The 557,500-nt window shown below is 47.3% G+C and overlaps 1 protein-coding gene, 1 non-coding gene and 2 pseudogenes across 5 annotated transcripts; 3 read left to right on the forward strand and 1 right to left on the reverse strand.

The window, feature by feature from the left end:
• The first annotated feature begins 33,451 nt into the window (after nt 1-33,451).
• On the forward strand, nt 33,452-33,614 carry LOC139279212 (U1 spliceosomal RNA). Its single transcript, XR_011596426.1, has one exon. It is a non-coding gene; the product is annotated as a U1 spliceosomal RNA (small nuclear RNA).
• Nucleotides 33,615-178,179: 144,565 nt separating this feature from the next.
• On the reverse strand, nt 178,180-418,032 carry sox5 (SRY-box transcription factor 5). 4 transcript variants are annotated; one of them, XM_070896692.1, is made up of 15 exons: nt 417,995-418,032; nt 410,815-410,939; nt 398,527-398,739; nt 339,112-339,198; nt 330,920-331,092; nt 325,630-325,698; nt 295,060-295,186; nt 282,301-282,380; nt 262,296-262,442; nt 252,091-252,262; nt 245,231-245,403; nt 210,071-210,185; nt 206,267-206,440; nt 185,525-185,741; nt 178,180-179,129 (listed from the first exon to the last, which is right to left on the reverse strand). In XM_070896692.1, the coding sequence occupies exons 1-15, from the start codon at nt 418,030-418,032 to the stop codon at nt 178,823-178,825; spliced, it is 2,217 nt and encodes a 738-aa protein (XP_070752793.1). In that variant the 3' UTR covers nt 178,180-178,822. The 4 variants fall into 4 exon arrangements, with proteins under 4 accessions (XP_070752793.1, XP_070752792.1, XP_070752791.1 ...); XM_070896691.1 differs by having other exon boundaries at nt 398,527-398,737; nt 410,708-410,939; XM_070896690.1 differs by having other exon boundaries at nt 295,060-295,189; nt 398,527-398,737; nt 410,708-410,939.
• A 103,123-nt stretch (nt 418,033-521,155) lies between these two features.
• On the forward strand, nt 521,156-551,212 carry LOC139278106 (uncharacterized; annotated as a pseudogene).
• A 1,494-nt stretch (nt 551,213-552,706) lies between these two features.
• Nucleotides 552,707-557,500, forward strand: part of LOC139278107 (uncharacterized) — a 52,126-nt pseudogene continuing 47,332 nt past the window's right edge.

Genomic DNA, 557,500 nt, shown 5'->3' on the forward strand with positions numbered 1-557,500 from the left:
GATGTACCATGACACCCAGGTCTCGTTGCAATTCCCCTTTTCCTAATCTGTCACCATTCAGATAATAGTCTGTCTCTCTGTTTTTACCATCAAAGTTGATAACCTCACATTTATCCACATTATACTTCATCTGCCATGCATTTGCCCACTCACCTAACCTATCCAAGTCACTCTGCAGCCTCATAGCATCCTCCTCGCAGCTCACACTGCCACCCAACTTAGTGTCATCCGCAAATTTGGAGATACTACATTTAATCCCCTCGTCTAAATCATTAATGTACAGTGTAAACAGCTGGGGCCCCAGCACAGAACTTTGCGGTACCCCTCTTGTCACTGCCTGCCATTCTGAAAAGTACCCATTTACTCCTACTCTTTGTTTCCTGTCTGACAACCAGTTCTCAATCCACATCAGCACACTAACCCCAATCCCATGTGCTTTAACTTTGCACATTAATCTCTTGTGTGGGACCTTGTCGAAAGCCTTCTGAAAGTCCAAATATACCACATCAACTGGTTCTCCCTTGTCCACTTTACTGGAAACATCCTCAAAAAATTCCAGAAGATTTGTCAAGCATGATTTCCCTTTCACAAATCCATGCTGACTTGGACCTATCATGTCACCTCCTTTCAAATGCACTGCTATGACATCCTTAATAATAGATTCCATCATTTTACCCACTACTGAGGTCAGGCTGACCGGTCCATAATTCCCTGTTTTCTCTCTCCCTCCTTTTTTAAAAAGTGGGGTTACATTGGCTACCCTCCACTCGATAGGAACTGATCCAGAGTCAATGGAATGTTGGAAAATGACTGTCAATGCATCCGCTATTTCCAAGGCCACCTCCTTAAGTACTCTGGGATGCAGTCCATCAGGCCCTGGGGATTTACCGGCCTTCAATCCCATCAATTTCCCCAACACAATTTCCTGACTAATAAGGATTTCCCTCAGTTCCTCCTCCTTACTAGACCCTCTGACCCCTTTTATATCCGGAAGGTTGTTTGTGTCCTCCTTAATGAATACCGAACCAAAGTACTTGTTCAATTGGTCTGCCATTTCTTTGTTCCCCATTATGACTTCCCCTGATTCTGACTGCAGGGACCTACGTTTGTCTTTGCTAACCTTTTTCTCTTTACATATCTATAGAAACTTTTGCAATCCGTCTTAATGTTCCCTGCAAGCTTCTTCTCTTACTCCATTTTCCCTGCCCTAATCAAACCCTTTGTCCTCCTCTGCTGAGTTCTAAATTTCTCCCAGTCCCCGGGTTCGCTGCTATTTCTGGCCAATTTGTATGCCACTTCCTTGGCTTTAATACTATCCCTGATTTCCCTTGATAGCCACAGTTGAGCCACCTTCCCTTTTTTATTTTTACGCCAGACAGGAATGTACAATTGTTGTAGTTCATCCATGCGGTCTCTAAATGTCTGCCATTGCCCATCCACAGTCAACCCCTTAAGTATCATTCGCCAATCTATCCTAGCCAATTCACGCCTCATACCTTCAAAGTTACCCCTCTTTAAGTTCTGGACCATGGTCTCTGAATTAACTGTTTCATTTTCCATCCTAATGCAGAATTCCACCATATTATGGTCACTCTTCCCCAAGGGGCCTCGCACAACGAGATTGCTAATTAATCCTCTCTCATTACACAACACCCAGTCTAAGATGGCCTCCCCTCTGGTTGGTTCCTCGACATATTGGTCTAGTAAACCATCCCTTATGCACTCCAGGAAATCCTCCTCCACTGTATTGCTTCCAGTTTGGCTAGCCCAATCTATGTGCATATTAAAGTCACCCATTATAACTGCTGCACCTTTATTGCATGCACCCCTAATTTCATGCTTGATGCCCTCCCCAACATCACTACTACTGTTTGGAGATCTGTACACAACTCCCACTAACGTTTTTTGCCCTTTGGTGTTCTGCAGCTCTACCCATATAGATTCCACATCATCCAAGCTAATGTCCTTCCTAACTATTGCATTAATCTCCTCTTTAACCAGCAATGCTACCCCACCTCCTTTTCCTTTTATTCTATCCTTCCTGAATATTGAATACCCCTGGATGTTGAGTTCCCAGCCCTGATCATCCTGGAGCCACGTCTCCGTAATCCCAATCACATCATATTTGTTAACATCTCGTTGCACAGTTAATTCATCCACCTTATTACGATACTCCTTGCATTAAGGCACAAAGCCTTCAGGCTTGTTTTTTTAACAGCCTTTGTCCTTTTAGAATTTTGCTGTACAGTGGCCCTTTTTGTTCTTTTTTTTGGGTTTCTATGCCCTCCACTTTTCCTCATCTCCTTTCTGTCTTTTGCTTTTGTCTCCTTTTTGTTTCCCTCTGTCTCCCTGCATTGGTTCCCACAGAAGGCCTCAGCTGAGACCAGGGCCTTTAGTCGGCCAGTGTTAGGGACCAGATTGGAGGGACAAGAACAGCGGACGTCCAAAGAGACTTAGGGGTCCATCTACATCGAAAATTAAAGTGTTATGGACAGGCACAGAAAAAAATCAAAAAGGCTATAGGGCTAGAATAGAAGGGGATAGAAGTTATGCTGCAGCTGTACAAAGCCCTGGTTAGACCACACCTGGAGCACTGTGAGCAGTTCTGGGCACCACACCTTAGGGAGGATATATTGGCCTTGGAGGGAGGGCAGCCTAGGTTTACTAGAATGATACCCGGACTTCAAGAATTAAATTACGAGGAGAGATTACACTAACTAGGATTGTATTCGCTGGAATTTAAAAGATTAAAGGGTGATTTGATTGAAGTTTTCAAAACATGAAGGCGAACTGATAGAGTAGATAGAGAGGAACTATTCCTGCTGGTTGGGGCGTCTAGGACTAGAGCACATAGCCTATAAATTAGAGCCAGACCTCTCAGGAGTGAGGTTAGAAAACACTTCTCCACAGAAAGGGTGGTAGCAGTTTGGAACTCTCTTCCACAAACGGCAATTGATGCTAGATCAATTGTTAATTTGAAATCTGAGATTGATAGATTTTTGTTACCCAAAGGTATTAAGGGATATGGGGCAAAGGCGGGTATTTGGATTTAGGTCACAGATAGGCCATGATCTCATTGAATGGCGGAAGAGGATTTTTGGGCTGGATGGCCTCCTACTGTCCGTGTGTTCCTGTGACCCTCTCCCTCTATAGTGGGGGGAAATCAAGGGCCCTGCTGTTGCTTCATGAGGCCTACCACTCCCTGTCGCATGGCAGCCTCAGGAAGCAGTTGTAAGTAATGTGGACAAGAGGGAACTCCTCCAGAGACCTCGGGCCCACCCTCCCTGCCGGAATTTGCATGTGGTGGGCAGGGAAGGATCGTCCAGGGGGCTTCCTGTGGGAACGAGAAGAGGGAATCCCACTCAGGGCAGCGAGCAGTGGTAGGGCTCACTGCCAGAGTTTACCATGATCCGCCACCACGACCATGCCTCCGCGGAGAAACCGAGCCAACGTTTTAGCACATTCTCTCTGACTTGCACTCTACTGACTTAGTTCAATATTCTGCTTTCTTTGTTCATATGTGCAAAATATAAGAAGCACCGAGACAGAGAAATATTAGCAGGAATGCAGCAAGTAATATATTAAAGCCTAATATAGCTAATGATATGCGTGCGAGTATGCTCACAGATTTGTAGAGCTGTTGAGTTGGGAGTAGCTTAGCCAGTCACGTGATGTTCACAAGACTCAATAAAACCCCAGCCAGTTGGGTTCGGGGGATCCACGATGAGGCAGGTGGTTGTGAGCCTGAACGGCGACTGTTAAAGCAGCCACACTACACTGGGAGCAATGTTCCCTGTGGCTTTTGTTTGGTGCGCTGTCCCTTTAACAGGCACATGCGCGGTTTCTTGTGTGGACAAGCGGGTGAGAAGCCTGCGCAGGACCTCCAGACCGCTGACCAGCCACGCAGCTCAGTGGGAATGTTGACTGGGAGGCACTTATATTCCTGCACACTACATTGGAAGGTGTTACATCAGAAGTTAAGAAATAGGAGCAGGAGTAGGCCATTTGGCCCCTCAAGCCTGTTCCGCCATTCATAGAAAAATAGAAAATAGGTGCAGGAGTAGGCCATTTGGCCCCTCAAGCCTGTTCCGCCATTCATAGAAAAATAGAAAATAGGTGCAGGAGTAGGCCATTCGGCCCTTCAAGCCTGCACCACCATTCAATATGATCATGGCTGATCATTCCCTCAGTACCCCTTCCCTGCTTTCTCTCCATACCCCTTGATCCCCATAGCCGTAAGGGCCATATCCAACTCCCTCTTGAATATATCCAATGAACTGGCATCAACAACTCTCTGCGGCAAGGAATTCCACAGGTTAACAACTCTCTGAGTGAGGACGTTTCTCCTTATCTCAGTCCTAAATGGCCTAACCCTTATCCTAAGACCGTGTCCCCTGGTTCTGGACTTCCCCAACATCAGGAACATTCTACCCGCATCTAACCTGTCCCGTCCCATCAGAATCTTATATGTTTCTATGAGATCCCCTCTCATCCTTCTAAACTCCAATGTATAAAGGCCCAGTTGATCCAGTCTCTCCTCATATGTCAGTCCTACCATCCCAGGAATCAGTCTGGTGAACCTTCGCTGCACTCCCTCAATAGCAAGAACGTCCTTCCTCAGATTAGGAGACCAAAACTAAACACAATATTCCAGGTGAGGCCTCACCAAGGCCCTGTACAACTGCAGTAAGACCTCCCTGCTCCTATACTCAAATCCCCTAGCTATGAAGGCTAACATACCATTTGCCTTCTTCACCGCCTGCTGTACCTGTATGCCAACTTTCAATGACTGATGAACCATGACACCCAGGTCTTGTTGCACCTCCCCTTTTCCTAATCTGCCGCCATTCAGATAATATTCTGTCATCGCGGTTTTGCCTCCAAAGTGGATAACCTCACATTTATCCACATTATACTGCATCTGCCATGTATTTGCCCACTCACCTAACCTGTCCAAGTCACCCTTCAGCCAACTAGTGTCCCCCTTACAGCTCACACTGCCACCCAGTTTAGTGTCATCTGCAAACTTGGAGATATTATACTCAATTCCTTCATCTAAATCATTGATGTCTATTGTAAAGAGCTGGGTTCCCAGCACTGAGCCCTGAGGCACTCCACTAGTCACTGCCTGCCATTCTGAAAAAGAGCCGTTTATCCCGACTCTCTGCTTCCTGCCTGCCAACCAGTTCTCTATCCACGCCAGTACATCACCCCCAATACCATGTGCTTTGATTTTGCACACCAATCTCTTGTGTGGGACCTTGTCAAAAGATCATAGCTGTTCTGGGTGATATGGGGAAGTCCGACACCCAGATATTCACTGCCGTCTCCAACATGAGCGACTTCACAGAGTGTTGGTTTTCTGTACTTCAGTCTGTCACTGAATACGTGACAATGCCAGCGGCATCTGCAGTGACGACCATGGCGACACAAGCCATCGGCGCACTAGGAGCACCTCTCATGGATGCTTTCAGTGTGCTGTGGGGCTTGCAAGCCCAAGTTCTACAATGCTGGTTATGGTCAGCATGCAGGTAACCAAGGAGGGGACTCTCCACAACATCACTGACACTGACGGTACTGCGCTGGGACAGATCAGTGGCCGTTGTGAAGCGTTGCCCGCCACCACTGGCGTGCATGGAGTAGCACAGGAGAAGCGGGTTGGCGCTCACCACATGGGTGATTCTCGGCCAGCAGAAGTGACGGCAACAACCCCACAGCAACGCCAGCAAGGGAGATCTCGGGCATTGGTGTAGGACCACCATGGTTAGTGGCTGATGCAAGTAGCAGGTTCTCTGTACCCTTGCAGCTTGTCAGTTGATGAAGTAGTCACACTCATCATTGCTCCTTCAACTAGTGGACCATTCAGTCGAGGATGAATGCACAACCTACAAGTAGAAGTTAACGACCCAGAGAGGGAAAAGACATTAAGCACACACTACAATAACATTGCCCAGCTGAGTAAATGGAGTTACCAGTAATGTGGTCGACCTTCCATTCCGCCATTGTTTCATTGGGTATAATGGACGAGGCATATGAAAGCATGGGCCTTACGCTAAACATTAGTAAGACAAAGGTTCTCCACCAGCCTGTCTTCGCCGCACAGCAATGATCCATGGACATCAAGATCCACGGCGTGGCCCTGGACAACGTGGACCACTTCCCCTATCTCGGGAGCCTCCTAGCAACAAGAGCAGGCATCAACGACGCGATTCAACACCGCCTCCAGTGCGCCAGTGCAGCCTTCGGCCGTCTGAGGAAAAGAGTGTTTGAAGACCAGGCCCTCAAAACTGTCACCAAGCTCATGGTCTACAGGGCCATAGTAATACCCGCCCTCCTGTATGGCTCAGAGACGTGGACCATGTACAGTAGACACCTCAACTCGCTGGAGAAATACCACCAGCGATGTCTCCACAAGATCCTGCAAATCCCCTGCGAGGACAGACGCACAAACTTTAGCGTCCTCGTCCAGGCCAACATCACTAACATTGAAGCACAGACCACAGTTGATCAGCTCCGCTGAGCAGGCCACGTAATTCGCATGCCAGACACGAGACTCCCAAAGCAAGTGTTCTACTTGGAACTCGTCCACAGCAAACGAACCAAAGGCGGGCAGAGGAAACGTTACAAGGACACCCTCAAAGCCTCCCTGATAAAGTGCGACATCCCCACTGACACCTGGGAGTCTCTGGCCATAGACCGCCCTAAGTGGAGGAAATGCATTCGGGAGGGCGGTGAGCTCCTCGAGTATCGCCACCAAGAGCATGCAGAAATCAAGCGCAGGCAGCGGAAGGAGCGTGCGGCAAACCAGGCCTCCTGCCCACCCTTTCGCTCAACGACTATCTGTCCCACCTGTTACAGAGACTGTAGTTCTTGTATTGGACGTACAGCCACCTAAGAAATCATGCTAAGAGTGGAAGCAAGTCTTCCTCGATTCCGAGGGACTGCCTATGATAATGGAAAGTATCAGTTACCCAAAATGTCAGCAAAATGGCTGAGTTCTATGAGTCAGCTATGGGCTCTTTAAAGGTCATCGCAGTATAAAAGTTAAGGGTCGTGGTGACCTTCACTAACATTGGTTATACAGTGATACTGTATGGGGTGTGCAGCATAGATTTACAGGATGATGCCAGGGATGGCAAACTATCATTATGAGAAGTGAACTGATATACTGGGACTGTTTCCACTGGAGCAGGGAAGAGTAATTGGGGCCTTTAACATTATGATGGGTTTTAATAGTCTGAATAGGGAAAGACTAATTCTACTGGTTGGGGAGTCAATTGTTAGCTGTGGCTCAGTGGGTAGCACATTTGTCTCTAAGGCAGAAGTTTGTGGGTTCAAATCCCACTGCAGTGACTTGAACCCATAAATCTAGGTTGACACTGCAGTGCAATGCTGAGGAGTGCTGCACTGTTGGAGGTGCCTTCTTTTGGATAAGATATTAAACTGAGGCCCCATCTCCCCTCTTAGGTGGATGTAAAGGATCTATGGCACTATTTTGAAGAGGAACAGGGGAGTTATCCCCGGTGTCCTGGCCAATATTTATCCCTCAATCCACATAACAAAAACAGTTAATCCGATCATTATCACACTTCTGTTTGTGGGAGTTTGATATGCACAAATTGGCTGCCGCAATACAACAGTGACTACACTCCAAAAATTGGCTGTAAAGCGTTTTGAGACGTCCAGTGGTTGTGAAAGGCGCTATATGAAAGTAATTATTTATTTACTTTTTTTCAATGATGAAGGCCATTAAATTAAAATTGTCACTCAAGAGAGGCAAAAAGTTCAGAGATATTTCTTTATCCAGAGGGTTGCTATTGAGGGATGTGATATATTCACAGAGCACAGCACACACAGCTTCCTACATGGCAGGCTGCTCTCTCGGAAGCCTCCGGAATCTGCCTGGTTCTGTTTAATTATTAACTCTGCAGTTGCAGTACATAATACGTCCACATCCACAGTGTGGCGCTACAAACATTACAAGCTTACAGACATTACACTGCTCCCTCCTTAATGAAGAAGTTAATATAACAAACATCATACATAACTTTCATGTTTATACATAACACAGGATATAAACTTTTTTTTTCCATATTTACAAATTTAACTTTACTTATTTTCTGTTTCGAAGAGGATACCTTCACTCTTGAACAGAACCTTCCAAACATGGTGTCGATTTCACACTCATTCGAGGCTCATCCTGAGGAACGTTTTCCTCCACGGAATTTCCTTGATTTTCATTTGAACTCACTCTAACTTCTGGCTCTTTGTTTTCCTGACTCAGACTCAGACTTTCATTCTGATTCTCTCCTGGATTTGTTTCCAGTACATTGGATTTAGGATTTGCTACTGGTGTATCAAAACTATCTGATGAATCAGAAATAATTGAATCATTCCCAACTTCAACTCCTTCCATGTCTGTAGGTAAAATATGATCAATGTGAACAAACCTAACCTGTCCATTATCAAACATCTTTCCAAATATGTGCGAGGGCCACATATCTTCACCACTCTTCCTGGTAACCACTTTAACCATTTATGGTGATGGTTCTTCACTCTCACCTTCTGGTTTAATTTCACACTTTTCTCTTTTACTCTACCTCGATCATGATTCTCTTTCTGTCTTAATTGTGTCTCTTCTACAGACTGTGCCAAGTTTGGCTTTAAGAACAAGAATCTGGTTCATGGCTGTCGTTTGAGAAACAACTCTGCTGGTGTTCTACCAGTAGTTGTATGAGGAGTATTTCGATATGTAATCAAAAAATTAGCCAATTTGTGATCCAATGATAACTGTCGTTTCCTTGGATTTGGATCTAACATTTGTCTTATGAGGGCACGTTTTACAATTTGTACAGTGCACTCTGCTGCACCATTCGAAGCAGGATGGTATGGTGGAATCTTGGTATGTTTCACACTATTTTTGCTCGTGAATTGTGCAAATTCTTCTGAACGAAATTGTGGTCCATTATCAGAAACAATTTCTTCAGGGAGGCCAAATGAAGAAAATAATTTTCGTAAAATGTCCAATGTTTTACTTGTTGTTATTTTCCACATTGGAAACACCTCAACCCACTTCGAATGGCTATCAATCACAATGAACAATTGTTGTCCTTGTAACTCTGCAAAATCAATATGTAGCCTTTGCCACACCCTGGGAGGCCATTTCCATGGCTGTAATGGTACTGGTGGTGGTTGCTTGCTTACCGATTGACATGTCGTACACTGACTCACGATGTACTTTATATCTTTATCAAGACCTGGCCACCATAAATAACTGCGTGCAAAACTCTTGGTCAAGCACATTCCCAGGTGCTGGTCATGGAGGTCTCCTAATAATTTGGACCTGAATTTATTTGGTATAACCACTCTTGCACCCCACATGATACAATCTTTATCGACTGATAATTCATTCCTACGAACGAATAATGAATGTGTATCTTTGTCTGTTACCTGATTTGGCCATCCATTTGCAATATAATCATACACCTTTGACATCACTGGGTCACGTTTGGTTGCTCTACCAATCTCTTCAGCTGTGACTGGCAGTTCATCAACGTATGAAAAATAAAACACTTCTTCCCTATCGGGTGTAACTTGTGATGGGGAAGACAATCTAGACATTGCATCAGCATTACTGTGATCAGCTGATCATCTGTATTCAATACCATATGTATATGCTGCCATAGAAACATAGAAAATAGGTGCAGAAGTAGACCATTCGACCCTTCTAGCCTGCACCGCCATTCAATGAGTTCATGGCTGAACATGCAACTTCAGTACCCCATTCCTGCTTTCTTGCCATACCCCTTGATTCGCCTAGTAGTAAGGACTACATCTAACTCCTTTTTGAATATATTTAGTGAATTGGCCTCAACAACTTTCTGTGGTAGAGAATTCCATAGGTTCACCACTCTCTGGGTGAAGAAGTTTCTCCTCATCTCGGTCCTAAATGGCTTACCCCTTATCCTTAGACTGTGACCCCTGGTTCTGGACTTCCCCAACATTGGGAACATTCTTCCTGCATCTAACCTGTCTAAACCCATCAGAATTTTAAATGTTTCTATAAGGACCCCTCTCATTCTTCTGAACTCCAGTGAATACAAGCCCAGTTGATTTAGTCTTTCTTGATAGGTCAGTCCCGCCATCCCGGGAATCAGTCTGGTGAACCTTCGCTGCACTCCCTCAATAACAAGAATGTTCCTCCTTAGGTTAGGAGACCAAAACTGTACACAATACTCCAGGTGTGGCCTCACCAAGGCCCTGTACAACTGTAGCAACACCTCCCTGCCCCTGTACTCAAATCCCCTCGCTATGAAGGCCAACATGCCATTTGCTTTCTTAACCGCCTGCTGTACCTGCATGCCAACCTTCAATGACTGATGTACCATGACACCCAGGTCTCGTTGCACCTCCCCTTTTCCTAATCTGTCACCATTCAGATAATAGTCTGTCTCTCTGTTTTTACCACCAAAGTGGACAACCTCACATTTATCCACATTATACTTCATCTGCCATGCATTTGCCCACTCACCTAACCTATCCAAGTCGCTCTGCAGCCTCATAGCATCCTCCTCGCAGCTCACACTGCCACCTAACTTAGTGTCATCCGCAAATTTGGAGACACTACATTTAATCCCCTCGTCTAAATCATTAATATACAGTGTAAACAGCTAGGGCCCCAGTACAGAACCTTGCGGTACCCCACTACTCACCACCTGCCATTCTGAAAAGTACCCATTTACTCTTTGTTTCCTGTCTGACAATCATTTCTCAATCCATGTCAGCACACTACCCCCAATTCCATGTGCTTTAACTTTGCACATTAATCTCTTGTGTGGAACCTTGTCGAAAGCCTTCTGAAAGTCCAAATATACCACATCAAATGGTTCTCCCTTGTCCACTCTACTGGAAACATCCTCAAAAAATTCCAGAAGATTTGTCAAGCATGATTTCCCTTTCACAAATCCATGCTGACTTGGACCTATCATGTCACCTCTTTCCAAATGCGCTGCTATGACATCCTTAATAATTGATTCCATCATCTTACCCACTACTGATGTCAGGCTGACCGGTCTATAATTCCCTGTTTTCTCTCTCCCTCCTTTTTTAAAAAGTGGGGTTACATTGGCTACCCTCCACTCGATAGGAACTGATCCAGAGTCAATGGAATGTTGGAAAATGACTGTCAATGCATCCGCTATTTCCAAGGCCACCTCCTTAAGTACTCTGGGATGCAGTCCATCAGGCCCTGGAGATTTATCGGCCTTCAATCCCATCAATTTCCCCAACACAATTTCCCGACTAATAAGGATTTCCCTCAGTTCCTCCTCCTTACTAGACCCTCTGACCCTTCTTATATCCGGAGTATTTATTTATTTTTCTATGTTTTATATGTTGCCAAAATCAAAGCCCATCTCTGCATTTGGGCTGCAGCTAATGTTGGACTTTGGATGGAGGATTGCTGTTAGGCGCTTATGGTCCATAAATATGGTAAACTTACGACCATAAAAAGTATTTGTGAAACCTCTTGACCCCAAAAATTAATGCCAAAGCTTCCCTTTCAATTTGCACATAATTACTCTCACTGGCACTGAGAGTGCGTGAAGCAAAAGCATTGGTCTCTCCTCCCCACTATGTGATACATGAGAGATCACTGCCCCAACTCCATATGGAGAGGCATCAGATGCTACTTAATCTCCTTAGATATGTCATAGTGAACTAACATGGTGCTCTCTACCAATTTGCTTTTACACTCCTTGAATGCTGTATCGCATTCTTTTGACCACTTCCAATGGACCTGTTTTTTCAAAAGTTCATTCAGTGGATGTAATACTGTAGCCAAATTTGGTAGGAACTTCCCATAATAGTTCAAAAGACCCATGAATGAACGAAGTTCAGTGACATTCCTGGGAGTGGGTGCATTTCTAATTGCATCCAATTTTTCCATGGTTGGATGTAAACCATCTTTGTTTACTCTGTACCCTAAGTACTCCACTGAGTTTTTAAATAACTCACACTTATGAGCAGACACTTATACTCTGTGCTTCTCTAGCTGTTTGAGGACTTCATTCAATATGTTATTATGAATTTGCCTCATTGGTGCTGAAATTAGTATGTCATCCAAATAACATACTACCCCTTCAATACCTTGCAAAATCTGGTTCATCACCCCTTGGAATATGGCCTATTAAATTGATATAGGCCTAGATGAGTATTTATAGTCAAACATGACTTGGTCTCCTCATCTAGTTCAAGCTGTAAGTAGGCATTCGTAAGATCCAGTTTTGAGAAGATCTGACCGCCTGTCAGTGTTGTGAACAAATCTTCTATATTCGGCAATGTATTGGGGACATTACCCTCTAGAACCTGGTTTACGGTTACTTTATAATCACCACACAATCTTACCTTACCAGCGGACTTAGGTACAACAACAATGGGTGTAGCCCAATTACATCGATCTATCTTACAAATAATGTTCTCAGTCTCTAGTCTTTTGAGTTCTTGCTCAACTTTCTCCTAGAGTGCATATGGTACGGAACGTGGCTTGTAGGAAACCGATCTAGCGTCCTTCTGTACCCTGACACTCGCCTTGAAGCCTTGGATCGGACTGCCCGTTTCGCAGAACACCTTCGGATACTTCTTGATAACCTCATCCGTTGATGAAAATCTCGCTTCCACACAGAAAATCTCACTCCAATTCAGCTTCACTGAACTCAACCAATTTCTTCCTAGTAAGGCAGGCTTGTCTCCTTTCGCTACTATTAGAGGCAAGTTATGAAATTGATCTTTATATTTCACCAGTACGGTGATACGACCTACCACAGGAATTTTCTCTCCCGAGTAGCCTCGCAGTTCTATCTTGGATTTCTCCAGTTGGAAATCACGCAATTTGTCGAGGTACAGCGACTCCGGTACTACACTCACGGAGGCTCCCGTGTCAATTTCCATTGGTATCTTGAATCCCGCAACATCTATGTGGATTTTGATGCTTTCCGAATCGCTGTCCTTTAATCTCGTGCTCCTGAACTCTAACATCTCCTCATCCTGTTGTTGTTCTTCCATGCTATGTAGTCTCTTTGGATTTCTACTCATAGCTTTGAACGCTGGACTCATAGCTTTGGAAGCTGGTTTACCCTTCAGTCGGCATGCCTTCGCAAGATGCTCAGTCTTTCTGCAGAAGAAACATTCTGCCTTCACGTATGGACAACTTTTAGCAATGTGTTGTCCCAGGCACCTATAGCACGACTTCGACGCTCTGTTAAAATTTCCAGTTTCTGAGACTTTGGGACCCCACCATCTTTTACTTAGAACTTGCAGGAGATTTACCTCGGTTAACTGACGACCGTAATTATTATTTAATTCTCGGGAATATTGTTCAGCCATGCTGTCTGACAAGCAATCTCAAAAGTCAAGTCATCCGTCGTCAATAACTTCCTTCTGATCGCATCATTTTTCACCCCGCAAACAAAACGATCCCGTAATGCTCGGTTTTGAAAGTTTCCAAAATTACAGCGCATCGATAACTTTTTTAATGCTACGATGTAATCACTGATACTTTCATCAGCCTTTTGATTCTGAATCCCAAAACGATAGCTTTCAGTAGTTTCTAACGGTTTGGGGTTATAGTGCTGCTCCAGTTTCATTAAAATCTCTTTAAGCGTTGTGTCCTTTGGCTCATCAGGCACAAGCAGATTTACAAAGGTTTTGTACAATGCCGGACCCGCCTCCGATAAGAAGATCGCTTTCTTACGTTCCAACACAGCCCGGTTCTGGACTGCATTGTCTGGAACTTCGATTATGTTATTTACAGTGAAATACATTTCTAGCCGATCCACATACGCTTTAAAACGTTCCCGGTCATGTCTATATTCCCCCAGATGTCCGATTACACCTGCCATTTTAATCTCTAGCTGTTCACACCATGTGCTGTATTTTACCTTGGATTTTGTAGCTTTTTTCCAAAGACAGAGACTTCCAAAGTCTCTGTCGGCTGGCTGAATCCTTCCCCAACAAAATTAAAGCTTTAAATCATCCGAAAAATCCCATCCAAATCGCCAAATGTGATATATTCACAGAGCACAGCACACGCAGCTTCCTACATGGCAGGCAGCTCTCTTGGAAGCCTCCGGAATCTGCCTGGTTCTGTTTAATTATTAACTCTGCAGTGCAGTACACAATACGTCCACATCCACAGTGTGGAGCTACAAACATTACAAGCTTCCAGACATTACAAGGGAGTACAGCGAAGGTTCACCAGACTGATTCCCGGGATGGCAGGTCTGACATATGAGGAGAGACTTGATCGACTGGGCCTGTATTCACTGGAGTTTAGAAGGATGAGAGGGGATCTCATAGAAACATATAAAATTCTGTCGGGACTGGTTAGATGCAGGAATAATGTTCCCGATGTTGGAGAAGTACAGAACCAGGGGTCACAGTCTAAGGATAAGGGGTAAGCCATTTAGGACCGAGATGAGGAGAAACTTCTTCACTCAGAGAATTCTCGACCGCAAAGAGTTGTTGATGCCAGTTCGTTAGATATATTCAAGAGGGGGTTAGATATAGCCCTTATGGCTAAAGGGATCAAGGGGTATGGAGAGAAAGCAGGAAAGGGATACTGAGGGAATGATCAGCCATGATCTTATTGAATGGTGGTGCAGGCTCGAAGAGCTGAGTGGCCTACTCCTGCACCTATTTTCTATGTTTCTATGTTGTTGGAGGGTGGATTGCTTTACTACAGGGATTGGTTGAGACAGCAACCACTGCATCTTTTAGGGGAAAATTGGATCAATATTTGAATCAGAGGAAGATACAGGGCTATGGAGACAGAGTGGATTAGTTTTGAATTGCTCGAGCAAAGAGACAGCAGACACAATGGGCCAAAAGCCTCCTTCTTTCCTTTAAACTTCTATAGTACTAGGAGGGCCAGAGAGAAGGAAAACAGAGAGAGAGAGAGAGAGAAAACAGCAGGGGAGAAAGAAAGAACAACAAAAGGGGGCAAAGCGAGAGATGGAGGGGAGAGAGAGAGAAAGTGAGAGAGGGAAGAGAGAGAGAAAACAGCAGGAGAGAAGAAAAGAACAACAAAAGAGGGCAGAGCGAGAGGTGGAGGGGAGAGAGAGGAAGAAACACTTAAAGGGAGAGAGAAAGAACACCAAATGGGGGAGAGTGAGAGATGGGGGGGAGAGTGAGAGATGGAGGGGAGAGAAAACATCAAAAGAGGGCACAGAAAGAAAGTCAGAGAGCAAAAGGGAGAGAGAGTGAAAGAGCACCAAAAGTAGACAGAGAGAAAAAAGAGGCAAGCCATGAGCGTGAGTCCCGAAGGCTGTGTGGCCTGACAAGTGCCAGGGTTAAGGACATCTCCTCAGGGCTGGAGAGGCACTTGGAATGGGAGGGGGGTAGATCCAGTTGTCGTGGTCCACGTGGGTACCAACAACATAGATAGCACAGACACGAAGGATCTGCTAAGGGATTATGAGCAGCTAGGGGCCAAATTAAAAAGCAGAACCACAAAGGTAATAATCTCTGGATTACTATCCAAGCCACGAGCAAATTTACATAGGTTAAATAAGATCAGAGAGCTAAACACGTGGCTCAAAGACTGGTGTGGGAGAAGTGGGTTTTGGATCCTGGGGCACTGGCACCAGTACTGGGGTAAGAGGGAGCTGTTCCATCGGGACGGACTCCACTTGGAACGTGCTGGGGCTAGGGTCCTGGTGAAGCGAATAACTAGGGCTGCAGAGAGAGCTTTAAACTAATTAATGTGGGGGGCGGGGGGGGGTGGGGGGGCGGTTGGGGGCGGAGGGTTCAGGTGAGCAGAAACCTAAAATCTCAAAGAACAAGGTGAAGGCAATAGAGCCGCGTAGCACTGGGGGAAAGGAAAACCAGAGCGTGACAGGAAGGGACAGAATCTATAAACATGTGTAACAGAAACTGGGGTCATAGCAGGAGAAAATGGTAAGAAAACACATTTAAAAGCTCTTTATCTGAATGCACGCAGCATTCGTAACCAATTAGGTGAGCTGTCAGCACAAATAGTTAAAATGGTTATGATCTGATAGCCATAACAGAGACGTGGTTGCAAAGTGACCAAGACTGGGAATTAAACATTATGGGGTACTTGACAATCCGGAAGGACAGACAGAAAGTAAAAGGAGGTGGGGTAGCTCTGTTGATAAAGGATGGAATCACTGCAATAGTGAGAAATGACATTGGCTCAAATGATCAGGACGTTGAAACAATTTGGGTGGAGATAAGAAATAATAAGGGGAAAAAGTCACTGGTGGGCGGAGTCCATAGGCCCCCTAACAGTAGCAACTCTGTTGGTCGGAGTATAAACCAAGAAATAGTGGGGGCTTGTAAAAAGGGAACAGCAATAATCATGGGTGATTTTAACCTCCATATTGATTGGACAAATCAAATTGGTCAGGGTAGCCTTGAGGAAGAGTTCATAGAGTGCAAAAGGGATGGGTTCCTTGAGCAGTATGTAACGGAACCAACCAGGGGCAGGCTATCTTGGATCTGGTCCTGTGTAATGAGACAGGGTTAATAAAGAATCTCCTAGTAAAGGATCCCCTTGGAACGAGTGACCATAGCAAGGATGAATTTCAAATTCAGATGGAGGGTGAGAAAGTTGGATCTCAAACCATCGTACTAAGCTCAAATAAAGGAGACTACAAAGGTATGAGGGCAGAGTTGGCTAAAGTGGACTGGGAAAATAGATTAAAGTGTAGGACGGTTGATGAACAGTGGTGTACATTTAAGTAGATATTTCATTACTCTCAAGAAAAATATATTCCAGTGAGGAGGAAAGGGTGTAAAAGAAAAGATAGCCATCCGTGGCTAACTAAAGAAATAAAGGATGGTATCTAATTAAAAACAAAGACATACAAAGTGGCCAAAACTAGTGGGAGGACAGAGACATAGAAACATAGAAAATAGGTGCAGGAGTAGGCCATTCGGCCCTTCGAGCTTGCACCACCATTCAATAAGATCATGGCTGATCATTCACCTCAGTACCCCTTTCTTGCTTTCTCTCCATACCCCTTGATCCCTTTAGCTGTAAGGGCCGTATCTAACTCTCTCTTGAATATATCCAATGAACTGGCATCAACAACTCTTTAAGTGAAGAAGTTTCTCCTCATCTCAGTCCTAAATGGCTTACCCCTTATCCTTACATTATGTCCCCCAGTTCTGGACTTCCCCAACATCGGAAACATTCTTCCTGCATCTAACCTGCGGGTGGATGAACTCTGGAGCATCCACGATGCAGAAAATGATGTGACTAGCACGTTTAGTGAGTTGGTCTTACCGCAGGGTAAAGGGTACACAACCAGATAGGAAATGGGTGACCAACAGGAACAGCAATGCAAGGAAGGTAGTGCAGGGGTCCCCTGCGGTCATCCCCCTGCAAAACAGATACACCGCTTTGGGTACTGTTGAGGGGGATGACTCATCAGGGGAGGGCAGCAGCAGCCAAGTTCATGGCACTGTGGGTGGCTCTGCTGCACAGGAGGGCAGGAAAAAGAATGGGAGAGTTATAGTGATAGGGGATTCAATTGTAAGGGGAATAGATAGACGTTTCTGCGGCCGCAACCGAGACTCCAGGATGGTATGTTGCCTCCCTGGTGCAAGGGTCAAGGATATCTCGGATTGGGTGCAGGGCATTCTGAATAGGGAGGGTGAACAGCCAGTTGTCATGGTGCATATAGGTACCAACGATATAGGTAAAAAATGGGAAGAGGTCCTACAAGACGAATTTAGGGAGCTAGGAGCTAAATTAAAAAGTAGGATCTCAAAAGTAGTAATCTCAGGATTGCTACCAGTGCCACGTGCTGGCAGAGTAGGAATCGCAGGATAGCTCAGATGAAAACGTGGCTTGAGAAGTGGTGCAGAGGGGAGGGATTCAAATTCCTGGGACATTGGAACCGGTTCTGGGGGAGGTGGGGCCAGTACAAACCGGATGGTCTGCACCTGGTCAAGACTGGAACCAATGTCCTAGAGGGAGTGTTTGCTAGTGCTTTTGGGGAGGAGTTAAACTAATATGGCAGGGGGATGGGAACCTATGTAGGGAGATAGAGGGAAGTAGAATGGGGCAGCAGCAAAAGATAGAAAGAAGAAAAGTAAATGTGGAACACAGAGAAACCTAAGGCAAAAAGCAAAAAAGGGCCACAATACAGCACAGATAGCAGTTAATGGGTATGATGTAATTGGCATCACGGAGACATGGCTCCAGGGTGACCAAGGCTGGGAACTCAACATCCAGGGGTATTCAACATTTAGGAAGGATAGACAGAAAGGAAAAGGAGGCGGGGTGGCAGTGCTGGTTAAAGAGGAAATTAATGCAATAGTAAGGAAGGACATGAGTTTGGATGATGTGGAATCGGTATGGGTGGAGCTACGAAATACCAAAGGGCAGAAAACGTGAGTGGGAGTTGCGTACAGACCACCAAACAGTAGTAGTAAGGTTGGGGACAGCATTAAACAAGAAATTAGGGATGCATGCAATAAAGGTACAGCAGTTATCATGGGCCGACTTTAATCTACACATTGATTGGGCTAACCTAACTGGTAGCAATGCGGTGGAGGAGGATTTCCTGGAGTGTATTAGGGATGGTTTTCTCGACCAATATGTCGAGGAACCAACTAGAGAGCTGGCCATCCTAGACTGGATGATGTGTAATGTGAAAGGACTAATTTGCAATCTTGTTGTGCGAGACCCCTTGGGGAAGAGTGACCATAACATGGTAGAATTCTTTATTAAGATGGAGAGTGACACAGTTAATTCAGAAATTAGGGTCCTGAACTTAAGGAAAGGTAACTTTGATGGTTTGAGGCGTGAATTGGCTAGGATAGACTGGCAAATGATACTTAAAGGGTTGACGGTGGATAGGCAATGGCAAACATTTAAAGATCACATGGATGAACTTCAGCAATTGTATATTCCGGTCTGGAATAAAAATAAAACTGGGAAGGTGGCTCAACCGTGGCTAACAAAGGAAATTAAGGATCGTGTTAAATCCAAGGAAGCGGCTTATAAATGGGCCAGAAAAAGCAGCAAACCTGAGGACTGGGAGAAATTTAGAATTCAGCAGAGTAGGACTAGGGGTTTAATTAAGAGGGGGAAAATAGAGTAGGAGAAGATGCTTGCCTGGAACATAAAAACTGACTGCAAAAGCTTCGATAGACATATGAAGAGAAAAAGATTAGTGAAGACAAACTTGGGTCCCTTGCAGTCGGATTCAGGTGAATTTATAATGGGGAACAAAGAAATGGCAGACCAATTGAACAAATACTTTGGTTCTGTCTTCACGAAGGAAGGTACAAATAACCTTCCGGAAATACTAGGGGACCGAGGGTCTAGTGAGAAGGAGGAACTGAAGGATATCCTTATTAGACGGGAAATTGTGTTAAGGAAATTGATGGGATTGAAGGCCGATAAGTCCCCAGGGCCTGATAGTCTGCATCTCAGAGTACTTCAGGAAGTGGCCCTAGAAATAGTGAATGCATTGGTGATAATTATCCAACAGTCTATCGACTCGGGATCAGTTCGTATAGGCTGGAGGGTAGCTAATGTAACACCACTTTTTAAAAAGGGAGGGAGAGAGAAAGCGGGTAATTATAGACCGGTTAGCCTGACCTCAGCAGTGGGGAAAATGTTGGAATCAATTATTAAAGATGAAATAGCAGCGCATTTGGAAAGCAGTGACAGGATCAGTCCAAGTCAGCATGGATTTATGAAAGGGAAATCATGCTTGACAAATCTTCTGGAATTTTTTGAGGATGTAACTAGTAGAGTGGACAAGGGAGAACCAGTGGATGTGGTGTATTTGGACTTTCAAAAGGCTTTTGACAAGGTCCCACACAAGAGATTGGTGTGCAAAATAAAAGCACATGGTATTGGGGGTAATATACTGATGTGGATAGAGAACTGGTTGGCAGACAGGAAGCAGAGAGTCGGGATAAATAGATCCTTTTCAGAATGGCAGGCAGTTGCTAGTGGGGTGCCGCAGGGCTCAGTTCTGGGACCCCAGCTCTTTACAATATACATCCATGATTTAGATGAAGGAATTGAGTGTAATATCTCCAGGTTTGCAGATGACACTAAACTGGATGGCGGTGTGAGCTGTGAGGGGGACGCTAAGAGGCTGCAGGGTGACTTGGACAGGTTAGGGCAAATGCATGGCAGATGCAGTATAATTTGGATAAATGTGAGGTTATCCACTTTGGAGGCAAAAACACGAAAACAGAATATTATCTGAATGGTGGCAGATTAGGAAAAGGGGAGGTGCAATGAGACCTGGGTGTCATGGTTCATCAGTCATTGAAAGTTGGCATACAGGTGCAGCAGACAGTGAAGAAGGCAAATGGCATGTTGGCTTTCATAGCTAGGGGATTTGAGTATCAAAGCAGAGAGGTCTTGCTGCAGTTGTACAGGGCCTTGGTGAGGCCTCACCTGGAATATTGTGTTCAGTTTTGGTCTCCTAATCTGAGGAAGGACGTTCTTGCTATTGAGGGAGTGCAGCGAAGGTTCACCAGACTGATTCCCGGGATGGCTGGACTGACATCTGAGGAGAGACTGGATCAACTGGGCCTTTATACATTGGAGCTTCGAAGGATGAGAGGGGATCTCATAGAAACATATAAGATTCTGACAGGACAGTACAGGTTAGATGCAGGTAGAATGTTCCCGATGTTGGGGAAGTACAGAACCAGGGGACACAGTCTTAAGATAAGGGGGAGGCCATTTAGGACTGAGATGGGGAGAAACTTCTTCACTCAGAGAGTTGTTAACCTGTGGAATTCCCTGCCGCAGAGAGCTGTTGATGCCAGTTCATTGGATATATTCAAGAGGGAGTTAGATATGACCCTTACGGCTAAGGGGATCAAGGGATATGGAGAGAATGCAGGAAAGGGGTACTGAGGGAATGATCAGCTATGATCTTATTGAATGGTGGTGCAGGCTCGAAGGGCCGAATGGCCTACTCCTGCACCTATTTTCTATGTTTCTATGTTTCTATGTCCCGTCAGAATTTTATATGTTTCTATGAGATCCCCTCTCATCCTTCTAAACTCCAGTGATTACAGGCCCAGTTGATCCAGTCTCTCCTCATATGTCAATCCTGCCATCCTGGGAATCAGTCTGGTGAACCTTCGCTGCACTCTCTCAATAGCAAGAACGTCCTTCCTCAGATTAGGAGATCAAAACTGAACACAATATTCCAGGTGAGGGCCTGTACAACTGCAGTAAGATCTCCCTGATCCTATACTTAAATCCCCTAGCTATGAAGGCCAACATACCATTTGCCTTCTTCACCGCCTGCTATACCTGCATGCCAACTTTCAATGACTGATGAACCATGACACCCAGGTCTCGTTGCACCTCCTCTTTTCCTAATCTGCCACCATTCAGATAATATTCTGCCTTTGTGTTTTTGCCACCAAAGTGGATAACCTCACATTTATCCACATTATACTGCATCTGCCATGTATTTGCCCACTAACCTAACCTGTCCAAGTCACTCTGCAGCCTTTTAGCATCTTCCTCACGGCTCACACCGCCACCCAACTTAGTGTCATCTGCAAACTTGGATATTTTACACTCAATCCTCATCCAAATCATTAATGTATATTGGAAATAGCTGGGGCCCCAGCACTGAGCCCTGCGGCACCCCACTAGTCACTGCCTGCCATTCTGAAAAGGACCCGTTTATCCCAACTCTCTGCTTCCTGTCTGCCAACCAATTCTCTATCCACGTCAGTACATTACCCCCAATACCATGTGCTTTAATTTTGCACACAAATCTCTTGTGCGGGACCTTGTCAAAAGCCTTTTGAAAGTCCAAATACACCATATCCACTGGTTCTCCCTTGTCCACTCTACTAGTTACATCCTCAAAAAATTCCAGAAGATTCATCAAGCATGATTTCCCTTTCATAAATCCATGCTGACTTGGACTGATCCTGTCACTGCTTTCCAAATGCGCTGCTATTTCATCTTTAATAATTGATTCCAACATTTTCCCCACTACTGATGTCAGGCTAACCGGTCTATAATTACCCGTTTTCTCTCTCCCTCCTTTCCTAAAAAGTGGTGTTACATTAGCTACCCTCCAGTCCATAGAAACCGAGAGTCGATAGACTTTTGGAAAATGATCACCAATGCATCCACTATTTCTAAGGCTAGTTCCTTAAGTACTCTGGGATGCAGACTATCAGGCCCCGGGGATTTATCAGCCTGATTGGGAAACTTTTAAAAGCCAGCAAAGAATGACTAAAAAAATGATTAAGAAAGGGAAGATAGACTATGAAAGTAAACTAGTATCAAGAGAAGTAGTGGCAGGGATTGTGGATGCATTGGTTGTAATTTACCAAAATTGCCTGGAATCTGGAGAGGTCCCAGTAAATTGGAAAACTGCAAATGTAATGTCCGTATTTAAAAAAGGAGGCAGACAAAAAGCAGGATACTATATACCAATTAGCCTAACATATGTGGTTGGGAAAATCTTGGAGTCCATTATTAAAGAAGCAGTAGCAGGACATTTTTGTCAGGTCAGGCAGGTCAGGACATTTTTGTCAGGTCAGGAAAATTTGGTCAGGCAGAGTCAGCATGGATTTATGAAGGGGAAGTCACGTTGGACAAATTTGCTGGAGTTCTTTGAGGGTGTAACGAACAGGGTGGATAAAGGGGAACCAGTGGATGTGGTGCATTTGGACTTCCAGAAGGCATTTGACAAGGTGCCACATAAAAGGTTACTACACAAGATAAAAGTTCACTGGGTTGGGGGTAATATATTAGCATGGATAGAGGATTGGGTAACTAACAGAGAACAGAGAGTCACGATAAATGGTTCATTCTCCGTTTGGCAACCACTAACTAGTCAGGTGCCGCAGGGATCAATGCCTGGACCCCAACTATTTACAATCTATATCAACAACTTGGATGAAGGGACCGAGTGTAACGTAGCCAAGTTTGCTGATGAGACAAAGATGGGCGGAAAAGCAATGTGTGAGGAGGACACAAAAACCTGCAAAAGGACAGACAGGCTAGGTGAGTGGGCAAAAATTTGGCAGATGGAGTATAATGTTGGAAAGTGTGAGGTTATGCACTTTGGCAGAAAAAAATTGAGTAGCACGTTATTAGTTAAATGGAGAAAAATCGCAATGTGCTGCAGTACGTCGGGACCTGGGGGTACTTGTGCATGAAACACAAAAAGATAGTATGTAGGTACAGCAAGTGATCAGGCAGGCAAATGGAATCTTGGCTTGGGGATGGAGTATAAAAGCAGCGAAGTCTTGCTACAGTTATACAGGGTACTGCGGAATATAGCGTGCAATTTTGGTTTCCATATTTAAGAAAGGATATACAGGTTGTGCGTCCGAAATCTGGAAACCTCGGGACCGAGACCGTTCCGGATTCCGGGTATTTCCGGATTTTTGAACGTCTTTGCCTGGCCGAGGTAAGGGGGAGAGGTCGAGCTGCCGAGCGCCGAGGTGAGGTCGGTCCACCAAGGTAAGGGGGTGGGGGGGAAGGGAGGGAAGGGGGGAGGCCAGGTCAGGCCGCCGAGGTAAGGGACAAAGTCGGGGCGAAGTCGGGGCGAGGTCGGGCCGGGGCGAGGTCGGGCCGGGGCGAGGTCGGGCCGGGGCGAGGTCGGGCCGGGGCGAGGTCGGGCCGGGGCGAGGTCGGGCCGGGGCGAAGTCGAGCCACCAAGGCGGGGGAGTCCAGATTTTGGAACATTTTCTGGTTTCCGGACGACCCAGTCACAGATCAGATCGGTGTCCGGATTCCAGAACATTCTGAATTTTGGAACTCCGGATTTCGGACGCTCAATCTGTACTTGCTTTGGAGGCAGTTCAGAGAAGGTTCACCAGGTTGATTCCAGAGATGAGGGGGTTGACTTATGAGGAAAGGTTGAGTAGGTTGGGCCTCTACTCATTGGAATTCAGAAGAATGAGAGGTATCGAAATGTATAAGATTATGAGGGGGCTTGACAAGGTGGATGCAGAGAGAATGTTTCCACTGATAAGGGAGGCTAGAACTAGGGGGCATAATCTTAAAATAGGGGGCAGACCATCTAAAACTGAGATGAGGAGGAATTTCTTCTCTCAGAGGGTTGTAAATCTGTGGAATTCGCTGCCTCAGAGAGATGTGGAAGCTGGGACATTGAATAAATTTAAGACAGAGATAGACAGTTTCTTAAACGATAAGGGGATAAGAGGTTATGGGGAGCGGGCAGGGAAGTGGACCTGAGTCCATGATCAGATCAGCCATGATCGTATTGAATGGCGGAGCAGGCTCGAGGGGCTGTATGGCCTACTCCTGCTCCTATTTCTTATGTTCTTATGAGAGAGTGAATGAACCCAGATAAAAAGAGCGCAAAGCAGAAATGCAGAGAGAGAAAACTAGAAAAAGAAATGAACCAGAAAAGAGTGAGTGAGAAAGCGAAAGACAGAGTGAACCATCAAAGGAGAGAGAGAACTAAAAAGGAAGAGGGAACCAGAAAAGGGGAGAGAGAATAACCCAAAAAGGGAGAGAAAGTAGACCGGAGAAGGAGAAAGAGAGCCAATTAGAAAAAAGTCAGTGTTTAAACCAGAAGTGTGAAGTAAAGAAAGGAAAGACTTGTATTTATATAGCATCTTTCACGACCACCAGACATCTCAAAGCGCTTTACAGGCAATGAAGTACTTTTGGAGTGTAGTCACTGTTGTAATGTAGGAAACACGGCAGCCAATTTGCGCACAGCAAGCTCCCACAAACAACAATGTGATAATGACCAGATTTTAGTGATGTTGTTTGAGGGATAAATATTGGCCAGGACACCGGGGATAACTCCCCTGCTCTTCTTTGAAATAGTGCCATGGGATCATTTACGCCCACCTGAGAGGACAGGCGGGGCCTCAGTTTAACATCTCATCCAAAAGATGACACCTCTGACAGTGCAGCACTCCCTCAGCACTGCACTGGAGTGTCAGCCTAGATTTATGGGCTCAAGTCCCTGGAGTGGGACTTGAACCCAAAATCTTCCAACTGCGAGGCAAGTGTGCTACCCACTGAGCCACAGCTGATACAGTTGAAGAGGGGAGAGAGAAATATAGAAACTAAGAATGAAAGAGAGAGGAAGGGAAGAAGGATAAAGAGAGGGAAGGAAAGGAGGAGAGAGGCAGAGACTGAGAAAAAGGAAAGAGAGCCATTTTTCAGCAGTATCTTTAGGTGGAGGGGTGTGAGAGCTGAGAGTTTTTGATTCACTCAGCAAGTTGCAACAAGTGTTGAGAATTTCTTTTGTTTCGATGTATTGATGAGGACAGCATCGTGTGAACATGTTCTGAGAAAATAAAGTTAAGTTTAGCCCCAGAGCTTCAGCATTTTGCTTTAATCAAATGAGGTGTGCCCAGCCTTGGTTGGTGATGTGCTGCAGGGTGAGTCTTGGATCTAAATCTCCATCATTACATTTAAATAAAATCGCTAACACATTTTATGTGACTCCTATTGATATTCAGAATGGAACAAAAGCTGACCTAACGTTCGTGGTTAAATGCATTATTTTTTTTACACTTCACTTTGTAGCATTTCTTCAGACCTTCCTTGCTAGTTTACCATCGTTGCATTGTTAATTGTGTGCGCTTTTGTTAATAGTCCATAGGATAATCCCCTCCCAGTATTCTTCTTAGAAAGTACAACAAAGCAGCATAATCTTGCCTCAATTATACCCATCCCTTTTCTCCACTCCACACATGACTGTGCAACAGTTGCACCTAATTCTCAAAAATAATTGCGTATGTTATCATCATCATTATCATATTAGGCAGTTCCTCGGGATCGAGGAAGACTTGCTTCCACTCTTAACATGAGTTCTTAGGTGGCTGAACAGTCCAATACGAGAACCACAGCCTCTTACACAGGTGGGACAAATAGTCTTTGAGGGAAAGGGTGGGCAGGGAGCCTGGTTTGCCGCACACGCCTTCCGCTGCCTGCACTTGATTTCTGCATGCTCTCGGCGACGATACTCGAGGAGCTCAGCGCCCTCCTGAATGCACTTCCTCCACTTAGGGCGGTCTATGGTCAAGGACTCCCAGGTGTCAGTGGGGATGTCGCACTTTATCAGGGAGGCTTTGAGGGTGTCCTTGTAACGTTTCCTTTGCCCGCCTTTGGCTCGTTTACCGTGGACGAGTTCTGAGTAGAGCGCTTGCTTTGGGAGTCTCATGTCTGGCATGCAAACTATGTGGCCTGCCCAGCGGAGCTGATCGAGTGTGGTCAGTGCTTCAATGCTGGGGATGTTGGCCTGAACGAGGGCGCTAATGTTTGTGCGTCTGTCCTCCCAGGGGATTTGCAGGATCTTGCGGAGACATCGCTGGTGGTATTTCTCCAGTGACTTGAGGTGTCTACTGTACATGGTCCACGTCTCTGAGCCCTGCAGGAAGGCGGGTATTACTATGGCCCTGTAGACCATGAGCTTGGTGACAGTTTTGAGGGCCTGGTCTTCAAACATTCTTTTCCTCAGGCGGCCGAAGGCTGCACTACCGCACTGGAGGCGGTGTTGGATCTCGTCGTCAATGTTGATAGGAGGCTCCCATCACACATCTGATGGCCATCTTGTTTTTACATGTACTGGCCCTCACTCCTCACACACCTGCTATTATTGCTCTCTGTGTAACAGCATTATTATAATCGCCATGCTCTGCACAGCACGGCACCCACAAACTGACGGAGCATAACCAATCTCTGCAATTTAAATCGCTTCTAAAATATCATGAGCACTTTCCCACTGCCAAATGAGCACCCAATCAAACGTGTGCCCCATTTTGCTTAGAAGATATCAAGCAAAGAGTAGGAGAAAAGACTACCGATTACTTTTTAAAATGTTATATTATTATCTTTAATCTGGTCAGTCTGATTTGTATTTTGACAGAGCTATGGGGAGGGGCGTGAATTTACTCACCACCACTGCTGTACATATGGTGCAGGAATGATTTAGGGTAGATTTCAAAGGAGGAAACTCATAGAATAGAATCTAATAATTTACAGCACAGATGGAGGCCATTTCGGACCATCGTGTCCGCGCTGGCCGACAAAGAGCTATCTAGTCTAATCCCACTTTCCAGCTCTTGGTCCGTAGCCCTGCAGGTTACGGCACTTCAAGTGCACATCCAAGCACTTTTTAAATGTGATGAGGGTTTCTGTCTCTGCCACCCTTTCAGGCAGTGAGTTCCAGACCCCCACCACCTTTGCATGAAGAAATTTCCCCTCAAATCCCCTCTGAACCTTCTACCGATTACTTTAAATCTATGACCCCAGGTTGTTGACCCCTCTGCCAAGGGAAATAGGTCTGTCCTATCTACCCTGTCTAGGCCCATCATAATTTTATACACCTCAATCAAATCTCCCCTCAGCCTCCTCTGTTCCAAAGAAAACAAACCTGGTCTATCCAATCTTTTCTCATAGCTAAAATTCTCCAGTCCAGGCAGCATCTTCGTGAATCTCCTCTGTACCCTCTCTAGTGCAATCACATCTTTCCTGTAATGTGGTGACCAGAACTGCACGCTTGTGCGCCTTTAAATCGCATCCCCCCACCCACCCTCACCCGAGATTCCAAAATCATTTTGGCCTCCTGCAATCTGCCCGGTGGTCTCCCACAGGGCTCATTTTCATGGTCTGGCAAGTTAGTCATTGAATCATAAAATCATAGATTGATACTGTACAGAAGGAGGCCATTCGGCCCATTGTGCCTGTGACAACTCTTTGAAAGAGCTATCCAATTAGTCCCACTCCCCCATTCTTTCCTCATAGCCCTGCAAAATTTTTCTTTTTTGAGTATTTACCAATTATGCAGCAGCCGTGAGCTTGCTGTTTTTTGCACCCCACCCTGGGTAACCTGTAGTCGTATAAAAGGGGCAGAGCAACTTCCCTGTCACCTGATGCGGGTGGGAATGAGGAGCTGGAGAGCATTGAAAAGTCCCCAAACTTTATTTACTGATTCAAAAGCGAGATAGTGCGGATGCTGGAAATCTGAAATGAAAACAGAAAGTGCTGGAAACACTCAGCGGGTCAGGCAGCACCTGTCGTGAGAGAAACAGAGTTAACCTTTCAGGTCGATGACCCTTCGTCAGAACTGGAAGAAGTTAGAGATGAACAGCTTTTTAGCAGTTACTGAGCCTGGGGAAAGGGGCAGGGTGAGTCAGGGAAAGAATAAAAGAGGCTTTTGAAAGGATAGAGAGCAGGCGTAATTAAATGACAAAAGGGATGATGGTGCAAGGCAAAATTAGATCATAATGAGATAACGTTACAGCGGGACAGAGCTCTGGTTCGACCGTGTCTGGAGTAATGTGTTCAGTTCTGGGTACCACACCGCAGAAAGGATATATTGGCCTTGGAGGGCATGCAGTGCAGATTCACCAGAATTATACTGGGACAAAAAGGGTTAAAGCATTAACAGGGATCAAAATAACCATTCATTTGGAAAGGCATGGGTTAATCAAGGTGAGCCAGCATGGATTTGTTCAATTTGTCTGACTACCTTGATTGAATCTTTAAGTGAGGTAACAGAGAAGGTTGATCAAGTACATGTTGTACTACCACCTCGAAGGACAAGGGTAGCAGGAACATGGGAACAACATCACCTCCAACTTCCTCTCCAAGTTCCACACCATGCTGACTTGGAAATATATCACTGTTCCTTCATCATTGGGTCAAAATCCTGGAACTCCCTCCCATACAGTACTGTGGGAGCACCTGTGATATCTTTAGACACCATGACACAAGCACACACGCTACAAGGTGGCTCCAAACAGAACTGTGATCACATCACCTTTTATTGTTATCACATCAGTAGTTGTTATTACATCAGTAGCAAACGAGCCCAAGGTGGGCAGAGGAAACGTTATATGGACACCCTCAAAGCCTCCTTGATAAAGTGCAGCATCCCCACCGACATCTGGGAGTCCCTGGCCAAAGACCGCTCTAAGTGGAGGACGTGCCTCCGGGAAGGCGCTGAGCACCTCGATTCTCATCGCTGAGTGCATGCAGAAATCAAGCGCAGGCAACGGAAGAAGCGTGCGGCAAACCAGGCTCCCTGCCCACCCTTCCCTTCAACCACTGTTTGTCCCACCTGTGACAGAGACTGTGGTTCTCATATTGGACTGTACAGACACCTAAGAACTCATGCTAAGAGTGGAAGCAAGTTTTCCTCAATTCCGAGGGACTGTCTATGATGATGAGTAGTCCACTAGGTGGAGCTCTATTATACTCCTTCCTCCTTATTGAAGAAGTTAGTCATAATTAAATAATAATTATGCATAACTTGCATGGTACACACAACAAAAGATAGGAATTTATTTTTCCATATTTTCAAGTCAAACTTAACCACTGGTTTTCTGTTAAAAAGAGGATACTTTTGTTCTTCAACAGAGCTTTCCAATTTTGTTGTAGGACTTAGACTCATTTTAGGCTGAGCCTGAGGAGAGTTTTTCTCCAAGGGTGACCTTGATTTACATTTGGACTCTTTTATACTTTTAGACCTGAATCGGATTTGGACTTAAATTCTGACTTTCTCTTGTTTCTGGTACATCTAATGTAGGATTTGCTACTGGTACTCTACTTGTAATAAGACTATCTGATTATCAGAATAAATTGAATCATCCCAACTTTCAACTCTTTCCACATTTGTCGGTAAAATATGATCAATGTGAACAAACCTAACCTTTCCATGATCAAACATCCTGACCAAATACGTGCGAAGGCCACATGTCTTTACTGCTCTTCCTGGTAACCACTTTAACCATTTATGGTGATGGTTCTTCACTTTCAACTTCTGATTCAATTTCACACTTCTCTCTCTTACTCTACCTCTATCATGATTCTCTTTCTGCCTTGATTGTTTCTGTTATACTGGCTGTGCCAAGTTTGGCTTTAACAATGAGAACCTGGTTCATGGCTGTCGTTTGAGAAACAACTCTGCTGGTGTTCTACCAGTAGTTGTATGAAGAGTATTGCGATAAGTAATCAGAAAATTTGGCAGTTTGTGGTCCAATGACAACTGCCATTTCCTTGGACTTCGATCCAACATTTATTTGATGAGAACACGTTTTACAATTTGTACTGTGCGCTCTGCTGCACCGTTTGAAGCAAGGTGATATGGTGGAACTTTGGTATGTTACATACGGTTTCTGCTATGAACTGTGCAAAGTTTTCTGAACAAAATTGCGGACCATTATCAGACACAAAATATCTTCTGGGAGGCCATATGAAGAAAACAATCTTCGCAATTTGTCTAGTGTTTTACTTGTTATTTTGCACATTGGAAATGCCTCTACCCATTTCAAATGACTATCTATCACTAAGAACAATTGCTGTCCTTCTAGCTCAGCAAAATCTACATGTAACCTTTGCCACATGCTGGGAGGCCATTTCTAGGGCTGTAATGGTACTGATGATGGTTTCTTGCTCATGTTGTACACTGACTGATGATTTAAACCTGGTCACCATAAGTAACTGCATGCAAAACTCTTGATCAAGCACATTCCCAGGTGCTGGTCATGAAGATCTCCTAACAATTTGGACTTGACCCTATTTGGGATGACCACTCTTGCTCTCCACATGATACAATCTGTATCCATTGACAATTCATTCCTATGAACGAAGTATGGATGAATATCTTCGTCCGATGCCTGGTTTGGCCAGCCATTTGCTCTGTAATCATAGACCTTTGCCATAACTGGATTACGTTTGGTTGTTCTACCAATCTCTTCAGCTGTGACTGGCAGCTCATCAATGTATGAAAAATAGAACATTTATTCTACATTTAGCAATGTATCGGGTAGATTACACTCGAGAACCTGGTTTACGGTTACTTTATAATCACCACACAACTTTATCTTACCATCGGACTTAGGTACAACAACAATGAGTGTAGCCCAATTACTTAGATCTACCTTAGAGATAATGTTCTCAGTTTCTAGTCTTTTGAGTTGATGCTCAACTTTCTCCTTGAGTGTGTATGGTATGGGATGTGGCTTGTAGTAAACTGGTCTTGCGTCCTTCTGCACGCTGACACTTGCCTTGAAGTCTTGGATAAGACTGCCTCTTTCTCGGAACACCTTCGGATACTGTTTGATGATAAAAAATTTTAACCCAGAGCTAAACTCACAGTGTAATGCCCTCCTGGTAAAGCTGCACCAGGCATCAGTGTCAAATGTGGTGTCCAGAAGTGGAGTTGCATCTTCCAACAGCCTCTGGAAGCGAGGCTATGAGTTCGCCAGGCATTGTGGGATATTCAAATTGTTGTTTGCTTCTGAACTGATGAAGATAAAAATTAATTTTAAAAATGCAGTTTTCAGCACTTACAACTCTACTGCCTTTTAAAAAGAACGAACATTTGAAAAACCATTCCCAAATGGGAGTCTTCAGCTCTTTAAGCTGAATTCCTTCTGGACCTCAAAAAATGGGAAAAGTGCTTCACCACTAATAAAAATGGCTGTAAGTGGTTTCTCTTAGGTGTTTTCGACGCACCCCCATGTTACACTAGCTCTAGACCTGGGAGTGATTACTGTACTGAACAGATGAATGAGTCACAGACAAATACCTCGGTCTCAAGCGACGATGCTTTATTGAAGCTACCTCAACACAACAAAACTACAAGTAAACATAGTGACGATGTAGTACAATCCAATACCCTGGCGTGACTAAACCGCCCCTCTCACAAAGTACCCAACATTTAAACCCTCTGCTCGGATCCACAGTGAACCCCTGAATCTGTACCGACTGGCTGGGCCCTATGGTCCTCGCAGCAAAACCTCCCCACTAAAACCCTTACTAAAGCTTGGTTGGGAGAACACATGACACCCCTCACACAGTGGTTGTGATCTTAAAGATGCGTGGGCAGGGATGATGCTCACCGATTCTTTGGCTTACTTGCTGCTTCTCCTGGTGAAAACGTGTCTCATCTGGTTCGGTACTGTCTATGGTTTCTTCTCTCCGTCCCAGGCGGAGTGGTCAGTTCTTGTAGAGGTGAAGCAAGCAAGAGCAGGAGTGAGAGCTGTGGCCACATGGCCGCCTTTTATATCCCAACACTCTTTGCCTTTTCTGGCCGAATAAAGTTTTTCCTTGTTTCGAGGCTTCCTGTTTGTGTGGCTTCTTCTGGCCCAATAAAGTTTGTCCTTGTTTCGGGGCTTCCTGTTTATAGAAACGTAGAAACATAGAAAATCGGTGCAGGAGCAGGCCATTCGGCCCTTCGAGCCTGCACCACCATTCAATATGATCATTCAACTTCAGTACCCCATTCCTGCTTTCTCTCCATACTCCTTGATCCCTTTAGCCGTAAGGGCCACATCTAACTCCCTTTTGAATATATCTAACGAACTGGCCTCAACAACTTTTTGTGGTAGAGAATTCCACAAGTTCACAATTCTCTGAGTGAAGAAGTTTTTCCTCATCTCGGTCCTAAATGGCTTACCCCTTATCCTTAGACTGTGACCCCTGGTTCTGGACTTCCCCAACATCATGAACATTCTTCCTGCTTCTAACATGTCCAATCCCATCAGAATTGTATATGTTTCTATGAGATTCCCTCTCATTCTTCTAAATTCCAGTGAATATAAGCCTAGTGGATCCAGTCTTTCTTCATATGTCAGTCCTGCCATCCCAGGAATCAGTCTGGTGAACCTTCGCTGCACTCCCTCAACAGCAAGAATGTCCTTCCTCAGATTAGGAGACCAAACCTGTACACAATATTCAAGGTGTGGCCTCACCAAGGCCCTATACAACTGCAGTAAGACCCCCCTGCTCCTATACTCAATTCCTCTCGCTAAGAAAGCCAACATGCCATTTGCCTTCTTCGCCTGCTGTACCTGCATGCCAACTTTCAATGACTGATGTACCATGACACCCAGGTCTCATTGCACCTCCCCTTTTCCTAATCTGTCACCATTCAGATAATATTCTGCCTTCCTGTTTTTGCCACCAAAGTGGATAACCTCAAATTTATCCACATTATACTGCATCTGCCATGCATTTGCCCACTCACCTAACCTGTCCAAGTCACCCTGTAGCCTCTTAGCATCCTTCTCACAGCTCATACTGCCACCCAGCTTAGTGTCCTCTGCAAACTTAGAGATATTACATTCAACTCCTTCGTCTAAATCATTAATGTATATTGTAACTAGCTGGGGTCCCAGCACTGAACCTTGCGTTACCCCACTAGTCACTGCCTGCCATTCTGAAAAGGACCCATTTATTCCTACTCTTTGCTTCCTGTCTGCCAACCAGTTCTCTATCCAAGTCAATACATTACCCCCAATTCCATGTGCTTTAATTTTGCACACCAATCTCTTGTGTGGGATCTTGTGTGGCTTCTGTGTATTCCATTGATGGCTGGTTGATGGGGTTTGGCTTCCAACTGGTCTGGGGCTTAATGGCTTTCTATTGTTCTGGTTTCCCACCTCTCGGGGTTATCTCATCCAGGTAATACTTACCTGGCAGTGGAGTAACTATGATCAAGAAGGTTGTTCTTCCAGGACGAGGCTAGCCCATTGCACTTCGGGTATGCCGACGATGCGATGTTCTCAAATGCGGGATACTCGACTGAAACATTTGTGGTAGTGGGGGACTGCGTTCGCGTTCTCCCCTGGAAAAAAAAATGACTTGATGACTGACCAGTTTACAGATCTGATCTATCTCTGACGAGTTCACATTGCTTAACAATGGACCCTCTTTGCCCATTACCTGCGATGAGTTGCCTTATCCTGGCCATTGTAACTTCCAAGACCACCCCTGTCCATCAGATGTGGACTTCGAGTACAACATGGAAAAGTACCTGGGCCCCTCCCACAACAGGCTTCCAGCTTTTTCTGCAGTGAGAAATATTAAAACGCAATGTCCAGATAATGTCCAACAATCCTTGGGGAGCCGATGCCTTCATGGCTCAACAAGCCAGAGAAGGGGCACTCAGGGTCTCGCACGCAGCATTCCAGCTTTGTGCAGGGGTTCAACGCTGCAAGAGTCAGCTCTACCCACAGCGGCCAGGTGGCCCTCCAGAAAGAACAATGTGGGACCAGATCATCGAGGCTGTCACTGCCAGTAGTGTCGCCCTCAAGACCTGGCTCCAGTGCCCAAAGAAGCTTCATGACATCAGACCACTGGTCAAGGTCAGTGAATGCATCTTCAAAAGCCGCCTCCTATCAACTGCACCACAAGCCTCACACATTGCTCAATGCACAACCTCTCCCCCCTCCCCAATCACTCATCTACCACCAATCTGTACCAATCATGAGGCACACCTCCCAATCCTAGCTTCACCTCACCCACTTGGGGGAGATGGTGCTGCCCATTCTTGGCAGGGGGCATGGCTGAGCCCTTAACCAGTGGTGGGGCAGCAAGGATAAAAGATGCTGGTATCCTCGTAAGTTATCCTCCTTCTCGCATGCACTTCTTGTTTTCCCTTCCTCCTGTCAGCACAACTCCACCCTTGTACTTTCCTCATTTCACACACACAAGAAATGCAGCCTGCCCAGCCAGTGGGTGACCAATAAGAGGGAGAGGAGAGTGAAGAAGAAGAAGAAGAAACACCATCACTCGACTTGACACACCCAGCCACCAGCTCTTCAATGTCGACCATTTGTGGTGTTCCCCGCTGAAAGTCAGCAGCCTTCCAGCAGCCTTGCTGCAGCCCCTGGGGTAGCATTGCGTGACATCAGTAGGATAGGCAAAGTGTAAGAAATCTTTAAATCCAAAGAAATTGCAAGTTATAAAAGCGATAATAATTCTGCAAAAGGGATAATAATTCCAGCCACATCAGATAAGAACTACACAGGTGGTGGAGGCTGATTCCATGAATCATTTTAAAAGGCAGTTGGATAGGTGCTTGAGGATGGGCAACTTACAGGGTTACCGACAGAAACAGGGACTGAGCACGACTGCTCTGTCACAGAGCCAGCACAGGCAAGATGGGCCAAATGGCCTCCTTCTGTGCTGTAAGTTTCTATGATTTTATGATTATCAGGACAGATTGCATTGTCTAGGTTTGTATTTCCTTGAGTACAGAAGGTTAAAGAGTGATCTAACTGTGTGTTTAAAATGATGAAAGGATTTGATAGGGTAGATAGATTAAATATTTCCTCTAGTGCGGGGGTGGGGGGGGGGTGCGGTGGCGGTGGGTGGGGAGTCCCAAACAAGGGGAAATGACCTTAAAGTTAGAGCCCGGCCGTTCAGGGCTGATATCAGGAAGCACTTCTTCACACAAAGGGCAGTGGGAATCTGGAACTCTCTCCCCCAAAAAGTTGTTGAGGCTGGGAGTCCATTGAAATTTTCAAAACTGAGATTGATCAGCCTCGATTTTAACCCCGCCCATCCCCTCCCCCATCCCTCCCACCCTTATCCTCCCCACCCCCACCCTCCATCTCACCCCCCCCACCCCCATCCCCATCTCCCATCCCCCACACTCCCTCCCCCCCTCCATCCCCATCCCCCCCACCCCCACCCTCCATCTCACCCCCCCACCCCCATCTCCCATCTCCCATCCCCCACACTCCCTCCCCCCTCCCCACCTCCATCCCCAATCTCCCCCACCCCCAACCCCCATCCTCCCCACCCCCAACCCCCCACCTCATCCCCCCACCCCCATCTCCCATCCCCCACACTCCCTCCCCCCTCCCCCATCCCCCCCGCACACCCACCCTCCATCCCCCATCCCCCCATCCCCTCCCACCCTTCACCCTCATGCCCCCCTCTCCCCCACCCCCTCCCCGCTCCCCATCCCCCATAACCACATCCCCCCACTCCCTCCCCCACCCCTTCTCCCTCCCCCCTCCTCCCCACCCCTCCTCCCCCATCCCCCCACACACCCACCCCCCATCCCCTATCCCCCATGAACACATCCCAGGCCTTGCCGGGTTCTTTGGCCAATTTCTCTGACCCTCGCACTCCACGGCTTCCCGTTAACATTGGGGGTCATAGAATTTTGTTAGGCAAGGGTATTAAGGGATCTGTAACCAAGGAATGTGTAATGTATTTACTTCATGGGTCCTTTGCTTAAGAATTCATAGCAACACATTGCTATTAAGAACTAGTTGGTTTATTAGCAAAAGGTTTAACAATCACACTACAGATTGCCAGTTCATCCACCAGCATCACAACCACCTGCCTCATCGTGGATCCCCCAACTGGCTGGGATTTTATTGAGTCTTGTGAACATCACGTGACTGGCTAAGCCACTCTCAACTCAACAGCTCAACCAACCTGTGAGCATTCTCACAGATGCATACATTATAGCATGTAAATGGACTTAATGTACAGATCAGCCATGATCTAATTGAATGACAGAACAGTCTCGAGGGGCTGAAAGGCCTCCTCCTGTTCCTATGTTCCTACAAGTATATAAATGAAAGATGTGTCCAGAGGAGGTGTAAATGGTTACAGTAGAATAGCAGAGGGCTGTGGGGGGTGGGGGGAGAACAGGAAAGATGTGGCCAAGGGAAGGATCCCAGAGCCTGGGAATGTTTACTGATTACTGGCTTCAGAAATCACTTTTCATCCCTTATTTTCTTGCTCTGCACTCTGACACCTGCACTTCAATCTGACACCTGCACTCTGACATCTGCACTTCAATCTGACACCTGCACTCTGCACTCTGACATCTGCACTCTGACACCTGCACTCTGACATCTGCACTTCAATCTGACACCTGCACTCTGCACTCTGACACCTGCACTCTGACATCTGCACCCTGACACCTGCACTTCAATCTGACTGACTGCGACTGGCTCACCCCACCCAGAGATTTACGGATCCATGGCCTTCCCCTCTGCCCCACAGATTGAAAGTATAGCTTTCCCCTTGGGCATAGCTTTTGGCGCTCGTATTATTATTGTTATTATGGAGAGACGAAGCAGGCAACATGTCAGAAGACGGTAGCAGATAATACGCCACTCCAAAAAGAGTCTGCAGACGGTGTAGTTCCTACGCGGACCTCTCTGAGGGGCTCTGCGGCAGATGGCTTAACTTTTCAACAGCTACCTTTGACCATCTCTGCAACCTTCTGAGTGAAGGTTTAAAGCCAGGTTCATCGGCACTTTTCTCAACTTTTATCTCTTCGGCTGCTTTCAGGTGGTCACGGCGAATCTCTGCAACATAAAGCAGGGAATAGTCAGGGTATCGGGGGCAGTGAGCGTATCGATAGCAGTGAGCATATCGGGGCAGTGAGGATGGGGCAGTGAGCGTAAAGGGGGCAGTGAGCGTATCGGGGTTTATGAAAGCACCATAAAATCAACCCGTCTGTCTGTCTGTCTGTCTATCTATCTCTCTATCTGATTGAGCGGCCCCCAGTCTGCGAGCACCATCGGAGCAGGCCGGGGAGCGGAAGGAGCAGCATGGCGGGATACCACTCCAGGGAGCAGCACGTGCTGAAGCAGGAGAGCAACAGCAGTGAAAAGGGACGTCATCAAGATCCAGGTCGGTGATTGGAGCGTGGGCAGGTACATCAGGAGCAGTGAGGTCAGGGCAAAGGAGCGGTGAGAGTTTGTAGAGGGACGTGATTGGAGCCCAGGAGAGGCGTGGGTTCGTGGCCCAGAAGAGGCGAGGGACCAGGGGCAGCACGGGCCAGCCCACACTGCGATATGTGTGCGCACTAGGTCCGTGCAGCAGAGCTGGTCTCCAGTCGTCTTGGTTAATCCTTGCTACTGGACCAAGACCTAGCTCTGTCAAGCCCGTGTGGTGGCTGGCATGCAACGGCCACCACACGTTAAAAAAATCCACGCACAGGCATCTTCCACCCTTCAAGATTTATTTTGGACCTGGAATTTTAGGTCCATCTGTGAACTTTTTGACGTGGAAGCAAGTCATCCTTGATTCGAGGGACTGCCTATGATGATGACTATCTATTTATCTCATCATCATCATCATCATAGGCAGTCCCTCGGAATCGAGGAAGACTTGCTTCCACTCTTAGCATGAGTTCTTAGCTGGCTGTACAGTCCAATACGAGAACCACAGTCTCTGTCACAGGTCGGACAGATAGTCGTTGAGGGAAAGGGTGGGCAGGGAGCCTCGTTTGCCGCATGCTCCTTCCGCTGCCTGCGCTTGATTTCCGCATGCTCTCGGCGACGATACTCGAGGAGCTCAGCGCCCTCCTGAATGCACTTCCTCCACTTAGGGCAGTCTTTGGCCAGGGACTCCCAGGTATCAGTGGGGATGTTGCACTTTATCAGGGAGGCTTTGAGGGTGTCCTTGTAACGTTTCCTCTGCCCACCTTTGGCTCATTTGCCGAGGACGAGTTCCGAGTAGAGCGCTTGCTTTGGGAGTCTCATGTCTGCCCAGCGGAGCTGATCAAGTGTGGTCGGTGCTTCAATGCTGGGGATGTTGGCCTGGACGAGGACGCTAATGTTTGTGCATCTGTCCTCTCAGGGGATTTGCAGGATCTTGCGGAGACATCGCTGGTGGTATCACCGTGCCATGACAGGAGCTGACGACTGCTGGGCAGACCACCGTCTAATCCGATCCATCATTGACATCAACATAGCCCCAAAGCGAAGGGGGCAGCAGAAGCAATGTCACAAAAAAGTAACTTCCGGGCACTTAAGGACCCAGCTAAGAGAACCCTTTACACTCAGTGCCTCACAGCTAACCTGGCGTGCCTTGATGACCCCGAGATGCAGAATGCCCACAGCGTTTGGTCTATTTATCTATCATGTATATATATACTAAATGCAAAAAATATAATATAAAATCTGGCATGTGTCTGTCATACTTCTGGTGTCACACTTTGCCACACATGCATATTTCAATTTTCACCATATTGACTCAAATTTATAAAAAAAAGGAGAGCTGCATTTATGTAGTGCCTTTTCCCACAGAACACAAGGGAGAGGACTGGAGCGGGGCCTCCACAGATTTCTCAGCTCACAAATGCAGAGGAGGAGGCGCTGGAGACCAGTGGAGTTTTAGCATCCCTGACCATTGGAGATAAGGAGAGATTGGGACCTCCCAGATACCTTTAAATATCAGCGACCCACAGGTCATACAACACTCAGTCATATTGACTTGATCTTAACAGCGAGTGAAATATGACCATCATTATAATGATAAGTTGCAACATTCTTACTTCGCCAGTACTAATTCATATCTTTTATCTTCGATAGGCCTTGACACGTGCAGTAGCAGCCCATGGACTTCAAGGACGACGATTCCTCAGAGGAGCTGGATCCCTCTGAGGGTGCACCATCACCGGACTCGCACCAGCTTTGATACTCGCGCTTCGATGGGACCACATAGGCAGATAGTTGGGTTTTCACCTGGTGACTCACACTTCGCAAGAGCAGACACTGGTGGCAGGGGCAGCAATGGAGAGTCTGCGTCGGAGGGCACAGCCCTCTCCAAGCTCTGCTCAGCTGGACACAGATACTGTACCCCGGGGGCCGTCGATGATTAGGAGAATCGTTGAGCAGCAGCAGACAATGTGCGATGCACTGACTGACCTTCCAAGCACACTGACCACAATTGCAGAGAGAATGGAGGAGTGTGTTGATGTCACAGGCCAATGAGATGATGTCTTCTTCCACGGATAGAGTGGCCAACTGCACGGAACATCAAATGCACCAATCAAATGAGTCCCTGCACGCCTTGACCACAGCCGTGCAGACTCTGGATGACAACATGTTGACCACCTTAACTAGACTGACAGAAGCCATAGCCTTGGCCTTACAGTGCCGCGCTGATCTGCATCAAATGCTCTCTGGCACAGTGGGAGCGGTGAAATACGGCTAGGCCGTGAGAAGGATGATGGCGAAAAGGGACACTCAAAGTGCTTCCATTTCTCACCCGTTCCCCCCCTCAGTCGGTACCTGACATGCTGCCTCCTCTCCCACTGGCCCAGTCTGCCCCTGCACAGATGCAAGTGGAGCAGACTTTGGCAAGGCCCTTGGGGGCTCCAAAACCCAGGGGATGTCGGCCAAGAGCATGTCAACAGTCAGAGCAGGGATGTGAGCAGCCGGCCTCTAACCCTGCTGTAGCCACAGCGCCACACAGGAATGGGAGGAAAAAGAATAAAACTTGGGATCCGCACAAGTATATGCACATGGGTGTCTGAGAGCTTGTTACGTTGTGACATTTCTGTTGTTTATTTAAAGTACATAAATGATATTAGTTTGCACCACTTTCCCATCTTGTCCATCCTCCTGTGCTGGGTGGCAAGTCGCGTTTTAAGTTGCTCGATGATGAATGGGAAGACATGAATTAACCAATGGGAGGATGTGCAAGGGGTGGTTGGTTGGTTGCAGGACTGCTTTGTGTCAGTGGCACGGAGAGACGGCAGGAAGAGTGGCCGTTGCATGTGCTTCTGACATGGGCCCACTGGTGCAACATAAGGGAACCTTGCATTAATAGGGGAATCCCTAGATCCCGGGCAGCAACGTGAGCAGCTGGTGCTGCATTACTCTCATTACCCTCCTTCTCCTCATCTTCCTTCTCGCAATTGACTGCAGATTATCCGCGCTCTGCGCCTTGTTCCTCCTGCCTGTCCTAACCGTGCTGCTGCGCAATGTTGGGCACTCTGCCACACACCACGACCATTCTGGAGCCCCTGGCTGGTGTGTACTGAAGGGCATCTGCAGAGCTGTCTAGGAACCTGAAGCACATCTTCAGCATGCCGATGGCTTGTTTGGTCAGGCATCTGATGGTGATTGTTGGGCTTCACTAGTCGGGTTTCTGACGAGTGCTCTGAGCCCAGTTTTCAGTGGGTATCCCTTGTCTCCCAGCAGTCACCCCTTAAGTCTGCTTCCTGTCTGACGAGATCAGGGAGCTCGTACTGCCGCAGGACAAAAGCTTCATGGCAGCTCCCCGGGAATCTTGCACACACCTTTAGAAACATCTTCTTGTGGATGACCACCAGCTGCACGTTGATGGAGTGGAAGCCCCTGCGGTTGATTACCGTGGTGCTCTCGCCTTGCTTTCACTGGCTTGTTTCAGGAAGCCCAGGAAACCCGTGGATCCGCCATTAAATTTGAAAAGGAATTGAAATACCACTCCAATTGCGAACATACGAACAATGACGGACAGGTAAAGACCCTCTGGTCCATCGAGCCTGTCCCACACAATTGCGATACCTTGTGTATCACAAATGATCCCCTGGAAGAGACAAAAAAATGGATAAAAAACCCAGGCCAATTTGGGGAAGAGAATCTGGGAAATTCCTCTCCAACCCATCTAGGCAATTGAAACTAGTCCAGGAAATCACTCTGGCCATTAAATTCCCTGCAGTACTAACCTTCTGTAAGGGCTCATCTCCGCCACAGCCAGAAACAAATCTAGCTTTCGCTTGAAGGAATTCAGTGAGTCTGCATCCACCACATGAAATGACAGCTTGTTCCAGGGGTCTACTATTCTCTGGGAAAAGAACCACTTCCTGACACCTAACCTCGATCTAGCCCTATACAACTTAAATGCGTGCCCCCTGGTCCTGTCTAACCTATTTAATTGAAATAAACTGTCAGCAGGAACACTGTCTACTCCCTTCATTATCTTATAACCCTCAATCAGATCCCCCCCATAGTCTATGCTGCTCTAAGGTATAGAGTCCCAACTCTTTTAACCTATCTTGATAACTAAGTTGCTTTAGACTTGGAATTAGTCTAGTGGCCCTCTTCTGCACCTTTTCCAGAGTCTCAATATTACCCACCATGTGAGGAGACCAAAACTAGACACAGTATTCCAAGTGCGACCTGACTAAGGACCTGTACAAAGACAAAGAAGTATGCCTTGTCTTATACTCAATTGTCCTATGGATACACCCTAACACATTATTTGCTCTAGCTATTGCTGCACAGCATTGCTCATGTACCTTCAAGGATATATTGCACTAGAATGCCCAAAGCTCTGTCTATCTCCACCATCTTTAATGCCTTTCCCTGGAAGGTGTATGAATGTTGAGCATTTGCCCTGCCCACATGCATAACACTGCATTTATCTAAGTTATACATCATTTTCCAGTTTTGAGCCCAGTCTCCCAGCACAGTAAGATCTGCCTGAATCAGACGAGCCTCTTCTACAGTTCTAACACTTGCACAGATCTTGGTATCATCTGCAAATCTGCAAATTGTGCCGCCAATCCCTGAACTCCAGATCATTAATAAAAATAGTAAAAAGCAACGGTCCCAACACTGATCCCTGCGGGACACTGCTGGTGACCAGTCTCCAAACAGAACTATAACTATCTTTGCCTGCGTCCTGCCAGCCAGTTCTGTATCCAATTCTCTATATTTCCACTAATACCAGAGGCTCCGATCTTATAGAGAGACCTCTTATGCAGTACCTTGGCAAAAGTTTTTGGTAAATCTAAGTAAACAATGTCTACTGGGCTTCCCTCATCCACCAACTTTGTAACTTGTTCAAAAAATACAATTAGATTTGTGAGACATGACGTCTTTTTTATGAAGCCATGTTGGATGTCCTGAATATATCTCTCCTTATCCAGTATTCACATATTGCATCCCTTATGATTCTTTCAAGCATCTTCCCTATTACTGATGTTAACCTGATGGCCTATAGTTACCCGGGTACTGCCTTGTCATCTTTGACAAAAATGGGGACTACATTAGCCTCCTTCCAATCTGTAAGAACCATTCCAGAGTGCAGTGAGCTATTAAACATACAGGCCAGGGGCTCGCACAGCACATGTCCCATCTCCCAGAGGACGCTCGGGTGGATATCATCCAGCCCAGCCTTGCCGCTCTATCTATTTTTAAGTTCTTAATTCTTTCTAAAACAATATGTTTATCTATGTTAACGTTACTGATAAAACTAGTATTATTAAATTCTAATATTTGAGCATCATTTTCAAGGGTGAATACTGATGCAAAGTACTCATTTAATGTTTCCACCATACTCAGTGAGTCATTTGTAACCTGTCCTTGAACGACCTTCCATGATGCAATATAGTTTTTGATAGTTCTCTGACTCTTCACATAACTAAAAAAGCTCTTCCCATTACTGTCATAATTGTCTACAATCCTTTTTTCCATTAGTCTTTTTGCTGATCGAAGAGCAGCCTTAGTTTTCTTTAGTACTTTGTATTCAACCCTGTTTATTTGAGTGTGAAATTTCTTTAATTTATAGAAACATTTCTGTTTACATCTTATTTGTCTTTGTACATACCTTGGCTTGTTCTTACCACATTTCCTTCTTTTGATTTTGGGTACATGTTTGTTTTCCACATTTTTAATCTTATTCTTAAAAACTTTCCATTTATATTCAACATCGGTCGCATCACCACCGAGGAGGGTTAGCCAAGTTGCCCGTTCCAAATCATCTGCCATTTTGGAGAATTTTGCCCTTCTAAAATCCGGTCCGAGTTGCAGGTTCCCAGTACCTTTAGCCAATTGGAACCGTATAATGTTGTGATCACTGCTGCCCAGAGAAGAGGTCAGGCTCACTACTAAACACCACATCCAATATATGATTTTCCCTAGTTATTTCATTAACGCGTTGAGTCAGGAAACTAACTGTCTTGCACATTTTCAATACATTTCTCAGCTGCACTTCCCACTACAACAGCAGGTAACCATCGTGCCACTAAATACCAGGAAAATTAAAATCACACAGCAAACAAAAGTGCCATTTTATATTAAAAGCATCAGTGATTTGTTTCCATAATAACTCATCATGTTCAAGTGCCTGACCCAGGGGCCTACAACAATTAATGATAATTAATCCCTGCCCGTGTGCGCGGTCCACTTGAACCCAGATAGCTTCAGCTGAGCCTGATGAGGCAATATCAGGTCTCTCTCTAGCTGTTAGATTCTCACTGATAAAAATAGCAACCCCCCAACCCCCCCTCCCCTTTGACCTGCTCTATCCTTTCTCAAACCCTTGTAGCCCTTTAGGTGAATGTCTGTGCCATCATTGTCATCGAGCCATGTCTCAGAAATACACAATACGTCTAAATTCTCCAACACAGCATAGGATTGCAATTCTAACAATTTGCTTCTAACACTCCTTGCATTTACATAAAAGCAATTTAAAGATCTCCCATCTAATTTCTTAAAGTTATTAATTCTTACTTACTTCCTACCTGGTTCATCGTCATGCTTAGCATCGATGTAGTTATCATTAACTTTAAACTGATCTCATCATCATAGGCAGTCCCTCGGAATCGAGGAAGACTCACTTCCAGTCTTAGCATGAATTCTTAGGTGGCTGTACAGTCCAATACGAGAACCACAGTCTCTGTCACAGGTGGGATAGACAGTGGTTGAAGGGAAGGGGTGGGCGGGGAGCCTGGTTTGCCGCACGCTCCTTCCGCTGTCTGCGCTTGTTTTCTGCATGCACTCGGTGATGATACTCAAGGAGCTCAATGCCCTCCCAGATGCACTTCCTCCACTTAGGGCGGTCTTTGGCCAGGGACTCCCAGGTGTCAGTGGGGATGTCGCACTTTATCAGGGAGGCTTTGAGGGTGTCCTTGTAGCGAACTATGTGGCCTGCCCAGCGGAGCTGATCAAGTGTGGTCAGTGCTTCAATGCTGGGGATGTTAGTCTGGTCGAGGACACTGATGTTGATGCGCCTGTCCTCCCAGAGGATTTGTAGGATCTTGCGGAGACATCACTGGTGGTATTTCTCCAGCGACTTGAGGTGTCTACTGTACATGGTCCATGTCTCTGAGCCATACAGGAGGGCGGGTATTACTATGGCCCTGTAGACCATAAGCTTGGTGACAGTTTTGAGGGCCTGGTCTTCAAACACTCTTTTCCTCAGGCGGCCAAAGGCTGCACTGGCACACTGGGGGCGGTGTTGGATCTTGTCGTCAATGCCTGCTCTTGTTGATAGGAGGCTCCCGATATAAGGGAAGTGGTCCACGTTGTCCAAGGCCACGCCGTGGATCTTGATGTCTGGGGGGCAGTGCTGTGTGGCGAGGATAGGCTGGTGGAGGACCTTTGTCTTACTGATGTTTAGTGTAGGGCCCATGCTTTCATACGCCTCGGTAAATACATCGTTTATGTCCTGGAGTTCAGCCTCTGTTTGCACAGACACAGGCGTCATACGCTTACTGTAGCTTGACGACAGAGATTGGAGTGGTCTTGGACCTGGCCTGGAGATGGCGAAGGTTGAATAGCTTCCCACTGGTTCTGTAGTTTAGTTCCACTCCAGCGGGGAGCTTGTCAATTGTGGGGTGAAGCATCGCAACGAGGAAGATTGAGAAAAGGGTTAGGGTGATGACGCAGCCCTGCTTGACCTCAGTCCGGACGTGGATTGGGTCTGTGATGGATCCGTTGGTAAGGATCACGGCCAGCATGTCGTCATGGAGCAGGCGGGGGATGATGACATACTTTTGAGGGCATCCGAAACGGAGAAGGACGCTCCATAGACCCTCGCGGTTGACAGTGTTAAAGGCCTTTGTAAGGTCGTTGAAGGCCATGTATAAGGGCTGGTGCTGTTCCCTGCATTTTTCCTACAGCTGTCACGCTGCAAAAATCCTGTCCGTTGTGCCCCGGAAGTATCGAAATCTGCACTGCGACTCCGGGAGGAGCTCCTCGGCCACAGGGAGAAGACGGTTGAGGAGGACTCTAGCGATGACTTTCCCAGTGGCTGATAGCAGGGAGATTCCTCTGTAGTTGCCGCAGTCGCACTTGTCCCCTTTTTTAAAGATGGTAACGATCACTGCATCTCTGAGATCTCCTGGCATGCTCTCCTCCCTCCAGATGAGAGAGATGAGGTCATGTCTCCGCGTCAACAGCGCCTCTCCGCCATACTTCAATGCCTCAGCGGGGATTCCATCCGCCCCAGTAGCCTTGTTGTTTTTTAGCTGTTATGGCTTTTTCTACCTCGTGCAGTGTTGGGGTCTCACTGAAGTGGTGGCGGGTAGCATGCTGCGGGATGGAGTCGAGAACACTCGACTCAAAGGCAGAGTCTTTGAGCGGTTAGCATATGTTAATCGGCAGTCCGCCTCTCCCGAGGAGCATTCGCGCAAGCAGCCTAACGCGCTCCCGTTAATAGCGAAAGTCAGCGGGTTGGAGCCGGCTTCCCAATTGGCTCGCATTAACACCCCACCCGCTCCCTACCCACGCACTCCTCCAGGTTCAAATTTCCCCCTTAACCTCATTTCTGTTGATGATTATGATGGTGCTTTGGATCACAGTGAAATTCCCATAATCAGCGCTCTGTGAAGAATGCCACACTCATTCTTTCTGCATCTGTGTCCCGCTCTCTTATCACAAAGCTGGGTTTTATTATGCTGATCTGAACTCAAGGCTATATTGGACATTTTGTAGTGATGATCACGGCAGCAGTTGCATCTATTTCTTTGCTAGCTTTCCTGCCTGTTCCTCCATCTGATCCACTTCCTCTGTAAATGGCGCTGGGGTCATTATTCTGCCCTCTCTCACCTCCCCAGGCACAGAGGCACACGTTCACACACAGGCATGCAAGCAGTAAGGATTGGCCACTGATCATTTGCATGCCAGCTTAGTTAAGACTCGAAAACACTTTATTAAATGCCACATGCTCTTCTGCACTTCCCACGAGTGGTAGATTTGCTAGCACTCCCAGGGTGTAACCACATCGAGGCACAGCTGTGCTGGATGGGCCGTGTGCTGTAAATCCTGAGAGCTAGTCACCACAAGAGGGGCTTGTGTTCACGTCAGACCACCCCGTGCATATGTTACATGATCGCCAGGCTTTCGAACGCATTGGAAACAGGGTCAGAACAGCAGCCCTCGAACACAGTGCAATAGCGGCAATCAGCAGAAGAGATTTTAGTCAGCCCGTGGGTTGCGAAGGTAACCACAGAGTCAGCAGCGAGACATGGCAGGGAAGGTACCCTGCAACTGATCAGGAGGGAAAGATGGGAGCCTTGGAAACAGCTGGACCGCATAAGGAGCAAATTAAACAACTGACTGCAGCCCGTGCGGATCCAGCGACAGTCAGTTAATCATAAAAGCAGATTGACAAGATGAAAAGTTGGATGACATGAAAAATAGAAACAGAAGGCTCAACACAAGGAAATGGCACTTCAGGTGACCATAAAGGCACGGTGCTGACAGAAAGTCATCAGCATTGACAGCCCATAATCCAAACTTTGAATTATATCCATCACGTTATATAGTTAGAGAAAGTGATCAGGACTTAAACAGCTTATTGAAATTTTTAAAAACACAGTAAGCGCTTCCTTAGAAATGTTAGGACCAATGCCCTATTATTTAATCATTAATCGGATCATTTAAAAGGACGATGAAAAGAAGCACAGTAACAATAATCTCATTAATCTTGGCCGTTTCATACAGTACAGCGAGGCAGTTCAGCACCAAGAACACTTCACCTGGTACCGCCATGGTTACAGCTTTAATCGGAGACCAGGTGTGAGCTTAGGTTATATGTCTGAGGAGATTTACTTTAGGAGTGAATGTCACAGCAGCTGCTGAAACTGGCAGGCGTGGAGGTGCGTGGACAAGGGAGATTAGCTGCAGGGAGGGGTTCGTATGTCGAAGAAAATAAAAAAAACAAGGATAAATAAGTGAAGAAAATAAATGAAACAAGCCAGTGCAGTGGTAAGCTGCATCTAAAATGTACCTAAGTGACCCATGCCAGCTCTTCAGATGTGGCATTCTGGGAGCGTGGTCAGAACCGGCGAGGAGCGGAGGTCGGGACCGACGAGGTCCAGAGGGGGTCCAGCGAGGTTTGGAGGTCGGAAGCGGAGAGGAGAAGCGGTCGGGATGGTTGAGGCCAAGGGAAGGTGCAGCACGGGCCAATAGTGAGATTATGAGGCTCACGTTGTGTACTATGGATTGCAGGGAAAGAGTTCCTGTGGGAATGAGGAAGGAGCACAGTAGGACTATGTTTGAGTTTGTGTGAATGTATTGGTATATGCAGCAGAGCCTGGTCTCCAGTCGTCTTGGATCCCCTTGCCACTGGACCAAGACCTTGCTCCGTCAAGCCCGTGTCGTGGCTGGTGTGCAACGGTCACCCCACGTTAAAAGAATTCATGCACAGGCATCGTCCACCGTTTAAAATGAGGTTCTCATCAGTCACATGAGAACTCATTTTTAGTATGGAAGCAAGTCATCTTCGACCCTGATGGGCTGCCGAAGAAGGCGGCACTCTGGCCCCTCCCCGTGTCGATGCCAGTGCCGCTGTAGAGGACAATCTCTAGTGCCATCACTTTTTTGTGGCCAGAAGATTTGCATTTAACAAAAGAAAGAACTTGCATTTATATAGCGCCTTTCATGGCCTCAGGACATTCTAAAGCGCTTCACACTTAATGAAGTACTTTTGAGGTGTAGTCACTGTTGTAATGTAGGAACAACAACAACCTGTATTTATATAGCACCTTTAACGTAGTGAAACATCCCAAGGTGCTTCACAGGAGAGATAAAAATTCTGAGATAAAGATTTGACACCGAGCCACATAAGTAGAAATTAGTGCAGGTGAAGAGGTAAGTTTTAAGGAGCATCTTGAAGGAAGAAAGAGAGGTAGAGAGGCGGAGAGGTTTAGGGAGGGAGTTCCAGAGCTTGGGGTCCAGGCAACAGAAGGCACAGCCACCAGTGGTTGAGCGATTATAATCAGGGATGCTCAAGAGGATAGAATTAGAGGAGCGCAGATATCTTGGGGGATTGTGGGGCTGGAGGAGATTACAGAGATAGGGAGCGGCGAGACCATGGAGGGATTTGAAAATCAGGATGAGAATTTTGAAATTGAGGCATTGCTTAACCGGAAGCCAATGTAGGTCAGCGAGCACAGGGGTGATGGTTGAGCAGGACTTAGTGCGAGTTAGGACACGGGGCAGCCGGGTTTTGGATCACCTCTAATGTACGTAGGACAGAATGTGGGAGGCCAGCTGGGAGTGCATTGGAATAGTCAGGTCTGGAGGTAACAAAGGCATAGATGAGAGCTTCAGCAGCTTGAATCACCTTTCAGTGAGCTCAGACATATGGGCCCAGAAATTCCCGACCTTGCCGCTTGACATAGCACTGCAATCCTGGCGGAAAATGGCGTCCGCCACTCCACCACCCTTCTCTGGCACAGAACTCAGGAGCTGCCATTTTGGAGAGGGCCTTAGCGCTGTTGGCCCTGGAGATGCAAGTATGTAGAGCATTGGGTCCTAAGCTCTCTCTGAAAAGCGAGCGTGTGGCAGACCAATAGAGATGCTGCCAGCACTTCTGAAAGGGATGCACACATCTTTCAGGTAAGTTAGCATTTCAGCTTTTGGACAATTTAAAAAAATATATTTTATTGAAGTAGTGGCTTGGTGCAATACATGTTAAAAGTTTTTAAAGTGTGCAAGGAGTGCTGCTGGATGCTTGCAAGGTCTCAGTTGTTGAAGGAAGGCCTCTGAGAAACAGAAAATGCTGCAATTACTCATCCGGTCAGGCAATATCCATGGAGAGAGAAACAGAGTTCAGGTCCCAGGTCGAGATGCTGCCTGACCTGCTGAGTATTTCCAGCATTTTAAGCTTTTATTTCTGATTTACAGCATCCGCTCGCAGAGGGAACAGGAAGACGGAGAAGAGAAAGATGCAGCCCAGGCAGCCGCTTTCTGGCCGGGATATCCAGGATCAAATCATCCACCTGCGGTCCCAGTGAACACAACCCCAATTCCCTTTTCAACACTTGTACCATACCTTACTGTCCCTCTGTTACTGACCATCGCAGCGTCCTCTTGGCCACAATGCCGAAATAAAGGCCACCACAAAGCAAACTTTCCAATCCAACTTTATACATTTATCCATCCTATATGATATCATGAAATCAACTCATCACCCTCATGCATTCCCTTAGTGACTGTCTTGTGTGTGTCTTTGCCTACCCTACTGATGTCACACACTGCTTCCTCAGTGGCTGCAGCAAGGCTGGTGGAAAGCTGTTGACTTTCAGTGGGGGACATTGCAAATGGCCTTGCAAGTCGACTGGTGGCTGGGAGTGTGAAATCGAGTGGTTTTCTCCTCCTTCTTCTTCTCTCTCCTCTCCCTCATCCTCTTCTTCTTCTTCTCCTGCTTCTTCTACTTCTCTCTCCTCTTCATCTTTTTTTCCTTCTCTCTCTTCTTCTTCTTCTCTCCCTCTTCTTGGTCAACCACTGGCTGGGCCGGCTGCATTTCTTGGGTATGTGAAATGAGGAAGGCACAAGGGTGGAGTAGTGGGGAGGGGAGGGCAGGAAAGCAAGAGGTGCATGCGAGAAGGTGGATAACATATGAGGATACCAGCATCTTGTATCCTTTCAGCCCTGCTACTGGCCAAGGGCTCAGCCGTGCCCCTGCCAAGAATAGCCAGCACTGTCTCCTCGAAGGGGGTGAGGTGAGGCTAGGAATGGGAGGTGTGCCTTGTGATTGGTACAGATTGGTGGTAAATGAATGATTGGGAGATGGGGGGGAGTCGTGCATTCAGAAGTGTGTGAGGCTAGTGGTGCAGTTGGTAGGAGACGGCTTTTGAAGATGCATTCACTGACCTTGACTACTGGTCTATGGTCATGAAGCCTCTTTGGGCACTTGACCAGCTGGTGGGGGTAACACTGCCTGCAGTGACAGCCTCGGTGATGTGGTCCCATATCGTTCTTTCTGGAGGGCCTCCTGGCCCCGGTACGTAGAGGACCTCTCTTGCAGTGTTAATCCCCTGGATAAAGTTAGAGTGCTGCGTGCGAGACCCTGGGTGCCCCTTCTTGGCTTGCCGAGCCATTTGTGTTAATGCTGAAGCACTTTTCCCATTTTTTTTGTAGGTGCAGAAGGCAATTCAGCTTTAAGAGCTGAAGACTCCCATTTAGAAAGTCTTCCTACGTTAATTTTTTTTCAGAAGGAATTGAGCTGTAAGGGTTAAAAACTGCCTATTGTTACATGATTTGTATATTATTTCATTTTGGAAGGCAGTTCCCCTTTAAGGTACTGGCGCTACTCTGTAAAATGACAGCCTTGCTTTAAGAGGTTTCATCACATGACCCACCCGCCTCCAACTGCCCCGGCCACCTTCCCGTCATTGGCCGCCCGACATGCCCATCCTTACAATGCTCCACCTTCCCTCGCCAATTGGAAAGTAAATAGACGCTTCATTAGCCAATCGAAGGATTCTTACCTGTCGTCAATCAGCCTCACCCCTCCCCCTCCCACCCCCCGCCCTCCATGTCTCCAATACTTTTATAACTAATAAATAAAAAAGTGTTCAAAGAAAATGGGGGAAAAAAAACAACATTTGTTTATTGCCTCGAGGATCTTTCTCGCAACTGTGTCCGAGAGATGAATCTTTAATTCCGAGAAACTCCAGGACAATCCTGGAGGGTTGGCAACTCGAGGCAAGGACACCCGACCCCAGACTAGTGTGGTCCTCCTTAAACATGCAGATCGGGCTCCGCTGACATCATCAGGGCCTGATCTACTATTTTAACCTGAGGCCTGAGCAGGGTGCAGCAGTGATGGGTTCCCCGCCAGCCCAAACCCTGGCCGGGAACCCAATCGAGGGACAGAGGAGTAAGGTAAACTTTCATTATTTTTTTCTTCCATTTCCTAGCGAGTCAGGAAGAGCAGGAGGGTCTTTCAGATGGGACGTTAAACCGGATGGATGTAAAAGATCCCATGGCACTATTTTGAAGAAGAGCAGGAGAGTTATCCCTGATGTCTTGGCCAATATTTATCTCTCAATCAACATAACAAAAACAGATTATCTGGTCATTATCACAATGCTGTTTGTGGGAGTTTGCTGTGCGCTAATTGGCTGCTGCATTTCCCACATTGCAACAGTGACTACATTCCAAAAGTACTTCATTGGCTGTAAAGCGCTTTGAGACATCTGGTGGTCGTGAAAGGCGCTATATAAATGCAGGTCGGTCTTTCTTTCACAAGGAAACCTTGGGCCACACCCACCCCAGGCTTCCTCCAGTCCCTCCATCCGGATTCCCCTCCCCAAGATTTACTTGTGCAGCAGGACCTTTCCCACTGGTCCCTGTCGACGGCCTCCTGCCGCATGAAAACCCGGGTGCAATGTATTTGCTCCGTGGGTTCTGTGCTCAGAACTAGTTGGTTTAACAAGCACACTACACACTACCAGTTCATCCACCAGGCTCACAACCACCTGCCTCATCGTGGATTCCCCCGAACCCAACTGGCTGGGGTTTTATTGAGTCTTGTGAACATCACGTGACTGGCTAAGCCATTCCCAACTCAACAGCTCAACCAACCTGTATTACACTGGGTTCAGGCAGGAGTCCAATCCTGGATGTGGAAATGAGGCTGGGGCACTAAAATCCCTCTGGGCCTTGTCAGGCATGTTTGTTGCTGGCCCCCGCCTCCTCACCATCCCCGATCCTGCTTCCCGCTATCTCAGAGGTATTAGCGCCTTTATTCATTGCTCGGTTGCTTGCGCCAATTGTTCCTGTTGCGGACATTTTTGCAAATATCAGAAAAAGAGTGATGAGACATGCAGTGGACGTATCTACGATTGAAGTGAGTTAGCGAAGCCTTCTTTATCTGCTCATCCCCAATCTGCAACACAGCTGTTCAGACAAAACCGTCTTTTTAAAGACTGCCCTCTAATTTCCATGCACCCCAGCAAATGATACCCATTTTACATATTTCACGATTTCAAAATTCTCATCCTTATTTTCAAATCCCTCCATGGCCCCCCCTCCCTATCTCTGTAATATCCTCCAGCCCCACAACCCCTCAAGATGTCTGAGCTCCTCTAATTCTGCCCTTTTGAGTATTCCTGATTATAATCGCTCAACCATCGGTGGCCGTGCCTTCTGTTGCCTAGGCCCCAAGCTCTGGAACTCCCTGCCTAAACCTCTCCGCCTCTCTACCTCTCTCTCCTCCTTCAAGACGCTCCTTAAAACCTACCTCTTTGACCAAGCTTTTGGTCACCTGCGCTAATTTCTACTTATGTGGCTCAGTGTCAAATTTTTATCTCAGAATACTTCTGTGAAGCTCCTTGGGACGTTTCATTACGGTGCTATATAAATAAAAGTTGTTGTTGACATGGGATTTACACTAATCACGCCTCCAATGGATATGCAAATGATATTGACCCAGGAAATGCACATGTATAGGCCTCTCCAAACCAAATCTCTTCCCTTTTGTATAAAAGCCGCACAATTCACGGGACGCAAATCCTCCCCTATTGGACCGTTGAGGACCATAAAGCTGAACGGAGAAAGGCACCAGCATCTCTACTGCTAAAAAGCAAGTGGTGGAAGTCTAACAGGAAAGCAGAGAGCAAGTGACCGTTTCTGGCTCCAGGCCTGCAGCAGGTTTCAAGGGAAGCTGGTGGCAAATTCCGCAAGAATGGAGGCCCAGCAGAAATTAGTCTTAACTGCATCAGAACTGGTCTGAGTCAGCTTACACTGCTCTCTGACAAGCAACTTGTGACAGAAATTGGCCGGGACCTGATTTCCAAATGTCAAAGACATTTGAAAGCTGGAACGGCAAAAATAATTATTTCAGCCGAGCCTGACCTGGGGTGTTACTGAAAGATCCAAGAACAGCGTTTGAACTGCAATCATCCAAAGTATGCACCATACTGTCAGAGGGCAGAGAAGAGGCAAAAAGATAAAATGCTGGAAATCTGACATTAAAACAACCAATGTAATTTGTGAATAAACTGTCTGTAATGTATTTGCTTCATGGGTTCTTTGCTTAAGAATCCATAGCAACACATTGCTATTAAGAACTAGTTGGTTTATTAGCAATAGGTTTGACAATCACACTACACATTACCAGTTCATCAACCAGGCTCACAACCATCTGCCTCATCGTGGATCCCCTGAACCCAACTGTCTGGGGTTTTATTGAGTCGTGTGGACCTCACGTGACTGGCTAAGCCCCTCCCGACTCAACAGCTCAACCAACCTGTGAGCATCCTCACAGCTGCATACATTACACCGGTCCCGCCCGTTGGCCGGCTGGGCAGTGATTCCTGTTGGGTTCGGGCGGGAGTCCAATCCTGGATGTGGAAATGAAACCGGGGAGCTAAAATCCCTCTGGGCCTTGTAAAGCAAGTATTTTGTAATTGCTGATGGACCTGCATTCCCAGTTTTTATTTCAGAGATCTGCATCGAAATAGAAAGAAGAAAGAACTTGCACCTTTCATGACCTCAGGACATCCCAAAGCACTTTACAGCCAATGAAGTACTTTTCCAGTGTAGTCGCTGTTGTAATGTAGGAAAAGTGGCTGTCAAATTACACTCAGCAAGATCCCACCAGGAGCAATGAGATAACGACCAGATAATAGTTATATTAGAACAACAACAACTTGTATTTATATAGCGCCTTTAACGTAATGAAACGTCCCAAGGCGCTTCACAGGAGTGATATAAGACAAAGAAAAATTGACACTGAGGAGAAATTAGGGCAGATGACCAAATGCTTGGTCAAAGAAGTAGGTTTTAAGGTGTGTCTTAAAGGAGGAAAGAGAGGCAGAGAGGTTTAGATAGGGAATTCCAGAGCTTGGGGCCGAGGCAACAGAAGGCATGGCACCGATGGTCGAGTGATTATAATCAGTAATGCTCAAGGGAGCAGAATTAGAGGCATTGGTTGAGGGATAAACATGGGCCAGGTCACCAAAATACTGCCACGAGATCTTTTACGCCCACCTGAGAGGGCCCACTCAGGTTTAATGTCTCATTGAAAAGATGGCTCCTCCGACAGTGCAACACTCACTTAATACAGCACTGAAATGTCAATCTGGATTATGTGTTCAAGTCTCAGGTCTGGGACTTGAACCCACAGATCTTCTAACTCAAAGGTGAGAGTTCTACCACTGAGTTAAGGCTAAGACCTTGATACAGCGATCCTTACATACTCAGGCCAACATCACCAGCATCGAAGCACTGACCACACTCGACCACCTCCGCTGGGCGGGCCACATTGTTCGCATGCCTGACACAAGACTCCCAAAGCAAGCGCTGTACTCGGAACTCCTACACGGCAAGCGAGCCCCAGGTGGGCAGAGGAAATGTTTCAAGGACAGCCTCAAAGCCTCCCTGATAAAATCCCCACCGACACCTGGGAGTCCCTGGCCAAGACCGCCCTAAGTGGAGGAAGTGTATCCGGGAGGGCGCTGAGCACCTCGAGCCTCATCGCCGAGAGCATGCAGAAATCAAGCGCAGGCAGTGGAAGGAGCGTGCGGCAAACCAGTCCCACCCTCCCTTACTCTGAACCACTGCCTGTCCCACTTGTGAGAGAGACTGTGGTTCCTGTATTGGACTGTTCAGTCACCTAAGAGTGGAAGCAAGTCTTCCTTGATTTTGAGGGACTGCCTATGATGATAACATACTCACAGTGGACAAGCTAAACTCATTCCATATTGATATTAACATAAAGGAACTTTAACTCTGGACTGTGTTTCAAGTTGAGACCTAATCAGAGGTAGTGCAGCATCATAACCTGTTGGTGGATTCACTGCTGACTAAATTTACATATATCTCATTACCTACAGTCAAAAGCATCAGGAAGGCTCAGAGATCAAGGGTGCATTTATATGATGTAGTGTTGGAGTGAAGTGGTTTTTCTTAACTCTGATGAATGCTGCAGATATAATGCAAATGCTATCCAAATCCCGAGTCTGGGGTGAACTAGAGTGAGACTCCTTTGAGGCAGGACCTCACTCCGTTTCCTCTCGGAATATTTCAAGACCGTCACATCTGCTTCACACCACACAAGGTGAGCAAAGAAGATGTGGCTTTGCACTGGTGCAAACTTCTGCATTGTGACTATATTGTAAGAGGTGCTTTCTGTCAGAATGCCAGCCCATCAAGTGTCCAGGTCTCATCAACAACTTGCATTTATATAGTGCCTTTAACAACAACAACTTGCATTTATGGAGCACCTTTAATGGAGTAAAACATCCCAAGGAGCTCGACAGGAGCATAAATCAGACATAAATTGACACCGAGCCAAAGAAGGAGACATTAAGAGAAGAGACCAAAAGCTTTGGTCAAAGGGGTAGATTTGAAGAAGACTCTTAAAGGAGAAGAGGTAAAGAAATTTGGGAAAGGAATTCCAAAGTTTCGGGCCCAGAAGGCTGAAGGCACTGACGCCAATGGTGGGGCGCAGGAAGTGTGGGATGCACCAAAGTCCAGAGCTGGAAGAACGTGGAGTTCTCGGAGGGGTGTGCGGCTGGAGCTGGTAACAGAACTGGGGAGGGCCGAAGCCGTGGAGGCCTTTGAACACGAGGATGAGAATTTTAAAATCGAGGGGTTGGTGGACCGGGAGACGATGTAGGCCAGCGAGCACAGGGGTGATGGGTGAGCGGGACTCGATGCGAGTTAGTACACGGACAGCAGAACTTTGGATCAGTTCATATTTATGGAGGGTGAAAGGTGGGAGGCCGGCCAGGAGGGCGTTGGAGTAGTTGACTCTGGGGGTCATAAAAGCATGGATGTGTGTTTCAGTACCACAGAAATAGTTGAGATTATCAGTGTTTTAATATCTTACTGGGGCACTTAAAATATACATACATGGAATCATTAACAGCATTCTTTGTAATGTTGTCAGAGTCCACGGTTTTATTCAAACTCTTTCCTCTCTAAACCTGTATTTTGTGATGTTTCTGCACTAAAATTCAATGCCGCGTAGCCGCCACATGACCTCATCAGCTAAGTGTGTCTTTTGTTGTAAATGGAGCAGAAGGTCACAAGTCCATACAGGTATGTAAATACAACCTGCAGCTGCAAGCAACAACAACAACAACAACTTGTATTTAGATAGCGCCTTTAACATAGTGAAACATCCCAAGGCTCTTCACAGGAGTATTATGAGATTTTTTTTAAATTGACACAAAATGCACTGTGTCAATGTGGGAAGTGGCAATGGTGACATTTGTACAGAGCTTGCAACATAAACTGCACTGAAGTCAGAAATGCAAAGCTGAATTTAGGGAGCACATTGCCCCTACCTCAGCGGGTCCACGACGGGCGACGCCCTTAACTTATCCCGGCCTCGCTGCTGGCTCCAGCCCGCTGTGCAAAATGATTTTCCCATGATTGGGCTTGTTAAGCCCGCCCAGCCCATTTGCCGGCCAATTGAAGGAAGCGGGTCCAATGGTGTCATTTCATGACTGGTCATCAGCCGGTTTCCTTAAAGGGATCATGCGCAAATTTAGTTTCACTGTTGTGCTGTCAGTGTTTTACAGCATTGAGGTGCTGCAAACACTGACAAACTGCACAGAGGTGCACGGCTGCACTCAGGCTCTCCCATGACTGCCCCCATATGCTTATGGAGGGAGTCACAGCACGCAGGGAGGTTATCTTCCCTTCCAATGGGCGGAAGAGAAATCCCCAGGATACCAACCCAGCCTGGTTGCACATTGCACATAGACATAGACATAGACATAGAAAATAGGTGCAGGAGTAGGCCATTCGGCCCTTCTAGCCTGCACCGCCATTCAATGAGTTCATGGCTGAACATGCAACTTCAGTACCCCATTCCTGCTTTCTCACCATACCCCTTGATCCCCCTAGTAGTAAGGACTTCATCTAACTCCTTTTTGAATATATTTAGTGAATTGGCCTCAACAACTTTCTGTGGTAGAGAATTCCACAGGTTCACAACTCTCTGGGTGAAGAAATTCCTCCTCATCTCGGTCCTAAATGGCTTACTCCTTATCCTTAGACTGTGTCCCCTGGTTCTGGACTTCCCCAACATTGGGAACATTCTTCCTGCATCTAACCTGTCTAACCCCGTCAGAATTTTAAACGTTTCTATGAGGTCCCCTCTCATTCTTCTGAACTCCAGTGAATACAAGCCCAGTTGATCCAGTCTTTCTTGATAGGTCAGTCCCGCCATCCCGGGAATCAGTCTGGTGAACCTTCGCTGCACTCCCTCAATAGCAAGAATGTCCTTCCTCAGGTTAGGAGACCAAAACTGTACACAATACTCCAGGTGTGGCCTCACCAAGGCCCTGTACAACTGTAGCAACACCTCCCTGCCCCTGTACTCAAATCCCCTCGCTATGAAGGCCAACATGCCATTTGCTTTCTTAACCGCCTGCTGTACCTACATGCCAACCTTCAATGACTGATGTACCATGACACCCAGGTCTCTTTGCACCTCCCCTTTTCCTAATCTGTCACCATTCAGATAATAGTCTGTCTCTCTGTTTTTACCACCAAAGTGGATAACCTCACATTTATCCACATTATACTTCATCTGCCATGCATTTGCACACTCACCTAACCTATCCAAGTCGCTCTGCAGCCTCATAGCATCCTCCTCGCAGCTCACACTGCCACCCAACTGAGTGTCATCCGCAAATTTGGAGATACTACATTTAATCCTCTCGTCTAAATCATTAATGTACAGTGTAAACAGCTGGGGCCCCAGCACAGAACCTTGCGGTACCCCACTAGTCACTGCCTGCCATTCTGAAAAGTACCCATTTACTCCTACTCTTTGCTTCCTGTCTGTCAACCAGTTCTCAATCCATGTCAGCACACTATCCTCAATCCCATGTGCTTTAACTTTGCACATTAATCTCTTGTGTGGGACCTTGTCGAAAGCCTTCTGAAAGTCCAAATATACCACATCAACTGTTTCTCCCTTGTCCACTCTACTGGAAACATCCTCAAAAAATTCCAGAAGATTTGTCAAGCATGATTTCCCTTTCACAAATCCATGCTGACTTGGACCTATCATGTCACTTCTTTCCAAATGCACTGCTATGACATCCTTAGTAATTGATTCCATCATTTTACCCACTACTGAGGTCAGGCTGACCGGTCTATAATTCCCTTTTATCTCTCTCCCTCCTTTTTTAAAAAGTGGGATGACATTGGCTACCCTCCACTCCATAGGAACTGATCCAGAGTCAATGGAATGTTGGAAAATGACTGTCAATGCATCCACTATTTCCAAGGCCACCTCCTTAAGTACTCTGGGATGCAGTCCATCAGGCCCTGGGGATTTATCGGCCTTCAATCCCATCAATTTCCCCAACACAATTTCCCGACTAATAAGGATTTCCCTCAGTTCCTCCTCCTTACTAGACCCTCCGACCCCTTTTATATCCGGAAGGTTGTTTGTGTCCTCCTTAGTGAATACCGAACCAAAGTACTTGTTCAATTGTTCCGCCATTTCTTTGTTCCCCGTTATGACTTCCCCTGATTCTGACTGCAGGGGACCTACGTTTGTCTTTACTAACCTTTTTCTCTTTACAAATCTATAGAAACTTTTGCAATCCGTCTTAATGTTCCCTGCAAGCTTCTTCTCGTACTCCATTTTCCCTGCCCTAATCAAACCCTTTGTCCTCCTCTGCTGAGTTCTAAATTTCTCCCAGTCCCCAGGTTCGCTGCTATTTCTGGCCAATTTGTATGCCACTTCCTTGGCTTTAATACTATCCCTGATTTCCCTTGATAGCCACGGTTGAGCCACCTTCCCTTTTTTATTTTTACGACAGACAGGAATGTACAATTGTTGTAGTTCATCCATGCGGTCTCTAAATGTCTGCCATTGCCCATCCACAGTCAACCCCTTAAGTATCATTCGCCAATCTATCCTAGCCAATTCACGCCTCATACCTTCAAAGTTACCCTTCTTTAAGTTCTGGACCATGGTCTCTGAATTAACTGTTTCATTCTCCATCCTAATGCAGAATTCCACCATATTATGGTCACTCTTCTCCAAGGTGCCTCGCATAACGAGATTGCTAATTAATCCTCTATCATTACACAACACCCAGTCTAAGATGGCCTCCCCCCTAGTTGGTTCCTCGACATATTGGTCTAAAAAACCATCCCTTATGCACTCCAGGAAATCCTCCTCCACCGTATTGCTTCCAGTTTTGTTAACCCAATCTATGTGCATATTAAAGTCACCCATGATAACTGCTGCACCTTTATTGCACGCACCCCTAATTTAATGTTTGATGCCCTCCCCAACATCACTACTACTGTTTGGAGGTCTGTACACAACTCCCACTAACGATTTTTGCCCTTTGGTGTTCTGCAGCTCCTAACTATTGCCTTAATTTCCTCCTTAACCAGCAATGCTACCCCACCTCCTTTTCCTTTTATTCTATCTTTCCTGAATGTTGAATACCCCTGGATGTTGAGTTTCCAGCCCTGATCATCCTGGAGCCATGTCTCTGTAATCCCAATCACATCATATTTGTTAAAATCTATTTGCACAGTTAATTCATCCACCTTATTGCGGATACTCCTTGCATTAAGACACAATGCCTTCAGGCTTGTTTTTTTAACAGCCTTTGTCCTTTTAGAATTTTGTTGTACAATGGCCCTTTTTGTTCTTTGCCTTGGGTTTCTCTGCCCTCCACTTTTCCTCTTCTCCTTTCTGTCTTTTGCTTTTGCCTCCTTTTTTGTCTCCCTCTGTCTCCCTGCATTGGTTCCCATCCCCCTGCCATATTAGTTTAACTCCTCCCCAACAGCACTAGCAAACACTCCCCCTAGGACATTGGTTCCGGTCCTGCCCAGGTGCAGACCGTCCAGTTTGTACTGGTCCCACCTCCCCAGAACCGGTTCCAATGCCCCAGGAATTTGAATCCCTCCCTGCTGCACCACTGCTCAAGCCACGTATTCATCTGAGCTATCCTGCGATTCCTATTCTGACTATCACGTGGCACTGGTAGCAATCCCGAGATTACTACTTCCCGCATAGTACAGGAGGAGCATAACACGTGTCCGAGCTCTCCTGCCATGACTTAACTCTTAGATACACTTAAATTGGCAACAACAATGTTAAAGTTTACTCACTGTTATAGAAGAGAAAAAAGAAAAACTACTCACCAATCACCAGCCAATCACTTACCCCCTTGGCTGTGACGAAACCTTTTGATTTCTTTCTACTTCCTTTTTGCCTTCTCTCCCCGCTGCAGCTGCACAGGTATGCCTCTCGGACTGCCGCCGCCTCTCGGACTGTCGCTCAGCCTTTATAGGCCTCACCAACGCCAGGAACTCCCGCCTCTCGGACTGCCGCCTCCTCTCGCTGCCGCTGGGCCTTTATAGGCCTCACCAATGCCAGGAACTCCCGCCTCTCGGACTGCCGCCACCTCTCGCTACCGCTGAGCCTTTATAGACCTCACCAATGCCAGGAACTCCCGTCTCTCGCTGCTGCCGCCTCTCGCTGCCGCTGAGCCTTTATAGGCCTCACCAACGGCAGGAACTCCCGCCTCTCGCTCGCACAGTAGGGCACAAGCAGGGATGTCGTCACGAGGACCTGGCTGCAGTGGCACAAACCTTTCAATTATCTCAGTAGATGTTACTACAAAGCCACACTCAACCTCATTTGCTGTGCCATATCCCCATCACTCTGCTTCCCTACCCTACCCCTGCACATTCTTACTCATACCAACTTACCTTGCACCTCCACCCATCCCTCACTCTCTATCTACATTATCACTTCCCCATCTCACTAGCCACCCCTCACACTCACCCTCATCCTAGTCCAATCATACCAACTAACAACATACAAGGTTAGGAACTTGGGTGTTTTACGCAATGTTCAGGTAAAGTTTCTGTTAATGTGTTGTCAAACATTGAAACCTTTATTTTCAACAGTTTTCATTCTTGGAACGATTTGTGTGCATCTTTGGAAGTGGCATAGTGAGTGCAGTGAGACATAATGGTACCCCCCGCAATGGTGATGAGTGTGAAAGGAATGGCTTGGGCATTGCAGGGATGCTTTATGGTGTTGTTGTGGGGTGGTGCCAACCTGGTGCATCATGTGGCAGCCAGGATGTACAGCAGCCAGTGAAGTAACTCTGACCATGGTGAGGTCATCCCTGGCATCCCGGGCAGCAATGTGGTCGGATGCTGATGCCCTGTGTCCTATGCAGCATCAGGTGATTGCAGAGAAGGTTGGTGTTGTTGTTGGTGCTGCTGAGGTGCCTGGTGATGCTGGTGTTGGGGCTGATCGCGGTCAGATTCTGAGGACCAAGGTGAGAATGGTTCCCATCCTGATGGAGTAGATACCAGTTGAAGGTGTGATGACAGAAGCGACCTATCAAAGGTGAAAGAAATTGCTGCACCTGGCTGGAGAGTTTGCTACAAAGACTTGCAGCCTGCATAAAGCACAATCTGTCTTTCAAGGGGAGAAACCAAAGAGTCTCTGGGTTTGGAAAGTGTGCAGGTGTAAATTGTGAGGTTTGATATGTGTTTTAACACTATCACCAATCATCTGCTTCAATGGCCACTCAACCTCCACCTCAGATTAGCAGACAGGTCCAGGAGGAGCGAGAACTCTGTGGGCAACCTGCTAAATTTAAAAGGTGAGTAAAATATCGCTGCTAAGGGCTTCTCAACAAGTCAATGATTGTCTCAATTGCCTCCCCCGTGCTGGGAAAGGCCTGTGGTCCTGACCCGCTGTCAAAGAAAAACATTTTCCCACCTGATCTGTCACCGATCGTGCCCGCTGACCCCCCGGATATCCCCCCCCCCTTTGTTTCAACACGAACACAGAATTGCTGACAATGCTATGCCACCATGTTTTTCCACTGAATAAATCACTCCCAATCCAAAAGGACAAGTTCACCAGTGTTCAAAGCCTCACTATATGTACTTGCAAGTGATGTGTACCCTGCAAGCAAGATGTATTCTGTTGTTCAGTACTGCTCCGAGATTCAAGAAAGCACACTATTGTAATATGTTATTAGTATTGAATAAAAATGATTTGGAAATAAAACCAAAAATTAATAGACATTTTGTCAATACGTATAAACAGTCTAATGCTTACTTAACAGACTTGTTAGCAAAACTGAACCCCATGTGATTAAAGGGACAGCGGCAGTATAAATATGAAGTTGGCTCAGGGACAGAAAGCAGAGAGTAGTGGTGAACGGTTGTTTTTCAGATTGGAGGAAGATATACAATGATGTTCCCCAGGGGTCATTACTAGGACCACTGCTCTTTTTGATATATATTAATGACCTATATATATATATATATATTAATGACCAGCAGCACCGACAACAACACCAACCTTCTCTGCAATCACCTGATAAAAAGAAGTAAAAAGAAATAGAAAAGTGATGTCACAGCCAAGGGGGTAAGTGATTGGCTGGTGATTGGTAAGTAGTTTTTCTTTTTTCTCTTCTATATCAGTGAGTAACTTTTAGTATTGTTGTTGCCAATTTAAGTGTATCTAAGAGTTAAGTCATGGCAGGAGAGCTCGGACACGTGTTATGCTCCTCCTGTACTATGCGGGAAGTCAGGGACGCTTCCGGTGTCCCTGATGACTATGTGTGCGGAAAGTGTATCCGCCTTCAGCTCCTGATGAACCGCGTTGCGGAACTGGAGCTGAGGGTGGATTCACTCTGGAGCATCCACGATGCTGAGAATGACGTAAATAGCACGTTTAGTGAGTTGGTCTTACCGCAGGTAAAGGGTACACAGCCAGATAGGGAATGGAAGACCAACAGGAAGAGCACTGCGGTCATCCCCCTGCAAAACAGATACACCGCTTTGGGTACTGTTGAGGGGGATAACGCATCAGGGGAGGGCAGCAGCAGCCAAGTTCATGGCACCGTGGGTGGCTCTGCTGCACAGGAGGGCAGGAAAAAGAGTGGGAGAGCGATAGTGATAGGGGATTCAATTATAAGGGGAAAAGATAGGCGTTTCTGCGGCCTCAGGATGATATGTTGCCTCCCTGGTGCAAGGGTCAAGGATGTCTTGGAGCGGGTGCAGGACATTCTGAAAAGGGAAGGTGAACAGCCAGTTGTCGTGGTGCATATAGGTACCAATGACATAGGTAAAAAACGGGATGAGGTCCTACGAGGCGAATTTAAGGAGCTAGGAGCTAAATTAAAAAGTAGGACCTCAAAAGTAGTAATCTCAGGATTGCTACCAGTGCCACGTGCTAGTCAGAGTAGGAATCGCAGGATAGCTCAGATGAATACGTGGCTTGAGGAGTGGTGCAGAATGGAGCAATTCAAATTCCTGGGACATTGGAACTGGTTCTGGGGGAGGTGGGACCAGTATAAACCGGACGGTCTGCACCTGGGCAGGACCGGAACCAATATCCTAGAGGGAGTGTTTGCTAGTGCTGTTGGGGAGGAGTTAAACTAATATGGCAGAGGGATGGGAACCTATGCAGGGAGATAGAGGGAAATAAAAAGGAGGCAGAGGCAAAATATAGAAAGTGGAGGGCAGAGAAACCCAAGGCAAAAAACAAAAAGGGCCACTGTACAGCAAAATCCTAATGGGGCAAAGGGTGTTAAAAAGATAAGCCTGAAGGCTCTGTGCTTCAATGCGAAGAGTATTCGGAATAAGGTGGATGAATTAACTGCGCAGATAGCAGTTAACGGATACAATGTGATTGGCATCATGGAGACATGGCTCCAGGGGGACCATCCAGGGGTATTCAGCATTTCGGAAGGATAGACAGAAAGGAAATGGAGGTGGGGTGGCGTTGCTAGTTAAAGAGGAAATTAATGCAATAGTAAGGAAGGACATTAGTCTGGATGATATGGAATCGGTATGGGTGGAGCTGCGGAATACCAAAGGGCTGAAAACGCTGGTGGGTGTTGTGTATAGACCACCAAATAGTAGTAGTGAAGTTGGGAACAGCATCAAGCAAGAAATAAGGGATGTGTGCAATAAAGGTACAGCAGTTATCATGGCGACTTTAATCTACACATTGATTGGGCTAACCTAACTGGTAGCAATGCGGTGGAGGAGGATTTCCTGGAGTGTATTAGGGATGGTTTTCTAGACCAATATGTCGAGGAACCAACCAGGGAGCTGGCCATCCTAGACTGGGTATTGTGTAATGAGAAGGGACTAATTAGCAATCTTGTTGTGCGAGGCCCCTTGGGGAAAAGTGACCATAATATGGTAGAATTCCTTATTAAGATGGAGAGTGGCAAAGTTAATTCGGAAACTAGGGTCCTGAACTTAAGGAAAGGTAACTTCAACGGTATGAGGCGTGAATTGGCTGGAATAGACTGGCAAACGATACTAAAAGGGTTGACGGTGGATAAGCAATAGCAAACATTTAAAGATCACATGGATGAACTTCAGCAAATGTACATCCCTGTCTGGAGTAAAAATAATACTGGGAAGGTGGCTCAACCATGGCTAACAAAGGAAATTAAGGATAGTGTTAAAGCCAAGGAAGAAGTATATAAATTGGCTAGAAAAAGCAACAAACCTGAGGACTGGGAGAAATTTAGAATTCAACAGAGAAGGACTAAGGGTTTAATTAAGAGAGGGAAAATAGAGTACGAGCAGAAGCTTGCAGGAATAAAAAAACTGACTGCAAAAGCTTCTATAAATATGTGAAGAGAAAAAGATTAGTAAAGACAAACGTAGGTCCCTTGCAGTCGGATTCAGGTGAAATTATAATGGGGAACAAAAAAATGGCAGACCAATTGAACCAATACTGTCTTCACGAAGAAAGATACAAATAACCTTCCGAGGATACTAGGGGACAGTGGGTCTAGTGAGAAGGAGGAACTGAAGGATATCTTATTAGGCGGGAAATTATGTTAGGGAAATTGATGGGATTGAAGGCTGATAAATCCCCGGAGCCTGATAGTCTGCATCCCAGAGTGCTCAAGGAAGTGGCCCTAGAAATAGTGGATGCATTGGTGATCATTTTCCAACAGTCTATCGACTCTGGATCAGTTCCCATGGACTGGAGGGTAGCTAATGTAACACTACTTTTTAAAAAAGGAGAGAGAGAGAAAACGGGTTATTATAGCTTGACATCAGTAGTGGGGAAAATGTTGGAATCGATCATGAAGGACGAAATAGCAACGTATTTGGAAAGCGGTGACAGGATTGGATCAAGTCAGCATGGATTTATGAAAGGGAAATCATGCTTGACGAATCTTCTGGAATTTTTTGAGGATGTAACTAGCAGAGTGGACAAGGGAGAACCAGTGGATGTGGTGTATTTGGACTTTCAGAAGGCTTTTGACAAGGTCCCGCACAAGAGATTGTTGTGCAAAGTCAAAGCACATGGTATTGGGGGTAATATGCTGACGTGGATAGGGAACTGGTTGCAGACAGGAAGCAGAGAGTCGGGATAAACGGGTCCTTTTCAGAATGGCAGGCAGTGACTAGTGGAGTGCCGCAGGGCTCAGTACTGGGACCCCAGCTCTTTACAATATACATTAACGATTTGGATGAAGGAATAGAGTGCAATATCTCCAAGTTTGCAGATGACACTAAATTGGGTGGCGGTGTGAGCTGTGAGGAGGACGCTAAGAGGCTGCTGGGTGACTTGGACAGGTTAGGTGAGTGGACAAATGCATGGCAGATGCAGTATAATGTGGATAAGTATGAGGTTATCCATTTTGGGGGCAAAAAGACGAAGGCAGAATATTATCTGAATGGCGACAAACTAGGAAAAGGGGAGGTGCAATGAGACCTGGGTGTCATGGTTCATCAATCACTGAAAGTGGGCACGCAGGTACAGCAGGCGATGAAGAAGGCAAATGGTATGTGGCCTTCATAGCTAGCTGATTTGAGTATAGGAGCAGGGAGGTCTTACTGCAGTTGTACAGGGCCTTAGTGAGGCCTCACCTGGAATATTGTGTTCAGTTTTGGTCTCCTAATCTGAGGAAGGACGTTCTTGCTATTGAGGGAGTGCAGCGAAGGTTCACCAGACTGATTCTAGGGATGGCTGGGCTGTCATATGAGGAGAGACTGGATCAACTGGGCCTTTATTCGCTTGAGTTTAGAAGGATGAGAGGGGATCTCATAGAAACATATAAGATTCTGACGAGACTGGACAGGTTAGATGCGGGAAGAATGTTCCCAATGTTGGGGAAGTCCAGAACCAGGGGACATAGTCTTAGGATAAGGGGTAGGCCATTTAGGACTGAGATGAGGAGAAACTTCTTCACTCAGAGAGTTGTTAACCTGTAGAATTCCCTGCTGCAGAGTTGTTGATGCCAGTTCACTGGATAGATTCAAGAGGGAGTTAGTTATGGCCCTTATGGTTAAGGGGATCAAGGGGTATGGAGAGAAAGCAGTAAAGGGGTACTGAAGGAATGATCAGCCATGATCTTATTGAATGGCAGTGCAGGCTCGAGGGGCCGAATAGCCTACTCCTGCTCCTATTTTTTATGTTCTTATAACACGCTGCTTGGAAATGCAGTAAACAGGGAGGAGGATAGTAGCAGACTTCAGGAGGACATAGACAGATTGATGAAATGGGCAGGTGCAATTTAACACAGAGAAGGCTGAAGTGATACATTTGTTAGGAAGAATGAGGAGAGGCGATATAAACTAAATGGTACAATTTTACAGGGTGTGCAGGAACAGAGAGACCTGGGGGTGTATATACGCAAATCTTCGAAGGTGGCAGAACAAGTTGAGAATATTGTTAAAAAAGCATATGGGCTGCTTGGCTTTAATTAGCAGAGTGCAAAAGCAAGGAAGTTAGGCTAAACCGTTATAAATTACTGACTAGGCCTCTGCTGGAGTATTGTGTCCAATTCTGGGTGGCACACATTAGAAGGATGGCAAGGTGTAAGAGAGGGTGCAGAGGATATTTACTAGAATGATACGAGGGATGCAGACTTCAGTTATGTGGAGAGACTGGGGAAGTTGGGATTGTTGTGTTTAGAGCAGTGAAGGTTAAGGGGAGATTTAACAGAGGTGTTCAAAATCATGAAGGATTTTGATCGAGTAAATAAGGAGAAATTATTTCCAGTGGCAAAAGAACCAGGGGCGAGATAATAATAATTTTTTTATACAGCGAGTTGTTGTGATCTGGATTGCGCTGCCTGAAAGGGAGTGGAAACAGATTCAGTAGTAACTTTGAAAAAGGAATTGGATAAATATTTAAAGAGAAAAATATGTCGGGCTATGTGGAAAGAGCATGGGAGTGGAACTAATTGGAGAGCTCTTACAAAGAGCTGGCACAGGCACGATGGGCCGAATGGCCTCCTTCGTGCTATAACATTTTTTAAATATATGGCAATCAGACATGTAAGCAGTCTAATGTTTGCACATGTAATGATATACATTGAGCTTTTACAGATGACAAATTACACATGTGTATTGTCTTATTATACAGAGCACCAAGGTATGAGTAACTGATCTCTATATTCTTCTGAGTCTTCAAAATGTAATAATCTATCAAATCACACGCAATGTTTCCCATATTTTTGTTTTTGTGCCTCATTGCATGTCTCATGTGATTTAGAAAGATAATCCCCCTTCTCAGTGGGAGATAACCGAAGCATATGCTGCAGAATTTATAGAGGTGAGGGATGAGCCTCTTCCTGCTGATGGAAAAGACTGCGTTCAGGGGATGTGTTCAAAGTAGCTTTTATGGTCCAGCAGTCTTTTACCTTGCACAACTCTACCAAGTGAAGAAGTGTGACTTTACCTAAAATGTATATTCTTTGAGATGTTAACTGATGACTCTGTCTCGCTGGGTTAAACTAGACGCACTAATGAGTGTTCTCTGTAACTCGCAATCCCTTTGAGTAGAGATTAAAAGGAATTACATGTTTTAGGTTGGATTCACTAGCAATGCATTTACTTACTTGGTGACCCTTTTTCCAAGAAGTTCATGAAAATCATTATTTTACCGGGGGCAGCATTTTAAAAGCGCGTGTGATGCACTTATTTTTCAGGCATTTCAGGTGAATTTTGTGCGGAATTCAAGTTGTTGTTGTGTCAACATTTTACACGATCAGTCTCGGAGAGTCACAGCACAAGTTTACAGTGCAGGAGGAATCGTTGGCAGGTCCTCGCTGGAACAATAAATAAATAAATACATGAAGGAAGGAAGACTTGCATTTATATAGCGCCTTTCACAACCACTGGAGGTCTCAAAGCGCTTTACAGCCAATGAAGTACTTTTGGAGTGTAGTCACTGTTGTAATATAAGAAAAGTGGCAGCAATTTAATAACCATATAATCAGTTATTTTGTCGTGTTGATTGAGGGCTAAATATTGCCTAGGACACCGGGGATAACTCCCCTGCTCGTCTTCGAAATAGTGGCCATGGGATCTTTTACGTCCACCCGAGAGGGCAGACGAGGCCTCGGTTTAACAAATCAATCCAAAACAAATCTCACTCACGGCTCTGCTTCTCAACTACTTCCTCTCAAAGTTTACTTTGCCTGAAGGATTCCTGATTCCCGGCCTGATTTTCTTTTGCACGCTTTGAGGCCAAGATGTAATTTTAGAGGCTGGCAGTTTCAGGGGACCCCACGCTGAGCAATTCCCCTGATTTGTCGGTGCCAACTTCTGGCATATGATTGGACCAAGGAGCAGGCAGGCCAGCCATGCCTGCAGTGTCCTGTCTGAGCTACACTACCAAAGCAGTGTTGCTTAATGCTGAGTCACAGGCAAGGCTTAAGCCGTGTGTGTGGACTGACAGTCGCTGGGAATTTAGGCCGGCACTGTCCAAGTCCATTTACTCGCGACTCTCAGCAGCTGTCACAGAGAGGAGACTTTCACTCCATCTGCCCGAGTTGGACCAAACCCCAGGTACCTGCGGTGAGTGGAACACATTGTACTCATTTAACATTTAAACGGAGGCACATCAAACAAGCAAAGTTTAGTGTTATAAGTGTTTGGAGGCCAGATGAAGAAAAAAAAAATCGATGTATCGCAGCTACAACGAACAAAAGCCCATAGGTGTTCCCTATTATTCTATTTTACAAGGGAAATTAGGTTAAAAATGAGGGAACTACTATCTGAATTCACCCATCCAGAGAAGTGTTATGTGTGCCTGCAGGGCCCGAATTGGCAGCTACAGGAGCGTGCGCTGGGGATGTAGGCAAGCTGAAGGGAGTCAGGCTGAGACAATTGGTTTAGTGTAGCATCGAGCTGCCTATAGAGAGGCTGGAATGTGTCCACTTTCCAGTTTGTAGACGATGAACACATTTAAGAATGACTTAAGAAATAAATGCATGCCTCCCACAGCATGATTTTTGCACTGACACAGGTACCAGTAAAGAAAGAAAGGCAGAATTTGAATTTCACCACCTCAGGATGCTCCGAAAGCGCTTTACAGCCAGTGAAGTACTTTTGAAATGTAGTCGCTGTTGTAATGGAGGGAAACGCGGCAGTCAATTTGTGCACAGCAAGCTTCCACAAACAGCAATTAAATAAATGACCAGCTCACTTGTTTTAGCTGTTGGTTGAGGGATAAATATTGGCCAGGACACTGGGCAGAACTGGCGTGTTCCTTCTTCGAATAATGCTGTGGGATCTTTTACGTCCATCTGAGAGAGACGATGGGGGTCTCAATTTAACATCTCATCTAAAAGACAACACCTCCAATAGTGCAGCACTTCCCTCAGTACTGCGCGGGAGTGTCAGCCTGGATTATATGCTCAAGTCTTTGGAGTGTGGTTTGAACCCATGGCCTTCTGACTCAAAAGCATCACTCTCTGACCGGTAAACTTCTGTCCGCACAGATTTTCTCAGAACCCTGACAAAAAGTTTCAAGTTGATTGGCTGTAAAGTGTTTTTGGGATATCCTGAGGACGTGAAAGGAGCTATATAAATGCGTGACATTCTGAGGAAGGGTCACAGACCTGAAACGTTAACTCTGTTTCTCTCCACAGATGCTGCCTGACCTGCTAAGATTTCTACTTGCGCGCTCTACCTTTCTGTTTGTAGTATGGTGGTTATGGTACTACACTAGTAACCCAAACAATCTGAGTTCAAATCCCACTACAGCAAGTAGTGAAATTGAATTCAATAAATCGGGCAATGTATGGGCCGGTAACAGAGGGGAAAAAAAGCGACCACGAAAACTGTGAGATTGTTGTAAAAAGCCAACTGCCACCCATACCTGGCCTGCTCTGCTTGTGACTCCAGTCTCTCACTGTGTGGTTCATGTCACTTGTCAATTGTCACTTCAAGAAAAATGCCCAGCGTCGTCTTAGGAATGGGGACTAAACGCAATCTCGCCAACATCGGCCACATCCTGAAAATGAAAAGAGATGCACCATTGGCACTGGGTACTGAATCCCAAGCCATGCCATTAGACAGAGCTCGCAACTACAGCGCGAGGTGCAATTTCCTCCCTCCTAGTCTACTTGTGACCTCTCAGCGGAAGTGTGAAGACATCCAACTACCGGAGCTTATGAAAGGGAAATGCAAGCTGGCCATGATTAGCAATTTACTAAGTGTGCTCAAAAACATATATAAATGATTCGGTCTCAATTTCACTGGCAAATGTTTTGCCTACTATATACGGGGACTATGCCAAGGAAACGCAACACATTAATGTGCCCCTTGTAAATGCTGCCCCTTTCGTGGTGATATGTACCATTTTAATTTTTGTCTTAAAAATCCCTCAACCCGTATTTTGGTGCAAAAACTGGACAACGAAAGGAAACTTAAAATTACAACCGCAACAAGAAAACTCTTCAGTGGGGGGAAAAAAACCAGAAGGTTCAAAAATATAAATGGGAGCCCATTATGGGCTCGAACACACGCCCAGCCTTTCATTCACGATGTGGTAACTAAGGCAGGCCAAATAAGATAAGCTGAAGGCATGTTGTTTTGGTGCTATGCATTGATTCAGTATGTGTAGGAGGTGCTGATTGACTGTGCATTGTTAAGTACATGCAGATGGCAAGTACATAAAAAGCCAGGGAACAAAGGATAAATTGTGGCACAGAGCTGTCAGTAGTGACAGCAATTCTTGGTCAGAACATGGCATATTAGAGTAATGCAAAAGCACAACAACTCTGTAACCTTACTGTCAAGTTAAAAGGTGTAGCTTCTCAACAGATGTAGTAATATTTCAGCGAAAAGACACGCACAGAGATGAAGTATACTGTATCAATGAATAATCAGCACCAATATGACAGCTTGATGTTCTGAAGGGGTAATGATTGCTGCAGCAACGCGTTTTGTCTGAGAGGAATTCGGCCGATAAGATAAAGTAAATGTATTTAATTGTTTAACGGTGATTCAATGCAGGCTGCTGCTTTGAGTGATCGCGCCAGAGCAGGGGTTGACACACTGTATATAAACTTGGCCTTGTAAAATGCGAGAGTACGCAATTATGAGGACATTATAGCGGGGTTGGCAGAGTTGGTTAGCAGCAACAACGGCATGGCGGAAAGCTTCTGGATTGCTAGCACAGCCAGGCTGGGGTCAAACCCATTTGCATTAACCGAATGCAACAGTTAAAAAGGAGCAGGAAATGGAAGTTGTTAGGAATCGCTGTTTATGTGGGAACGGAATGTTGGAATCAATAAAGTATAAAGAGCCATAAAATAAATGCACTCGGTACTTTACAAGCAGATAAAAGATTAAGCAAATTATCTTTTGGAGCCGTTCTGCGTTACCAGCCCTAATGTATCATCTGTTCTACTGCTTCTATGTATAATGGATTTTTACACTGTAATATGTCAAACCACTGCACCTAAACAAATACAAGATCAAATTATTTTATTGATAAAGCAGTATATGTTGGCATACTAGGACAGACTGAGTAATTGTAACAAACACACGATACTACTGATACCTTGTTTAGACTACACTTCGAGGGCCATGAACTGTTGTGGTCTCCATATTATAACAAGTATATAGAGACACTGAAGATGGTGCAAAAAAGATTTACAAAGATGATGAAAGAAAAAAAAGAAAGAAAGAATTGGATTTACATAGCACCTTTTACGATCACCAGACATCTCAAACTGCTTCACAGCCAGTGAAGTACTTTTGAAGTGTAGTCACTGTTGATGTTATATATGTATACTTGTATTTACTCTGTACAGTTGGACCAAATCAAACTCAGATTCACGGACTATCCTGAGCAACCCACCTTGGACCCTACCTTTTTTGATCCCCCAACATACACACCAGTGGCAACCGGCACCATGGTTGACCACGAAGCAGAACCTATCATCCACAGGAGCCCAGCAGGACCCACCACACCAGGCATACCCAGCAAGGCCAGATGTACAACAGCCCAGCGAGGGCCCAAAAAATGATTCAACAACACCAACTTTCACACTGAGACGATCAACCAGGGAAGAAGGGCCCCAGATCGACTCACATTGTAAATAGTTACACTATTGACTTTGGGGGGGAGTGTTGTTATATATGTGGACTTGTATTTACTCTGAACAGCCACCAGAGGGCTCATCCGCTGGAGTCCCAAGTGATCCCATAATCCCTTGGGTGCACAGGTATTAAAGGAGGCTTCACAGGTTGGAGAGACGCTCTGGAGACCTGCAATAAAAGACTAAGGTCGCACTTTACTTTGAGCTCACAGTGTTCAGTCTGACTCTTTCTCCATACACAACAACTGGCGACGAGATACAGATAGCGAACCTAAAGATGCAGAGAACAGTGGGCATCCTGGAGAAATTTTCGGAGGGAGATGATTGGGAAACTTTTGTGGAGCAACTCAACCAATACTTTGTGGCCAACGAGCTAGATGGGGAAGAGAGCACTGCCAAACGAAGGGCGATCCTCCTTACCATCTGTGGGGCACCAACGTATGGCCTCATGAAGAATCTGCTCACTCCAGCGAAACCCACGGAGAAATCATACGATGATTTGTGCACACTGGTCCGAGAGCATTTGAACCCGAAGGAAAGCGTTCTGATGGCGAGGTATCGGTTCTACACCTACAAAAGATCTGAAGGCCAGGAAGTGTCGAGTAATGTCGCCAAGCTAAGACGCCTTGCAGGACATTGCGAATTTGAAGGACATTTGGAGCACATGCTCAGAGACTTTTTCGTACTTGGCATTGGCCATGAAGTGATACTTCACAAACTTTTAACTGTAGAGACCACAACCTTGAGTAAGGCCATAGCGATAGCTCAGGCGTTCATTGCCACCAATGACAATACGAAGCAAATCTCTCAGCAAATGAGTGCTGCTACAAGTACTGTGAACAAAGTGATGTTGTTTTCAAATCGTAACGTACAGGGCAGGTCACACATACCTGCAGCTGCACGTCCGCAGATGTCTCAGAGTCCACCATCAAGGGTGATGAATGCAAGGCCATTAACACCTTGTTGGTGCTGCGGGGGTGATCATCGTTTCCATTCATGCCGATTCAAAGAGTACATTTGCAAGGGCTGTGGAACAATGGGACACCTCCAATGAGTGTGCAGGCGAGCTGCTAAGCCTGTTAAATCTGCAAACCTGCACAGAGTGCAACAGCATAGACTGGCATTTGTGAGTTTGGTAAGTGGGTGAGTTTTAAGGGTTATTCTCTTTAATCCATTTGGAGGCTGGAGTAAATTGTTAGTGGCAATTGCCAGTAGCTTCTAAGTAAGTAGCAGTTTAATTTAAAGGGAAAAAGTTAAATAGTTGGGAATCTTTCATGTTTAGGCAGAGAAAAACAAGGTAACTCTCCAGTAGGAGGCAATTAGCAGCTAGTTAAAACCAGTTCTGTAAACAACTGACCAGTAGTGAGTCATCTGATCTAGATACAGTTTAAAAAGAGGCAGCTCGTGCAGAGCACAGAGTGCAACAGCATAGAGTGGCATTTGTGAGTTTGGTAAGTGGGTGAGTTCGGGCAAGCAGGGGAGGCAGGTGCTGTTTTGTCTTGTTTTTCCTACCAGTGCTGACACTAGAGCAGCTGATAAGGAGTGCGAGAGTAGGAGACGGAGGCCCAGAGACCAGCCCAACCAGTTGCAGACAAAGATAGAGGGGTGCGAAATCGAGAGGTGACGTCACAGCCAAGCTGGTAAGTGGTTGGCTGTTCGACTGGTAAGTATAACTTTCTTTTAGACTGACTTTTAGATTGGTTTAATTGGCAGCAAACTACTAAGTAGCTGTTTGGTGTTTAAGTAAATTTTAGTAAGTAAATTAATTTAAGGGTTAAGTCATCGCAGGAGAGCTCGGACCCATGTCATGTTCCTCCTGTGCTATGTGGGAAGTCAGGGACGCTTCCAGTGTCCCTGACTACTATGTGTGCGGGAAGTGTGTCCAGCTGCAGCTCCTGACAGACCGCATGATGGCACTGGAGCTGCGGATGGACTCACTCTGGAGCATGCGCGATGCTGAGAATGTTGTGGATAGCACATTTAGTGAGTTGGTCACACCGCAGGTAAGGGTTAGGACAGATAGTGAATGGGTGACCAAGAGACAAGGCAAGAGTAAAAAGGTAGTGCAGGAGTCCCCTGCAGTCATCTCCCTCCAAAACAGATATACCGTTTTGGATACTGTTGGGGGAGATGACTTACCAGGGGAAGGCACCAGCAGCCAGGTTCATGGCATCATGGGTGGCTCTGCTGCACAGAAGGGCGGGAAAAAGAGTGGGAGAGCTATAGTGATAGGGGACTCTATTGTAAGGGGAATAGATAGGAGTTTCTGCGGCCGCAACCGAGATTCCAGAATGGTATATTGCCTCCCTGGTGCAAGGGTCAAGGATGTCTCGGAGCAGCTGCAGAGCATTCTGGAGAGGGAGGGTGAACAGCCAGTTGTCGTGGTACATGTAGGTACCAACGATATAGGTAAGAAGTGGGAAGAGGTCCTACAAGCTGAATTTAGGGAACTAGGAGTTAAATTAAAAAGTAGGACCTCAAAGGTAGTAATCTATGGATTGCTACCAGTGCCACATGCTAATCAGAGTAGAGGGAGCAGGATCGTTAGAATAAATACTTGGCTTGAGCAGTGGTGCAAGAGGGAGGGATTCAAATTCCTGGGACATTGGAACTAGTTCTGGGGGAAGTGGGACCTGTACAAAAGGGACAGTCTGCACTTGGGCAGGACTGGAACTGATGTCCTAGGGGTAACATTTGCTAATGTAGTTCGGGAGTGTTTAAACTAATATGGCAGGGGGCTGGGAACCTATGCAGCGAGATAGGGCGAAGTAATATGGAGTCAGAAACAGATGGTAGAAAGGTAAAAAGCAATAGTGGAAGGCCGAGTAAACAAAGGCAAGAAACAAAAAGGGCCACACTACATCATAATTCTAAAAAGACAAAGGGTGTTAAAAAAACAAGCCTGAAGGCTTTGTGTCTTAATGCAAGGAGTATTTGTAATAAGGTGGATGAATTAACTGTGCAAATAGATGTTAACAGATATGATGTGATTGGGATTACAGAGACATGGCTCCAGGATGATCAAGGCTGGGAACTCAACATCCAAGGATATTCAACATTCAGGAAGGATAGAATAAAATGAAAAGGAGGTGGGGTAGCATTGCTGGTTAAAGAGGATATTAATGTTATAGTTAGGAAGGACATTAGCTTGGATGATGTGGAATCTATATGGGTAGAGCTGCAGAACACCAAAGGGCAAAAAATGTTAGTGGGAGTTGTGTACAGACCTCCAAACAGTAGTAGTGATGTTGGGGAGGGCATCCAACAGGAAATTAGGGGTGCATGCAATAAAGGTGCAGCAGTTATCATGGGTGACTTTACTATGCTTTTAGATTGGGCTAACCAAACTGGAAGCAATACAGTGGAGGAGGATTTCCTGGAGTGCATAAGGGATGGTTTTCTCGACCAATATGTCGAGGAACCAACTAGGGGGGAGGCCATCTTAGACTGGGTGTTGTGTAATGAGAGAGGATTAATTAGCAATCTCGTTGTGCGAGGCCCCTTGGGGAAGAGTGACCATAATATGGTGGAATTCTACATTAGGATGGAGAATGAAACAGTTAATTCAGAGACCATGGTCCAGAACTTAAAGAAGGGTAACTTTGAAGGTATGAAGCGTGAATTGGCTAGGATAGATTGGCGAATGATACTTAAGGGGTTGACTGTGGATGGGCAATGGCAGACATTTAGAGACCGCATGGATGAACTACAACAATTGTACATCCCTGTCTGGCGTAAAAATAAAAAAGGGAAGGTGGCTCAACCGTGGCTATCAAGGGAAATCAGGGATTGTATTAAAGCCAAGGAAGTGGCATACAAATTGGCCAGAAATAGCAGTGAACCCGAGGACTGGGAGAAATTAAGAACTCAGCAGACGAGGACAAAGGGTTTGATTAGGGCAGGGAAAATAGAGTACGAGAGGAAGCTTGCAGGGAACATTAAGAAGGACTGCAAAAGTTTCTATAGATATATAAAGAGAAAAAGGTTAGTAAAGACAAACGTAGGTCCCCTGCAGTCAGAATCAGGGAAAGTCATAACGGGGAACAAAGAAATGGCAGACCAATTGAACAAGTACTTTGGTTCGGTATTCACTAAGGAGGACACAAACAACCTTCCGGATATAAAAGGGGTCAGAGGGTCGAGTAAGAAGGAGGAACTGAGGGAAATCCTTATTAGTCAGGAAATTGTGTTGGGGAAATTGATAGGATTGAAGGCCGATAAATCCCCACGTCCTGATGGACTGCTTCCCAGAGTACTTAAGGAGGTGGCCTTGGAAATAGCGGATGCATTGACAGTCATTTTCCAACATTCCATAGACTCTGGATCAGTTCCTATGGAGTGGAGGGTAGCCAATGTAACCCCACTTTTTAAAAAAAGGAGGGAGAGAGAATACAGGGAATTATAGACCGGTCAGCCTGACCTCAGTAGTGGGTAAAATGATGGAATCAATTATTAAGGATGTCATAGCAGCGCATTTGGAAAGAGGTGACATGATAGGTCCAAGTCAGCATGGATTTGTGAAAGGGAAATCATGCTTGACAAATCTTCTGGAATTTTTTGAGGATGTTTCCAGTAGAGTGGACAAGGGAGAACCAGTTGATGTGGTGTATTTGGACTTTCAGAACGCTTTCGACAAGGTCCCACACAAGAAATTAATGTGCAAAGTTAAAGCACATGGGATTGGGGGTAGTTGGCTGATGTGGATTGAGAACTGGTTGACAGACAGGAAGCAAAGAGTAGGAGTAAATGGGTACTTTTCAGAATGGCAGGCAGTGACTAGTGGGGTACCGCAATGTTCTGTGCTGGGGCCCCAGCTGTTTACATTGTACATTAATGATTTAGACGAGGGGATTAAATGTAGTATCTCCAAATTTGCGGATGACACTAAGTTGGGTGGCAGTGTGAGTTGCGAGGAGGATACTATGAGGCTGCAGAGTGACTTGGATAGGTTAGGTGAGTGGGCAAATGCATGGCAGATGAAGTATAATGTGGATAAATGTGAGATTATCCACTTTGGTGGTAAAAACAGAGAGACAGACTATTACCTGAATGGTGACAGATTAGGAAAAGGGGAGGTGCAACGAGACCTGGGTGTCATGGTACATCAGTTATTGAAGGTTGGCATGCAGGTACAGCAGGCGGTTAAGAAAGCAAATGGCATGTTGGCCTTCATAGCGAGGAGATTTGTGTACAGGGGCAGGGAGGTGTTACTACAGTTGTACAGGGCCTTGGTGAGGCCACACCTGGAGTATTGTGTACAGTTTTGGTCTCCTAACTTGAGGAAGGACATTCTTGCTATTGAGGGAGTGCAGCGAAGGTTCACCAGACTGATTCCCGGGATGTGGGACTGACATATCAAGAAAGACTGGATCAACTGGGCTTGTATTCACTGGAGTTCAGAAGAATGAGAGGGGATCTCATAGAAACGTTTAAAATTCTGATGGGTTTAGACAGGTTAGATGCAGGAAGAATGTTCCCAATGTTGGGGAAGTCCAGAACCAGGGGTCACAGTCTAAGGATAAGGGGTAAGCCATTTAGGACCGAGATGAGGAGAAACGTCTTCACACAGAGAATGGTGAACCTGTGGAATTCTCTACCACAGAATGTTGTTGAGGCCAATTCACTAAATATATTCAAAAAGGAGTTAGATGTAGTCCTTACTACTAGGGGGATCAAGGGGTATGGCGAGAAAGCAGGAATGAGGTACTGAAGTTGCATGTTCAGCCATTAACTCATTGAATGGTGGTGCAGGCTCGAAGGGCCGAATGGCCGACTCCTGCACCTATTTTCTATGTTTCTATGTTTCTAAACCACCATTTTGCAGAGGAGGACAGATCCACGGAGGATCACGATGAACCAGAGTCTCAGATAGAGGAAGCAGAGGTAGATGGGGTGCACACATTCACTACAAATTGTCCCCCGATAATGCTGAATGTTGAACTAAATGGACTCCTAGTGTCAATGGAGCTGGACACGGGTGTGAGCCAGTCCATCATGGGCAAAAAGACTTTCGAAAGGTTGTGGTGCCACAAAGCCTCAAGGCCAGTCTTAACTCCAGTTCGCACGAAATTAAGAACTTACACGAAAGAACTGATTCCTGTAATTGGCAATGCTACCGTAAAGGTCTCCTACGATGGAGCGGTGCACAAGCTACCACTCTGGGTGGTACCGGGCAATGGTCCCACGCTGCTCGGCAGGAGCTGGCTGGGAAAGATACGCTGGAACTGGGATGACGTCCGAGCACTATGTTAAACAAATTTCCTTCACTGTTCGAACCAGGCATCGGGAAATTCCAAGGAGCAAAAGTGCAGATCCACCTAATTCCGGGAGCGCGACCCATCCATCACAAGGCGAGAGCAGTACCGTACATGAAGAGAGAAAGGGTAGAGATCGAGCTAGACCGGCTGCAACGAGAGGGCATCATTTCACCGATTGAATTCAGCGAGTGGGCCAGTCCTATTGTCCCAGTCCTCAAGGGAGACGGCACCATCAAAATCTGTGGCGATTACAAAGTAACTATCAATCGTTTCTCCCTGCAGGACCAATACCCACTATAAAGGCCGACGATCTCTTTGCAACGCTGGCGGGAGGAAAGACGTTCACGAAGCTGGATCTGACTTCAGCCTACATGATGCAGGAACTGGAGGAATCATCGAAGGCCCTCACCTACATTAACACGCACAAGGATCTTTTTGTTTATAACAGCTGCCCGTTTGGAATCCGATCAGCGGCGGCGATATTCCAGAGAAACATGGAAAGTTTACTGAAGTCGGTCCCGCACACCATGGTCTTCCAGGATGACATCTTGGTCACAGATCGGAACACAGTCAAGCACCTGCAGAACCTGGAGGAGGTTCTTAGTCGACTCAACCATGTAGGGCTCAGGTTAAAACGCTCAAAGTGAATTTTCCTGGTGCCTGAAGTGGAGTTCCTGGGAAGGAGGATTGCGGCGGACGGCATCAGGCCCACCAACGCAATGACGCAGGTAATCGAGAACGCACCGAGGTCACAGGACGTGACGGAGCTGCGGTCGATTCTGGGACTCTTGAACCACTTTGGTAACTTCTTACCGGGTCTCAGCACACTGGTAGAACCACTGCATGATTTACTACGAAAAGGGGGCGAATGGGTTTGGGGCAAAAACCAAGAAAATGCCTCTGTAAAAGCAAGAAAATTGTTATGCTCAAACAAATTGCTTGTGTTGTATGATCCATATAAGCGTTTGGTACTAGCATGTGATGCGTCGTCATATGGCGTCGGGTGTGTATTGCAACAAGCTAATGATTTCTGGAAACTGCAACCGGTTGCTTATGCATCCAGGAGTCTGTCTAAGGCTGAGAGAGCCTACAGCATGATTGAAAAAGAAGCGTTAGCGTGTATCTATGGGGTAAAGAAAATGCATCAATAACTGTTTGGGCTAATATTCGAATTGGAAACTGACCATAGGCCACTTATATCCCTGTTTTCCGAGAGTAAAGGGATAAATACCAATGCATCGGCCCACATCCAGAGATGGGCGCTCACATTGTCCGCCATCCGCCACAGGCCAGGCACAGAAAACGGCGCTGATGCTCTCAGTAGGCTGCCATTGCCCACCACGGGGGTGGAAATGGCACAGCCTGCAGATCTAGCCATGGTTATGGAAGCATTTGAGAGTGAGCAATCACCCGTCAATGCCCAGCAGATCAAAACCTGGACAAGCCAGGACCCCTTATTATCTCTAGTCAAAAGCTGTGTGCTTCACGGGAGCTGGTCCAGTGTCCCAGTGGAAATGCAGGAAGAGGTAAAGCCATTGAAGTGGCGCAAAGATGAAATGTCTATACAGGCAGACTGCCTTCTGTGGGGCAATCGAGTAGTGGTCCCCAAGAAGGGCAGAGACACCTTCATCAATGACCTCCACAGTACCCACCCAGGCATCGTAATGATGAAAGCGATAGCCAGATCCCACGTGTGGTGGCCTGGTATCGATGCAGACTTAGAGTCCTGCGTTCACAGATGTAATACATGCTCGCAGTTAAGCAATGCACCCAGGGAGGCGCCGCTAAGTTTATGGTCTTGGCCCATCAAACCGCGGTCTAGGGTACATGTCGACTATGCAGGACCATTTTTGGGTAAAATGTTCCTTGTGGTTGTACTCCAAGTGGATTGAATGTGAGATAATGTCAGCTAGCATGTCCGCTGCCACTACTGAATGTCTGTGGGCCATGTTTCCCATACACGGCTTACCCGATGTCCTGGTGAGCGACAACGGGCCATGTTTTACCAGTGCTGAGTTCAAAGAATTCATGACCCGTAACGGGATCAAACATGTCACATCTGCCCCATTTAAACCAGCGTCCAATGGTCAGGCAGAGAGAGCAATGCAAACCATCAAGCAAGGCTTGAAGAGGGTAACTGAAGGCTCACTGCAGACTCGCCTATCCCGAGTCCTGCTTAGCTACACACTCACTCACTGGGATCCCACCTGCTGAACTGCTCATGAAAAGAGCACTTAAGACAAGGCTCTCATTAGTTCACCCTGATTTACATGAACAGGTAGAGAGCAGGCGGCTTCAACAAAGTGCATATCATGATAGCGCAAATGTGTCACGTGAGATTGAAATCAATGATCCTGTATTTGTATTAAGTTATGGACAAGGTCCCAAGTGGCTTCCCAGCACTGTCATGGCCAAAGAGGGAAGCAGGGTGTTTCGGGTCAAACTTTCAAATGGACTCATTCACCGGAAACACTTGGACCAAATCAAACTCAGATTCACGGACTATCCTGAGCAACCCACCTTGGACCCTACCTTTTTTGATCCCCCAACATACACACCAGTGGCAACCGGCACCATGGTTGACCACGAAGCAGAACCTATCATCCACAGGAGCCCAGCAGGACCCACCACACCAGGCATACCCAGCAAGGCCAGATGTACAACAGCCCAGCGAGGGCCCAAAAAATGATTCAACAACACCAACTTTCACACTGAGACGATCAACCAGGGAAGAAGGGCCCCAGATCGACTCACATTGTAAATAGTTACACTATTGATTTTGGGGGGGAGTGTTGTTATATATGTGGACTTGTATTTACTCTGAACAGCCACCAGAGGGCTCATCCGCTGGAGTCCCAAGTGATCCCATAATCCCTTGGGAGCACAGGTATTTAAGGAGGTTTCACAGGTTGGAGAGGCACTCTGGAGACCTGCAATAAAAGACTAAGGTCTCACTTTACTTTGAGCTCACAGTGTTCAGTCTGACTCTTTCTCCATACACAACAGTTGTAATGTAAGAAACATGACAGCCAACTTGCACACAGAAAACAGCAATATGATAATGATCAGATAATCTGTTTTTTTGTTATGTTGATTGAGGGATAAATGTTGGCCAGGACATCAGGGATAACTCCCCGACTCTTCTTTGAAATAGTACCATGGGATCTTTTATGTCCACCTGAGAAGACAGACGGAGCCTCGGTTTAACATCTCATCCAAAAGATGGCAACTCTGACGGTGCAGCTCTCCCCCAGCACTGCACTGGAGTGTCAGCCTAGATTTATGTGCTCAAGTTCCTGGAATGGGACTTGAACCCACAACCTTCTGACTCAGAGGTGAGTGTGCTGCCCACTGAGCCACAGCTGACATTGAAAGGTTATATCTATCAGGAATGATTGAACAATCTTGGGCTCTTTTCTCTGGAACAGAGAAAGCTGAGGGGGGGACCTGATGGAGGTCTTTAAGATTATGAAAGGGTTTGATAGGATAGACATAGAGAAGGTGTTTCCACTTGTAGGGGAGACTAAAACTAGGGCCCATATATATAAGATAGTCATTAATAAATCTAATAAAGAATTCAGAAGAAACTTCTTTACCCAGAGAGTGGTAAGAATGTGGAACTCGCTACCACAGGGAGTGGTTGAACTGAGTAGCATAGATGCATTTCAGGGGAAGCTAGATAAACACAGGAAGGAGAAAGGAATAAAGAGTTGTGCTGAAGAGGGGTGAGAGGAGACTCGTGGGGAGCAGAGACACCGGCACGAGCCAGTTGGGCCGAATGGCCTGTTTCTGTGCTGTACATTCTATATAATCCTATGTAATAAAGCTGTCAGATCCTGCCACACTCGGCCCATGGGTGCACTACTGATAAGGATGCTATCTTCTGCCTAAAATGCATCAAGGTAGCAAAGAAAGAAAGAAGAATAAAAGACTTGCATATATATAGCGATTTTCATGACCACCGAACATCTCAAAGTGGTTTTACAGCCAATGAAGTACTTTTGGAGTGTAGTCACTGTTGTAATATCATGGGCTGCTCCGGCCTGTGTGAGAACACCACTGCAGGTCGGGGCTATAAATAGAGCTGGAGCGCTGGGCCCTGGAACGTTGTGGGCGGAGATGCGGTGAACGAGGGTATGGGGCCCAGAAGAGCCGAGAGCCCAGGGGCAGTACGGGCCAGCCCACACTGCGATATGTGGGCGCACTAGGTCCGTGCAGCAGAGCAGGTCTCCAGTCGTCCTGGTTAACCCTTGCCACTGGATAAAGGCCTAGCTCTGTCGAGCCCGTGTGGTGGCTGATGTGCAACAGTCACCACATGTTAAAAAATCCACGCACAGGCATCTTCCACCCCCTCAATTAGAGTTCGGGACTGGAACATCGGGTCCTTCATTGAAACATCTGTGAACTCTTGTGGAAGCAAGTCATCCTCGTTCCAGGGACCGCTTATGATGATGATAATGATAAAGGAAGAAATTGCTATTATATAGCGCATTTTGCAACCTCAATGACGTCTCACAGCACTCCACAGCCAATGAAGCCTCTGTTTGAATGGCGGTGACTGTTGTCGTATAGGGAAATGCCGCAGCCCCATTTTTGGCACAGCAAGGTCCCACAGACAGAAATGAGAGGAATGTCTGGGGATTCTGCTAACCAGCGGTCAGCCAGAATGCTGAGCTGTAACCAAGTAGATTGTGGATGATGCGCCCCGACAGATGGGCAGTCCACAACAGTCACTAACCATCCCGCGGAGGCATCAATGTCCCGACAGCCGAGCAGAGAGCTGTGGACGCTGCAGCCTGACCGAGGATGGGCAGAAGGTGACAAGTCATTCGGCAACCCTGGTGTGCTGCATGTGCCCGATTGAGTGATTGCACAGAGCAGATGGGAAGAGGCTCCGTGGAAAAAAAAAACAGGCACAAATGTGAGGGGAAAACACACAAGTACTAAAGATGTTCAGTTGTGACAATGAAGCACAAGCAAGCATGGTTACATTTACAGCTGGAAAGGTCAAATGCTGCCATTTAAGAACTACATTGTTAAGATTATTGTCGATATATTACTGGAGCAAAAGGAAAGTAATTGTCCTTCAGTCACTTGTGTGGTCTAGACCCTCATCAGAGCAGCTGTTAACAGCATCAGTATATAGACAGGGGTGGGGGAGACACACCATCTTCCTGTTCCTCTTGCTTAATTTATTTGATACTACTGACACACTCTCTTTGAGCAACCCCTCAATAAACCAGTTTTGAGCCATTAAGAAAACAGTGTGCAGGTTTCAGTAATAGCCGTTTGGTTTATTGCCAAACATGTCCACATATCTTCTCAGCCATCAGAAGCTATTTTAATTTCGCTGTGTACTTTATATATTAGATAAGGCATTTCAGCTTTGAGGCTCAGCAGAAAGTATAGGCTGAGTTTCCCAAATATGGAGCTTGTATCATTCTAATGGTATGATTTGGTCTCAAGGGTAAACAAAATAAAAACACTAGGGTGAATATTTTGCTAATATTGCCATTTGGTTGGAAGACGTTACTGAGTTTTATGTTTCTATCTGATGTGCTCTAGATGTGTAGGTGTCTTTGTCATCATACCTCTCTGAACTGTCATGTCGCCTCTATAAATTCTGCCTGGATTATTGTACACACACTGTTCCACTAAGTAAATAAAGTACTTCTCCCTGTATACACAATGGCAACAGAAAGCAGATCACTGCGGATGAACACCCTCATTGAAGTCTTTTAAGTATCTAATTTTAGAGACAAGTACTTGAATAAATTCAAACATGTGGTTTAATGAGAACTATGTTCAGATTTTCTGATTCTGAGTCCAAGGTTTTCAGTTGGAAACCATAGTTCATGAACAGGGAGGTCATCGGGGAGTCAGATATACACTGGTCAGTACACTCATAGTCAGTCCGATATACACTGGTCAGTACACTCATAGTCAGGCCGATATACACTGGTCAGTACACTCATAGTCAGTCCGATATACACTGGTCAGTACACTCATAGTCAGTCCGATATACACTGGTCAGTACACTCATAGTCAGTCCGATATACACTGGTCAGTATACTCAGACGCAGTCCGATATAAACTGGTCAGCACACTCAGACTCAGTCCGATATAAACTGGTCAGTACACTCAGACTCAGTCCGATATACACTGGTCAGTACACTCAGACTCAGTCCGATATACACTGGTCAGTACACTCATAGTCAGTCCGATATACACTGGTCAGTACACTCAGACTCAGTCCGATATACACTGGTCAGTACACTCATAGTCAGTCCGATATATACTGGTCACTACACTCAGTCCATTATACACTGGTCAGCACACTCATAGTCAGTCTGATATATACTGGTCAGTGCACTCAGACTCAGTCCGATATAGACTGGTCACTAGACTCAGACTCAGTCTGATATACACTGGTCACTAAACTTGGTCCGATATACACTGGTCACTACACTCAGACTCAGTACGATATACACTGGTCACTACACTCAGACTTAGTCTGATATACATTGGTCACTACACTCAGACTCAGTCCGATATACACTAGTCACTACACTCAGTCCAATATATACTGGTCACTACACTCAGACTCAGTCCGATATACACTGGTCACTACACTGAGATTCAGTCCGATATACACTGGTCACTACACTCAGACTCAGTCCGATATACACTGGTCAATATACTCAGTCCGATATACACTGGTCACTACACTCAATCCGGTATACACTGGTCACTACACACAGACTCAGTCAGTATAAACATAAGAGTGCACCAGAAAATAGAGCCAGAGTAGGGAAAAATGGGAAAGAGACAAATTTAAAAGCTCTTTATCTGAATGCACGCAGCATTTGTAACAAGATAGATGAGTTGACGGCACAAATAGAAATAAATGGGTATGATCTGAGAGCCATTACAGAGACCTGGTTGCAAGGTGACCAAGGTTGGGAACTGAATATTCAGGGGTATTTGACATTTCGGAAGGGTAGGCAGAAAGGAAAAGGAGGTAGGGTAGCTCTGTTGATAAAGGATGAGATCAGTGCAGTAGTGAGAAATTATATTGGCTCAGATGTAGAATCAGTTTGGGTGGAGATAAGAAATAATAAGGGAAAGAAGTCACTGGTGAGAGTGGTTTCCAGGCCCCCTAACAGTAGCTATGCTGTGGCACAGAGTATAAATCAAGAAATAATGGAGGTTTATAAGAAAGGTACAACAATAATAATGGGTGACTTTAATCTTCATATAGATTGGACAAATCAAATTGGCAAAGGTAGCCTTGAGGACGAATTCATAGAATGTATTCAGGATGGTTTCTGAAAACAATACGTTGTGGAACCAACCAGAGAGCAGACTATTTTAGATCTTGTAATGTGTAATGAGCTAGGATTAATTAATGATGTCATAGTGAAGGATCTTCTAGGGAAGAGTGATCATAGCATGGTAGAATTTCAAATTCAGTTTGAGGGTGAGAAACTTGGGTCTCAAACTAGTGTCCTGAACTTAAATAAAGGCAATTACAAAGGTATGAAGAGAGGGTTGGCTAAAGTGGACTGGGAAAATAGATTAAAGGGTAAGATGGTAGATAAGCAGTGGCAGATTTTTAAGGAGATATTTCATAATTCTCAGCAAAAATATATTCCAGTGAGAAAAAAAGACTCTAAGAGAAGGATGAACCATTTATGGCTAACTAAATAAGTTAAGGATGGTATCAAATTGAAAACAAAAGCATACAATGTTGCGAGAAATAGTAGGTAGGCCAGAGGATTTGGAATTTTTTAGAAACCAGCAAAGGACGACAAAAAAAAATAATAAAGAGGGAAAAGATAGATTAAAACACACAGTAGGAGCTTCTACCAGTATATAAAAAGGAAGTGTGTAGCTAATGTAAATATTGGTCCCTTAGAGGATGAGATTGGAAAATTAATAATGGGAAATAGGGAAATGGCAAAGAGTTTGAATAAATATGTTGTATTGGTCTTCATAGTAGAAAACACTAAAAGCGTCCCAATAATAATAGATAATCAAGGGGCTATAGGAAGTGGGGAACTTAAAACAATCACTTTCAATAGAGAAAAATACTAGGCAAACTAATGGGACTAAAGGTGGATAAGTCCCCTGGACCTAATGGCCTCCATCCTAGGGTCTTAAAAGAAGTGGCTGCAGAGATAGTGGATGTATTGGTTGGGTGATGTGTAATGAGAAGGGACTAATTAGCAATCTTGTTGTGCAAGGCCCCTTGGGGAAGAGTGACCATAATATGGTAGAATTCTTTATTAAGATGGAGAGTGACACAGTTAATTTGGAAACTAGGGTCCTGAACTTAAGGAAAGGTAACTTCAACGGTATGATAGATGAATTGGCTAGATTAGACTGGCAAAGGATACTTAAAGGGTTGACGATGGATAAGCAATGGCAAACATTTAAAGATTACATGGATGAACTTCAGCAATTGTACATCCCTGTCTAGAGTAAAAAGGTGGCTCAACCGTGGCTAACAAGGGAAATTAAGGATAATGTTAAAACCAAGGAACAGGCATATAAATTGGCTAGAAAAAGCAACAAACCTGAGGACTGGAAGAAATTTAGAATTCAACAGAGGAGGACTAAGGGTTTCATTAAGAGGGGGAAAATAGAGTACAAGAGGAAGCTTGCAGGGAATATAAAAACTGACTGCAAAAGCTTCTATAAATATGTGAAGAGAAAAAGATTAGTGAAGACAAATGTAGGTCCCTTGCAGTCGGATTCAGGTGAATTTATAATGCGGAACAAAGAAATGGCAGACCAATTGAACAAATACTTTGGTTCTGTCTTCACGAAGGAAGACACAAATAACCTTCCGAATGTACTAAGGGGACCGAGGGTCCAGTGGAGGAACTAAAGGATATCCTTATTAGGCAGGAAATTGTGTTCGGGGAATTGATGGGATTGAAGGCCGATAAATCCCCGGGGCCTGATAGTCTGCATCCCAGAGTACTTAAGAAAGTGGCCCTAGAAATAGTGGATGCATTGGTGATCATTTTTCAACAGTCTATCGACTTTGGATCAGTTCCTATGGACTGGAGGGTAGCTAATGTAACACTACTTTTTAAAAAAGGAGGGAGAGAGAAAACGGGTAATTATAGACCAGTTAGCCTGACATCAGTAGTGGGGAAAATGTTGGAATCAATTATTAAGGATGAAATAGCAGCGCATTTGGAAAGCAGTGACAGGATCGGTCCAAGTCAGCATGGATTTATGAAAGGGAAATCATGCTTGATGAATCTTCTGGAATTTTTTGAGGATGTAACTAGTAGAGTGGACAAGGGAGAACCAGTGGATGTGGTGTATTTGGACTTTCAAAAGGCTTTTGACAAGGTCCCGCACAAGAGATTGGTGTACAAAATCAAAGCGCATGGTATTGGGGGTAATGTACTGACGTGGATAGAGAACTGGTTGGCAGACAGGAAGCAGAGAGCCGGGATAAACAGGTCCTTTTCAGAATGGCAGGCAGTGACTAGTGGAGTGCCGCAGGGCTCAGTTCTGGGACCCCAGCTCTTTACAATATACATTAACGATTTAGATGAAGGAATTGAGTGTAATACCTCCATGTTTGCAGACGACACTAAACTTGGTGGTGGTGTGAGCTGTGAGGAGGACGCTAAAAGGCTACAGGGTGTCTTGGGCAGGTTAGTTGAGTGGGCAAATGCATGGCAGATGCAGTATAATTATGGATAAATGTGAGGTTATCCATTTTTGGGGCAAAAACAGGAAGGCAGAATATTATCTGAATGGCGGCAGATTAGGAAAAGGGGAGGTGCAACAAAACCTGGGTGTCATGGTTCATCAGTCATTGAAAGTTGGCATGCAGGTACAGCAGGCGGTGAAGAAGGCAAATGGTATGTTGGCCTTCATAGCTAGGGGATTTAAGTATAGGAGCAGGGAGGTCTTACTGCAGTTGTACAGGGCCTTAGTGAGGCCTCACCTGGAATATTGTGTTAAGCTTTGGTCTCCTAATCTGAGGAAGGACGTTCTTGCTATTGAGGGAGTGCAGTGAAGGTTCACCAGACTGATTCCAGGGATGGCTGGACTGTCATATGAGGAGAGACTGGATCAACTGGGCCTTTATTCACTGGAGTTTAGAAGGATGAGAGGGGATCTCATAGAAATGTATAAGATTCTGACGGGACTGGACAGGTTAGATGCGGGAAGAATGTTCCTGATGTTGGGGAAGTCCAGAACCAGGGGACATAGTTTTAGGATAAGGGGTAGGCCATTTAGGACTGAGATGAGGAGAAACTTCTTCACTCAGAGAGTTGTTAACCTGTGGAATTCCCTACCGCAGAGAGTTGTTGATGCCAGTTCATTGGATATAGTCAAGAGGGAGTTAGATATGGTCCTTACGGCTAAGGAGATCAAGGGGTATGGAGAGAAAGCAGGAAAGGGGTACTGAGGTGAATGATCAGCCATGATCTTATTGAATAACGGTGCAGGCGCGAAGGGCCAAATAGCCTACTCCTGCACCTATTTTCTACATTTCTATATTTCTATATTTCTAACCTACCAAAATTCCCAAAAGTCTGGAGAGGCTCTAGTGGATTGGAAAACCACAAATGTAATGCCCCTATTCAAGAAAGGAGGGAGACAGAAAACAGGAAGCTATCGACCAGTTAGCCTAAAATCTGTGATTGGGAAAATGCTGGAGTCCATTTTTAAGGAAGTAGTAGCAGGACATTTAGTAAATCATAATATAATCAAGCATAGTTAGCATGGTTTTATGAAGGGGAAATTTGCTGGAGTTCTTTGAGGATGTAATGAATAGGGTTGATAAAGGGAACTAATAGATGTTGTGTATTTGGATTTCCAGAAGGCATTCGATACAGTGCCATATAAGAGTTGGGGGTAATATATTTGCATGGATAGAGGATTGGCTAACTAACAGAAACCAGAGAGTCGGGATAAATGGGTCATTCTCAAGTTGACTATCAGTAACTAGTGGGGTGCCGCTGGAGCCTCAACTATTTACAATCTATATTAATGACTTAGATGAAGGGACCAAGTCTAATGTAGCCAAGTTTGCTGATGATACAAAGATAGGTGGGAAAGCAAATTGTGTGGAGGGCACAAAGAATCTGCAAAGAGATATGGACAGGCTAAGTGAGTGGGCAAAAATTTGGCAGATGGAATATAATGTGGGAAAATGTGAGGTTATCCACTTTGGTAGGAAAAATAAAATGCACATTATTTCTTAAATGGAGAGAGACTACAAAATGCTGCAGTACAGAGGGATCTGGGGGTCCTTGTACATGAAACACAAAAAGTTAGCATGCAGGTACAGCAAGTAATTAGGAACGTAAATGGAATGTTGGCTGTTATTGAAAGGGGGATAGAGTATAAAAGTAGGGAAGTCCTGCTACAACTGTACATGGCTTTGATGAGACCACACCTGGAGTACTGCGTGCAGTTTTGGTCTCTTTATTTAAGAAGGGATATACTTGCATTATAGGCAGTTCAGAGAAGGTTCACTAGGTTGATTCCTGAGATGAAGGGGTTGTCTTATGAAGAAAGGTTGAGCAGTTTGGGCCTAAGTTTAGAAGAACGTGAGGTGATCTTATTGAAACATATAAGATTCTATAGGAACTTGACAGGGTAGATGCAGAGAGGATGTTTCCCCTCGTGGGGGGAATCTAGAACTAGGGGGCATAGTTTCCTCCACTCGGAGGTTTGACTCCAAGCCATCGTCAACACCTTCACCGCGGCGGACGAGAGTAAGGGCCTCACTTGACGGGTCGGAGCTCTGAGTAGAGCGCTTGTTTTGAGAGTCTCATATCGGGCATACGGACGATGTGGCCTGTCCAGCGGAGCTGATCCAGTGTGGTCAATGCTTCAAGGTTGGGGACATTGGCCTGAGCAAGAACACTGACGTTGGTGCGCCTATCCTGCCAATGAATTTGCAGGATTCGTAAGACAAAGGTCTTATGTAAGACAAAGGTCCTCTACCAACCTGCCCACGCCACATAGGACTGCCCCCAGATTATCAAAATCCATGAGGAGGTATTTGACAACGTGAACCATTTTCCATACCTTGGGAGCCGACTGTCAACAAGGGCAAGTCATCCTCGACTCTGAGGACTGCCTAAGAAGAGAAGAAGATTTAAGGAAGGGATATATTTTCATTGGATCAGTTCAGAGAAGGTTCACGAGGTTGATTCCTGAGATGAGGGGTTGTCTTATGAAGAAAAGTTAAGTAGGTTAGGTCTATACTATTTGGAGTTTAGAAGAATGAGAGGTGATCTTATTGAAACATAAGATTCTGAGGGAGCTTGACAGGATGTTTCCCCTCGTGGGGGAATATAGAACTAGGGAGCATAGTTTCAGAATAAGGGGCCGTCCATTTAAAACGGAAATGGGGAGAAATTTCTTCTCTGAAAGGGTCGTTAATCTTTGGAATGCTCTACCCCAGACAACTATGGAGGCTGGGTCTTTGAATATATTTAAGGTGGAGATAGACAGATTTTTGAATGATAAGAGAGTCAAGGGTTATGGGGAGTGGGCAGGAAAGTGGAGCTGAGTCCATGATCAGATCAGCCATGATCTTATTAAATGGCACAGCAGGCTCGAGGGGCCAAACAGCCAACTCCTGCTCCTATTTCTTCCGTTCTTATGATATACACTGGTCACTACACTCAGAGTCAGTTGATATATACTGGTCACTACACTCAGTTGGGAATGGTAGCATAGTGGTAACGTCACTGGACTAGTAATCCAGAGGCCTGGAAAAGTGATCCAGAGACATGGGGGCCGAAATGGCCCCTCAAGGCTTGTTACCACCATAAATCAGCGGCCACACTGCGGAGTAGAGTGGCTGCCAACTTTTGGTGAAATGGTCGTTGCTAGCCCAATTGCCCTCCCGAGTTTTCCTGGCAGTGACCTGATCCCCCCCACTGCTCCACTGTTGCCGATCCATGGTAAGCGTATCATCAAAATACAAGTTTTTCAAGTCTTTCCTTTACAATGATATAAAGAAAGAAAGACTGGCATTTATATAGCGCCTTTCACGACCACCGGATGTCTCAAAGCGCTTTACAGACAATGAAGTATTTTTTGGAGTGTTGTCACTGTTGTAATGTTGGAAACATAGCAGCCAATTTGCGCACAGCAAGCTCCCACAAACAGCAATGTGATAATGATCAGATAATCTGTTTTTTGTAATGTATCTGTTTTTTGTAATGTATCTGATTTTTGTAATGTTGATTGAGGGGATAAATATTTGCCAGGGCAAAGGGGATAACTCCCCTGCTTTTCTTCGAAATAGTGCCACGAGATCTTTTACATCCACTCGAGAGAGCAGACGGGGCCTTGGTTTAACATCTCATCCAAAAGACGGCATGGGCATGGTACCCTGGGCTAGAGAGGGAAGAGGTGCCACAGAATTCCCTCTCCTGGCTCACAATCTAGTAACCCTTGCTGGGGATTGTAAGTATCTGGATTTGAGAAGACAGGAGTGAGTTCGGCTGTGACGCACCAACATTAGCGTCCTCGACCAGGCCAACATCCCCAGCATTGAAGCACTGACCACACTTGATCAGCTCTGCTGGGCAGGCCACATTGTTCACATGCCAGACACGAGACTCCCAAAGCAAGCGCTCTACTCGGAACTCATTCACGGCAAACGAGCCAAAGGTGGGCAGAGGAAACGTTACAGGGACACCCCCAAAGCCTCCCTGAAAAAGTGCAACATCCCCACTGACACCTGGGAGTCCCTGGCTAAACACCGCCCTAAGTGGAGGAAGTGCATCCGGGAGGGTGCTGAGCACCTCGAGTCCCATCGTCGAAAGCGTGCAGAAATCAAGCACAGGCAGCGGAAAGAGCGTGCGGCAAACCAGTCCCACCCTCCCTTTCCCTCAATGACTATCTGCCCCACCTGTGACAGGGACTGTGACTCTCGCATTGGACTGTTCAGCCACCTAAGGACTCATTTTTAGAGTGGAAGCAAATCTTCCTCAAGCAAGATTCCGAGGAAGTGCCTATTATGATGCTGATTGGGTCTGACCATGTAAAGAACGGTCGGTCATGAGGTGCTGAGTGGGAGAAGGTCACGTTGGTTGCGTGTGGAGCCAGGTCCTAGAATGAGTCAGCTTCTGGAGAGAGGGAGGAAGGGGAAATACAAAAACTGTGAGAAAAAAAAGACTGGAATAGCTCTTAACACGTCGAGAAATAAAAGGAACCTGCAGCGAAGGAATGGAAATAACTGAGAAAACAGATTGTGGGGAGTGATTACTCTGCAGGAGAGATCAATGACAGACATCAGGCAAACAAGCATCTATTGGGAAGGACAAGGCAATTTATTCCATCTCCTTATCTGCGATCGGGCATTAACACATATGATAAATGAGAATTCATTCTTGTAATGGAGTCAACCAAAGGTCAGGCCTGTGCATGATACCATTTTAATTTTTTTTATACTTCACTCGCACAATATTTATTAGACGGAACTAAACTGAATAGGAGCACTTGCCGGATTCTTTTAAATTCATGTTCTGTGCACATTGTTTCATTCTGTGCATGTGTACAATCCCTCTTGCTGTTTACACAGCAGAATGAGCTGGATCAGACTGGACAAAGAGTCTTGTTTATGTTGCTAGAACCAATGCGGTTTTCCTTCTTAATACACTGGTCGGCATAATGTTTACAGTGCAGCTCCTTTTGCAACCGTCCGATTTTAAAAGCAACAATGACTACACTACAAAAGTACTTCATTGGCCATAAAGAGCTTTGAGACGTCCGGTGGTCGTGAAAGGCGCTACATAAATCCAAGTTATGAAGGTATGAAGGCTAGAGTTGGCTAAAGTGGACTGGGAAAATAGATTAAAGTGTGGAACGGTTGATGAGCAGTGGCAGACATTTATGGAGATATTTCCTAACTCTCAACAAAAATATATCCCAATGAGAAGGAAAGACTGTAAGAGAAGGGATAACCATCCGTGGCTAACTAAGGAAATAAGAGATGGTATCAAATTAAAAACAAGGGCATACAGAGTTGGAGGCCAGAGGATTGGGAATTTTTTAAAAGCCAACGAAGAACAACTAAAAAAATAATAAAGAGAGGGAAGATAGATTATGAAAGTAAACTAGCACGAAATATAAAAACAGATTGTAAGAGTTTCTACAGGTACATAAAAAGGAAAAGAGTGGCTAAAGTAAATGTTGGTCCCTTGGAGGATGAGACTGGGGAATTAATAATGGAGAACAGGGAAATGGCAGAGACTTTGAACAAATATTTTGTATCGGTCTTCACAGTAGAAGACACTAAAAACATCCCAATAGTGGATAATCAAGGGGCTATAGGGAGGGAGAGACTAAATACAATCACGATCACTAAAGAAGTAGTACTCGGTAAAATAATGGAACTAAAGGCAGACAAGTCCTCTGGACCTGATGTCTTGCTTCCTAGGGTCCTAAAAGAAGTGACGGCAGAGATAGTGGATGCATTGGTTGTAATCTACCTGGATTCTGGGGAGGACCCAGTGGATTGGAAAATGGCAAATGTAACGCCCCTATTTAAAAAAGGAGGCAGCCAGAAAGCAGGAAACTGTAGACCAGTTAGCCTAAAATCTGTCATTGGGAAAATACTGGAGTCCATTATTAAGGAAGCAGTAGCAGGACATTTGAAAAGCATGATTCATCAAGCAGAGTCAGCATGGTTTTATGAAAGGGAAATCGTGTTTGACAAATTTGCTGGAGTTCTTTGAGGATGTAACGAGTAGGGTGGATAAGGGGGAACGAGTGAATGTGGTGTATTTGGATTTCCAGAAAGTATTCGATAAGGTGTCACATAAAAGGTGACTGTACAAGATAAAAGTTCACGGGGTTGGGGTAATATATTAGCATGGATGGAGGATAGGCTAACTAACAGAAAACAGAGAGTCGGGATAAACGGATCATTTTCCGGTTGGCAAACAGTAACTAGTGGGGTACTGCAGGGATCGGTGCTGGAGCCTCAACTATTTACAATCTATATTAATGACTTGGATGAAGGGACCGAGTGTAATGTGGTCATGTTTGCTGATGATACAAAGATGGGTGGGAAAGCACATTGTGAGGAGGACACAAAAAAGCTGCAAAGGGATATAGACAGACTAAGTGATTGGGCAAAAAATTTGGCAGATGGAGTATAAGGTGGGAAAATGTGAGGTTATCCATTTTGGCAGAAAAAAAGAAAAGCAAATTATAATTTAAATGGAGAAAAGTTGCAAAGTGCTGCAGTACAGAGAGACCTGGGGGTCCTTGTGCATGAAACACAAAAAGTTAGTATGTAGGTACAGCAAGTAATCAGGAAGGCAAATGGATGTTGGCCTTTATTGCAAGGTAGGTAAAGTATAAAAGCAGAGAAGTCCTGCTACAACTGTATAGGGTATTGGTGAGGCCACACCTGGAATACCGCGTACAGTTTTGTTCTCCATATTTAAGGAAGGATATACTTGCATAGGCTGTTCAGAGAAGGTTCACTAGGTTGATTCCGGAGATGAGGGGGTTGACATAAAGATAGGTTGAGTAGGTTGAGCCTATACTCATTGGAGTTCAGAAGTATGAGAGGTGATCTTATCTAAACATATAAGATAATGAGGGGGTCGACAAGGTGGATGCAGAGAGGATATTTCCACTCATGGGAGAAATTAAAACTAGGGGACAATGGGCCAGAACCTCCTTTATTTTGCATGCTTAATGCCCATTTTATCGCTGAAATGGCACAAAATGGAAACTGGCATGCTTTTTTCGGAAACTTATCGCCGAATGTTACTTACCCCATGTGTTAACGTGGGAAAAAATATTACCGTCCGCCCCCTTTTTTTGGGCAGAATCAGCAGGACGGGCAAATTCAACACCCATAATATCACCCAGCGTTAATTTCCGCACGGAATTAACGCCAAGATTCAATATTAACGCTCGCCCACTTTTTTTTGTCCTAAAGAGCATATTTACCCAAACTAGCGGCATGGAGATCGGCCATCGTCAATTTCACCACCTCACACACATATCGCCCATAATATCACTCGCTCAGAAAAACGGCCACAAAAAGTGGAACTAACCGGAACGAACGCCAGCGGTGTGGCTGGCATTTGTTAAATCCCACTCTTACGTGAGGAGCTGATATCTGAAAGATTTGCCTGAAAGAGCACTGATGTGAGTGACAATGCTGACACACTGCTGTGTTTGTACAGCTCAGACATCAATGGTGCCCATCACCTTGGTGCCAGTTAAAGTTTACGTTGATTGATGTTAAGTTGTAGTTAACCCTTTCATGGTAAGGAATCACCAATGTGTAACGGTGCAGCTATCTGAGACAATGTGCAACAAGGTTATGTTCATTAACAAAAATTTAATACCAACATTGGTCTGAAATCATAATTATCACAGCCAATAACACCCAACCCCTGCCCACACCCCACTTTTTCCACCATTGACATAAATCACATGGTCAACATGTCCAGCAACACAGAATACAAAGGCAAAGCAGGAGCGTGGTCCCTAGCCCCCAAACATTGCAACAAATTGCATACACCCAGATGGAGATATAACACAGCCATCACCTGCGGACATGCACCTCACTTTCCTTCCCCCCTCCCCTTCTTCTCCCCACCTCTACCCCTTCCTCTCCTCGCTCCACGGCGCCTGGATGAGGAGCTCCTCAGGCGGTGCCTCATTGGGGGGGATGAAGGCAGATGTGGTTGTTGCACTGGTACGGGAGTGGAGGGTGCCGAGAAGGCAACATTCTCTGATGCAGAAGCAGGTTCTTGGTCCTTGCTTTCATCTATCATTCGCAGTGGTGGTGCAGAACCTAGGGGTGGAGTGCCGTGCTCGGGGACCACTGGGAGGCCTGTGGCAGCAGTGTTCCTGGCTATCGCATCTAGGGCCTCCACCATGTGTGGAATGTACTCGGTCATGGTGGCCAGGTGTCGGGATATGCCCCCCAATGCTTCGATGAGCTGGTCACCAATGTCTACAGTCCTCCTGGACAACTGTACCATCTCTCCACTGTCATGTCACGCTCATGGAACAGACCTGCCGCATCCATAAGGCCTCCGCGGGGTCGGCGTCATCCTGGGGACAAATGGGGTGCCCCATGGAGAGGTGCTTGGGGCCGGTACCTCCAGAGTGGAGGCAGGAATGACCGGTGGACCACTAGATGGCCTTGGGGTGGAATGGCTTCTGGAGCATGGCGATACAGGTTCTTCGAAGTTCGCGCTCTCATCCGTGGAGAACAGACCCAGTGGATTGATGAGCGAGAATCGGAGCTCCTCAGCACCAGATGTAATAGGATTGTCCGCTGACTCCTGCCCCGCGCCCCCACCTTCTGGCCTCCGTGGTCTTGCCTGGGGCCACGCTGCTGGCTGAGCTGCAAAACACAAATGAGGTTATTAGAGGGGAACGGGGTGCTAGGGTGACAAGGTGAGTCCAGCGCTACACACAGCATATGCACGACAAAAGCACCACCACTCTCAAATTCATCGCAGACATCACATTTCATGACCATCAACACATTGTGCATTGCAATAATTTTTATTAGGCCAGCATTATTTCTATGACACTTTTAGAAATCATCTATCATATATGATTGTTTGGATATGAGTTGGTGTGGCATCGATAGACTTTACATGATGCAATGGTGTAAGTTTTACTCATGTGGCATCACTTCAGGGTCTGCAGATGCGTCCGTGGCTGTCCAGGGGTGCTTCCTCACGAGTGCGAGTACTCGCTCCTCCATCTCTGTGATGTCACTGGGGACTGGTAGCCCCCCATCCGTTCACCTCTGCATGGACCTCATGGTCGATAGCTTCTTCTGTAAAAGGTGACAGGACGACATGGCATGAGATCATTGCGTGATATCATGCCACAGACACTGATACAACACATAACCGACAGATGTAATCATCATTATTATTATTTTTGTCATTCTTTACCTAAAGACATGCACCGTGACCGCAGGCTTTGAGTGAAACATTCCCGGTAAAAGTGAAAGACCTCACATCTGCTGATAGTCACTCATGACTGTTACAAATCAAATTATATAAATACATAAGTACATGTAAATCAATGTAATACTTACTCTTGCAGATCCCACAAGGCCGTTCCATCGTTTGCGGCATTGGTTACCCTCACGCACCTCGTTGGTCGCCGATGAGACCACCTCTGCTATCTCGGTCCATATCTTGTGGCATGCCTTTGGGTTGGGCTTCCCACACCCTCCCTGTGTCAAATCACCCCAGTGTGACTCGACCTCCTGCAGGAGGGAGGCATTTGCTTCGTCCGAGAACCTCCTGGCTCTATTGTGGCCTCCAATGTGCTCCTCTCCCACCTCACTGCTCTTTCCAGCATCAGTTTCCACAGCATGCTGTGATGCCTCCTCCTCTCTCTCCATTATAGACCAAATTCGGTCAAATATGTGGCCGGTAACACCTATTTTTTGTTTGCCTACTTGCTGTGAAGCTCTAAAGTCTCCCTCCTTCCTCCCAAAGCAGCCACACCACACCCAGCCACGCCTTTAGTCCCTCTGAGCTCCCTTTCTCTCTGTCTCCTCTGCTGCGCATGTCATGGTGACCCTTGACCTCCTGAATCGCGGGAATCGAGCGTTACCATGCTGTTGCTAAGGATGGCCACAGTTTACGGCAGAAGGTCAAAAAAATGTAACGCTACCACCCATTTTCAAAAGTGCAGACTAGGTGTTTTGAGAATGGGTGAGAAGCCGGCGATCTGAAAACCCTTTTTTACTGCCCGCGCCGAATGGGCGATAACCACAAAAGCGGAGGTTCTAGCCCATAGTCTTAGAATAAGGTGCTGCCCCATTTGAAACTGAGATGAGGAGGAATTTCTTCTCACAGAGGGTCGTGAATCTATGGAATTCTCTGCCCCAGAGAGCTGTGGAGGCTGGGTCATTGAATATATTTAAGGTGGAAATAGACAGATTTTTGAGCGATAAGGGAATAAAGGGTTATGGGGAGCGGGCGGGGAAGTGGGGCTGAGTCCATGATCAGATCAGCCATGATTTTATTGAATGGCGGACTCGGCTCGAGGGGCCAAATGGCCGACTCCTGCTCCTATTTCTTATGTTCTTATGCAAGTCTTTCTTTTCTTCGCACTACTTTTCCCGTATTATAAATTGGTTGGCAGATTGAAGGCTGCCTTAACCAATTGACACTTGAAAGTGCTGCCAGCACCATTCGCCCTATTTGTCAATGAGACAGCAGACAATCTGGAGCCCTATTTATACAGTTACATTTTGGCCCAGAGAACAAGTGTGCAGCAGGGAACAGAGACAAGCTGCACCCACAATGCTCCTCCGACAGAGAGTGACTTTACTCAGTCACAAGCTCAGTCCTAGCCGTTTTATTCTTTCTCAGGCTTCGGGTGTCAACTGGCGAGCCTGGCATCCATTGCCCATCCAAAGCAAATTATTATTTAAATGGAGAGAGATTACAGAATGCTGAGGTCCAGAGGGATCTGGGGGTCCTTGTGCGTGAAACACAAAAAGTTAGCATGCAGGTACAGTAAGTAATCAGGAAGGCAAATGGAATGTTGGCCTTTATTGCAAGGGGGATAGAGTATAAAAGCAGAGAAGTCCTGCTACAACTGTACAGGGTATTGGTGAGGTCACACCTGGAGTACTGCGTACAGTTTTGGTCTCCGTATTTAAGGAAGGATCATCATCATCATAGGCAGTCTCTCAGAATCGAGGATGACTTACTTCCACTCTAAAAATGAGTCCTCAGGTGGCTGAACAGTCCAATACAGGAATTACAGTCCCTGTCACAGGTGGGACAGATTGAACGATAAGGGAGTCAAGCGTTATGGGGAGCGAGCAGGGAGGTGGAGCTTAGGCCAGGATCAGATCAGCCATGATCTTATTGAATGGCGGAGCAGGCTCGAGGGGCCGAATGGCCGACTCCTGCTCCTATTTCTTATGTTCTTCTTCAGAGGGCAGTTAGGAGTCAACCACACTGGTGTGGGACTGAAGTCATATATAGGCCAGACTGGGTGACAGACAGTTGGTTTCCTTCCCTGAAGAGACATTAATAAACCAATTGGGTGTGTACGCTAATCTGACAGCTTCACAGTCACTTTTGCTGACATCAGATTTTTATTTCAACACTTTTTAAACTAAATTAAAATTTGCAAACTACCAAGGTCAGGTTTGAACTCCATCTCTCTGGATTATTAGACCAGTGACATACCCACCGCACCATCGTACCTTCCTACTGTAGACACCCCGAAGGTCCGGGATCCCTGCTCGAGTCAGGATGCCGGCGTCATTGTGCTCGATGTCACTCACCTCACCTTCCACTATTCTCGGGCTTGTGCGGCAGTGTACATTATAGGGCCGCTGTCCTCCACACGTAGCCCAGGGTCTGGTCTGGTTGTGGGAGCTTGGAGTGGTAGGAAGGTTGGCCCGCAGGATGGTGCCCCATATCTCCAAGTCTTTCGCTAGCTCCAAGAGGCATTACTCCTTCTGACTGGCAGATGCCTCACGTGTGCCTGGGTCAGGCGTATGCTGTAAGGGCGTTAGACACGAGACTCCCAAAGCAAGCGCTCTACTCGGAACTCCTTCATGGCAAACGAGCCAAAGGTAAGCAGAGGAACCATTACAAGGATACCGTCAAAGCCTCCCTGATAAAGTGCAACATTCCCACTGACACCTGGGCGTCCCTGACCAAAGACCGCCCTAAGTGGAGGAAGTGCATAGAAACATAGAAATTTACGGCGCAGAAGGAGGCCATTTCGGCCCATCGTGTCCGTGCTGGCCGACAAAGAGCCGCTCGGCCCTTGGTCAACAGCCCTAAAAGTTACCTTTAAACCTATGAACAATGATGGAAAGGCAAAGAGCACCCAGCGCAACCAGTCCGCCACACACAACTGCGACACCCCTAATACTGATACATTCTACACTCCACCCCAACCAGAGCCATGTGATCTCCTGGGAGAGGCAAAAACCGGATAAAAACCCAGGCCAATTTAAGGAAAAAAAATCTGGGAAAATTCCTCTCTGACCCATCCAGGCGATCGGCACTAGTCTAGGAGATCACTCTGGCCATATTCTATTCCCTGCAGTACTTACCATTATACCTGTGTCATCCAACAAAAGGTCATCCAGTCTAATCCCAATTACCAGCTCTAGGTCTGTAACCCTGCAGGTTACTGCACTTTAAGTGCCCATCCACCCATCTCTTAAAAGTGATGAGGGTTTCTACATCCACCACTCTTCCAGGCAGCGAATTCCAGATTCCCACAACCCTCTGCATAAAGAAGCCCCCTCAAATCTCCTCTAAACCTTCCACCAATCACCTCAAAACTATGACCCCTCCACCAATGGAAATAGACCCTTACTATCCAGGCCCCTCAATATTTTGTACACCTCAATGAGCTCTCCTCTCGACCTCCTCTGTTCGAATGAGAACAAACTCAGCTTATCCAATCTGTCCTCATAACTAAGATTCTCCATTCCAGGCAGCATCCTAGTAAATCTCCTCTGCATCTTCTCTAGTGCAATCATGTCCTTCCTATAATACGGCACCCAGAACTGCACGCAGTACTGCAGCTGTGGCCTAACCAAAGTATTATACAATTTAAGCATAACCTCTCTGCTCTTATATTCTATGCCTCGGCCAATAAAGGCAAGCATTCTGTATGCCTTCTTAACCACCTTATCCAACTGGCCTGGCACTTTCAGGGATCTGTGGACACGCTCTCCAAGTTCCCTTTGTTCATCTACACTATTACGTGGCCGACTGCTTAATGTGTATACCCTTTCCTTATTAGCCCTCCCAAAGTGCATCACCTCACACTTCTCTGAATTAAATTCCATTTGTCACTGCTTTGCCCACCCGACCAGTAGATTGATATCCTCCTGCAGCCCATGGCTTTCCTCTTCATTATCAACTACACAGCCAATTTTAATGTCATCTGCAAACTTCTTAATCATACTCCCTATATTCAAATCTAAATTGTTGATATATACCACAAAAAGCAAAGGACCCAGTACTGAGCCCTGTGGAATCCCACTGGAAACATCCTTCCAGTCACAATAATATCCATCAATCATTACCCTTTGCTTCCTACCTCCAAGCCAATTTTGGATCCAACTTGCCACTTTGCCATGTATACCATGGGCTTTAACCTTAATTACCAGTCTACCATGTGGGATCTTATCAAAAGCCTTGCTAAAGTCCACATATACTGCATCGTATACACTGCCCTCATTGAACCTCTTGGTTACCTCCTCAAAATATTCAAACAGGTTAGTCAAACACGATCTACCCTTAACAAATCCATGCTGACTGTCCCTAATTAATCCTTGCCTTTCCAAATACAGATTTATCCCGTCTTTCAGGATTTTTTCCAAAGATTTTCCCACCACTGAAGTTAGGCTGACAGGCCTATCCCTTTTTTCCTTCTTAAACAAGGGTACTACATTAGCAGTCCTCCAATCTTCCGGCACCATGCCCAGATCTAAAGAGAACTGGAAAATGACGGTCAATGCCTCTGCTATTTCCTCTTTTACTTCACTCAACAGCCTGGAATGCATTTCATCTGGGTCTGGGGACTTATCTACTTTCAAAGCTGCTAAACTCCTTAATACTTCCTCTCTCAATATATTTATTTCATCCAGAATATCACATTTCTCCTCGATAGCAGTATCTGCATTACCCCTTTCCTTTCTGAAAACAGATGTAGTATATATGGACTTTAGCAAGGCTTTTGATGCATCCAGAAGGGCGCTGAGCACCTTGAGTCTCATCGCTGAGAGCATGCAGAAATCAAGCGCAGGCAGCGGAAGGAGCGTGTGGCAAACCAGTCCCACCCACCCTTTCCCTCAACGACTATCTGTCCCTCCTGTGACAGAGACTGTGGTTCTCGTAATGGACTGTACAGCCACCAAAGAACTCACGTTAAGAGTGGAAGCCAAGTCTTCCTTGATTCCGAGGGACTGCCTATGTATATATGTGAGATTCTTCAACAACTGGGAGAAGCATCAGCAGACTTTTGTGAGCCTGCAAGTGTTAAATTAGGAAAAAGAAAATGAAAAGAAAGATTAGCTGAAGCTTTTAACTATTAACAAACATAGCGAGAAGACCCAGCTGCAGTAATAGGTTCATTTCCTTGTCCCATTTAGCTCCTGCTATCGGAGAACCATAGAAACTAGTCATCAAACCAAGTTCCCACCTGCCCCATCTTTTGATATCTGATTGCATCTCTCCACATTCCATTAACGAAAGGGTTAAGGCACCCAGGCCAGATTTCTTTGGGTGGTAGCTGTGTCTTCCTGTTTTACTGCAGCACGGATATACCGTGTCAACTGCACATGGCCAGTTAGGTAATTGGATCATCCCATTCAAGGCTCCTGTGTGAATAAAGTCTTGATTGATAAATTACAACAATATAGTACACTGGCGCTTGATGTTAATCATGCTACTCTGCCCGTACACAGTGCAATTTGACTTAAATTTGAATAAACAGAATCTTCGGAAACTGTGCTGTTGATTATTTGGCCTTTTGATTAATTGAATGACATCCCTTCAAAGTGTTCGAATTGCTGTACAAGCTGTAAATTCTACATTTATAAGGTTACATTTGCATTGCCAGACAAAACACATTAAAAAAAGATAAAGGGCAGCTCTATATTCTCACTTTGTGCAGTTTAGCCATTTATTGGTTTGCGGAAAAAGAGATTATCTCCAGGAATGTTCACAGATGAGTAAGGATTAGACTTTCTGGGTCTAGCTGTTTAGCAATGTACATAAAATATTTTCCATTTGGAGACATTATGGAGAGCCACATATCATCCAGTGCAAACTTAAAGTGCGTAAATGCTTTCAGTCGTGTTTTTATGTTTAATTATGTCAACTAATAGATGAGGAATGAGTCCTAAGATTAACGTGAAGAAGAGACAATTATTTGATGGTTTGAAAGACAACCTATAAAAATCTATATTTCAGTCCCCGGCTTCAACAATGAAACACAGTTCATTTACTCTTTCACTGCATCCCATAGAATGTAGATAATCATTTTTATGGAGGCAATCAGATATTACTATCAGATATTACTATCAGATAGTATTAGCAAAACTACACAAGCTTACCTAAGCACAACATTTGATATTTATTCTTTTTTAAGTCTGGAACACTGGTTCCTGACTTTTAGGACATTCGATGTCAGAAACAGTTACTCGGCTTTACTTAATAGTAACTCTCAAATAATTTACAGCAACATCAGGAATGTAATATGTCTTGGTGAATGTAACTCTGTTTCTTGGGTTGCATTGCATGCTCCCAATTAATCATTGAACTTTTTAATGGTTAATTAATGCTCAGACTCATTATAGCCATGTTGCAAACAGAAGTACTTGATACAAGGGTAGACACCTCAAAGCGCTGCCTCCGCAAGATCCTGCAAATCCCCTGGGAGGGTACACCAATGTCAATGTTCTCGACCAGGCCAACATTACCAGCATCGAAGCACTGACCACACTCGACCAGCTCCATTGGGCGGGCCACATTATCCGCATGCCAGACACGAGACTCCCAAAGCAAGCGCTCTACTCGGAACTCCTACATGGCAAGCGAGCCCAAGGTGGGCAGAGGAAACGTTACAAGGACACCCTCAAAGCCTCCCTGATAAAGTGCAACATCCCCACCGACACCTGGGAGTCCCTGGCCAAAGACTGCCTTAAGTGGAGGAAGAGCATCCGGGAGGGCGCTGAGCACCTCGAGTCTCATCGCCGAGAGCATGCAGAAAACAAGCGCAGGCAGCGGAAGGAGTGTGTGGCAAACCAGACTCCCCACCCACCCTTTCCCTCAACGATTGCCTGTTCCACCTGTGACATAGACTGTAATTCCCGTATTGGACTGTTCAGTCACCTGAGAACTCACTCTTAGAGTGGAAGCAAGTCTTTCTCGATGTTGAGGGACTGCCTAGGATGATGATGATGATAAAAGGGTTAAATTATGAGGACAGGTTGCACAGACTAAGCTTATATTCCTTCGAGTTTAGAAGATTACGGGTGACCTGATCAAGGTGTTTAAAATGATTAAAGGATCTGATTGGGTAGACAGAGAGAAACTATTTCGTCTGGTGGGAGTATCCAGAACCAGAAAGAAAGAAAGACTTGCATCTATATAGCGCCTTTCTTGACCACCGGACGTCTCAAAGCGCTTTACAGCCAATAAAGTACTTTTGGAGTGTAGTCACTGTTGTAATGTAGGAAACGTGGCAGCCAACTTGCGCACAGCAAGCTCCCACAAACAGCAATGTGATAATGACCAGATAATCCAATTTTTTGTTATGTTGATTGTGGGATAAATATTGGCCAGGACACCGGGGATAACTCCCCTGCTCGTCTTCGAAATAGTGCCATGGGATAATTTACATCCACTTGAGAGGGCAGACAGGGCCTCGGTTTAACATCTCATCTGAAAGACAGCACCTCTGGCAGTGCAACACTCCCTCAACATTGCACTTGAAGTGTCAGCCTAGATTTATATGCTCAAGTTCCTGGAGTGGGACTTGAACCCACAACCTTCTGACTCAGGTGAGTGTGCTACCCACTGAGCCATGGCTGACAAGGGGACGTAACCAATGATCCCTGTAATTTTGGGGGCAGTGCAGGACTGCGCGGGCCAATCAAAATACCACGCATGCGTGTTTTTTAAAATGAAAAACTGGCAAGCCGGCTGTAGGGTTCCCTGGAATGCTGCGTGGCTGTGCAGCTTACAGGGAACATTGGGCATAACCTTAAAACTGGAGTGAACGCTCTCCACCAAAAAACTATTGAGGCGGGGAGTCAACTGAATGTCTCAAAACTGATAAATTCGTCAGCCCGTGTCCTAACTCACACCAAGTCTTGCTCACCCATCACCCCTGTGCTCGCTGCCCGTGTCCTAACTCACACAATCTCCTGCTCACCCATCACTCCCTGTGCTCGCTGCCCGTGTCCTAACTCACACCAAGTCCTGCTCACCCATCACCCCCTGTGCTCGCTGCCCGTGTCCTAACTCACACCAAGTCCTGCTCACCCATCACTCCCTGTGCTCGCTGCCCGTGTCCTAACTCACACCAAGTCCTGCTCACCCATCACCCGCTGTGCTCGCTGCCCGTGTCCTAACTCGCACCAAGTCCCGCTCACCCATCACCCCCTGTGCTCGCTGCCCGTGACCTAACTCGCACAATGTCCTGCTCACCCATCACCCCCTGTGCTCGCTGCCCATGTCCTAACTCGCACCAAGTCCTGCTCACCCATCACTCCCTGTGCTCGCTGCCCGTGACCTAACTCGCACCAAGTCCCATTCACCCATCACCCCCTGTGCTCGCTGCCCATGTCCTAACTCGCACCAAGTCCTGCTCACCCATCACTCCCTGTGCTCGCTGCCCATGACCTAACTCGCACCAAGTCCCATTCACCCATCACCCCCTGTGCTCGCTGCCCGTGTCCTAACTCGCACAATGTCCTGCTCACCCATCACCCCCTGTGCTCACTGCCCGTGACCTAACTCACACCAAGTCCCATTCACCCATCACCCCCTGTGCTCGCTGATCTACAGTGGCTCCTGGTTAAGCGACGCCTCAATTTCAAAATTCTCATCCTTGTTTACAAGTCCCTCCATGGCCTCGCCCCTCCCTATCTCTGTAATCTCCTCCAGCCCCACAACCCCCCGAGATGTCTGCGCTCCTCAAATTCTGCCCTCCTGAGCATCACTGATTATAATCGCTCAACCATTGGTGGCCGTGCCTTCAGCTGCCTGGGCCCTAAGCTCTGGAACTCCCTGCCTAAACCTCTCCGCCTCTCTACCTCTCTTTCCTCCTTCAAGACGCTGCCATAATTTCTTCTTATGTGGCTCGGTGTCAAATGTATTTGTTTTGTCTTATAACACTCCTGAGAAGCGCCTAGGGATGTTTTACTACGTTAAATGCGCTATATAAATACAAGTTGTTGTTGTTATTGTTGATTTTCTGAGGCAAGGGGATTTAAGGGTTATGGAACCAAGATGGGTAAATGGGTTGAAGTGCAGATCAGCCATGATCTAACGGAATAACGGAACAGGCTTGAGGGGTTGAATGGCCTACTCTTGTCCCTATGTTCCGAGCACAGTGAACAAAGAACATAAGAAATAGGGGCAGGAGTAGTCCATTTCACCCCTCGAGCCTGCTCCGCCATTCAATAAGATCATGGCCTCAGCTCCACTTCCCTGCCCGCTCCCCAAAATCCTTGACTCCCTTATCATTCAAAAATCTGTCTATCTCCACCTGACATATATTCAAAGACCCAGCCTCCACAGCTGTCTGGGGCAGAGAATTCCAAAGATTCACAACCCTCTGAGAGAAAAAAACTCCTCCTCATCTCCGTTTTAAATGGGCGACCCCTTATTCTGATGCCATGCCCCCTAGTTCTAGATTCCCCCACATTATTGCCTAACCCGCGACATCAGATCTTTAAATATTTGAGAAAATAACAAATGAAAAGACAGACTTGCCAACATAAACTAATTTATCAGGCAGAAAAGATCAGCCATGGCTGGAAGTCAGGCCTGAGTACAAGCTCCCTGAAGAGAATGGCAGTCCGCCAAGACAATGCAACACTGCATCACTGGAGCTGACCCAGGTGGTGGAAAGTGTCGCATGTGAACAAAACAACAGGACTTCAAAGGCAGGTGAAGCTCAAGAGGCTATATTTGCACTGTGATTTAGAATCGGGGGTTAAACAAGGCAAATCCAGTTATCTACAGGTTGCAAGGAGCATTTAATTCCTTCTACATCGAACTTTACGAGAGGAAAAAAAAACACACAGATGGGCATGTTATTAATAGCATGCATTGGATTTTGTCCTAGTTATGTTTTCTTTTAAATAATTACCTGGGTTAAAAATAGATTCTGAACAATCGGTGAATAATCTCCTCGTTTTTTTCATCAAGCGAATATCTGAGTGTGGCATTTCCTGAACATTAGCCTGTAATCTTTAGTCTGATAAGCATTGCAGTTCATTTTGACAATGCTCTATGTCTGTTTGTCCACCATAAATATCAAAGTGAGACCAGTAATTCTCTTATTTTATAAAATGTCTCATTTAATTATCACACGACCCAGCACAGCACAAGATGGAGTCATAAAAACCACTGGCTTACTGTTCAATCCGAATGAATTTAATGTTTCTCTGTGGGAGTTTTTTCAGTATCTCCCTGTTCATTTTCTCGATCTGTACAAACCTTATGGAACAGCTCTTCCATTACAAGGCTTAGATGCATCTCTCCTGTTGCCTGGCGTCCTTTTAGTCATGTGGCCTTTAATCAGCTGTAATGATGGCAACTCACATTTTTGGACTGATTTTCCAACTGCAGCTCACAGCACAAAGCCAAGTCTTTCAAACTATATTTCCAGCAACTATAAAGAAAGAAAAAAAAACATATCTTCGAGAGGTTCTCTTTACTAATAGTGCCAGATCCCACCAATTGATCTGATTCGAGCAATTGTCGATGTGAATGTTAGGCTCAGGTAGCTAGAAAGAAATATCACTTTAAATAATATCACTCCAGAATCTAAATACTCTGAAAAGCGAACTACAAAGTTAAGGCAAGGGGTGAGTAAAGTGACTGAAACTTAATGATTCATGGGGTCTGTCCAATTTATACTGATCTCTGCAAATCCAATGGGAAATAGGTATTTAACCATTTCTTCTCTCACCCCTATTACTCTCACATGGCCTTACAAACCCTACCCTCAACCCTAATACAACACATTGAGGAATCTAATTGACTAAAACATCTGCCTGTCTCATCGCTATCCTCCAGGCATTGGGCATGTCTCTTATATTGTCTGTGGCTCCCCAGGAAGACAATTTCCTGCTTCAGGTTAACCTTAATGATGATTTTTGTGCTGTAGGCTTCTGTGATTTATGATCCCAAGTCTCCAGGTAGACACATCATGATTCACCAGTAATCCATGTCTTCATGATGAACGCCCCAGGTGGACTCATCCTGCTTCTCTATGGTTGATGCTGCGTTCCCTCCCAATGGATATCCCAGGTTCTGTCGGACAATAGTCTCAAGTAAATTTGGGATTGGCTAATAAAAAAAAAATTTAGGCCTGCATCTGCACCTACACTCTTCTCTCATTTATGCGTGGGAGTCTGCAGTTTATTCACACTTGTAAATCATATTCTGCCCCTTCTCCATCTACTGTGGTTCATAGGGTTTGTGTCATAAAGCTAAGAGGGAGGGTGGTGTGTTTGGTGAAGAGATATTGGGCTGGATACGCCTTATGATCTTGCCTGAAATGGCAGTGGAGGGGGTGTAGGGGGAATAATGACGGAGACTGAGGAAAAGTCCGATGGTGAGGCCTATCACTGCCTCACTGCCTCAACTGGAAGCCCAGCATGCATATCAGATGACCCCTGACCCAGAGAAATGAGGTAGAGTCGGAGGGCTGGATGGGGAGGTCCAGGTCTATGAGAACCCCACCCCAAAGAGGAGAATCCAACGCAATGGTTCAGTGTCTAGGATATCGCCGTCATTTTATTTAAAATGGGAAGGGGGCACATCAGCTTCTGGACATTATGTGTTGCACGACTTAGGCGTGATGGCCGACCATGAGTTAGTGTTGTCTAAGAAAGGAATTTGTTTACCCATCTAAAGGCATCATTCTTATTTAATTTGTAATTTTTCGTCCTTAAAATTGTCTCGATCTATTGAAGAAACGTGTTCATTACACTGAGAGAGAAAAAGACTTACATTTATATAGCACCTTTCCCGATCTCAGGATGTCCCAAAGCGCTTCACAGCCAATGAAGTACTTTACGTGTAGTCATAATGCAATGCAGGGACTCTCTGTGCTATGGGAGGTAATTTCCTCTCCAATGTTCCACGGAACACATTAAAGTAAGGTCAGTCTGAAGTGACTCCACTCTATCGAGTAAAATAACACTTTCAGGACCTCAAATTCACCAAATCACACAGCGCATATGTGCCTAGTCACTAAATACCAAGGGGGCTAAATTCGATAGCCCCCAAAAACAGGGCAAGCACCTCAAGATTTTCCTTCGATGAAAGCTCATGGGGTGGCCCCCCGCAATACACGCGGCCGGAGGATGAAGGTTTGGGAGGGAGGGGGTGCAGGTTTTGGGCGGGTGGGAGACAGGGAGAGTGTCAAAATCCTCCCCTCCCCCACTGCCACCCCTGCTGACATCATCAATTTGGGGCTCAGACTATTTGAACTCCTGGGCCTTATTTACAGCCGGCTGGCCAGCTGCCTGTCTCAAACGGGTGGGGAGGTGGGGTGTCGACAGGGTCTTGCGGTTGTTTAAGATTGTGAATGGCAACTTCAAAGAGGAGCTGAGTTTATAAAGAAAGAAAGACTTGGGGCTCGAATTTGATCACATTACCGCCGACTGCGGCCGGCATTCCACCTGAAGATCCGCCCAGTGCCTGGAGTGGACGGGACGGGAGAGCCGGCGGGAACCGCCCGCTGACGTCAGCGGACGGCCGAGTGGCCCAAGTGACATCCCGCCCGCCGAGCTCCCAGATTCCTGCGGGCGGCAGTCGGCGGGATTTGGCAGCAGAACGGGGGTGGACCCGATGGTAGGTAGGAAGATCCTGAAAAAATCGTTAGTGAACTTTGAAAAAAAAAAATTTTCACAGCGACTTACCTGCATGGGGTCCCCTGAAGGTCATCAGATGTTTTTTTTAATGCTTTTGCGTTTCAGCTCTTCGACCCTCCGTGGGCCCGACTCCATCCTTGGCGGCACTTGGGCAGCAAGCGCCTCTGCCGCCGAGAATGAGAGCTCCCACCCGCTGCCGCCCAGATGGCGGCGTATGTCGCTCATTTGCCGCCTGCTGACCTTTGAGGGCCCTCGGCGATGAAAACCTCGCTCAAGGTACCGTCTGGTATCTCGGCGGTCCTTTGGGCGGCACTTGGGCTGGGGGAGGCCTTCATCAAATTCGGGCCCTTGCATTCCTTTAGCGCCTTTTACGACCACCGAACGTCACAAAGCGCTTTACAGCCAATGAAGTACTTTTTTGTGGAGTGCAGTCACTATTGTAATGTGGAAAACGCTGCAGCCAATTTGAGAACAGCAAGCTCCCACAAACGGCACTGTGATAAAGACCAGATAATCTGGGTTTTTTTAAAAGTTGATTGAGGTATATATATTGGCCAGGACAGGATAACTCCCCTGCTCTTCTTCAAAATAATGCCATGGCATCTTTTACATCCACCTGAGAGAGCAGACAGGACCTCGGTTTAATGTTTCATCTGAAAGACGGCACCTCTGACAGTGCAGCACTCCCCCAGCACTGCACTGGAGTGTCAGCCTAGATTTTAGTGGTCCAATTCCTGGAGTGGGACTTGAACCCACAACCTTCCAGCTCAGTAATGAGAGTGCTACCCAGTGAGTCGCAATTGACACATTATTGGGGCAGAAGAAGATTTTTGATGTATACATTATATAAAAGATGAAGTTTGAAAGGGAAGTGTCCCATGCTGGAGAACGACAGTAATTGTACCGCAGACTTTTCTGCTCCTACCCTTCGAGAGTCTAATATTACCAGACTGTGGATGCCTAAGTGCTGAGAGATTAGTAATGAATTTTACAGGATTGTAACTGCACATTTGTTCTGGATTATTCAAAAGCTTTTGGATTATTTGTGATCATTAGGTTTGCAAAGGCCTCTTCCTGTATGTGTATCATCATCATCATCATAGGCAGTCCCTTGAAATCAAGGAAGACTTGCTTCCACTCTAAAAGTGAGTTCTCAGGTGACTGAACAGTCCAATACGGGAATTACAGTCTCTGTCACAGGTGGGTCAGACAGTGGTTGAAGGAAAGGATGGGTGGGGAGTCTGGTTTGCCGCACGCTCCTTCCGCTGCCTGCACTTGTTTTCTGCATGCTCTTGGCGAGGAGACTCGAGGTGCTCAGCGCCCTCCCAGATGCTCTTTGTCCACTTAGGGGGGTCTTTGGCCAGGGACTCCCAGTAGGGATGTTGCTTTTTATCAAGGAGGCTTTGAGGGTGTTTCTGCCCACCTGGGGCTCGCTTAACGTGTAGGAGTTCCGAGTAGAGCGTTTGCTTTGGGAGTCTTATCTCGGGCATGCGGACGATGTGGCCCGCCCAACGGAGCTGGTCGAGTGTGGTCAGTGCTTCGATGCTGGGGATGTTGGCCTGAACGAGAACACTGACGTTGGTGTGTCTGTCCTCCCAGGGGATTTGTAGGATTTTGCGGAGACAGCGTTGGTGGTATTTTTCCAGCACTTTGAGCTGTCTACTGTATATGATCCATGTCTCTGAGCCATACAGGAGGGCGGGTATCACTACAGTCCTGTAGACCATAAGATTGGTGCCAGATTTGAGGTCCAGAGAATTTCACTGTGACTCATATGTTAACTAAGGCAAGGGATTTGAAGTGTTAGTGGTGGGGGGAACAAACAGCCCCTTTCCATCTTTACCCGAGTTACCAAATCAAGAACCCTCCAATCGTGACACAAATTTCAAATATTGAACATTTTACGAAACAGGATCTGTACATGATCAGATTCCCTTGGTTTTGACACTCTAATATCCCTAAAATGTGCTTACAAAATAGTTACACCTATGATGTGCTAAACCGATGCAGAAATAAACTGTGGCTGCTCAGGATGCAAAGGGCTCTCGTTAATTTAGTCTTGCAGAGGTGCAAAAACTATATTCGCACATGTTTTCTTTGCGGCCTCCCGGGAGAGGCCCAAGTCCAGGTGATAAATGTATTTTTAAGCAGCTGTTATAGGATAGCGGCTTGGTTGTGCCACAGAATGGCACACTGTGGTGTTGCATCACGGAGAGCTGGGAGGTTGCTTCAGGCCCACAATTCCCCACCCTCGATGGGTTCTCCATCGCAGCTCAGTCGCCGAGGGAGGTGCTGGGCCAAGGTGTGGTGCTCTGCCGTCGGGGGGGGGCCAAGGAAGCTGGCAGGATGAGCCAATCTGCAGCCCTCCGATGCAATGCAATGCCCAGGGGCTGGTACAAGAGCGGCGTTGGCCGAGGCTTAGAATAGGCAGCCTCCCTGCCCCCTCAGTCGGCGAATGGTGCCTGGTGTGGACGGAGGCGCTTTCAGTAGAAAAAAGTGAAAGGTTTAAAAATAAATGAAACTTCTGTCTGGAGATATTTTATACAAGCAGCCAAAAATGTGGTTCTTCAAATTAAGAGTCCTAGGGGTCGAAATTCGGTACTGCCGCTTTTGAGGCGGTGTCACCGCCCGTGTGCTGATTTTAACGCCGATCGTTGGGCACAGCCTCAAAGTCCTAAATTCAGTTTTTACACCCAAAGATGAGAGCGCAGCGCTAAAAAGTGGCGTTGCACACTCATCCTCGGGCCGGAGCCCAGGAGGCCGACTGAATTTTCCGACGGGAGGCTGCCACACTAGGAAAATAACAGGAAGAAAAAAAAAAGAACTACAACTTCTCCGATCCCCACACACACACACACACACACACTTCCCCACTCTTAAAACTAATGAAAACATGCAGAGATTCCGCCCGAGATCCGCTCTGCTATGACCAACTTTTCCCTGGCTGTGCGGCCTCCCGTTACGGCAGCCGTACAAAGCGAATGTCGCGACAGAGGCGTCGCGCGCTGGATGATGTCACCACATGGCTGGCGTTAGCCGGCACAGCGTTGCCTCTTGGCGCCTCTGCCAAAGAGCCGACTGAATGTAGGACGAGGCGTCGATGCCACTTACTGTCGGAGGTAGGCCTCTGCCACCCGTTTGCTGCCCAGTACGGGCAGCGTTATCCAACGAATTTCAACCCCCTAATTTCTTAGCTTTGTTTTGATGAATGACTGTGTTGATTTAATGGCCCAGATTTTGCAGTCAGCGGCGAAGGAACGGCACTTACCATTCATTGCACTGACAGCTGCCCAAAGTCATGTTGTGGGCTTTAGAATGGAGACTTACAGGGCTGGAATTTCGGTTGGAGGCTTTTTCCGGTGCTAATGGTGGCGGGGCGGTAAATTTTGCGCCAGGAAAGGGTTTGCGTCGGCATCCACAAAATTCATCAGCTGGGCCCCGAGTGCGGAGCGGAGCACTAAGGGAGGCGTTCCACACCTCTCAGGGCGCTAGGCCGACTGAGCAACAGAAAATCTGTCGCTAAAGAGCCGACTACGAAGCACCCGAAGAGAGGTCTCGCTGCAACAAAAGAATCGGGACACAAAACACAGAAAACATTCCCAATATGTTACTGACTCCAAATAAAGATAAACCGCAAAAAGAAAACTAAATAAAAGCAATCACACTTACCTCATGCACTTATTCCTTCCCTCACCGCCACCAGAACAGCGCTGAGTGCCCGGTTTCATTGGCAGTCTCACTACAGGTGCCGCTCCAACCAAATATCATACCGCTGTCAAAACCGGGGGCGTTGCACACCGGCTCGATGCTCCCGGACGGTACTGCGCAGCGCCACCGCAAAATCAGCACCACATGTCCTGGCGGGGCGCTGGAAGCTGGCCGCCTGGGCGGTACCCATTTCCAGACCCGTTACCGCCCCTCCGGGCGCTAACAGAGGCGCAATCCAAATGAAAATCCAGCCGACAGCATTTAGAGATAATTTTCAGCGCGGTGTCCTCTACAGGGTATCTGTGGTGTGTGTGAGCAGATTAAGCAACAGCGAGGCTCTTCAACCAATCAGATTGAAGAATCCTCACTGAGCCACGCAGAATCTAAACCAGGAAGTATAAAGCAGGAAGTATAAGTTAGATTTAATTCATCGTAAAATCATGTACATAAAGCAAAATAAATAGAGGGAAAGAAAGATGGGATTAAGGTTGAGAGCTAAAAGAGACAGAATTCTGAAGAATGAGATTCCACACTTGTAAAATTAAATTTTCAGGGCAAGAGAGGTTGTTTGGCAGTAATTAAGACTTATCTCAGCGTAAAAAATTCACTTACACCTGAATGCACTTTTTCGGCATATTTAGTGAGTAACTAATGGGTAAGTACCGCAACTTCACGCCTTTCCATGGACTTCAATGCCGAGTCTCTCAGTGAGCTTCTGATATAGCGCAGCCTGTGGAGGAACAGAGTAACTCAGACAGCAACTTCTGGATTTGCATTTAACTGCGTATGTGTGGATTCTGCAAGTTGCTGACCGATTTATTCCATAATAATGCTGAGTACTGCTAGCCTCACCGTTATTCTCAATGCAAAATCCGGACCAATGTAATACTCAATCTTACTTCAGCTGCCGCTGTAGGTTTATGGCATAAATTACACATTCACAATTGTGTCATTCTAACATCACTTTAATGTGTCAGCTGTGGCTCAGCACTCTTGTCTCTGAGTCAGGAGGTTGCGGGTTCAAGTCCCACTCCACAGTCAGCGCTATGGGTGCCACTTGGTGCCTAAAATGGGGTTCGCGCTGCACGCGCACACGTTTGGTTCTCTGCAGCAGAGATGTGAAACCTCGCCCTCTGGTGAGCTGGCACTTGCGCTACCCTTGCCCCCTGCCCTGGCTGCAGGTCACTCGTGTCTGGTGTCTCACCACGTGCAGAGCCTGTGTCTAACCTATCCTCCAGTACATGGAGTGTCACTATCTGAGCTGGTGGTTGGGAATGTGAAATGATCCTCCACCAGGGCCTGGCCGGGTGGTAGTTCTTGGCTATCTGAAAGGAGAAAGGCACAAGGGTAAGGTTATGGTGAGGGGAGTTGGGGGCAAGCAAGGGGTGCATGCTTACACCATCTGCAGCTTGTATGTCAGAAGAGATTGTCATGCATCATCATCATAGGCAGTCCCTTGAAATTGAGGAAGACTTCCGAAAGTGAGTTCTCCGGTGACTTAACAGTCCAATACGGGAATTACAGTCTCTGTCACAGGTGGGACAGACAGTGTTTGAAGGAGAGGGTGGGTGGGACTGATTTGCAGCACGCTCCTTCTGCTGCCTGAGCTTGTTTTCTGCATGCTCTTGGCGACGAAACTCGAGGTGCTCAGTGCCGTCCCGGATGCTCTTCCTCCACTTAGGGCGGTCTTTGGCCAGGGATTCCCAGATGCCGGTGACGATGTTGCATTTTATCAAGGAGGCTTTGAGGGTGTCCTTGAAACGTTTCCTCTGCCCACCTGGGGATCGCCTGCCGTGTAAGAGTTCTGTGTAGAGCGCTTGCTTTGGGAGTCTCGTGATGGGCATGCGGACGATGTGGCCTGCCCAACGGAGCTGGTCGAGTGTGGTCAGTGCTTCGATGTTAGGGATGTTGACCTGATCGAGATCACTGACGTTGGTGCTTCTGTCCTCCCAGGGGTTGATAGATGAAAGTAGAGATAGTAGGATGAGGGGAGAAGTGGGATGTGAGAAGGAGAATTAGGCAGGAAGATTCCATCATCTTGGATTGCATCAGCCCCGCTGCTGGCCACGGGCACAGCGATTTCCCTTCCAAGAACGGCCAGCACCATCTTCTCCAGGGGCTGAGATTGTGTGCAGGCATGCCTGCCCTGTCGAGTGGCCCCTGCTGGCTCCAATTGCGAGCCACATTTTTCTGCAAGAGAATGGGAAGTGTGTCAGTGAGTGTGGTGCAATATGGTTGAATAGCTGACAGTGTGTGCAAGCTGTGAGATGTGGGTGTGAGGCTTGCAGTGGTGGTAAGTGTGTGAGGGTGAGGTGAAGCTATGCATGTGAGGTATGAGTCGTGTTTGGTAGAGAGTGTTGGTGGGTGAGTGATGGAGGTGTGGTGCATTGAGCAGTGTGTGAGGCTAGTGGTGCAGATGGTGGGATATGGCTTTTGAAGATGCATTCACTGACCTTGACCATCCGTGAGGGGTCATTAAACTTCTTCCTGCACTGCAGCCGGGTCCTCGATGCGACACTGTTGGCATTGGTAGTTTTGGCTATCTGTTCCCATTGGGGTTTTCAATTTTGCCTGGAGGGCCTCGTCGCCCCCTGTGGAACTAGGATGTCTTTCCTCCTGTCCATCTCCTGCACCAAGACCTCGAGTGCTGCATCAGAAAACTTTGGTGCACATTCTCTCCACCGTTGTGACATTTGCACTGTCTTCCTCAACCAGTTACATTAGCTGCTGCAGGCTGAATGTACCTCCCCTTTAAGAGAAAGAAAGAAAGACTTGCATTTATATAGCACCTTTCACAACCACCGGGCATCTCAAAGTGCTTTACAGCCAATGAAGTACTTTTGGAGTGTAGTCACTGTTGTAATGTAGGAAACGCGGCAGCCAATTTGCGCACAGCAAGCTCCCACAAACAGCAATGTGATAATGACCAGACGATCTGTTTTTTTTGTTATGTTGATTGAGGGATAAATATTGGCCAGGACACCGGGGATAACTCCCCTACTCTTCTTCGAAATAGTGCCATGGGGATCTTTTACGTCCACTTGAGAGCGCAGACGGGGCCTCGGTTTAACGTCTCATCCAAAAGACGGCACCTCGGACAGTGCAGCACTCCCTCAGCACTGCACTGGAGTGTCAGCCTAGATTCTTCTGTGCTCAAGTCCCTGGAGTGTGACTTGTACCCACAACTTTCTGACTCAGATGTGAGAGTGCTAGCCACAGCTGACAGAAGAGATGCACACTGCCTTTAAGAAGTGGAGACTGGCTTTCATTGGTTCTAGGCTTGCATGAACTTGGGCCCCCTGCTGAGCATTCAGCCACTCAGCAGCTCATTCAGCGTTGGGCTGAACGCTACAATTATTATAATCAGCAGGCCGCACAAAGGCCACGTGCTGGCTGCATTCTGTTCAACGGGTGTGGGGCAATCGCTTATTGCGACTCCCTCTCCCAATTTTGGGGGCAATTTAATTTTTAGCCTATTATCTGGTCATTAGCACGTTGCTGTTGTGGAACCTTGCTCTGTGCAAATTGACTGCTGTGTTTCCTACATTACAACACTTCATTGGCTGTAAACGCTTTGGGGCACTGTGAAAGGCACTATGTAAATGTAAGTTCCTCCTTATTTTCTATTGTTGCTGATCAGAATCAGCTGGTCTGGTCATATTTATCTTCTGAGCCATGGCACAGTGACCTTTGACATACACATGTGGAGTTCGCTTGTTTTAGATGGGTGGGGGAGGGGCGCTGAGTTTTCTGCAACACGTCAAACATTTGGGAACACAGATATTTCAAGTATCACTTGAGAACTCTCAAAATTATCACAATGCTCAACAGAAGTTTTACCAATGATCTTTGCCAGTAGCTTTTGAGAGAATGGTTAAGTCAGTTCTGGTCCCCATATTATAAAATGGATATATGGGTATTCTGCGACAAGTGTCTCACCTCCTGACTCCCCAAAACTTTTCCACCATCTACAAGGCACAAGTCAGGAGTGTGATGGAATACTCTCCACTTGCCTGGATGAGTGCAGCTCCAACAACACTCAAGAAGCTCAACACCATCCAGGACAAAGCAGCCCGTTTGATTGGCACCCCATCCACCACCTTCAACATTCACTCCCTCCACCACTGGCGCACCGTGGCTGCAGTGTGTACCGTCTACAAGATGCACTGCAGCAACTCGTCAAGGCTTCTTCGGCAGCACCTCTCAAACCCGCAACCTCTACCACCGAGAAGGACAAGGGCAGCAGGCGCATGGGAACACCACCACCTCCACATTCCCCTCCAAGTCACACATCATCCTGACTTGGAAATATATCGCTGTTCCTTCATCGTCACTGAGTCAAAATCCTGGAACTCCTTCCCTAACAGCACTGTGGGAGCACCTTCACCACACGGACTGCAACGGTTCAAGAAGGCGGCTCACCACCATCTTCTCAAGGGCAATTAGGGATGGGCAATAAATGCTGGCCTTGTCAGTGACACCCACATCCCATGAACGAATGAAAACATTTGTTTTATTAAATATAGAGGCACTGGAGAAGGTGCAAAAAAGATTTACAAGGATGATACCAGAACTGAGAGCTTATACCTCTCAGAAAAGATTAAACAAGCTGACATTCTTTTCTCTCGAAAAGAGAAGGCTGAGGTGTAACTTGATGGAGGTGTTTAAGATTATGATAGGGGAGACATAGAGAAACTGTTTCCACTTGTGCGGAAGACTGAAACTAGGGGCCATCAAAAATAATATTGACAAATAAATCCAATAGGGAATTCAGAAGAGGCCTCTTTACCCAGAGAGCGGTTAGAATGTGGAACTTTGCTGCCACAGGGAGTAGTTGAAGAGCGTAGTATCGATACATTTAAGGAGAGGGTCAAAGGTTGGAGGGAATGGTAGCACAGTGGTTATGTTACTGAACTAATAATCTTAAAGCCTGAGCTAATAATCTGCTGACAAGTGTTCAAATCCCACAGTAGACAGCTAGGGAATTTAAATGCAATTAAATAAATCTAGAATAAAAAGCAAATATCAGTCATGATTAACATGAACCTATCAGATTGTAGTAAAAACTCATCTGGTTCACTAATGTCCTTTAGGGAAAGAAATCTGCTGTCCTTACCCAGTCTGGCCTATATGTGACTCCTGACTTTTACCTGCCCTCTGAAATGGACTAGCAAGCTACTGAAGGGCAATTAGAGATGGACAATAAATGCCAGCCTTGCCAGTGACATCCCATGAACAAATAAAAAAAAAAGATAAACTCATATGGGAGAAAGGAACAGAAAGATATACCAGGAGGGTGGGAGGAGGCTCGTGTGGAGTATAAACACTGGCACGGATCAATTGGGTCGAATGGCCTGTTTCTGTGTTGTAAAATGTATTTCTCGTGGGGGAATCTAGAACTAGGGGGCATAGTTTCAGAATAAGGCGTTGCCCATTCAAGACGGAGATGAGGAGGGATATCTTCTCTCCGAGGGTCGTGAATCTGTGGAATTCTCTACCCCAGAGAGCTGTGGAGGCTGGGTCATTGAATATATTCACGGCGGAGAGAGACGGATTTTTGAACTACAGGAGAGTCAAGGGTTATGGGGAGCAGGCAGGGAAGTAGACCTGAGCCCATAATCAGATCAGCCATGATCTTATTGAACGGTGGAACAGGCACGCAAGGGGTGACTCCTGCTCCTATTTCTTATGTTCTCTATGTAGTTTGGGAAGAAATTGCTACCATGCAGGTGAACGGCATTAGCGAGCTTTCTGGGAGGTGGTGGGGGAATTTATCTGTGTGACGCCCTGACTCGATGTGAAGGAGTTCATCAGGAGGAGTCTAGTGGAATCTGGATAGCATCAGATTTATTTGCGCGCGTGGAGAAACACTGTGACTGCGCTGAGAACACATTGAAAGAGTTAATTGGAAACAACAGGAAACGATATTCAGCTGCTGGCCGACCACAGAGACGGGGATAAATTAATTTGAGAAAAATTGCGTTAGTGGAGAGCTGATGGATAAGCAGTCATGGGAAATCTGTCTACAGGGAGGACAAATGAGAATAACTTGACTTTCATGTGACCCTTAATCTATTTATAGCAGGAAAAATCAGGAAATGAAGTACCTATCAACAGCAGTTTAAGTCAACAACTAAAATTAATTGCTTTTACTTTCAAACTCTTTTCCAGGCCACTGCAGACTTCACACGAAGTTTCGCACTTTCTCTGTTTTACCCCAGCGCCCCACCCCAGCTCAAAGGCCGGCCTTTCAAATACCCCAGCCAATTAAGTAAATCATTCCAAATCAAACCATTTGGTCATTAATTGGCTGATTTGGGAAGCAATGTGAGGGGACCCATCGATTTGGATACAGGTGCTGAATTCAACACGGGAAACAATTAAATCTGTACGTCGTTGCCCGCTGCCTAGCGCAACAGTAACTTGGCACACTGATCCTGCCGAGCGGGCATGTGAAAGACCCCATGGCTGAGAAGGCAGCTGATTGGCTGGGGAAGCAGTACATGTGAAAGAGTTTGCACTGGGTCTCATTATTTGCCATCACTGGGCTAATAGTTTTCAACGGAGTGAGGTCAGCTGACAACAGAACAGAGACCATTGCTCACTGATGTCACCAAGTACAATCTCCACAAGAATGGGGAAAACTTTGCCCAAGTTATTCTTATGTGGGGGCCCGTGCAGTGATGTAATTGCAGGTTTGTAGTTTGGGATTGTGTTGGACTGGTTATTTCTGAGCAGACTGGATGTTTAAAATCTATGTTCTTTTGGTCTCCACTTGAGCATCAGCCCATGTTCTGTGCTGTGTTATTTTTAAATAAAAAATCTAATTTCTCCATTATATTGCATAGTTGTGGCTGAGCTCAGTGCTCTACTGAGCTTTGTATCGTGGCCAGCTCCAACACTGCATTCGATTTTTTAAAATATTCATTCTTGGGATGTGGGCGTTGCTGGCAAGGCCGGCATTTTTTGCCCGTCCTTTGAACCGCTTCAATCCGTGTGGTGAAGATGCTCCCACAGTGTTGTTAGAGAGGGAGTTCCACGATTTTGACCCAGTGACCATGAAGGAATGGCCGCTATATGTCCAAGTCAGGATAGTGTGTGACGTGGAGGAAATCTTGGAGGTGATGGTGTTCCCATGTGCCTGCTGCCCTTGTCCTTCTCGGTGGTAGAATTCATGGGATTGGGAAGTGCTGCCAAAGAAGCCTTGGCGAGTTGCCCCTGTGGATGGTACAGACTGCAGCCACATTATTGTTGTCATATACCCTTCACTGTGGCAGTCTGAGCAAGAAAATCTCCAGCTCACTTGGGTGCCCCATCTTTTACCTTAAACTGATCCATCCATTTGAGTTGGCATGTTCAGAGCATGACGTCAATCACTTCCCCCAAGATCCTGCAAATCCCCTGGGAGGACAGACGCACCAACATTAGCGTCCTCGACCAGGCCAACATCCTCAGCATCGAAGCACTGACCACACTTGATCAGCTCCGCTGGGCAGGCCACATTGTTCGCATGCCAGACACGAGACTCCCAAAGCAAGTGCTCTACTCGGAACTCGTCCACGGCAAACGAGCCAAAGGTGGGCAGAGGAAATGTTACAAGGACACCCTCAAAGCCTCCCTGATAAAGCGCAACATCTCCACTGACACCTGGGAATCCCTGGCCAAAGACTGCCCTAAGTGGAGGAAGTGCATCCGGGAGGGCGCTGAGCACCTCGAGTCTCATCGCTGAGAGCATGCAGAAAACAAGCGCAGGCAGCGGAAAGAGTGTGCGGCAAATCAGTCCCACCCACCCTTTCCCTCAGCAACTATCTGTCCCACCTGTGACAGAGACTGTGGTTCTCGTATTGGACTGTTCAGCCACTTAAGGACTCATTTTAAGAGTGGAAGCAAGTCTTCCTCGATTCCCAGGGACTGCCTATGATGATGATGACGTCGCAGTGCAAGTAGCAGTTTGTTAAGGTGTCAGTGCGGCTCAATGGTGGCACTCCTGCCTCTGTGGCAGAAGGTTGTGGGTTTAAGCCCCACTCCAGAGGTTTGAGCACACATTCCAGGCTGCACTCCAGAGCCAGTAGTGAGGGAGTGCTGCACTGTCAGATGTAAAATTTTTTGCATGAGACATTAAACCAAGGCTCTGCCTGCCTCCATTATTCCAATAAGGGCAGGAAAGTTCTCCTTGATGCACTGGCCAAAATGTATCCCTCAACCAACTAAAATAGATTATCTGGTCAGTATCTTGTTACTGTTTGTGGGAGCTTGCTGTGCACAAATTGGCTGGCGTGTTTTCCTACATTACTCCATTGCCTACACTTCAACATGTATTTCATTGGCTGTACAGCACTTTGGGACGCCCTGAGGTCATAATAGGTGCTACAGAAATGCAAGTTCTTTTTTCCTTTTCATTTTTGCCAGTGATGAATTTGTACCAGGGTGATGCCAGGCAGCGTGTCCCTGGAGGGGATACCAGGCTGGTGTAGTAGTGCAGGGCACAAACTATGGGGCCAATTTTAACCTTAGCTGCCCAACGGGAATTGGGCGGGTGGCCAGAACAAATGGCCCAGGTTACTTACCTGCCCTCCTGCTGCCTTCTGTGATTTTGAATCAGACTTCTGCGGCTGGCATGGTCCTCATCGACGTATGTGGAGCAGGGCCTGATGACTTCATCGGGGCCTGACTGCTATTTTAACTTGACCTGGGCGGTGTGGGAGGTTGGGGAGGAGGTGAGGGGGGAGGTGGGGGTGTGGGAGTGAGGTGAGGGGTGTGGGGGTGAGGTGAGGGGCAAGGGGGGAGGTGGGGGGGTTGGGGGGGGGTGATGGGGAGGAGGGAGGTGAGGGGGAAGGGGGAGGTGGGGGTGAGGTGAAGGGGGTGGGGGGTGATGGGGAGGGGGGAAAGTGAGGGGAGGGGGGAGGTGAGAGAGAGGGAGGGAGGGGAAGGTGGTGGGATGGGGAGGTGAGGGGGAGGGGGGAGGGGAGAGGTGGGGGGTGAGGTGATTGGGAGGGGGGGAGGGGGGAGGTGGGGGGAGGGGGGAGGTGGGGAGGGGGAGCGGTTGAGGGGGGAGGTGGGGGGAGGGGATCAGGGGGGAGGTGGGGGGAGGTGAGGGGACGAGGTGAGTGGGGAGGTGGGGGAGGGGGTGAGGGGGAGGTGGGGGAGGGGGTGAGGTGAGGGAGGGAGGTGGGCGATGGGGGAGGGGGTGAGGGGGAGGTGGGGGAGGGGGAGGGGGTGAGGGGGAGGTGGGGGGATGGGGTGAGTGGGGAGGTGGGGGAGCGGGTGAGGGGGAGGTGGGGGAGGGGTTGAGGGGGAGGTGGGGGAGGGGGTGAGGTGAGGGGGAAGGAGGGAGTTGTGAGATGGGGGAGGGGGTGAGGGGGGAGGTGGGGGAGGGGGAGGGGGGAGATGGGGGAGGGGTTGAGGTGAGGGGGAGGGAGCCACCAGGTACAGTCAAGCAAAATGTTTCTGTGGCAGAAGAGAGCAAGTTTATTTTACCATCCTCATTGGGCCGGGAGGAGTCAAAGTCCTTCCCTGGACCCACCATGCCCAGCCTCCATCCTCCCTTCCGTCCAGCGAGACTCCCTGTCGGGTGACCATGGCCTGCCCAATTTTCCACGGGCAGCGAGGGCTGGCAGCGAAGTTGAAGTAGCTGCACATAGGCCGACCGATACTTACTGCCCATCTCCCGCCCAGAATGGACAGGAAGCGGATTGGCGCCATTTTAATGAGTCTAAGGAGTTAGAATAGCCTGGGCCTGTTAGAATCATAGAATCATAGAAATTTACAGCATTGAGGGAGGCCATTTCAGCCCATCGTGTCCGCGCCGGCCGACAAAGAGCTATCCAGCCTAATCCCACTTTCCAGCTCTCGGTCCGTAGCCCTGTAGGTTACGGCACTTTAAGTGCACATCCAAGTACTTTTTAAATGTGGTGAGGGTTTCTGCCTCTACCACCCTTTCAGGCAGCGATCCCCACCACCCTCTGGGTGAAGATATTTTCCATGTTATGTGCTGTAGCTCGGTGAGTTTCTAACCCCCTCGCATCCCTCAAATCTGGCCTCCAGTTAAAATCAGGACCTATGTTCAATGACACAAATTAATCAACTTTCCCGGCCCCCGTCCCCAGCCCGCCCCCACCGCCACCAATGTTCAACCAGCTACACAAGAGCCAGTGTGAGGGAAAGCAACGCGGGCCATGTGACCTCCATTGCCATCTGTTACAATGGTGGCATCTTACGGAGAAAGTGGCAGCCAGCTCTAAAGGGACATTACCCTCAATTTGTTTTGGGGTGTAGGATGTTCTGTGCGCAGCGTATTGTGACTCGGGTGATGTATGTTTAATTCTTGCCTTAGATTGTTTCCTGTCTCTCCAGCCACATGGCTGCTGCTCCTCGTGAGGAAGTGACCAAAGTGATCTCACTTCCGTTCGGAGTCTTCTTGCTTTGCTAAAAGCCAGGCCATTCTGCCACACTTTGGGGGAAGTTAATCCCTCAAAACCAGTGGGGTTAGTGACAGGTGGGAAATAAAAACGTCAAAAATCGCAAACCCGTACCAGAGATAGATATCCTGTAACATAATTCAGAGCCAGAGTCATCTCCCCGACTATTTTCGATCACCGAAAGGTGTCGGAGAGGAATTTCTCAGTTTATTTTTTACTCAAATGGAGCAACCAGTGGCTCAGTGGGCACCACTCTCGCTCACCTCTGAGTCAGAAGATTGTGGGTTCAAGTCCCACTCCAGGGACTTGAGCACGTAAAATCCAGGCTGTCACTCCAGTACAGTACAGAAGGAGTGCTGCACTGTCCGAGGTGCCGTCTTTCAGATGAGATGTTAAACCCAGGCTCCCTCTGCTCTCCCTCAGGTGGATGTAAAAGATCCCATGGCACTATTTCGATGAAGAACAGGGGAGTTATCCGCAGTGTCGTGGGGCCAATATTTATCCCTCAACCAACATAACAAAAAAATAGATTTATCGGTCACTATCACATTGCTGTTTGTGGGAGCTTGCTGTGCGCACAGTGGCTGCCGTGTTTCCCACATTACAACAGTGACTACACTCCAAAAAATACTTCATTGGCTGTGAAGCACTTTGGCATGTCCGGTGGTCGTGAAAGGCGCTATATAAATACAAGTCTTTCTTTACTTTCAAATTGGCCATGTTTTTTTTCTTTCTGTTGCCTCTCTCAGGAGATCACGTGGCTTCGGGTGGGCTAGGGAGTGTTTATACTGTGGTGCTATGGATGACAAATTTTGTGGGACAGGTTGAGTGGACCAGAGGGTCTTGTCCTGTCCATTGTTGTTCATACGTTCGTATGTCCGTAAGCTAATGGTGCTACTTGCTGCGTCACAGAGCAACCATTGGGACTGATACCAAGATCCCGTGGGCCGTATGAGCAGGTGAGCGATAGGTGCGGAGGGAGTGCTGAGTTCAGACAGTAGGGCCCGCCTTTGTTTCATTGAATCGTACACCACAGAAGGAGGCCATTTGGCCCATCGAGTCTGTACCATCTCTTGGAAAGAGCTGTCCAATCAGTCCCACTGCCCCACCTTTTCCCCATAGTCCTGCAAATTCTTCCTTTTCAACTATTTATCCAATTCCCTGTTGAAAGTTATTATTGAAGCCTCTTCCACCGCCCTTTCAGACAGCGCATTCCAGATCCTAACAACTCACTGTGTGAAGTTAAATGAAGTTAAATCTGTCGGGGAAAATGATAGGCTGCATTCGGTCCTTGTTTCTTATCTTGCCTTTATTTCAATGTCACAGTGGGAGTCCTAGGGGGAGTGTTTGCTAGTGCTGTTGGGGAGGATTTAAACTGATATGGCAGGGGGATGGGAACCAATGCAGGGAGACAGAGGGAAACAAAAAGGAGGCAAAAGCAAAAGACAGAAAGGAGATGAGGAAAAGTGGAGGGCAGAGAAACCCAAGGCAAAGAACAAAAAGGGCCACTGTACAGCAAAATTCTAAAAGGACAAAGGGTGTTAAAAGAACAAGCCTGAAGGCTTTGTGTCTTAATGCAAGGAGTATCCGCAATAAAGTAGATGAATTAACTGTGTAAATAGATGTTAACAAATATGATGTGATTGGGATTACAGAGACGTGGCTCCAGGATGATCAGGGCTGGGAACTCAACATCCAGGGGTATTCAACATTCAGGAAAGATAGAATAAAAGCAAAAGGAGGTGGAGTAGCATTGCTGGTTAAGGAGCAAATTAAGGCAATAGTTCGGAAGGACATTAGCTTGGATGATGTGGAATCTATAAGGGTAGAGCTGCAGAATACCAAAGGACAAAAAACGTTAGTGGGAGTTGTGTACAGACCTCCAAACAGTAGTAGTGATGTTGGGGAGGGCATCAAACATGAAATTAGGACTGCGTGCAATAAAGGTGCAGCAGTTATAATGGGTGACTTTAATATGCACATAGATTGGGTTAACCAAACTGGAAGCAATACGGTAGAGGAGGATTTCCTGGAGTGCATAAGGGATGGTTTTTTAGACCAATATGTCGAGGAACCAACTAGGGGGGAGGCCATCTTAGACTGGGTGTTGTGTAATGAGAGAGGATTAATTAGCAATCTCGTTGTGCGAGGCCCCTTGGGGAAGAGTGACCATAATATGGTGGAATTCTGCATTAGGATGGAGAATGAAACAGTTAATTCAGAGACCATGGTCCAGAACTTAAAAAAGGGCAACTTTGAAGGTATGAGGCGTGAATTGGCTAGGATAGATTGGCGAATGATACTGAAGGGGTTGACTGTGGATGGGCAATGGCAGACATTTAGAGACCGCATGGATGAACTACAACAATTGTACATTCCTGTCTGTCGTAAAAATAAAAAAGGGAAGGTGGCTCAACCGTGGCTATCAAGGGAAATCAGGGATAGCATTAAAACCAAGGAAGTGGCATACAAATTGGCCAGAAATAGCAGCGAACCCGGGGACTGGGAGAAATTTAGAACTCGGCACAGGAGGACAAAGGGTTTGATTAGGGCAGGGAAAATGGAGTACGAGAAGAAGCTTGCAGGGAACATTAAGACGGATTGCAAAAGTTTCTATAGATATGTAAAGAGAAAAAGGTTAGTAAAGACAAACGTAGGTCCCCTGCAGTCAGAATCAGGGGAAGTCATAACGGGGAACAAAGAAATGGCGGACCAATTGAACAAGTACTTTGGTTCGGTATTCACTGAGGAGGACACAAACAACCTTCCGGATATAAAAAGGGTCGGAGGGTCTAGTAAGGAGGAGGAACTGAGGGAAATCCTTATTAGTCGGGAAATTGTGTTGGGGAAATTGATGGGATTGAAGGCCGATAAATCCCCAGGGCCTGATGGACTGCATCCCAGAGTACTTAAGGAGGTGGCCTTGGAAATAGTGGATGCATTGACAGTCATTTTCCAACATTCCATTGACTCTGGATCAGTTCCTATGGAGTGGAGGGTAGCCAATGTAACCCCACTTTTTAAAAAAGGAGGGAGAGAGAAAACAGGGAATTACAGACCGGTCAGCCTGACATCGGTAGTGGGTAAAATGATGGAATCAATTATTAAGGATGTCATCGCAGTGCATTTGGAAAGAGGTAATATGATAGGTCCAAGTCAGCATGGATTTGTGAAAGGGAAATCATGCTTGACAAATCTTCTGGAATTTTTTGAGGATGTTTCCAGTAGAGTGGACAAGGGAGAACCAGTTGATGTGGTATATTTGGACTTTCAGAAGGCTTTCGACAAGGTCCCACACAAGAGATTAATGTGCAAAGTTAAAGCACATGGGATTGGTGGTAGTGTGCTGACATGGATTGAGAACTGGTTGTCAGACAGGAAGCAAAGAGTAGGAGTAAATGGGGACTTTTCAGAATGGCAGGCAGTGACTAGTGGGGTACCGCAAGGTTCTGTGCTGGGGCCCCAGCTGTTTACACTGTACATTAATGATTTAGACGAGGGGATTAAATGTAGTATCTCCAAATTTGCGGATGACACTAAGTTGGGTGGCAGTGTGAGCTGCAAGGAGGATTCTATGAGGCTGCAGAGCGACTTGGATAGGTTAGTTGAGTGGGCAAATGCATGGCAGATGAAGTATAATGTGGATAAATGTGAGGTTATCCACTTTGGTGGTAAAAACAGAGAGACAGACTATTATCTGAATGGTGACAGATTAGGAAAAGGGCAGGTGCAAAGAGACCTGGGTGTCATGGTACATCAGTCATTGAAGGTTGGCATGCAGGTACAGCAGGCGGTTAAGAAAGCAAATGGCATGTTGGCCTTCATAGCGAGGGGATTTGAGTACAAGGGCAGGGAGGTGTTGCTACAATTGTACAGGGCCTTGGTGAGGCCACACCTGGAGTATTGTGTACAGTTTTGGTCTCCTAACCTGAGGAAGGACATTCTTGCTATTGAGGGAGTGCAGCGAAGGTTCACCAGACTGATTCCCGGGATGGCGGGACTGACCTATCAAGAAAGACTGGATCAACTGGGCTTGTATTCACTGGAGTTCAGAAGAATGAGAGGGGACCTCATAGAAACGTTTAAAATTCTGACGGGGTTAGACAGGTTAGATGCAGGAAGAATGTTCCCAATGTTGGGGAAGTCCAGAACCAGGGGACACAGTCTAAGGATAAGGGGGAAGCCATTTAGGACCGAGATGAGGAGGAATTTCTTCACCCAGAGAGTGGTGAACCTGTGGAATTCTCTACCACAGAAAGTTGTTGAGGCCAATTCACTAAATATATTCAAAAAGGAGTTAGATGAAGTTCTTACTACTAGCGGAATCAAGGGGTATGGTGAGAAAGCAGGAATGGGGTACTGAAGTTGCATGTTCAGCCATGAACTCATTGAATGGCGGTGCAGGCTAGAAGGGCCGAATGGCCTACTCCTGCACCTATTTTCTATGTTTCTATGTTTCTATAAGCAGGATACAGTTATACCTCGGAGCCAGCTCTTCAGACAGTACCATAGCTTTAATCGAATCATCCCTTTTTATACATTCAAATCTCCCGCTTATTTCCCTGAACTCTGTGATTGGTTAGAAGTTTGTGCTACCCTCAGCAGTCTCAGCCACTCCCAGTTTCGGCCTGTGGTGAATGAGTTTTCAAGCTGCGAATGTAATCAATTGCTGAGGTGATCAGGGCCTTTGTCCTCTGATAATTTAATGGACGCGCTTATTTGTACTGCAAAAATGACCACCATGCTCCACCCTTTGTCTATGATTGGTCCCCTTGGAGGATAAGCCACACCCTGAAGTTTCACAGGAATGTGTAACTGGAACCGCCCATTCCAAGGGCTCAGTGACTTTGCAAATTGTAACTCGATCCACTTTGACTTCCTGAAGCGACAGAGGACTGAGCTCCCCAGAAGACAGCAAGGGCCACCCAAAGTGCCTTACCCCAGTCCAAGTACATGCCTCCCCCAGCCGAATTGCCTTACCAAATTCCAAGTACATGCCTCCCCCAGCTGAATTTCCTTACCCCAGTCCAAGTACATGCCTCCCCCAGCCGAATTGCCTTACCCCAGTCCAAGTACATGCCTCCCCCAGCCGAATTGCCTTACCCCAGTCCAAATGCATGCCTCCCCCAGCTGAAGTCCTGTACCCCAGCGCAACTGCATCCTTCCTCCCCTCACCCCCACGCCCGCCCCCCCCACCACCATAGATGGGGCAGGCATTGTATACGGATTGTTAACAGGTTTATTGGGTATGAAGTGAATAGTGACAGTGTTGTGACTTCTGGATATTATCCACTCCAATAATGTTCATTTTAGGGGGTTGGAAGAACATGATCCGTCTTCCTCAAGTTCCCTCTCTCCCCTCCGATCCCCCCCACCCCCACCACCGGTGTCTCTCCTCCCCCCCCCCCCCACCTGTGTCTCTCCCCACGCCCCAGTCTCTCTCTCCCTCTCTCTCTCTCCCTCTCTCTCTCCCTCCAGTCTCTGTCTCTCCCCCAGCCTCTCTCTCTCTTCCACCCCCCTCTCGGCCCCCCCGAGAGGGGTCAGAGTAGGGGGGAGAGAGTCGGGGCCTGAGAGGAGTCTCGGGACTCAGGTCCTGCTGCTCGGCACTGCGTGGAGGGAATGATTCGGGGCCGCGGGGGAGGGGTATAGATTGACAGGGGGCGGGGCTTGACAGACGCGGCATGGGTGGGGGGGGCTTGACAGACGCACATCTGTCAAAAAAAGTGCAGTACAAATAGTTATACTGTAATTTAATCACGCCGCACACAATATCATAGATCCCAACTAACCCTGCTGCTCATTTTCAAATTAACTGCTTCCTTTCCGTGTCACAGCACTGGGTAAAAAAATGATTTCTGGCCTGCGATTCCACACTCTTCCCGTTTTAGTGAGTCCAATGACCGTAAGTGGCCTCCTTCTGCTCCCAGAACATTTTGCTTGACTTTAACTGGTGGTTTTATCCCTACCCGCTCAGTCCAGCAATAAAATAGTAGTCAGGCCCCGGTAACGTCATCGGGCATGGCTCCACATATGTCAATGAGGACCCAACCGGCCACCCGTTCAGAAGCCTGAGTCAAAATTGTGGAGGGCACCAGGAAGGCGGGTAATTAACCTGGGCCATTTGTACCGCCCACACGCCCAGTTTCCGCCGGGCAGGTAAGGTTGCAGTTGCCCCATAGTGTTTGTGCCCTGTGCTTCTAACCCAGCCTGGCCTCAGGGACACACTGCCTGGGTATCACCCTGTTACAAATTCATCGCAATCAAGCACCAACAGAAAAGCAGAACTTGCATTTATATAGCGCCAGTCACAATGTCAAGACATCCAAAAGCATTAACTCGCACCAAGCCCCGCTCACCCATCGCTCCTGTGTTCGCTGACCTAAATTGGCTTCCGGTTAAGCAATGCCTCGATTTCAAAATTCTCCTCCTTATTTTTAAATCCCTCCATGGCCTCACCCCTCCCTATCTCTGTAATCTCCTCCAGCCCCACAACCTCCCAAGATGTCTGCGCTCCTCTAATTCTGCCCTCTTGAGCATCGCTGATTATAATCGTTGAACGATTGGTGGCCGTGCCTTCAGCTAGACCCAGACTCTGGAACTCTCTGCCTAAACCTCCCCACTTCTCTACCTCTCTTTCCTCCTTTAATATGTTCCTTAAAAGCTACCTCTTTTACCAAGCTTTTGGTCACCTGCGCTAATTTCCACTTACGCAGTGTCAAATTTTTATCGCATACTACTCCTGTGAAGCGCCTTGGGACGTTTCACTACATTAACGGTGCTATATAAATACAGGTTGTTGTTGTTTACAGCCAATGATATACATGTTGAAGTACAGTCACTGTTGTAATGTAGGAAATGCAGCAGCTAATTTGTGCACAGCAAGCTCCCACAACCAGCAATGTGATAACGATCAGATAATCTGTTTTAGTGATGTTGACTGAGGGATAAATGTTGGCCAGGACACCAGGGAGAGAACTCCCCTGCTCTTCTTTCAACAGTACCATGGGATCTTTTGCATCCACCTAAGAGGGGCAGACGGGGTCTTGTTTTAACATCCCATCTGAAACTCCAAGGGTGTTGGAGCAGCCAATTTGTGCACAGCAAGGTCCCACAAACAGCGGCTTGGTATAACTGCTTGTGGGAGGCAAGCAGCTTTCCTTTCATTGCTGGCCATCTGAAGTTCTCACCTCTGCCCTCACCCGCAGAGCTGGGGCACCACCTTGCCCGCCCCCGCCTCCGCCCCCAGCAAGCTGTTGCCCGAGCTGCCCCTGCCACCGCTATCTGCCCCTGCTCACTCGTGACGGGGGGGAGCATCAACACGTACAGACCCCCCACCTAACTCACTCACGATCCTAGCTGGGCTGATGATGTGTGTGTTGTCAGCCATGCTCGGTGGGTAGCACTCTCGCCTCTTGAGTTGTGGGTTCAAGTCCCACTTCAGAGAGTTGAGCACATAATCTAGGTTAACAACCCAGTCCCATACTGAGGGAGTGCTGCACTGTCAGAGTCACTGTCTTTCAGATGAGACGTTACACTGAGCCCCCGTCTGCCCTCTCAGGTGGATATATTAAAAACAAAACCTGGATCATTAGGTCATTGTCACATTGCTGATTGTGGGATCCTGCTGCCCCCTTTCCTATGTTACAACAATCACTGCACTTCAAAAAGTACTTCATTATCTGTAAAGCGCTTTGGGACGTCCTGAGGTCTTGGAAGGCGCAATATAAATGCAAGTTTTCTCTTTTATTTCTTTCTTCATAGAAAATCATAGAAAAATTATGACACAGAAGGCAGCCATTCGGCCCATCGTGTCTGTGCCAATGTTGGAGTGCATTACGGTGTCTCCCCTGAAGGATTGTCATCCTCCAAGGCATCTTCTTTGGCGACCTGTGGATGTCGAGAAGGAGCTGGTGGAAAAAGAAAAGGGACCATTATTAGGATGGCTTCTGAGAATCCGAAGGTCGTAACTCATTCTTCTCTTGTCTCCTTCCAGACAGAACAGTGGGGGGGGGGGGGGGGGGCAGCATGCAATCTCCCTTTAAGAGGTGCATTGCCACTTTAAGTAGGCCGCTGGACGGCCCACCAGATATCGTACTAGGAAGTTGGGAAAGTTTCCCATTGAGGAACAGACTGTAGTGGTTCTCAACGTTTTGCGGTGCAAATCAAAATAAATGGACTAAAGATGTGGTTGCATAGCGCCCGTTGCTTGGGTGCTTGGGGTGTCGAATTGGCCCGAAAATGGCATTGAACAGTGTGCCCGCACTTCTGGTGTGGCCGCGCTGGATGGCATTTTGGTGAGGGTGTTAGTGTTTCTGGCAAGCCTGTAAATGTACCAAGCATTAGCGTTCTTCTGTAGGCCGTCCCATCGAAGTGCTCATCCGAGTCCTGTGCAGCAGAACTCGTGTGTGACCTCGCCCTCCGGTGAGCTGGCACCTGCACTACCCTTGCCCCCTGCCCTGGCTGCTCCCCACTCCTGTCCGGTAAGTCACCACGTGTAGAACCTGTTACTAAGCTAAGCGCTAAAGTGCATGCAGTGCCAGTATCTGAGCTGGTGGCTGTGAGTGTCAGCTCGAGGGACAGTGTTTCTTCTTCAACATGACTCTCCTCTCCTGCTTGTTCTTGCATCACTGGCTGGCCAGGCTGGATTTCTTGAGCCTCTGAAACGAGAAAGGTACAAGGGTGGGGTTGTGGTGAGGAGGAGGAGACAGGGTAAAAGCACGAGATGAATGCTAACACCATCTGCAGCCTGTACGCCAGCAGTGACTGTGGGATGTGAGAAGGAGTATTGGTTATGAGGATATCGTTATCTGGGATTGTTTCAGTGCCACCTCTGGCCATGGCTTCAGTCACGCCCACGCCAGCACCCAGCACCGTCAGCTCGAGCGGGGTCAGGATATGGAGGCGCGCCTGCGCCCCCCCACTTCCTGCCCCCGCTGCCCTCTGGTTAGCTGCAGCTGCATATGATTGGGCGCCACCTTGCCCATCAAGAGAGAGGAAAATGTGCCAGTGAGTGCGGTTCGCTGTGTTTGGGTGATGTGCCTGTCATGGTTGAATAGCTGGCAGTGTGTGCAAGCTGTGAGGTGTGGGTGTGAGGCTTGCAGCAGTACTAAATGTGTGAGGGTGAGGTGGAGCATATTAATGTGAGGTATGAGTCCTATTCGATAGAGATTGTTGGTAGGTGGGTGATGGGGCTGTGGTGCATTGAGCAGTGTGTGAGGCTAGTGGTGCAGTTGGTGGGATATGGCATTTGAAGATGCATTCACTGACCTTGACCACTCGTGTGAGGTCATTAAACTTCTTCCTGCATTGCATCCAGGTCTTTGGAGCTACACTGCTTGTATTGTCAGAGGCGGCTATCTGCTCCCATTGGCTTCTCAGTGTGTGTCTGGAAGGCCTCCTGGCCCCCTGTGGCTACAGGACCTCTCGTCTCCTGTCCACTTCCTGCGTCAGGGCCCTGAGTTCTACATCCAAAAATCTGGACACCCTCTCTCTGCCATGTTGTGACATCTTCACTCTTCCTGTCGGTCACACACTCCTCTACAACAACCTCCAGTACTTGCTGCAGCCAGAATGCACCTCCCCTTTAAGAGGTGCGGACTGGTTTTAAGAGGTGCAGGCTAGCTTTAATTGGAGTGAGCCTCGCATGAACTTACAGCCCCATTCTGAGCGTGCAGCCTATCAGCAGCGCGTTTAACACTGGGCTGCGCGTCACTGTCACGACAATGAGCAGCACGAAAATAGTGTACTATCTGCGTTACATTGAGTGGGGGCGGGTTAATCGCACATCACGATCCCCGCGTCATTTTCGGGGGTTATCCAATTTTTTTGGCCAACTGTGTTTTATTTAAAACAGAGAGAAAAACTGTAATTGGCCGAGGATATGAAGTGTGGCTTCAATTTGAGTGGCTGTGTTGGAGACACAGTGACAGACGAGACCTGGCTCTCCCTTTCTCTTTAGTACTGGCAGTAACGATCGATGCTGGGGTTTCAGGGAAGAGTTACTTATGGGATTTTCCAATTTCTGTGCCAATATTATCACTACTCCTCTTGAGCAAAAAACCCAGCCAAGTTTCTGCTAAAAAGATGTCAAGGGAAATGTTCAGACTGCTGCTCGTGTCCGTGCCAATTGCCACCAGGCAGAATATCGTATTCTGGTTATTAAAGGTACAGTGCGCAAAATTAAAGCGACTCCACTGACGCCCAATAAAAACATCAAATTAAACAGGGTCATGTCAATACAGGAATTTGATGCAAAAGAATTAAAGACTTGTCTGACAAGATTGCAGGCATCAATGTCTGAGCAGTGTTTCGCATCAGAGAGAGAGGGAAAGAAATTCAAGATTCTTATAGCATTTCCCTCCAGACACATGCCTCAAAAACTGTATTGTCTAAGACCCAGAGTATTGTCGGGGGCCGGGAGTATTGTCAGGGGCTGGGAGTATTGTCGGGGGCCGGGAGTATTGTCGGGGGCCGGGAGTATTGTCAGGGGCTAGGAGTATTGTCAGAGGCTGGGAGTATTGTCGGGGGCTGGGAGTAGTGTCAGGGTTGGGAGTATTGGCAGGGGCTGGGAGTATTATCGGGGGCTGGGAGTAGTGTCGGGGACTGGGAGTATTGTCGGGGGCTGGAGTATTGTCAGGGGCCGGGAATATTGTCAGTGGCTGGGAGTATTGTCGGGGGCTGGAAGTAGTGTCAGGGTTGGGAGTATTGGCAGAGGCTGGGAGTATTGTAGGGGGCTGGGAGTATTATCGGGGGCTGGGAGTAGTGTCGGGGGCTGGGAGTATTGTCGGGGGCTGGAGTATTGTCGGGGGCCGGGAGTATTGTCAGTGGCTGGTAGTATTGTCGGGGGCTGGAGTATTGTCAGGGGCCGGGAATATTGTCAGGGGCTGGGAGTATTGTCGGGGGCCGGGAGTATTGTCAGTGGCTGGGAGTATTGTCGGGGGCTGGAGTATTGTCAGGGGCCGGGAGTATTGTCAGAGGCTGGGAGTATTGTCGGGGGCCGGGAGTATTGTCAGAGGCTGGGAGTATTGTCGGTGGCTGGCAGTATTGTCATAGGCTGGGAGTATTGTCAGGGGCTGGGAGTATTGTCAGGGGCTGGGAGTATTGTCAGAGGCTGGGAGTATTGTCGGGGGCTGGGAGTATTGTCGGGGGCTGGAGTATTGTCAGGTGCCGGGAGTATTGTCAGAGGCTGGGAGTATTGTCGGGGGCTGGGAGTATTGTCGGGGGCAGGCAGTATTGTCGGGTGCTGGGAGTATTGTCGGGGGCCGGGAGTATTGTCGTGGGCTGGCAGTATTGTCGGGGGCCGGGAGTATTGTCAGGGGCTGGGAGCATTGTCAGAGGCTGGGAGTATTGTCGGGGGCTGGGAGTATTGTCGGGGGCTGGGCGTAGTATCAGGGTTGGGAGTATTGGCAGGGGCTGGGAGTATTTTCGGGGGCTGGGAGTATTGTCGGGGGCTGGGAGTATTGTCGGGGGCTGGAGTATTGTCAGGGGCCGGGAGTATTGTCAGGGGCTGGGAGTATTGTCGGGGGCTGGAGTATTGTCAGGGGCCGGGAGTATTGTCTGAGGCTGGGAGTATTGTCGGGGGCCGGGAGTATTGTCAGGGACTGGGAGTATTGTCAGAGGCTGGGAGTATTGTCGGTGGCTGGCAGTATTGTCATAGGCTGGGAGTATTGTCAGGGGCTGGGAGTATTGTCAGGGGCTGGGAGTATTGTCGGGGGCTGGGAGTATTGTCGGGGGCTGGGAGTATTGTCGGGGGCTGGAGTATCGTCAGGGGCCGGGAGTATTGTCAGAGGCTGGGAGTATTGTCGGGGGCTGGGAGTATTGTCGGGGGCAGGGAGTATTGTCGGGGGCTGGGAGTATTGTCGGGTGCCGGGAGTATTGTCGGGGGCTGGGAGTATTGTCAGGGGCTGGGAGTATTGTCGGGGGCCGGGAGTATTGTAAGGGACTGGGAGTATTGTCAGAGGCTGGGAGTATTGTCGGGGGCCAGGAGTATTGTCAGAGGCTGGGAATATTGTCGGGGGCTGGGAGTAGTGTCAGGGTTGGGAGTATTGACAGGGGCTGAGAGTATTTTCTAAGACCCAGGGTATTGTCAGGGGCCGGGAGTATTGTCAGGGGCTGGGAGCATTATCGGGGGCTGGGAATATTGTCGCGGGCTGGGAGTATTGTCGGGGGCTGGGAGACTATCGGGGGCTGGGAGTATTGTCAGGGGCTGGGAACATTATCGGGGGCTGGGTATATTGTCGCGGTCTGGGAGTATTGTTGGGGGCTGGGAGTATTGTCGGGTGCCGGGAGTATTGTCAGGAGCTGGGAGTATTGTCGGGGGCTGGGAGTATTGTCGGGGGCTGAGAGTATTGTCAAAGGCTGGGAGTGTTGTCGGGGGCTGGGAATATTGTCGGGGCTGGGAGTATTGTCAGTGGCTGGGAGTATTGTCTGGGGCTGGGAGTATTTTCTAAGACCCAGAGTATTGTCAGGGCCGGGAGTAGTGTCGGGGGTCGGGAGTATTGTCAGGGGCTGGGAGTATTGTCGGAGGCAGGCAGTATTGTCGGGGGCCGGGAGTATTGTCGGGGGTCAGGAGTATTGTCAGGGGCTGGGAGTATTGTCGGAGGCAGGCAGTATTGTCGGGGGCCGGGAGTATTGTCGGGGGCTGGGAGTATTGTCGGGGGCCGGGCTTTTTGTCGGGGGCCGGGAGTATTGTCGGGGGCTGGGAGTATTGTCGGGGACTGGAAGTATTGTCGGGGGCTGGGAGTATTGTCAGTGGCTGGGAATATTGTCAGTGGCTGGGAGTATTTTCGAAGACCCAGAGTATTGTCAGCGGCTGGGAGTATTGTCGGGGGCCGGGAGTATTGTCGGGGGCTGGGAGTATTGTCAGAGGCTGGTAGTATTGTCGGGGGCTGGGAGTAGTGTCGGGGTTGGGAGTATTGGCAGGGGCTGGGAGTATTGTCGGGGGCTGGGAGTATTGTCGGGGGCTGGGAGTATTGTCAGGAGCCGGGAGTATTATCAGAGGCTGGGAGTATTGTCGGGTGCTGGGAGACTTTCGGGGGCTGGGAGTATTGTCGGGGGCTGGGAGAATTATCGGGGGCTGGGAGTACTGTCAGGAGCTGGGAGTATCTTCGGGGGCTGGGAGTATTGTCGGGGGCCGGGAGTAGTGTCAGGGGCTGGGAGTATTGACAGGGGCTGGGAGTATTGTCGGGGGCTGGGAGTATTGTCAGAGGCTGGGAGTATTGTCAGGAGCCGGGAGTATTATCAGAGGCTGGGAGTATTGTTGGGGGCTGTGAGACTGTCGGGGGCTGGGAGTATTGTCGGGGGCTGGGAGTATTGTCGGGGGCCGGGCGTATTGTCAGGAGCTGGGAGTATTGTCGGGGGCTGGGAGTATTGTCAGGGGCTGGGAGTATTGTCAGTGGCTGGGAATATTGTCGGGGGCTGTGAGTATTGTCAGAGGCTGGGAGTATTGTCAGAGGCTGGGAGTATTGTCGGGGGCAGGGAGTATTGTCAGGGGCTGGGAGTATTGTCAGGGGCTGGGTGTATTGTCGAGGGCTGGGAGTTTTGTCACGGGCTGGGAGTATTGTCGGGGGCTGGGAGTATTGTCGGGGGCTGGAGTATTGTCAGGGGCCGGGAGTATTGTCAGAGGCTGGGAGTATTGTCTGGGGCCGGGAGTATTGTCAGGTGCTGGGAGTATTGTCAGAGGCTGGGAGTATTGTCGGTGGCTGGCAGTATTGTCATAGGCTGGAAGTATTGTCAGGGGCTGTGAGTATTGTCAGGGGCTGGGAGTATTGTCAGAGGCTGGGAGTATTGTCGGGGGCTGGGAGTATTGTCGGGGGCTGGAGTATTGTCAGGGGCCGGGAGTATTGTCAGAGGCTGGGAGTATTGTCGGGGGCAGGGAGTATTGTCGGGGGCTGGGAGTATTGTCGGGGGCCGGGAGTATTGTCGGGGGCTGGGAGTATTGTCAGGGGCTGGGAGTATTGTCGGGGGCCGGGAGTATTGTCGGGGGCCAGGACTATTGTCAGCGGCTGGGAGTATTGTCGGGGGCCGGGAGTATTGTCGGGGGCTGGGAGTATTGTCAGAGGCTGGTAGTATTGTCGGGGGCTGGGAGTAGTGTCAGGGTTGGGAGTATTGGCAGGGGCTGGGAGTATTGTCGGGGGCTGGGAGTATTGTCGGGGGCTGGGAGTATTATCAGAGGCTGGGAGTATTGTCGGGTGCTGGGAGACTGTCGGGGGCTGGGAGTATTGTCGGGGGCTGGGAGAATTATCGGGGGCTGGGAGTACTGTCAGGAGCTGGGAGTATCTTCGGGGGCTGGGAGTATTGTCGGGGGCCGGGAGTAGTGTCAGGGGCTGGGAGTATTGACAGGGGCTGGGAGTATTGTCGGGGGCTGGGAGTATTGTCAGAGGCTGGGAGTATTGTCAGGAGCCGGGAGTATTATCAGAGGCTGGGAGTATTGTTGGGGGCTGTGAGACTGTCGGGGGCTGGGAGTATTGTCGGGGGCTGGGAGTATTGTCGGGGGCCGGGCGTATTGTCAGGAGCTGGGAGTATTGTCGGGGGCTGGGAGTATTGTCAGGGGCTGGGAGTATTGTCAGTGGCTGGGAATATTGTCGGGGGCTGTGAGTATTGTCAGAGGCTGGGAGTATTGTCAGAGGCTGGGAGTATTGTCGGGGGCAGGGAGTATTGTCAGGGGCTGGGAGTATTGTCAGGGGCTGGGTGTATTGTCGAGGGCTGGGAGTTTTGTCACGGGCTGGGAGTATTGTCGGGGGCTGGGAGTATTGTCGGGGGCTGGAGTATTGTCAGGGCCGGGAGTATTGTCAGAGGCTGGGAGTATTGTCTGGGGCCGGGAGTATTGTCAGGTGCTGGGAGTATTGTCAAAGGCTGGGAGTATTGTCGGTGGCTGGCAGTATTGTCATAGGCTGGGAGTATTGTCAGGGGCTGGGAGTATTGTCAGGGGCTGGGAGTATTGTCAGAGGCTGGGAGTATTGTCGGGGGCTGGGAGTATTGTCGGGGGCTGGAGTATTGTCAGGGGCCGGGAGTATTGTCAGAGGCTGGGAGTATTGTCGGGGGCAGGGAGTATTGTCGGGGGCTGGGAGTATTGTCGGGGGCCGGGAGTATTGTCGGGGGCTGGGAGTATTGTCAGGGGCTGGGAGTATTGTCGGGGGCCGGGAGTATTGTCGGGGGCCAGGACTATTGTCAGTGGCTGGGAGTATTGTCGGGGGCTGGGAGTATTGTCGGGGGCTGGGCGTAGTGTCAGGGTTGGGAGTATTGGCAGGGGCTGGGAGTATTGTCGGGGGCTGGGAGTATTGTCGGGGGCTGGAGTATTGTCAGGGGCCGGGAGTATTGTCAGGGGCTGGGAGTATTGTCGGGATCCGGGAGTATTGTCAGGGGCTGGGCCTATTGGCAGGGGCTGGGAGTATTTTCGGGGGCTGGGAGTATTGTCAGAGGCTGGGAGTATTGGCGGGGGCTGGGAGTATTGTCGGGAGCTGGGAGTATTGTCGGGGGCTGGAGTATTGTCAGGGGCCGGGAGTATTGTCAGGGGCTGGGAGTATTGTCGGGGGCTGGAGTATTGTCAGGGGCCGGGAGTATTGTCGGTGGCTGGCAGTATTGTCATAGACTGGGAGTATTGTCAGGGGCTGGCAGTGTTGTCGGGGGCTGGGAATATTGTCGGGGCTGGGAGTATTGTCAGTGGCTGGGAGTATTGTCTGGGGCTAGGAGTATTTTCTAAGACCCAGAGTATTGTCAGGGCCGGGAGTAGTGTCGGGGGTCGGGGGTATTGTCAGGGGCTGGGAGTATTGTCGGAGGCAGGCAGTATTGTCGGGGGCCGGGAGTATTGTCGGGGGCTGCGAGTATTGTCGGGGGCCGGGCTTTTTGTCGGGTACCGGGAGTATTGTCGGGGGCTGGGAGTATTGTCAGGGGCTGGGAATATTGTCAGTGGCTGGGAGTATTTTCGAAGACCCAGAGTATTGTCAGCGGCTGGGAGTATTGTCGGGGGCCGGGAGTATTGTCGGGGGCTGGGACTATTGTCAGAGGCTGGTAGTATTGTCGGGGGCTGGGAGTATTGTCGGGGGCTGGGAGAATTATCGGGGGCTGGGAGTATTGTCAGGAGCTGGGAGTATTGTCGGGGGCTGGGAGTATTGTCGGGGGCCGGGAGTAGTGTCAGGGGCTGGGAGTATTGACAGGGGCTGGGAGTATTGTCGGGGGCTGGGAGTATTGTCGGGGGCTGGGAGTATTGTTGGGGGCTGGGAGACTGTCGGCGGCTGGGAGTATTGTCAGGGGCTGGGAGTATTCTCGGGGGCTGGGAGTATTGTCGGGGGCCGGGAGTAGTTTCAGGGGCTGGGAGTATTGACAGGGGCTGGGAGTATTGTCGGGGGCTGGGAGTATTGTCAGAGGCTGGGAGTATTGTCAGGAGCCAGGAGTATTATCAGAGGCTGGGAGTATTGTTGGGGGCTGGGAGACTGTCGGCGGCTGGGAGTATTGTCGGGGGCTGGGAAAATTGTCGGGGGCTGAGAGTATTGTCAGAGGCTGGGAGTATTGTCAGAGGCTGGGAGTATTGTCGGGGGCAGGGAGTATTGTCAGGGGCTGGGAGTATTGTCAGGGGCTGGGAGTATTGTCAGGGGCTGGGTGTATTGTCGGGGGCTGGGAGTATTGTCAGGGGCTGGGAGTATTGTCAGGGGCTGGGTGTATTGTCGGGGGCTGGGAGTATTGTCGGGGGCTGGGAGTATTGTCAGAGGCTGGGAGCATTGTCGGGGGCAGGGAGAATTGTCAGGGGCTGGGAGTATTGTCGGGGGCCGGGAATATTGTCAGAGGCTGGGAGTATTGTCAGGGGCTGGGAGTATTGTCAGGAGCTGGGAGTATTGTCGGGGGCTGGGAGTATTGGCAGGTGCTGGGAGTATTTTCTAAAACCCAGAGTATTTTCAGGGGCCTGGAGTATTGTCAGGGGCCGGGAGTATTGTCAGGGGCCTGGAGTATTGTCGGGGGCTGGGAGTATTGTCGGGGGCTGGGAGTATTTTTGAAGACCCAGAGTATTGTCAGCGGCTGGGAGTATTGTCTGGGGTGGGAGTATTGTCGGGGGCTGGGAGTATTGTCGGGGGCTGGGAGCATTGTTCGGAGCTGGGAGTATTGTCAGAGGCTGGGAGTACTGTCGGGGACTGGGAGTATTGGCAGGGGCTGGGAGTATTGTCTGGTGCTGGGAGACTGTCGGAGGCTGGGAGTATTGTCGGGGGCTGGGAGCATTATCGGGGGCTGGGAGTATTGTCGCGGGCTGGGAGTATTGTTGGGGGCAGGGAGTATTGTCGGGGGCCGGGAGTATTGTCAGGAGCTGGGAGTATTGTCGGGGACTGGGAATATTGTCGGGGGCCGGGAGCATTGTCAAGGGCTGGGATTATTGTCGGGGGCTGGGAGTATTGTCAGAGGCTGGGAGTATTGTCGGGGGCTGTGAGTATTGTCAGGGGCCGGGAGTATTGTCAGAGGCTGGGAGTATTGTCTGGGGCCGGGAGTATTGTCAGGGGCTGGGAGTATTGTCAGAGGCTGGGAGTATTGTCGGTGGCTGGCAGTATTGTCATAGGCTGGGAGTATTGTCAGGGGCTGGGAGTATTGTCAGGGGCTGGGAGTATTGTCAGAGGCTGGGAGTATTGTCGGGGGCTGGGAGTATTGTCGGGGGCTGGAGTATTGTCAGGGGCCGGGAGTATTGTCAGAGGCTGGGAGTATTGTCGGGGGACAGGGAGTATTGTCGGGGGCTGGGAGTATTGTCGGGGGCCGGGAGTATTGTGGGGGGCTGGGAGTATTGTCAGGGGCTGGGAGTATTGTCAGGGGCCGGGAGTATTGTCGCGGGCTGGGAGCATTGTCAGAGGCTGGGAGTATTGTCGGGGGCCAGGAGTATTGTCAGAGGCTGGGAGTATTGTCGGGGGCTGGGAGTATTGTCGGGGGCTGGGCGTTGTGTCAGGGTTGGGAGTATTGGCAGGGGCTGGGTGTATTGTAGGGGGCTGGGAGTATTATCGGGGGCTGGGAGTATTGTCGGGGGCTGGGAGTATTGTCGGGGGCTGGAGTATTGTCAGGGGCCGGGAGTATTGTCAGGGGCTGGGTGTATTGTCGGGATCCGGGAGTATTGTCAGGGGCTGGGCTTATTGGCAGGGGCTGGGAGTATTTTCGGGGGCTGGGAGTATTGTCAGAGGCTGGGAGTATTGGCGGGGGCTGGGAGTATTGTCGGGGGCTGGGAGTATTGTCGGGGGCTGGAGTATTGTCAGGTGCCGGGAGTATTGTCAGGGGCTGGGAGTATTGTCGGGGGCTGGAGTATTGTCAGGGGCCGGGAGTATTGTCAGAGGCTGGGAGTATTGTCGGGGGCCGGGAGTATTGTCAGGGGCTGGGAGTATTGTCAGAGGCTGGGAGTATTGTCGGTGGCTGGCAGTATTGTCATAGACTGGGAGTATTGTCAGGGGCTGGGAGTATTGCCAAAGGCTGGGAGTATTGACGGGGGCTGGGAGTATTGTCGGGGGCTGGAGTATTGTCAGGGGTCGGGAGTATTGTCAGAGGCTAGGAGTATTGTCGGGGGCTGGGAGTATTGTCGGGGGCAGGGAGTATTGTCGGGGGCTGGGAGTATTGTCGGAGGCCGGGAGTATTGTCGGGGGCTGGGAGTATTGTCAGGGGCTGGGAGTATTGTCGGGGGCCGGGAGTATTGTCAGGGGCAGGGAGTATTATCAGAGACTGGGAGTATTGTCGGGGGCCAGGAGTATTGTCAGAGGCTGTGAGTATTGTCGGGGGCTGGGAGTCGTGTCAGGGTTGGGAGTATTGACAGGGGCTGAGAGTATTTTCTAAGACCCAGGGTATTGTCAGGGGCCGGGAGTATTGTCAGGGCTGGGAGCATTATCGGGGGCTGGGAATATTGTCGCGGGCTGGGAGTATTGTCGGGGGCTGGGAGACTATCGGGGGCTGGGAGTATTGTCAGGGGCTGGGAGCATTATCGGGGGCTAGGTATATTGTCGCGGTCTTGGAGTATTGTTGGGGGCTGGGAGTATTGTCGGGTGCCGGGAGTATTGTCAGGAGCTGGGAGTATTGTCGGTGGCTGGCAGTATTGTCATAGGCTGGGAGTATTGTCAGGGGCTGGGAGTATTGTCAGGGGCTGGGAGTATTGTCAGGGGCTGGGAGTATTGTCGGGGCTGGAGTATCGTCAGAGGCCGGGAGTATTGTCAGAGGCTGGGAGTATTGTCGGGGGCTGGGAGTATTGTCGGGGGCAGGGAGTATTGTCGGGGGCTGGGAGTATTGTCGGGTGCCGGGAGTATTGTCGGGGGCTGGGAGTATTGTCAGGGGCTGGGAGTATTGTCGGGGGCCGGGAGTATTGTCAGGCGCTGGGAGTATTGTCAGAGGCTGGGAGTATTGTCGGGGGCCAGGAGTATTGTCAGAGGCTGGGAATATTGTCGGGGGCTGGGAGTAGTGTCAGGGTTGGGAGTATTGACAGGGGCTGAGAGTATTTTCTAAGACCCAGGGTATTGTCAGGGGCCGGGAGTATTGTCAGGGGCTGGGAGCATTATCGGGGGCTGGGAATATTGTCGCGGGCTGGGAGTATTGTCGGGGGCTGGGAGACTATCGGGGGCTGGGAGTATTGTCAGGGGCTGGGAACATTATCGGGGGCTGGGTATATTGTCGCGGTCTGGGAGTATTGTTGGGGGCTGGGAGTATTGTCCGGTGCCGGGAGTATTGTCAGGAGCTGGGAGTATTGTCGGGGGCTGGGAGTATTGTCGGGGGCTGAGAGTATTGTCAAAGGCTGGGAGTGTTGTCGGGGGCTGGGAATATTGTCGGGGCTGGGAGTATTGTCAGTGGCTGGGAGTATTGTCTGGGGCTGGGAGTATTTTCTAAGACCCAGAGTATTGTCAGGGCCGGGAGTAGTGTCGGGGGTCGGGAGTATTGTCAGGGGCTGGGAGTATTGTCGGAGGCAGGCAGTATTGTCGGGGGCCGGGAGTATTGTCGGGGGTCGGGAGTATTGTCAGGGGCTGGGAGTATTGTCGGAGGCAGGCAGTATTGTCGGGGGCCGGGAGTATTGTCGGGGGCTGGGAGTATTGTCGGGGGCCGGGCTTTTTGTCGGGGGCCGGGAGTATTGTCGGGGGCTGGGAGTATTGTCGGGGACTGGGAGTATTGTCGGGGGCTGGGAGTATTGTCAGTGGCTGGGAATATTGTCAGTGGCTGGGAGTATTTTCGAAGACCCAGAGTATTGTCAGCGGCTGGGAGTATTGTCGGGGGCCGGGAGTATTGTCGGGGGCTGGGAGTATTGTCAGAGGCTGGTAGTATTGTCGGGGGCTGGGAGTAGTGTCAGGGTTGGGAGTATTGGCAGGGGCTGGGAGTATTGTCGGGGGCTGGGAGTATTGTCGGGGACTGGGAGTATTGTCAGGAGCCGGGAGTATTATCAGAGGCTGGGAGTATTGTCGGGTGCTGGGAGACTGTCGGGGGCTGGGAGTATTGTCGGGGGCTGGGAGAATTATCGGGGGCTGGGAGTACTGTCAGGAGCTGGGAGTATCTTCGGGGGCTGGGAGTATTGTCGGGGGCCGGGAGTAGTGTCAGGGGCTGGGAGTATTGACAGGGGCTGGGAGTATTGTCGGGGGCTGGGAGTATTGTCAGAGGCTGGGAGTATTGTCAGGAGCCGGGAGTATTATCAGAGGCTGGGAGTATTGTTGGGGGCTGTGAGACTGTCGGGGGCCGGGAGTATTGTCGGGGGCTGGGAGTATTGTCGGGGGCCGGGCGTATTGTCAGGAGCTGGGAGTATTGTCGGGGGCTGGGAGTATTGTCAGGGGCTGGGAGTATTGTCAGTGGCTGGGAATATTGTCGGGGGCTGTGAGTATTGTCAGAGGCTGGGAGTATTGTCAGAGGCTGGGAGTATTGTCGGGGGCAGGGAGTATTGTCAGGGTCTGGGAGTATTGTCAGGGGCTGGGTGTATTGTCGAGGGCTGGGAGTTTTGTCACGGGCTGGGAGTATTGTCGGGGGCTGGGAGTATTGTCGGGGGCTGGAGTATTGTCAGGGGCCGGGAGTATTGTCAGAGGCTGGGAGTATTGTCTGGGGCCGGGAGTATTGTCAGGTGCTGGGAGTATTGTCAGTGGCTGGGAATATTGTCGGGGGCTGTGAGTATTGTCAGAGGCTGGGAGTATTGTCAGAGGCTGGGAGTATTGTCGGGGGCAGGGAGTATTGTCAGGGGCTGGGAGTATTGTCAGGGGCTGGGTGTATTGTCGAGGGCTGGGAGTTTTGTCACGGGCTGGGAGTATTGTCGGGGGCTGGGAGTATTGTCGGGGGCTGGAGTATTGTCAGGGGCTGGGAGTATTGTCAGAGGCTGGGAGTATTGTCTGGGGCCGGGAGTATTGTCAGGTGCTGGGAGTATTGTCAGAGGCTGGGAGTATTGTCGGTGGCTGGCAGTATTGTCATAGGCTGGGAGTATTGTCAGGGGCTGGGAGTATTGTCAGGGGCTGGGAGTATTGTCAGAGGCTGGGAGTATTGTCGGGGGCTGGGAGTATTGTCGGGGGCTGGAGTATTGTCAGGGGCCGGGAGTATTGTCAGAGGCTGGGAGTATTGTCGGGGGCAGGGAGTATTGTCGGGGGCTGGGAGTATTGTCGGGGGCCGGGAGTATTGTCGTGGGCTGGGAGTATTGTCAGGGGCTGGGAGTATTGTCGGGGGCCGGGAGTATTGTCGGGGGCCAGGACTATTGTCAGTGGCTGGGAGTATTGTCGGGGGCTGGGAGTATTGTCGGGGGCTGGGCGTAGTGTCAGGGTTGGGAGTATTGGCAGGGGCTGGGAGTATTGTAGGGGGCTGGGAGTATTATCGGGGGCTGGGAGTATTGTCGGGGGCTGGGAGTATTGTCGGGGGCTGGAGTATTGTCAGGGGCCGGGAGTATTGTCGGGAGCTGGGAGTATTGTCGGGATCCGGGAGTATTGTCAGGGGCTGGGCTTATTGGCAGGGGCTGGGAGTATTTTCGGGGGCTGGGAGTATTGTCAGAGGCTGGGAGTATTGGCGGGGGCTGGGAGTATTGTCGGGAGCTGGGAGTATTGTCGGGGGCTGGAGTATTGTCAGGGGCCGGGAGTATTGTCAGGGGCTGGGAGTATTGTCGGGGGCTGGAGTATTGTCAGGGGCCGGGAGTATTGTCGGTGGCTGGCAGTATTGTCATAGACTGGGAGTATTGTCAGGGGCTGGCAGTGTTGTCGGGGGCTGGGAATATTGTCGGGGCTGGGAGTATTGTCAGTGGCTGGGAGTATTGTCTGGGGCTAGGAGTATTTTCTAAGACCCAGAGTATTGTCAGGGCCGGGAGTAGTGTCGGGGGTCGGGAGTATTGTCGGGCTGGGAGTATTGTCGGAGGCAGGCAGTATTGTCGGGGGCCGGGAGTATTGTCGGGGGCTGCGAGTATTGTCGGGGGCCGGGCTTTTTGTCGGGTACCGGGAGTATTGTCGGGGGCTGGGAGTATTGTCAGGGGCTGGGAATATTGTCAGTGGCTGGGAGTATTTTCGAAGACCCAGAGTATTGTCAGCGGCTGGGAGTATTGTCGGGGGCCGGGAGTATTGTCGGGGACTGGGAGTATTGTCAGAGGCTGGTAGTATTGTCGGGGGCTGGGAGTAGTGTCAGGGTTGGGAGTATTGGCAGGGGCTGGGAGTATTGTCGGGGGCTGGGAGTATTGTCGGGGGCTGGGAGTATTGTCAGGAGCCGGGAGTATTATCAGAGGCTGGGAGTATTGCGGGTGCTGGGAGACTATCGGGGGCTGGGAGTATGTCGGGGGCTGGGAGAATTATCGGGGGCTGGGAGTATTGTCAGGAGCTGGGAGTATTGTCGGGGGCTGGGAGTATTGTCGGGGGCCGGGAGTAGTGTCAGGGGCTGGGAGTATTGACAGGGGCTGGGAGTATTGTCGGGGGCTGGGAGTATTGTCGGGGGCTGGGAGTATTGTTGGGGGCTGGGAGACTGTCGGCGGCTGGGAGTATTGTCGGGGGCTGGGAGTATTGTCGGGGGCTGGGAGTATTGTCGGGGGCCGGGAGTAGTGTCAGGGGCTGGGAGTATTGACAGGGGCTGGGAGTATTGTCGGGGGCTGGGAGTATTGTCAGAGGCTGGGAGTATTGTCAGGAGCCAGGAGTATTATCAGAGGCTGGGAGTATTGTTGGGGGCTGGGAGACTGTCGGCGGCTGGGAGTATTGTCGGGGGCTGGGAAAATTGTCGGGGGCTGAGAGTATTGTCAGAGGCTGGGAGTATTGTCAGAGGCTGGGAGTATTGTCGGGGGCAGGGAGTATTGTCAGGGGCTGGGAGTATTGTCAGGGGCTGGGAGTATTGTCAGGGGCTGGGTGTATTGTCGGGGGCTGGGAGTATTGTCAGGGGCTGGGAGTATTGTCAGGGGCTGGGTGTATTGTCGGGGGCTGGGAGTATTGTCAGGGGCTGGGAGTATTGTCAGGAGCTGGGAGTATTGTCGGGGGCTGGGAGTATTGGCAGGTGCTGGGAGTATTTTCTAAAACCCAGAGTATTTTCAGGGGCCGGGAGTATTGTCAGGGGCCGGGAGTATTGTCAGGGGCCTGGAGTATTGTCCGGGGCTGGGAGTATTGTCGGGGGCTGGGAGTATTTTTGAAGACCCAGAGTATTGTCAGCGGCTGGGAGTATTGTCTGGGGTGGGAGTATTGTCGGGGGCTGGGAGTATTGTCGGGGGCTGGGAGCATTGTCCGGAGCTGGGAGTATTGTCAGAGGCTGGGAGTACTGTCGGGGACTGGGAGTATTGGCAGGGGCTGGGAGTATTGTCTGGTGCTGGGAGACTGTCGGAGGCTGGGAGTATTGTCGGGGGCTGGGAGCATTATCGGGGGCTGGGAGTATTGTCGCGGGCTGGGAGTATTGTTGGGGGCAGGGAGTATTGTCGGGGGCCGGGAGTATTGTCAGGAGCTGGGAGTATTGTCGGGGACTGGGAATATTGTCGGGGGCCGGGAGTATTGTCAAGGGCTGGGATTATTGTCGGGGGCTGGGAGTATTGTCAGAGGCTGGGAGTATTGTCGGGGGCTGTGAGTATTGTCAGGGGCCGGGAGTATTTTCAGAGGCTGGGAGTATTGTCTGGGGCCGGGAGTATTGTCAGGGGCTGGGAGTATTGTCAGAGGCTGGGAGTATTGTCGGTGGCTGGCAGTATTGTCATAGGCTGAGAGTATTGTCAGGGGCTGGGAGTATTGTCAGGGGCTGGGAGTATTGTCAGAGGCTGGGAGTATTGTCGGGAGCTGGGAGTATTGTCGGGGGCTGGAGTATTGTCAGGGGCCGGGAGTATTGTCAGAGGCTGGGAGTATTGTCGGGGGACAGGGAGTATTGTCGGGGGCTGGGAGTATTGTCGGGGGCCGGGAGTATTGTCGGGGGCTGGGAGTATTGTCAGGGGCTGGTGGTATTGTCGGGGGCCGGGAGTATTGTCAGAGGCTGGGAGTATTGTCGGGGGCTGGGAGTATTGTCGGGGGCTGGGCGTTGTGTCAGGGTTGGGAGTATTGTCGGGGGCTGGGAGTATTGGCAGGTGCTGGGAGTATTTTCTAAAACCCAGAGTATTTTCAGGGGCCGGGAGTATTGTCAGGGGCCGGGAGTATTGTCAGGGGCCTGGAGTATTGTCGGGGGCTGGGAGTATTGTCGGGGGCTGGGAGTATTTTTGAAGACCCAGAGTATTGTCAGCGGCTGGGAGTATTGTCTGGGGTGGGAGTATTGTCGGGGGCTGGGAGTATTGTCGGGGGCTGGGAGCATTGTCCGGAGCTGGGAGTATTGTCAGAGGCTGGGAGTATTGTCGGGGGCCAGGAGTATTGTCAGAGGCTGGGAGTATTGTCGGGGGCTGGGAGTATTGTCGGGGGCTGGGCGTTGTGTCAGGGTTGGGAGTATTGGCAGGGGCTGCGAGTATTGTAGGGGGCTGGGAGTATTATCGGGGGCTGGGAGTATTGTCGGGGGCTGGGAGTATTGTCGGGGGCTGGAGTATTGTCAGGGGCCGGGAGTATTGTCAGGGGCTGGGAGTATTGTCGGGATCCGGGAGTATTGTCAGGGGCTGGGCTTATTGGCAGGGGCTGGGAGTATTTTCGGGGGCTGGGAGTATTGTCAGAGGCTGGGAGTATTGGCGGGGGCTGGGAGTATTGTCGGGGGCTGGGAGTATTGTCGGGGGCTGGAGTATTGTCAGGTGCCGGGAGTATTGTCAGGGGCTGGGAGTATTGTCGGGGGCTGGAGTATTTTCAGGGGCCGGGAGTATTGTCAGAGGCTGGGAGTATTGTCGGGGGCCGGGAGTAATGTCAGGGGCTGGGAGTATTGTCAGAGGCTGGGAGTATTGTCGGTGGCTGGCAGTATTGTCATACACTGGGAGTATTGTCAGGGGCTGGGAGTATTGTCAAAGGCTGGGAGTATTGTCGGGGGCTGGGAGTATTGTCGGGGGCAGGGAATATTGTCGGGGGCTGGGAGTATTGTCGGAGGCCGGGAGTATTGTCGGGGGCTGGGAGTATTGTCAGGGGCTGGGAGTATTGTCGGGGGCCGGGAGTATTGTCAGGGGCTGGGAGTATTGTCAGAGACTGGGAGTATTGTCGGGGGCCAGGAGTATTGTCAGAGGCTGTGAGTATTGTCGGGGGCTGGGAGTCGTGTCAGGGTTGGGAGTATTGACAGGAGCTGAGAGTATTTTCTAAGACCCAGGGTATTGTCAGGGGCCGGGAGTATTGTCAGGGCTGGGAGCATTATCGGGGGCTGGGAATATTGTCGCGGGCTGGGAGTATTGTCGGGGGCTGGGAGACTATCGGGGGCTGGGAGTATTGTCAGGGGCTGGGAGCATTATCGGGGGCTAGGTATATTGTCGCGGTCTGGGAGTATTGTTGGGGGCTGGGAGTATTGTCGGGTGCCGGGAGTATTGTCAGGAGCTGGGAGTATTGTCGGGGGCTGGGAGTATTGTCGGGGGCTGAGAGTTTTGTCAGAGGCTGGGAGTGTTGTCGGGGGCTGGGAATATTGTCGGGGCTGGGAGTATTGTCAGTGGCTGGGAGTATTGTCTGGGGCTGGGAGTATTTTCTAAGACCCAGAGTATTGTCAGGGCCGGGAGTAGTGTCGGGGGTCGGGAGTATTGTCAGGGGCTAGGAGTATTGTCGGAGGCAGGCAGTATTGTCGGGGGCCGGGAGTATTGTCGGGGGCTGGGAGTATTGTCGGGGGCCGGGCTTTTTGTTGGGGGCCGGGAGTATTGTCGGGGGCTGGGAGTAATGTCGGGGACTGGGAGTATTGTCGGGGGCTGGGAGTATTGTCAGGGGCTGGGAATATTGTCAGAGGCTGGGAGTATTTTCGAAGACCCAGAGTATTGTCAGCGGCTGGGAGTATTGTCGGGGGCCGGGAATATTGTCGGGGGCTGGGAGTAGTGTCAGGGTTGGGAGTATTGGCAGGGGCTGGGAGTATTGTCGGGGGCTGGGAGTATTGTCGGGGACTGGAAGTATTGTCAGGAGCCGGGAGTATTATCAGAGGCTGGGAGTATTGTCGGGTGCTGGGAGACTGTCGGGGGCTGGGAGTATTGTCGGGGGCTGGGAGAATTATCGGGGGCTGGGAGTATTGTCAGGAGCTGGGAGTATTGTCGGGGGCTGGGAGTATTGTCGGGGGCCGGGAGTAGTGTCAGGGGCTGGGAGTATTGACAGGGGCTGGGAGTATTGTCGGGGGCTGGGAGTATTGTCAGAGGCTGGGAGTATTGTCAGGAGCCGGGAGTATTATCAGAGGCTGGGAGTATTGTCGGGGGCTGGGAGACTGTCGGGGGCTCGGAGTATTGTCGGGGGCTGGGAGTTTTGTCGGGGGCCGGGCGTATTGTCAGGAGCTGGGAGTATTGTCGGGGGCTGGGAGTATTGTCGGGGGCCGGGAGTATTGTCAGGGGCTGGGAGTATTGTCAGTGGCTGGGAATATTGTCGGGGGCTGAGAGTATTGTCAGAGGCTGGGAGTATTGTCAGAGGCTGGGAGTATTGTCGGGGGCTGGGAGTATTGTCAGGGGCTGGGAGCATTGTCGGGGGCAGGGAGAATTGTCAGGGGCTGGGAGTATTGTCGGGGGCCGGGAATATTGTCAGAGGCTGGGAGTATTGTCAGGGGCTGGGAGTATTGTCAGGAGCTGGGAGTATTGTCGGGGGCTGGGAGTATTGGCAGGTGCTGGGAGTATTTTCTAAAACCCAGAGTATTTTCAGGGGCCGGGAGTATTGTCAGGGGCCGGGAGTATTGTCAGGGGCCTGGAGTAGTGTCGGGGGCTGGGAGTATTGTCAGGGGCCGGGAGTATTGTCGGGGGCCGGGAGTATTGTCAGTGGCCGGAAGCATTGTCAGAGGCTGGGAGTATTGTCAGGGGCTGCGAGTATTGTCGGAGGCTGGGAGTATTGCCGGGGGCCGGGAGTATTGTCGGGGGCCGGGAGTATTGTCAGGGGCCAGGAACATTGTCAAAGGCTGGGAATATTGTCAGGGGCTGGGAGTATTGTCGGGGGCTGGGAGTATTTTTGAAGACCCAGAGTATTGTCAGCAGCTGGGAGTATTTTCTAAAACCCAGAGTATTTTCAGGGGCCGGGAGTATTGTCAGGGGCGGGAGTATTGTCAGGGGCCTGGAGCATTGTCAGGGGCTGCGAGTATTGTCGGGGGCTGGGTGTATTGTCGGGGGCCGCGAGTATTGTCAGGGACGGGAGTATTGTCAGGGGCCAGGAGCATTGTCAGAGGCTGGGAGTATTGTCGGGGGCTGGGAGTATTGTCGGGGGCTGGGAGTATTGTACGGAGCTGGGAGTATTGTCAGAGGCTGGGAGTACTGTCGGGGACTGGGAGTATTGTCGGGGGCTGGCAGTATTGTCATAGGCTGGGAGTATTGTCGGGGGCTGGGAGTATTGTCAGGAGCTGGGAGTATTGTCGGAGGCTGGGAGTATTGTCGGGGGCTGGGAGCATTATCGGGAGCTGGGAGTATTGTCGCGGGCTGGGAGTATTGTTGGGGGCAGGGAGTATTGTCGGGGGCTGGGAGTATTGTCAGGAGCTGGGAGTATTGTCGGGGGCTGGGAGTATTGTCGGGGGCCGGGAGTATTGTCAAGGGCTGGGAGTATTGTCGGGGGCTGGGAGTATTGTCAGAGGCTGGGAGTATTGTCGGGGGCTGTGAGTATTATCAGGGGCTGGGAGTATTGTCCGAGGCTGGGAGTATTGTCAGAGGCTCGGAGTATTGTCAGAGGCTGGGAGTATTGTCGGGGGCTGGCAGTATTGTCATAGGCTGGGAGTATTGTCGGGGGCTGGGAGTATTGTCAGGGGCTGGGAGTATTGTCGGGGGCTGAGAGTATTGTCGTGGACTGGGAGTATTGTCGGGGCTGGGAGTATTGTCAGGGGCTGGGAGTATTGTCAGGGGCTGGGAGTATTTTCGGGAGCTGGGAGTATTGTCAGGGGCTGGGAGTATTGTCGGAGGCTCGGAGTATTGTCGGGGGCTGGGAGCATTATCGGGGGCTGGGAGTATTGTCGCGGGCTGGGAGTATTGTTGGGGGCAGGGAGTATTGTCGGGGGCTGGGAGTATTGTCAGGAGCTGGGAGTATTGTCGGGGGCTGGGAGTATTGTCGGGGGCCGGGAGTATTGTCAAGGGCTGGGAGTATTGTCGGGTGCTGGGAGTATTGTCAGAGGCTGGGAGTATTGTCGGGGGCTGTGAGTATTATCAGGGGCTGGGAGTATTGTCCGAGGCTGGGAGTATTGTCAGAGGCTCGGAGTATTGTCAGAGGCTGGGAGTATTGTCGGGGGCTGGCAGTATTGTCATAGGCTGGGAGTATTGTCGGGGGCTGGGAGTATTGTCAGGGGCTGGGAGTATTGTCGGGGGCTGAGAGTATTGTCGTGGACTGGGAGTATTGTCAGAGGCTGGGAGTATTGTCGGGGCTGGGAATATTGTCAGGGGCTGGGAGTATTGTCAGGGGCTGGGAGTATTGTCGGGGACTGGGAGTATTGTCAGAGGCTGGGAGTATTGTCAGGGGCTGGGCGTATTGTCAGGAGCTGGGAGTATTGTCGGGGGCTGGGAGTATTGTCGGGGGCCGGGAGTATTGTCAGCGGCTGGGAGTATTGTCAGGGGCTGGGAGCATTGTCGGGGGCTGAGAGTATTGTCAGAGGCTGGGAGTATTGTCAGAGGCTGGGAGTATTGTCGGGGGCAGGGAGTATTGTCAGGGGCTGGGAGTATTGTCGGGGGCTGTGAGTATTATCAGGGCCTGGGAGTATTGTCCGAGGCTGGGAGTATTGTCAGAGGCTCGGAGTATTGTCAGAGGCTGGGAGTATTGTCGGGGGCTGGGAGTATTGTCAGGGGCTGGGAGTATTGTCGGGGGCTGAGAGTATTGTCGTGGACTGGGAGTATTGTCAGAGGCTGGGAGTATTGTCGGGGCTGGGAGTATTGTCAGGGGCTGGGAGTATTGTCAGGGGCTGGGAGTATTGTCAGAGGCTGGGAGTATTTTCGGGGGCTGGGAGTATTGTCAGGGGCTGGGAGTATTGTCGGAGGCTGGGAGTATTGTCGGGGGCTGTGAGTATTATCAGGGGCTGGGAGTATTGTCGGGGGCCAGGAGTATTGTCGGGAGCTGGGACTATTGTCAGGGCTGGAAGCATTGTCAGGGGCCGGGAGTATTGTCGTGGGCTGGGAGTATTGTCGGGGGCTGGGAGTATTGTCAGGTGCTGGGAGTATTGTCAGGGGCTGGGAGTATTGTCGGGGGCTGGGAGTATTGTCAACGACCGGGAATATTGTCGGGGGCTGGGAATATTTTCTAAGACCCAGAATATTGTCGGGGGCCGGGAGTATTGTCAGAGGCTGGGAGTATTGTCGGGGGCTGGGAGTATTGTCGGGGGCTGGAGTATTGTCAGAGGCCGGGAGTGTTGTCAGAGGCTGGGAGTATTGTCGGGGGCTGGGAGTATTGTCAGGGGCTGGGACAATTGTCGGAGGCTGGGAGTATTGTCAGAGGCTGGGAGTATTGTCAGGGGCTGGGAGTATTGTCAGGAGCTGGGAGTATTGTCGGGGTCTGGGAGTATTGTCGGGGCTGGGAGTATTGTCGGGGGCTGGAGTATTGTCAGGGGCCGGGAGTATTGTCAGAGGCTGGGAGTATTGTCGGGTGCTGGGAGTATTGTCAGGGGCTGGGAGTATTGTCAGGGGCTCGGAGTATTGTCTGGGGCTGGGAGTATTGTCGGGGGCTGGGAGTATTGTCATAGGCTGGGAGTATTGTCGGGGACTGGGAGTATTGTCAGGTGCTGGGAGTATTGTCAGGGGCTGGGAGTATTTTCGAAGACCCAGAGTATTGTCAGGGTCCGGGAGTATTGTCAGGGGCCGGGAGTATTGTCGAGGGCCGGGAGTATTGTCGGGGGCTGGGAGTATTGTCGGGGGCCGGGAGTATTGTCGGAGGCTGGGAGTATTGTCGGGGGCTGGGAGTATTGTCAGGGGCTGGGAGTATTGTCGGGGGCCGGGAGTATTGTCAGGGGCCGGGAGTATTGTCAGGGGCTGGGAGTATTGTCGGGGGCCGGGAGTATTGTCAGGGGCTGGGAGTTTTGTCAGGGGCTGGGATTATTGTCGGGGGCTGTGAGTATTGTCGGGGTCTGGGAGTATTGTCAAGGGCTGGGAGTATTGTCGGGGTCCTGGAGTATTGTCAGGGGCTGGGAGTTTTGTCAGGGGCTGGAGTATTGTCGGGGGCTGGGTGTATTGTCAGGGGCTGTGAGTATTGTCGGGGGCTGGGAGTATTGTCAGGGGCTGGGAGTATTGTCGGGGGCTGTGAGTATTGTCAGGGGCCGGGAGTATTGTCAGGGGCTTGGAGTTTTGTCAGGGGCTGGGAGTATTATCAGGGGCCGGGAGTATTGTCAGAGGCTGGGAGTATTGTCGGGGGCAGGGAGTATTGCCGGGGGCCTGGAGTATTGTCAGGGGCTTGGAGTTTTGTCAGGGGCTGGGAGTATTATCAGGGGCCGGGAGTATTGTCAGAGGCTGGGAGTATTGTCGGGGGCTGCGGGTATTGTCGGGGGCTGCGGCTATTGTCGGGGGCAGGGAGTGTTGTTGGCGGCTGGGTGTATTGTGGGGGGCCGGGAGAATTGTCAGGAGCTGGGAGTATTGTCAGGGCTGGGAGTATTGTCCGTGGCTGGGAGTATTGTCAGGGGCTGGGAGTATTATCGGGGGCTGGGAGTATTGTCGGGGGCCGGGAGTATTGTCAGGGGCTGGGAGCATTCTCGATGGCTGGGAGTATTGTCAGGGGCTCGGAGTATTGTTGGGGGCTGGGAGTATTGTCGGGGGCTGGGAGTATTTTCTAAGACCCAGAGTATTGTCAGGGGCTCGGAGTATTGTCGGGGGCTGGGAGTATTGTCAGAGGCTGGGAGTATTGTCAGAGGCTGGGAATATTGTTGGGGGCAGGGAGTATTGTTGGCGGCTGGGAGTATTGTGGGGGGCCGGGAGAATTGTCAGGAGCTGGGAGTATTGTCAGGGCTGGGAGTATTGTCCGGGGCTGGGAGTATTGTCAGGGGCTCGGAGTATTATCGGGGGCTGGGAGTATTGTCGGGGGCTGGGAGTATTGTCAGGGGCTGGGTGCATTGTTGATGGCTGGGAGTATTGTCAGGGGCTCGGGGTATTGTCGGGGGCTGGGAGTATTGTCGGGGGCTGGGTGTACTTTCGGGGGCTGGGAGTATTGTCTGGGGCTGGGAGTACTTTCGGGGGCTGGGACTATTGTCAAGGACCGGGAATATTGTCGCGGTCTGGGAATATTTTCGAAGACCCAGAGTATTGTCGGGGGCCGGGAGCATTGTCAGAGGCTGGGAGTATTGTCGGGGGCTGGGAGTATTGTCAGGGGCTGGGAGTATTGTCGGGGGCCTGGAGTATTGTCAGGGGCTGGTAGTATTGTCGGGAGCCGGGAGTATTGTCGGGGGCCGGGAGTATTGTCGGGGGCCTGGAGTATTGTCAGGGGCCGGGAGTATTGTCAGGGGCTGGGAGTATTGTCGGGGGCCGGGAGTATTGTCAGGGGCTGGGAGTTTTGTCAGGGGCTGGGATTATTGTCGGGGGCTGTGAGTATTGTCGGGGTCTGGGAGTATTGTCAAGGGCTGGGAGTATTGTCGGAGGCTGGGAGTATTGTCGGGGGCTGGGAGTATTGTCAGGGGCTGGGAGTATTGTCGGGGGCCGGGAGTATTGTCAGGGGCCGGGAGTATTGTCAGGGGCTGGGAGTATTGTCGGGGGCCGGGAGTATTGTCAGGGGCTGGGAGTTTTGTCAGGGGCTGGGATTATTGTCGGGGGCTGTGAGTATTGTCGGGGTCTGGGAGTATTGTCAAGGGCTGGGAGTATTGTCGGGGTCCTGGAGTATTGTCAGGGGCTGGGAGTTTTGTCAGGGGCTGGAGTATTGTCGGGGGCTGGGTGTATTGTCAGGGGCTGTGAGTATTGTCGGGGGCTGGGAGTATTGTCAGGGGCTGGGAGTATTGTCGGGGGCTGTGAGTATTGTCAGGGGCCGGGAGTATTGTCAGGGGCTTGGAGTTTTGTCAGGGGCTGGGAGTATTATCAGGGGCCGGGAGTATTGTCAGAGGCTGGGAGTATTGTCGGGGGCAGGGAGTATTGCCGGGGGCCTGGAGTATTGTCAGGGGCTTGGAGTTTTGTCAGGGGCTGGGAGTATTATCAGGGGCCGGGAGTATTGTCAGAGGCTGGGAGTATTGTCGGGGGCTGCGGGTATTGTCGGGGGCTGCGGCTATTGTCGGGGGCAGGGAGTGTTGTTGGCGGCTGGGTGTATTGTGGGGGGCCGGGAGAATTGTCAGGAGCTGGGAGTATTGTCAGGGCTGGGAGTATTGTCCGTGGCTGGGAGTATTGTCAGGGGCTGGGAGTATTATCGGGGGCTGGGAGTATTGTCGGGGGCCGGGAGTATTGTCAGGGGCTGGGAGCATTCTCGATGGCTGGGAGTATTGTCAGGGGCTCGGAGTATTGTTGGGGGCTGGGAGTATTGTCGGGGGCTGGGAGTATTTTCTAAGACCCAGAGTATTGTCAGGGGCTCGGAGTATTGTCGGGGGCTGGGAGTATTGTCAGAGGCTGGGAGTATTGTCAGAGGCTGGGAATATTGTTGGGGGCAGGGAGTATTGTTGGCGGCTGGGAGTATTGTGGGGGGCCGGGAGAATTGTCAGGAGCTGGGAGTATTGTCAGGGCTGGGAGTATTGTCCGGGGCTGGGAGTATTGTCAGGGGCTCGGAGTATTATCGGGGGCTGGGAGTATTGTCGGGGGCTGGGAGTATTGTCAGGGGCTGGGTGCATTGTTGATGGCTGGGAGTATTGTCAGGGGCTCGGGGTATTGTCGGGGGCTGGGAGTATTGTCGGGGGCTGGGTGTACTTTCGGGGGCTGGGAGTATTGTCTGGGGCTGGGAGTACTTTCGGGGGCTGGGACTATTGTCAAGGACCGGGAATATTGTCGCGGTCTGGGAATATTTTCGAAGACCCAGAGTATTGTCGGGGGCCGGGAGCATTGTCAGAGGCTGGGAGTATTGTCGGGGGCTGGGAGTATTGTCAGGGGCTGGGAGTATTGTCGGGGGCCTGGAGTATTGTCAGGGGCTGGTAGTATTGTCGGGGGCCGGGAGTATTGTCGGGGGCCGGGAGTATTGTCGGGGGCCTGGAGTATTGTCAGGGGCTGGTAGTATTGTCGGGGGCCGGGAGTATTGTCTGGGGCCGGGAGTATTGTCGGGGGCCGGGAGTATTGTCAAAGGCTGGGAGTATTGTCGGGCGCTGGGAGTATTGTCAGGGGCTGGGAGTATTGTCAGGGGCTGGGAGTATTGTCGGGGGCCTGGAGTATTGTCAGGGGCTGGTAGTATTGTCGGGGGCCGGGAGTATTGTCGGGGGCCGGGAGTATTGTCGGGGGCCTGGAGTATTGTCAGGGGCTGGTAGTATTGTCGGGGGCCGGGAGTATTGTCGGGGGCCGGGAGTATTGCCGGGGGCCGGGAGTATTGTCGGAGGCTGGGAGTATTGTCGGGGGCTGTGAGTATTGTCGGGGTCTGGGAGTATTGTCAGGGGCTGGGAGTATTGTCGGGGGCCTGGAGTATTGTCAGGGGCAAGGAGTTTTGTCACGGGCTGGGAGTATTGTCGGGGGCTGGGAGTATTGTCAGGGGCTGTGAGTATTGCCGGGGGCCTGGAGTATTGTCAGGGGCTGGGAGTATTGTCAGGGGCCGGGAGTATTGTCAGGGGCTGGGAGTATTGTCAGGGGCTGGGAGTACTGTCGGGGACTGCGAGTATTGTCAGAGGCTGGGAATATTGTCGGGGGCTGGGAGCATTGTCGGGTGCTGGGAGCATTGTCGGGAACTGGGAGTATTGTCGGGGGCTGGAAGTATTGTTGGGGGCTGTGAGTATTGTCAGGAGCTGGGAGTATTGTCAGCGCTGGGAGCATTGTCAGGGGCCGGGAGTATTGTCGTGTGCTGTGAGTATTGTCGGGTCTGGGAGTATTGTCATGTGCTGGGAGTATTGTCAGGGGCTGGGAGTTTTCTCGGGGGCTGGGAATATTGTCAAGGACCGGGAATATTGTCGGGGGCTCGGAGTATTTTCTAAGACCCGGAGTATTGTCGGGGGCCGGGTGTATTGTCAGAGGCTGGAGTATTGTCAGGGGCCGGGATTATTGTCAGAGGCTGGGAGTATTGTCGGGGGCTGGGAGCATTGTCAGGGGCCGGGAGTATTGTCGTGTGCTGTGAGTATTGTCGGGTCTGGGAGTATTGTCATGTGCTGGGAGTATTGTCAGGGGCTGGGTGTTTTCTCGGGGGCTGGGACTATTGTCAAGGACCGGAAATATTGTCGGGGGCTCGGAGTATTTTCTAAGACCCGGAGTATTGTCGGGGGCTGGGAGTATTGTCAGGGGCTGGGAGTATTGTCGGGGGCTGGGAGTATTGTCGGGGGCTGGGAGTATTGTCAGAGGCTGGGAGTATTGTCTGTGGCTGGGAGTATTGTCAGGGGCTGGGATTATTGTCGGGGCTGTGTGTATTGTCGGAGGCTGGGAGTATTGTCGGGGGCTGGGTGTATCGTCAAGGACCGGGAATATTGTTGGGGGCTGGGAGTATTTTCTAAGACCCAGAGTATTGTCGGGGGCCGGGAGTATTGTCAGAGGCTGGGAGTATTGTCGGGGGCTGGGAGTATTGTCGGGGTCTGGAGCATTTTCAGGGTCCGGGAGTATTGTCAGCAGCTGGGAGTATTGTCGGGGGCTGGGAGTATTGTTAGGTGCTGGGAGTGTTGTTGGTGGCCGGGAGTATTGTCAGGGGCCGGGAGTATTGTCTGGGGCTGAGAGTATTGTCGGGTGCTGCGAGTATTGTCAAGGACCGGGAATATTGTCGGAGGCTGGGAGTATTTTCTAAGACCCAGAGTATTGTCGGGGGCCGGGAGTATTGTCAGAGCTGGGAGTATTGTCGGGGGCTGGGAGTATTGTCGGGGGCTGGAAGTATTGTCAGGAGCCGGGAGTATTGTCAGAGGCTAGGAGTATTGTCGGGGGCTGGGAGTATTGTCGGGGGCTGGACTATTGTCAGGGGCCGGGATTATTGTCAGAGGCTGGGAGTATTGTCGGGGGCTGGGAGTATTGTCAGGGGCTGGGAGTACTGTCAGGGGCTGGGAGTATTGTCAGAGGCTGGGAGTATTGTCAGGGTCTGGGAGTATTGTCGTGGGCTGTGTGTTTTGTCGGAGGCTGGGAGTATTGTCGGGGGCTGGGAGTATTGTCGGGGGCAGGAAGTATTGTCAGGGGCTGGGAGTATTGTCAGGGGCTGGGAGTATTGTCGGGGGCTGGGAGTATTGTCGGAGTCTGGGAGTTTTGTTGGGGGCAGGAAGTATTGTCAGGGGCTGGGAGTATTGTCGGGCTGGGAGTATTGTCAGTGGCTGGGAGTATTGTCGGGGGCAGGAAGTATTGTCAGTGGCTGGGAGTATTGTCAGGGGCTGGGAGTATTGTCGGGGGCTGGGAGTATTGTCAGAGGCTGGGAGTATTGTCGGGGGCTGGGAGTATTGTCAGAGGCTGGGAGTTTTGTCAGGGGCTGGGAGTATTGTCAGAGGCTGGGAGTATTGTCGGGGGCTGGGAGTTTTGTCAGGGGCTGGGAGTACTGTCGGGGACTGCGAGTATTGTCAGAGGCTGGGAGCATGGTCGGGGGCTGGGAGCATTGTCGGGAACAGGGAGTATTGTCAGGGGTTGGAAGTATTGTTGGGGGCTGGAAGTATTGTCGGGGGCCGGGAGTATTGTCGGGAGCTGGGAGTATTGTCAGGGCTGGAAGCATTGTCAGGGGCCGGGAGTATTGTTGTGGGCTGGGAGTATTGTCGGGGGCTGGGAGTATTGTCAGGGGCTGGGAGTATTGTCAGGGGCTGGGAGTATTGTCGGGGGCTGGGAGTATTGTCAAGGACCGGGAATATTGTCGGGGGCTGGGAGTATTTTCTAAGACGCAGAGTATTGTCGGGGGCCGGGAGTATTGTCAGAGGCTGGGAGTATTGTCGGGGGCTGGGAGTATTGTCGGGGGCTGGAGTATTGTCAGGGGCCGGGAGTGTTGCCAGAGGCTGGGAGTATTGTCGGGGGCTGGGAGTATTGTCAGAGGCTGGGAGTATTGTCAGGGGCTGGGAGTATTGTCAGGGGCTGCGAGTATTGTCAGGAGCTGGGAGTATTGTCGGGGGCTGGGAGTATTGTCGGGGCTGGGAGTATTGTCGGGGGCTGGAGTATTGTCAGGGGCCGGGAGTATTGTCAGAGGCTGGGAGTATTGTCGGGGGCTGTGAGTATTGTCAGGGGCTGGGAGTATTGTCTGGGGCTCGGAGTATTGTCGGGGGCTGGGAGTATTGTCGGGGGCTGGGAGTATTGTCGGGCGCTGGGAGTATTGTCGGGGGCCGGGAGTATTGTCGGAGGCTGGGAGTATTGTCGGGAGCTGTGAGTATTGTCGGGTGCTGGGTGTATTGTCAGGGGCTGGGAGTATTGTCGGGGGCTGGGAGTATTGTCAGGGGATGGGAGTATTGTCGGGGGCTGGGAGTATTGTCGGGGGCCGGGAGTATTGTCAGGGGCTGGGAGTTTTGTCAGGGGCTGGGATTATTGTCGGGGGCTGTGAGTATTGTCGGGGTCTGGGAGTATTGTCAGGGGCTGGGATTATTGTCGGGGGCTGGGAGTATTGTCGGGGGCTGGAGTATTGTCAGGGGCCGGGAGTGTTGCCAGAGGCTGGGAGTATTGTCGGGGGCTGGGAGTATTGTCAGGGGCTGGGACAATTGTCGGGGGCTGGGAGTATTGTCAGAGGCTGGGAGTATTGTCAGGGGCTGGGAGTATGGTCAGGGGCTGCGAGTATTGTCAGGAGCTGGGAGTATTGTCGGGGGCTGGGAGTATTGTCGGGGCTGGGAGTATTGTCGGGGGCTGGAGTATTGTCAGGGGCCGGGAGTATTGTCAGAGGCTGGGAGTATTGTCGGGGGCTGGGAGTTTTGTCAGGGGCTGGGAGTATTGTCTGGGGCTCGGAGTATTGTCGGGGGCTGGGAGTATTGTCGGGGGCCGGGAGTATTGTCGGAGGCTGGGAGTGTTGTCGGGAGCTGTAAGTATTGTCGGGTGCTGGGAGTATTGTCGGGGGCTGGGAGTATTGTCGGGGGCCGGGAGTATTGTCGGAGGCTGGGAGTATTGTCAGGAGCTGGGAGTATTGTCGGGGGCTGGGAGTATTGTCGGGGCTGGGAGTATTGTCGCGGGCTGGAGTATTGTCAGGGGCCGGGAGTATTGTCAGAGGCTGGGAGTATTGTCGGGGGCTGGGAGTTTTGTCAGGGGCTGGGAGTATTGTCTGGGGCTCGGAGTATTGTCGGGGGCTGGGAGTATTGTCGGGGGCCGGGAGTATTGTCGGAGGCTGGGAGTACTGTCGGGGTCTGGGAGTATTGTCAGGGGCTTGGATTATTGTCGGGGGCTGGGATTATTGTCGGGGGCTGTGAGTATTGTCGGGGTCTGGGAGTATTGTCAGGGGCTGGGAGTATTGTCGGGGGCCTGGACTATTGTCAGGGGCTGGGAGTTTTGTCGGGAGCCGGGAGTACTGTCAGGGGCTGGGAGTTTTGTCAGGGGCTGGGATTATTGTCGGGGGCTGTGAGTATTGTCGGGGGCCGGGAGTATTGTCAGGGGCTGGGAGTTTTGTCAGGGGCTGGGATTATTGTCGGGGGCTGTGAGTATTGTCGGGGGCTGAGAGTATTGTCAGGAGCTGGGAGTATTGTCGGGGGCCTGGAGTATTGTCAGGGGCTGGGAGTTTTGTCAGGGCCTGGGAGTATTATCAGGGGCTGGGAGTATTGTCAGGGGCTGGGAGTATTGTCGGGGGCCTGGAGTATTGTCAGGGGCTGGGAGTATTGTCGGGGGCCGGGAGTATTGTCAGGGGCTGGGAGTATTGCCGGTGGCCGGGAGTATTGTCAGGGGCTGGGAGCATTGTCGGGGGCTGGGAGCATTGTCGGGAACTGGGACTATTGTCGGGGGCTGTAAGTATTGTTGGGGGCTGTGAGTATTGTCGGGGGCCGGGAGTATTGTCAGGAGCTGGGAGTATTGTCAGCGCTGGGAGCATTGTCAGGGGCCGGGAGTATTGTCGGGGGCTGGGAGTATTGTCAGAGGCTGGGAGTATTGTCGGGGGCTGGAAGTTTTGTCAGGGGCTGGGAGTATTGTCAGGGGCTGGGAGTATTGTCGGGGGCTGGGAGTATTGTCGGGGGCTGGGTGTAGTGTCGGGGGCAGGATGTATTGTCAGGGGCTGGGAGTATTGTCAGGCGCTGTGAGTATTGTCGGGGGCAGGGAGTTTTGTCAGGAGCTGGGAGTACTGTCGGGGACCGCGAGTATTGTCAGAGGCTGGGAGCATGGTCGGGGGCTGGGAGCATTGTCGGGAACTGGGAGTATTGTCGGGGGCTGGAAGTATTGTTGGGGGTTGGGAGTATTGTCGGGGGCCGGGTGTATTGTCGGGAGCTGGGAGTATTGTCAGGGCTGGAAGCATTGTCAGGGCTGGAAGCATTGTCAGGGGCCGGGAGTATTGTCGCGGGCTGGGAGTATTGTCATAGGCTGGGAGTAGTGTCAGGGGCTGGGAGTATTGTCGGGGGCCGGGAATATTTTCAGAGGCTGGGAGTATTGTCGGGGGCTGGGAGTATTGTTATAGGCTGGGAGTATTGTCAGGGGCTGGGAGTATTGTCGGGGGCCGGGAGTATTGTCAGGGGCTGGGAGTATTGTCGGGGGCCGGGAGTATTGTCAGGGGCTGGGAGTATTGTCGGTGGCCGGGAGTATTGTCAGGGGCTGGGAGTACTGTCGGGGACTGCGAGTATTGTCAGAGGCTGGGAGTATTGTCGGGGGCTGGGAGCATTGTCGGGGGCTGGGAGCATTGTCGGGAACTGGGAGTATTGTCGGGGATGGAAGTATTGTTGGGGGCTGGGAGTATTGTCGGGGGCCGGGAGTATTGTCAGGAGCTGGGAGTATTGTCAGCGCTGGGAGCATTGTCAGGGGCCGGGAGTATTGTCGTGTGCTGTGAGTATTGTCGGGGGCTGGGAGTATTGTCGGGGGCTGGGACTATTGTCAAGGACCGGGAATATTGTCGGGGGCTGGGAGTATTGTCAGAGGCTGGGAGTATTGTCGGTGGCTGGGAGCATTGTCGGGGGCTGGGAGCATTGTCGGGGGCTGGAAGTATTGTCGGGGGCTGGAAGTATTGTCGGGGGCTGGGAGTATTGTCGGGGGCCGGGAGTATTGTCAGCGCTGGGAGCATTGTCAGGGGCCGGGAGTATTGTCGTGTGCTGTGAGTATTGTCGGGGGCTGGGAGTATTGTCGGGGTTTGGGACTATTGTCGGGGGCTGGGAGTATTGTTAGGGGCCGGGAGTATTGTCAGAGGCCGGGAGTATTGTCAGGGCTGGGAGTATTGTCAGAGCTGGGAGTATTGTCAACGGCTGGGAGTATTGTCGGGGGCCGGGGGTATTGTCAGGGGCTGGGAGTATTGTCAGGGCCGGGAGTATTGTCAGGGGCTGGGAGTATTGTCAGGGGCCGGGAGTATTGTCAGGGCTGGGAGTATTGTCAGGGCTGGGAGTATTGTCAGGGGCTGGGAGTACTGTCATGTTTGGGAGTGTTGTCAGGGGCCCGGAGTATTGTCAGGGGCCGGGAGTATTGTCAGGGGACGGAAGTATTGTCAGGGGCTCAGAGTATTGAGAAATATATACATGTCATTTAAGCTGCTTAATCTGGAAATATCTCACCATTCCACAAATCCTTCTCCAGTATATATCAAGAAGTCACAAATGCTTGCACCTCATTGTGTGATAAGTAGCGAATTCCATCAGTCAGATGTGTAAGCAATCAGATGAAAGGTTGGAATATCGCTACTTGTTACAAGTAGGCACAGAAGGAGGCCATGTGGCCTGCTACACTATCTACAGGATGCACTGCAACAATTCGATCGACTTCTTCGGCAGCACCTCCCAAACCTGCGAACTCTACCTTCTGGAAGGACAAGGACAGCAGCTGCATTGGAACACCATCACCTCCAAATATCCTCCAAGTTACACATCATCTCAACCTGGACATATATCGCCGCTCCTTTATTGTCGCTGGGTTAAAACTCTGGAACTCCCTCCCGACCAGCACTGTGGCAGTACCTCAGGCTCACCACCCCCTCGGGCAAGGGCAACCAGGGACCGGCAATAAATGCTAGCTTGGCCAGCCACGCCCGTATCCCGGGAATGAATTTGAAACCAAAGGCCCCTGGGAAGGACTGAGAAAGCGCACAGGACAAACACAGTATTGTTCAACAAGTTATATTGTGAGAACGGTAGATGTGTGAACTACTCCCTCGTGCAGTTTGCTCAACTGTGTCCCTTTCTTTCAATCTTCCTCAGACATTACACTGCAAAACAAATTAACCTAATGTGCATTAACCGAATCTCATGTGGCCTCTATTGGAATGTATCTACAGTTACTGCAATGCATTGCCTTCCTGCTGTTCAGCAGTTAACTGTTCTATCAGACTGACACAGCATAAAGTCCAGCTGCCAGCACTCAGCACCTGTCAATTCTATTTAAACAAGGAAGTATTTTCCTCTGTTTCTTTCCGTGAACGGAGTAGATAAAATTACAGAATCTTACAGCACAAAGGGAGGCCATTTGGCCCACTGTGCCTGTACCGGCACTTTGAAAGAGCTATTCAACTCGTCCCACTTTCCCCCATGGCCCTGCAAATTTTTCCTTTTCCAAGTGCATAACAATTCTCTTTGGACAGTTACTATTGAATCTGCTTCCGCCACCCTTTCAGGCCGCGTGTTCCAGATCACAACAGCTCGCTGTGTAACTAGAAATTCTTCTCACCTCCCCTCCTGTTTCTGTGGCCAATTATTTTAGATCTGTGTCCTCCGGTTAGCGACCCTCCTGCCAGCGGAAACTGTTTCTCCTTATTTACTCGGTACGTGTGAGAAGATTGTTAAGATGAGAGAACACAAGAAATAAACCCGGAAAGTTGTCCTATTGAGAATTGCAACCAGTCTCTGCAACGAATGCCAGTCCCCAAAGATGTCTCTGAAAGAACATCAGAACTTGATAAAAAGGGGCATATGGCTGTCTGAGTGTGATTGTACATAATGAGGCCCCATGCCTTATTCTGGGCTTTCTTTCAATCTGCCTGGCTTCAACTGACTTTAACGGCAGAAAAATTCTACAATGTATTCTGTACGTACACAAATAATATGTACGCTGATCTCAGGGTATTGTGAGGATTAATGCAGCTGGCATCTTTATTCATACAGTAGCGAGCACCATCGGAGCAGGCCAGGGAGCGGAAGGAGCAGAGTGGCGGCATACCACTCCAGGGAGCAGCACGTGCTGGAGCAGGAGAGCAACGGCAGTGAAGAGGGCGGCTGAATTGGACGTCACCAAAGATCCAGGTCGCTGATTGGAGCGTGGGCAGGTACAGCAGGAGCGGCGAAGTCGGGGCGAAGGAGCGGCGAGAGACTGTAAAGGTATGTGATCGAGGCCCAGGGGAGGCGTGAGTTCGGGGCCCAGAAGAGGCGAGGGCCCAGGGGCAGCACGGGCCAGCCCACACTGCGATGTGTGTGCGCACTAGGTCCGTGCAGCAGAGCTGGTCTCCAGTCGTCTTGGTTAACCCTTGCCACTGGACCAAGACCTAGCTCTGTCAAGCCCGTGTGGTGGCTGGTGTGCAACGGTCACCACACGTTAAAAAAATTCATGCACAGGCATCTTCCACCCTTCAGGATGTAGTTCGGGACCCGGAATATTAGATCCTTCATTGAAACACCTGTGAACTTTTTGGCGTGGAAGCAAGTCATCCTCGATTCGAGGGACTGCCTACGATGATGATGATGAGCTTTGGTGGGAGCAAAGGCCAATATGATGAGGAAAAGGAGTTTGAGTAGGGACAGAAAGGGAAGGACAGGGGGAATTGGGTACAGTGATGGTAGGAGTGGGGTGGGGGGGAACAAGGAGATTGGGAGGGTTGTGATGGATGATGAGAGATGACCTGGCAAGGTTATGGTGAAGGGTGACTAAATAAGAAGACAAATCAGAATGTTGATGGTGTTGGTGCAGGGTGGAGAGGATGTACAAGAACGTAAGATTGGAATAATAAAGACCCCATTAAGCTAAACTTTATATTGGCCCGAAAATCCTGGTTGGCTGCTCCTTGCGGGCGATCGAGGGAAGAAACTTAAAAAAGAAGCACACTTACCTGTTCCTGCTGCGCCCACATGAGTTCCCGGTCCTGAGGCCTCCACTGACTGTGCGTCGCAACATGTGCATGTCGGGATGTGCGCAGGGCGGGAGCTGCAGTCACATGGCTCTGGGCAGCCAATCAGGTAAAGTATGTTCTCATTCATAATAATGGGAACTCCATAAGTTGGAGATCCTATTATTATGATTGAGAAACCCCCCCAAACACTCATAACTCTAATAAAAAATAGAAAAAAATACACCACATATTTTTATTAATTTAAATTATTTATGTATTATAAAAAATACATATTTTTCTGATTTTTAAAAATTATGGTTTAAAATAAACTTATCATGTTGGAGAGGGTTTTTAACAATAAAATGTGTTTTTATCATTTTATTTTATAATGTTTTTGTGTGTTTTAAAACTCTTACGCCTGTAAAAGTAGGCTATGTGCCTACTTTTGCTGGACAAGATATGGGTAAATACCACAACCTTGCCCTTGCAAGGTCCTCGGTCCTGAGATGCAGAGGATCTGTCAGGCTGGAAACGTGACAGATCAGAAAAGCCGGTTTTCAGCGCATACGCATTGTGCGTTGAAACCCGGCTTTTGCGATGCCTTCCCAGGTCCGTACACGGTCCGTACACACTCCGTACCGACTCAGGGAAGCCGGGATTTCAGCCCCAGAATCTATCTAACATCCAGCTTTCTTTCAACTTTAACCATTCATCTTTGTGTGATGTGGCACTTTCATATTCCAATGAGTATTTGATCATATTTAGTGTTCCTAGACAGGTTTATGGGAACTGTGTAAGTCAAATTCTGCACTTATTACATGGGATTTTCCAGAATATTTATCACTGTGTTGGGGATTGCACTCCCCAATTATCCCTGTGTGCCCTGTGAAAACGGCCAATCAGTGGTCTCATTTCTAACCTATTACCATCCCAGTATTTATCTTTAGCTTTTGTTAAAAGGCTTTAGATACACACAGTAATTAACTGCTTTTGCTAGGAGTCTGTAGTGTATGTCCATTATAATTTTGCGATAAAGTACTGTACTGATCTCTAGTCTAACTCTCACCATTCACATTTAACAGCTTCTATACATCTACATTATCCATTCTCCTCAGCATCTTAGAAGATCATGTCCACTTTTAATATTTTTTCCAATCAAAGTAGATTTAGTCTAGTTGAGTGTTCTAACTCGTAGCTTTAACTCCAAGAATCAGCCTTGATGCTATTTTCTCAATCGTTCACTGGTGGTATCCTTTGATGTCCGAAGCAGCAGACTTTCCCAACGTGACTTCGGCAGCGATCCATGCAAGGTCACAATGATCTTGATGAGAGGGTGGGGAGATGAAATAGGATTGTAGCAGAGAAGTTGCGACAAGGCACGATTGTTCTGGAGAAGAATAGGAGACTAAGCAAGGTTGTGATGGAGCAGGGGGAGGAGAAGACGAGGTTGGATCCTCTTTGTATTCTATCTGACCCACTTCCTGCTCCCTCGATTCCACCCTCAACTTCCCTTCCTGACTCCCATGTTCGCTGATACTGTTAACGGTTTGCTCTCCGCAAGTACCTTCATCCTCCCCCTCAAATCGATCATCATCATCCCCGCCTCAAAAAACTCACCCTTGACCCCTCAGTCCTGGCAAACTAGCCATCGCATCTCCAACCTACCTTCCCTTGAGCGGGTTGCCACCTCCCACATCCATGCCCATCATTCCCGCAACTCCATGTTTGAACTCCTCCATTCAGGTTTCTGCCCCGCCATAGTATTAAACCGGCCTTTATAAAGTCACTAATGTGACTGTGGAAAACTATCCCTCCTCTTCCTTCTCGACTTGTCTGTAGCCTTTGACATGGTTGACCATTCCATCCTCCTCCAACGCTTCACCCCATCGTCCAACTGGGTGGAACTACACTGACCTGGTTCCATCCTCGTCTACCTAAATCATAGCCAGAAAATCGACTGCAGTAGGTTCTCTTCCTGCCCCCTCATCGTTACCTCTGGGGTTCCCCAAGCTTCTACCCTTGACCTACTCCTATTTTTCATCGATATGCTGCCTCTCGGCGATACCATCCAAAAACATAGCGCAGTTTGCACAGGTACGCTGACGACACCCCCTCACTACCACCTCTCTCAATCCCTCCCCTATCTCTGATTTGTCACGCTGCTGGTTCAACACCCGGTCCTGAATGAGCAGAAATTTCCTTCTACTAAATATTGGGTAGACCAAAGCCATTGTCTTCACTCCCCGCCGCAAACTCTGTTCGCTAGCTACCGATTTCATTCCTCCCCCTGGCCAATGTCTGAGGCTGAACCAGAACATTCGCAAACCTTGGTGTCGTATTTGACCTTGAGATGGACTTCAGACTACATGCTGCTGAAACCCCATCTGTGCCTTTGTTACCTTTAGACTTGGCTATTCCAATGCTCTCCTGGCCGCCCTCTCATCTTCAACCCTCCATAAACTTGAACCCATCCAAAACTCGGATCCTAACTCACACCAAGTCCCACTCACCCGTCACCCCCTGTGCTCACTGATCTACATTGGCTCCCGGTTAAGCAACGCCTCGATTGTAAAATTCTCATCCTTGTTTTCAAATTCCTCCATGGCCTCGCCCTTCCCTATCTCTGGAATCTCCTCCAGCCCCATAACCCCTCCCACCACCCGAGACGGCTGCGCTCCTCCAATTCTGCCCTTTTGAGCATCCCTGATTAGAATTGCCCAAGCATCGGTGGCCGTGCCTTCAGCTGCTGGGGTCCCAAGCTCTGGAACTCCCTCTGAGCTAGTGTTGTTATTGTTGTTGCGGGAAGAGTAGGCAGAGGTTACGATGGAGTAGATGTTGGGCAGACAGTAGGCAGGGATATAATGGCTGAGACGTAGGGAGACCTGGTAGCAAGGTTTGCAGAGGAGGACAAGCAGTGGACCAGGTAAAAGAGAAAGTTCAAGCAGGTTTGTGATGGAGCAGATGTAGAGGGTGTCCAGGCAAGGTAATAGTGAAACAACTGTAGGAGGTATCAGTCAGGAGGAGTAAAACATTTCAGTTAATGTTGTGATGGAGGAGGTTGGACAGAGACAATAGACTGCACAAGATCGGGATGGAAAGAAAAGAAAGACTTGCATTTCTATAGCGTCTTTCACAACCACCGGACATCTCAAAGCACTTTAGAGCCAATGAAATACTTTTTGGAGTGTAGTCACTGTTGTAATGTAGGAAATGCGGCAGCCAATTTGTGCACAAGCTCCCACAAACAGTGATGTGATCATGGCCAGGTAATCTGTTTTTTCGTTTTGTTGACTGAGGGATAAATATCAGCCAGGACACCAGGGATAACTCCCCTGCTCATCTTCGAAATAGTGCCATGGGATCTTTTACATCTATTGAGAGAACAGACGAAGCCTCGGTTTAACGTCTCATTTGAAAGATGGCACCTCCGACAGTGCCACACTGCACTGGCGTGCCAGCCTAGATTTTTTGTGCTCAAGTCCCTGGAGTGGGATTTGAACCCACAACCTTCTGACTCAGAGGTGACAGTGCTACCCACTGAGCCACAGCTGACAGAGTGGCGCGAGCGAAGATTAAATAGCATTGTGCTTGAGGAGAGGAGGTCACATATCGCTATGGCTCGAGGGAAGGTTATTTCAGGGTTGTGATAGTAGAGTGGAAGAGGAGAGTGAGCAGAGAATGGGAGGTAGATGAAGAATGATTGGACTGATATGATGCTTAGTTGGGGAAACATTTTGTCAGGACAGTAATTGTTGTGTATCTGTAAAGCATGCACTCCCATGTTTCACCACCAGGGAGCTCATCCCCTGAAGTCCCAAGGGATCCCAGCATCCCTTGGGAGCACTGTATAAAAGCCGGCCCCGAAGGCCTGTTCATCACTCTGGAGTGTCTTATTAAAGACTGAGGTCACTGTTACTTTAGCCACCCTGTGTGCAGCCTCATCTGTGTCAGGAACACAATAACTGGTGACGAGAATACGAATCCAACACAAAGATGCAGCAAACTGTGGGAATCCTGGAGAAATTCTCAGAGGGTGAGGACTGGGAAACCTATGTCGAATGGCTAGACCAGTACTTTGTAGCCAATGAGCTGGACGGAGAAGGAAGTGCTGCAAAAAGGAGAGCGGTCCTCCTCACAGTATGCGGGGCACCGACCTACAGCCTCATGAAGAATCTTCTGGCTCCGGTGAAACCCACAGATAAGTCGTATGAGGAGCTGTGTACACTGGTTCAGGAGCAACTTAACCCGAGGGAGAGCGTGCTGATGGCGAGGTATCAGTTCTACACGTGCCAGCGATCTGAAGGTCAGGAAGTGGCGAGCTACGTCACCGAGCTAAGGCGACTTGCAGGACAATGTGAGTTTGATGGCTACCTGGAGCAAATGTTCAGAGACTTTTTTGTACTGGGCTTTGGCCACGAGACCATCCTACAAAAACTTTTGACTGTAGAGACACCGACCCTCAGTAAGGCCATTGCGATAGCACAGGTGTTTATGTCCACCAGTGATAACACCAAACAAATCTCTCAGCACACAAGTGCTAGCAATGTTCATAAATTAACTGAAACTGTGTTTGCAAGTAGAAATGTACAGGGCAGAACCCACGAGTCTGCAACTGCCAGCAGGCCTCAGGTGACCCAGATGACTCCGAGTCCCCAACAAAGGATGAATGCAAGGCAATTCACACCTTGTTGGCGTTGTGGAGGCTTCCATTCAGCCTATTCATGCTACTTCAAAGGGTATGTTTGCAAGAGCTGTGGAACAATATGGCATCTCCCACGAGCTTGCAAACGAGCTGCAAGCTCTGCAAAACCTGCTAACCACCACGTGGCAGAGGAAGATCGGTCCATGGTGGATCAAAGCAATTTTGAGCCTCAGAGGAGGAGGCAGATGCTGAAGTACACGGAGGGCACACATTTTCGACGAAATGTCCACCTATAATGCTAAACGTAAAATTGAATGGCTTATCCGTAGCCATGGAACTGGACACTGGCGCTAGCCAATCCATCATGAGTAAAAAGATGTTTGAGAGACTGTGGTGCAACAAGGCATTCAGACCAGCCCTGAGCCCCATCCACACAAAACTGAGAACATACACCAAAGAGCTTATCACTGTCCTGGGCAGCGTCATGGTCAAGGTCACCTACGAGGGCACGGTGCATGAATTGCCCTGGATTGTCCTGGGCGATGGCCCCACACTGCTTGGAAGGAGCTGGCTGGGCAAAATCCGCTGGAACTGGGATGACATCCGAGCACTATCACATGTCGATGAGGCCTCATGTACCCAGGTTCTGAACAAATTTCCTTCCCTTTTTGATCCAGGCATTGGAAACTTTTCCGGGGCGAAGGTGTGGATCCACTTGGTCCCAGAGGCATGACCCATTCATCACAAGGCGCAAGCGGTACCTCACATGATGAGGGAGAGAGTGGAAGTCGAGCTGGATAGGCTGCAATGCGAGGACATCTCCCCAGTGGAATTCAGCGAGTGGGCCAGCTCGATTGTTCCAGTACTCAAAATTGATGGCACGGTCAGGATTTGCGGCGATTATAAAGTAACTATTAATCGTTTCTTGCTACAGGACCAATACTCGCTACCTAAGGCAGACGAGCTATTTGCGACACTGGCAGGAGGCAAGATGTTCACCAAACTCGACCTGACTTCGGCCTACATGACGCAGGAGCTGGAGGAGTCTTTGAAGGGCCTCACCTGCATCAACACACAAGGGACTGTACATCTACAACAGATGCCCGCTTGGAAGTTGGTCAGCTGCAGCGATCTTCCAGAGAAACATGGAGAGCCTACTCAAGTCGGTACCACACACGGTGGTCTTTCAGGACGACATATTGGTCACGGGTTGGGACACCGCGGAGCACCTACAAAATCTGGAGGTCCTCCAGCGACTGGATCGTGTAGGGCTGCAGCTGAAGAGCATCTTCATGGCAACAGAAGTGGAGTTTTTGGGGAGAAAGATCGCGGCGAATGGCATTCGGCCCACGGACGCCAAGATAGAGGCTATCAAAACGCCCCCAGGCCACAGAATGTCATGGAGCTGCGGTCGTTCCTGGGACTCCTCAACTATTTTGGTAACTTCCTACCGGGGTTAAGCACCCTTTTAGAGCCCCTACATGTGTTATTGCGCAAAGGTGAGAACTGGGTATGGGGAAAAAAACAAGTAATTGCTTTTGAGAAAGCCAGAAACATTTTATGCTCCAACATGCTGCTTGTATTGTATAACCCGTGTAAAAGACTTGTGCTAGCAAGTGACGCGTTGTCGTACGGAGTCGTGTGTGTATTACAACAAACTAACGTTGCGGGGAAGTTGCAACCTGTCGCCTATGCTTCCAGGAGCTTGTCTAAGGCCGAGAGGGCCGACAGCATGATTGAGAAAGAGGCATTAGCGTGTGTGTTCGGGGTAAAGAAAATGCATCAGTACCTGTTTGGCCTCAAATTTGAGCTTGAAACCGATCACAAGCCCCTCACATCCCTGTTTGCTGAAAACAAGGGGATAAATACTAATGCCTCAGCCCGCATACAAAGGTGGGCACTCGCGCTATCTGCGTATAACTATACCATCCGCCACAGGCCAGGCATCGAGAACTGTGCGGATGCTCTCAGTCGGCTACCATTGCCCACCACGGGGGTGGAAATGGCGCAGCCTGCAAACTTGTTGATGGTGACGCAGCCCACAGACTTGTTGATGGTCATGGAAGCGTTCGAAAATGATAAATCACCTGTCACGGCCCGCCAGATTAGGACTTGGACCAGCCAAGATCCTCTGCTGTCCCCAGTAAAAAAACTGTGTGCTGCATGGGAGCTGGGCCAGCAACCCCATTGAAATGCAAGAGCCAATCAAGCCATTCCAGCGGCAAAAGGACGAACTGTCCATTCAGGTAGACTGCCTGTTGTGGGGTAACCGCGTAGTGCTACCAAAAAAGGGCAGGGAGACTTTCATCTCGGATCTCCATAGCACACACCCGGGTATAGTAATGATGAAAGCGATAGCCAGATCCCACGTGTGGTGACCCGGTATCGACTCTGACTTAGAGTCCTGTGTTCGGCAATGAAGCGTATGTGCTCAGTTGAGCAACGTGCCCAGAGAGGCACCACTAAGTTTGTGGTACTGGCCCTCCAGACCATGGTCGAGGATCCATGTCGACTATGCGGGCCTGTTTCTCGGTAAAATGTTCCTAGTGGTGGTGGATGCTTTTTCAAAATGGATTGAATGTGAAATAATGTCGGGAAGCACCGCCACCGCCACCATTGAAAGCCTGAGGGCCATGTTTGCCACCCACAGCCTGCCTGACATACTGGTCAGTGACAACGGGCCATGTTTCACCAGTGCCGAATTTAAAGAATTAATGACCTGCAATGGGATCAAACATGTCACCTCGACCCCGTTTAAACCAGCCTCCAATGGGCAGGCAGAGCGGGCAGTACAAACAATCAAACAGAGCCTTAAACGAGTCACAGAAGGCTCACTCCAAACCCGCCTGTCCCGAGTACTGCTCAGCTACCGCACGAGACCCCACTCGCTCACAGGGGTGCCCCCGGCTGAGCTACTCATGAAAAAAACACTTAAAACAAGTCTATCGCTGGTTCACCCCAACCTGCATGATCAGGTAGAGAGCAGGCGGCAGCAACAAAATGTAAACGATGGTCGCGCCACTGTGTTATGGGAAATTGATCTGAATGACCCTGTGTATGTGCTAAGCTATGGACATGGTCCCAAGTGGATTGTGGACAAGGTGATAGCTAAAGAAGGGAATAGGGTGTTTGTAGTCAAACTGGACAATGGACAAATTTGTAGATAGCACCTGGACCGAACGAGGCTGCGGTTCACAGACTGCCCTGAACAACACACAGCAGACACCACCTTTTTCGAGCCCACAACACGCACCCAAAGGATCAACGACACCACCCCGGACCAGGAAATCGAACCCATGACACCCAACAGCCCAGCAAGGCCAGGCTCACCCAGTAGCCCTGCAGGGCCAACAACACGTCAGCCCAGCGAGGGCACAGCCAACACACCAGAACAGACATTTGTACCGAGGTGGTCCACCAGGGAAAGAAAGGTTCCTGACTGCGTCACCTTGTAAATAGTTTTCACTTTCACTTTTTCAGGACAGTAATTGTTGTGTATCTGTAAAGCATGCACTCCCATGTTCCGCCACCAGGGAGCACATCCACTGACGTCCCAAGGGATCCCTGCATCCCTTGGGAGCACTGCATATAAGCCGGTCCCTAAGGCCTGTTCCTCACTCTGGAGTGTCTTATTAAAGACTGAGGTCACTGTTACATTAGCCTCCCTGTTTGCAGCCTCATCTGTGTTAGGAACACAATAGCTGCTCGGAACACAATAGTAATAACTTACTATTAATCATAATTGGATCAAAAACAGAGTGAAATGAAGATCCATGAATAGGTAAGCAGTGTATGTTATCCTATAGCTGAATTAGTCTTGCTCGGAACCCTAACCCACTGATTGCCTTTGTACTAGTACTAATTAAAAGTCACACTGGAGCTGGAGGTCAGTTCTCAGTTGATATTGTGTCTGCCCAAACCTCTACATTAGTTGCTGAAATGTGGGGAGTGAGGGTAACGAGACATTAAACTCAGGACCTGCCTGCCCTCTCATAAAAGATCCCACGGCACTATTTCGAAGAAGAGCAGGAGAGCTCTTCCAGCATCCTGGCCAATATTTATCCCTCGACCAACATCACTGAAACAGGTGATCTGGTCGTTGAGGTCATCGCTGTGCGCAAATTGGCCGCCACCTTTCCCGACAGTACAAGTGACTGCACTTCAAAAGCACGTCATTGGCTGGGAAGCACTTTGGAGCATCCTGGGGTGGTGAAAGGCGCTTTATAAACACATGCCGTTTTGTTCATTTTTTTTAAGGGTTACTGACTTTGCTTGAGAAACAGTGTGTGAAAAAAAAAGAAAAATTCATGAATGCTTGATAGACTCAAAGGTAGAGCATGCCGTTCTTTTTATTAGTGTCTGGAACTGCTAAAGGCTATAGGGGGTAAGAGAGAAACAGATGCTGTTAACACATGTCTGTTTTTTCAGAGTACAAGTACTCTCAGTTTTATTGTGGCATGAATGATAACATAAACAAAAAACATGAAAATATACAACTTATATTACACTATGTGTTATGAACAAAATATAAATCTATAATTCTATGTTATATTTACATATCTTTCTTTAAATTTCAAGTGAGATGGTAAGATTCAGTTTACTTTGTTTTAAGCTCCACTCGATTTTGATTGTCTTCCTGAACACAATCTGTGTCTAATAATTTTTAGAGCCAGTGATGGCCAATAAATACATTTTAAAAAAAAACAGTACAGCATCAGTAGAACTGAGTAGTCTGAGATCGAGAATTACAGAATGCAAAAATGCCAGCAAAACGAGAATTCCGAACAAAATAGGATAAAATAAAAAGCTAAAAAAAAATTTAAAAAGAAAACTCTGACACAGTTTCCGTTGTTGGCGTATAGATCACAAACGGCTCACAGCCATGAAATCATGGTGAAACCTTACTGGAGCTAAAACAAAGTACTCTTGTAGTCTAGAGTCACATAAATAAACAGACGCCAAAAAAGAAAATGGTGGAAAGGCCCAGCCAATGGGAGACTAAGGCCCCACACAAGTCAGAAATTTGTTCACACAGTCAAGAAAAAAAAAAACTTTTCACATTTTACATAAAGTGATATAAAACACTTGGTTCTTTTTTTTTTCAGCAATTTTTTTTTCTTTTTCAGTACAGAGTGCTTTAGCAAATCAGCTCTAAATGACCATGACAATTAAATAGAAATGAGATTATGAGAGAATGGTCTCATTTCAGTCCCAACAAACAGTCCAATTATCTTCACGCCTGCTGATTAAACATCGTAACATGACTTCACTAGGACTTAAAGAACAAAAAAGAGTAAACTGTTTATATCTAAAATACCAGGCTTAAATATCTACAGCTACAGAATGCTGCATGGCCAATCAATTAGATAGAACTGAGGAAATAAATTATACATAACTTACTAACGGTGGGAAAAGCTGACCATTATTGTACACTATTAAGAGGCAGTTAAAATTGAAAAATACAGTCAAAAAATACAAATTAAACACTGACATGCAGTATATGATCAGCTAGTCCGCCTTTAACAACAAAACCATTTTATTTTCATTTATCCATAATTGTATTTTCTTGGGGGTGGGGGGTGGCGGGGGAAGAAAAACTCCGACTCCCAAAATCCGTTGGCGGTGTGGTGTGCGTTTCACAAACCGCGCAGATACCAGGACGGCTCCGTGTCCCGTTTGTGGCAAAATGGCAAACTCTCGGCGGGAATAGGCTTCGGTTCTGGGTTGGTTTGGTTCCTCCTCCCCGCCCGCACCCCCCACGCGCCCGTTGGTTATTGTGTGTGTGGGGTTTTTTTAAGTGCTACGAACGCAGACAAAAGAAAGGTTGAGAATTGAAGGAAGTGGACGCTTCAGCGAGGCTGCTGGGAAATGATGTCGGGGGCGGGGGGGGAAGGGGGGAGAAACGGCGGCGGAGGGAGTTGGGGTGTGGACTTTGAGGACGTGGAATTTCGTTCCCCCGCGCTGCTTTGCTATCACTGTTTCCGACATTTTATAAAGTACCATAACACGCACTCACGCACACACAACCCACGTTAATAAAAAGTCTCTCATGTCTTCAGCCATCTCCCCTTTCACCTGAGAACTGCACCTACAGTTTCCTACAGCTGCTGGTATGGAAAGGTGTCCTGGGATTGTCTAAGACTCAAACGGTATCCCGAGCTGAAGACTGTAGGAAAGCACATGAACTAATTCCGACAAATTACAAATTTTGGCACTTGCTAAGAGTTGCATTTTTGAAACTGTGTGCAACGAACAAAAGTACTCTATGAGGGTGCAACTGTGTGTCGATATTCAAGAAAATAGATTCCTTTGAAACAAAGGTAACTTGAGAACATTTTGTTTCCTTAATCCATCCAAAAACAAGAACAAAAAAAAGAAAAATACCTTTTATTGTGGCACAAAAAGAAATAACGAAACACATTCACAAGCCACTTGTTGGCACTTCGTACCTGAGTGAGAATTTATAGAATCTTGTAGAACGACAGTCTAGACAAAGCTCAAGAGGGTAAGACTTCAGTGCTCGGGGCTAGCAGCTGATTTTACTGGCATTGTTTTACCCATAGCTTATCATTTTTTTTTTCCCATGCCTGTACCATAGGCCGAGGTCTAGTAGTCAGTAGAGTTCTGACTATATCCTGTTTATTAAGACTAAATAGTTTTAAGTAACAGTCAGTGTATCAGATAGTCAAAATGTGCTTGGCCCCTGGTAGGATGGACCAGACGGGCTGATTTGAAGTCGCCGGCAGTGGCTCCTGGCCTCCTCCCCCGTCAGTCAGCATGGGCGGCCACGTGATTCTCGTCGTCGCTGCCGTAGTCCGCGTCGGGGTCGTCCTCGTCCTCGTCCTCGTACTCGTCGTACATGCCCCCGTTCATATCGCCCAGCCTCAGCTCCTCTTTCACCCGGGCCTCCCCCGACTTGAGGCTGTAAGTGCTCTGGATGACGGGCATGCTGGGCTCCGGACTGCTAGACATGCTCGAGTGCTCCGAGGGGATCCGTGGCGACGCCATCCCCGCCATGGCGATGGCCCCGGGGTACACCACTCCGGCCGTCGTGATGGGGATCTGGCCTTGTTGCCTGTCGACACAAAGACAAGTGTGTGTTAATAACGGCAGGGCTCCTCGATGGGGAGGTTAGCTGTGTGTGCACTCTCTTCCCGTCCAGAAAACGTTGCTGTCTGTTGCCATATTTTGCCACTCTTTTAAGTCAACTTTTTCCATTATACATCCCTGTGTCCAAATATATAACGGAAACTGCCTACGTAAACTCATCATGCTGTTACATCAGTAAGGCAAAGGTCCTCCACCAGCCTGTTCTTGCCGCACAGCACTGCCCCCCCAGTCATCAAGATCCATGGCGCGGCCCAGGACAACGTGGACCATTTCCCATACCTCGGGAGCCTCTTATCAATAAGAGCAGGCATTGATGACGAGATCCAACACTGCCTCCAGTGCACCAGCGCAGCCTTCGGCTGCCTGAGAGAAAGAGTGTTTAAAGATCAGGCCCTCAAATCTGCCACCAAGCTCATGGTCTACAGGGCTGTAGTAATACCCGCCCTCCTGTATGGCTCAGAGATATGGACCATGTACAGTAGACACCTCAAGTCGCTGGAGAAATACCACCAACGATGTCTCTGCAAGATCCCACAAATCCCCTGGGAGGACAGACGCACCAACATTAGCGTCCTCGACCAGGCCAACACCCCCAGCATTGAAGCACTGACCACACTTGATCAGCTCCGCTGGGCAGGCCACATTGTCTGCATGCCAGACACGAGACTCCCAAAGCAAGCGCTCTACTCGGAACTCCTTCACGGCAAATGAGAAAGGTGGGCAGCGGAAACGTTACAAGGATACCCTTAAAACCTCCTTGATAAAGTGCAACATCCCCACCGACACCTGGGAGTCCCTGGCCAAAGACCGTCCTAAGTGGAGAAAGTGCATCCGGGAGGGCGCTGAGCACCTCCAGTCTCACTGGCGAGAACATGCAGAAACCAAGTGCAGGCAGCGGAAGGAGCGTGCGGCAAACCAGACTCGTTACCCACCCTTTCCCTCAATGACTGTCCCACCTGTGACAGGGATTGTGGTTCTCGTATTGGAATGTTTAGCCACCTAAGGACTCATTCTAAGAGTGGAAGCAAATCTTCCTCGATTCCGAGGGACTGCCTATGATGATGATGATGAGTAACGGCACGGCTTCTCGTTGGAGAGGGTAGCTGTTTGTGCACTCTCTTCCTGTCCAGAAAACTTCGCTGTCTGTCGCCTTATTTTGCCACTCTTTTAAGTCAACTTTTTCCATTATACATCCCTATGTCCACGTATATAACGGAAACCGCCTACATAAACTCATCATGCTGTAGTAGTGGTGCTACAGCACAGAAGGAGGCCTTTCAACCCATCGTGCCTGTGCCAGCTCTTTATAAGAGCTATCCAATTAGTCCCACTCCCCCGCTCGCCACTCTCTTTCCCAATAGCCCCGCAATTTTTTTTCTTTTTTAAATATATATCCAATTCTATTGAAGCTGCTTCCACCATCCTTTCAGGCAGGCCAACATCCCCAGCATCGAAGCATTGACCACACCTGACCAGCTCCATTGGGCGGGCCACATTGTTCGCATGCCTAACATAAGACTCCCAATGCAAGCGAGCCCCAGGTGGGCAGAGGAAACGTTTCAATGACACCCTCAAAGCCTCCCTGATAAAGTGCGACATCCCCACCAACACCTGGGAGTCCCTGGCCAAAGACCGCCCTAAGTGGAGGAAGTGCATCCGGGAGGGCACTGAGCACCTCGAGTCTCGTCGCCAAGAGCATGCAGAAATCAAGCGCAGGCAGCGGAAAGAGCGTGCGGCAAACCTGTTCCACCCTCCCTTACCCTCAACGACTATCTGTCCCACCTGTGACAGAGACTGTAATTCCCATATTGCACTGTTCCGCCACCTGAGAACTCATTTTTAGAGTGGAAGCAAGTCTTCCTCGATTTCGAGAGACGGACAAATGATGATGATGATTCAGGCAAAGCATTCCAGATCGTAACAACACTCTATGATTCACAGTCGAGGCAGAAACTTGGAGAACCTCAATACAGCGCTGAGAAAATCTGTCGGAATCCACTGGAGAATTCGCTGCTGTCACCAAAAAAATAATAAATTGGGCCAAACCATCCCTCTCTCCCCTCTCAGAGATTCTGACAAAAGTCAACTATTTATAAGGCATACTAGCATTTCCCCTCCATCAGTGTTCCTATCCCAGCAGTGGGGAAGTATACATCTCTATTATACAAATTATATAAGGTCAGTGTTTCTTTGATGTATAACATTGTCAAATAAACAGCCTGAAAGGCAGATGGGCCTCGTTAATTGTGGTGTATTGGCAGCACTGCAGCTCCATCAGCCAGCAGTGTCCTTGCGACAAGTCACTGTAAGAACTGTCACAGCCCTCATCTTTCACGGTGCAAAGCCACCACTAACTGGAATGGCTTTCCACCACCTAGAAGGACCAGGGCAGCAGGCACCTGGGAACACCACCACCTCCAAGTTCCCCTCCAAGTCACGTACCAGCCTGAATTGGACATATAATCAGCCGTTCCTTCGTGGTCACCAGGTCAAAATCCTGGACTTCCCTACAAAATAGCACCTTCAGCACCCAGACTGCAGCGGTTCAACAAGGCAGCTCGCCAGCACCTTCTCGAGGGCAATCAGGAATGGGCAATAAATGCTGGCCTTGCTCTTGAGAATGATTTTTTAAATGGAAAGGGAACAACAATGGGTAAGATAGTCTCCCTTGCCCGCTTGTAACAGAATCGCAGACATGTGGCGTTTACGTTTGTGCTGCAGGCAGTCAATGGAGGGAATCGTTCCACCAGGTTGGCAGTGCAGGTGAATGCAGAAATGCAATGTGAATTATTATCATTTTTCTTTCCTTTTTTGCTATCAAAATTTAAAGAGGGGGAAGAAAATTTGGCCAACATAGTACGGAGCGATCTGGCCCCAAGTTCAATCCCTAGTCTGCGTTGATGGGCTTTATCTCAGGATGACTCAACAGGATAGAATTTCTGCAGGGGCTCTCTCGATCGGCCAGATTTGCCAGAGTGATACTGGGGCTTAAAGGGTTAAATTATGAGGAAAAGGTTTCATAAAATTGGCTTGTATTCCTTGATGATTAGTAGGTTGAGGGGCGATCTAATTGGGGTGTTTAAAATGATAAAGGGATTCATAGAGTAGATACAGAGAAGTGTAATATATGCACCTGTGAGGTTTGTAGAGCTGTTGCGGTTACGTTCAAGCCAGGGTGTCCCTGGAGATGGAGCACGTAGTGTCCATCGGTACGCTCACGGCCTTCCACGGGAGGTGGGCACCGGAAGGACTGGTGTGCATCATCACCCCTGGCAACCAAATTTTAATTTGTTTAATTTGTTGGTTTTAGTGCCTCTTTAACTCTTTAATAATGGGGCACTTGAATTCTAGTTTTACCAAAATAGTTGTAGAACTGTGGCATTGTAAGTGGCTTAGCCACTCACGTGATGTTCACAAGACTCAATAAAACCCCAGTTAGTTGGGTCTAGGTCATCCACAATGAGGTATGCAGTTGTGAGCCTGGTGGATGAACAGGTAATGTGTAGTGTGATTGTTAAACCTTTGTTAATAAACCAACTAGTTTTTAATAGTGTTGCTATGGATTCTCAAACAAAAAATCCGTGGAGCAAATACATTACAAGAACCTACAGAGATATTGTTCTGCCGAAAGGTCATCGACCTCAAACATTAACTTTGTTTCTCTCTCCACAGATGCTGCCTGGCTTGCTGAGTATTTCCAGCACTTTCTGTTTTTATTACAGAGAACCTATGACCTCTGATGGGGAATCAAAAACAAAGGGGCACAATCTTAAAATTAGAGTTCGGCAATTTAGGGGTGAAATCAGGAAGTACTTCTTTTACACAAAGTGGTGGAAATCTGGGGCTGGACTTTCCACTTAGATTGCTAGGGCCCAAAAAATGGCCGATGTTCCAGCCTTCAGGATTGCTGGAAGATCGCCCATTTTTAGGATCGCTACTTTCGGCTTTTTGGGGGGGGGGGGGTGGTCGATAGCCCAGCGATGTGAAATGGGCCCTAGCGATGTAGAAGGCAAGGCTTCCCTAGCAACGGCCTTCTGCGCTTACGTCTTTTTTTTTTGCAAGCAAGCTTTCCCGCAATTCGGGAGGTCAGGGATCATCCACACATGCGCAGAAGACAAAGGGGGGGCGGTGGGGGGAGAGAGAGAGAGGAGGAAGGCAGAGACAGAGAGGAGAGATAGAAAGCAATAGAGAGATAAGCAATAGAGAGATAAACATCAGCAACATGTCAGATGATTCGGAGCATAGTGTGCAAGATGTGGAGGAGAGCAGGAGGAGGGCAAAGCCCTTCTCAGAAGAGGCTAACGAGGTCCTCGTGCAGGAGGTGCACTCCCAGTGGGCCCAATAAACTCACTCCCACAAAAGGCTGTGGATGTTGGGCGTCAATTGGAGTTTTCAAGACTGAGCTCGACAGATTTGTGTTGGGTAAAGGTAGCGAGGGACATGGAGAAAAGGCGAGTAAATGGAGGTGGAGTGCCGATCAGCCATGATCTAATTGAATGGTGGAACAGGCCCGAGAGGTTGAATGGCCTCCTCCTGTTTCTATGATCTGCTGCTGTAAAGCTCTAATCCCAGGGAAACAATGTAAATGACCGCTTACACCCTTTCAGCGTGGTTTCCGCCGAATAAGATGATGGTTGACCACCGACCTCAACTCCACTTTCTCGATCGAATCCCATATCCCTTGATGCCCCGAGAGTCCACAAGTCTACGTATCTCGGCGACTTGAATATTCTCAACGACTCAGCATCCACAGCCCTATGGGGTAGAGAATTCCAAAATTCACAACCCTCTGAGTGAAGAAACTCCTCCTCATCTCAGTCTTAAAAGGTCGACCTGACCACTTTGGATATTGTGGCATGTGTGTGAGACATTCACAGAGCCAGTATCTCACCAGAGGGCCAATCTCAGTGGACAGTTGAGCAAAGTTTTCTGATCACTCACATGATGGCTGATCTAGTTTTAGTATTTGTCAAAGTTACCTCGGGATGTCTAGCGTGCTGTGTTCATGGAACATTTTACCAGGGCCTATGCCCACTGGTTCTAGATGGGTGGGAAAGCAAATTGTGAGGAGGACACACAAAATCTGCAAAGGGATATAGACAGGCTAAGTGAGTGGGTAAAAATTTGGCAAATGGAGTATAATGTGGGAAAATGTGAGGTTATCTACTTTGGCAGAAAAAATAGAAAAGCAAATTATAATTTAAGTGGAGAAAAATTGCAAAGTGCTGCAGTACAGAGGGACCTGGGGGTCCTTGTGCATGAAACACAAAAAGTTAGTATGCAGTTACAGCAAGTAATCAGGAAGGTAAATGGAATGTTGACCTTTATTGCAAGGGGGATAGAGTATAAAAGCAGCGAAGTCCTGCGACAACTGTATAGGGTATTGGTGAGGCCACACCAGGAGTACTGTGTACAGTTTTGGTCTCTGTATTTAAGAAAGAATATACTTGCATTGGAGGCTGTTCAGAGAAGGTTCACTAGGTTGATTCCGGAGATGAGGGGGTTGACTTATGAAGACAGATTTAATAGGTTGGGCCTACACACTGGAGTTCAGAAGACTGAGAGGTGATCTTATTGAAACATATAAGATAATGAGGGGGCTCGACAAGGTGGATGCAGAGAGGATGTTTCCACTCACGGGGAAAAACTAAAACTGGGGGACATATTCTCAGAATAAGGGGCCGCCCATTTAAAACTGAGATGAGGAATTTCTTCTCTCAGAGGGTTGTAAATCTGTGGAATTCTCTGCCCCAGAGAGCTGTGGAGACTGGGTCATTGAATATATTTAAAGCTGAAATAGACAGATTTTTGAGCGAAAAGGGAATAAAGGGTTATGGGGAGCAGGCAGGGAAGTGGAGTTGAGCCATGATCTTATTAAATGGCGGAGCAGGCTCGAGGGGCCAGGTGGCCTACTCCTGCTTCTTATGTTCTATGTTCTAGGCTCTCCAGCCAGGGGAAGTAACCTTCTGTTAAAGCTGCAGCAGGAGATGGGGAGATACTCTCATCAAACACCCAGTCTACTATCTTCGGGAGAAAAAAAGCGGGAGAAATTAATTGAGGAAGGACCGTACAAGGAGGACGGCAAAGCGGCCTTTTGATTTGATCACACCCCCCCTCACTGAGGAGAAGCGCTCTGCTTGGTGGCTCTCCTTCCTCCCCTCAGCCTTTAACAATACAGGGGTTGATGACAATGCCAAGTGGGGAATCATGGCCGAGCCCATACACTGGTGCGGAGGCCTGGTTAATCGGCATGCTAGCCCAACATCCCCCCCACGCGCAGGGCCCCAACAACTGCCGAGGGCAAGCTTCGCGGACCACTCTCAAACCCACGAGTGAAGATTGAAGTGTGACCTTTCTTACCCAACAGTGAAAAACTGTCGCATTTCCTGACGCCGGTTGCGCATCAATGCTTTGTATTCTCCGATCCTCAGTTTCTTGCCGTCCACCACGCAAGTACGCTTTGGCCGGGGCTTGTACTTGTAATCCGGATACCGCTCTAGGTGCTGCTTGCTGAGTCGGGCTTGTTCCTCGTAGTACGGCTGCTTCTCCAGGTTTGTCATGGCCTTCCAACGAGAGCCTGTGGCGGCACAAGAGAATGGAACGGGTGAGGCACAGCAAACACTCGTGGCATCACATTGTTGGGAAGAAGCGCACAAGGAAAGGACTCCTGTAATGTATTTGCTTCGTGGGTTCTTTACGTAAGAATTCATAGCAACACATTGCTGTTAAGAACAAGTTAGGTTTATTCACAAAAGGTTTAACAATCACATTACACATTACCAGTTCATCCACCAGGCTCACAACCACGTGCCTCATCGTGGATCCCCCGAACTCAACTAGCTGGGGTTTTATTGAGTCTTGTGAACAACACGTGACTGGCTAAGCCACTCACAATGCAACAGCTCTACAACTATTTTTGGTTGTATTAAACAAATTAAACTTTTGACAGTAATTTAATTCAAATTAAAATTCGGTTGCCGAGGGTGATGATGCACTCCAGTCCCTCCGGCGTCCACCTCTCACAGAAGGCCGTGAGCGTACCAGTGGACACCGCTTGCTCCATCGCCAGGGACGTAACTCCTCGGATGTAACCGCGGAAGAGAGGCAGCCAGTTGGGCTGAACGATCTCCTCATCCGCCCACTGCCTGGACCGGTCGATGGCCTTCTGGCCTGCCCACTCCCCTCCGCACAGGGTGCCCAAAGATCAGGAGCGTGGGACTGAAATGCAACCAGAATTTGAGGAGCAGCCCCTTCAAATATTGGAAGAGGGGCTGCAACCTCGCACACTCAACATACACATGGAACACGGACTCTTCCAGACCGCAGAAATTGCAGGCAGCCTGGGAGCCCGTGAACCGACTTAAAAATTTATTGCACGGGACTGCTCCATGCACCACCCTCCAGGCCAAGTCCCCAATAAATAGAGGGAGGACTCCCACGTAGATTGCACTCCATTGGGGACACCCACCTCCTCCGGACGGCAAGATGCTGCGCCATGGCGTAACCGGACGGCAGACGAGGATAGCAAGGTTGAGAGTGTGCAGGAGCAGCCCGTACAGGAAATCCCTCCGCGCAGAACTAAAAGGCACGGAGGGAATTTCCCCAAGGAGGCTCAAGTTGTGAGGCACCGGCTCCCGAGGGAGTTTTTGGGGCTTGGCGCTGATGAGGAATTCCGTTCCGACATGGATGAGTGCGGACCCAGGATCTACAACTCTTTTGTAGAAAACAAAAATAAACCTTAAATCAAGTGCCCCTTGATTAAAGGGGAGGGGCACACTCCAAACACTTTTCAAGTGCCCTTTTTTTTCGGGCACTGAAAAAAACCAAATTATACAAATGCCCCCTGGCTAAAAGGGGGGGGGGCACTAAAATCCAGCAATAAAACAAATTAAACTTTAAAACATATAAAATCAAGTTAAAATTTGGTTGCCAGGAGTGATGATGCACTCCAGTCCCTCCGGTGCCCACCTCTCGTGGAAGGCCGCGAGCGTACCGGTGGACACCGCGTGCTCCATCTCCAGGGACACCCTGGCCCGGATGTAACCACGGAAGAGAGGCAGGCAGTCGGGCTGAATGACCCCCTCGACCGCCCGCTGCCTGGACCAGCTGATGGCCCCCTTGGCCGTGCCCAGGAGCAGTCCTATGAGGAGGCCCTCGGACCTACCCGCTCCCCTCTGCACAGGGTGCCCAAAGATCAGGAGAGTGGGACTGAAGTGCAACCAGAAATTGAGGAGCAGCCCCTTTAAATAATGGAACAGGGGCTGCAACCTCGTGCATTCAATAAAAACATGGAACATGGACTCCTCCAGACCGCAGAAATTGCAGGCGGCCTGGGAGCCCGTGAACCGACTTAAAAATTCATTGCACGGGACTGCTCCGTGCACCACCCTCCAGGCCAAGTCCCCGATAAATAGTGGGAGGACTCTCGCGTAGAGTGCACTCCATCGGGGACCCCAGGCCTCATCATAGACTAGAGGGTGCCCTGGGCCAACATTCATCCCTCACTTAATGCCACATTTATCTCACTGCTGTTTGTGGGACCATTTTGCCTGCCGCGTTTGCCTTTCGTTAACAACAGGAGGAACAGGCGTGATCACCTTGTGACCACCACACCCCACCTTGACTATTTATCTCAGTACCAGAAACTGCTCCCTCAGGTTCCTGCCCGCTGCCTCCTGCCTCCCGAACTCCTGCTCCCCGGGGGGAGTGGTAAGGAGAATTCTCTCCAGGAGGCAGGAGTGGCCCGGGACTCGGTTTGTCCCTGCACCACTCCCCGCCCCATATCCATGGTGTTAGCTGTGGCTCAGTGGGTAACATCCTCGCCTCCGAGTCAGAAGGTTGTGGGTTCAAGTCCCACTCCAGACACTTGAGCACATAAATCTAAGCTGACACTCCAGTGCAGTGCTGAGGGAGCGCTGCACTGTCAGAGGTGCAGTTTTTCGGATGTGACGTTAAACCGAGGCCCCATCTGTTCTCTCAGGTGGATCCCATGGCACTTTTCCGAAGATGAGCAGGAGTGTTATCCCGGTGTCCTGGGCCAATATTTATCCCTCAATTGATATCACTAAAAAACAGATTATCTGGTCAATAACACATTGCTGTTTGTGGGAGCTTGCTGTGCGCAAATTGACTGCCATGTTTCCCACATTACAACAGTGACTATACTCCAAAAGTACTTCATTGGCTGTAAAGTGCCTTGAGACGTCCAGTGGTTGTGAAAGGCGCTATATAAATGCAAGTCTTTTCTTTCTAGACGCCACACAAACGGCACAAGTTAAAATCGGGGCTTATTTTACCAAACAGCTTGCACTTAAGCGAGCACAATGTTAGTGAAAACTCTACATAGGGAACATTAGGAGCAGGCTCGAGGGGCTGAATGGCGTACTCCTGTTCCTGATCCTCCGATGTTCCGACATTTTATTGAGTTTCGCCCACTGGGATCTCATTTCAGGATTTGTCCTCACCGACCCTCCACAATTTTAACAAACGGAAAATTATGGGGTTCACAAAAATCCCTGCTATGTTCTCCCAGGACTGCAAGTTCCCACAATGGTGCCTTATGATGTATTTCCATTTGGAAAGAGGAAATTCCACCATCGCGACCCTTTTTTAGCAAACAGTAATGAAGAATTGGGACTGATTTCCAAACGTGCCTTTTTGGTTTCCAGCCCATTTATGTTGCTTTTTTTTATTAATAGATAAAGAATGTTGTTGTGTGTTCTGGTTCCTAAGCCTGGTCATGTGAAGGAGCGGAATTATTATCACTGGGGAATGGGGCTGGTGGGATTGTTCTGTCGCCAGCTGCTGCATTATTTGAATGGTAAATGCATGTTAATTATGCAGAGTTGCTACCCAACAATTACAAAGCCATTTACTGGTCACATTGACACTCCTGTTGACAGCAAGTTATGCCATCCGATGCTGTAATACTGAAAAGTCATAGCTTACAGACAACATGAACTACGTGACCTCCGTTAACTAACGCGACTGATAAAGTGCAGCATCCCCACTGACACCTGGGAGTCCCTGGCCAGAGACCGCCCTAAGTGGAGGAAGTGCATCCGGGAGGGCGCTGAGCACCTCGAGTCTCATCGCCGAGAGCATGCAGAAATCAAGCGCAGGCAGCGGAAGGAGCGTGCGGCAAACCTGTGCCACCCTCCCTTTCCCTCAACAACTATCTGTCCCACCTGTGACAGGGACTGTGGTTCTCGTATTGGACTGTATAGCCACCTAAGGATTCATTTTTAGCGTGGAAGCAAGTCTTCCTTGATTCCGAGGGACTGCCCATGATAATGATGAGGTGCAAAAATGGCCATTGGAATCCCACTGAGAGAAACATACAATTCGGCAGCTGCTCCTCGCAGCCGAGTTGGGAGTGGGGCCTTGAAGGGGAGTTGGGGATAGGGGCACAGGGGGAGTAGTGGGTGGGGGGGCGATCCTGCGATGGGATCCAAGATGATGATTTTTGTGCGGCCAGTTCAAGCATTCGTGCTCATCCTGGCTCCACAAAAAAACAAAATCAGTGGCAAAGTGGATTTGAAACGCTCGGGAAGAGGCCTGCAGATGTCATAGAAACATAGACAATAGGAGCAGTAGTAGGCCATTCGGCCCTTCGAGTCTGCACCGTCATTCAATATGATCATGGCTGATCCTCTATCTCAACACCATATTCCCGCTTTTACCCCATACCCCTTGATGCCTTTTGTGTCTAGAGACCCTTGTGTTCCTTTAAGGGCCCCTGGCTTGGCCGCTCCGTTCCACTGCCCAGCGCGCATTCTGCCCACCGAAAGACCAAAATTGCATCGGGGTCCTTAACATAGAGTAGGACCCCGATTTAAATATTGTAACGAAGCTCCCGCCCATATAAGGGGGCAGGAGTGCCGGACACCTGGGGTAGATTGCCATCCACAGATCATCGGCCCGTCCTTTGTAAAACCTGGAAGGTGATTTCCATTCCATTGAGATCTACGGGATGACATTTAGCAAGTTGTAAAAGGCCATGCGTTCCACCCTACCCCACTGGGTTGGGTCTCTGACTCTGCCAGTCACCCAGCTGACCAAATTGATGTCCACCCAATTTTCAGCTCTGGCAACTTTCCTTTCGATGTTATAAATTACATTACTTCAATTGCTGTGCAAAATGATCAATTGCAAACACTGGGAGCTAACGTGACCTGGATGTACGGGGGATGTAAAGCCACATGTGCAGTGCTTGTCGCCCATTTTTATCGAGATTGCATTGCGGAAAGTTTTGCAATCAGCTGCAATCTTTATACCGGCTTGAGGCAAAGTCATGGCGACAGGGCGGAGGCAGTTCCAAGGGAATCCCTGCCGATAGGTTCATGTCTGTACAAATGTTTCATCCACAGCCCAATCCATGCCAAGTCCTGGGAAGGTGGTGCCGTTGTCCTGCCCGTGAAGAATGAAGAAGACAGAATGGAAGAGGAGGAAGGAGAGCGTCTTATCCGACACTTGATGACGTGACCCAACAGATAAGGAAGCCCTGAAGAAACCACCTTGATTTGCAAGCCCCGAGACAGGGCTGCTTTGCAAAAGGAGCACAGGTTTTTTTTCTTTAATTGCCCTGGTAAACAAGAGATACAGAAACTGCAAGGTTTCGGAGCTGCCCGTCAATCTCTCGGCACATTTAACACTAGTTTAGGCAGCTGCCCGGGACGCCTCGAAATCACCCGAGCCAATCTGCCGTTGCATGTGGTTCTGACGCTGTTTGGACGCAGGAGGTCACCCCCTAAGTTGGACCGCTGCACCCACTATTTCCCACTTGGAAAACGAGTGCAAGGGAGGAGGTGCAGTCACATCCCTTACACCTGGTAAACAAGAGGTGCAGCGAGCACAGGGGTCAGGGACTTGGCCCTATCACACCTTGCGAGGCAGCAGCAAGCAGGGAGTGCCGTGAGCGCGCGGGGCAGCAGAACAGCTTTTGACGCAGTGCAGGATCAGCTGTGTGGTGACATCCTTGCCTCACACTATGCAACTTGGCTGTGCCGCCTTTGCTAAGCAGCCTGCCACTCATTAAACTGTTGATTGCACTGGTGTGCCACCTGCTCCCACTCCTCCGTGCCGCTCAGAGGTGGCACCAGGCAGACTTCCTTCCCGCTTGCTCCTGGCTGCCCCCAATGGAATTCTTGGGGCAGCTTCAAGTGGCTGACCTTCCGGAGATCCGCGGGCCAAAGGCGTCCTTCCTCCAAAGTCTAACTTTATTTTTTACTTACGCCGGTTTCCGACCAGGCAACCAGCATTGGCTGTCAGCCTTTCACCGTGTAAAACCAGCAACGTCACTCAGCATTTGCTTTTTTTTTTAATTGAAAACTTGCGAAATACAAAGTCATTTCTCAACGTTGCCTATTTCACACAGTGCAAGTAAATGTTCCAACCGTTGTTCGTTTATTCAGAGGGAGTTCACTGCAGTGAACAATACTATTATTGGGACCAGCAAAAAAACCTCGCATTTATATAGCACTTTTCACAACCTCAGGACATCCCAAAGCGATTATAGACAATGAGTGTAGCCACTGTTGTAATGTGGGAGACGCGGCAGCCAAATTGCGCACAGCAAGCTCCCACAAACAGCAATGTGATAATGACCAGATAATCTGTTTTAGTGATAAATATTGGGCAGCACTCCCCTGATCTTCTTTGAAATAGTGCCCATGGGATCTTTTACATCCACCTGAGAGGGAAGATGGGCCTCAGTTAATGTCTCATCCGAGAGATGTCACCTCTGACAGTGCAGCACCCCCACAGCACTGGACTAGAGTGTCAGCCTAGATTGGAGTGGGACGTGAACCCAGAACCTTCTCACTCAGGGACGAGAGTGCTACCCACTGGGCCATGGCTGATGCACAAAGAAAGCTTTGGCACTTTGGGTGGGCAGTGTCGGCGTCGGACACTCACAGGCCATTGGTGTATCACAGCAAGGTGCTGACTCAAACTCTCTCCACTGCTGCAACAATAAGCACAAACCGTAACCTCAAAATCCTGGCAAAACTGTTGGATGGAGCAGGAGGCGAGGGGGTGGGGGCAGGAGGCAAGGGGGGTGGGGTCGGGAGGCGAGGGGGGGTGGGGGCAGGAGGCAAGGGGGGTGGGGTCGGGAGGCGAGGGGGGTGGGGTCGGGAGGCGAGGGGGGTGGGGTCGGGAGGCGAGGGGGTGGGGTCGGGAGGTGAGGGGGGGTGGGGTCGGGAGGCGAGGGGGTGGGGTCGGGAGGCGAGGGGGGTGGGGTCGGGAGGCGAGGGGGGGTGGGGTCGGGAGGCGAGGGGGGTGGGGTCGGGAGGCGAGGGGGTGGGGTCGGGAGGCGAGGGGGTGGGGTCGGGAGGCGAGGGGGTGGGGGGGTAGGGTCGGGAGGCGAGGGGGTGGGGGGGTGGGGTCAGGAGGCGAGGGGGTGGGTGCAGGAGGCAAGGAGGGTGGGGTCGGGAGGCGAGGGGGTGGGGTCAGGAGGCGAGGGGGTGGGGGCAGGAGGCAAGGAGGGTGGGGTCGGGAGGCGAGGGGGGTGGGGTCGGGAGGCGAGGGGGTCGGGAGACGAGGGGGGTAGGATCGGGAGGCGAGGGGGATGGGGTCGGGAGGCGAGGGGGGTGGGGTCGGGAGGCGAGGGGCTGGGGTCGGGAGGCGAGGGGGGTGGGGTCGGGAGGCGAGGGGGGTGGGGTCGGGAGGCGAGGGGCTGGGGTCGGGAGGCGAGGGGGTGGGGTCGGGAGGCGAGGGGGTGGGGTCGGGAGGCGAGGGGGTGGGGTCGGGAGGCGAGGGGGTGGGGTCGGGAGGCGAGGGGGGTGGGGTCGGGAGACGAGGGAGGTGGGGTCGGGAGACGAGGGAGGTGGGGTCGGGAGGCGAGGGGGTCGGGAGACGAGGGAGGTGGGGTCGGGAGACGAGGGGGGTGGGGTCGGGAGGCGAGGGGAGTGGGGGTTAGGGGCAGGAGGTGAGGGGGGGTGGGGTCGGGAGGCGAGGGGGTGGGGTCGGGAGGCGAGGGGAGTGGGGGTTAGGGGCAGGAGGCGAGGGGGGTGGGGTCGGGAGGCGAGGGGAGTGGGGGTTAGGGGCAGGAGGCGAGGGGGGTGGGGTCGGGAGGCGAGGGGAGTGGGGGTTAGGGGCAGGAGGTGAGGGGGGGTGGGGTCGGGAGGCGAGGGGGCTGGGGTCGGGAGACGAGGGGGGTAGGATCGGGAGGCGAGGGGGCTGGGGTCGGGAGACGAGGGGGGTGGGGTCGGGAGGCGAGGGGGTGGGGTCGGGAGGCGAGGGGGGTGGGGTCGGGAGACGAGGGGGGTGGGGTCGGGAGGCGAGGGGAGTGGGGGTTAGGGGCAGGAGGTGAGGGGGGGTGGGGTCGGGAGGCGAGGGGGTGGGGTCGGGAGGCGAGGGGAGTGGGGGTTAGGGGCAGGAGGTGAGGGGGGGTGGGGTCGGGTGGCGAGGGGGTGGGGTCGGGAGGCGAGGGGAGTGGGGGTTAGGGGCAGGAGGCGAGGGGGGTGGGGTCGGGAGGCGAGGGGAGTGGGGGTTAGGGGCAGGAGGTGAGGGGGGGTGGGGTCGGGAGGCGAGGGGGTGGGGTCGGGAGGCGAGGGGAGTGGGGGTTAGGGGCAGGAGGCGAGGGGGGTGGGGTCGGGAGGCGAGGGGGGTGGGGCCGGGAGGCGAGGGGGGTGGGGTCGGGAGGCGAGGGGGTCGGGAGGCGAGGGAGGTGGGGTCGGGAGGCGAGGGGGGTGGGGTCGGGAGGCGAGGGGAGTGGGGGTTAGGGGCAGGAGGTGAGGGGGGGGTGGGGTCGGGAGGCGAGGGGGCTAGCTGCTGCTCCCTTTAAGTTTGGTTCCACCTGTTTCAGCAGCTCCGGCGTGACCTGCTGAAGCATCACCAGGTTCCACTCCTTGCTCCTCCTCCCGCCCCCACACAACAGAGATGGACCCTTCCCCGAGAGCGCTGGGTTCCACAGGAGATTAGCCCACAGGAGAGAAATACCACCGGGGTCACCGTGGGGTCGCAGCAGTGGGTGGAAGTCCCAGTGCTTCTGATGGGTCACCAGAAGACACGAGTTTAAATTAATGTACGAGTAGTGCCAGCTGTGGCTCAGTGGGCAGCACTCTCGCCTCTGAGTCAGAAGGTTGTGGATTCAAGTCCCACTCCAGAGACTTGAGCACATAAATCTAGGCCTACACTCCAGCACAGTGCTGAAGGAGTGCTGCACTGTCGGAGCTGCCGTCGTTCGGATGAGACATTAAACTGAGGCCCCGCCTGCTCTCATGAGATCCCATGGCACTATTTTGAAGAAGAGCAGGGGAGTTATCCCCGGTGTCATGGCCAATATTTATCCCTCAATCAACAATACAAGAAACAGATGATCTGGTCATTATCACTGCTGTTTGTGGGAGCTTGCTGTGCTCCCACACAGGAATTTGGCTGCCGCGTTTCCCACATTATAGCAGTGGCTACACTTCAAAAAGTACTTCATTGGCTGTAAAGGGTTTTGAGACGTCCAGTGGTCATGAAAGGCACTATATAAATGCAAATCTTTTTTTCTTTCTTTGGAATAGACTGGATGCTCGGCAGTTCTTTGCCAGAGATAGTGAGCCTCTGGAATGTGATGGCGGCTGGTGTTTTGGGCGCTGACTCTCTGCCTTGAAGAGGGAGCCGGACCGGTTCTGGACTGAGATCGCTTCAGACGGAAGATAAAGTGACTTCATAGATAACACTTGGTTCATGTGATCGCCTGGATTGATTTTGATCGCCTGGGGAGACCGGAGAGGAATTTTCCTGCCTGTGACTTTTGCATGTTTCGTACATTCCTATGTCACAGGTCACCCTTGGCCCCTTGTCCAAGTGGCCATTCTTCATGGGTAGTGAACATTAACGGGCTGTTCAACTGTTGGGGCATCATAACCGAGCCAAACCAAGCCCCCTCATTGTCCTCACACAACACACACGCACACACACTTTGCAGTGGATGAGAAGCAACGTAATGTCAGTCATTTATAAAAGTTCGCATGGCTTAAAAATCCTAATGCATCTTTATTATTTTTCCATGGTCAATGATAATGAATTCCAGTCATTCTGTACATCATCACACTTTCACATGCATAATAATGGGCAAGTTTGTGATTACACATCTGTCACGGAGGGAAAGTACTAAATCCTATTTCAAAAGTGCTTTTAACATCTGCGGTTAGTACATAAAAAGTTGCAGGTTGACTTATTTTAGTAATTGCTTTAATTGATGTTTTAGTCGATGTGGATTATCTGTTAATGCTTCGATTAATTATCTTTGGTAAATGCAAGTTTATACACCAAAAGTCAGGTTAATGCCAAAACAAGCAGACTACAACAACTGAAACTTGCATTTATATAGCGCTGTTCACATAGTAAAACGTCCCAAGGCGCCTCACAGGAATATAATCAGACCAAAGAAAATGACACTGAGCCACATAAGGAGATATGAGGACAGGTGACCAAAGGTTGGGTGAAAAAGGTAGGTTTTAAGGAGCGCCTTAAAAGAGGAGACAGAGGTAGAGAGGTGGAGAGGTTTAGGCAGGGAGTTCCAGAGCTTGAGGCCTAGGCAACAGAAGACACGGCCACCGATGGTTAAGCGAATATAATTAGGAATGCCCTGGAGGGCAGAAATAAAGGAGCGCAGGCATCTCTTGGGGGGGGGGGGGGTGCGGCTTATGGGGCCGGAGGAGATTACAGAGATAGGGAGGGGCGAGGCCATGGAGGGATTTGAAAATATGGATGAGAATTTTGAAATCGAGGTGCCAATGTAGGTCAGCGAGCACAGGGGTGATGGGTGAGCGGGACTTGGTGCGAGTTACGACACAGGCAGCTGAGTTTTGGATCACCTCTAGTTTACGTGGGTAGAATGTGGGAGGCCAACCAGGTAGGTGTGTGTTGGAATAGTCAAGTCTAGAGGCAACTAAGACATGGATGAAGGTTTTAGCAGCGGATGAGCTGAGGCAAGGGCAGAGACGGGGGGTGTTGTGGAGGTGGAAACCGGCGGCGTTAGTTATGCTAACCCAGTGGGCTTCAGCCATCCTGTGATTCGAATGGTAATTTAGCTCATTCACACTGCCAACTCAACAATTCCTCCAAACCTTGCCCAGAACTCCACACCTCCAGAAATATTTACGCCAATTAGTAGCATAGACACAGTAAATAAATAAAAAGGATGTCGGCAAAATATAAAAGGTACTAATAATACTTTGTGTTTCCTTGAGCAATCATCAGAGGATTAAAATCAACTTGGGAAAAGGTTAGAGCAATTGTGTCATGTTCCTGTGGCACAAACGATATTACACATCGACGACACAAAGCATGCTGACTGTCAGTGTCCAACGGGACCAAACAAATGGAGTGAAAGCAACACAAAACGTGCTCCTCACCTGCCCTACAATCTGTGTCAGCTGTGGCTCAGTGGCAGCACACTTGCCTCTGAGCCAGAAGGTTGTGGGTTCAAGTCCCACTCCAGGGACTGAGGCACATAAATCCAGGCTGACACTCCAGTGGAGTGCTGCACTGTTGGAAGTGCTGTCTTTCAGATGAGATGTTAAACTGAGGCCCTGTCTGCCTTCTCAGGTGGACATAAAAGATCCCATGGCACTATTTCAAAGAAGAACAGGGGAGGTGTCCTGGTTAATATTTATCCCTCAATCGATATCACTAAAAAACAGATTATCTGGTCATTATCACATTGCTGTTTGTGGGAGCTTGCTGTGTGCAAATTGGCTGCTGCGTTTCCCACATTACAACAGTGACTACACTCCAAAAGTACTTCATTGGCTGTAAAGTGCTTTGTGACGTCCAGTGGTTGTGAAAGGCGCTATAGAAATGCAAGTCTTTCTTTATATCAGGAAGCACAGCGCTCTCCTCTCAGGCTTTGGATGGTGCCTGTGAGCAGTATTCGAGTCCCTCAATGAGATCACTGCCTCGTAAGGTCTCGTTCGATAAGGCCTACCGCTGTAAGCACACAGCTGCCCTTTCCCTACCGCCCGAACTGCCAGAGCTACAACAGTGACCCTTTTGTTTGACTCTGCTCGTTTCCGATTACACGCTCCAGAAAAAGGGAAATGAACAAATGGACCAATGCTGACTGTCTTTTTTAAAAAAAAAGGACAACTCTTCGATCAAAAATATAAAGATTAACATTGATGCGATTAAATTCAAAAGACATTCTCTTTTTTTGTACCGCGTGTATTTAACCTCTTTTCAGTGTTTTAGGAATAGCTCCTGCAGTTTTACAAGATAGCTTTCATGAACAGCCAATGAATAATGGCACATTATGCTTTCATAATACCCTCTTTGAACTGCTGTTGATTCTAGTCATCGTTTAATCGATTTTTCTTCACATAGTCTCCTGTATGAGTTATTTTCTCACTTTTGGCTATAAACGTCATAAGGTTGTATAATATGACAGTTACATGGCAACAATAACAACGTGCATTTGTATTCCGCCCTTAATATAGTTAGACACCCCAAGGCGCTTCACAGGAGCGTTATCAGATTTTGATGCTGTTATATATGTGAACCTCACCTGTGTATAAGACTTGCCACTAGGGGGCAAACCTGTGGGAGACCGATGGGTCACCTGTGTACCCTGGAGCAAGCAGGTGTCAAAGGCAGTCCACCACGTTGCTGCCTCACTTTGGAGTTATATTAAAGAGACCACGGTCACAATGGTTTAAGTTTACAACACAGTCTCGTGGAGTTATTCTGAACTTAACAGACACCGAGCCACAGGAGATGTTAGGACAGCTGACCTAAAACTTGGTCAAAGAGGTAGGTTTTAAGGATCGTCTTAAGGGAAGGGAGATAGAGGTAGAGAGGCGGAGAGGCTTAGGGAGGGGATTCCAGAGCTTGGGGACCAGGCAGTTGAAGGCTCGGCCGCCGATGGTGGAGCGAAGGAAGAGGCTGGAGGTGGAGGAACTCAGAATTCCCGGAGGGTTGTAGGACTGAAGAAGGTTTACCCAGTTCGGGAATGGAGAAGTGGTGGAGCGTGCATTAAGAACACCAAACAGCAAGAAGCAATGCGGAAAGACCAAAATGATTAAAAGCACAAGCTGTGACTATTTACCACACTAAAAAATGGCCATTTTCCTAGGTTGACATCAAAGCGCTGTCACTCCAGGAGAAAATCTTATCTATCCAGTATCGAACTTCAACTCCTGTGCCGTCCGGGGAAGATTGGTAATCTATGCACACTAAAAGAAGCAGTGCAACATCAAACGTATTCCTTTGGTCAAGAACCATCACAGAATAATGTATTAAGACGAGATTTTGTTTGTACATTAAGAAATCCTCCGAAGCTTTTTAAAATGTCAGCTGAAACCCTTGAGAGTCGGTGCAAAATGTCAGCCTAACACATGCACAGCTTTACACAACAAACCAGTTTGCCGCTCATTGTTCTACTCCTTTATTGCTGACATTAGTTGCAGTTTGTTGGGTTATAACGTTGCTTTTGGAATACGATTATCTGCCTCCTCGGGCTCCTGCAATTCACAGCTATCTGATTTCAACTGCTAACCTTCTGAAAACAGAGCCGATACCTCTTGACTATTGCTGATCCATCATACAGTGGTCCGCAGGGTATTCAACGCTGTCCTAGAGCGAAACAACGTACCTGGACACCTGAACAAAGGCTGAATGTTGCGAGACCAACAGGTCCCGACGTTGCATGTGTTGTGCAGTTGTCAACAGTTTCCAAGTGGGGAAATTGCCTACAGATACTGTAATGTATTTGCTTCATGGGTTCTTTGCTTAAGAATTCATTGCTATTAAGAACTAGTTGGTTTATTAGCAAAAGGTTTAACAATCACACTACACATTACCGGTTGACTATGACTTGGAGTTCAGCCTCTGTATGTACGCAGACGCAGGCATCGTCCGCGTACTGTAGCTCGACGACAGAGGTTGGGGTGGTCTTGGACCTGGCCTGGAGATGATGAAGGTTAAACAGGTTGCCACTGGTTCTGTAGTTTAGTTCCACTCCAGCGGGGAGCTTGTTGACTGTGAGGTGGAGCTTGGCAGCAAGGAATATTGAGAAGAGTGTTGGAGCGATGACGCAGCCCTGTTTGACTCCAGGCATAACGATGTCTCCGCAAGATCCTACAAATCCCCTGGGAGGATAGACGCATCAACATTAACGTCCTCGACCAGGCGAACATCCCCAGCATTAAAGCACTGACCACACTTGATCAGCTCCGCTGGGCAGGCAACATTGTTCACATGTCAGACACGAGACTCCCAAAGCAAGCGCTCTACTCGGAACTCCTTCACGGCAAACGAGCCAAAGGTGGGCAGAGGAAACGTTACAAGGACACCCTCAAAGCCTTCCTGATAAAGTGCAACATCCCCACTGACACCTGGGAGTCCCTGGCCAAAGACTGCCCTAAGTGGAGGAAGTGCATCCGGGAGGGCGCTGAGCACCTCGAGTCTCATCGCCGAGAGCATGCAGAAAGCAAGCGCAGGCAGAGGAAAGAGCGTGCGGCAAACCTGTCCCACCCACCCCTTCACTCAACGATTATCTGTCCCACCTATGACAGGAACTGTGGTTCTTGTATTGGACTGTTCAACCACCTAAGGACTCATTTTTAGAGTGGAAGCAAGTCTTCCTCGATTCCGAGGGACTTCCTATGACTGACATTACCAGTTCATCCACCAGACTCACAAATACTTGCCTCATCGTGGATCCCCCGAACCCCACTGGCTGGGGTTTTATTGAGTCTTGTGAACATCACGTGACTGGCTAAGCCACTCACAACTCAACAGCGCCACAACTATTTTGGTAAAACGTTAATTCAAGTGCCCCCTTTTGTAAGGGCACAAAAACCCACAAATTAACTAACTTAATTAACAAACATGAAAATTTAGTTCCTTGCTGAAATGATGCACTCCAGTCCCTCCTCTTGCGAAAGGCCGCGAGCGTACCGATGAACATCAACAGCTGTACAGACCGGTGAGCATACTCACAGGTGCATACATTACAGGTACGTTACTGCGATTGGCTGACTTGCTGAATGGCCAAGCACTATTCCCCGCTAACTGGCCAGTGGGCTTTGGCAGGTGAGGTCAGTGGTTGGTCAGACTGTGACTGTTGCCTGTCAGTGTCACACAAAGCTCAAGGTGGTAGCCTGTGGAGAATTGGCCAAACGGTTTGCTGAGGGACTCTGGGGCGCAGCTGAGTGTTGAAGCCTGAGCTGTTGGGAGTGCACCATTGAGGACAGCGGAGGAACTGAAACATTCAGCACCTTTGTTCCTTGTGCCTTGCACTGCTCTCTTACTTGCTAGGTCCAAAGGTCTGTTGTGGCGCCCCAACATGCTCTTCTTCTCCTTCTTAGGCAGTGCCCCGGAGTTGAGGATGACTTAATTCCACACTAAAATGAGTTCTAAGGTGACTGATGAGACCAATGCGGGATCGACAGTCTCTGTCACAGGTGGTTGGAGGGACGGGTGGGTGGGGGGCTTGATGTGTCGTGCGCTCCTTCCGCTGTTTGTACTTGGCTTCCGCGTGCTCCCGACGAAGAGACTCAGTGTTCAGCGCCTTCTCAGATGCTCCTCCTCCAATTTGATCGGTCTTGGGCCGGGGATTCCCAAGAGTCGGTGGGAATGTTGCATTTTTTCGGGAGGGTTTGAGGGTGTCCTTGAAGCGTTTTCTCTGTCCTCCTGGGACTCGCTTGCCGTGACGTAGCTTGGAGTAGAGTGCTTGCTTCGGGAGTCTAGCATCGGGCATGTGGACAATGTGGCCTGCCCATCGGAGCTGGTCGAGCGTGGTCAATGCCTCGATACTGGGGATGTTGGCCTGAGAGAGAACACTGACGTTGGTGCGCCTATCCTGCCAATGAATCTGCAGGATCTTGCGGAGGCAGCGTTGGTGGTACTTCTCCAGTGCGTTGAGGTGCCTACATGCTATGGCTCAAGTGAGAGAGAGGTCAAAGCCTCATGACTATAATTCCTCACAGTAGCAATTCAACTTGTTGTCCATGCTGCTACAAGCGACACTTCCCATAAGGAGAAAGTGGGAAAGGTGGGAGAGCATTTCACTCTGGTCACCACATTACAGGAATGATGTGGTTGCACTAGAGAGGGTACAGAGGAGATGTACGAGGATGTTGCCAGGACTGGAGAGTTTTAGCTATGAGGAAAGATTGGATAGGCTGGGGTAGTTTTCTTTGGAACAGAGGAGGCTGAGGGGAGACCTTATTGAGGTGTATAAAATGATGAGGGGCCTTGATAGAGTGGATAGGACGGACCTATTTCCCTTAGCAGAGGGGTCAACAAACTAGAGGGCATAGATTTAAAATAATTGGTGGAAGGTTTAGAGGGGATTTGAGGGGAAATTTCTTCACCCAGAGGGAGGTGGGGGTCTGTAACTCACTGCCTGAAAGGGTGATAGAGGCAGAAACCCTCACCACATTTAAAAAGATACTTGGATGTGCACTTGAAGTGCTGTAACCTACAGGGCTATGGACCAAGAGCTGGAAAGTGGGATTAGGCTGGATAGCTCTTTGTCGGCCGGCGCGGACACGATGGGCCGAAATGGCCTCCTTCCGTGCTGTAAACTTCTATGATTCTATGATTCTACAAACGCTCTTTCTAATACTGGATCCTGGAGAGATCCAGGAGGAGCTTTGCCGACCTGCCTTCTCAGCTAAAGAATGGTTCATGGTCCAGAGGGACCACAAACAAGGGTTTGCAAACTGTGGCTCTGGGGCCACGTGTGAACTTTGAACTCTGGCAAGCCCAGGTCTCTCTGTCCCTGTATTTCTTATTTGCTGGCCTGGTTGCTGCAATCTGGTGGCCCTGAAGTTATTGAAATGGCTGCTGGGCAAGTACTTCCTGAAACCGAACACCTCGATCTGTTCGTATCAGCAACTGGAGATATATGCAAATATTATACAGGGTCTAAGGCTAGTAAACACCCACATGGCCCAAGGCGGCACATTTTGAACGCTGCTGCCCTAAAGAAAGATTGGAGCACAAATATTTTTTTTAAAACAAGGAAGAAATAAATATATTTAAGTCCAGTGGTGTAATAATACAAATATTGATTTTGGCTTCAGGGATTTTAACATGCTCTTCTCAATTTAGGTCAATAGTTCCAGCTAGAGTTCCCAAGCACAGTCAATATTTTTATAAATATATGAATTTATTGCTCTATTGTCTGTTATAAAGTAACAGCTGTGGCTCAGTGGGTCGTACACTCACCTCGGAGTCAGAAGGTCATGAGTTCAAGTCCCACTCCAGGGACTTGAGCACAAAATCCAGGCTGACACTCACAGCGCAATGCTGAGGGAGTGCTGCACTGTTGGAGGTGCCGTCTTTCGGATGAGACATTAAACCGAGGCCCCATCTGCTCTCTCAGGTGGACATAAAAGATCACACAGCACTATTTCAAAGACAAGCAGGAGATGTATCCCCAGTGTCCTGGCCAAAATTTATCCCTCAACCAATAGATGATCTGGTCATTATCACACTGCTGTTTGTGGGAGCTTGCTGTGCGCAAATGGGATGCCGCACTTACAACAGTGACTGCACTCCAAAAGTACTTGATTGGCTGTGAAGTGCTTTGGGACGTCCTGAGGTTGTGAAAGGCGCTATAGAAATGCAAGTTCTTTTCTGTTTATTATGATCACTCACTAATGGCAACTGCCTCATGAGGTCAATTAGAAGGAAAGAGGACGGTGGCTTTTCTCACACTCAGGGGGGTCCATTTTAACCTTTGGGTGAGTGACCGCCAGATGTGGCTTACCGGAGAGAGGGTGGGCAATATCGGGACACTTTGGCCTACATTGAGGCAAGTACATGGGAGTTGGGACCGGGGGGGGGGGGGTAGGGAGAATATGATCCAGGAGGGCGGGAGGGGGCGGGTACAGAGTGCGCGATCCTGGAGGGCGGGGGGGAGAGTGCGATCCCGGAGGGTGGGGGGTTGCGGGGAGGGCGTGATCCTGGAGGGCGTGGGGAGGGGAGGGCAGTGGGCCAGATTGTTTCAGTGGTGCCTTGCTCCTCCCAGCCCCACCAATACAATTCCAAACCGGACATCAGCTGCACCTCTTCGACTCCATCGCCCGTGGAACTGAGTGGAGTGTGTCCGGCACGGGCTCCGACCAGTTCAGTCCCAAAGTGGCGATCGGGGTCCTTGGGCATATCCAATGAGATCTACCTGAAACAGACGGGCTCTCTGGACGGCCAGCGGTAGGCCCCTATTCAAAATGGAGCCGGTCCCCCCCCCCATTTAACTGCTGCCCCTCCCGTCACCGACAGGGGAAACGCGTTCAAACCGATCGCAGTGGCTCGCACCGCACCTGATGCGACACAAGCTGGGACCCATGACACCGGACCCTTGGAAATCCTGGGAAATTGCTCGCAAAAATCCATGCGGGAGACACGAAAAATAAGGCAAAGCATTATTCCTATTAAACAGATATCACACAGGTTGAAAGAAAAGCTTCCTGTTTTTCACACAACACTAGCTCTGTGTCTAAATATATCTCTGAATATGAGAAAACAGTCTCCATGAGATCAAACAACACTTTGCTATTCACTCAGAAGGAATAATACATCATCAGAAAACTTCACTACATTATTCAGTAATAATTCAGTGCTGATTTCTCAGAACCTGTAATTCAATAATACATTCCCTTTCTTTCCTTCTTTTTTCCTCCGGACTTGCTTACTTTTAACTGAATATCAATGTAAGGGAGAACAAACTTTGTGATCATTTTCTTCCGACTGTAAATAAAATGATGAAAGCTTCCTGCCGGAGATAACAGATTCATTTTTAGTCAGTCACCAAACACCCAATGGGTAAAGGTCATGTTTGGGTTCAACACACCAGACTATCAGGCTGCTATGTGTTTCCGACTCAATAGAGAAAAACAACCTGAATTTCTATAGTGGTTTCATGGCACCGGACGTCTCAAAGTGCTTTACAGCCAATGAAGTACTTTTGGAGTGTAGTCACTGTTGTAATGTGGAAAATGCGGCAGCCAATTTGTGCACAGCAAACAGCAATGTGATAGTGACCAGATCATCTGTTTTTTTGTTATGTTAATTGAGGGATAAATATTGGCCCCAGGACACCGGGGATAACTCCCCTGCTCTTCTTCGAAATACTGCCATGGGATCTTTTATGTCCACCTGAGAGGGCAGACGGGGCCTCGGTTTAACATCTCATCTGAAAGATGGCACCTCTGACAGTGCAGCACTCGCTCAGCACTGCACTTGGAGTGTCAGCCTAGATCTATGTGTTTAAGTTGCTGGAGTGGGACTTGAACCCACAACCTTCTGGCTCAGAGGTGAGTGATGGTGCTACCCACTGAGCCACAGCTGACACTAGCCTGCAAATCTCACTGTCCAAAAAAAAAACACCTACAACTATAAAAGGAGTATTTGCAGTTGTTTAAAAGCACCCAATTCTCCCTTAGAAACATAGAAATTTACAGCACAGAAGGAGGCCATTTTGGCCCATCGTGTCCGCGCCGGCCGACAAAGAGCCACACGGCCCTCGGTCAGCAGCCCTGAAGGTTACATATAAACCTATGAACAATGACAGAAAGGCAAGGAGCACCCAGCCCAACCAATCCACCTCAAACAACTGCGACATCCCTTATACTGAAACATTCTACACTCCACCCCAACCGGAGCTATGTTTTCTCCTGGGAGAGGCAAAAGCCAGATAAAAACCCAGGCCAATTTAGGGAGAAAAAAAATTTTGGAAAATTCCTCTCCGACCCATCCATCTTTCTCCTGAACCTGGTCAGTCCTTGCTAAGGTAGGTTTGCACAATCACTGCACAGTTCGGTTCCTTCATTAATCATACAAACACCTTCACTATGGTGGGTGCCACAGGGCAGGCTGACCCCTGTCCCCAGCTGCCATCCTTAGCCCCTCCCTCCAGATGCTGAGGTCAGCTGTGGCCACAATTACTTCCTCCTCCCGACCTTGGGCTATCAGTTCACGCAACACCAACCGGAAACAGAAGCTGGCAGCTTCAACACGCTGTGTCATCGAGGGAGACCGTGATCACACAGCTTTAATAACGCAGCAATATTTGCCAAGTAAAACCGTGCCTTAAAAATACATCAGAGGAGAACCATTGAAAATAGGAGCAGTCGGGTAGCAGAGAGAGAGACAGAGAGAGATAGGAGGGGAGTCTGAACTTGTAATGCACCACATATGCCGTGTTCCAGTCTCAATTGTCCCAGCATGCTGGGCTCAGGCCAATCTCTTTCCACACAGCCAGAGTGGGAAAATCAGAAGGGAGAGTCAACCCAGCAGCCTTCTGAGTAAGCACGTACTGAATGGCAATGACACACGCCTGGAAGTAGTTTAGCCGCCGAGGCCTTTCGATGTGAAGGCGTGTTACCCAAGAGCACAGAAAGCCAGTGAGACAGTGAAGCACTCAACGAAATAAAAGCAAATACTGCCAGTTATGGAAATCCATTGCAATCTTCCCATATTTTGGACAGTTTGCGATATGTCGTACATTTTAAACTGTGCACAGAAATGATCACCATCGACTCCTCCAGCCCCCACTGTTGTTGCTACGCTCAAAGTCCGCCACCCCCACTCACATACAGCATCGAGCCAAAAATTCCTAATTAAAACACCCCTTTAAAAAGCTACGGGTAATAATTAAAACCAACATTACCTACAGTTCCTTCAGCTGCTGGGCAAGTTATCTCTATTTTGACATTAAGGAGGCTGTTTCTTACTGAAAAATTGTAATTTAATTTAGCAAAGTCAAAGAATAAGTGACTCACAGAAAGAATTACATGGTTGTTATCTGTCAGACTGTCAGGAAGAATTACACGGACATTATCATCTTAACGATTCAGGCTGCCTTTTGTCTTCTGAGGGATGTTGTTTTCTTCACACTTATTAATTAATCACATCTACACATAGCTCACATTCTCCTACCTGACAACCCAACTTCAGTCTCAGTGTTGCTAAGTACTGTATTTAATTACAAACTATTAAGCAAAAATGGTCATGATCTTTGGCATATTACTGTCATCCCAGCTTGATCAAACATTGCCAGGGACATAAACAATTGTTGTTTCTATAAAAAGAAGTACGCAGACAATCGGCCAAGACACAGACTCAGGAGGATGCCAGCCAATCAAGATCAACGCTTACCCAGAATCTTACTGATGTTGGAGTTGTGCATGTCGGGGAAGGCCTGCAGAATCTTTCGCCTCTCGTCCTTGGCCCAGACCATGAAGGCGTTCATTGGCCGCTTGATGTGCGGCTCGTTACTGCTCCGGCCTCGAGCCTCCCGATAGATCCTGGGCTCCGACACGCCCGCATTACCTGCCGGAACAAGGGACGGTTAACGCCGCGTGCTTTTGCTTTGCGATTTGCGTTTTGCTAACAGACGATCTGGTCATTTATCTCATTGCTGTTTGTGGAGACCTTGCTGCGTGCAAATTGGTTGCTGCATCTGCAACAACAGCAGCGTGTATTTATACGGTGTTTTTAAACAGTGAAAATCTGCCAGGACGCTTCACAGGAGTGTTATCTGACACTGAGCCACAGGAGGAGATATTAGGACAGTTGTTCAAAAGCTTGTCAAGGAGCTAGTTTTTAAGTGGCGTCTTAAAGGAGCGAGAGGCGGAGAGGTTTAGGGAGGGAATTCCAGAGCTTAGGGCCCAGGCAGCTGAAGGCACGGCCACCGATGGTGGAGTGAAGGAAATCTTACAAACAAGAGTGACTACACTTGAAAACGAATTCATTGGCTATGAATCGCTTTTGAGATATTCAGAGGACATGAACGGCGCTATATAAATGCACGTTTCTTCTTTCTTTCTTAAGTGAAACTCGAGACCAGCATTTAATTGGATGCAAATATCTCCATCACTATTTATCATGCAGATGGAAACAGGTACAGCTTTGAGATTTAAGCTAACATCTTTGGATACCAATGCAGAGAGAAGTGAGTGAGAGATTACTCTGTTCCACATTACAGATAAAATAGCCCCTTGTGGGGTTAACCTGGACAGTTTGTTTGTTTCAAGTTATAGTAGAATGTGAAAACGTTTTGAAAATTGCTCATCAAGATTCCCCTTATTTTTACAAGTCCAAAAACCTCTCAATAATATAAATATTTACATTCAACAACAACTTAAATTTATATATCGCCTTTAACGTAATAAAACGTCCCAAGGCGCCTCACAGAAGCGTAATGAGAAAATAATTGACACCAAGCTAAAGGAGATATTAGGACAGGTGAAAAAAGTAGGTTTTACGCAGTGTCTGAAAGGAGGGGAGAGAGGTGGAGAGACGGAGCGGTTTAGAGAGGGAATTCCAGAGCTTGGGGCCTAGATGGCGGAAGGCATGGCCACCCAATGGTGAGGATAAGGAATTGGGGGATGAACAAGAGGCCAGAACAAAAGGGTTGTGGGACTGGAAGAGTTTAGAGAGAGGGGGAGGGCGAGGCCAGGGAGAGGCTTGAACGCCAACATTCATTGTATGCACACACTAACATCTAGCAATCAATCACCTCCGAAGCTACGTCTCATAAATAATAGCCAGACATTCCAGTCCTTGCTGGATCAATATGGTGGAATTCCTGACCCAACACCATTGTAGGAGTGCCAACACCACAGGGACTAGAGCAGTTGAAGGAGAAAGCCCACCACAACCTTCACAGGGAAACTGGGGATGGCCAATGACTACGGACTTGCTCGTGTTGCTCACATCCCGAGAACAGAAATAGCCCCGACAGCGCAGACTCCCAGAAACCAACACATGTCATGTCGTGACAGGTGCTGAAACCTCCTGCCTCTGATCCAAGTCTTCCCGGGCTAGTAGACTTCGACCATTAAGCTGATTCAGTGAATGTACAGCCAGGTGAAATAGACATACACTAGATGCTCCCGCTTCATTCAAAATGCACACACAGTTAGAGCAGCACCTAACCTTCAGAGGAAACCAATGGAACACTGACAGGGGCAGAGGTTTGTACAACTAGTTGTGACGAAGGGATGAAGGATATGCTAACCTAACCTGTCAATGATTCTGCTATGTACCTCCAATGTTATCTGTCTTGTTTCCAATTTCCAGTATTCATGCACTTTCTTCCCATCCTGGTCCGTGTGACCTGGCTGGTAAGGCAATACTGTTTAATGCACTTGCTTCACACTGGCTACGCCTACACAACAGAAGCATTAGGCTTCCTCAAAACCTGTGACCAGAATGACCGTGGACGGTTCTGGCCAATGCTGGGTAATTCACCTGGCCACCTCCAGAAAGTGCGAGGGGCTTCTGGCAGATGAGTGTCTGGAGGATGGTCAGCGGGACCCTCGATGGAGGAAAGGCCACCAAGAGGCAGTTGAGCTAATCCTAGAATTGGCCAATGGCATCCACAACCTGCAAGCGATGGAGCCACAGCACAGTCAACGGAAGAGCCACCATGGACAGTCCCAAACACAACACCAGGATTCAAGCCCCTACCTTGAAGACATGCCAGGGACAATCAAAGAAGCTTCAACTGATGATGATGACGACAAAATTCCCCTTCTTCAAGTATATACAGTACATGTAATAGAGCTCCACCTAGTGGACTATTGATGTAATAACAACTACAGATGCAACAATAATAAAAGGGTCATGTGGCAAGGTCATGTGATCACAGTTCTTTTGGGAGCCATGTTGTAGTGAGTGTGCTTGTATAATGGTGTCTAAGGATATCACAGTACACATCACTTTAATGATTTCCCATTCTTCCCCGAGCCCTACATCTTACATAGAATTGCATAGAATATACAACACAGAAACAGGCTATTCAGCCCAACCAGTTTATGCTCCACTCGAGCCTCCTCACCTCCTTCCTCATCTAACTCTATCAGCATACCCCTCTATTCCCATCTACCTCACATGCTTATCTAACTTCCCCTTAAATGCACCTGCGCTATTCGCCTCAACTATTCCTTGTGGCAGCAAGTTCCACATTCTCATCATTTTCTGGGTAAAGAAGTTTCTTCTGAATTCTCTACTTGATTTCTTGGTGACTATTTTATATCGATGGCCTCTAGTTATGCTCTTCCCCACAAGGGAAACACTCTCTCTGTGTCTACTCTATCAAAACCTTTCATCATTTTAAAGATCTCTATTAGGTCACCCCTCAGCCTCAAGAGAAAAGAGACCCAACCTGTTCATCCTTTCCCTGGTAGGTATAATTCCTTTCTTGATAGGTCTTAGCTTCACCTATGTGTGATCTCAGATGTACTTCCTATATATTGTCCACCTTTGGCTTCTAAGCTTCTGCAAATCCACTCAATTCCCGCGAACATCCACTTATAATTGCTGAATTCCAGTTGATGGCAGATGCAGCGTATATTCCGCAGTTGTCTTCTGTCAGGCCGGTATCATATCTAAAGGGCAAAAGCACTTTCCGCCTCCTGTTGCAATCTATCTCAAGTCACAGAGTCCTATTCTGGCCGTGACTACACCACTAATTGGTTCCTGCAAATCTCAATAACGGCTGAGCAATTATCGTTTGCTTCTAGTTCAATAAATAAAGTGTGCTGTATGTTTTTCCCATTCCCAGCGCAGTTACATATACCTGCTTAATTCTGGTAGTCTTGTAAATCAGTACTGAAGCATGAAGCCGCACTGATGGTTTTTATACTGTGCTCGGCTTTAGATCTCATTTCTTCTCATTATTTGCTATTCTCCCATGGTACTCACGTATGCTGATGCATAATGAAGGTTTAAAACTTCCCTTTAAACAGCAATTTTGCCATTATAACTAATAGGGGAAATCTCACCTCTTCATAAATTACTAGAAAACCATATTTTCCACTGTGACACTGATGACAGAAAGACTGCAGCATAAAATCTGCATCTTTCAGGCAAGATCAAAACACGCAATTTGTAAGCCGAAGCAGTAAGACCTTTAAAATAAATGAAACCATATATTAAACAAAATAGAGTACTAACCATCAGATTCTCCGCCCATGTTAAAATCCACCATGGCGTGCCCAAACTTTCCATCTTCTGGTCGCTTCTCAGTCAGATGCTGGGCGAGATTTTCCAATGAAGTTTTCTCGTGTACCTGTAAAGGAGAAGCACCCATTCATCATATGTACTAAAAAAACTGTCGCTTCTTTGATTCTGATTTTGATTGAGAACCAAAATAGTTTGTTCTGTCGCAACTGAATTTCCTTCTCCTTTTAGCTCCATTTTAAGTATTGACATCTTGAATAATAATGCTGCATGCGCCTTTATATATTTGTTCAAGTATTTATTTATTCTTGGCATGTGGGCAGCATTGTCAAGGCTGCATTTATTGTCCCCGCCCCTCCCATGTTGCCCTGATGATGGAGTGGCTTCCTCGGGCCGAAGGGGCAATTAAGAGTCAACCATCCAGTGCAAGACCAGAGCCACATATCAGCCAGACTGGGTGAGCACGGCACAGTCCCTTCCCTGAAGGACATTAGTGAACCAGTTGGGTTTATACAAGAGTCTGGCAACTTTCATGGTCATTGTATCTGATGTGATGTTAATCCGAGGTCCCGTCTGCTCTCTCAAATGGACGTAAAAGATCCCATGGCACTATTTTGAAGAAAAGCAGGGGGGTCAACCCTGGTGTCCTGGATAAGATTTATTCCTCAATCAACGTAACAAAACACAGATTATCCGGTCATTATTGCATTGCTGTCTGTGGGAGCTTGCTGTGCGCAAGGTGGCTGCTGCGTGTTCCACATTACAACAGTGACTACACTCCAAAAGTGCTTCATTGGCTGTAAAGTGCTTTGAGACGTCCAGTGGTCATGAAAGGCGCTATATAAATTTTATCTGATGCTAACCCATAAATTGTGCTCAGGAAAGACAAACTATATTATTATACAATAGTTTGGACATTATGGAAAACCATAGTTGTTCCTAACATTCAATCAGTTTCAATTTCTTTCGATACACTTTCCCTCGTGCCACTTATCAAAGTAATTTGTATAAAGTCAGTTTTGCAGAAGTGTATTATGAATTCTTTTACAAACTGACCTTCGTTTGTTAAATGTCACATAACTTTTTTTTTAGATGGTTTTTAGTGTCTTATTTCAACATCTTTTATTTAGCAAAGCTTTTCAGCACAAAATTCACAGAAAGCCCACAGAAATGACAAGCACGTGCTGAAATCTCAGTCCTCAGAGAGTTCTTTGATAACACACAAGTTTGACCATGCTGTAGTAAACATTGTGACCAATTATGAAATACTAAGAGGAGCCTTCTGATGTTTGTCCAATACTGCCAGGCAGGGGATTTTGGCCAAGGCTCCTCTCTCAGCACTGTCTTCCTAGATGATGGAACCGGCCCTTGAAGTGTTGTAATATGATCCCCAATTTATGCTTGTGTCAAGGAACACATTGCACCAAGAACCTCGCCTCGCAAAATCACCCCTTGTATATTCCATCCGACCCCCATTAAAAATAACCCTAGCAACCACAACAAAAACTTGTATTTATATAACGCCTTTAATATAGTGAAAAGTCCCAAGGGGCTTCACATTAGCGTTATCAAACAAAATTTGACATCGAGCCACATAAGGAAATATTAGGACAGGTGGTCAAAGAGGTTGTTTTTAAGAAGCTTCTTAAAAGAAGGAGAGGTAGAGAGGCAGAGAGGTTTAGGGAGGGAGTTCCAGAACTTAGGGCCCAGGCTGTTGAAGGCACGGCCACCAATAGTGGAGTGATTAAAATTGTGATGTGCAAGAGGCCAGACTTGGAGTGTCAGCTGTGGCTCAGTGGGTAGGCTCAGGTTGTGGGCTCAAGTCCCACTCCAGGGACTGGAGCACATAAATCTAGGCTGACACTCCAGTGCAGTGCTGAGGGAGTGCTGCACTGTTGGAGGTGCCGTCTTTTGGATGAGACGTTAAACCGAGGCCCCGTCTGCTCTCTCAAGTGGACGTAAAAGATCCCATGGCACTATTTTGAAGAAGAGCAGAGGAGTTATCCCCGGTGTCCTGACCAATATTTATCCCTCAATCAACATAACAAAAAAAAAGATTATCTGGTCATTATCACATTCCTGTTTGTGGGAGCTTGCTGTGCGCAAGTTGGCTGCCGCGTTTCCCACATTATAACAGTGACTACATTCCGAAAGTACTTCATTGGCTGTAAAGTGCTTTGAGATGTCCGGTGAACGTGAAAGGCGCTATATAAATACATGTCTTTCTTTTAGTTCAAACATTCCATTGGGGGGAATTGTAAGCTAACTTTGCAGGAGGGAAGCCCAGGGGATCAGGTACCATACTGATTTTACACTCTGCCGGATTTGACTCTCCACTGAGGTCAACGGGGTGCGATATCGGGCGCGGTGTAAATCCTGCCAAGTTAGGTTAAAATGGCACCCGCCCCCCCCCCACCCCACCCCCGTGCATAATGTATTGTACATCAAATCCTGGTCGGAATGGCTGAGTGCTGCAGGGTCTACTGGTGAGAATAAACACAAGAGGGAAGGATAACAAATAATCATCAAATGCCACTTTCAATTAAATCCTGTTACTGTTCTCCTTCACTGCTAGGTATTTAAGGAAACGATTACAGGCACAGGCTGTGCGGCTGAAATTCAGATTCCAACAGTTGCATTCCTCTAATTGTTTGTGAGTTCAGCGGATGAAGGGAAATTACCATTAATACCTGGGCAAGGAAGACTCCTGTTGGTGAATTGGAACTTACACATGCTTTTATATAACACTGCTTTCGACATGCTTTTAATGATCCCACCCTGCCAGATGGCAGGCAAATAAATGTGGAGACAAGAGCAATAAAAATAAATGTTCTCTTTTTCAATGGACAATACAAAATGATCTGTGCAAACTGTAAGGGGAAGTGACAGGTACTGTCAGAGCGGGGAAGATGATAAACATTTCATTAATATGCAGTTCATCGTGTTTTATTTATAAAGTCAGGTTACTTAAAAAAAACATAGATCTTTATCAGCATTACGCTGGGATTCTGAGCATTCCGACCAGCTACTATTCAAATCAAACAGCATTCTGGCTAAGGAATCGCGCCCTTCTTTTACTGAGCTGAACCAAGATGGTCAGTCTTGTCCTGTTGGAAAATCCTTTGCAATTAAAGGGCTAACAAAAAAAATTGACAATGGTTTATGGATGCATCAATAATTCAACCGCACCTCAATAATTTAACTCCTCAGATACAGGTTGGCTTTAAATATTTATAAGGCTAATACTTATTTTTTTTAAATAAAGGAAATTTAGCCCTAAATTATCCAAAGCATTCAGGTTATTTAGTGATATTGGTGTATAAACACTGCGACGTGCAATAATAGAGAGGTACAAATAATGCAATGTCTGATTTGCTGTACGGTGACTATTGACACAAGGGAGAAACAAAAGAATGTGCAAATTTATATAGCATCTTGTCACAACCTCAGGATGTTCCAAAGTATTTTACAGCTAATTACTTTTGAAATGCAAATATAGCAGTCAGTTTTCACTCCGCAAAGTCCCACAAACAGCAATGAGATAGATGACCAGATTATGTGTTTTAGTGATGTTGGCTGATAAATATTGGCCAGGACACTGGGGAGAACTCCCCTGCTCTTCTTCAAAATGGTACCAACAGATCTTTTATGTCTGCCCCGGAAGGGCAGACGGGGCCCTTGATTTAATGCTTCATCTGAAAGACGGCAACTCTGACAGTGCAGCACTCCCTTAGTTTATATCCTCCAATCTATGGGTTCAATTTTCCCCAGAGATTTGCGCCATTTTTTTGGAGCTGGCTGCTCTTTTTGGCCCAAGTTGAAAACTCAATCAATTTGCACCAGTGTAACTCAGTTACTTATGATTTTTTAGGTCAGTTGAGAGAGAGAGAGAGAAAGAGAGAGAGAGAGAGAGAGAGAGAGAGAGCTGTATGCTTTACTTTGCAATCTCAGCTCGCATTGTGTCCCGGGGACCGAGAATAGGACCGAACCGGGAGAATGGGGACAGAGAATGGGACCGAACCGGCAAGCCCTTTGGGTGGGGTTGGAGGTAAGTTGCTGCTATTTGTTTTTCAATTCTTTTAATGTGTTGGGAGCTGGCTGTATGCTTCACTTTGCAGCCTCAGCTCGCATTGTGACCTTGGTTACCATGGCAACACGATCTTTTTGGCACAGATCTAGGCTTCACCCCCGAAACTAAAGTTCGGGTTAGGCCACGGCAAAATTTAAAAATCCAACGGTAAAAATTGAAATTTTTTGGGGGGCGTAATTAGGCCCCAAAAAATCGGGCGTAGCTCTTCAAGTACACCAAAAACATGCTTTGGGGAAAATTGGGCCCTATATTTCTAGAGTTTTTGATTTAATAACAAATTCAGTAATAATATCTGAAAATCGGCTCATTTTTTGTCATTTCTTTATATGCATCGTTTTACAGGAGAATTTCCAGAGAATCCTCAAACGTCTAGAGGAGCTTTATGGCCTGTTTTAGGATAGGTGCATAACTGATGGTTTCCTTCCAGCGCACAACCAAACCAGGAGTCCCAAGAACCACCTTAACTTCGACCTTAGCCTTCATTCTAGTATTTAGGGTGAGCTGGCTTGCTCCTGTGGCCCATTCCATCTTGAGCCCACTGTGGCCTTCAGGTAGTCTGGGGAGGGGGATTGTGTTCGGGCCAGAGACAGCTCACAGTAAGACGATGCAGCCGGGATGGAGCACTCCTGTTCCTCCCGGCTCCACGTTAAGGCACGTGAAGAAAGGCAGACTTGCATTTATATAGCGCCTTTCACGACCACTGGACATCTCAAAGCGCTTTACAGCCAATGAGGTACATTTGGAGTGTAGTCACTGTTGTAATGTAGGAAATGCGGCAACCATTTTGCGCACAGCAAGGTCCCACAAACAGCAATGTGATAATGACCAGATAAATGTTGATTGAGGGATAAATATTGGCCTGGACACCGGGTAGAATAAAAGACTGACATTAATTCGGTGGCGGTCCCTTTAAGGACCGTTGGTTAGGCCACTTGTAAACCCAGTAATGCCGAGCGGAACCAGGCTCGATGCCTGTCCCCCGCTCTGGGCAGACGGATTTCATGGATCCTGCAAATCCCCGTCAGTGTTCTCGCTCAGGCCAACATTCCCAGCATTGAAGCACTTGACCAGCTCCGTTGGGCAGGCCACATCGTCCGCATGCCTGACACAAGACTCCCAAAGCAAGTGCTCTACTCGGAACTCTTGCACCGCAAGCGAGCCCCAGGTGGGCAGAGGAAATGTTTCAAGCGCGGACAGCGGAAGGAGTGTGCAGCAAACTAGACTCCCCATCCACTAGACTTTCCTTCAACCACTGTCTGTTCCACCTGTGACAGAGACTGTAATTCCCGTATTGGACTGTTCAGTCACCTAAGAACTCACTTCTAGAGTGGAAGCAAGTCTTCCTCGATTTCAAGGGACTGCCTATGATGATGATGGTAACGAAACCAGGTAACACCGAGTGGAACCAGGCTCGATGCCTGACCCGCTCTGGGCCCCGGATTTCACGGATGGGCCATGAGACGGTGGCAGGCTCTCTTTGCCCTATTAAAACCAGACCTGCCCTCATTTCAGGCAGCCGCCAGGGCCACCTAAAGAAATGAGGCCCTAACAGTTCCAGCAGTTGTCCAGGTCCTCCGGTGCTGTCACACAACTTACGCTGTCATCAGTAGTGCCCATGAAACGGCCAGGATAGTGTTGAATTTAGGCCCCCGATAAGATTCGGATAAAAACCGTGACCTAATTAATCAAGATTTTAAAATGTGGAAACATTGATTTGCAAGGCTAACCAACGTTTATATCAAATCGCAATGATGCATAAATCGTCTAAAAGTAACCAGTGAACATTTATTTACTGGGAGATTTTGACCTTCTGAGTTCCATATAAAAGTGCCACTCTTTGATTTGTTGCAGTGTCAGTTAATACTGTGACCCTCTTTGATGGTGAGCTAGGCTGTGTTTAATGAAAGCTACAAGGTACAGATCTTAATTAACTCCAAAAAAAAAATCCACGGTTGTTAATAAAAATCTGTTGAAACGTTTATAGCAAGAGAGATTGTTCCATTACCCAACTCGTAACATGGATTCAGAATCTTATGTTTTAGAGCAAATCTGAGTCCAGTGTAACTGAGTGTTGTGTAGCATTTGCTTTTAACTTCAATTAACTCATCCCACCGGAAGTGATATCCCGCTACTTCATGGTCTCCTGCTGATCACCAACACAAGAGACACTGTTGCCTGTATTCCAGACAAACATGTGCAGTCCATGCTTTTCTCCCCACAAAGATTTTGAGTCTGACACTTATTTAACAAGAACCACATGGGAATACAGTACAATAAGCCTTCCACCATCGGCGCACAGTGGCTGTAGTGTGCACTTTCCACAGAATGCACTGCAGCGACTCACCCAGCCTTCTTCGGCAGCAAGCCAGCAAGCTCCACCACCCAGAAGATCAATAATATGTCCTTATTATACAATATAAATGCACACGAGGCCCATACTTGAGAGAAGGTCACTCTGTGACCAGTAACCTTTATTCGCCAGCACTGAAGTGGGGAAGATGGGTGGAGCTTCCCCTTTTATACCTGAAAGTCCAGGTTAGGAGTGTCTTCCGCAAGTTCACCACCTAGTGGTCAATGTTCTCACGGTGTACAACTTAGGTCAGTTTATACATGGATTACAATGACAGTAGAATACATGACAATCAAGGTGCCTGGAAACATCATCCCTTCTAAGTCACTCTCCATCCTAACTTGGGACATATATCGCCGTTCCTTCATCGTCGCTGGGTCAAAGTCCTGGAACTCCCTCCCTAACAGCACTGTGGGAGCACCTTCACCACACGGACTGCAGCGGTTCAAGAAGGCGGCTCACCACCACCTTCTCAAGGGCAATTAGGGATGAGCAATAAATGCCGACCTTGCCAGCGATGCCCACATCCTAAGAATAAATGAAAAAATATGCCAATAGAACTTGGGCAAGCCATTTCTTCATATCAATGACACAAAGCACTTCTATTTGGTGTACGTCACATACCATTTGGACATTAGTAATAGAAAAGTCTGTCGGGGCCTCATATAGGACATTCCTTGGGGACCATACAAAGTGCATATATTTAAACAAAACTCCTGTGTGTGGTACATTAAGTGAGTGAATCTTTCTATAATTAAATATTTTAATTAAAGTGCCAGGAGTCTTTCCTAACAATTTGCTAATTCCAGGTCAATTTCAACCCTTTCATTTAACTTAGAATTGGCACCTTTATGTGAATGGACCAGTTTAAGAAACAAACTAAAAAGGAGGCAATCAGGATGTCATAATGACAGGTTTTCAATCAACAGACAGTGTTTTACCATTGTTAAGATTTCCATACCTAGTCATAAGCAGACCATAAATGACAGGCTACAACTTTCATCTTTACCACTTAAAGGCTTTCTGATAATACTGAAAACAATTAAGAGAAACCATTTTCGACAATAAACTCTCTTTGAGGAACTGCCAAAGCTCTTTTGCTGAAATGCTGCACACAACAGCTTTGTACATTCACCGAGGTTGATGTATATTCCTGAAAGAGTCAGGCCGAAAGGCATCTGCTGGTCCAGCTATCAACAATACCTGTGATCTGTCAATCTGCCCCATCTCTAGTCAGGTATGCTTCCACGCACCACAGATCAGTTCCCAGCCCAGCCCAAAGAAAATCCCATCCCACTCTTGCGTCATAAGGTCGCCCCTCCAACAGCGCAGAGGGAATGTTGCACTGTCAGAGTATCCATCGTTCGGATGTGACTTTAAACCGAGGTTCTGCCTGCCTGTGCGGTTAAAATTCCACAGCACTATTTCAAAGAGGAGCAGGGGAGCTCTCCCCGGTGTCCTGGCCAATATTTATCCCTCAACCAACATCACTAAAACAGATTGTTTGGTCATTGTTCGTTGTGGGACCTTGCTGTGCATAAATTTGTAACTGTTACAACAGTGACTACACTTCAAAAGTATTTGATTGGTTATAAAGCGCTTTGGGACGTCCTGGGATCATGAGAGGCACTGCAACAGTGCCAAGTCATTCTTTCTACATGGGTGACTGACTCCACAATTCGGTCACCCTGTGAGTCAACATTTGCAACCTGCGTTCTCCCAGGGGCATGGCCCATAATCCTCCCTCAACCAAGACCACCAGAAACAGAGGAACAGATCGTTCATCTCCATTGCTGCTTGTGGGATCTTGCTCTGCGCAATGTGTGATGTAAAGGCAGGTTCTTTTTCTCGTATGGGCACAGAGCGGGTCGGGTGCCGGTTCTGCAGCGGGAACAATGGCATGGAAGCGGTTGTGCCACGAGAGGCAAATGCTGCCGGGCTGGGGAGCCGGGGTGGAGGGATGGGGGGCAAGAGCAGGCAGGATCTCCCTATGCCAGGAACTCCTGCTTCCCTGGCTCATTCGCCATAGCACTGGGTGGAGGTAATCCCTACCAGGAGTGAACGGAGGGAAGGGCGGGGGTGGGGGGTGATCCAGGACACACAAGTGACCTGGGAAGAAACTATCTTTATTCGGCTCTTAAATGGTGGGGAGATGGGGGAGGGGGGGTGGCAAATGAGGCAGCCTGGGGGTCTGGGCAGGCCCCTATTGGTGCACAGAAGCTGGCTTCATGGGGAAGGGTTTCACCTGAAGAGGCTGGGATCGTGTCTCATGGATTTTCTGAGGCTCTCATCGCTAATGGACCATCCTATAGCCTGAAGCAACTTAGTCTGAAACAGTATCACAGAACTTGGCTGCCATTCAGACCAAATCCTCTGAGGAAGCCATGTTGAGTTTGTTGGTATCATGTACAGTCAGATTTCCTTTTATTGTGCATAGATGTGCACTGACTTAAATTAACCCCGAGTCACTGAGGGAACATTTGTGCATTCGTTTAATTACAATCTGCTCAGCAGGCACATAGGTCAGGTAAACAGCAGATCAAAAATCCCCAACGTCCTACTGGAATACTCTGATTATTCATGGCCTGCGATAGAATTATTTTTTTTTTCCGGGGGGACGGGGGAAAGACCAATACGGGATTTCCTTGGGCTGTCACAGGGATCCTTTAAATACTGGAGACTTTCATACCAAAATGCTCGCTAAATAGCAAAACGAGATCAAAACACAAGCCTAGACTGGGACAGGAGAAGGGAAACAATTTTTATTGCACATTGTAATAAAGTCCAGTTGAAATATTTGACTCTCATTCAATGGATCATGTGTGTCTTTAAGAAAGACTTGCATTTATATAGTGCCTTTCACGACCGAAGGATGTCCCCAAATGCTTTACAGCCAATGGAGTACTTTTGAAGGGTGGACACTGTTGTAATGCAGGAAACACAGCCAATTTTCACCACAGCGAGCTCCCACAAACAGCAACCTGATAATGACCAGTTAATCTGTTTTAGTGATGTTGGTTGAGGGATAAATATTGGCCCCAGGACACCGGTGATAACTCCCCTGCTCTTCTTTGAATAGCTCCATGGGATTTCCTATGTCCACCTGAGAGGGCAGACGGGATCTTGTTTTCATGTCTCATCCCAAAGATGGCACTTCCGACAGTGCAGCACTCCCTCAGCACTGCACTGGAGCGTCAGTACGGATTTTGTGCTCAAGTTCCTGGAGTGGGACTTGAACTCACGACCTTCTGACTCAGAGGCGAGAGCGCTGCCCACTGAGCCACGGCTGGCACCTTAGCAGAAATCTCCGATGTCAGGGCGTGCGGTTTTCTGTCTGTCAGAGAGGGCAGTGCCGTCTCTTGCCATTGTACTTCTAAGTTCCATAGGGGCTGAACTCGGTGGACGCACTGCCCGCTGCCAGCGAGTTTTCTGGGCGGTCTCCCCGACGGGCGAGTTTGGTGGAGGCCTCCCGCCAGCAGGGAGGGAAGGCCGCTGGGGACCGCCCGCTGACGTGCAATGCGCGCAAGTGTCCTCCCGCCCGCCGAGCTGCCAGTTTGGTCCAGGCGGGAGGCCGCTGCAGCAGGGGGAAGGACCGTTGCGAGGAGGCAGGTCTAACCCCAACGGTAAGTAAGAAGACCTGCAAAAAAACCTTAGTACACTTCCTGATTTTTTTTCCAGCGATTCAGGTGAACGGGGTCCCCTGAAGGTTTTCCAGTGTTTTTTTTGTGATTTTTATGGCAATGTTTGTTTTTATGTGTTCCCCTCTCCCTGGGCCCGACTCAATCCTCGGCGGTACTTTGCTGAGGATCGCATTTGCCGCCGAGATTGGGAGCGCCTGCCCGCTGCCGCCCAGATTGAGGGCGTAAGTCGCTTTTTTGCCGCCGGACGGTCTTTGCAGGACTTTTTCAAGAAACATCCGCCCAAATACCGTCAGGATCTCAGCGGTCCTTTGGGTGGCACTTGGACGGAACTTAGCTTCCACCAAGTTCGGGGCCAATGTCAAGGAAGAAGAAACTCGATAATGAGCTAACTGCTTCGCACTGCACGCAGCAACGATAGGGCACATCACCTGCATCATAAGAACATGAGAAATAGGAGCAGGAGTAGGCCATATGGCCCCTCGAGCATTCAATAGGATCATGGCTGATCTGATCTTGGCCTCAGCTCCACTTCCCTGCCCGCTCCCCATAACCCTTGACTCCCTTATCGCTCAAAATAATCTGTCTATCTCCGCCTTAAATATATTCAATGACCCAACTTCCACAGCTCTCTGAGTCAGTGCATTCCACAGATTTACAACCCTGAGAAGAAATTCCTCCTCATTTCAGTTTTAAATCGGCGGCCCCTTATTCTAAGATTATGCCCCCTAGTTCTAGTCTCCCTTAACAGTAGAAACATCCTCACTGCATCCACCTTGTCAAGCTCCCTCATAATCTTATACGTTTCGATAAGATCACCTCTCATTCTTCTAAATTCCAATGAGTAGAGACCCAACCTACTCAACCTTTCCTCATAAGTCAACCCCCTCATCTCCGGAATCAACCTAGTGAACCTTCTCTGAACTGCCTCTAAAGCAAGTATATCCTTTCGTAAATATGGAAACCAAAACTGTACGCAGTATTCCAGGTGTGGCCTCACCAATACCCTGTATAACTGTAGCAAGACTTCCCTACTTTTATACTCCATCCCCTTTGCAATAAAGGCCAAGATTCCATTGGCCTTCCTGATCACTCACCTGTTGTGTTTCATGCACCAGGACCCCGAGGTCCCGCTGTACTGCAGCACTTTGCAATCTTTTTCTATTTAAATAATAACTTGCTCTTTGATTTTTTTTCTGCCGAAGTGCATGACCTCACACATTCCAACATTATACTCCATCTGCCAAATTTTTGGCCACTCACTTAGCCTGTCTATGTCCTTTTGCAGGTTTTTTTGTGTCCTCCTCACACATTGCTTTTCCTCCCATCAGCAAACTTGGCTATGTTACACTCAGTCCCTTCTTCCAAGTCATTAAGAAAGATTGTAAAGAGTTGGGGTCCCAGCACTGATCCCTGCGGCACCCCACTAGTTACTGGTTGCCAACCCCAGAATGAACTATTTATCGCGACTTTCTGTTTTCTTCTGCAGAGAACTTCTACAGAGCGTCGGTGAGATTTTTGCTCAAAATTCACTGAAGCCATTAGCCTTGACTCAATCTGACTGCGTGCCAGGATTGTATTGATACCAGAGATGTTATTTCATATTCCTTTATCCACAGTGGCATTTTTTGTTTGTATGCAAGTAATTTGATAAAGCTCATTTTGTAGTTAGCATGCTAAAGCTGTCACTTTGAGCTCGGTGATCCAGTGGGATGTCTGCGGCGGGGGGGGGGGGGGGGGGGGGAACTCCCGGTCTCTGACACGCAATGGAGATTGCTCCATGCCTGACTTTTCAAGATCAGTTGTTTGTTTAAGGGTCGGTGTGATGTCGCAGGGCTGTTATCCCATCCCGGGGCTGGAGCTCACTTCAAATGGATGCTCTCTTTCTTTGGCTGAATTGGTAGACCTCTCGTCTTGGGAGTCAGAAAGGTTTTGGGTTGAAGCTGCACTCCAGGACTGGAGAAACTGATACTGTAGTTCAGTCCTCAGGGAGTGCTGAACTGTTGGAGCCTCCATTAGACTCTGACTCCTCCCGTCTGCCCCCCAAGTGGATGTTACAGATCCCAGGACACTATTCGAAGAAGAGCAGGGAGAGTTCTCCCGGTGTCCTGGGCAACGCACAAACATAGGGACAGGAGGAGGCCATTCAGCCCCGCAAGTCTGTCCACCATTCAATCATGGCTGATCTGTATCTTAGCTCCATCTTCCCGCCTTGGTTCCGTATGCCTTAAAACCCTCGCCTAACAAAAATCTGATCAATCTGAGTTTTGAAATTTTCAATTGACCCCCAGCCTCAACAACTTTTTTGGAGGAGAGAGTTCCAGATTTGTATAACCCTTTGTGTGAAGAAGTGCTTCCTGCCATCATCCCTATAAAAAGAAAAACTTGCATTTATATAGCGCCTTTCACGACTACCGGAAGTCTCAAAGCCAATGAAGTACTTTTTGAAGTGTAGTCACTGTTGTAATGTGGGAAACGCGGCAGCCAATTTGTGCACAGCAAGCTCCCACACACAGCAATGTGATAATGACCAGATGATCAGTTTTTAGTGATGTTGATTGAGGGATAAATATTGGCCAGGACACCGGGGATAACTCCCCTGCTCTTCAAAACAGTGCCATGGGATATTTTACATCCACCTGAGAGAGCAGACGGGGCCTCGGTTTAACATCTCATCCGAAAGACGGCACCTCCGGCAGTGCCGCGCTACACTCAAGGGAATGCAAGCAGAAAATCTTTATCCCTCATCCGAAAACAAATTAACTGGTCATTCATCTCCCTGCTGTTTGTGGGAGCTTGCTGTGCGCAAATTGGCTGCGGTGTTGGCGTACAGTATAACAATAACTACACATGAAACGGAATTTGTGAGAGTAGATTTGTATCTTCATTGCCTGGGTGGTAACCTGGTGGAGTGGATTGCAGGCTATTCTCAAGCCCATCTGATTTTCATCTGTTTGATGGCAACGGAATGGAAATTATAACGGGTTGTGCAAAGGGCGCGCGATCCGTGCCAACAGATTAGCACCCACGCAGCGGAGATGAAAATCTATCCCATTCATTGGCTGTTAAACGCTTTGAATATCCTGAAGATGTGAAAGATACTTTGTAACTGCAATCTGTTTCTCTTTGTTTAGTTCAAATAATTTATGCAATGTTGAGCTGATGCCCTCAGTTTCTGGGATTTGTGAAAACTGGCACGTGATCCCTTCAGCCCCAAACTTCCTGCTGTGTGCTCCCCACTAAAGTAAGAACTTGCATTCATACCAGCCCCATTGACCACCTCAGGACGTCCCAAAGCACTTCACAGCCACTTTTACTAGTTTTAGAGTGTAGTCACTGTTGTAATGTGACAGCCAATCTGCGCACAGCAAGCTCCCAAAAATGGCAATGAGATAATGACCAGATAATCCGTTTTAGTGATGCTGACTGAGGGATAAATATTGGCCAGAACACTCTTGCTCTTCTTCAAAATAGTGCCATGGGATCTTGTACGTCTCATCTCTTGACAGTGCAGCGCTCCCTCAGCACTGCACTGGAGTGTCAGCCTAGATTTTGTGCTCAAGTCCCTGGAGTGGGACTTGAACCCACAGCCTTCTGGCTCAGAGGCGAGAGTGCCACCCACTGAGCCACAGTTGACACTTAGGGCTAGAATTTGCGTGCCGCCCAGTTTGGGGTGATAACTTTGGAATTATCGCCGGGTGGAAACGATTTGCTGTTCTCTGGAATTTCAGATTTAGCGCTCCGAGAGGGAAGTGGAACGCTAAATCAAGCGCTAACACTTCCCTTAGAGCGCTAAAGTGAGTGAGAGGGGCGGTATCATTAGAGGCTCCTTCCCTCGCTTAATCTTCCCACAACTATTCTGATCTTTATTCAAAGTTTGCACGTCAAAAACATGTCAGCGCTGCAAAGCAACAAAGAGTTAATTCTTAGAAACCATTCAGGTGGTGTGGGTCTCAGTTGAGTCCAATCTACCTTCTTTTGATAAAGCAATTCTCCCAAACCACTGAGTTTGTCAGCATGTCTCAGGCTGTAGTTAAATGTATGTGCTATGGTTTATGATCCGTTCAACCAAGCTTAATGGAGACCCCAGGAATAGTATCCCATTGTCCTGTTGGCCACTCCTCAGTCCTCTGATATGACCTCAGCTGGTCCTTGGCCTGTTCTACCCGTACATGTCACTCTGATTTTGGTGTTTTGTCTTCTGTTCACTGCCATAACTGTCTCACCCCCTTTGTCTTCCCAATAACCCTGCTGAGATGATCAACACTTTATACTTTGACCATCATTTATGAAAGGTTTATTGAACCCATTAATTCCTTCAATGAATTTGAACATGTGAGGACCAATTTTATAGAACAAGAGGCCTCTCGGGTTGTTCCGCCATTCAATTAGCTCTGGGTTGATCTGCATCTCAGCCTCATTTACCTGCCTTTGCTCCGTATTCCTCAATACCCTTACCTCAATCTTGAAAATTTCAATTGACTCCCAGCATCCAGGGCTTTTTGGGGGAGGGAGTTCCATATTTCCACCGCCCTTTGTGTGAAGAAGTGCCTCCTGATTTCAGCCCTGAACAGTCTGGCTCTAATTTTAAGATTGTGGCCTGCTTGTTCTGGATTCCCCCACTAGAAAAATTGTTTCTCCTTTTCTACCCAATCAAATTCTTTTATCATTTTAAATACCTCGTTCAATCGGCCATCAATCTTCTAAACTCAAGGGAATACAAGCCTAGTTGATGCAGACTATCCTCGTGATTTAACCCTTTAAGCCCTGCTAACATTCTGGTGAATCTGCCAGACCAAGTGAACCCCTGCAAAATGGAGACCTCATGGACATGGCTGGTGGGCGTGGCTCCCTGCCAGTAGCTTCATTCATAATAATAGCCCTCTGATCCCGACCGATTGCCCCCTCCCCTCTTTATTTACAGCAGCTCTAGGAAGGGCCGTCTCCCACTTGATCGTGCCAGGTCTGATGGTCATGCCCAAAACCAGAGCCCACGGTTTTATTATTGCCCCAAATTCTAGCCCCCGGTCACCAGCTTAACACAGGTGGATCTATTCCCACTGGCTGGAATTTTTACCCTCTGGAGTTTAAATGGAAAGGCCAGAAAGTTAAAAGACATAGGGGTGGAAATTCGGTCCATTGCTGTCCCTCTTAGCACCCAAGAGGGGCGGCAATGGTGGCAGAAAGCAGTCACACTCGGGCAGCCAGCTTCCAGCACTCTGCCGGGACATTCGGTGCCAGTATCGATGGGAGGCCGGAGCAGTACCGCCTGGGAGAGGCGAGCTCGTGTGCAACGCCCCCCGCTTGGGTCACCGGCTCGATTTTTGGCTGCTGGCCGACCCTTAGCGCCCCCTGGTGGGACCGCCTGTGGAAGCGAGCAGTCCGAGCTATAGCGGCTGCAGTGCGTTAAGTAATGTCCACCTCAGGTAAGTGTGGTTGGTTTTAACATTTTTTTTTGCCGATTTATGTTGTGGTGGCATGAGCTACATATTGGGAATGTTTTTTTTCTGGTTTCCCACCCCCCACCCACCACCCCGCCAGGCATCTCTCAGAGCACTCCCGCGCCGGCTGTTTAACTCGGGATTTTCCCATGCTCAGCCGGCCTACCGCCCTAAGACAGGTGTACAACGCTTCCCTTAGCACCCCGCTCCACACTCAGGGCCCAGCGGATGAATTTTGCGGCGGCAGTCGCAAATCATTTGCCTGCACGAAATATACCGCTCTGCCCGAGACACCGCTCCAACTGAGGCCCGACCGAATTTCCACATCACTGAAAATGTTTGGTTTTAAAATTATCTTTATCTGCAAATTCACTAATATTAACCTTGCAGCCACTCTGGGTTACAATAGTGTAGGGTTTAAAAATGCCACAATGGAATGATATATAATAAATCTGGTAATTTGTGGGTAGCAACAACAACCCCAGATGGTTCACTGATGAGCAGATAACCTGTTTTAGATGTCCAGGACACTGGGGAGAACTCCCTTGCTCTTCTTCAAATGTGATCTTTTACATCCACCTGAGAGAGCAGGGGTCTCATCCTAACGTCAGTGATTGTCACTCCGTCAGCACTGCACTGTGCTCAACTCTCTGGGCGGGGATTGGAACCCACGACCTTCTGGCTCAGAGGCGAGAGTGCTACCATCTGAGCTACGGCTGACAATGAGGCTGGCGGGCGGGAGGTGGGTTGAGCGCGGGAGGAAGCCCCCACCAAGGACCCGCAGGAAAGGAGCCATCAGGCGGGCGAGTGGATCGTGGAGAGTGGCCAGATTTGACCACAGCCAGGGAAGGTGGAGAGAATGCCTGGGGCAAGGGGAGGCTAAAGGGCGTTCCTTGTGGGGCCCAGAGCAGCACTCCCGCACCTCCTGGTCCACAAGGAAGCTGGCAAAAAATGTTTTATAACATTTACATATCGGGGTCCCTTCTGGCCCCTGGAACGTTCTCATGACAGACTCCCCCGGGGAGTAATTTTAATATTAAAATAACCTCGGCGTCTCAACGACATAATCAGGCCCTGACAATTGCATGCCAATGAGGCCCTGGCTTGCTGGAGGTAAGGGCCTCAAACCTTGTCCAAAATGTTCCTGTTAAATGGCTTGTGACGCGAGGCTGGCAAGTCCCACATCGCCCTTATTTTAACCGCTCCTGCCCCTCACACCCCATTATTGTCAAGTGCGTGGAAAGGGGTGGAGATTAAAACTGGGCCTAGCGATTCCACGACTGTAAGCCTGGCCAGACAGCCAGCCTTTGGACTAAAGCGGCTCCGCTCAGGTAGTCGAAGGCACTAGCCTGCGGTGATCATTACATACACCACCCAGAATGACAGTCGATAAACTGGAGGGTTAATCTCAGCCGCCTCATCTGTCAGGGAGCTACCAGTGCATCAAGATGATGATGGATGTGAAATTATTACAGGGCTGTCACCGAGGTACTTACTGCCATTTGTAACTAGCTCTGGAACTGACATGCTTTTTATTAAACATCCACATTAAGTCAACCCTGCTCACTGTCAGACTGAATTCAGCGCTCTCGCTGAAAGAAGTCGTCACAAGAACCATCACACCCGGCGCTGAAGCGAAACACCAAGGGGCCCCGGCTCACGACACTGGAATAAATATTGTTACAAATAGATCCTTTGTTAAACCACAAGATGCAAATTCCTGCCACAGATCTTGAGGGGTGAAGAGAAAAAAAAGGAAGTGTCTGATTGATTTAACAGTTTGAATATATGAAGCCTGCAAACTGCTCGTAGCCAGCATCTCTTTCTGTGACGGAGACACAGGCAAGTTTCACAGTTACTGTAAGGTGTGAGTTTACAGCTTCCCAACCGACAGTGTCAAACTAACCAGCTGTGGGTGAAATAATTCAGCTCCGAACCTAAACGGCCCGCTCTGTCTCACTACATGTAGTTTAGCTGTTTATCTCCAAATAGGACAGTACACGTCGGGAGATAAAAGTGCGGAACTCTGGGCAGGCAAGCAGCAGACTCACCATCATACGCAATCCCTCGTATCGAGGATGATTTGCTTCCACGCCAGAAAGGGATGAGTTCACAGGTGTTTCAATGAAGGACCTAATATTCCAGGTCCCGAACTACATCCTGAAGGGTGGAAGATGCACGGGCTTGACAGAGCTAGGTCTTGGTCCAGTGGCAAGGGTTAACCAAGATGAATGGAGACCAGCTCTGCTGCACGGGCCTAGTGCGCGCACATATCGCAGTGTGGGCTGGTCTGTGCTGCCCCTGCGCCCTTGCCCCTTCTGGACCCAGATCACATCCCTCTACGAACTCTCGCTGCTCCTTCGCCCCGACTTCACCGCTCCGGCTGTACCTGCCCGCACTGCAGTCAGCCATCGTCCTCCTGCAGCAGCATGCACTGCTCCCTGCAGTGGTATACTGCCGCACTCTGCTCCCTCTAATGGCCCCGGCCTGCAGCAGACTACAAGCTACAGAGCAGCCTTCGTTCTTAACCAAAGACACCGAGCACACTTGAAAGGCTTTACTGTTACTGCGTCAGAAAGGTCAAATCCTATCCCTTATTTCGGGCCTAAAGCTTCTTCGAAAAGGAACTCCAGTCAGCATGTAACCAATGTTCCCTCTCTCAATTTTTTTTTCATGTGCAGTCCCTTTAAATTTGCTGCGTGACATCTTCCAACGAGAGCAGCTTGCGGGTCGCCTGCGCGGGACCTCCCGACTGATGTGTGGCCATGCACACGCGCACCACAGGGAGAACGCTGCACGCGCACCACATGGGGAACGCTGCACGTGCACCACAGGGAGAACGCTGCACGCGCACCACAGGGGGAACGCTGCACGCGCACCACAGGGGGAATGCTGCACGCGCACCACATGGGGAACGCTGCACGTGCACCACAGGGAGAACGCTGCACGCGCACCACATGGGGAACGCTGCACGCGCACCACAGGGAGAACGCTGCACGCGCACCACATGGGGAACGCTGCACGCGCACCACAGGGAGAACGCTGCACGCGCACCACAGGGGGAACGCTGCACGCGCACCACAGGGAGAACGCTGCACGCGCACCACAGGGAGAACGCTGCACGCGCACCACAGGGAGAACGCTGCACGCGCACCACAGGGGGAACGCTGCACGCGCACCACAGGGAGAACGCTACACGTGCACCACAGGGGGAACGCTGCACGCGCACCACAGGGAGAACGCTGCACGCGCACCACAGGGAGAACGCTGCACGCGCACCACAGGGGGAACGCTGCACGCGCACCACAGGGAGAACGCTGCACGCGCACCACAGGGGGAACGCTGCACGCGCACCACAGGGGGAACGCTGCACGCGCACCACAGGGGGAACGCTGCACGTGCACCACAGGGAGAACGCTGCACGCGCACCACAGGGAGAACGCTGCACGCGCACCACAGGGAGAACGCTGCACGCGCACCACAGGGGGAACGCTGCACGCGCACCACAGGGGGAACGCTGCACGCGCACCACAGGGGGAACGCTGCACGCAGCCCAGTATCCCTATTTCACTGTGCATTTTTCATTGGAACATTAGCTGTAATGAGGCAGCAATTAAGAATCCGCACGTTAAACTGGAACAAAACCTTACTAACTGTAATGTATGCATCTGTGAGGATGCTCACAGGTTGGTAGAGCTGTTGCCTTGTAAGCGACTTAGCCAGTCACGTGATGTTCACAAGGCTCAATAAAACCCCAGCCAGTTGGGTTCGGGGGATCCACGATGAGGCAGGTGGTTGTGAGCCCGGTGGATGAACTGGTAATGTGTAGTGTGATTGTTAAACCTTTTGCTAGTAAACCAACTGGTTCTTAATAGTAATGTGTGGCTATGAATTCTTAAGCAAAGGACCCATGAAGCAAATACATTACACTGACTGTGGTGAAATCAATTTTATTGCTGGCCATTTTTAAACACCGCTTCCCCACTGCCATATCCAACCTTGGCCCGCAGCACGCTTCAAATAAACGCAAGCGTCTGGGAAATAGAGAGATAAAGGAGTAGGCGCTTCTGAAATTCTCTCTGAACTTCCCCGCCTCCTCACCCCGCTTCCTTTTGCTGGAGTTCCCCTTTAATCATTGCTATAAACAGGAAACGCTGTGAGAGTTAATGTCATCATCGAAATTAGCGGAACAGCTTGTATTTTTAGAAGATATGCAAAAAGACCATTTTTCCCTCATTATTTTCAAGCAGCGCGCACGGGACCCAGTTTCCCATCAGTCACCTCAGAACCCAAGAGCATTGTTTCACCAGCATGTGTTGAAAACTGTTGTGTCAAGTGTCAAACTTCCTCTGTCTTTATGCATTTCTGCCTGGTTGCTTCTTTCTTTTAAAAAAAAGTTGGGGAACTCCATTCATATTTCCTTCGCTTTATCATGGGTCCCTTCAGCAGACAGGCTGAAACAATCCTTTGCACTTGTCTTCATTTGAACAGCTTAAACCCACACCGTCTAATTCCAGCTGAAACTCGAGAATTCAGATTCATTTTTAATGACATGCTTGAAATTTCATTTCCTAAAGAATTACTATTATCCACAACTCTGACATCAGGAAAGTGGGGTCCCCTTAGAATAATATTCAGCATTAGACCCCGCTACTTGCCTGAGATACAAATAGCAGCCGCAAGATGCTATATATTTTCAGCTCCGACACTACCCGCTCACCTATGTCACACCTCGATTGTCCCTGCTGTGATTCATAAAATAATGGCACCATGAGGAAAAGTATAGACTGTATATTTTAAAGACTAATAACTGTCTGGCACTGAGTCAAAGGCTGGAACTGAACCCTCGTGTCTTTTGAGCTGAATAAAATGATTGCCTTGCCAGTGATGTACGATGCCGAGGATTGGATGGAGTAAAGGTTAAGACAGCGAGACTGGCCTGTGACAGAACTGACTGATTCTTACAGACTATGTAAGCAGAAACATTTAAATGGGGTAAAAGTCTGCATCCATCAGAGACCATCAATATCAGTCCGGTGTACGTATAGATTTGAACCGGGCATCATTCGAGATGACACTCAGCTTTAACCCCTCATGTGCTGAAGGACTGTTCCTGTATGCAGAGCAGAAAGCTCGATTTTCCTCAGATTTGTAGCGAGCGTTAAGCGTAACATGACGGTGATGCAATAAATGCAGCAGTAATACATGCATCTGCTGTCAGCTGCATAAAAACAGGCGTGAGTGCCCAATTTGCATTGTGCCCGCAAGCCACAACATTCCCGCTGGGATTCAGATAATAAATATTCCAAATCGTGGGTTAATGTTACGTCTGCCGTTCGTTTGTGCTGGAGAACAGGTTAATGTTTCAAAACAAATTTTAAATGAGGTACAAAATACAGTTCTGGCAGAGTAGGTACAAAGCAGAAAATGTCTGGGCAATGGAATGAGGGAAGGCAGTGAGAAGTGCACTTTAGTTTAAGAATAGCACTCACAGCGACATAGACAGATAATGATTGAAACTGGCCTCATCTGCGTAGCACCGTGGCCCAGAAATTCGTCTCGGGCGCTATCGCAAAACGGGCAGTATGGGATAGTCCGCCCGTTATATACAGCGCCCGATATTCAGTGTCACCGCAGTCAATGGGACTGAACACCGGGTGCTGCTTATAATTGGACGATCCCATACAGTCCTTTTTGCACCACTGCCCGAAACAAATTTCTAGGCCATTGAGTATTCTACTTTTGCAAAAAAGGGCAATGAACAAAAATAATGCATGACTGTCCCGAGTTTGTCTATTTGACACCCTCCCCAGCTCTAATGCAAGAATGGGTACCACCAAGGGAGTAAATTCTTTACAGTAGTCGCAGCGATGCAACCTGCAATAAAATGTGCTGTAAAGGGGATAGGAATCAAGTGATTTTAAATTCAGTTGGAATGTGAGAAAGTTGGATCTTAAACCAGTCTCCAAAGCTTAAATAAAGGTGACTACAAAGGTATGAAGGCAGAGTTGGCTAAATTGGACTGGGAAAATAGATTAAAGAGTAGGACGGTTGATGAGTAGTGGCAAACATTTAAGGAGATATTTCATAACTCTCAACAAAAATATATCTCAATGAGAAGGAATGACTATAAGAGAAAGGATAACCATCCGTGGCAAACTAAGGAAATAAAGGATGGTATCAAATTGAAAACAAGGGCATACAAAGTGGCCAAGACTAGTGGGAGGCGAAACTATTGGGAAACTTTTAAAAGCCAGCACAGAACGACTAAAAAAAATAATAAAGAGGGGGAAGATACATTATGAAAGTAAACTAGCACGAAATATAAGAACGGATGGTAAGAGTTTCTATAGGTATATAAAAAGTAAATGTTGGTCCCTTAGAGGATGAGACTGGGGAATTACTAATGGGGAACAGGGAAATGGGCAGAGACTTTGAACAAATATTTTGTATTGGTCTTCACAATAGAAGACACTAAAAACATCCCAATAGTGGATAATCATGGGTCTATAGGGAGGGAGGAACTAAATACAATCACTATCACTAAAGAAGTAGTACTCGGTAAAATAATGGGATTAAAGGCGGAAAAGTCCCCTGGACCTGATGGCCTGCATCCTAGGGTCTTAAAAGAAGTGGCTGCAGAGATAGTGGATGCATTGGGTGTAGTCTACCAAAATTACTTGGATTCTGGGGAGGTCCCAACGGATTGGAAAACCGCAAATGTAACACCCCTATTTTTAAAAAAGAGGCAGACAGAAAGCAGGGAACTACAGACCAGTTAGCCTAACATCTGTTGTTGGTAAAATGCTGGGAGTCCATTATTAAGGAAGCAGCAGCAGGACATTTGGAAAAGCATAATTCAGTCAAGCAGAGTCAGCACGGTTTTATGAAAGGGAAATCATGTTTGACAAATTTGCTGGAGTTCTTTGAGGATGTAACGAGCAGGGTGGATAAGGGGGAACCAGTGGATGTGGTGTATTTGGATTTCCAAAAGGCATTCAATAAAGTGCCACATAAAAGATTATTGCACAAGATAAAAGTTCACGGGGTTGGGGGCAATATATTAGCATGGATAAAGGATTGTCTAACTAACAGAAAACAGAGTGTAGGGATAAATGGGTCTTTTTCAAGTTGGCAATCAGTAACTAATGGGGTGCCGCAGGGATCGGTGCTGGGGCCTCAACTATTTACAATCTATATTAATGACTTGGATGAAGGGACCGAGTGGAATGTAGCCAAGTTTGCTGATTATACAAAGATGGGTGGGAAAGCAAATTGTGAGGAGGACACTAAAAATCTGCAAAGGGATATAGACAGGCTCAGTGAGTAGGCAGAAATTTGGCAGATGGAGTATAATGTGGGAAAATATGAGGTTATCCACTTTGGCAGAAAAAATAGGAAAGCAAATGACTATTTAAATGGAGAAAAATTGCAAAGTGCTGCAGTACAGAGGGACCTGGGGGTAATTGTGCATGAAACACACAAAATTAGTATGCAGGTACAGCAATTAATCAGAAAGACAAATTGAATGTCAGCCTTTATTGCAAGGGGGGATGGAGTATAAAAGTAGAGAAGTCCTGCTACATCTGTGCAGGGTATTGGTGAGGCCACACCTGGAGTACCGCGTACAGTTTTTAAGGAAGGATATACTTGCATTGAAGGCAGTTCAAAGAAGGCTCATTAGGTTGATTCTGGAGATGAGAGGGTTGACGTATGAAGATAGGTTGAGTAGGTTGGGCCTGTACTCATTGGAGTTCAGAAGGATGAGAGGTGATCTTATCGAAACATATAAGATAATGAGGGGGCTCGACAAGATGGATGCAGAGAGGATATTTCCACTGATGGGGGAAACTAAAACGAGGGGGCATAGTCTCAGAATAAGGGGCCGCCCATTTAAAACTGAGATGAAGAGGAATTGCTTCTCTCAGAGGGTTGTAAATCTGTGGAATTCTCTGAACAGCCTCCTGCCCCTGCCCCTGTCAAGATTCAGCCCATTGTGTTCAATTCTGGGCACCACACATTAGGAAGGATTTCAAGGCCTTGGCGAGGGTGCAGAGGAGATTTACGAGAATACCAGGGGTGAGGAATTTAATTTATGTAGCGAGACTAGAGTCTTAGAGTGGAAACGGTTAAAGGGAGATTTAATTGAAACGTTCAAAATTATGAGGGGTGTTAATAGAGTAAACAAGGAGAAACTGTTTCCCGTGGCAGGTGGGTTGGTAACCAGAGGGAAGAGATTTAAGATAATTGGTAAAAGACCCAGAGAGGAGATGAGGAAAAAATTGTTTACACAGCGAGGTGCTATGATTTGGAATGCACGGCCTAAAAGGGCGGTGGAAGCAGATTCAATAGTAACTTCTAAAAGCGAATTGGATAAATACTCGAAAAGGTAACATTTGCAGGGCTATGGGGACAGAGCAGGCGAGTGGGACTAACCAAACAGCTCTTTCAAAGAGCCAGAACGGAACGATGGGCCGAATGGCCTCCTCTGTGCTGTTTGATTCTATCTCTACGGAAACTTCAATTGGAGCATGAAATGAGGCGGGGCATAAAACAGGCGCCCAGCCCATGTCCCGGGAGGTTAAAATCGGAGGTTTAGGGTCTCTGGATAAAGGTAAAGGGAGACTTCTGGAGATCATATGGACAGACAGGAAAACTGGATGAAAACTGGGCACCAGGCTTCAGAAACAGTTTTACATTTAGAAAAAGAAAATGGGCAACACATTAAAAAAAAGACTCCGCAAAATAAAGCAAAGCAGGGCACTCCTAAAATAGTGTGAGGTTAGAAAATATAATGGGGCAATTATCAAAGGATTGAATCCATTTAAATGGGCAGTGAAAGATGCCAAGCATAGCAGTCTGAGAGGCATTGCTGTTGTTACAGGCGTTAGTGCGATACCTGCTTTGTGTTTCCATCACCATGGTGAATCCAAGAAAGTCTTACATAGAAACATAGAAACATAGAAAAAAGGTGCAGGAGTAGGCCATTCGGCCCTTCTAGCCTGCACCGCCATTCAATGAGTTCATGGCTGAACATGCAACTTCAGTACCCCATTCCTGCTTTCTCACCATACCCCTTGATTCCCCTAGTAGTAAGGACTTCATCTAACTCCCTTTTGAATATATTTAGTGAATTGGCCTCAACAACTTTCTGTGGTAGAGAATTCCACAGGTTCACCACTCTCTGGGTGAAGAAATTCCTCCTCATCTCGGTCCTAAATGGCTTCCCCCTTATCCTTAGACTGTGTCCCCTGGTTTTGGACTTCCCCAACATTGGGAACATTCTTCCTGCATCTAACCTGTCTAACCCCGTCAGAATTTTAAACGTTTCTATGAGGTCCCCTCTCATTCTTCTGAACTCCAGTGAATACAAGCCCAGTTGATCCAGTCTTTCTTGATAGGTCAGTCCCGCCATCCCGGGAATCAGTCTGGTGAACCTTCGCTGCACTCCCTCAATAGCAAGAATGTCCTTCCTCAGGTTAGGAGACCAAAACTGTACACAATACTCCAGGTGTGGCCTCACCAAGGCCCTGTACAATTGTAGCAACAAAGCATAATTGTGCTCACTGCCGCTGGTAAGTACAGGTGTACCAGGCCGAATAGCCATAGCAAGCTTTTCTTAATGTGAAACATATATCCACACATTTTAAAGACGATTCAAAAAAGTGCGAGGTCAGGCATGGAGTATAGTAGGCATTGCCTCATTAACCGTTCATGGGAAGAGATAAGAAATGTAGTCGGTGTATAGACAATTGGTCATGAGATTTTAGGGGAGCCAATAGTATGAAAGAGCTAGTTATGGATGTGTTGGAAAGAGACAAGAAGGGAAGGACATAACTGATATCCATGGTTTCTCAGATAGGGAGAACAATGAACAAGTAACCGATGCATTGTGCAGACGTTAAGAGGGATTACCTCATGAATGGCGCTTTACGCGGTGAAGCATTAGACTAGCGTACTCACGTGTTAACCAGTAGGTCGGATGGATTAGACGTACTAGCATCATGTTACAGCGTGTGATTAACCCTATAAAGATATGATACACCGGCCCCCCTTGGGGACTTCGGCCTAGTCTCGCTGAGGATTGCGATCTTCCGATGAGTCCTCTCTGTACGCGAGTTGTAATCAGCACCAATCTCGTGAGCATTGCATTTAGGAGGTTGTATTATATCATTGATTTGATAAAGAAACAGTATTAATCAGATGATTTGATGTTTCCTAATCATTGACCTTGAACATGGGGTAATCGGAAAAATGACTACCCAATAATACCTCAACATAAGGGCAAAATGAGAAATGACTCTCCTGTAAAAACTCAACATGGCTGAAGTGACTAATGGAAGTAGGGAGTGAGAAGTACGCTTCAGTTTAAGAATAGCATCATGTCGTCTGCTGCAACTTCGGACTGTCAGCGTTTATTGTTTATTTCAGTTTGCGAATGGTCGACTCTTCGCAGAGTTGAACGCACCTAGAAATTCTCAAGTGTCCCAGCCACATGGAATTTGGTTTGGGTAAAATTCAAATAGTGGAGCTCCATCCAAGTTCTGAATGCTCACCCCGGCTCCACTCCCGGCCGCCCCCACCCCACCGCCTATCCCGTGTGCTACTGCTTCCCGCCACAAATCCATATTTGAGCAGAGGAGGGGAGGAAAGTTCTTGGCCGCACTGTTGTGAATGAATGGTCAATAGATGATGCACATCCAACGGGATAAGATGACTTGAGATGACTATACACACACTTGTCCGACCCAAAGCTGAATTGCCCCACAACCAGGACCGGATTCAGGGCCTGATGGGCCTGGGGCAAACTGAACTAAATGGGCCAATAGTTCTGTTTGTTCATGTTCATTACATCATGTATATGATTCTAATTCTGAGTATGAAAACATAGGCTGGTATATTCAACAATGAAAACACATATTCTGTGTCAATAGGTATATATTCTGTTTCTGGTAACATTGCAATACTAGATTCCTATACATATATGCAAATTTCTCTCAATAACATGTGAAATAAAACAAGCTAGTACATATTCTATTCTGTATATCGGTACATTAGTGTATATAGGTACATTAGTGTGTATAGGTACTTCTGTATATCGGTACATTAGTGTATATAGGTACTTCTGTATATAGGTACATTAGTGTATATAGGTACTTCTATATATAGGTGCATTAGTGTATATAGGTACATTAGTGTATATAGGTACTTCTGTATATAGGTACATTAGTGTATAAAGGCACTTCTGTATATAGGTACATTAGTGTATAAAGGCACTTCTGTATATAGGTATTAACAAGTAAATCTATTTTCCTTGATCTTGTTTTTCCTCTCTTATTGTCTATTCTATTCAGCCTATTTGGGAGGCCTTATATTATTTCTCCTACATTTATTTGGTGGGCCTATGTTCTTTTGTGGGCCTGGAGCTGTAGCCCCATCCGCCCCATGGTTAATCTGCCCTGTGGTTAATCCGCCTCCTGGTTAATCTGCCCCGCGGTTAATCCGCCTCCTGGTTAATCTGCCCCGCGGTTAATCCGCCCCGCGGTTAATCTGCCCCTGCCCACAATAGTGCCATGTTCCACCAAGTGAGCAGGCCATGAATTTACTGCAAAACTTGCTCTCAGCAGTGACAAGAAAGGACAAAGCAAGAATGTGCATTTATATAGCCCCTTTCACAACCTCAGGACATCGGAAAGCGCTTTACAGCCAATGAAGTGCAGTCACTTTTGTAAAGTTGAGAGACGCGGCAGCCAATCTGCTGCATAGCAAGGTCCCACAAATGACAATTTGATAATGACCAGATAATGAACCTGAAGCTTCTACCCATTGCCACCTGGTCAAGAGGCAGGTGCCCACTGCCTCAATGGCTCGGTTTGCTTCAACACACACACACACACACACACACACACACACAAAAATACGGAGTTGAGAGACTTTGGAAAGAGAAGTCAAGCTCACATTCCACAAACCATTTTCTTGTGTTTGGCAGTCACCGAGCAAGAGAAGTGACACTGTGGATTAATTAAGTTTGACTTCTTGCGTCAAAACTTTCAGGACAATCTTGAAAATAAGCACAACAGAAACCAAGCTCTGTGCCGCAGAGAAGTGATTGAATGAGAAAGATGTGAAGGCAGATGGTTGTACTTTTGTAACTTAATCAAAACACTGTGAATAGTCGCCTGGCTCTGCCTGAAGTCATGTGGGAAAGTAACAGCTGATCTGTATTAAAGAAGATTAACTCACAGTGCCAAGACTAAGGGGTTGGATTATTTTAATGCAGTGTATTGCAATACAAGCAGTCAGGCCAATTACTGCCATTAGTTTTGAATGACTGATCTGTAACTACAACTAACAGCGTATGCAAGCCGGAGACTTCATGAAGATGAATTTCCATACCATCAAAGACATTTTAATGGGCTTCAAATCAAAACCGCAGAGTCTGGTTCGCGAGTACATAAAACTCCAAATGAAGGTTTCCTGTCCAAAACTATTTTGTTGGTTGTCATTTGACGACTCCCAGCTGGTAGCACAGGGGAATGCACCCATGCCTCTTCTTTACAGAAACCAAGTACAGATGCTCCCTGAACTTGCCAACTGCTGTATCTACAGCTGACTTGAATATACTTAACAAATAACTGCAATTTACTACAGCTTCCAAGGAACATTTTAGTCACTTTTTATTAGCGTCTCTCGCTATGGCTTATTCCCCTTTTCCGACCACAGCTGGTGCGGGAAGAGCTGAAGAACCTTGTTCCGACTACGAGAGCTGCCGTGAACAATTAAGCGCGCTCCTCGCTAATGCAGGGTTAATGTTGTGATTAAAGACACAGCCTCCTTCTTGTCGGTCCGTGGAGACACAGATTTTTTTTCTCCAAAGAACTTCTAAAAATAAAATACGGAGCAGCATCCTTCTGCCCCTGTTTCGGTCTTCCCGCCAAGCTCGGATAACTATTCTAACCGCTATTAGCAGGCGCTACAAAGGTTAGCGCTGGTTCAAGCATTTTCTTTGAACTTTTCCCAGCCAAGGTGGCCCGAAGCGATGGCGTTTTGCGACACGCTGGTGGTCCAAGTGAATGTGTCACAGAGGATTCCCACGTGAGATTGGGGCTCTTGGTTCTCCGCACAGGATGATCTGGTTTCTGATATCGCGGGGGGGAGGCACGGCTTGACACATTCCAACAGAGACAATAACAACTTGCATTTATATAGCGCCTTTAATGTCCCAAGGCGCATCACAGGAGTATTATGAGATAAAATAATTGACACCGAGCCGCACAAGTAGAAATTAGCGCAGGTGACAAAAAGCTTGCTCAAAGAGATAGGTTTTAAGGAGCGTCTTGAGAGAGGAAAGAGATATAGAGAGGTGGAGAGGTTTAGGCAGGGAGTTCCAGAGCTTGAGGACCAGGCAGCTGAAGGCATGGCCAACAATGGTTGAACGATTATAATCAGGGATGCTTAAGAGGACAGAATTAGAGGAGCGCAAATATCTCTGGGGGAGTTGTGGGGCTGGAGGAGATTACAGAGATAGGGAGGGGCGAGACCATGAAGGGGGTTTGAAAATAAGGATGACAATTTTGAAATCGCAACATTGCTTAACCGGGAGCCAATGTAGGTCAGTGAGCACAGGGGTGATGGGTGAGCGGGACTTGGTGCGAATTAGGACTCGGGCAGTCGAGTTTTGGATCACCTCTAGTTTATGAAGGGCAGAATGTGGGAGGCTAGCCAGGAGTGCGTTGGAATGGTCAAGTCTAGTCGGAAGGAGAATTAATGGATGAGGCACATGAAGACGGAGCCCATACACCCAAGCCACTGGCCACACGGACTGCAGTGGTTCAAGAAGGCGGCTCACCACCACCTTCTCAGGGGCATCTAGGGATGGGCAATAAATGCTGGCCTTGCCAGCGACGCCCACATCCTGCGAATAAATTCAAACAAAACGATCATGATTATGGCAGCAGTAAGGGTACGACAGTACTACTGCCCGGAGGGCAGAAATCAGCCAGGCATCCTGCTGATGATGGCTATCCCATGAGTTCTGTGGGAAAATACATGTCTATGAACCTCTGCTCACAACACGATCAGGCTCAGCCATGACAAAGGTGATTAATGGCTACTTGAGCAAGGTACTGCTGAGGGATGTTGCAACCGTATCCCAGCAAGAGTCAGTCAGGGGGCAGAAGAAAAGAAATATAAAATTTAAAAGGGGTGCATTTATTTGAAGAGCAAGATCAGTCATTGGGCCAAGGAGTGGGAGGGCTGCTAGTCTTTTAACTCAACAATAGAAGCAGAATTATGCTTGTCAGCTGTGGCTCAGTGGGTAGCACACTTGGCTCTGAGTCAGAAAGTTGTGGGTTCAAGTCTCACTACAGGGACTTGAGCACATAAATCTAGGCTGACACTCTAATGCAGTGCTGCACTGTCAGAGGTGCCATCTTTCGGAGGAGAGGTTAAACCGAGGCCCCGTCTGCTCTCTATTTCGAAGAGGAGCAGGGGAGTTATCCCCGGTGTCCTGGGCAATATTTATCCCTCAACCAACATCACAAAAACAGATTATCGGGTCATTATCGCATTGCTGTTTGTGGGAGCTTGCTGTGTGCAAATTGGCTGCTGCGTTTCCCCACATTACAACAATAACTACACTCCAAAAGTGCTTCATTGGCTGTAAAGCACTTTGAGCCATCTGTGAAAGGCGCTACATAAATGCAAGTCTCTCTTTAAATTCGGAAATCGTAACGAGGCATCTCATAGAGCAACGAGGCAAGAGACCGTGGCGACAGAACCCCACACCATGAGATTCCAACCGCAGGCATGCTGCTGTGGCACTGACTGCCAGAGAGCCAGAGGCAGCCAACCAATGCTCGCCGTAAGCGGGGTGGCTGTGCGAATGTGTAGCCGGCTTTTAATTAGAAAAAACGCACATGCGCAGTATTATGAATGGGTCGCGACGCATAAAAAAATAAATTACAGGGATCATAGCACCCAACCACCCCACCAGACATTCTCATCCATCCCATAACAGGCAGCGATCCTTTGAATAGATAACCTGTTGTTCACAGACAGGTTTGGTGTTTGGCATGGCTATGATATAATTGGGATTACAGAGTCATAGCTCCAGGGTGACCAAGGCTAGGAACTCAACATCCAGGAAGGATAAAGAGAAAGGAAAAGGAGGTGGGGTAGCATTGCTGGTTAGAGAAGAAATTAACGCAATAGTAAGAAAGGACATTAGCTTGGATGATGTGGAATCTGTATGGGTAGTGCTGCGGAATACCAAAGGGCAGAAAACGCTAGTGGGAGTTCTGTACAGACCACCAAACAGTAGTAGTGAGGTTGGGGACAGCATCAAACAAGAAATTAGGGATGCGTGCAATAAAAGGTACAGCAGTTATCATGCGCGACTTTAATCTACATGTAGATTGGGCTAACCAAACTAGTAGCAGTACGGTGGGGCAGGATTTCCTGGAGTATATTCGGGATGGTTTTCGAGACCAATATGTCGAGGAACCAACTAGAGGGCTCGCCATCCTAGACTGGGTGATGTATAACGAGAAAGGACTAATTAGCAATCTTGTTGCGCGAGGTCCTTTGGGGGAAGAGTGACCATAATATGGTAGAATTCTTTATTAAGATGGAGAGTGACACAGTTAATTCAGAGACTAGGGTTCTGAACTTAAGGAAAGGTAACTTCGATGGTATGAGACGTGAATTGGCTAGAATAGACTGGCAAATGATACTTAAAGGGTTGACGGTGGCTAGGCAATGGCAAACATTTAAAGATCACATGGATGAACTTCAACAATTGTATATCCCTGTCTGGAGTAAAAATAAAACGGGGAAGGTGGCTCAACCATGGCTAACGAGGGAAATTAGGGATAGTGTTAAATCCAAGGAAGAGGCATACAAATTGGCCAGAAAAAGCAGCAAACCTGAGGACTGTGAAAAATTTAGAATTCAGCAGAGAAGGACAAAGGGTTTAATTAGGAGGGGGAAAATAGAGTATGAAAGGAAGCTTGATGGGAACATAAAAACTGACTACAAAAGCTTCTATAGATATGTGAAGAGAAAAAGATTAGTGAAGACAAATGTAGGTCCCTTGCAGTCAGAATCAGGTGAATTTATAATGGGGAACAAAGAACTGGCAGACCAATTGAACAAATACTTTGGTTCTGTCTTCACAAAGGAAGACACAAATAACCTTCCGGAAATACTAGGGGACCGAGGGTCTCGCAAGAAGGAGGAACTGAAGGAGGAACTGAAGAAAATCCTTATTAGTCAGGAAATTGTGTTAGGGAAATTGATGGAATTGAAGGCCGATAAATACTGGGAAAGTACTTAAGGAAGTGGCCCTAGAAATAGTGGATGCATTGGTGATCATTTTCTAACAGTTTATTGACTCTGGATCAGTTCCTATGGACTGGAGGGTAGCTAATGTAACACCACTTTTAAAAAAGGAAGGGAGAGAGAAAACGGGGAATTATAGACCGGTTAGCCTGACATCAGTACTGGGGAAAATGTTGGAATCAATTAATAAAGATGTATAGCAGCGCATTTGGAAAGCAGTGACAGGATCGGTCCAAGTCAGCATGGATTTATGAAAGGGAAATCATGCTTGACAAATCTTCTAGAATTTTTTGATGATGTAACCAGTAGAGTGGACAAGGGAGAACCAGTGGATGTGGTGTATTTGGACTTTCAAAAGGCTTTTGACAAGGTCCCACACAAGAGATTGCTGTGTAAAATTAAAGCACATGGTATTGGGGGTAATGTACTGACGTGGATAGAGAACTGGTTGGCAGACAGTCGGGATAAATGGGTCCTTTTCAGAATGGCAGGCAGTGACTAGTGGGGTGCCACAGGGCTCAGTGCTGGGACCCCAGTAATTTACAACATACATTAATGATTTGGATGAAGGAATTGAGAGTAATATTTCCAATTTTGCAGATGACACTAAGCTGGGTGGCAATGTGAGCTGTGAGGAGGATGCTAAGCGGCTGCAGGGTGACTTGGACAGGTTAGGTGAGTGAGTAAATGCATGGCAGATGCAGCATAATGTGGATAAATGTGAGGTTATCCACTTTGGTGGCAAAACATGAAGGCAGAACATTATCTGAATGGCTGCAGATTAGGAAAAGGGGAGGTGCAACGAGACCTGGGTGTCATGGTACATCAGTCACTGAAGGTTGCCAAGCAGGTACAGCAGGTGGTGAAGAAGGTAAATGGCATGTTGGCCTTCATAGCTAGGGGATTTGAGTATCGGAGCAGGGAAGTCTTGCTGCAGCTGTACAGGGCCTTGGTAAGGCCTCACCTGGAATATTGTGTTCAGTTTTGGTCTCTTAATCTGAAGAAGGACGTTTTTGCTATTGAGGGAGTGCAGTGAAGGTTCACCAGACTGATTCCCGGGATGGCTGGACTGACATATGAGGAGAGACTGGATCGACTGGGTCTGTATTCACTGGAGTTTAGAAGAATGAGAGGGGATCTCATAGAAACATATAAAATTCTGATGGGACTGGACAGGTTAGATGCAGGAAGAATGTTCCTGATGTTGGGGAAGTCCAGAACCAGGCGTCACAGTCTAAGGATACGGGGTAAGCCACTTAGAACCGAGATGAGGAGAAACGTCTTCACTCAGAGAGTTGTTAACCTGTGGAATTCTCTTCCGCAGAAAGTTATTGATGCCAGTTTGTTAGATATATTCAAGAGGGAGTTAGTTATGGCCCTTACGGTTAAAGGGATCAAGGGGTATGGAGAGAAAGCAGGAAAGGGGTAATGAGGTGAATGATCAGCCATGATCTTATTGAATGGTGGTGCAGGCTCGAAGAGCCGAATGGCCTACTCCTGCACCTATTTTCTATGTTTCTATGAACCCACATAGAATTACATTGAACATAAAGCAGAGAAACAGGCCATTCGGCCCATCTGGTCCATGCTCCACACGAGCCTCCTCCCGCCCTGCTTTAACTTGCCCCGTCAACATATCCTCTATTCCCTTCTCCCTCACGTACTTATCCGTCCGACCCTTAAATGTATCGATACTATTCGCCTCTACCACTCCCTGTGGTAGCGAGTTCCACATTCTCACCACTCTCTGGGTAAAGAAGTTTCTCCTGAATTCCCTATTGGATGTATTAGTGACTATCTTATATTTATGGCCCCTACAAGGTTTGCAGGACACGGGGGTAACTTCCGTCTTCGCTGCTTGTCGGGGGTGGGGTGTGGGGTTAAGCTGACAAAGCACATCACCACCCCGTTATCGAACTCGCCTGATTTTTTGGTCCTCTGATTGCAACGGAATGGAAATCAGGCGGTGAAGATGAAAGTTACTCCCCGACTGTCGTTGTCAGACCGTGTGTTCTTGCGCATTTACCAGAACTTCAATCTGCGGGACTGCATCAGGAAAGTAACTTTACCTACAAAATGCAAGACCCGATAGTTCACTGATATCCTTTAGGGAAGGAAATCTGCCGCCCTTACCCGGTCTGGCCTATATGTGACTCCAGTCCCACACCAATGTGGTGACTTATAACTGCCCGGTGAAGTGGCCTAGCGAGCCACACAGTTGTATCAAACCGCTACACAGAATAGCATTATGGGTACGCCCTCACCATCACCTCCAAGTTCCCCTCCAAGTCACACACTGTCCTGACTTGCACAAAGGTCGCCGTTCCTTCATCGTCGCTGGAGCAAATCCTGGAACTCTCTTCCCAACAGCACTGTGGGAGCACCTTCATCACACAGACTGCAACGGTTCAAGAAGGTGGCTAACCACCACCACTCCTCCTCTCAAGGGCAATAATTGCCAGCCTTGCCAGTGATGCCCAAATCCCCAGAATGTATTAAAAAACACATGCGGTACTTAGAAACTCTGCAGAATCACAAGTGATGATTTGTCTGTTTTTACTGACACGTACATTTAGCCCAGAAAGCTTCCCTCCTTTCTGATGGCCCTTCACCAAATGTAACATTTCCTGAATCTCTCAGCACCATACTGTGAGCAGTATTTTGTGTGGTTCTCCCCAGTCTTTCACTTATTAAAAAAAAAATGTCTGTAAACAGTATTAAAATCCCAATCTGCGACGGGTCAATAATTATTTGAATAGATCATTAATATGTCACTTCCAGCATTTATACGGGATATCAGCACAGAGGGCCCTGTGGAATGCTGCGACAGTCATCGAGATTGCTATTTGTTCTTCTCTGCTTAAAATACACACTGCGCTGTATTTAAAAAAGTCTCAATGCTGCAAAACTGACAGCAACAATATGTAATATAAGCTGTTGTAGGCTTTACAAAATGCCCTATCTGTGCTGCAAAGGATAATGCTGCTATTTGGTGCAGAGTGAGCAAATTTAATTGGAAATTCCAAACTAAATTAGGCAATGTCTTCCCGCAAATAAGTAAACAAAGTTAAGGCAGGCCCTGTGTTTGCTTCTGATGCCTTCGTGCTAAAAATAGTGTCCCTTCATCTAAATCAGACGCGAGATTTCATTAAATGAGACCAAACGGCCCAGCACTGGGACCTGGGCCTGGTCCTCTCAATGAAAGAAGTAGTGTCCTCTCTGAAGGCAGGCGGGCCGCAGTGAAAGGAGCAGGACGTGACTCACGGAGCCCAGGGCCCGAGCAGGCGCACTGACCTTCTCCATCCTGCAGTTGTTGAGCCCCAGACTGTTGATGACGGCCACCTTCCCGTCGAGTGCTTGCTGCTCCCTGCGAAGCTGCTCCTTCATTTGCCGGGCTTCCTGGATCGCCTTCGCCACCGCGTCGTGGTCGTTCAGGTACCCCGAGGACGTGATGGAGGAGAGGATGTCTGGATGGAAAGGAGCGGCAGGGAAAAATAACACACACACATTAGCTGACTCACTCGATGGACTCGCGGTGTTGGAGGTGATGGAACGAGCACTTTATGCTCAACATTCTAAGTTTTACAATACACAGAAGACAAAACAGTTATTTTTTTCCTCCAAGAAATCCCATTTTATCAGCATAAATACCAAATTTTGTGTATATTACAACAACAACTTGTATTTATATAGTGCCTTTATGGTAGCAAGGCGCTTCACAGCAGTGTTATAAGAAAAAAACAGATAAATTTGACACCGAGCCACATTAGAAGAAATTACGGCAGATGAGTTAGGTTTTAAGGAGTGTTTTAAAGGAGGAAAGAGAGGTAGAGAGGTGGAGAGGTTTAGGCAGGGAGTTCCAGAGCTTAGGGCCTAGGCAACAGAAAGCACGGCCACCAATGGTTGAGTAATTACAATCAGGGATGCTCAAGAGGGCAGAATTAGAGGAGCACAGACATCTCGGGGGTTTGTGGGGCTGGAGGAGGTTACAGAGATAGTGAGGGGCGAGGTCATCGAGGGATTTGAAAACAAAGATGAGAATTTTAAAGTTGAGGCGTTGCTTAACCGGGAGTCAATGTAGGTCAGCAAGCACAGGGTGATGGGTGAGCAGGACTTGGTGCGAGTTAGGACACAGGCTGACGAGTTTTGGATCACCTCTAGTTTACGTGGGGTAGATTGTGGAATTCGAGGCAGTTGTGAAGGGATATTGGCCTAGAAATTCATCTCGGTTGGTGGCACAAGACAGGGGGTATCGGATTGGCCGCCCGTTGTACACAGTGCCCGATATTCGGTTCCACTGACCACCCGTTTTACATCATCGCCCAAGACGAATTTCTAGGCCATTAAGCTCTTTCAAAAAATTGCCTCATCTATATCACCTAAAAGTATCAAGTTTCTCATCAATCAGCTGCCATTCAGTGTCTCGCCCATTCTTGTTGCATGAGCCTAGGCAGCCAGTCTTGACAGGCTAATTAACTGCTGGGCACATCAAAGCCACCCCGACCTGTGAGAGAATATTTCCGCAGGTCGGGGCTATAAAAAGAGCTGGAGCCACTACAGCTTCCAGCGAGAGCTGACACAAATGTGCGACGGCTTCGAGGTGGGTGCCTGGGTGACGTCACCAGGACACAGGTCGCCGTTTGGAGCGTGGGCAGGAACATCAGCTGGGTCCTGGCACAGTAGAGGAGCGGGAAGGTCGTGGCGGACTTGCGACAAGTGATTGGGGCGGAGGAGCGATGAGGGATCATGGGTGAGGTTTGGTGGGCGATCGTGGTGGAGGTTCGGCGAATATTTGGTGCTGAGGTGCGGCGGAGGTGCGGCGAGTGTTTTTGTGGCGGAGGAGCGGCGAATGAGGATACGGGGTCCAGAAGAGGTGAGGGCCCAGGGGGCAGCACAGACCAGCCCACACTGCGATATGTGTGCACACTAGGTCCGTGCAGCAGAGAAGATCTCCAGTCATCCTGGTTAACCCTTGACACTGGACCAAGACCTAGCTCTGTCAAGCCCGCATGATGGCTGATGTGCAACGGTCACCACACGTTAAAAAAATCCACGCACAGGCATCTTCCACCCCCTCAATTGGAGTTCAGGACTGGAACATCGGGTCCTTCATTGAATCATCTGTGAACTCTTGTGGAAGCAAGTCATCCTCGTTCGAGGGACCGCTTATGATGATGACATCACAGCTAAGCCTGATCCCATTGTTACCTCACGCCCACACATGAGCCCTTCCCAGCAGGTGGCAGTGAGGATTGGAAATCCACTCAAATTCTTTCTCCCCTCCCTAGCCCGGGAGCAATGAAGCCAATTACAGTCCCCACTTGTAACTCAGTGTAGAACAGCGACTAAATCCAGCAGCTCCTGATTCGTACGGCTCAGCTCCACATTGGACGCGTTATCAAAAAAACAACTTGCATTTATATCGAGTCATTTGCGACCTCAGGATATCCCAAAGCACTTTGCAGCCAATTAAGTACTTTTTGAAGTGTTAGTCACTGTTGCAATACAGAATAAATGTAGAACACACTACAGCTAAATTGGTGCAGGGCAAGATCCCACAAACAGCAATGGGATAAAGACCAGGTAATCTGTTTTTAGTGCTGTCAGTTGAGGGTTAAATATTGGCCAGGACACCGGGAGTAACTCCCCTGGGATCTTTTACATTCACCTGAGGGGGCAGACGGGGCCCCGTCTCATAGAAACATAGAAAATAGGAGCAGTAGTAGGCCATTTGGCCCTTCGAGTCTGCACCGCCATTCAATATGATCATGGCTGATCCTCTATCTCAACACCATATTCCCGCTTTTTCCCCATACCCCTTGATGCCTTTTGTTTCTAGAAATCTATCGATCTCCCTCTTAAATATATTCAGTGACTTGGCCTCCACAGCCTTCTGTGGTAGAGAATTCCACTGGTTCACCACCCTCTGAGTGAAAAAAATTCTCCTCATCTCGGTCCTAAATTTCCTACCCCGTATCCTGAGACTGTGATCCCTTGTTCTAGACTTCCCAGCCAGGGGAAACATCTTCCCCGCATCCAGTCTCATCTGAAAGACAGCATCGCTGACAGTGCAGCACTCTCTCTCCCTGCGAGAATCAGCCTGGATTGTGTGCGGAAATTCCCAGAGTGGGACTCGAACTCACAACCCACTGACCCAAAGACGAGAGTGCGACTAACTGAGCCAATAATGGAGGTCCCTGACCATGTCAGAGCTCAAACCAACGCCAGCAAATCAGCAGACAAATATCTCATTCCCTGGTTTTGTGAAACCATTACACAAAATACAGCAAGGAGCAATTCTTCCACTGGGAATCCCATTCTAAAATTATCAGGAAAACAAATTGTTTAAAAATGAACTATGAATTGAAAGAAAAACAAGCAATCTATTCCCTGTCCCACTCCCATCCCACAAACCTATTGAGCCAACAATAACATAGCCAGATGATTCCAGCCCAAGCAAGTACGTTCAATACTTCTGTATATAACATATTTTAGTCAGGGGGATGAATAAACCTTTTATCTAATTGGTCTGAAGGTATTTTGGAAAAGTGTCAGCTGTGGCTCAGTGGTTATCTCTCTTGCCTGTGCATCAGAAGGTGGTGGATTCAAGTCCCACTCCAGAGACTTGAACCCATGACATTCCAGTGCAGTACTGAGGGCGTGCAGTGCTGTCAGAGGTGGCGTTTTTCAGATGAGACGTTAAACCGATGCACCGTCTGCTCTCTCAGAGGGATGTAAAAGATCCCATGGCACTATTTTGAAGAAGAGCAGGGGAGTTCTCCCCAGAGTCCTGGCCAATATTTATCCCTCAACCGACATTATTAAAAACAGAAGTACTCAGCAGCATGTGTGGAGAGAGAAGCCGAGTTAATGGTTCAGGTCAATGACCTTTCATCAGAACTGGAAACAAAATACATATGTAACAGAGTTTAAGCAAGTACAGAGGTAGGGAAAGGTGGGGTTGCAGAGGAAAGAGCAAAAGGGAAGATCTGTGATAGGGTGGAAGGCAGGAGAGATTAAGTGACAAAAGGGATGGTGGGGCAAGGCAAAGGTGGGTGGTAATGGGGCAAGTCAAGAAACAAGAGGTAAGTCAAGAGGAGGTGTAAATGGCAACAGCAGAATTGTTATCAACAGAAGCTATCCGAAAACATGGAAGTGGTGGTCATAGTCTGAAATTGTTGAATTCAATGTTCAAGGCTGAGATCGATAGATTTTGAGAGTCTAGGGGATAAAGGAATATGGAGATCGAGCGGGAAAGTGGAGTTGAGGTCGATGATCGGCCATGATCTTATTGAATGCCGGAGCAGGCTCGAGGGGCCGTATGGCGTACTTCTGCTCCTATTTCTTATATTCTTATGAAATGTTGAGTCCAGAAGGCTGTAAAGTGGCTAATTGAAAGGCTGTTGCTCGAGCTCGCGTTGAGCTTCATTGGAACAGTGTAGGAGGCCGAGGACGGAGAGGTCAGAGTGGGAGTGGAGCGGAAAATTACAGTGACAGGAGACTGGAAAATGAGGGGTCACGCTTATGGACTGAATGGAGGTATTCCGCAAAGTGGTCACCCAATCTACGTTTGGTCTCCCCAATGTAGAGGAGACCGCATATTTATATTGCAAGTACAAGTAAATCACTGTTTCACCTGGAAGGAGTGTTTGGGGCCCTGGATAGTGAGAAGGGAGGGGGTAAAAGGGCAGGTGCTGTATCTCCTGCGCTTGCACGGGAAGGTGCCGTGGGAAGTGGAGGGGAGGGGGTGCTGGAGGTGATTGAGGAGTGGACCAGGGTGTCGCGGAGGGAGCGGTCCCTTCGGAATGCTGGGAGGTGAGGGGAGGGGAGGGGAAGATGTGTTTGGTGGTGGGATCACACTGGAGGTGGCGGAGGGTGATCCGTTGAATGTGGAGACTGGTGGGGTGAAAGGTGAGGACAAGGGGAATCCTGCCGTGGTTCTGGGAGGGAGGGGAAGGGGCGAGAGCAGAGGTGCAAGAAGTGGAACGGACACGGTCGAGGGCCATGTCAACCATGGTGGAGGGGAATCCTTTGTTGATGAAAAAGGAAAACATGATCGCCTGGACTAGTTCCGATCGCCTGGATGGGTCAGAGAGGAATTTTCCCAGATTTTTTTTTCCTCCCAAATTGGCCGGGGTTTTTATCTGGTTTTTGCCTCTCCCTGGAGATCACATGGCTCTGGTTGGGGTGGAGTGTAGAATGTTGCGCTGCAGGGGGTGTTACAGTTGTGTGGGGTGGACTGGTTGGGCCGGATGCTCTTTATCTGTCCGCCATTCTTCATAGGTTTATATGTAACCTTCAGGGCTGATGACTGAGGGCCATGCAGCTCTTTGTCGGCCGGCGCGGACATGATGGGCTGAAATGGCCTCCTTCTGCGCTGTAAATTTCTGTGTTTCTATATTGGAAGCACTTTCTGTATTTATTACAGATTTCTGGCATCCACAGTATTTTGTTTTTGTATTAAAAATATCTGGTCATTATCACATTGCTGTTTGTGGGAGCTTGCTGTGCGCAAATTGGCTGCCGCATTTCCTACATTACAACAGTGACTACATTCCAAAAGTACTTGATTGTCTGTAAGGTGCTTTGGGACATCTTGAGGTTGTGAAAGGCGCTATATAAATGCAAGTTCTTTATTTTTCATATTGTTTTGTTCCATTTCATGAAAAATTATCAGCAGCATCTTAAAAGCATACATGATGTGTCTAATCTATCCTGTGACCTGTTTTCTGAAAATGTGACTCCACCACTGAATTTAGAGCTTACAGGAAAAAAACAAATGAGTTACAACTAACAATAATCACTGACATTCTTGCACTGCTCTCGTACATGCCTGCCTGCAAGTTCTTACAGGACCTCCAAACAGTTTGACAAGACAAATAAAAGTAAATAGCAGCTGCAGTGACATCACAAGAAAAGAATTGACCTGAATTTTCTCCCAACGTGTTATTTCATGTCCGCCCTTCATTAAAAGTCACGCCCCAGGAATTTGGTCTTATAATGCAAATTAATTGTGTGACGACTCCCCCCGTCTCCCTCACACCCCACCTCACAATTTTCTACTTTATTGTCAAGTTTACTGGTGCTGTGACTGCAGTTTGTTATCGGAAGCTAAATCTGACACAATGTGGAATCCTAACAGATGGGGAGGGTAGGAGCTGGGGAGGGGGGAGTGGGGAGGAGGAGAGGAGTGAGGTGGGGAGGAGGGGAGAGAGGAGGAGAGGAGTGAGGTGGGGAAGAGGGGAGTGGAGAGGAGGGGAGTGGGGAGGAGGGGAGGGAGGAGGAGGAGAGTGAGGTGGGGAGGAAGGGGGGGGGAGGAGGGGAGTGAGGTGGGGAGGAGGGGAGTGGGGAGGAGGAGAGGGAGGAGGAGGGGAGTGAGGAGTGGAGAAGGGGAGTGGGGAGGAGGGGAGGGAGGAGGAGGGAAGTGGGGAGGCGGGGAGTGGGGAAGAGGGGAGGGAGGAGGAGAGTGGGAAAGGGAGGAGGGAGGGGAGGGAGAAAGAGGGGAGTGGGGGGGAAATGGGGAGGAGGGGAGTGGGGAGTGAGGTAGGGAGGGGAGTGAGGTGGGGAGGGGAGTGAGGAGGAGAGGGTGGAGGAGAGGGAGGAAGAGGTAGGTGGGGGAGGAGTGGAGTGGGGAGGAGTAGAGTGGGGAGGCCGGGAGGATGGAGGACGGGAGGGAGGAGGGAAGGAAAGGGGGAGGAGTGGAGTGGGGAGGAGGTGAGGGAGCAGGAGGGGAGGGGGTGGAGGTGAGGGAGGAGGAAGGATGGGTGGAGGAGGGACGGGGAGGGGGAATGGGAGAGGGATTGCGGTATAGGAGGCAGTTATTACTCGTAAACTAAACGACGGGGAGCGAGGGGGAGTAGGAGTGGAGGGGAGGAGGGGAGTGGGTTGGGAAGAGCGGTGCAGTTGAGGGGGATGAAGAGAGGGATTGCGGTATGGGACGCAGTTACCGCTCGAACACTAAACAAGCCGCCTCTGTGCTGTGTGGACTCCTGCAGACGCCGCACAGCACAGCCATATTTGAAATGCAGAGCATCTGGCTGATAAATCCATTCTTCTGGCAAACAGCGTTCTGTAGGGAAAAAGGACACACAGGCAGACAGACACAGATTGGGCACAGCGAGTACAGGAGGCGGAGGACTGGGCCAGGGCCTTACCTATTGAAGTCATTCGCCCAGGGGGGCCGCTCAGGGCGGTGGGTTTGAGGTGGCCGTGCCCCGTGCTCACTTTCAGGGAGGGAATCTGCGGAGAGCTGGGCGATGCTGGCGATTTTGTGGGATCGAAGGTTTTCGGCTTGGCGGAAAGGTTCAATGGCTGCGTCACCTCGTCCTGGAGACACAAAAACAAAAGCCCAGAGAGTGAATCGAGGCAGGAATAGCCAGAGCCCGTCGGGGAGAGTGTAAGTATTTATTAAATGCCATGGCTCATGGCTCCAAAAACCAAAAAACAAGAGGATTTGGCAGTCTCCTTCGTAAATACTCATTTTGCCACGATCAGTGCACACAATGAGAATCAAAGAGGTACATTCAGTTGCAAAAACATGCTTTATAAATTAATCAGGCTGCTCATATCATCCCGTTGATGAAATAATTGCATCAAATTAAGATCGGACGTTCACATGACAGGACGGCTGAATCAGATAATGCTTGCCTCACAGCTGCACCCACACACTCCTGGACTGATTAATAAGACGACAATTAGTTCACGGGGCGGGGCGGGGGGGTGGGAGTTGAGGTGGAGGCTGCAACTCAAAACAACATTCTTATTCTTACACAGAGACTGTCTCGCTGCCTTGTGAATTGGGCCAGGAACCTGGGAGATTGAGTACTTCGCATCACAGGAACATGAATAAGCAGGAGGCGGCCACTCAGCCCTTCGAGCCCGTACCGCCATTCAATGGCTGCTCTGTATCTTAGCACCATTTACCCATCTTGGTTCCGTAACCCTCAATACCCTTTGTAGTGTATGCACCTGTGAGTATGCTCACAGCTCGGTTCACGGGCCCCCAGGCCGCCTACAATTTCTGCGGTCTGGAGGAGTCCGTGTTCCATGTTTTTTCGAATGTGCGAGGTTGCAGCCCCTCTTCCATTATGTGAAGGGGCTGCTCCTCAAATTCTGGGTGCACTTCAGTCCCACACTCCTGATCTTTGGGCACCCTGTGCGGAGGGGAGCGGGCAGGTCAGAAGGCCTCCTCATAGGACTGCTCCTGGGCATGGCCAAGGTGGCTATTAACCGGTCCAAGGTCGAGAGGGTTGTTCAGCCCAACTGCCTGCCTCTCTTCCGCGGTTACATCCGAGCCAGGGTGTCCCTGGAGATGGAGCACACTGTGTCCATCTCTCGCGGCCTTCTGCAAGAGGTGGGCGCCGGAGGGACTGGAGTGCATCATCACCCCCGGCAACCAAATTTTAATTTGATCCTTTTAATGTCAAAAGTTTAATTTGTTTAATGTGTCGGTTTTAGTGCCCCTCTAAAAAGGGGGCACTTGATTGATGGTTTCAACAAAACAGTTGTAGAACTGTTTAGTTGGGAGTGGCTTAGCCAGTCACGTGATGTTCACAAGACTCAATAAAACCCCAGCCAGTTGGGTTCGGGGGATCCATGATGAGACAGGTGGTTGTGAGCCTGGTGGATGAACTGGTAATGTGTAGTGTGATTGTTCAACCTTTGCGAATAAACCAACTAGTTCTAAATAGCAATGTGTTGCTATGAATTCTTCAGTACAGAACTCATAAAGCAAATACACTACACCCTTGCCCAATAAAAGGATGGTCAATCTCGGTTTTGAAATTTTCAATTGAGCAGCTTTTATGGCACGAGGTTCAGAAGAGAAAAGACAGACTTCTCCAAAGCTTGGTTTTTCCAGCGTTTTCTATGCAATATGATTTCAAATGTTAAACCGAGCAGGAAGCCCTTCCTTCCAGGGTAGAAGCCGCCTTCAGAAGGACATGTGGCGAGGAAGCCCTTGCATGTTCCTGCAGACAGGCCAAAGGTCATTCACGGCAAATTGTTGCTTTTGTGATAAGGGTCATAGAGAGTCCTAAGGGTCACCTGCGGGTCAGATCAGAAGGCCTTGGGGCCTTAAATCATTTCCAACAGTCTCTCGGCATCTAGAGAAAGGAAACAAGTAACCATAGCTGGCCCCCTATGGCCGCCGATCCTGAAGATTTTTGATATAACCCAACACTTGTCCATTCCTCATCACACTGACATCCCTGAGTGAATCTACAGTAATTGTTGTAATTCCATGCTGTTTGAAAGAAACTAGATTTGAAGGACAAATCAGCCCTTTTCCTACTGCATGGATTCCACTTTTGTTTGTTAGTCATCAGACCACCTTGCCATTTAGTGGAAAAATAGAATTCTCCCCCCCAAAAGCCAGTAGTTTCTGGGACAATTGGAGCTTTCAAGATTGCGAGCAATAGAATTTTGTTCGGTAAAGGTATTGAGGGTTTATGAAGCTAGTGCGGGTAGATGGGTTCAGGTACAGATCAGCCATGAACTAACTGAATGGGGGAGCAGACTCGAAGAGCTGAATGTCCTTTCCTGTTCCTATGACCCTAATATTCTAAGTCTCCCATAACATCTTCCATCCCTACAAACCTGCAAGATCTTTGCGCTCCCCCCATTCTGGCTTCTTATGCACCCCCAATTTACAGCCACCCACCATCGGTGGCCATGCCTTCAGCAGCCTTGAGCCTAAGCTCTGGAATTCCTTCCCTAAACCTCTCCGCCTCTCTCCTCCTTTAAAACACTCCTTAAAACCCACCTCTTTGGCCAAGCTTTTGGACACCTGTCCGAATAACACCATACGCGGCTTGGTTTGAAATTTTGTTTGATTACAACTTTTTCCCATGTTAAAGGCGGTATATAAATGTAAGTTGCAGTTGTTGCTGTTCTCCATTACATCCCGAGACATGGTTTCAAGAACATTTAAGACTATTCTATACATATTTTATCTTTCCAGATAAAAATCAATAGAGCTCAGCATGTATCTCATCTACTGTCAATCTTCAAATTATATTTTCTTCTCTATGGAAACTGAACTCTGACCTGCGCTCAGCAGGGATGCTCAATGGAATCAATGTGAGGCATCACACTCCATTCATGCTGACAAATTTTCAAGCTCTTTCAAAAGCTGCAAAAACAATGCGCTCCACACAACTTTAACGACAAACAGTGCTCCTCACTTATGATTTTGATATAGTTTTACAGAAGGGCCCAGCATTAATAAATTTACATAATGTGCAAGGACTATCATAGTTTGATCCCCTTGGGCGATGTGTGTGGTGCAGTAGTCAATGTGATCACGTCGCGGTACCAAACGTCACGAGTTCCCAATCTCGGCTGTGCAGTCAGTGAGAAATCAGCAGTCAGGCCAACCAGGCGTACCTTCAAGGCCATGTTACTGGCACATTCAACGGCAACAATAACAACAACTTGCACTTATACAACACCTTTAGTGTAGTAAAATGTCCCAGGGCTCTTCACAGGAGCATCAATCAGACAGACATTGACACCTAGCCAAAGGAGGAGGCATTCGGACAGGAGGTTGGTCACACGGTAGGCTTTAAGGGGCGTCTTAAAGCAAGATCCTGCAAATCCCCTGGGAGGACAGATGCACCAATGTTAACATCCTCGACCAGGCCAACATCCCCAGCATCAAAGCACTGACCACACTTGATCAGCTCCGCTGGGCGGGCCACATCGTTCGCATGCCAGACACAAGACTCCCAAAGCAAGCGCTCTACCTGGAACTCCTTCATGGCAAACGAGCCAAAGGTGGGCAGAGGAAACATTTCAAGGACACCCTCAAAGCCTCCCTGATAAAGTGCAACATCCCCACCGACACCTAGGAGTCCCTGGCCAAAGACCGCCCTAAGTGGGGGAAGTGCATCCGGGAGGGCGCTGAGCACCTCGAGTTTCATCGCCGAGAGCATGCAGAAACCAAGCATAGGCAGCAGAAAGAGCGTGCGGCAAACCAGTCCCACCCACCCCTTCCCTCAACGACTGTCTGTCCCACCTGAGGCAGGGACTGTGGTTCTCGTATTGGACTGTTCAGCCACCTAAGGACTCATTTTTAGAGTGGAAGCATGTCTTCCTCGATTCCGAGGGACTGCCTATGATGATGATGATGATGAAAGGAGGAGAGAGAGGTGGCAATGCGATGAGCTTTGGGAGAGAGTTCCGGAGCTTAGGGCCTCAACGGCTGAAAGCACGGCCGCCCATGGTGAAAGGAAGGATGTGGCGAATGCACAAGCGGCCGGAGTTTGAGGCAGGTAGAGTTCTTGGAGGGTTGCCAGGCTGGAGGAGGTGACAAAGATAGGGAAGGGCGAAGCCATGGAGAGATTTGAATACAAGAATTTTGAATGTGATGCGTTGGTGGACGGGAGCCAATGTCGGTCAGCGAGCACAGGGGGTGATGGGTGAACGGGACTCGGTGCGAGTTAGGACACGGGCAGCAGAGTTTTGGGGGGCAGCATCGGCAGGGAACTTGAAACAAGTTGCCTGTCTGCCCTCTTGGCTCAGGAATAACATCCGTGTGGGAGGGATGTGTGTAAGGGCAATTACAGATCATGGTAGAAAACATTTTAATAAATAAAAGACCAAGAAAAAAAAAATGACCATCCTCAAGTCCTCAGGAAAATCTCTTGCCCCTTCACGTCTGGAACCAAGGCTTGAACCCAGCTCAGGCTGACGGAACCAAAGATGGGGAGTCAAAGTCAATTCTCTATTGAGAGTCCGAAATCAGATGGGGCCCAGGGTAGTCTGAACACGGTATCTAGTAAGTATATATGTATTTACAGCAAAAAAACAGCTCATTGCTCAGTCTTGTCAAGCTGTGGCTCAGTGGTAACACAATCATCTTTCAGTCAGAAGGTTATGGGTTCAAGTCCCACTCCAGTAGGCACACACTATCTAAGCTGGCATGCCAGGGCAGTACTGAGGGAGTGCTGCACCTTCGGAGGTGCCGTCTTTCAGAGGAGATGTTAAACTGAGGTGGACAGAAAAGATCCTGTGGCACTATTTCAAAGAAGGGCAGGGGAGTTCTCCCCAGTGTCCTGTCCAATATTTATCCCTCAACCCACATCACCAAAACCGATTATCCGGTCGTTATTACATTGTTGTTTGTGATGATGTTGTCATCAACATTAATATAGCCCCAAAGCGGCGGCAGCAACAGATGCAATGCCAGAGAAAAATCAACGCCGGGAGCTAATAAACCACAAGTGCAGGGCATTTCTGAACTTAAAGCAACAACCCAACTCGGGAGCAGCAAAGCATTACAGATGGCTTAGAGCTGAGGTCCAACAAAAAACCCGCGACCTCAAGAATAGATAGTGGGTGGAGAAAGCACAGGAGATCCAACAACTGGCCGACAGCCATGATGTGCGAGGATTCTTCACCGCAGTTAAGTCCAGCTGCGGCCCAAGCAACCAAAGCCCCACTCTACTGCTGGCCAAGAATGGGGAGACACTCATCAAGGACACCAAGGCAGTCAAGGCCTGCTGGAAGGAGCACTTCGAAGATCTCCTTAGCCGAGACTCTGCCTTTGACACGAGTGTCCTTGACTCCATCCCGCAGCATGCTACCCGCCACCATCTCAGCAAAACCCGAGCCCTGCACAAGGTAGAAAAGGCCATTCATCAGCTCAAGAACCACAAGGCAACGGGAGCAGATGGAATCCTCGCTAAGGCACTAAAGTATGGTGGAGAAGCACTATTGGCACGAATATATGACCTCATCTCTTTCATATGGAAGGAGGAGAGCATGTCGGGAGATCTCAGAGATGCCGTAATCGTGACCATCTTTTAAAAAGGGGACAAGTCCGACTGCGGCAACTACAGAGGAATCTCCCTGTTATCAGCCACTGGGAAAGTCATCGTGAGAATTCTCCTCAACCATCTTCTCCCTGTGGCTGAAGAGCTCTTCCCAGAGTCAAAGTGCGGATTTCGTCCTCTACGGGGTACAACAGACATGATCTTCACCGTGCAACAACTACAAGAGAAATGCAGGGAACAGCACCAACCCTTCTACATGACCTTCTTTGACCTCACAAAGGCCTTTGACACTCAACCGTGAGGGACTATGGAGCATCCTCCTTCATTTCGGCTGCCCCCAAAGGTGTGTCACCATCCTCCGCCTGCTCCACAACGATATGCAAGCCATGATCCTGACCAACGGATCCACCACAGACCCAATCCACATCCAGACCGGGGTCAAGCAGGGCTGCGTCATCACGCCAACCCTCTTCTCGATCTTCTCACTGCAATGTTCCATCTCACTCTCAACAAGCTCCCCGCAGGAGTGGAACTAAACTATAAAACCAGTGGGAACCTGTTCAACCTTCATCGTCTCCAGGCTAGATCCAAGGTCATCTCAACCGCTGTCGTCGAGCTACAGTACATGGACAACGCTTGCGTCATTCAGAGGCTGAACTCCAAGACATCGTCAACATCTTCACCGAGGCGTACGAAAGCATGGGCCTTACACTAAACATCCGTAAGACAAAGGTCCTCCACCAACCTGACCCCGCCACACAGCACTGACCCCTGGTCACCAAAATCCACAGTGCGGCCTTGGACAATGTGGACCACTTTCCATACCTCGGGAGCCTACTATCAGCAAGGGTAGACTTCGACTACGAGGTCCAACACCACCTCCAGTGTGCCAGCGCAGCCTTCGGTCGCCTGAGGAAGAGAGTGTTTGAAGACCAGGACCTCAAATCTGGCACCAAGCTTATGGTCTACAGTGATACCCATCCTATATGGCTCAGAGACATGGACCATATACAGTAGACACCTCAAAGTGCTGGAGAAATACCACCAATGATACCTTCGCAAGATCCTGCAAATCCACTGGGAGGATAGACGCACCAATGGCAGTGTTCCCGATCAGGTCAACATCCCCAGCATCGAAGCACTGAGCACACTCGACCAGCTCCGTTGGGCAGGCCACATTGTCCGCATGCCCGACACAAGACTCCCAAAGCAAGTGATCTATTCGGAACTCCTACACGGCAAGCGAGCCCCAGCTGGGCAGAGAAAACATTTCAAGGACACCCTCAAAGCCTCCTTGATAAAATGCAACATCCTCACCGATACCTGGGAGTCCCTGGCCAAAGACCGCCCTAAGTGGAGGAAGTGCATCTGGGAGGGTGCTGAGCACCTCGAGTCTCGTCGCCAAGAGCGTGCAGAGGTCAGGCGCAGGCAGCGGAAGGAGCGTGCAGCAAACCAGACTCCCCACCCACCCTTTCCCTCAACCACTGTCTGTCCCACCTGTGACAGAGACTGTAATTCCCGTAATAGACTGTTCAGTTACCAGAGAACTCACTTTGAGTGGAAACAAGTCTTCCTCGATTTCAAGGGACTGCCTATGATAATGATGCTGTCTGAGGGATCTTGCTCTGTGTAAATTGGCTGCTGCGTTTCCCTATATTACAACCGTATGTACATGCAAGTCTTCATCTCTATTGCTCAACACAAATTTGCAATCTCACTCAGAGGGAACTCTGGTGTGGGGAAAGGGACATTCCAAAACAATGTATCCAAGGGCAGTGTTAAAATAAAGACTTGCATTTCTATAGCGCCTTCACGACATCAGGTCGTCCTTAAGCACTTTACAGCCAATGAAGTACTTTTGGAGTGTAGTCACTGTTGTAATGTAGGAAACGTGGCAGCCAATTTGCGCACAGCAAGCTCCCACACACAGCAACTTGTTGATGACCAGTGTCCGGCAATGAGGTTCTGACATAATGGGCATCTCACCGGGAGCTTTACTGTGCACATTGCTACAACCTCTGATGCAACTGACCTGTGAGTCATTGAGACGGACAGTCGGAGCAACAGGTAGAAAAATATTGAATTTTCCCAGCAACAGCATTCCTCACATAAAAAATAAATAGATACAAAAAGATAGCGATGCAAGAGCGCTTAGATATCTAGAGGCACATCCGTTGGGGCTCAAAGGTTGCGATCTACAGAGTACAATAAATATTTTAATAGGAGAATAATTCTAGACTGAAGATTGTTGCTGGAGCCGATGAATTTAATGTGGCCTTGTTGGAAAGGTGGTGTCAAGAGTATTTTTATTGTCAAAGTGTAAAAGTAGTTTTCAACCATGTTGTTAAGCAGAGCTAGAGAGCCCAGGCGAGGGCCCAGGGGCAGCACGGGCCAGCCACACTGCGGTCTATGGATCGTAGGAGCATGTGTGTGCATTAGGTCTGTGCAACAGAGCTTGGTCTCCAGTCGACTTGGTTAACCCTTGCCACTGGACCAAGACCTAGCTCTGTCAAGCCCATGTGTTGGCTGGTGTGCATTAACCCCACATTAAAAGAATCCATGCACAGGCATCTTCTACCCTTCATGATGTAGTTCGGGACCTGGAATAGTTGGGGCTTCATTGAAACACCTGTGAACTCATCATTTTTTGGTGTAGAAGCAAGTCATCCTCAATACGAGGGACCGCCTAATGCTATACTACTAAATAAACATTTGATGTGATTTGACCCATGGACATTGCCTACACTGTTCAATAGAGCAAAAGCAGCTCAGAATACCACAGCCAGCCCATGTCTTCTCAGTAAGCTGCTCAATGTCACCACCGTGAATAACCGTGAAAGGGCTGGATGAGTCTAAGGATAAGGGGTAAGCCATTTAGGACCGAGATGCGGAGGAACTTCTTCACCCAGAGAGTGGTGAACCTGTGGAATTCTCTACCACAGAAAGTTGTTGAGGCCAATTCACTAAATATATTCAAAAAGGAGTTAGATGAGGTCCTTACTACTCGGGGGATCAAGGGGTATGGCGAGAAAGCAGGAATGGGGTACTGAAGTTGAATGTTCAGCCATGAACTCATTGAATGGCGGTGCAGGCTAGAAGGGCCGAATGGCCTACTCCTACACCTATTTTCTATGTTTCTATGTTATGACAGAAATGAGGGGAAAAATTTACAAAGAAGAAATAAATCCTACATTTCATTGTGTTGGCGTGCAGCTGGGTGTCGCACATCTGCAGAGGGACAGGGTTTGTGCCTCTGGTCGCTGTGTATTGGTGACATTGTAAACAGAGCCGGCAGATTTCCCATGTTGCTCTCTCCAGCAAAACGCTGGAGGTCATTTTGTTCTAACCCGCCCAGCGGGAAGTGATGGGATGGACACGTCGGCCAATTTAGTTTCCGTTGTCTTTTATGGAAAGTAAAATTGTTTGGGGTGCAAGTCTGACAGTCCAATTCTGTCAGTTCTCTGCCGGGCAGGTTAGGTTAAAATGACCCCCGATAAGTGCATTCTTAAAGATGCATTAATGATTTCACTAGAAACAGTGATCAGAGGAAGTCCTCCACTAACATGTAACTACCAGAATTAATCTTCTCCCAAGATGCTCTTACCTTCGAGAGCAGCCAACAGGCTACAACTATTCAAAGCTAAATAACAATATTCCTTTTTAATGTAACACTGCTTTCTTTAAAAAGGTTCCATTTTTTTACATTTTTACGATAAGCAGCAAATCCCAAAATGCTTTGACCTTTTCTGAAAAAAAGAACTGGCATTTACATAGTGCCTTTCACGTCTTCCGAATGACCCACAGCGCCTTTTAAAGTGCAGTCACTGTTGTTTCGTAGGCAAACAAGGCAGCCAATTTGCGCACAGCAAGGTCCCACAAAAAGTAGATGGGTTGAATGACCCATTGGTCTGTTTTACTGGTGTGGGTTGAGGAGTGAGCGTTAGCCAGGAGAATGCACGGCTCTCCTTCGAATGGTGCCGCGGGATCTTGTACATTCACCTGAACAGGCAGAGGGAGCCTCGGTTTAATGTCTCTTCAGAACGACGGACAAGTAAAGCAAGTAATCAAATTCATGCTTTCGTTGCCGGCAAAAGCAAGCAGCTTCCGCCTTTAGAAGTATTTTCCCTTGAGGTTAATCCTCTCACCCTCCCACCCCCTGCACAGATTTTGAATAAAATTTCTCCTGATAGCTTGTAAAGGAATAGGCATTCCCACTCACACCTGGGGCCAAAAATCGCCCTAAGTGGAGGAAGTGCATCCGGGAGGACGCTGAGCACCTCGAGTCCCATCGCCGAGAGCGTGCAGAAATCAAGCGCAGGCAGCGGAAAAAGCGTGCGCAAACCAGTCCCACCCACCCCTTACCCTCAATGACTATCTGTCCCACCTGTGACAGGGACTGTGGTTCTCGTATTGGACTGTTCAGCCACCTAAGGACTTATTTTAAGAGTGGAAGCAAGTCTTCCTCGATTCCGAGGGACTGCCTATGATGATGAGGCCAGCGTTAAAAATACACATCCCTTTAACAATTCTGATCAAACACAGTTATTTGAAAGCCAGTATAACTGGGAGGATGATCACCATACCTTGCTCTTGGGTGGAGGGGTGTTTCTGCTTTTCTCTGTCGGGATGTTGTTGGGTGAGAGAGTGTTGCTGAGGCTGGCCTGCGACATGCCGTGTAACTTGGCTCCAGGAGACACCTGCATCGCGGCGAGCTGGGCCGCGTATAACTGCTGTAACGGGAGCAATGGATATCCTCGTTAAACACACACGTTCTGCGACACAGCTGATGTTACTTCCACAATTTGTCATTGACCGGAATTGCCTCACTGCAGGCCCAGCACAGTCCACTTCACACTGGCTCGTACAAAGAACCAAGTTAAGCAATCGCACACCGACCCAAAGTCAAGGGCAGGCCATTGGTGAGTTGAAAACTGATGCGGAACAGGTGCTAAACGCAACTTCCTTCACCGCGCTGGGGCTCGAAACAACAGTAGCATGTTGCGTCAGTATTAAAGCAGTTGTGCAATTGGATTATTACTACCACTTTCTTCCAATGTAACCTTGGGTGTGACGAGTGCCAGTCATTACCTATTCTCTGTGTTGTCACTGGCAGGCAGCTAAAGAAAGGACATGTATTTATATAGCAGCTTTTTATGACCTCAGGAAAAGCCAAAGTGATTCACAGGCAATTAAGTACTTTGGATGTGTAATCACTGCTGTACTGTATGAAATGCGGCCGTCAATTTGCGCACAGCAAACAGAAATTAGATAAATGACCGCATATTCTGTTTTGGTGGTGTTGGTTGAGGGATGAATATATGCCAGGGAGAACTCTTCTTCGAATAGTGCCAAGGGAACTTTCAGCTCCACCCGAGAGTTCAAAACTTGACAGCCCGTGTCCTAATTCGCACCAAGTCCCGCTCACCCATCACTCCGCTGTTCGCTGCCCGTGTCCTAACTCACACCAAGTCCCACTCACCCATCACCCCGGTGCTCGCTGCCCGTGTCCTAACTCATACCAAGTCCCGCTCACCCATCACTCCGCTGTTAGCCGCCCATGTCCTAACTCACACCAAGTCCCACTCACCCATCACCCCGGTGCTCGCTGACCTACATTGGCTTCCGGTTAAGCAACGCCTCGATTTCAAAATTCTCATCCTTTTTTCAAATCCCTCCATGGCCTCACCCTTCCCCATCTCTGTAATCTCCCCCAGCCCCACAACACCCCGAGATGTCTGCTCTCCTCTAATTCTGCCCTCCTGAGCATCTCTGATTGTAATCGCTCAACCATTGGTGGTCGTGCCTTCTGTTGCCTGGGCCCTAAGCTCTGGAACTCCCTCCCTAAACCTCTCCGCCTCTCTTTCCTCTCTTTCTTCCTTCAAGACACTCCTTAAAACATACCTCTTTTGGTCACCTGCACTAATTTCTACTTAAGCGGCTCGGTGTCAAATTTTTATTGCATAATATGCCTCTGAAGCTCCTTGGGACGTTTCACTACAATAAAGGCGCTATATAAAAACAAGTTGTTGTTGTTGTTATTAAGAGAGGGTCTCGGGTTTACATCTCTTCCGAAAGGCAGCATTTCCAACAGCATAGCACTCCCTCGGTGCTGCACTGAAGTGTTAGCTTGGTTTCTGTGCTGAAGTGAACGCTTGACCTCTTGACCTCCGGCAGGCATTCACTGCTGAAGCACGGACTTTACAAGTGTCCATTCGGGTGAGTACGAGAAGGTTCTGATGCCCCAAGAACAATACCCTAGTCAGCGCCTTCGGCAGAGATGCTTGTGTCCACCAACCAGGAATGAATTGGTTTACTAGTGCCCCGCCGATTGTGCTTCATACAGAAGCCTGATTGAGATATGACAGGATTGCAAACTTGCCAACTTTAGAAGTCAGGTGTTCTGTGGGCCCACCCCATAAGAAGACACAGATGCCCCTGAATTATGAGACCCTACTCCCTGGTCACTTGGCCTCCGCGCCCCATTCTACAGTCCACAATCCTGACAAACAAGTCGCTGCACCAGGATCGATGCCTTGCATTTCAAGGTCTTCACTTCAGTCTGCAAGCTGACCACTTCCCTCTCTATAACAGTCCTCCTATGAAGAGGAACATTGAAGAGAGCTTTACATGGCTCGGTTTTATCACCTCATTCCATCCAATGTGACCTTGAATTGTCCTCCCCATTTCTGCCAAAGGCACTGTCGAGGGTACGATTCTCAGGAGGACCCCAGGGCCCTCTACCGCCTCACCCCAGATGGGCATCCTTCATGCCAGCCCCTTGGCAGTGAATGTCAGGAGGCAATTCAGCCCACTGGGACCACTGGCCAGCCCTGGCCAGTCCCCACACAACATTCACACACCTACATTCTACAGGAGCTGTCAGTGGATCAGAAGGGGCCCTGGGGTCACCCACCCTCCAGGAATTAAAGATGAATTCCCCAGACACCGCTGCGCGCAACACCTGGGAGTACATGGCGTAAAGAAAAATGGTGGGTTTTTTTCACTTTTTTCAAACACTTTTGTTTAATAGTTCTAAAAAATATTGGTGATGGGAGGGGGGGGGGGATGGAAAGTCTGTTTGCCCGGAGGGCAGGAGGTCATGTGATGAAACCTCCAGGAATATGTCCAACCAGAGTTGCCGACCCTAAGTGGGTCCTCTGGCTGATCCCCTGCCCCCCTGTCTAACCTGGGCTGGGGGGACATCGGACCCAATTCCTGACTACCGAGCCAGTTAGTGTTTAGCTAATTCAGCACAGACTGAGAATCAAACCTGGCGACCCTCTTAAACGTGGGCTGCATTGCTAACCAAAGTTACAGCCAGCCGACACAGAGTTAACGGTCATATTTCACACTTAAGGTTATAAATGGAATAATATTTTTCTTAACCTCGCCCTCTAATTTAAGGAAGCAAATTGTAACCACCAATTTTCATTTATACTTATTCTTTTTTATGCGACGTAATGAATTCTATATTTAAGCATGACTTAACAAAGGCCAGAACCGTTTATTATTTTCAGACAGCATTTTTTGCTTCATCAATGATATCGTGCAGCTGCACTTCCCTTTTCCACGCTGTAATTTCCCCCACCCAGTAATTCTTCACAAGGAGATGGAGGGGAACGGGGGTGGTGTGGGGGGAATATCCCACATCAGGCACTTTCTTTCAGCGCTCCGTATCATTTCCCAAACAATAGCAAATATAATGCTCACAAGTAAGGAAGTTTGCTTGTAAATCGCAATGTGATTTTAGGTAATTTCAGTCCAATTACACCCAGTTTGTTCCTCTGATTGCTCCAGTGTGTGCGAGAGAATAAACATGCTCTTCAGTGAGCTGATGCATACTAAATCGCTGACATCTTGCTGTATCCAGTCCACTGGTTCAAAGCTTATTTGCTGTTTGAATTGAGTTCCATTACAGGGGCCAATAACGATCACTCAGCATCCTGAATGGAGGCATAGTCGGCCTGACAGCCACTTACTAGCGCACGAAGCATTCACTGGCAACAAAGCTCACAAGTGACTCCAGAAAGAAGCGCGAGCTGTGGGTGAGGATAAAGGATGTGACACATTTGCCCCCCTGGGTCAGCCGGGGGGGTATTCACGGGGAGAGCAAACCAGAAGGGGAAAGGAAAAAAAAAAATTACAAGAGAGAATGCAACAAAAAATATCTGGGTCATGATGAGGTGGAGGAATTTTTAAAATATATAATTTCATGAAAGTAAGGTTGGGAGGTCAGTGTTTATTTAGGGGGGAGGGTTATGGGATGGGGGTCGATGACTTGTTTACCAAATCAAACGCAGAAGTGCATATTAACGCAGAGTGACAGATAACATGATTTACTCAGTGTGCAGGCAATATTTGTTGGGGGGGGTAGGGAAAGAGATACGAGGGGGGGAGGGAGAGACAAGAGAGGGGGAGAGAGATACGAAGGTGGGGAAGGGAGAGACTTGGAGGGGGGAGGGAGAGACGGGGGGGAGGGGGGAAGAGGGGGGAGGGGGGAGGGAGAGCCAGGGGAGGGGGGAGGGAGAGATAGGGGAGGGGGGAGGGAGAGATAGGGGAGGGGGGAGGGAGAGACAGGGGAGGGGGAGAGAGATACGAGGGTGGGGAAGGGAGAGACGGGGAGGGGGGAGGGAGAGACAGGGAAGGGGGGAAGAGAGATACGAGGGTGGGGAAGGGAGAGACCGGGGAGGGGGAGGGAGAGACGGGGGGAGGGAGAGATGGGGAGGGGGAGAGAGAGACAGGGGAGGGAGAGAGATATGAGGGAGGGGGTGGAGAGACGAGTGGCTAGGGAGAGATGGGGGGGAAGGGGAGACGGGGTGAGGGGGAGGGAGAGACGAGGGAGGGGGAGGGTGAGATGAGGGGGGGAGGGAGAGATGGGGGGAGTGAGAGACGAGGGAGGCGGAGGGAGAGATGAAGGAGTGGGAGAGAGAGAGACGAGGGAGGGGGAGGGAGAGGAATACGAGGGAAAGGGAGAGAGAGAGACGAGGGAGTGGGGAGGGAGAGGGGGGGGAGTGGGGAGGGAGAGGCGGGGGAGTGGGGAGGGAGAGGGGGGGGAGGGAGAGTTGGGAGGGAGATGAGGTGGGGAGGAGGGGTGGAGCCAGATTTGCAGATCTAGCGGACACTTCCTCATCAAGAAAAGATGTTGTGTAGGTTAAAAAGAAATGCCAGCTGTTTCCCCTTCCCCGACCCGCTATTTGATTTCACTTTGAAGGAAATTGAGTATTAAATTCCGATCTGGCCAAAACATCTGCACATCCATTGAAAGGAGCGGCAGCTCCTGTGTAGGTAGAGACACCGAGCTTCAGAAGCACATGCAAGAAACCTGCTCTCACCCGGAGAGCTTTTGTCACATTACTCAAGGTAAAAAAAAAGCCGAGCTAGTCACCTGTAATAATGAAAATCATACAGCTGTTGAGTTAGTGCGGGCCTGAGACAGGCAGCTGCCTATTCACTGCCATGGGCAGCCACACATTAAAGCACGCTCATAGCAACACCATTCAACATTTCCGTTGCGTTTCATACCCGGTCGTGAGCTGCGAATGCTCTGCACTGTAACCATGTTAAAACTGGGCCGTCAGAAAAGGAGATACGTTTATCGCTGGTCCTGGGGCTTGTATTTGAGGTGTCAGCTATGGCTCAGTGGGTAGCACACTCGGCCCTGAGTCAGAAGGTCGTGGGTTCAAGTCCTACTCCGGGGACATGAGCACAAAATCTAAGCTGACACTCCATTGCAGTGCCAAGGGAGTCATCATAGGCAATCATAGGCGGGACAGACAGTCGTTGAGGGTACGGGAGGGTGGGACTGGTTTGCCGCACGCTCCTTCCGCTGCCTGCACTTGATTTCTGCATGCTCTCGGCGATGAGACTCGAGGTGCTCAGCGCCCTCCCGGATGCACTTCCTCCACTTGGGGCAGTCTTTGGCCAGAGTCTCCCAGGTGTCAGTGGGGATGTTGCACTTTATCAGAGAGGCTTTGAGGGTGTCCTTATAACGTTTCCTCTGCCCACCCGTTGCTCGTTTGCCGTGAAGGAGTTCCGAGTAGAGCACTTGCTTTGGGAGTCTCGTGGGAGTGCCGCAATGTCGGAGGTGCCGTCTCTCGGATGAGACGTTAAACCGAGGCCCTGTCTGCCATCTCAGATGCATGTAAAAGATCCCACTGCACTATTTCGAAGAGGAGCAGGGGAGTTATCCCTGGTGTCATGGCCAATATTTACCCCTCAACCAGCATCACTAAAACAGATTATCGGCTCAGTATCACATTGCTGTTTGTGGGAGCTTGCTGTGCGCAAATTGGCTGCCTCGTTTTCCACATTATAACAGTGACCACACTTCAAAACGACTTCAATGGCTATAAAGTGAGTTGGGACGTCCTGAAGATGTGAAAGGTGCTATATAAATGCAAGTTTGTTATATTTAACCCCATGGCTCCATAGGTCATTTATACAAACGCCAGCTCCGCAGGTTAAATTATTCTAACGGGAAACAATTCTGACAATCTAGAACAACTCATTTTATTTAACCAAATAGTTATTTTGGGTGAATCTGTTCAAACCATACAAGATTATAATAGATGTCAATTGACATCTTGAAAGATACAGATAATTATCTGATTAATCTATTCATTCGTGTGTACATCTAGGCACAAGAACATTAATAGAATCATTAAAGAGTATAAATGTGTTCCCGTCAGTGTATAATTTGCTTTCATTGTTAGGTTTCTGTACATCATCTGTACCAATAATGGGGGCTCTGACTGTCGTCAGCCTGCTGCACCAAGTCAGAGGCAAATTCATTCCAGACTGACCCCACAACCCTGTGACCGCAACACAAGGTTTAGTTACCATCACACTCTCTATTCCGTCTTGAAACAATAAACTTTAGGAACGAAGCCAGTGAATGCAGTCACTGAGATGTCACTTGTGCAAGCCTGGATTGACTGCATACCCAATGGCAAAGATGTCAACTGCTGGCATCTCCCTGAGATCAGGGACTGGAGTGGGCGATAACACTGAATGGTATCTTTGGTTATACATTAGCGAGGAAGAAACAAACCCAACCAAAGATTAAAATGCAGACTCTTGCAATTGGAGGCAGTTCAGAGAAGGTTCACTAGGTTAATTCCAGAGATGAGGGGGTTGACTTATGAGTTGGTTGGGCCTCTATTCATTGGAATTCAGAAGAATCAGAGGTGATCTTATAGAAACGTATATGAGGGGGCTTGACAAGGTGGATGCAGAGAAGATGTTTCCACTGATAGGGGAGACTAGAACTAAGGGGCATAATCTTAGAATAAAGGGCCGCCCATTTAAAACTGAGATGAGGAGGAATTTCTTCTCTCAGATGGTTGTAAATCTGTGGAATTCGCTGCCTCAGAGAGCTGTGGAAGCTGGGACATTGAATAAATTTAAGACAGAAATAGACAGTTTCTTAACCGATAAGGGGATAAGGGGTTATGGGGAGCAAGCAGGGAAGTGGACTCGAGTCCATGATCGTATTAAATGGCGGAGCAGGCTCGAGGGGTCGTATGGCCTACTCCTGCTCCTATTTCTCATGTTATTAATTGGCAACAAGGCCCGCCATCCTCAATGGTGTTGCTCTACAAAACCCTGGGGGAGTGGTCACTCTGCAGTAGAAGTGGTGACGCGACCATTTTGATTTTATGCCAAGGTTGTCTCCATCAACAATGTGTATTTATATAGCGCCTTTAACGTAGTAAAGTGTCGCAAGGCGCTTCACAGGAGGGTAATCAGACAAAATTTGACACTGAGCCAAAGAAGGAGACATTAGGGCAGGTCAATGAGGTAGATTTTATGTAGGACCTTAAAGCAGGAGAGAAAGGTAGAGAGGCGGAGAGGTTTAGGGAGGGAGTTCCAGAGCTTAGGGCCTTGCCAGCTGAAGGCACGGCCACCAATGGCCAATCAAGTCAGCTGATTACATAATTGCAATGGCATCGATCTCCGAAACCACCATTCGCTCGCTCTCTCTCTCGCTCCAACATCCCTACCTCACAAACATGTGTCAAGGTGACAGCTCAGGAGAAGAGAGAAAAAAACATGTTTACAAAAAATTTGCTACTGAGTCCTGCACAGTGTTTAACACTGGCAGCTTGCTGGGTTCGGCATGACAAAAATGGGCTGTGATGCAGAGTGAGTTTGAGTTTATCCGCAGTTATAATCAGGATGGAGATGTCCTTTAATTAATGCATCAAGTGTCTACTGATGAACACTTACTTAACTGAGGTGATCATGCCATGTAATTACCTAAAAGCCTGGCTCAGTCAGGCTCCTAAAAATGGAAGTCTATGGTCAGCACTGGGCGGAGCGTCGCTTCACAGCACTTTCTTCACACCTCGTTGGCCCAAGCTCAAATCCAGCCCAGGCTGGTGGGGTGAAGTCTCCTGTCTCGGCTGTTTCCGCTGATCGGAAGTGATGTCAGAAAGCACTTCTTCACACAAAAGATAGTGAAAATCTGGGTCAACTGAAAATGTCAAGACTGAAGATCGATTGTTGTTAGGCAAGGGTATTAAGGGTTATGGAATTGAAGAGGGTAGCTGGAGTTAAGATGCAGACCCACCGTGATCTAATCGAATGGCGGAACAGAGCTTAGGGCCGAAGCAGCTGATGGCACAGCCACCGATGGTAGGGCAATGGAAATCAGGGATGCACAAGAGGCCAGAATTGGAGGAACATAGAGGTCTCAGAAGATTGTAGGGCTGGAGGAGGTTACAGAGATAGAGAGGGGCACATATTAATCTGCTTTACTCTTTGGTTCAAAGGAACTAGTTCTATTTATTGGCCTGACCCAGCATTCAGCGCGGCATCCCCGACCTGCAAGGACCATCAGCAGGTCGGGACCTTCAAAGGAACGTACCACTTCAAGGTACAGCGCGTGCTGGAGAGCGACGGCTAAGAGGGTGGCTGTATTGGACGTCACCAAGGTCCAGGTTGCTGATTGGAGCGTGGGCAGGTACAGCAGGAGCGGCGAGGTCGGAGCGAAGGAGCAGCACGAGATTGTAGAGGGATGTGATCGGGGCCCAGGAGAGGCGTGAATTTGGGGCCCAGCAGAGGCGAGGGCCCAGCGCCAGCCCACACTGCGATATCTGAGCGCACTAGGTCTGTGCAGCAGAGCTGGTCTCCAGGCGTCTTGGATAATCCTTGCCACTGGACCAAGACCTAGCTCTGTCAAGCCCGTGTGGTGGCTGGTGTGCAACGGTCACCACACATTAAAAAAATCCACGCACAGGCATCTTCCACCCTTCAGGATGTAGTTCAGGACTGGAACATTAGGTCCTTCATTGAAACACCTGTGAACTCATCCCTTTTTGGCGTGGAAGCAAGTCATCCTCGATTCGAGGGACTGCCTATATGATATTGGAAATATTTAAAGTTAGTTTCAAACTATCAGAAAACGTTTCAATTCCCCAGCTCCTTTAGGTTAAATACTCTTTCTGTGAACACAATGTAGGGGCTGTGCCTGACGCACGTATTAAACTTCAGTTGTACCCCCTTCCCTTTCTCGTTATGGGTTGTGAGCAGGTAACATTGGTGTGGAACACATATTAAAACATTTAATTAAATTGTCCTCAACCATGAAGAAAGTATGTCGCTATAGGATCCCCCTTCAGATACATTCTTTCAAGGCAGATAGGTTAGATCTCTCTCGTCTTTCCCCAACAATCAGACCTCCAGAAAGAAAGAAATAATTGCATTTCTATAGCGCCTTTCACGATCACCGGACGTCCCAAAGTGCTTTACAGCCAAAGTACTTTTTGCAGTGTAGTCATGGTTGTAATGTAGGAAACGTGGCAGCCAATTTGCGCACAGCAAGCTCCCACAAACAGATAATCACCAGATAATCTGAGTTACAGATGTTGATTGAGGGATAAATATTGGCCAGGAGACTGGGCAGAACTCCTCTGCACTTCTTCAAAAGAATGCCATTGGATCTTTTATGTCCACCTGAGAGAACAGACGGGGCCTCGGTTTAACGTCTCATCCAAAAGACAGTGGGGAATATGTGAATAGATACACTGCAGAGCACCCCGAGGAAACACGCTGCATACTTCAGTTAGGATAGTTTCCTGGGATCAACTTCCCCCACCAACCCCTAGATGCAAGCCTCCACTCTCCCTATTAAAATAGGATCTTCTCCACACTGCCTCCAGAGCTCGATATCTCCGTTGGATCTTGGTGAGCAAGACTGGACAAGGCACTCAAGGTGTGGTCTGACCAGAGCACTGGACAGTTTCATCGCAACTTACTCTGACTCTATCTAGCGTAACATTCCGTTGGCTTTCTTGATTGTTCCTCTATGTTGGACATGTTTATTGTCGAGCCTGCCTCGACTCCTGGGTCTCGTTCAAAGGCACCCTCAGCTAGTTCCATACCATGCATGGAGTATAGGCGTTACCCATTTTTCTCATTTTTCACTGGTCTGCATTAAATTCCATCTGCTATCATTCTGCCCACTTACATATTTTGTCCAACTCATTCTGTAATTTCTGAGCTTCCTCCTCTGAATCCATTGCTCCTCCTCTTTTTGTATAATCTGCAAATGTGACCAATTTGCACGGAGTTTCTGAATGTAAATTAGAAAGAGGAACGGTCCCAACTAATGTTCTCGCTAAGCTGTGTGGCCGAGCAGGGGCCTGGAGGTCCCGTGCAGGCCGCTCACTGGCTTTTACAGGGAAGGAACAGTGCACGCGCTGAAACCCGAATGGGCTGTGCAGCCAGTTACAGGGACTGCGCAGAGAAAGAATATTAGAGGGAACATTGGTTCCAAACCCGAGCCCAGGGGCATCCCACCTGGTACTTCCCCCACTGGACATAACCCCTCTAACAAAAGTACCCAATGTTTTCTACCCTTCAGCCAATTATTTATTCATTTGCAAGTCTTACCCTGAATCCACACTTGAGTTTACCCCAAAGGCTTTCGATTGGAACTTTGTCAAAGGCTTTTTTGAAAGTGCAGATATGCCACGTTGTAGAGCTTGTGTGACAACTGGGACCTTTCACTACGTTAAAGGTGCTATATAAATACAAGTTGTTGTTGTTGTGATGGCTGGTGTGTGACAACTGGAAAGTGACTCCTGGAGTGTGACACCTAAGTGCAAGACTTTACCATATAGAGTAGCAAACCTCCCATGACAATGCTCACAGTGAATCGACAGATATGCTGTTTCATAATGGCAGGAACCATCATCATCATAGGCAGTCCTTCGGCGTCAAGGATGACTCGCTTCCACACTAAAAATGAGTCCTTAGGTGACCGATGAACTCATTTTAAATGGTGGAAGATGCCTGTGCGCGAATTCTTTTAACGTGGGGTGGCCGTTGCACACCAGCCACCACACGGGCTTGACAGAGCAAGGTCTTGGTCCAGTGGAGACGACTGGAGACCAGGCTCCACTGCATGTGCCAATACATACACACAAACTCAAACATACTCCTACTGTCCTCCTTCATTCCTTCTTCCCACAGGACCTCTCTCTACGTGGAATCCATTGCACCACGGCATGCACTGTGTCAAATTGCACCAAGTCGCCAGTCACAGTTAGGGAAGTCATTGAGCAGAGGAGGGATGCTTCCCCAATGAGAGTGAGGCAGAAGTGGGGGGAGTGGCGGGGGGGAAATGACCAGAGCGAGTCTCGTTCACCTCTTGGCGCCCATTTCACCACAGCGCTGGCTCGGGCCGAAGTGCTGGCCCAAACCTGCCCTTGCAATTGGAGAATGTGATGGGGAATGGGTTTGTGGGGACATCAGTAAGTGAAGGAATAAAAAAGGAAAACTGGGATTAATTTTAATCATTGTACCTCATAATTATATTTTTTTTAGCTGACTAATGCATGCCAAATTATTCAGGCTTTGTTTGAAGGATGTATGGAACGCTCTTTATAAAAATGAATTTAATCAAATTTATTTTCTTTTTAAGAGGAAGATTTTAATTAAATGATATACATGTGTGAAGGGTGATTTTTAAAGAACAGGCCAAGAAGGAGACAAGGAGGGTCAAAACCCATGTCTTTAAAGGCAAATTTAAAATCTCCATTTTCGTGCACATTTGTGAACAATCAACATGACACATTTGCGATGCTTCAAAAGGCTGACCTTTGAACCTGGATAGTTAAGTCAGTGGCGAGGCTGCCTTCCTTTGTTCCCTTTGGCTTCACATTGTGCCAAATGAGATTTATACAGTGGCCTGATTCACCAGGCGGAACGATACTCGATTTTAAAAAATACAATTTGCGCAAAAGGCAAAAAAATAGAGGCTTCGTGCCTCGCTTTGAAAACTGCCGGACATTTCAAGCATTGCACCAAAATACCTGACTTTCGCAAGTACATCCCTTAACACGAGCTCCAGGGACTTGTTTACAATCTAGGCTTGACACTCCAGTGCAGTGCTGAGGGAGCGCCTCCCTGTCAGAGGTGCCGTCTTTCAGATACAACGTTAAACCGAGGCCCCGTCTGCTCTCTCAGGTGGACGTTCAAGATCCTAAGGCATTATTTCAAAGGCAAGCAGGGGAGTTATCCCCGGAGCCCTGGCCAATATTTATCCCTCAAACATCATTAAAAAACAGATTATCTGACCATTATCACATTGCTGTTTGTGGGAGCTTGCTTTGCGCAAATTGGCCGCTTGTGTTTCCTACATTATAACAGTGACTAACACTTCAAAAACAACTTCATTGGCTGAAAAGTGCTTTGGAGCATCTTGTGGCCATGAAAGGTGCTATAGAAATGCAAGTTCTTTCTTTAATAATGCAGTCCAATGTGGAGTTGAGCCATATGGATCAGGAAGGTCCTGGATTTATTTGTGGTTCGGTGCTGAGTTACAAGTGAGGACTGTAATTGGCTTCAGCGTCCCTGGGCTAGGACGGGAGAAGTAATTCGAGTGGATTTCCTTTGCAAGACAGACAAGCACCCTGTGGTATAAAACTTCATTTTAAAAGGCCTTCCATTTCCTTGCCGAGATGGCTAGTGAAATGCTGCGTTGGCCTCTGGAGGCTGGTCTTTGAAGGGTTAAGGGCGCACTACACAACACCAATTACAGCAGCTAGACATGTAATTCCTGCTCGCTGCACCTTGCAAAGAGCTCAGCTTTTGCTCTTGCCCTTCAAAGAAGCGACGCATGCATTGCAGATCACAGGGACAACAAGCTCCTTGCAGCTGCTGCTATTGAGGTAAATTCATTACATTCCTCGACTCGAGTGAAAGTATTAAGCACCGGCTGATCTGCTCTCCACAAGCCAATCCTGACGCAGGAGAGTAATCCATTACAATATGTTCCAACATCTGCCTCCCCATATGATGCATGACCTATTCGATTGACCCTCTTTATACCTCGCCAACGTTCCTGTTCATTACAGAAGGAGGATGAGCAGGGTGCTCATCTCATCTTCAGGTCATCAACCAGTAAATACATCTCCATTCGAAACCGGACTTGTACACGCGCAGTCTGAATCTCTTTCATTCCCAAGCATAATATTCTCATCATTTATTTTCCAATAGCCAAACCACAAATTGGTTGGTGTCCCGCAGCCCCCCCTCCCCTTTCACATTTATTCCTCTCGCCCTCTCTCTCTCTCTTTCTTCTACTTATGAGCTCAGCAGGACAGGGCTTGTCATTCACCCAATCAGCAAGAGATGTATGGAACATGAAAACGGTGCCCTGCTCTCTGTATGCGACAAGATCCTGAGGTCAACCTCCTAACTGGGGGCCCCTGTGACATTCGGTCAGCCTCCAGCACTGCGGGGGAGATAAATCTCGAGTTCATTTATTAACAATCACCTCTCCTTCAGACATCTGCGATAATACACTCGTCCGGGCTTTTAGTGGGCAAAGACAATGAAGACTAGTCCAAAACAGAGAGAGCACACTCCACGAGCTAACAGCTATTTCAATACAAAGTTGTCTTCAAAGGTGGGCAGAGGAAACGTTACAGGGACACCCTCAAAGCCACCCTGATAAAGTGCGACATCCCCACCGACACCTGGGAGTCCCTGGCCATAAAGCGCCCTAAGTGGAGAAAGTGCAACCGGGAGGGCGCTGAGCTACTCGAGCATCGTCGCCGAGAGCATGCAGAAATCAAGTGCAGGCAGCGGAAGGAGCATGCGGCAAACCAGGCTCCCCACCCAACCCTTCCCTCAACGACTATCTGTCCCACCTGTGACAGAGACTGTGGTTCTCGTATTGGACTGTTCAGCCACCTAAGAACTCATGCTAAGAGTGGAAGCAAGTCTTCCTCGATCCCGAGGGACTGCCTCTGATGGTGATGTCTTTTAAACAAGAGTGCTCAAAATATGGGACATTTTTAATTATGTGAAAAAAATATTTTTTTTTAAAAACTGCTCTCCGCATTGCATTAGTGCCCTGCGTTCTTCAGAAAGTTGTTGAATTATAATTGTATTTTTGTTTTCTCCACTCGCTCTATAAATACATATGCAAATGACTGGCGCTCTTGCAGCTGTGCAGCATTAACCACGCGTGCAATGCTGATTCTATGTGCCCCTGCGGACTGGAGTTGGCCGACTGGGGCCTCCTCACCCACCACAAGCCACACTCGTGCAGATGAAGCCCGGGTTTAGGACGGAGCAGGCCAGCTAGGATCAGCAGGGGGGTTGGGGGGGATTTCTCACTGATTCGGAAACTGTACAAAAAAAAGGGGGGCATAATTTCAATTTGTTCTGTTGGGGGGGGGGGGGGGGGGGGGAGGTGGGAGTACAAATTTTAAATTGCCCCCTCCCCCTGACTGAAAGCAAGCTTTCTGAGGATTTCTCTCCGCTCCCAATCCGCGGGGCGGAGAGCAGAGCGATATTCAGGACTTGAACAAACTCTTCATCTGCGAGGGGTGTTCGGGTGGGACGTGCGTGTGGAGTGGGTCGGACGGGCGCTATGTGTCAATTGCGCCGCTCTGATGATGTCGGCGCCTGCGGTCGTGCTGACGCGTCGCAACGTCCCTCCCCTTCAGTTAAAGGGGAGGGCCCGCTGTATACTCTGCAGTCACGTTGGTGCAACCCACTGGGCCACCAGAGACGGTTTCTGCCGGGCCTGTGGTCCAGCGGCACCCAAGAGGGCCGAAGCCATGGCCACCATTGTCGGACCGACAATTAAAATAAAATGGCAGCCGCGGCAGCGCGCCCTCCCCTTTACGGGTGGACGCGCTGCCCAGCCACATGCAGCTTCCCGCCGGGGAAAGCCGTCGGTGGCACCAACCGCCAATTTCGCTCGCAGGGCGGAAAGGGGGTCGCGGCCGGTCGGAACGGGGTCAGCGCGTGCCCGATGGGGCGACATCACGGACGACGCAGAATCCCGCTCTCGCCACTCCCGGCCCGGGGGAATTTCGGAAGGGTCAGCCTGCCTCCTGGTCGGTGAGGCCTATCTGTACCATTAGAGGCCGAGGCACCCCCACCCCCCCACCCCAAATGTCCCCTGTTTCGGGTTGCCAACTCTGGGTGGATACATTCCTGGAGGTTTCATCACATGACCTCCCGCCACCTGCGGCCCCACACTGCCGCCATTGTCCAAGCCCACGTGTCCATCCTCATGCCGCCCCACCTTCCCGCACCAATTACAAAGCGGGCAGGCTTCATTACCCAATCACATAACTGTCAGTCAAACAGCCTTTTATCTGATAACTACAAAATTAAAAGTGCTCAAAGAAATTATTTTTAAAAACTTCATTTTTTAATGCCCTTGTGATTTTTCTCCTGGGTTGCACACAGCAGTGTCCCGGAGATTATTCTTTCATTCCTGGAGACGCCAGTGTAATCCTGGAGGGTTGGCAACCTTATCCCTCTTACAAACTACAAATTGGACGGTAAAATCCATGTGTAAAGCAGGCCAGTTGCAGTCTATTAAGGGCAAGATTTTACAATTATTTTTATTATTATTTATAAACAGTTCTTGACTCCTGGCTGCATTAATCTAATCTTTAAGCAGTTATCATTAAAACACTCATCAAGCAGTTACAAACGGACGTGACTTGGGTGAAGCCAAGTCCCTTCAGCACTTGCACTTAAGAACATAAGAAATAGGAGCAGGAATCAGCCATTTGGCCCCTCGAGCCTGCTCCGCCATTCAATAGGATCATGGCTGATCTGATCTTGGCCTCAACTCCACTTCCCTGCCTGCCCCCCATTACCCTTTATTCCCTTATCGCTCAAACATCTGTCTATCTCCACCTTAAATATATTCAATGACCCAGCCTCCACAGCTCTCTGGGGAAGAGAATTCCACAGATTTACAACCCTCAGAGAAGAAATTCCTCCTCATCTCAGTTTTAAATGGGCGGCCCCTTATTCTGAGACTATGCCCCCTAGTTTTAGTTTCCCCTATGAGTGGAAATATCCTCTCTGCATCCACCTTGTCGAGCCCCCTCATTATCTTCGCCTGATGTCAGGAGAGACTGGGCACATTATAAGGGCAGAGATGTCTCACCTTTAAAGTCTTGAACAGCCCTGAGCATGTGGGCAAAATGTACAGAGTAACAGTAACATTCATGAAAGTGGGATCAACAGATTGCCAAGAATCCCCTTGATGTGGATGACTCAGAGAGGATTATATTAACTCTGGGCGATGGTGTGGCACGGGGGTTATCGAATTACGTGTCCGTGATACACCATGCCTGATCTTCCTTTCCAAGAAAGAATTTGCACTTTCTATAGCGCCTTTCACAACCTCAGGGCGTCCCAAAATGCTTTACAGCCAATGATGTGCTTTTGAAGTGTAGTCACTGTTGCAATGTAGGAAAGACGATATCCAAATTGCTCACAGCATGATCCCACAAACAGCAATGTGATCATGACCAAATAATCTGTTTTAGATGTTGATTTAGAACTTCCCCGCACTTCTTCGGCATACTGCCAAGGGGCCTTTCACGTCCACCTGATAAAGTGAGGCCCCGTCTGCCCTAACGTCTCATCCGAAAGACAGTGCAGCACTCCTGCAGTACTGCGCTGAAGTGGCGGTCTTGATTATGTACTCAAGGCTCTGGAGTGGGACTCCGACCCCTCGGCTTTCTGACTCAGAAGTCAATGGAAGGAAAGATCGGATGGCATGTATAGTGGGCGGCTAATTCAATATTGTCCGTTTGCTATTGGTAGAGCTGGTGGCGGTTACAGAGATAGAGAGGGGCAAGGCCTATAAAGGATTTAAACACCAGGATGAGAATTTTAACTCTAACGAAGGGTCATTGACCTGTAACGTTAACTCTGTTTCTCTCTCCGCAGTTGCTGCCTGACCCGCTGAGTTTTCCAGCATATTCTGTTTTTATTTCAGATTCTAGCATCCGAAGTATTTTGCTTTTGTACTTGTATTTCTATATCGCGCTTCACATCATCAGGGCACCCCAAAGCACTTTACAACCAAGGAAGTATTTTTGGAGTGCAACCATGGTTGTTTTGCAGGCAAATGCAGAAATACAAACACGCACGGTCTCACTAACATCAATGAGATAAATGACTAGATAATCTGCTTTTTAGTGATGTTTGGTTGAGGGGTAAATGATGACCAGGCTACTCGGAATATTCCTCTGAATAGTGCCACGGGATCTTTTTGTCCACCTGAACAGGTAGAACGAGCCTCATTCCAATGCCGCATCTCAATGCTGGCACCTCCGACAGAAGTGTTATTCTGGATCATGTGTTCAAGTCCTTGAACCCACAACAGATAAATAAAATTAATTAAATTAAATAAAAACAGATAGTAAGAGTTTCTACAGAGTCTATAAAAAGGAAGAGAGTGGCTAAAGTAAATGTTGGTCCCTTAGAGGATGAGACTGGGGAAGTAATAATGGAGAATAAGGGAAATGGCAGAGACTTTAAACAAATATTTTGTATCAGTCTTCATGGTAGCAGACACTAAAAACATCCCAATAGTGGATAATCAATGGGCTATAAGGAGGGAGGAACTTAAAACAATCACTATCACTATCGGCAAAATAATGGGACTAAAGGTGGACAAGTCCCCTGGACCTGAGGTTTGCATTCTAGGGTCTTAAAAGAAGTGGCTGCAGAGATAGTGGATGCATTGGTTGTAATCTACCAAAATTCCCTGGATTCTGGGGAGGTCCCAGCGGATTGGAAAATCGCAAATGTAATGTCCCTATTTAAAAAAGGAGACAGACAGAAAGCAGGAAACTATAGACCAGTTATCCTAACATCTGTCGTTGGGAAAATGTTGGAGTCCATTATTAAGGAAGCAGTAGCAGGACTTTTGGAAAAGCATAATTCAGTCAAGCATGGTTTTATGAAAGGGAAATCATGTTTGACAAATTTGCTGGAGTTTTTTGAGGAGGTAACGAGCAGGGTGGATAAGGGGTAACCAGTGGATGTGGTGTATTTTGGATTTCCAGAAGGCATTCGATAAGGTGCCACATAAAAGATTATTGCACAAGATAAAAGCACAAGATGGGATCGGTGCTGGGGCTTCAACTATTTACAATCTATATTAATGACTTGGATGAAGGGACCGAGTGTAATGTAGCCAAATTTGCTGATGATACAAAGATGGGTGGGAAAGCAAATTGTGAGGAGGACACAAAAAATCTGCAAAGGGATATAAACAGGCTAAGTGAGTGGGCAAAAATTTGACAGATGGAGTATAATGTGGGAAAATGTGAGGTTATCCACTTCGGCAGAAAAAATAAAAAAGCAAATTATTATTTAAATGGAGAAAAATTACAAAATGCTGCAGTACAGAGGGACCTGGGGGTCCTTGTGCATGAAACACAAAAAGTTAGTATGCAGGCACAGCAAATAATCAGGAAGGCAAATCAAATGTTGACCTTTATTGCAAGGGGGATAGAATATAAAAGCAGAGAAATTCTGCTACAACTGTACAGGGTATTGGTGAGGTCACACCTGGAGTACTTCATACAGATTTGGTCTCCGTATTTATGAAGGATATACTTGCATTGGAGGCTGTTCAGAGAAGGTTCACTAAGTTGATTCCTGACATGAAGGGTTTGAGTTATGAAGAAAGGTTGAGTAGGTTGGGCCTATACTCATTGGAGTTTAGAAAATGAGAGGTAATCTTATTGAAACATGTAAGATACTGAGGGGACTCGACAAGGTGGATGCAGAGAGGATGTTTCCACTTCTGGGGGAATCTAGAACTAACGGGCATAGTTTCAGAATAAGGGGTCGCCCATTTAAAACTGAGATGAGGAGGAATTTCTTCTCTCAGAGGTTTGTAAATCTGTGGAATTCTCTGCCCCAGAGAGCTGTGGAGGCTGGGTCATTGAATAAATTTAAGGTGGAGATAGACAAATTTTTGGGCAATAAGCGAATAAAGGGTTGAGAGGGCAGGGAAATGGAGCTGAGTCCATGATCAGATCAGCCATGATCTTACTGAATGGTGGAGCAGGCTCAAGGGGCCAAATGGCCGACTCCTGCTCCTATTTCTTATGTTCTTAACCTTCTGACTCAAAGGCACAGGTGTTATCACTCAGCCAAACTGATATTAAAAGATAAGTGTCTTGGGCAGCACAAGGTTACTGTGCTTTGGAATATCAATGTGTAAATCACAGATTGGAGTGGCATAGTTTGATCTCCCTATTCCTGGAAGTTCCTGATCGCAGCCATTCTGTGCAGAGATATTCATCTCTTTCCAGGGGATTTATAAAGCGCCTTTCACAACCACCGGAGGTCCCAAAGCACTTTACAGCCAATTAAGTATTTTTTGAAGTATAGTCACTGTTGTAATGTGGGAAACACGGCAGCCAATTTGCACACAGCAAGCTCCCACAGCAATGTGATAATGACCAGATGCCCTGATTTTAGTGATACTGATTGAGGGATAAATATTGGCCAGGACACCGGGGATAATTCCCCTCCTTTTTTCAAAATAAGTGCCCTGCGATCATTTACGTCCACCTGAGAGGGCAGATGGGTTTAACATCTCATCCGAAAGACGGCACCTTCGACGGTGTAGAACTCCCTCAGCACTGCACTGGAGTGTCAGCCTAGATTTTTGAACTCAAGTACCTGGAGTGAGACTTGACTCCACAACTTTCCGACTCAGAGGCGAGAGTGCTACCCACTGAGTCACTGGCTGGCACGAGGTTGAAGGAAAATCTGAGGGCCTGTTGTTGCTGGGTCATGTCTGTATAATTCTTGGTGACCATATTAAGAGTGGTATTGGTGAAGGGCTAGGACTAGTTACTTGCCCCTCCTCCCCAGCCCCAACAAGGCAAGAGCTGCAAGTTAGGGATTGGGATGGAGAATTAAAATATGATTTTGTTGGAACCACAGAGGTACATATATATCCTGATTAATAATTGAGAAGCTAATGCTATTCAATGCAAGACTGGACATCTTGATAAATCTGTCGCTGGGATTCTCTTAACATGCAATTTCTATTTTTCTGTGCTGGTTTTCAGTGTCAGTTCTTCAGCACTGACCAAGGAGGGTCAAGGTTCAAACGGTGGTCTATATTGAGTCAGCTGATCTTTGAAGTTTGGATAAATTCGCTGAGCCGTCAGAAAATCTTTGACAGGCATTTATTTGTCAACCGCTCCTCTCTAAATAACTCCTCCAAAGGCCTGGCCTGTCCTTTAAGCCTCTGAACCACAATATTAACATCTGTCTTACCTGCAGCTGGAGCTGTCCGAGCCCTGGTGTTGCTGCCGCTGCCATGGTGGTGGGGATAAGCTGAAGGGGGTAAGGCTCGTCTGTGAAAGAGAACGATGTATGTCTTAGAACGTGTCGTTCAAACTCCCTCTACCAACACCACGCATAACTCCCCCACTCTTCCCAAAGCTCCGTGCTATTTCAGTCTGCGACCTTCGACTTCCAGCTCTCAAAATCATAAACTGCATAAGTATGTCTCATGAGGAAAGGTTGAGGAGGTTGGGCCTCTACTCATTGGAATCCAGAAGAATGAGAGGTGATCTTATTGAAACGTATAAGATTATGAGGGGGCTTGACAAGGTGGACGCAGAGAGGATGTTTCCACTGATGGGGGAGACTAAAACTAGAGGGCATGATCTTAGAATAAGGGGCCGCCCATTTAAAACTGAGATGAGGAGAAATTTCTTCTCTCAGAGGGTTGTAAATCTGAGGAATTCATTGCCTCAGAGAGCTGTGGAAGTTAGGACAGTGAATAAACTTAAGACAGAGATAGACAGTTTCTTAACCGATAAGGGGTTATGGAGAGCGGGCAGGGAAGTGGACCTGAGTCCATGATCGGATCAGCCATGATCGTATTAAATGGCGGAGCAGGCTCTAGGGGCCGTAGGGCCTACTCCTGCTCCTATTTTTTATGTTCTTATGTCGATGAATAGTGAGAATTATGTACAATGGGGCCGAAATTCATCAGCCACCGCCCGCTGCCGCCCACTCCTGCCGTCATTTCTCCTGAAGATCTGTCCAGTGGCACTTTGGAGGTGTCCTGGGGTGGACTGGAGGGGAGAGCTGTCGAGAACCACCCGCTGACGTCAGCCAACGGCCGAGTGGCGCAACTGAGCTCTCGCCCACCGAGATGCCATATTCCTGTGGGCGGGACTCGGCGACAGAACATGGGTGGACCACTGCGAGGAGGCTGGTCTGTCCCCGACACCTGGACAGGAAACAGGAAGAACCTGAAAAAAAGGTAAGTGAACATTTTTAAAAACATTTTCAACAGCAACTTACCTGTATGGGGTCCCCTGGAGGTCTTCCAATTGTTTTTTTATTTTTTAATTGTTGATTTTTTTTTTCCAGCTCTTTGACCCTCCGTGGGCCTGACTCCATCCTCGGCGGCACTTGGGCGGCAAGCGCCTCTGCCGCTGAGAATGAGACCTCCTGCCTGCTACCATCCAGATTGATGGCATATGTTGTCCATTTGCCGCCCGCCGACATTCGAGGGACCTCGGCGATGAATATCCCGCCCAAATTACCGTCCGGTACCAAGGCGGCCCCAATGAAACTGCATCTTTGCCATTGATTTCAGGTTGTCCTTAATGCAGGTTCAAACTTGCTACCATTCTTTGAATGTATGTTTCCCTGACAGCTAACCCCTCCCCACTGGCTCAGTACAATGGGACCATTCCAACACAATGTGTGTGGAATGTATTAACAAATCCCATTGTCAAAAACTGATGTGGTATGCTAGAAATACCTGTCCGGACCGACACTTTCTCTGGATCTAATCCGTATTATGCAAAGCTTAATCCCTTGATTTAATCCCTTGGTAGCTGAATTTTATAGCAACATCTTAATATAAATTAATCTGAAAATCATCCCAGTCAAAAATCCCAAAATGTGAAAGTTGCTATGAGTTTGCAACTGGTGGTTGCAGAGATCTGTAATGACTACAGTCTGCTTATTCACCTTTCTCATTGGCGAGATCTTGACTTTGTGCAAGAGTCACGTCAATGGAAATAAAAATGGGCAGGGATGTAAAACAGACTGCCGTTTTATACTAACGCACAAAGTCACGATCCACCCCATTCAGTTCACAAACAGGTAACATTCTGACATTCTTTAGGTTCATGAAGTGAATTATCTTAATTTAAATTGAATTAAAAATGTTGCTCTACTCTTCACATTTGGTTCAGGTGTACACTTGGACTGAATTCATCCAAGTAAACAAAGGGATTCTGGCATCACCAGAACCAGTCTGATCATAATATGCAGTTTTCTAGTACTTCATTTGAAGTCTTTAACCAGCAGACAATTCTCTCTGTGGAGGAATATCTCATCTGGTTAACTCCCCTGTGTAACGTCATGACCAGTTTTGTGTCTGGTTATGCAGTATTCAGGTGATACCATGGTGCGTTAGGCATCAAATTTCAAATGTGCAAACTGCTACTGATTCATGGGTGTTTGAGACAATTTTACAATCTTACAGCACAGGAGGCCGCCATTCGGCCCATCGTGCCTGTGCAGGCTCTTTGAAAGATCAATCCAATTAGTCCCACTCCCCCTTCTCTTTCCCCAAGGTCTGCACACTTATCCTTTTCTAGTTTATCTCCAATTCCCTTTTGAAAGGTACTACTGAATCTGCTTCCACCGCTCTTTCAAGCAGTACATTCCGGATCATAACAATCACCACATTAAAAAATTCTCCTCATCTCCCCATTTGTCAATTATTTTAAGCCTGTGTCCTCTAGTTATCGACCCACCTGCCAGTGGAAACAGTTTCTCCTTAGTTACTCTATCAAAACGTCTCATCACTTTGAACACCTCTGTTAAATCTTCCCTTACCCTTCTCTGCTCCGAGGCGAACAATCCCAACTTCTCCAGGCCCTCCACATAACTGGTCCCTCATCCCCGGTGTAAATTTGGTAAATCTCCGCTGCATGCTCTCTGAGGTCTTGACATTCTTTCTAAAAATGCGGTGCCCAGAATTGGAAGCAATACTCCAGCTGAGGCCTAGCCGGTGATTTACAAAGGTTTAGCATTTTGTACTCTATCATCTCGGAACATACAAAGCTACGGAATCGATGGGCAGGAAAAGACCAGCTGGCCATGAAGCCTAGGCCACATCATGATGATTGGAGCATCATAACCATCAGGAACGGCTGAGGAGGTGCAGCACCATCTGGCTTCTGGATGCACAACTCGCCGTCATCATAGGCAGTCCCTCGGAATCGAGGAAGACTTGTTTCCACTCTTAAAAATGAGTCCTTAGGTGGCTGAATAGTCCAATACGAGAACCACAGTCCCTGTCACAGGTGGGACAGACAGTCGTTGAGGGAAAGAGTGGGTGGGACAGATTTGCCGCACGCTCTTTCCGCTGCCTGTGCTTGATTTCTGTATGCTCTCGGTGATGAGACCCGAGGTACTCAGCACCCTCCAGGATGTACTTACACAGTTGAAATACTGGTTCAATTAACATACTGCTGGTCAAGGTGGAATTCTCTAAGTGCAAATTGCAACATGGCTGATTCCAGGACAAAACGTCCTCATGGCTTATCCAGATGCAATTCATGACAAGAAGCTCAACAATGACTTAAAGATCCAGTAACATGAATTAAATGGGTGTCCTGGAGACGGCATTTTATATTGCTCCACATCAAAAATCAGAATCATACCAATCGGTAATGTTTATTCAGCCACAAACTAATTTACAATAAATACCAACTGTTGCAGATGAACAGAATGACAAACGTTCTGAGAGCTCGAGTGAGTTAATAATCATTCCATGAACTCTGAAGTCTTCAAATCCCCAGCATGCCCAACACTGCATGTAAGACACAGTTAGATTGTGCATGGTGTACGTGGGCTTCTGCCCAGTGCACGCAGACAATATAAAACATGGTCCTCCAGAGACACACAAGCCGAAGTCCTCCAGCAAACACTTGCCAAATGCCTTATTCACAGAGACAACTCGCATTTTAGACCATCCGTATTGTTCAGCAGATCAGGTTGCTGATTGTGTCAAACAATGTTCCACATAGGGCCTGATACTTTAGTCTCCAGTAGGATTTATCCAGACTAGAAATAATTCAAAGATTGGTATTGCAGATACCCAATGCACTTTTCTTTACTGTGGAGATGTGGGGGTGGTTAAAGATGCAAAGTACCACTCAAATCTCTATCTTAGTCCTTTATTTGATCCTGTACAACAACAATAGCAGCAACTTCCACTTATATAGCGCCTTTGATGCAGTAAAACGTCCCAAGGCGCTTCATGGGAGTGTTATCAAACAAAATTTGACACCGAGCCACTCAAGGAGACATTAGGACAGGTGACCAAAAGCTTGGTGAAAGAGGTAGGTTTTAAGGAGCGTCTCAAAGGAGGAGAGAGGGGTGCAGAGGCGGAGAGGATTGGGGAAGGAATTCCAGAGCTAAGGTAGCTGAAGGCACGGCAACCAAGAGCAGGACGACGGAAGTGCGGGATGCACAAGAGGCCTGAGTTAGAGAAACGGAGAGTGCTCGGAGGGCTGGAGGAAGTTACAGAGGGGCGAGGCCATGGAGGGATTTGAACACAAGGATGAGAAATTTAAACTCGAGGTGTTGCTGGAGCGAGAGCCAATGTCGGCCAGCGCGCATTTTTCCTACAGGCCTATATTTTTCTATTGAGGGTGGGGGATGGGCGGCACCTCCGGCACAGCAGAGTTCCCACTCTCCACGGAGGTGCCCCTTGGCCCTGACCGAATTGCTGGCTCTGGGGCAATGGTAATGCTGGAGAATGGCAGGAACTTAACGGGCAGCCAGCGAGATGCCTGATGAAAAAGAGAAGAAAAATAATTCTCGAGTTCGAAATGTTCCGGGAGATGATGGGACCGGCGTACATAAAAGTTGGTGAAAGAGGTAGGTTTTATGGAGTGTCTTAAAGGAGGAGAGAGAGATGGAAAGGCGGAGGGGATTGGGGAGGGAATTCTCTGCCGTATTTCCCTCACTTTGCATACGACCGCCCACAAGAAGGCGGGCAAATCGGAGGTGGCCAGTCCCAGCGCAGGCAGGGTATTGGTGGGGGGGGTGGGGATTTTGGACGGTGCCCTCTCTCATACACTGAAAAACCAGGCATGAGAGAGCAAGGGGAATATCTAGCCCATTGTTTTAATTGAGCTTCTTTACTTAAAATCCTCCAAATCCAGTACAACATCAGTTTAGTTAATTCATATTTGGAATTAAACATTTACTTTAGTCATAATGGCAAGTACAAAAAAGGATAGAACATCACAGGAACATTTACGTTCCATATTCCAGCTTAAAGGTGCGACATTTTGTTGCTGATGGCAATAGTTGGAAATGTATCACACATAAAACCTATTGTGTTCCTAACACAGATGAGGCTGCACACAGGGAGGTTAAAGTAACAGTGACCTCAGTCTTTATTACGACACTCCAAAGTGAGGGACAGGCCTTAGGGGCCAGCTTATATACAGTGCTCCCAAGGGATGCTGGGATCCCTTGGGACTTCAGGGGATGCGCTCCCTGGTGGCGGAACATGGATGCCATGAAGACACATTTCGACCTCTTCAGCCTCAGCCCTACACGATCCAGTTGCTAGAGGACCTCCTCCAGGTTTTGTAGGTGCTCGACGGTGTCCCAACCCGTAACCAATATGTCGTCCTGAAAAACCACCGTGCGTGATACCGACTTGAGTAGGCTCTCCATGTTTCTCTGGACGATCGCTGCAGCCGACCGAATTCCAAAAGGGCATCTGTTGTAGATGGACAGTCGCTTGTGCGTATTGATGCAGGTGAGGCCCTTCGAAGACTCCTCCAGCTCCTGCGTCATGTAGTCTGAAGTCAAGTCGAGCTTGGTGAATGTCTTGCTTCCTGCCAGCGTCACAAATTGGTCGTCTGCCTTAGGTTGCGGGTATTGGTCCTGTAGCGAGAAACGATCAATAGTTACTTTATAATCGCCGCAAATCCTGACCGTGCAATCACTTTTGAGTACTGGAACAATCGGGATGGCCCACTTGCTGAATTCCACTGGGGAGATGATGCCCTCGTGTTGCAGCCTGTCCAGCTCGATTTTCACTCTCTCCCTCATCATGTGAGGTACCGCTCGCGCCTTGTGGTGAATGGGTCGTGCCTCTGGGACCAAGTGGATCTGCACCTTCGCCCCGGAAAAGTTTCCAATGCCTGGCTCAAAAAGGGAAGGAAATTTTTTCAGAACCTGGGTACATGAGGCCTCATCGACATGTGATAGCGCTCGGATGTCATCCCAGTTCCAGCGGATTTTGCCCAGCCAGCTCCTTCTAAGCAGTGTGGGGCCATCACCCGGGAAATCCAGAGTGGCAGTTCGTGCACCGTGCCCTCATAGGTGACGTTGACCATAGCGCTGCCTAGGACAGTGATAAGCTCTTTGGTGTACGTTCTCAGTTTCGTGTGGATGGGGCTCAGGGCTGGTCTGAGTGCCTTGTTGCACCACAGTCTCTCAAGCATCTTTTTACTCATGATGGATTGGCTAGCGCCAGAGTCCAGTTCCATGGCTACGGGTAAGCCATTCAATTTTACATTTAGCATTATAGGTGGACATTTCTTCGAAAATGTGTGCACCCCGTGTACTTCAGCATCAGCCTCCTCTCTCTGAGGCTTGAAATTGCTTTGATCCACCATGGACCGATCTTCCTCTGCCATGTGGTGGTTAGCAGGTTTTGCAGAGCTTGCAGCTCGTTGGAGGTGCCCCATTGTTCCACAGCTCTTGCAAACATACCCTTTGAAGCGGCATGAATAGGCTGAATGGAAGCCTCCACAACTCCAACAAGGTGTGAATTGCCTTACATTCATTCTTTGTTGCGGCTCTGAGTCATCTGGGTCACCTGAGGCCTGCTGGCAGTTGCAGAATCATGGTTTCTGCCCTGTACATTTCTGCTCGCAAACACAGTTCCAGTTAATTTATGAACATTGCTAGCACTTATGTGCTGAGAGATTTGTTTGGTGTTATCACTGGTGGCCATAAACGCCTGTGCTATCACAATGGCCTTACTGAGGGTCGGTGTCTCTACAGTCAAACGTTTTTGTATGCTGGTCTCGTGGCCAATGCCCAGTACAAAAAAGTCTCTGAGCATTTGCTCCAGGTAGCCATCAAACTCACATTGTCCTACAAGTCACCTTAGCTCGGCGACATAGCTCGCCAGTTGCTGACCTTCAGATCGCTGGCACGTGTAGAACCGATACCTCGCCATCAGCACGCTCTCCCTTGGGTTAAGATGCTCCCGAACCAGTGTACACAGCTCCTCATACGACTTATCTGTGGGTTTCACCGGAGCCAGAAAATTTTTCATGAGGCTGTAGGTCGGTGCCCCGCAGACCGTGAGGAGGACTGCTCTCCTTTTTGCAGCGCTTCCTTCTCCGTCCAGCTCGTTGGCTACAAAGTACTGGTCTAGCCGTTCGACATAGGCTTCCCAATCCTCACCCTCCGAGAACTTCTCCAGGATGCCCAAAATTTTCTGCATCTTTGTGTTGGAGTTGTATACTCGTCGCCAGTTATTGTGTTCCTAACACAGATGCGACTGCACACAGGGAGGTTTAATAAGACATTCCAGAGTGAGGAACAGTCCTTAGGGGCCGACTTATATACAGTGCTCCCAAGGGATGCTGGGATCCCTTGGGACTTCAGGAGATGCACTCCCTGGTGGCGGAACATGGGAGTGCATGCTTTACAGATGCATAACAAAACCAAAATTCAATTTTCTTTGCATAACAAACGAGAGATTAAAAAATACACATGCGCTATCCGATCCCCACTCCCCATTTTGGATTTGTATCTGTCGAGTCTAATTCTGAGTACACAACTGTACTATCACACACCAGCCTGACTTGGAAATATATCGGTGTTCCTTCATCATCGCTGGGTCACAATCCTGGAACTCCCTCTGTAACAGCACTGTGGGAGCACCTTCACCACAAGAAGCGGTTCAAGAAGGCGGCTTACCCACCACCTTCACAGGACAACTACAGTGATGGATAATAAATGGCAACTTGCCTCTGACATCAACATCCTGTGAATGAATGTTCACCCCCCCCCGCCCCACTTACCTTCGCCACTTTAGCCCCAACACCCTTCCCCACCGTCAGCGTCAAATGCAATCCCGTGTTGTACAGGACAGGTTGGGATTAAGTCGAATCAAGGTGGGACTTCCCACTTCTACATCACTACCTTAGCGAGAAATACTGATCTTTGCGATCCTTCTGGTCTGTGACTGGAGGGAAAAGCTTTCGGGCTGTAGTTGCAGTTTTGTTTGACACAATAAGCAGCAGGATCCGCGAAGCATTAGAGACTCCCATTTTTCTACTGGGTGTAATATCCCACTGAAAGTGACGGGATACAGCAGAAGGACCCACCCAAATATGGACAAGTGCAGTCAGGTCATGCAGTAACGATCTCATTATCACCTTGGCAATGCCAGCACTTAAGTAGGGGCGACCCAACGCCAGGGATGACGTGATTGGCCCATCATCATCATCATCATAGGCAGTCCCTCGGAATCGAGGAAGACTTGCTTCCACTCTTAAAATGAGTCTTTAGGGGCCTGAACAGCCCAATACGGGAACCACAGTCCCTGTCACAGGTGGAACAGGTAGTCGTTGAGGGTAAGGGAGGGTGGGACTGGTTTGCCGCACGCTCTTTCCGCTGCCTGCGCTTGATTTCTGCATGCTCTCGGCGACGAGACTTGAGGTGCTCAGCGCCCTCCCAGATGCAATTCCTCCACTTAGGGTGGTCTTTGGCCAGGGACTTTCCCAGGTATCGGTGGGAATGTTGCACTTTATCAGGGAGGCTTTGAGGGTGTCCTTGAATCGTTTCCTCTGCCCACCTTGGGCTCGTTTGCCGTGAAGGAGTTCCAAGTAGAGCGCTTGCTTTGGAAGTCTCGTGTCGGGCATGCAGACGATGTGGGAGAACAGAGTGGCAGCACATCAGTGGGCTTTGCCAATTTGTTGGAGGCAGCAAGCTTTTTATGAGAGGTCACACACCCCTCTTAAGCTGCCTCAAGCAGCGGGTTCCTGCAAACAATGACCCTCCTGCCACCCCTTCCTTCCTCTCCCCCTCCTCTCCCACAAACATAGGCAGCAAACGGACAAGAGCTTTGCCCCAAGAAATATTTCCATTGGGTTGAGCCTGGCAGCTTCACCAGGGTCAATGATGGTTCAAGTAAGCTGCCATAAACTCTGCCTCTCCAACTGTGCACAGCAATATTCCAGCAAGAGCCCCTATTTATTTCAATATAAAATGAAAATGATGCAAAATTAAGAAGAATGCAATTTTGAAATAAATCAAATGATACCTTAAGAGGGGGTGGAAGATTCCATCACCACATTATGGGTATATGCACAGACCGCATACTGTAAAACTCTCCGTTCCCAGTCTATGATGTTCCATGCTTTAATTGCAGTTTCACAATATGTATTTCACGTACCAGTGTCAGCTGTGGCTCAGTGGGTAGCACACTCGCCTCTGAGTCAGAAGGTAAACTGACATACACTATGTAAACTTGAGGTCATCCAAAACTCGGCTGCCTGTGTCCTAACTTGCACCAAGTCCCGCTCACCCATCACCCCCGTGCTTTGTGACCTACATTGGCTCCCGGTTAAACAATGCCTCGATTTCAAAATTCTCATCCTTGTTTACAAGTCACTCCATGGCCTCGCCCCTCCCTCCTTCCTATCTCTGTAACCTTTTTCAGCCTCACAACCCCACAAGACGTCTGCGCTCCTCAAATTCTGCCCTCTTGAGCATCCCTCATTATAACTGCTCAACCATTGGTGGCTGTGCCTTCAGCTGTTTGAGCCCTAAGCTCTGGAACTCCCTCCCTAAACTTCTCCACCTCTCTACCTCTCTTTCCTCCTTTAAGACGCTCCTTAAAACCTACCTCTTTAACCAAGCTTTTGGTCATTGTCTTAATTTCTTCTTTTGTGGCTCAGTGTCAAATTTATCTGTTTTGTCTTTTGTTGTGATGCGCCTTGGGATGTTTTACTACGTTAAAGGCACTATATAAATAAAAGTTTTTAAATAAGGTTGTGGGTTCAAGTCCCACTCCTGGAACTTGAGCACATAAATCTAGGCTGACACTCCAGTGTAGTGCTGAGGGAGTGTTGCACTGTTGGAGGTGACGTCTTTCGGATGAGATGTTAAACCGAGACCCCATCTGCTCTCTCAAGTGGATATAAAAGATCCCATGGCACTATTTTGAAGAAGAGCAGAGATGTTATACCTGGTGCCCTGGCCAATATTTATCCCTCAATCAACGTAACAAAAAAACAGATTGGCCCTGAAATCCTGGCCTCCCTGGGTCCGTACAGAGTGTGTACGGAGTGTGTACAGACCCGGGAAGGCATTGGAAAAGCCGGTTTTCAGCGCACAATGCGCATGTGCTGAAAACCAGTTTTTCCGATCTGTCCAGCTCCGGCTTGACAGATCCTCCACATCTTGGGAGCAAGGCCATTTGCAAGGGCAAGATTGCAGGATTTACCCATATCTTGCCCGGCAAATGTCCTGAAAACTCTTGCGCCTGATAATAGCAGGTGCATGGCCTACTTTTACAGGCGGAAGAGTTTTAAAACACACTTAAAACATTAAAAATAAAATTAAAAATAACATTTTATTTTTAAAAACCCTGCCCACTACGTTAAATTTATTTTAAACCATAATTTAAAAAACTTGGAATTTTTTTTTCTCTAAGATATTTATTAACTTTAATTTCAATTAATTTTAATTATGTGAGTTGTGTTTTTTTATTTTTATTGTGTTTGTTTTTTTTCTCGATTGATAGCAATGAGAAGTCGTAGATACGGAGTTCCCATTGCTATTAATTGAGAATACTTTACCTGATTGGCTGAGCAGTCACACGTGACTGCACCGTCTGCGTGGGAACCTCGAGGATGGGAGCGCACTTCGTAGCGCGGGAAGAAAAGGCCTCCCTACCGGAATCCGGGGCGCCTTCGGGACCACCAGGTAAATTCGTAAAAATTCTCCGGTCGGAGGCAATTGCCCGCGGGAAGCCTCCGACCGCAATTTCAGGGCAATTACCTCGTCATTACCACTCTGCTGTTTGTGGGAGCTTGCTGTGCACAAGTTGGCTGCTGCGTTTCCCCCATTACAATAGTGACTACACTCCAAAAAGTACTTCATTGGCTGTAAAGCGCTTTGAGACGTCCAGTGGTCATGAAAGGCGCTATATAAATGCAAGTCTTTCTTTCTTTATATGCAGGCAGCAGACATGCCCTCAGTGGCAAAGATGGAGGAGGGGGTATCTGTGATGACCCCATACATCAACCAGCATGGCAGGCTGGAGGTGTCAAATGGAACTGGCCTCCTGCTTCAAAGAGATTCAGGTCCGATGCAACCAGTGAGGTATTCCAGGCCACTCTCACGCTCCTGCTAACAGCTAGTAGCAGAGCAGAACAGCAGGACATTGCGATCAACCTACGCTCAGAACTGGAGAATCGTGAAGAGCAGCGGGAGAAGGAGAGGGGGAGAAACGGGAACTAAAAGTAAATAAAAATTAAGTCAAGATATATATTTTTTTAAGTAAATGAAAGCATGGGAAGAAAAGCTTTTCACTTTTAAACAATCAACATTACTGCTCCTATAAAGAGTTCATCTCTGTATGCGTTGAAGGAATGCTTGTAAACCCACAGGAGATGGTGTGTAAAAATAACCATTTCATTACTGACTGTCAGCCTAAGACTCTGCATCGCTATATAGCCATGTTTTGTAATTATTACAAAATAGGCACATTTGTTATCGTTGAATGAAGTAGAGGAGCAGAGAGACTCAAGGGATTGAGATCCTTAAAGGTAAGAGGTCAAGTTGATAATGCTTTCAAAAAGCATATGGGATCCTAGGTTTTATTAATAGGGATATAGAGTACTAAAACAAAGAGGTAATGCCAAACCTGTACAAATCATCAGCTAAATATTATGTTCTGTTTTAGGCATCTTAATTTCAGAAGGTTGCCAAGGAGATGGAAAGGGTGCAGAAAAGATTTACTAAGATTACCCCAGAGATATGAGAGAGAGAGAGAGAGAGAGAGAGAGAAAGCAAGAAAGCAAAGAAAGAAAGACTTGCATTTATATAGCGCCTTTCACGACCACTGGACGTTTCAAAGCGCTTTACAGCCAAAGAGGTACTTTGAGTGTAGTCACTGTTGTAATGTGGGAAATGAACAGCAATAAATGACCAGATAATCTGTTTTTGTTATGTTGATTGAGGGATAAATATTGGCCGGAGGAAAGGCTAGAGAAACTGGGGATATTTTCATAAGAGCGAAGAAGGTTAAGAGGAGATCTGTTAAAAGTGTTCAAAATTATGAGGACTTTTGACGAGGCAAATCTGGAAAAATGATTTCCACTGCTTGGTGAGTCAGTAAGTAGAGGGCTTAAGTTTAAGATCATCACCAACAGAATTAACATTACAAATAAAGAGCACTTTCTTTTCCTTCTTGCCATATCTTCGAAACTGAATTTAGTACCGTGTGTACATCAATCGTAGCTAAGGCTCAGAGTCAGTCAACATTTGCTAAGATGCAGGCTAGGCATCATGTATTAATGCACCTCTTCTAATTGATTATTAAATCGTCATAATTTGACAAATTACACAACAATACTAAGGGAAAAACACAGTAACTGCGATTTCCATTATCAGTTCAGGGCCAAAACAATACTGTGTAATCTGAGTCTCTTTGCACGACACAAGTTCTGTCCTTTCAAATATACAGCTAATAAATAAAGAATAGATTTTTCTACCCACTTGCCTAAAGGATAAGCTGAGATAGCTTCACGCCCCAGCAGAACAAGGCTGCTGCGTTGCATTACTTCATCACCTCTCTCCTATTCATCTGAAGATTTTCCAGTCTGACTTGCTGACAGACTTGAACAGCATGCCATGATGTGGCATTTGCCCCGAGTGCCACTGTGAACCTCCCCCGTCCCAACAGAACGCTGCTTCCCGCCAAGCTTCACAGATACTTACTGCACCCTCCGGGTTTGTAGGAGAATCCGGGAGGCAGGAGGAATCCTTGCTGGGCTGCTGCAGCTGCCAGGGTCCGCTGGTCTGGAGGAAACACCGGGATCATCAATGGAGGCAACTGACCTTGAACCTGCTGAAGATTAAACAGAAAACAACATCAAAAGAGAGAAACGGGTCCTCGGATTAGAAGTGACATTACAGGTGAATGCATTTACAAGGGGCCATCTGCAGCACCCAACACACCAACACATACAAATGGTCAGATTTTCCCACAGCGTAGTGAGGTGGGTATGCGAGCCCAGTCAATCATAGACATTTACAGCACGGAAGGAGGCCATTTCAGCCCATCGTGTCCGTGACGTCCAACAAAGAGCTATCCAGCCTAATCCCACTTTCCAGCTCTTGGTCCGTAGCCCTGTAGGTTACGGTACTTCAAGTGCCATTCCAAGTACTTTTTAAATGTGGTGAGGGTTTCTGCCTCTATCACCCTTTCAGGCAGCAAGTTCCAGACCCCACCACCCTCTGGGTGAAGACATTTTCCCTCAAATCCCCTCTAAACCTTCTGCCAATTATTTTAAATCTATGACCCCTGGTTGTTGACCCCTCTGCTAAGGGAAATAGGTCCGTCCTATCCAGGCCCCTCGTAATTTTATACACCTCAATAAGTTCTCCCCTCAGCCTCCTCTGTTCCAAAGAAACCAACCCCAGCCTATCCAATCTTTCCTCACAGCTAGAATTCTCCAGCCTTGGCAACATCCTCATAAATCTCCTGTGTACCCTCTCTCGTGCCACTACTACTTGTAACCTGAGAGGTTGAGAGTTCATAATTTTACCATTAAACTTGGCACTGGCAAAAATGACCGTGAAAGCTGCTGGACTATTGTACAAACCCAACTGGCTCACTCATGTCCTTCAGGGAAGCAAGCCTGCTGTTCTGACCCAGTCTGGTCGACATGAACTCCAGTCTCATACTATATGGTTGGGCGGGCCACATTGTCCGCATGCCCGACACAAGACTCCCAAAGCAAGCGCTCTACTCGGAACTGCTACATGGCAAGTGAGCCCCAGGTGGGCAGAGGAAACATTTCAATGATACCCTCAGAGCCCTCCTTGATAAAGTGCAACATCCCCACCGACTGGGAGTCCCTGGCCAAAGATTGCCCCAAGTGGAGGAAGAGCATCCAGGAGGGCGCTGAGCACCTCGAGTCGCATCGCCGAGAGCATGCAGAGAACAAGCGCAGGCAGTGGAAGAAACGTGTGGCAAACCAGACTCCATAACCCCTTTCCTTCAACCACTGTCTGTCCCACCTGTGACAGAGACTGTAATTCCCGTATTGGACGGTTCAGTCACCTGAGAACTCATTTTTAGAGTGGAAACAAGTCTTCCTCGACTTCGAGGGACTGCCTATGACAATGATGATGTGGTTGACTTTTAATGTTACACGGTAACAAGGCAATAAATATAGCTTTGAAGGAACTTTCACTTGTGAACTGTCTTTCATGACCTCAAGATATCCGAAAGTACTTTACCAACAATTAATTACTGTTGAAATGTTGTCGTTGTAGGGAAACTCGGCAACCAAAAACACGCACAGCAAGGTCCCACAAACAGCAATGAGATAATTACCAGATAATTTGTTTTACTGATGTTGGATGGGGGATAAATATTGGCCAGGACATCAGGGAGAACTCCCCTGTTGTTCTTCGAATAAGTGCCACAGACTCTTTTATGCCCACCTGAGAGGGCCGACAGAGCCTCAGTTTAACATCTCATCCAAAAGACGACAGCTCTGACAATGTAGCGCTCCAGCAGTACTGCACAAGCGCGCAGTCTAGTTTTGTGCTCAAGTCTATGGAGTGCGACATGAACCCACATCCTCCTGACTCAGAGACAAGTGCTCCAATCGAACAAAATCAATCAAAGTTGTCATGGGGGTGGGGAGGGTGGGCACGGGGGGATGGATATTGAGGTGCACAGCCAACACGATACACAAAGTCACTTTGTAAATTATCTTTTACAGCTCAATTATCGCAGAGAGATACTGAAAAGTGTTATGGCAGCCAACAAGAAACAGGGAGCCAAATAGGTCAAAAGAATTGTGACTAAGGCTTGTGTTCAATCCTAGACATTAAAAAAGTAATAAGTTCAGGGCAGTGTGGTAATTATAATGTGATCGTTTTTCTTTAGCGGATGGGGGGTCGGTTAATATTGTTGTCATCCAGTTGAAGCCCCCCAATTGTAGGGAATAGAACACTTTCCATTTTAGATGCTCAATATGAAGCTCGAGCAGTTCAGTTACAGTATGCCCACATACAGAACAAAGTTCCTTCTGAATGAAAGCAAAATACTGTGGATGCTAGAAACCTGAAATTAAAACAGAAAATACTGGAAATACTCAGGTGATCAGGCAGCATCTGTGGAGAGAGAAGGAGAGTTAATGTTTCAAGTCGATGAAAGGTCATCAAACTGAAACGTGAACTTTGTTTCTCTGTCCACAGATGCTGCCTGACCTGCGGAGTATTTACAGCATTTTCTGTTTTTATCCCTTCTGAACTCACCTGGTAAAACGCTGCAGTACCATGTGTAAAATGTTCCACTACCCACATTGGCAATTCATGTTGCTTTTCAGAGTGACACTGCCAAACTGGTAACAAATTGTGTGCTGTGGGGCCGTCCCAATTAGGACGTGGGCCGTGACTGTATAAACTCATTTCACATTGGGCCGCTAAGGCAAGCAGAAAAGGGACACCTCCCATCAACATGAGCTGTTGTGAACCCAGTGCCCAGAGGTGAAAGCTTGCTTTGCTCACTCAATGCACCGCTATTCACCTGATCATTTCAGTTGTGATTTGGCCACAATACATTCCATCTTCTGGTAGTTGTTGCATGGAAGAAAAGACTTATTTTCAGAAGGCCTTTGATAAAATCGCACATAAGAGGTTAGTTGCAAAATTAAAGCATATAGGATTGAGAGTGGGGGGGTAATGTATTGGCATGCTTTGAAAATTGGTTAACTGACAGGAAACAGAGAGTAGGAATAAACGTGTCTTTTTCGGGGTCGCGGGCAGTGACTAATGAGGTACCACAGGGATCAGTGCATGGGCCCCAGCTATTCACTATATATATAGAAATGATTTGGATGAGGGAACCAAATGTAAAATTCCAAGTTTGCTGACGACACAAAACTAGGTGGATTGTGAGTTGTGAGGAGGATGCAAAGACGCTGTAAGGTGATTTAGATAGGTTGAGTGAGTGGGCAAACACATGGCAAATGCATAATAACGTGGATAAATGTGAAGTTATCCACTTTGGTAGGAAAAACATAAGGACAAAGTATTATTTAAATGGTGATGGCTTGGGAAGTGTCGATGTACAGAGGGACCTGGGTGTCCTTGTACACCAGTCATTGAAAGCAAATATGCAGGTGCAGCAAGCAGTTAGGGGCAAATGGTATGTTGGCCTTCATTGCAAGAGGACTTGAGTACAGGAGCAAGGTTGTCTTACTACAGTTACACAGGGCCTTGATGAGACCGCACCTGGAGTATTGTGTGCGGTTTTTGTCTCCTTACCTAAGAAAGGATATACTTGCCATAGAGGGAGTGCAGCGAAGGTTCACCAGACTGATTCCTGAGATGGCAGGACTGTCGTAAGAGGAGAGATTGGGTCGACTAGGCCTGTATTCACTAGAGTTTAGAAGAATGAGAGGGGATCTCATTGAAACGTATAAAATTCTGACTGGGTTGGATAGACTGGATGCGGGGAGGATGTTTCCCCTGGCTGGGAAGTCCAGAACAAGGGGACTCAGTCTCAGGATACGGGGTAGGAAAGTTAAGACCGAGATGAGGAGAAATGTTTTCACTCAGAGGGTGGTGAACCTGTGGAATTCTCTACCACAGAAGGCTGTGGAGGCCAAATCACTGAATGTATTTAAGAGAGAGATAGATAGATTTCTAGAAACAAAAAGCATCAAGGGGTATGGGGGGAAAGCGGGAATATGGTGTTGAGATAGAGGATCAGCCATGATCATATTGAATGGCGGTGCAGGCTCAAAGGGCAGAATGGCCTACTACTGCTCCTATTTTCTATGTTTCTATATTTATTGTGGGGGGGGGGGAATTTTCTCCATTTACGCTACTTTTCCAGGGTTTCTGCAAATCTTTTGCTAAAGTTATAGCAGTCAACCTGGATAACCTCTGCAGAAAATCAACCCCCCCCACCCCCTCCGCCTCCCCAAGTCTTTGATTATGGTCTGCCAGAAATGCCCTGGAAGGTTTCCTGTGGTCCTCAAAGCCCCTGCCTCCTTCACCCTGGTCAGTAAATCTTAGCTCAATAATTCAAGTGATTGTTTGCTCATGTTGGGTTATTCATGATTGAAGCCAGATTTTTATTTTTATATATAGAGATATATATCTATATAGATATAGATATATATATAAATATATATACACACACACACACACATACACCACCACTCCTCATTAATAATATAAAATTGTAGTTAAATGCATTTTTTGAATGCACAAAAATATGTCTTCAGTATTACCACTGCAAACAAGCCTCCCATCCACAGATAATATCGCTGTTATATAAATGCATCCTCATCTACCTTCTTTCTCTCAAAAAAAATTATTATTTATAGTGATGGGAATGTTTAGAATGTAAATGACACGTTAGTGTGGGAGAGTCGAAGGCAATTATCTGAAGGTTGGGTTAAGCTGTTTTATTGAGCTCGTGTAGGTGGAGCCATGTTTGCCTTGTTAGATGATATGTGACCGAGGCATGCTCGTTCAATGCAAAAACAGAACAATTTCTCATCCCCAGCGCTATCACCATTTGCGAGAATCTTAAAGAGGTCTTTAAGATTATGAAAGGATTTGATAGTGACTTTGTTTTCACTTGTTGGGCGGGGGGGAGGAGGACCAAAACTAAGGTCCATAAATATAAGAAAGTCACCAAGAAATCCAATAAGGAATTCAGGAGAAATTTCTTTACCCAGAGAGTGGTTACAATGTGGAACTCGCTGCCACAGGGAGTGGTTGAGGTGAATAGCGTAGTTGTATTTAAGGGGAAGCCGGATAAACAGATGCGCAAGAATAGAAGGATGTGCTGATAGGGTGAGATGAAGTAAGGTGGGAGGAGGCTTGTGTGGAGCATAAACACCGGTATAGACTAGTTGGGCCGAATGGCCTGTTTCCGTGCTGTAAAATTCTGTGCCATTAGCTTGTGACGTTTTGGCTTTTTACTGCCACATATGAGTGGGGTCGCACTATACTGTTCCACTGAAGATAGATTCGATGATCAGGTGCTGGGCCTTGTGAAGAAAAATATTCTTTCTACTCTTCAGTCTCCATTACCGCTTAATAAAGCTCAACTTTGTTGTCTTTTAAACAGAGGCGCGCTGACTATATTTGGATTACGGATAGTCTCAAATAAAATAAAAACAAACAGCTGCGCAGAATATTTTACACAGACGGGATCGGCAGGAAGCCCCAGAACTTCTAAAGGTTCTGGAGATAAAAGTGACTTTGCCAAGCATGAAGACTCAGAGCAACGCATTGAAAGCAGAGTGACAGATGGTTCCTACCAGGGACTGCACTGCCAAGAAAAAAAAATTAGAGGAAAAAAAAAAGTGATGTTATTGAAAATGACTAGAAAGTTCTCAGCTGAATTCAACATTCCTATCCTTCTGCAAGTGCTAGTCTGCCTTTAGGGCTAATAAAGAAAAAACATAACCTGTCAATGCAGAGATTACAATGTAACACAAGTCAGCACTTGAACCTGACTGCAAGCTCAACAGGGAGTAGAGCATCTCACAAAAGCATTTGCTAACAGACCCACCAGGAAAATTCTCTTTTCGACTAGACAAGTTGTCAGATTATACCACCCAAGGTCATTTGACTTTAGCTAATAAAATGTGTAAGTTAAGGAATGGAGCTTGCTGTTGAACCTTGCACAAAATGTTGGCAGCTTGGCGGAGAGGCCTTGGCACGGGTAGGATACAGGTTTGATTTGCTGCAACACTGGCTAAAGCCCTTGATCAAAATACGTCTCCCCGATAAGAAGCAGTGCATCCATGTACTGTGCCAGCAAGGCGGCAGAGAACGGGATCCTTCCCGCGTTTCCTTGTGGAATCAGCCAGCAGGCCGGGCATTATCCAAGGCCTGACTACAAAGTGTTTAGGCAGAGTGGGAGTGAGGGGGCGGGGGGATGAAACTATGGAAATAAATCAATGCATTTTTATAGAGCCAGAGAATAAATAGAGAAACAAAATTTGTGGGTTCTAATGCCCTTGCTAACAGAGGGCATTTGATTTAAAGTTCTACTTAAAATAGTTGTAGAGCTGTTGAGTTGGGCGTGGCTTAGCCAGTCACGTGATGTTCACAAGACTCAATAAAACACCAGCCAGTTGAGGCAGGTGGTTGTGAGCCTGGTGGATCAACTGGTAATGTGCAGTGTGATTGTTAAACCTTTGCTAATAAACCAATTAGTTCTTAATAGCAATGTTTAATTACTTAGTCACCCATTTTGTGAGTAACTGAGTATTTTTGGCCCAATGAGCAAGTGATGAGCTTATCTCCCAGATCACTCGCTCACACTTGCCGACTCAATGGAACGTTACTGTTACGGAGTGAGGTCTGCCGTAGACCACTTCTGTAAGTGGTCCGAGCATCTTACTTTTATGGGACTTGGCTCCCACTGCCCTGTAGCTACTTGTACGATGATTGTACCAGGGATATAACAATGAAACAAATGAATACAGCATGCTACCTGCAATGTATTTGCTTCATGGGTTCTTTGCTTAAGAATTCATAGCAACACATTGCTATTAAGAACTAATTGGTTTATTAGCAAAGGTTTAACAATCACACTGTACATTACCAGTTGATCCACCAGGCTCACAACCACCTGCCTCAACTGGCTGGTGTTTTATTGAGTCTTGTGAACATCACGTGACTGGCTAAGCCACTCCCAACTCAACAGCTCTACAACTATTTTGGTTGGAAACAAAAATAAACATTAAATCAAGTGCCCCCCTTATTAAAGGGGGGACGGGGGACAACAAACAGTTTTCAAGCACCTTTTTTTTTGTGTTTTTTTGTGGTTTTTTGGGCGGGCATTAAAACCACAAATTATATAAGTGCCTCTGGCTAAAAGGGAGGGGACACTAAAACCCAGCAATAAAACAAATTAAAACATATAAAAACAAATTAAAATTTGGTTGCTGGGGGTGATGATGCACTCCAGTCCCTCCGGCGCCCACCTCTCGTGGTCAACAGCTCTACAACTCTTTTGCAGAAAACAATAAACAAACATTAAATCAAGTTCCCCCTGATCTGGGGGACACTACAAACAGTAAACAAGTGCGTTTTTGTTTTTGGGGGTTTTTTTGTGGGTTTTTTTGTGCTTTTTTTTTGGCACTGAAACATACAATACAAGTGCCCCCTATAAAAGGGAAGGGGGACACTAAAACCGGCAATAAAACAAATTGAACTTTAAAACATATAAAATCAAATTCAAATTTGGTTGCCAGGGGTAATGATGCACTCCAGTCCCTCTGGCGCTCACCTCTCGTGGTCAACAGCTCTACAACTCTTTTGGGGGGGGAAACAAAATAAACGTTAGATCAAGTGCCCCCCGATCTGGGGGACACTCCAGACACTTAACTGCCCCTTTTTTAAAAATGTTTTTTGTTTCTTTTTTTTGTTTTTTGTGGGGTTTTTTTATTTTTTGGGGGGGCATTAAAACCATATATTTTACAAGTGCCCCCTATAAAAGGGGAGGGGGACACTAAAAATCCGGCAATTAAAACAAATTAAACTTTAAAACATATAAAATCAAATTAAAATTTGGTTGCCGGGGGTAACGATGCACTCCAGTCCTTCCGGCGCCCACCTCTCACGGTCAACAGCTCTACAACTCTTTTGAGGAGTACAAATAAACATTAGATCGAGTGCCCCCCGATCTGGGGGACACTCCAGACACTTATAACTGCCCTCTTTTTTTCCTTTTTTTTTTGGTTTTTTTTATTTGTGTTTTTTTTTCCTTTTGTGATTTTTTTGGGGCATTAAAATCATATAATTTACAAGTGCCCCCTATAAAAGGGGTCAACAGCTCTACAAAGCTGTGAGCATCCTCACAGGTGCATACATTACACTACCCATTTCTGTGGGTCAACTTTCCTGACTTAAAACTGAACAATTCCTCTGCATTCTGACTTTTTTTTTTAAGCTTGCATTTTTTGGGGCCTTTTGTGCCTGGACTGCCACTTCTGTTACAAAAGCTGGACTGCTTTTTCGGCATCTGACATTCTGATTTATTTCTGACGGTTCACAATCAGGAAAAGACTCTACAGCACATCGGGTGTGAGGTGTTTGATTATTGTGCAAACAACTGCTTATTATTTGAAGTCTTTGAGAAAACAACATCAAGACAAGCTCATTAGCATCCTGACTACCTATTTTTCTTCCTTGCAATATTACACTAAGCTTTTAAAACACAACAACAATTTGCATTTATATAGCGTTCTTAGCATAATGAAACAACCCGAAGTGCTTCACTTCGCATTATTAGACTAAATTTGACACTGAGCCACATAAAGAGATATTAGCACGGGTAAACAAAAGCTTAGTCAAAGAAGTTTTAAAGACCGGCTTAAAGGAGGAGAGGGGTACAGAGGTGGAGTGGTTTGGGGAGGAAATTCCATAACTTAAGGCCCAGCTGTCTGAAGCACAGCCACCAATGATGGGGTGAAGAAAACTGGATGCCCAAGAGGCCACAATTGGGGAAGGGCAAGGATGGAGGGTTGCAGAGCTGGAGGAGGTTGCAGAGATAAGGGAGGGGCGAGGCCATGGAGGGATTTGAACCCAAGGATGAGAGTTTTTAAATCGAGGCGTTGCCGGACCGGGAGCTAATGTGGGTCAGCGAGCATAGGAGAGAGTTAGGACACGGGCAGCCGAGTTTTGGATGAACTGAAGTTTATGGAGGGTGGAAGATGGGAGGCTGGCCAGGAGAGCATTGGAGTGATCAAGTCTAGAGGTCACAAAGGCATGGTAACAAAATATCCTTCCATGCATAAAATGGTGAAAAGAAGCTCGGCATTCTATCTTGGTGGGGAGAAAGGTGTTGCACCTCCTGTTGGTTAGCCAGGAAAAAGACTTACATTTCAATAGCACCTTTCACGGCCACTGGATGTCACAAAGCGCTTTTCAGCAAATAAAGTATTTTTGGAGTGTAGTCACTGTTGTAATGTGGGAAATGCGGCAGCCAATTTGCACACAGCAAGCTCCCACAAACAGCAATGTGATAATGACCAGATCATTTGTTTTTTTGTTGAGGGGATAAATATTGACCAGGACACCGGGGATAATTCCCCTGTTCTTCTTCAAAATAGTGCCATGGGACCTTTTACATCCACCTGAGAGAGCAGCTCAGACTGCACCTTCGACAGTGCAGCACTGGAGCATCAGTCTGGATAACTGTGTGACTCAGAGGTGAGTGTGCTGCCCACTGAGCCACAGGTTACACTACGAATTGCTGTGGATGCTGGTGGAAGGGATGTCAAGTTGCAGGTTTGTCCTACAGCATTAACTGGAGAAAGTTATGAGGTGGGTATCATTTGAAATGATTTTTACTAAGATTGTAAGGCTAGCATTGAAAGCCAAGCGGATTACAACCTTTGAAATAGGGAAAAGAACGGACATTTGGCGACCAACACCAGCCAATGGATCAGCACCTGCGGTAATAAAACACGCTGGAGATATGTGATAACATTTATTGAGTAAACATGTCGCACCTCATCTGCATCGGAGCAAAATGATAGTTTTAACCTCTGCCCAGTGTAAATCTGAAAGTCCACTTGAATCTTGTGTGTCGCTGCCTAAGGGGTAACACGGTGTCCTGTAGTCGGAACTGCAATCTTTTATCATCATTGCTGTCATTGCACTGCTAATTCTGGAATACCTGCGCGTGTATCAATTCCAATGTGTGATTTATAATTAAGTCATTAGCTATTTTCCCCCTCGCAGTTTTGTTTTTGAAAACCATTACAGCAAAAATATAACTGGATGCTGCGGAGGTGCGTCTCATCAAATGGTGCAATGCAGTGAGAGGAAAGGCCATTCTTGGCTCACTGGAAGAGACAATTAATTAGCCGTTGTTTTTTGCCTCAGTTTTGTTGTTGAATTGAAGTATTATGTGCAACAGCTTGTGCACTCAGTTTAGCTTCGGCCTACACCTTAGAGATGGACTGGGGCTGTTACAGGCTTGGTGCATCTGATCACAGAAACAGTTGTAGGGCACGGGGAAAATAAATAATAAATGGGTTGGTCTCAGCCTTTAATGGCTTGGTACAAAAACACTGGAACAGCTGCAAGCTCTGTCCCAGCCTGGCGTGTTCCCATAACACCCACTGCAACGCCAAGTAAAGCGACAGCTCCATTTCCACTGTTCCAACATTGGACAATGTCAATCCGCAGAGTTTACTGAACAAGGGGATTTTTCAATCAGCTCGCACTGATCATCCTTTAAATTTAGCCTCTGCCCTGAAATGCTCTGGACAATAGTATCGGACCCATCTGTGCTCCACATTAAACCCTTCTAATCCCGGAAACAACAGCTGTACACTTTTTCTCCCCGTTCTGTTGGATTACAAGTGGTGCTGTTATCAGGCGCGACCCGCTGGCCAAGGCACAAATCCCCACCCTACTACTCGGGTAACTTGACCTCTCTGGTGGTCACGTTTAAACAACAACAACTGGTATTTATACAGCGCCCATAACGCAGTCAAACGTCCCAAGGCGCTTCACATGAGTATTATGAGATTTAACAACATCTGCCAAACCTCAGAAACATTTCCCGAAAGGAAATAAAACGAAATTCCTTTGTAAAGTTAAACGAGATGGATCATTGTTGCTAAAGTAGGGTCTAATTTGACAGCCTGGTGTATACAGTTAGCAGTTAAATGATTGTGAGAACAATCTATTGGTTTAATTATGCCAATTACAGGTATGTTTCATTAAGACCAGGTTCTGTGAATAACACACAACTGCCAGTAATTAACATATAATGTGAACACATCTGTTGGACCCCAATTCCTTCAGTCAGTTAAAGCATTAAGCTGTTAGCAGGAGACTTCAGATAGCATTGGCATTTTTTTAGCCTAGTACTTGGAAAGGGTTTTTTTCTCCCTCTCAAAGAGTCCGGCTTTGGGATTTTTTTTAATGCACTTTCTCCCGACTGCACAACACGTTAATCTTTTGTTAGCCCTATATGTTCTGACTGTTAATTCTGAATGAGAATAAGCTTGTTGTTTCTGCTTCCTGAGAACCATCGCTCTCTCAGCTGTTGACTTTGGTCACTCGCTCTCTACTCATCAACTGCACACTGTCTGAACCTCCACTGGCCAACGTCTGATGTGATTATTGGAGCCTTCTGCACGCTGAAAGCTCTTCATTATTTTAACTTCAAAAAAAAACACAGCGCTAACAACCTCCCGACCTGATAGTAATTAATCTTCTCAGACAAAAACAACTGCGCGGGGACAGAAACAGTCTGTGGCGCACACCTTCAAAGGAGACAATCTAAAAAGATTCCTGAGATGAGTTTCAAATAGGTGTCAAGGGATTTTCACCAGGCTTGTCTATGGCAAGTTCAGCATACAGTCCCAGACTTAATGATAACAAGTGAGCTTGCATTACCTCAGATAGAACATCATTTAGGAACTCCCGATTTCCAATTAGGACTAGCTTATTTATTCAGTAAAGAAATTGAACATGAATCTATTTGTAAAATCCAGCTGATTCACCAATGTCCTTTGATGACGGAAATCTGCCGTCCTTACCCGGTCTGGCCTATATGTGACTCCAGTCCCACACCAATATGGTTGACTAACTGTCCCCTGAAGTGGGGTAGCAAGTCCTTCAGTTGTATCAAAACTGCTACCAGCAGTTCAAGGCAACAACCTACCACCTTGTTCCCAGGGCGACCAGAGCTGGCCAATAAATGCCAGCCTTGCCAGTGATGCCCACATCCTGAAAACGTATTGTTAAAAAGTTCAGCTGCACCATCAACATAAAGCCACACTGGGGTAGATTTTAGTTTGGGCCTGTTTTGTGAGGAGAAATATACAAATGTATTGAAACATTGAGGTTTCTCGTCTGTGAAGACCATTTAGAGTGCAATTTTCATAAAGGTTTCCCTCTTGTCGTTCTGATTATTTTCTTCTCTTCCACCCTCTGACAAATGTTGCCCATCGCTACATTTCTGCCTTCACGAAGACATACGGGAGAGCCAGGCTGTGGAAATGTCAATGGTCACCTTCGATAATGCTGCAGGCTTGGGTCACTGATGCCCACCTCAAGCTGGGTAAGGTAGGTAGGGGCAGCACCACACAGCAGCACCTCCCAACTCATTTACCCACATCACAACAACAAAAAGAAATCATGCGTCAAGCAGTCTGATAGAGGACCAATCACACCCCCCCCCAATTTGAGGTGGCAAGGCTCGAGTCAGAAGGTTGTGGGTTCAAGTCCCACTCCAGAGACTTGAGCACATAATCTAGGCTGACACTCCAGTGCAGTGCTGAGGGAGTGCTGCACTGTCAGAGCTGCCGTCTTTCAGACAAGAGGTAAAACCAAGGCCTCGTCGGTTGGATGTAAAAAAAATTCCCGTGACACGACTTCGAAGAAGAGCAAGGGAGTTCTCCCGGTGTCCTGGTCAATTTTGATCCCTTAACCAACATCACTAAAAACAGGTTGGCCCTGAAATTGCTGCCTCTCCGGGTGTGTACCATGTGTGCACGCGCCCTAAGAGGCCCCGCAGGTTCCGGGTTTAGGTGTGCGAAGCCCATGCCCCTGAACCCGCCACTTGCTATCTGTCAAAATGTCTTTAGACAGATCGCATGTGTCCCTGGGAGAAGGGCCTTCGCGGGCAGAGATTTGGGCTATTCGCCCAACTCTTGCCCAGCGAATGTCCTTCAAACTCTTATACCTGGTAAAAGCAAGGGTAAGACCTGTTTTTACCAGTGCAAGAGTTTTAATAGAAAAAATAAATGTTATTACTTATTTTTATATTAAAAACCCTGTCTATGAAGGTAAGTTTATTTTTAACACTGTTAAAATATTCCCAAAAAATCAAATTTTTCTTCCTCTAAAACATTTAATTTAATGCAATTTCTATTAATTTTTAAAAAGTGAAGTGTTTTTTTTAAACATGTTTGTGTTTTATTTGATTTTAGAAGTATTCTCATTGATAATGATGGGAGTTCAGAGCTCTCATTATTATGAGTGAGAATACTACATTTTGTTTGGTGGTCCAGACCCACGTGATCCCAGGCTGCACATCTAGGCCTCGGAGCGCGAGTGTTCATTCCTCCGGGACCACCAGGTACTTCCGTTTAAAAAAAATTTGTTTGGTGGCGTCCGTCCGTACATTTTGGCCAATTATCTGGTCATTATCACATTACTGTTTGTGGGATGTTGCTGGTGCACAAATTGGTTGCTGCATTTCCTACATTACAACAGCAACTACACTTCAAAGATACTTGTTTGGCTGTAAAGTGCTTTTGGGACTTCCTGAGGCTGTGAAAGGCGCTATATAAATGCAAGTCTTTCTTTCTGTCCTTTCAATTCAGAGTCAAATGCACAGCAGCTTAATCCAACAGCCTGACCAAAACATGTCTGCTAGAAATCTCTTAAACAATATATAATCATATATTCATTATAAAATACACAGGGGCTTCATCCTGGGGTATCCTATTATTGTTTATTTAAAGAAAAAATTTGCTCGCGGACTAATTCATTCAACACACAATCTATTACTTAACAGAAACAGTCTGTGTGCCACTGGAGTGTTCTCATTACGAGACTTCTACCTTGCAGTAACATTAGTGGAGCCTTTGATGAGCTAACACAGTACTGCAGTTAGTACTGCTGCCTTGCTATTAGTGAGGTGATTTCAGATTAATACTGATCCAAGCGTGCTGCCATTCACACCATAGTCTTTCTCTGGACAAGTGTGGGGAAAAGCAAGACTTGCACTGATATAGCTTCTTTCAAACCTCAGGACGTCCAGAGCCTTTCAGCCAATGAAGTACTTTTGAAGTGTGGGAAGTGCCGCAGCCAATTTGCACACACCAAGCTCCCACAAACAGCAATGAGATAATGACCAGATCATCTGTTTTGGTGATGCTGATTAAGGGATAAATATATGGGGAAAGAGTAGGAAGGTGAAGGGGAGGGAGTGTATGCTGACCTCTCAGCCCTTATCACTGGAACTTTTCCCAAGGCACATCGTTAACAGGATAAGGTCTGCACTGCCTGACCCAAGTGCTGCAATGATACAGAAAAAGTCTGTCGAGTGAACATAAGAAATAGGAGCAGGAGTCGGCCATTTGGCCCTTCGAGCCATTCAATAGGATCATGGCGAATCTGATCTTGGCCTCAACTCCACTTCCCTGCCCACTCCCCATAACCCTCGACTCCCTTATCCTTCAAAATGCTGTCTATCTCCACCTTAAATATATTCAATGACCCAGCCTCCACAGCTCTCTGGGGCAGAGATTTCCACAGATTCACAACCCTCAGAGAAGAAAGTCCTCTTTTCCGTTTTAAATGGGCGACCCCTTATTCTGAGTGGGGTGGAGAAAAATAACAACAGAACCGTGTTAAAAAAAATTGCAACAAAATGAAAATAAGCGTTTGGACTAATTGAGTTTGGCACGATTTTCAAACGAAAGAATATCGGGAGCGAGAAATAAATGTCTTTGCACCATCAGCTCACTTCTCAAGCTGTCAAAGAAACAATGCCTACAATAAATGTTGGGCCAGGGCTGATGGGCTGTCACTGAGATACAGTATTGCAACTGGCTTCTCTCTCAGCACTGACCTCATGCTGCAAGGAATGTGTTTTTTAAACAAAGAGCGATTTCGCGTTTGAAAACTGCAAACCCCTTGATGACATAGTTCCCATTAAACCTGGAGCTTCTCTCTCAGTAACTTCCGAGTGTCGAGTTTCTTCAACTGACAGCACTAACTCCGTTTGCAACAGGCGTGGATAATGCCCGTGCCTTTCCCGCTCAGTAAAGAATAGGAAAAATCCACTGGCAATAATCCCCTTTCTCACGTAGGGCATTTCACAGGACAAAGGTGCTTTGTTCGATATTTCATTCGCAGCTAGTGCAGAAAAGGTGGACGCATGCGGCATCTTCATTAGCAGTCTATTAGTGGGCAGATCAGCCCCTACGTCAAAGACTACCTGTGGGTGGGCAGGTCTTTGCGGCCATATGTTGGTGTGTGAATTTCCTGAAATAGCTGCTATTAAATGGGAAACATAAGTTGCTCCTGAGTTACCGTTTCCAGCTGTTGTTGAGTGCGAGTGGGTTATGTAACCCGGCTTCAAGCTCGTCCAACGCAGGTCCCCCACACGTCTGGGGAGAGTCAGTGAATTAGCAGCTGGAGCTGGGTGGCTCTTTGTATCGGGCCTGGTGCAGGTGTGTTTCCTGCTGACATTTAGCGGGGCTTAGGCACAGCCCAAATTAAATAAACTTGATATTGCCGAGATAATCAAATAAACAAACGCACCGTCGCCTCGGATATTCCACCCCCTCCCCGTTTCTGAAAGAAAACAGCTCGGGAAGAAAGGACAGTGACCAAGCATCATGACACTTCGCTCCCTAGATGAACTGTCTTCAATCTCTTTCAGATTGTCGGGTTTCTGTGACTGCATTATTCCCCAAGAGTTATTTTCGATTCACAGACAGTGACTCAGCACCAATCCCGCTGCCCTGGATCTTTTAACTCCTTGTCATTAAACATTGTATTGGAAAATTGAGTTTGAAAATATATACATACGTACACTCACACATATGCATCTACACACATACTTGCACCAAAACACATACACATGCACACACACACACACACAGAGTTTTAAGATACTTAATAAACATAAAGTCTGTCCATAGAAACATAGAAAAAAATAGGTGCAGGAGTAGGCCATTCGGCCCTTCAAGCCTGAAGTGCTCTCTGCTTCAGTATATATAACAAAGACAGATTATCTGGTCATTATCACATTGCTGTTTGTGGGAGCTTGCTGTGCGCAAATTAGCTGCCACGTTTCCCACATTACAACAGTGACTACACTCCAAAAGTACTTAATTGACTATTGTTTGAGAGGTCGTGAAAGGCGCTATCTAAATGCAAATCTTTCTTTCAAGTCTTGCTTTATATTTACCTTTCCACCTTCCACGCTACAAGCCTTTGGTCATTTCAGCTCCTGCGCATAAAGGATGTGGGGAGTCCAGAATACGCATCTCCAGCAGACAGACAAACAGGTCCTGAGAAGCTCAATTATCTGTATGCCATGGGCTGCTATCACTTAATCGACAGACCAGGGACAAGCGGAAGGGAGGGTGAGAGAAAATGACTTTCAGAGCTGATCGGTGTCGGTGATCAGGTATGGGCACAATGGAATGAATGGCCTCCTTCTGTGCTGTGAAACCTAGTGGGGTAGATTTTATGAATGAAGAGTCCTGGGTCTGTGATGGGAGAGCATTATGGGAGCACTAATTCATAATCTGTAGAAACCGGAATAGACCATTCAGCCCCTCGACCTTGTTCTGCCATTTAATTAGATCATGGCTGATCTATACCCCAACTCTATTTACCTACCTGCCTTATCCCTCACTACCCTTACCCAACACAAATCTATCGATCTCAGTTTTGAAAGTTTTAATTGCTCCCCAGCATCCACAGCTTTTTGGAGGAGACAGTTTCAGATTTCTACAATCCTTTTCGTGAATAAGGTTTTCACCCTTGAGCAGCCTGGCTCTAATTTGAAGATTATGCCCCCCTTGTTCTGGATTCGCCTACCAGAGGAAATACCTTCTCCACAACTACCCCATGAAGTTCTTTTATCATTTTAAATAACTCAATTAGATCACCCCTTAAACTTATAAACTCAAGGATACATTTTGGTAGGAAGAACGAGGAGAGGCTGAAGGGTACAATTCTAAAGTGGGTGCATGAACAGAGAGACCTGGGGGTATATGTGCACAAATCGTTCAAGGTGGCAGGGTAGGTTGAGAAAATGGTTAAAAAGGCATACGGGATCCTGGGCTTCATAAACAGAGGCATAGAGTGAAAAAAGCAAGGCAGTTATGATGAACCTTTATAAAATACTGGTTCAGTCTCAACTGGAGTATTGTGTCCAATTCTGGGCACCGCACTTTAAGGCCTTCACATCCTTCCTAGAGAGGGTGCAGAAAAGATTTAGGAGAATGGTTCCAGGGATGAGGGACTTCAGTTACGTGGATAGACTGGAGAAGCTGGGGTTGTTTTCTTTAGAGCAGAGAAGGTTGAGAGGAGATTTGATCGAGGTGTTCAAAATCATGAGGGATCTGGACAGAGTAGATAGAGAGAAACTGTTCCCATTGGCGGAAGGGTCAAGAATCAGAGGACACAGATTTCAGGTAATTGGCGAAAGAACCAAAGGCGACATGAGAGAAAACTTTTTCATGCAGTGAGTGGTTAGGATCTGGAATTAACTACCTGACAGGGTGATGGAGGCCGACTCAATTGTGGCTTTCAAAAGGGAATTGGATAAATACCTGAAAGAAAAAATTGCAGGGCTATGGGGAAAGGGCGGGGGACCTGGGACTAGCTGAAGTGCTCTTGCAGAGAGCTGGCACGGGCTCAATGGCCACCTCTGTGCTGTAACCGTTCTGTGACATAGTGCAGGCATACTTTACATTGGCCATATGCAGGGCTGAACCAGCAGAATTTCTCAGTTGGAATTTCAGAACCTAGCCAGGTGGAAACAGGTCTGGCCCAGGTTGCTCCCCTCCTTTCCCAAACAGATTGCACAATATCTGCACCCAAACTAGGTCAGAATTTCTAGGCCGTGAGATGAAAAAGGATTGCCTCATCCGGGCTTTGAAGGTCAGGTTAGCAGGGTTGAGGGGCTGTATGGGGCCCTAAGGGATGAAGATTTGGCTCCCCTGCTGTATTATGCCTAGTAGTCTATCAGAACTGATCAGCAGCCTACACTAGAGTTGCCAAGTCTTCAGGATTGCCCAGGACTCTCCAGAAATTGAAGCTTAATCTCCAGCACACTGCTGTGAGCAACACCCGGGAGAAAAATTATCGAGGCATTAAACAAAATTATTTTCTTTGAACACTTCTGCTCATTAATTATAAAAAGATCGGACATGGGAGAGTCACGAGTCATCCAATTGGGCAACAAAGAGTCTGCTCGTTTCCCAGTTGATGTGGGAAGGCGGGATACCATGTGGATAGACACGGCGGGTGACCAATGGCAGTTCCGTGGGGACAGGGAGGTGGAGCCAGGAGGTCATGTGATGACACCTCCAGGAAATCATCCAACCTCAGCTGGTCAACCTAGCCTAGACACAGGTCACTGCTGGTGTCTGGAGATCAAAGTCACAAAGTTCAATTTGATAGTGTGATTAAGGCCGGAGGCCTTACATTTATATTGGGGTACCATAAATACAGGAGCAACAGTTATCCCAAGATTCAAAAAAAAAGAAGAGAATTGTGAAATGAGGAATTTGAGCAATGAGTTGAAGATTGATTGTGAGGGAAAATGTCAAGAGCATTTCACAGAATACTGTCAATGTTCAATGGACGATACAGAGGTGATAAGGAGTAGTCAGCATAGACTTAGAAGCACCAGGCTCTGCCTATCAAATCCAGCGGAATTCTCTGAGGAGGTAGCTGACAAAGTTAATCCAATGGCTATCTAATCTACTTGAATTTTCAGAATGCATTTGGTAAAGTTCCACATATGCGGTTTATGGAGATTAATGGTCATGGAATTAATGGCAAATTAGTTAATTGCATTGAAAACTGATTTGGCAATTGAGAACACAAGGTGCTGAATTGAGCCAAATACTGACGGGACAGAAGCTATTGGCAGCTCCCGAGAGCTCAGGGTCCTCTCACGTTGACACCATTTACGAATGATAGGGAGGATACATAGAAACATAGAAAATAGGTGCAGGAGTAGGCCATTCGGCCCTTTGAGCCTGCACCACCATTCAATGAGTTCATGGCTGAACATGAAACTTCAGCACCCTATTCCTGCTTTCTCGCCATACCCCTTGATCCCCCTAGTAGTAAGGACTACATCTAACTCCTTTTTAAATATATTTAGTGAATTGGCCTCAACAACTTTCTGTGGTAGAGAATTCCACAGGTTCCCCAATCTCTGGGTGAAGAAGTTTCTCCTCATCTCGGTCCAAAATGGCTTTCCCCTTATCCCACGACTGTGACCCCTGGCTCTGGACTTCCCCAACATCGGGAACATTCTTCCTGCATCTAACCTGTCTAAACCCGTCAGAATTTTAAATGCTTCTATGCGATCCCCTCTCATTCTTCTGAACTCCAGTGAATACAAGCCCAGTTGGTCCAGTCTTTCTTGATATGTCAGTCCCGCCATCCCGGGACTCAGTCTGGTGAACCTTCGCTGCACTCCCTCAATAGCAAGAATGTCCTTCCTCAAGTTAGGAGACCAAAACTGTACACAATACTCCAGGTGTGGCCTCACCAAGGCCCTGTACAACTGTAGTAACACCTCCCTGCCCCTGTACTCAAATCCCCTCGCTATGAAGGCCAACATGCCATTTGCTTTCTTAACCGCCTGCTGTACCTGCATGCCAACCTTCAATAACTGATGTACCATGACACCCAGGTCTCGTTGCACCTCCCTTTTCCTAATCTGTCACCATTCAGATAATAGTCTGTCTCTCTATTTTTACCACCAAAGTGGATAACCTCACATTTATCCACATTATACTTCATCTGCCATGCATTTGCCCATTCACCTAACCTATCCAAGCCACTCTGCAACCTCATAGCATCCTCCTCGCAGCTCACACTGCCACCCAACTTAGTGTCATCCACAAATTTGGAGATACTACATTTAATCCCCTCGTCTAAATCATTAAAGTACAATATAAACAGCTAGGGCCCCAGCACAGAACCTTGCGGTACCCCACTAGTCACTGCCTACCATTCTGAAAAGTACCCATTTACTCCTACTCTTTGCTTCCTGTCTGCCAACCAGTTCTCAATCCACGTCAGCACACTACCCCCAATCCCATGTGCTTTAACTTTGCACATTAATCTTTTGTGTGGGACCTTGTCGAAAGCCTTCTGAAAGTCCAAATACACCACATCAACTGGTTCTCCCTTGTCCACTCTACTGGAAACATGCTCAAAAAATTCCAGATGATTTCCCTTTCACAAATCCATGTTGACTTGGACCCATCATGTCACCTCTTTCCAAATGCGCTGCTATGACATCCTTAATAATTGATTCCATCATTTTACCCACTATCGATGTCAGGCTGACCGGTCTATAATTCCCTGTTTTCTCTCTCCCTCCTTTTTTAAAAAGTGGGGTTACATTGGCTACCCTCCACTCCATAGGAACTGATCCAGACTCAATGGAATGTTGGAAAATGACTGTCAATGCATCCGCTATTTCCAAGGCCACCTCCTTAAGTACTCTGGGATGCAGACCATCAGGCCCCGGGGATTTATCGGCCTTCAATCCCATCAATTTTCCCAACACAATTTCCCGACTAATAAGAATTTCCTTCAATTCCTCCTTCTTACAAGACCCTCTGACCCCTTTTATATCCGGAAGGTTGTTTGTGTCCTCCTTAGTGAATACCAAACCAAAGTACTTGTTCAATTGGTCTGCCATTTCTTTGTTCCCAGTTATGACTTCCCCTGATTCTGACTGCAGGGGACCTACATTTGTCTTTACTAACCTTTTTCTCTTTACATATCTCCAGAAGCTTTTGCAGTCCATTTTAATGTTCCCTACAAGCTTCCTCTCATACTCTATTTTCCCTGCCCTCCTCTACTGAGTTCTAAATTTCTCCCAGTCCCTGGGTTCGCTGCTATTTCTGGCCAATTTGTATGCCACTTCCTTGGCTTTAATACTATCCCTGATTTCTCTTGATAGCCACGGTTGAGCCACCTTCCCTTTTTTATTTTTATGCCGACAGGGATGTACAATTGTTGTAGTTCATCCATACGGTCTCTAAACGTCTGCCATTGCCCATCTACTGTCAATCCCTTAAGTATCATTTGCCAATCTATCCTAGCCAATTCAGGCCTCATATCTTCAAAGTTACCCTTCTTTAAGTTTTGAACCATGGTCTCTGACTTAACTGTTTCATTCTCCATCCTAATGTAGAATTCCACCATATTATAGTCACTCTTCCCCAAGGGGCCTCGCACAACGAGATTGTTAATTAATCCTCTCTCATTACACAACACCCAGTCTAAGATGGCCTCCCCCCTAGTTGGTTCCTCGACATATTGGTCTAGAAAACCATCCCTTATGCACTCCAGGAAATCCTCCTCCACCGTATTGTTTCCAGTTTGGTTAGCCCAATCTATATGCATATTAAAGTCACCTCCAGTGATTGACAATTTGTTGGTGACACCAAGCTATGAGTCAATGGGTTATTGAAGCATTGAAAGAGATCCGCACAGATTAAACACACAGACCAAAGAATGGCTGATAAATGCTAATGTGGCTGAATAGATTCACATTGGAACAACTGTACACAAGGAAGGATGTCCCTCAGCAAAGGGCATTGTCGCCATTACCGGCTATTCATTGAACTATTTTAATTAAACGATAAATATAGTGCCCTCTTATTAAAGGGCACTAGAACCGACAAATTAATAAAACTTTGTGAACCATAAACGGTCAAATTAAAAATCTGTTTCCGTGCACTCCAGTCCCTCTGGTGCCCACCTCTCGCGGAAGGCCGCGAGCGTACCGGTGGACACCGCACGCTCCATCTCCAGGGACACCCTGGCTTGGATGTAACCTCAGAAGAGAGGCAGACAGTTGGGCTGAATGACCCCCTCGACCGCCCGCTGCCTGGACTGGTTAATAGCCACCTTGGCCAGGTCCAGGAGCAGTCTGGCCATTCATACAAAGTGTCCAGTCAATGAGGAGCTGTTATCAATAAGGCCAATCAAATGTTGGGATGGCTCTCACGGGCATTTGATCAGATTTCAATTCAAGTTCTTCCATCCTTTTATCATCATCATAGGCAGTCCCTCGGAATCGAGGAAGACTTGCTTCCACTCTTAAAATGAGTTCTTAGGTGGCTGAACAGTCCATTACAAGAGCCAAGTCCCTGTCACAGGTGGGACAGATAGTCGTTGAGAGAAAGGGTGGGTGAGACAGGTTTGCCGCATGCTCTTTCCGCTGCCTGCGCTTGATTTCTGCATGCTCTCGGCGATGAGACTCGACGTGCTCAGCGCCCTCCCGGATGCACTTCCTTCCCTTAGGGCGGTCTTGGGCCAGGGACTCCCAGGTGTCAGTGGAGATGTTGCACTTTATCAGGGAGGCTTTGAGGGTGTCCTTGTAACATTTCTTCTGCCCACCTTTGACTCATTTGTCATGAAGGAGTTCTGAGTAGAGCGCTTGCTTTGGGAGTCTTGTGTCTGGCATGCGAACAATGTGGCCTGCCCAACGGAAGCACTGACCACCCTTTTATACATCATTGATGAGACTGCAATTGGAGTATTTGGGGCGATTCTACGATCCAGCACATCCATCAGGAAGCGCGTCGCTGGGAATTGTGGCTGTGCGGTCTGTCCTTTATGGATGTAATATCCCAGTATGTGGATCCGCGATTGCTCAAATGTGCTCCCTGCGCATGGCACCCCCCAACGGGGGGTGGGGGGGGGGGGGCAATTTGAGACACCCTCCTTAAAGAACACATTGAGGTGTGGGGGAGAGTTCAGAGAGGAGCAACAAGGATGGTTCTGCTGCTTAGAATTTCAAGTTATTGAGAAGAGCCGTAAATGTCGATTTCTTTTGGAGTCCAGAGGCATGGCAAAGTACCTTGCCCACCCCGAGTATGGCATTGAACAATAGTGGGCACGTTATCTGCCATTTTCCATTAAGGGCTCACAGCTGCACTCAGATGAAAAGATTGAGAAAAAAACATGTATGTGGTTTCTAAAGCACGGATAAGGTAGATGGAAATGGATAATTTAACTTTGACTGTGAGTGCGGAAGATGAGTCCAAAATTAATAAATTAGAAGGAATTTGACCCCACAGAATAGGACAATGGACTGCATTAGCAACTTAACAAAGGCCTGAATGTATGGTTAGGAATGGAACTGATAGCAGGATGATTGCAGACAGGGAAGATTGAATGATATATGGAGCATGGTCATTCCTGTATTGTGGAAAGTGTTATTCCAAGGTGAACAGAATAGGATAAGAAGTAATGTTAGATGCCTAGAATCTTTCAGCACAGAAGGAGGCCATTGATACCATCGTGTCTGTGCAGGCTCTTTGAAAGAGCGATCCAATTAGTCCCCCCCCCCCCACTCTTTCCCCCGTTGCCCTGCCAATTTTAGCTTTTCAAGGATACATCCAATTCACTTTTGAAAGTTACTATTAAATCTTCTTCCACCGCCCTTTCCGATAGGTGGCTATTTTTTGCTTGATTTACCTGTAGGTCCAAGGGGCAGTCTGACAAAACCTTGCTTCAGGAGACCAAAAGGTTCATGATAGAGGCTGTGATAGAACGGATTACATCGGATTTGTAGAATGAACAAGCCGGACAGGCTAAATGGCCTTTTTTTTTTGTGTTCCATGATTTCTCATGTTATCCGCAGACTAAAGGTCACTCTTGCTTTCAAACATGTCGAACAAAAACAACAACTTCCGTTTATATTGCGCCTTTAACATTGTAACACATCCCACGGCATTTAAATCAGAGAGTGGATGAGGAAAGCAGGTGTTCCACCTATTTTCTTTTTTTGTTGAGCATGTAAGTTTGGGCTCAGGATAGCTGAGTAAAATGCTCCTTCCCCATAGCCCTGCTAATTTTAGTAAAACATCCTAAGGTACTTCACAGGAGAGATCACCAAACAAAATTTGACACCAAGATATTAGGACAGGTAACCATTCTCAAAGAGGTAGGTTTTAAGGAGCGTCTTGAAGGAGGCAAGAGAGGCGGAGAGGTTTAGAGAGGGAATTCCAGAGCTTAGGGCCCAGGGTGCTGAAGGCACGGCTACCAATGGTGGAGCAATAAAAATCGCGGAGGCTCAATAGGCCAGAATTGGAGGAGCGCAGAGATCTCGGATTGTTCGGGCTGGAGGAGGTTACGGAGATAGAAAGAAAGGCCTTTGAATCAAAGACAGGAGATCTGCAGCTTCCACTCATGTTAGTTGTCCAATATTCATACGTTTTTTGTTCATGCTGCGACAGGTTTTGAGTTATTGTTTAATAGTTGCTTAATAATTCCTGCTTTGCAAACCCAGGAAAAATTGGTTTAATAACTGGCTTTGCCTTTGCACTCTGTCAATGCACCCACAGTCATTTTTCTGATGTGTGCAACGCATGTATTGGTTAACACTTGTGCCGCTCCTAAAATGCAGAACTGAAATCATATTTCTGCAATAACAATCTCACAATATCGCACCGCTGTCATCCATCAGTTTCCCAACTAAAAATAGTTTAAAAAAAACAAATGAAATAGGGAATGAAAAGGGCCCTCATTTGAAACCAATCGCCGCAAGATCTTAACCCAGATACGTCTGTGCCTTGTGAGCAATTATTTGAACCTGTTAAACTTGCTGTCTCTAGCTATCCTGAGCAACTTGCTCACCAAGAAAAGAAAACAGGGGAATACCTGTTGTTCTCATCCACTTGCTGATTAAATGCCACGGGACGTTTTACTGCGTTAAAGGCGCTATATAAATGCAAGTTGTTGTTGTTGACATTCGAAAAAAGAAAGACTTGCGTTTACATAGTGCCCTTCTTGGACTCAGGATGTCCCAAAGTGCTTTACAGCCAATGAAGTATTTTGAAATGTAATCATTGATGTAATGTAGGAAACACGGCAGCCAATTTGCGCACAGCAAGGTCACATAAACAGCAATGTGATAATGACCTGATAATGTTTTTTTTAGTGATGTTGACTGAAGGTTAAGTATTGGCCAAGACACCGGGGATAATCCCCCTGCTCTTCTTCTAAATAGTATCATAGGATCTATTACATCCGCCTGAGAGAGTAGTCAGAGTCCTCGTCCTCAGTTTAATGTCTCATCCGAAAGACGGCACCTCCAACAGTGCAGCACTCCACTGGAGTTTCAGCCTCGATTTATGTGCTCAAGTCCAACCTTCGGACTCTGTGTCGAGAGTGCTGCCCACTGAGCCACAGCTGGAGAGTTTTCGATCTGTTAAAGGTGCTGTATAAATGTGAGCTGTTGCTGCTGAGGAGGTGGTAAGCTGGCTGCCTATCCAAAATTTAGTTCCTATATCATCTGCTCTCAAAACATAGTGGCTGTTCTAATAAAAATATTAATCAAATGGGGTGGGGAGGCATTGAATATCCTGCATTCGCATGGAAAGAAGGAAATGACTTTCATTGATATAGTGCCTTTCACATGCCCAGGACGTCTAAAAGCACTTCACAGCCAATGAAATACTTTTAAAGTGTAGTTCAACAAATATCACGAAAAACAGATTATCTGGTCTCATTGCTGTTTGTGGGAGCTTGCTGTGCGCAAATTGGCTGCACAGCCAATTACAACAGTGACTGCACTTCAAAAAGTACTCCATTGGCTGTAAAGCGCTTTGGGACATTCTCTGGTCAAGAAAAGGCGCTATTTAAATGCAAGTTCTTTCTCTCATATATAAGCATGCAGAGAAGTGTTCACACAAATATAAACATTCTGACATAAGCGCGCGCACACACATGCACACAAACCCACACCCCACACACACATGCACACTCACACACGCGCACATGCACATTCACACACACAGATATGCACACATCATCATCATCTTAGGCAGTCCCTCGGAATCGAGGAAGACTTGCTTCCACTCCTGAAGTGAGTTCTTTGGTGGCTGAACAGTCCAATACGAGAGCCACAGACTCTGTCACAGGTGGGACAGATAGTCATGAGGGTAAGGGTGGATGGGACTGGTTTGCCACGCGCTCCTTCCGCTGTCTGCGCTCGATTTCTGCATGCTCTCGGCGATGAGACTCGAGGTGCTCAGCACCCTCTCGGATGCACTTCCTCCACTTAGGGCGGTCTTGCGCCAGGGACTCTCAGGTGTTAGTGGGGATGTTGCACTTTATCAGGGAGGCTTTAAGGGTGTCCTTGTAGCGTTTCCGCTGCCCACCTTCGGCTCGTTTGCCGTGGACGAGTTCCGAGTACAGCAATTGCTTTTGGAGTCTCGTGTCTGACATGCAAACTATGTGGCCTGCCCAGCAGAGCTGATCGAGTGTGGTCAGTGCTTCAATGCTGGGGATGTTAGCCTGGACAAGGACGCTAATGTTGATGCGCCTGTCCTCCCAGGGGATTTGTAGGATCTTGCAGAGACATCGTTGGTGATATTTCTCCAGCAACTTGGGATGTCTGCTGTACATGGTTCATGTCTCTGAGCCATACAGGAGGGCAGGTATCATTACATGAGCTTGGTGACAGTTTTGAGGGCCTAGTCTTGAAACACTCTTTTCCTCAGGCGGCCGAAGTTTGCACTGGCGCACTGGAGGCAGTGTTGGATCTCGTCTCTTGTTGATAGGAGGCTCCCGAGATATGGGAAGTGATCCACATTGTCGAGGGCCGCGCCGTGGATCTTGATGTCTGGGGGGCAGTGCTGTGCGGTGAGGACAGGCTGGTGGAGGACCTTGTCTTACGGATGTTTAGCGTAAGGCCCATGCTTTCGTACGCCTCAGTAAATACGTCGACTATGTCCTGGAGTTCAGCCTCACACACACATGCACACTCACGTGCACACATTGATGTGCAAACACACAATGCTTGTACTCATGCATTAAAAATACTTTTTATTAAAACCACAGAGACCACAATGCCGGGGGAATGAGAGGGAAACATAACGGAAGAAACAAGCACAAACGTACAGAGCTCAGTGATTAACTTATCCCTTGGTTAGGTGGGCGAAGCGGATGCTTTTACTCATTACAAAAATCTCAATGTCAACCTTTTTTCCGGGTGGGATGCTCGATGAATTACGGTAAATGCCCCCGTCCTGAGCCTCTTGTTAAACAGGGCAGCAACCCGATGGTCTCCGTTCTGAAAGCAGCAGGCCCTGGTAATGTTGGAGATTTGCAGCAGAGTCACTGCACTCATTTGTGCGTCGGGTTCCCAGGGGTTTATCTACAAACGTTGGGTGGGGTCCCACTCTGGTAAGCGATAGGACATCAGCTGCGATGGCTTCTGTGAGAAGCAATTGTTGAGTCGCAGGCCTGAGATCTCAGTTGTTTGGGAAAAGGTTGCAAAGTCATGGGAAACACTCGCATTCTTTTATTTTTGAGCTGGGGCTGCTTCAGTGAATAATGTGAGTCAACATTTAACATTTTATGGAGACAGCTGCTGCTGACACACAATGATTTACCGCAGAAAGATCTCCAGCCAAAAGGGTATAGTTCTTCCCTCTCCATTTCAGAACTCTTTATGGTAGCGTATCCACCAGCAAGCAGTGACGGATGGACCTCAAGGACTCCCGAGTTGTAACGTGAACTGCTTAGCTTATCTATCACAATATAACTAAAGTAAACAGTAAATGGCAAATGGCGACAGTTCACTGGTGGGACCCACTCCAGAGACTTGGGCGCTTAACCAGTGCAGTACTGAGGGGGTGCCGCACTGTCGGAGGTGCCGTCGTTCGGATGAGGCGTTGAACCGAGGGCCCCACCTGCTCTCTCAGGTGCACGTAAAAGATCCCATGGCACTATTGTGAAGAAGTGCAAGGGAGGTCTCCCCAATCTCCGGGGCAAACATTTATCCCTTAATCAACCTCACTAACAAACAGATGAGCTGGTTATCGTCACAGTTCTGTTTGTGGGAGCTTGCTATGCGCACATTGGCCGCTGTGTTTCCTGCATTACAACAGTGACCACACTTCAAATAATATTTCATTGGCTGTAAAGTGCTTTGGGACTTCCTGTGGTTGTAAAAGGCGCTGTATAAATGCATCTTCCTTCCTTGATGGAGCAATGGTGCGCACATATAAAGCTTCATTTCAATAACTCTGACTTGAACTCAGCCCTCTCCCTGGCACTCACTATATGCCTCGCACTGAGGTCAGTTGTTAAATTGCTATTCTGTCCTGTTTACTCAATGTTTTGTCAACTAGTTTAGTTGGCAGCAGAGGAAGTAATGCTGGATTCCCAGACTCCCCGAATTACTGGGAACCAAAAAATGGCCATCTTCAGAATTAGACTTTACCCACGGCTTTGTCAGCATTTGTTGACCAGTGACGTTCCCTCTGCAACTATACCCTGTTATCCCACTACAACAAGGCAGCAACTCGATAAACTGATCTGCAGCAAATCTTTTGCTGCACAACAGCTTAGTCACAGATCGAGTTTGGCCAGCTTGGCAGGCTCAACAGGTGGAGTAGCAAGGGACATCACCTCAGTGGGCATCATAGGCCGACAGGGCCAGGGACAGGGCCAAGCTGCAGAGGCTAGATGTTCGGAGAGAAGGTGTGGGTCAGGCTATAGTGAATAACAGACTGTCCGCCATCCTGAAAGAAATAGTAAAGTGGCACCCCATCCACTGCCTTAAACATTCACTCCCTCCACCACCGGCGCACCGTGGCTGCAGTGTGTACCGTCTACAAGATGCACTGCAGCAACTCGCCAAGACTCCTTCGGCAGCACCTCCCAAACCCACGACCTCTACCACCTAGAAGGACAAGGGCAGCAGGCGCATGGGAACACCACCACCTCCACGTTCCCCTCAAAGTCACACACCATCCTGAATTGGAAATATATTGCCGTTCCTTCATTGTCGCAGAATCAAAGTCCTGGAACTCCCTCCCTAACATCACTGTGGGAGCACCTTCACCACACGGACTGCAGCAGTTCAAGAAGATAGATCAACGCCACCTTCTTAAGGGCAATTTGGGATTTTTTTTAACAAGATTTGCATTTATATAGCGCCTTTCATGACTACTAGATGTCTCAATGTGCTTTATAGCCAATGAAATACTTTTGGAGTGCAGTCACTGTTGTAATGTAGGAAACGCAGCAGCCAATTTGCACACAGCAAGCTCCCACAAACAGCAATGTCATAATAACAAGAATCTGTTTTGTTATGTTGATTGAGGGATAAATATTGGCCAGGACACCGGGGATAACTCCCCTGCCGTGGGATCTTTTACGTTCACCTGAGAGGGCAGATGGGGCCTCGGTTTAACGTCTCATCTAAAAGACGGCACCTCTGACAGTGCAACACTCCCCCAGTATTAAAGGGTCAGCTTAGAATTTGTGCTCAAATCTCTGGAGTGTGACTTGAACCCATGGGACTTTGAGCTTTGCTGAGCTTAGAAGGATGTTAAAAAGCTGACAACAGTATATACGCATTGAAAATGGAGGGAAGAAGTCCCACATACCTCCAGAGGTGAAGGGCACCTCCTACTGTGGAAACGATTGGAGCCCAGGTTCAATTCTCAGGTCGTGCTGAGTCGCTGATATCAGGAAGGAGGCGGAAGTGGGTGGTGGGGGGCGGGGGGAGGTGGGGGTGAGAGAGGCAGTAAAATTCCTTCTAGCTCCCCTGGGTTAATGGGAGGAGAAAGTCAGCCACTCCACAGTTGAGCGATAGAGAGAGGAGTCAAGGGTTATGGGGAGCGGGCAGGGAAGTGGAGTTGAGGCCAAGATCAGATCAGCCATGATCTTATTGAATGGCGAAGCAAGCTCGAGGGTCCGTATGGTCTACTCCTGCTCCTATTGCTTATGTTCTTATGTGTGCGTGGGTGATGGGCGAGAACAGGACCGGGCTTGACTGTGCTGCATCCTACAGTCAAACAGCCCATCAGCACTCACTGCTCTCGACTCACAGCTGAAACCTGGGCAAATCGTGCCCCGCTGGTGTCCGTGGTCTCAGGACAACACAGCGAGGGGTGGGGGGGATGGAGAAATTGTAGAGAAGAGCAAAGACTGAACAGTGAGCGGGAATGGCAGCCTCGCGAGCCTGGATGGGCACCACCACAGCAGACACAGAGAGAGGGCGATGGGAACCAGTGCTGAGACGGTCAGGATAACCTCACTGAAACACTCACAGGCCTGAGCCTACTGCCAAAGCACCAATCCCTCATGGCTTGTTTGGCTGCATCTTCACAGCAAATGCAAACAGCAGGTTTTTTGCGTTTCCGGAGCGTACAAAAATATGTCCTGGCTTTCCTGTGAAGCGTGTCAGGAGAACTTGCAGCAATCTCTCACCCTTCCCCACCCACCCGCCCGCCCACTCTCCCTCCCCCACCTACCCACCCATTTCCTCCCCCACCCACTCCATCTCCATGCTGACCCACCCACCCCCCCTCCAAACCCCCCACTCCCCCCCTACCCAACCACTCCCCCTCCACTCCCCCTCCCCCCCCACTCCCCCTCCCCCATCCCCTCCTGCTGCCCCCCCCCACCCCGCTCCCTGGCCAGTGAGGGTCCTTCAGAAAAGGTTTGTCTCCAGCCCGGAGATAAGACAATGATCAACAACAATACAACCCAAGGAGGCTGAACTCTGACCTGGATCTGCTGCTGAAGGAGGTTGATCTTGTGCTGCTGTTGGAGCAGCTGCTGCTGCTGCCTTGCGATCTGGAAGAGAGGACGAGGGATAAGATTGCTTTTTGCGTCAGTTTAAAGCTACCGCATCATTTTTCCACAATATTCTATTTTTGTTTCTATTTTGTCCCATTACCACACGCTCCTGCCTCACTCCATCATCGCTTTTGTCATTTAATCTCTCCTGCCCGCCACCCTCTCACAGATTCTCCCTTTTGTTCTTTTTTCCAACTTACCGAGTTCCCATTATTATGAATGACAACATACTTTACCCGATTGGCTACCCAGAGCCATGTAACTGCAGCTCCCACCCTGCGCACGTCCTGACGTGCACGCGCTCTGCCGCACAGTCAGTGGAGGCCTGGGGACCGGGAACTCACGTGGGCGCAGCAGGAACAGCTAGGCGCACATCTTTTTTCCCTATTTCAGTCGATCGCCCGCGGGAAGCAGCCGACCGGGATATCTAGGCCAGTATCTCATCTGGCCTAGAAATCCCGGCACCTCTGACAGTGCAGCACTCCCTCAGCACAGCACTGAAGTGTCAGGCTGGATTATGTGCTCATGTCTATGGAGTGGGGCTTGAACCCACAACCTTCTGACTCAGAAGATCCATCATCATAGGCAGTCCCTCGAAACGAGGATGACTTGCTTCCACGCCATAAAAGGGATGAGTTCACAGGTGTTTCAATGAAGGACCTAATATTCCAGGTCCTGAACTACATCCTGGAAGATGCCTGTGCATGAATTCTTTTAACGTGTGGTGGCCGTTGCACACCAGCCACCACACGGGCTTGACAGAGCTAGGTCTTGGTCCAGTGGCAATGGTTAACCAAGATGACTGGAGACCAGCTCTGCTGCACGGACCCTAGTGTGCACACATATCGCAGTGTGGGCTGGCCCGTGCAAGTGGCCACTCAGAGGAACAGGAGCTCTGGTTGATTTTCTTTCCCTCCCAGGGCCTGTTTTAGTGAACTCACTGCGAACTCCCACCTGGGAACAGCTTGACTCCACCACAGGCCAAAGGTTCGGAGCTCTGGCCCTCCTGGTCCAGCACCAACACCCACTGTGCCCACCAGAGAAGATTGCCCCGCTCCCGAAACAGAAATATCCTTGGAATTAAAAGTTCCTTTTGTTGATTTTTGTCTGTGAAGATCACTTTTAAAAGCCTCTTCTATTGAACTTCTATGGAAAAATGGATTTGTTTTGGTGTGTGTGGAGGAGGGGCACATTTAAAGGCATCGCACAAATTAAACTGGAAATGCAACTCAATTAGACTAACAAAAGCAAAGCATGCTGCATTGGAAGATTAGTCGCAGTGCAGTCTTGACTTGCCGACAGATTGCAATTCAGAAGTTGATTGCTAGTTCATCAAAAACAAAAGCTGCCAACCCAACCAAAGGATACACAATGAAGTGACACAATACTAATTAAATGAAGTGATTTGATTGTTTACCAGGAACAGTTGTTATATTCATTGCGATTTTTGCTTTGTTGCAGATCGCAACAGATTGTTTCAAGGTAAGACCGGCTTTTAATTACAGTACAATTAAAATATAAAAAACAGGCAAGAAAGCCAGCACACAAATTGTGAGATCTATTCAGCTCGCATTAATAACAAACCTTTGACATTTGCATATGTACGATGCGATAGGAGATAGGAAACTAAGCCTTTATTATTCGGTCAAAGACTTTATCATGCAAATTGAGACAATAGACTACTCACACGTTGGACTTTGACCATTTTTAAACAAATTATCTGCAGCGTGTTTCATCATTTTAAAGGGGAATTGTTTATCTTTATGCAGTGTTGAGGTAAACGCAGCTTAAATGTGAGACCATGTTTTTCCAGCTGTGGCTCCCTCGCCTCCAAGTCACAAGGTCACAGGTTCAAGCCCCACTCCAGAGATCTGCCCCCATAATCCAGGCTGAACTCTGAGGGGGTGCCGCACTGTCTGAGGTGCCGTCTTTTGGATGAGACATTAAGCTGAGGCCCTCATCTGCCCTTTTGGGTGGATGTAAAAGATCCCTATATAAACTTTTTGAAGAAGAGCAGAGGTGTTTTCCTCGGTGTCCTGGCCAATAGTTATCCCTCCAACAACATCATTAAAACAGATTATCTGGTCATTATCACAGTACTGTTTGTGAGAGCTTGCTGTGCGCAAATTGGCTGTCGAGTTTCCTATATTACAACGCCGATTACATTTATAAAGTATTTCCATTAGCTGTACAGCCTTTTGGGATGGCCTAAGATTGTGAAAGGCGCTATAGAAATGCAAGTCCGTTCTTATCTTTCTCTAATGTTTTTCTAAATCCTAGGATCACAGCTACTTAGTACAAACCAGTCAAAGCACTAACCACACTTGATCAGCTCCGCTGGGCAGGCCACATTGTTCGCATGCCAGACACGAGACTCTTAAAGCAAGCGCTCTACTCGGAACCCCTTCACGGCAAACGAGCCAAAGGTGGGCAGAGGAAAAGTTACAAGGACACCCTCAAAGCCTCCCTGATAAAATGCAACATCCCCACTGACACCTGGGAGTCCCTGGCCAAAGACCACCCTAAGTGGAGGAAGTGCATTCGGGAGGGCGCTGAGCACCTCGAGTCTCGTCGCCAAGAGCATGCAGAAATCAAGCGCAGGCAGCGGAAAGAGCGTGCGGTAAACCAGTCCCACCCTCCCTTACCCTCAACGACTATCTGTCCCACCTGTGACAGTGACTGTGGTTCTCGTATTGGACTGTTCAGCCACCTAAGGACTCATTTTAAGAGTGGAAGCAAGTCTTCCTCGATTCCGAGGGACTGCCTATGATGATGAGAAATGCAAGTCCTTTCTATTTTTGTCTAATGTTTTTCCAAATTCTAGGTTCACAGCTCCTTAGTACAAAGCAGTGGAAAGTAAATTTAACACTGCTTTTAAAACAACTTGCATTCATATAGCGCCTTTAACATAGAAAAACATCCCAAGGCGCCTCGGTGAGGCGTAAGCCGAGAGCAATGGACAAGGAAGGGGATGTTTGGAGGAGAGACCAGGTTCTGGGTGAGTTTTACGGAGGATCCGATGGATGGGTGGGTGGTGGGGAAGCTGGAGGGATTTACAAAGCTGAGGACCTGGGTGGGTGAAGTCACGGCTGCCAATGGCGGGGCGAAGGTGGTCACAGAAGCACAAGAGGCCAGAGTTGGTGGAGCACTGAGCTGTGGGGCAGCAGGAGTTTACAGCGATAGGAAAGGGCGAGGCCACGGAGGGATTGCACACCAGGGTGAGAATCATAAAAACGAGGCGTTGTGGAACCAGGAGCCAATGTGGGTCAGTGAGGTCAGGGGTTGTGGGTGAGCAGATCTTAGTGCAGGATAGGATCGGAGTTTTGAATTAGCAGAAGTTTAGATTGTGGAGGTTGGGAGGCCACCGTTTACATTTTATTTATATTTTTGTGCTGGTTCCAGAGTAGCCACTCCAGTGATACAGTCATTATCATTATAGGCAGTCCCTCGAAACGAGGATGACTTGCTTCCATGCCGAAAACGGATGAGTTCACATGTGTTTCAATGATACTCCGGATCCCAAACTACATCCTGAAGGATGGATGACGCCTGTGCGTGGATTTTTTTAACGTGTGGTGACCATTGCACACCAGTCACCACACGGGCTTGACAGAGCTAGGTCTTGGTCCAGTGGCAAGGATTAAGCAAGACGACTGGAGACCAGCTCTGCTGCACGGAATACTCTGATAACACTGCCTGTCTGGAACTCCGATTCTTCTGATGAGAAGAGAAATTTGCACATTGCTCTCGGCAGAGCCACTCTCCCAGCATTTACATCTTCAAGATGTGCGCAGTGTGGCTGGGAGCATCACACTGTCTAAACCATTATTATTATAGGCAGTCCCTGGTAAAGTGTGACATCACCAGTGACACCTGGGAGACCCTGGCCGAAGACCACCCTAGGTGGAGAAAGTGCATCCGGGAGGGTGTTGAGCTCTTCCGAGTCTCAATGCCGAGAGCATGAAGAGGTCAGGCACAGGCAACGGAAGGAGCGCACAGCAAACCAGTCCCACCCACTCCTTCCCTCGATGAATGTCTGTTCCACCTGTAACAAGGTCTGTGGCTCTCGTATTGGACTGTTCAGCCACCAAAGAACTCACTTTAGGAGTGGAAGCAAGTCTTCCTCGATTCCGAGGGACTGCCTATGATGATGATGATGAGTCACTGTTGTAATGTAGGAAACGCAGCAGCCATTTTGTGCACAGCAAGCTCCCGCAAACAGCGATGTGATAATGACCCGATAATCTATTTTTGTTACGTTGATTGAAAGGGGAAAGATGGCTGTGGACTTCCGCTCCTGATCCACTGACCCTTTCCGGAAGTGTGCAGGTATGGACATGTGCGAATCTGTGAGCTGACAGACAGTCGCAGTGAGAATTGACCACTGCCTTGGAACTCCGCCTCAGCACAGTCAGGCGAGGAGGGGTATGGGAGATGAGCAGAACGAGAACATTGGAGGGAGGCAGGAGAGTGGATGAGGGACTTCAGTTCTGTGGACAGACCAGTCAAGCTGGGATTGTTAACCTTAGAGCAGAGAAGGTTATGGAGAGATTGAATCGAGGTGTTTTGACAGAGTAAATTCGGAGAAACTGTTGCTACTGATAATTGGCGAAAGAAGCAGAGGGCAGAGGAGGAGAATTTGTGTAATGCAACAAGTTGTTGTGATGTGAGAGGGTAGTGGAAGCAGATTCAATAGTAATATTCAAAAGGGAATCGGATATATGCTTGAAAAGGAAACATTTGTAGGGCTATAGGGAAAGAGTGGGACTAATAGGATGGCTCTTTCAAAGAGCCAGCACAGGCACGATGGACCGAATGGCCTCCTTCTGTGCTGTAGGAGTCTATGGTTCCCTCAAGACCCTATGGATCAGTGGCAGTTTACAGGTAGAATCTGATATAATGTGCAATTTAAAGTCACAGCATGGTTCGTGTGTACTTATGTTAAACAGCTCACATGGCAATCTTTTATTGCTTTTATTATATTGTTTCACTCATAAAGATCCAGGCTATTAAGAATCAGGATAGAGGTCGTAGTGCAAAGGTCAGCTGATGCCCCCACCATGTTAGAGCAAGAGGCACAAAGATGATCCTGCTATAAAACTATGGATTTTTCGTAAAGTTTTGAATGATGGCCTCTTAATTCAGTGGCTGTAGTGTCTTGCTGCTGAACTCTCTCTGACTCCCTGTAAACGGGATTGCCGCATTGATCGGTACTCACTTGCTCCTGCTGCTGCTTGGCCAGTTCCATTTGCTGTCGCTGCTTCTCGAGCTGTGAGGCCGCCAGTTTCTTCTGTTCATCGTGCGCCGCCAGCAACTGTTCACGCAAACTCGTCAACTGATTAATCATCGCCATCAGCTGCCGCTCCTTCTCTGCGAGACTCTCTGGTGTCCCTGTAATCAGCGGCACGGGGGTGGGGGGGGGGAGAGAGAAAGTGGGAGAGAAAACTTGAACTCCTCTTGAACCTGACAGGCTGTGGGGAATCAGCAAGCAGAGGGAAAGAGAGAATCAAGGAATCGGGGAGCAGAGAGATCAGGGAATCGGGGAATCAGGGAGCAGAGAGATCAGGGAATCGGGGAATCAGGGAGCAGAGAGATCAGGGAATCGGGGAATCAGGGAGCAGAGAGATCAGGGAATCAGGGAGCAGAGAGATCAGGGAATCGGGGAATCAGGGAGCAGAGAGATCAGGGAATCGGGGAATCAGGGAGCAGAGAGATCAGGGAATCGGGAAATCAGGGAGCAGAAAGATCAGGGAATCAGGGAGCAGAGAGATCAGGGAATCGGGGAATCGGGGAATCAGGGAGCAGAGAGATCAGAGAAATCAGGGAGCAGGGAATCGGGGAATAAGGGAGCAGAGAGATCAGGGAATCAGGGAGCAGAGAGATCAGGGAATCAGGGAGCAGAGAGATCGAGGAATCAGGGAGCAAGGAACAGAGAGATCAGGGAATCAGGGAATCAGAGAGCAGAGAGATCAGGGAATCAGGGAGCAGGGAGCAGAGAGATCATGGAAAAAGGGAGATCAGGGAATCAGGGAATCAGGGAGTAGAGAGATCAGGGAATCGGGAAGCAGAGAGATCAGGGAATCAGGGAGCAGGGAGCAGAGAGATCAGGGAATCAGGGAATCAGGGAGCAGAGAGATCAGGGAGCAGGGAGCAGAGAGATCAGGGAATCGGGGAATCAGGGAGCAGAGAGATCAGGGAATCGGGGAATCAGGGAGCAGAGAGATCAGGGAATCAGGAAATCAGGGAGCAGAAAGATCAGGGAATCAGGGAGCAGAGAGATCAGGGAATCGGGGAATCAGGGAATCAGAGAGCAGAGAGATCAGGGAATCAGGGAGCAGAGAGATCGAGGAATCAGGGAGCAAGGAACAGAGAGATCAGGGAATCAGGGAATCAGAGAGCAGAGAGATCAGGGAATCAGGGAGCAGAGATCAGGGAATCAGGGAGCAGAGAGATCAGGGAATCGGGAAGCAGAGAGATCAGGGAATCAGGGAATCAGGGAGCAGAGAGATCGGGGAATCAGGGAGCAGGGAGCAGAGAGATCAGGGAATCAGGGAGCAGAGAGATCATGGAATCAGGGAGATCAGGGAATCAGGGAATCAGGGAGCAGAGAGATCAGGGAATCGGGAAGCAGAGAGATCAGGGAATCAGGGAGCAGGGAGCAGAGAGATCAGGGAATCAGGGAATCAGGGAGCAGAGAGATCAGGGAGCAGGGAGCAGAGAGATCAGGGAATCAGGGAGCAGAGAGATCATGGAATCAGGGAGATCAGGGAATCAGGGAGCAGAGAGATCAGGGAATCAGGGAGCAGAGAGATCAGGGAATCGGGGAGCAGAGAGATCAGGGAATCGGGGAATCAGGGAATCAGGGAATCAGAGAGCAGAGAGATCAGGGAATCGGGGAATCAGGGAGCAGCGAGATCAGGGAATCAGGGAGCAGAGAGATCAGGGAGAAGACAACCCTTAAACCACACATCCCAACACCCTTACACCCTTCATCCCAACCCCTTACACTTCTCATCCCAACACCCTTACACCCCTCATCCCAACACCCTTACACCCCTCATCCCAACCCTTACACATCTCATCCCAACCCCCTTACACCCCTCATCCCAACATCCTTACACCCCTCATCCCAACACCCTTACACCCCTCATCCCAACCCCCTTACACCCCTCATCCCAACACCCTTACACCTCTCATCCCAACACCCTTACACCCCTCATCCCAACACCCTTACACCCCTCATCCCAACACCCTTACACCCCTCATCCCAACACCCTTACACCCCTCATCCCAACACCCTTACACCCCTCATCCCAACCCTTACACTTCTCATCCCAACCCCCTTACACACCTCATCCCAACCCTTACACTTCTCATCCCAACCCCCTTACACCCCTCATCCCAACATCCTTACACCCCTCATCCCAACCCTTACACCTCATCCCAATACCCTTACACCTCTCAACCCAACACCCTTATACCCCTCATCCCAACCCTTATACCCCTCATCCCAACCCTTATACCCTTCATCCCAACACCCTTACACCCCTCATCCCAAACCTTACACTTCTCATCCCAACACCCTTACACCCCTCATCCCAAACCCCTTACACCCATCATCCCAAACCCCTTACACCCCTCATCCCAACCCCCTTACACCCCTCATCCCAACCCCCGTACACCCCTCATCCCAACCCCCGTACACCCCTCATCCCAACCCCCTTACACCCCTCATCCCAACCCCCTTACACCCCTCATCCCAAACCCCTTACACCCCTCATCCCAATCCCCTTACACCTCATCCCAACACCCTTACACCCCTCATCCCAACCCTTACACTTCTCATCCTAACACCCATACACCCCTCATCCCAACCCCCTTACACCCCTCATCCCAACCCCTTACACCCCTCATCCCAACCCCCTTACACCTCTCATCCCAACCCCCTTACACCTCTCATCCCAACCCCCTTACACCTCTCATCCCAACCCCCTTACACCCCTCATCCCAACCCCCTTACACCCCTCATCCCAACCCTTACACTTCTCATTCCAACACCCTTACACCACACATGCCACCACTGCACATCTCAGCACCTTTAGACCACTTTCCCAACACAATTCAACTGCCCTTCTCAACATCTATTGACCATTGATCTCAACACCCTATAACCACTTACCTCGACAAATTAGAATTGCTAAAGGTCAATTCTCTTGGTGTGTTTAGGTGGATATAAGTCAGCAAGCAGAGAAGCTTTTCCAGGGCTTTTAAGACTCTATGGTAGCATTTTAAGCTCTTTTTAAACCAGCGAATGTTCATAAACATCTCATGTCTCTCTACACTGAAACTGTTTGGTCAATCTTATTTTGGAAGTAAAGCTTTCTGCTTGTATCTTTTTGGCACTTGCAATTTTCCTACTTATTCCAGAATATTAGAATGAACTTGTTTCATAATCTGCATACTTTGAAAATGTTCTGCATTGGGAAGTCACAGCAGGCTAGTTTTGAAGATGTGTTACTAAAGGAGATGTCTATCTTGAAATCTAAGTAGGCTTACAGTACTTGAAAGGTTAATGGAGAATAATTAAAACATCACGAGAATTTTCTTTTTCCATGCAGCCCAAGTGACACCAGTCACCTCCAGTCATATTATCCCCCGTCATCACTGCAGTACATGGATTTGTTTAGCTATCTGTCCAATTCTGATCGGTTTAAAGGGGCACTGTGATAAGGAGTTTCTAGTTTTTAAGTGACAAGTTCTATGCAAATATGTTAGAGAAAGCACTTGCATTTCTATAGTGCCGTTCATGTCCACCGGACGTCCAAAAGTGCTTCACAGCCAATGAGGTACTTTTGAAGTGTTGTCACTGTTGTAACCTAGGGAAACGCGACAGCCAATTTGTGCACAGCAAGCTCCCATAAACACCAATGACCAGATAATGGGGGTTCTTCTGCTCTTTCTCTGGCTGTCTTGGCCGAGGAACCTCTGTCGATGTTCACCCTCAGACTATTTTTGGTGTTATTTAAGGGATAAAGGATGGCTGGGACACAAGAAGAGCTCCCCTGCTCGTCGTGGAGTAGTGCTGGAGGGTTTTTCCACATCCAGCCGAGGAGGTCAGACAGGGCCTCAGTACAACATCGCATCTGAAAGACGGTGCCTCCAACAATGCAGCACCGAAGATTAACCCACCCGAGATTATGGAATCTCTGGAATGGGGCTTCAACCCAACAACCTTCGAATACAGAAGCGAGAGTGTCACCAACTAAGCCAAAACTGACACCAGTCCCAGACTACCATTGTTAATCAGCAGGGCCCCAACACTGAGAAACTGAGAGTCCAATGCCATCTTGCAAAATTGCTGTCTGTGAAGAGTTTCACAAGTGTTGCCTTCAATAACAAGTTGTCTTTATTTGCACTCTTTAAAAAGAGTGTTCGAAGACTTGGAGCTCAAACCTGGCACCAAGCTCATGGTCTACAGAGCAGTAGTCATACTCGCCCTCCTATATGCTTCAGAGACATGGATTATATACAGCAGGCACTTCAAAACACTGGAGAAGTACCACCAACGCTGCCGCCGCAAGATCCTGCAAATCCATTGGCAGGATAGGTGCACCAACGTCAGTTCTCTCTCAGGCCAACATCCCCAGCATCGAAGCATTGACCGCGCTCGACCAGCTCCGGTGGGCAGGCCACATTGTCCGCATGCCTGAGTCAAGACTCCCGAAGCAAGCGCTCTACTCCAAGCTCCGACATGGCAAGCGAGCCCCAGGCGGGCAGAGAAAACGCTTCAAGGACACCCTCAAAGCCTCCTTGAAAAAATGTAACAACTCCACGCGGAAGCCAAGTACAAACAGCGGAAGGAGCGCACGACAAATCAAGCACCCCATCCACCCGTCCCTCCAACCACCGTCTGCCCCACCTGTGACAGAGACTGTAGATCCCGCAGTGGTCTCATCAGTCACCTGAGAACTGATCTCAGTGTGGAAGCAAGTCATCCTCGACTCCAGGGGACTGCCCAAGGAGAAGTAGTAAGACGTCCTTAGGTACATCACAGGAGCATAATCAGGAAAATAATTGCCACCGAGCCAGAGAGGGAGACATTAGGACAGGTGATCATAATCTTGGTCAAAGAGGTAGGTTTTAAGAAGCATCTTCAAGGAGGAGAGAGAGGTAGCGAGGCGGAGGGGTTTATGGAGCGAATTCCTGAGCTAAGGGCCTCAGCAGCTGAAGGCACGGCTGCCAATGGGGGGGGGGGGGGGGCGAAGAAAATCAGGAATGCGCAAGAGGCCAGAATTGAAGGAATGCAGAGATCCCGGAGGGTTGTCGGGCTAGAGGAGGTTAGGGAGGGCCCACACTCGAAGGGAGCAGGGGTTGGGGGATCAGTGCTACATGGCAGGATTGGTGAATGTACCCGCTGACCAAGGAGGACTCCGCAAAAACAAGTTCGACACGTTTTCCCATCGAGGAGCTGAGCTTTGAGGACCAAAAAGATCCCAGACTGATCTGTCCAAGTCTGATCGGTCCAAGTCAGCGTGGATTTATGAAAGGGAAATCAAGCTTGGCAAATCTTTTAGAATTTTTTGAGGATGTAACGAGTAGAGTGGACAAGGGGGAGCCAGTGGATGTGGTGTATTTAGACTTTCAAAAGGCTTTTGACAAGGTCCCACACAAGAGATTAGTGCTCAAAATTAAAGCACATGGTATTGGGGGTAATGTATTGACATGGATAAAGAACTGGTTGGCAGACAGGAAGCAAAGAGTAGGAATAAACGGGTCCTTTTCAGAATGGCAGGCAGTGACTAGTGGGATACCGCAAGGTTCAGTGCTGGGACCCCAGCTATTTACAATATAGAATAATGATTTAGACGAAGGAATTGAATGTAAGATCTCCAAGTTTGCAGATGACACTAAGCTGGGTGGCAGTGTGAGCTGTGAGGAGGATGCTAAGAGGCTGCAGGGTGACTGGACAGGTTAGGTGAGTAGGCAAATGCATGGCAGATGCAGTATAATGTGGATAAATGTGAGGTTATCCATTCTGGTGGTAAAAACAGGAAGGCAGATTATTATCTGAATGGTGACAGATTAGTAAAAGGGGAGGTGCAACAAGACCTGGATGTCATGGTACATCAGTCATTGAAAGTTGGCATACAGGTGCAGCAGGCGGTGAAAAAGGCAAATAGCATGTTGGCCTTCATAGCAAGAGGATTTGAGGATAGGAGCAGGGAGGTCTTACTACAGTAGTACAGGGCCTTGGTGAGGCCACACCTTGAATATTGTGTACAGTTTTGGTCTCCTAATCTGAGGAAGGACATTCTTGCTATTAAGGGAGTACAGCAAAGGTTCACCTGACTGATTCCCGGGATGGCAGGACTGACATATGAAGAAAGACTGGATCGACTAGGCTTATATTCAATGGAATTTAGAAGGCTAAAGGGATCAGGGGGTATGGAGAGAAAGCAGGAATATGATACTGAAGTGCATGATCAGCCATGATCATACTGAATGGTGGTGCAGGCTTAAAGGGCCGAATGGCCTATTCCTGCACCTATTTTCTATGTTTCTATGTTTCTATCCCTGGCCGTTAATAAGTTAGCTGATGTTGGCTGGGGCCGCTGGAACATCGGCACTACAATTGGCCTCGGTGTCCCCTGGGCTAGGACAGCCAAAATCAGCCAGGGCTTACCTCAGCCAATTGCTCTCCAGCGATCCCTGCTGCTGTCTGATCAGGAGCAGGCCAAGCCATACCCTACCAACACGCGCAGCCAAGTCTCGCACATGGCTCTGATCTTGGGAGAACCGAAGCCCAACCAAGGAGTCACCTTCAGGAAAAGGGGGGGGAAAGTGATATAATCCATGGGGGAACATGTTCAGTTTATATTACTTTAAATGGTTCCAAAGTAAAATCGACAATAGGTTCATGTGTTGGCTGTGATTTTTTGAAAGCTTGGTTTGGGCCCTGTTTACACACAAAGAAATGTCCATCTTGCGAGCCAGAAATTCCTGCCGACAATAGGCTTTTGTAATCCGTTTACATTTAGCTTACATTCCTGCATGGTTCTGCTATCGTGCAGCAGCATATCAAACGATCTCTGCTCTTTTCTTTCCACCACTCTAGCCTCTGGTGGCACGGCACTGGATTCTTGGGCAGAAAGCAATCAGCCCAGCCTGACCTCACAAGAAGGTGCGAGTGAGATGCATTTGCCCCCAGAGGGCAACTTTCTCAACAATAGACAATAATTGCAACTGTCACGGCAGTCTGCAGTGGAAATAAACCGGTGGCTGTTTTAACAGCTCGCTGTGGAGCCAGGCCCTTTAGATGTGTGTTTGGAAGGGGCTGCAAAACAGAAAAGACCTTCTGTTAAAATGTCAGAGCAGCAAAGAAGCCCTCCTTTCATGGCAGCAGCAAGCAGGCTGGCAGGAATGTGGATTGTCTTCCTGCATTCACAGATGGATATTCGTCCGCAGTGTTTCATGTTCACCCTGCACAAGAGCAATAGGTAATGATCTCCAGAGGAACATTATAAAGGTGCAAGAGATTTATTGCTCTTCCAACACACTGTCTTTTCAGCGTTTCAACCGAGCTAAAGACACAACAAAAGTTCCCCGGCCGAACTTTGAAAGAAAGGAATAGTTCCCATCGAAAAGTCCTCTTATGTCAACTGGAAAACGTTTGACAGAAATGCTCGAGAATATCATGGCTTGGGTGGTTTATAAACCGCTGTACCTCACATTCGGAAACACCAGCACCGTATCAGCAAGGGGTTACAGTTACATGTGAATCAAAGTACAGTCGGATGGTATATGATAGATATCGAAAATGGGGTATAGAACACTTTGAGCTGGGGAGGGTTAATCAACGGGTGTTTGGCTTTAATTGAAAGTGTTGCTCTAGTTAAGGAGCTGTTGTCTAGACTGGGATATTCTCGTTTCTTTTTGTTTCATTGACATTATGTTGAGGTCAGACACGGCAGAACAAACAGGACATGCAATCTGGAAGCTGTGCATTATTAAACATATTTATAAACAGTAACTGTGCCTTCTTTTAGAGACCATTACTGGAATTGCCACTTACTGTGCTCTAATGAATGATGACAAGCAGAAACCAGATCAGCTCTCAGACTCTATAAAAAAATTTAACTTGTCATCAAAACTGCTGAACAAGGCTGAAACTGTTCCCACATATGACATGACACTGTCTTTATATCGTGTGTAAAATAGAAGATACAAATTAGGAGGCTTGACAAAAATATCTTGCTATTAAAAGATATTTTCAGCAGGCTGCACCCTGGCAGTTTAACTTTCTTTAAACACACACACACACAAGCAAATAGTAGCAAGAATCATTTTCAAACATCATCGCAGAAGTGGGGAGAGCGTGCAAGGATAAATTGAACTGATAATTTACCCAACCTTTAATCTCCCCGATGTTTCCCGACCCCATGGCTAGTAGCTTGTCCTTCCAGTCTTTTGATAAAAGCTTCTCGATACTAGGAGCTTCTGAGGAAATGCAAAAACAGAGAGCGGGGGGGGGGGGGGGGGGGGGCGGGAAGAGAGAGAGAAAAAGGAACATTTAGAAAGGATTAATCTGCCACAACAATGCATGCAAAGTCCATCTGCAGACGAAAGCATCTCTTCCCATTGCGCTGCCTTGGTTATATGTTTAATCGTCACACAGATAAGAATGTATTTAATCACATGCTCTTTGAAAATAATTACCCTTATCACAAACAAAGCAATTGTTGTTAGTGGGACAATACCTGACTGGGTGCTGGAGTTGCACTTAATATCTCGAGTCAGCCAGTGAGAAAAACCCACACACTTGAACAAATTTACAGGATATGCTCAGGAACGTTGAACGACAATATAGCACAAAGCCAAGGGCAGATAAGAACCAATCCTATTTCGCTTTATTGCCGTGGATCAAACAGTTGAAAGGCTACAAGTAAAGTGGGCACCGACTGTGTTGCATGCAGGGACAGTTCCAGTGAAAACACAATCACTTTATCAGAAACATTCTGAGTAACAGAGGAGGAAAAACCCCCAGGTAGCATAAAACAACACTCCTCACTTGTCATTTACAGAGTCGATCTGTTCCACTGCTTGTCAGCAGAGGGGTTTTAACACGTGCCAACTGCCAGGGCTTCTGCTAATAGAGCGAGGTTAACAACTTGATTCTCTGGGCAACTTTCTCATTCAATTTTCCAGCCCTTTTTTTGCCACAAACGCTAAATCCTTAAATGGTTTCTGCCCTTGCCGACATCACGTAGGCAAAATCTTACAGGAGATTCTATTAATGCATAAAGTGAAGCCTTCTGCCATTCACTGAGGACTGCTGGTTAAATGTCCTGATGCAGCTGTACTACGCCAGATATTATCGGAGCAGCCACTAGTGCTCTTTAACAGCTGTCCTGTGTCCACCCTGCCATCATCCCAACAGGTGCTATTCGGCACCGAACAATGGCACAGGCTTTTAAGGCACTGCTCTGACATTGAAATGAAACAACAAATGGCTGGGCAATGCATTTCTCCTCAGGTCACTCAGTGTGTACATAGTAACAGGAATTACTTTTATTTATTAATATGTTACATTGTCCCCAGTGACAGCCAGGGCATTTTGACTTTTTTTCTTTAAAACAAAAACCCTTTGAGTGCAGCTCCCCACTTTAGATTCCAGCTCCCCCAAAGTTCAACGTTGGCAAGCTTTCCGTTTTTGAACTGAATCGTTTCTATAATGTCGAAAGAGCGAAAGCAAACGCACATCCCCACCACCGTTGGGAGAGCATCGCTGAAGCCCCTTTTTGTGACACGAACCTCCCTCTTCAGTGTGACTCAGATAAAGGATGACAGAAGATTGAGCAACTCCCTTGTCACCGAAAAATTGTGTTACCAAGACGTTAACAGGTCAGAAAATTCAATACCATTATTTGCTGAGTTTTTATCGAGAGCTTCCAAAACAGCACTGCAGCTTAATCTAGAGACATCAGGGTAGAAATTAAAATCTGTCTGCGAGTGAATCAATGCCTTCCTGCAGTCTATTAAATACTACATCAAAAAACACTTCATACAATAATTAAAGCACACTTCAGAAACTTCATTACTTAGAAGCTCTATCTATATACAGTCAAAGCAAGATTGATAAAAGAAGCATTTTATGTTGTTTTAAAAGATCAGCTCGGTCAATCTTTGACCACACGGCCTTAATTTGTATCTTGAGAGGTAAAATTCCACATAAGACAGGCTCTATATTTAAACAAATTCAAAGTGCTTGCTCGACTTTGAGGGAAGGGATGAATGATAAAGAAATATATCTCGCTGAAGTATATGCTTTCAGCTGAGGAACGAAAGTATGGATAGTAAGTAAAGATTAACAAGAGGTTCAAAACTCCATTTTAAAGAAAAAAACCACACAGAGATTTAAGCATTTTTCATTATTGGGGTTGAAGCTATTTGACAATAACCAATCATTATTTAAAATAATTTTTTTTTAAGTTTGTTTACATTAAAAACCATGTAATTCTTAATCATATTAATGGAAACATTTGGCATTCCACAAGTATTAAATTATTTTTACAGGGCCAGGACCGAGAGCTGGAAAGTGGGACTAGGCTGGATAGCTCTTTGTCAGCGGGCGCAGAGATGGGCCGAAATGGCCTCCTTCCGTGTTGAAAATTTCTCTATAATCGCCTTCACTTTCCATCTCCACCCGAGATCTTTCCTGACTCCCGTCAAAATAAAATGCAGTGACATGGACCTCCTTGCTCTTCCCCACCAAGCCCCCCCCACCCCCCGCCCCCCCCAACCCTCCCCAGCCTCCCCTCCCCTATTATCTCATATTTGTGGAACTGGTAGTAGGCATTTCACAGATCAGAACAAGTCAGCCCCCTTTGTAACAAAAGGGTTACTGTCACACAGCCAGTCTCAGACGGAACCCACAGGAAAAAGGCAGGCTCCAATTTTGAGAGGTTTTTTTTCTGCTGAGCACAGTCACTACATTCAGTCAGCTTGGCAAACGCAGCTCCCTGTTCCTGGCTTGAGCTGTGAACAGGGCTCGGGATTGAATAACCAATTATACAACCACTGGCTGAGTTTATCCAAGGTTTTGCAAATTGTAATAATAGTACAGTATTCCCGAAACGTTTCATCCCCTTCCAGACATGGTGTCATATCCCATCACGCTTAATTTACATTTTACAACATAATATACGTTGAATATCTCACAGCAACATAATACAATCACTTATTTTTGTTGAACTGGTTTAAGTAACAGTGAGGTTTAGTCTTGGGTCCATTTAAGACCACATTAATTCAATATTATATTTCCTGTCCGTTCCCTTGTTGGTTTAAACTGTAACCTGTGTTAACTAAAGGAAATGCATCACCAGCTCAAATCTTGCACTTTTCCACCATCAGTGATTATCAAATGATGTACATTATGGCAAAAATACTGCTCATTAGTGGCAATGAACATTTTATATATTTATTTTTTCACTCGGAATTTAACAAATGTCACTAGTCAACAAAATAAAAATAACATTGATAATTGCCAATGTGGCTGCCCGCACACACGCTTCTTCAAGGCTGAAAGCAGATTCTTTCACTCAAATCAATTCTCCAAGCTTCAACTGCCGAATGCAGACTGCAAACTTCAAGGACCATGGCATCGCAGCAAATACAGCAGTTTTGCCCGAGAGGGGGCACTTTCCACGTGTGCCAGTGTACCACTGCACAAGACACTGTCACCAGATTGAGAATCACAGAATCTTACAGCACAGGAGGCCCTTCAGCCCGTCATGCCCATGCCAGCTCTTGGTCAATTTAGTTCCACACCCCAGCGTTCTCCCCGTAACCGTGCCAATGAGTTCTCTTCAAATACATGTACAATTGTCTTTTGAAAGTTCCTGTGGAAATCTGATGCAACTTCCCTTTCAGGCAATGCGTTCCAGATCTTAACAACCCTCTGTGTGAAGAAATTTCTCCTCATTTTCCCTCTAGTTCTTTTGCCAATTATTTTAAATCTATTGGCCTCTGGTTACCGACCCACTTGCCAGTGGAAACAGGTTCTCCCGACTTGCTCCATCAAAACCCCCCTATTAGCAATGCCTCTATTGTGTCCCCCTTTAACCTTCTCTGCTCTGTGGAGAAAAATCCCAGCTTCTCCAGTCTCCCGACATAACTAAAGTCCCTCATCCCTGGTATCATCCTGGTAAACCTCATCTGTACCCTCTTCAGGGCCTTAACATCCTTCCTAAAGTGTGGGGCCCAGAACTGTACACCAGAACTGTACTCTAGCAGGGATTTGACCAGTGATTTCATCAAGGTTTAGCATGACTTCCTTCTTTTTAGACTCAATGCGCCTATTTACAAAGCCAAATATCCCATACACTTTCTTAATCACCTTCTCAACTTGCCCTGCTACATAGAAACATAGAAACATAGAAAACAGGTGCAGGAGTAGGCCATTCGGCCCTTCAAGCCTGCACCACCATTCAGTATGATCATGGCTGATTATTCACCTCAGTACCCCTTTCCTGCTTTCTCTCCATACGTCTTGATCCCTTTAGCCGTAAGGGCCACATCTAACTCCCTTTTGAATATATCTAACGAACTGGCCTAAAACAACTTTCTGTGGTAGAGAATTCCACAGGTTCACAATTCTCTGAGTGAAGAAGTTTCTCCTCATCTCAGTCCTAAATGACTTACCCCTTATCCTTAGACTGTGACCCCTGGTTCTGGACTTCCCCAACATCGGGAACATTCTTTCTGCATCTAACCTGTCCAATCCCATCAGAATTTTATATGCTTCTATGAGATCCCCTCTCATTCTTCTAAATTCCAATGAATACAGGCCCAGTCGATCCAGTCTTTCTTCATATGTCAGTCCTGCCATCCCGGGAATCAGTCTGGTGAACCTTCGCTGCACTCCCTCAATAGCAAGAATGTCCTTCCTCAGATTAGGAGAGCAAAATTGTACACAATATTCCAGGTGTGGCCTCACCAAGGCCCTGTACAACTGCAGTAAGACCTCCCTGCTCCTATACTCAAATCCCCTAGCTATGAAGGCCAACATACCATTTGCCGCCTTCACCGCCTGCTGCACCTGCATGCCAACTTTCAATGACTGATGCACCATGACACCCAGGTCTCGAAGATTCAAAGATTTGTGAATATGGACACCCAGGTCCCTCTACTCTTGCATCCTCCTCAAAATAGTGCCATTTAGATGATACTGCCTCTCTGTGTTGTTCCACTCAAAGTACATCACTTCAAACTTATTCTCATGAAGTTGCGGAAGACATTAAGGCCTCAACAATGAAACACAAGTGTTACAGATGGTTCATCCTTTCCACTTAAATGCTGAGGCATTTTGCAAACGGGATAACAATAGAACAAAAAGGACTTGCATCTAGATAGTGCCTTTCACGGCCCCAATTGCGATTGCAGCATCTCTTCGCCCCCCCCCTACCCCCCACAACGCGATCACAGACCCTCCTCCCTGCCCAAGCCCCAATGACTGTTTCTGCATACCACATTCGCAGCCAACCTGGCTTTCCCAGCGCTACCTCACCTCCCCACAAATAATCCGCGCCATAAACCCTTCGATTTCCTTCAACACCTTCGAGGCATGAAAAACAAATGCGCTGCCTGAGAGGGTGGTGGAGACAGATTCAATCGTGGCTTTCGAAAGGGAACTGGGTAACTACCTGAAGGAAAAAAAATTGCAGGGCTACGGGGGAAGGGTGGGGGAGTGGGACTAGCTGAAGTGCTCTTGCAGGGAGCCGGCACGGGCTCGATGGGCCGAATGGCCTCCTCCTGTGCTGTAACCATTCAATGATTCTAAGGTGCCCCAAAGTGCTTTACAGCCCATGAATTACTTTTTCAAGTGTAGTCACTGTTGTAATGTGGGAAACGCGACAATAAATTTGCGCACAGCAAGTTCCCACAAACAGCAATGTGATAATGATTGGATAATCTGTTTTTTTTAGTGGTGTTGGTTGAGGGATAACTATTGTCCAGGACACCGGGGATAGCTCCTCTGCACACCTTTGAGATAGTGCTGTGCGATCTTTTCACCTCTACATGAGGGGCCTCGGTTTAACGTCTTATCTGAAAGACGGTGTCTCCGACAGTGCAGCACTCCCTCAGTACTGCACTGGAGATTCCGACTAGATTTCGTGCTCAAGTGGGTAACGCTGCACTGCGAGAAGCATGAGCGTGAAAGGGGAGTGGGTAATGGCGCAAGGATTCGGTCCCACAACCTTCTGTCTCAGAGGCAAGAGTGATTAATTGAGCCAAAGCTGGTATGAGCAGAACATGCAGGATATGCACCATGCAGTCAGACACCTTCCCCCAGGTGGGAAGTTTACTGCCCACTTTATGAGAGCCTGTTGACCCAGCAATAGATTATTTTTTACTGAGTGTATTAATCCTTTGCTGAAAAGAGGATTCAGATAGCTAAGTGGAGGAAGAGCATCCGGGAGGGCGCTGAGCACCTCAAGTCTCGTTGCCGAGAGCGTGCAGAAAACTAGCGCAGGCAGCGGAAAGAGCGTGAGGCAAACTAGTCCCACCCACCCTTACCTTCAACCACTGTCTGTCCCACCTGTGACAGCGACTGTAATTCCCATATTGGACCACACAGCCACCTGAGAGCTCACTTTTAGAGTGGAACCAAGTCTTCCTCGATTTCGAGGGACTGTCGATGATGATGATGACGACAGCAGTTACTATACCTTTTTTTAAAGAGACAAAATAAATTTCCCTTTGGAAATCCAGAGTCCCCTCAGTTGCTTAGCAGAATTTTTAGCCCTCCTTACCTCCAGTGGCAGCTGTATTTCTGGCCCTAACAGTGGAAATATCACTCGAAATGCAAATTGTACCAAGCTGCAGGTAGGCAGATTTACTAACCAACGCTGTTACACCAATAGTCTGGAGGGACACCTAGCTCATGTCTTCTTGGATCTAGGTGCGTTAATGTAGCGCAGTTAAAATAGAAAAATGCGCTTTGCAGAGGTGTAATCAGACATCGAGCCAAAGAAGGAGACCAAAATGGGTGACTAAATGCTGGGTCAAAGACGGGAGTTTTAAGGAGGTGGAGACCGAGGTAGGGAAGTGGAGAGGTGGAAGGAGTAAGGGAGGGAATTCCAGCATGTCATCATCGGCGGTCCCTCATATCGAGGATGACTTGCTTCCACACCAAAAAGGGATGAGTTCACAGGTGTTTCAATGAAGGACCTAATATTCCAGGTCCCGAACTACATACTGTAGGGTGGAAGATGTCTGTGCATAGAATTTTATAACGTGTGGTGGTCGTTGCACACCAGCCACCACACGGGCTTGACAGAGCTAGGTCTTGGTCCAGTGGCAAGGGTTACCCAAGACGACTGAAGACCAGCTCTGCTGCACGGGCCTAGTGCACACACATATCGCAGTGTGGGCTGGTCTGTGCTGCCTCTGGGTCCCTGGCCCCGAACTCAGGCCTCTCCTGGGCCCCGATCACATCCCTCCACAGTCTCTCACCGTTCCTGCTGTACCTGCCCACGCTCCAATCACCGACCTGGACCTTGATGACGTCACTCTTCGCTGCCGTCGCCCTCCTACACCAGCTCACGCTGTCTGCCACCATGCTGTCCAGGGGCCAACATTCGGCGCTCCTTTTATGGCCCCGACCTGCCGCTGGCGTTCTCTCGCAGGTCGGGGCCACCACACATGTACGGCCTAGGTGGCTGACGGAGCGGGGGATGCACAAGAGGCCAGAGTGAGGGGAGATGCGAGCACAAAGAGCAGAATGAAAGTACACAGCAGGTCGATAACGGGCAGTGTAGAGAAGGTCGAGAGAGTCTGAAGGGGGTGGACAGGGAGAATTCCAAATAGGGACAAGTGGAGGCGAGGTGGATTTAGGACAAGGGAGAATAGAGGAATTCCAGGAGATATTTGCTTCTGTGATTGATAAGTACAGCATCATGTGACTTGAAGGTCGGGCACCTCTCCCGAAGCAGCACTCAAGCTTAGCATTTCTATTTGGAAAGTATTCAGATAACTAAATAGTGAGGAAAATACCACTTCTGCTGAAAGCCAAGAAGGCAGCACAGACAACAATTGTACTTGTGTAACTAGCTGCCTTATGTATCACACTGTTTTAAATTGGCTTTGTATTGCTGGTGATTATGTGTTTCCCTTTTCCTGTTGTTTTTGTCAAGGAATTTTGACAGAAAATTGCAGATTCATTTAATCGGTATTCACAAAGTAAGCCCTGTGTGTAGCAACAGAACAGTCTAACACAGAGGATCTACCCACTTTTAAGAAATTTGCTTTAAATATATGCAAATAAAACATGAGGATGAGATCAAAGGGAGCGAGTCATCCCTGTCTTATGTCCAGGATTCTACCACCGCATGACATCCTTGCTCCAATAGTGCCTCTCACAACCGCTGGATGTCTCAAAGCTCTTTATAGCCAATGAAGTACTTTTGGAGTGTGATCTCTGTTGTAATGTGGGAAACACTGCAGCCAACTTGCGCACAGCAAACTCCCACAAACTGCAATGACCTGATAGTCTGTTTTTGTTATGTTGATTGAGGGATAAATATTGGCCAGGACACCAGGATAACGCCCCTGCTCGTCTTCAAAATAGTGGCCATGGGATATTTTATGTCCACCTGAGAGGGCAGTTGGTTCAACGTCTCATCTGAAAGACAACACCTCCAACAGTGCAGCACTCCCTCAGCACTGTACTGGAGTGTCAGCCTAGATTTTTGCATTTCAGTATCTGGGGTGGGACTTGAACCCACAACCTGGCTGACACTAGACCGTGTCCTGCTACCCCTCATGTCACAGGGCTCGTATTTAACCCAGTGAGTACATTACGGCATCAGACATTGCGCCTGACCCGAACCGACACTGACTGCCACAACATTATCAGCTGTTGAGGGCTTTCTGCTCGAAACATGTTTATATTTAATTAAAAGAACATTTCGAAGGCTACTTCACACTGTGGGCACCATTCAACAAGGCAGTCTGAATATGCCTGATAATCTGTAGGTTTTATTTCCTCTTTCTCTCACTTATCAATAAAGCAAAGTTCGTCGGCAGATCACATCTCTCCCTCATTGGTATGTCCTCTTTGAATCTCTTGGGCCTGGAGGTTGGAAAATGGCTGTTCTTGTCACCATTGCCTCGTCGGTGGAAATAATTCTAAATTTACCACCAAAATCTGTTAACATCCATGGCTGGAGGTATATGCAAATGAATGTTTGTATATCTATATGTATTTGGACATTTCGCCGCTCTGTTTGCTTTCCAATTGGCGTGGGAAGGCAGTGCGCCAAGCCGGAGAATGGACTAATGACAGGAGTGCAGGGGCGGGACAGTTTGAGGCAGGAGATCAGGTGATGCGACCTCAAGGAACACACCCAACCAGAGTTGGCAACCCTAGTTTGAAGGGGAGCAAGTTCAAAACCAATCTGTGGAAACAATATTTCAGTGAGCAAGTGGTCAATCTATGGAACAAGCTTCCTCGGGAGATGGTGCAAGAGTTAGGATTAATTGATTCAAATGTGAATTAGATATGATTTATTTCAGAAAATAACATTTGGGATACAGTATATGAGTAATTTGAGGCATGACATGTGGTGAGTGGAGCAGGCTTGGGAAGAACAGGTGACTGTGGACCTATGTCTATCCACCACTGGGATTTACCTCTCGTGTCTGGGTCTGTTGTAGACTCATTGATAGAGACTGATTGCTGTGATTGGTCAACATTCCATTATTGTATTATGTGATGACCAGGATGGTAGAAGATGAACTGGATGGACCGTGGTCTTTTTTTCATCGAGCAATTCCTATGAAACTTGGACAATCCTAACTTTAGCTTCTTTTGTATTGTGCCATTTCTTTCGGGTTGAACCAACCCTACTAACACAGGCCTCAGTGCAAAGGGAAGGCCAGCGTTAGGCAAAGCTGTTCTTCTAGTTAGAAGAAGAAAAATTAACTTCACAGGAGGCTTGCCAGAACCTTATGGAATACTGGTAAACCCCGCTGGTTCAACTAGACGCTTCACTCTAGAATATTCCTTTAAACTGAGATGAGGAAAAGAAAAGTATGGAAGATCTCACTCAGAGGTGACAAAGCCTTTTGTTTTGTAAGGTAAAATAAACGTCCACGCTGTTCCAATTTACAACACTGAGCACACTCCAAAAAGTACTTCATTGGCTGTAAAGCGCTTTAAGACGTCCGGTGGTCGTGAAAGGTGCTATATAGTTTTTCATCGCTTACCACACTACTTCCCCTTTTACCATGTCATCCTTTCATAAACAAATAAGTAAATATAATCTAACGAGTTTACAGCTGCAGAATTTCAATAATTTGGACCATTTTCAGTTGCTTTCATGGTGATCTTTCCACTTGTGTTTCGAGAGCCTGGTATCTGGGGAGCCACGCCTACTTCCGCTTTTAAGCTGTCGAATCTGGCTTCAGCTGACCCACTTGTAAAGTCTGCCGCATCCACCAAAAATGGACTGAATCGGGTGTACACAGAGCTGGTTCACGGAATCCCAAATAAGAACATAAGAACATAAGAATTAGGAACAGGAGTAGGCCATCTAGCCCCTCGAGCCTGCTCCGCCATTCAAAAAAGATCATGGCTGATCTGGCCGTGGACTCAGCTCCACTTACCCGCCCGCTCCCCATAACCCTTAATTCCCTTATTGGTTAAAAATGTATCTATCTGTGATTTGAATACATTCAATGAGCTAGCCTCAACTGCTTCCCTGGGCAGAGAATTCCACAGATTCACAACCCTCTGGGAGAAGAAATTCCTTCTCATCTAGGTTTTAAATTGGCTCCCCCGTATTTTGAGGCTGTGCCCCCTAGTTCTAGTCTCCCCTACCAGTGGAAACAACCTCTCTGCCTCTATCTTGTCTATCCCTTTCATTATTTTAAATGTTTCTATAAGATCACCCCTCATCCTTCTGAACTCCCAATGAAAAGACTAATGCGACAGGCCCTTTTGCAAGAATTCGATTCGTCCAGGTCTGATGGGTACCATGGATAGGGATGACACGGGTTGTCACAGGGGCCATCTATTAGAATATAGGAATAAAAGAGCAGGCGATTCAACCTCTCGAGCCTGTTCCGTCATTCAATTAGATCATGGCTGATCTGCACCTCAACACCATTTACCACCCATTGCTTCACATCCCTTGATATCCTTACCCCACACAAATCTATCGATCTCAATCTTGAAAATATCACTTGTCCCCCAGCATCCCCAGCTTTTTGGGGGAACAAATTCCAGATTCCCACTAACCTTCGTGTGAAAAATTGCTTCTTAATTTCACTCCGAAATGGTCTGGTTCTAATTTTAAGACTATGCCATCTTGTTCTGGATTTCAATAGTTTCTCTATTTCTACCCTATCAATTCCCTTTCATGATGATGAAATACTCTCCAAGTTAGTAATCTTTCCCAAACTGCAGTACTTGCATTCTGACCTTGCAGAAACAAAAGCATCTCAACTGAGTTTATATTTTATTCAAACCACTGAAACTTCAGATTTCAAACTTGCGGGCACCCAAATGAGAAAGAAGTTGTGCTTCTTTAGCACCCTTCATGACCTCTACAACAACTTGTATTTATTTATATAGCGCCTTTAACGTAGTAAAATGTCCTAAGCATCTTCACAGGAGTATTAAAAGACAAAAAATTTGACACCGAGCCACATAAGGAAAATTAGGGCAGATGACCAAAAGCTTGGTCAAAGAGTTAGGTTTTAAGGAGCGTTGTGAAGGAGGAAAGAGAGGTAGAGAGGTGGAGAGGTTTAGGCAGGGAGCTCCAGAGCTTAGGGCCCAGGCAACAGAAGGCACGGCCACCAATGGTTGAGCGATTTAATCTGGGATGCTTAAGAGGGCAGAATTAGAAGCATGTAGATATCTCAGAAGGGTTGTGGGGCTGTAGGAGATTACAGAGATAGGGAGGGGCGAGGCCATGGAGGGATTTGAAAACAAGGATGAGAATTTTGAAATGGAGGCGTTGGTTAATCGGGTACCAGTGTAGGTCAGTGAGCACAGGGGTGATGGGTGAGTGGGACTTGGTGCGAGTTAGGAACCGGGCAGCCGAGTTTTGGACGACCACAAGTTTACATAGTGTAGAATGTGGGAGGTCAGCCAGGAGTGCGTTGGAATAGTCAAGTCTAGCGGTAACAAAGGCATGGATGAGGGTTTCAGCAGTGGATGAGCTGAGGCGGGGCAGAGACGGGCGATGTTACAGAGGTGGAAATAGGCGGTCTTAGTTATGGCGCGGATATGTGGTTAGAAGGCAAGGTTGCAAACAATCTGGTTCAGCCTCAGACAGATGGTAGGGAGCAGGATAGAGTCAGTGGCTAGGGAACAGAGTTTGTGACGGGAACCGAAAACAATGGCTTCGGTCTTCGCAATATTCCTCAGGATATCCCAAAGTACTTCAAAGACAATTAAGTATTTTGAAGTGTAGTCACTGGAGTAATGAAAGGAACCATAGCAGTTAATTTGCACGCAAAGTCCCACAAACAACAAAGAGACAAATAACCAAATAATCTTATCTTTGACGTGGTGCTGGTTGAGGGCAGAACATCCCTGTTCCTCTTTAATAATGCCGTGGGATCTTTTATATCCCTCAGTTTAATGGCTAATTGAACAGGTAGAACTCCCTCAGTACTGGGGCTTGAACCCACGAACTACTGACTCAGTGGTGAGAGTGCTACCACTAAGCCAAGACTGACAACAGTTTCAGACTGACTTTCTCCTATTGTAGAGGCAGACACTGTTATTGTACTTTGAGATTTACACCATGGCGCTAATTAAACCAAAGTTGGCATAAAAAAGATCGGCATATGGTACTTAAAATGGCATGCCTCAGGTTTAATTCTATGTGTGATTATTTGACATCCTTATACCACTATCCCTGCTGCCAAAACAAAACATCTTCTGAATCTGATAGTCCTTGAGGGTGGATTGATCGGGCAGCTATTCTCTGACTAACTAACTCTGGTGTGTAACTAGAATAGATTGACAAATATTTCAGTTCTCCTTTGCTGTCGATGAAATCTTCGTGTTAAATGTTACTCAGCTGTATCCATGTCGGAAAATGCAAATTCACTGACCACACCGGAGCATTTAAGCTGCATTTAAGGGCAGCTTTCAGTTTGACACTGAAGCCACCATTTTGATTGGTTAAAAATACCAAGACCGACGACAGTGAGCTAAAACACAAATAAATATTTTTAATTATCGCTTTGAAATGCTCAGCTCTTCCTTTGGGAGGAATTTCCTTTGTTGGTGAAAAATTGTTTGCTTTTTTCATTTAAAATAGCAATTTGTTGACATAATTCTGGTTCTGAACACTCATGGCTGCCGTTATGTTTCGACGTCTCCAAAACTCTTTCCCATTTTAGCCCCTTCCGGTGTCTTGGCATGCAGCATCAGTGTCAGAATAAGTAGAAAATTGCCTTTTCTTATTATGCTTAAACGCTGCGTTAAAATCTCCATTAGCCTCAGGTACAGACAGCTGCAAGTCTGGCATCAGTTAGAGAATTAAAACGGAGACCACTGGCTTCTCCATTTTAGTCACTTTAGTGAAGTCATCATGAATACACAAGTGTTCTTTGTCCGAGCCTTCGCCCCTCACAGATATGGTTTCCTTCTCTCCTTGCGGGAGCAAGTCCTGCAGAAGCGTGTGAAAGGGCTGGTGACGGGGCATGTGTTAAGACTCTCCACGTCCTGGCTTTCAGGAAAATAGTCAATATATCACCAAAAAACCCCAGCAAATTAACCAAATGTATATTCTTGCAACAACAACAACAAAAAGAGCACAATAGATCCCGACCCTTTGATCAATGAACAAGCCGATTTCTGAATCACCTCTCCTCATTCTTCCAGGGCTCCTCAAGTTTATAATAGCCCGTAGACGTAAGAAAATTGACCCGCCGACAGCCAGCAGAATCTCACTACTCCCTTGGAGGCCATTTGACAATGTGAGCAGTCAGCTTCATCAGTCAGCACAACCTGTTAAGATTAACTGGCTGTGGACAAAAATTGTTCCAACTGCCGACAAACTGTGATAGCTAATGGTGCGTGGGGGGGGGGGGGGGCGGTGGGGAGGTGTTCACGGAATTACGGTGACGGAGCGCAAAAAGATTAGACCGCGACTTTCACAACCTCTGGATGTCCCAACGCGTCTTATGGCCAATGACGTGCTTTTTGAAGTGTAGTCACTGTTGGAATGGAGGAAACGCGGCAGCCAATTGGAGGGCAGCAACTCCCACACACAGCAGTGGGATAACTGATCAGATCATGGCGGTAGAAATTCACCCCGGCCGGAAGCCTGGCGCACCTACCGTTTTCAAAGTGTTTTTACCGTCGCGTCAGACGAGGTGGACTCTTGATCTGATTTTCAGCTCTTTGGCAATTTTTTGGGAGCGGGCTGGAAGTCGGTCAAATTGGGGGCAGAAGTGCGGAGGTAAGTACTGGTGAGGGGCGGAAGTGGGAGCGGGACAGAGTCTAGCGGCGGAGCGGTGATGACATCAGTGCGCGTGCGCATCACCTCGTCTCTCCCCTCATTGAAAAGGGCGAGAAGCAGCGATTGTTTATCTTTGGCCCACTGGGCCACCAGGGAGGGTTTCGGCCGGGCCAGCAGCCTGGCACCCAAGAGGCGGGACCAGGCTGCCTATTGGTGGCCCGGCCGAACCCGGGGGGCCATAAATGTCCGGCTGATCGGGACGTCGGCCGGCCAAAACAAAAGCAACATGGCGGCCGCAGCAGTGCGCCTTCCCCTTGAAGAGCCACCATGCTGCTGTGGCTCACACATAGAATACAAGGTGCACCGACAGAGAAAGCTGTCGGGTGCACCACGCGGCAGATCGTGGAGTTTTCCAGCTAAATTTCGCGGGGGGTGCCATGGAGGTGCGGGAGATTGGCGGTGTGCCCTGTGATGATGCACTAAGGATGGTTGGCAGCAGCGGGACGGAAGTGATGACCGCCAGAAAATCCCGAGATGAATTTCATTGGCGGCCGCCATTGCAACGGAAGTCTGCGGCCGCTCGACTCCGCCGCTTGGGACCGCTTTCTGGCGGTGAGTGGCCTTTTTGGGGAGCTGAATTTCGGCCGTCATATGTTTCAGGTGTTGATTGAGGGATAAATACCACCAACCATGTCTCCGCAAGATCCTGCAAATCCCCTGGGAGGACAGACGCATGAACATTAGCATCCTCGACCGGGCCAACATCCCCAGCATCGAAGCACTGACCACACTCGACCAGCTCCGCTGGGCAGGCCACATTGTTCGCATGCCCGACACAAGACTCCCAAAGCAAGCGCTTTACTCGGAACTCCTTCACGGCAAGCAATCCCCAGGTGGGCAGAGGAAACGTTTCAAGGACACCCTCAAAGCCTCGCTGATAAAATGCAACATCCACACCGACCGGCACCTGGGAGTCCCTGGCTAAAAAACACCCGAGGTGGAGGAAGAGCATCCGGGAGGGCGCTGAGCACCTCGAGTCTCATCGCCGAGAGCGTGCAGAAATCAAGCGCAGGCAGCGGAAGGAGCGTGCGGCAAACCAGTCCCACCCTCCTGTACCCTCAACCACTGTCTGTCCCATCTGTGACAGGGATTGTGGTTCCCATATTGGACTGTTCAGTCACCTAAGAACTCAGGTTAAGAGTGGAAGCAAGTCTTCCCTCGATTTTGAGGGACTGCCTATGATGATGATGGTGGAATATACACTGAGAGAACTCGGCTGCTCCCATTTGAACTCAGCGCTTCTCGGTTTGGAGCAGTAAGCACAGCCACCACTCCCACTTACCATTCTTATCCCCTCTGCACATGCATTGATATGAAAGGTGGGCGAGCACTTGATGGGGCACAGCCTGAAATAAATGACCAGATTAGCTGTTTAAATGTTGATGATTGAGGGATAAATGATGGTCAGAACACCGGGGAGAACTCCCCTGTTCTTCTTCAGAATAGTATCGTGGGATCTTTTACACCAACAACTTGCATTTATATAGCACCTTTAACAGAGTAAAACGTCCCAAGGTCCTTCACAGAAGCGTTATCAAACAAAATTTGACAGCGAGCCACATAAGGAGATATTAGAACAGGTGACCAAAAACTTGATCAAAGGGGTAGGTTTTAAGGAGCGAGAGTTAGAGAGGCAGCAGATAAAACTGCGGGCTTGTGCTGAAGTCTCTGGAATTGGACCTGAACCCATAACCCTCTAACTCCGAGGCAACAATGCTGCCACTGCTCCACGGCTGACACTGTAAAAGGCAGCAAGAGAGATGGTGCAGCCAGCACTGATTTCAGCAGCGTGGTGGGCAGGGCGGGGGATGGAGTACATTCCAGTGTTTCCAATCATCATCCCAGGCAGTCCCTCGGAATCGAGGAAGACTTGCTTCCACTCTTAACATGAGACCTTAGGTGGCTGAACAGTCCAATACGAGAACCTCAGTCCCTGTCACAGGTGGGACAGATAGTTGTTGAGAGTAAGGGTGGGTGGGACAGGTTTCCCGCACGCTCCTTCCGCTGCCTGCCCTTGCTTTCTGCATGCTCTCGCCGATGAGACTCGAGGTGCTCAGCGCCCTCCCGGATGCATTTCCTCCACTTAGCACAGTCCTTGGCCAGGGACTCCGAGGTGTTGATGGGAATGTTGCACTTTATCAGAGAGGCTTTGAGGGAGTCCTTGAACGTTTCCTGTGCCCACCTTTGGCTCGTTTGCCGTGAAGGAGTTCCGAGTAGAGCGCTTGCTTTGGGAGTCTCGTGTCTGGCATGCGAACAATGTGGCCTGCCCAGCGGAGCTGATCAAGTGTGGTCAGTGCTTCAATGCTGGTGCGTCTGTCCTCCCAGGGGATTTGTAGGATCCCAGGGGATGTGCAGGGCATTTCTGAGCCTTAAACAACAACCCAACTAGGGAGCATCAAAGCAGCATTACAGACCGCTCAACAAAAAACCCGGGACCTAAAGAACAGGTGGTGGATGGAGAAACATAGAAAATAGGTGCAGGAGTAGGCCATTCGGCCCTTCGAGCCTGCACCGCCATTGAATAAGATCATGGTTGATCATTCCCTCAGTACCCCTTTCCTGCTTTCTCTCCATACCCTTTGATCCCTTGATTCCTTGATCCCTTTAGCCGTAAGGGCCATATCTAACTCCCTCTTGAATATATCCACTGAACTGGCATCAACAACTCTCTGCGGTAGGGAATTCCACAGGTTAACAACTCTCTGAGTGAAGAAGTTTCTCCTCATCTCAGTCCTAAATGGCCTACCCCTTATCTTAAGACTGTGTCCCCTGGTTCTGGACTTCCCCAACATCGGGAACATTCTTCCCGCATCTAGCCTGTCCCGTCCCGTCAGAATCTTGTAAGTTTCTATGAGATCCCCTCTCATCCTTCTAAACTCCAGTGTATAAAGGCCCAGCTGATCCAGTCTCTCCTCATATGTCAGTCCTGCCATCCCGGGAATCAGTCTGGTAAACCTTTGCTGCACTCTCTCAATAGCAAGAACGTGCTTCCTCAGATTAGGAGACCAAAACTGAACACAATATTCCAGGTGATGCCTCAGCAAGGCCCTGTACAACTGCAGTAAGACCTCCCTGCTCCTATACTCAAATCCCCTAGCTATGAAGGCCAACATACCATTTGTCTTCTTGTCTTCTTCACTGCCTGCTGTACCATATGCCAACTTTCAATGACTGATGAACCATGACACCCAGGTCTCGTTGCACCTTCCCCCTTTCCTAATCTGTCGCCATTCAGATAATATTCTGCCTCTGTGTTTTTGCCCCCAAAGTGGACAACCTCACATTTATCCACATTATACTGCATCTGCCATGCATTTGCCCACTCACCTAACCTGTCCAAGTCACCCTGCAGCACAGGAGATACAGCAGCTGGCCTGCAGTCATGATGTGCGAGGATTTGGCATCGCAGTCAAGGCCACCTATGGTCCAAACACCCAAGGCTCCACCCCACTGCTGGCCAAGAACGGGGAAACACTCATCAAGGACACCAAGGCAGTCAGGGCCCGTTGGAAGGAGCACTTCGAAGATCTCGTCAATCGAGACTTTGCCTTTGACTCGAGTGTTCACGACTCCATTCCGCAGCATGCAACCCGCCACCATCTCAATAAAACCCCAACACTGCATGAGGTAGAAAAAGCCATAAGACAGCTTAAAAACAACAAGGCTACGGGAGCGGATGGAATCCCTGCTGAGGCACTTAAGTATGGCGGAGAGGCACTGTTGGCGCGGGTACATGACCTTTCCAATGGCTGAAGGGTCGATAACCAGAGGACACAGATTTAAGGTGATTGGCAAAGAACCGGGGACAGGCGGCATGAGGTAAAACATTTGTACGCAGCAAGTGGTCAGGATTTGGAATACACTGGCTGATAGGGTGGTGGAGGCAGAGTCAAAAGTGACTTTCAAAGAGGAATTGGATAAATCCTTGAAGGAGAAAAAATGACGGGTATGGGGAACGAGCGGGGGAGTGGGACTAACTGGACTGCTCTTCGATAGAGCTGGCACAGACTCGATGGGCCAAATGGCCTCCCTCTGTGCAGTACTATTCCATGATTCAATCACTCACCCTTCTCACAAACCACAAGGTGGGTGATTTTGTTTTTTTTTAAAAAACAACAATGAACTTTTGAAGGAAGATTCCTGGAGTACATTTCTGGGTAAGTTCCTAACAACGTGTGCGGTGCTCAGCCAGTCCAACCCTTCGAAAGTCGAAAACGCCAAAGTTGCCCGCTGCTTTTAGCAAAATGAACAGTTTTCCAGCGGAGCCTTAAAACCGGTCGTAAAAAAAAACCTGTTAACTTGTTAGCTAGCTTCCGTGGCCGATGTTTTATGTAGCAGTGTGTTGCACATTTGTGACACATTAACTTCAGAACAGAAACCCCCCCCCCTTTGAAGTTCAAAATCTGTAATTAGCAATAGAGCTGGGAGTGTCTGGGAGTGAAAAGGGATTGCTTGTGTGTGGAAAGGAGCTGTCCGACCACTGCTCCCATTCCATCGTCTTTAATCCCAGCCTTCACGAACAGGCAGAAACAAAATAAGTGTCAATTTATTTTTTTAATTAAATAGCGACCTATTTAATTATTACTCGAGAGGCAGACGGAGCAGCAGTAGTCGGCAGCTATGCTTAAACTGTGACAAGAAAGAAAGGACAAAAGAACGAAAGAAAGAAAGCGGGCGAGTGGGACGAATGAACGATCAAAAGAAGGAACTTGCATTTAAACGGCGCCTTTCCTGACCTCAGGATGTCCCAAAGCACCACACAGCCACTGCAGTACTTTTGAAGTGTAGTCACTGTTGTAATGTGGGGAAATTGCACATTTACTGTGTAAGGTTATCATTATCCATTTGTGTGAGCAGCACCCCAACCTTTAGGATTATTTCAATTCAACTTATAGCTCTTGCGTAACTCAATAAAACAATTTAATACCCATCTACTGGTCTTGCTGTCATCTAACTGCTACAGTCATACTGCAAGCTTGCCTCCAGCTGTCACTGTACTATATGTTAGAATCTACTTAAGCCTCTCAGTAGCTGTCACTCACCTCTCTGCAACGTGAGTGACCAACCCCGGCAAGATGGGGAGGCATCTTTTTTTATCTAAACAAACCATTAAAGGCTGATCATCAGCCTTTGTATTACCTCGTAGGATTAACTGTTATCTCCAATCTCTACCCTTTCTAACACTCTGTGGTAACACTAGAAGCGTCTTGCACACTAATCTCGGTGTAATAATGCAGCATTGCCACTGCAAGCGGATGAACATGGAATGATGAGAAGGGCAGCCTTGTGGGAGAGCCTTGGGTTCAATAGCTCGTTGTGTGGGGAAAGGCACTTAATATTCACAGAGAACATGTGGGGGGCCAGAGTTAATGAAGAGGGGCTAGATTTAAATAGTTACAAGTAAATGTTATTTTAAGTAATCTGATATAACACTTACGAGTGATAATTTCCACCTTTTGCATACAGGCACTCCTTTAATAACAGTATTTTTCACTTGCACTAAGTGTTGCAAGTGTCAGCTTGGATCAGCCGGGAAGTATTTTTGCCTCTACAAATCATGAGGATTATGGGTTTGAGCCCCACGTCAGGATTTACAGGTTTAACCTAGGCTGACATTCAGTGAGGGGGTGCTGTATGTTTCAAAGGACTGAGGCCCTGTCTGTCTGTTCAGGTGTCATTAAGGGCCCAAGGTCTATTGGGGAGCCCTGGCCAATCATTCTCCTTCACTAGAGGTGATCCAAAACCCGGCTGCCCGTGTCCTAACCCATCACCCCTGTGCTCGCTGACCTACATTGGCTTCTGGTTAAGCCACGCCTCGATTTTAAAATTCTCATCCTTATTTTCAAATCTCTCCTTGGCCTCGCCCCTCCCTATCTCTGTAATCTCCTCCCCTCACAACCCCCCCCCCCCCCCCGAGATGTCTGCGCTCCTCTAATTTTGCCCTCCTGAGCATCCCTGATTATAATCGCTCAACCATTGGTGGCTGTGCCTTCTGTTGCCTGGGCCCCAAGCTCTGGAACTCCCTCCCTGAACCTCTCTACCTCTCTTTCCTTCTTCAAGACGCTCCTTAAAACCTACCTCTTTGACCAACACTAATTTCTACTTATATGGCTCGGTGTCAAATTTTTAGCGCGTAACACTCCTGTGAAGCGCCTTGGGACGTTTCTCAATGTTAAAGGCGCTATATAAATACAAGTTGTTGTTGTTTTTCATTTCATGTGCCACTGGCGGGACCTTGCTGTGCATAAATTAGCTGTTATGTTTGCGTTCATAACCGCAACTACATTTCAAAAGTAATTGATTGGTTTGTGGTGTTTCGGGCTTCCCTGGGGCAGGATGAGGTACTCTTTAAAAACAAGTTCTCTCTCTTCACAGGAAAGTGATACACAGAGAGGAACAGGTGATGTCTGTATACCTGTCAGAGAAAATAGATTATTCTATTTATATATAAACAAAAACAGAACGAGGTTAGAGACGAGTCTTCAATACATCAGTGCCCTCTTGCTTGGCTGGTAATTCGCTGTGTGGATCTGTTGAAACTTAAAATGCGTGAGGACGACTATCCTCCACCTTTCCTTCAAGTGCTGCCATTTTCCATCCGGATTCCTGACCCAGGAAAAGGAAATCAGGGAATTGCATGATTCGGCTGAGGAACGGATCCAGCTCAGCTGCAATGTCTCCCGTCGTTGAATGTCCACCTGACCTTCGCCCTCCAAGAACGACCACTCCGGTGAGACCGGCCAGTAGAACAAACCCTCAGCGACGAGTCTACTCCGGCGAGACTTCAGCACATAATCCAGGCCGATGCTCGCAGTGCAGTGCTGAGGGAGTGCTGCACTGTCGGAGGTGCCGTCTTTCAGATTAGACGTTAAACCGAGGCCCCATCTACCCTCTCAGGTGGACGTAAAAAAAAAGCATGGCTCTATTTCGAAGAAGAGCAGGGGAGTTATTCCCGATGTCCTGGCCAATACTTATCCCTCAACCAACATCACTAAAACAGGTTATCTGGTCATTATCACATTGCTGTTTATGGGAGCTTGCTGTGTACAAACTGGCTGCCACTTTTTCTGCATTACAACAGTAACTCCACTTCAAAAAGTACTTAATTGGCTGTAAAGCGCTTTGGGACGTCCTGAGGTCATCAAAGGCACTATGTAAGTGTAAGTATTTTTCTTCAGGAGAGGAGCAATGGAGGGTTTTTTTTCCAAGATGAAAGAGAGGCAGAAGGAAAAGTGTTAGCAACCAAAGTAACATCTTTTTCATTTTCTGCATAAAACAGACAACAATCTGCCATCAAACAAAACTCACACACAGCATGTGGAGTCATGTTCTTTAGGCATGTACCTTTCTTCCTGCTCAATCACACCCTCACCACCACCTTTACTGCCCTAGTCCCTGTTAAAACAATGACTCTCTCTCAGCCTGGCTGTTCCCCCGGGACAGCCCTGATCTTCGCTCCCTTAAGTCCAAGGGACACAGACTTGAACAGATATCGTGGACAACTGGTTTAGCCATTCACCGCCAGATCTGGCTGGACCACATATCGGGTCCTGCTCTCGTCTGCCAAAATTGCTCACTTATTCCAGAATCATTCTGGAATGCAAAGAAAGTGGCTTCAATTCGCCACTGCTAACCATCTTTTTAAACCCTCTCCCCAGTCTCCACCCTCACCTCCGACAATAAATGTGAGGAGCTCATGGACTTCTTTGTCCCAAAGATTGAGACAATTCGTTCGGCCGCCTCTGTCTCTTCCCTTCCTTTCCCTAGCCCACCGGCCACTTCCTCCAAGAATCCCCCCAGCCCAGGCTCTGACCTCACATCTTTCTCCAGTTTCTCTCCAATTCCCCCTCATGAACTCTCCGAGCTCATCCTGTCCATGAGATCCACTTCCTGCTCCCTTGATCCTATTCCCACCAAACTGCTGACCACCTAACTTCCTTTCCTGGCTCCCATGTTAGCCGACATTGTTAACGGTTCTCTCTCCACAGGTACTGTCCCCCTCTCCCTCAAATCTGCCGTCATCATCCCCTCTCCTCAAAAATCCAACCTTCAACCCCTTCCTCCTTGCAAACTATCACCCCATCTCCAACCTCACTTTTCTCTCCAAAGTCCTTGAACGTGTTGTCACCTCCCAAATCCATTCCCATCTTTCCCGCAATTCCATGTTTGAATCCGTCTAATCCGGTTTCAGTGCCTGCCACAGAACCGAAATGCTATCAAAGACACAAATGACATCCTTTGTGACTGTGACAAAGGCAAACTATCCCTCCTCATCCTTCTTGACTTGTCTGCAGCCTTTGACACGGTTGACCACTCTATCCTTCTCCAACGCCTCTCCACCGTTGTCCAGCTGGATGGGACTGCACTCGCCTGGTTCCATTCTTATCCATCTAATTGTAGCCAGAGAATCACCTACAATGGTTTGTCTTCCTGTCCCTGCATCGTTACCTTTGGTATCCCCCAAGGATCTATCCTTGGCCCCCTCCTATTTCTCATCTGCATGTTGCCCCTTGGTGACATCATCCGGAAACACAGTGTCAATTTCCATATGTACGCTGATGACACCCAGCTCTACCCCACTACCACTTCTCTCGACCCCTCCACGGTCTCTAAATTGTCAGACTGCTTGTCCGACATCCAGTTCTGGATGAGCAGAAATTTTCTCCTGCTGAATACTTGGAAGACCGAAGCCATTGTTTTCGGTCCCTGCCACAAACTCTGTTCCCTAGCCACTGACTTCATCCCTCTCCACAACTTCTGTCTGAGGCTGAATCAGACTGTTCGCAACCTTGGTGTCATTTTTGACCCTGAAATGAGCTTTCGACCACATATCAGCAGCATAACTAAAACCGCCTATTTCCACCTCCGTAACATCGCCCATCTCCACCCTTGCCGCAGCTCATCGTTACTTAAGCCCTCATACATGCCTTTGTTACCTCTAGCCTTGACTATTCCAATGCACTCCTGGCTGGCCTCCCACATTATACACTATGTAAACTTGAGGTGATCCAAAACTCGGCTGCCTGTGTCCTAACGCGCACCAAGTCCCGTTCACCCATCACCCCTGTGCTCGCTGACCTACATTGGTTCCCGGTTAAACAATGCCTCGGTTTCAAAATTCTCATCCTTATTTTCAAATCCCTCATGGCCTCGCCCCTCCCTATCTCTAATCTCCTCCAGTCCCACAACCCCCCGAGATATCTACGCTCCTCTAATTCTGCCCTCTTGAGTATCCCTGATTATAATCGCTCAACCATTGGTGGCCGTGCCTTCTGTTGCCGAGGCCCTAAGCTCTGGAATTCCCTGCCTAAACCTCTCTGCCTCTCTAGCTCTCTTTCCTCCTTCAAGACGCTCCTTAAAACCTACCTCTTTGACCAAGCTTTTGGTCACTTGCGTTAATTTCTACTTATGTGGCTCGGTGTCAAATTTTTCTCTCATAACACTCTTGTGAAGCGCCTTGGGACATTTCACTACGTTAAAGCGCTATATAAATACAATTTGTTGTTGTTCCGTCTACTTTGCTGTTGTTATCTGAATGAATCATAGAATCTTACAGCACTTGAGGAGGCCATTCGGCCCATCGAGCCTGTGCTGGCTCTTTGAAAGAGCTGTCCAATTAGTCCTACTCCCCCGCTCTTTCCCCACAGCCCTGCAAATGCTTCCTTTTCAAGTCTATATTCAGTTCCCTTCTGAAAGTTATTACTGAATCTGTTTCCAACACGCTTTCAGGTAGTGATCATTCCAGATCATTACAACTCGCTGCATAACAAGTGCTACAGCAGTGTAGTCCTGCTAAGCGAATAACTAACATCCCACTATTTTACAAACTTACCAGGGCTGTACTTCGCGAGGTTCCAATGAAAGGATCCGTGCAGTTTAACAAATAGAGCAGTTGGAAAAATGCTGCTTTACATTTACAACAGCACATTCACTTTACTCACGCTCAACTGTAGATAGATAGACAATTAACAGATCACCATTTACAATGGAGAGAATAGGGAAGTGGATTGCAAAAACCGTACACTTCACAGAAAATTATCTGTGTGATTATGCCGTTAAACAGAACACACTTTCATGAAAATTAATGGGGCCAATGTTGGCTTTAGAAAAAAAACCCTATCTAACAGGTGTACACTTGAATGGAATAGACTATATTAGGAAACAGGTGTAATTACCTCAATGAACATGATTAAATGGGAGTAAAGTACGAGAGTATTATCTAACAAAGGTAGTAGTTGTACCTGCTGGTCTTGCACAGTAACATGGACACTGTGGCATGGCCGACCACCAGAGAAAAGCAATCCAGCCCGATGAATTGAACTGCCAGTTATAGCACTTTCTTGACGACGAACGGACCAAACTGGTGTAATTAGTGAGCCCCGTCCTAACATCCTCCTTGGAATTCGAAGATTTTCGTAATTATCCTCACAGATAGAAAGAAAGACTTTTATTTGTATACTGCCTCTCACAATCTCAGGACATCCCAAAGCACTTTGCTGCCAATGAAGTGCAGCAGGAGACACAGCAACCTGGCCCGCTTTTACCAGTGTAAGAGTTTTAAAAATTAGAAAACTAAAATGATCACTCATTTCGACATTAAAAACTCTGTCCATTAAGGCAATTTTATTTTTAGCCCCGTTAAAACATATAGGGCGGGATTTTCGGCTTTTCCGTTTTCGGGCGGCGGGGCAGGAAAGTTAGCGGCCGGGAATAGTTTGCGCCTCAGTAAGTTTGGGCAGCTGGGCCCTGCGTCGGGGGCACAGCGCTAAGGGAGGCGTAGTACACCCCTCTTGGCGCAAGGATGGGAAACTCCCGAGCTAAAGAGCCGGGCTGGGAGTGCTCCGAGAGATGCCTGGGGGGGGGAGAGAATAAACCTTCCTATAACAGTGCCCATGCCACAGCAGAAATTGCACAAAACTTTTCAACAAAAAACACTGGCACCTACTTTTGCAGTACATTACCTTCCTCCCGCCGCCGGGATCGCTCGACCACTCTGATCTCCCAGGCGGCCATTGCAGGCGCACTTCCGGGCGGACGGGTCGGGAGGGAGCTCAAAACCCGCGCCGGTATCACAATCAGGGGCGATGCACGCCCGGCGCAGTTCTTCCGGGCGGTGCTGCTCCGCGTCACTGCAAAACCCGACCCGAGGATCGCGGCGGGACATTGGAGACCTCACCGTCGCCTTTCCCCCCGCTCCGGGGCAAAACCCCGAGCGCAAAGCACCGGAAAACACAGCCCATCATTTTTTTTGTCAAAAAAATTACATTTTTGTTTAAAATATTTAATTAAACAACATTGAAATTAATTTTAAATATGTAATTTAAAACAAAAAATTATTACACGGATATTTTTTAAGTGATCTCCATTCATACTTTGTGGCGATTCCGTACAAACAGAACTCCCCAAAAGTATGAATGGGGAGTCCCTTCTTTGATTGGTTGGGCCGGCCCACGTGATCCCAGGGGCGCTCGCAAACCGCCTGCGCCCCTGGGATACGCAGTCCTATGGGTAGAGGCCCCCGGAACGCGAGTCATCGCACCTCCTGGACCAGCAGGTAAATTGGTAGGATATTTTGCAGGTCGGAGGCCTGTGCCCGCGGGAAGCCTCCAACCGCATATTTTGGGCCTCTGTGTTCCAATGAGATCACCTCTCATTCTAAACTCGAGGTAATCTAGGTCTAGTCTACTCAATCTCTCCTCATAGGGCGATCCCCTCATCCCAGGAACCAGTCTAGTGAACCTTCGCTGTACTCCCTCTAAGGCAAGTATATTTTTCCTTGGGTAGGGAGACCAGAACTGGACACAGTACTCCAGGTGTAGCCTCACCACTGCCCTGTATAATTGTAGTAAGACTTCTTTGCTCTTGCACTCTATTCCAAAAGCTAACATCTATTTTTTTATTTTGTGCGCAGTCCCTTTAAATTTGCAGGTATCTTTTCTTTTCCAGCAGCAAGAACTGGTGAGCAGCCTGTGAGGGGCCTCCTGATCACTGTACGGCCCCGCGCACCTTCGGTTGTTTGGGACGTTCTGAGCTTGTGAAAGGCGCTATGTGAATGCAAGTCTTTCTTTCCACTGACCAGTGGAAATAGTTTTTTCTCTAAATTTTCTGAAAGTCACTCATTAATTTGAGCACTCAATCAGATCTGCTCCTCAATCTTCCTTGTTTCACTGGAAACAAACTCCGTTTCTCCAGTCTCGCTTACCACTAATGCCTCTCATTCACTGACGTGGCTGCTGAATGGCTCCTTTTAGCTGGGCAGGGAGTGAGGGGGGGGGGGGGGGCGCGCGGGTGGTTTCTATTATTTCCTTTGTTTTTTGTCGTTCCCGCATAAATGTTCAACTGAGCCACACTTAGCAAATCATCGGCAACTCACTGCTATCTAAAGCATGCCTGTCCAAACTGTTCAAACGTCAGACTGTGATTTGCCCAAAAGACCCGACAAATTGCTCTTACTTTGTAATTACAAGTAGAAATGGATAGTGCATTGAGCACCAGCACTTTAACAGCGCTCACATTATTCCAGCTGACAGATTCATTTTCAGTTTTTCCAATGTTTATATTTTCTACAATTAAAGATGTAGTACTGCTCTTAATTGGCTTACTTAGGCTGGATTTCATAGTTATGAAAAACTGCACAGCATTCCCTCTGGTTTCACACACACACATACACACAGTCACAGACACATAGATACAGACACACAGACACACACAGTCACACAGCCACATACACACACACACAGTGTCACATACACAGTCACACACACAGACACACACACACAGTCACATACACACACACACACAGACACATACACACACACACACACAGACACATACACACACACACACACAGTCACATACACACACACACACACACACACACACACACACAGAAAAAATACACACAGTCCAATCTGGTCAAAATGACACCTATTTAAAGGGATGTTTAGTTCTCTCCCTCCTTACCTTTAATTTAGACAGTGAATGTGTTTCATAAAATTTAGTTTAGCTTATTTATGTTTATATGTATCAGTATCATGTTTAATCTAGTACAATTTCCTGAAGATTGTTTTTTTGTCAGTGGAAACACAAGTTAACTTTGAGAGAATGTCAGCAAACATTAATGGCAGCCTGAAAGGTTTCTTTTAGTGCAATCCTATCGCCATTGGTTGGGCCACAGAAGTTGTTTTAACACATTCTAACCTCCAGAAAATATGCCAGAGACACAAATTGGCCATTCACTTTAGAAAGCCAGCTCTTGGTATTGAAAACGGTTCTGTCCTAAAGGATGACTTCATCTGAGTGGGTTTCAGATAAGGCGGATAAGGCTGTTTGATGATTAGAGAAAAAAAAAGGATTCATAAAAACATCTGCTTTCTAATATCAGAATTGCAGTTGCATTTCTCCACAAAATATTTTTAAATAAAGCAAACTTTTGACGACAGCGATGAGGGCCTTCAGGTATGTGGAGAGACTAAAGAAGCTGGGATTGTTCTCTTTAGAGCAGAGAAGGTTAAGACGCGATTTAATCGAGGTGGTTAAAATGATGAGGGGGTTTGATAGAGTAAATAAGGAGAAACCGTTTCCACGGGCAGGAGGGTCGGTAACCAGAGGACACAGATTTAAGGTCATTGGCAAAAGAACAGAGGGGAGAGGAGGAGAATTTGTTTAACACAGCAAGTTGCTATGATCTTGAGTACGCTGTCTGAAAGGGTGGTGGAAGCAGATTCAATAGTAATGCTTAAAAGGGAATTGATATATACTTGAAACAGAAAAATGTGCAGGGCTATGGGGAGAGAGCGAGGAGTGGGACTAATTGGATTGCTCTTTCAAGGGGCTGCCACAGGCACGATGGGCCGAATGGCCTCCTTCTGCGCTGTATGATTCTTTAACAGTTTAAAAAAAAATCTGACCAATATTTTTAGTTTGGTACGTTTCTCCAGCTCTGCCTTACTGCCTCCAATTCACATTCACACAGGAGGTGCTCTGCAATCACGCAGTACCCAAACCACTTTGAAACACGCAGCGGGCATTCAAGGGGTTAAACAAGACATCCCTGTTTGCAGGCTGATGGTAATACTGGCAGGAAATGAGAATCCTGAAGTAACTTGTATCCAGACAGCATTCTCTTAAAGAAGCACTTGTGCAGAATTAATTTTAACTCGGAGTAGAATTCCACGTTACAAAATTAAAGCCCCAATTCTCCTTACCGCGATTCCTATACCTGAGGACTGATTATCTGTTTGCCTCTTGCAGGAGGCTGTTTGCAAATGTTCTCCTCTGTTTTATCCAGGTGATATGGTTGGTTACTAATGACATGGTACGCTGTTCTTTGTCATTTATAAATTATACGGCCGACTCTTAAATTAAATCTGTACAGTTTATTGTAGCAGCTTAAATCTTTGCAAGCCCAATTAAGTTCTCCTTTCCATGAATAATAAAGTTCTATGTAGCACTCTTGATTAGGAGATATGTGTGTGTTTAATGTGGGGATCACATGAAATAAGAGGGCCTTAGGCCGGTTCCAGTCCATAGACTGTAATCAAGTCGCAGTCAAAGTATAATTGTTTCACAAACAACTTTAGGAAGCAGGGTCATCGGGTGAGATAGGATTGTACTTTTTCATATTTATAAACAGAATTATTGCTTTTTAATGGCTTCAAATCTGCTGACAGCATTTCTGGTATGAATTTCTTCCTTCAATTGAATTTTTTTTATTAACCCCGAATGCAGGTTATTTAATGAATCGCAAGCCGTATGGTAGTCGGGCAGGAACACACAAATTAATCTTTATTAGCGTCCTATCAAGGAACTTGGCAACAACAATCCAAGCGGGAGGGAGGAATGTCGAACCCGAACTAGAATAACACAGTAACTAGCATGAAGTGTATATATCTATATATATATATAAAAACTGAAGGCCCATATAAAGAGACAAGTACCCCTTTCTCCTGCCTTTACTGGGGCCATAATTCACTTCTGTCATAAAACTAACAAACCGCCTTGTCTGATGGATCCGTACGTGCTCTTAAAAACCCGCTTTAAATAGCAGCTTTTCATTTTAATATACCTACTGACTTTGAATCATACATTCTTACAGCACAGAAGGAGGCCATTCGGCCCATCGGACCTGTGTCGGCTCTCTGAATGAGCTGTCCACTCCCTCTGCTCCACCTCCGTGTTTACCCCACAGCCCTGCAAATCTTTTTTTTTTCTTTTCAAGCGTTTTTGCTCCGAGATAAATTCTATTTTGAATTCGCTGCAGAGGCCGCAGGACAATATTGCGGGGTTTATGTGGTGTAGCACTAGAGATGCATGGCTAGATTTTGCAGGATTAGCCACACAAACACAGATCATTGACACAAGTAAAATATACCAGTGTTCTGTGAGTAGCTTGTGTTGGTGTCCCAACTGCCAAGCCAGGTCATAGAGAGGTGGGACTTCACTCCAAGTGACAAGGTAAAGATTTCATTCCTAAATCATATGGTGACCAAAAATTGTTTTTGATTATGTTAAGAACCCAAACGAAGGAGCCAAAGACAGAACACCTTAGTTTGACTTATAGTCAACAGTTTACAGCCCTGATATTCCTCTCCATAGACCCGGGGAAAGCTTAGAGGAAAAGGGGATCGAGACATATTATGCTGGCTCTCCTCCTCTCTTCTGTTGCCCTGCACTATCCAGGGCTAGCCCCAGAGAGTCAGACTTGGGCCTGTGCAAAGACAGGGTATGGATTTTGAAGGGTTCCTGAAGGACCTGGCATTATGCCTTGCACTGGGCCACCCTCCCCTACCACCCCCCCACCCCCCCCCGCCCTTGAGATAGAGATTGACAACACTGACACAGGAGGCACGCAATGATCAAACATGGCATGCATCGTGCCAGCATGGAAATCATCAAATACAATATACTTGGCTCATGGTCAAGAGTGGAAGGTGAGAGTCTTAGTGAATATCATGTTGATGGTGGAATAACTCACGCAGAATCAGACATCAAATTGGTTCCAAAATCTGCCCAAGTACAGAGACGTGGCATTGGTCAATAAAATACATTTCATGAAACATTTTTAAAACAAAACAAACGTACTAATTCAGTGAGAGATAAAAGGGATTCATATTAAATGGAGCCTCTTGTATTACATTCAACACACTGGTGACAGAGAGGGAGCTTGCAACAAACTAATTCATTTTTTAGGGGTGGAGAGATCTATAAATGTGTGTATCTTATCTATAATAACAACTTGCAATTATTTAATCTAGCGCACCTTTAATCTAGTAAAACATCACAAGGCACTTCACAGGAGTGTCATCAGGCAAACTTTAACACTGAGCCACATCAGGGAATATTAGGGCAGGTGACAAAAAGCTTGATGAAAGAGGTAGGTTGTCAGGAGCGTCTTAAAGGAGGAGAAGTGGAGCGGGGGAGAAGTTTAGGGAGGGAAATCGGAGCTTAGGGCCCAGGTAGCTAAAAGCATGGCCATCAATGGAGGGACGAAGGTAATCGGGGATGCAAAAGAGGCCAGAATTGGAGGAGCGCAGATATCTCGGGGGGGTGGCGGGGAGGGCAGAGGAGGAGTTGTGGGGATGGAGGAGATTACAGAGATAGGGAGGGGGCGAGGCCATGGAGGGATCTGAACACAAGAATGATCATTTTAAATATGAGGTGTTGCCAGATCAGGTCGTCAGGTCAGCAAGCGCAGGGTTAAATGGGACTTCGACACGAGGGTAGCAGAGTTTTGGATGTGCTCCAGCTTACAGAGGGTGGAAGATGGTGTCATAAGAACGGAAGATGAGTGAACTTAAGTATATGAATCCTTTGCAAACATGTAACCTGCCGACCTGGTTGTTAAATGGTCCTTTTGGATCTCTAAGCAACAATTTCCATCCGCATGTCTTTCATTGTGCAGGAATAAAGGGAAAAGGAAATCAGCTCCCGATAATAACATATTCAAACCCTGCAGTACAAAATCCTTTGCTAGTCATTTCAGAAACAAAGTATGTTTAGAAGCCGGCAACCTGTACAAGATCCAGTAGAAAATTACGAACAGCTGGAGATAACAGTTGTTTCAACAGCTGAGCTGACAGGATTAATTTAAACGCACTGAAATCAAAAGTAGGTAACACCTGTTTAGTCTTGGAGGGCCGTCCAGCGAGGTAGAGTCTGTGTATGTGATGTGGAGCCTCTGTGATTTCAGAGCCAGAATTACTGAGCACAAACCATCCCCTGGGTGCAAGGACCTGATGCCTTCAGTAACAGATGTTGAATTATAGGGGCTTGGTCACCTTCTATCTCCGAACATCTGGCTCGCAGACAAACCACTTTCTTTTTTATGAAGCAGAGGTCCCTGACTCAAACCTAACACGGCACAGAGATTACTACATTTCAAAGCACCGATACTTGTCTCCAACATGCAGCCAATCCTCTTGGGCAGAATAATGCATTCTCTTTGTATTTCAGAGACGAACTCACAGTTCTTTTTTTAAAATTTTTTTTGCCTCTCAATAGTTTGCCAAGACTCACATTTAATAAATCAAAATACCTGAGCACAACCAACATTTCTGCAAACTACTTCAACAGCCTTGTTAAAAGGTTTATCGCTCGGGTTGAGGGAGCAAAATTTCAGCAGCTCAAGCCTACACGTCGCAACAAATACAATCACGGGCATTTATATAGCGCCTTTAATGCAGCAAAACAACCGAAGCACTTCCCAGGAACGCTCCGATGCACAATCTGACACCGAGCCACATAAGGAGATGTTGGGCCAAGGGGCCAAATGCTTGGTCAAAGAGGTTGGTCTTAAAGGAGAGTGGAGAGGCAGGGATTTAGATGTAGTCCTTACTACTAGGAGGATCAAGGGGTATGGTGAGAAAGCAGGAATGGGGTACTGAGGTTGCATGTTCAGCCATGAACTCATTGAATGGCGGTGCAGGCTCGAAGGGCCGAATGGCCTACTCCTACACCTATTTTCTATGTTTCTATGTTTCTATGTTTAGGGAGCGAATTCCAGAGCTTAGGGCCCAGGCAGCTGAAGGCACGGCCACCACTGGGAGCGCTGAAAATCAGGGATGTTCAAGCAACACAAAGCTTTTAGATGCTGCAATTCCAGTCGTACCTACAAGGCAGTGATCTCAATGCCACTGTCAAGACAGGGCTGATTTGGTGGGGGGAGCGAAATTCCACTATCCCCACCCGCCTCAACATTCCTGAACTACTAAAATAAAACATCTGAACGCACAATTTTGTTATCTGTGATTCCTGGAGAAAAGATTTTTTTTTATAGCAGTAACAAACAGCTCTAACCCTTACACACTTGCAACAGTAATGACCCTTTACCAGCTCTAAAGCAGCTAACCAGCGGTATAAGTGCCGAAAGTGGGGCCATATAGCCCACTCCTGCTCCTGATTCTTATGTTCTCAGTGGCCAATTGGTGTAAGCAATGGCAGGATGGCAACATCATCAAGCAAGGCGTGACCTGATCTGTCCATCACCAAATGGGACTGAGGCATTCAAGAATGGAAGGCAAAGCTGGCAGATTTTCCTGGACTGGTTTTCATTGTCTGAGGGGGCCCCGAGAAGAATTTTCCAGATTGTGTTCCCTGTTTTTTGACCTTCAGCTGTGTTTTTCTTCTGTTTTTTGCCTCTACCAGGGGATTATGTGCTGGGTGGGCGGGTGGGGAGGTGAAGAGTGCCTAGCGTGTAGGAGGCCTGATAGACATAAAAGAATTAGGCCATTCAACCAAACTGGTTCATGCCGGTGTTTGTGCTCCACCCACTCGACACCATCTCAGCCTATTGACAAATCCTTCTGTTCCTTTCCCCTCATATGCTTATCTAGCTTACCCTTGAATGCATCTGTGCTGTTCACGTTCTCACCACTCTTTGGCTAAAGAAGTTTCTCCTCATAGCGAGAGGATTTGAGTATAGGAGCTGCAGTTGTACAAGGCCTTGGTGAGACCACATCTTGAATATTGTGTACAGTTTTGGTCTCCTAATCTGAGGAAGGACATTCTTGCTATTGAGGGAGTGCAGCGAAGGTTCATCAGACTGAATCCTGGGATGGCAGGACTGACATATGAAGAAAGACTGGATCGACTAGGCTTATATTCACTGGAATTTAGAAGAATGAGAGGGGATCTCATAGAAACGTATAAAATTCTGACGGGATTGGACAGGTTAGATGCAGGAAGAATGTTTCCGATGTTGGGGAAGTCCAGAACCAAGGGTCACAACCTAAGGATAAGGGGTAAGCCATTTAGGACCGAGATGAGGAGAAATTTCTTCACTCAGAGAATTTTGAACATGTGGAATTCTCTACCACAGAAAGTTGTTGAGGCCAGTTCATTAGATATATTCAATAGGGAGTTAGATGTAGCCCTTACGGCTAAAGGGATCAAGGGGCATGGAGAGAAAGCAGGAATGGGGTACTCAAGTTGCATCATCAGCCATAATCATATTGAATGGTGGTGCAGGCTCAAAGGGCCAAATAGCCTACTCCTGCACCTATTTTCTATGTTTCTATGAATTCCCTATTGGATTTATTAGTTACTATCTTATAGTCATGGCCCATAGTTTTAGTCTCCCCCACAAGTGGTCTCTTCGCCTACCCTGCCAAACCCCTTCATAATTTTAAAGACCAGCTGATCTTTTCCTGCCCATCATTTTTGCAGCAGGATTGTACAGGCCTACAGCACGCCACTTTGGTCCATTTGGCTCATCACAGTGTTCATCTCTCAATCCCCTCAATCACTTTCTCTGCCAAATGTCTATCCAATTCCCTCTTGAAATTACCTCCACTATTCTCCCGCCACTGCCTCCCAATGGGGCGGAGTTACAAATGAGTTCCCACTCTCTGTACAAAATAACTAAATCTAAATGTCTGTCCACCCTCGCTCTTCTGAACGTTGCAACAGGACCACTGCTCGGTCGGTAGAGGAGGCCCACTGTAGACCTCAGCTACGACTAGGGCCTTCAGCGGGTAAGTGCTGGAGTGGAATGAGGGAGAGGAGTCTGCTACAAGGCCTCTCCTTCCTTGGATGAACCTCTGGCTTCTCCACCCAAACCCAGCTTCCTTCCCCCACATCCGCTCGATTACCGACTCCTCTGGTCCATCTCAGCCGCTCCCTTACCACTCCCCATTTCTGTTGCTGAAACCCTGGTCCATGCCTTCCTCAACACAAGGCCCAACCTTTCCAACACTCTTTTGGCCAGCTTGACTGCCTCGACCCTGCACAAGCTTCAACTTATTCAAAGAGCCACATCCCATCTCCTCATCCATGTCAAGCTACACACGGTCCCATCACAATCACCCTCACCAAGCTTCAGTGACTGCTTTCATTTTTCTCCATCTGACCACCCTCGATCTCCTCCGACCCTGCAGCCCTGCATTCAGCCTCCGCCCCTCTGACATTAGGCCTCCCCTTGCTGCCCATCAGCGGGCACTCGTTGGCTCCTGCCCCCGGCACTCACTGCTTCCTGCCCAATTCCCTCTATCTGCCAACTCCCTTTCTGCTCTTGTGTGGTACAGTTTCAAAAGCTTTGCTAAAAATCTTACAGGGCGCCCACTTTCCATTTACTGATGGGGGATAGCCCTAAAGAAGTCAAAATTGTGGGAGACGGGCACAAACATGACAAAAGTTTTGGCAACCACAAAAAATGATGCTGGTCAGAAGCCCAAAAACAAGATGTGCAATTAAAGAGAAGCATAGAAGTGTGCATAAATATAGTTATAGTGTCGGCCATATACAGGCATGATGGATTGCAATAGTTGTATGAGATGTTTCCATCAAATACTAGACCCATAGGAACATAGGAAAAGGACTAGGCTATTGAACCCTCCAGTTCACTCCGCCATTCAATTCGATAATGCCTGATCTGTATCGTATCGCAACTCCATCTACACCGTGTTGCTCAATATCCCTCGATACCTTTATCCAACAAATATCTATCAATCTCAGTCTTGAAAGGTCCAATTGACCCCCAGTATCCACAGCTTTTGGGGGGAGAGCGTTCCAGATTCCCACTGCCCTTTGTGTGAAGAAGTGCTTCCTGACATAACCCCTGAACGGCCTGGCTCCAATTTTAAGATTATGCCCCCCCCACCTTATTAGTCAGCAAATTGTGTTAGGGAAATTGAAGGCCGATAAATCCCCAGGCCCTGATAGTCTGTATCCCAGAGTACTTAAGGAAGTGGCCCCAGAAATAGTGGATGCATTGGTGGTCATTTTCCAACATTCTATAGACTCTGGATTAGTTCCTATGGATTGCAAGGTAGCTAATGTAACCCCGCTTTTTAAAAAAAAGGAGGGAGAGAGAAAACAGGGAATTATAGACTGGTTAGCTGGATATCGGTAGTGGGAAAATGTTGGAATCAATTATTAAAGATGTAATAGCAGCGCATTTGGAAAGCGGTGACAGGATCGGTCCAAGTCAGCATGGATATATGAAAGGGAAATCATGCTTGATAAATCTTCTAGAATTCTTTGAGGATGTAACTAGTAGAGAGGACAAGGGAGAACCAGTGGATGTGGTGTATTTGGACTTTCAAAGGGCGTTTGACAAGGTCCCACACAAGAGATTAATGTGCAAAATTAAAGCACATGGTATTGGGGGTAATGTATTGACGTAGATAGAGAACTGGTTGGCAGACAGGAAGCAAAGAATAGGAATAAACGGGTCCTTTTCAGAATGGCAGGCAGTGACTAGTGGGGTACCGCAAGGTTCATTGCTGGGACCCCAGCTATTTAAATATACATTAATAATTTAGACGAAGGAATTGAATGTAATATCTCCAAGTTTGCAGATGACACTAAGCTGGGTGGCAGTGTGAGCTATGAGGAGGATGCTAAGAGGCTGCAGGGTGACTTGGACAGGTTAGGTGAGTGGGCAAATGCATGGCAGATGTAGTATAATGTAGATAAATGTGAGGTTATCCACTTTGGTGGCAAAAACAGGAAGGCAAAATATTATCTGAATGGTGACAGATTAGGAAAAGGGGAGGTGCAACGAGACCTGGGTGTCATGGTACATCAGTCATTGAAAGTTGGCATGCAGATACAGCAGACGGTGAAGAAGGAAAATGGCATGTTGGCCTTCATAGCGAGAGAATTTGAGTATAGGAGCAGGGAGGTCTTACTGAAGTTGTACAGGGCCTTGGTGAGGCCACACCTTGAATATTGTGTTCAGTTTTGGTCTCCTAATCTGAGGAAGGACATTCTTGCTGTTGAGGGAGTGCAGCAAAGGTTCACCAGACTGATTCCCGGGATGGCAGGATTGACATATGAAGAAAGACTGGATCAACTGGGCTTATATTCACCGGAATTTAGAAGAATGAGAGGGGATCTCATAGAAACATATAAAATTCTGACGGGATTGGACAGGTTAGATACAGGAAGAATGTTCCCGATGTTGGGAAAGTCCAGAACCAAGGGTCACAGTCTAAGGATAAGGGGTAAGCCATTTAGGACCGAGATGAGGAGAAACTTCTTCACTCAGAGAATTGTGAACCTGTGGAAGTCTATGTTTCTATGTTGATCTGGACTCCTCCCACCAGAGGAAATTGTTTCTCTCGATCTATCCCACCAAATCCTTTAATCATCTTAAACACTGCGCGCAGAGAAATATTAATAAGAATACATATTTGAACTGCGATAGCCAAACATATGCAAATTACATTATACTTATTATGATGATGCCGAGAATATTCCAGAGTGGTACAGTTCTATTGTCCAAATCACCATGTCTCTCGTGTTTAAATGGAAATCACTAGCTTATAACCGCAGGGTGCAAACTGGAACAGAAGGTAACGCGCAACAGCAGAGAACACCCCATGTGGAGGTCATCAGGAGTTTTTTTGGCAGAAAATTTTGCAAAGTGTGAGGTCTTTGGAGGTTGGAGGAGTCTACAGAACTCCTGGTGTGTACCATATTTTCCAGGTATTCTGTTCACACTGCATGATCCATGAATGTGTCCACACAGAGTGCAGGATACAGCATGCAGTGGCAGTGCGGCACCCACAAGAATGAGTGTGCTTATTTACTCATAACACACCATCTGCTCTCTTGAAATAGCAACAGAAAAACCAGGCTCTCTTCAACAGAACCCGAGGAGCCATCATCATCTCCGCTCCAACCATCAACACACACACTTTCACTAAGTGGGAGTATCGGGCACGGGTGTTATAGGGCAATCGGAGTGCCAAGCACAGAGCACTGATGATGGTTGTGGCTTAGGAGGAGCCTGTCCATGCCAGGTGGTGGGAGTCCCCTACACACAGTGTTCCTCCTGACTTGCAAAACAACGGAGGCCACAGCCGGCCTGGTTTGAAAGAGAAGCTGCTGCAATAGCAGAAGTATCTGGAGTGATCACTTGGCTGTGTTATAAACAGCAGAAGGAGATCGGCATGGAGTGGAGGATTCCGAGACTCACGTGGACTGCCATCTCCCACATGATGTCATGGAGTAATAGTTGCCCTGCCATTGCGCACGTGCCATCTGCAGTCGGGAGCGCAGTTACAGAGACCAAAAGACCAGCTCCCATGAATGTTCCTGCTGCTGCTATTGTAGCTTTGGATTAACATATCCAAGGCTTGGATTCGTTGGTGACAGACAACCACTGGAGAGAATCCACACTCCCCTTACAGACCCTTATTCTGCATTTAGACGTGGGATTCATGATGTAACTATCTCTGTCTAGAATGTACAACCTGCAGTGTGCCACTACAATCTCCAACCTTCCTTTGAGCATATTGTAAAGCATTATTCATCACCCACTGGTCCATATCTGCACGGAGGTGCACTTTTGTCTGTGATTGGTCATACAATACCCATATATTGATAGGATAATATCCCCTCCTATTTAGTTTGCCAACGGATTATTAGTGGTTGCACAAATGGTCACTGGCACTCAGTGAGTGGTGCCTTGTATATCGGGATCTGAGCAATTTGGAAATTCTTTGATACCGCTGAGGTACATGCAATCGAGTCAAGGTAAAACAGGGGTTTGGCAACCAAGGGTGTCAGTTGTGGCACAGTGGTATCTCTGCATCAGAAGGTTATGGATGGAAGTCCCACTCCAGAGACCTGAGCACATGGCTGCCACTCCAGTACAGTACTACGGGAGTGCTGCACTGTTGGAGGTGCTGTATTTGTGGATGATACGTTAAACCGAGGCTGTGTCTGCCCACTCAAATTGGCTGCATTTCCTACATTACAGCAGTGACTACACTTCAAAAGTATTTCATTGGTTGTAAAGCACGTAGGGACGTCCTGAGGTTGAGAACGGTGCTATATAAATGCATGTTTTCTTTTTTTTTTCAGTCCATTGATCTATTTTTGGAGATCAAGGAAACATCAGAATGAAGAATCTAATCGTGCTTTCATCCTGATTCCACCTTAATATGTATCTACTTTGGTAATTCAAACACCAACATTTTGTTTTAAAAAACCCTCCAAACGGTAATGCTACTTTCCTCCTTGTGTAACATTAGTCATGGTATCAGGCGGGGGGCGAGGGGGGCGGGGCGAGGAGGCGGGGGGGCGAGGGGGCAGTCACAGGAAAAGTTCATCGTCAGAAGTCACACAACAAAAGCAGCTTTGAATTGTTTTTCAAAATTCTGTACGGTGTGCGATAGTTGGGCGAAGGTTGCCGAAGCCAGACACAGCCTCGTGCAAATACTGGCGAAGTGTAGCGCGCGGGCTTCCTGTTACACACTCTCAAAATACAGACAAGCACGCCAGCAAAGTGAGCAACAAGATTATTTTTTAAAGAGTGGTTACCGTTGCAGTCAGTTTTTGCAGCAAATTCAACCCTTACATTTCCGCTTCTACAGTTGGTCTTTTGTGCGTTTTTTATTTTGCTGAGTTTGCCAATTTTCAAGTGCTTTAAGGTAAAAAAATATCAAACGTGCTTTTTTTTTCTTCAAAAAGACTGTCTGATTCTTTGTTTCCTTCAGAAGTATTTGGGACTTGGGAAAGATAATTGCAAATAATGCCTGAAGTATACTCCACTTGATGTTAATTTATTCAATAAACTAATTACTACCAAATGGTGAAAATCACATGTGGAAGTCTCCCACGCTAACGTTGGATCAACAAACCATCTGTTTCCACATCAGGATTGTTGAAGTGACAATTGTTTCAGATTCTGCAGGTTACAAAACTCCGGTAGTTGGATTTTCAACCTCGAGTGCAAAGTTCTATTTTTCAGAGTAACGTATCCAGTCTCTGCAGTCTGGCACTCAACTCTGTGACTTCCCGTCAAACAAACATCTATTTTTTTTCATGATTCAGTCTGCCTCCAACTTGCCACGGCAGATCGAACCCGCTCAATAAAAGGCTTCAACTTTTTTTTTTCAAATGTGGAAAATTCTACAGCACATTGTAAAATTCTTACAACTTTGAAATTTACTGCCTCCAGTAGCACTTTGACAGCCTCCCAAAGTTTGTGTGTGTGTGTGTGTGTGTGTGTGTGTGTGTGTTTGTTTTTTGTATGTGTTCAGTGCAGTCCAGGTTCCAAGGGGCCCTGCCAGCTTTCAGGGAGGGTAGGCAGGGCGGGGGGGGGGAAAGAGGGTGGGGCGGGGGGGGGGAGGGGGTGTATGACATTGACTCACAGCTGGAATGATTCAGTGCGACAGAGCTCTCTATCCCGGATGGGGAAGGTGCAGAGAGTGGCATTATTTGCATACTCTGCGACACATTTGCGTTCTGTTTTGCTGGCTGTAGATAAAGTGACACTGTTGCCCGTTCTGGAGTGGCTCACATCATAAGCTGAGAAGACTGTGTGCGGCCAGTACTGTGGGAGATATGCGCGCGCGGTGTGTGTTGTGTATAAATGTATGTTGGATGTTGTGTGTGTTGTATGCTGTGTGTGTTGTGTAGGAGATTGAAGAACTAATAGATCGCAAGTGCAAAGCATTTCTGAGCCTCAAGCAACAGCCCAACTCGGGAGCTGCAAAACAACATTACAGGCAGCTCAAGGCTCAGGTCCAACAAAAAGCTCGGGACCTAAAGAACAGGTGGTGGATGGAGAAAGCACACGACATACAACAACTGGTCCACAGCCACGATATACGAGGATTTTTTGCTGCAGTCAAGGCCACCTATGGTCCAAACTCCCAAGACCCCACCCCACTCCTGGCCAAGAACGGGGAAACACTCATCAAGGACACCGAGACTGTCAGGACCCGATGGAAGGAGCACTTTGAAAATCTCCTCAATCGAGTGTTCTCGATTCCATCCCGCAGCATGCGACCCGTCACCACCTCAGTGAAACTCCAACATTGCAGGAGGTAGGCAAAGCTATAAAACAGCTCAAAAATAACAAGGCTCTGGGTGCGGATGGAATCCCTGCTGAGGCGCTAAAGTATGGCGGAGAGGCGCTGTTGGCGCGGATACATGACCTCATCTCTCTCATCTGGAGGGAGGAGAGCATGCCGGAAAATCTCAGAGATGCAGTGATTGTGACCATTTTTAAAAAGGGGACAAAGCCGACTGCGGCAACTACAGGGGAATCTCCCTGCTTTCAGCCACTGGGAAAGTTGTCGCTCGAGTTCTCCTCAATCGTCTTCTCCCTGTGGCCGAGGAGTTCCTCCCGGAATCACAATACAAATTTCGTCCCCTACGGGGCACAACAAACATGATCTTTGCAGCGTGCCAGTTGCAGGACAAATACAGGGAACAGCGCTAGCCCTTATACATGGCCTTTTTCGATCTTACAAAGACCTTTGACACTGTCAACTGCGAGGGTCTATGGAGCGTCCTCCTCCGTTTCGGATGCCCCCAAAAGTTTGTCAACATCCTTCGCCTGCTCCACGATGACATGCAGGTCATGATCCTTACCATCGGATCCATTACAGACCCAATTCATGTCCGGACTGGAGTCAAACAGCGCTGCGTTATCGCTCCAACCCTCTTCTCAGTCTTCCTCGCCGCCATGCTACACCTCACAATCAACAAGCTCCCCGCTGGAGTGGAACTAAACTACAGAACCAGTGGGAAGCTGTTTAACCTTCGCCGCCTCCAGGCCAGGTCCAAGATCACCCCAACCTCTGTCGTTGAGCTGCAGTATGTGGACGACGCCTGCGTCTGTGCACATTGAGGCTGAACTCCAGGATATAGTCAATGTATTCACTGAGGCATATGAAAGCATGGGCCTTACACTTAACATCCGTAATCAAAGGTCCTCCACCAGCCTGTCACCACGGCATAGCACTGCCCTCCAATCATCAAGATCCACGGTGCGGCCCTGGACAACGTGGACCATTTCCCATATCTCCAGAGCCTCTTATCAATAAAGGCAGACATTGATGCGGAGATTCAGCATCACCTCCAGTGCGCCAGTGCAGCTTTCGGCCCTCTGAGGAAAATAGTGTTGGAAGACCAGGCCCTCAAATCTACTATCAAACTCATGGTCTACAGGGCTGTAGTAATACCCGCTCTCCTGTATGGATCTGAGGCATGGACGATGTATAGAAGGCACCTCAAGTCGCTGGAGATATATCACCAACGATGTCTCCGCAAGATCCTGCAAATCCCCTGGGAGGATAGGTGCACCAACATCAGTGTCCTCGACCAGGCTAATATCCCCGAGTATTGAAGCACTGACCACACTCGATTAGCTTCGCTGGGCAGGCCACATAGTACGTATGCCAGATACGAGACTCCCTCAGCAAATGCTTTATGCGGAGCTCCTTCATGGTAAACGAGCCAAAGGAGGACAGCGGAAACATTATAAGGACACCCTCAAAGCCTCGCTGGTAAAGTGCAACATCACCACTGACACCTGGGAGACCCTGGCCGCAGACCGCCCGAGGTGGAGAAAGTCCATCCGGGAGGGCGTTGAGCTCTTCGAGTCTCAATGCAAAGAGCATGGCGAGGCCAAGCACAGACAGCGGAAGGAGCGCGCGGCAAACCAGCCCCACCGACCCCTTCCCTCGAAGAATGTCGTCCCGTCTGTAACAGGGTCTGTGGCTCTCGTATCGGACTGTTCAGCCATCAAAGAACTCACTTTGGGAGTGGAAGCAAGTCCTCCTCGATTCCGAGGGACTGCCTATGATGATGATGGTGTTGTGTATAAATATATGTTGTGTGTGTTGTATGCTGTGTGTGTTGTATATAAATGTGTATAAATCAAGATCCATGGCGCGTCCCTGGACACCGTGCACCACTTCCCATACCTCGGGAGCCTCCTATCAACAAGAGCAGGCATTGACGACGAGATCCAACACCGTCTCCAGTGCGCCAGTGCAGCCTTCGGCCGCCTGAGGAAAAGAGTGTTTGAAGACATGTCCCTCAAAACTCATGGTCTACAGGGCTGTAGTAATACCCGCCCTCCTGTATAGCTCAGAAACATGTACAGTAGGCACCTCACTGGAGAAATACCACCAACGATGTCTCCGCAAGATCCTACAAATCCCCTGGGAGGACAGATGCACCAACATTGGCGTCCTCGACCAGGCCAACATCCCCAGCATCGAAGCACTGACCACACTTGATCAGCTCCGCTGGGCAGGCCACATCATCATCATCATCATCATCATAGACTGTCCCTCAAACGAGGATGACTTGCTCCCACAAGAGTTCACAGATGTTTCAATGAAGGACCCGATGTTCCAGTCCTGAACTCCAATTGAGGGGGTGGAAGATGCCTGTGCGTGGATTTTTTTTAACATGTGGTGACCGTTGCACACCAGCCACCACACGGGCTTGACAGAGCTCGGCCTTTATCCAGTGGCAAGGGTTATCCAGGACGACTGGAGACCAGCTCTGCTGCACGGACCTAGCGCACAAACATATCGCAGTGTGGGCTGGCCCGTGCTGCCCCTGGGCCCTCGCCTCTTCTGGGCCCAGGCTCAGAAGCATATTCAAGCATATAGAGCTATGTTAATCATACAGGATTATACCGGACTTTACACTGAGCATCTGCCGGGTTTCACTTAGATAACACAGACTACAAAATTCAGGAGAAGCTGTAGCTGCCATCCTTGGTCTATTTGCTCTAGTATTTGTAGTATGAGGTGGTCCCTCGTGTCGAGGATGACCCGCTGTCACACCAGGCAGGCCACATAGTTCGCATGCCAGACACGAGACTCCCAAAGCAAACGGTCTACTCGGAGCTCCTTCACGGCAAACGAGCCAAAGGTGGGCAGAGTGAACGTTACAAGGACACCCTCAAAGCCTCCCTGATAAAGTGCAACATCTCCACTAACACCTGGAAATCCCTGGCCAAAGACCGCCCTAAGTGGAGGAAGTGCATCCGGGAGGGCGCTGAGCGCCGAGAGCATGCAGAATTCAAGCGCAGGCAGCGGAAGGAGCGTGCGGCAAACCTGTCCCACCCTCCCTTACCCTCAACAACTATCTGTCCCATCTGTGACAGAGACTGTAATTCCCGTATTGGACTGTTTAGTCACCTAAGAACTCACTTCAGGAGTGGAAGCAAGTCTTCCTCAATTGCGAGGGACTGCCTATGATGATGATGATAAATGTGTGCGTGTATCTGTGTGTAGTATGTTGTGTTTGTGTCATGATGTATTTTGCTTGAGTAAATAAGGAGAAACTGTTGCCACTAACAGAAGTGTAGGTAACCAGAGGACATAGATTTAAGGTAATTGACAAAAGAGCCAGAGGTGAGATAAGGAGAAATCTCTTACGCAACGAGTTGTGATCAGGAATGCGCTGCCTGAAAGGGTGGTGAAAGTAGATTCAATAATAACATTCAAAAGGGAATTGGATAAATACCTGAAGGGGAGAAAATTGCAGGTCTGTGGAAATGATCCTTTAAGCTGCGCGGCACTCCAGGGCTCCTGCCCAGCCAGTGATCCGGCTTTTAAATTGACACTTAAAGGGGACACGCAGCTCAAAAAAAATATTATGGGGAACATTGCGTAGTGGGGAAAGCACAGGGGAGTGGGACTAACTGGATCGCTCTTTCAAATATCCGGCACAGGCACGATGGGCCAAATGGCCTCTTTCTGTGCTGTAAGATTCTATATCTAAAAGACCGAGACACACCTTTTCTAAATGTTAGCAAAGCATTCAAACAACTCCCAGGTGAATTCAGGAAATAGCATCGTCTCCGACTCCAAGTCCATGTGATGTGAATATGTTACTAAGCAGGAAAGGCAGCACATCTTTCCATATTTTTGGTTTCAAACTGTATTAGACAATTCACCCATCTACTCTCTCAGGTGGATGTCAAAGATCCCATGGCACTATTTCGAAGAAGAGCAGGGGAGTTAGCCCGATGTCCTGGTCAATATTTATCCCACAAGCAACATAACAAACACAGATTATCTGATCATCATCAAATTGCTGTTTGTGGGAGCTTGCTGTGCACAAATTGGCTGCTGCGTTTCCCACATTACAACAGTGACTACACTCCAAAAGTACTTAATTGGCTGTAAAGTGCTTTGAGGCTTCTGGTGGTCGTGAAAGGCGCTGTACAAATGCACGTCTTTCTTCCTTCCTAGATTACACATTGTACCTAGTTTCCTCACACTAATCCCAAAATAATGCATCTTTCAAATCACCAGCACTCCCCACCGTGAGCTATATGTCCGTTTCTTCTCACCACGCAACAGTGCATTTGAAGAAAGGCAAGGGCACAGCCAACGCCTGGTTTAGCACACAGGTTGTAACCGAGAGAGCAGAGGGGTTGGAGGCAGTCGAGCCTTGCACAAAGGCTGGAATAGTAAGGAAACGCTCGGGAGTTGCACAGCAGACCAGTGACGAGGCACAGTGCCATCCCATTACACTCCATCTGGAGACTGCGAGTAATCCCTTCTCACTACCAGACCCCGGTCCTTGCTCGAGCTGGAATAAACAATGCCTCAAGTTTGTGTCGATAATCAAAAGTCGGACCAAATCAGATTAAAGCCAAGCTGCAGGACTCCTGAGCAAAATGGATCGAAGTGGGTGAAGCTACAATGATTGGCGTCTATAGTGAATGCAGCCCATTGCTGCTTTAATGTCACAGACGAGCTGCACAAACAAAATCTGCATCTAAAAACAATAGCCGAGTGACCTGTACTGCTCGCATCTTAATCAATAGCCCTGGTACGTGGCTTATTACCAGGACCAGAACTAAACAGAGATTTCACGGGGAACTGCGCCTTCAATTGCCTTCCATTTCCAACTGCTGCCGCAGTCAGTAATTACACTGTGTGATGCATTTTACATTGACACCGCATTAGTCTGTTGGGCTTTAAGTTGCCATACAAATTAACATGAGGCTAAACATTGCATCGAACCTTGCACAACACAGAATATGGGGAAAATGGCGCAGACATTTTTTTTCCCCTCAAGACTACTAAAGATTCCGAAGCTCACAGAATGAACTTTTCAGTCTATCAGCCATATTTCCAAACTGAAAAGTAGTCCATTTCATTTTATTTTTCCCAACTGATTTCATAATTGGACAAAATATGTTCCTTTCTCTTCCATTATTGTACAATCATAGAATCATATAGCACAGAAGGAGGCCATTCAGCCCACCGGGCCTGTGCTGGCTTTTTGAAAGAGATATCTAATAAGTCACAAACCCCTGCTCTTTCCCCACAGACCTGTAGATTTTTATATTTCAAATAATTACCCAGTTCCTTTTTCAAAGTTACTGTTGTATCTGCTTCCACCACCCTTTCGGGCAGTGCGTTCCTGGTCACAACAACTCACTACATAAAAAGAAAATCATCTCCCTTCTGGTTCCTTAAATCTATGTCCTCTGGTTACCGATACTCCTGCCAATCAAAACAGTTTCTCCCTACCTACTCTAACAAAAAATTTTGAACATCTCTGTTAATTCTCTCTGAAACCTTCTCTGATCTAAGAAAATCAATACCCAGCTTCTCCAGTCTCTCCATATAACTGAAGTAAGTGCCATGGTCTTGCTGTTGCCGCTGTTAAGATACAATAAGTGGGAAGGTTGATGCGAATTGTGAAAACATTTTTAGCGAGTCTTCTGCTAGCTCTGCATATGTGTCACTGTATTGTGCTGCGCTTTGTGATGCATCAGCTCTGGTAAGTTTAGTGTTAATTCTTGTGGATTCGGACATCCAGGAACAACCTGCATTTCTTTAGCGCCTTTAATGTCGTGAAAAGTCCCAAGGTGCTTCACGGGAGCGTTATCAGATAATTATCCAGAAGCCGTGTGCTACCTCACCAAGTGACTGTTCTTCATATCTAAGCCCAGAGTGCAAGTATCAGGAGCTTATTTGACTACAGAAGGCATCGCAGGCGAGCCTGATCTCGGCTTAACCCATCGCGCACTTTCCACAGGGATCACGAGACAACGATCACGACACAGCGATCAGGACTGATTGATTTTCCACCCTCCCCACACTGAAGGAAGTGTGGCCAATCGTAGCAATTCCCTCTGCCATGTTAGCTGAGGTCAGCTAAGCCAGTATAGTCCAGGGATCAAATGTCCAACCTGTATGGAATTTTTAAAAGTTCATTCACAAGATGTGGGTGTCGCTAGTAGGCCCGGCATTTATTGCCCATCTCGAATTGCCTTTGAGAAGGTGGTGATGAGCCACCTTCTTGACAACCGAGTGTCTCGCTGGGCCATTTCATAGAAACATAGAAAACATAGAAAATAGGTGCAGGAGTAGGCCATTCGGCCCTTCGAGCCTGCACCGCCATTCAATGACTTCATGGCTGAACAAAGTTTCAGAGGGCAGTTAAGAGTCAACCACATTGCTGTGGGTCCGGAGTCACAGATAGGCCAGACCGGGTAAGGGCGGCAGATTTCCCTCCCTAAAAAGGACATTAATGAACCGGATGGGTTTTTACAAAATCCAATAGTTACACGGTCACCATTACTGACACTAGCTTTTTATTCCAGATCTATTTAACTGAATTTAAATTCCCCAGCTGCCATGGTGGGATTTGAAGGCCAGATCATTAATCCAGGCCTGCTGTGAATACGAGTCTAGTAACATTACCACCATGCTGCCATTCCTATTATTGCCACACCAAGTTCCTTTACTCAGTGCAATATGTATCACTTCTTTACTTTTTTCCAACTTTCTCCATCTTCCTCTAAAAGCAGTGCCTTATGCGAAGATATGGCTCCATGGCTTACCCAAGCGTCTATTCTTCAAGTGTAGAAGTCTAGACAATAAACGTTGGCAGACTATGGGGCAAGGTGGTCACGCCATGTGTAGCTTGGGTGGACACTGGGTCAGGAGAGGATCAGGCTTGGCGGTTATGCCACCTGTGGGCAAACAGCCTGCCAACCACCGCTGCCAATGTTGGCGGATGGATAATGGGCACCCTGACAAGGCACAGCAGGACAACTGGGCAGGAGTCAGATCTTGGCAAGGTGTCAACACCTTCAGGAGGAGGGGCAAAGAGAGATATTGGCGAGGGCGAAAGAGAATGGGCTGCCTTTTTCCTCACTGAACATCAACACAAGCCCATTTCCAACAAGGGGTCACTGGATAGTGATGAGGAATGGCTGATTTTCCCCTCCTTAACCCAAGCACCAGTTTAGGTGCCCCTCTCATTCGTTCTGGCCAAGATGACAGGCGAGGGATCAAGTTTGGAATATTTCTAGTCAACACTGCCAACCCTGCTTCAGTGGGTAGCACTCTGGCCTCTGATTCAGAAGGTGATGGGCTCAAGTCCCACTCCAGAGAATCAAGCACATAATCTAGGCTGAAGCCACAGTGCGGTGCTGAAGGAGTGCTGCACTGTCGTTGGTGCCCTCTTTCAAACAGAATGGCACTGGCGGCAGTATGGCCTATGGGGGCGGCGAGAGTGACAGACACAAAATCGAGAGAAAATGAAATTAAAAACATTGGGATGTGAACGGTCTGGGTTTAAGTTTGACAAAATCTAAACTTACTTTCTCTTTTTTTTGTTTTGTTAATTGTCAGACTTACATGTGTTAGTGTTTAGTCCTCATTCTAGTTGAAGTAAATTGCGGCTTGGAGCAGCTCAAGCAACCATTGTACCCATCAATAACTCCATTCACTGAGGCTCCTGATCGTTGGAGCATCAGGTAAAGGAAAATAAATCACAGAAGCCGGTTTGTATTCAGAAGCTCTGAGCTTGACCCAGCTGTGACTAACATATCAATCGGGCGGCCCGCTATAACTGAGTTTGTTTTTCCCCCAGACCACCTGGATTAAGGGTCTTATGCCAACGGAGTGGCCCACTGAGGGAGCGGGGGTGGGGGGCAGTGGTGGGGGGGTGGATAAACGCAACTGAGAGACACATTAATATATAAAACATGTGCAGTGCAGTATTCCATCTACTCTGCTGCCTTTGCTCCTGTCAGTGCTTCAGGGCAATTAAAGTGGGACCCCGTAAATTGGTTTAAAAGCATAGTACAGGCTACGGTTTTAAATATGATAAATAAATCTTTAGCTGTGAAAATTCTGAGTCGGCCAATTCTCCCCACCCCACTTCCAATCTGATTTATCTTCCTTGTTTGTTAAAAATTGCTTTCAGATCATCCACAGGTAAATGTGCCCAACTGTGAGTCGATATCTCAATTGAGTGATCACACTCAAAATGACTCTGTGACAGTGCCACAATATGGCTTCGCTGGTTTGGCTAGTTCATCTTATTATAAATGTATTTCAATTTTTGATTCTTAAACAGGCAACTAGACACACGATACACATTTAGGGTTAAAAATTCATCCATTTTTTGGTGATGTTTCACCGTTTTTGGAAAAAAAAGTGTGGCAGGAAATTCGGTGAAGTCTTGCGCCGCACTTTTCAAATACCGCTGGAGAGAGGAGCGCCGCTGTGCAAGACTCGAAATATCGCTTTCACCAAAAAAATTGCCTCTGAGCGCACCCGTATTTAGGACAAAAAAAACGCCAGGGAAAAAGCTGCGTCGCAGCCCTTGGAGCAGTGGTAAGTACGGAAACCTATAAAAAAGGTAAGTTAAAGTTTTTATTTTTTAATTCTTTTGAAGCGATTTGCTAGTCAAGTGTCTTGTGAATGTTTTGTGATTTTTTTAATTTTTTGCTAATTTTTGGGGGTGTTTCCCCCCTCCCTCGCAACGGTATCGGCCTCGGAGAAAAGCTGCAGAAAATTCGCGGTTTGCGCCACGAATCCTCGAGCAACGCCAATTTTTACTGCTGCGCAAGTTAAAGCCAGAATTTACAGCCTCGTAGCGACAGCGTTGCAATAACGGTATTTTTGGTGAAAAAATACAATTATCGCCGTAAACCGAATTTCTAGTCCTATATATAAACTTTAGTTAGGTTTAAGTGAATTGACCTGTTGCAGCAAAGCCTTTTGTTTGGCTCTGTGGCTACCAAACTTTAGTGTGTGGGTCCGAATTCATTGAAGCCTATGGCTTTGCTACGGGTGTGGATTCAGGGGTGTGGGTTTAGGTTGCTACCTGCTAAGCAGGTAATTTATCATTCTGAGCCTCGTTCCTAGCTAGGTCAATCCCTAATCTTTTGATAAACTGTCCAATAATCGAGATAATTGACTCACATGTCTGCTTACTCAGGTTAAAATGACCCGGATTTTGCGGTGGGTAGTGACGGCAAAACTGTCAACGTTCACCATCATTACCCTCTGAAACTGACCGCAACTTCAGGAACCAGCACACGAGCAGATAAACGCGGAAATCCAGGCACTGGGGTCCGTCGCTCCACCACAGGCTGCGCTGTGGTACGCCCCACAGCCGGCAATCAATTCAAATCACATTGAAGGAAGGAAACTTCCTCTTAACGCTGGAATATCGTGGTTACACCCATCCTCCCACCCCGAAAAAGTTAAGCCTCATTAAAAGAGGTGTAACTGGGGTTTTAATGGCGTACTGACTGCTGAACAACCATCTGGTCCCGAAAAACGAATTTTATATTTGTGGAATGTCAAATTTTTCCATTAATATGATTAAGAATTACATGGTGTTTAAAATATATATATTTTTAAGTTTGTTCATGGCATTTCAGCTTCTACCTTAATCCCAAGTGTATGTCCCAATCTTTATTTCTTGCTCTGTAAAATGTATAAAAAGTAAATCAGAATCTGTGCATTTTACTTCCTGGTTTGCTGTCTGTGAGAATCGTACAATGTGATTGGCTGCTCCGCTTGTTTGATAACATCACTGTCGATGGACACTGGAGGTTCACTTGATTTGGTGGCAGATTCAAACATAGGTCAGGAGAGCTGAAATTCCTGCCCCAGAGACCGCAGCTTTCTTCAAGGTCAGTAACAAGCGCTGTCGCTTCCCCGTTCACCGCAAATTCCAGGCCAATGTCTTTGCGGATACCAAGCCAGTTTATCGGAGTTGAAATTAGACATAACAAAATTCATTAAAATCGCAAGAAATCTATATTTTCTATTTTAATATGTGTGGTGGAAATCTGGAACTCTCTCGTCCAAAAAGCTGTTGAGGCTGGGAGCCAAGTGAAAATGTCAATTCTGAGATTGATAGATTTTTGTTGGGTAAGGGTATTGTAAAGGATATGGAACCAAGGCAGGTAGATGGAGTTAAGATGCAGATCAGCCATGATCTAACTGAATGGTGGCAGAGGCTTGAGGGGCTGAATGGCCTCCTCCTGCTGCTACGTTCCTGAAAAACCTGCATTCATCTAGTACTTTATCACATCCTCAGGACATCCCAAAGGGTTTTACAGCCAATGATGTACCTTTTAAGTGAAGTTACTGTTATTGTGTATGCAAAATGGCAGCCAATGTGCGCATATCAAGGTCCTACAAACTGCATATGAACAAATTAAAGTTAATCTGCTTTTTCTCGTGGGGGATGAATGTGTGTTGAGATACTGGAGAACGCAGTACCCCTCTTCAAATAACGTCATGGGGTCTTCTAGGTCTACCTGAGCAGGCAAACAGGGTCTTGATTTAACATCTCAATGGAAAGAGGACATTTCCAACCATGCAGTATTCCCTTGGTACTGTACCAAAGTGTCAACCTAGATTATTCGTTCATGTCCTGGAGTGAGAGGGTTTAAATCCACGACCATCATAATTCAGAAGCAAGAGTATTACCAACTGCGCCAAGCTGACACATGGAGAGAAAGAGCAGGAGAAGGAATTGTATCTGAATGCATGACCTGTTTGTTAGTAATACTGCACAGTGTGATTTCAACCTCATTGTTCCTAAACACAGTCACTGTTAAGTAGCATTCCAAATAGAAACATGCTCATTTCAGAAATTCCCATTCCACTACGAATATTGTGTGGAGAGTTATATTGTTCTTGAGCTGTTTTCTATTAAGAAAGGGAACCAGCAGAATGCAATTGAAAGCCAAAAGCAAGCAAACTGTATTAGGGAAATACGATGCACGTATTAGACAAAATTTTACTGGGTTACATGATAGAGAAAGAACATAAGGTTATTTAGAAGAGGTATAGCTCTGAACTGGAATTCAGCTCCACAGAAATGAATGGGGAGCGGGGCCCAGTATGAAGAGGGAAGTCGCTCTTTATTAGATTCCTCTTAAGTGCAGTACACCGTACTAATCCAAAGTCACACTGTCGTCATCAGCCAAACTAAAAAGGAACATTGATGTGCAGTGAAAGGAAACATTCAAGCTATTATTTCCTTTGCCACCTTACACACATCCATTAATACAGTGCCTCATGCATTTTCATACTGCAAGCCATTCAGTCTTGAGGAGACCTTGATCGATAGGTTTGACTGGCCATCTTAATTAAGCTCGAAGAGTCCGTCCACTCACTACCCCAGCACCACTTGAGACCTGTTCTCCTTATTAAACTCACAAGCCCTCCCCCGAGTACTCAAATAAAAGAGCGTTTGAAGCAACAACAGCAGCTTTTGAGGTTCTGGTCCCCTGGCCTCAGGTGGTAAAGTTGACTTTGAGTAAGCTCTCCAGAAATATTCTAGTAGAAAGCGTGTCTGCTGTGCTTGCTCTTGTTATTAAAAATAGCCATGAATACACACTAGAACAAAACCACCCCGGGGTCTCTTTAATTGTAGTGAATGTTTGATATAAAGCTCTTCCACATCAGCATGAAGGAACCATAATATGGGGTGGAGGGATGTGTTTGTTGATTAAATTTAATATGCGCAGTCATGGCAAGCCCCTTGTGCATGGAATCACTGAGCGTCAAATACCTGTTACCGCTAATAAACGCCACATTCAGGCAAGTTGGCCGCATTGAGTGACCTTTGATCTGAAGTCCAAAGAAGATGGTTATCTCACAAACCAGGGTCAGCCGCAGAATCCAGTAAGCAGTTGGACCGAGCAAACCCTACTATCTACCGGGCTGTTAGCGTCCTGTGTAATCTCCAGTGCCCTTCTAGATTTGTGCCAACGATACTGCTCAAGCACTCATATCCTCCAAAGCTCGAAAAGCAGGAGGAATCTTAGCAACAGGGTTAGCTGAATGGTGCGGGTGTAAATAATGCAACGACAACAATCCCTCCAGTTTCATTTAACACTGCGATTCCTCCTACAGCAAGACACGAGGCACAGTGATACCATCAAGAGTAATGAGACTCTTCAGCTTTGTCTTGTTCAACTGCACAATCTGGTTTAAGGTATCAAAAAATACAATTCCACAATGTCATTTATGAATGAGAGTCTCTCCAAGGTGGAGGTCAGTGCTGGCACGTGATGATGTCATCGACCAACACTGACAGACCAAAATTTCATTCTGTTGAAACCAAATACACGGAGGTTTCAGATGTAGTGGTTGGTGGCAAGTGAGATGGTGAGACGCAAAGACTCCAACTGACCACAGCTGTACTTTAACTTGAATTATGCTGGCTTTGTGATTCAGCCACCTCACGATAGATTTACATCCCGGCATGAAGATAAAAAAAGCAAGACATTATATAAATACAGACATATTGACCAGAAAGCATCCTACAACCTTCTGAGATCTCCGCCTTCCTCCAATTCTAGACTCTTGCGCATCCCTGATTTCCATCTGACGAAGGGTCATCGACCTGAAACGTTAACTCTGTTTCTCTCTCCACAGATGCTGCCTGACCTGCTGAGTGTTTCCAGCATTTTCTGTTTTTTTCCTGATTTCCACCGCTCGACCACTGGCGGCCGTGCCTTCAGTCATCCAGGCTCTAACTCCCTCCCTAAACTTCTCCGCTTCTCTACCTCTCTCTCTCTTCCATTAAGACGCTCCTTAAAACCTACCTCTTTCACCTATACTAATATCCCCTTAAGTGGCTCGGCATCAAATTTTGTCTGATTATGTCCCTGTGAAGCGCCTTGGGATGTTTTACTATGTTAAAAGCGCTATATAAAACAAAGTTGTTACATATATTAAAAAATTTAGCGTAGTGACATAGAGCAGCTTTCATCATCATCATAGGCGGTCCCTCGAACGAGGATGACTTGCTCCCACATGAGTTCACAGATGTTTCAATGAAGGACCCGACGTTCCAGTCCTGAACTCCAACTGAAGGGGTGGAAGATGCCTGTGCGGGGATTTTTTTAATGTGTGGTGGCTGTTGCACACCAGCCACCACACGGGCTTGACAGAGCTCGGCCTTTATCCAGTGGCAAGGGTTGAACCAGGACAACTGAAGACCTGCTCTGCTGCACAGACCTAGTGCGCACACATATCGCAGTTTGGCCCAGGCTCAGAAGCATATTCAAGTATATAGAGCTATGTTAATCATACAGAATTATACTGGACTTTACACTGAGCATCTCCCGGGTTTCACTTAGATAGCACAGACTACAGAATTCAGGAGAAGCTGTAGCTGCCATCCTTGGTCTATTTAATTGTCTCTGTTGAACCTTTATTCTAGTATTAGTAGTATGAGGCAGTCCCTCGTGTCGAGGATAACTCACTTTCAAACAATAAAGGATGAGTTCACTGGTGTTTCACATGAGGAACCTGACATGCCAGGTCCAGAACTGCATCCTGAAGGATGGAAGATGCCTGTGTGTGGATTATTTTAACGTGTGGTGGCCGTTGCACACCAGCCACCACACGGGCTTGACAGAGCTAGGTCTTGATCCAGTGGCAAGGGTTAAACAAGACGACTGGAGACTGGACCCAATGATTTGTATCTGCATTCTATTTAATTGACAATTCATATTGCAACACCAACATCCAATTTTACACTAACCTGTTCAAAATCATAGAGCTTATCAAGCCTACCCGCCTCTGGTTCTACATTTCAAACCAGGGCTTCAACGGAGATGTGTCAAATCCAGGCCGTATGATGAACTTTCACCCATTGCTACCACTTTCATGGAGTCACACAGGCAGGATGTCAAAGCGCATGTTGTCTATGCCCAACAAATTATGCAAAATTAATATTAACACCATAGCAAAGAAAAATTCACCCAAGTCTAATTAAGGCCAAAATAATCTGTCCCATGTAATTTGAGCCTCAGTTTTCATCCACAATTTATACCTTTTCTTTAGTGCCTTCATACATGTGCGTCTTCTTTCAATTAAAATGTAAAAAAAAAAGAGGTCAGCGACAATTGAATTGATTTGTTCCCGGTGATACTCACTCTCCAAGTTCGAGGAGTTAGTGAGTCTGTTATATCCGTGGCTCCTGTACGCTGTGCTTTCACAGTGGAGAAAGGGGGGGGCTTGAAACACAGAATTAGAGGAACAGAAGGCGGCCGTTCAGCCCCTCGAGCTTGTCTCGCCATTCAATTAGATCGTGGCTCATTTGTACCTCATCTCCATTTGTCCACTTTTGCTCCATGTCCCTCGATACCCTTACCCAATAAACATTTGTCGATCTCAGTCTTGAAAGCTCAATGGGCCCCCAGCATCCACAGCCTTTGGGGGTGGGGGGGGGGGGGGGAGGGGGAGGGGAGGGGAGGGGAGAGTTCCAGAGTTCTGCTACTCTTTGTGTAAAAAAATCTTCCTGATTTCAATGGCCTGGCTCTAGTTTTAAGATTATATTCTCTTGTTCTGGATTTCCCCACCAGAAGATATAGTTTATCTGTATCTACCCAATCAAATCCTTTTAATCTCAAATCTCGTTCTCTCAGAGGGTTGTAATTCTGTGGAATTCTCTGCCCCAGAGAGCTGTGGAGGCTGGGTCATTGAGTATATTTAAGGTGGAGATAGACAGATTTTTGAAAGATAAGGGCATCAAGGGTTATAGGGAGCGGGCAGGGAAGTGGAGCTGAGGCCAAGATCAGATCAACCATGATCTTATTGAATGGCAGAGCAGGCTCGAGGGGCCAAATGGCCGACTCCTGCTCCTATTTCTTATGTTCTTACGTTTTATCATGTTAAACACCTCAATTAGATCACCCCCTCACCCTTCTAAACTCAAGGGAATACAAGCCAAGTACAACACATGTCCAAGAATGTAATAATCTACTAATAGAGGCAAAATCTACGGGATTATTCAGAGCACAATTGGGTGCCATGATGGGAGAGTTAGTGTATCAGAGGGATGGGCAATGGTTGAATGCTGTTCCAGCCCTGGCTTTTCCTATAAGGTTTCTTGTGTTGCTCCATTGTCAAGATGATGGTCCGGACAGGGCGAAAGGCAGCACTTCATGGCCACTTCAAAAGTATGTTTCTATTAGCGAGAAAGCAGGAATGGGGTACTGAAGTTGCATGTTCAGCCATGAACTCATTGAATGGCGGTGCAGGCTAGAAGGGCCGAATGGCCTACTCCTGCACCTATTTTCTATGTTTCTATGTTTCTATGTTACCGACCTACATCTTTGCCACATGCTTTTTCTAAACTATTAAATGCAGAATTTAATGCAACACATTAGCAGTCGCGTCACTTTAAAAGTCATCATCATAGGCAGTCCCTCGAAATTGAGGAAGACTTGCTTCCACTCTAAAAGTGAATTCTCCGGTGGCTGAACAGTCCAATACGGGAATTACAGTCTCTGTCGCAGTCTCTGCCACAGGTGGTTGAAGGAAAGGGAGGGTGGGACTGGTTTGCCGCACGCTCTTTCTGCTGCCTGTGCTTGGTTTCTGCATGCCTTTAAAAGTAACTATCCTGGCTGCACACCTCTTGGCAGACTTGTTTAAACCAATCACTTCACATAACTTTTATTTAAGAGGTTTTTTTTTGAAGTTTCTGCTGGGTTTAAAGTGATGTTGCTGCTTTCCGTAAACAGAAAATTCTCCTTTACTTTGTCGTTTAAAAAAAAAAATGAGCAAAAGAAACCTCAAACATACTTTGAGGTTAATGGGAGCACAAGCCTTCAGGAACACGCCCTTCAATTGGAGCAGTTGAGCATTTTCTTCTCATTTCAATCATTGTCAGTCAGTTGTGTTCGCCCGGCAATGCGAGTGCGTACAAATGAACGGGTTTGGCAGCGAATGAGGACGGAGACGAGCTCCAATCCAGTGGGAAACGAGTCCAGCACCCAAACCCTCCCCAAACTAACAGGGTGCGTGGCACCCAAGGGTGCACAGCACCTTCCCTGCTGCCTCGACTCATGGCCTGTACATTAGCTTCCAACTTATTAATTCTTCCCGAAATGCAAACGAAGGGAAAGAGCCAAAATGTACCACTTCAGTGTGATTTAACTACGCCATAATTAAATTTTCATCACAACCTGCCATTCGATTTAATGGTTTTTGCAAGAGACAAAAGAACAATGACTGGGGGGGGGGAATAAAGGATTTTCTGCTGTATACATCACTGTACGGTTTGCTCGCTCTCACTCAAGAAGCTCGGTGCCTTTTGTTTGTACATTTAACAGCAAGAGATAATGTGTGGATTCTGTATCCATTCTAATGTATAGCTGCAACCTTCATTAATGCAGCCTCAAGAGCATGCTTGCTCCGCACCACAGACGCAATATAATTCAGCGTTTGCATGTTCTTCTCAATGTGGAGTGACACACTGAAAACATTAACAGTTATTTGTGTAATCATTTGTGGCAAACTCGTACAAAACACAAATACACTGTGAAGGGCATTTAACAATCAATTCACCGAGGAGTGAGAGAGAAACAAGAAAAGAGCAGGATAAAATCTCCAACACTGTAATAACACAACAGAATGTGTAACAAATATGCAAAATACAAGGCCTGGAAAACATGAGATACAATGGAGCTAAGTAGTGATTTTATCAGTATTATGAGGTGGTAATTTTACCACAGAGCTGTGCTCAACCCATTAGTGAGATTAGGACCAACTGCCTCACTCAAAGCTGCTGAAAATATAAACTACATATACCAAGGCTCTTTTAAAACACCACACGGCCTTTTCTCACATTACAGATGGGCCTATGCTACCATTACCAGCTGTTGTTTTTAGCCCTAGGATGAGTGATACTCCATTTAACTTTCTTCCCGCCAGCCCTACAACCCTCTTGCAACTCTCTGTTCCTCCAATTCTGGCTTCTTTGTGCATCCCGTATCCCCTTTGCTCCAGCATTGGCGGCCGTGTCTTCAGCCATCTCGGCCCTAGCCTCTGGAATTGCCTCCCTAAACCTCTCCACCTCCTTCAAGACACTCCTTAAAACCTACCTCATGCACCAAGCTTCAGGTCACCTGTTCTAGTGCGTCCTTTCTTTGGCTCGGTCTTAGTTTTTGTCTGATTATGCTCCTGTGGAGCACCTTGGGATGTTAAAATTGTCAGAGAGAAGGAACTTGCAGTTATACAGCCTCTTTCATGACCTCAGGACATCCCAAAGTGTTTTACAGCCAATGAAGAATTTTTTGAAGTGTAGTCGCTGTTGAAATGTCAGAAAGTACTTGTGCCAAAATATGCTTTTAAATGTTCTTCCTTCCTCGTCGAATGCCCACATTTTGAGAATAAATAGTCTGAATTAGCTAGGGCTAGGAGAGGGGGAAGCTCAGCCCACCCAGTCCAGGGGTAAGGGTCTTCAGTTATGTGGAGAGACAAGAGAAGCTGGGATTGTTCTTCTTAAGAGCAGAAATGGTCAAGGAGGAGATTCAACAGAGTTGTTAAAGATTCTAAGGGGTTTTGAAAGAGTAAATAGGGAGAACCTGTTTCCACTGATGGGAGGGTTGGTAACCAGAGGACATACATTTAAGATAATTGGCAAAAGAACCAGGGGGTGGAGAATGTTTTTTACGCAGCGTGTTGTTGTGACCTGGAACGCGCTGCTGAAAAGGTGGTGGAAGCAGATTTAATAGTAACTTTCTGAAGGGAATTGGGTTAATACTTGAAGGGGAAAAACAATTGTAGGTTTATGGAGAAAGAGCAGGGGAGTGGGACTAATTGGACAGCTCTTTCACAGAGCCGGCACAGGCTCGATGGGCTGAATGCATTCCTTCTTGGGAAGCCCAGAAGAATTTGCAGAGGTTGGGTGATTGGGGCTTGGTAGTGGCACATGGCCTTGTCAGAAAGTGCCAATCCTCACTGTCACACATGACGAATTGCCACTTGAATGAGGTCACCACTTGTGGAGCTGTCGGCACCTCCAGAGCAGGAAGGGGAGAAAATGGAAAATAGATTTGATGTCAATGGAAGCTCCTTGTCATTTCTTTAAAATGGAAATTATAAGTACAGCTTTTAAATAAATTGAATGATGTACGCTCTGCGCTATTTGTTTGATGAATTCTTAAAAAACAAGCATATAATTCTTTTGGCAATAATTGGGCAGATTGAATTGCAACACTAAGGCGGCGATTTTAACCTAATCTGCCCAGCATGGGATCGGTTCGATGGCAGGTTTACACCCGCCCGATTTTACCCTCCATTGACTTTCCCCAGGGAAGGTTCAAGCCAGTTTCCTGCCGGGTACGTCAGGTTAAAAATGTCCCTCAATGTAATAAATAATCCAGGCCGGTGGCTGGCGTCATTAACTCGTTCAAATAACCCGTTTGCGCCAATAATGACCACACCCTGTCCAGTTTCTAGCAGTACGCTCAGAGCAATAAAAACACTGAGCCATTCACCCCCGTCTGCCAGAGTCAGACCGTGGAACTTTCACCAGATCCAGCACGCAACACGCCTCAACTTTAATCGTTGCAAATCGACATTCGCCCCGTCAGTTTCAGGAACCCAGAGAAGATGATTCGGCCTTTTTTTTGCACAAATCCATGTATTAATATCTGCTTTCAAAGTGTAATCCAGTACTTTGCATTGAATTCAACTTTTGTGTGGCTGTTCTGCAGAGTTCATTTGAACAATTGTCAAATACAGGCTCCCCAAAGATGATTCCAATTAATTCAGACTGGCATGTGAACAAGGACACTTTCCAGAGACTCTTTGGCAAAAGCAAGGTTGAGCTGTTGTATCTGCCGTTGCCACGAGACCCTTCTCTCTTTGAGCTGGCAATAGTGCGGTGCTGCTGGTTAGCAAGCCTGTTCCCTCTGTACACTCCCCGCACACCCCCTGTGCACCCCAACCCCCGAAACAAAACCCCCAATTCCCCTTTCGCTTACCCTCAGGCTCACTCTTGATGAGCTCCTCCATTTTCTTCTGCTTCAGTGTGTCCACCACATCAGCCAGGCTGCCTTTACGTCTCTCTGGGGTGCCCAGTGCTGTGCCGGATCCCGACTCACTGATCTGCCGAGCCCCTTCTTCAGTCTTCAGAGGTGAGGTAGATGAGTTGTGTGTGGGGAATAGAGAGGCTGCTTTATTGCCGTCGTGATCCTAGTCAAAACACGAGGGGGGAGGAGGAGAAATATTTGAATTATTTTAGGAAAGCATGTCCAAGTCATTTGATAAGTTGCCAGAGCCCAGGGTTCATTTCCCTGGACTTAATTATAAAAGCAGCGCGGACATTTAGAGATAGTGTCAATAATCTGCCTTTGTTAATCGTTGCTAATCCATATCTAATCTAGTGTCCTTATCATTTCTTTGACATTAAAAGTCAAATTACTCTGTGGCCTGCTCAATGCCCAGCAAGCAATGTTGAGAGAAATATAAATTGTTCAAAGAATCATGTTAAAATCACAGCAAAATAGATCTCGTACTCTCCACTTGCCTGGATGAGTGCAGCTCCAACAACACTCAAGAAGCTCGACACCATCCAGGACAAAGCAGCCCACTTGATTGGCACCCCATCCATCACTTTAAACATTCACTCCCTCCACCACCGGCACACCATGGCTGCAGTGTGTATCATCTACAGGATGCACTGCAGCAATTCGCCAAGGCTTCTTCGGCAGCACCTCCCAAACCCGCGACCTCTACCACCTAGAAGGACAAGGGCAGCAGGCGCATGCGAGCACCATCAGCTCCAACCAAGTTCCCCATTCCGACTTGGATATACATTACTGTTCCTTCATCGTCGTTGGATCAAAATCCTGGAACTCCCTCCCTAATACCTTCTCAAGGGCATCTAGGGAGGGGCAATAAATGCTGGCCTTGCCAGCGACGCCCACATCCCGTGAATGAATATAAAAATAAGAAGAGCTGCAGCAGTGTAGTTTGCACACATCCAGATTGCATGGGCCCTCTTAAATATGTCTTGATGTGCGAACGAAATAGCATGAATAGTATGGATGGAATAGACCTGTCCAAATACTCATACTTTTTTGAATCAATTGAAAAAAATATTACAGTCTACCGTTCTTTCTCTCCCTGTTACCCTCAACAGGTCCTTAGCACAATCAGTTCAAATATGGCACCCAAAATGCATTGGTGGTGTTGTCACTATAACTATAACCCAGAGAAAGGTAAAAATGTGGGGCCCGCTACCTACCACAAGGACTAGTTCATGAACAGCTTAGATGCATTTAAGGAGAAGCTGGACAAGCACATGACAGAGAAAGGAATAGAAGGATATGCTGACAGGGTTAGATGAAGAGGGGTGGGAGGAAGCTCGTGTGGAGCATGGACCAGTTGGACCGAATGGCCTGTATCTATGCTGCACATTCTATATCATTCTCTGTAACCTGCCAAGTAGCTGGGTGGAAGTATGGGTTACATCTTGGTTATTTCACCTCTGGGATCTGGGATCTGGGCTCAGTTCAACCTAGAGCCATCTGATGAGTGTCTCCACCCCCAGGAGCTGTATGAGCCTGAGGAATTTGGGTAAAATTTGGTATGGGTCCATAGGGCATAAGTATCTTAACTCTGCCTTAATTGCCGTTAAATTCGCAACCTGACCAGATGAATCCCCAATTGGAATGCAGCAAGTCTGTAAAACAGTGTAAATTGGGGAATTACTGCCTGGAAGGTTCAAGCCTACAGTTACAGAAATACTGTCAGAGCCGAAGAAATACAAGCCAGCCGAGTCAAACTAGTTAGGTATCAAATCTTGGGTACCTACAGGGCATATATATGGGAGGTGAATTCTTTTCCACTTGAGGAATTTTTTTTGTAAGAAACTGGAAACGCAAATTCCCCTACAGGCACTGGTAACATGACCCTTCGCTAAACCATTCTGGCTTGCTCCAGCTCGGTTTGAATTTCCAGCTCCATTCCCCACACAAGTTCTGGAAGTCCGGTTCTGAGTGCCCGTGTGGCATTTTCAGCCCACTCCATTTTTCGACATGGAGGGCTAGGGGAGTGTTCGGCGAAAAGAAAGACTTGCATTTATATAGTGCCTTTCATAGAAACATAGAAAATAGGTGCAGGAGCAGGCCATTTGGCCCTACGAGCCTGCACCACCATTCGATATGATCATGGCTGATCATGCAACTTCAGTACACCACTCCCGCTTTCTCTCCATACCCCCTGATCCCTTTAGCCGTAAGGACCACATCTAACTCCCTCTTGAATATATCCAACGAACTGGACTCAACAACTTTCTGTGGTAGAGAATTCCACAGGTTCACCACTCTCTGGGTGAAGGAAGTTTCTCCTCATCTCGGTCCTTTATGGCTTACCCCTTATCCTTAGACTGTGACCCCTGGTTCTGGACTTCTCCAACTTTGGGAACATTCTTCCTGCATCTAACTTGTCCAATCCCGTCAGAATTTTATAGATTTCTATGAGATCTCCTCTCATTCTTCTAAATTCCAGTGAGTATAAGCCTAGCCGATCCAGTCTTTCTTCATATGTCAGTCCTGCCATCCCAGGAATTAGTCTGGTGAACCACCGGATGTCTCAAAGCGCTTTACAGCCAATTAAGTACTTTTGGAGTGTAGTCACTCATGTAATGTGGAAAACGCAGCAGCCAATTTGCGCACAGCAAGCTCTCACAAACAGCAACGTGATAATGTCCAGATAATCTGTTTTTTGGTTATGTTAAATGAGCGATAAATATTGGCCAGGACACCGGGGATAACTCCCCTGCTCTTCTTCAAAATAGCACCATGGGATCTTTCATGTCCACTTGAGGCCTCGGTTTAATGTCTCATCCGAAAAACAGCACCTCCAACAGTGCAGCGCTCCCTCAGCACTGCACTGGAGTGTCAGCCTAGATTTATGTGCTCAAATTCTTGGAGTGGGATTTGAACCCACAACCTTCTCACTCAGTAGGTGAATGTGCTGCCCACTGAGCCACAGCTGACACTGAGCAATTAGGAAGGCAAATGAAAGCAGAAGGTGGTGGAATACTCCGCACTGTCAGTGGCCAATCCAGCCTGTGTGACCCGGGGAGGGGGAGGAACCAACCCACCACCCCCACCCCCAACCCTACCCCCGCTCCATCAAAAGACCACACGGGCTCTTTAAAGTTGGGAATCATTCAAATTCTAAAGCCCGCTATAAATTATAAAAAGGAATATTTGCACAGCATTAATGTTTTATAGCTTATCCAATAAAAAAGGCAATTCCTAGCAAATCCTCAGGAACACAAAGAAAAAAAAGCATAACTATCAAAACATATTATTTTTAATAGCCTACATAATAAAGCTGTTCCATTTAGTAATTAGGTGCCAAAAAGTGACTTGAAGGCTAAAGGGGGTTTAAGCCCTTTACTAATTTCATATTATGGCTATAAATGTGAATTGCCTTATTTCAGGTCTTTCAAGAATAACTTATTTGTCTGCATTTCCTTATAATTATACTAAATGTCCCATTCTGTTCCTATTTCTTCTACGTTCCAATTAATTTCCACTTATTCTGTCCTGAATAGCCTCCTGCAACTAGTCTAATGCAACAGACATCCCTGAATATATTTGCTTTTATCTTTTTTTGTTTAATGTATGAGTTTAATATGTAATGGAAATTTGTTGCCTTCCTCCTGTGATACATCTGTACGAAAGGAAGGATATGTATAGATCCAACGAGATTTTGTTTTGTGACTCTTGTTGTATATTGGAAACGAATGACCCCCCCCAAGCCCCACAGAGTGCTTTTTTATTGTTTGGGGGGGGGGGATGCGGAGGCTGTATGATTCGCCCCCACCCCGCGTCCGCGATGTTCAGTGCGAGCTCATTGCACGGAGTAGAACGGCAGACTGAACTCCTCAGCTCACAGCAAGCAGCCCAGGCAGGTAGTAATAATGAAGATGAAAGAGACCGCTGTTCATATAGCTGGTGGCATTCAACGTTAATTTAATTAATGAAGAAAAGATCTGTAAGTAGTGTCAAATTGTTAAAATGATGGGCCTAATTTCCAGAAGTGCTTCAAGAAAAAAAAGTCCAACAGCAAGCGCGTCTCCCGCTCTCAATGTCAATCCGTAAGCTTTCTATTTTCTGCTTTCTTGTGCCGGAGAAGCAAAAAATAGGGATGGGGTGGGGGAAGGAGAGAAATCCGAATCAGATGGTCCTGAGGCCAAGTCTTAATGACGGGGTGACTATCTGGCTCACTGCTCTCTCTGTCTCTTTGGAGAGGGGAGGCATCACTATAGAATCAGAGAAATTTACATCACAGAAGGAGGCCATTCAGCCCATCGTGTGCGCCGGCCGACAAGAGCTATCCAGCCTAATCCCAATTCCCAGCTCATTATCCGTAGTCCTATAGGTTACGGCACTTCAAGTACACATCCAAGTAATTTTTTTAATGTGGTGAGGGTTTCTGCCTCTACCACCCTTTCAGGCAGTGAGTTCCAGACCCCCACAAACCTCTGGGTGAAAGAAATTCTCCTCAACTGCCCTCTAAACCTTTTATCAATTACTTTAAATCTATGCCCCCTGATTATTGACCTCTCTGCTAAGGGAAATAGGTCCTTCCTATCCACTCTATCTAGGTCTCTCATAATTTTACACACGTCAATTAAATCTCCCCTCAGCCTCCTCTGTTCCAAAGAAAACAACCCCAGAAGCCAGAGCTTGCCAATGTCAGCCAATATTCGATCCATTTGTTATTGATTTTCTCTTAACTCCGTAGATAGGTGTTGGCAAAGCTCACGACAGAGGTTGCCATTCACACTTCTCCCCGAAAGCATAGATGACATTCACTCTTACAACATCGCAGTTGTCTTCCGATTGCTCTGTGACAGATCGAAGCGAGAGACGGTTTAAGATCATCCCGTAGAGAGGTGGGTTCCTCACCCTAATCCTAAACGCCCCCCCATCCCCACCCCTCCAAAACATCAACCCTTAGAGAGGTGGGTTCTTCACCCTAACCCTAACCCGCCCCCCCCCCTCCAAAAAAAAAATTCAACCCTAACCTCGGCGACCCAAACCCTGAATTTAACCCAAACTTTCCCCAATCCAGAATAGGCCCCAACCCCAACTTCTAACGCTAAAACCAACTCCCAACACTTAAATAAATCGCAACCCCACACTCCCCATGCAAGCCATGCTAATATAGGGAGCAGGACCAACCCCATTACCATTGCCCCAGTCAAGCACAAAACAAACACCAGTTTTGGCAAGAAAAGCCAGGACAAGATGTATTAAAAAGCCAAATAGAAGTGGCAGGCCTCAGTGCAACAGAAACTCCAGCAATAAATGAGAGTATGAACACAAGGAAGGCCAACAACGCCCCGCAGCACCCCCCCCACCCCCAACCACCCCCGCGCCCCGCAACCTCTAACCCTGAACATCTGGGAATATCAGAAGGCAGGTGAAAACAACTGAAATAAAGAGAAGATCTTATACATATAGATAGGTGTCAGCAAAGCCAATACTTAAAAGAAGGGAAGTGGTTCCAAATGACTCTGACAGGGAGAATTCACTGAGAGCTGGGACATTTGTAACTGCAGGATTCAAGAAGGATGTGCACTCCACATCTAAATCACACTTTGAGAAAGACTTTATATTCACGTAACAAGCATGGATTTGAGTTCCCCTGTTGGACACATTGGTCCAACAATGGGTTTGTTGAAATCAAAAAGAAAGTCTTCTTTCAAAATCCCCCAATTGTGCAAACTTTTAAGGTTTCAAATCAGCTCCTTTTTATTTCAGGCAGAAATGGCTTGCTTTACGTAGAGTCTCTCTTTAAAAGCAATTCCATTTGTCGAGGGAGCAATTTGCCATTCGACGTTTGTACTGAAAAGGCTATCTTGCCACTCGCAGAATTTGCTTTTTGTGCGTTAGAATCAATGTCTCCTCTTATATTTTTTTCCAGTGCTCTTTAACTGGCTGCACAGCCCATTCCAATTTCCGCGCGTGCGCGGTTTTTCCCATACAAAGGCGGGTGAGCGGCCTGCGTGGGACCTCAACAGCCACGCAGCTTAACTGGAACATTGGTCAGAATTATAGGGGGGAATGTTAACCCATGAAAACAGGTGGGTTGAGGTCGGGTGGGAGGTCACAGTGTTAAAAAGCTGGATCCCGACCCCAACCCGTCCACTTCTGCTTCTAATATCGGCGGGGTAGCCAACCCATTCCCAGGAGTCAGGTCATCTATTTAAATATAATGAGGCTGCATGCCTCAAATTGAACCAGAATTTCAAATTTAACTCTGGCTGGTTGGGTTTCTCAGGCAACGGAGAAAGTGCCAACTAAAGTAAGGCGATGGCTGCTAGATCCAGGAGGCAAGTGCCTTTCCATTTATGTCCTGGATCCAGCATCGCTGCCTAACCCACGCCCGCGATTGGAGACCCCACCCCCTCCCCCAAAGCCTCTGATACCCTCTCAATGAGGCCACTGTCCCCCCGTCCCGGCCCCGAGGCCTCCGATCACCTTCCCGGAATTCCCCCTCCTGCCCAAAGCTCCTCCAGCCCCGAATATCGCTCCTTCTCCCAATATTCTGGCCCTGAATTTCTCTCCCTCCCCTCCAATGCTCCGGCCGTTATCTTCTCTCCCTCCTCCCCCCATCCCCCGCCCCCACCCGATCCATCCCTCCCTCCCTTCTTCCTCTGCAGAACTGCTGCAGGTCTACCCTCCTGTAGCCATCTTGCCTCTCCATTTGGCTGCCTGCGGATGGGAAACAGATTTGAAATGCAAAACAGGCCCTGCCGTTAAATTCAGCACAGCCGGTGAGAAACCTGTTCTGCCGGGTTTCCCTGCTGCTTCCTAGCTCCCCTCCCAACCCCAGCCTCTCCTCCCAACCCCAGCCTCTCCTCCCAACCCCAGCCTCTCCTCTCAACCCCAGCCTCTCCTCTCAACCCCAGCCTCTCCTCTCAACCCCAGCCTCTCCTCTCAACCCCAGCCTCTCATCCCAATCCCAGCCTCCCCTCCCAACCCCAGCCTCCCCTCCCAACCCCAGCCTCCCCTCCCAACCCCAGCCTCCCCTCCCAACCCCAGCTTCTCCTCCCAATCCCAGCCTCCCCTCCCAATCCCAGCCTCCCCTCCCAACCCCCGCCTCCACTCCCAACCCTCCCCTTCCAACCCCCGCCTCCCCTCCCAACTCCCACCTCCCCTCCCAACTCCCGCCTCCACTCCCAACCCCCGCCTTCCCTCCCAACTCCCACCTCCACTCCCAACCCCCGCCTCCCCTCCCAACTCCCACCTCCACTCCCAACTCCCGCCTCTCCCCTCCCAATCCCCGCCTCTCCTCCCAACCCTCCCCTCCCAACCCCACTCCCGATTTAAACTTCTGGCCATAGTGTTGGTATTGTTTCATTTTACATTTCGAACAAATAGAATGACATAGAATGTACAGCAGGTTCGGCCCAACCAGTCTGTGCCGTTGTTAGAGCTCCTCCCATTAACCCTATCAGCATCACCTTCTATTCCTTTCTCCCTCGTATGTTTATATCTAGCTTTATGCTATTCACCTCAACCACGCCTTGTGGTGGTGAGTTCCACAATCTCAGCAAGCTCTGGGTAAAGAAGTTTCTCCTGAATTCCCTATTGGAGTTACTGGTGACTATCTTGTATCCAGTTTGGGTAAAATGTTTGTAAAGTGGAGCAGGTGAAGACAGAGGCCAGGTAAGGAAGCTTCAGCTGTGATTTCCTCCTACCCGTTTCTTGTGGATACTGCAGCGTTGGAACTCAGGAAGCCAGCTGCTGCCAGAAAACGATTTAAACACCGTCGCTACATCATCTTCTGGTTGCTGCGATTCTCAAAGATGAACAGGTCACCACTGTTTAACGTTGTCCTTGTGTGTTAATTCAGTATGACAAGATAAAGCAGTAATCTGTGCTCTGAGAGGCTGTAAGCCTCTGCACTATCTCGGGACACACCAGTAGATTTACACTGTATATCATTTTATACAATTGCTGTGACAAAGCCCTTGAGTTCTCCGATTCTTTAATGTAAATCTCTCTAAACTTCTCTGCCAGTCAGAATGGATTTGGTTGTAGGTAATCTGTGCAAACTTAATATCTTACATATGTGAATGGACGCAATCCTTGGAGAGGATGTTTTAGATCTTAAATAATCCACTGATCCTGCCTCTACATCAGCTTTTTTTTCTCTCTCTGCAGCTTGACATTAAACAAGCTGCTGGCTAGATGTCATTCCATCCAGCGTGAACGATTAAGCCACATTTTATGTTCCGAGATTTACTTCTCAAGTAATGAAAGCTTGCACAGTATCTGATTGGTTAGGGCTCAAAGATTATCCGGAAAGGCTGATGTGAATATTGTGACATACGTGGAAACGAATAAGCAAACTGGAATTTCGCCGTAGGCAAAAATAACACTCTCTCCCCCTCTCCCCACCACCCCAACTTGTGAGCTGCCTTTAAACTGGTACTGATTTAATTCGGATTCTGGGACCACCAGCATATGTGAGCCAACCCCTGACATGTACACTGCTCAATCCACCTCTCTTACCAACCCCCGCCCCCCTGTCCCCACCCCACCTCCTCGCACCCAGTCAGTTGGATCTAGGTCATCCATGATGAGGTATGCAATTGTGAGCCTAGTGGGTGAACTGGTAATGTGTAGTGTGATTGTTCAACCTTTGTTAATAAACCAACTAGTTCTTAATAGCAAGGTGTTGCTATGAATTCATAAGCAAGAACCCATGAAGCAAATACATTACACTATCCAGACTCCAAATGACTATAAACCCAGGGATGGCGATGGGTGTACTTGGCAAACAGGGCAAAACTACTTGTTGGTTCAGCGAGTGTATTCAGTGCTGAACTGCTCATGCTCTTCCACACTTCAGTCTTATTCCTTTCACATTTTACACCATTACCTCATACTCCACTCTACCCCTTTGCCCCCGACCCAGACACAGAGCTTGTCTCGATCTGCAGACTCACAGTTAAGGGTTTGCCAACTCTGATTGGATGCATTCACGGAGGTTTCATCACATGACCTCCTAACTCTTAATGCCCCGCCCCTACACCCCCACCATTGGCCACTCAACAAGTCCACCCTTGTAACACACTGCCTTCCCAGCCAATTGGAAAGTGAGCAGACGCGTCGTTACTTGATTGGATAATTTTTGATAAATCGGTCAAAAATCCTTTTTTCCCCAAATGTGATTTTTTTTTTAATGCTTCTATGATTTTTCTCCTGTGTTCTTCTCCAAGGCAATCCAGGAGAACTGGCAATCCTACTTACAGCTAACCAGACAAGAAGGTTCTGGGACCAAAAAGGGAAGATAAAAAACAAATTGATTGGTGCATTCTAATATCAACACAATCCTCCCGATGACCACATCAGAAGCAATTATTTTAACACTATGACTGACAGTTTTGGAATAGGGCAGGCCACATAGTTCGCATGCCAGACACGAGACTCCTAAAGCAAAGGCTCTACTTGGAACTCCTTCACGGCAAACGAGCCAAAGGGGGGCAGCAGAAACAGTACGAGGACACCCTCAAAGCCTCCCTGATAAAGTGCAACATCCCCACTGACACCTGAGAATCCCTGGCCATAGACCTCCCCATGTGGAGGAAGTGCATCCGGGAGGGCGCTGAGCACCTCGAGTCTCAACGCCGAGAGCATGCAGAAATCAAGCGCAGGCAGCGGAAGGAGCGTGCAGCAAATTAGACTCCCCACCCACCCTTTCCCTCAATGACTATCTTTCCCACCTGTGACAGAGACTGTGGCTCTCGCATTGGGCTGTACAGCCACCTAAGAACTCATGCTAAGAGTGGAAGCCAAGTCTTCCTCGATTCCGAGGGACTGCCTATGATGATGATGATGATGATGAGAGGGTTTTGTGTTCCCATCACATGACAGGAGCACATATTGGAATATTGGCTGCATAGGATTGCACAGACATTACGCAGCCCACTAGATTTTCTAGCAAAAGGAAAACAACCATTGCTCAATGGAACCAAAGTGGGTAGACGGAGTTGAGTTACGAATCAGCCATGATCCAACTGAATGGCGGAACAGGCTGGAGGGGCTGAATGGCCTCCTCCTGTCCCTATGTTCCACTGCATGGCTAATATTCTATTCTGAACCTTTACCCCATAGAACCTTCAACAGGTGGTTTGGTCAGTCTTCTTGTCTGGTGTCTATTTCTTTGAAATGTGCTCAGCTGGAGGTGCAGTGGCCCAGCACTGTGTGTTTCCAGCTCTGCCCTGTTTGCATCAAGCCCATAGAACATAAGAAATAGGAGCAGGAGTACGCCATACGGCCCCTCGAGCCTGCTCCGCCATTCAATAAGATCATGGTTGATCATCGACCTCAACTCCCATACCCCTTGATTCCCCTAGACTCCAAAAATCTATCTATCTCAGCCTTGAATATATTCAGAGACTCAGCTTCCATAGCTCTCTGGGGCAAAGAATTCCAAAGACTCACAACCCTCTGAGTGAAGAAATTTCTCTTCACCTCTGTCTTAAAGGCCAACCTCTTATCCTGGGACTGTGCCCCCTGGTTCTAGACCCCCCAGCCAGGGGGAACAACCTCTCGGCATCTACCCTGTCAATCCCCAGACTGAGTAGATGAAAATCTCCCCTCTCTGATAAACTCTAAAGGTCCAGAGGTTAAATGCTTGGAAAAGCTCAACTGAGTCCACACTAAATGTGAGGCGTCAGCAATTTAAAAGTAGGATCCCACGCTGCAGCACAAATGGTCACCAGATTTGCTGGTGTCACTCAGAGAGGATGGCCTCTGGGACAAATGGAAGTGTGGCAGTGGGCATTGGCACAGTGTTGGAGCAGGGTGGCGGGAGTGTTACCCAATATCTAACCCATGCTCCGCCTGGCAATGATGCCAACATAACAGGAAAGACATCTATCGCTCCATCTTCATCTGGGTAAACACAAACTCAATGAGAAATTTTAAAAGAAACATTGGGATTGAAGTTTATTGAGAAATATTTTCTAATTTAAAGTGTTCTCTAATTGAAATACGGAACTTGGGTTGTTTGTATTGCCAGATGCTCTTCCTTTCAGACATTTAATCCTTCTCTCCCTTTCTGAAGTCTCTTTCCCCGCTCACTGTAGTGCCCATCTTTCACAGATGTGTATTAATCAAGCACAAACCGGTTTTACTACAAAGTTATTTTGACTCCAGAGTTACTCCTTTCATTTGAACATTTGGCAATTATAGTCTGCTTATGTTTTCTTTATTATTTTAAGCAAATTAAGCCATAATTGTCAAACGCAGCATTCAGCACTTGAACAGAATTTCTCCGTCTGTCACTTTTTCATCAATTTGAACAAGAACTTACAATTTGTTTTATTAGACGATGAAAGTACCCCTAAGTATTGGCGAGACTCAGAATGTCAAAGCAAGAATGGACATCGCCAAGCTAGGCTGTTGCCTTCTCAATACTGGGACCTAGAGTAGCAAACCTGCCCAGGCCACCCTGGCATCTCCAGGAATTACTAATTCATCTCCTGGACACTGCTGTGAGGAATCCAGAAGAAAAATCATAAAGGCATTAAAAAGATGGTGTATAGAAATATAGAAAATAGGAGCAGTAGACCATTCGGCCCCTCGAGTCTGCACCGCCATTCAATATGATCATGGCTGATCCTCTATCTCAACACCATATTGCCACTTTTTCCCCATACCCCTTCATGCCTTTTATTTCTAGAAATCTATCTCCCTCTTAAATATATTCAGTGACTTGGCCTCCACAGCTTTGTGGTAAGAGAATTCCACAGGTTCACTACCCTCTGAGTGAAAAAAATTCTCATCTCAGTCCTCATTTTCTTTCCACACTTTAGTTTATTAGTTCTAAAAGTAATGAAGATGGTGTGGGTGGGGGGCGGGGGGAGGTGGTTACGGTCGTTTAACTGGGCGGGGTGGTTGGAGATAGATGGTCATATGATGACACCTCCAGCAATATATTCAATCAGAGTTGGCAACCCTTCTGGGACCTGCTTCGAAGACAAACTTGTGCTTTTATGTTTAAGACTATAACAATCGTAAATCCTTGGGACAGGCTTTTCCTCAAAATGATAGCTTTATCAAGAGCAGCTAACGTGACACTTGACTAACTGCATGTACAGCGCAGTAAGGATAAACATACCAATGTGTCATGCAGTGACGCTGGACTCTCGCAAGATAAAGTCTCTCTGGTCAACGCGGACGATGTGTGTAGCTCCTCGGTGTGAAGGTTGTTGGAAAAGCTTGGGGGAAGAGGCAGATGAAACGCAGAGTGTCCGTCACTTTCTCCCTCTTCTACTTTCTGCCTGTTTGTCGCCGTGGCTACCTCTCCATCGGTTTCACCGTACGGAGAGGCCGGTCTCTTGGAAGACATCCTACAAGAACAAAACAGAAAGGAGAAGTGTAACATCCGCATGAAGCCGTTGTACCGTTCAGCCATGACATGACTCGCTCCATTCACAGACACCGTGACATAAAGTCAGGTGGACCAGTGCTGCCTTGGTTTACGGATCCACCTCAACAGGAGAAATCTATCGCCAATCAAATGTACAATTTCTGTTTAAAAAATACTGAGTGGTTTTGAAGTTCAGTGAAACTGACCTTGATATAAACACAGTAACTCTATTGTCCGTTAAAGTGCTCTTTTTTAATTCATTCTCGGGAGGTGGGCATCACTGCCAAGGCTGGCATTTATTGCCCATCTCTGATTCCCCTGAGAAGGTGCTAGTGGGCCATTTTCTTGAACCACTGCATAGCAACTTGATACAGCGGAGCGACTTGCTATGCCACTGTACAGGGCAGTTAAGAGTCAACCACGTTGGTGTGGGCATGGAGTCACATATAGGCCAGACCAGGCAAGGACATTAGTGAATGAGTTGGGTTTTTATGAGAATCCGACAGCTTCGTGGTCAGTTTTTTGATTGCCATGGTGGGATTTGAACTCCTGATCTCTGGATTATTAGTCCAGTGACATAACCTCTGCACCCTGACAAAATATGGGCTAAAGTCATAAGCTTAATGGCACTGTTGTACTACATGGTTGAGACCAGTACCGGTTTAAAGTGGTAGAATTATGCTGCTAGCTCAGCGCCATATTTTGCAGAGACCAAAACTCAGGCACTGCTACCCCACTGTCAGTCATTTTGTTTTTCCTCCACCAATTATCTTCTCTTTCTTGAAGCATCTAATGCTTTGTCAATCAACCTTCATTACCTCATCTAAGTGGCCATTATGCATGTGTAAGACTTTACACTGGATGCTATTTGACTGTGGTAGCATCACAGCCAAACTCAACCCTGACATTCTCACACACATGCAGTTCAGGTCAAGAATTGCTGGACAGAGGTCAGGGGTTGGAACCCTGGATAATTTCTCCTCCCCAGCCCAGGGTTCCTGACACCAATTATAGCATGTCCAATGAAAAGAAAGGAAAGCAAAAGACTCGCATTTATATAGCACTTTTCCCGACCTCAGGACATCTTGAATCTGAAGTCAAGTCAGACAAGGCATTAGCCTTGGCTCAGTGGTAGGGCTCTTGCCTCTGAATCAGAGGGTTGTAGGTTCAATTCCCACGAGGATATGAGCACATAATCATGACACTCCAGTGCAGTGCTGAGGGAGTGCTGCACTGTTGGAGATCCCATCCTTCAGATGAGACGTTAAACTGAGGTCCCGTCTGCCTTCTCAGATGGATTTAAAAGGTACCATGGCACTATTTTGAAGGAGAGCAGGGCAATTCTCCCTGGTGTACTGGACAATATTTATCCCTCAACCAACATCATTAAAACAGCTTATCTGGCCTTTAATCTTACTGCTGTTTGTGGGAGCTTGCTGTGCACAAATTGGATGCTGCACTTCCTACCTTACGACAGTGACTACCCTTCAGAAGTACTTCATTGGCTGTGAAGTGCTTTGAGATGTCGTGAGGCCATTAAAGATGCTGAATAAATTAAAGTTATTTCTTTACTTTCTCGATCTGTTTGACTTCACTATGCATTATGTATTTCCTTTGTATTGATGCAAAGCATAATACGTCAATACTTGACTTTACGTTCCTTTGAAATCAATGGAGAGTAAAATTGGGTGAGGTGTAAAACAGGCGCCCATCTGATCGCCTCAGTTTACCGCTGGGGTGCGGTTAAAATTGCCCCCGAGATGTGCAGTGTAACTAATCTGGCCCACAGACATGGACAAAAGGGACTCTGTACCTTTAATATGTTAATACAGTGGCCTATACTAACAGAGCTAAAACTACATTGACATTCATGCCTGCGGGTAGAAACTAGCATTCGTGCACATTTTACTGGAACCGAAGCCTGACCGACAGTAGGGGGTTAGTACTCCAGCACGGAATTAAAAATGCTGCAATGCATGGCCTGCTGACTGACCACCGAGCCTGGGATCTGCTGAGATACTCCTGCTCAGGAATATAACTCAATCAAGTTATTGTTTAATTAGGGCTGGTAGTAATGATGGCTCCATACGCAGCCTGCATCTAAAACAGATGCAAACTCTATACCATCCTGTAACGCTCGCTGGTCCTGCAGATAAGCGCGATCTAAACTGGCTGTCTCGATTCGTATCAACGCTGGAATTCATGAACCGCAGCAGGGTGATGGGGATGGCACATTGGCAATTGTCGCAGTTACCCCTGGGACTGCATTCTGAGGTGAAAACACACTGGGGGGGGGGGGGGCGGCAGAGCTGTGTACACTATGTGTAGCAACAAGGTGAACGCATTCAAAAGGAAGGTATTTATGATTTTGCTATACATAGTGGCTGGAGCAGTTTTTTCCCCATCATCTACCATCGAGGAATGAATTTTGTAAGATTACCTTAGCAGGGATTAAAAGACCATTATCACTCGGTCATGTAAGGATACACCATTTTACTAGCCCAGTGTAAATAAGAGTTGCATTATACAAAAGCAAGGAAGTTATACTAAACCTTTATAAATCACTGGTTCGGCCTCAGCTCGAGTACTGTGTTCAATTCTGGGCACCAAACTGTAGGAAGGATGTCAAGGCCTTGGAGAGAGTGCAGAGGGGATTTACCAGAATGGTACCGGGGATGAGAGACTTCAGTTATGCCGATAGACTGGAGAAGCTGGGCTTGTTCTCCTTAGAGCGGGGAAGGTTAAAGGACGATTTAAGAGAGGGATTTTGATAGGAGTAAATAAGGAGAAACTGTTTCCAATGGTAGGCAGGTCAGTAACCAAAGGACACAGATTTAAGATAATTGAAAAGAACCAGAGAGGAGAGGAAGAGAGTTTGTTTTACACAGCAAGTTGAAAGGGTGGTGGGAGCAGATTCAATAGTAACTTTCAAAAGGTAAAATTTGAGGGCTATGGAGAAAGAGCAGTGGAGTGGGACTAATTGGATCGCTCGGCAAAAGCCGATTGAATAGGCCGAATGGCCTCCTTCTGTGCTTCTCTGATTCAGCAGCAAAATATCCAATCACCTCACTGATCATAGTATTACATTGAATTTTACACCACAGAAACAGGCCATTTGGCCCAATGATCTATGCCAGCGTTTATGCTCCACATGAGCCTCCTCACACCCTACTTGTTCTAACCCTATCACCATATCCATCTATTCCTTTCTCCCTCATGAACTTATCTAGCTTCCCCTTAAATATATGTCTGCACCAACAATGTACTTGCAAAAGTTTCTTTAATAAAAAAACTGCTGGACTCCTCCAATGGCTTAGAAGAAAAGTCATCGCTGAGCTGAGCTATGCAGATTGCCTGCCTGTGCATAGTCATCTGTTCTCAGCTGTGATATCAGTAGGGGTGCTACAATTGGGCACAGGATCTCTGGGTTAGGGAGGGGGGAAGTCAGCCAGCATTCCCACTCTACAGCACTATTCAGCAGCTCGTGCTGGAAGTGTGTGTGGATACTGAGTCTGGTGGCTGTGACACAGGCGAATGTGCTGATGACGCTCACTATCAAGGACTTCACATCAATAATGCCGACCTGTGTGAGGCACTGAATGGCAACGATGGCCCACGGAACGGGAGTCAAGAGCTCTGGACAAGGAGAGGAGGACGAGAGGAGGAGGAGGAGAAAGGGGAGAGATAGAAGGAGAGGAGGAGGAGGAAGAAGAGAAGGAGGAGCAGGAGAAAGGGAGGGAGAGAGAGAAAGAGGAGAAAGAGGAGGAGGAGGAGGAGGAAGACAAGGAAGGAAAGAGGAGGAAGAGAATAAGGAGGAAGAAAGGAGAAAAGGAGGGGGGAGGAGGGGCAGATTAGGGATAGGAGGATGATAAGGAAAGGAGAGGAGAGGAGGAGGAGAGTTAAGAGGAGGAAGGAATTAGAGGGGGAAAAAAACCTTGCAGAAACTGTATCACAAAACTTTGCAAACAGCCCAGAGTGAAAGTGGAGACTGAGTTTTGGGAGCTGGCTGTTTCTTAAACTGAGCGCGCCTGGAAACTCAGAGAATACCCCTCCAAGGGGTGGGGGGGACAGAATGGCCGTCCATTGTCGAGTCTCTTCCAGCATCATTCCAGTGCGTCCCCAGATGGGTCCAGCAACAGAGGATGTGAAGGTGGCTGTGGGGAGGAGCCTGGGCTGGGCCATGTCAGTCTCCCAATCAAGGAGACTAGCTTGGAGAGGAACAATGGCAAAAATGTACATAACACAAACTACGTTTGCACAATGCAAAAGCAAAAAGAGCAAAAACTTATGAAACAGAAGTGCAAAGTTCTGTCTGGTATGTCAGCACTATTCATTTCTAAAGGCACCTGTGTGGTACATGAATGGGATCAGCACACAGATCTGGTACGAAAATAAGTGGAGCCACAAACTTGGGTCATCATCCTCTGCCACCATTTAACATCTGCTCAGGTTGCAAGTGGACCCACCCTGCTGCTCCCCATCTCCTCGCTTGCTCCACCGTTCTGGCACTCTCAGGCTCAGACAGTGAAGCACTGTTCCTGCTCTGCTGTAAGGTGGTGTGTACCGAAGGACGTTGGTGTGCCGAATGTGTCTCGGAATCCTGCGGCCCTTTCGCTTTACGACTTGCCTGGGCTTCACTGAGACTTTGGGAAAGTGTTTCTCCCGCTAAAGGCTCGCCGAGACTGTTCACACACACACACCGGCGTCTGCTTATATTTTCACATGACATTATAAAATAAGGCAACTCGTTGGTGTCAGTGGCCCCGAACCATGTGGGCACTTCAGCATCACAGGTCCAACAAGATTAGAGTTTCTCTTTAATATGTAACAAAGACCCTGGCTGGCTGCGGAGGTATTTGTCCCTATCTGTTTCTCCCGACTGTGTGCCGGGAGAATCAGAACACCATCTCTGTGCTTTCTGTGCTGGATACATAGCAGAACCGTGGAGGGCATCCAGTATCCAAAGGGTTAATGCAAAAATGCCCCGCTAGAACCTTAACTGTATTTCCAATCTCCTCGGCGATGTTAAGCCCCGTCACTCTATTGAGATATATATATATATATCGGTTCTGAACAGTTTATGTGATGTAATTAAAACCTATTCACATTCCTAAAATCCCAAAGGACATTCAATACTCAAAGAGCTAAACAGCCGTCAATTACTTGGATTTAATAATTTCACAGAGCTTTTTGCAAATATTTGGTCTGAAGCTCCTTCAAGGTTCACGTGCTGGAATTACATTAAATTATTTCTAATCACTTATTTCTTGCAATTGTTACTTCATCTGGTACCCCGACACAGGAGTCTGATCGCTCAGTGTCCTGACTACAACACAGTGATAGTGATTCATTCAACATTCAATTCAACCTTACTTGAAGACAGGGATATTTTTGAGCACCATTTGAGGGTAGCCCGAAGATTTTTTGACACTCGGTAGCTTCTTCCTCATTTCATCTGTGTTGTATGCTTTAATGTATTAAAATTCAGCGAGAGTGCAGCTGAATAAACTGTTGTTCTCGAATCGCGCCGAGAGCATGCCAATAATTCAGTTACTGGGAGAAAGCCTACATGGAGATATCGGCCATTACAATTTGTTTATTTTACTTTTACATAATAGAAACTTTTGTTTCGCTCCTTGCCAATAAAAAAATTGTGAGAGGTCTTTGTAGGTGTAAAGAAAACTGTTGCTACTGTGCAGTCTCAAGTTCTAGGTAATGGCCAGTGTACAATGTACACATTCAACCAGAGAGAGAGGGACATCGTTTTAAACCAATAGTGCGGAGTTAAATCACGAGTCCTCTCTCATTTCTTGTTCATTCGCTTCGACGTAGTTTTTTTTTGCTTTAATTTGGGGGAATCGCTTTATAAAGTTTTCACAGGGGAGGGGGGGGGGCGGTTTGAAGAAAAAAAATTGAGATGCTAAGTTAACAAGAATGACACGCGTTGGTTCCTTTTGGGTTTTTTTTAGTCACAGATCTATCGAAGCTTTCACAAGCAATTTTCCTTTGGTTGCTGACGCTAGGTTCAAAGTGAGATGAAATGAAACAAATTGTTTCTGAAAAGCCCGCTTTGCCAAGGGAGCCATAGGCAAGTTAGAGAAAAAAAACTACAGATGTATGGCTAATTATATTAGGTTAAACAAGGGCCTAAAGGGGGAAAAGAAAACCCTCTTTATGATAATATAACCCATCACCCATCCAGTCCTGTTCTCCTTAAGTCAAACCAAAGCAATCTTTGTGTTCTCTTTGCCTCAAAGCGGAGGTTGCCAGCATAGCTTCCTGTCCACAAGAAGACAAGAACAAAGTCCTTAATGTGATACTGCCATCAATTATCAATAGAACATTAGGAAACACACAGGAAGATGAAGAATTTACTCTTAGCTTTGAGGCATTCTGACCAATATTAACTTCTCAAATGTGGTGTGGCAACATTGGCCAATTGTCTCGTCATGTGACAGCACCAAGGAGGTCTAAAGGCAATTGAGCTCTCTCGGTGATCTCGTCCCATTTCTCTGCACGCTGGGACATGGCCAACAACAGCCACGGTCCCCTCACAGGGAACATGCGTCAGTGTTGCAGTGAGAAGGGACTGTCGCTGCTGTCGCAGCGGAAACACAAATCCTCAAACGGGGTATGCGACCACCGGTAACATTGGAAAATAAACACGCCAAATAACAAAAGTTTGCCTTTAGCTAGGAGGTAATAACTGCAGGGAGAAGAGCGAGGGAGTGGGACTAGTTGGGCAGCTCTTTCACAGAGTCGGCACAGGTACGATGGGCCGAATGGCCTTCTGTGCTATCTGATTCTAGGAACGAATGACTTCAAAAAAACACCGCGAAATAAAGCACAATTGAAAATACTGGTCGCTGAGATTCAGTAAGAATTTTAACATAAAAAAGGTTACACTTATCGTTAACTTTTTTTGTGTTCCCTTAAACCACATTTTAAACAGTAGAAGTTAGCGAAAGTTTTAAAAATGAGAGAAAAGAATCAACTCTTGTGTAAAGTTCTTTCGCCTCCCCGAGTTTAACTCACCTTTTGAATTCCTGAGGTAATTCAGGACCACTGAGCATGCTGAAAGCAGGACTTGTCTCTGTCAAAACAAGCACCAACAATTGTTTCAGACTAAATCTAGCAATTTCTGCATACCGCTGATGCAACTGACCCCGTGTCTGAAATCCCCTGCCGGCAAAACAACAACAACAAAAGCAGCAAAGAAACAACAACAGGAGCAAAATAATATTAATATTAAGAGCCGCCTGACTGCCTTACAGCAGAACCCCTCTGGTGGACTTTAACTGCTGCCAGTCTCCAGACATGATCAGAGTGCCGGTCGGTGCAGCCACTTTCCCTGCTCGCCACTGCCACCGTGATAGACTCGCTCGCTGGATGGCTGCCTCCTCATTGTCCAAAAATGCTTATTTGCCAAGCAACAGAGGAGCTTTGTGGCACCCAAAAAAAAAGCTCACAGTTGATGGTAAGTTATGGCTCCTTTGTGAGCGCTGTGCAAAGAAAACAAGAGAGATAGGAATTTGGCAGGAAAAATATAGCACCGCATTCTCTTGCGTTTGGAACCTGTATTCTCCGCAAAAACAATCGAGCATTGTTAAGGGGAAGAAAAGGCAACTTTGATAGATGAAATATAGCAGAGGCCCCTTCGAGGAAACCTGTAAACAACATGTCACTCACCCGATCGGTCTCTCTGTTATTGCCCGGGAGGACTAGATTCACCAGAGTGGTGCAAATTTACTGGCAAGAAATTTTTAAGTCATCAGATCAAGTTTAAACCCGACCTCCATGGAAACGTGAGGAGTCCCCGTGCCAAAATGTAACAGTTAACTGTACCACGAGAGAGAGAAGAAAAACAGTCCTGGGTCTCTTTAATCTCTCCTGACCAACCGAGCTGAAAATAAGGAGAGAGAATAAGGAGAGCTCCCACTTTCAAAAGCTAGCAACGTGGAATAGCCATAATATCGGGACTTATCTAGATCCAATCTGACTGGGGACTGAGGTAATCAGGTAATGGAACCTGACAGGAGATGATATACACACTGAGACTAAACTGGCCAATGCAGTCCAGCATCTGGTTAGAAGTACATACAAGGCTGTACACATAACACACAACACACAGACCCAACTATCCACTCCTACTGGGAGGGTTCGCTCCGCACAAAAGGCTACAGTATAGAGCCCGCCCAAAATAAAAGGCCTTTTATTGTTGGATTCTGCAGGTCAGTTGATTAGATTTTCTGTAGAGAATTCCATGAGGAAATTCCCTTTAAAGCCAAAGTGATTAACTGGGCTATTCTGGGAAGTCGAGTAGACAATGCTTCAACAGTCTCTGTAACCCATGTCCATGCTGGCACTGTGCACACTAAAAATAAAACCCAGACTTTTTGCCTTGCAGCTGGACAACATTAAGGGTCTTGAGACCACAGGACCAATACCGCAGTCAATTGCCCTGGCCCAGTTGTGGCAGCAGCCAGACAAGACTTCCAGTTTCCATCTTGATCCATAGCAGTCATCCCTTGTATACCCTGCACCCACATGTTTATCAGGAAAATATTTATTATGTCAAAATCAAAACATTCCTTTCCTTTCGTTTGTGCTCCATAAGTTGAACCAGCCATTACAAAGTGCATAAGTGGAATCTTTTCCAATTACAGAGAAGGATTCGACAAATATTGACTATTCTTGGTCAGTGGGGATACGGTTACTGTTGCCAACAGAGATAAAAGCTTGCATTGTCCGCTGACAACATTCTCCAGGGCAACTCAAATACCAAAAAGTAAATACTCCACACAAGCACAAGCACACACACACACATAATACACAAACTCACACACACACACATACACACCCACTTACACACACATACACACCCACTCACACATACATTCACACATACATACCCACTCACACATCCATATACATACACACACACACCCACTCACGCATAGCCATACACAAACACACATACCCACTTTCACATACACATACATACAGACACTCACGCATAAATAGACACACTCACACACATACATACCCGCATAGACATACACATATTCACACATAGGCGCTCACATATTTGCAAACACACGTACACACGCACACAGACTCATACATAGACACTCTCACATATGCATACACACATAGATACACACACATGCATACCCACATGAACTCACACACACACATATACACACACACACACACACACACACACAAACACATACAAGCAATCACACAGAAACACATCTGTCACTAGTCAGGTTTTGCATTGAACCTTTCTTCCCAATGAACGTACAATATTGAAGAACGGACCTTTTAAAACATTCCTAGTGCTTCATGATCAAGTTTATCTGTACACATATGGAATGGATTTGTCTGTGTTACAACAGAGAGATTATTCAAATTAATACAATGCTCTGCAAAGCAGATTCTTACCTTGTGCAGGTAAAACAATCTCAGTGTGGTACTGGTCAGAATGTGCATAAAAAGTGAATCTGCACTCCCTGGGACTGATAAAAGTGATGACTTTGACAAACTGACAAATTTAACACTACTATAGTCTTATTGTTTACAGAAAATGCTGCAGAATAAATTCAGTTTGAGGAAAGACTTTGGGTTTGGATGGGCACATAGATGTATTGTATTTAAATTCAATTGCAAAGGGAACAGGAACTCGACTGAACACCAGGATAAACTCTGCCCTGGTTCTGGCTGCACTAATGGACCAGGTGTACCTCAACCAGTGCAGGTAGGAGGAAGTGGAGACAATGGCAGCATTGAGTTTACCCAGCTGTCCTTATGAGGTGGTACGTTGGGACAGCCAGAGTACTAATACAAAATAAAGTCGTACTCTTTTGGACGGCAACTGAAAAGTAGATTTATTTCAACAACAACAAAATTATTGGAAACCAATCCCTGTTTCTTTAACAATGCTGTTGGACTGAAAGCTTCCATTACACCCGAAGCCATTCTGAGCTGCACTGATATCCAGCTGAAAAATGTTAATGCCATCTGGCGTAGTGAGTTCTCCGCAAGTCTCTCCACATGTTGTGACGTGGGGAACAGACTGGCGAGGAGGTGGTTAAGGCCACCTAGACAGCCTGTCAAGGGATATATCAGTTGGGCTTCAGATGGGAGCCCACAGGTTGCAGGAGAACCGGTGTAACAATGTGACCTTAGCTGGGAGACTAAAATCAAACCAGGCACAGTTACATTTTCAACTCAAGTCAATGAATGGTTTGCCAGGTCCTGGAAATGCAAGCACTGAATGAAGTAGGATATTACTTTAAAATGAAAGTTTGTTATCATATTCAAACTAATCCCACTATAGAGATCTCAGCCTGATTGAACTAACGCATAATGGAAAAACAATCTTAATTCGAAACATAAGGTCCTTGCTATTTAATAAAGACTACAAGGTGTTCAAATCCATAGTATATTATTTCATTAAGAGCTTTTCAGGAGAAGGGATTTGGGAGTAAAACTGCTGGCTTTGTGCAACAAGGTCATGACCTTTGACCTCGCTCAAGCTATTCTCTTTCATCTTTCTTTTCCCTCCAGACCCTAACTTGCAGTGAAATTGCACCCAGTAAAGCCAGGCAGACAGAATTCAGCATTGTTACAGAGGCCACGTTTTTTTCCTAAACAAAACAGATTTGAACTGTGCCAAGGAAACAAAAATGTATTGTTCTTCACAGATGGAAGCGAGGGTTGCCAAGGTAACCAGATTAATCTCCTTTTTCTACTCCTTCCTCTCTTGTAGTGTGGTAATCTGTGTGTTCCTTTCAAAAAAAGCGAGGCTCAAAGCCCATGCTCTAACTAGGTTCCTAATTAGCTGCAATTTACAATGAAGACAACATGATGAGATAATAGAAATTTGCAAAATAATGACATACCTCAGCAAAATATTCCTCCTCCTAAGATCCATTTTTGTACAAAAAAAAACAATAAAGAGGGCCCTTCTAAAGCAGAGCTTGCAAATGGTGGTCTATTATGTGACACAGAAGTTTATTGTTCTGTTCTTGTCCCTCCAATCAACAGCCTATTGTTTGACATCTTAAATAAAAATGACTCAAATGCAGGGCCACATAATGATCTCCATTCTACTTATGTATATAGAGTAGTCAAAAATGTTTCAGCACCGAATCCTGTACTCTGACTCTTGATGGAGTAGTCGGCCCAAAAGGTAATTTACAATACAATGAATGTGGAAAACAGCACTATTGCTGGCCTAATCACACGTCTTCCACTGAGTGAGGCTTGGAAGCACTTAGTAATGAAGGGCAGCTAAGCAAGACTGCTAATGAAATATGATGTACTGCATTTGTTTTCATCTGGTTAGCGCAAATTAACTAGCCTTCAGAGTGTTAGACAACACTTTTCTCTTTTATCACATCAAACAGCAGCACTGGGGGATGGTAAAACAAAGAGGTGGAGTGGGGGGGGGGGGAGCGGACAGAAGATTCAGCGGTTTTTAATAAACGACCGAGGCCTCAAAATGTACTGACCTCCAAAGCCATTAGAGTATAGAACTGAACTGCACTCCCTGCTCAGACTGCCACAGCCTGGAATTAGCATGTTCACTCACAGCCTTTATTTAAAAGGAAGAAAAAAAAACAATTAAGTGGAACCTTGGACTAATCTCATCCTGCCCATTTAGCCTTTCCCTCTGTGATGAGCAACGGAGGCCAACATCAGCATGCTATCATTCTGCTTTAATTAAAAAAGATACAAACAGTGGGGCTGTGAATTAGAAATGTAACAATGCATTACCCTGATTAATTCGAGGCTCATGTTGGATTAATAACTGCAACAAAGAACAAAAGGAAATTGTTATGCGAATTGCAACCTCTCAGGCCAGGCAAAGGTCAAATCAAAGGATTTGAATTTCATCCGGACTCACTTAATCAATTCCTTAGAAGGAGGACCATATGTAGGTTTTGAAAGCTACCCATTGTAGCATGGTGATCAAACCTGGAAGACTGCACAGTGTTAATTTCTAACAGATTCTACCTTACTTCAAGTAGAAACTTAATTAGCGCAGATGACGAACGGATAATGGAAGATATTCCCTGTAGATTTTCAACCAAAAAAAAAATGTTTTTAAATAATGATGTGAGAATGATTTCTCTATCCAGAAATGTTTGCACAGGCTTGGTTTTGGAAGCGATGGTCGCAGTTTGAACGAGCAGGGAAGGTGGGTGTGGGGTAAAAAGATCTGTGTTCAAACGCAAGACGAGAAGTTTCGCTTCCATCAATTCTGAAAACAGCAGTGCTCGGATTTGGAAAATGGCAGAGACGCAGGGTGATGGTTTAAATTGCCCAGCAATGTCGGACGCATAGTTGCAAACAACTCTCATTTTTGAATATCAAAATTTGACTGTAGCAGTTAGCAGATCCAGGTTTTTCACCTGAATATTCACCGGCTGGCCAACAACATAACCTGTGGTTTTCTTGCCCAGGACGCTTGTGCCAAACATCTGGACACAATGTGGCACTGCCAGTCACTGAAAGCTGATTCTTTTCCGATTCCCCCTCCTGCCCCACAACCCACCCCACCACTCTCTCTGTATCAAATGCAATACTAGGAACAGGCAAAAGGTGGTGAATCACTATTTCATATTGCTGAAGATTGAATCACATTTTAATTTTTAATTTGATCTGTTTCCAGGTCTCATGGGATGACATAATTACAATTTAAAATGTAGATTAATTAACATTATCCATCTTCTTCTCTGCATTTAATGGATCTGTGCTGCTCTCTTTTTCATATTCATCCCAGTACTGCAAAAGGGAAGATTCAAAAATCACCATTGGCAACTAATGTAGTTGGCGAGTTGGCGATCAGTTTTGAGCACAGACTCGAAGGCAACACAGCTAGTCAATCTTTACAACAATGTCCAGAAAACAAAGGCGGATTATTACCTAAAATTTACTCAATTCCTCCTTTATGGACACATCTGGCGACCACGTGTGGGAAGCGCTAATGAAGAGTTTCCTGACTGAACTGGGTTCCGACTGATGTTCAAGCTCTCCCATGTAGCCTTAGAAAACAAATGCTTCCTTTTATTTCGTGATACAATTCCAGCATTCCCACCAGTTCGTAAAATGCACCCGCTGCACGCCACCCCCCCCCCCCCGACATGTTTATTTATTGAACTTGTTGGGGGTGGGCGGGGGGAAGTTCTTTATGTAATAACATTCCCGACAGAAAGAGATCGTAGACATGTCAAGCGCTAACAAGGGAGGCAGTTTGCATATTCGTCACTTAGCATGACAATAAGTGGTTTCAAAAAGTAAATACCATTGGAGGTATTGACATTAGATGAACTTGGTTTGCATGCACCTCCTGAGCAAAGACTTAAATAGATAAATACCAGTGGCACGGTTTGCTGTTTGATATAAATGCACCAAGTATTATGAGATACCATCAAATGTTGAGCATTATTTGCATGATCAAATGAAGTCACTACAGAATGAATAATAGCGTTCCCAACTAAACAAAGAGGTCAAGTTAATTCAAATTGACGTGATCTAAATTGACTTGAGATGGATTCAGAATTCTGCCTCTCGCACTTGCAAATTAACTGTACTTTAGTTTCCATATTCAAGGGAATCAGTCATGATTTCCTACTTAACAGCTGTACATTAAACACATACTTAACTCTGCAGTGGGACATGATAAGAGCGAAGTAGTGCAGTGTACTTGGAGCCTCCGAAAAGGTATGAATGCGTGATAATAAAGTTTCATTACCTGCCATTCTCTTCATTGTTCCTTCAACAACATTTTACAGAATGACATGAGTTTGAACCTCAGGATTTTAAAATCATTATAGTGACCGTGAACTACTCAAACCCCAAATTGGTTTGCAATTTAGGATGTGTCTGAATTAAAAAGCAATGTGTGAATAGTATTTCAAATCAATTACAAAGAGAACTGACTTTCCTCACAAAGTCAATTGTGTGGGCCTTGCACTTTACAAGAAGCTAGAGTCACTTAAGAGTAATTATACCAACTTGGCACACCAATCATCACCTCACTGGTTTATGGCTACTGCTAATGTTCATCCTTAGAGAGTTGTGAGGCACAAACCATGGTTCCAACTGCAACTTGCCTTACAAATGAGCTGAAAACTGCTACTGTGAATGGCATCCCATCCTCGCTCTAATGGCACCAGATCCTGGTGCCGTGACTCAGCGGTAACACTCTCACCTTTGAGTCAGAAGGTTGTGAGTTCAAATTCCCCCTCCACAGACTTGAGCATAAAATGTAGGTTAACACCTCAGTGCAGTACTGAGGGAGCGCTGCACTGTCGGAGGTCCTGCCTTTCGGATGAGACGTTAAACCGAGGCCCCTCAGTTGGATGTAAAAGATCCCAGGGTACTATTTTGAAGAAGAGCAGGAGAGTTATCCTGGGTGACCTGGCCAATATTTATATCAACCAACATCACTAAAGCAGTTTTTCTGGTCATATGTCTCAATGCTGTTTGTGGGAACTTGCTGTGCGCAAACTTGCCTGTCGTGTTTCCTACATTACAACATTGACTGCACTTCAAAAAGTACTTAATTGGCTGAAAAGCGCTTTGGGACGTCCTAAGGTTATGCAAGGCGCTATATAAATGGATGTTCTTTCTTTTCTTTGTTGCATCTTTTGCCCTGTTTACACTTCAGATTGGATTGGATACAAATTCAGAATGGAAGCCAATAAATATGCAGTGACCTAGTTCCGACTGACCTAGCTCGGGTTGGTCTGATTCAGACTGATCTAGCTCGGGTTGGTCTGATTCAGACTGACCTAGCTTGGGTTGGTCTGGTTCAGACAGATCTAGCTCGGGTTGGTCTGATTCAGACAGATCTAGCTCGGGTTGGTCTGATTCAGACTGACCTAGCTCGGGTTGGTCTGCTTCAGACTGATCTGGCTCAGGTTGGTCTGATTCAGACTGATCTAGCTCGGGTTGGTCTGGTTCAGACTGATCTGGCTCAGGTTGGTCTGATTCAGACTGATCTAGCTTGGGTTGGTCTGGTTCAGACTGATCTAGCTCGGGTTGGTCTGGTTCAGACTGATCTAGCTCGGGTTGATCTAGCTTGGACTGACCTAGCTTGGGTTGGCACAATTGCCCAATCAAGGTATATGTCTGTCACCATCAAATTACAGCACCAGCCAAAAAAAAGAGGCAGAGAAAGCGAGCCAACGCCCAGCCAAACCTAAATACACCTAAATGCAGCAAAGGCTTTGGATCACATGTTCCCGCACTGAGGTGTTCAGGAACATGTTAGTAATAAAGAGGGAGGGAGGACTAGGCTGAGCTGAAGGCATGACATGGTCAGCCTTTATTGTAAGCTAATCCACCGAATAATGTGCAATGTTGCCGCTTCTTTCCGGCTCCAATGTGAAGCAGCCCGGACAGAGCAAGAGGGAGAGATTCTGAAATATGATCCAATCTCAGTTTGGAGCCAGTTTTAAACTTGCACGGGGCAAGTTTTTAAACAGCAGAATTAAGTTTTTAACAGCAGAATTACAACAGAGCCAGTAAACTCACACCGTTTTGAGGTTGCATTTTTAATTTGCAACAGCTGAAAAAATCCGAAGAAACCGGAATTCACAGCTGCAGTGTGAATGGGGCTTTGGAGAGCCCGCCTCAAACAGTCGGAATCTTTCACCCAAACAGCAACTCAAGTGGAAATGTTTTGGAATGGAGTTTAATGAAAAGTCCGTTTCAGTTAACTCCAGACCCCATTTGTTTTTGGAAAGAAGGTTGCACAGGCTGGAACTTTGGGGTTTGAAATGTACTGCAGTATGAGTTTGCATTAAATGCCTGACACGTTGTGATGGGTGTGTATCTGTAAAGCACAAATGATATTTGTCAACATGGGCAGAGTAAAGAGTGCGCAGACAAGACTTTAAATGGGATGTAGTGGAAGACTAAACACACACACTGAAACCCCAAATCTGTTGTTCTTTTGTCCTGGTCAACTGACGCCTTTTAATCCTGTCATACAAACCCTCCTGTGGCATCCGAAGGACCTAATCCATGTGGTCATACAAGACAATTCCTTTAGTGGCGGTAAAATAGTTACACAAATGACATGTGGTCTCAGATTTACCTGCCCAAGGAAGCTTCAATCGCAAGCCACAATTGCCAATACCGTTCAGTGTCAGGGACCAGACTGTGCAGTTCTGGTTTAGTTAGCCAATTCCATAAATCTCGGATTATGCTAATCCTGTGTGTTTTGGCCAATTTGCAAACATCGGCAGAGGCTTCAAGTAAAGGCAAGGAAGAGAGCCTAACTCCATCCCCAAATAAAAAGAGACGACACAATGGGATAAACTTGACTTACAACCGCACTGCACAATGCATTCTGTTTACACATGTAGGGGTGATTTTAAATATAATCATTCATTTTAGTTTTATTTCCTTTGTTTAATTGGGCACTCACGAAAGGAGTTATTACTAAGATGTCCATTATGTCTGGCACTCCATCTGTTACTAGTTTCAAATGCTTTAAGTAAACAATTTGCTTGAAAGCTTACCTTGTGAAAGCTGACTCAAGACACAATGCTGCTATTGATTTGGAGAGTACTCAGTTAATTTCAAACAATTACAATTAAGTTTTACGTCAAACAACAGCATGCGGAGTATCAATAGCTGCTGGACAGCTGACTAATGACTGTGGGACATATCTGGGGCGACAGTCACAAGGGTGCAGAGGTTCCGCGAAGGACAGGACGGCCAGCAAAACAAAACGGAAACTATATAAAGGGAGATAAATCACAACAGACCACAGGAGCAAATGAGGGGCGGTCAAGAAACAAAGATAATTAAGGAGGCAAATATACAGTACACACATCAAGATAAATGAAGAAAGTGAACGTTGCGGGAGGAAATCTCCCCTATATAAGCCTGGCATTTGCTTGCCAGCGTGAGTGGATGGCGAAGTTATCTGAACACGCACAGACAAGTCGGTAAAAGAACGAGAAAAGGCCATGTAACCTATCTAGCTTACCCTGACAACACACAGGATCGCGCTCTGCGGTGTCAGGATCCGCTCCCAGAGGCACTGAGCTCAAGCACAGTGAGGATAAGGGAGACTGCACTGAAACCACGCGGAAACTGACACTGAGGTAGCCCTTGCTTAGATGAGAATAAAGATACAAGATAAAGATACATAGGAAAGGATGAACAGCTGGGTCTCTTTTCTCTCGAGGTGACCTAATAGAGGTCTTTAAAATGATGAAAGGTTTTGATAGAGTGGATACAAAGAGAGTGTTTCCCCTTGTGGGGAAGAGCATAACTAGAGGCCATCAATATAAGTTGGTCACCAAGAAATCCAATAGGGAATTCAGGAGAAACTTCTTTACCCAAAGAGTGTTGAGAATATGGAACTCACTGCCACAGGGAATGCTTGAGGCAAATAACATAGATGCATTAAAGGGGAGGCTGGACAAGCATATGAGGGAGAAGGGAATAGAGGGTTATGTGGATAGAGTTAGATGAGGAAAGACGGGAGGAGGCTCGAGTGGAGCATAAACGCCTACATGGGCTGGTTGGGCCGAATGGTCGGTTTCCGTGCCGTATATCCGATGTAACCTATGTAGTCTGTAACAGATATTATAACCTGCCAGAAGCTTGGGAAAGTTCCTGTTAAGAATTGGCATTCATAATTGGCAGGGGTGAGTCCGGTAGTGCATGTACACTGCACTTCAGATCTACTCCCACCAATGCTGAACACAACTAGGTGCCTTTGCAATCACTTTCTTGTCATCCCACCTCACCTCTCCTTTTCACAGGCAGTGACTCATACTGGGCATTGGCCCCAGGGGGAAGATAGCCCTTCTGTATCTCACCCAAGTGGTCGATCGTCACCCTTCAAACAAGGTATATTCATCAAGAATTGAATCTTATTTATTTAGCTATTTGACTATGAAGCACATTACAGTCAAACCCAATCCTATTCTCACCAGATATTCAAATACACACAACTAGCAGAGGTAGCTGGATAGCAATCACGAGTTGGAACCCAGGATGGTTTTCCCTTCCCTGGCCCAGGAACACTCAACCCAACTGCAATGTCCCCATCGCCACACTGGTTGAGAATGGATAGGCACCACGGAATAAACTAGGGACCCTCTTGGCCTAAGTAGCTCAGTGCCATACTATGGTGAATCATTCTGTGAAATACCAAGCTTTCCATTCAACCATTAACCCTGTCCCTGCTGCTCCCAATGGGAGTCTTGTCGTTGGATTGTCAGTAGATTTTGCACTAACTGAGTTAGGGATGACGGGTTAGTCTATAAATACAATGGCCTGGACTTTGAGCTCAGCGGCAAACAGACAGTGCTCACCGTTCATTACACTTATATGGGCTTTCTGTGGGTTGTCGCACTGCAACTTGCGGTAATTAGGGGGTCAAAACAGCAGCGCTCTCTACAGGGGATCTGGGACCTGTGTGAACAGGGCAAGAAATGGTGTCTCTCCTTAACGAATCAGATTGAAGAATACTTACTGAGTCACGCAGAGTGTAAACCAGGAAGTGTAAGTTAGAATAGATCATTCAATGCCAAATCATGTAATCACAGAATTCAAAATAAAGAGAGGGAAAGAAAGATGGGCATAAGAGAGAGAGAGATAAGAGACAGAAAGAAAAAGTTTTTAAAAGTTTTATTTTAATTTTTTAAAATCTCCATCAATAATTAAAATCCGAAGGAATGAGACAACACACTTTTAAAAATAATTTTAGTGCCAGAGAGGTTGTTTAGCAGTAATTAGGACTCATCACATCATTACACTTGAATGGACAAGCCCTAACTTAGTGGGTAAGTACTGCAATTCATGCCCTTCATGTGTTTGAATGCTGAGGCTCTCGGCGAGATACACGAAGCATCTGGAGGAGGACAACTCGGTCAGCAACATCATGATTTCTGCATTTACTTGCGTTTAACAGTGTCCTCAATAATGGTGAGCACTGTAAGCCTCACCTTTATTCTTACCGCAAAATACGGGCCCATGTAGTTACTCTTTAATAAGAACATAAGAAATAGGAGCAGGAGTAGGCCATACGGCCCCTCGAGCTTGCTCCGCCATTTAATAAGATCATGGTTGATCCGATCATGGACTCAGATCCACTTCCCTGCCTGCTCTCCATAACTCCTTATTCCCTTATCGTTTAAGAAACTGTCTATCTCTATCTTAAATTTATTCAATGTCCTGGCTTCCACAGCTCTCTGAGACAGTGAATTCCACAGATCTACAACCCTCTGAGAGAAGAAATTTCTCATCTCAGTTTTAAATGGGCGACCCCTTATTCTAAGATTATTCCCTCTAGTTCTAGTCTCCCCTATCAGTGGAAACTACATCCTCTCTGCATCCATCTTGTCAAGCCCCCTCATAATCTTATACGTTTCGATAAGATCACCTCTCATTCTTCTGAATTCCAATGAGTAGAGGCCCAACCTCCTCAACCGTTACTCATAAGTCAACCCCCTCATCTCTGGAATCAACCTAGTGAACCTGCTCTGAACTGTCTCCAAAGCAAGTATATCCTTTCGTAAATATGGAAACCAAAACTGCACACAGTATTCCAGGTGTGGCCTCACCAATACCCTGTACAACTGTAGCAAGACTTCCCTGCTTTTATATTCCATCCCCTTTGCAATAAAGGCCAAGATACCATTGGCCTTCCTGATCACTTGCTGTACCTGATACTGATTTTTTCACAGCTTCTATTCTGATTCAAGATAAAGAAAAACACTTGCATTTATATAGCACCTTTCACAACCACCAGACATCTCAAAGCACTTTACAGCCAATGAAGTCATTTTGGAGTGTAGTCACTGTTGTAATGTGGGAAACACAGCAGCCAACTTGCATACAGCAAACTCCCACACTGATAATGACCAGATAATCTGTTTTTGTTATGTTGATTGAGGGATAAATATTGGCCAGGACACTGGGTAATCACTCCGATACTCATCTGCAAAATAGTGCCATGGGATCTTTTTACATGGCAGACAGGGCCTCAGTTTAACACCTCATCTGAAAGACAGCACCTGTGACTGTGTAGTACTCTCTCAGCACTGCACTGGAGTGTCAGCCTGGACTTATGCACTCAAGCTCCAGGAGTGGGACTTGAACCCACAATCTTCTGACTCAGAGGCAAGAGTGCTACTCATTGAGCCACAGCTGGCACATAGAATAAAACCTGGCCATATTCATCCTACTACTGCTCATTGTGATTTTAAAGGTATGAATCTTACTCATGGCTAACTGGTTTCAGACCCACTATTACTCTCATTGCCCATCAAACCTTGACAATGGCTCTGTGACTTTGCACACAGCCGTAGCTCTGTTCATTATGGGCCAAATCCAGCCAAGACTTCATCTTTATCTTACCATTGCAAAGCAGCACTTCTGATCTGAGTATCTTGCCCTCAGTGCCAAAATCAAGTCTTATGTGTTGAGACACTCTTGTCAGCTCAACTGGCTGACAGAAATACAATGAGTTATAAAATAATTTTATTTACCAAGCATTCTGTACCTCAGTTTCTTTTGACCACAAGTTTTAAACAAAACATAGGAACAGGAGTAGGCCATTCGGCCCCTCGAGCATGCTCCGCCATTCAATTAGATCATGACTGATATGTACCTCAACTCCATTTTGCTACCCTTCCTCCATGTCCCTCAATATCCTTACCCAACAAAAATCTGTCGATCTCAGTCTTGAAAGTTCCAACTGTCCCATGATCCACAAATGTGTTCAATGAACCATCCACAGAACTCGCCCACTGTCCGAAGTTGGCCACTGGCAATGTGAGCATGTACATCTCTGTGAGTCCTGCTGTGTCTAAACAGTATTAATGACTCAAATATCAGAACTAAATATAAGCTTGTGATATTTGCTGACGCCACCAAAATACTGCGAGCAATGGGGAAGGAGGATGATGCAAAGGTATTACAGAAGCGTTTAGATCGGCTGGGAAGATAAGTGATAAATGAAATTCAACACTGATAAATATACAGTACTGCACATTGGTTGAAAAATAGAGCATCCCAGCTGTGAATGGCACTGACAAAGAATGCACTGTGGGAAATCATGAGTGCTAAGCCTGTGATTTCCCATCCATTACAATTTCCTGCAACAAGCTCTCTGGGAGCCTGGAATTGGAAGCTTGATAGCGCACATTTAATGGAAATGAATTGGTGGACATAGAAACCGGGAGTGACTTACCACCTTCAACATCTGGAAAACATTGTACGGTGGCAAAGAGGTGGCTCACCAGCCAGCAGCACATATCGGAAAATTACAGGCATCAAAGAAAAAAGATGGTTCAAAGAAAAGGAAGAACTTGCATTTATGCACCGCCTTTCACAACCTCAGGACACCTCACAGCCAATGAATTACTTTTGAAGTACATTTACTGATCTAATATGGGAAATGCAGCAGCTAATAGTGCACAGCAAGATCCCACAAACAGCAATGGAATAAATGACCAATTAAATTTTGTGATGTTGGTTGACAAATAAATTATTGACCAAGACATTGGGAAAATCACCCTGCTCTTCTTCGAATAGTGCCACAGGATCTTTTACATCCACCTGAGAGGGCAGAAGGGGCCTTAGTATAATGTCTCACCCGAAAGACAGCACCTCTGACAATGCAGCTCTCCCTCAGCACTGTACTGGAGTGATTATGTGCTAAAGTCTCTGAAGTGGGACTTGAGGCTCCAACAATCTCACACAGATATTTCACTGATCATCCCATCATAGGCAGTCCCTCGAAATCGAGGATTATTTGCTTCCACTCTAAAAATGAGTTCTCAGGTATTGTACAGATAAATACGGGAATTACAGTCTCTGTCACAGGTGGGACAGGAAGGAAAGGGTGGATGGGACAGGTTTGCCGCACGCGCCTTCCGCTGTCTGCACTTGATTTCCGCATACTCTTGGCGACGAGACTGAAGGTGCTCAAAACCCTCCCAGATGCTCTTCCTCCACTTTGGGTGGTCTTGGACCAGGGATTCCCAGGTGCTGGTGGGGATGTTGCACTTTATCAAGGAGACTTTGAGGGTGTCCTCGAAAGGTTTCCTCTGCCCACCTGGAGCATGCTTGCTGTGTAGGAGTTCCGAGTAGAGTGCTTGCTTTGGTAATCTCATGTCGGGCATGCGGACGATGTGGCCCGCCCAACGGGGCTGGTCAAGTGTGGTCAGTGCTTCGATGCTGGGGATGTTGGCCTGAGCGAGAACACTGAAGTTGGTGCATCTATCCTCCCCGTTGGGTTTGCAGGATCTTGCGGAGGCAGCACTGGTGGTGCTTCTCCAGCGCTTTGAGGGTGTCTACTGTTTCACTGAACCAAGGCTGTAAAAGAATCATATCTGAGCCACACAGAACAAAAAGACATGTTCAGTTAATTGGTCTCAAATGGGGCAGCATCAGTGGTATTACAATTGGTCGCAGCGCCCCCCGTGTTAGGTTAGGGAATATCAGGAAGGGTTGCAATTCCGGATCGCTATATAGCGATCCCTGTTGATAACACACATGAATGGACGTTGGCCGAGGACAGCATTGTACTTGATGTAATGTCCTTCATAGTTGGATAGCCATCTTACGCTCATTGTCAACAGATTAACGACTCTGTGACAATAGCGAAAAAAGGATTTTCACCTAACTGTGTTCGCCCATTTTTTTTTACAAAAAAAAGGAGAGAGTAATTTCCATCCATTACATATAAATGTTTAAAGCAAATCTGCCATGCGGGTGGTTGAGGCAAAAAGCATTAGTAATGTTGAAACTGAAGCTGGTTGCTAGATGGAACAGTAGGGATGCTAGTGGAATAAGATTTGACATGCAAAATGGCATTTCTCATCCTTTGACTTTGCTTAAATAAAAATAATATTTGCATTTATATAGCACCTCATCACATCAAAACACCTCAAAGCACTCCAAACACTGAATTACTTTTGAATTGAAAAGGTTATTGTTATGTAAGAAAATGTGGCTTTGAATGAGCAATATCACACAAATGGCATTGAGATGAACAAACCATAGGAACAGGAGCAGGCCATTCAGCCCCTCGAGCCTGTTCCATCATTCAATTAGATCATGGCTAATCTGTATTTTTGGTGTCACTTGTTGAAAGAACAATGGGAGAACTCTGTTCTTCCAACAACATACCAGTGGATCCCTGCTATCCATCTGAATAAACTAGATTGGGCAGGCAGGACACTGATTTAACATCTCGACTGACAGATGGGACCTCCCTCACTTTCACACTGGGTTGTCAGCCTATGTTATGAGGGTCAGGTCCTGATGTGCAGCTTAAACCCATAGCCACCTAACCCAGAGGGAGGCAGACGCGCTACCAATTGGACCAAGTCGTTTTTAGGATACTAAAAGGGACTAGACAATGTAGACCATGAACGCTATTTCACTTTGCCCAGAACAGTAGAACCAGAGGACACGAACTGCGCATGAAGTGGGGTAAATACAAAACAAATCTGCGGAAACAATATTTCAGTGACCTAGTGGTCAGTCTATGGGAGATGGTGGAAGCAGCAGGTATTGATCCATTCAAAATAAATTAGATAGATTTCTTTGAGAAAATACCTTTTTGAGATACAGTATATGAGTAATTTGGGACATAACATATGGTGAGTGTAGCGAGCTTGGGAGGAACAGGTGACTGTGGACCTGTGATTCACAAAGCTCTCCCCCACTGGGGGTTTTCCTTACCACATGTCTGGGTCTGTTGTAGACGCATTGATAGAGATTGATCGCTGTGATTGGTCAACAACTTCATTATCGTTGTTGATGCCAGTACATTGGATATATTTAAGGGGGAGTTAGATATGGCCCTTACGGCTAAAGGGATCAAGGGGTATGGAGAGAAAGCAGGAAAGGGGTACTGAGGTGAATGATCAGCCATGATCTTATTGAATGGTGGTGCAGGCTCGAAGGGCCGAATAGCCTACTTCTGCACCTATTTTCTACGTTTCTATGTTTCATGTGACTATCTGGGTGATGGAAAGCAATTTAGATGTACCTTGGTATTTTTTCATCTAGCAATTCCTAAGCTGACACAAATCTGGTAGCTTCTCTCCTTTATAGCTGCTCTTAAATTGGTGTTTGCACCACCAGGTCCTGAGGCGTGGATCTTGCACAGGCAGTGGCTAACCATACTTAGAATTGCAGAGATTCATTAAGGCCGGCTTCTAGGAAGGCCTGCTTTTAATTCTGAACAACAACCTGAGCAAATCGAGTGGGTTTTCAAACCACGTGTGAGCCATGACTCAGTTTGTAGCACTGAATCGGAAGTCTGTTGGTTTGCATCCCACTCCAGCGACCTGAGTACATAATATTGCCTGACACCTCAGTGCAGGGCTGAGGGAGCGCTGCCATGTCAGAGCTGCCGTCTTTCAGATGCTAAATTGAGGCCCCGTCTGCCCCCTTAGGCGGATGTTAAAGATCCAGTGGCATCACTTGAAGAGCTAAGAGTATCCTGGAAAACATTTATCCCTTAACCAACACCACTAAAACAGATTGTATGGTCATTTATTGCGTTATTGTTTGTGGGATCTTGCTGTGTACAAATAGGCTCATGAAAGGGGCTATAAAAATGCATGTTCTTTCTCGCTTTCTCATTGGGATTGCAGATTGGTTGGGTAAGCCCTATACCTCAGCTACCGGTGGCACTCAGACCTCACTGACAGCTCAAGTGTTTACAGACAGTGTCAAAGAGGGAACGGCCCCACAAAAGTGCGTGTGCTAATTATCACACAGACCTGTCATTCGTGACTGCATTGTTCCCTTCACAAAATGCTTCAGAATACACCAGCTTTTTAACCACTGACTCATTTCTAATCAGTATCTATAATAATTATTGTTTTTAAGTGAGTGTGTCTACTCCTTTCGACTGTCTGGAGTTAAAGCAGTCAAAATGAAAGAGTGCGGGAAGAGAGGTGATGGACAACTCTGAAACCTGAACCTTCCCCCGCCGCCCAATCAAACCTTGATTTGAAACTTTCTGAATGACATTTGTTACTATTGCAAACCAAATGTTTGCTTTTTTCTTCTCTCAAGAATGGTAAAGCAATCCCTGACACCATTGTAATCATTAAGTGGGAGCCACAGAATGGCCATTTGCATACAGTATAATCAGCACTGAACAAGCGCATTGTAACATAAATGCACACTTGCCAACCTTTTCATTATAAAAATAGGTAGGAGTATTTATGTCACTCTAAAACGTCCGCTTGCACAGTACATGACATCTATGCATCCAGAGACTTATGTCCAGAGATCTTAAAGAGACAAAATTGTGCTAAGAAAGAACTGGCATTTATATAGTGCCTTAGGACGTCCCAATTCACTTTACAGCCAATGAAGTATTTTTGATCTTTAATCATTGTTAGGACGCAGTAGCCAGTTTGCTCTCCTGCTACTTTTCACATGGCGCCATGGGATCTTCAAAGCCGACATTTTCCGACCATCCCCAGTTGCCCTTGGGAAGGTGATGGGGGGCCTTATTCTATGCAGCAGTTTGATACAACTGAGTGGCTTGCTCAGCCACTTCAGGGAGCAGTTAAGAGTCAAGTACATTGGTGTGGGAGGGGAGTCACATAGAGGGCAGACCAGATAAGGTCAGCAGGTTTCCTTCCCTGAAGGACATTAGTGAACCAACTGGGTTTTTACGACAATCTGAAAGTTTCTTTTACTGATACCAGCTTTTTATTTCCAGATTTTGGCAAGTTGGTTTAAAATCTTTAGCCGTGCTTTCCAATCCCTCCATTGGTTTCCGAACAAATGAATTCAAGCAACAGCAAAGAAGATCTGGTCCATCGAGTTTGCCACACACAACCACGGTGTCTTGCTTCACTTTGCTTCACTTTGTGCATGAAACACAAAAGGATAGTATGCAGGTACAGCAAGTGATCAGGAAGGCCAATGGAATCTTGGCCTTTATTGCAAAGGGGATGGAGTATAAAAGCAGAGAAGTCCTGCTATAGTTATACAAGGTATTGGTGAGTCCAAACCTGGAATACTACGTACAGTTTTGGTTTCCATATTTAAGAAAGGATATACTTGCTTTGGAGGCAGTTCAGTGAAGGTTCACCAGGTTGATTTCGGAGGTTGACTTATGAGGAAAGGTTGAGGAGGTTAGGCCTCTATTCATTGGAATTCAGAAGAATGAGAGGTGATCTTATCGAAACGTATAAGATTATGAGGGGGCTTGACAAGGTGGATGCAGAGAGGATGTTTCCACTGATAGAGACTAGAACTATGTTCTTAAATCTTTTTCAACATTCGTTTCCAGCAGGCATTCCCTCCCCCTCGCTCCCCCAGTCCACCTTCTGTCCAACCCTCAATGGCAAAGCCTCCAACCATTATGCCTCGTCACGGTGGAATTCACTTCCTCAGTCTCTACACAGGCTGCCTCGCTCCCTAACTTTAACAGGCTCCTCAAAATCTTTTAGACCGTGCTTTTGGCAACTTCACCTACTCCCTCACGCTTCCCGCTCGTGTCCCCTGCAAACCTATATGCTGTTACTTGGAATGAATGCTTACGTACAAGCCTTGTATGTAACTTGACAGATGGGCTAGCTCTTTTGTACTTTCTTCTGCTACAGTATTGAGTTAGGAGATTTTTTACTTTACTTTTCTCCCAATATTCTCCCCTTCTCTGAGTCAGTCAAGGCTCATTGGGCAGCGGTCTCGCCTTTGAGTCAGAAGGTTGTGGGTTCAAGTCCCACTACAGAGACTTGAGCACATAATCTAGTCTGACACTCAGAGCAAGGTGCCATCTTTAAGATGAGACTTAAACTGAGGCCCCCGTCTGCTCTCTCAGGTGGACGTAAAAGATCCCATGGCACTATTTTGAAGAAGAGCAGGGGAGTTATCTTCAGTGGCCTGTCCAATATTTATTCCTCAATCAACATTAGAAAAACAGATTTTCTGGTTACTATCACACTGCTGTTTGTGGGAGCTTGCTGTGCACAAATTAGTTACCGTGTTTCCTACTTACAACAGTGACTACGCTCCAAAAGTACTTCATTGGCTGTAAAGCACTTTGGGGTGTCCAGGGTTATGGGGAGCGGGCAGGGAAGTGGAGTTGAGACCAAGATCAGATCAGCCATGATCTTATTGAATGGCGGAGCAGGCTCGAGGGGTCAGATGGCCTACTCCTGCTCCTATTTCTTATGCTCTTATGTCCTGAGGTGGTGTAGGTGCTATATAAATGTACGTCTTTCTTTTCCTTTCTCGAAGGCATTGACTCCTTGTTGGGTACAGTTTTGTGTTGGCTGTTCCCCCAGTACATTCCACCCAGTAAACTCACTCATGTGCCAGCCTAGACAGCGAGAATCGGCAAACGATTCTGATGCAGGGGCATTGCAGCCAAGTCTGATTCTGTTGTCTCTCAATGAACACGTGGACTTTCCAGTCGGAATTGAGACCGAGAAGTCTGGACAATTTTGTTTGTGCAGTCGAGGATTGTAGAGAGCAATTTGCTGCTACAATTAACTAACTTAGTGCAGGCTTGCAAATGAATCTGGACCTTCACGATTGGTGTGGCTGAGTTGAAACCCCATTTACGTTAAAAATCTCACAACACCATTTGAGACAGAGCAGGAGTTCCCTATGTGCCCTGACCAACATTCTCCCCTCAAACAAAAACAGATGAACTGGTCATTACCTAATTTCCTGTTCATGTTGTACATAAGTTGGCTGCCGATAGTATTTCAAAAGTAACTCATTGGTTGTGAAGCACTTTGGGACACCCTGAGGATGTGACAAGGTGCTATATAAAAGCAGGTTCTTCCCTTTCTTCCTTCCGTGAGTAATGCAGTTACCAGCTCAACATGGTAGTTCACCTTCATTTGAAGTCAATGTTATCGCTTTGTCACATTCTCTTTCTCTCAAAACTTACATACATAACTTGCATACACAGTTCAAAGACTAGAGAAAGGGAACATGGCTTGTACATTGGATGGGACCTCCAATTGCCCATAATTCAACAGTGTCTTCAACAACAACAACTTGCATTTATGTAGTGCCGTTAATGTAGTAAAATATCCCAAAGCACTTCACAGTAGTGTTATCAGACAAAAATTGTCACTGAAGCAAAGAAGGAGATATTAGGAAAGGTGACCAAAACCTTGATCAAGGTGTTCATAGGATTACATAGGATATATGGCCCAAAAGGTCCATACCGGCGTTTATGCTCCACTCGAGCCTCCTCCCGTCTTTCCTCATCTAACTCGTTTCCGCCTAACCCTCTCTTCCCTTCTCTCTCAGATGTTTGTCTAGTCTCCCGTTACATGCATCGATACTATTCGCCTCAACCACTCCCTGTGGTAGCAAGTTCCACAATCTCACCACTCTTTGGGTAAAGAAGTTTCTTCTGAATTCTCCATTTGATTTCTTGTTGATTTCTCATTTGTCCCTTCACCTGATCGTTTGCTCTGGAGGGCATTAAAGGACTGTGGGACTGGAGTCGTGATCACCCTACAGCAGGTTAAGTTAAGTGTTGTGCAATGTGGCCAAAGTAAACTTATTCGGTTCTTCTACAAAATTAATTTAAATGGCGTCTTAAGGTGTCATAAGAACATAACAATTAGGATCAGGAGTAGGCCCTTCAGCCCCTCGAGCCTGCTCCACCATTCAATAAGATCATGGCTAATCTTCTACCTCAACTCCACTTTCCTGCACTGTCCCCATATCCCATGATCCCTTAATATTCAAAAATCTATCGATCTCGGTCTTGAATATTCTCAACGACTGACTCTCCACAGCCCTCTGGGGTAGAGAATTTCAAAGATTTACCACCCTCTGAGTGAAGAAGTTTCTCCTCCTCTTAGTCCTAAATGGCCAACCCCTTATTCTATGACTGTGACCCCTGGTTCTAGACACCCTAACCAGAGGAAACATCCTCTCTGCATCTACCCTGTTTAGCTCTGTAAGTATCAGTACTGAAAGCTGTAGATCAAGGTATTGGCTCCAAATGGTTAAGGAGCGTCTTAAAAGAGGAGAAAGAGCTGAAAGGTTTAGCAAGAGAATTCCAGAATTTTGGGCCTAGACGGCTGAAGGCATGGCCACCAATGATGGAGCAAAGGGAGTCAGGGGTACACAAGAGGCCAGAATTGGAGGATTGCAGAGTTTTTGAAGGGTAGTAGGGCTTGAGAAGGTCACAGAGATAGGACGGGATGTGGCCATGGAGGGATTTGAACACAAAGATGAGAAATTTAAATTTCAACTTGATTTATACACTCAAAATAGGAACTGGTGCAAACCAGACACATCACCAGACAATTTCTACACGTTACTTCCATTCATCCTTCTGATAAGACATAAAATGAGGAGGCCCTTGTCTGCCAGCTCTGGTCGTTTAGGTAAATTGTTAAAGATCCCATTGCACTATCCAAGGTTAAAGATCCCATTGCATTATTCAAAGAGAACAGGAATTTCTCCTAGTATCCTGCTCAACATTCTTCTTTCAATCAACACCACCCCAAAACATAGATGGCCTGGTCTTTCATCTTAGTGATCTTTATGGGATACTGATATGAGCAAAACGGTTGCTCTACATAACAACAATGACTGTACATCAAAGCAACTCGTATGTGAAGCTCTCTGGGGTATTTTTGAGAGACTTAGTAAGGTGCTGAATAAACACGAGTTCTTTCTTTCAGTCGCTCGCCATTGAACTGAGGTGTCGTTCCCTGCGAAAAACATATGGGGATAGATTTTATCCTCCGATGGGTTTTGGGCAGGCAGGAGTGGCGTGGCGGGGGGGTGTTTGCGGGAGTACAGAACGCGCTCACTTGCCTAAATTTGAGACTCGGTGTATTTTAACTTGAGTGCTTCATCTGCATACCATCGCTCATCTGCCCGCCCCAAACGGGTGGAAAGCTTCAGCTGAAGGGCGGGTAGGAGCCAAGGGAGGGCTCGTCAGCAAAGCAGGGAGGTCATGGGGAAGGAGCTTCTGGAGGGTCTTCCGGGAGGGACAGGGGCGAGCCTGGGACAGGGGAGGCAGTGACTTTCCCTGTGGGGCCTGGAAAAGCAAACACTTGATTCCATGAAGCAAAGTTTTGCACTTACCTTGGGAGGGCACTGTTCCAGCCTGGTGGGAAATTCCCTGTGGTCTTTCCCCCTCCCTTGGACCATGGGTTAAAATGCAATCGGCATAGTCTTGATATAATCAAACCCCAATTTGCATAGATTCATGAGGCTCCTGACTGCTGCTAGTGGGCGCCTCGGTCAGTAAATGCAGTGAGCGGCTAGAATGGGGGCCGGTGCCATTATTGTGGCAACTGGGCGGTAAGGCTGAACGCTCGGGCGGGGTGGGATAAAATGGACCCAATGGTTAAAGATGGAAAGCTATGTTCACATGGCTCACATTGGATAGTCAACTGGCATTAATGTATTCTCTGAACCCTCAACCGCTCTCTTTTTCCCACATTGCAGCAGTGACTACACTCCAAAAGTACTTCATTGGCTGTAAAGCGCTTTGAGACGTCTGGTGGTCGTGAAAGGCGCTATATAAATGCACGGTTTTCTTTCTTTTTTCTTTCTCTCTTCGCAGCCTGCCTGAGTGTCAGATTAGTCAGCACTTTCTCCTTCAGTAGCAATGAGATACATTTAAATCACTCGCACTGGGATAGCCCATGTGCGTGATATTCGGTCGCCCTTTAGCAAGAAAAAGCAGGGGAAATGTTCAGAACAGGTGAGATCGTGATCGAGACACAATCAGGTGAGAGATAGCAATCTCACAAAAGTCTCCTGCCAACAACTTGCATTTACAACAGAGCTTTAACTACAGAACATTGTCCCAGAGCACTTCACAATTGGTGGCATGGCCCACAGTGATTCTTTTATGCAGCCACTATTTTATGCATGTGCCATGCTGGATTTGATGCCAAACTAAGCCTGTTCCATCTGTCAGTCATGGCTCAGTATGTAGCACACTTGCTTCTGAGTTTGAAAGTTGTGGGTTCAAATCCCACTCCAGAGACTTGAGCACTAAATCTAGGCTGACACTGCAGTGCAGTGCTGAGGGAGTGCGGCACTGTTGGAGATGCCACCTTTTGGAGGAGACGTTAAACCAAAGCCCTGTCTGCTCTCTCAGGTGGACGTAAAGAATTCCATGGCACTATTGCGAAGAAGAGCAGGGGAGTTATCCCCGATGTCCTGGCCAACACTTACCTCTCAACCAACTTCACAAACAAAGATTATCTGCTCTTTATTGCATTGCTGTCTGCGGGACCTTGCTGTGCACAAATTATCTGCTGTATTTATTTATTTACTTCCTTCCCATCTTCCTGTCTTTCTTTCTCCACAAATGCCCATCTTCCACCAACCCTCAGATCCGGTTTAATTCTTAACATTGGGAACGTTGTCTCCCAGACAAACCAATGCACATGCAAAATAATATACAACATAACATCTTCAGCCTTGCCAAGCGTATCCAGTTCGAGTGGAGTAACTGTTCAATCCACTCATCTGAGCTTGGGTTACGATACAAGGTCTCAGTATAACCAATGTTGGAGAATGTTCTCTATGCTTCAGCCCTCCCCCCACCCCACCCTCAAACCCCTCACCCTCAAATCCATCCCGCCCCACCACCCACCCCCACCACGCCTCTGCCACCGCCCACTCTCAAACCCCTCCTCGCCCCACCCTCAACCCCCCCTCCCCTACCCTCAACACCCCCGCCCCTACCCTCAAACCCCCCCCGCCCCCACCCTCAAACCCCCCCGCCCCCGCCCTCAAATCCCCCCACCCTCAAATCCCCCCACCCTCAAATCCATCCCGCCCACCACCCATCCCCACCCTCAAAGTCCCCCCACTATCAAACCCACCCTCAACCCCCCCCCCGCCCCCCGGCCCCAACCTCCATCCTTGGCCCCCACCCTCAACACCCCCCCCTGTCCCCACCCTCAAACCCACCTCACCATCAAATCCACCCCGCTCCCCCACCGCCCCCCCCACTCTCAAACCCCCATCCCCCACACCCCCAAGCCCCCCCGCAAACCCCCCACCACCCTCAAACACTGCCCTCCTCAAACTCCCCCCAACCATCAAACCACCCCACTCTCACCACCACCATCCTCCAGTCCATTACACTTCATACATGGATTGAATGGAAAGGAACCAAATCACATGTTCACAACTTGTATTTATATAGCATCTTTAACGTAGTAAAACATCCCGAGGTGCTTCACAGAAGCATAATCCGAAAAACACCGACACCGAGCCAAAGAAGGAGACATTAGGACAGGTGACCAAACGCTTGGTCAAAGAGTTCAGTTTAAGGAGTGTCTTAGAGGAGGAGAGAGAGTTAGAGAGGCAGAGGTGTTAAGGGATGGAATTCCAGAGAGAGGGGCCCAGACAGCTAAAAGCATGGCTGCCAATGTTGGGGCGATGAAAACCAGGGATGCACAAGAGGCCAGAATTGGAGGAGCGCAATGGAGGACTGGAGAAGATTACAGAGATAGGGGAGGGGCGAGACCATGGACAGATTTGAACACGAGGATCAGAATTTTTACATCCGATGTGTTCATTTCTGCAGGTGAGTGTTGACAAATCAATCGGACAGTGCCAATGTTGGGCTCCTGCACATGCTCTCGGAGTAATCAGGGCTGCAGCTCTTGTAGTGTGGATCGACAGCTATGATAACAGGAGGTTGTCCCCTTCCTACAGTTCTCCCAGTACAGATTGGAGCAGCTTGTGTTTAGTGTTACCTTATTGCTGCACTTTGAACAGCAAAAAAACAGAATCATCATAAACAAAATGTCAAATTCAGAAAAACATTTGCTTGTATTTTAAATGTGAAATTCAGCGACTAAACCCCAACACCTGCTGCTATAATTACACAAGACAAATCCTGCAAACTGTGCCACAAAGCACGCATATAATTTCACCCACCGGTCTAGCTGGGGAAATCTGTTGCTTTGTCTTCAAACCAGACACAATTCTAAAACCAGTTTGAATATCATTTGAAGGTTTAATACCTGCCATTTGTGGCTTATTAACTCGTTCGCTACGAGCTACCACTGTGACGTTACTCCCCATAGCTTCCCTGCCACGTTAAGATGCCATCTGGTGCCCGCTGCAGTTGAAAACTTCGCTGTGCCAGAGATTATGCCCAAATGCCCTCTTCAACTGTGAATGAGTTGGGTTCCAATTTTTGCTTCAAGGAAGAAGAGCAGAGTGTAACTCGTGTCGGTGTCCTGTGGGAGCCTGTCTCTGTGTGGAGCGTACAGAACTTCCAAGTCTTAACAAAATTATTCCACTTAAATGAAGATAATCCCATTATTTCCATTGCTGCTTCTATATCCCTATTTTTTTTTCCTCTTCAACTTTCTCAGTAGCAGGCATCTTTTGTGATTTCCGCACTCAAGCTGGAGGTTTTACTACGATAATTGCACTATATAAATGCAAACATCATTGAGGTTCACCGAGGCCAGATGTTGCGTCACCACTGGTTGTCTGACCAATATCTGCCGTATGTATATCTTGAGCCTCAAAGATATTGAGGCAAAGATTTTCCACACATTCACCATGAATGGGTAGAAGGCCAAACGCCCAGAGACTCACATACTGGAGCAGGGCTCATTCTCCCTTCTGCATCTGAAACCCCAGAAATATGGGTTGGTTATACTTTATACCCAGACTCCTAGCATGGAAAGTTTAACCTCTCGTATAGAGACCACCACTGGTGTCTTATTAGCTGATGAAAACTGGATGAGTCTATAATTGAATTCTTCTGAACTTTGAAGTTGTCTCCTGTTGATTGAAAAAAGACATCCTTTTATAAAATTATTTAACAGGAGTGTTCAGTCAGGTAAGCTCACTCATGTATCTTCCATTTTCAAACCTTATTCTTTGCCAGTCTGGAGCGGAGAAGGCACAGGGGACAACTGCCAGTAACTGGCTTGCCAGGATGGAGCCAGAGACCTCCAGGCTTGACTCCACCCGTCCTTAGGTGCCAGACATGTCTCAGTGGGCAGTACTCTTGCCTCCGAGTCTGATAGTTGTGAGTTCAAGCTGCATTCCCGTGACTTGAGCACATAATCTAGGCCGACACTCCAGTGCAGTACTGAGGGAGGGCTGCACTGTCTGAGGTGGTGTTTTTCACAGGACCCGTCTGCCTCTCAGGTGGATGGAAAAGACGCCATGGGCACTATTTTGAAGAGCAGGGGAGTTCTTCCTGGTGTCCTGGCCAATATTTATCCCTCAATCAACATAACTAAAACAGATTATCTGGTCGTTATCACATTGCTGTTTGTGGGAGCTTGCTCTGTGCAAATTGGCTGCTACTTTATTTACATTGCAACAGTGACTATACTTCAAAAGTCATTCATTGGCTGTAAAATGCTTTGGGACATTGTGAAAGGTATTATATATATATGCAAGTTCTTTTTTTTCTTCACTTTTTCCTCTCCCTTGCTGGTGGTGCTTTAAACTCCACTCCGCATTCCAGTGTTCAATTCAGTTCAGGCCCTTGGATCTGGAACTGAACCTGCATTCATTCCCACTCCGTGGACACCTGGTTTTGTGTGTGACATTGCTGTGTCATCCACACAGGGTCCCGTTAATACTCACATGCCTTTTACAAGTTGGACTAGCGAATGTGCTGATGAAGTTCGATATGCTCAGCTAGGGTAGGCTCTGGTAAATGAACTGAAGATATTGTGCAATGGAGCGAACTAAATAGTCAGAGGAGGTGTATTTTTACCCTGGTTAATACATTATGGGAATTATCTTCTTTTATTTCTACTTTCATGGACAAATCCGTGAATCTGCCACTGGTGACCGCATCACAACAGAACACAGGGCTCCTGAAGATCTGAAGCATAAATACTCTTTCAGATATGCTGCGGCCATGTTTAGGGGCATACCAGACAGAAAATTGCTAGTTTTCCATTGTTTTATTTTGGGAGCAGTTCAGAAGCGTAGAATGCGAACTTCTGCCGATTCTGGAGCCATCCTGATTTTTAAAAATTAATTTCCTTGCCTGGTTTTCTATCTACCTTACTAAGGTGCACTGCACTGGTGCCAAAGATAGGGTCGCCAACCCGACAGCATTGTCCTGGGGTCTCCAGGAGTCAATGAGTAGCTGTCTACACACTGCTGCAAGCAGCCCGGGCAGAAAAATCAGCTTTTATTCAGTCTCGGGGTGTGGGTGTCGCTGGAAAGACCGGCATTTATTGCCCATTGCTGGTTGCCCTGAGAAGGTAGTAGTGAAGCTGAGTGACTTCAGAAGGCAGTTAAACGTGGGCCTGGAGTCACATGTTGGCCAGACAGCAGGTATCATTCCCTAAAGAACATTAGTGAAGCAGTTGGGTTTTTAATAGCAATCCAACAGCTTCATGGTCACTTTTACTGATACCAGCTTTTTACTTCCAGATTTATGTGTTAACAGACTTTACTTTATTTCACATTCTCAAACTGCCGTGGTGGGATTTGGACACATTTGCTGTACCAGCACAGGATTATTAGTGCAGTAACATAACTCCTACACTGCCAGGCCCCCCAATCAGTAGGTGTGAAATATAAAGTCACATCTGTAAAGCCACCTCTTTGGCAAAGCTTTTGGTCAGCCTTCCTTCCGATCTCCTTCTTTGACTCTCAGTCTCTTTTCCATAACACAACCAACCCCTCCCCCACCCCACCCCCGGCACTCTTTGAAGTACATTGGGCTGTGTTTTTCTGTTAAAAGTGCGATATAAATGAAAATTATTATGATGCACCATTGCATAAAGGCTTTGAATTAACAATAAAAAGTGACCTCATCGTTCTGATTGAAAGCAAACACATATTTGAAATCTAGCTAAATGTCGGCCGTGTGTATAATCCCTAGAAAGGGCCTAACCTGAATGGCAGAGATTCTTCCAGTTGCTTCATTGCAACTCCAGACAGCGTAATTAGAAAGATCTCTACAGTGCCAAAATGGGATCAATACAGCACAGTGGACAACATCCTTGTCTATTCAAGCTGTCCACACAACTCTATCAAATGTCTCTTTCTCTCTCTCCCTCATGCTGGAGCTTGTCGAACAATAGCTCGAGACTTAAAGCAGATTTACGTGCACCGTATTTGCACATGACAAACTATTCTTTTATCCATCTGAACTGGGGGGGGGGGGGGAGGGGGGGGAGGGGGGGGCGGGGAGTAGAGAGAATGCTTCAGCATTACAACTCTCAGTGCAGAATGGGGACTTTCAGATCATTAAGTCTCCCTATCAGGGTTAACAGCTTTAATTAAAAGGGAAGGACATCCAAAATATATATTTTTTAAACCTCCTAAAATGATGAGAAATCAGCTTGGGTAGGAAAGGAAAGGGGTAAAGCAGGAAAGAATTAAGTTATGGAAGCAGAGTTAAAGAAATGGGTCATTGAGATAGAAAACCTAGCCTTTCATTGAAGTTTATCACCAACACAATTGGGAAATGTGTTAAAAGCAAACCTTCAAATCTGACAAATAACAGCGTTTTGCGATGTTTTATATACATACATATATATATATATACACACACACACACAAATAGTTGAACTTTATTTCTTTGAGATTTTAGCCAGCGGCACCCAAAGAGTGTGGAGGGTGGTGGGGTGTTGGAGAAACAGTATACAGGCAGCGTTTGGCTGGTTTAATTAGCATGGAATACAGGCCCTTTCATGTGTAATTCAGAACATGAACACCTGGTGTGTACCACATCAAAGCACAGGAAAAAACATGGAACAATACAACAGAGGCCGGGGACAACAGAATGAGATAAGATAAAATGTTTACATCTGACCTGCAAATCTGCTACAAATAAACCTATAGGCTGGGTCGTCCAATCGGAGGAGGGGAGGGGGAGGAGGCAAACTGTGTTTTGTTCCTCAAAGAGGGACTTTTTGTTTCGACTTAATTGTTTAAAAAAAACTCAAATTAAAAGAGGGGGTATAAAAAATACAAAGTGAGGTGTTACTCTCTCTGTGGTGACAGGAGTTCGCAGCCTTCTTCAAATGCTGACTGCTAATTTGCAGTGGGGAATGTGTCACATATTATAAACCCTCCAATACACAAACATCTCCTTCCCCACTCCCCCCCCCCCCCCCACTCCCTCCCTTTCACAGAAAGCAACACCAGACAACAGGCTCACAACTGCTCAGCTGCAACTCTTCCAAGTCCAATAATTACAACTTGTCAAAAAGAATTAATTTTCCCATTTCTCATAAAGATGTGTAAAAATTACCATGTTATTATACACTGACACTCTCCGGAGGCAAGTACAGAATTTAATTTTGAATTCTTTCCGCACATTAAATTAAATCCATAAATAAGAGTTTAGGCATTCAGTTGGAAGCATATGTTCGTTAGGAGAACGACATCAGACACACGCTGTAATGGCTGTTGTAATGTTTTAATAGCTCCGTTCTTCTAAGCATCAATAAATTTACATGATCATAACAATCCAAGGCATAAGGGAAGCCCATTACTGTCTGTGCAAAAGCAACAATGTTAACAGAGGAGGAAAAAAAAGTGAAAATGCTTTTAAATAAAATTAGACAAGCGTTTGCATCTCAGCTACTCCTTGGTCGACTGAATCAATGCAAAATCTTAATAGATCCTATCATTTGATCAGAACCAGAAAATGTTTTTTATTTCGAAAACAGTGCCCATTGTATTAAACCTGGGGCTCAACGATTGAAGCCTGTGGGATGAAAGGGAACTGCAACTATTTCGCAATCAAGCCACTTGCCGTTTTAACCCACACAAAAAGTTGCCAAGAAATAAAAAATTTTCGCCTGCCTGCCCTTGTTACTTTACAGGGGGCTGAGTTTATATTGTTCACCTTGGGTGTCTCAGGGAATGCATTCCACTGTTAAAAGCCCAACCCCAACTGTATCCTGCTCCCAGTCAGAATGGACCCACTTTGAGAAGAATTATTGAATAAAAAAGGACTTCTCTCCAGTTCTTCCCCTCCCTCTCTCTCGGAGGTGAAATATTTCTGGTGCATAAAGGATATGTTTCTCAGTGATGTATTTTATCAGTGAGCTAGCACCCTGTGTATATTAGGGGTATCTAACGTGCTTGAGGTATTCAATGAGTTAAAGCTTGTGTGTGTGTGTGTGTGTGTGTGTGTGTGTGTGTGTATATGAAGTGTTCTTGTCCCTGCCTTACACGCAGCGTGAGGTGAAAGCTGACAGCCAGCGACTGTTCTCAACAGATGTCCAGACTATCAGTGGGATGGTGCAGCGCATTGAAACAGCGAGCTATCATTTTAACCTTTGTTGCCGCTGCTGCATTGTGTTTGCGAGTTAACAGCAGAAACAAGGAGGCACATACTCACAAAATAAGTTCCCCCCCCTCCCCGCCTTCTTCCTGGCCTAACGCTGTAACCCTCCCTCTAATAGCACATCAGTTGTGTTATATAATGCTCTTATGGGCATTACCCATTAGTCCCAGTGATAGTGTCACCCAGTACAAGCATCAGTGGGAGGCCACAAGTATAAATCAGAGTGGAAGTCACATCTACACAGTAGTTATGTGCACACAGTGGTCACCCGGCTAAGCTACCTGGCGGGGACAACATGAGATCTGCAGGGGAGATTTACCAGAATGGTACCAAGGATGAGGGGTTACAGTTATGCGGAGAGGATGGAGAAGATGGGATTGTTCTCCTCAGAACTGAGATGTCTATGGGGAGATTTAATGGAGGTGTTCCCAAGTTCGGAGGGGTTTTGATAGAGTAGGCAGGGAGAAACTGTTCCAGTGGCAGGGAGGTTGGTAACTAAAGCCCACAGATTTAAAATAATTGGTAAAAAGCCAGGGGGGGGGGGGCGGAAGATGAGGAGGATTATTTTTTATTCCTCGGCCCCTGGTTATGATCTGGAATGCACTGCCTGAAAGGGGGGCAGAAGCAGATTCAATATTAATTTTCAATAGGAAATTGGATTTCTACTTAAAAAGGACAACATTTGCAAGGCTATGGGGAAAGAGCGGGGGAGTGGGCCTGACAGGACAGAGACTTGGCACTGGCTCGATGGGCTGAATGGTCCCTGGCTGTGCTCTATAATTCTTAGACCAAGTGGAACATTCTGGGTGAATTTGGCACAAGTTGCAGCCTGCCCCTGTGATTGGCGAGTGTCATTGGGATCAGTTCGCATCTGGTTGGACTGGAGCAGTTTTATTTCACTCGAGAATAGTTGCGGTGTGAAATGCCTTGTGATGTGAACTCATCCAATCTCGGTGTGAAGCCACACTGGTGCTTATAGTGCTTTTATTTCAAGGGTGTTGGGATCACACCATCCCATTCTCTTACCAAGGTGAGAAAGCTGCAGATATTCATTGACATACCATCATCCGCCCCTCAACCAGCAAATGGGCCATCATTACATGGACTTGGAGGATGCCCCTCACCCCAACCCCAACCTGATTGAAGACATGAGACCATAGTTATGGAGCAGGGTGGGGGGGCGAGAGGAGGGGGGGGTGTCTTTTAGACAAGGCACAGAGGCCAACTGTTCAAAGTGCTTCTGTCTAAAAGAAGCCCCCACAATGGAGTGGTTTGTACAGGAGGATGATGCCAGAACTGAGGTTATAATGATCAGGAAAGAGCAAATCAGTTGGGGCTATTTTCTCTAGAAAAGGGAAAGCCGAGGGGGGTGACCCAATAGAGGTCTTTAAGATTAGGGTTGGATAGGGTAGACATAGAGAGGCTGTTTCCACTTGCGGGGTGTCCAAAAGTAGGGGCCATAAATATAAGATAGTCACTAATAAATCCAATGGGGAATTCAGGAGAAACTTCTTTACCCAGAGAGTAGTTAGACTGTGGAACATGGAGTGGTTGAGGTGAGTAGCATAGATGCATTTAAGAGAACGCTATATAAGTAGACGAGGGAGAAAGGCAGGAACTCATTGGGAGCTCCTGCCCCAGCTGGAAACACAGTCTCCACACTGCTCTATGCTAGGGGGCGCTTTGGGTTTAATTACCTGTCAGAAGGACATCTCCAATAACAATGGTACAAGGTCAGTACAAGCAACATTGAGTCAAATTCAATTCATAGAAACGAGACATTAAAAGAAAAGCTAATGGACTGGCTGAGGTTTTCAGAATAATAGCACTAGTGAAATAAATACAAAATTATTTCAGCACAATGCCCAGTGAGTGACTGGGTGTATTGTTTGGGTTTTATAGCAGACTGCATGGCAATATTAATAATGAATTGACATCGTTTGTACATTGAACTAAAAGGATAAAAAGTTACACAACTACTTCCTGCCAGCTTCCCTGTATTTCGCATTAGTGGGCCTGGGCTTACTTCTGTTTGGTCCCATTTCAAGGTCAATTCCTGCCAGTCTCCATAACTAAGAAGTTTATCTCATCCTTTTAACTCACTGTTGGCAGAGGTTAACAGGAAGAGTTAACACCACCTCAGTTACAGTGCATTCACTGTCAGCTTCAAATAGATTCAATGGGCCTCTAAAGAAAAAATCTTCCATTTATAGAACTTTCACCACCTCGGAACGTCCCAAAGGGACTGTTGTAATATGGTAACAAATGCCGTCAGAAGTGATTGAATGGGTGATATTTGACGACTGTTCATAATTTTTATATTAAATAAATGATGGGAGAGAAGGGAGGAGCTAAATTACAATAGTGACTACACTCCAAACGTACTTCATTGGCTGTAAAGCACTTTGAGACTTCGGGTGGTTATGAAAGGCACTATATAAATGCAAGTCTTTTCTTTCAAAGCCCGTCCCCTGATTTTCCTATCCTTCATATGACACATCATGGCTTGTCCTCTCCCGCTGAGAGACCAGATTGTAGTTTCTGCAGACCTGTACTACTTGCTGAATAACCGAGTAAGGGCTACAGCCATAGTTTGTGTGGACTGAGGTGCCCAATGATTTCCCCCCTCCTTCCCCACAACCCCTGATGCCCAGCTCTGCAAGGGCATCTATTGCACACACGGTTGGGCAGTCAAAACATCAGCCCCCAGCCGAAGGGGGAAAAGATGGGCAGTAATGTGTGTGTGTGCACTTATAGGTATAAAGCGATGTTGCTGTACAGCTGTGATTCCATATGGTTCATTAGGGAGATTATAAACCGAGCTCAGAGTGATTATTAGTTTTGTGCTGGGTCTGATGTTTGCTTCATTTTTGATGCATTACACAGTCATAAATCGAGTTCCACAGCAGTATGTTAGGGGGCACTTATAGATTCGGGAACAGCTAAGAGGTGTTCCCAGTTCCCAGCTCCAGTTCAGTAACCCCTTGCTAACCATTACTTTTGATTGACAGGTGTGGTAATGGTTATTGCGACCTGCCTGTGAGCAGTCAGTGCAGCGAGTGTGTGTTATAAGCATTCATGATGTGGGCAAGTGCCTGATATCGATCGCCTGACCTGCACACCCAGCATTACACGAGTTTTTATTTTTGTTTCTACCTAGAACGTGGAACAGATCTAAACCCACGGCTGGATACCTAACATAAAACACTATTCACATGATTACAGAAGGAGTGCAACAAATGCAATAATCACACACACATATAGGATGGAAGATATAATTCTATCAACGAATAGAAAGGCATGTTGCATTGAATTTAATTATTCGAAAACTCATTACATCCATGCATTTTGGTACAGTCTCATTCCCCAACTGAAATTAAATTACTCTTACTCTACAATCTCAGCATTCATACTGGACTCCTTACGATTACATACATACATACATACAAGAGAATTCAATCTCTCCCTCAGGCCTTGGTGATCCCATAGTTTTTTGTGCTGTTTTTAAAAAAAAATCAATATAACCTTTAGCACTAGCAGGATTATCCATTTAAGTTTGCCAGATCAATATAAAGGTAAATGAACAGCAAGAGGCCAACAAGGGATACAGCTCGGTTTAAAGTTCAGTCACATTCAAAGTCTTTTGCCTTCCATTCCCCTGGCCTCCCCCCCCCCACCCCATGGCCTGGACCTCGCAGCTATAAATCCCGACAGACTAGCAAAACTGACAGCCTAATAACTTGAAGAGGTATCTACAAACAAGATGGTTTCAACCACGTCCATTGACCCTGAACAAATCGGGTCCTGTTTCCTTTACAAGCAGGCCCTTCTCGTTCAATCATTTAACTATTCAGATTGAAGGTGACACAGTGCTGTAAAAAGACTCCCTTCCCCACCCGCCCCCCCCCAGCAGACAACAACAGAACCTCCACAGATTGACCCAGACATCAGCCCAGCCTCCTTGGCCCACCATCTCACTGTCAGGGCTGCAGAGACATCCTATCTGCCCAGGCTGTCAGAGGAGACACTTCATGCTGTGTTGTATGGGTGGCTTTGCTGTGCCCATGATCAAGAACCCGATGGGTTAAGCCGGATTTTGACAGAGAGGAGCAGCTGACCCTTGACGGTGTACAGGTCAATTGTAAACACAGTTACTTAAAAGGGAGAACAAAATACATTTAACAAACAAAGAATTTGCATTTATATAAAAAGAAAAAGATTGGATTTATGTAGCGCCTTTCATGACCACCAGACATCTCAAAGCGCTTTACAGCCAATGAAGTACTTTTGGAGTATAGTCATTGTTGTAATGTAGGAAATGCGGCAGCCAATTTGCGCACAGCAAGCTCCCACAAACAGCAATGTGATACTGACCCGATGATCTGTTTTTTTGTTATTTTGATTGAGAGATAAATATTGGCCGGGACACCAGGGATAACTCCCCTGCTCTTTTTTGAAATAGTGCCGTGGGATCTTTTATGTCCACCTGAGAGAACAGACGGGGCCTCGGTTTAACGTCTTATCTAAAAGACGGCACCTCCGACAGTGCAGCACTCCCTCAGCACTGCACTGGAGTGTCAGCCTGGATTACTGGCTCAAGTCTCTGCAGTGGGACTTAAACCCACAATCTTCTGACTCAGCTGAGAGTGCTACCGACGGAGCCATGGCCAAAATGCAACAATCACCCGAGAGGGTGGAAAGGGCAGGCTTGCAACGGCGATTCGTTGTCTGGCTAAGTCAACATTCAGCAGGCATTGTGCGTTACTTGACATATCTTTCAACACTTTGTCAGCAGGCCTGAATGCACTTTATCCATCAGCCTGCCCCACAAAAGCAACTGATACCACTTTGAAAAGTATAGACAAGACAGTAGTTGCGATATTACCGACAAGAAGTCGAGGTGCCACCTTGAATCGCCAGTCATTGCAATGAAAGCAGCAACAATGATAAACAATGGAGAAAAGGTTGCATGATGATTCAGGGGTTAGCTTGTTCTACATCCAAATTAGCTTTAATCAGTTACACTGGACCACTCGGTTGCCATAAACGCAACTAATAATGTAATCTTATATTCATTCTGTCCAAAAAGTCAACTGATGGGGCTTTCGCACAAGTGCATATCAGGAGCCGACCTGAGGGGAAACAGTGGAGCGGGAGCAGGAGCGGGAGTGGGAGCGGTGCCGGAGCAGGAGCGGGAGTCAATTTGAGAGTGCGAAAAAGGCAAAGCGAGTGACAAACCGAACGTCACAGCATCCCAGGTAGCGGATTGGTTGGCGACTCTTGGTACAAGGTGGAGCCTAGCGGCAGGGTCGGGGCCCATAAGAGGTCAGAGGACAGCGGGAGGTCGGAGGACAGCGGGAGGGTTGTGACCCAGGAGCGGCGTAGCATGGGCCAACAGCGAGTTCGTGAGGCTGCCATTGTGTCCTATGAAACCCAGGGATAGAGACCCTGCGGGAAGGAGGAAGGAGGACAGTAGGAGGATGCATGTGTGTATGAACTAGGCCCATACAGCAGAGCCTGGTCTCCAGTCGTCTTGGATCCCCTTGCCACTGGACCAAGATCTTGCTCTGTCAAGTCTGTGTGGTAGCCGGTGTGCAACGGCCACCCCACGTTAAAAGAACTCACGCACAGGCATCTTCCACACTTTAAGATGCAGTTCGGGACCTGGAACGTCAGGACCCTTATGGACAACCCTAACAGCAACACCGCTATCGTTACCCAGAAACTCAGACACTTCAACATTGACATCGCCGCCCTAAGCGAGACTCGGCGGGCAGGGGATGGCCAGCTCAAGGAACAAGGTGATGGCTACCTCTTCTTCTGGAAAGGAAAACCAGAAGCAGAACGTCGCCTCCATGGGGTTGGCTTCGGCATAAAAAACGAGCTAGTGGGACATCTCAAAGACTCTCCCTGCAGGATAAATGAACGCCTCATGACTTTTCGGCTCACCCTGGCCTGGAACCAGTGCGCTACGGTCATCAGCGCATACGCCCCAACACTGGAAGCTGCAGACGAGACCAAAGAGGAATTCTATTCCAGCCTTTAACAATTCCTGTCCCGAGTCCCAACGGTCGACAAGCTGATCCTCCTTGGTGACTTCAACACCAGAGTTGGAAAGGACACTGACCTCTAGGGAAGTGTGATCAGCAGAGAGGGGGTAGGGAAAGCCAACTCCAATGGCACCTTCCTCCTGATGAAATGCTTAGAACACAGCCTCATCATAACTAATACCCTGTTCCGTCAGAAGGACAAATATAAAGATTCATGGCAACACCCTCGCTCCAAGCACTGGCATCTGCTCGACTACGTCATCGTCCGAGCGAGGGACCGCAAAGACGTGCGTATCACCTGTGCCATGACAGGGGCTGAACACTGCTGGATGGACCATCGCCTAATCCACTCTGTCATCTCCATCAACATTGCCCCAAAACAGCGACAACAACAGAAACAATGCCGCAGGAAAATCAACACAAGAGCACTCAAAGAGCCTGTTAAGAAAGCCCTATTCAGCCAGCGCCTCACTACCCATCTGACGACTCCCAGTGACCCAGAGGTGCAGAGTGTTCACAGTGCCTGGTCAACCTTCAAGGCCTCCATAATCAGCACCTGTGAAGTGACGCTCAGCCACTCGACTAGGAAACACTAAGACTGGTTCGACGAGAACGACCAAGAGGTCCAGGAGCTAATAATCCGCAAGTGCAAGACATTCTTGGACTGGAAGCAGCAACACAATGCGAGAGCAAGAAAGCAGCTCTAAGACGTCTAAAGGATGAGATCCAACAGAAAACCCGTGACCTAAAGAACAGATGGTGGGTGGAGAAAGCTCAAGAAATCCAGCAGTTAGCCGACAACCATGACGTGCGAGGATTCTTCAGCGCAATCAAGATGCCCTACGGCCCAAGCACCCAAGGCCCTACCCCACTACTGGCCAAGAACGGAGATGTGCTCATCAAGAACAGAGAGGCAATCAGTGCCTGCTGGAAGGAGCACTTTGAGGATCTCCTCAACTGTGACTCTGTCATCGATGGGAGTGTCCTCGACTCCATCCCACAGCATGCTACCCGCCACCATCTCAGCACAACCCCAGCCCGGCACGAGGTTGATAAGGCCATCTGACAACTGAAGAACAACAAGACATCAGGAGCAGATGGAATCCCCGCTGAAGCACTAAAATATGGCGGAGAAGCACTACGGACGCAGATCCATGACCTCAGCTCTCTTATCTGGAAGCAGGAGATCTCAGAGACGCTGTAATCGTGAGCATCTTCAAGAAAGGTGATAAGTCCGACTGCGGTAACTACAGAGGAATCTTCCTGCTGTCAACCACTGGGAAAGTCTTTGCAAGAATCCTCCTGAATCACCTTCGTCCTGTGGCGAAAGAGCTCCTCCCAGAGTCGTAATGCGGATTCCGCCCACTAAGGGGCACAATGGACATGATCTTCACCGCATGGCAGATACAAGAGAAATACAAGGAACAGCACCAACACTTGTACATGGCCTTCTTCAACCTCACAAAAGCCTTCAACACTGTCAACCGTGAGGGATTATGGAGCGTCCTCCTCAGATTCGGCTGCTCTCAAATGATTGTCACCATTCTCCACCTGCTCCACGATGACATGCAAGCCGTGATCCTGACCAATGGATCCACCACAGACCCATTCCATGTTCGGACCGGGGTCAAGCAAGGCTGTGTCATCGCATCAACGCTCTTCTCAAGCTTCCTTGCTGCAATGCTCCATCTCACCCTCAGCAAGCTCCCCGCTGGAGTGGAGCTAAATTACAGGACAAAAGGGAATCTGTTCAACCTCTGCCGCCTCCAGGCCAGGCCAGATCCAAGATCGTCCCATCCTCCGTCATCGAATACAGTACGCAGACGATGCTTGCATCTGCGCACATTCAGAGGCTGAATTCCAAGCCATCGTCAACATCTTCACCGAAGCGTACGAAAGTATGGGCCTTACACTAAACATCTGTAAGACAAAAGTCCTGTGCCAACCTTTCCCCACCACACAGCACTGCCCCCCGGTTATCAAAATCCACAACGGACCCTTGGACAATGTGGACCATTTTCCATGCCTCGGGAGCCTACTGTCAACAAGGGCAGACATCGACGACGAGGTCCAACACCACCTTCAGTGTGCCAGTGCTGCCTTCGGTCGCCTGAGGAAGAGAATGTTTGAAGACCAGGCACCAAGCTCATGGTCTACAGAGCAGTGGTGATATCCACCCACCTATATCTCAGAGACATGGACTATGTATAGCAGGCACCTCAAAACACTGGAGAAGTACCACCAACGCTGCCTCCGCAAGATCCTGCAAATCCGTTGGCAGGATAGACACACCAACGTCAGTGTCCTCGCTCAGGCCAACATCCCCAGCATCGAAGCACTGATCACACTCGACCAGCTCCGCAGGACGGGCCACATTGTCCGCATGCCTGACACGAGACTCCCAAAGCAAGCGCTCTACTTGGAGCTCCGACACGGCAAGCGAGTCCCAGGTGGGCAGAGGAAACGCTTCAAGGACATCCTCAAAGCCTCCTTGAAAAAATGTAACATCCCCACTGACACCTGGGAATCCCTGGCCCAAGACCACACAAAGTGGAGGAAAAGCATCCAGGAAGGCGCTGAACACCTCGAGTCTCTTCGCCGGGAGCAAGCTGAAGCCAAGCGTCGACAGCGGAAGGAGCGTGAGGCAACTCACCCAACCACCCGTTCCTCCAAACACGTCTGCCCTACCGTAACTGAGACTGTCGATCCCGCATTGGACTCTTCAGCCGCCCGAGAACTCACTTCTAGTGTGGAAACAAGTCATCCGCGACTCCGAGGGACTGCCTATGATGATGTCACTATCTATATCCCCAAATATTAAGGCTCCCCCCAAAGGCGATGCCCAAATGGTGTGATTCAGTTGTCAGGTGTAAGTATAAATCCACATTAAATGAGCATTCCATTTGTACCTGGAAACTTTACTGCTGTAATGTGGGAATCAACAGGAAAGCAAACGCTAATCTGATGTCGAAATGGTCCCAGCACGGTCCTCAAAGGGTTAAAACAGCGGGGGTTATTCGGCCATGGTTACAACAGTGACTACACTCCAAAAGTACTTAATTGGCTGTAAAACGCTTTGAGACGTCCAGTGGTCGCGAAAGGCGCTATATAAATGCAAGTCTTTCTTTCTTAAATGGATTCAAAGGACATTGTGCAGCCCGGGTGCGTTCAATTGCAGCTGGCTCGAGTGGCAATTCTGGAGATGTGCAAAAAGATGCGTTACTGTGGGGCATGAAGGCGCTTTTAATACATTTCAGCCTTCGCAGGGTTAAAACAATCCGTTAAGATCACTGTGACGGGAAGATGCACCTCTGATTTAGAAATCGGCAGAGAGAAAAACAAATGCAGAGGGTTTAATGGGGCTGGCAACCCCTCAGCGGGGAGTTTGGGAACAGACTTGTGTTCCTGGGTAGTTCGGAGTATTCCGCCGGCGTGCGCAGTGACATGGACACAATACTGGGCTTTCGGTCGATATGTTGGAACAAATGCAGAAATTATATGAGTACAAAAACAAGACGCGACGGGTGAGGTGGGGAGAACATTCACCTTGCAAAATAGAAATCCCTACACAATTCTATCGCAATTGATCAGTCGACCGGCAGAGAAACGGAGCGAGCAAGTCATGCATTGAGCCTGGCTGTGATTTATTTCACAGACGGAATTCTCAGAAGAGAATTTGTTTCGCTTTCATTTTCGCTTTGTGAAATATCACGCGGGTAAATGTAATGGCCTGCAGCAGCAGCTCATGTGGACTGATAGTGACTGGGGTTAGGGGGCGGCTTTTGGTTCCAAATATGTGCCCTCCACACTTCAGAGCCCAATCATTGCTTAAATCGGCTGCAACAATCTCAAAGAAACAAATCACCTTTACTCCGGGAAGTGAGGGAAAGATGAGACCCAGATGGGAATTTAAAAGCACACATTCTAGTAGTATTCGGATCCCAGCCTACATATTTACCCCTCCAACCTCCCAGAACTCAATCCGCCTTTCGGATGAGATGTTTAAAGGCTTCCTACATTACAACAGTGACTACACTCCAAAAGTACTTCATTGGCTGTAAAGTGCTTTGAGACATCAGATGGTCGTGAAAGGTGCTATATAAATGCAAGTCTTTTTCTTTCCTTTTATTGGACTGCGAGTCCACCCTCTCAGATGGACATAAAAGATCCCATGGCACTATTTCGAAGAAGAGCAGGGGAGTTATCCCCGGTGTCCTGGCCAATATTCATCCCTCAACCAACATCATAAAGCAGATTATCTGGTCATTATCACATTATTTTTTGTGGGAGCTTGCTGTGCGCAATTTGGCTGCCGCGTTTCCCACATTACAACAGTGACTACATTTCCGAAAGTACTTCATTGGCCGTAAAGCACTTTGGGTCGTCTTGAGGTTGTGAAGGGCGCTATATAAATGCAACAATTGAATGCCGGAACAGACTCGAGGGGCTGAATGGCCTACTCTTGTTCTTATGATCTTAAAATGAACAGCAATATTACCTGGACATCTGTCCTGAAATAAATACCCGTCCTCTGCCTGTGAGCATTTATCAATTGGAATGGCCGTGAATTATTATCCTCCGGTCTCCTGAATGCTTTCAGACGAGTGCAAGTAAATGGGGGATCTGTTAATTAACTACAGCAATAATCTCACTGTGGGGATCAAACGCTAGATGTGTCCAGAAGCTCCTGTTGAGAAGATGAAATGCAGGGCACACTTTAAAGACTTCCTGTCATTAGCTGAAACCTGGGTTTGCTCCTGGCCCAGACCCCCTCTGTTAAACAGAACAATGAAAGACAATGATGGGCAGACATGAAATCGCGCTAAGTGGCACAAAAGAATGAGCTATTTACCAGTTAAATGATCTGCTTTCCACTATGGATCACTTCAACTTTTAATTAATTTATGACTGAGTGAGACTCACGGATACCATATGTGTGTGGTGGTGAGTTTTCAGTGCCTTTAAAACCAGCTCATTTTCTTTATCTGTTTTAACCCAGAACTGTGCAAGGAAAATACATTCAATTGCATTCACCTTAAAGGGAGATGCAGTTAGCTGAACATTGCTGTATTCAACCTACAATGGACAACATTAAGTGAAACTGAATGCGGGAAATAACACATACAATGAGAAATAAATAACATGTGTTTGTATAGCGTCTTTCACGACTTCAGACCGTCCCAAAGTGCTTTACAGCGAAAAAAATACTTTAAGTGTAGTCACTGTTGTAACATATGGAAATTTGGCAGCCAATTTGCACACAGTAAGATCCCATAAACAGCAATGAAATAATCTGGGTTTTTTAGACACTGGTTGAGGGATAAATATGGTCAGGATACTGGGGAGAACTCCCCTGTTCTGCTTTGAAATAGGGTCATTGGATCTTTTACGTCCACCTGAGATGTCAGACAGGGCCTCAGTTTAATGTCTCATCTGAAATCCGGCACCTCCAACAGTGCAGCACTCCTTCAGCACTGCACTGAGATCTCAGCATAGATTATTTGCTCAAGTCCCTGGAGTGGGACAACAGTTACTCTGCAGACTTTGTCCCATCAGCTGCAATATTGCTGCCCTGGTGAGATACATTTCCTTGCTTAGCACAAGGCTGACACTCCAGTGCAGTACTGAGGCAGCTGCCATCTTTCGGATAAGACGTTAAACCGAGGCTCCGCCTGCCCTCTCAGGGGAATGTAAAAGATCCCACGGTACTACTTTGAAGAGGAGCAGGGGAGTTATCTCCGGTGTCCTGGCCAAAATTTAACCCTTATTCAACATCACAAAAAACAAAATATCTGGTCATTATCACATTGCTGTTTGTGGGAGCTTGCTGTGCGCAAATTGGCTGCCGCGTTTCCCACATTACAACAGTGACTACACTTCAAATAAAGTGCTTTGGGACATCCTGAGGTCATGTAAGGCACTATCCGTATATAAATGCGGCTATTTTTCTGAAGGACTATGTCCGTGACGAGTTCTGTGAGTGACAATGCTTGTCACAATGAATGTATCATAGGAACAGTATCTGCATAATAAGCAGATACTAAGAAAAGGTACTTTATTTTTGTTGTTAAGACTCAGTCCCAAGTGCCTCTCCTGCAATCAACTATTTGAGGTTTTAAAGTTCACAATTAAGCCTGATTACTTAACCGAAATTGCATTTTGAGCAGCTTTCCTTTTGGTTTGATATTTAAGTGTTTTGTATCAGAGAGCAGCAGTGCCTGTGTTTAGAAACAGAAAGCCAGTGCTGTCAGTCAAAAGTATGTCAATCATGCACGCCTGACCCCACCACACAGCACTGCCCCCAGTCATCAAGATCCACGGCGCGGCCCTGGACAACGTGGACCATTTCCCATACCTCTTATCAACAAGAGCAGACAGAGATGATGAGATTCAACACCGCCTCCAGTGCACCAGCGCAGCCTTTGGCTGCCTGAGGAAATCTGTCACCAAGCTCATGATCTACAGGGCTGTAGTCATACCCGCCCTCCTGTATGGCTCAGAGACATGGACCATGTACGTAGGCACCTCAAATCGCTGGAGAAATACCACCAACGATGTCTCCGTAAGATCCTACAAATCCCCAGGGCAGAGGAAAGGTTTCAAGGACACCCTCAAAGCCTCCTTGATAAAATACAACATCCCCACCGACACCTGGGAGTCCCTGGCCAAAGACCGCCCTAAGTGGAGGACGTGCATCCAGGAGGGCGCTGAGCACCTCGAGTCTCGTCGCCGAGAGCATGCAGAAATCAAGCGCAGGCAGCGAAAGGAGCGTGCGGCAAACCAGTCCCACCCACCCTTTCCTTCAACCACTACCTGTCTCACCTGTGACAGAGACTGTAATTCCCGTATTGGACTGTTCAGTCATCCTAAGAACTCACTTTTAGAGTGGAAGCAAGTACTCCTCGATTTCGAGGGACTGCCTATGATGATGGTGATGATTGCGTCCTGATTCTCCGAACTAGATTGATGGCAATAACTTATAGGAATGGGTGTAATTTTCCTTATTATTGCACAGTAAAGTCAGGCCCGGTGATGGTCAACTGGGTCAGCACATTAATAACCCCCCTCCCCTAGTCTGGGCAAATGCAGCAAAGTACAAAACATGACTAGCCGAGAACCCAGATGGGATGCCATGGGAAGGATGAGCACTGAAAGCTATTCTCCCTATTTATCTGATTGATTTATGTTTCTATCTGATTTTAAATGTTTTGTACTCCTTTGCAATATTGTCCCCACTTGGGCTGTACAAGTGGCCTTCACTTTTTCTTTCAATTTGAAAAAAAGAAAGACTTGCATTTATGTAGCACCTTTCACGACCACCAGACATCTCAAAGTGCCTCACAGCCAATGAAGTACTTTTGGAGTGTAGTCACTGTTGTAATGTAGGAAATGCGGCAACCAATTTGTGCACAGCAAGCTCCCACAAACAGCAATGTGATAATGACCAGATAATCTGTTTTAGTGATGTTTATTAAGGGATAAATATTGGTCCATTTGGTCGGCAGAGTCAGAGTGTATTAATCAGCCCTCTGATTGTGTCTGGGGTACTTGGAGAAAGTTGCCCGCACCACTGGAGGAAAACCAGATGCAACATCAGAAGAAGAAGTGAGCTGCTGTTGTGCCACTTTAGACAGGCAATTCATGTTGTTTTTTTGTAATTCATTCTCTGGGTGTGGGCATCGCTGGCAAGATTTATTGCCCGTCTCTAGTTGTAATGCAACCGAGCGGCTTGCTAGGCCACTTCAGGAGAGTTAACCACTGTGGGATTGGAGTCACACATAGGCCAAACCCAGTAAGAATGGCAGCTTCTTTCCCTAAAGCACATCCCTGAACCAAGTTGGGAATTTTGCAACAATCCGACAGCTTCATAAGCACTCTTACTGGTAGCAGCTTTTTGTATCCAGATTTTTTAAATGGTCAGGTTGCTGCAGTGGGATTTGAACTCACATCCTACTGCATTATTAGCCTGTTTGCTTGTATTCATTGACTGGCAGTGCCACTGTTGTTACAGCCTGGACGGGAATTGAATGAGCAACTGAAGCAGAGACCACTTCCAGTGAGTCCCACAGAGCGGCAGTGCTCGGATTCGAAGCTGTGATAACCCACACGATGAGTTTGCAGTTTGGAATGAACCATTTCTGGGGTAGGGGTGGGGGCAGGTGGGAACTTCCCTCACCCGAGTAAAATGTTCCTGCCTAACTCACGGCAGTATACTTGATCAGCTCCGCTGGGCAGGCCACATCGTTCGCATGCCAGACACGAGACTCCCAAAGCAAGCGCTCTACTCGGAACTCCTTCACGGCAAATGAGCCAAAGGTGGGCAGAGGAAACGTTACAAGGACACTCTCAAAGCCTCCCAGATAAAGTGCAACATCCCCACTGACACCTGGGAGTCCCTGACCAAAGACCACCCTAAGTGGAGGAAGAGCATCCGGGAGGGCGCTGAGCAGCTTGAGTCTCGTCGCCGAGAGCATGCAGAAACCATGCGCAGGCAGCGGAAGGAGCACGCGGCAAACCAGTCCCACCCACCCTTACCCTCAACGACTGTCTGTCCCACCTGTGACAGGGACTGTGGCTCTCGTATTGGACTGTTCAGCCACCTAAGGACTCATTTTTAGAGTGGAAGCAAGTCTTCCTCGATTCCGAGGGACTGCCTATGACGATGATGATACTGACAACAGACCCGACAGCAAGTCACCTCCCCACAGCTGAGGGGCCGAGACTCGGACTCTCAGACTCAAACAGACACTGAGAAACAGAGGGAAAACATTGTCGGATGCTGGGAGCTGAAGATCAACCAATCTGTGTAACTGTGGGTGTGGGAGAATGGCTTTTTGCTCCTACAAGTCCTTACCACAGTTCTGCCATGCGTGGAATTATCCCATAAATTTATTGAATCATGGAATCTTACAGCATAGAACGAGGCCATTCGGCCCATCGTGCCTGTGATGGTTTCTTTTTTAAGTCCCTCATCTCTTGCTCTTTCCCCATAGCCCTGCAAATTTCCCTTTCCTTTCAGACAGTGCATTCTGGGCCACAATAACACGCTGCGTAAAAAAAAAATCCTCTCATCTTCCTCGGTTCTTTTCCGGGGTGGCTGGGGAGATGATTTAAAAAAAATTCATTCTCAGGATATGAGCATCGCTAGCAAGGCTGGAATTATTGCCAATCTTGTGACACAACTGAATGGCTTGCTAGGTCACTTGAGAGGGCAGTTAAGAGTCAGCCACATTGGTGTGGGACAAGAGGTACATATAGACTGGACTGGGTAAGGACGGCAGTTTCCCCTCTGGTTAGTAAACCAGTTGTGTTTTTACAACAATCTGACAGCTTCATGGTCACTTTTATGGATACCACCTTTTTCATTTCCAGATTTAATTTAAAAACGGAATTCCAATTCGCAAACTGCTGTGGTGAGGTTTGAACTTGCGTTCTGTGAGTTACTAGTCCGGCAATATAACAAGAAAGAGAGAACTCGCCTTTCACAACCTCAGGGCGCCCCAAATAATTTTACAGCCAATGAAGTACTTTTTGAAGTGTTGTCGCTGTTGTAATGGGCTAGGAATTGCGGTCGAAGGCGTACTTCCATTGTACCTCCGGAGTACGCCTCCACCCGCGAAACAATGACAAAAGTACCTGCTGGCCGCCAGGCTGCAAAATGTTGCGGTCTCAGTCCTCATGGCGGAGGGCAGCGTAATGGCCCACGGATCCCAGGGATGCAGGCGGTGCGAGAGCATACCTGGGGTCACGAGGGCCCAGTCCTCCAATCGATAAGCAGAATCCCATGTCAATCATTTACAAAGGCAATCCCCTAATGATATGCAATGGAATTCTCAAAATGCAATAATTATACAATTGGCAGAATTGGAATTTTATTCATAATTACCTCACTCCAAATAAAATTACATTTTTTGATCATTGTATACATTAAAACTGTAATCTGGGCCAATATTGTTATAAACTCATTTAATACAGACTATGTGCATGTTAGGATATGAAAATGTTTAATTTAAGCCTTAGATGGCCCCTTACACTGATGCAGGCAGGCCCTTTACCTGCTTGCATCGACTGTAAGACTTACTTGGGCAATTGCTGGCCAGTCACTGGGCAAATAGCTCAACTCTGCACCAACAGTTGCTTTTGCGTGGCCCCGCGGATGACTTGTTAACACGTACATTGGCAGGCCACAAGTTCTGGATTTTGTGCGCGCGCAAACACATGCAGAAATCCTGAACCTGTGGGGGGATTTCAAAGGGAATACAATGGCATACTCTGAGAGTACGCTGTCACAGAAACCACAATTTCAGGGCCAATGTATAATACACAGCAGCCAATTTGCACACAGCAAGCTCCCACAAACAGCAATAAGATATTGACCAGATGATCTGTTTTTTTTTTTAAAAGTGATGTTGGTTGAGAGTTAAACATTAGCCGGGACACCAGGGAGAACTCCCTGCTCTTCTTCAAAACAGTGCCATGGAATCTTTTCTGTCCACCTGAGAGGGTAGAGAGAGCCTCAGTTTAACGTCTCATCTGAAAGACAGCACCTCTGACAGTGCAGCACTCCCTCAGTGCTGCCCCTCCAACAGTGCGGCGCTCCCTCAGTGCTGCCCCTCCAACAGTGCGGCGCTCCCTCAGTGCTGCCCCTCCGACAGTGCAGTGCTCCCTCAGTACTGCACTTCCAACAGTGCAGCGCTCCCTCAGTAATGCCGCTCCGACAGTGCAGCGCTCCCTCAGTGCTGCTCTGAACACTTCACTACCATTTAGCCAGTGAAGCGACATGATTCCTTATTTAAAATTTGGGGGTAGTTTCCCCGGAAGCTCAGCAAGTTTATCTAGTGAGCGGCTCAGTCACACAGACCAGGACGGTCCCGGGTTTCATAGAGAGTTTGCGCTGAATTAGCTGATTGTAGCCTGGTCAGTAGGGATGCTGCAAGAGGCTTTAGCCATTCTGCATTAGGGTATGAAGGTCTGCCAAGGTCCTTGCTAGCTGGCAACCTGTGTTGAAAGTGCAGTGCGTAAAGATTGGACCAGGACAGAATCAGCTTCCACTGTGATGCCTCCATGGTTGGACAGCCCACTGATGAACACTGTAGAGGCCTTTAGATGAATGGTGGGTAGTTGCGTTGTGGGTGTTGGAGGGTGCCCATCGAACTGAACTTCAGCAAGCAGTCAATGTCTTAAGGAGAGGGAGAAGTGGAGGAAACTGGAGGCTAAGTGAGAATTTTAGCTCCCAAATGAGAACGGCAGCACACTGGAGACCAATTGAAGGTACGAGAGTTGTCTAGAATCAATCCATGCCATCAGCGCACGTAGTTTCATTCATAAAGCTTTTCATCGTGTCTTTCTGTGCTCACTGACCTACATTGGCTCCCAGTTCAGCAACGCCTCGATTTTAAAATTCTCATCCTTGTTTTCAAATCCCTCCATGGCCTCGCCCCTCCCTATCTCTGTAGCCTCCTCCAGCCCTACAAGCAATGTTCCCTCTAATTTCTGTTGGTCCGCCCGACCCCTATAATGGGCCGCGTGGACCATTCAAAATTCCGTGCATGCACGGTTTTTCTATTTAAAAGCCAGCTTACTGGCTGTGCTGGACCTCAAAAGCGCTGTGAGGCCACGCGGCTCGGCAGCTTAAAGGGAACATTGCTTACAAGCCTTCGAGATATCTGAGCTCCTCCAATTCGGGCCTCTGGCACATCCCTGATTTTAATTGCTGTACCATCAGTGGCTGTGCCTTCAGCTGCTTAGGCTCTAAGCTTTGGAAATCCCTCCCTAAACTTCTCCGCCTCTCTATCTCACTTTCCTCCTTTCAGATGCTCCTTAAAACCTACCTCTTTGTCCAAGCTTTTCATCATCTGTCCTAATATCTCCTTCTGTGGCTTGGTGTCAAATTTTTGTCTGATAATCGTTCCAATGAGTTATTGATTATGTTAAGAATGCCATATAAATGCAAGTTTTTGTTGTTGTAAAAACAACACGTGTCTCGCCCTCTGACCCCTGTCCCCTGCACCCCTCACCCGCCCATTCCAATAGAAGAATTCCAACCAACGTCACCTCCATCTTGTAGGCTTATCACCGACAGTCTGGACAAGTGAGACAACCTGCCGAGATCTCATTCTGTTTGTTGCGAGTGATTCGAATTAATCAGGTTTTTTTTTGATTCAGTCCCATTTTAGATCTCGTACTGGAGAAACAACAGCTGTTGAGGTAAATGATAAATCGTATGTTTACTATCAATCAAGAGTGAAAAGCTGAAACTTTACTCATTCTTTATGTATCAACTCTTAGTTCTACCACGAGTTGAGCCAAAAATTCGAGAGATCTGAACGAGTGATGCACAAGGTGACACTCAGTTCTTGCCCCAAAGGTTTGAGTCGATGATATCACACATTAGCGTGTAGAAAAAGGATGCATGCTTTCTATTTCTTTTCCCATGTTTCTGTGTTGATAGAACAAAAAATAAAAAGTGAAAGTACAAACAAATGGAAATCTGCACCTTAAAGCTGCTTGCTACCATATCATATGGCAACACAGACTGTCACAGTACAATGGGCAGCAGCTGTTCCATCCTGTAATTGCTGCATTCTATAGTCTACCTGATGAGGTCCTATTCAGCAAAGAAAGCTTTGTCGTTGGATTATTCGCTAATGAGGACAAATTTATATATAGGCCAAAGATTTCTTCTTGTCCTCCTAATGTGGACACAGGCAGTGTTTCTTATGCAAAACTGCATTTTCGTTCAGCCGTGTGCAGCTGATTTAAGCACTGCCTAATGAACTTTTAAATTCTGATTCACATCATCATCATAGGCAGTCCCTCGGAATCGAGGAAGACTGGCTTCCACTCTTAGAATGAGTCCTTAGGTGGCTGAACAGTCCAATACGAGAGCCACAGTCCCTGTCACAGGTCGTCGAGGGTAAGGGAGGGTGGGACTGGTTTGCCGCACGCTCTTTCCGCTGCCTGCGCTTGCTTTCTGCATGCTCTCAGCAATGAGACTCGAGGTGCTTCGCGCCTTCCCGGATGCACTTCCTCCACTTAGTGCGGTCTTTGGCCAGGGACTCCCAGGTGTCAGTGGGGATGTTGCTTCATCAGGGAGGCTTTGAAGGTATCATCATTGATTTGCAAGATCGCCAAGCTCACTTCTCCTTCGCGATCATCACTGATTTACAGGAGCACCACAATAGCAACATACAGTGCCAGGAGTTCAACAAAACAAGGGTGCTTTCCTCCAGTGCAGTACTGAGGGTGTCATCATCATCATAGGCGGTCCCTCGAACGAGGATGCCTTGCTTCCACAAGAGTTCACAGATGTTTCAATGAAGGACCGGATGTTCCAGTCCTGAACTCCAATTGAGGGGGTGGAAGATGCCTGTACACGGATTTTTTTAACGTGTGTTGACCGTTGCACACCAGCGACCACACGGGCTTGACAGAGCTAGGCCTTTATCCAGTCGCAAGGGAGGGCTGCACTGTCGGAGGTGCCGTCTACCAGATGAGATGTTCAACCGAGGCCTCGTCTGCCCTCTCAGGTGGACGTAAAAGATCCCATGGCACTATTTCGAAGATGAACAGGGGAGTTATCTCCAGTGTCCTGGGGCCAATATTTATCCCCCAACCAACATCACTAAAAACAGATGGTTTGGCCATTTATCTCAGTAATATTTGTGGGAGCTTGCTGTGCGCAGTGACTACACTTCAAAAGTACTTCATTGGCTGACAAGCACTTTGGGACATCCTGAGGTAATGAAAGGCGCTCTGTAAATACAAGTATTTATTTTCTTATGAGAGTCACGTGATGCTGTGTTAAACAATTCAAAGGCCACTGTCACCAATTGTCCTGCTGTGCTTGTATTGATCGTCTCTGTACTTGCAGAAAGCCTGCAACAGGACTAATTAGTGCTGGCTTAAAATATGGGAGAGGGGCACTTTTATAGCCATATTTTTTTAGCAGTCGAATAATGATTGTAACACAGGGCTTCGTGATTACTCAGATTTTGAAACAGAGTTGAACATTGCTAAACACAAAGTAATCCCTGAATTAGCTTTCTTTTAACCCATAATTGTAGATTGCTGTCATATATAAAAATAGACTTGCATTTATATAGCACCTTTCACAACCGCACAATGTCGCAAAGCACTTTCCAGCCAATGAAGTACTTTTGAAGTGTAGTCACTGTTGTAATGTGGAAAATGCGGCAGCCAATTTGTGCACAGCAAGCTCCCACAAACAGCAATGTGATAATGACCAGATAATCTGTTTTTTTTCAGTGATGTTGATTGAGGGATAAATATTGGTCATCATCATCATAGGCAGTCCCTCGGAATCGAGGAAGACTTGCTTCCACCGGATAACTCTCCTGCTCTTCTTCGAAATAGTGCCATGGGATCTTTTATGCCACCTGGCAAGGCAGACGTGACCTTGGTTTAATATTTCATCCGAAAGACGGCACTTCCGACAGTGCAGCGCTCCCTCAGCACTGCACCGGGAGCGTCAGCCCAGATTTTGTGCTCAAGTCTCTGGAGTGGGGCCAGATCTCCTCTTTCCATGCAGCAACCCTGCATTAATCAAATCATTGAGGGTGATGTGTAAACATGATTGAGAATAAAAGTCCAGCCTTTTAGCTTTTCAATCAGCTCCACCATCAAGAAAAACAACTGTCGGCCCTTCTTTCTCCCATGTTAGCTGTTGGATTTGTGCAATTTAAATGAGGTGCAAAGGCCATCTCCACGTGTTTTAGGCCCGTAAAAGACGTCTGCATCAAATAATTTCAATACTGCTCTCGTGCCGTAAGACAAGCCAGCGCAAGAATAAAAAAATTGGGTGATTTTCATAAACAAGCAGAGCAAAATTGGCTGCAGGAATGCAATATATGGGCCCGCTTTCCTTCCAGTGGTTACAATTACTGTGGGAGATGGCAAATTTTCCTCATAGTGTCTGTGCTGAGGTGATTAATTTCAGTGTGGTGGGAGGCAGCAGTTGGGATACCACTGGTGAGCTCAGCACCCGGAAGGGAGAAATTGGCCATGGTTGATCGCTATACATCAAGCCCTGCTGTAAGTATACGTGTGACCATCAGGTGCAGATAAGGATCAGACTCAGATGTGACATACCCCACAGTTTGACTGGCATGGTAAAAACTCATAAGAACATAAGAAATAGAAGTAGAGTAGGCCATACGGCCCCTTGAGCCTGCTCCGCCATTTAATACGGTCATGGCTGATCTGATCATGGACTCAGCTCCACTTCCCTGCCCGCTCCCCATAACCTCTTAGTCCCTTATCGGCTAAGAAACTGTCTATTTCTGTCTTAAATTTATTCAATGACCCAGCCTCCACAGCTCTCTGAGGAAGCGAATTCCACAGATTTACATCCCTCTGAGAGAAGAAATAGCTCCTCATCTCAGTTTTAAATGGGCGGCCCCTTATTCTAAGATCATGCCCTCTAGTTCTAGTCTCCCCCATCAATGGAAACATCCTCTCTGCATCCACCTTGTCAAGCCCCCTCATAATCTTATACGTTTCGATAAGGTCACCTCTCATTCTTCTGAATTCCAATGAGTAGCATGCATAATGGCCACTGGGGGAGAGGGGGCAGCGAGGTATGAGAGTGTGGCGGCTGGGCATGAGTTACCCACCTGTGAAGCCAACAGAATGGGAGGCGGGATATCAAAGGGGGAAAATGGGAAAGAAAACGTGAAAATCAAAAAAATGCCTGTTGAGGTGGGAATCAAAAATGTACACGGGTCAATGAGCTAAAGGTCACACGACCTTCACTGTTATATTGGCACATCCTGCCCAGTGGCAGTACTAGATTTGGTCAGCTGGGGGTACGGGGGCAGTTGGTGTTGGGGTGGGGGGGGGGATTTGAACCCAAGATTTGGCCAACTTTCCAGGAAGAGGAGCGAGCTGGTTACTGGGGAATGCCGACATATCTCTTTGACCAAGCATTTCATTGCTTGTCCTGATGTCTCCTTTTTTTTGGCTCTGTCTCAAATTTTTTTCTCTCTGATTAATGATCTTGTGAAGCGCCTTGGGATGTTTGACTACATTAAAGGTGCTATATAAATGCAAGTTGTTGCGGTGCACCTAATCGGGAAGGCTGGGCCGAGAACCTCACCGATTCGCCGGCAGAAGCTGGAGGCCAAAGATGGGTGACAGAGGTTCCTGGGAGCAAAATGGAGGCTGCCCTCCAATGCCACCTTGGCTGACCTCGAAAAGATTGATTGGGGTGGAGGGAAGGGTGGGGAGATGAGAGATCGTGATCCTCCTCTCACCCCCAAACTGGCTCCACCCCTGATCCCTGCCCATTAAGTTCCTCCAAAGTTGTAGTAAGTAATAATAAACAGGTTCCTAGTGTGTCAAGGGATTGTTGTTGAAAGGACCTCAGTAGATTTGGAAGTGCAGGTGAATGTTGAAGCAGGCCCCACTATAAACGGAAGATCACTAGTTTAAGGATCTACTCAAGGTATGCCAACATTCATTAACCCCCTTCAGAATCCCAAGAATCCTGGAGTCATCAGAGGAGCTCAGCACCTAGCAAGCGTGTGCGGCCAAGCTCTAGCAGGGTAAATCTCACAGGAAAAAAGGTACTGCCACTGGTTCTCAGTTTCTCCACAGTTGTCTTTGTTTAAACCACCTCAGACTGTGCACCCAGCATCTCTCTCAAACATGGCTGTGGTGCATGAACCCAAAGATCTTGTGGTGTAATGGAGGACAGAGCCCAATTATAGCTCAAGGCCAGAGCTGAGTGCTTTAATTGGCTCGAGGTGCCCCTGTCCCACAATAGAACCATCACATTCATACATTGTGGCTCTTGTACATATATGGCATGTGACCCCCTTCACCCCCTTTAAGAACCCAGGCTACACTGCTTTTGAAATTCAAACAATGGCCTCAGAATGTAGGACTTTAACAGGAATTAATGCCAGCTCAAGATCCAATCACACTGGCTAGTTTGAATAATCTGCCCACTATAACACACTAGAATGGCCACACATGCTTCCTTTTGGGACTTTGAATTCAATTGCACATTGGAGAACAAATTTATACTCAAAGTTTGACACCACTGGTAACAGGCTGAAACATTTTACCCACCCCCCCGCCGCCCTCTGGCCAGTCCATAGCTTTCTGTCGTTGCAGCCGACCGCACAATACGTGATTACACGTCATCTGCTCCTGAGGCAGCGCACTCTCTCTCTTCAAAATCAGCAGCTTCAAAGCAATAAAATCAGAATGGATTTGCACATGTGTGCAACAAAAATGTGGGATGTTATCAATTACAGCTTACAAGCTTGTCCTTTACTCTATTGAAACTGCAACTGGAACCTAATTTCCAAGTACGATATGAATGTAAAAACATCTTTTTATATAGCTTCTTGACCCATGACAACATGAAAAAAAACAGCCTTTTATTCACCTCCTGCTGTAAAGGTTTGCTACAACTAATGGAAATCTCACTTTGCTTGCTATTTGTATTATTCGCATTACTCACCAAGGGATCAGCTGTGCTGGGGATCTCCAAGCTCACAGAGCAAGCTGAAAACAGCCAGCAAATCCAATTTCTCCCAGTGGCTCCAAATTCATCCTTAATTTGAACATTATCTATTACCCTTAATGCCGCATTAACATCTAGCTCTTTTCTACTAGGTGCTATTCTTGCTTAACCAACTAAAGATGGACAGATCTGTTGCATTTTTAACGTAACAATGCAAGTGACCTTTGACAAAATTGTTTATCGTGGTTTATTTTGTCCAATTATGGAAATAAATGGAATCGTTTTAACCAAGCTCTACATCCTTTCCTTGGAAACTAAATGCCCCCGAGAAACTCCTGTATAAATGGGGGAAAGGTTGTATCAAAAATTGCACTCCAAACCCAAACTTAGTTAATATAGTGACATACATGCTCAGAAGAGGCCAGTTTGGTTCAGCATGTGTAGTAAAGTGAGCTTTAATTTGACTTTAATAGTGAAACTTCCACCTTGCTGAGTATTAGACACAAGTGAGATGGATCTTGACTTTTTGCGATAGTGTGAAACGGGCAATAGTGAGTCAGCAGCACGTTTTACATCTCCCCTGATTTTTGTTTTTATTGAAGTCAATGAGAGCGACATAAAATGGGCCACCGACCCGTGATCATCGTTTGACACTATCGCACAACCCCAATGGATTGTGTGTTCAAATGTGTGAGAGAGAGACAGTAGGGGTATGTGCGATCGGGATCCAGTTTGCCCCTGAGTTGAGGCCCAAAATATACAATGCATTAATTCATGATCTACTCTTGAGGTCCAGATCTGGAGTGGTCCCAGGTCTCTCGCAGGTCGGGGCCGCCACGCTGCCCATGGCCGACACTCGCCGCTCCTTTTATGGCTCCGACCTGCCCCGATCCACGTTTCGAGGGACTGCCTATGATATGATGGTCTAGGGTATGGACCTTGTCTTATAATAACCGAGGTAGGGGCTTATGTCGTATTGACCCCTTCACCCCCTGAACCATTGGCACTACGAGAGCAAAGCTCACACCCAAGGGAAAACAAATCGAAATTGTTCCGAGTCAGAAATGAGGATGAAATCTTTAATTAAATAAATACAGGCAACTCTCGATTATCCGTACGCGGATCCAATGGGGAACCGTTGTAACGGGATTTAAAATTCTGTTGCTAACAAGTGAAAAGACAGCTCCAAATAATTTGGAAAAATCATCTTCAAAACACTGTGCTCATTTGGATTGCCTCATTCTCTCTCTCACACTCGCACATTCTCTCTCTCACACATTCTCTCTCTCACTCACCATAAAAATCCCCCTCCTCTGCCCTTACTTTGCTGGTGTGTGTGTGTGCGCTGCTGCAGCCGCTGTCTCGCGGCCGCCGCTGACGTTGGGAACGGGAGCAGGGCCGGCACCGGGTTCCAGGCACAGAACCTGTACATGCACGCTGGTAATGTCCATCTTTTGTAGCTGATTGTGTTGATTCATTAAAGTTTTAACTTTAAACTGTAGACTCACCCGAACGGAAAAATTGTTTACCCAGAATTGCCCAATCCCCGGGGGACCCAGTTGATCGAGAGTTGCCTGTATATATATATATATATATATATGCATATAAAAAGCAAATCAGACTGCTGTGTATGTTAATATATTTTGACAAAAGACACAAGGAAAAATTCATGTTTCATGAGGACAGCTCGCTACCTGCTTCTCTTTGTATCTGTTCTGAGAATGTGGGTGATTTGTTGGTCATCCTTGGTTGCCCTCAGACTGTGGTGCTCCTTCTCCTTGAAGCACTGATGATTTCTTTAAAACGAGATGGCTTGCTAAACCACTGCGGAGGGCACTGAGCGACAATCACATAGCATGGACAATGAGCCAAATCAGGTAAGGATGGTGTAATGTATGCACCGATGAGTATGCTCACAGGTTTGTAGAGCTGTTGAGTCCACCGGTACGCTCGCAGCCTTCCGCGAGAGGTGGGCACCGGAGGGACTGGAGTGCATCATCACCCCCGGCAACCAAATTTTAATTTGATTTTATGTTTTAAAGTTTAATTTGTTTTAATTGCCGGGGTTTTAGTGTCCCCCTCCACTTTTATAGGGGGCACTTGGAAAATATTGAATTTTAATGCCCTAAAAAAACACAAAAAAACCCTACAAAAATACAAAAAAATACAAAAAAAAACCCAAAAAAGAGGGCTGTTATAAGTGTCTGGAGTGTCCCCCAGATCGGGGGGGGGGGGCACTCGATCTAATGTTGATTTGTTTACTCTAAAAGAGTTGTAGAGCTGTTGAGTTGGGAGTGGCTTAGCCAGTCACGTGATGTTCACAAGGCTCAATAAAACCCCAGCCAGTTGGGTTCGGGGGATCCACGATGAGGCAGGTGGTTGTGAGCCTGGTGGATAAACTGGTAATGTGTAGTGTGATTGTGAAACCTTTGCGAATAAACCAACTAGTTCTTAATAGCAGTGTGTTGCTATGAATTTTTAAAGAACCCATGAAGCAAATACATGACATGTGGCAGGTTCCCCTCCCTGAAGGACAATAGTGAACCAGTTGGGTTTTTAACAACAGCCCGGCAGATTTCATGGTCAATTTTTCTAGAGTTATTGTTGGATTCCACTGCAAAGATAGTCCTGGTGCGATTGAACCCGTGACCTCTGGATTGCTAATCTGCTACCACAGTCATTACATGACCAATCTGGGGTAGTTACAATCGTTTAAAAATGATTTCTCATGATATGAGCGTCGCAGGCAAGGCTGCCAATTATTGCCCATCCGTAGTTGCCCTGACAGTCGTGGCGTCCTACTCCTGACTGACACCAGCTTTTTAAGTTCCAGATTTTTAAAACTAAATTCAAATTCACAAACTGTCATAGTGGAAGTTGAACTCGGGTTCTCTCTGGATTATTAGGGCCAGTAACATAACCACATGGCTCGAACATCGAGAGTGCTGTAAGTCAGCTGCAGTGCCTGCCATGTCCAAACGAGGGTTAGGCTTCAGTATTTAATAACCCCTCCCCGCCACAGAGCATTGCATGCTGCGAGCACACTCCAGGAATCTCGGTGCGTTTTCCCCCAATGGATGGGCAGGAGTTTTCCATTCATTCATTTTAATGGATGGAAAAACAGGGACTTGTGCATTGGGAGTGTACCCAAAGTGTACACACTCTCCCGGGATCTGAAGCTCAGTGCTGGGATTGATCACGGTACCACGAGCCGCTGGATAAACACTTTAGCAAGAAAGAAAGACTTGCATTTATATAGCGCCTTTCACGACCACCGAACGTCTCAAAGTGCTTTACAGCCAATGAAGTACTTTTGGAGTGTAGTCACTGTTGCAATGTGGGAAACGCGGCAGCCAATTTGCGCACAGCAAACTCCCACAAACAGCAATGTGATAATGACCAAATAATCTGTTTTTTTTTTGTTATGTTGGTTGAGTAGGCGGGGCCTCGGTTTAACGTCGCATCCAAAAGACAGCACCGACAACAGTGCAGTGCTCCTTCAGTGCACTGGGGTGTCAGCCTGGATTTTTTTTTTTTTTTTTGCACACAAGTCTTTGGAGTGGGACTTGAACCCACAACCTTCTGACTCCGTGGCAAGAGTGCTACCCACTGAGCCACAGCTGACACTTGCACGTGATTCCCTCACACAACCAGAAACCTAGTGGCCATTTTAAGTGCTCCTCCTGTCACCCTGGTTATAGACGATGGACTGAACCAGGAATCTACTGATCTGTGGTAGTTGGGGCTTTTACCCACAAAACCATCGGAAGAGCTATATCTTTGGCATGAGTTGCTAACGATTTTTATCTGTTTTTTTCTGGGGCTTTTCCCAGGAGACTACATGGCTATGAGGAGGTGGGAGAGGGGAGGTGTTGGCCATGTCTAGTCATGGTGCTCCAGGCCGCAGGAGTGTGGAGCAGGTTTGGTGGGCCAGCTGGCCTTCAACGGACCGTTATTTTTGTATGTTCGTAAGTGCATTTCTCCTCTCCTGAGGCCTTGACTCGTGGCTGAGGTGCTGATTTCACAGGAGTTGGGAATGGTTGGGGATGGGGGGTGGGGGGGTGAGGGGAGAAGGGGGGGTTGGGTCAAGCTCCAGTCAACCACAGGGGTGTGTAATCCAGAAAGATAGGACTAAAAGATGCAGATTCTTAAACAAAAGTACCCCTGCTCCAGGACAACTGCTATTAGCTAATGCTGTCCTTTATGTTTATTAACAACTGATCAAGCCCTTAAAGATGGCACTCTATAGCTCAGGGATGAGAATACAACATTGAATAATCTGAATAATTAAGGAAATAAAACTTCACAGCAGTCGGAAAACAGCACAGATGTAGGATACAATCTGCTTTCTCCCAACAGCTGAAGGCAAACAATTGAGAGCATGATATAGGCTTCTTGAACATGCCACGACACAGACATTCACCTTCGCCTTCGGTGTATCATACGCTTAAGAACAATTATTTCTCTTACTTTTGTAAGCTTGCTGTGGCTCACTGATAACAACCTCGCTGCTGAGGCAGAAGGTTGTAGGTTCAAATCCTACTCCAGGGACTTGAGTGCATAAATCTAGGGCTGCCACACCAGTGCAGTGTCGTGGGGTGCTACACTGTCAGTCGGAAGCTCTGTCCGCCCTCTCTCAGGTAGATGTAAAAGATCCCATGGCCCTATTTTGAAGAAGAGCAGGGAAGTTATCCCTGGGGCCAATATTTATTCCTCAATCAACATAACCAAAACAGATGATCTGGTCATTATCACATTGCTGTTTGTGGGAGCTTGCTGTGCATAATTTGGCTGCTACATTACAACAGTGACTACACTTCCGAAAGTACTTCATTGTTGTAAAGCGCTTTGAGATGCCCGGTGGTCGTGAAAGGCGCTATATAAATACAAGTCTTTCTTTCTCTTGTGTGTTTCTAATAATATATATACCTGGGAATGGAAGCGCAGTGGTTAGGTTACTGGCCCAATAATGCTGTTAATAGTCATTAAAATCCCACCCTGAAACTTGAGACTTTGATTTTCAAAAATCTGGAACTAAAAAGCTGGCATCAGTAAAAGTGACCATGAAGCTGTTGGATTGTTGTAAAAACCCAGCTGCTTCGGTCATGTCCTTTAGGGAAGAAGACCTGAAAACTGAGTAAGTCACTCAGTTGTATTAAACCAGCAGTGCAAGGAGAAGACCCACCACCACCACCTCACAGAAACTGCTGAAGGACAATAAATGCCGGTCTTGCCAGCGACGCCCACATCCCGAGAATGAATAGTAAAAAAAAAATAGCTGGAAAAGTGGGAGCATTGTGAATCAGAGGTGCTTCCAACCAGTCGAGTAGAATCCTGGGCTGAGGGAGCTTAAAAAATTACTCCACTCTGTTCATGTAACCGTAACAGGTCCAGAGAGGATGTGGCTTGCTTGACAAACATTTGACGCAGGCATTTCTGCGTAGCTTTTATTTACTGTACAGGGAAGCTGTATAAACTCTGAAATGAAATGAAGCCGAGAACTTCAGTATTTGGCTCTTTAACAATCTTTTAATTCATGCTCAGGATGTGGGCGTCGCTGGCAAGGCCGGCATTTATTGACCATCCCAAGTTGCTCTTGAGAAGGAGGTGGTGGGCTGCCGAGTTATAACTAAGTGGCTCGCTAGGCCACTTCGGAGGGCATTTAAGAGTCAACCACATTGGTGTGGGTCTGCAGTCACATGTAGGCCAGATCGGGTAAGGACGGCAGATTTCCTTCGCTGAAGGACATTAGTGAACCAGTTGGGTATTTATGACAAGCTGACAGCTTCATGGTCACTTTTACTGGTATCTGCTTTTTATTTACAGATTAAAAAAAAACAGAATTCAAATCACATGGTGGGATTTGAACTCACGATCCCTAAATTATTCATTCAGACCTCCAGAGCACTTGTCTTGTAACATAGCCGCAATGCTACCTCCACAAGCAGTAAGATTTTGTGTCACTCTCAGTATGTCCATCTGTCCAGCATTGAAGCACTGACCACACTTGATCAGCTCCGTTGGGCAGGCCACATTGTCGCATGCCAGACACGAGACTCCCAAAGCGAGCGCTCTACTCGGAACTCCTTCACGGCAAACGAGCCAAAGGTGGGCAGAGGAAACGTTACAGGGACACCCTCAAAGCCTCCCTGATAAAGTGCAACATCCCCACTGACACCTGGGAGTCCCTGGCCAAAGACCGCACTAAGTGGAGGAAGTGCATCCGGGAGGGCGCTGAGCACGTCGAGTCTCATCGCCGAGAGCATGCAGAAATCAAGCGCAGGCAGCGGAAGGAGCATGCGGCAAACCAGTCCCACCCACCCTTTCCCTCAACGACTATCTGTCCCACCTGTGACAGGGACTGTGGTTCTCGTATTGGACTGTTCTGCCACCTAAGAACTCATTTTTAGAGTGGAAGCAAGTCTTCCTCGATTCCGAGGGACTGCCTATGATGATGATACAATCATCATCATCATAGGCAGTCCCTCGGAATCGAGGAAGACTTGCTTCCATTCCTGAGGTGAGCTCTTTGGTGGCTGAACATTCCAATACGAGAGCCACAGACTCTGTCACAGGTGGGACAGATAGTCATTGAGGGAAGGAGTGGGTGGGACTGGTTCGCCGCACGCTCTTTCCGCTGTCTGCGCTTGATTTCTGCATGCTCTTGGCGATGAGACTCGAGATGCTCAGCGCCCTCTTAGATGCACTTCCTCCACTTAGGGCGGTCTTGGGCCAGGGACTCCCAGGTGTCAGTGGGCCCTCAAAACTGCCACCAAGCTCATGGTCTACAGGGCTGTGGTAATACCTGCCCTCCTGTCTGGCTCAGAGACATGGACCATGTACAGTAGACACCTCAAGTTGCTGGAGAAATAGTACCAACGATGTCTCCGCAAGATCCTACAAATCCCCTGGGAGGACAGACACACCAACATCAGCGTCCTCATTCAGGCTAACCTCCCCAGCATTGAAGCACTGACCACACTCGATCAGCTCCGCTGGGCAGGCCACATAGTCCACATGCCAGACACGAGACTCCCAAAGCAAGTGCTCTACTCGGAGCTCCTTCATGGTAAACGAGCTAAAGGTGGGTAGCAGAAATGCTACAAGGACACCCTCAAAGCCTCCCTGATGAATACAATAGGCACCAGCTCAATAACCTAATAATACATTGGATCTGAAGTGTTGAGTGCTGGGAAAGGCAGCAATGAAATTACCCTTCAAGGTCGATTTTAACACTGCCTGTCTGATGCGAACAGGGTGGGTAGGTGTTTAAAATAGTGGCAGTGATTACCGCGGCATTCGCGGCACACTTGTGCCTGTGCGCATCTTTTCGGTACAGGCAGACAGGGGCCTCATGAATACATTAAAATCTAGGCCATTAGATGCCATTATGACCCCGTCACCATTTTAACAAAAAGTCGCGGCAGTTCCGCCCAGTGCCAGACCAACAAGCGGAACCAGGACCAGAGGAGGCACAGAAACTTATGTACTCAGCTGTGGCTCAGTGGGTAGCACACTCGCCTCTAGGTCAGAAGGTTGTGGGTTCAAGTCCCACTCCAGGGATGTGAGCACGTAAAATCTATGCAAACACTGCAGGAGAGTGCTGTGCTGTCTTTTGGCTGAGATGTTAAACTGAGGTCTCGGGTGGTTGTAAAAGATCCATGGCCCAATTTGAAGAGGAGTAGAGAGATAGCTTCCTGGCCAATATTTATCCCTCAATCAACATAACAAAAACAGATGATCTGGTCATTATCAAATTGCTGTTTGTGGGAGCTTGCTGAGCACAAATTGGCGTTTCCTACATTACAACAGTGACTACACTCAAAAGTACTTCATTGGCTGTAAAGTGCTTTGAGACGTCCGGTGGTTGTGAAAGGCGCTATATAAATGCAAGTCTTCCTTTTTACTGTCTTAAATTTGTTTATTTCCTTGTGGGCCTCCAGGCCTCACAAGGAAACATGAGGCCTCCCCTTTGTCCGGAGCTGGGTTGGGTTGCTTGCCCCGCCCTCCCCCCTCCTAACCAATTACCTGACTGCCAGTGACCGCTCCTTCTGGATTCCGACGGCAGCCTCCTGCCGCCCAAAATCTCGCTGCGGCCCACCAGCCGACTAGCACTGCCTGCCGGGCTTGGGCCGGAGATAAAATCTCCCAGACCTCACGCTGCAAGGGCCGGACAATTTCCCATCCACCTCGGCCACTCGCCACATGACTCCTGCTGGGAATAAAAATCCCGGTTCGAGTGTTATGTCTTCAACACTTACCTTCCCTCCTTCAGAAAAGCCTAACTCCTCCACAGCTAGTTGGTTTCTTTTAAATTAAAACACAAAAGAATTTGCATTTATATAGCATCTTTCACAACCTCAGGGCATCTCAAAGCACTTTGCAGCCAATTAAGTACTTTTGAAGTGCAGTCACTGTTGTAATGTGGGAAACACGGCAGCCTGTTTCCGCATAGCAAGCTCCCACAAACAGCAATGAAATAAGTGACCATATAATCTGTTTTTAGGTGTTCGTTGAGGGCTAAATATTGACCAAGACACCAGGGAGAACGCCCCTGCTCGTCTTCAAAATGGCCCAATGGCTTTTACATCCACCCGAGAGGGTAGACGAGCCGCAATTTATCATCATCATCACCATAGGCAATCCCTCGAAATCGAAGAAGACTTGCTTCCACTCAAAGTGAGTTCTCAGGTGACTGTCCAATACGGGAATTACAGTCTCTGTCACAGGTGGGGCAGACAATGGTTTCAGGAACGGTGGGTGGGGAGTCTGGTATGCCGCACGCTCCTTCCACTGCCTGCGCTTGGTTTCCGCATGCTCTTGGCGACGAGACTCGAGGTGTTCAGCACTCTCCCGGATGCTCTTCCTCCACTTAGGGCCGCCGTGAGCCAGGGTTTTCCAGGTGTCGGTGGGGATGTTGCATTTTATCAAGGACACTTTGATAAAGAGGCTCAGATAACGTCTCATCTGAAAGACAGCACCCTCTGATGCAGCGGCATTTCCTCAGTATTCCACTGATGCGTCAGCCTAGATTCTGTGCTCAAGACCTCTGGAATGGGGCTTGAACCCCCAACCTTCTGACGCAGAGGTGAGACTGCTACCCACTGAGCCACGACTCTTAAAGGGGGCACACAGAGAAGACTGGATCTAGGTCAGGAGATGGTGGGGTCAACCTCTGATGGGATTAATTTTCTAATAGGTGGTCATTACGTTTCTTGATTCCCGTGCCAGAGGAAATAGTTTCTCTGTATCCACACTAACAACAACTTGTATTTATATAGCGCCTTTAACGTAGTGAAACGTCCCAAGGCGCTTCACAGGAGTGTTATGCCATAAAAATTTGACACCGAGCCACATAAGTAGAAATTAGGGCAGGTGAGGTCAAAGAGGTAGGTTTTAAGTAGTGACTTGAAGGAGGAAAGTGAGGTAGAGAGGTAGAGAGGTTTAGGCAGGGAGTTCCAGAGCTTGGGGCCCAGACAACAGAAGGCACAGCCACCGATGGTTGAACGATTATAATCAGGGATGTTCTGGAGGGCAGAATTAGAGGAGCGCAGACATGGGGGGGTTGAAAACAAGGATGAGAATTTTGAAATCGAGGCGTTGCTGAACCGGGAACCACGAGCACAGGGGTGACGGATGGGTGAGACTTGGTGCGAGTTAGGACATGGGCAGCCGAGGTTTGGATCACCTCCAGTTTACGTAGGGTAGAATGTGGGAATCCTTTTAAAAAGCCAATGAGGAAAGAAGCAAGGCCAGTGGATTGGACTTGTTTGTTGCACACCGTTAGCGACTTAATCCAAGTGGGGAGATTGTACTGGAGTGCTCCAGTGAGACCGCACTGAGGCTGTCTGTCAGAAGATGCTGTATGGCAGCAGGTCTAAAGGGGCAAAATGTTCCTTGGGAGCCCACTTCAACGCAGGAGGACCTGCGACGCCTCCCCGAAAGCTCCCACTCACAAAGCCTAAGATGCGGCATTAAAAGCGTAACTCTTACCCTTTAAACGGAAACGAATTGCATCTGTGCAAAGCCCAGCAAACCGCGTTTCAGTGAATTCAGCGAAAGGGCCCTTTCAGGAGAACTGTCCATCAGACATTAGCTTTCATCAGATCTGAACACGCTGTTTGCGGATGCAAGTATATTTTGAAAGGGTTGTAGCAGAATTGTTGTAACATATACAAAAGATGTTTTTTTTGAAGCAGAGTGTTAGATGATGACATTATTAAATCGCTCATTTTACCACAGCACCCCATTCGACCTACAGCAAGAGCCGAGCTGCTCAAGACTGTGAAGCTGAACACGATGTAATCACAGCACTAAACCTCGTTACAAGGCTTTGTACAGCTAACAATCTGTATGTTACATGGAAATACACTGGAGAGCTTGCTTGTCCTATGAAATAAATGTCACTCTGATTGTTGTCCTGTGTTGAAGCAAGTCATTTCTCTCAACTGATAAATCGATCTTTTGACAGCACAATATGGGCGAGGAGACTTGCGTTTTTTAATATTTATATAAGCTTTCTACAGTTGAGCTTTTAAGGACAGAAAAAAAATGATGCTCTTGAACTTTGGCAGAGAGTATTTGTTTAAAAAAAAGCTTGTGTATTTCAGTCAAAAAGCTGACCACTCTCTAAATACGGCAATTGTAACTGGCAATTGTTTAATGTTGCATTTGGAACAAGAGGGGATTTATTTATATTATATATATATGAGAGAGAGAGAGAGATGCAGGCCAGCGAGATCAAATCAGGCCAGTTTAATTACCATTCAGGCCCACAGCCTTGCCCTTGATATGGAAATACCACTTCAGCCGGCTACAACCTTTCAATTCTAGTTTTCTCCTCTTCCAATCTAAAACATGAATATTAAATCGCATTGTCAACACCTGATTGTGAAGGTAAACAGGCCTGGCTGGCCGGGAAGGCTGGATGGAGTGTGTGTCCATGGACAAACGTAGTAGCCAGATTACAAGCGCTTTGTTTTATTCCTGTGTGTGTGTGTGTGTGTGTGTGTGACCACTCCGGATTGTGGAACGGATGAAAGCTGTCATGTACAGTTACCCAAGCCATTGTCATCTGCTTACTGCATTGACTCCCAGCTCTGCTTTAATTATTAATTGCACTTGTCAACTGCCATTAATTCCTCTTTAGCTTCCCTGTCTCGAAGTAATTAGACAGGATGGCCCCGGCACACTCAATTGTTTCCAGAGCCCCCTGAAAATAGCCCGTGGATGCTGTTCGAGGCAGGAGGAAATATATATACACACACACATGAGCAACACAAGCAAAAGGGGGTTGACGTGATTCTCTCACAGTAACCCCCCAATCATCTGGCAAAGTAAAAAGCTACCACCCTCAAATCTGCTCACAATGCACTAAAGGCTTATTTCTGTTTATTGAACTAAAAAGGTCACCGTTTTCTCTGGATATACAGCCTGTGGTGCTGATAATTTTATGCATAAACAAATGGCAAATTTGTGCCGCATAAATATGTATTAGCAATTATTCTCCTCGGGTGATGCTGGCCGCATGCAAATTCACCGTTCGCAGGCACCGGTCCGCCTTTGTTTTCAGGGGAAAGGAAACAAAGAGCACAATAAAACAGTTTAAAGATCAGCTATCAATAGGTGATGCAAATGCAGCAGAAATTGTGCGTTAAGAGAAACCTGCTGGCAAATGGATTGTGCTCCGGGGGGGGGGGGGGGGGCGGAGAACACACGAGGCTTTTTCCCCCACCTCGAAGGTTTGAAGTACTCTTGATAAGCTAACAACTCGCTCTGGTGCTACAACTCGCTGCCAGATGGGAAGTTACGGTTACACAGGTTACGTAAACACCAGGAAAGAATAGTTCGCCCAAAGTGCTTCTGTCTCAAAAGCTAACATTTGGCACAGGTTACCTGTTCTAACCCCGCCCCGCGTTTGCATTGTTCATCGATTAGCTTCAAAAGCCCAGATGGAACTCAATGTGCAGCAAGGCCTTTTTGTGTAAACTTTTTACACACACACACTTTTTTTTTTAACTCAGCGATATGAGATTCTTAAAAGGTCACCGAACCGCTTCTCCACTGCTGCCTGTAATCTTCACATCCACACCCACGGTTAGGAATCCTGCTTTTGAGATTGCTGACAAACAAAATACTTAAAAAAAAATCGGAATTCACATTAATAACTTGCCTTCAATGTACCAGCCCCCAAGGAGCTTCACAGGAGCGTTATCAAACCAAGAATTGACACCGAGCCACAGAAGGAGATAGTAGGGCAGGTGACCCAAAGCTGGGTCACAGAGGTAGGCTTTAAAAGCAGTTTTCTATTGAAAATGTGCTGCTGATCACCAAATGGGTATGCCGCAATATTTGCCTTTTGATTTAACCAAGGGGTTAAAGTGTTTATTCTCAGAGCTATACAAATCTGTTAACATTTTTGAGTTAGCCTAAAAAAAAATCCACATCTTAATTCACAAATTTTGGCTAATTGTAGGTCCCCACATATCCTCTCATCATATCTTACAGTGTCTGGTTTAACAAGGCAGAAAATGCCAGGGTCTAGATTGAATCTTTGCCATTGTCTCTGCATACAATGCAGCAAGGCCAATGTTAGAGACAGCACAGGGCTCTTGATGTTCCATTCATCCAACTTTCACTCTCTCTGTTTCGTCACAGGCAGAACCTATCTTTAATCTCTGGTCCTCGCAGAGTTCCTTCTCCTTTTCTTGTATAAATACCAAGTTCAGGCCAATCTGCACAGTCACACTACAAGCAAACCCCGGGCCGCTCAATATGTTTCCTCATGAGATAAAAATGAATAACTTTTAGGGGGTTTCAGAAAAAGGTGTCAGTGGGATGATCACATTGGTAAAACAATGATAATTAACACACGCATTGCAATTCGTACTGTTCATCATTCGTAACTCCAGCCCTAGGTTTTACAACGGGAATGTACAGCCCTCCCTGACATCAAAGACAACCATGTAACAGTATTTGTCTTTAACAATTCTGCAGCCTGTTACTTACATTTCAGGGTTTCAAATGAAAATGTGTCTCTCCATACAACCTCCCCCCCAAAAAAAAAACAACCCAAACAGGTGAAGCAACAGAACAGGAGGGACAATTATTGGGAAGTCAATTTTAAATAAAGGTATGTTTTTAAGGCAAAGAGATAGAACGCACCACATAATTTGAATCAGATAGAAATTATTTCAGAGCATTTCAAAAAGAAACATTCTTTCACCATATGCTTGGTCAGTTTAAACAGTTCCTTGTGATGTCAGTGCCCCGAGCTTGTGTGTGTCTGTTTCCCGATCCTAGGCCCACATCTAAGCAGATATCTAATTTAATAAACTGCGTAATTTCAGCTCCTTTCAAATTAAGTGGCTACCACAACAGCCCCTCTCTTCAAAGTCCTTTCACAGGCTTCTATTCTTGCATTCATGCTTTGCTGTTTCGGCGGCCATTAGCTTACTCCTGACAGTTTGACAGGCTAGAATAAGGAAATAAAACACGTAAACATTGTTTCCTGATGTATGCATTCATCTCTGCTGCCAAACACAGATATTGAGGCGATATTTCACTCCCACTTTCAGCTCTGTAAATTATACCCTGCCTACAGAAGGATGTAACTCTTCATGTCTTCAAATAGCCTCAATCATTTCAACTTTCCTTTAACAGCACATCACACCCATCATCCCACATCTTAGCAGATACCTCCCTACACTCACCCTCAACATCCCCACCCCCAGCCACTCGCACAAGGAAGCTTTTAGACATTTGTGTTGCAACCAAAAAAAACGAGCAGTGTTTTACTAACAAAATGATTCATTGTAATGATATTCATATTTGTATTACTGACTGATTCAATCTTCGCGTTTTAAGAGCATTTCTCTGTTACGTGGTAATTGTCTTTCAGATTCAACAGCAGAACCATAATTCTCATCTCTTTCCATTCCAAACATTTGAGCTATCACAGACTTTTTGTAGGTCGGGTAACTATCTTTCCGATTGTTTCCTGATTCTTTCGGCTTTGATTTAATGCTTTAAAAAAAATGATTGAATGGTCCTGAACTGGGGTAGCTGGGTCTCTAGAAAGTATAAATTAATGACATTTTTGATTGTATCTCTACCTCTCTCTCCTCCTCGAAGACACTTCTACTTCTTTGACCAAACTTTTGGTTATCTGCCCTAATTTCTCCTTATGTGGCTCTGTGAAGCACCTTGAGACATTTTACTAAGTTAAAGGTGCTATATGTGTCAGCTGAGTCAGAAGGTTGTGGGTTCAAGTCCCGCTCCAGGGACTTGAGCGCATAAATCTAGGCTGACACTCCAGTGCAGTGCTGAGGGAGTGCTGCACTGTCAGAGGTGCTGTCTTTCGGATGAGACATTAAGTGGACGTAAAAAACCCATGGCACTATTTCAAGGACGAGCAGGCGAGTTATCCCTGGTGTCCTGGCCAATAATTATCCCTCAATCAACATAACCAAAAAAACAGATTATCTGGTCATTATCACATTGCTGTTTGTGGGAGCTTACTGTGCGCAAACTGGCTGCCGCGTTTCCCACATTACAACAGCGACTACACTTCAAAAAGTACTTCATTGGCTGTAAAGCGCTTGGAGACGTCCGGTGGTTGTGAAAGGCGCTATATAAATGCAAGTCTTTCTTAGAAATAAATGTAAGTTGTTGCTGTGTATTTCATTGTGATTTTTTTCAGAAAATAAAAAAAAAACATTTTCCTCCTAATTAGTCCGGGAGTACGAAAAAAGTTAATATGCTGCTATTTATCTGAGGCAATGTTGAGCTGATGTTACAGGGGCACATTCAGTGAGATTCACATTGGATCCCTTATATTGCAATCAAGGCTTGGAGATTAGCATGTCAAGTGACTGCTGCAGATGAAAGACAGCAGGGACCTGCACTTTCACGGAGATGTCATTCTGTTGAGTCCAGATGTTTTCCTTTCTCGAATCGATTCAATCTTTTGATCATTTCCTTGCCATGTCTTTTATTCCATAGCGGTCCACCTCTACACTCTTGACACAAGCACGCGGTCCTCACCAGTTGTTGAGAGCAGAGGCGAGGTGTCAGGAGATGGCATGCACCTTTATCCTCCACGTTAGGATACCCATGTCCTGTTCAACAGCTAATGCAAACGGACCCGACTCATCGTCTATTTGTGTTAGAATCGGATTTGGCATCAACTGGAGTCCCAAGTCCAGGTTCGTAACCGCACTCATTTCAGTTGCGCTGGACTATGTTTATCAATGAAAAAATGGAAACTTGGAGCCAAGCCATGCTTTCACGTTACCTTTGAACTGCAGGAGGAAATCGTACATTTAATGGTTTGGTTTTTTTGCTTGGATTTAACAAGAGGCTGTTTACTTGTCCTCAGTAAACATCCTGAACTGGCAGGATTCAGGCCTGTCACTGGAGTAAGGAAGAGCACAGATCTCAGAGGGCCTATGTTGGAGACCTCAAACACAGTCCTCCACAGTCCAGTCTTCCACCGCCACCTCACGCTTCTACTGGATCTGTTCGCCCAGGCAATTTCACAGATGCCTTGCCTGCACCAAACAGCTGGTGTGATGATACTCGGGCTCTGAGCACTTCTCCGCTTTACTCCTTCACTGAAGAACTGCAGCTCAGATCACTGACAGACATGGTTCAAAGGTGTAATATGGCAGTGGTCCCAGCACGGCAGTAATTACAGCTGCTCTGTTCCCTAACAAGTATTTGGGCATTACAAGTCCACAATTAAACTTGTTTACCTACACTAGCACAAATCTATTTTACTGTTTAAAGAAAGGAAAACTTGCATTTCTGTAGCGCCTTTCACAATCTCAGGATGTCCCTAAGTGTTTTACAACCAATGAACTATTTTTTAAATGCAGTCACTGTTGTAATGTAGGAAACGCGGCAGCCAATTTGCGCACAGCAAGCTTCCACAGACAACAATGAGATCATGGCCAATGAATCTGTTTTAGTGATGTTGGTTGAGGGTTAAATATTGGTCAGGACACCGGGGAAGGCTCCCTTGCTCTTCTTCAAAATAGTGCCATGGGATCTTTTGCTGAGAGAGCAGACGGGGCCTCGGTTTAATGCCTCATGTGAAAGACAGCACCTGCAACAGTGCAGCACTCCCTCAGCACTGTATTGGAGTGCCGGCCTAGATTAGGTGCTCAAGTCTCGAGAGTGGGGCTTGAACCCATGACCTCTGACTCAGGTGCGACACTGAGCTACAATCCTGTTGCTGTCGTTTGCACTTTGACCCTCGGGCCTGGATGGCCCCCTTGTCACAACTGCCAGGACTAGACACAATATTCTGGGTGCATAACCTAGTTCAGGATGATTTGAACCCAACCGATTTAATAATATAATCCAAAGTCCCATTTGCTTTGTTTATTGCTATGATCCGGTGAATTAATAATCATAGCTAATATTATTTTACATACTTCTTAACTGCCTTCATTCGAGACTGCCTTCGCCCCACCATTGGTGTCCGTGTCTTCAGCTACATGGCAACATGCTCTGCAATTCCTTCCCTTGAACCAATCAACCTTTCCAGCTCAGTCCTCCTTTGACCCTTATCAATCTCCACTCTTTAACCAAGCTGCTGAGCAACCCTCCTAATATTTTGCCTGAGAGTTTTATTTTTTGGATTACATCTCTGTGAAGTGCCGAGTGCCATTTTTGTGCATTATAGGTGCTAAGTTGTTACAGTGCTAGTAAAGCCGAAGCTTCTCTAATCTTGCTTGCCTTCTTTGCGCTTGCGGTCCGTGCTGTTGCGCTTTTCTGTACACTTTCGAATGCATGTATTTTTTTTTGTGGCACAGTGACTGAAGCTGAACAGCTGTCTAAGTGTAAATTCTGGAGACTAATTCTACAGTTTTGTGGATGCCTGCAGTCTATTAGCTCTTTTCATTGCATGGTCTTTGTCCGCTGTTATCATCATAGACAGTCCCTCAGAATCGAGGAAGACATGCTTCCACTCTTAACATGTGTCCTTAGATGGCTGAACAGTCCAATACGAGAATTGCAGTCCCTGTCACAGGTGGGACAGATAACCGTTGAGGGAAAGGGAGGGTGGGACTGGTTTGCCGCATGCTCCTTCCGCTGATTTCGGCATGCTCTTGGCGATGAGACTCGAGGTGCTCAGCGCCCTTCCGGATGCTCTTCCTGCACTTAGAGCGCTCCTTGGCCAGGGTCTCCCAGGTGTCAGTGGGGATGTTGCACTTTATCAGGAGGGCTTTGAGGGTGTCCTTGTAACATTTCCGCTGTTAGCCTAAGTACTTAGTACTCACTCTCGCCATTGAACCAGAAGGTTCAAATCCTACTCCAGAGACGTGAGCATATAATCTTGGCTGATGTTAGATGCTCGTTGGAGGTGCTGTCTTTCAGATGAGATGTTAAACCCAGGCCTTGTCTGCCCTATCAGGTGAATGTAAAATGTCCCAAGCACTATTTTGTAGAAGAGCAGAGCCTGGCCAACATCACTAAAACAGATTATCTGATCATTTATCTCATTGCTGCTTGTGGGAGCTTGCTGTGCACAAATTGCCAAATTTCCTACATTACAACAGTGACTACATTTTAACAGTACTTCATTGGCAGTAAAGCACTTTGGAGCATCCGGAGGTCGTGAAAGGCGGTATATAAATGCCTGTCGACTGTTACCTCCAAGTCCCTTTCTCGGTCTCCCTCCATGCGCTAATACGGTTTGATACATTATGTCCTAAGCCCCACAGTTTGTTAGTTCTTTGCTGGATTTATCTCAGCACAAATGAATCAAAACTTATCTGCCGCTTTAGTGCAGATATATGGGCAGTTGTACATTGCTGGGAACTGGATTATAACTGCCCACTTAGGAGCCTTAATAACAAAGACTCTATTATCAAGTCAGTCTGGTCTGGAAGCAAAGCTAGGTCCCAAAGGAAAGGACAATGTGTTAATCCAGTGCTCCACCAAGCTCCCTCAGGTATTGATTCATAACAAGTTTTCTTCTAACTTCCTGTCAAGTATGAACTGTGTCTCCTCAATGTTTTCGTAAAATTGTTTTTCTTTAAAAGTGAATTAAAGCTTAATGTTTGGATACATCGGAGTGTGGGCCATACTAGACAAATGGTAACATAGCCAGGTTTAAAAGCAGACACAGAATCTGATGTAATAAGTCACTGGAGTGGGAGGACTTTTGAAGACTGGGGTTTTAAAAACTGATGGGGTGAAACTGCACTGTGACATCAGTATATAAATGCTTAATATCTTTGTACGGAATTCCATTGTCTGCTATTGTTACCCACATTATTTGAAACCTGTTACACCTCTGTTAAAGGAGCAGACAAAATAATTTCATACAAACCAGTTCAATGTTCGTGCAATAATATCACACAGCACAATCTCACCTCATGGGCTATTGGTCTTGGGCTCTAAAAAGGATCGGGGTTTAAATGTCCCATCTTACTTGATTGTTTAATATCTCATCTGAAATTGAGAACAAACTGAGGCTCCATCTGCCCTCTGAGGTGAATGTAAAAGATCCCACGTCACTATTTCATAAGAATATAAGAAATAGGAGCAGGAGTAGGCCATACGGCCCCTCGAGCCTGCTCCGCCATTTAATACGATCATGGCTGATCTGATCATAGACTCAGGTCCACTTTCCTCCCGCTCTCCATAACCCTTTATCCCCTTATCGGTTAAGAAACTGTCTATCTCGGTCTTAAATTTATTCAATGACCCAGCTTCCACAGCTCTCCGAGGCAGCGAATTCCACAGATTTACAACCCTCTGAGAGAAGAAATTCCTCCTCATCTCAGTTTTAAATGGGAGGCCCCTTATTCCAAGATCATGCCCTCTATTCCTCTATTTCTGGTCTCCCCTATCAGTGCAAACATCCTCTCTGCATCCACCTTGTCAAGCCCCTTCATAATCTTATACGTTTCGATAAGATCACCTCTCATTCTTCTGAATTCCAATGAGTGGAAACCCAACTTCCTCAACCTTTCCTCATAAGTCAACCCCTCATCTCCGGAATCAACCTAGTGAACCTTCTCTGAACTGCCTCCAAAGCAAGTATATCCTTTCTTAAATATGAAAACCAAAACTGTACGCAGTATTGCAGGTGTGGCCTCACCAATACCCTGTATAACTAGCAAAACTTTCCTGCTTTTATACTCCATCACCTTTGCAATAAAGGCCAAGATTCCATTGGCCTTTCTGATCACTTTCTGTACCTGCATACTATCCTTTTGTGTTTCATGCACCAGGACCCCCCAGGGTGTGAGGTGATGCACTTTGGGAGGGCTAATAAGGAAAGGGTATACACATTAGGCGGTAGGCCACTTAATAGTGTAGATGAACAAAGAGACCTTGGAGTGCTTGTCCACAGAAAGTAGCAGACCAGGTGGATAAGGTAGTTAAGAAGTCATACGGAATGCTTGCCTTTATTGGCCAAGGCATAGAATATAAGAGCAGTGAGGTTATGCTTAAATTGTATAATACTTTGGTTAGGCCACAGCTGGAGTACTGTGCAGTTCTGGTCACCGTATTATAGGAAGGATGTAATTGCACTAGAGAGGGTGCAGAGGAGATTTACTAGGATGCTGTCTGGAATGGAGAATCTTAGTTATGAGGACAGATTGGATAGGCTGGGTTTGTTCTCATTGGAACAGAGGAGGTTGAGAGGAGACCTCATTGACGTGTACAAAATATTGAGGGGCCTGGATATAGTAGATAGTAAGGGCTTATTTCCATTGGTGGAGGTGTCTATAATGAGGGGGCATAGTTTTAAGGTGATTGGTGGAAGGTTTAGAGGGGATTTGTGGGGGTTTCTTTATGCAGAGGGTTGTGGGGATCTGGAACTCATTGTCTGGAAGAGTGGTGGATGCAGAAACCCTCACCACTTTTAAGAGATGGTTGGATGGGCACTTAAAGTACAGTAATCTGCAGGGTTACGGACCTACAGCTGGTAATTGGGATTCGACTGATGACCTTTGTTGAACGGTGCAGATATAATGGTAAATACTGCAGGGAATAGAATACGGTCAGGGTGATCGGGACTTTCGATCGCCTGGATGGGTCGGAGAGGAATTTTCCCAGATGTTTTCTCCCTAAATTGGCCTGGGTTTTTATCTGTTTTTTGTTTCTCCCAGGAGATCACATGGCTCCGGTTGGGGTGGAGTGTAGAATGTTTTAGTATAAGGGGTGTCGCAGTTGTGGTAAGGCAGACTAATTGGGCTGGGTGCTCTTTGTCTTTCCGTCAATGTTCATACGTTTATATGTAACCTTTAGGGCTGCTGACCAAGGGCCTTTCGGCTCTTTGTCAGCCGGCACAGACACGATGGGCCGAAATGGCCTCCTTCTGCGCTGTAAATTTCTATGCTTCTATGTCCCGATGTACTGCAGCACTTTGCAATCTTTCTCCATTTAAATAGTAACTTGCTCTTCGATTTTTTTCTGCCAAAGTGCATGACCTCACACTTTCCGACATTATACTTCGAAGAAGAGCAGGGTAGTTATTCCCGGTGTCCTGGCCAATATTTATCCCTCAATCGACATAACAAAAACAGATTATCTGGCCATTAATCTCCTTGCTGTTTGTACCTTGCTGTCTGCAAATTGGCGGCCGTGTTTCCCCTACAGTATAACAGTGACTGCACTTAAAAAAAAATGTACTTCATTGGCTGTAAAGTGCTTTGGGACATCCTGAGGTCATGAAAGGTGCTAGACAAATGCAAGTCTTTGTTTCATTCCGTCTGCAAAACTTTTCACTCTGCAACTTAGCAGATGAAGCATGCTGCTCAAGAGAGAAATGGAGGTAAGTGGATCTACAACAAGGCACACTTTGTGCCATCTTACTACATTCTCAGCATCAACAAAGAACAGCTGTGTTGTTCTTATAGTGTTCTACATCATCCATTTCTTTTGACTAATGATACAACTGTATCCATGGTCACTAACAACTGCCAGTTAGTACGAAACCGAATACTCCCATCATGGCTGCAGTGTGGAACGTTTCTATTTGGTCCCTAAATGCTGCCAGTCTAAGCAGGACTCAGCTCCCTGGGCGGTTCACTGAAAATATACGACAGTGTAAGTTTATCAACATCAGTAAATCGTTAAACATGACAGTTTTAATGGCCTCAAACAAATGGTTAAATTAAATTATATGAATATTTAATTTGCCAGCTCAATTGCCTACTTCAATTAACAATGCAAGAAATTAGACATTATGTGCACTGACAACATCATATATTCTACTAAACGTCACCTCGTTTATATTTAGTGCACCCACCATACATGTACACTTTCAATTTTCAACTAACTCTGTTCAGGTAAGGCTGGAAGTGTGCAGAATGGAATATGACTCAACTAATATAGTCACAGCCCAGTTAACAGTCCGTTTTTTAAAATTCTACTCGGATTTGCTAAGACCTAGCGCCCTAACCTGAACTGAGAATATTGTATGTGAGCAGATGGGAGTCGAGCTGCCCAGTCAATCGATGTTCTTTTCCTGCTGCTGTTTGCACGTACATTGCATGTAGACCCACACTGGCAGCAGACACACCAACATTAGCGTCCTTGACCAGGCCAACATCCCCAGCATCGAAGCACTGACCACACTTGATCAGCTCCACTGGACAGGCCACATCGTTCGCATGCCAGACACGAGACTCCCAAAGCAAGCGCTCTACTCGGAACTCCTTCACGGCAAACGAGCCAAAGGTGGGCAATGGAAGCATTACAAGGACACCCTCAAAGGCTCCCGGATAAAATGCAACATCCCCAGACACCTGGGAGTCCCTGGCCAAAGACCGCCCTAAGTGGAGGAAGTGCATCCAGGAGGGCGCTGAGCACCTCGAGTCTCATCGCCGAGAGCATGCAGAAATCAAGCACAGGCAGCGGAAAGAGCGTGCGGCTAACCTGTTCCACCCACCCCTTCCCTCAACAATTATCTGTCCCACCTGTGACAGAGTCTGTGGCTCACGTATTGGACTGTTCAGCCACCTAAGAATTCATTTTAAGAGTGGATGCAAGTCCGAGGGACTGCCTATGATGATGATGACACTGGCAAATACCTTTCTGTTCAGTGTTGGGAAGGAAGGAAGGAACTTGGATTTCTATAGCATCTTTCATGACGCCACGATTTCCCAAAGCACTTCACAGCCGATTTGTGATGTGCAGTCACTGTTGGAATGCAGGGAACATGGCAACCAATTTGTGCACACCAAGCTCCCACAAACAAACAAGTGACAAGATTAACTGCTTTTTAGTGATGTTAGGTGAGGGATAAATATTGGGCAAGACACCGGGGAGAACTCCCCTGCTCTTATCCAAAATAGCGCCGTGGAATTATTTACGTCCACCTGAGAGGGCAGACGGGGCCTCGGTTTAACATCTCATCTGACACAAACACAAAATCAAGAAAAGACGGGGCAGGCAGAATGGGGGGATCCGGTGTCAGGTTTAAAGCCAGAGCTATTATGTGACACAGACCAGCCTCAGGAGCTGCTTTCACTCCGGCATGAACTGGGCAGTCTACACTGTGTTTCGAAGGTGAGATTTTGGCTGATTCCAGGATTATTCCGACATCCAAAAAGGCAACGTAATTGCTATCTCCCTCCAGCAGGGGCATGTCTTCAGATGTTGGACTTGTTCAAATATCTCTATGGCTCCACCCTTCCCCATCTCTGCAACCTCCTCCAGCTCCACAATTCTCGGTGATCTCAGCATTTGTCAAACTCTTGGAGGCCGTGCCTTCAGCAGTCTGGGACCTAAGCTCTGGAATTCCCTCCTCATACTTCTCCGCCTCTCTCTCCTCTAAGATCCCTCTTGAAACCTACCTTTTTGACCATGTGTTTGGTCACCTGTTTCAAGGTCCCCTCCTTTGGCTCGGTGTCACTTTTTAATCTGATAATGCTCCTGTTAAGCACCTTGGGATGTTTTACTATGTTAAAGGTGCTATATAAATGCAAGCTACTGTTGTTGTTGGAGAACCAGTTAACATCATCATCATCATAGGCAGGCCCTCGAAATCGAGGAAGACTTGCTTCCGCTCTAAAAGTGAGTTCTTAGGTGACTGAATAGTCCAATACGGGAATTATAGTCTCTGTCACAGGTGGGACAGTCGTTGAGGGAAAGGGTGGGTGGGGAGTCTGGTTTGTTGCACCCTCGTTCCGCTACCCACGCTTGGGTAAGTGTAAACCACAAGGTGATAGGAAGGGACAATATGTATGAATATAAAGGGGCTGCAGGAGGGGTCAAAACTAAAAATCATGGTTTAAAAACTAGTATTAAACCACTCTACCTAAACGCACGCAGCATTCGAACTTAAAGTAAATGAGTTGACGGCACAAATCATTACAAATGGGTATGATTTGGTGGCCATTACAGAAACGTGGTTGCAGAGTGGCCAAGACTGGGAATTAAACATACAGGGGTATCTGACAATTCGGAAAGATAGACAAGAAGGGAAAAGAGGTGGGGGTAGCTCTGTTAATAAAGGATGATATCAGGGCAGTTGTGAAAGACGATAATGGCTCTAATGAACAAAATGTTGAATCATTGTGGGTGGAGATTAGAGATAGTAAGGGGAAAAAGTCACTGGTGGGCGTAGTTTATCGGCCCCCAAATAATAACTTCACGGTGGGGCAGGCAATAATCAAGGGAATAATGGAAGCATGTGAAAAAGGAACGGCAGTAATCATGGGGGATTTTAACCTACATATCGATTGGTCATACCAAATCGCACAGGGTAGCCTTGAGGAGGAATTCATAGAATTCATACGGGATTGTTTCTTAAAACAGTATGTTACAGAACCTACAAGGGAGCAAGCTATCTTAGATCTGGTCCTGTGTAATGAGACAAGAATAATAAACGATCTCCGAGTAAAAGATCCTCTCGGAATGAGTGATCACAGTATGGTTGAATTTGTAGTACAGATTGAGGGTGAGGAAGTAGTGTCTCAAACGAGTGTACTATGCTTAAACAAAGAGGACTACAGTGGGATGAGGGCAGAGTTGGCTAATGTAGACTGGAAACACAGACTAAACGGTGGCACAATTGAGAAACAGTGGAGCACTTTGAAGGAGCTTTTTCATAGTGCTCAACAAAAATATATTCCAGTGAAAAAGAAGAGCGGTAAGAGAAGGGATAACCAGTCGTGAATAACCAAGGAAATAAAGGAGAGTATCAAATTAAAAACCAATGCATATAAGGTGGCCAAGGTTAGTGGGAAACTAGCAGATTGGGAAAATTTTAAACGACAGCAAAGAATGACTAAGAAAGCAATAAAGAAAGGAAAGATAGATTACGAAAGTAAACTTGCGCAAAACATAAAAACAGATAGTAAAAGCTTTTACCGATATATAAAACGGAAAAGAATGACTAAAATAAATGTTGGTCCCTTAGAAGATGAGAAGGGGGATATAATAATGGGAAATGTGGAAATGGCTGAGATCTTAAACAATTATTTTGCTTCGGTCTTCACAGTGGAAGACACAAAAACCATGCCAAAAACAGCTGGTCATGGGAATGTGGGAAGGGAGGATCTTGAGATAATCATTATCACTAGGGGGATAGTGCTGGACAGGCTAATGGGACTCAAGGTAGACAAGTCCCCTGGTCCTGATGAAATGCATCCCAGGGTATTAAAAGAGATGGCGGAAGTTATAGCAGATGCATTCGTTATAATCTACCAAAATTCTCTGGACTCTGGGGAGGTACCATCGGATTGGAAAGCAGCTAATGTAACGCCTCTGTTTAAAAAAGGGGGCAGACAAAAGGCAGGTAACTATAGGCCGGTTAGTTTAACATCTGTAGTGGGGAAAATGCTTGAAGCTTTCATTAAGGAAGAAATAGCGGGACATCTAGATAGGAATAGTGCAATCAAGCAGACGCAACATGGATTCATGAAGGGGAAATCATGTTTAACTAATTTACTGGAATTCTTTGAGGATATAACGAGCATGGTGGATAGAGGTGTACCAATGGATGTGGTGTATTTAGATTTCCAAAAGGTATTCGATAAGGTGCCACACAAAAGGTTACTGCAGAAGATAAAGGTACGCGGAGTCAGAGGAAATGTATTAGCATGGATAGAGAATTGGCTAGCTAACAGAAAGCAGAGAGTCGGGATAAATGGGTTCTTTTCGGGTTGGAAATCGGTGGTTAGTGGTGTGCCACAGGGATCGGTGCTGGGACCACAACTGTTTACAATATACATAGATAACCTGGAAGAGGGGACAGAGTGTAGTGTAACAAAATTTGCAGATGACACAAAGATTAGTGGGAAAGCGAGTTGTGTAGAGGACACAGAGATGCTGCAAAGAGATTTAGATAGGTTAAGCGAATGGGCTAAGGTTTGGCAGATGGAATACAATGTCGGAAAATGTGAGGTCATCCACCTTCGAAAAAAAACAGTAAAAGGGAATATTATTTGAATGGGGAGAAATTACAACATGCTGCGGTGCAGTGGGACCTGGTGGACCTTGTGCATGAATCCCAAAAAGTTAGTTTGCAGGTGCAGCAGGTAATCAGGAAGGCGAATGGAATGTTGGTCTTCATTGCGAGAGGGATGGAGTACAAAAGCAGGGAGGTCCTGCTGCAACTGTATAGGGTATTGGTGAGGCCGCACCTGGAGTACTGCATGCAGTTTATGTCACCTTTCTTAAGGAAGGATATACTAGCTTTAGAGGGGGTAGAGACGATTCACTAGGCTGATTCCGGAGATGAGGGGGTTACCTTATGATGATAATTTGAGTAGACTGGGTCTTTACTCATTGGAGTTCAGAAGGATGAGGGGTGATCTTATAGAAACACTTAAAATAGTGAAAGGGATAGACAAGATAGAGGCAGAGAGGTTGTTTCCACTGGTCGGGGAGACTAGAACTAGGGGGCACAGCCTCAAAATATGGGGGAGCCAATTTAAAACCGAGTTGAGAAGGAATTTCTTCTCCCAGAGGGTTGTGAATCTGTGGAATTCTCTGCCCAAGGAAGCAGTTGAGGCTAGCTCATTGAATGTATTCAAATCACAGATAGATAGATTTTTAACCAATAAGGGAATTAAGGGTTACGGGGAGCGGGCGGGTAAGTGGAGCTGAGTCCACAGCCAGATCAGCCATGATCTTGTTGAATGGCGGAGCAGGCTCAAGGGGCTAGATGGCCTACTCCTGTTCCTAATTCTTATGTTCTTATGTTCTCGGCGATGAGACTCGAGGTGCTCAGCGCCCTCCTGGATGCACTTCCTTCGCTTAGGGCGGTCTTTGGCCAGGGACTCCCAGGTGTCAGTGAGGATGTTGCACTTTATCAAGGAGGCTTTGAGGATGTACTTGAAGCTTTTCCTCTGCCCACCTGGGGCTCGCTTGCCGTGTAGGGGTTCTGAGTAGATCGCTTGCTTTGGGAGTCTTGTGTCAGGCGTGCAAACAATGTGGCCCGCCCAGCCGAGCTGGTCGAGTGTTTCGATGCTGGGGATGTTGGCCTGATCGAGGACGTTAATGTTGGTGCGACTGTCCTCACAGGGGATTTGCGGGATCTTGTGGAGACATCGCTGGTGGTATTTCTCCAGCAATTTGAGGTGTCGACTGTATATGGTCCACATCTCTGAGCCGTACAGGAGGGTGGATATTACTACAGCCCTGTAGATAATGAGCTTGTGCACGCTCGCAGCTGGCTGGGCTTCTGGCCTTCATGTAGCCGGCATTCCTGTGTGAATTGGATACAGCATATTGCTTGAACCACTGAGATCAAGTCTGGGCTTTGCAGAAGTTACCATACTGCATGCCTCAGACCCAAGGATCCACAGCTGCACAGGCGGCAGGTTGGTGGCAGTACAAAAACGCCACGCTATCCAACACAGTACCCACAGATCCCCACAGGCAAGTAGGACAGGTCGGAGGCAGAACCGAGTGTCATTCCGAGCCCCTATTCACACTGCATTACCCGCATCACAGGAATGAGTTTCGGAGTCAGAAGTAAGAGCTGTTTAAAGAGTAGCTTCACGGAATAGTTTGTTTATAATTCGCACCAGATTTCCTCAGGACCCAAAACTTCCCAATCAGTGCACATCTGATATTCTCCGAGCTTTCCATCTCCCATCACTAGTAGAAGCTACACTTACCTGGTTTGGGGGCGGATTCTGTAACTTAGATTCAGTGTGAATAACGTTTTGGTGTACAATCTAACATTCTGAACAGTGCAGGGCAGATTTAGTTAATCTTAATAAATGATATGACCTGAGAAAAACAGGATTCGCCCTAAGCTGACTGCCACACGATTTCTAAATAAACCCATATAGACACTCTTTAACTCCTTTTGAATTTGCCTGTGTGGTATTGCCTTCCATACACTCTACTGCAATGATATCACACATTAAGGAGTGACATGTGTATGCAGCATAGAGATACAGCTGCATTACTTCTTAGATCTGAATCAACCATTCCTTGTGTGAATGGAGTTCAGAAGAATGCGAGGTGATCTTATCGAAATATATCAGATAATGAGGGGGCTCGACAAGGTGGCTGTAGAGAGGATATTTTCACTCAGAGGAAACTAAAACTAGGGGATATAGTCTTAGAATAAGGAGCCGCCCATTTAGAACAGAGATGAGGAGGAATTTCTTGTAAATCTGTGGAATTCTCTGCCCCAGAGAGCTGTGGAGGCTGAGACATTGAATACATTTAAGGCGGAGATAGACAGATTTTTGAGTGATAAGGGAGTAAAGGGTTACGGGGTGTGGGCAGGGAAGTGGAGCTGAGTCCATGATCAGATCAGCCATGATCTTATTAAATGGCGGAGCAGGCTCGAGTGGCCAAATGGCCTACTCCTGCTCCTACTTCTTATGTTTTTATGTGAACAGATTTATATTCGGTTGTTCTGAGCTGCCTGGTTCATTTTGAACCACAAATGGCAAACTAAATTTAATCGCCCCACTGTTTGGGCTGCGTGAGAGCTGAGCGAGAGCTGAGCATTTCCTCCTACCTACTGAGTGAAATCCGTTTGTTACAAAGCTAGTCTGGTTTTCACCTCTCCCAGGAGATTACATGGCTGTGAGTGGGTGGGGAATATCTGTATTGTGATGTGCAGGGCATCACATCTACATGGGAGAGGCTAGATGGTCATTTCCTGTCCGCCGTTTTCATATGTTTGAGTCTTTTCCCGCACTTGTGTTTACTTTCTTTCCACCTTTTCAGGTCTTCATGTGCTGCCTCATTCTCTCCCAGGTGTCTTCCATTGTTGTTGTTGAACCAACTGCTAGGGCACCATTGAGGCCCAGTTTTCTGTCCTTCCTATAGAGACGTAACTAGCCTCTTCTCAATGGCGAAGACGGGAAAACGCACCTTGTTCGGTGGTGAATGGTGGATGAAAGCCTACGTGCTGCCACAACATGTTGGTATGGCATTGGACCACACCTATCACTCTCATCACAAATCTGGATTTACAACTCAAAAGGAAATCAGGATTTGGAGTGAATTTAATCCGCAGGGCATCCTCCAGAATGCAACTAGTTAAGAGTGATTACCAATTAACAACTAATTAGCAACTAACTGAGCTGACCCTGTGGGCATCATGGGTAGATGTCATTCATGGACAGATGTCATTCAATTACATAGTATTTACAGCACAGAAATACACCATTTGGCCCAACTGGCCCAAGCCGGTGTTTATGCTCCACACGAGCCTTCTCCCACCCTATCAACATATCCTTCTATTCCTTTCCCCCCTCATATATTTATCTAGATTTTCATTAAAGGCATCTATGCTAATCACCTTAACCACTCCCTATGGTAGCGAGTTCCACATTCTCATCATTTTCTGAGTAAAGAAGTTTCTTCTGAATTTCTTCTGGGATTTTTTAGTGACTATCTCCCAATACTGATCCTACATGAATACTTTGAAGTGTGATATATCGGTGCTTGAAATTCATGGGAAATTTCTCAGTCAAGGAGCCCAAAATGATGCAGATACACCAATCGAGAGTCGTGATATTCACACTTCAAAGTATTCATGTAGGATCAGTATTAGGAGATAGTCACTAAAAAATCCAATAAGAAATTCAGGAGAAACGTCTTTACTCAGAGAGTGATGAGAATCGGACTCGGGCTCGAAGCAGGGATAAGTCTCTAGCTAAGTTTTCAGATGAAATAAATTCAACGGAGAAGGTGCCGAGTGAAGGCAAGGCCTTTTTGCTGGTACATGGGGAGAGGGGATTGGAAAGGACATTCAACTTGACATAGGGGAGAACTACCCTCGACCAACAAGTATTCAGTGGCATTGATGGGCCTGAGAGTCTATCACTCCTTGCACTCCTAGTCACAGTAGCAGAGTGGGATATTTCAGAGGGAAGAAGGCACGTAAAAATCGGGAAAGGAAATAAAAATGTCAAAGAACTGGGGGTAGATGTTGCTCCTCATTGTACCTGTTTTCCCGGCAGTAAATAGGGCCGAAAAGCATCAATTTTGCAGGGTTATGTTCCGTGGCCCAAGGACACTTGAAACACGTCCGACCTCATATTTGGTCGGGCAATTTTTCAGGCGCCACAGGCAGCCACCTATAACAGGCATTAGGCCCCTTGCATATGTTAATGAGGGGCCTAAGTTTCAGGATCTCTCTGCCATCACCAATAGGTTAGATCAAAAAATGCCTGCTCCTCCTGGCACCACAGCACACCTGAGGGCCTCCGCCAGGCCATGATCAGGGCTACGGGGAAATAGCAGTGGAGTGGGACAAATTGTCAGAGAGCCAGCACAGGCATGCTGGGCCAAATGGCCTCCTCCTGTGTGGTGTGATTCTGCGATGATTCAATGACTTCTGTTCACTAATGGCAAAAATACGATAAATTAAGATTGAGCTTAATTTATCTCCGCACACCACCCATCCCGCCACCCCCCCCCCCCCCTCCGCCACCCCAGCCAGTGTCCTTACCCCAACCAGGCAGCTCTCTGAGGACCCCTGCCGGCAAGGCAGGCGGCCTCGAAATTGATCCTTTTGAAATGGCTAAGCAGTCTCTGGAGTATGCAAATGAGGCTCGAGGCCCAATTGAAGGGCAATCCTTGGGCCTCCTGGTTTAGGCTGTTTGCGCACATTGGCCATGCTCCTGACAACAGGCCGTAACCAGTCTCTGCTCCCTTCACTTTGAAAGTTCAAGATTTAATTGGCGTAGAGTTTTGCCTCCAAACCTCCTTCGGGGTACTCTTGTTGCTTCACAGCACTAATGTGGTTCAGCCCTCACTGCGTACAGCACATATGCATAAGCACTCATCTATTCAACAGTAGCATGATGTGCACATGTACCAAGATTAATCCTCTCAAAATCCTCTCAGCAACAATGTTTCTCTGTAGTAAAATATATTACAGATGTTGCTTCACTGGGTGGCTGATAAGAAAAGGAGCTCATACATGCACTAATGCTTGTGTAGTGCCTTGGCTAAATGAAGTGTGTAAGACAGTAGGGTTTGCTGAACTCTTTCAAATATTCTTTTCAAAATAATCACTTGTTTCCCAAATGTATGGGAGTTGCAGTTAAATTTTAATTTATCATATTTTTGCCATGGAAGCATAGAAAATAGGTGCAGGAGTAGGCCATTCGGCCCTTCGAGCCTGCACCACCATTCAATATGATCATGGCTGATCATTTTTGCAACATTAGTACCTCATTCATGCTTTCTCTCCATACCACTTGATCCCTTTAGCCGTAAGGGCCACATCTAACTCCCTTTTGAATATATCCAACGAACTGGCCTCAACAACTTTCTGTGGTAGAGAATTCCATATGCTCACAATTCTCTGAGTGAAGAAGTTTCTCCTCATCTCGGTCCTAAATGGCTTACCCTTAGACTGTGACCCCTGGTTCTGGACTTCCCCAACGTCGGGAACATTCTTCCTGCATCTAACCATTAATGAACAGAAGTCATAGAATCATCACAGAATGATGATCATCATCATCGACAGTCCCTCGAAATCGAGGAATTTGCTTCCACTCCAAACGTAAGTTCTGAGGTGACTGAACTATACAATACGGGAATTACAGTCTCTGTCACAGGTGGAACAGACAGTGGTTGAAGGAAAGGGTGGGTGGGGAGTCTGATTTGCCGCACGCTCCTTCTGTTGCCTGCACTTCTTTTCTGCACGCTCTTGGCGACGAGACTCGAGGTGCTCAGCGCCCTCCCGGATGCTCTTCCTCCACTTAGGGCTGTGTTTGGCCAGGAACTCCCAGGTGTCGGCATGATACCGCACAGGAGGAGGCCATGTGGCCCATCATGCCTGTGCTGGCCCTCTGAAAGAGCTATCCAATTCGTCCCACTCCCCTATTACTTCCTCTTAGCCCTGCAAATCTTGTCTTTTCAAGTATGTATCCAATTCCTTTTTGAAACTTACGACTGAATCTGCTCCCACCGTCCTTACAGCAGCGTGTTCCAGATCATAACAACTCGCTGCGTACAAAAGAAGTTCCCCTCATCGCTCCGCCCAGGTTCTTTGTGCAGTGTGCAACTACGTCGAATGTATAAGTGAGGTAGAAATTGGCCAGTCGTCAGCATTATGGTGAGAAGTGTAAAAGCTCTTCAGAAGAAGAATATTAATGTGTCAAATAATAGAGGATCATGAAAGTCAACTTAGTTACTGGAGGCTAGTGAGCCCTTCATCTATCACAGCCAGACTGCCATCTGCAACAGACAATATTGATTCTATAAGACATAAAAGAGGGTCTTAAAAGCCAATACTCTCGGTGTTATTTACAACTTGGAAAGTGTTTGATATAAACATGAAACTGCAGCCCGACATAAATTATTTACTGATGCATATATTTCAGAACTAAAGTTAATTGATGGACAAATCAGAAAGTGGTTTGTCAGAGAACTTGTTACATGGCCGGATTCCTCAAGCAATGGTGCAGAGGGGGCCTGGGGAAGTTCTGTTCACAAAGGATTGGGCTGGAGCGTGAGCTCGATGAGGTTGGCCAAGGTAGACAATAGGTTTCATATTGCAGCGCGCAGAGCCGGATTACGAAAGCATGTGGTCCTGGCGGATTCCAAGCTGAGCATCGGTGAGTAAGTGCCGCTTGCTCGCACTGTTGAAGACTCCTTCCTTCACTTTGCTGATGGTTGAGAGTAGGCCGGTGGAGTAGTAGATGGCCGGATTGGATTTGCCCTGCTTTTTATGGACAGGACATAGCCGGGCAGTTTTCCACATTGTCGCGTAAATGCCAGTGTTGTAGCTGTATTTGATCGAGGGGTGCACCTAGTTCTGGAGCATAAGTCTTCAGCACTACAGTTGGGATGTTGCCAGGATCCGTAGCCTTTACTGTGTGCAGTGCACTCAGCCATTTCTTGATGTCACGTGGAGTGAATCGAATTGGCTGAAGGCTGGCTCTTGTGATAGTGGGGACCTCAGGAGGAGGCTGAGATGCATCATCCACTTGGTACTTCTAGCTGGAAATGGTTGGGAATATTTCAGCCTTGTCTTTTGCACTCGTGTGCTGGGCTCCGACATCATTGAGGATGGGGATGTTCATGGAGCCTCCTCTTCCCGTTAGTTGTTTAATTGTTCACAACCATTCCCAACTAAATGTGGCAGGGCTACAGAGCTTTCAGCTAATCCATTGGTTGTGGGATTGCATAGCTCTGTCTATAGCTTGCTCCTTCCGCTGTTCAGTATGCATGCAGACCTGTGTTGTAACTTCACCAGGCTGGCACCTCATTTTCAGCAAGGCCAGATGCTAGTCGGAGTTCTTCTACACTCTTCATTGATTAAGCCAGTTGGTCATCTGGTCAGTTGTAGCAGTATACAATTCTGCTGCTGCTGATGGCCCACTGCGCCTCATGGGTGCCCAGTTTTGAGCTGCTGGATGTGTCACTAATCTGTCGCACCTGGCACAGTGGTAGTGCCACACGACACGAGGGAGGGTGCCCTCAGTGTGAAGACTGGACTTGGTCTCTACAAGGACTGTGCAGTGGTCACTCCAATTAATGCTGTCATGGACAGATGCACCTGCGACAGGTAGATTGGTGAGGACAAGGTCAAATAGGTTATTCCCTTGTGTTGGTTCTCTCACCACCAGCTACAATCCCATTTTGGCAGCTATGTCTAGTACTGGGCCACCCATCAGCATGGGTATTGAAATGCCCCATAGCTCTTTCTTTAGCTCGGTGTCAATTTTTGTCGGCCTATGCATCAGTCAAGCGCCTTGGGACATTTTCCTATATTGAAAGGTGCTGTATAAATGCCAACATCCCCAGCATCGAAGCACTGACCACACTCGACCAGCTCCATTGGGCGGGCCACATTGTTCGCATGCCTGACACAAGACTCCCAAAGCAAGCGTTCTACTCGGAACTCCTACACAGCAGGCGAGCCCCAGATGGGCAGAGGAAACATTTCAAGGACACCCTCAAAGCCTCATTGATAAAGTGCAACATCCCCATTGACACCTGGGAGTCCCTGGCCAAAGACCGTCCTAAGTGGAGAAAGAGCATCCGGGAGGGCGCTGAGCACCTCAAGTCTTCTTGTCGAGAGCGTGCAGAAATCAAGCGCAGGCAGCGGAAAGAGCGTGCGGCAAACCTGCCCCACCCTCCCTTTCCTTCAACAATTGTTTGTCCCACCTGTGACAGGGACTGTGGCTCTCGTATTGGACTGTTCAGCCACCAAAGAACTCACTTCAGGAATGGAAGCAAGTCTTCCTCGATTCCGCCGGGCTGCCGATAATGATAAATGCAAGTTGTCGTTGCTATAGACTGCCACCAGGAATGTCCAATGCTGCAATGTTTTCCCCAAGTTGTAGTAAACTTGATTTGCAATAACCTGGTCTATGTAGAGAGACTGCAGGAGCTGGGATCCTTCTCCTTAGAGCAGAGAAGGTTAAGCAGAGATTGAAGAGAGATGTTCAAAATGATGAGGAGTTTTGATAGAGTAAATAAGGAGAAACTGTTTTTACTGGAAGCGGAGTCAGTAAACAGAGGATATAGATTTAAGGTAACTGGCAAAAGAACCAGAAGGGAGATGAGGAGAATTTCTTTCCGCAGAGTTGTTATGATCTGGAATGCACTGCCTAAAAGGTGGAGGAATCCGATTCAATAGTAACTTTCAAAAGGGAATTGGAGTACATACTTGAAAAGGAAAAAATTGCAGGGCTATGGGGCAAGAGCGGGGGAGTGGGACTAATTAGATAGCTCGTTCAAATACCTGGCACCCTCATGATGGGCAGAATGGCCTCCTTCTGTGCTGTACGATGCTATTTTTGGTCGTGTAAACTGACAGCTATAGTACAGATACCTGACTGTGTTTCTTTTCACCACTCTTTCAAATGAAATGTTTTAAACAAAGAGAGACATTCCCACAAAGACGGGTCATGCAAACAGTGAAAACTCTGCAACATTAGCGTCCGACTTCAAAACCGCTCAGATGTTTACATCTTATCTCCCTGCACCGTGTTGTCGAAAACAATAAAGAGCAACTTGCCACCACTGCACAGAAACACCCTACTCCAGAGACTTGAGCACAAAGTCGAGGCTGACACTCCAGTGCTGCGCTGAGCGAGTGCCGCACTGTTGGAGGTGCCGTCTTTCGGGTGAGGCCTTCAACCCAGGCCCCACCTGCCCTCTCAGGTGGACGTAAAAGCTCCCACGGCACTATTTTTGAGAGGGGCAGGGCAGTTCTCCCGCGACATCCTCACCAATATTTATCCCTCAAATATCATCGCGAAAAAACAGATTATCTGGCCATCATCAAATTGCTGTTTGTGGGAGCTTGATGTGCGCAAATTGGCTATCGCATTTCCTACATTACAATGGTGGCTACACTTCAAAAAATATATAATTGGCTGTAAAGTGCTTTGGGACATCCTGAGGTTGTGAAAGGCGCTATATAAAGGCAAATTCTTTCTTTCTTCAAGTATAGCCAGACATCTGCAGCCACACCATCAATGCATTTAAAAACTGAGAAATGTATCAAAAGACTAGTGAGGTTAGTTGTAACGTTCTGAAATGTCCCTACAAATTCACCTATAGGCTCATAATCCCCTTGAACAATGCTCCAAAAATCTACGACTCTTGTTTTAAATTACTTCTCTTAAGTGCCTTTTCGAACCAAAGTTACTCTGTCAGCCAGGAGGCCCAGAACTCAATTATTTTCAAATTAAGCTATCCAATGGCAGGACAGTGGATGAACTTCTTAGGTGCTATTGTTCACTTGATCAAAGCAAGAAATTTAACATATTTTTGTTAAGACTTGATAATCCTAATTTGAAAGCTTTCTGACGACACTGCAGCATTTCTCAAAAGACATATGGGTTGGTTCGCAGACAAAACACTCACCAGTCCATCTCTTTAACATTTTTTATAATCCTGACAGCAGCAATGAAGCTTAATCAATGCCATTTAACTGACACTTTGGAGTAAATCAAATTAACTGGGAAACAAGTGTAAATCTGCAGCAAGGGAAGCTGCCAAGTTAAGTGCTGGACAGTCACATGACCTCAGCGATAGCAGTGACTAAATGCTTCAAGTGTGCCTGGTAAACTTTTCACAACTATTATTATTTTTTAAACTCATTCTCAGGATGTTGGAATCGCCAGCATTTATTGGCCATCCCTAGCTACCCCGAGAAGCTGGTCGTGAGTCAACTTTTTATAAGAAAAGAAAGCCTTTCTATAGCGCCTTTCACAACCACCGGACGTCTCAAAGCACTTTACAGCCAATGAAGTACTTTTGGAGTATAGTCACTGTTGTAATGTGGGAAACACGGCAGCCAACTCGCACACAGCAATGTGATAATGACCAGATAATTTGTTTTTGTTATGTTGGTTGAGGGATAAATATAGGCCAGGACACCAGGGATAACTCCCCTGCTCTTCTTCAAAATAGTGTCATGGGATCTTTTACACCCAGTTGAGAGAGCAAACAGGGCCTTTGTTTAATGTCTCATCTGAAAGACGGCACCTCTGACAGTGCAGCACTCCCTCAGCACCGCACTGGAGCGTCAGCCTAGAATTTAATGCTCAATCCCTGGAGCGGGACTCCAGGGGCAAGCATGCTACCCACTGAGCCACAGCTACTTCAGAAGGCAGGTTGGCGTGGGTCGGAGCTGCCGTCGTTCAGAAGTCTCATCTGCCCTCTCAGGTGGACATAAAAGATCCCAATGCACTATTTGAAGAAGAGCAGGAAAGCTCTCCCAGTGTCTAGTCCTACATTTATCCCTTGACTAACATCACTAAAATAGATTATCGGGTTATTTAACTCAGTGCTGTTTGTGTGGGTCTGGAGTCACATATAGGCTGGCAGATTTCCTGCCCTAAATTAATGAACCAGTTAGGTTTTTTTTTTATTGCAACGAGCTGACAGCTTCATGGTCACATTTACTGGTACCAGATTTTTAAAAAAAAGAATTCAAAAATTCTCAAACTGCCATGGTGGGATTTGAACTACCATTCCCCGGATTATTAATCCAGGCCACTAGATAACTCATCCAGTAACATTACCACTGCACAACTGTTTCTTGAGCATGGGATTTTAGCTTGCTTGCAGTCTACTCTTGTTAATTTGAAGTCATTATTCAGTAGTTCAAATCGGGTAACTTTAATAAAACAGCTCGGTAGGTGTTTTTTGTATGATTTTAATTCAAATTAAGGAATAATTCAAGTTAAGTAAATTTCATTTCAGAAAAGTAGACTGTGCAGAGGGCTGAGTCAGAATTACACAGAATTACATTTTGTAAGATGCAAATTGGAAATTATCCATCAGCGGAATACAGTCATAAATGGAACATGCCAGTGGTAGCCCTCCTGCCTCTGAGTCAAAAGATCACGGGGACAATTTCTACTCCACAGACTCGAGCACATATTCTATGCTGACATTCGGGGCAGTACTGAAGGAATGCTGCACTGTCGGAGCTGCCGCCGTTCAGAGGCCTCATCTGCCCTCTCAGGTGGACGCAAAAGATCCCAATGCACTATTTGAAGAAGAGTAGGAAAGCTCTCCCAGTGTCTGGTCCGATATTTAACCCTCGACTAACATCACTAAAATAGATTATTAGCTCACTGCTGTTTTTGGGAGCTTGCTGTGTGGAAATTCGAGACTGTCATTCCAGTGCAGTGCTGAGGGAGTGCTGCACTGCCAGAGGTGTCATCTTTCAGATGAGACGTTAAACCGAGGCCCCGTCTGCCCTCTCAGATGGATGTAAAAAATCCCATGGCGCTATTTCGAAGAAGAGCAGGGGAGTTATCCCCAGTGTCCTGGCCAATATTTATCCCTCAACCAACATCACTAAAAAAAACAGATTATCTGGTCACTATCACATTGATGTTTGTGGGAGCCTGCTGTGTGTAAATTGGCTGCCGCATTTCTCACATTACAACAGTGACTATACTTCAAAAGTACTTCATTGGCTGTAAAGACCTTTGAGATTTCCTGAGGTTGCGAAAGGCACTATATAAATGCAAATTCATTCGTCCTTTCCAAAGTGAAAAGACTCACCCGATCCCACTCTCTTCGCTCCACCATTGGCAGCCATGCCTTCAAATGCCAAGACACCAAGTCCTGGAATTCCCTCCCTAAATCTTTGTCTCTCCACCTTTAAGATCTGCCTTAAAACCTAGCTCTTTGACCAAGCTGTCAGTCGCTCTACCCACTATGTCCTTCTTTGGCTTGGTGTCAACTTCTGCCTGGTTCCGCTCCAGCAAAGCACCATGGGACATTTCCCTACGTTAAAGGCGCTATATAAAATGCAAGTTGTTGTTGTTAGCTTTGATCACCTGCCCGAGCAAATTCTAAAATATCGGAACGATCGTTCCCTTGCTACAGCAGGCCCCAGACTTTCGCAGTCCAGCCACATAGACAGTACCCCAGTGATAGCCAAACTGAGACAGATGGGAGTTGCTTCAGGAACCAATGTGTCTGAGGTATAGTCCCATTTCAATTTACACCAGAGGAGCAGAGCACGTAAAGGTAAGCTGTATGCAAACGAACTCCCGAGTACAGAATGTCTTTGCACCTTTCAAATTGCACCATCGTTTTCTAACATACACCATCTGCTGAAATAATTCTGTAAAAATTTCCAACACTGACTACTATGAAACAGAGCTAGAGAAATCCAGACACGCACACCACTTTATGCCTCAAAGTGAGGAAGAACCACGCAGTTTACTCCCTATTTGCAGCATTGCATTCTTTCTGAAATTATCTACAACACATAACAATCTTTACCGAAGGATTGGCTTCATAATTTTAAATGTTATTTGTTATTTTGTCGGGGAGTTAAGTCAAAAGCGGGGAAACGGAGTTGAAATACAGATCAGCCATGATATAACTGAATGGCAGAGCAGACTCGAGGGGCTGAATGGCCTCCTCCTGTTCCTATGATACCGGCGTGACTGGCTTTACTTTCTTGAGAAAATGCACTTAAGCTAAAAGAAAACTGAAGTCAGGGGTTTAAGCAGACAATCCAACTTCACTCAGGAGTTAAAGGAGCTGACAGTATACAGCTGTTCAGTTCAAAGTGAAAGCATTCTTAGGAATCCGTTACTTATCATAGAAAATTACAGCACGGAAGGAGGCCATTTCGGCCCATCGTGTCCGCGCCGGCCTACAAAGAGCTACCCAGCCTAATCCCACTTTCCAGCTCTCGGTCCGTAGCCCTGCAGGTTACGGCACTTCAAGTGCACATCCAAGTACTTTTTAAATGTGGTGAGGGTTCCTGCCTCTACCAACCTTTCAGGCAGTGAGTTCCAGACCCCTACTACCCTCTGGATGAAGAAATTTCCCCTCAAATCCCCTCGAAACCTTCTACCAATTACTTTAAATTTATGCCCCCTGGTTGTTGATCCCTCTGCTAAGGGAAATAGGCCCTTTCTATCCACTATATCTAGGCCCCTCATAATTTTATACACCTCAATGAGGTCTCTCCTCAGCGTCCTCTGTTCCAAGGAAAACAAACGCAGCCTATCCAATCTGTCCTCATAGCTAAGATTCTCCACTCCCGATAACATCCTCGTAAATCTCCTCTGTACCCTCTCCAGTGTAATCACGTCCTTCCTGTAATATGGTGACCAGAACTGCACACAGTACTCCAGCTGTGGCCTCACGAGTGTTTTATACAGTTCAAGCATAAGCCTTCTGCTCTTATATTCTATGCCTCGGCTAATAAAGACAAGCATTCTGTATGCCAACTTAACAACCTTAACTACCTGGCCTGCTACTTTCAGGGATCTGTGAACATGCACTCCCAGGTCCCTTTGTTCCTCTACACTTCAGTGTCGTACCATTTAATGTGTATTCCCTTTCCTTGTTAGCCCTCCCGAAATACATCACCTCACAATTCTCCAGATTAAATTCCATTTGCCACTGTTCTGCCCACCTGACCAGTTGATTGATATCTTCCTGCAGTCTGCAGCTTTCTTCTTCATCATCAACCACACAGCCGATTTTAGCATCATCTGCAAACTTCTTAATCATACCCCCAACATTTAAGTCTCGATTATTGATGTACACCACAAAAAGCAAGGGACCTAGTACTGAGCCCTGCAGAACCCCACTGGAAACAGCCTTCCAGTCACAAAAACACCCATCAACCATTACCCTTTGCTTCCTGCCTCCGGGCCAATTTTGGATCCAACTTGCCACTTTGCCCTGGATCTCATGGACTTTTACTTTCATGACCAGTCTGCCATGTGGGACCTTATCAAAAGCTTGATAGCTACTTGAAAGCAGTAAAATGCTGCTTGCTGCCAGTCACCACTCAGTGTAACCCTCACACCTTGTGGAGAAGAGGTTTTAGTGACATCAAAGATGGAAGGGATAAAATTGATATGTCCTCACAAAACAACGTCGACAGGAACGCCCAAGCAAAGTCTTCAGGTTCGAGTCCCTGCGTTGAATATCTCTTTGGGGTGTTATAGTGTTTGGGGTGCGGATCCGAGTTGGATCCGAGTTGGATCCGTGTCAGGATTGGATCAGAGCCAGTTAAAGATGAAGAAATATAGTCAGCTAGGAGTATAGTGACATTTCCACTGTAAGGATTTCTGCTGCTCTCAGCTGTGGCTCAGTGGGTAGCACTCTCACCTCTAAGTCAGAAGGTTGTGGGTTCAAACCCCACTCCAGGGACATAATCCAGGCTGACACTTCAGTATTGCAGGAGTGCTGCACTGTTGGAAGTGCTGATTTTGGATGAGACATTAAACCGAGGCCCCATCTGCCCTGTCAGTTGGACGTAAAAGATCCCACGGCATTATTCGAAGAATGACAGGGGAGTTCTCCCCGGTGTCCTGGCTAATATTTATCCCTCGAGCAACATCACTAAAGCAGATTATAGGTACATAGGATCAGGAGTAGGATATTCAGCCCCTTGAGCCTGTTTCACTACTCAATTAACCACAGAGCCATAGAAATTTACAGCACAGAAGGAGGCCATTCGGCCCATCGTGTTCGCGCCGGCCGACAAAGAACTATCCAGCCTAATCCCACTTTCCAGCTCTCGGTCCATAGCCTTGTCGGTTACGGCACTTCAAGTGCACATCCAAGTACTTTTTAAATGCTATGAGGGTTTCTGCCTCTACCACTCTTTCAGGCAATGAGTTCCAGACCACCCCATCTGGGTGAAAAAAATCTCCTCAAATCCCCTCTAAAGCTCCTACCAATTACTTTAAATCTATGCCCCATCTCTGCTAAGGGAAATAGGTCCTTCCTATCCAATATTTAGGCCACTCATAATTTTATACACCTCAATAAGGTCTCCCCTCAGCCTTCTCTGTTGTAAAGAAAACAACCCCAGCCTATCCAATCTTTCCTCGTAGCTAAAATTCTCCAGTCTTGGCAACATCCTCGTAAATCCCCTCGTGACCCTCTCTAGTGTAATCACATTAGATCATGGCTGATCTGTATCTTAACTCTCCTTGCCTGCCTTGGTTCCATAACTCTCACCGAACAAAAATGTTTCTATTATCTGGTCATTTATCTCATTGCTATTTGTGGGAGCTTGCTCTACACAAATTGGCTATCTTGTTTCCTACATTACAACAGTGACTACTCCTCAAGAAGTACTCGATTAGCTGTAAAGTGCACTGTAACGTCCTGAAGTTGTGAAAGGTGCTATATAAATGCAAGTCTTTCTTTTTCTAACACTCTGGGATTCAATGGGTGGTAAATTTACTTCTATCCTTCATGATCTCACTGCAACCATGTAACAGAATGCTCTGGCATCATTTCCCTGACAACACTCTTCCTGATGAAGAGATTGGTCTGGGATCACTAGAGCAACTGAATTCCGAACGAAAGTCTTCGGCTCACTTCAGTGGCAGTCTGAATGCTGTGCAACTGAACCAGAAGCATTGCTCTGCCCCATTTAGATTAAAGCCCCCAGTCTGACCAATGTCTTTTGAAGTCTTCTGTCACAGCCGGAAAGTGTGGCCAATTCTTGGCCAGACAACCAGGTGAGGGGGCCTCCACAGCAGAGGCTGGGGGGACAAAAAGGCCAGCCTTTGCTCAGTGGGCAACACTCTCGTCTCTGAGCCAGAAGGTTGTGGGTTCAAGTCCCACTCCAGAGACTTGAGCACATAGGCTGACAATCCAGTGCAGTGCTGAGGGAGTGCTGCACTGTCAGAGGTGCCGTCATTCGGATGAGACGTTAAACCGAGGCCCCATCTGCTCTCTCAGGTCCATATAAAAGATCGCACAGCACTATTTTGAAGAAGAAGGAGCTCTTCCCAGATTTCTGACAATATTTATCCCTCAATCAACATTACTAAAGCAGGTAATCTGGTCATTGTCACATTGCTGTTTGTGAGGCTTTGTTGTGCTCAAGGTGGCCACCGCTTTACCTACATTACAATTCAAAAGTACTTCATTGGCTGTAAGTATTCTGGGATGCCCTCTCACAGGCATAATTCAGGTCAACCAATCCCAGAGAAGGACCGGCAGCAGTCCCAGTGAAATCTCTCCTGCTCACACTTCCATCGAGAGGAGGACATGCTTCAGGAGAGAGATCCGTGGGTTTGAGGTCGTCCACAATTGCAAAGATTCTCTGACTGTAATGTCAGAGTCTAGAGCTTCAGTTACATAAACTGTGAAAAAGCTAAAATTAAGTAAACAATTTAAAGTACTAAAAAAAATCTACAAATGCTGGAAATCTGAAATGGAAACAACTACAGCTGGAAACACACAGCACGTCAGTCAGCATCTGTAATGATAAGGGTTCTTTCACAATCCCAGTTTCTGAGGAAGGGTCCATAGGGTAATGTGTTTTTATATATATTTTTTCTGGTTAAAGATCTGGCTGCAGTAGTGCATTTTCTTCCAGCCTTTTGTTTCTATTTGATTTGAACGGACTGTGTTTTAATTCAGATCCCCTTTTAACGGAGAAAAATAATATTGCCAGTCCGTTGTGTTGTGCTCCCAGAGCAGGTGCTAACTCAAGTCACACACACACACACACACACACAGACACAGAGTCACACACACACACACACACACACAGTGTCACACACACAATGTCTCACATACACACGCACAGTGACACACACACACAGTGTCTCACATACACACAGTGACACACACACACACAGTGACACACACACACACAGTGTCTCACATACACACACACACAGTGTCATGCACACACAATGTCACACACACACACAGTGTCACAGACACATACACACAGTGTCTCACACAGACACACACACACACACACACACAGACACAGAGTCACACACACACACACACACAGTGTCACACACACAATGTCTCACATACACACAGTGACAGACACACACAGTGTCTCACATACACACAGTGACACACACACACACAGTGTCATGCACACAATATGTCACACACACACACACAGTGTCACAGACACATACACACAGTGTCTCACACAGACACACACACACACACACACACTCAGTGACAGACACACAAACAGTGACACACACACACACTCAGTGACAGACACACAAACAGTGACACACACACACACAGGGAGGAATAACTGAGGAGTTCCCCATTGCTCTTCTCACAGCTTCTATCTTCAGACCCCCTTCTCCGAGGTTGACTGCAAACAAGGCTGAAGAACCCCTCCTACACTTTAGGAATAATTTAAGGCGATTGGCAGAAGAACCAAAGGCGACATGATTAAAAACATTTTTACGCAGCGAGTGGTTAGGATCTGGAATTCACTGCCTGAAAGGGCAGACTCAATCATGGCTTTCAAAAGGGAATTGGATAAGTATCTGAAGGAAAAAAGATTTGCAGGGCTATGGGGAAAGGGTGGGGGAGTGGGACTGGCTGAAGTGCTCTTGCAGAGAGCCGGCACGGGCTCGACGGGCCGAATCGCCTCCTTCTGTGCTGTAACCGTTCTATGATTCTATGATAAGATGGGGGTGGGTGGGGGGGACGGTGTTTGGGGTGCAACCATTGGACACCAGTACCCCCGCTGCATGTTGACCCAACATTCAAAGGCACGCTCTGGTGGCTGGGCTGTCTGGAATACAGCTTGAACCCAACACTTCCGACTCAGGCGGGTATATGACCCCCTCAGCCCGTGGTCACTCCGGCCAGACACCAAGTCTAGTCCAAGTCAACCCAGTGTTGAGAGATCAATATTCCAGCCTCTCCTCACCTGGGCTGCCCGGAATGGGGGCTGTGATCCTTCAGCCTCTGACTCAGAGCTGAAACTGCTGTCCCGCAACTATTTTAGTTGTGCACTTTAAACAAATGCCCCCTGCAAGGCCGGAGGGGGGTCGGGGTTGGGGGGGGATGGGGTCACACTCCAAAATATAGATTTTTTCTAGTGCCCCCTTTTTGGTTTTTTTTTTGAGGGCACCAACACACAAATTATACAAGTGCCCCCTGGCTAAAAAGGGGGACACTAAAACCACCGTATTAAACAAATTAAACTTTTAAACTTAAATGATCACATTAAAATTTGGTTGCCGGGGGTGATGATGCACTCCAGTCCCTCCGGCGCCCACCTCTCGCGGAAGTCCGCGAGCGTACCGGTGGACACCGCGTGCTCCATCTCCAGGGATAGCTGCTACCCCTCAGCTAGGGGTCAGTGTGCAAAGATGAGTAGCCCATGGGAATATCAACCCAATACTTTGGAGCGGTGGCTGGCAGGGGGCAGTTGAGCCTCCAATCCTGCCCCATCTGAGTCAAAGGCTGCCTTTGGAGCCAGGAAGCCTCTCTTCTGGCAATGCCGGGAAGGGGGGGGCGGAAGGAGGGAAGACGGGCATCTGATCCTGAAAAAGTTCAGCAATAAAAGGCAGTGTGTTTCTCTAACGAGGGAGCCGGGTCGCAACAGAAGTGGCATCAGATTACAATATGTGCCATGCAGAGGCGCTACAAAGCAATCAGCCCAGGTCCTACAAGGGAGAGCTTTTTTGATCACGCTAATTAACAGGCAGTTTGTTTTAAACAAACAGATACAACTCTAATTGCCTTTTTTACATAATAAAGGCGAGATCTTAAAAGTGAAAGCATGCGGAGGGAGATGAGACAGATGCCTATCAGGCAAGCGAGGCTGTGTGTGTGTGTGTGTGTGTGTGAAATGCTGAAACCCAGCATCACACACATTCCTGGCAGGCTGCAGAAAGGTGGCATCGCGGAGAGTTGAAACGACACAGCAAATAAACGGCGTCAGTTAACTTTTAAATGAGAGCGAGAGAGGGAGAAAAGTTTTCCCATCTGGGCTTCAAATGGTTTCCCACTTCCCATCAAAGGGACCAGCACCAGCGACAGGGCGCTCCCAGTAAACTTCCAAGTCGCAGGAACCAGCATGCGGCCCTTGGCCACTTTGAACAACTTGCCTCAATGCAACTCCCCGAAAGAATATTTTCAGAGGTCTTTTTTAAAAAAAAAAACCACGCTTTTAAAATAACGCCAAGCGATGCAAAGCGAGGGGGAACTTCCCTTCCCGTCATCTCTCTTTGTTAAACTTTCTTTTCTGCATTTTACAAATGAAAGTAGCAGCCAAACATGTAGCTACACGATAGGAATTTGTTTACTCGCTGCCTGAGTATTAGACAGAGAGCTTCTCTCCAGCCCACGATTTCCAGCTCTCTCACACCGGCCCATGAAATGACAGGGGGCTTTAATCCGGCGCTGGAACTCCCGGTGATAGCGAAAGATTAAAGAAAAGGACTTCACAAATGATACTAAAAGTCTTGAGAGTTGGGAGGGAGAGAGAGAATAAATGAAAGGACTGCTCTGGCATAATAAGCTCTTGTGTTCAGCTAAACTGACCTTTCATTACGTTCTCAACACTATATGATAATTCCCTTTCTAAATACTTCATTTCTTCGCCGCTTTGTGCTTATTTCAGCCCTATTGTTGGCCCTGAATTCATTCAGTGCTCTCCCATTATAAGCACAAACAAAAGCAGGAATGAGGCAAATAGTTTTTTTGTCTGCACCGGTTTTTTTTAAAAAAGCAACTTTTTAAAACGCACACACACCCTCCTTTGCAAAAGCAGCAGTCCAAGTGACGACCAAGATCAAGCCTATTAAAAATTGTCCCTTTACAATCAAGCAGACCATTATTATTGTCGATTTGAAAGATCTCCACGTGTAGAGAGAGACTCAAACATCTCACAAGCCTTCAGCCCACGTGAAATGTGCCCCCCACTCCCCAAATAAATAAACACAGAGCAATTTTAACTTAAAATAATAAGCAATAAGACACCGGGTCGAAAACAAGCCGCAAGCAACCTCCACAACAGACCTGTGTGTGAGCTCCGTCCTGTTCCGGGTGCAAGCTGCGAGGACCAGTGCAGGGAACAGCGGCCACCTAGCTCCTCCACCGACCAGGGTTTGAGCCGGCAGCGTAGGAACACGGGGCTCTCTCTCTCTCTCTCTCTCAACTCTCCCAGTGAGAGGCACTCACTGGGAGCGAGGGAAGGGGAGGAGAGGAAGGGAGGGGAGGGGAGGGGAGAGCGAGTCCAGTAACAACAACAACAACTAAACATAATAATAATAAAAAAAGCAAATTTCACTAAAACACCAAACACAGAAACACACAGAGTGCGTGTTGCAGACTCAGTGCGTGTTTTAACAGCAGGTACTTGTCAAAAGGACGGGAGATTACTCGGGGAAGTGTGTGTGTGTGTTTCTCACTGACTGGACCCGGGTTTTGCAAAGGAAAATCAAGGCAGCAAAAATGAAATTTGGAAGGCAAGAGTTTAAAAAAAAAGAGACAAAGTCTGCTGCAGTTTTGGAGAGAGCGTACCTGGTGTTGCTGATGATCTCCTCTCCAACGTGGCGCATACAGAGAGAGAGAGAGAGAGAGATGTGTTGCCTGCTGCTGTCAAGGGCGCTGTGAGATCCCGGGGCTGGTCATAAGGCGGCTGGAGACTGACAACAATAGGGCGAGGACAATGAGCTGTGTATGTGTGTGTGTGAGAGAGAGAGAGGGGCTCGCAGACCTGGCTCACCTCCACACCCACAACCCCCCGCACACACACACTCACTCATTCACACCTCCCTCCCTCTCCACACTCACTTTAAACCACACTTGGGCCGCCCCCCCCCCCCCATCTCTCCAACTCCCAGGTTACAGGGTCCTGGGGAGGACAAGAGAGGGTGAGGTGGGAGGCCACAGTGCCAGCCCCGGAATACCAAGCGCCCCCCCCCTCCCCTCCGGGACACTCTGATCGCCCCCGCAGCCCCCTCGCTGCTGTCATTCTCCAGCCAGCAATTGACAGCGGCCATGTCGCAGGCATTTCCAGCCTTACCCAGCTTGCAACATCAGCAGGGGGAGATCAATCAGCGGGGTGGCGAGCAGGACCTGTCACTGTATGTGTGTCTGTATGTGTGTCTGTATGTCACTGTGTGTGTCACTGTGTGTCACAGTGTGTGTCACTGTGTGTGTGTGTGTGTGTCTGTGTGTCACAGTGTGTGTCACTGTGTGTGTGTATCTGTGTGTTACTGTGTGTGTGTGTCACTGTGAGTGTGTGTGTCTCTGTATGTCTCTGTATGTATGTGTGTCACTGTGTGTGTGTGTATGTGTGTCACTGTGTGTCTGTGTCACTGTGTTTGTGTCACTATGTGTGTGTGTGTGTCACTGTGTGTGCCTGTGTGTCTGTGTGTCACTATGTGTGTGTATGTGTGTCACGGTGAGTGTCACTGTGTTTGTGTGTGTCACTGTGTGTGTCACTGTGTGTGTGTGTGTGTTCACTGTGTGTCACTGTGTGTGTATGTGTGTGTCTGTGTGTCACTGTGTGTGTGTGTCACTGTGTGTGTGTGTATCTGTGTCACTGTGTGTGTCACTGTGTGTTACTGTGTGTGTATGTGACTGTGTGTGTGTGTGTGTCACTGGGTGTGCCTGTGTCACTGTTTGTATGTATGTGAATGTGTGTGTATGTGACAGTGTGTGTCACTGGGTGCGTGTGTGTGTGTCACTGAGTGTGTGTCTGTGTGTGCATGTGTGTCACTGTGTGTGTGTGTGTCACTGTATGAATGTGTATGTTACTAATTGCATATGCCAATTTGTGTGTTTTGTGTGTGTGTCACTGTATGTGCGTGTCATCAGGTGTGTGTGTTATTGTGTGTGTGAGAGTGTGTCAAAATGTGTGTGTATGTGTGATGGTGTGTGTGTGACTGTGCATGTGTGTGTGCATGTGTGTGTAGCATTGTGTGTGTGTCACTGTGTGTGTGTGTTACTGTGTGTGCGTCACTGTGTGTGTGTGATACAGTGTGTGTGTGGGTGTGTGTGTCACTATGTGTGTGTGTGTGTGTGTGTGTATCACTGTGTGTGTGTTACTGTGTGAATGTGTATGTTACTGATTGCGTGTGTCAATTTGTGTGTGTTTGTGTCACTGTGTGTGTGTGTCATTGGGTGTGTGTGTTATTCTGTGTGTGTGAGAGTTGTCAAAGTTTGTGTGTGTGTGTGTTTGTGTGTGTATGTGTGACGGTGTGTGTGTGACTGTGCATGTGTGTGCACGTGTGTGTAGCACTGTGTGTGTCACTGTGTGTGTGTGTCACTGTGTGTGTGTGATACAGTGTGTGTGTGAGTGTGTGTGTCACTGTGTCTGTGGCATTGAGTGTGTGAGTGTGTGTGTCTGTGTGTGTGTGTCACTGTGTATGTGCGTGTTTGTGTCACTTTATGTGTGTGAATGTGTGGGTCACTGTGTGCGTGTGTGTGTGTGTGTCTGTCACTGTGTGTGTGTCTGACACTGTGTGTGCGTGTTTGTGTGTGTGTGTGTCACAGTGTGTATGTGTCTGTTGCTGTATGTGCACGTGTGTGTGTGTCACTGAGTGTGTGTGTGTGTCACTGTGTGTGTGTGTCACTGTGTGTGTGTCACTGAGTGTGTGTGTCACTTTGTGTATGTGTGTGTGAGTCACTGTGTGTGTATGTGTGTCACTATGTGTGTGTCATTGAGTGTGTGTGTATCACTGTGTGTATGTGTATCACTGTGTGTGTATTTATGTGTATGTGTGTCACTGTGTGTATGTGTGTCACTGTGTGTGTGTGTGTGTGTCACTGTGTGTGTGTATGTGTCGCTGTGCGTGCACTCGTGTGTGTGTGTGTGTGTGTGTGTCACTGAGTGTGTGTGTCACTGTGTGGGTGTGTGTCACTATGTGCGTGTCTGTCACTTTGTGTGCGAATATCACTGTATGTGTGTGTGCGTGACTGTGTGTGCCACTGAGTGTGTGTGTCACTGTGTGTGTGTGTGTGTGTGACTGTGTGTGTGTGTCACTGAGTGTGTGTGTATGTGTGTGTGTCCGTGCGTCACAGTGTGTGTCACTGTGCGTGTCACTGTGTGTGTGTGTGTGTTCACTGTGTGTGTCACTGTGTGTGTATGTGTGTGTCTATGTGTCACTGTGTGTGTGTCACTGTGTGTGTGTGTGTCTGTATCACTGTGTGTGTCACTGTGTGTTACTGAGTGTGTGTGTGACTGTGTGTGTGTGTGTGACTGGGTGTGCCTGTGTCACTGCTTGTATGTGTGTGAGTGTGTGTGTGTGTGTGTGTGTGACAGTGTGTGTCACTGGGTGCGTGTATGTGTGTCACTGAGTGTGTGTCTGTTTGTGCATGTGTCACTGTGTGATTGTGTATGTTACTAATTGTGTGTGTCAATTTGTGTGTGTGTGTGTGTGTCACTGTATGTGTGTGTGTCATTGGGTGTGTGTGTTATTGTGTGTGTGAGAGTGTGTCAAAATGTGTGTGTGTGTGACTGTGTGTGTGTGACTGTGCATGTGTGTGTAGCACTGTGTGTGTGTCACTGTGTGTGTTACTGTGTGTGCGTCACTGTGTGTGTGTGAGATATAGTGTGTGTGTATGGGTGTGTGTGTCACTGTGTGTGTGTGTGCGTGTGTCACTGTGTGTGTCACTGTGAATGTGTATGTTACTGATTGCGTGTGTCAATTTGTGTGTGTTTGTGTCACTGGGTGTGTGTGCGTCATTGGGTGTGTGTGTTATTCTGTGTGTTTGAGAGTTGCCCACGTTTGTGTGTGTGTGTGTGTGTGACTGTGTGTGTTTGACTGTGCATGTGTGTGTGCATGTGTGTGTAGCACTATGTGTGTCACAGTGTGTGTGTGTCACTGTGTGTACATCACTGTGTGTGTGTGTGAGTGTATGTGGCATTGAGTCACTTTATATATGTGAATGTGTGTGTCACTGTGTGTGCGTGTGTGTGTGTGTGTATCTGTCACTGTGTGTGTGTCTGTCACCGTGTGTGTGTGTTTGTGTGTGTGTGTGTCACTGTGTGTATGTCACTGTGTGTATGTGTCTGTTGCTGTGTGTGCACGCGTGTGTGTGTGTCACTGAGTGTGTGTGTGTGTGACTGTGTGTGTGTCATTAAGTGTGTGTGTGTGACTGTGTGTGTGTCACTGTGTGTGTGTCACTGAGTGCGTGTGTCACTTTGTGTGCATGTGTGTGTGTCACTGAGTGTGTGTGTGTGTGTGACTGTGTGGGTGTGTCATTGAGTGTGTGTGTGTGACTGTGTGTGTGTCACTGTGTGTGTGTCACTGAGTGTGTGTCACTCTGTGTGTGTGTGTGTGAGTCACTGTGTGTGTGTGTGCCACTGTGTGTGTGTCACTATGTATGTGTGTATCACTGTGTGTATGTGTGTCACTGTGTGTGTGTATGTGTATGTGTGTCACTGTGTGTGTGTCACTGAGTGTGTGTGTCACTGAGTGTGTATGTCACTTTGTGTGTGTGTGTGTGTCACTATGTGTGTGTCATTGAGTGTGTGTATCAGTGTGTATGTGTGTATCACTGTGTGTATGTGTGTCACTGTGTGTGTGTTTATGTGTATGTGTGTCACTGTGTGTATGTGTATCACTGTGTGTATGTGTGTCACTGTGTGTGTGTGTGTCACTGTGTGTGTGTATGTGTCGCTGTGCGTGCACTCATGTGTGTGTGTGTGTGTGTGACTGAGTGTGTGTGTCACTGTGTGGGTGTGTGTCACTATGTGCGTGTCTGTCACTTTGTGTGCGAATATCACTGTGTGCGTGACTGTGTGTGCCACTGAGTGTGTGTGTTACTGTGTTTGTGTGTCACTGAGTGTGTGTGTATGTGTGTGTGTGTCCGTGTGTCACAGTATGTGTCACTGTGCGTGTCACTGTGTGTGTGTGTGTGTGTTCACTGTGTGTGTCACTGTGTGTGTATGTGTGTGTCTGTGTGTCACTGTGTGTGTGTGTCACTGTGTGTGTGTGTATCTGTATCACTGTGTGTGTCACTGTGTGTTACTGTGTGTGTGTGTGACTGTGTGTGTGTGTGTGTGTCACTGGGTGTGCCTGTGTCACTGGTTAATGTGTGTGAGTGTGTGTGTGTATGTGTGACAGTGTGTGTCACTGGGTGCGTGTGTGTGTCACTGAGTGTGTGTCTGTGTGTGCATGTGTGTCACTGTGTGTGTGTCACTGTGTGATTGTGTATGTTACTAATTGTGTGTGTCAATTTGTGTGTGTGTGTGTGTCACTGTGTGTGTGTCATTGGGTGTGCGTGTTATTGTGTGTGTGAGAGTGTGTTAAAATGTGTGTGTGACTGCGTGTGTGTGACTGTGCATGTGTGTGTGCATGTGTGTGTAGCACTGCGTGTGTGTCACTGTGTGTGTGTGTTACTGTGTGTGCGTCACTGTGTGTGTGAGAGATATAGTGTGTGTGTATGGGTGTGTCTGTCACTGTGTGTGTGTGTGTGTGTCACTGTGTGTGTGTCACTGTGTGAATGTGTATGTTGCTGTGTGTGCACATGTGTGTGTGTGTCACTGAGTGTGTGTGTGTGACTGTGTGTGTGTGTCATTGAGTGTGTGTGTGTGACTGTGTGTGTGTCACTGTGTGTGTGTCACTGAGTGTGTGTGTGACTGCGTGTGTGTGACTGTGTGTGTGTCACTTTGTGTGTGTGTATGTGTATGTGTGTCACTGTGTGTGTGTATCACTGTGTGTGTGTCAATTTGTGTGTGTTTGTGTCACTGTGTGTGTGTGTGTGTGTCATTGGGTGTGTGTGTTATTCTGTGTGTGTGAGAGTTGTCCACGTTTTTGTGTGTGTGTGTGTGTGACTGTGTGTGTTTGACTGTGCATGTGTGTGTGCATGTGTGTGTAGCACTGTGTGTGTCACAGTGTGTGTGTGTGTCACTGTGTGTGCATCACTGTGTGTGTGTGAGTGTATGTGGCATTGAGTCACTTAATATGTGTGAATGTGTGTGTCACTGTGTGCGTTTGTGTGTGTCTGTCACTGTATGTGTGTCTGTCACCGTGTGTGTGTGTGTGTGTGTGTATGTGTGACTGTGTGTATGTCACTGTGTGTATGTGTCTGTTGCTGTGTGTGCACGCGTGTGTGTGTGTCACTGAGTGTGTGTGTGTGTGACTGTGTGTGTGTGTCATTGAGTGTGTGTGTGTGACTGTGTGTGTGTCACTGTGTGTGTGTCACTGAGTGTGTGTGTCACTGTGTGTGTGTGTGTGAGTCACTGTGTGTGTCTGTGTGTGTATGTCATTGAGTGTGTGTGTGTGACTGTGTGTGTGTGACTGTGTGTGTGTGACTGTGTGTGTGTCACTGAGTGTGTGTGTCACTTTGTGTGTGTGTGTCACTGTGTGTGTGTCATTATGTATGTGTGTACCACTGTGTGTGCGTATGTGTATGTGTGTCACTGTGTGTGTGTGTATCACTGTGTGTGTGTGTGTCACTTTGTGTGCGAATATGTGTGTGTGCGTGACTGTGTGTGCCACTGAGTGTGTGTGTTACTGTGTGTGTGTGTGTGTGTTACTGTGTGTGTGTGTCACTGAGTGTTTGTGTATGTGTGTGTGTGTCCGTGTGTCACAGTGTGTGTCACTGTGCGTGTCACTGTGTGTGTGTGTGTGTGTTCACTGTGTGTGTCACTGTGTGTGTATGTGTGTCACTGTGTGTTACTGTGTGTGTGTGTGACTGTGTGTATGTGTGTGTATGTGTCACTGGGTGTGCCTGTGTCACTGGTTGTATGTGTGTGAGTGTGTGTGTGTGTGTGACAGTGTGTGTCACTGGGTGCGTGTGTGTGTGTCACTGAGTGTGTGTCTGTGTGTGCATGTGTGTCACTGTGTGTGTGTCACTGTGTGATTGTGTATGTTACTAATTGTGTGTGCCAATTTGTGTGTGTGTGTCACTGTATGTGTGTGTGTCATTGGGTGTGTGTGTTATTGTGTGTGTGAGAGTGTGTTAAAATGTGTGTGTGTGTGTGACTGTGTGTGTGTGACTGTGCATGTGTGTGTGCATGTGTGTGTAGCACTGTGTGTGTGTCACTGTGTGTGTGTGTTACTGTGTGTGCGTCACTGTGTGTGTGAGAGATATAGTGTGTGTGTATGGGTGTGTCTGTCACTGTGTGTGTGTGTGTGTGTCACTGTGTGAATGTGTATGTTGCTGTGTGTGCACGGTGTGTGTGTGTCACTGAGTGTGTGTGTGTGTGACTGTGTGTGTGTCATTGAGTGTGTGTGTGTGACTGTGTGTGTGTCACTGTGTGTGTGTCACTGAGTGTGTGTGTGACTGTGTGTGTGTCACTGAGTGTGTGTGTCACTTTGTGATTGTGTCACTATGTATGTGTGTATCACTGTGTGTGTGTGTATGTGTATGTGTGCCACTGTGTGTGTGTGTGTATCACTGTGTGTGTGTCAATTTGTGTGTGTTTGTGTCACTGTGTGTGTGTGTGTGTCATTGGGTGTGTGTGTTATTCTGTGTGTGTGAGAGTTGTCCACGTTTTTGTGTGTGTGTGTGTGTGACTGTGTGTGTTTGACTGTGCATGTGTGTGTGCATGTGTGTGTAGCACTGTGTCTGTCACTGTGTATGTGTCTGTTGCTGTGTGTGCACGCGTGTGTGTGTGTCACTGAGTGTGTGTGTGTGTGTATCACTGTGTGTGTGTGTGTCATTGTGTGTGCGTATGTGTGTGTTACTGTGTGTGTGTGTGTCGCTGTGCGTGCACTCGTGTGTGTGTGTGTGTCACTGAGTGTGTGTGTCACTGTGTGGGTGTGTGTCACTATGTGCGTGTCTGTCACTTTGTGTGCGAATATCACTGTATGTGTGTGTGCGTGACTGTGTGTGCCACTGAGTGTGTGTGTTACTGTGTTTGTGTGTCACTGAGTGTGTGTGTATGTGTGTGTGTGTGTCACTGTGTGTGTGTGTGTCACTGTGTGATTGTGTATGTTACTAATTGTGTGTGTCAATTTGTGTGCGCGTGTGTGTCACTGTATGTGTGTGTGTCATTGGGTGTGTGTGTTATTGTGTGTGTGAGAGTGTGTGTGTAGCACTGTGTGTGTGTCACTGTGTGTGTGTGTGTTACTGTGTGTGTGTCACTGTGTGTGTGTGTGTCACAGTGTGTGTGTCACTGTGTGAATGTGTATGTTACTGATTGCGTGTGTCAATTTGTGTGTGTGTGTGTCACTGTGTGTATGTCAATGTGTGTATGTGTCTGTTGCTGTATGTGCACGCGTGTGTGTCACTGAGTGTGTGTGTGTGTGTGACTGTGTGTGTGTGTATGTGTATGTGTGTCACTGTGTGTGTGTGTATCACTGTGTGTGTGTGTCACTGTGTGCGTGTATGTGTGTGTCACTGTGTGTGTGTGTGTGTTGCTGTGCGTGCACTCGTGTGAGTGTGCGTGTGTCACTGAGTGTGTGTGTCACTGTGTGGGTGGGTGTCACTATGTGCGTGTCTGTCACTTTGTGTGCGAATATCACTGTATGTGTGTGTGCGTGACTGTGTGTGCCACTGAGTGTGTGTTACTGTGTGTGTGTCTGTCACTGTGTGTGTGTCTGTGTGTCACTGTATGTTTGTCACTGAGTGTGTGTGTGTATGTGTGTGTGTGTTTGTGTGTCACTGTGTGTGTGTCACTGTGTGTGTCATTGTGTGTGTCTGTGTGTGTGTATGTGTGTCACTGTGTGTGTCACTGTGTGTGTGTCTCTGTATGTCTGTGTGTCACTGTGTGTGTGTGTTTCACTGTGTGTGTCACTGTGTGTCACTGTGCGTGTCTGTGTGTGTCTGTGTGTCACTGTGTATGTCTGTGTGTGTATCTGTGTGCGTGTGTGTGTCACTATATGTGTTACTGTGTGTGTGTGTCACTGTGTGTGTGTGTATGTCTGTGTGTGTATCTGTGTGTGTGTGTGTCATTGTGCATGTGTGTCACTTTGCGTGTGTCTGTGTGTCACTGTGTGTGTCTGTGTGTATCACTGTGTGCATGGGTCACTGAGTGTGTGTGTGTGAGTGTGTGTGTCACTGTGTGTGTGTGTGTGTCTGTGTGTCTGTGTGTGTGTCACTGTGTGTGTCACTGTGTGTGTCATTGTGTGTGGCACTGTGTGTGTGTGTCACTGTGTGTGTGTCACTGTGTGTGTATCTGTGTGCCTGTGTGTCACTATGTGTGTGTGTGTCACTGTGTGTGTGGGTCACTGTGTGTGTGTCACTGTGTGTGTATCTGTGTGTCTGTGTGTCACTATGTGTGTGTGTGTCACTGTGTGTGTGGGTCACTGTGTGTGTATGTGTGTGTCTGTGTGTCACTGTGTGTGTGTTACTGTGTGTGCGTCACTGTGTGTGTGTGTGAGATATAGTGTGTGTGTATGGGTGTGTGTGTCACTGTGTGTGTGTGTGTGTCACTGTGTGTGTGTCACTATGTGAATGTGTATGTTACTGATTGCGTGTGTCAATTTGTATGTGTTTGTGTCACTGTGTGTGTGTGCGTCATTGGGTGTGTGTGTTATTCTGTGTGTGTGAGAGTTGTCCACGTTTTTGTGTGTGTGTGTGTGTGTATGTGTGTGACTGTGTGTGTTTGACTGTGCATGTGTGTGTGTGCATGTGTGTGTAGCACTGTGTGTGTCACAGTGTGTGTGTGTCACTGTGTGTGCATCACTGTATGTGTGTGAGTGTATGTGGCATTGAGTCACTTTATATGTGTTAATGTGTGTGTCACTGTGTGTATGTCACTGTGTGTATGTGTCTGTTGCTGTGTGTGCGCGCGTGTGTGTCACTGAGTGTGTGTGTGACTGTGTGTGTGTCATTGAGTGTGTGTGTGTGGCTGTGTGTGTGTCACTGTGTGTGTGTCACTGAGTGTGTGTGTCACTTTGTGTGTGTGTGTGTGTGAGTCACTGTGTGTGTGTGTATGTTACTGATTGCGTGTGTCAATTTGTGTGTGTTTGTGTCACTGTGTGTGTGTGCGTCATTGGGTGTGTGTGTTATTCTGTGTGTGTGAGAGTTGTCCACGTTTTTGTGTGTGTGTGTGTGTGTGACTGTGTGTGTTTGACTGTGCATGTGTGTGTGCATGTGTGTGTAGCACTGTGTGTGTCACAGTGTGTGTCACTGTGTGTGCATCACTGTGTGTGTGTGAGTGTATGGCATTGAGTCACTTTATATGTGTTAATTTGTGTGTCACTGTGTGTGTGCATGTGTGTGTGTGTGTCTGTCACTGTGTGTATGTCTGTCACTGTGTGTGTGTTTGTGTGTGTGTGTGTCACTGTGTGTATGTCACTGTGTGTATGTGTCTGTTGCTGTATGTGCACGCGTGTGTGTCACTGAGTGTGTGTGTGTGTGTGACTGTGTGTGTGTCATTGAGTGTGTGTGACTGTGTGTGTGTGACTGTGTGGGTGTCACTGAGTGTGTGTGTCACTTTGTGTGTGTGTGTCACTGAGTGTGTGTGTGACTGTGTGTCATTGAGCGTGTGTGTGTGACTATGTGTGTCACTGTGTGTGTGTGTCACTTTGTGTGTGTGTGTGTGAGTCACTGTGTGTGTGTGTGTCACTGTGTGTGTGTCACTATGTATGTGTGCATCACTGTGTATGTGTGTCACTGTGTGTGTGTGTATGTGTATGTGTGTCACTGTGTGTGTGTGTATCACTGTGTGTGTGTGTCACTGTGTGCGTGTATGTGTGTGTCACTGTGTGTGTGTGTGTCGCTGTGCGTGCACTCGTGTGAGTGTGCGTGTGTCACTGAGTGTGTGTGTCACTGTGTGGGTCTGTGTCACTATGTGCGTGTCTGTCACTTTGTGTGCGAATATCACTGTATGTGTGTGTGCGTGACTGTGTGTGCCACTGAGTGTGTGTTACTGTGTGTGTGTCTGTCACTGTGTGTGTGTCTGTGTGTCACTGTATGTTTGTCACTGAGTGTGTGTGTATGTGTGTGTGTGTTTGTGTGTCACTGTGTGTGTGTCACTGTGTGTGTCATTGTGTGTGTCTGTGTGTGTGTATGTGTCACTGTGTGTGTCACTGTGTGTGTGTCTTTGTATGTCTGTGTGTCACTGTGTGTGTGTGTTTCACTGTGTGTGTCACTGTGTGTCACTGTGCGTGTCTGTGTGTGTCTGTGTGTCACTGTGTATGTCTGTGTGTGTATCTGTGTGTGTGTGTGTGTCACTATGTGTGTTACTGTGTGTGTGTGTCACTGTGTGTGTGTGTCACTGTGTATGTCTGTGTGTGTATCTGTGTGTGTGTGTGTCATTGTGCATGTGTGTCACTTTGCGTGTGTCTGTGTGTCACTGTGTGTGTCTGTGTGTATCACTGTGTGCATGGGTCACTGAGTGTGTGTGTGTGAGTGTGTGTGTCACTGTGTGTGTGTGTGTGTGTCTGTGTGTCAGTGTGTGTGTGTCAGTGTGTGTGTCACTGTGTGTGTCACTGTGTGTGGCACTGTGTGTGTGTGTCACTGTGTGTGTGTCACTGTGTGTGTATCTGTGTGCCTGTGTGTCACTATGTGTGTGTGTGTCACTGTGTGTGTGGGTCACTGTGTGTGTATGTGTGTGTCACTGTGTGTGTGTGTTACTGTGTGTGCGTCACTGTGTGTGTGTGTGAGATATAGTGTGTGTGTATGGGTGTGTGTGTCACTGTGTGTGTGTGTGTGTGTCACTGTGTGTGTGTCACTATGTGAATGTGTATGTTACTGATTGCGTGTGTCAATTTGTATGTGTTTGTGTCACTGTGTGTGTGTGCGTCATTGGGTGTGTGTGTTATTCTGTGTGTGTGAGAGTTGTCCACATTTTTGTGTGTGTGTGTGTGTGTATGTGTGTGACTGTGTGTGTTTGACTGTGCATGTGTGTGTGCATGTGTGTGTAGCACTGTGTGTTTCAGTGTGTGTGTGTGTCACTGTGTGTGCATCACTGTGTGTGTGTGAGTGTATGTGGCATTGAGTCACTTTATATGTGTTAATGTGTGTGTCACTGTGTGTGTGCATTTGTGTGTGTGTGTCTGTCACTGTGTGTGTGTCTGTCACTGTGTCTGTGTGTTCGTGACTGTGTGTGTCACTGTATGTGTGTCACTCAGTGTCACTGTGTGTGTGTCACTGCGTGTATATGTGTGTCACTGTATATGTGTCACTCTGTCTCACTGTGTGCGTGTCACTGTGTGTGTGAGTGTCTCACTGAGTGTGTGTCATTGTGTGTGTGAGTGTGTGTGTTGCTGTGTGTGTGTGAGAGAGTCACCGTGTGTGTGTGTGTGCATGACTGTGTGGGCCACTGAGTGTGTGTGTCACATTGTGTGTGTGTGTGTCACTGTGTGTGTGTGTCACTGGGTGTGTGTGTCACATTGTGTGTGTGTCACATTGTGTGTGTATGTCACTGTGTGTGTGTGTCACTGGGTGTGTGTGTCACATTGTGTGTGTGTGTCACTGTGTGTGTGCCATTGAGTGTGTGTGTATGAGACTATGTGTGTGTCACTGTGTATGTGTGTATCACTGTGTGTATGTGTGTCACTGTGTGTGTATGTCACTGTGTGTGTGTGTATGTGTGTCACTGTGTGTGTGTGTGTGTCACTGTGTGTGTGCCACTGCGTGTGTGCGTATGTTTCACTGTGTGTGTCATTGTGTGTGTTTGTGTGTCACTGTGTGTGTGTGTGTGTGTGTGTCACTGTGCATGTGTGTGTGTGTGTCACTGTGTGTGCATATGTGAGTGTGTGTGTGTGTAACTGTGTGTGTCACTGTGCATGTGTCTATGTGTTTGTAGCACTGTGTGTATTTGTGACTGTGTGTGTGTCACTGTGTGTGTGTCACAAAGTGTGTGTGTGACTGCCACTGTATGTGTGTCTGCGTGACTGTGTGTGCCACTTAGAGTGTGTGTCACGGAGTGTGTGTCACTGTGTGTGTGTCATGGAGTGTGTGTGTGTCACTGAGTTTGTGAATGTGTGTGTCACTGTGTGTGGGTGTGTGTGTCACTGTTTGTGTGTCACTCTTGTCACTCTGTGTGTGTGTGTCACTGTGTGTGTGGGTATGTCACTGTGTGTGTCACTCTGTGTGTGTGTGACTGTGTGTGTGTGACTGTGTCTGTGTGTGGGTCACTGTGTGTGTGTGTGTGTGTCTGTGTCACTGTGTGTGTGTGTCACTGTGTGTGCGTCACTGTGTGTGTGTATGTTACTGACTGCATGTGTCCTTGTGTTTGTGTGTGTCACTGGTTGTGTGTGTCACTATGTCTGTGTGTCACTGTGCATGTGTGTGTGTCATTGTGTTTGTGTGTGTGAGTGTCACTGTGTGTGTCACTGTGTGTGTGTGTGTGAGTGTCACTGTCTGTGTGTGCATGACTGTGTGCCACTGAGTGTGTGTGTCACTGTGTGTGTGTGTATCCGTCACTGTGTGTGTGTGTTTGTGACTGTGTGTGTGTCACTGTATGTGTGTCACTCTATGTCACTGTGTGTGTGTCACTGCGTGTATGTGTGTGTCACTGTATATGTGTCACTCTGTCTCACTGTGTGCGTGTCACTGTGTGTGAGTGTCTCACTGAGTGTGTGTCATTGTGTGTGTGAGTGTGTGTGTTGCTGTGTGTGTGTGAGAGAGTCACCGTGTGTGTGTGTGTGCATGACTGTGTGGGCCACTGAGTGTGTGTGTCACATTGTGTGTGTGTGTGTCACTGTGTGTGTGTGTCACTGGGTGTGTGTGTGTCACATTGTGTGTGTGTGTCACTGTGCGTGTGTGTCACTGGATGTGTGTGTCACATTGTGTGTGTGTGTCACTGGGTGTGTGTGTCACTAGGTGTGTGCGTATGTGTGACTGTGTGTGTGACTGTGCGTGTGTGTCACTGCGTGAATGTGTCAATTTGTGTGTGTGTCACTGGGTGTGCGTGTGTGTGTCACTGTGTGTGTGTCACTGCATGTGTGTGTGTCAGCGTGTGTCACTGTGTGTTTGTGTGTGTGTGTGTCACTGTGTGTGTGTCACTGTGTGTGTGTATGTGTATGTGTCACTGTGTGTGTGTCACTGTGTGTGTCTCACTGTGTTTGTGTCATTGTGTTTGTGTGTGTGTGAGAGTCACCGTGTGTGTGTGTGCATGACTGTGTGTGCCACTGAGTGTGTGTGTCACATTGTGTGCGTGTGTGTCACATTGTGTGTGTGTGTCATTGTGTGTGTGTGTGTGTATGCATGTTTGTCACTGTGTGTGTGTGTGTGTGTATCACTGTGTGTATGTGTGTCACTGTGTGTGTGTGTGTGTCACTGTGTGTGTGTGTGTGTGTCACTGTGTGTGTGTGTCACTGTGTGTGTGTGTGTGTCGCTGTGCGTGCGCTCATGTGTGTGTGTGTGTGTGTGTGACTGAGTGTGTGTGTCACTGTGTGGGTGTGTGTCACTATGTGCGTGTCTGTCACTTTGTGTGCGAATATCACTGTATGTGTGTGCGCGTGACCGTGTGTGTTACTGTGTGTGTGTGTCACTGTGTGTGTGTGTGTGACACTGTGTGTGTGTCACTGAGTGTGTGTGTATGTGTGTGTGTGTGTCACTGTGTGTGTCACTGTGTGTGTGTGTGTGTGTGTCGTTGTGTGTGTCACTGTGTGTCTGTGTGTGGGTCACTGTGTGTGTGTGTGTGTGTGTGACAGTGTGTGTGTGTGTTTCTGTGTGTGTGTTACTGTTTGTGTGTGTGTCACTATGTGTGTGTGTGACAGAGTGTGTGTGTATGTGAGTGTGTGTGAGTATCTGTGTGTCACTGTGTGTGTGTGTCACTGTGTGTGTCTGTGTGTGTCTGTGTGTCTGTGTGTCACTGTGTGTGTGTATGTGTCACTGTGTGTGTCACTGTGTGCGTGTGTGTGTGTGTGTGTGACTGTGTGTGTGTGTCACTGTGCATGTCTGTGTGTGTCTGTGTGTCACTGTGTATGTCTGTGTGTGTAATTGTATATGCCTGTGTGTGTATCTGTGCGTGTGTGCGTGTGTCACTATGTGTGTTACTGTGTGTGTGTGTCACTGTGTGTCTGTGTGTCACTGTGTATGTATCTCTGTGTGTGTGTGTCATTGTGTGTGTGTGTCACTGTGCGTGTGTCTGTGTGTCACTGTGTGTGTCTGTGTGTATCACTGTGTGCGTGGGTCACTGAGTGTGTGTGTGTGTGTGAGTGTGTGTGTCACTGTGTGTGTGTGTGTGTGTGTGTCACTGTGTGTTTGTGTGTGTGTCTGTGTGTCAGTGTGTGTGTGTCACTGTGTGTGTCACTGTTTGTGTGTGTCACTGTGTGTGGAACTGTGTGTCACTGTGTGCATGTGTGTGTGTCACTGTGTGTGTGGGTCACTGTGTGTGTATGTGTGTGTCTATGTGTCACTGTGTGTGTGTCACTGTGTGTGTATGTGTGTGTCACAGTGTATGTTTGTGTGCGTATCTGTGTGTGTGTCACTGTGTGTGTGCTTGTCACTGTGTGTGTGTCTGTGTGTCACTGTGTGTGTGGGCCACTGAGTGTGTGTGTGTGTGTGTGTCACTGGGTGTGCCTGTGTCACTGTTTGTGTGTGTGAGGGTGTGTCACTGTGTGTGCGTGTGTGAGTGTCACTGAGTGTGTGTCTGTGTGTGCATGTGTGTCACTGTGTGTGTGTGTCATTGTGTGTGAGTGTTATTCTGTGTGTGTAAGAGTGTGTGTCAAAGTGAGTGTGTGTGTGACTGTGTGTGTGACTGTGCATGTGTACGTGTGTACGTCACTGTGTTTGTTTCACTGTGTGTGTGTGTCACTGTGTCTGTGTCACTGTGTGTGTGTATGTGACTGAGTGTGTGTGTGTAGCACTGTGTGTGTGTGTGGCTGTATGTGTGTGTGTGTGTGTCACTGTGTGTGTGTCACTGCATGTGTGTGTCACTGTGTGTTTGTGTGTGTGTGTGTCACTGTGTGTGTGTCACTGTGTGTGTGTATGTGTATGTGTCACTGTGTGTGTGTCACTGTTTGTGTATGTGTGTCACTGTGCATGTGTCACTGTGTGTGTGTGTATGAATGTGTGTCACTTTGGGACTGTGTCACTGTGTGTGTGTATGTGACTGAGTGTGTATCACTTTGTGTGTGCGTATGTTTCACTGTGTGTGTCTCACTGTGTGTGTGTATCACGTTTTGTGTGTGTGTGAGTTTGTGTGTGACTGAGTGTGTGTGTGAGTGTCACTGTGTGAGTGTCACGGTATGTGTGTGTGCGTGACTGTGTGTGCCATTGATGATGTGTGTTATTGTGTGTATATGTGTCACTGTGTGTCAGTGTGTGTGTGTATGTATGTGTGTGTGTGTGTCACTGTGTGGGTGTGTGTCACTTTGTGTATGCGTATGTCTCACTGTGTGTGTCATTGTGTGTGTGTCACTGTGTGTGTGTATGTCACTGTGTGTGTCACTCTGTGTGTGTGTGTGTGTGTGTGTGACTGTGTGTGCATGTGTGAGCGTGTGTGTGTGTCACTGTGTATGCGTCACTGTGTGTGTGTCATGGTGTGTGTGTGTGTGTGTGTCACTGAGTTTGTGTGTGTGTGTCACTGTGTGTGGGTGTGTGTGTCACTGTGTGTATCACTCTGTGTGTGTGTTTGTGTCACTATGTGTGTGTCACTGTGCATGTGTGTATGTGTTTATAGCACTGTGTGTGTGTTTGTGACTGTGCGTGTGTGTCACTGAGTGTGTGTGTCACTGGGTGTGTGTGCGGGTGTGTGTATGCGTGTGCATGTGTGTGTGACTGTGTGTGCATGTGTGTGTCATTGTGTATGCGTGTATCACTGTGTGTGTCACTGCATATGTGTGTGTCAGTGTGTGTCACTGTGTGTTTGTGTGTGCATGTCACTGTGCGTGTGTGTCACTGTGTGTGTGTCATTGAGTGTGTGTGTGTGAGTGTGTGTGTGTGACTTTGTGTGTGTCACTGTGTGTGTATGTGAGTCACTGTATGTTTGTGTGTGTGTGTGTCACTGTGTGTGTCACTGTATGTGTGTCACCGTGTGTGTGTGTGTGTGTGTCCCCCTGGGAGTACATGTGTCACTGTGTGTGTGTGTGTCATTGTGTGTGTGTCATTGAGTGCGCGTGTGTGTGAGACTGTGCGTGTGTCACTGTGTATGAGTGTATCACTGTGTGTATGTGTGTCACTGTGTGTGTGTGTCACTGTGTGTGTGTGTGTGTCTATGTGTGTCACTGTGTGTGCATTACTGTGTGTATGTGTGCCACTGTGTGTGTGTGTGTCACTGTGTGTGTGTCACTGTGTGTGTCACTTGTGTGTGTGTGTCACTGTGTCTGTGTGTCACTTTGTGTGTGCGTATGTCTCACTGTGTGTGTCATTGTGTGTGTGTGTGTCACTGTTTGTGTGTCCCTCTTGCCACTCTGTGTGTGTGTGTCACTGTGTGTGTGTATGTCACTGTTTGTGTCACTCTGTGTGTGTGACTGTGTGTGTGTCACCCTGTGTGTGTCACTGAGTGGGTGTGTGTCTGTGTCACTGTTTGTGTGTCACTCTTGTCACTGTGTGTGTGTCACTATGTGTGTGTATGTCACTGTGTGTGTCGCTCTGTGTGTGTGTGTTACTGACTGCGTGTGTCGTTGTGTGTGTGTCACCGGTTGTGTGTGTCACTGTGTCTGTGTGTCACTGTGCATGTGTGTGTGTCACCGTGTTTGTGTGTGAGTGTCACTGTATGCTTGTGTGCATGACTGTGTGCCACTAAATGTGTGTGTTACTGTGTGTGTGTGTGTCACTGTGTGTGTCTGTGTGTCACCGTGCATGTGTGTGTGTCACTGAGTGTGTGTCATTGTGTGTGTGAGTGTGTGTGTCGCTGTGTGTGTGTGCGTGTATGTGTCACTGTGTGTGTGTGTCACTGTGTGTGTGTGTTACTGTGTGTGTGTGTGTGTGTGTGAAAGACTCTGTGTGCATGTGTGAGTGTGTGTGTGTGTGTGTTACTGTCTGTGTGTCACTGTGCATGTGTGTATGTGTTTGTAGCACTGTGTGTGTGTTTGTGGGTGTGTCTGTGTCACTGTGTGTATGTGTGACTGTGTGTGTGTCACTGTGTGTGTGTGTGTTACTGAGTGCATGTGTCCTTGTGTGTGTGTGACTGGTTGTGTGTGTCACTGTGCCTGTGTGTCACTGTGCATGTGTATGTGTCACTGTGTTTGTGTCATTGTGTTTGTGTGTGTGGTGCTGTGTGTGTGTGAGTGTCACTGTGCGAGTGCGTAACTGTGTGTGCCACTGAGTGTGTGTGTTACTGTGTGTGTGTATGTGTGTGTGTGTTACTGTGTGTGTATGTGTGTCGCTGTATGTGTGTGAGAGTCACCGTGTGTGTGTGCGTGACTGTGTGTGCCACTGAGTGTGTGTGTCACATTGTGTGTGTGTGTCACTGAGTGTGTGTGTGTGTCACTGGATGTGTGTGTCACCGTGTGTGTGTGTGTGTGACTGTGTGTGTGTGAGACTGTGCGTGTGTGTCACTGCGTGAATGTGTCAATTTGTGTGTGCGTCACTGGATGTGCGTGTGTGTGTCACTGTGTGTGTGTCACTGCATGTGTGTGTGTCAGCGTGTGTCACTGTGTGTTTGTGTGTGTCACTGTGTGTGTGTCACTGTGTGCGTGTATGTGTATGTGTCACTGTGTGTGTGTCACTGTGTGTGTCAGTGTGTGTGTGTCACTGTATGTGTGTGTGTGTGTGACTGTGTGCACTGAGTGTGTTTGTTACTGTGTGTTTGTGTGTGTGTGTAACTGTGTGTGTGCGTGTCACTGAGTGTGTGTGTGTGTGTCACAGTGTATGTTTGTGTGCGTATCTGTGTGTGTGTCACTGTGTGTGTGCTTGTCACTGTGTGTGTGTCTGTGTGTCACTGTGTGTGTGGGCCACTGAGTGTGTGTGTGTGTGTGTCACTGGGTGTGCCTGTGTCACTGTTTGTGTGTGTGAGGGTGTGTCACTGTGTGTGCGTGTGTGAGTGTCACTGAGTGTGTGTCTGTGTGTGCATGTGTGTCACTGTGTGTGTGTGTCATTGTGTGTGAGTGTTATTCTGTGTGTGTAAGAGTGTGTGTCAAAGTGAGTGTGTGTGTGACTGTGTGTGTGACTGTGCATGTGTACGTGTGTACGTCACTGTGTTTGTTTCACTGTGTGTGTGTGTCACTGTGTCTGTGTCACTGTGTGTGTGTATGTGACTGAGTGTGTGTGTGTAGCACTGTGTGTGTGTGTGGCTGTATGTGTGTGTGTGTGTGTGTCACTGTGTGTGTGTCACTGCATGTGTGTGTCACTGTGTGTTTGTGTGTGTGTGTGTCACTGTGTGTGTGTCACTGTGTGTGTGTATGTGTATGTGTCACTGTGTGTGTGTCACTGTTTGTGTATGTGTGTCACTGTGCATGTGTCACTGTGTGTGTGTGTATGAATGTGTGTCACTTTGGGACTGTGTCACTGTGTGTGTGTATGTGACTGAGTGTGTATCACTTTGTGTGTGCGTATGTTTCACTGTGTGTGTCTCACTGTGTGTGTGTATCACGTTTTGTGTGTGTGTGAGTTTGTGTGTGACTGAGTGTGTGTGTGAGTGTCACTGTGTGAGTGTCACGGTATGTGTGTGTGCGTGACGGTGTGTGCCATTGATGATGTGTGTTATTGTGTGTATATGTGTCACTGTGTGTCAGTGTGTGTGTGTATGTATGTGTGTGTGTGTGTCACTGTGTGGGTGTGTGTCACTTTGTGTATGCGTATGTCTCACTGTGTGTGTCATTGTGTGTGTGTCACTGTGTGTGTGTATGTCACTGTGTGTGTCACTCTGTGTGTGTGTGTGTGTGTGTGTGTGTGTGTGACTGTGTGTGCATGTGTGAGCGTGTGTGTGTGTCACTGTGTATGCGTCACTGTGTGTGTGTCATGGTGTGTGTGTGTGTGTGTGTCACTGAGTTTGTGTGTGTGTGTCACTGTGTGTGGGTGTGTGTGTCACTGTGTGTATCACTCTGTGTGTGTGTTTGTGTCACTGTGTGTGTGTCACTGTGCATGTGTGTATGTGTTTATAGCACTGTGTGTGTGTTTGTGACTGTGCGTGTGTGTCACTGAGTGTGTGTGTCACTGGGTGTGTGTGCGGGTGTGTGTATGCGTGTGCATGTGTGTGTGACTGTGTGTGCATGTGTGTGTCATTGTGTATGCGTGTATCACTGTGTGTGTCACTGCATATGTGTGTGTCAGTGTGTGTCACTGTGTGTGTGTATGTCACTGTTTGTGTCACTCTGTGTGTGTGACTGTGTGTGTGTCACCCTGTGTGTGTCACTGAGTGGGTGTGTGTCTGTGTCACTGTTTGTGTGTCACTCTTGTCACTGTGTGTGTGTCACTATGTGTGTGTGTATGTCACTGTGTGTGTCGCTCTGTGTGTGTGTGTTACTGACTGCGTGTGTCGTTGTGTGTGTGTCACCGGTTGTGTGTGTCACTGTGTCTGTGTGTCACTGTGCATGTGTGTGTGTCACCGTGTTTGTGTGTGAGTGTCACTGTATGCTTGTGTGCATGACTGTGTGCCACTAAATGTGTGTGTTACTGTGTGTGTGTGTGTCACTGTGTGTGTCTGTGTGTCACCGTGCATGTGTGTGTGTCACTGAGTGTGTGTCATTGTGTGTGTGAGTGTGTGTGTCGCTGTGTGTGTGTGCGTGTATGTGTCACTGTGTGTGTGTGTCACTGTGTGTGTGTGTGTTACTGTGTGTGTGTGTGTGTGTGTGAAAGACTCTGTGTGCATGTGTGAGTGTGTGTGTGTGTGTGTTACTGTCTGTGTGTCACTGTGCATGTGTGTATGTGTTTGTAGCACTGTGTGTGTGTTTGTGGGTGTGTCTGTGTCACTGTGTGTATGTGTGACTGTGTGTGTGTCACTGTGTGTGTGTGTGTTACTGAGTGCATGTGTCCTTGTGTGTGTGTGACTGGTTGTGTGTGTCACTGTGCCTGTGTGTCACTGTGCATGTGTATGTGTCACTGTGTTTGTGTCATTGTGTTTGTGTGTGTGGTGCTGTGTGTGTGTGAGTGTCACTGTGCGAGTGCGTAACTGTGTGTGCCACTGAGTGTGTGTGTTACTGTGTGTGTGTATGTGTGTGTGTGTTACTGTGTGTGTATGTGTGTCGCTGTATGTGTGTGAGAGTCACCGTGTGTGTGTGCGTGACTGTGTGTGCCACTGAGTGTGTGTGTCACATTGTGTGTGTGTGTCACTGAGTGTGTGTGTGTGTCACTGGATGTGTGTGTCACCGTGTGTGTGTGTGTGTGACTGTGTGTGTGTGAGACTGTGCGTGTGTGTCACTGCGTGAATGTGTCAATTTGTGTGTGCGTCACTGGATGTGCGTGTGTGTGTCACTGTGTGTGTGTCACTGCATGTGTGTGTGTCAGCGTGTGTCACTGTGTGTTTGTGTGTGTCACTGTGTGTGTGTCACTGTGTGCGTGTATGTGTATGTGTCACTGTGTGTGTGTCACTGTGTGTGTCAGTGTGTGTGTGTCACTGTATGTGTGTGTGTGTGTGACTGTGTGCACTGAGTGTGTTTGTTACTGTGTGTTTGTGTGTGTGTGTAACTGTGTGTGTGCGTGTCACTGAGTGTGTGTGTGTGTGTCACAGTGTATGTTTGTGTGCGTATCTGTGTGTGTGTCACTGTGTGTGTGCTTGTCACTGTGTGTGTGTCTGTGTGTCACTGTGTGTGTGGGCCACTGAGTGTGTGTGTGTGTGTGTCACTGGGTGTGCCTGTGTCACTGTTTGTGTGTGTGAGGGTGTGTCACTGTGTGTGCGTGTGTGAGTGTCACTGAGTGTGTGTCTGTGTGTGCATGTGTGTCACTGTGTGTGTGTGTCATTGTGTGTGAGTGTTATTCTGTGTGTGTAAGAGTGTGTGTCAAAGTGAGTGTGTGTGTGACTGTGTGTGTGACTGTGCATGTGTACGTGTGTACGTCACTGTGTTTGTTTCACTGTGTGTGTGTGTCACTGTGTCTGTGTCACTGTGTGTGTGTATGTGACTGAGTGTGTGTGTGTAGCACTGTGTGTGTGTGTGGCTGTATGTGTGTGTGTGTGTGTCACTGTGTGTGTGTCACTGCATGTGTGTGTCACTGTGTGTTTGTGTGTGTGTGTGTCACTGTGTGTGTGTCACTGTGTGTGTGTATGTGTATGTGTCACTGTGTGTGTGTCACTGTTTGTGTATGTGTGTCACTGTGCATGTGTCACTGTGTGTGTGTGTATGAATGTGTGTCACTTTGGGACTGTGTCACTGTGTGTGTGTATGTGACTGAGTGTGTATCACTTTGTGTGTGCGTATGTTTCACTGTGTGTGCCTCACTGTGTGTGTGTATCACGTTTTGTGTGTGTGTGAGTTTGTGTGTGACTGAGTGTGTGTGTGAGTGTCACTGTGTGAGTGTCACGGTATGTGTGTGTGCGTGACTGTGTGTGCCATTGATGATGTGTGTTATTGTGTGTATATGTGTCACTGTGTGTCAGTGTGTGTGTGTATGTATGTGTGTGTGTGTGTCACTGTGTGGGTGTGTGTCACTTTGTGTATGCGTATGTCTCACTGTGTGTGTCATTGTGTGTGTGTCACTGTGTGTGTGTATGTCACTGTGTGTGTCACTCTGTGTGTGTGTGTGTGTGTGTGTGTGACTGTGTGTGCATGTGTGAGCGTGTGTGTGTGTCACTGTGTATGCGTCACTGTGTGTGTGTCATGGTGTGTGTGTGTTTGTGTCACTGTGTGTGTGTCACTGTGCATGTGTGTATGTGTTTATAGCACTGTGTGTGTGTTTGTGACTGTGCGTGTGTGTCACTGAGTGTGTGTGTCACTGGGTGTGTGTGCGGGTGTGTGTATGCGTGTGCATGTGTGTGTGACTGTGTGTGCATGTGTGTGTCATTGTGTATGCGTGTATCACTGTGTGTGTCACTGCATATGTGTGTGTCAGTGTGTGTCACTGTGTGTGTGTATGTCACTGTTTGTGTCACTCTGTGTGTGTGACTGTGTGTGTGTCACCCTGTGTGTGTCACTGAGTGGGTGTGTGTCTGTGTCACTGTTTGTGTGTCACTCTTGTCACTGTGTGTGTGTCACTATGTGTGTGTGTATGTCACTGTGTGTGTCGCTCTGTGTGTGTGTGTTACTGACTGCGTGTGTCGTTGTGTGTGTGTCACCGGTTGTGTGTGTCACTGTGTCTGTGTGTCACTGTGCATGTGTGTGTGTCACCGTGTTTGTGTGTGAGTGTCACTGTATGCTTGTGTGCATGACTGTGTGCCACTAAATGTGTGTGTTACTGTGTGTGTGTGTGTCACTGTGTGTGTCTGTGTGTCACCGTGCATGTGTGTGTGTCACTGAGTGTGTGTCATTGTGTGTGTGAGTGTGTGTGTCGCTGTGTGTGTGTGCGTGTATGTGTCACTGTGTGTGTGTCACTGTGTGTGTGTGTGTTACTGTGTGTGTGTGTGTGTGTGAAAGACTCTGTGTGCATGTGTGAGTGTGTGTGTGTGTGTGTTACTGTCTGTGTGTCACTGTGCATGTGTGTATGTGTTTGTAGCACTGTGTGTGTGTTTGTGGGTGTGTCTGTGTCACTGTGTGTATGTGTGACTGTGTGTGTGTCACTGTGTGTGTGTGTGTTACTGAGTGCATGTGTCCTTGTGTGTGTGTGTGACTGGTTGTGTGTGTCACTGTGCCTGTGTGTCACTGTGCATGTGTATGTGTCACTGTGTTTGTGTCATTGTGTTTGTGTGTGTGGTGCTGTGTGTGTGTGAGTGTCACTGTGCGAGTGCGTAACTGTGTGTGCCACTGAGTGTGTGTGTGTTACTGTGTGTGTGTATGTGTGTGTGTGTTACTGTGTGTGTATGTGTGTCGCTGTATGTGTGTGAGAGTCACCGTGTGTGTGTGCGTGACTGTGTGTGCCACTGAGTGTGTGTGTCACATTGTGTGTGTGTGTCACTGAGTGTGTGTGTGTGTCACTGGATGTGTGTGTCACCGTGTGTGTGTGTGTGTGACTGTGTGTGTGTGAGACTGTGCGTGTGTGTCACTGCGTGAATGTGTCAATTTGTGTGTGCGTCACTGGATGTGCGTGTGTGTGTCACTGTGTGTGTGTCACTGCATGTGTGTGTGTCAGCGTGTGTCACTGTGTGTTTGTGTGTGTCACTGTGTGTGTGTCACTGTGTGCGTGTATGTGTATGTGTCACTGTGTGTGTGTCACTGTGTGTGTCAGTGTGTGTGTGTCACTGTATGTGTGTGTGTGTGACTGTGTGCACTGAGTGTGTTTGTTACTGTGTGTTTGTGTGTGTGTGTAACTGTGTGTGTGCGTGTCACTGAGTGTGTGTGTGTGTGTCACAGTGTATGTTTGTGTGCGTATCTGTGTGTGTGTCACTGTGTGTGTGCTTGTCACTGTGTGTGTGTCTGTGTGTCACTGTGTGTGTGGGCCACTGAGTGTGTGTGTGTGTGTGTCACTGGGTGTGCCTGTGTCACTGTTTGTGTGTGTGAGGGTGTGTCACTGTGTGTGCGTGTGTGAGTGTCACTGAGTGTGTGTCTGTGTGTGCATGTGTGTCACTGTGTGTGTGTGTCATTGTGTGTGAGTGTTATTCTGTGTGTGTAAGAGTGTGTGTCAAAGTGAGTGTGTGTGTGACTGTGTGTGTGACTGTGCATGTGTACGTGTGTACGTCACTGTGTTTGTTTCACTGTGTGTGTGTGTCACTGTGTCTGTGTCACTGTGTGTGTGTATGTGACTGAGTGTGTGTGTGTAGCACTGTGTGTGTGTGTGGCTGTATGTGTGTGTGTGTGTGTGTCACTGTGTGTGTGTCACTGCATGTGTGTGTCACTGTGTGTTTGTGTGTGTGTGTGTCACTGTGTGTGTGTCACTGTGTGTGTGTATGTGTATGTGTCACTGTGTGTGTGTCACTGTTTGTGTATGTGTGTCACTGTGCATGTGTCACTGTGTGTGTGTGTATGAATGTGTGTCACTTTGGGACTGTGTCACTGTGTGTGTGTATGTGACTGAGTGTGTATCACTTTGTGTGTGCGTATGTTTCACTGTGTGTGCCTCACTGTGTGTGTGTATCACGTTTTGTGTGTGTGTGAGTTTGTGTGTGACTGAGTGTGTGTGTGAGTGTCACTGTGTGAGTGTCACGGTATGTGTGTGTGCGTGACTGTGTGTGCCATTGATGATGTGTGTTATTGTGTGTATATGTGTCACTGTGTGTCAGTGTGTGTGTGTATGTATGTGTGTGTGTGTGTCACTGTGTGGGTGTGTGTCACTTTGTGTATGCGTATGTCTCACTGTGTGTGTCATTGTGTGTGTGTCACTGTGTGTGTGTATGTCACTGTGTGTGTCACTCTGTGTGTGTGTGTGTGTGTGTGTGTGTGACTGTGTGTGCATGTGTGAGCGTGTGTGTGTGTCAATGTGTATGCGTCACTGTGTGTGTGTCATGGTGTGTGTGTCACTGTGCATGTGTGTATGTGTTTATAGCACTGTGTGTGTGTTTGTGACTGTGCGTGTGTGTCACTGAGTGTGTGTGTCACTGGGTGTGTGTGCGGGTGTGTGTATGCGTGTGCATGTGTGTGTGACTGTGTGTGCATGTGTGTGTCATTGTGTATGCGTGTATCACTGTGTGTGTCACTGCATATGTGTGTGTCAGTGTGTGTCACTGTGTGTGTGTATGTCACTGTTTGTGTCACTCTGTGTGTGTGACTGTGTGTGTGTCACCCTGTGTGTGTCACTGAGTGGGTGTGTGTCTGTGTCACTGTTTGTGTGTCACTCTTGTCACTGTGTGTGTGTCACTATGTGTGTGTGTATGTCACTGTGTGTGTCGCTCTGTGTGTGTGTGTTACTGACTGCGTGTGTCGTTGTGTGTGTGTCACCGGTTGTGTGTGTCACTGTGTCTGTGTGTCACTGTGCATGTGTGTGTGTCACCGTGTTTGTGTGTGAGTGTCACTGTATGCTTGTGTGCATGACTGTGTGCCACTAAATGTGTGTGTTACTGTGTGTGTGTGTCACTGTGTGTGTCTGTGTGTCACCGTGCATGTGTGTGTGTCACTGAGTGTGTGTCATTGTGTGTGTGAGTGTGTGTGTCGCTGTGTGTGTGTGCGTGTATGTGTCACTGTGTGTGTGTGTCACTGTGTGTGTGTGTGTTACTGTGTGTGTGTGTGTGTGTGTGAAAGACTCTGTGTGCATGTGTGAGTGTGTGTGTGTGTGTGTTACTGTCTGTGTGTCACTGTGCATGTGTGTATGTGTTTGTAGCACTGTGTGTGTGTTTGTGGGTGTGTCTGTGTCACTGTGTGTATGTGTGACTGTGTGTGTGTCACTGTGTGTGTGTGTGTTACTGAGTGCATGTGTCCTTGTGTGTGTGTGTGACTGGTTGTGTGTGTCACTGTGCCTGTGTGTCACTGTGCATGTGTATGTGTCACTGTGTTTGTGTCATTGTGTTTGTGTGTGTGGTGCTGTGTGTGTGTGAGTGTCACTGTGCGAGTGCGTAACTGTGTGTGCCACTGAGTGTGTGTGTTACTGTGTGTGTGTATGTGTGTGTGTCACTGTGTGTGTGTCACTGTTTGTGTATGTGTGTCACTGTGCATGTGTCACTGTGTGTGTGTATGAATGTGTGTCACTTTGGGACTGTGTCACTGTGTGTGTGTATGTGACTGAGTGTGTATCACTTTGTGTGTGCGTATGTTTCACTGTGTGTGTCTCACTGTGTGTGTGTATCACGTTTTGTGTGTGTGTGAGTTTGTGTGTGACTGAGTGTGTGTGTGAGTGTCACTGTGTGAGTGTCACGGTATGTGTGTGTGCGTGACTGTGTGTGCTATTGATGATGTGTGTTATTGTGTGTATATGTGTCACTGTGTGTCAGTGTGTGTGTGTATGTATGTGTGTGTGTGTGTCACTGTGTGGGTGTGTGTCACTTTGTGTATGCATATGTCTCTGTGTGTGTCATTGTGTGTGTGTCACTGTGTGTGTGTATGTCACTGTGTGTGTCACTCTGTGTGTGTGTGTGTGTGTGTGTGTGTGTGACTGTGTGTGCATGTGTGAGCGTGTGTGTGTGTCACTGTGTATGCGTCACTGTGTGTGTGTCATGGTGTGTGTGTGTGTGTGTGTCACTGAGTTTGTGTGTGTGTGTCACTGTGTGTGGGTGTGTGTGTCACTGTGTGTATCACTCTGTGTGTGTGTTTGTGTCACTGTGTGTGTGTCACTGTGCATGTGTGTATGTGTTTATAGCACTGTGTGTGTGTTTGTGACTGTGCGTGTGTGTCACTGAGTGTGTGTGTCACTGGGTGTGTGTGCGGGTGTGTGTATGCGTGTGCATGTGTGTGTGACTGTGTGTGCATGTGTGTGTCATTGTGTATGCGTGTATCACTGTGTGTGTCACTGCATATGTGTGTGTCAGTGTGTGTCACTGTGTGTGTGTATGTCACTGTTTGTGTCACTCTGTGTGTGTGACTGTGTGTGTGTCACCCTGTGTGTGTCACTGAGTGGGTGTGTGTCTGTGTCACTGTTTGTGTGTCACTCTTGTCACTGTGTGTGTGTCACTATGTGTGTGTGTATGTCACTGTGTGTGTCGCTCTGTGTGTGTGTGTTACTGACTGCGTGTGTCGTTGTGTGTGTGTCACCGGTTGTGTGTGTCACTGTGTCTGTGTGTCACTGTGCATGTGTGTGTGTCACCGTGTTTGTGTGTGAGTGTCACTGTATGCTTGTGTGCATGACTGTGTGCCACTAAATGTGTGTGTTACTGTGTGTGTGTGTGTCACTGTGTGTGTCTGTGTGTCACCGTGCATGTGTGTGTGTCACTGAGTGTGTGTCATTGTGTGTGTGAGTGTGTGTGTCGCTGTGTGTGTGTGCGTGTATGTGTCACTGTGTGTGTGTGTCACTGTGTGTGTGTGTGTTACTGTGTATGTGTGTGTGTGTGTGTGAAAGACTCTGTGTGCATGTGTGAGTGTGTGTGTGTGTGTGTTACTGTCTGTGTGTCACTGTGCATGTGTGTATGTGTTTGTAGCACTGTGTGTGTGTTTGTGGGTGTGTCTGTGTCACTGTGTGTATGTGTGACTGTGTGTGTGTCACTGTGTGTGTGTGTGTTACTGAGTGCATGTGTCCTTGTGTGTGTGTGTGACTGGTTGTGTGTGTCACTGTGCCTGTGTGTCACTGTGCATGTGTATGTGTCACTGTGTTTGTGTCATTGTGTTTGTGTGTGTGGTGCTGTGTGTGTGTGAGTGTCACTGTGCGAGTGCGTAACTGTGTGTGCCACTGAGTGTGTGTGTGTTACTGTGTGTGTGTATGTGTGTGTGTGTTACTGTGTGTGTATGTGTGTCGCTGTATGTGTGTGAGAGTCACCGTGTGTGTGTGCGTGACTGTGTGTGCCACTGAGTGTGTGTGTCACATTGTGTGTGTGTGTCACTGAGTGTGTGTGTGTGTCACTGGATGTGTGTGTCACCGTGTGTGTGTGTGTGTGACTGTGTGTGTGTGAGACTGTGCGTGTGTGTCACTGCGTGAATGTGTCAATTTGTGTGTGCGTCACTGGATGTGCGTGTGTGTGTCACTGTGTGTGTGTCACTGCATGTGTGTCACTGCATGTGTGTGTGTCAGCGTGTGTCACTGTGTGTTTGTGTGTGTCACTGTGTGTGTGTCACTGTGTGCGTGTATGTGTATGTGTCACTGTGTGTGTGTCACTGTGTGTGTCAGTGTGTGTGTGTCACTGTATGTGTGTGTGTGTGACTGTGTGCACTGAGTGTGTTTGTTACTGTGTGTTTGTGTGTGTGTGTAACTGTGTGTGTGCGTGTCACTGAGTGTGTGTGTAACTGTCTGTGTGTGTGTGTCACTGTGTCTGCGTGTGTCTGTCACTGAGTGTGTGTGTTACTGTGTGTGTGTCACTGAGTGTGCGTGCGTGTCACTGTGTGTGTGCCTGTCACTATGTGTGCATGTGAAACTCTGTGTTGGGTCACTGAGTGTGTGTGCCACTGTGTGTGTTTGTGTGTGTGTCACTGTGTTTGTGTGAGACTGTGTGATAGGGTGTATGTGTGTAACTGTGTGTGTGAGTGTCACTGAGTGTGTGTGTAACTGTCTGTGTGGTTCACTATGTGTGTGTATGTGTCACTTTGTGTGTGCATATGTCTCATTGCGTGTGCTACTGAGTGTGTATGTTACCGTCTGTGTGTGAGTGCATGTCACTGTGTGTATGTGTGTCACGGTGTGTGTGTCACTTTGTGTGTGTTTGTGTCACTGAGTGTCTGTCACAGAGTGAGTGTATGTGTGTCACTGTGTGTGTGTGTGTCACTGTGTGTGTTTCGCTGTGTGTGTGTATGTTACTGAGTACGTGTGTCAATGTGTGTGTGTGACTGTGTGTGCACTGAGAGTGTTTGTTACTGTGTGTGTGTGTAACTGTCTGTGTGTGTGTCACTGTGTCTGTGTGTGTCTGTCACTGAGTGTGTGCGTCACTGTGTATGTGTCGCTATGTGTGTGTGAGTGTCACTGTGTGTGTGTGTGTGTGTGTGTGTGTAACTGTGTGTGTGTGTCGCTGTATGTGTGTGAGTGTCACTGTGTGTGTGTGCGTGTATCACTGGGTGTGCGTGTGTGTGTCTGTGTGTGTCTGTAACTGGGTGTGCATGCGGGTTTGTGTGTGTGTCACTGTGTGTGTGTGTATGTGTTTGTAGCATTGAGAATGTGCGTGTGTGTCACAAAGTGTGTGTGTGTCTGTGTCACTATTTGACTGTGTGTGTGTGTGTGTGTGCGTGTGTCAATGTGCGTGTGTCTGTCAATGTGTCTGTGTGTGTGTCACTGGGTGTGTGTGTCACTGTGTGTGTATGTGTCACTGTGCATGTACGTGTGTATGTGTGTGTGTGCGTGCGTGCGTGTGTCGCTGAGTGTGGGTGTGTGTGTGTGTGTCATGGTGTGTGTGTGTGTGTCACTATGTGTGTGTGTCACTGTGTGTGTATGTGTCGCTCTGCATGTGCGTGTGTATGTGTGTGTGTGTGCACGTGCGTGTGTCGCTGAGTGTGGGTGTGTGTGTCACTGTGTGTGTGTGTCACAGTGTGTATGTGTGTGTCACTGTGTGTGTGTGTGTGTCACTGTGTGTATGTGTGTCACTATGTGTGTGTGTGTTTGTCACTGTGTGTGTGTGTATGTGTGTCACTGTGTGTGTGTCACTGCGTATGTGTGTGTTTCACTGTGTGTGTGTGTCACTGTGTGTGTGTGTGTCACTGTGAATGTGTGTGTCACTGTGTGTGTGTGTGTCACTGTGCGTGTGTGTGTCACAGTGTGTGTGTGTGTGTCACTGTGTGTGTGTGTGTGTCACTGTGTGTATGTGTGTCACTGTGTGTGTGTGTGTGTGTCACTGTATGTGTGTGTCACTGTGTGTGTATGTCACTGTGTATGTGTGTGTCACTGTGTGTGTCTGTGTGTGTGTGTGTCACTGTGTGTATGTGTGTCACTGTGTCTATGTGTGTGTGTGTGTGTCACTGTGTGTATGTGTGTCACTGTGTGTGTGTGTGTGTCACTGTGTATGTGTGTGTCACTGTGTGTGTGTGTCTGTGTGTGTGTGTGTGTCACTGTGTGTATGTGTGTCATTGTGTGTGTCTGTGTGTGTCTGTATGTCTGTGTGTCACTGTGTGTGTGTATGTGTCACTGTGTGTGTGTGTGTGTGTGTGTCACTGTGTATGTGTGTGTGTGTGTCACTGTGTATGTGTGCTGCTGCAGGAGGGCAATGGCTGACTGCAGTGCGGGCAGGTACAGCAGGAGCGCCGAGGTCGGGGCAAAGGAGCGGCAGGAGTTCATTGAGGGAAATGACCGGGGCCCAGAAGAGGCGAGAGCCCGAGGGCAGCACGGGCCAACCCACACTGTGATGTGTGCGCACTGGGTCTGTGCAGCAGAGCTGGTCTCCAGTCGCCTTGGTTAATCCTTGCCACTGGACCAAGACCTAGCTCTGTCAAGCCCGTGTGATGGCTGGTGTGCAACAGTCACCACACGTTAAAAAAATCCACGCACAGGCATCTTCCACCCTTCAGGATTTAGTTCGGACCTGGAATTTTAGGTCCTTCATTGAAACACCTGCGAACTTTTTGACGTGGAAGCAAGTCATCCTCGATTCGAGGGACTGCCTATGATGATGATGATGTGTATCTGTGTTACTGTGTGTGTGCGTATGTGTTTCACTGTGTGTGTGTGAGACTTTGTGTGTCGCTGGGTGTGGGTGTGTGTCACTGTGTATGTGTGTGTCACTGTGTGTGTGTCACTGGGTGTGTGGGTGTGTGTCACTGTGTGTGTGTGACACTTTGTGTGTCACTGTGTGTGTGTCACTGTGTGTGTGTCACTGAGTGTGGGTGTGTGTGTGTGTGTGTGTGTGTCATGGTGTGTGTGTCACTGTCTGTGTATATCACGATGTGTGGGTGTATGTGTGTAGCATTGAATCTGTGTCACTGAGTGTGTCTGTATGTAAGTGTGTATGTGTGTGTGTCACTTTGTGTGTGTTTGTGTCACTGAGTGGGTGTCACTGAGTGGGTGTATGTGTGTCACTGTGTGTCTATGTCACTGTTTGTCTGTGTATGTGACTGTCACTGTGTGTGTGTGACTGTGTGCGCTACTAAGTGTAGGTGCTACTGTGTGTGTGTGAGTGTCATTGTGTGTGTCACTGAGTGTGTGACTCACTGTATGTGTGTCATGCTGTGTGTGTGTGTGTCACTGTGTGTGTGTGTGACTGAGTGTGTGTGTGTCCATGTCACTGTGTGTGCCAGCGTGTCTGTCACTGTGTGTGTCACTGCATGTGTGTGCGTCTGTGTCACTGAGTGTGTTTGTCACTGTGTGTGTGTCATTGTGTGAGTGTGTCACTGTGCATGTGCGTGTGTGTGTCACTGTGTATGTGTCTGTGTGTGTGTGTGTGTGTCACTGTGTATGTGCATGTGTTTGTGTATGTGTGCGTGTCGCTGAGTGTGGGTGTGTGTGTGTGTCACTGTGTGTGTGTGTCAGTGTCTGTGTGTATCATGGTGTGTGCCTCTACGTGTATGTCATTGAGTCTGTGTTACTGAGTGTGTCTGTATGTCACTGTGTATGTGTGTGAATGTGTGCCTGTCACTGTGTGTGTGTGACTGTGTGTGCCACTGAGTGTGTGTGTTACTGTGTGTGTGTATGTGTGTCACTGAGGGTGTGACCCACTGCATGTGTGTCATACCTAGTGTGTGCATGTCAATCTGTGTGTGTGGGTGTGTGTCACTGAGTGCGTGTGTCACTGTTTATATCTGTGTGTCTGTCACTGTGTGTGTCACTGTGTGTGTTAGTGTGTGTGTCAGTGTGTGTGCGTTAGTGTGTGTTTGTGTGTGTCATTGTGTATGTGTCACTGAGTGTGTGTGTCACTCTGTGCGCATGTGTGTGTGTGTCAATGGGAGAGTGTGGGTGACTCTGTGTGTGTGTCACTGAGTGTGCGTGTGTGGGTGTGTGTCACTGAGTGTGTGTGTCACTGTGTATGTGTGTGTGTGTGTCACTGCGTATGTTTATGTATCACTGTGTGTGTGTGTGTATGTCTGCGTGTCACAGTGTGTGTGTGCGTGTGTGACTGAGTGTGTATGTGTGTGTGTGTGTCACTGTGTGTGGGTGGGTGTGTCATTGTGTGTGTGTGTGTCATTTTGTGTGCGTTTGTGTCACTGAGTGTGTGTCACAGAGTGTGTGTATGTGTGTCACTCTGTGTGTGTGTGTGTGTCACTGAGTGTGTGTTACTGTGTGTGTGAGTGCGTGTCACTGTGTGTGTGTGTGTGTCACTGTACGTGTGTGTGTCTCACTGAGTGTGTGACTCACTGTATGTGTGTCATGCTGTGTGTGTGTGCATGTGTGTGTGTGTGTTACTGTGCGTGTGTGGGTGTGTCACTGTGTATGTGTGTGTGTGTGGGTGTGTGGGTGTCACTGTGTGTGTGTGTGTGTGTGTGTCACTGAGTTTGTATCATTGTGTGTGTGTGTCGCTGTGTTTGTGTGAGTGTCACTGTGTGTGTGTATGTGTCATTGTGTGTATGTGTGTGTGCCACTGAGTGGGTGTGTGTGTGTGTGTGACTCTGTGTGTGTGTGTGTGTGACTGTGTGAGTGTGTCGCTGTGTGTGTGTGTGTCATTGTGTGTGCGCGTGTGTGTGTGTATGTCACTGGGTGTGTGCGTGGGCGTGTGTGCCACTGAGTGTGTGTCACAGAGTGTGTGTATGTGTGTAACTGGGTGTGTGTGTGTGTGTGTCACTGTGTGTGTGTCACTGTGTGTGTTTCGCTGTGTGTGTGTATGTTACTGAGTACATGTGTCAATGTGTGTGTGTAACTGTGTGTGCAGTGAGTGTGTTTGCTACTGTGTGTTTGTGTGCATGTGTAAATGTGTGTGTGCGTGTCACTGAGTGTGTGTGCAACTGTCTGTGTGTGTGTCACTGTGTCTGCATGTGTCTGTCACTGAGTGTGTGCGTCACTGTGTGTGCCACTGAGTGTGTGTGTCACTGTGTGTGTGTGTGTTTATGTGTGTCGCTGTGTGTGTGTGTGTGTGTTGCTGTGTGTGTGTGTGTCACTGTGTGTGTGTATGTGTTTGTAGCACTGAGTGTGTGCATGTGTGTCACAGAGTGTGTGTGTGTGTCTGTGTCACTATTTGTCTGTGTGTGTGTGTGTGACTGTCACTCTATGTGTGTGAGACTGTGTGTGTGTGTCAATGTGTGTGTATCTGTCACTGTGTGTACGTGTGAGACACTGAGTGTATGTGTGTCACTGTGTGTGTGTGTCTGTGTGTGTGTGCGTGACGTTGTGTGTGTGTCACTGTGTGCATGTGTGTGTGTCTATCACAGTGTGTGAGTCATTGAGTGTGTGTATGTGTGTCAGTGGGTGTGTGTGTGTGTCACTTTGTGTGTGTCAATGTCTGTGTGTGTGAGTCACTGTGTGTGTGTCCATGTGTGTATGTGACACTGAGTATGTGTGTCACTGTGTGTCACTCTGTGTGTGTCTCACTCTGTGTGTTTGTGTGTGTGTCACTGTATGTGTCTGAGTGTCACTGTGTGTGTGTGCGTGACTGTCTTTGTCACTGAATGTGTGTGTAACTTTGTGTGTGTGTGTGTGTGTGTGTGTGACTGTGTGTGTGTGTCACGGTGTATTTGTGTGTGTGTGTGATTGAGTCTGTGTCATTGAGTGTGTGTATGTGTCACTGGGTGTTTGTGTGTGACTGTCACTGCGTGTGTGTGTGACTGTGTGTGTCACTGAGTGTGTGTGTGTGTCACTGTGTGTGTGTGTCACGGTGTATTTGTGTGTGTGTGTGTGATTGAGTCTGTGTCATTGAGTGTGTGTATGTGTCACTGGGTGTGTGTGACTGTCACTGCATGTGTGTGTGACTGTGTGTGCCACTGAATGTGTGTGTTACTGTGTGTGTGTGTGTCACTGTGCGTGTGTGTGTGTCACTGAGCGTGTGACTCACTGTATGTGTGTCATGCTGTGTGTGTACATGTGTGTGTGTGTGTCACTGCGCGTGTGTGGGTGTGTCACTGTGTATGTGTGTGTGTGTGTGGGTGTGTGTGTGTCACTGTGTGTCACTGCATATATTTGTGTATCACTGTGTGTGTGTCTGTGTGCGCGTGTGTGTGTGTATCACTGGGTGTGTATATGTGTGTGTGTGTGATGTGTGCATGTGTGTCGTGTGTGTGTGTATCACGGTGTGTGGGTGTATGTGTGTGTCATTGAGTCTGTGTCACTGAGTGTGTGTGTCAGAGTGTGTGTATGTGTGTCACTGGGTGTGTGTCTGTGTGTCACTGTGCGTGCGTGTGTGTCACTGAGTGTGTGACTCACTGTATGTGTGTCATGCTGTGTGTGCATGTGTGTGTGTGTGTCACTGTGCGTGTGTGGGTGTGTCACTGTGTATGTGTGTCTGTGTGTGGGTGTGTGTGTGTCACTGTGTGTGTGTGTGTCACTGAGTTTGTATCGTTGTGTGTGTGTGTGCCACTGAGTGTGTGTGTATGTGTGTGACTCTGTGTATGTGTGTGTGTGACTGTGTGAATGTGTCGCTGTGTGTGCGTGTGTGTGTCATTGTGTGTGCGCGTGTGTGTGTGTATGTCACTGAGTTTGTGTATCACTGTGTGTATGTCTGTCACTGGGTGTGTGCGTGGGTGTGTGTGCCACTGAGTGTGTGTCACAGAGTGTGAGTATGTCTGTCACTGTGTGTGTGTGTGTGTGTGTGTGTGTGTGTGTCACTGTGTGTGTGTTGCTGTGTGTGTGTGTGTCTGTGTCACTGAGTGTGTGTATGTGTTTGTAGCACTGAGTGTGTGCATGTGTGTCACAGAGTGTGTGTGTGTCTGTGTCACTATTTGTCTGTGTGTGTGTGTGACTGTCACTGTATGTGTGTGAGACTGTGTGTATGTGTCAATGTGTGTGTGTCTGTCACTGTGTGTGCGTGTGAGACTGTGTGTTTGGGTCACTGAGTGTATGTGTGTCACTGTGTGTGTGTGTCTGTGTGTGTGTGACGTTGTGTGTGTGTCACTGTGTGCATGTGTGTGTGTCTATCACAGTGTGTGAGTCATTGAGTGTGTGTATGTGTGTCAGTGGGTGTGTGTGTGTGACTGTCACTGCGTGTGTGTGTGACTGTGTGTGCCACTGAATGTGTGTGTTACTGTGTGTGTGTGTCACTGTGCGTGTGTGTGTGTCACTGAGTGTGTGACTCACTGTATGTGTGTCATGCTGTGTGTGTGCATGTGTGTGTGTGTGTCACTGTGCGTGTGTGGGTGTGTCACTGTGTATGTGTGTGTGTGTGGGTATGTGTGTGTCTCTGTGTGTGTGTGTGTGTCACTGAGTTTGTATCATTGTGTGTGTGTGTCGCTGTGTGTGTATGAGTGTCACTGTGTGTGTGTATGTGTCATTGTGTGTATGTGTGTGTGCCACTGAGTGTGTGTGTGTGTGTGACTCTGTGTGTGTGTGTGTGTGAGACTGTGTGAGTGTGTCGCTGTGTGCGTGTGTGTGTTATTGTGTGTGCGCGTGTGTGTGTATGTCACTGAGTTTGTGTATCACTGTGTGTATGTCTGTCACTGGGTATGTGCGTGGGTGCGTGTGCCACTGAGTGTGTGTGTGTGTCACTGTGTGTGTTTCGCTGTGTGTGTGTATGTTACTGAGTACATGTGTCAATGTGTGTGTGTAACTGTGTGCAGTGAGTGTGTTTGCTACTGTGTGTTTGTGTGCATGTGTAAATGTGTGTGTGCATGTCACTGAGTGTGTGTGCAACTGTCTGTGTGTGTGTCACTGTGTCTGCATGTGTTTGTCACTGAGTGTGTGCGTTACTGTGTGTGTGTCGCTATGTGTGTGTGAGTGTCACTGTGTGTGTGCGTGACTGTGTGTGCCACTGAGTGTGTGTGTCACTGTGTGTGTGTGTGTGTTTGTGTGTGTCGCTGTGTGTGTGTATGTGTGTGTTGCTGTGTGTGTGTGTGTCACTGTGTGTGTGTATGTGTTTGTAGCACTGAGTGTGTGCATGTGTGTCACAGTGTGTGTGTGTCTGTGTCACTATTTGTGTGTGTGTGTGTGTGACTGTCACTGTATGTGTGTGTCAATGTGTGTGTGTCTGTCACAATGTGTGCGTGTCTGTCACAATGTGTGCGTGTGAGACTGTGTGTTTGGGTCACTGTATGTTTGTGTCTGTGTCACTGTGTGTGTGTCACTGAGTGTGTGTGTGTGTGTGTGTGTCACTGTGTGTCTGTGTCACTGTGTGTTTGTGTCTGTGTCACTGTGTGTATGTCCCTGTGTGTGTGTCACTGGATGTGCGTATTTGTGTGTCACTGTGTGTACATGTGTGTGTGTGTCAATGGGAGTGTGTTTGTAACTGTGTGTGTGTGTGTGTGTCACTGCGTATATTTGTGTATCACTGTGTGTGTGTGTCTGTGTGCGTGTGTGTGTGTGTATCACTGGGTGTGTATATGTGTGTGTGTGTGATGTGTGCATGTGTGTCGTGTGTGTGTGTATCATGGTGTGTGGGTGTATGTGTGTGTCATTGAGTCTGTGTCACTGAGTGTGTGTGTCAGAGTGTGTGGATGTGTGTCACTGGGTGTGTGTATGTGTGTGTCACTGTGCGTGTGTGTGTGTCACTGAGTGTGTGACTCACTGTATGTGTGTCATGCTGTGTGTGTGCATGTGTGTGTGTGTGTCACTGTGCGTGTGTGGGTGTGTCACTGTCTATGTGTGTGTGTGTGGGTGTGTGTGTGTCACTGTGTGTGTGTGTGTGTCACTGAGTTTGTATCATTGTGTGTGTGTGTGTCGCTGTGTGTGTCACTGTGTGTGTGTATGTGTCATTGTGTGTATGTGTGTGCGCCACTGAGTGTGTGTGTGTGTGTGTGTGTGACTCTGTGTGTGTGTGTGTCATTGTGTGTGCGCGTGTGTTGTGTACGTCACTGAGTTTGTGTATCACTGTGTGTATGTCTGTCACTGGGTATGTGCGTGGGTGTGTGTGCCACTGAGTGTGTGTCACAGAGTGTGTGTATGTGTGTCACTGGGTGTGTGTGTGTGTGTGTCACTGTGTGTGTTTCGCTGTGTGTGTGTATGTTACTGAGTACATGTGTCAATGTGTGTGTGTAACTGCGTGTGCAGTGAGTGTGTTTGCTACTGTGTGTTTGTGTGCATGTGTAAATGTGTGTGTGCGTGTCACTGAGTGTGTGTGCAACTGTCTGTGTGTATGTCACTGTGTCTGCATGTGTCTGTCACTGAGTGTGTGCGTCACTGTGTGTGTGTCGCTATGTGTGTGTGAGTATCACTGTGTGTGTGCGTGACTGTGTGTGCCACTGAGTGTGTGTGTCACTGTGTGTGTGTGTTTGTGTGTGCCGCTGTGTGTGTGTATGTGTGTGTTGCTGTGTGTGTGTGTCACTGTGTGTATCTGCGTGTCTGTCACTGTGTGTGTCACTGTTTGTGTGTGGGTGATGGGGTGTGTGTGTGTGTCTGTATCACTGTGTGTGTGCTTCACTGTGTGATTGTGTGTGTGTGTGTGTGTGTGTGTGACGGTGTTTGTGTGTGACTGTGTGTGTGTCACGGAGAGGGTCGTGTCACTGAGTTTGTGTCAGCATGTGAGTGTGTGTGTGACTGTATTTCTGTCACTGAGCGTGGGTGTCACTATGAGTGTGTGTGTGTCACGTGTGTGTGTGTGTCACTGTGTGCATGCGTGACTGTGTGTGTGTGTGACTGTGTGTGCCACTGAGTGTGTGTGTCACTGTGTGTGTGCCCATGTGTGTGTGTGTCACTGAGTGTGTGTTTCACTGTGTGTGTGTGAATGTGTGTATGTGTGTGTCACTGTGTGTGTATCACTGTGTGTGTGTGAGTGTCACTGAGTGTATGTCACGGAGTGGGTGTGTGCCACTGTGTATGTGTGTGTGTGTCACTGTGTGTATCACTGTGTCTCACTCTGTGTGTGTGTGTGTCACTGTATATGTGTGTGTCACTGTGTGCAGTGAGTGTGTGTCTTACTATGTACTTGTGTGTGTGTGTAACTGTGTGTGAGTGTCACTGAGTGTGTGTGTAACTGTCTGTGCGTGTCAATATGTGTGTGTTACTTTATGTGCGCATATGTCTCACTGTGTGTGTCTCACTGTGTGTGTGTGCGTCACTGTATGTGTGTCGCTATGTGTATGTGAGTGTCACTGTGTGTGTGTGTGACTGTGTGTGGGTCACGCTGTGTGTATATGTGTGTCTGTCACTGTGTGTGTGTGACTGTGTGTGGGTCACTGTGTGTATGACTCTGTGTGTGTGTGTTCCCGTGTGTGTGTCACTGTGTGTCTGTCACTGTGTGTTGTGTGTGTGTGCGTGTCCCTGTGTGTGTGTCACTGTGCGCGTGCCTGTGTGTGTCACTGTGTGTGTGTGAGTGTCATTGTATGTGTGTGCGCGTGACTGTGTGTGCACTGAGTGTGTTTGTTACTGTGTGTTTATGTGTGTGTGTAACTGTGTGTGCGCGTGTCACTGAGTGCATGTGTAACTGTCACTGTGTCTACGTGTGTCTGTCACTGATTGTGTGCATCACTGTGTGTGTGTGTAAAACTGTGTGTGTGTGTGTATATGTGTGTCGCTGTATGTGTGTGAGTGTCACTGTGTGTGCGTGTGTGTGTCACAGTGTGCGTGTGTGTCCATGTGTGTGTGTATGTGTAGCACTGAGTGTGTGCGTGTGTGTCACAGTGTGTGTGCGTGACTGTGTATGTGTGTCAATGTGTGTGTGTCTGTCAATGCGTCTGTGTGTGTGTCACTGGGTGTGTGTATTACTGTGTGTGTGTGTGTGTCACTGTGTTGTATGTGTCACTGCATGTGCGTGTCTGTGTCACTGTGTGTGTGTG

This window comes from Pristiophorus japonicus, chromosome 13 (genome assembly GCF_044704955.1).
Source record: "Pristiophorus japonicus isolate sPriJap1 chromosome 13, sPriJap1.hap1, whole genome shotgun sequence".
Classification (NCBI taxonomy): domain Eukaryota; kingdom Metazoa; phylum Chordata; class Chondrichthyes; family Pristiophoridae; genus Pristiophorus; species Pristiophorus japonicus.

What these genes read in the sequence shown, in the direction of transcription:
- sox5 (XM_070896690.1), bottom strand. Translation starts at nt 418,032, where the DNA reads ATGCTCAGTGGTCCTGAATTACCTCAGGAATTCAAAAG. An exon ending in AAACATCGGGGAGATTAAAG is followed by an intron (nt 331,093 to 339,111) that starts GTTGGGTAAATT and finishes CGCTGATTACAG; the next exon opens with GGACACCAGAGAGTCTCGCA. An exon ending in CAACATCAGTAAGATTCTGG is followed by an intron (nt 185,742 to 206,266) that starts GTAAGCGTTGAT and finishes GTGCCGCCACAG; the next exon opens with GCTCTCGTTGGAAGGCCATG.